Source organism: Taudactylus pleione, unplaced genomic scaffold, assembly GCF_031769625.1.
Source record: "Taudactylus pleione unplaced genomic scaffold, aTauple2 ptg000395l, whole genome shotgun sequence".
Lineage (NCBI taxonomy): Eukaryota > Metazoa > Chordata > Amphibia > Anura > Myobatrachidae > Taudactylus > Taudactylus pleione.
Window position 1 is genome coordinate 2,560,689 of NW_028284796.1, and position 464,937 is coordinate 3,025,625.

Genomic DNA, 464,937 nt, shown 5'->3' on the forward strand with positions numbered 1-464,937 from the left:
GTGACAGTGATTTCATGATATCAGATGGTGATGAAGGCAACCCAAGTACACAGAGCCCTTTAGGGACCGGTCTCAGAACACAGGTCCCAGGTGCAGAAGAGGCTACACGAGGCGAGGGGGCCAAAAGAATAGGGGTAGGCCGCCCACCACTGAAACGACGTCAGTAATTTTCAACTTGTCTAGCAGGACCCTTACCCAACATGAAACCAGTGTTCTTAATAGAGGACTTTCTTATATTCCAACTAATGCACATTCAGATTTTGATTGGAATTTAGATCTCTACAGATTTGGGAGAAAACTGCGGTTACAGGAACATTTTTCCAACCAAGCATCCTCTCAACTGGATGAACCACGTAGTCGTGTGGAACAATTTTGCAGGTCACGCATTACTTCTAAGTTTGACCCTCCTAATGCCAATGCTTCCTTAAAATGCTTTGCTAGGTTATTAGATGATTCAATTATTAAGTATAAGAAGGAGAATAAAATATTCTACATAACCTAAGTAAGGAGGAACAAAAAGCCTTACGGGATTTAAGCAATTATGAAGATGTGATAATATGCCCCACAGATAAAGGCGGGGCTATTGTCATTCAGAATATTTCTGAGTATCGCATGGAAATAGAGGGTCAACTCAGTGACTCTAGTGTATATAAGAAACTTTGCTCAGATCCTACTGTAAAGTTAAAGAAAGAACTGGATGCAACCTTAAGTGAAGCTCTAAATAATGGATATACAGTCAGGTGCATAAATATTGGGACATTGACAGAATTTTCAGATTTTGGCCTCTATTCACCACCACAATGGCTTTGAAATGAAACAAACAAGATGTGCTTTAACTGCAGACTTTCAAATTTAATTTGAGGGTAATTACATCCAAATCAGATGAACGGTGTAGGAATTACAACGGTTTCTATATGTGCCTCCCACTTTTTAAGGGGACAAAAGTAATGGGACTCTCAACTCAAAAGCTATTTCATGGACAAGTATGGGCTATTCCCTCATTATTTCATTATCAATTAAGCAGGTAAAAGGTCTGGAGTTGATTCTAGGTGTGAAATTTGCATTTGGAATCAGTTGCTGTCGACTCTCAATATGAGATCCAAAGAGCTGTCACTATCAGTGAAGCAACCCATCATTAGGCTGAAAAATCAAAACAAACCCATCAGAGAGATAGCAAAAACATTAGGTGTGGCCAAATCAACTGTTTGGAACATTCTTAAAAAGAAAGAACGCACTGGAGAGCTCTGCAACACCAAAAGACCCGGAATACCACGGAAAACAACTGTGGTGGATGACAGAAGAATTATTTCCCTGGTGAAGAAAAACCCCTTCACAACAGTTGGCCAAATCAAGAACACTCTCCAGGAGGTAGGTGTATATGTGTCAAAGTCAACAACCAAGAGAAGACTTCACAAGATTGAATATAGAGGGTTTACCACAAGATGTAAACCATTGGTGAGCCACAAAAACAGGAAGACCAGATTAGAGTTTGCCAAACAACATCTAAAAAAGCCATTACAGTTCTGGAACAACATCCTATGGATAGATGAGACAAAGATCAACTTGTACCAGAGTGATGGGAAGAGAAGAGTATGGAGAAGGAAAGGAACTGCTCATGATCCAAAACATACCACCTCATTAGTGAAGCATGGTGGTGGTAGTGTCATGGCGTGGGCATGTATGGCTGCCAATGGAACTGGTTCCCTTGTATTTATTGATGATGTGACTGCTGACAAAAGCAGTAGAATGAATTCTGAAGTGTTTCGGGCAATATTATATGCTCAATGTGAGGACATGGGATGTGTGTTACAAATTTACTGGCAGCATCTCAGTCATTGCAGAGATCAATTTACTTTTTAGTCCTTTTGTGTCCCCCATCCGTCTCCTAGTGTATGTGTGACATTCTCAGGACACACATTTTCATTAGCATGTCTATTATGTACTGTAATAATGTAAGTTATTGAAATGTTTAATACTGGATAAGCCTTGATGTTAGCCTGGTCCATATGTCTGTGTTAGAGCAAGGTGACACCTCCCAAAACAAAAGACCCTCTAAGTTAATTCTCACCTCCCCAGGGGACGCTCAGGATTTACTCCTCCTTCCATTTGCCTGTTTTGTGCATCACGTGAACCTGGTAGACTGAACGGAACCATCCCAGCAGGTGTTCGTCAGGGAAGTAATACCCAGAGGAGGTAGGAGAAAGAGACAGCATAAGGGACTCGCACCAATCAGGAAACGGTGCAACCCCCCCTGGGAGGTCACAATATCGTGGGAAATTGGAATATTTTAAAACAGGTCACTGAAGGTAACTCCACATGTTAGTCGCTGACTTTGGCTAAGAGGCCTCGCTCTGCCAAGGTGCTAGTGGAACGCATCACCAGTTCTGTGGATTTATACTTGGAAATTCTGCAAGGACCTATACGCTATTCATTGCTGTGTGTTCTGTGATTAGCTTCTACTGCATGGGGTCCTGGAAATGCTTGATTGTACCCAGGGACTATCACTGCTGTGTGATCTCTGATAGTTTCTACGTGTGGGGTCCTGGAAGTGATTGTGTGGACATACGCTATGCACTGCTGCGTGATCAGTGATAGTTTCTACTGTGGGGACTGAGGGTCTCTAGCTATTTCGTGGAATTGTTCTGGGACATTATACTCTACTGGGACTGCCTCTGTCTGGACTGCTACCTGTTTATTGCCCGTTCACTGGATTTACTGCTTGTCCTGACATATTATCTATTTCTGTGTGCTGTGGAAAAATAAACCATCACGTTGGTTTCATCTGCTCGGTGTCTGGGTGATTGAGTGAACCCTGTATCCTCACATTTGGCGGCAGCGACAGTGGGATCATTCAGACACCAGCTTTCAAGCATAAAGTCATAAAATACAGCAGGGAATGGATCCAGAACCACTATGCTACCGATACCTCAAGAAGGGCCCCCTGCAGGATCTCTGCCGAATAAAACAGATTGAGTTTTATGCGGAGGACACCAGGAAAAAATTAATGGCAAAACTAGCCCAGTGGGACCAAGATCATCCAGCGGAGGAGGACGATGAGGACGATGTACCGGAGCAGACCGAGGGTCAGGGAACCACGGCGACAACGGTTTCCGGGGCAATGCCTACCATGGGAGGGGTAGATCAATTGCGGGAGTTGCTGGCAGCGTTAGGACAAGGAGCAGCGGTACTGGGGGCCGCACTGGGAGCACAGACCTACACCCCTGTCCCACCAGTATCAGTAAGTCAGCCAGCCAGGCTGCGATATCGGGTAACATACCGCCTTTTGATGAGGCCAGTTCGGACATTGATAACCATTTGCAGACGTTTGAATCAATGATGTCTCTGCATAAAATTGAGGCAGCAGAATGGCCTCTATATTTGTTACCCAGTCTGAGAGGACGGGCGCTGGAAGCGTGCCAGGCTTTGAGTCCAGAACAGACATTGTCCTATGAGGAGGTCCGGGGGGTGCTGCTTGCCAGATATGCGGTGACTGCTGAATCATACCGCGCCAAGTTCCGGTCAATGTCATGGAAAGGGGATACCTCATTTACAGAGTTTAAGAACCTGTTGCGGCGGAACTGTGACAGATGGTTGGCCGGAAAGCAGGCACGCACTGTAGTGGAGGTTAAAAACGTTATTATCCTGGAACAGTTGCTTAACAAGATGCCCCCGGAAATTCGAGAGTGGGTGGCGGATCGGAACCCCACCACTCCGGAGAATGCAGCACACCTAGCTGACGAGTTCACAGCTAACAGGCCCCGGTGGAGAGGAGCCAACCCAGTAGAGAGGTCAGCCCCCCGACGGCCCCAACAAGACCAGAATCCCTACCTGGCAACCCAGCGCCCGGCCCCACTACACACCCCAGCTCTGCAAACGGCCAATGCAAGGCCGCGGGGCCCTGCACTTCCAGAGCCTCGGCGGTGTTTCAACTGTCACCAGGTAGGGCATGTGCAGCGAGACTGTCCGCGGGGAAGAGGACAATTTCCAGGTGCCCGACCAGCTGTGCCCAGGGTAGCTGTGTGCCAGGAAACAACATTTGGGGGTGGGGAGGGGAACTGCATTCCTGATGCGCCAGAGGCGGAGGAAGTAGCATATCAAGTGGAGGTAGTAGCAGCTATTGGGAAAGCTACCCCGGATAACATGAAAACCCACGTACAGCCTGTTAAAGTCAATGGACAGGAACTGCAAGGATTGAGAGACTCCGGGGCCTCCATTACCCTGGTCCGACCGGAGTTAATCCCCCCTGCCAACTATTGGAGAAACGGAAAATTAAAATCTCCATGGCCGGAGGGCAGATCACTGTTATCCCCATGGCCCGGGTACACTTGGATTGGGGCCTGGACTCAGGGGAAGTGGAGGTGGGACTTTTGGGTGGGTTACCCACCCATGTTATCCTGGGAAATGATCTGGGCAGTGGTTTGGCTAGTTATTTTGTGGGAGCTATCACCCGGAGCCAAGCGCAGTTGTTGGCGACAGCACCCGAGGACCCTCTCGGGCCAGCATCGGGGGTCTTGGTGGGATCAATGGCCACAACCCCTGACCTGTCATCGGTGAGTAACACTGAACCAGACTTGTTTGACTGTAATGGGAATCTGGGGGAGCTAGACAGGACGGCATTTAGGGAAGCCCAATGGACAGACCCTTCCCTAGCTAGCCTCCGCAGTGCGGCAGAACGGGCAGATTGGGGACCTCAGGGGGATCGCATCCAGTGGGAGGAGGGGAGACTGTACAGGGTGCCTGCAAAAGCAGACCCCTTAGAGCCTGAAGTCCTAAGGAAACAGGTGATTGTTCCCCAGCAGTACCGTACCCGGTTGCTAGCACTTGCCCATGACACTCCCTTAGCAGGCCACTTAGGGATTCGTAAAACCCGTGCTCGGCTATTACGGCACTTTTTCTGGCCTGGAATAAGCCAAGCAGTAAAACAGTATAGGGAATCCTGTGAGGTATGTCAACGCCTCGGGGGGCCCCCACGTCGAGCTCCCCTACAAACCATGCCTGTCATAAGTGAGCCATTTAAGAGAGTGGCCATGGACATTGTTGGGCCTTTTAAGAAGCCGAGCCGAACAGGGAAGAAATACATACTGACCGTAGTTGACTATGCGACTAGATACCCTGAGGCAGTGGCCCTGGCATCCATAGATGCTGAGCATATTGCCCAGGCTCTCATGGACATCTTTAGCCATGTAGGATTTCCCCAAGAAGTAGTTACCGATCAGGGTACACAATTTCAAGGGGACTTGCTGAAAACAGTATGGGACAAATTTGGGGTCCATCCCTTCCGCACGACAGCCTACCATCCCCAGACGAATGGGCTCTGCGAGAGGTTTAATGGGACCCTAAAGCAGTTGCTGCGGGCATATGCTGAATCGGAGGGGGGGGATTGGGAGAAGTCGTTGCAACAGCTATTATTCGCGTACCGCGAAGTGCCGCAAGATTCCACTGGATTCTCCCCTTTTGAGTTATTATATGCACAAAGGGTACGAGGGCCTCTAGACCTAGTCCGGGAAAGCTGGGAAGGGACATTCCAGGAACCTGAGGTTCCTGTCCTGGAGTATGTAGTCCAAATGAGGGAGAGATTGCAGCGTTTGATGCAGCTTACGCATGACCACATGCTGGGGGCACAGGAACGGCAGAGCCAGTACTACAACCAGCGAGCACATGAAAGGGAGCTAGATGTTGGGCAGAAAGTGATGGTTCTAGTACCTGCCCGAAAGCACAAGTTACAGGCAACCTGGGCAGGGCCCTATACCATCATGGGTCATCAGGGCCAGGTAGATTATATTGTTGCCCTAGGTCCAACAGGGAAGCGGGTGGGTACCTACCACATAAATCGGTTAAAGGAGTATGTCACTAGAGAAATAGGGGCTGTGGCAATCTGCTGCCCACCTATGGATGACCCAGAGACTGACCCTATCCCTGACATTTTAGCAGCAACCAAAAAGGATCTAGGGGTAGAGGCAGTGCCCATAGGCTCACAGTTAACAGCAACCCAGGCCAGAAAGATGAGGGAGGTGTTGGAGGTAGAGAGACCTCAATTCACAAGCAAACCAGGGCGCACCCATGTAGTGGCCCATCATGTCGACACCGGGGCGGCTCGGCCCATTAGGCAACCCGCATATCGGGTGAGTCCAGAGGTGCTGGACATGATCAAAAAAGAGGTTGATGAAATGCTGGCACTTGGGGTCATTGTACCATCCACTAGTCCCTGGGCAGCCAGTGTAGTCTTAGTGCCTAAGAAGGATGGGAGCACTCGCTTCTGTGTGGACTATAGGAAGCTGTGACGGATGCATACCCCATGCCCCGGGTAGATGAGTTGCTAGACAGGTTGGGGGCGGCTCGCTATGTATCCACTGTGGACCTTAGTAAGGGGTACTGGCAGATACCCCTTACCAGGGAGGCACAGGAGAGGTCTGCATTCAGCACCCCATTTGGGCTATTTGAATTTGCAGCCATGCCCTTTGGTATGAAGAATGCCCCAGCCACCTTTCAGCGTACAGTAGATCGCGTGCTGACAGGGTGTCAGGAGTTCGCCCAGGCATACCTGGACGACATAGCAATTTTTAGTGAGACCTGGGAGGAACATCTGCAGCATGTTGCCCAGGTGCTAGCCCGGATTAGCCAGGCGGGGTTGACTATCAGACCAGACAAATGTCAGATGGGGATGGCAGAGGTGTTGTATCTCGGGCACAGGGTTGGTGGAGGCCAAATTCGTCCAGAGCCGGCAAAAATTGAGGCCATCTTGAAGTGGCCTCAACCCATAACCAAAAACAGGTACGTGCCTTCCTTGGAACGGCAGGGTACTATCGGAAGTTTGTGCCCCAGTACAGCACCATTGCCAAGCCATTAACTGACCTGACGACCAAAAAGTACACCCGAGAAATACACTGGACCCCTGAGTGTGAACTGGCTTTTTCCCAGCTTAAGGAAATTTTGTCCCAATCCCCAGTATTAGCAGCCCCCGACTTTCGCAAGCGGTTCATTGTGCAAACCGATGCCTCAGGTTATGGAATAGGAGCTGTGTTGAGCCAGGTAGGGGAAGATGGATGTGAACACCCAGTGGCTTTTCTCTCGCGGAAGCTTGTCGACCGTGAGGTAGCTTACGCCACTATTGAAAAGGAGTGTCTGGCTATAGTCTGGGCCCTTAAGAAGCTGCAGCCATACGTGTATGGGCGCGAGTTCTCGGTGGTCACAGATCATAACCCCCTTAGTTGGCTACAACGTACCGCAGGAGACAATGGACGCTTGCTAAGATGGAGTTTGGCCCTGCAACTGTACAACTTCTCTATTTCCCACAAACAGGGTAGAGATCACGGAAACGCGGATGGCTTGTCCCGTCAGCAGGAACCAGACCCAGTTCTACGCAACACTGGAAGACCTAGCACCGCCTCGCCCAGTCAGTAATGTGTCCTTATCACCCCTGGGAACAAGGCCTAAAAAGTGGGAGAGGAATGTGAGGACATGGGATGTGTGTTACAAATTTACTGGCAGCATCTCAGTCATTGCAGAGATCAATTTACTTTTTAGTCCTTTTGTGTCCCCCATCCGTCTCCTAGTGTATGTGTGACATTCTCAGGACACACATTTTCATTAGCATGTCTATTATGTACTGTAATAATGTAAGTTATTGAAATGTTTAATACTGGATAAGCCTTGATGTTAGCCTGGTCCGTATGTCTATGTTAGAGCAAGGTGACACCTCCCAAAACAAAAGACCCTCTAAGTTAATTCCCACCTCCCCAGGGGACGCTCAGGATTTACTCCTCCTTCCATTTGCCTGTTTTGTGCATCACGTGAACCTGGTAGACTGAACGGAACCATCCCAGCAGGTGTTCGTCAGGGAAGTAATACCCAGAGGAGGTAGGAGAAAGTGACAGCATAAGGGACTCGCACCAATCAGGAAACGGTGCAACCCCCCCTGGGAGGTCACAATATCGTGGGAAATTGGAATATTTTAAAACAGGTCACTGAAGGTAACTCCACATGTTAGTCGCTGACTTTGGCTAAGAGGCCTCGCTCTGCCAAGGTGCTAGTGGAACGCATCACCAGTTCTGTGGATTTATACTTGGAAATTCTGCAAGGACCTATACGCTATTCATTGCTGTGTGTTCTGTGATTAGCTTCTACTGCATGGGGTCCTGGAAATGCTTGATTGTACCCAGGGACTATCACTGCTGTGTGATCTCTGATAGTTTCTACGTGTGGGGTCCTGGAAGTGATTGAGTGGACATACGCTATGCACTGCTGCGTGATCAGTGATAGTTTCTACTGTGGGGACTGAGGGTCTCTAGCTATTTCGTGGAATTGTTCTGGGACATTATACTCTACTGGGACTGCCTCTGTCTGGACTGCTACCTGTTTATTGCCCGTTCACTGGATTTACTGCTTGTCCTGACATATTATCTATTTCTGTGTGCTGTGGAAAAATAAACCATCACGTTGGTTTCATCTGCTCGGTGTCTGGGTGATTGAGTGAACCCCGTATCCTCACACTCATATTCAGTCAAATGCTTCAGAACTCATTGGACGGTGCTTCACAGTGCAGATGGACAATGACCCGAAGCATACTGCAAAAGCAACCAAAGAGTTTTTTAAGGCTAAAAAGTGGAATGTTATGCAATGGCCAAGTCAATCCCCTGACCTGAATCCGATTGAGCATGCATTTCACTTGATGAAGACAAAACTGAAGGGAAAATGCCCCAAGAACAAGCAGGAACTGAAGACATTTGCAGTAGAGGCCTGGCAGAGCATCACCAGGGATGAAACCCAGCGTCTGGTGATGTCTATGCATTCCAGACTTCAGGCTATAATTGTCTGCAAAGGATTTGCAACAAAGTATTAAAAAGTGAAAGTCAGATTTAGGATTATTTAGTTTGTCCCATTACTTTTGGCCCCTTAAAAAGTGGGAGGCACATATAGAAACCGTTGTAATTCCTACACCGTTCACCTGATCTGGATGTAATTACCCTCAAATTAAATCTGAAAGTCTGCAGTTAAAGCACATCTTGTTTGTTTCATTTCAAAGCCATTGTGGTGGTGAATAGAGGCCAAAATATGAAAATTCTGTCAATGTCCCAATATTTATGTACCTGACTGTATTACAGAACATATACACTCTACTCTTATACAAGATACACCTATTCCACCAATATTGTATACAGTTCCGAAGATCCATAAAATCCCTACTAGGCCACCGGGACGACCCATAGTGTCAGCTAGGGGTTCCATATATCAATCTATATCGCAATATCTGGATGCCATTTTACAACCTTGCATTACTCCTGAGAAAACTTACCTTAAGGATACTACCTCACTACTCAATCAACTGGACAAGCTGGGTGATCTTCCAGATAATATATTACTGTGTACACTTGATGCACACAGCTTATATACATCCATTTCCCATCAGGAAGGCTTACTGGTGATGAAAGAGTTTGTTACTAACAATCCCAGATATTTTGGACCTCCTATTGATTTTATGCTACAACTCCTGTCATTAGTATTACATCGGAACTATTTCCTTTTTGACAGGGAGAACTACATATAGATCTCTGGATGTGCCATGGGTTCTAACATGGCACCAACATACGCAAACATTTTTGTGTTTGTACAGGAACAACATATGTTTTTCAAAGAAACTTCTATAAATCTGCATATTTTGTTATACTTACGTTATATTGATGATCTTTTAGTTCTTTGGACTGGTACAGAGGATATGTTCAGTGCATATATTGAGACACTCAATAACCAGAATGGTCCAATTAAATTTTCATATCAAAGCAGTTACCATCACATAGACTATCTGGATATGAAAATCTCAAACATCAACATAGACTAGGCCACTGTGTACCAGAAGGAGACGGATAGGAATATGCTCCTGAGATACACTAGCTTTCACCCAGTAGCCTTGAAAACAGAATACATAGGGGGGGGGGCCCTAGATTGCACACCCAAAGCACAATGTGAGGTGCTACTTGCTGAGACTTGTAGTGCTGCAAGCAAAAAAAAGGGACAGATGCAAGTGCACACTCTAACTATGCTGAACCTAATAATAATATTGCTAAATTGCATCCAAGAGGTTCTTAGCATAATAATGGCCATAATTATGGGCCTGCCCACCGCGTCCAGGTGACCTCTATCAGGCAGGTCCCTAACACTCCTACGGAACAAATACAGGGCACGGGACCCCCCAGGCCAACCCAGCAGACCCGCCCATGGCATCACACTAGTGTGAGACTAAAAAGTGAAGGTTAAAGAATAAGAAAGAAGAAAGCCAGTGTGTTAAGTCCTACATAAGCAGCCTTGAAAACAGGGCTACTGTATTCACAGATGCTCAGAGTTGCCAGGATTAATAGTGATATTAACAGCAGGAGAAAGCAACTGGATGAACTAATTAATAAGTTCTTACTCAGAGGTTATCCTGAGGACTTATTGATGAAACAGAGAGAAAAGGTGTTGAAAATCCCTAGGGAGAAGCTATTATGTGAGAACATTAACAAAAAAATCACAAAAGAAGCGTATAATCTGGGCGAGTAACTATACTACCTGTAGCCCTATTATTCCTAAAGCGACCAGACATTATGGCCTGTTGTAAGTACTGATAAAGATCTGAAGGGATTTAAAGATAAGACACTGATGGCTTGTTTCAGACAAGAAAGAAACATTAAGGACATGGTGGTCCGTACAGACATTACGAACTTTGAGCGTACAAAACGAGTATATACAAAGAGACCTGGATGTTACAGATGCATCAACTGCACTATGTGCAGCTACTTGAACATGACCTTCTTTCAGACACCCCCATAATGCAAATTATATTTCCATTAAACGTGTGGTGACATGTAGCACCACCTTTGTTGTCTACATAATAGTTTGCCCTTGTGTGCTATATTATGTAGGGAAAACTTTTAGACAGTTTAAGGAACGAATGGCACTCCATCGTTCAGCCATACGGCTAGCTCTCTCCAAAAATTGCAGCAACCAACCGGTCGCTAAACATTTCTTATCACGTGGAAACAGCTTGGCAAGCCTGAGATATATGATCATTGATCATGTCCCAGAACATCGACGTGGAGGTGATCGTAAAAAAATCCTTCTAAAATTGGAAACCAAGTGGATAATGAGTCTAGATATTGTTTCCCATAAAGGCCTGAATTAATAAGTTTGCTGGAACAGTCTGATTTAGTATTTTTCAATATTATTATGTTATACTTTTTGTATTAGTAATTTGAATTAGTAATCTGTTTAGTTATTGCTTTGATTATGTATGTGTTATTATGATTCAGTCTTGACACTGTAGCGGTGATGGTTTATAGGTACTTTGGTGGTACATTTTTTGTTTTTAATGGTTTGTTTATTTATTTTCTGTTGCCATAGTTACTTTGTGGATCGGGGTCCGGGTAGCGTCTCCTGTCGTTGGGTATGGTAAGTAACCACTCCCCACTGCGGAAGCGCGTCACGGGCTTCTACAGGAGGGCGTGACTTCATCAGTGGGCGTCCCGCCGACAGTTCCACGAGACTGTGACCAGTGCCCGGGTGTCTACTTAAGAGGGGTAAGTGTTAGATAATACTGCTGTAGGTGTAATGTCGCTTTGAAGTTATTGTTTTTCTGCATCTTGAAAAAGGTGTTTGTTAACACCGAAACGTTGATTGATGGATAAAATTTTGATATAAATATTTAGTAATATCCTAAAGAAGTCCGGGAGTGCCGTCCTTTATCTTTTCATATTGTTTCCATGGAATACGTGGATTGCTCGGGTACACTGGCATAGTAATCTGTTCATTGAGTGCCGGACTGCTGTTTACTTATATATATATATATATATATATATATAGATCGGAGGTGGGAGGCACTCAGCGAGACTTACAACTGAAATAAATCATGGCAATACTGTGCGTCCTTTGGTCAACGTTTCAGTGTAAACCACTTTTATCAAGACATAAGGTGAAACAAACGATTACATACCTTAAATAGACTAACACCTCGTGTCCCTTCACCGCGTACTCTCGTCCCGACCGGGGTTCTGATGACGTCACCAGTAGCGCCGTGACGCCGGCGTCATCATCATCCCTTGGGGCGTATGCACCCTCGTGTAACCCGTCACCTAGGTAACCGGAATAAAAACATAAACAATCATCTGCTGGACAGTACAACACATAATTCTAAGCATATCTGTAAAAGAGGCAGAGAGCTCAATCAATGAGAATAACAGCACGAAGGGCTAATGTGCAGAACAATGCAAATAACACAACGAAATCTGCACACAGAAAAGTCCAAGGAAACAGAAGATGGACTGAAACATTAAATGAAACAAGATAGGGGATTAATTTCATTGAGACCGCCAGGTCGTAGGGTCTGTAGGTTATAAATCCATCTTGATTCATGTTGTAAAAGTATACGGTCCCTGTTGCCACCCCTAATATTAGGGGGGATCCACTCGATAATTTTACATCTCATCGAGGCTAAGCTGTGCTTATGGTCACGGAAGTGCTTGGCAACAGGTTGGTCAACGGGTTTACCGTCCAAGGCAGCTCGAATGCTAGATCGATGAAGCGCCATGCGCTCTTTAAACTGACGGGAGGTCTTTCCAATATATAATAGTCCACAGGGGCATCTAATATAATAAATAACATAACAGCTTGTGCATGTTACGGGGTGCCTAATGGAATATTTTTTGCCGGACCGCGGGTGTGAAAAAGAATTACCTATTTCCAGATGGCTACACGTAATACAACCAGTGCACTTATAATTCCCTGGTTTTCTAGTTAGAAAATGCATGGGTGCTTGTTGTTTATGTTGAGAAACATCATTGTGGACCACATAGTCTTTGATATTGCGACCCCTTTTGTACGCTGGTGTGACATTAGTGTCCTTAAGCATAGGCAAAGCAGGGTCCGATGAAACAATAGGCCAAAGTTGTCTTGCGGTTTTAATGATGTTGCTGGAATTATCGTATACTCCTGTATCCATAGCATCCTGTTGGAATTAGACAATTTTTTGGCTGGATTGAGGGCTGTCAGTCTAGAGACTTTCAATGCTTTATCCTTCGCTAATTTCAAGAGTCTTGGATTATATCCTCTACTGAGGAATTTCAGCATCATATTGTCAATCTGTTTAATAGTATCGCCAGGATCACTGCATATCCGTACTATTCTCATAAACTGTGAGTACGGAAGTCCCTTAGTGAGGGCTGGTGCATGGAAACTATTGGCCTGTAGAAAAGTATTTCTATCACTGGCTTTAAAATAGATAGAGGTGTTAATCTCTTTGCCCTCATTGATATTAATAGCCATATCCAAATAATGAATGGAATCATAATCACACACATATGTGAATTTGACGGCTGGGTCAGACATATTGATATCAATCATGACATTCTCAAAGGCTTCTTTGGAACCGGACCATTGAATGAATATATCATCTATGTACCGTAAATATGTCGTAATATTACTGTAGATGCTGGGAACCGTGAAAAACAGATCTTTCTCAACTTCACACATGAATAAATTCGCCAGACTCGGGGCCACACACGATCCCATTGCACAGCCGGACTTCTGTATAAAGAACTTATCATCGAAAAGAAAATAATTTCTAGTCAATGTGAGTTCTAATAGTGTCAAAACAAAATTGATGTCTGGACCAGAATAAACAGAACTGGTCGTTAACATACGTCGGACCGCTTCTATGCCCCTATGATGGGGTATACAGGTGTACAAACTCACGACATCAACCGTGCACATCAGTTGTTTAGAGGTCAAAGGAGATAAATTTTGTAATTTTAAAATAAAAGATGTGGTATCTTTCAAGATAGAAGGTTGAGACTGTACTACCGGTTGCAACAAAAAATCAAGGTATTGTGACACAGTGTAGTACAGAGAATCTCAGGCAGCTATTATGGGTCGGCCCGGGGGTTTGGTGGCATTCCTGTGTAGTTTGGGGATGGCATACAGTACTGGGACTATAGGCCACTCCTGTACCAAACTATCATGAGTTTTTTTTGTAATTACATTGTTGGATAACGCTGAAGATAGAATACTGTCCAGTTCTTTTTTAAATACCTGAGTGGGATCCTCAGGCAATTGTTGGTAGACCAAAGGATCGGACAATTGATTGTAGATCTCAGCCTTATAATCTTCAATGTCTTGTACGACAATGCCCCCTCCCTTGTCGGCCGCACGAATGACAATGTCTTTATATTGACTTAGATTTTTAAGAGCCTCTCTCTCCAAATTAGAAAGATTACAAAAGCCAGAGGTGCGCCCATGCTCGGGAATTTCTTCAACATGTTTTTCCATTCTGTTGCAGAAATATTTGATAGCTTGGTTATTAGATGTAGGTTCAAACTTGGATTTTTTGATGTAAGGGGGAGGATACTCAGTGGAATCCTGCACACCAAAGTGCTCCTTTTAGTTTGATTTTTCTCGTAAATTTATATAGATCAACCTTGTTAGTAAAGTTATTTGGTCCATGAGAGGGGACAAATGAAAGTCCTTTATTTAAGACTGTAGTTTCTGCTTCTGTCAATAATCTTGAAGATAAATTAAAGACTACGTCTTCTTTTTGTAAGCCCCTCTTGATCGACCGCGACCACTGGCCTCCACGGCGGGTTTTGGTCTAAAGTGGTGTCTGCTCGTGCCCGTGTACGTACCCCTAAAGGGGGTCTCTGGGAAGATTTGTTTCTGATGTCCGTAGCACATTCTGTGTCGCTAAAAGAAATACCTCCACTGGAGGATTCTGTTTCTAGGGGAAACTTTCGTGGTCTAAATCGTGGTCGTCTGTCACTCCCCAAACTTCTATTGTTAACCCAGCTGTATACTTTTAATTCAGCGTAATCGCGATTAACAGTCTGTAATTTAGATTTCTTAAATTTGATGAGATCTGTTCTATATTGCTCAATTTGGATGGCTAATTTAGACAGTGGCTCAACAGCTGTTGCAGTAGATAACTGAGATGCGTGGGTGGTCTCAAATTTAACGATATTATCTTTTGCTGCCGCTAGTTCTCTTGCAGATTCCTCTACCACAAGGAGGATAAGATCAAAAGAGCATCTGTTAAGGACAGCAGCCCACCGTCTGCAAAAGACAGGATTATGGCGTCCTATAGTTGGGATATTTTTTATCCTAAAACCTCTGGGGATTTTTTTATCCCTGTAATAGTCCGACAACGTGACTCCGTGTAGATGGAAATCTATCTCTCGTTTTTTTAAACGGAACAGTTGTGCAATTAATTGTTCAATGTTTTCATCTCCAGCAGTGGTCTCCAAGTTATCTTTAAATAGGATGTTGTTGATCTCTGCGTCAGAAAATTTTAAAATTTCACCTATAGGTAAAATGACATCAAAAAGTCCAGTAGATTCACCTTGTGAACGTGCCTCAGACATCACCACTGAAACTACAGTGGTACAGGCACTGGCATAAAATAAATTATAAACGTGCAATGATCACGATGTGGACCAATGTCAGTCTATGGAGGGTAGAAACTGTAGACGGGTGCCTTGAGGTCCATGCACCAGCCCTCACTAAGGGACTTCCGTACTCACAGTTTATGAGAATAGTACGGATATGCAGTGATCCTGGCGATACTATTAAACAGATTGACAATATGATGCTGAAATCCTCAGTAGAGGATATAATCCAAGACTCTTGAAATTAGCGAAGGATAAAGCATTGATAGTCTCTAGACTGACAGCCCTCAATCCAGCCAAAAAATTGTCTAATTCCAACAGGATGCTATGGATACAGGAGTATACCGATAATTCCAGCAACATCATTAAAACCGCAAGACAACTTTGGCCTATTGTTTCATCGGACCCTGCTTTGCCTATGCTTAAGGACACTAATGTCACACCAGCGTACAAAAGGGGTCGCAATATCAAAGACTATGTGGTCCACAATGATGTTTCTCAACATAAACAACAAGCACCCATGCATTTTCTAACTAGAAAACCACGGAATTATAAGTGCACTGGTTGTATTACGTGTAGCCATCTGGAAATAGGTAATTCTTTTTCACACCCGCGGTCCGGCAAAAAATATTCCATTAGGCACCCCGTAACATGCACAAGCCGTTATGTTATTTATTATATTAGATGCCCCTGTGGACTATTATATATTGGAAAGACCTCCCGTCAGTTTAAAGAGCGCATGGCGCTTCAACGATCTAGCATTCGAGCTGCCTTGGACGGTAAACCCGTTGACCAACCTGTTGCCAAGCACTTCCGTGACCATAAGCACAGCTTAGCCACGATGAGATGTAAAATTATCGAGTGGATCCCCCCTAATATTAGGGGTGGCAACAGGGACCGTATACTTTTACAACATGAATCAAGATGGATTTATAACCTACAGACCCTACAACCTGGCGGTCTCAATGAAATTAATCCCCTATCTTGTTTCATTTAATGTTTCAGTCCATCTTCTGTTTCCTTGGACTTTTCTGTGTGCAGATTTCGTTGTGTTATTTGCATTGTTCTGCACATTAGCCCTTCGTGCTGTTATTCTCATTGATTGAGCTCTCTGCCTCTTTTACAGATATGCTTAGAATTATGTGTTGTACTGTCCAGCAGATGATTGTTTATGTTTTTATTCCGGTTACCTAGGTGACGGGTTACACGAGGGTGCATACGCCCCAAGGGATGATGATGACGCCGGCGTCACGGCGCTACTGGTGACGTCATCAGAACCCCGGTCGGGACGAGAGTACGCGGTGAAGGGACACGAGGTGTTAGTCTATTTAAGGTATGTAAACGTTTGTTTCACCTTATGTCTTGATAAAAGTGGTTTACACTGAAACGTTGACCAAAGGACGCACAGTATTGCCGTGATTTATTTCAGTTGTAAGTCTCGCTGAGTGCCTCCCACCTCCGATCTATATACTGAATTTTCTGGGAAGGACACCGGAGCTGTTTTCTCTTTCAATGGAGTGCCGGTCACCAAGTCGTCTATATATATATATATATATATATATATATATATAGCATGTAGATCAGGCGGCACTCAATGCAGACATATCACAGGAGACAAATATTGCCAACGTTTCAATGTTTATGTAAACATTTTCGTCAGGGCTCAAAGATACAAACAAACAACTCACCTATATACCCCCACCGGTCCGTCCATGCCGCCGTCTGCACGCGGAATCCCACGCGTAAATATGACATCACTGGGAGCGCCTGCATCAGCGTCACGGAGGTTCCGGACCACGTGACACCTAAACACCAATTGAAAGTACAAACCATTAGATCACCTAGCAACCGGCAAACAATGTCATACATGACACTACTGGGCAGGATTAATACTTAATAGCATCTCTTTTAACATAAGACAAACATACATATACAAAAACATGAACATAGAATAAATAACAACCATAAGATATGGAAATTGGAAATATACATAATATCACAGAATGGAACAGTGCAATGGCAGCAAGTCAGTCCTATCTAATACTCATATATATTACCAAATATTGAGAGCTCCATATAAATGCGCCAGACAGCGCTGAAATATACAGAAGATTACAATCCTAAATATACTTAGTATATCAAGGTCTGGTAGAAAATGTCGAGGTACAACCAAATTTTTATTCACTGTAGATTATCATACTGAATTTACACTGAAATCTGACAAAATATCATAGTGATAATTACAAAATCACAGGGAAACTAGAATGATTATAGCACTAATCTGTTACAGTATTCATATTGTGTTTCCATGGAATACGTGGATTGCTCGGGTACACTGGCATAGTAATCTGTTCATTGAGTGCTGGACTGCTGTTTGCAGAATAGGAAATAAATCCATATTGACAATCACGGCTTAATACATTTAGAAGTACAATGGCAGAGTGTGTTTAATACATTTGTGGTGCAGGAAGTATTTACACATTATACTATTTAATAACATTGCCAGCATATGTTACTGACAATTTTATTGGTAGGGGCCCACATAAGTTTGTTGCCCGGGGTCCCTACCAAAACTTAATCCAGTTAAACCCTTTTTAATCACTAAAGAAACCTTGGGCCTGATTCAGACCCACTCGCGAGCGGCTGTCCGCTCGCAAGTGGGTCGATGTTATGGACTGAGCATGCGCACGACGGAGGGAGCTCCGTCGTGCGCATGCGCCAGACGCGACGAGCGAAGGAAAGTCCTTCGCTCGTTGTGCCCGATCAAAGGGGGCGTGCTGTCAATGTTGATTGACAGCACGCCCCCTTTGGTGGGCGTGCCGGGGGCGTGCCTCCCTGACGGGGGCGTTCCCACGGGAACGCCTCCCGTCAGAAGCCGGCCCACTGACATCACTAGTGATGTCAGTGGGAGTGATTTTGGCTCTGATAGAGCCAAAATCACTCCGGAGCTTGCGGTTGAAAAACTCAACCGCAGGCTCCGGCTCGCAAATTTGATGGTCGCGATGGTCTCGACCATCGCGACCATCACAATGCACGCTCGTATAGCCTGTGGGTGGTGACCCACAGCTATACGAGCGTCCAGGAGGACGCTCCATGAAAATGGAGCCCGGCCCTCATTCAGAGCGTGCGCTCTGCTCAGAGCGTACGGCTCTGAATGAGGGCCCTTATTTGGTAAATATATACCATCAGGAAGGAATACTCAATTGGCTAATTTGTGCAATCATTTTAGTTGTCTGTAATACCCCTTTTCCACTGGCAAAAATACCTGAGTTATTGCCGTGTCAACCCAGGTAGCAGCTCAGTGGAAAAGGGTCCTAGGAAAAAATCTCGGGTCGACTGACCCGGCATTTCTTCCCGGGTCTCAAGCAGGGTTTTACACAGGTAAAATCCTGGTCAGGCTCAGTGGAAACGAGTTACCCGGGTCTTCCAACCTAGTACCTGTTTCCCGCATGGTGATTGGCTGTCATTCGGGAGGCTGTCTGTGTGACAGCTGTCACTGGGGAGGGAGAGATTACAGCCTCCCCATATGGTCCACACTGTTCCGGTTTTTACTCCATCCCCCTTTCATACGATGAGGCTGTTATCTCGCCCTACCTGGTGACAGCTGTCACAGACAGCTTCCCGAATGACAGCCCCACCGGGAAGGACCCCCTCGTCTGGTTGCCGGCCCGCTCTGGTCCGGCGTTCAGGGGAGAGCTGGAGATTTTGGCGATTGGTGATGACATCGTCAACCGCCGGCACTGTACCTGGGTGCAGTGTCAACGGCGTCAACCCGGGATATTCCCGGGTCAACGCCGCAATGGAAATGGGGTAAATCCCAGGTCTGACTCAGCTTAGAACCATGGGCCTGATTCAGACCCGGACACTAAGCTGCGAATGCACGCTATGGGCGATAATCGCACGTTTGCGCATGTGGCAATATGCGCATGCGCGAGTCATTCGGTCGGGAATTGAGCGCTTGTAGGACACAGATTGGACGCCACTTTGAGTGACAGCAGCATTTGTGGGTGGTAACGGGGGAAGGAGCTTGTGAACGTGGGAGTGGATGTGCGAACGCAGGTGTGTCTGGGCGTCTAAACGGTGTTTTAGGGGTGTGCATAATTAGCAAAGAAGTGTCATTGTACACGTCACTTGGTTGTATTTTGGTCTGCAGTGATCGCAGTGCTTGCGGTGGGGTAGGGTTTACCTGAAGCGCTTTGTGCAGCTCCGATGGCTCTCGATATATCCGATCAATCTCACACTTCCTGGAGATGACGTGTGCTAAGATAGAAAGGTGTGCGTCTTTATACTCCGGCATGCGTTCGCTCTGCCGTTGCTCTCTAAGATATAGAGGACGTCCTTTCACCAGTGTGATTGCAGCATTTGCATACCCCACCCGTTTAATCTGCGTGAGAGCGCAGGTTAGCGTCCGGGCCTGAATGAGCTCCCATGTTCCAAATCCCAACTCAACTCTGGATTTTTGGTGGAAAAGGGATGAAAATATTTTATTTCAATTTTCCAAGTCATAATACAATAAATTGCATAATTACTCATTTTTCAGCTGTATTCCACAAGAATGATACAGAAAAGTTAACAATACAGAAGTCTGCATATCATTGTATTGCCAATTGGGACATTGACAATTTTTTAGAATGTCATACTGTTCCCTTGGGGTACTCCTGGAATCTGCAGGCATCATGGCTGTTTTGCTATGAGGGATTGTTTTATTAGCCCCAAATTATCAGGGGTATTCAATATGGGAGCGAAAACATCGTTTTTGCGTTAATATCGGAGGTATGACGTCATTATCGCAGGTTTTACTTTTACATCGTATTCAATTTCAAAGACTTATCGCAGTTTTGAAAAGTCTTTGATAAAAAACGGGGATAACTTTTCACCATTGAAAAGGTGTCGATAAAAAGTGCAGAATTGGGGTTTAGGGGTGCAGGCTTAAAAAAAATAGCCTGCACCCCTGGGAATGACATTTAAAAAATAACTGTGTCAAAAAAAGTTTTTAAAAAAAATAGGGACACCCCAAAAAATTAATTTAAAAATTGGGGTGAAAAAAAAAATGGGAAAAAATTGTTTAAGAATAGGGAAATAGGTTCAGGGCTATTCTGCATGTATGCGGCAGATGTTTTGAAGAATAGAATTATAGCGGCAGGTGCACAAATGCAGAATTTTTAAAAACTTACTTTAGGGACATCAAAATATGCTAGTACCCATTTTCATGTACCCCAAATTTGATGGGACCACTTAAAAAAACGAAAAAAATAACCTAAGTGCTCTTCTGCATCACTTCTTCAATGTCGGGAAAAAAACACCTGCTGCGGCTATTTAAATCCCCGACTTTCAATTAAAGGCTAAAACGGGGGTACCCATAGTGATCCCCCATGTTTTTACAACTTTAGGGGGGGTCTTACAATTTTTTTAAGGAAAAATTCTTAACTTTACGCAAATCCAACTTCGGAGTTTCCCGTTTTCATTAATTTTATATTGAATACGGGTATAAGCGGGAGCGCGCCCGATACTTTAACGCAGGTAAAAACTCCGATATAAAACGTTAACTTCGACAGTGAAGTTAACGTTTCATATTGAATACCCCTCTATGTCTAATAAAGAAAGATATTTAAATGCAACTCAAATAGCGAGCAAAATAAATTAGCACTTAGAATAGCACTAGTTTAGCTACTACTATAAATACTTACATATTAATGCTTGGTGTTGGAAACACTAGGTAGCAGAAATGAAGCAATGTAAATATGTAACACACAAGGGATATTGTACATACTGTATATTTTATCCTATATTGAATGGTGACATCAAGATCAGCTGCCCCTTTACAATTCTGTAGTCATAATAGTCTCCAAGTATGGGTGTGGTATAAATTATTGATATTGTCTAGATAGACAATAGGTTGACACCAGATGGTCGACAGTCAATAGCTCAACAGGTTCAAAAGGTCAACATGGACCCTGGTCAACAGGCTCAAAATGCCAAAACACAAATGGTCAACACAGAAAGGGTAGACTCATTTTCTGTTATTTTAACCCTAACCCTCCCCCTAGTGATTAACCCAAAAACTTCCCCCTGGTGCCTAACCCGTCCCCTAGTACCTAACCCTATTCATCTCCTTCCACAGCCTAACCCTCACCCTTTGCCGAGTTCCTAACCCTAACCCTCATCCTAACCCTAAAACTCATCCTAACCCTAAAACTCATGAAAAAAATCATGAAAAATGTGTCTATAATTTTTGTCAACCATTTGTGTGTTGACATTTTGGCCAAGTCGACCATTTGACCTTGTCGACCTAAGTCCATGTCAACCTTTTAACTGTCGATCATTTGAGCCTGTCGGCCATTTGGTGCCGGTCCTACTGACTGTCTATCACTGCTATACACTGTAGATCTTCCATCCTGATACCTCCCAATACATACTTGTTTTCTTCCAAATATTCCCTTGGGAGTTGCCACAGTAATGCAGCTTTATGCCATTTTAAAAGAGGGAACTAACAATTAGTTCTGATTAAGGCGGTGCTAAGGGTGGTGTTTCTAAAGCTGCTGTTATTGGTGAGGCTAGTCAACCTCAATTAAATGTAAGGAAAAAAGCAATTAAACAGCGTTATATAATACCATATAAGAATACATATAAGAAATGGAATGGATTAAATAATTCATTTTTTAATAATGCATAAAAGGAATTTCAAATAATCACAAAGCCATATGTGTCATGAGAAATATCACCATACACATTAATTGATAAAGTAATATTGATAAAAAGTATACGGGATAATAAACATTTATAATCAAGAACACCTGTTCCTATTATAGCCTCTTGTCTGCTGGAATTGGTTGGTTGATGTCACACAAATATTAAGTAGCAATGAGGTAAAACAGTCTCGCTATAGTTACCACTATGATCCAGGTACAGATGGGTCTTCAGCAGGAATTATCCTGCATTCGAATAGTCCCTTGAAACAAATGGACCTTTGTGGATAAAGTAGTTGAATTTGAAATTGGTGACAATGAACCTCCGAAGTAAATCCAGATGGTAGCAGAAAGTTCCAAAAAGAAACATCAACATCCAGTGGACATAGTTATAGAAAATTATATATACATTTAGAACAAATAAACCATAGACCATCAATGAGTCGGAACAGCAAAATCAAAGTAAGGAGAGTACACTTCAGATGAAGACATAAGGTACAATCAACAATACGATTGAAATCCATTTGATAAACCCATGCAATATGAAGAAAAACGTAATGCTGATAGGCAGAAATATAGATGTAGGTATATACCCACATGCAGACATATGTTTCTATGAAGGCACACTATTTAGAATAAGTAAGGACATTTAACTGTAAACTATATAAATATTATCCAAATAAATGGCAAGCTGAAGAAACACAGACCATTTGAAATAGTGGACAATAAAAGAAAGGCATAGACATTACAAAACAATATACTTAAGTATTCTGTTTCATATCTGAGGACGGTGCAGCATCCTCCTCTTCCTGAAGATAAGCCTGTGCATCAGCTACAGTGGTGAAGTCTCTAGGACCTTGCGAAGTAAATATCCGCAGCCTAGCAGGGTAAAGAAGGCCAAAATGTTTACCGGCTTGTATAAGTTGAGAGCAGACTGGAGTCATGTCTCTGCGGGCTCAAGAGACTACTGCGGAGTAGTCCTGCAAAATAGAAATACGTTTGTCATTCCAGGAGAGAGGGTCTTTCTTCTTGACAGTAGACCAAATGAGTTCCTTATGGTGGAAGTTTAGACATTTAAAGATGATTGCGGGTGGTCTGGTATTATGAGAGTCGTGAAAATGGTGTGCCGGTTCAATCTCCATGAGCTGTAGTTCTTCTGAAATGCCAATGAGCTCATGAAGGTCAGATATCAGAAATGTAGTATATCAGGGCGTCTGATAGATTCACCAAGACCCACCAGCCGTAGGTTATTACGTCTTGACCTGTTTTCAAGGTCATTGATCTTGGAAAGCAGCTGTTGCTGTGTGGTAGTGAGTGAAGATACTTGTTGTTTTAACTCCGTTGAAAATTAGCCCCGATATGATTCTCATTTTCAGAGACTTGATGAGACATAGAAGACAATTGTGATTTTATGTCAGCTATTGCACCCATAAATTTTTCAGCTTGTGTTTGTAGTAACGGTCCAACAGTTTCCTGAATAGCTCTGACCACTTCCGCGTATGATAGAGGAACAGGGGGTACCTGAGAGTCCGAAGCTGAGAGGGTGACATTAGAATGAGTAGCCATAGAGATGCCTTCAGCACACTGCAAGTTAGCATCAGCACATTTGACTCCACTTTTACCACGCTGATTCTTAGGAGCGGGCACTGAAGCCACAAAATGAGAACTGCAATCATACAGGAGAGGAGCCCGAAATTAGTGACCTGACCAGCAGTGTGACCAATATAGCTAGCTGACAGGTGGTATCAAATCTCTCCAGCAGTGTCAGAACAAACCATGGGTCTGGGGGCGAGGCAAGATGGAGAAGCCTGTGTAGCAAGATGAGTAGCAGGCCAGGACAGCAGCCATAGCCCCAGGAGACAAAACAGTCCCTACCAGAAGTCAGTGCAGCGCAAGGAGCCGCCCAATATCACTGCTAACCGCGGGAACTGTACCCGACTGCAGAGAGCGGGATCCAGTGGGGAGGCTGCAGGCAGGCAGATATATCAACACCGGGCCGCTCTGGGGGCGGGAGAAATCCAGGTCGCGGCTGCAGCGCAGCGTGCAGGCCCCAACGCAGAAGACCACCAGCGGGAACCGGGAGCCAGGTCACCAGGAGACCCAGGTGCAGCGGAGGTGTCCAAGTGGTAAAGCCCTGCAGAAGCAAGGTACCAAGGGTTGTAGAAGGTCCACAACAGGCAGACATGCAAGAGCTCCCGAGAACTGCATCCAGCCCGGTCGGCAGCTAAGCCATGCCCCCTCCTCATATATGTATTCTTATATGGTATTATATAGTGCTGTTTAATTGCTTTTTTTCTTTATGCCAGTTTAACTGTATTATTACAAGTACTGCTCCTTATAAGATGTAGCAACAGTGTAAGTATTACTCATTGGACACATTTTAAATTACACACCTCCTCAGTAATGGTTGTACCAGGCTAGAGTAGATGATACATTTGCAACATTACAGGATTATCCAGTCATTCTAAACTCTCCTGTATTCAGGGTTATTATTTCAATTGTTTTGCTAAGAGACAAAGGGGAAATTCAATGAAGTGCGAGTTTGCAAAAAGTCGATAAACTTGCATACTTCGCCTTATCATTTGCACACTTTGCCTTCATGCACGCACCTGAGATATGCACAATTGAATTAGAAATGCCAATATGCACTACTCACAGTGAGAGTGTGCAAATTTTGTCCAAAAATCGAACAGGGAAAACAGCTTAAAAAAGTGGGGAGACCTTCCTGAACCCAACAACTTTGTTAGCAGAATCACATAAAAGACTGTAAGTGGGCATAAGGTAAGTACTGTATGCCTTTAAAAGGTGTAAAAATGGCTGATTTGTGCATTTTTCCAAAATAATGTAAAAAGCTGAAGAATTTCATTTAATTACAAAGGAATTAAATGGAAAATGCAAAAAAAGTAGAAGAAAACATGTTTATGGGGTAATTGGAGTTGAGTTTGAAAAATTATAAAAAAGAAATTAGTTTTAATTGAAATAAACAGTTTCATCAAATGTTGAGTACATTATTTAGCTAAAGAGCTTATTTTGGTGTAATTTGAGGCCATTATTTATTTATTTTTACCCCACAAATGAAATGTAATTATTGGCCCATTTAAACTAATTGAAAAATTCCAAATGGCTATTTAGTCATTAGGGGGTGTTGTCCAAGGAGCTCTGAAGCAAGTCCCAACATCTTTACCTGTAATGTAATAAATGTCGTTTGCAATGCAAATTTGCAGTGACTTCACCTCGCTGGACCAAACTCGCACCAAATTGAATGCCCCTCATATTGTCATACTTTATAAAAAAAATTTTTTTTTTAAATGATATAGATGAAACTAACCAGTGGTAAAAATATATTTTAAACAGACTATTTAGTTGTAAGTCTACCATCTAATTGCGACCATAATTTGTAACGTCAGTGAACTATCATAAAGGTCACAGAGTTACATAGAATTTGACGGCAGATAAGAACCACTTGGCCCATCTAGTCTGCCCTTTAAAGTTATATCCCAATAATTTCCATTTATGTGTACTTCCCTCCAAGGATCATATAAACATACTAACATACTTCACACTGCTTCACACAAAATAACATACTGTACATTTCATTTAATGAAAATACAACACACTTGTGGCTTTGGAAGTGTTTTCAAATAATTAGAATAGAGATTACTTTATAATCCGCAGGGATCAGTGAACATCTCAGTCATCACAGGCACAGACAAGCTATTTCAATAATAGGAATAAATAATTGTAGACAGAAAAGTACTTATGGACAAAACAAGAATTATATAGCTCATGATGTTATTTTTTTTAAAAACCCAATGATGTAAACACCACAACCTAACGCTGTACCTGAACTGAGGGTGTTTTTTCCTTGGGGTCTATGAACCTTTAGATGTGTCCTCAAACACTGTGACTTCAGTCACGTCAAACAGCCCCTCTTGTCGTTCCAGGTTCAGGGCAACTAGGCTACACCGAGTGTCTTTCTCACTAAAAATGTGCATATTATGCACACAAATAAAACTGGATGTAGTCGGCATCTTGGCGTGCGGGATGCCGACGGTCTAAATACCGACGCTGAAATCCAGACAGCGTCGGAATCCCAGGACCAGTATCCCAACCGCCGGCATCCCGAAGGTAAGTATCGGCAGTTAGGGGAGAATTAGGGTGCAGGGTTAGGGTTAGGTACTAGGGGGAGGGTTAGGTTTAGGGTGCTGGGAGGGGGAGGTTAGGTTTAGGTACCGGGAAGGGAGGGTTAGTGCTAGCATACTTACCAATGGGTGTTGGGATTCTGACCAGCGGCATCCTGACCACCGGCAATCCATACCCAACCCAATAAAACAACTGGAAGCAACAAAACTACTTTGCTAGATTACACTGATCAATTTGATATACGTCATTTAGTATAGATCTGTGTGTTAATTAGTCTGATTCTGTATACGAAGTGCTATGATGCAGCGGCCGCAGCTCTCTCTCACGCCAAGTTATATTGTGCTTCATCTTCGACTTTTTACATGTTTGGAACTAATTCCTGTGCTATTAAAATTGCAGCCCAGTATACATAGGATGTTTTTGTTTTGCCTCCGCAATTTTCTAGATTTGTTTAGATGGTGAATTTCGTGTCTAGTAACGCTAAGGGTCTAAACTCTCCTCAGAAATGTAGGATTGCTCTCCACTATTTTAGAACCCACAAAATGGATGTCATAGCGATTCAAGAAACTCATTTTGCTAAAGATGCCTCTCCTACCTTCTCCGACCCTTATTAGCCGTCTGGTTATTTTGCTTCTGGCCCTACTAAAAAAAGAGGAGTAGCAATTCTTTTTCATCTCCACTGTAACCGATCCGATCCCCTAGGTATCTTATTTTGATAGGGGAGTTAGAAGGGAAAGCTGTTACTGTAGCATCAGTATATGCCCCAAATACTGGTCAAATGTCTTTTATTAGAAAATTCTTCAGGGTTACCCAGAAAGTGTGCTCCGGTCAGATTATTCTACTTGGTGATTTTAATCTAGTCCTAGATCCTCGGTTGGATAAATCTAATAGTGCAGGTGGTGGTGCTTCTGCTGATCCTACTGGTGCTTCGGGGGTCTTTAGTCGGCTGGTCCTGGAATATGGTCTGTATGATGTATGGTGGGCTATGAACCCTACGACCTGTGGATTACACTCTTCTCTCTCGTGTGCACGGATCATATTCCAGGATCGATCTTGCCCTTATGGATAAATGGACACTGCAACAGGTTCGAGGTTCAAGCATCCTCCCTATCACATGGTCTGACCATGCCCCTTTGACACTTCAATGGGACTGTAGTAGGTCTTTCCCCTCCACCAGACCATGGAGATTCAATAACTTTCTTCTATCCTCTGTAGATGCAAAACAGGCCATCCCGTCTACTCTTTCAGATTATCTCCAATATAATAAGCCCACAGATACTACACCCTTTAATTTTTAGTGTGCCCTTAAGGCAGTTCTTAGAGGATCAGTAATTCAGGTAGCATCTAGAATTAAGCACCAAGAAGCTCAAAAGCAAAAGGAAGTAGAAGCTAGACTTCGAGCCCTAGAAGATCAACATAATCAGACCCTTCCAATTCCATTTTCTTACAAGAAATTTTAAAAACTAGGGAAGAGCTACAGGTCTATACTTTGAAAAAGATTAAATCCACTATTGATAGGATGAACCAAAGATTTCATGTGGATGGCAATAGGGCATCCCGCCTCTTAGCCCGGAAGCTGAGAGGAAAAGTGGCTCACGCTTCAGTTCAGGTCTTGTACAATTGTTCTAGAGCCAAACTGACCAATCCACTAGATATTTCTAACACTTTTGCAGAATATTATTCTCGCCTTTACAATTTGAAAGATGATGTAAACACAGCTCAACCCACATCAGAGACTATCTCTGCTTTCCTATCAGACTTTTCCCTGCCCTCCCTTACCGACCAGTCTTTAGACTCCTTAAACACTCCCTGGACAGAGGGAGAAGTGAGAGATGCCATCAAATCCTTGAAACATGATAAATCGCCTGGACCTGATGGCTTCTCTAACAACTTTTATATGGAGTTTCAGTCAGACCTCATTTCAGCTAGAGATGAGTGGTTCGGATTGTGTGGAATCCGAACCGCTCCGAGTCCACCCGAACCCTGTTCGGGTGTTCCCCGCCTGACTCGGATCCCCATTCGGGGCCGAACGGTGGCCGCTTGATTTCGGATTCTCACTAGAGAATCCGACATCAGGGCTCTTCGAGTGTAGGACAGACCGCTGTGACAGCGGTCTGCCCTACACAGAACAAACACACAGCCGCCAGCGGCAGCTGTGTGTTTGTTACAGCAGCCAATGAGAGTCACACAGACTCTCATTGGCTGCTGCATGGAGGGAGCCGGCTGGAGCTCACTCATGAGCTCCGTCTTCCGGCTCCCTCCTCGTCGCGTGGCAGCAGAGTGGACGGCGGCTAGAGCGGGGATACAGGTAAGTTTTTTTTTTTATGTGTGTATGGGGGCCTGCTAATGGAGGGGCCTACTACTGGGGGGGCATACTACAGGGGGCCTACTACTGGGGGGGCATACTACAGGGGGCCTGCTACTGGGGGCCTACTGCTGGGGGGGCATACTACAGGGGGCCTGCTACTGCGGGGCCTACTACTGGGGGGCATACTACAGGGGGGCATACTACAGGGGGCCTGCTACTGGGGGGCCTGCTACTGGGGGGGCCTACAACTGGGGGGGCATACTACAGGGGGCCTGCTACTGGGGGGCCTACTACTGGGGTGGGCATACTACAGGGGGGGGCATACTACAGGGGGCCTGCTACTGGGGGGCCTACTACTGGGGGGGCATACTACAGGGGGCCTGCTTATGGAGGCATACTACTGGGGGGGCTGCTAATGGGGAGCATATTAATGGGGAGGGCATACTACTGGGGGCTGCTAATGGGGGGCATACTACTGGGGGGCATACTACTGGGGGGCATACTAATACTGGGGGCACTGCATAGGGGGCCCTACTACTAAGGGGACTGCATAGGGGGCACCACTACTGGGGGCATTGTGTAAGGGACACCACTGCTGGGGGCATTGTGTAAGGGACACTATTGCTGTGATCATTGTATAAGTGGCACTACTACTGTGTATTGCCTTCACAAAGGATTGGATGAACTATGAGGTTTCATGGATGGGCAGAATGGCGGTCGTCAAGATGACACTGCTTCCTAAACTCATGTATTTATTTAGGTCAATTCCTAGGACCCTCCCTCCCTCATGGTTAAATAGCTTTTATGCAGTGCTAAATAAATATATTTGGAATAATAAAAGAGCCAGGCTCGCTAAGAAATACTGGACCTCATTCAGAGTCGGTCGAAGCGGCCGCACGGTCGTACGCCACTGATGTTCGCTATACTGCACATGCGTAAAGTTCGCAATGCGCATGCGCAAACTAGCAGCTACGATCAGAAATTTCTCTCTCCTTGAACACAGACAGGTCGGTAGTTTGAGTGACAGATTGAGGCGTTTGTGGGTGGTAACAGGTGAAGGTGCTTGAAGACGGGGGAGTGGAGATCCGGACGCAGGCGTACCTAATTATGCGAACAGCGTTTTGTGGGAGTGCATGCGGTTTATGGGAGTGCATAATTTACAAAGTCGCGTCATGGCACATGTGACATGGGAGGTTTTTACACTGATCGTAGAGCGAGGATATGGTCAACCTTAAGCTCTACGACCAGTTCCGATGGTACACGATGGTCTCGATTAATCCCTATATGCCCGGAGATGACGTGTAATGCGTACGAGAAGGGGCATATTTTTTTGTCTTCCTACCGCTTCCTCCCCTTGGTCGGCCAGCTACCGATCCGAACTTAGGGACGCAACTTGCAAGGGAATCATTTGCATATACGGCCCCTTTTCCCGTACGACCGAGCGGCCGCTTCGACCAACTCTGAATGAGGTCCACTGTATCTAATGATGTCTAGATCATCTGGAGGCTTGGCTTACCCCAATCTAGCACTCTATCAAGCTGCGTGCTTGGTCGATCAACTTAGTGATTGGTCGAATGTTCTTAACCCCTAAACCCTGGGTTTGGCTGGAAAGTGATATGTTAGGCAAATTCCCCCTTTGTGACTAACTCTGGATTCCATCCCGTTCTAGAGCCTCTTTAAAATCTATGTCCAGGGCGACACTAGCTTCTCTCAAAGCGTGGGATAGCCTATCTGCCCTTCTACAATTTAACCTGCCATCTCTCCACATTTCTATTCAAGGTTTATCATATATAATCCCAAATTTAAACCTGCTCCCCTGGCACCTACAATGGTATCCGTACCCTCTGTGACCTCTTTATAAATAATACCTTCCTTTCTTTCGCCCAATTACAGGTTAGCTTCTCCATCCCCTCTAGAGATTTCTATAAATTCCTTCAAGTCAGGCACTGGATTCAATCCTTTCTGCACTTAGTAGGCTCGACGGATATGATTCCTCCCCATGTTTTTTCACGTATACCTTCAATCTTTCGCAAAGGAGGTATATCTTTTTGGTACTCTCTCATACTTACAGCGGAAGAACCAGATAAGTCACCAGCCATTATTACATGGGAATACCACCTAAATATATGTTTAGACTCGCATGTATGGACCCAACTTTTCTTTTCTGTATTTAAAATGTCTAGATGTATTTCACATATTGAAATGTATATGAAATTGCTCTATCGCATTTATTTGACCCCCGGTAGATTACAGAAAATTTTGCCTTCCCAATCTAATTTGTGTTGGCGTGCATGTGCTCAAATTGGTGAGATTCAGTGGCGTAACTAAGGGGGTCCAGCAGGGTGAGTGCCCTGGGCGCCGTAGGACCGGCGGCGCGGGGGGGTGCCGCCGGCCACGGTACCGACCTGCCCTAGTTAGGCAGTGTAGCGCCGACCGCAGTGTGTGCGGTCAGCGCTACACATTTACAGAGGACCGGCGCTAGGATTCCCTGCACCCAGCGCCGGTCCTCTGCTGCACAGCCGAGACCTTCCCTCCTCCTGAGTGCTTACCCAATAGCGCCAGGAGGGTGGGAGGCGGGCGGTCTCAGGCTGTGCAGTAACACACACATCGCCGCCAGTGCAGCAGCGATGTGTGTGTTAACCAGCAGCCAATGAGAGTCAGACAGACTCTCATTGGCTGCTGCTGCTGCACACACATCTCCGCCGTGCGACAGCAATGTGTGTGTCAACCAGCAGCCAATGAGTCAGACAGACTCTCATTGACTGCTGAGCTCCCACTGCAAGAGCCGGCTCCCTTCCGGCTCCTGCAGTGGGTAATGGGAGAGACGTCATGATGTCATGATGTCTCTCCCATAATGCAGAGCGCGCCAGCCCGGGAGGACTGACGTGCGGCGCTGGGAGCAGTGGCTGGAGCCGGAGCGTGGATTCAGGTAAGTGTATTTTGATTATTTTTTTTTACTTGTGTTGTGTGTTTGTACATCGGGGGGGCACCATTACAGGGGGGGAGCACTACTGGGGGCACCATTACAGGGGGGAGCACTACTGGGGGCACCATTACAGGGGGGAGCACTACTGGGGGCACCATTACAGGGGGGGAGCACTACTGGGGGCACCATTACTGGGAGGGACCATTACTGGGGGGACCACTACTGGGGGCACCATTACTGGGGGGACCACCACTGGGGGTGGGGCACTACTGGGGACTACAACTGGGGGGGGACTACTATTGGGGGTACTGCATTGGGAGGGGGGGAACTACTACTGGGGGCACTATATAAGGGGCTTACTACTAGGGGACTACTACTGGGGGCACTAAATAGGGAGAAAAACAGGGGCACTGTATAAGTGGCACTGGATAGGGGGGATCACTGCTGGGGGCCTGCATAAGGGGGATCACTACTGGGGGCACTGCATAAAGGGGGGGACTACTGCTGGTGGCACTATATAAGGGGCTTACTACTAAGGGCACTGCATTGGGGGGACCACTAGGGGCACTATATAGGAAGGAAAACTACAGGGGGCACTGTATAAGGGGCACTGGATAGGGGTGATCACTGCTGGGGACCTGCATAAGGGGGGAACTACTGCTGGGGGCACTATATAAAGGAGCACTGCATAAGGGGGACCACTACTGTGGGCACTTTGCAAGGGGGGCACTGCATAAGGGAGACCACTACTGAGGTACTCAATAAGGGGAACTAATGAGGGGCTGCATAAGGGGGACCACTACTGGGGGCATTGCATACTGGGGGTACTGTATAAGGGGAACTATTTGGGGGCTGCATAAGGTTGACCACTATTGGGGGTACTGTATAAGGGGCACTACTATGGGCCTGCATAAGAGGGACCACAACTGGGGACATTGTATACTGGGGGTACTGTATAAGGGACACTACTGGGGTTAAGGTGCATATGGAAAGGAATGTTCAGAGTGACGATAAAGGGGTGTGTCATGTTGACACGTCCCATTTTTAAGTGGCCACGCCCAATTTTTGCCGCGCGCACTGAAGGCGCATGCACATAGGGGGTGGGGGGGCTACATTTTTACAATTGCCCTGGGCTCCAAATACCCTAGTTACACCACTGGTGAGATTTTTCATATTTTCTGGAATTGCCCTACTATACGCCCCCTTTGGCTGGAGGCAGAGGATTTGATCCTGAAGGTTACCAGTCTGCGTCTGTCTCTGCCCCCTCCACTGCTCTCTTACATATATTCCAGGATGATGTCCCAGTTCACCACAGATATTTTATAAGTCATGTACTTATTGCTACCAGGGCAGCTATTGCTCAGTTCTGGAACAGGATAAACCTCCCCCCCTTTCTTTGATAAAGTCCAAAATAAATGATAGTTTCCAGATGGAAACTTTGAACTGCCCCTATTCTTCTTCTGCTAACTCACCAATGATAAAGTGGTTCAGCTGGCATGAATTTATCATGGTGGGTCCATGCCTTCCAATAACCACACATTGATATTTCAAGGTTTTGAAATGTTCTGTATTTTGGTTTGTCTATTGAAGTTGTGGAGTGTTCTCTACTATTTGTTTGTCATACACTGATTTTGATTTGTTTTCTGGTTTAATGAGATGTTTTGATTTTTTTGACTGATATTTGCCTGTATCTCCCCCATGTTTTTTCTTTCCATTCTCTTTTTTCTGTTCCCCTTCTTTTTTGTTTGCAAAAAAAGAACAAAAATTCAATAAAAACTATTGTTCAAAAAAAAAATTGCAGCCCCGCGTCTCTGGTGCACTGTGAGCGGTGGTTAGCGCCGCCTGCGATGCGAATAAGATGCAGAAAAAGATGGTACCTTACACCTTTCGGAGCAACTCAGTTTCGTCAGGTGTCTCGCGCCATATGGCGTATGGATGCTAGATGTATGAGGACACATCTGTATGCTCACAAAGAGGAGGACTTTTATGTATAGATCAGGCTGTAGAAAACTATAATTGTATCTCAACCCAATCAGCTTATACTGTAACTGTCATGTTATAGGCTGTGCTTGAAAAATGGCAGAATCTGATTGGTTGGTACTTTAACTTTCTCTACTCTATCTCTCTCCAAGGCTTTATACATCTCAACCAACAAATACAATTACATTAACTGATAGAAGAAATTGAATAAAAAGGCTGGTGGGTGTGGGTGTGTGGCACCCCAGTATATAAACAGAGAGAAAGAGCCCTTTCTTCCACCTAACTAGTTATTGGTTATATGTAACTTCATATATGTACATATTAAATGGTGAAAAGAAGTACTGTTGTGAATATATATAAATATCTATGTATTATGGTACAGTGATGGTGCTTTACTGCTGTGTGTTTATGCCAATTAACTACCTCTTAAACAAGGACATAATGGCACTTTCCATTGAACTTACGGCCTGATTCAGAGCCGCTCGTAAGCGGCCACTCGTTCGCTCCGAGTGATGTTTGCCCAACTGCGCATGCGTACGCATCGTTATACGCATGCGCGAACCAGTCAGTGCGGCCAAAATTCATGTGCTCGCAAAATAGCGAATGCCTGATAATTTGAGTGACAGGAGTAGGCGTATGTGGGTGGTAACGGGGGAAGGTGCTTGAAAACGGGGAGTGGAGATCCGAACGCAGGCGTGCTTAAAGGTCAAAACGGGCGTTTTATGGGTGTGCATAATTAAAACAGCAGCGTCATTGACCACGTCACTGGGTTATTTTATAGCCAGAACTGCTCGCAAAATTGTGGTAGCAAAAACCAACCCCAAGAATAGCGAGCAGTTCATACCCTGGTCGATGTACTCGATTAATCTAATAAATAGCGGACATGACGTAGGATGCGAGCGGCCAGGGGGCGTATTTTTTCAAAAAATGACCGCAAGTTTTGTTCGCTCGTTCAGACCTAGAGACGTGAACAGACCGCAAAGAGCGAACGGTTGATTTGAATAGCCACCCCTATTTTCTGGATGAGCGAGCGCTAATTGCGTCCGGCTCTGAATCAGGCCCTTAGGCCCTGATTCAGAGCCGCTCGTAAGCGGACGCTCGTTCGTTCTCACCGATGTTCGCAGATCTGCGCATGCGTACGGATTGTAATACGCATGCGCGAACCAGTCAGTACGGCAGAAAATCGTTTGTTCGCTATATAGCAAATGCCTGCTATTTTGAGTGACAGAAGGAGGCGTATGTGGGTGGTAACAGGGGAAGGTGCTTGAAAACGGGGGTGTGGAATTCGAACGCAGGCGTGCTTAAAGGTCAAAACGGGCGTTTTAAGGGAGTGCATAATTAATACAGCAGCGTCATTGACCACGTCACTTGGTTTTTTTAACTCAGAACTGCTCGCAAAATAGCGGTTGAAAAAACCAGCCACAAGAATAGCGAGCAGTTCATACGCTGTTCGATGTACTCGATTAATCTAATAAATAGCGTACATGACGTATGGTGCGAGCGGCAAGGGGGCGTATTTTTCAAAATTACAACCGCAAGTTTTGATCGCTCGTTCAGACTTAGAGGCGTGAACAGACCGCAATTAGCGAACGGTTCATTTGAATAGCCACCCCTTGTTTTAGAACGAACGACCGCAAATAGCGAGCGGCTCTGAATGAGGTAATAAACTTGCAAGAGAGGTCATGTGATCAGGACTCTTCTAACTGAGTTTTAGGGGGAACTCCCTCCTGTTTAAGTTAATGAGAGCCCAGAGTGAGAGAGGAGCAGGAAGGCAGCCTGACCTGTGAACTGAGGAGGCGGATGCCTGTTAGGTGGGAAGACAGAGCTGGGTAGGGATGGGCAGAATGATTCACTACACTGAGTTGAGCCACATGGCTCAACTCAGTGAAGTGTCTCGAGTCAGTGTCTCGAGTCACGACTCTTTAGGTAGTGCAGCACTGTAGCCAGCAGGGGAGCCAGCGACTCAGAGTGAGTCACTGACAGCTCCGCCCCCCGCAGCCCAGCACTACAGCTCAGGGTTCTCACTGACTCTCCTGAGTCAGTGAACTCCCCGAGCCCTGGCAGTAGCTGCGCGACTCAGTGAGCCGCTGACAGCTCTGCCCCCCCGAAGCCCAGTTCAAGCCTATGCACTGACTCAGGAGAGTCAGTGCACTGCCCTGAGCCCTGGCAGTAGCTGCACGATTCAGAGTGACTCGCTGACAGCTCCGCCCCCTACACTGCCGATCTGACACAGTGGAGAAGTATGATCAGGTCGGATCAGCAGTGTAGGGGGTGGAGCTGCCATTCACTAGCTCCCACTGACAGAGAGGCTAGGGGAGGTGGGTGTCTTGACTCACCAAACATCTGAATGATTCGAGTCAGTGTGTTGAGACACTCACTCACTAGCCATCTCTAGAGCTGTGAGGAGAGCTGGAGTGACTAGAAGGAATAGCATAAAATCGGAGGAAAGCGCTCTGTGGTGAGTGGTTCAAATCAAGTGATATATATGTCTATCTGAAAATATCAATGTAGTAAAGTCAATATGAATGATTATTGAAATATCTGGTCGGCAAAAACTTGGGGCTGAATATTCGTGGTAATGGTATAGTGTCCCAATTAAGAGGGAATGTCAATATTTAGAAAACTGGTGGGCAATAACTTGTGGCTGAATATTCAATATATATTCAAAGTTCTTATATGGACTATATGGTATGTAGTGATGTTTGCGCTTAACCAGTCACATTAAGGCTTAGTGGGCAAAAACTTTCGGCTGGGTGTTCAGTAACAGTAAAGTCGCCTGGTTGTTAATCGTGTTGTTCCTCCTTCCCTCAGCTCACATCACCTCAGGGGATATGAATGCAGTGTCAGAGTGACAGCGGCACTATAAAGCAGCGTGGTATAGGTAAGAAAATGTACTTACCAAACAATGTACCTCTGCTAGTCCGTCACTCTTCCACACGTCCTCCGGTGTATGCATGCGAGTGAGGGGTATTAGGAGTATGTGAGATATGGATAATGAGGCTAATGAATAATAAAGTGATATTTAATGTAACTCCAGTTTACAAAATCAAGCAATGTACAAAGTACAGCATAGATGGGATAGGATAAAAGTTATAGGTAAAGTCACTGTGACCCAACGCGTTTCGTCCCTGATAGGGACTTTTTCAAGGGCAAATGTCTCCTTTTGTCCGTTCTCCTGTTAAATAGGGATGCCAATTACAGTTCAAAACTCCAGGTGTGCGGTGTAGGAGCCGCACTTCCGGGTACCGTGATTGCGCATGCTCAGTGCCAACCCAAGTGTAGGAGTCGGTGGACACTCTTTCTGGTCTGTTGATGCCTGCAGCCCTACGATTACTTAATGTGATACAGGCTCTACATTTTGTACTTATAGGCTCCATTTGTGGCGGCGGCCATCTTTGGTGAGTCTGCTTGTTACTCTGTAACCTGTAACGTCAAGCAGCCATCTTTGTTGTGGTTTCTATCTCTCTGATCTTCAATGCATCCATCTTCTAGTTATTCAATGTATATCTGCCGACCAGATATTTCAATAATCATTCATATTGACTTTACTACATTGATATTTTCAGATAGACATAATATCACTTGATTTGAACCACTCACCACAGAGTGCTTTCCTCCCCTTTTATGCTATTGTATCTATTCCGGGAACTATAGGACATTTCCTGAGGTAGCAGCTAGTGGTGCCACCCAATTCCCTCTTCAGGAGCGCTAACCGCCATTTTTGTATAATATTAGCATTTGACTACAAGGAGTCTGAGCCTGCTATCCGGATGGCTGAAGTGTAGAGCAGGTCCTGTCAGAATCTTGGATCACTGCATCCTGCACCACACCTCGCAGGCAATGGAGATTATAATGGTGATATGAAGCCTTGCAGTGAGTAACTCATCCTCCCCATATCAGCACAAACAGAGTCTGTATATATCTTTTGCTGCTGTTCAAGCATTTCAAACCCACAATCCAGTGTAAAGCATCTGTGAGACTTTTGGAGGGAGTCAGGAATAAACACAGCAGCCATTTATTCAAGTATCGACAACCAGGACTGCCAATAGAAGTCTTGGGCCCAGGTACAGCAACTTCACTGGGCCCCCTCTTGGAGGTGGTGTGGCCACAGCATTTTGGAGGTGTGTCTAGCACATGAGAGGTACCCACTCACAGGATCATGACATGTTTGCATTTTTTACCCGGATGGAGGGTCTTCGCAATAATAATTCACGATTATCAGGAATCTGCGTGTTCGTAGGACCCATTCTGCGAGTGTGCAGAATGGGTCCTGTGTAGTCACACACAGACCCTTCAATGCCTCTTCAATGCTTCTGCCTGATTGACGATGATGGTCATGACGGTGATCCCAGCCTGCGACCTCCGTCACAGTGCTGGAATTGCAAATGCAGCAGGGGGTGTCATACAGGGGGTGTCATACAGGGGTGTCATACACCTCCTGCTGCATTTGCATTATTGAAAGTATGAAATTGCAGAGCTGTCTGCATACAGCTTTGCAATTGCGATCTTTGCTGAATCAGGTCCATTGTCCCTCTAGTGAAATCAGCATAAGATTAACAGTGCCCAGATATTGCCCAATTGTTTTTGGACACAAATAAAAAATTTTAACAACGCCCAGCTACTGCACCACCTGCTGGCTACACATATGGCCCAGTAACACACAACACGCGGCCGCTAAAATGCAGAAAGTAGATGCAGGCTGTCTGTCCATTTTCTTCACTTTTCAACAGCAACGATTCACCCTGTCTTTTACACTGGGGGAGGGATCTGCTCTGCCCACCAATCGGATCCTGCTTGGCAGCCAATAAGTCACAGTGACATTTCTATATGAAACATCAGTGCAGCGTGACTTTCGGCCACGTCAAAGTGCTGGGCAGCAGGGGAATTAAGAATGGGTACAACAATGATTTTTATATACTTCATATATATATATATATATGTACATATACACACATATATATATATATATATATATATATATATATATATAGCAGGCAGGGTAGGTGTCACTCTTCGGGCTAGGAACAAATGAAGCTTGCACAAGTGCCAGTCGTGAAGTCAACGTTTCGAGTTTATTAACTCGTCATCAGGACATACGTATGTCCTGATGATGAGCTAATAAACTCGAAACGTTGACTTCACGACTGGCACTTGTGCAAGCTTCATTTGTTCCTAGCCCGAAGAGTGACACCTACCCTGCCTGCTATCTTACCTCCCTTGTGTGTGCACCACGGCAAGTACAAGATAAGTTACAGGAGTGCCTGCACCCTCGAGCTTTGCTATATATACAGTCAGGTGCATAAATATTGGGACATTGACAGAGTTTTCATATTTTGGCCTCTATTCACCACCACAATGGCTTTGAAATGAAACAAACAAGATGTGCTTTAACTGCAGACTTTAAGATTTCATTTGAGGGTAATTACATCCAAATCAGGTGAACGGTGTAGGAATTACATCGGTTTCTATATGTGCCTCCCACTTTTTAAGGGGCCAAAAGTAATGGGACAAACTAAACAATCCTAAATCTAACTTTCACTTTTTAATACTTTGTTGCAAATCCTTTACAGGCAATTACAGCCTGAAGTCTGGAACGCATAGACATCACCAGGCGCTGGGTTTCATCCCTGGTGATGCTCTGCCAGGCCTCTACTGCAAATGTCTTCAGTTCCTGCTTGTTCTTGGGGCATTTTCCCTTCAGTTTTGTCTTCATCAAGTGACATGCATGCTCAATCATATTCAGGTCAGGGGATTGACTTGGCCATTGCATAACATTCCACTTTTTAGCCTTAAAAAACTCTTTGGTTGCTTTTGCAGTATGCTTCGGGTCATTGTCCATCTGCACTGTGAAGCACCGTCCAATGAGTTCTGAAGCATTTGACTGAATATGAGCATATAATATTGCCCGAAATACTTCAGAATTCATTCTGCTGCTTTTGTCAGCAGTCACATCATCAATAAATACAAGGGAACCAGTTCCATTGGCAGCCATACGTGCCCACGCCATGACACAACCACTACCATGCTTCACTGATGAGGTGGTATGTTTTGGATTATGACCAGTTTCTTTCCTTCTCCATATTCTTCTCTTCCCATCACTCTGGTATAAGTTGATCTTTGTCTCATCTGTCCATATTATGTTGTTCCAGAACTGTAATGGCTTTTTTAGATGTTGTTTGGCAAACTCTAATCTGGTCTTTCTGTTTTTGAGGCTCACCAATGGTTTACATCTTGTGGTGAACCCTCTATATTCACTCTTGTGAAGTCTTCACTTGATTGTTGACTTTGACACATATACACCTACCTACTGGAGAGTGTTCTTGATTTGGCCAACTGTTGTGAAGGGGTTTTTCTTCACCAGGGAAATAATTCTTCTGTCATCCACCACAGTTGTTTTCTGTGGTCTTCCGGGTCTTTTGGTGTTGCTGAGCTCTCCGGTGCGTTCTTTCTTTTTAAGAATGTTCCAAACAGTTGATTTGGCCACACCTAATGTTTTTGCTATCTCTCTGATGGTTTTTTTTTTTTTTTCAGCCTAATGATGGCTTGCTTCACTGATAGTGACAGCTCTTTGGATCTCATATTGAGAGTCGACAGCAACTGATTCCAAATGCAAATGTCACACCTAAAATCAACTCCAGACCTTTTATCTGCTTAATTGATAATGAAATAACAAGGGAATAGCCCACACCTGTCCACGAAATAGCTTTTGAGTTGATAGTCCCATTACTTTTGGCCCCTTAAAAAGTGGGAGGCACATATAGAAACCGTTGTAATTCCTACACCGTTCACCTGATTTGGATGTAATTAGCCTCAAATTAAATCTGAAAGTCTGCAGTTAAAGCACATCTTGTTTGTTTCATTTTAAATCCATTGTGGTGGTGAATAGAGGCCAAAATATGAAAATTCTGTCAATGTCCCAATATTTATGCACCTGACTGTATATATATATATATATATATATATATATATATAAAGTACTGGAACAGGCGTCACTCGCGGCGTCTATGATAATCAGACTTCACATACTCGTTGTTTAAATCAACGTTTCAGGACTCTTTATTGGTCCCTTCGTCAGGATACAAAAAAAGTAAATGACAATTTCTTACCTTAAGTACACGTTTGCACCCAGTGAAAAAGCCCGCTGAATTTCCTTCAGACGCCGTCAATGTGACGTCACAAATGGAGTGCTCTCCATCACCATAGTAACATTGGAAGCTTAATGCTACGGAAGCCTACAATAGCCAAAATACAATAAATAGCAAAGTACATAATAACCTATAAGGTCAATTAGCGCACCACGTAGTGGTACAAATAACTAATCGCTAGTTTCACATATTGCAATAACCGATGTGTTCAACCTATGAGTTGATCAATATTAGAACTAATAAATGGTATTTTAGATATGCTTGAGATAATAAACTGTCATAAAATACATTTACTTCATAAGCTCAATTATAACACTATAAGTTGTACCACCTATCCCTGGGTATAAACATAATGCTTATCAATTAAAGTCACATATGCAGATATGCATATATTTATAAGAAACATTGCAAATTCAACTGCTCATTTAATCCCTTAGGTGACATAGTATCTAATTTAAAGATCCAGCTGGATTCAAGCTGTAACAATTTTCTAGCTCTATCACCTCCACGGATGTTTTGTGGGACATGGTCTATTATCCTATAGCGAAGACTTGACAAGTTATGCTTCGCTTCCACGAAATGCTTGGCCACTGGCTGATCACTATGGCCTTTGTTTAAAGCAATTCTAATCACACTTCTGTGGAGGGCCATACGTTCTTTAAACATGCGTTCAGTTTTTCCCACATAGCTTTTGCTACATGGGCAGGTGATCATATAGATCACAAATTTTGATGAGCACGTCAGGAAATGCAGGATGTTATATTTTTTTCCTGTGTGTGGATGGTAAAAACTATTGCCACTAATCATATAGTTGCACGTAGTGCAATTAGGGCATCTATAACATCCCAATTTTTTACCACTTAAGAATTGACTGCCCAAATTGTTGGCCTTTTTAGTAGTGACATCAGGTTTCACTAATAGATCCCTCAGACTGCGTCCCCTTTTGTAGCAATGCATAATAGATTTATTATGTAGCGATGTTAATTCAGGGTCACTGCTAACTATGGGCCAAAGTGTTTTAACTGTTTGTGATACCTTCTGACTGGCCGTACTAAAGTGATTCACCCAAGGTATTCTGTTTTCTTTATTCTTTTTGTCTTTAGTGATAAGCAAAGAGGCTCTTGAATATCTCAGAGCCTTATCTACCTGTTTAATGAGATCCATCTTTTTGTAACCTCTACGTTGAAATTTATCCAACATAATATCTAATTCCTGTTTAAGAGAGGACTCATTACTGTTAATACGACAAATACGTAAAAACTGAGAGTACGGTAAACTTTTTTTCAAACTAGTCGGATGGAAGCTGGTATAATGCAATAAGTTGTTACGATCAGTGGGCTTATTGAATACCGAAGTGCACAATTTGCCACACATCAAAGAAATTTTAACATCCAAATAGTTGATTACATCAAAATTCATTACAAAAGTAAACTTCACCGGGTGTGCTAAACTATTATGTCTAACAAACACATTATTCAGATCATCCATTTGGCCTGTCCACAACACTAGTAAATCATCTATATATCTAAGATATACAAATAGGTATTTCGATATATCAGGGTCAATAAAAAATATTTCTTTTTCTACAAAAAACATGTAGCTATTAGCGTAGCTTGGTGCTACCGCCGAGCCCATGGCACATCCTGATACTTGTAGAAAAAAATGGCCATCAAAAAAGAAATAATTTTTAGTCAAAATAAATTCAAGCAGATTAATAAAAAAGTTAATCTCTGGTCCAGTTTAGGCAGGATTATTTGTAATTAATTGCCTTACAGCCCACAAGCCTTCCCTATGCGGGATACATGTATATAGACTTTGAACGTCCGCCGTGCACAAAATCAGATTCTCCGGTATCGATGTAAGGGAATCCAAAATCTTCAACAATGATGTCGTATCTTTAAGCCATGTCCGTTCTTTTTGTATACATGGTTGCAAGTGGCTATCTAAGTAGACCGCCACTGGTTGCGTTAGTGATCCCCTAGCCGAAATAATCAGTCTTCCCGGGGGTTTCACCATCAATTTGTGTACTTTAGGTACAGAGTACATCAGTGGACAAACTGGGTAAATCCACAGTCAGGGCTCGCTGTAGCTCCGATGAAATGATGCCTTCTACAACTGCTTGTGTCAAAATAGAATCAAGTTCTTTTTTAAAAGATGTTACCGGATCACCTTGCAATGGTAAATAAACTTTGTGATCTCTTAATTGGCTATAGATCTCCTCCTTGTAATCATCTACATTTTGAATTGTTATTGACCCACCTTTATCCGATGGGCGTATTACAATGTCATCATAGCTCTGGAGATCTCGTAAAGCCCGTCTTTCTGCTTGATTTAAATTAGGATAAATCTGAGGCTGACATTTAATTTCTTCAGATACTGTTGTTTTTAATAGTCGGGAAAATGTTTTCAATGAGCTATTAGATGTTGGTGGATCAAAGGTTGAACCAGGCTGTAGAGCTTTAACTTTGGCCGGAATTATTTCACCTCTATTAGATGCAATCTGTGGCGATGCTTTGAAGAACTCTTTTAATTTAAGTGCTCTATTTAATTTAAAGTTCTCCACCTGCCATGAAAAATGATTAAATCTGGTTGTGGGAATAAACGAGAGGCCCTTATTCAGGACATTGCTTTCATGATCTGTTAAAGTTCTCTTCGAGAGATTAAATATTAAATTCTCCGATTCTGAGGTGGGCGCCTGTTTCCCCCTCTCCCTTTCATTTTGCCGCGACCTCCGGGTGCGATGTCTCTTATTCCTGATGGGAATGCTCTAGTTGCTGCGCCTAAAGGGTACTGTTGTGGCGTTGAGTTAATATCTGCATCACTCTGTGCTGATTCAGCTGATGACTCAGTATTCGAGAGATAACTACGGAATCTCCTTGTTTTGAAATATCTCCTGTATACTATATATATATATATATATATATATATATGTGTGTTTACATATGAATTTATGCATGTATGTACACATGTATATATACATATATAGGATGACTAGTTAGCATGCACACACTACCTACATAGAATTTATCCCAATAGTGTCACTCACTGAGTGTGGTCCTCTCTCACACCGCTCCACTCGACGAGCATGCCACTGCCACATACTGACTGACTGCCACCGGCACCCGCTACAGGAAAAAAACACCCACCCAGCTTGCCTGTTCCTCCCAGTCCCTGAGCCTGGAGAAGAGAGAGAGGCTCGCGAGATGATGATGTCATCATCTCGCGAGACCAGTCCAGTAGCTCCGCAGCGGCGAGTGACTGGTGAACAGTGCACTGTGCTGGAGCACATACAGTGAGTCCGGTCATCGGCTCCTCCAATGACTGGACCTGATAACTCCACTCCTACTCGCTCCCCCTGTCCCCTCATCTTCCGTCCCCCTGCCTGTGGCTATATAATAAAAGTGATGTCAAAGACATTCATGTAAGAAAAAAATATCAAATCTGCGGTAGTTACTGCTGTTCCTCCGGGCCCCCTGGCATGCACGGGCCCGGGTAATTAGTACCCTCTCCCCCCCCCTCCCGGCGCCCCTGTCTACAACTGAGTTCTTTAAGGACAGATAAAAGACAGGAGACATTAACTTTGTCACTTGGTACAGTCCAATTGCAGCACTGCTAGGAGAATTAATACCTGCAACCACAGTAATTATCCCGGGCACCGTTTGCAAACATTGACTTCTATTTAGACAATCTCTTGCATGCAACAGAAGGGTAGGCAAAATTGTCCTTGTTTGTGCACAAACTAACGGAAGGTTATTCTTGCTTTACACTTGCCAGTATGTGTGAATGTTATGTAATATGTATGCCTGCATTTAATCCCTTGTTTTGCAGTCTGATCTGAAGTTCCAGCATTCCCGCTCAAATAGAACTTTATGGATCCAAAGGTCATTTGCTTGTTCAAAGTGTATAATAACAATTGTGTTTCTAATTGCTGAACCATAATAATTGCCATAAAACTTGATATTTACATTGTTATTTGACAATACATTCTTGCATTGTCTGTAAATTCCTTTGGTAAAATACTTTTGTTGCCTGTAATAACGCCTGACGACTGACAAGAACCAAGGGATAAACCAGACGGGTAAGGTACCCTTTGTATCACACCACACTTGGGGTCGTTAGTAAAAAGTGGTTACCACAGGTGGTCTAACACTTTGCTGCAGACTGTAATGCAGTCTGTTTCCTCTTTCTATGGAATTCCATTCGGGACCTCAATGGTGCAGAGAAAGGGGGTTTCATGGGTGCTTTCTCCACTATTCACGTGTGGATGGCAGCTAAATAATTTTCAAATATTGTAATTGTATTTTCTGGTCTGGATTTACTGCTGTTCTATGGAGTTGCTTATGTCTAATTTACCTGACAGTTCCAGGAGGAGGGTAATATTCTAACATGTACTGCTGCTGTAATGGCACGCATACAAATTATAGAGCTATTGCAGAAAGCCTATAGCCCAAACATCTGAGAGGAACACATAAAAAGAGATACAAGCTAAACATTATATAGTATCTACTATATATATATATATATATATATATATATACTGCACATATATATATATATATATATATATATATATAAAAATATGACATTTGTTTGTTTGTTGGTGAACATGTTCCACAGCGGTCAAGATGCCAAATCTTACATAGTTATTTAGTATAAAAAAAGTAAGTTATCAGACCACATAGCGACAAGGCGACAGGGAGACAATTCTTATATATAAAATTCATTGGTCTCTTTGTTTGTCTGTCTGGTTATGCATTCAGACACCCCTGCACAGATTGTGATGAAACAAACAAGAGGTGATCCATTGGGTGTACACTGGGCAGATCAGGGAGCCTGTTCTGAGCCTTCCACTGGATGGATTTGGACAACATCACATAATAAAACTTCATAACCTGAACACTTGAAAATAGACCCTTGCACCAATTGGAAATAAACCAAAGCGAGGTGGTCCAGTTTGATCCTGGCCAAGAATTAGGAGGGTTAGGGAGCTCCCGTTGGTGTACACTGGGCAGAACTTTGACCCAGGGAACGTGTTCGGAGCCTTCCACTGGATGGATTTGGGTATAAACTATAGGTAACATTGGATCCAAGAAGACATACTAGAGAGTTGAGGTCCTGGTCGGACTTCCCGTTGGTGTACGTTGGGAAGAACTTTGACCCAGGAATGCTGGGCAGAAGTATGACCTGGGGATGCTGTTCTGGGCCTTCCGCTGGATGGGGGGTTGGCAATTGGTCTGGGATGCCTAATGGAGTGGTTGAGGTCTCAGTGGGACATCATGGCGGAGTGTACTTTACTTATTCACATTCATTGTTTTTACTTAATGTACTAGAAAGTGCTAATTCTTATGCTTGTTCTTTTTCACTAGTAGCACAATGATGTTCAAACAGTAATTTATTTGCTGGAAATTGGACTATAAATACATAAATGATAGATAAAATGGGGATTCATAAATTGTGAAAGCAGTGATATAAACAAAGAATCTCTCAACTCAGTTATGCTCCAGCTATGGAGGATAACTACATACTTAGTTACGGTATGCATTGTGCTGCATTGTAGCCAAACATGTGCCCAGGTCATCTGTCTTGCTTTCATTTATTGTCTACTTTTTAGCCTAAAAAATAAATAATAATTTTTTGAACATACAGTAATAGTGGAATTATAAAGTATATTTAACTTAATCCCTAAGGAGGAGATACAGTATATCAAACCTTAAAGTGGAAAAGTTGCCCATACCAATGAGCTTCTAACTATAACTTTTATATTCTGTGCAAGATATATGAAAGCAAGAAGCTGATTGGTTGCTATGGGTAACTTATCTCTCTCAAATGATTGATGCATCCCCCTTTAATTAAACTAATTACACGCACCAATCCTTTCTCCTCCTCGGGAAGCTATTACAGAGATAATTTACTGGGCTTCTTCCAGCATCAGCTCCCGCGTGTAATCTGGGGGGGGGGGGCCTGATAGGAGCACCCCAGTGCAGGAGAGGACTGAAGGAGAGGGAAGGGGTGGCCACCACACTGCCTGCACGGCTCTAAGCAGGCAGACTGACTGATCTCATTGACAACCAGGTGAGAGAGTCCCCATTCCATAATACTTTAATTGTCAATTCAGTAGCATTGAAAGAAAAAATTACTCTGCATCATTGAATAAAATGGATAATCAGCAACGACCGGTAGGCTCTGCTAGTATACATACATATGGAGCTTATGAAAAATGAGCCCCCCAGGTTCCCCCGTTTACGTCACTTTGGGGGTGTGCCCAGCACTCTTTGAGATGCTGGGCAGCCCCGAGGCTCTGCGTACACAAGTGCACAGATGCCGTGTGTACGCAGCGGGTGGGACAGCGGGACAGTCCCAGAAAAAACGGGACTGTCCCACTAGATGCGGGGCAGTTGGGAGGTATGAGTATATACATATATATTTATATATAGAGAGCTCCACCCCTTTACAACTCTGACCTTGTCTCCTTACACACTCCTTCCCACCCTTTTTGACTCTCAAAACTGAGTTGTGTCTATACTTCTCACTGGCTTCCACTTCCACTCTCGCCTCTAAGACTCCTTGTGTATTACCTGCTGTATGGAACATATTTCCAATCAGATACTCCTTTAGCCACCACTCTCCTAGTGAATTAGGGTGGGTACCAGTGGAGGCAATAGGGGAGCCCACACTAACTGCCCTTCCAAATGATGCCAGACATTGGCAGTTGGGAGTCACTGGCAGTTGGTGTGACTCCCCTATTTGAATTTTGGACTGTGCTGCAGCCCCACCTCTGGAGCCGCCACAGGTGGATACACACAATGCGATTTTACGTCCAATTTCCCTTAAGGCCAGAACATACAATATTGTGCGTACACAGTCCACTACCGCATACGACCGAATTATATATTGTTTTGTTTCATCATATACTATTTATCGCTGCTCCCATACACACTACTACGATCACTGGCAACATATGACGTCAAATTTGGCCAAATCGGACCAACATATCGTCTGGTCGTCCGGTTGGCCGTACACACTACACGATTGGTACCTAATCGCATGTGATATCTTCTGATTTTCAGTGCAGTGCGGCCGACCGAACACATCGCATATGACCAGCGGGAGCGCGCAATAGTGCGTACACACTAGCCAATATGCACAATTTGTCATGCCGATACAGCAAATCGCGCCGATATCGGCCAAGTGTGTATCCAGCCTTACTCTCTTGCTGGCTCAGTCTACGGTCAGAAACAACCCTACTCCACACCTTGAAGGGATGGCTGCAGCACAGTGGTATTATACGTATATCTACAGAGGTTAAGGGAGGAAAATAGTTAACATTCACCATCAATCAATTTAATTGAGTTATTCAGTGCCAGATTAACAACAGAGAAGCTGGGGCAGTTGCCCAGGGGCCCCTGGACATGAGGGTGTGTGGGCCACACAGAGCTACATCACCAGAATGAGTGTCACTGTGGCATAATGTGAACTGGGGGTTCTGTGTGGCACAATGTGAGCTGGGGGCACTACAGTGTATTCAACAAATTTTTGCGGTGCTGGGAGTATTTACACATGATACTTTTTATAACATCAGCAGTATATCACAGTGACAGTTATTGGTATGGGCACTCACAAATTAGTTGCCTTGGGGCCCCCACAAACCTTAATCTGGCCCTGGAGTTAGGGTTTTTTTTTTTGCTTGTCCACAAAAAAGAGATACACCCCAGGGGCTTTCCATTCTGTGCTGTACTAGAGAAAAAGATCCAATACACAATAATGCCACATTGGCAACTGGTTGGGGAGTGTGTCTGGCACAAAGGAAGCATGTGACAAACTTCGACAAGTCTATTTCATTTCCATATATAACACAGAGATTATGACAAATCATAGTATAATAAACACAGATTATTCAACAATATTACTTTTTTTTCACAAGAATGAAAAGTTATTTCATTTCCATCATAACATACACATTTTATAATTGTTGTTGTATTTTAGATTGGATGGGCAGCACAGTTCTGTTCCCTAATGAGGGACTCTGCATACTAAAATGGCAATAAAACATGAAGGAGAAAGATGTCTGCATTATTTTAGCTTGTTCAGTCCTCTCCCCATGAGACAAGCAAATACTGTCATAACCATTTTTGGTTTCACTTCTACCAAGTCGTCAGGCAGGGCGTATATCCGGGCTCCGATCTTTCTGGCAATGGAAATGGCATACCTGTAAACAAATTAAAGGAAATGTTACAACTTAGGCATGTTGTGTTAGCAGCATTATAGTATGTATGCTGTAGATCACTGGTGGCCAACCTGTCACACTCATATTGTCAGAATTGCATGTACAGTAGTTATACAACAGCAGGCTCAGGACTCATCTGTGCATCTGATATGAATGGTCATTGTGAACATGAAGGTGGGTCTCAAAAGCACGTTTTGCACAACAGAAAGCTTTGCCACAAGGCAAGAAAAGATTTGTCATCATGAAAGTGCTTTCAGAAGTCTAGCACTGAGATCTTGTTTACTTTACATTGTATTACAAATATATTATAACCTTATGCTTGCCAGTTATACTGTAAACAAAATGCTGCTTGTAAAAATTGGCGTAAGTTAATCACAGTCGCCTGGACGCAAGTTAGAGTTTGTCATGTCCCCCCCCCCCCACCCCAAAATAAGAAAATAAATATGGTGCATATATATACACAACCATGTGCGAATAGTGGCAATAAGAAATTATAATTATCGGGACTAGGGCCCAAAAATTAATAAATATGCCACCTTGGGGCCTCATATTAATGTATATATAAGTACATGCAGTATATATATCCTTCGCTCAGATCTTCCCACAATTATAGCTCTCCCACTCACTCAGATACCGATACAGCTCTCTCCCCCTTAACTCAGCTCCCCCGCTCACAGACACACACAGCTCTCCCCAATCACTCAGACGCCTCCCACACACAGATCCCTCCCCACACACACACAGCTCTCCTCAATCACTAAGACACCCCCACACAGATCCCTCCCCACGCACACACACAGCTCTCCCCAATCACTCAGACGCCCCCCACACAGATCCCTCCCCACGCACACACAGCTCTCCCCAATCACTCAGACGCCCCCCACACAGATCCCTCCCCACGCACACACACAGCTCTCCTCAATCACTCAGATGCTCCCCACACAGATCCCTCCCCACGCACACACACAGCTCTCCCCAATCACTCAGACGCCCCCCACACAGATCCCTCCCCACGCACACACAGCTCTCCCCAATCACTCAGACGCCCCCCACACAGATCCCTCCCCACGCACACACACAGCTCTCCTCAATCACTCAGATGCTCCCCACACAGATCCCTCCCCACGCACACACAGCTCTCCCCAATCACTCAGACACCCCCCACACAGATCCCTCCCCACGCACACAGCTCTCCCCAATCACAGACACCCCCCACACAGATCCCTCCCCACGCACACACAGCTCTCCCCAATCACTCAGATTCCTCCACACAGATCCCTCCCCACGCACACACACAGCTCTCCCCAATCACTGAGACGCCCCCCACACAGATCCCTCCCCACGCACACACACACCTCTCCCCAATCACTCAGACGCCCCCCACACAGATCCCTCCCCATGCACACACACAGCTCTCCCCAATCACTCAGACACCCCCACACAGCTTCTGAGAAATAAGAGAAAAAAAAATGTCTCGAAAAAAACAGCCAGTTTTGCACAAAATAGGGCTTTTTAGACATTTATAAATAAACAGCAAGGGCAGGATTCATGAAAGGTAAACATGTGGTCAAAACTGCGAAAATTGGATTTTCGTGGTTTGGACATATTTTCCATATGCACCGATCTCTGGAATGCGATACATTCCGGAGCTTGGACCCAGCAGGCCACGTTGCCTAATAGAAGCCTATGAGCTTTTCTGCGCATTGTGCACTGAGAGGGATCCAATTGGTTACCTCAACAGGTAATTCCCCCGCCCGGAAGGATGTGAGCTGGAAAGACGAGGTGTGAGGAGAAGTGAGGGTAAAGCTGCCCATCCACTAGACGATTTAAATGAACGTTATCGTTTAATCGTTCATAAATCATTGGCAAATCGTTTGCAAAAATGTCTAAAACGACCGGCGATGCGTGTGCCGACTGCTCATTTAGACATCTATCATAGTGCAAACATGCTAGTCAACCTGACGACCAGCATGTTTACAGATGATGGATGGGCCTGTACTGAACGACTGCTCGTTCAGTGTAGGCACATCACTGACTGACAAACGACTGCACGATTACACTGTCGTAATCGTGCAGTCGTTTTCATGTCTGCTAGTGGATGGGCAGCATTAGAGTGCAGCCTGTGAGTGCAGAGATACTCTTCCCTGCCACAAATATGATTCTGCATAGTCCCCCTTCTTCCACTGCTCTGCTTTCCATCATCCTCCTCTTCTCCTTAGTTTATTATGGATTCCCGGTTGGAAACTTTGATACATTTTAGGTTGTATTGACCAGCTCTGCATGCCTACATACATAAATACGTACATACAGACTGTATGTATATACATTATACATGCACCCATTGGCCACTTTATTAGGTTTCCCGTTCTAGTAGTGGGTATGACACCCCCCTCCTCCATCACTAGTAGAACAGATTGTTGGAAGGATTGAACAAAGTGCTGGAAACATTCCTTAAATATTCTGGTCCATGCTGACAGATTTGTCAGATGCACATACATGCTGCAAATCTTCTGCTCCAGCACATACCAAATGTGCTATATTGGATAGAGAGCTGGCAACCGAATTCAACTTAAGGCACACTACGTAAGATTTTAAAATTGCCAAGGCACACCATCCGGTGATGCGGCGTGTGTGACCTATGAAAAAACAAACATATTGGCTCCCACATTAAAAAAACACACACATTGGCTCCACAGGAATAAAATGCACATATATTGGCCCCCCAGAGAAATAAAACACACATACATTGGCCCTCACAGGAATAAAACGCACATACATTGGCCCTCACAGGAATAAAACGCACATACATTGGCCCCCACAGAAAAAAATAACATTGGCTCCCACAGAAAAAAAAAAAAAACACATTGCTGGCCACGCAGAAGAAATAAAAACAACATTGCTCCACACAAAAAATAAAACCATTGACTGGCCCCCAAAGAAAAAAAAAACATTGCTCCCCCCAAAAAACAAATTATACTGGCTGCCACATGAAAAATAAATAAAAAAATTTCTGCCCCTATCTGTTCCTCATCAGCAGAGCTGTCAGCAGCATGCAGATGGGCGGGCAGGCAGGCTGGCTGTTGGGAGTCTGACTGTTGATGCGGGTGCGCACGGGGCTGGTGGGCAGACATGCTGGCTGGTGGAGCAGGTGGCCGCGGGTAGGTTATATTTCCTCTTCATGCAAAGCATCTCTAGATGCTACAGGGGCCGCGGGGCTGGCGGGCGGGCTGGAAACGCGGCATGCATGACCTGTGATGTCACGCCGCAGCGTTTGCATAGGTCACGGCCCAGGCATGCCTGAGACTCCCTGAAGAGCTCAGCGCTGCCTGGTCCACAGTATGGTGGATCTGACCGGCAGACCTGACCGCACGGCACACCTAACACTCGCTCATGGCACACTAGTTTGCCGCAGCACAGCAGTTGATAAACGCTGCTGTAGAGGATTACACATGGTCAACAACAATGTTCAGGTAGAATGTGGGATTAATGCAATGCTCATTTGGCGTTAAAGGGTCTATTGTGTGCCAAGAAAACAATCCCCACACGCAGGACTGCCATTAGTGGGGTACAGGCAGTACATACGCAATGGTCCTGGGCAGTCTAGGGACACACAAGGCGACTCCCAAATAATGCAAAAAATTCTATATCTTAAATACAACAATCGTACCACTGCATGGGACAGGGGGACAGTCTCTAAAGAACCCTCAATGTGCCATTGGGACTTATATATAGAAGGTGACTGCAGTATGCCATTTACATACGGTAATTGTCCTCAGGCATCATACACGCTGGAATCACCCCTGAACATTACTGGTTAAGTACGTACTGTACTGCATGTTTTTCAAGTATGGTGTAAAGAAGTTAAAAGTCAGCCTGGTCTTTCACACTCCTCCAGTGATCATTTTGTCATGTGTTACTCAACTCGGCAATGAATAAATAAATAAAGACACTTACTTTGCATTGTTCAGTTTGTCTGCTTCTGAAATATTTCCTCTTTTTACCATATCGGCATTGACAGCTTTAGGTGCAATAGCATCAATTAAGTCGAGCACAGGCAGACTTGTGCTAATGGACTTATCCTGAAAGCAAAATGTTAACACAACATTAAGTATTAACATGTTTTATAGTCACACTTGGACGGAAACTGTCTTTAATGGGCTTCTTTTAAGTGTTATGTTACTGTTATTTACTGAACTGTAAATAATGATTGTTTAGGTTTTCCCTTTTTTTTCCTCATATTAATTGATTCTCTGCTATATAAAACCATTACCTAATATATTATGTAATAAAGGATACATAATTGTATCTTAAACATTAATGAACTATGGACAAGTGAAAATGGGAGGTGAATAAAATAGTAATGCAGTTATATGCAAACATTTGGCCAGCACTGGTCAATTTATATGTTTCACTGAATCTCTAGTGAAAAAAGACAACACAACCTCTACAAGGTACAAACATAAACAAATCATATGTTAGTAACAAATGTAAAAAGTACAAATGAATGTGGCATGTGCAAACTGTAGCAGTCTTCTAGCTGATTCATTAATACTTAGTTTATGAATACTCGAGTCCACAGCATATATGCCTACTCTCCCGGAAGTTGCGGGAGGCTCCCGATTTTTCAGGAGCCCCCAGTACTATGAGACAGAAATTTAAACCACTATGCAGAGACAAATTAAAACCTCCTAGGGAAGTAGTTCCCAAACTTTCTTAAATCACTGTGCCCTAGAGTCTCATCATTATTTTCCTAGCACTACATAACCAAAAATGTTTTATTGAGATAATCAGCAAAAATTATAAAGTTAAGTAAATTGTACTATCATCCTTAGGTTCTGCTATGTGCAGTGGACATGGTTGCACTTCTGTTAGCCACCAACACTGGTATTACCTTAGTTCGGGAAGCCGTCTGTCTAGATTCCGGTGTCGGGATCTAGACGGGCGTCGGGATTTCGACGCCTGTCTTTAGACGCGGGGATTTAGTCAGACGGCTTCCAGGCCATCGGCATTTTGACCGCATCCCCTAGTAATATATGTCAGAAAGGTGAAGCAATATACTGCAGGGTAACATCTGCAAGATAAAAAAGATACCTGAAGATAAATATCTGATTTAACCCTACTCGATGTATGTGCATTATAGTGTGTGCGTGTAATATATCTGTTTTTAGTACTGTACCACTTTCTTGTTTAGACACCTGAAGCGTCCCTGAAAATTGTTTTGTCAAAGATGATTTATATCTATGTATTTATATAACATGGAATACAAGAAATAAGTACAGTCCATAAACATATTGATAAATAATTTAAAAACACACTTTATACCCGCCAACCGCCCTTTCTCAGTGCCCCTGCAGATCAAATAAGTAAATAGTAGACTGGGTAAATACTGTATTGTCTATGCCAGTTTAGTATGAGGTGAATTGAACTCTTTATAAATGTTTATGATGGTGAGTCTGGTCAAAGAAAGGAGGAACGGACTTCAATGATAAAGAACCATAATACAATTAAAATGACATACAGTGAAAAGATACTATCTGATTTATTACTACCAACAAAACACTGATTACCTTGAAGCTGGTGATGGATGTGCTCTTGTTTGCGTTACTGAGAGTCTCATTTACCCACTTTATGATAGTTCTGTCATCAATCTTTTCCCCCTCTCCAAGGTCAGATAACACATTTAATGTGTACCTAGTTCAGAACAGATTTTAAGGTAAGTAAGACATGATATGAGGACAACAATTAAACACACTGCATAGATCTATACCTGGCCTTACATGGGCTGGTCCTGCTGTTCAACACAAGCAACAATATGAAGGATAACTGTTACATTAGACCATAAATGAGGGCCTCCAGATTGGATCTTTAAGGGTGGGTGTAATAAGCATTAGAGAGAGAGAAAGTACCAACCAATCAGCTCCTAAATTAAATTTTTTAAACACAGCCTGTAAAATGATAGGTGCTGATTAGTTGCCACTTTATCTCTCTCCATGGCTTAGTACATCTACCCTTTCGAAATCAAGCTTTGGGCCAGTCACCTCTGGCTTACACTGGTTGTAAGATAACCACGTACACAGACTGATAGCAGGGCATACAATCAGGATACCGACTATCCCACCCACCGATATCCCGCCACTGACAGCCCAACAGGGGACTAAGATAGGCGTTGAAATCCCGACGCCTATCATTAGCCCCACTACAAAATCCCGACACCTGGCATACCGAAGGTAAGCCAGGTGTCTTAGCGTGTAGCCGCGGGGTGGGGAGGGTTAAGTTTAGGGACCCCCGGGAGAACTTAGGGTTAGGCACCCCCGAGAGAGTTAGGTTTAGGGTGCGGGAGGGGGGGCTAGGTTTAGGCACAAACAGGGGGAGCTTAGGGTTAGGCACTAGGGGGGGAGGTTAGGGTTAGGCACCACTAAGGGAGGGTTAGGAGGGGAGAGGGGAGGATTAGGATACTTACCAGCCCCACTTGGGAATTAGGTCCGTCGGTGTTCCGCTGTCAGTATTTGATCCGGCGGCTATTTAACCGCCGGCATTAAATACCGATTCCGATAGCAGCTATCTTCTGATCACACCCTCCACTATACCAGATAATCATCTATCAGATTAAATCTTTATGCTTTAATTGAAATCTAAAGCCGGCCAAACACGGTGCGATTCAGAAACGTAACGATGTGTTGTACGATTTCCCTTGAGATTCTTTCCTTTAAATTCTCAATAAAATGTGGTCAAATGGTGTACACGATTGTACATACAATCCCAATATGCATATGTATCACATTCTACACGATAGATCACAATCTTATGGTTTTTCCGTAAGATTTACGATCCAGCTACTGTATACGACGGCGGGGATGCGCATCGGCATCGTAAACAGACAAAAACAACACACGATGTGCATGATTGATCTTTACGAACGATCGAAATCGGCCACATCGTGCAAAAAATTGCACCGTGTATGGGCCACTTAAGACAATAACACATTCCAAGATCATATGAGACAAGTCAATGACCTACAATAATTACTAATTATATTATTATTCCTTATTTATACAACAACAACAATATTGTGATACAAAAGGCTCAAGTGAATGTTTTGAGTAGTGGTAAGACCATTAATAAAACTTGAGGTGTAAAAATAATCAAGTGTCCTGGAGTACTGAATGGACTGGTCACCCAACTAGTTACTGTCTAGGCACAGAATTAGTTTGGGGGGCAGATGGCCCATAGGATAATCAAGATTAGGAAACTAGTGCAAAGAGTGGAGTGGAAGATAAGGGCTCATTTACTATGCAAGCAGGAGATCACACTGACCATATGGATAGCAGTGAAATGCACAAAACAGAAGTGACCATCTGTATAGTTTGTTTACAGTGTAAGGCAATTATTTTATGCCAAGTAGTCTGGCAATGTCCTCTGTCAGAAACCAATGACATCAGACAGCTTAAAAAGTTAAGAAAACAAAGATCATATTTAGATTCAGTTACGATGATCTTACAGAAAGGCATACAGTGCAGACATAACTTTTATCTGCCTCATAGTCCTTTATTCCCAAATGGTGAGGGAATCCAGAGATGTAATGACAGTCCAGGCACAGTCACAGTTTAAAGGCAGGGCCGTAACCAGGGTAGTGCGACCAGTGCCATGGCACAGGGCACCGCAGGGCAGGGGGTGCTGTTTGGGCCTGTCAATTTTACTGTTTATTATCATTCTCACTTGTAGCTTCCTCTTATTATATCCCCATCATATCCTGGCCTCCCCTATCTCTTCCCTGGCTCTCCCCCATGAAGCCATGGCCATTTTTCAGGTGCATTATCTTATGTCCCTATTTAAAAAATGGAGGGGGGGTGCCAAAGCTTTCTCTGGCACAGGGCACCAAAAAGTCTAGTTACGGCTCTGTTTAAAGGGGCACATCCACTAGCAGACTGTGAAACGACTGCACGATTATGACATTATAATCGTGCAGTCGTTTCACAGTCTTTGTTGTGCCTATATTGAACGATCAGTCGTTCAGTGTAGACACCCTCCCTTATCCCCGAACATGGCCAATCTGTCGTTATCGGCAGATTGACCAGCATGTTCGGGCGATGATAGATGTAAAAAACGAGCAGCGGGAACACGCATCGCTGGTCGTTTTTGACATTAAGCTGCCCGATTTGTGCCCAATTAACAAACGATTGAACGATAATGATGTCATTATCGTTCAATCGCTCTGTTTAATCGGGTAGTATATGTGTGTCTTTAGAAGAGGCTCAGTCAGGAATTTCCAACCTATTTTTATCTATTTACAATATCTCCAGTTCAACACTTATGCTTAATTGTGCAGTATATAAAATACAGTATATATGACTAATGAAAAAAAAGTAACTCGGCACACAACAACCCAACAGCATCCCCATGTATTTGTGCACTGAAAGTATCCGTTAATGAAGCTAATGCTCTATGGTTTATGCCTTAAATTAGGCTATGGTCTATATTATGGTTATACTACAGTTGCACTGTGCTCTATTTGAATTCAGCTTGTGTGGAAGAGAAGTTATGTAAAGAGGCAGGAAGAGGCAATGATGTAATATAATTGGATTATATGGTGTGTTAAAAACATTTTTCAAAAACAAACAAAAACAAAATACTATGTAGTTTTTATTTATTTGTTTAACAGCAAACATTTGTGTAGATAATCCAAATTATTTTAAATTATTAAAATATTCTTTAGGTAATGTGCTGATTTTGCTTGTTTGCAGCAGACTCTGGCAGTATAATTTTACAGCTTTCTCCACCTCCCTCGTTTCAAAACCAATGAAAAGGATAACTCCCAAACGTCCTGATAGTGGTGGGACAGTCCTGATTTTGTAGGACGATTTGCGCGTGGGGTGTGTGTGGGGTGGGCTTTGGTTGTTCTTGCACTGCTGCACAAGTGTCTTGACAGTGTATGGCATAAACCAAATGTGATATAAAAAGAAAAATCGGTCAGTGGTGGCGTGTCCATGTCCCCCTTTTACATGCAACTGTGCCCCGTCCCGTTTTCTAGACCTCCGATGTTCAGAGGTATGGTGAAAGTTTTGAGCGATGTCTTAGTATCATATCCTCTGCAAGTAATTTTGCATGGAAAGGAATGTACTGTAGCTACCAGCAAACCAAGGGAAGTCACCATAAATGCACCCTCCATCGCTCTATTCTTATATAATTTCTTGTCCTGCAAAATAAAATCTCTTTGTTGCCCATTGGAGGAAACTGAGACGCACAAATGTACTTAACCCATAGTTGAAATAGTCCTATCAGAAATAGCTGCAACCCCACAAATGTTATGGTTTTGAAGAGGAAACTCCACAAATGCAGCATTCCGGGCCCATTTTACATTTTGTAGATGATCCTTAATGTACTAATGGTATCTAATACTCATCAGGGTACTACTATCTATGTATTAATACTTCAGTTTTTACTTTTATATTATTTGTCTTATCAATGTACAGCCTGTGATAGATAGACAGACAGACAGACAGATAGGTGTGTGTGTGTGTGTGTGTGCGTGCGTGCGTGCGTGCGTGCGTGCGTGCGTGCGTGTGTGTGTGTGTGTGGCTTTACTTGCTCTTTAAACATCCACACTGTATGACGCAATTGCTTGAGAGTAGAATTTTCAGAATGTGCAAATGTTTAAAAATGTACAACTGTAATTATTTTGTAAACAATACAATTGTATTCCAACATAGATAATTTATAAAAAGTTACCATAGTCCACATTTCAGTTCTGTCATTCGTCCACATTAAAAAATGTTTTTATCCCCTTTAACACAGAATTGGCTATTTTTATTTTAATTAGAGTTTACATGACTTGGAAGGCAGTATAACTATAGTTTACCAGCCTGCAGTGCCCTCTAGCTGCTTTAGTTGAAAATGCAGAAAATTCTGAATGTAAAAGGAACATTAAAATTAAGGGCCTGATTTAGGTCATCTGTGACAGACAAAAATAGATCAGCCTTTATAGTGCAACAAAATAGCATACTGTCTATGTGGCTTGGATTCACATTATACTAAGAAACAAGTGTTTCACTTTCAATATTTTCAAAATTCTTGATATGTTATTAGTTGTTTTTATGCGAAGTATTTGTCCTTTTTTATTACTATTATTATTATTATTATTATTATTATTATTATTATCCTTTATTTATATGGCGCCACAAGTGATCCGCAGCGCTTTACATAGTACATACAACTAATAAGTGAACAAAAAAAAACCAAGTAACTTACAGTACAGTGAAGGACATTATATACATTGCTGCAATAGTGATTAAAACACTCACAATAAGCAGCAGGCAGTTGGCAGATACGTGTTAGGTGACCTTATGAGGAGTAAGGAGTAGATGAAAGTGTAAGGAGAAGCACATCATGGAAGAGGTCCCTGCTCGTGAGAGCTTACATTCTAAATTTTATGAGCTCTTTTCATTATAATAAACCAGATTAGTGATTTATTATACAAGCTTCATGCTTTTCTGATTTTTATAAAACATATTGTGTTTAAATTGAATATATCTCAAAACCTGGTGCAGTATTCAATATATATTGAATTTGTGCTTTCACTAGAGATTTATCTCTGTGGTCCTAACCAGACCACTATTACTTGCAGCCGGCTTTTTCATTATACTATATTTAGATTAAATTTACTATACCGGTACATTTCCAACAGCGCCAGGAATTGTAGCAGTTTTTCAGACAAAAATCTGCTTTGCAAAGACACATGCAGCAGCATTTAGATTTGAAGCTGCAGTTGCTGCCCCTTATGAGAAGCAGATTGGAGGCGTGCATATGCCATACTAGCCTACTTTTACTTTCACTTCTCTGGGAGAAGCCCAGAAAGGAAATGCAGATGGCCACTTCGGGGACGAGCTCTTTATGTCACTGCCCCTGTCACGGCATAAAGCTGCGAATCGCGTGTCCATGGGGAGGGGTGGGGCTAAATGATGTGGTTCTCTTCATTTTTACCCCACCCTGCCATGGACCTGCGATTCCTGGTTTTATCTCCCCATCCTGCCCACTTCATTAGGAAGTGGGCCGGATGCGGTAGATCCACCCACTCTTCCCCGGGTCTGGAGGATTACCCATAAAATCTTAAGTCTCTCACACCTTCCGTGAGAGTATGTTAGTATGGCAGAGCCGTAACTAGACATATTGGTGCCCTGTGCCAGAAAGTACATTGGTGCCCCCCCCCTCCTCCCATATTGTAAACAGGGACAGTGCGCGTCACAGGGGCACTGCTGAAAAAAGCGAGAGTGGTCTTGTAGAGAATCGGCGTGGCCACACTATAGTACCCCCAATTCACATGACGAGACACAGTAGTGCCCCTTATTCACATTACACTACATAGTAATGTCCCTTATACATGTTACGTTACACAGTAGTAATGAACCTTACACATAATGACCACACAGTAGTAGTACCCCTTACAGATTACGTCACACAGTAGTAATGCCTTTACACATTATGCCCACAGTACTAATGCCCATTACATATTATGACCACACAGTAGTAATGTCCCTTACACATTATGCCCTCAGTAGTAATGCCCCTTACACATTATGCCCTAAGTAGTAATGCCCCTTACACATTATGCCCTCAGTAGTAATGCCCCTTACACATTATGCCCTCAGTAGTAATGCCCCTTACATATTATGCCCTCAGTAGTAATGCCCCTTACACATTATGACCACAAAGTAGTAGTACCCCTTACAGATTACGTCACACAGTAGTAATGCCTTTACACATTATGCCCACAGTAGTAATGCCCATTACATATTATGACCACACAGTAGTAATGCCCCTTACACATTATGCCCTCAGTAGTAATGCCCCTTACACATTATGCCCTCAGTAGTATTGCCCCTTACACATTATGCCCTCAGTAGTATTGCCCCTTACATATTATGCCCTCAGTAGTAATGTCCCTTACATATTATGCCCTCAGTAGTAATGTCCTTTACACATTATGCCCTCAGTTGTAATGCCCCTTACACATTATGCCCACAGAAGTAATGCCCCTTGCACATTATGCCCACAGTAGTAATGCCCCTTACACATTATGCCCTCAGTAGTAATGCCCCTTACACATTATGCCCTCAGCAGGGCAGGTTCTACACCTTGTGGAGCTCAGGGGGAAAGTTTCCTTTGGTGCCCCCCACATCTGAAAGAGGGACAGTGCACGCCAATAATATAGGGGCGTGGCTTTGAGGGGAAGGGGCGTGGCCACAGAATAGTACTAATTTACATTACACCACACAATAGTGTCTGTTATTTAGATTACACCACACAGTAATACTCCTTATACGCGTTACACCACAGTAGAGCCACTTAAACATGTTACGTCACAGTAGAGCCGTTTATATATGGTATGCCACAGTAGAGCCTCTTATACACATTATGCCATAGTAGAGACACTGCAGAAGACAGGGAGGGGGCGGAGCGCACAGGGAAGGCAGCTTCAGCGCTGGCCGCTGTAACGTATATTAGCAGCGCTGCGTCTGGCTGAGAAGGAGTCGGGTGCACCGCTACTATTAAACATTGCAGTGGTCAGTGGGTGGTAGACGGTTAGTGGCAGCGGCGCATAGACGGGTGGATTGGTGCATCCCCAGAACGCTGTATATGCTGGGAAATGTTGTTCTCTATGTTAAAACACTTAAATCTCTCATAGGGCTTTTTACATCCCATACTGTGCTCCCCTTCCCCCATCCACAACCCACACAGTGCTCTCTCCTCTTCCCCTATACACATCCTACACAGTGCTCCCTCCTCTCCCCCTATACACATCCTACACAGGGCTCCCTCCTCTCCCCCTATACACATCCTACACAGGGCTCCCTCCTCTCCCCCTATACACATCCTACACAGGGCTCCCTCCTCTTCCCCTATACACATCCTACACAGGGCTCCCTCCTCTCCCCCTATACACATCCTACACAGGGCTCCCTCCTCTTCCCCTATACACATCCTACACAGGGCTCCCTCCTCTTCCCCTATACACATCCTACACAGGGCTCCCTCCTCTCCCCCTATACACATCCAACACAGGGCTCCCTCCTCTCCCCCTATACACATCCTACACAGGGCTCCCTCCTCTCCCCCTATACACATCCTACACAGGGCTCCCTCCTCTTCCTCTATACACATCCTACACAGGGCTCCCTCCTCTCCCCCTATAGACATCCTACACAGGGCTCCCTCCTCTCCGCCTATACACATCCTCCACAGGGCTCCCTCCTCTCCCCCTATACACATCCTACACAGGGCTCCCTCCTCTCCCCCTATACACATCCTACAAAGGGCTCCCTCCTCTTCCCCTATACACATCCTACACAGGGCTCCCTCCTCTTCCCCTATACACATCCTACACAGGGCTTCCTCCTCTCCCCCTATACACATCCTACACAGGGCTCCCTCCTCTCCCCCTATACACATCCTACACAGGGCTCCCTCCTCTCCCCCTATACACATCCTACACAGGGCTCCCTCCTCTTCCCCTATACACATCCTACACAGGGCTCCCTCCTCTTCCTCTATACACATCCTACACAGGGCTCCCTCCTCTCCCCCTATACACATCCTACACAGGGCTCCCTCCTCTCCGCCTATACACATCCTACACAGGGCTCCCTCCTCTCCCCCTATACACATCCTACACAGGGCTCCCTCCTCTCCCCCTATACACATCCTACACAGGGCTCCCTCCTCTCCCCCTATACACATCCTACACAGGGCTCTCTCCTCTTCCTCTATACACATCCTACACAGGGCTTCCTCCTCTCCCCCTATACACATCCTACACAGGGCTCCATCCTCTCCCCCTATACACATCCTACACAGGGCTCCCTCCTCTCCGCCTATACACATCCTCCACAGGGCTCCCTCCTCTCCCCCTATACACATCCTACACAGGGCTCCCTCCTCTCCCCCTATACACATCCTACACAGGGCTCCCTCCTCTTCCCCTATACACATCCTACACAGGGCTCCCTCCTCTTCCCCTATACACATCCTACACAGGGCTTCCTCCTCTCCCCCTATACACATCCTACACAGGGCTCCCTCCTCTCCCCCTATACACATCCTACACAGGGCTCCCTCCTCTCCCCCTATACACATCCTACACAGGGCTCCCTCCTCTTCCCCTATACACATCCTACACAGGGCTCCCTCCTCTTCCTCTATACACATCCTACACAGGGCTCCCTCCTCTCCCCCTATACACATCCTACACAGGGCTCCCTCCTCTCCGCCTATACACATCCTACACAGGGCTCCCTCCTCTCCCCCTATACACATCCTACACAGGGCTCCCTCCTCTCCCCCTATACACATCCTACACAGGGCTCCCTCCTCTCCCCCTATACACATCCTACACAGGGCTCTCTCCTCTTCCTCTATACACATCCTACACAGGGCTTCCTCCTCTCCCCCTATACACATCCTACACAGGGCTCCATCCTCTCCCCCTATACACATCCTACACAGGGCTCCCTCCTCTCCCCCTATACACATCCTACACAGGGATTCATCCTCTCCCCCATACACATCCTACACAGGGCTCCCTCCTCTTCCCCTATACACATCCTACACAGGGCTTCCTCCTCTCCCCCTATACACATCCTACACAGGGCTTCCTCCTCTCCCTCTATACACATCCTACACAGGGCTCTCTCCTCTTCCTCTATACACATCCTACACAGGGCTCCCTCCTCTTCCCCTATACACATCCCACACAGGGCTCTCTCCTCTTCCCCTATACACATCCTACACGGGGCTCTCTCCTCTTCCTCTATACACATCCTACACGGGGCTCTCTCCTCTTCCTCTATACACATCCCACACAGGGCTCTCTCCTCTTCCCCTATACACATCCCACACAGGGCTCCCTCCTCTTCCCCTATACACATCCTACACAAGGCTCTCTCCTCTTCCTCTATACACATCCCACACAGGGCTCCCTCCTCTTTCCCTATACACATCCTACATAGGGCTCTCTCCTCTGCCTCTATACACATCCTACACAGGGCTCCCTCCTCTCCCCCTATACACATCCTACACAGGGCTCTCTCCTCTTCCTCTATACACATCCTACACAGGGCTTCCTCCTCTCCCCCTATACACATCCTACACAGGGCTCCATCCTCTCCCCCTATACACATCCTACACAGGGCTCCCTCCTCTCCCCCTATACACATCCTACACAGGGCTTCATCCTCTCCCCCATACACATCCTACACAGGGCTCCCTCCTCTTCCCCTATACACATCCTACACAGGGCTTCCTCCTCTCCCCCTATACACATCCTACACAGGGCTTCCTCCTCTCCCTCTATACACATCCTACACAGGGCTCTCTCCTCTTCCTCTATACACATCCTACACAGGGCTCCCTCCTCTTCCCCTATACACATCCCACACAGGGCTCTCTCCTCTTCCCCTATACACATCCTACACGGGGCTCTCTCCTCTTCCTCTATACACATCCTACACGGGGCTCTCTCCTCTTCCTCTATACACATCCCACACAGGGCTCTCTCCTCTTCCCCTATACACATCCCACACAGGGCTCCCTCCTCTTCCCCTATGCACATCCTACACAAGGCTCTCTCCTCTTCCTCTATACACATCCCACACAGGGCTCCCTCCTCTTTCCCTATACACATCCCACACAGGGCTCTCTCCTCTTCCCCTATACACATCCCACACAGGGCTCCCTCCTCTCCCCCTATACACATCCTACACAGGGCTCCCTCCTCTCACCCTATACACATCCTACACAGGGCTCCCTCCTCTCCCCCTATACACATCCTACACAGGGCTCCCTCCTCTCCCCCTATACACATCCTACACAGGGCTCCCTCCTCTCCCCCTATACACATCCTATACAGGGCTCCATCCTCTTCCCCTATACACATCCTACACAGGGCTCCCTCCTCTCCCCCTATACACATCCTACACAGGGCTCCCTCCTCTCCCCATATAAACATCCTACACAGGGCTCCCTCCTCTCCCCCTATACACATCCTACACAGGGCTCCCTCCTCTCCCCCTATACACATCCTACACAGGGCTTCCTCCTCTCCCCCTATACACATCCTACACAGGGCTCCCTCCTCTTCCCCTATACACATCCTACACAGGGCTTCCTCCTCTCCCCCTATACACATCCTACACAGGACTCTCTCCTCTTCCTCTATACACATCCTACACAGGGCTCTCTCCTCTTCCTCTATACACATCCCACACAGGGCTCCCTCCTCTTCCTCTATACACATCCCACACAGGGCTCCCTCCTCTTCCTCTATACACATCCCACACAGGGCTCTCTCCTCTTCCCCTATACACATCCCACACAGGGCTCCCTCCTCTCCCCCTATACACATCCTACACAGGGCTTCCTCCTCTCCCCCTATACACATCCTACACAGGGCTCCCTCCTCTTCCCCTATACACATCCTACACAGGGCTTCCTCCTCTCCCCCTATACACATCCTACACAGGACTCTCTCCTCTTCCTCTATACACATCCTACACAGGGCTCTCTCCTCTTCCTCTATACACATCCTACACAGGGCTCTCTCCTCTTCCTCTATACACATCCCACACAGGGCTCCCTCCTCTTCCTCTATACACATCCCACACAGGGCTCTCTCCTCTTCCCCTATACACATCCCACACAGGGCTCCCTCCTCTCCCCCTATACACATCCCACACAGGGCTCCCTCCTCTCCCCCTATACACATCCTATACAGGGCTCCATCCTCTTCCCCTATACACATCCTACACAGGGCTCCCTCCTCTCCCCCTATACACATCCTACACAGGGCTTCCTCCTCTCCCCATATACACATCCTACACAGGGCTCCCTCCTCTCCCCCTATACACATCCTACACAGGGCTCCCTCCTCTCCCCCTATACACATCCTACACAGGGCTTCCTCCTCTCCCCCTATACACATCCTACACAGGGCTCCCTCCTCTTCCCCTATACACATCCTACACTGGGCTTCCTCCTCTCCCCCTATACACATCCTACACAGGACTCTCTCCTCTTCCTCTATACACATCCTACACAGGGCTCTCTCCTCTTCCTCTATACACATCCCACACAGGGCTCCCTCCTCTTCCCTTATACACATCCCACACAGGGCTCTCTCCTCTTCCCCTATACACATCCTACACAGGGCTCCCTCCTCTCCCCCTATACACATCCTACACAGGGCTCCCTCCTCTCCCCCTATACACATCCTACACAGGGCTCCCTCCTCTCCCCCTATACACATCCTACACAGGGCTCCCTCCTCTCCCCCTATACACATCCTATACAGGGCTCCATCCTCTTCCCCTATACACATCCTACACAGGGCTCTCTCCTCTTCCTCTATACACATCCCACACAGGGCTCCCTCCTCTTCCTCTATACACATCCCACACAGGGCTCTCTCCTCTTCCCCTATACACATCCCACACAGGGCTCCCTCCTCTCCCCCTATACACACCCAACACAGGGCTCCCTCCTCTCCCCCTATGCGCATCCTACACAGGGCTCCCTCCTCTTCCCCTATACACATCCTACACAGGGCTCTCTCCTCTCCCCCTATACACATCCTACACAGGTCTCCCTCCTCTTCCCCTATACACATCCCACACAGGGCTCTCTCCTCTTCCTCTATACACATCCTACACAGGGCTTCCTCCTCTCCCCCTATACACATCCTACACAGGGCATCCTCCTCTCCCCCTATACACATCCTACACAGGGCTCCCTCCTCTCCCCCTATACACATCCCACACAGGGCTCTCTCCTCTTCCTCTATACACATCCTACACAGGGCTCTCTCCTCTTCCCCTATACACATCCTACACAGGGCTTCCTCCTCTCCCCCTATACACATCCTACACAGGGCTCCCTCCTCTCCCCCTATACACATCCTACACAGGTCTCCCTCCTCTTCCCCTATATACATCCCACACAGGGCTCTCTCCTCTTCCCCTATACACATCCCACACAGGGCTCTCTCCTCTTCCCCTATACACATACCACACAGAGGGCCTGATTCAGAGCCGCTCGTAAGCGGCCGCTCGTTCGCTCTGAGCGATGTTCGCACATCTGCGCATGCGTATGGGTCGTAATGCGCATGTGCCAACCAGTCAGTGCGGTCGGAAATCGAGCGCTCGCAAAATAGCGAGTGCCTGCTAATTTGAGTGACAGGATGAGGCGTTTGTGGGTGGTAACAGGGGAAGGTGCTTGAAAACGGGGAGTGGAGATCCGAACGCAGGCGTGCCAAACGGTCAAAACGGGCGTTTTAAGGGTGTGCATAATTATCAAAGCAGCGTCATCGGCCACGTCACTTAGTTGTCTCTTAGCCTGAACTGTTCACATGATTGCGGTAGGAAAATCCAACCACAAGCACTGCGAGCAGTTCATACGCCTTTCGATGTACTCGATTAATCTAAAAAATAGCGGAGATGACGTATGATGCGAAAGGCCAGGGGACGTTTTTACAAAATAGCGAGCACATAGTTCGCTGGCTCAGACATAGAGGCGTCAACAGACCGCAAAGAGCGAACGCTCTATTAAAATATCCGGCCCCTTTTTCTGAACGAGCGAGCGCAAATAGCATCCGGCTCTGAATCAGGCCCAGAGCTCCCTACTCTTCCCCTATACACATCCCACATAGGGCTCTCTCCTCTTCTCCTATACACATCCCACACAGGGCTCTCTCCTCTTCTCCTATACACATCCTACACAGGGCTCCCTCCTCTCCCCCTATACACATCCTACACAGGGCTCCCTCCTCTTCCCCTATACACATCCTACACAAGGCTCTCTCCTCTTCCTCTATACACATCCCACACAGGGCTCCCTCCTCTTTCCCTATACACATCCTACATAGGGCTCTCTCCTCTGCCTCTATACACATCCTACACAGGGCTCCCTCCTCTCCCCCTATACACATCCTACACAGGGCTCCCTCCTCTCCCCCTATACACATCCTACACAAGGCTCTCTCCTCTTCCTCTATACACATCCCACACAGGGCTCCCTCCTCTTTCCCTATACACATCCTACATAGGGCTCTCTCCTCTGCCTCTATACACATCCTACACAGGGCTCCCTCCTCTCCCCCTATACACATCCTACACAGGGCTCTCTCCTCTTCCTCTATACACATCCTACACAGGGCTTCCTCCTCTCCCCCTATACACATCCTACACAGGGCTCCATCCTCTCCCCCTATACACATCCTACACAGGGCTCCCTCCTCTCCCCCTATACACATCCTACACAGGGCTTCATCCTCTCCCCCATACACATCCTACACAGGGCTCCCTCCTCTTCCCCTATACACATCCTACACAGGGCTTCCTCCTCTCCCCCTATACACATCCTACACAGGGCTTCCTCCTCTCCCTCTATACACATCCTACACAGGGCTCTCTCCTCTTCCTCTATACACATCCTACACAGGGCTCCCTCCTCTTCCCCTATACACATCCCACACAGGGCTCTCTCCTCTTCCCCTATACACATCCTACACGGGGCTCTCTCCTCTTCCTCTATACACATCCTACACGGGGCTCTCTCCTCTTCCTCTATACACATCCCACACAGGGCTCTCTCCTCTTCCCCTATACACATCCCACACAGGGCTCCCTCCTCTTCCCCTATGCACATCCTACACAAGGCTCTCTCCTCTTCCTCTATACACATCCCACACAGGGCTCCCTCCTCTTTCCCTATACACATCCCACACAGGGCTCTCTCCTCTTCCCCTATACACATCCCACACAGGGCTCCCTCCTCTCCCCCTATACACATCCTACACCAGGCTCCCTCCTCTCCCCCTATACACATCCTACACAGGGCTCCCTCCTCTCACCCTATACACATCCTACACAGGGCTCCCTCCTCTCCCCCTATACACATCCTACACAGGGCTCCCTCCTCTCCCCCTATACACATCCTACACAGGGCTCCCTCCTCTCCCCCTATACACATCCTATACAGGGCTCCATCCTCTTCCCCTATACACATCCTACACAGGGCTCCCTCCTCTCCCCCTATACACATCCTACACAGGGCTCCCTCCTCTCCCCATATAAACATCCTACACAGGGCTCCCTCCTCTCCCCCTATACACATCCTACACAGGGCTCCCTCCTCTCCCCCTATACACATCCTACACAGGGCTTCCTCCTCTCCCCCTATACACATCCTACACAGGGCTCCCTCCTCTTCCCCTATACACATCCTACACAGGGCTTCCTCCTCTCCCCCTATACACATCCTACACAGGACTCTTTCCTCTTCCTCTATACACATCCTACACAGGGCTCTCTCCTCTTCCTCTATACACATCCCACACAGGGCTCCCTCCTCTTCCTCTATACACATCCCACACAGGGCTCCCTCCTCTTCCTCTATACACATCCCACACAGGGCTCTCTCCTCTTCCCCTATACACATCCCACACAGGGCTCCCTCCTCTCCCCCTATACACATCCTACACAGGGCTTCCTCCTCTCCCCCTATACACATCCTACACAGGGCTCCCTCCTCTTCCCCTATACACATCCTACACAGGGCTTCCTCCTCTCCCCCTATACACATCCTACACAGGACTCTCTCCTCTTCCTCTATACACATCCTACACAGGGCTCTCTCCTCTTCCTCTATACACATCCTACACAGGGCTCTCTCCTCTTCCTCTATACACATCCCACACAGGGCTCCCTCCTCTTCCTCTATACACATCCCACACAGGGCTCTCTCCTCTTCCCCTATACACATCCCACACAGGGCTCCCTCCTCTCCCCCTATACACATCCCACACAGGGCTCCCTCCTCTCCCCCTATACACATCCTATACAGGGCTCCATCCTCTTCCCCTATACACATCCTACACAGGGCTCCCTCCTCTCCCCCTATACACATCCTACACAGGGCTTCCTCCTCTCCCCATATACACATCCTACACAGGGCTCCCTCCTCTCCCCCTATACACATCCTACACAGGGCTCCCTCCTCTCCCCCTATACACATCCTACACAGGGCTTCCTCCTCTCCCCCTATACACATCCTACACAGGGCTCCCTCCTCTTCCCCTATACACATCCTACACTGGGCTTCCTCCTCTCCCCCTATACACATCCTACACAGGACTCTCTCCTCTTCCTCTATACACATCCTACACAGGGCTCTCTCCTCTTCCTCTATACACATCCCACACAGGGCTCCCTCCTCTTCCCTTATACACATCCCACACAGGGCTCTCTCCTCTTCCCCTATACACATCCTACACAGGGCTCCCTCCTCTCCCCCTATACACATCCTACACAGGGCTCCCTCCTCTCCCCCTATACACATCCTACACAGGGCTCCCTCCTCTCCCCCTATACACATCCTACACAGGGCTCCCTCCTCTCCCCCTATACACATCCTATACAGGGCTCCATCCTCTTCCCCTATACACATCCTACACAGGGCTCTCTCCTCTTCCTCTATACACATCCCACACAGGGCTCCCTCCTCTTCCTCTATACACATCCCACACAGGGCTCTCTCCTCTTCCCCTATACACATCCCACACAGGGCTCCCTCCTCTCCCCCTATACACACCCAACACAGGGCTCCCTCCTCTCCCCCTATGCGCATCCTACACAGGGCTCCCTCCTCTTCCCCTATACACATCCTACACAGGGCTCTCTCCTCTCCCCCTATACACATCCTACACAGGTCTCCCTCCTCTTCCCCTATACACATCCCACACAGGGCTCTCTCCTCTTCCTCTATACACATCCTACACAGGGCTTCCTCCTCTCCCCCTATACACATCCTACACAGGGCATCCTCCTCTCCCCCTATACACATCCTACACAGGGCTCCCTCCTCTCCCCCTATACACATCCCACACAGGGCTCTCTCCTCTTCCTCTATACACATCCTACACAGGGCTCTCTCCTCTTCCCCTATACACATCCTACACAGGGCTTCCTCCTCTCCCCCTATACACATCCTACACAGGGCTCCCTCCTCTCCCCCTATACACATCCTACACAGGTCTCCCTCCTCTTCCCCTATATACATCCCACACAGGGCTCTCTCCTCTTCCCCTATACACATCCCACACAGGGCTCTCTCCTCTTCCCCTATACACATACCACACAGAGGGCCTGATTCAGAGCCGCTCGTAAGCGGCCGCTCGTTCGCTCTGAGCGATGTTCGCACATCTGCGCATGCGTATGGGTCGTAATGCGCATGTGCCAACCAGTCAGTGCGGTCGGAAATCGAGCGCTCGCAAAATAGCGAGTGCCTGCTAATTTGAGTGACAGGATGAGGCGTTTGTGGGTGGTAACAGGGGAAGGTGCTTGAAAACGGGGAGTGGAGATCCGAACGCAGGCGTGCCAAACGGTCAAAACGGGCGTTTTAAGGGTGTGCATAATTATCAAAGCAGCGTCATCGGCCACGTCACTTAGTTGTCTCTTAGCCTGAACTGTTCACATGATTGCGGTAGGAAAATCCAACCACAAGCACTGCGAGCAGTTCATACGCCTTTCGATGTACTCGATTAATCTAAAAAATAGCGGAGATGACGTATGATGCGAAAGGCCAGGGGACGTTTTTACAAAATAGCGAGCACATAGTTCGCTGGCTCAGACATAGAGGCGTCAACAGACCGCAAAGAGCGAACGCTCTATTAAAATATCCGGCCCCTTTTTCTGAACGAGCGAGCGCAAATAGCATCCGGCTCTGAATCAGGCCCAGAGCTCCCTACTCTTCCCCTATACACATCCCACACAGGGCTCTCTCCTCTTCTCCTATACACATCCCACACAGGGCTCTCTCCTCTTCTCCTATACACATCCCACACAGGGCTCTCTCCTCTTCCCCTATACACATACCACACAGAGCTCCTTACTCTTCCCCTATACACATACCACACAGAGCTCCCTCCTCTTCCCCTATACACATCCTACACAGGGCTCTCTCCTCTTCCTCTATACACATCCTACACAGGGCTTCCTCCTCTCCCCCTATACACATCCTACAAAGGTCTCCCTCCTCTTCCCCTATACACATCCCACACAGGGCTCTCTCCTCTTCCTCTATACACATCCTACACAGGGCTTCCTTCGCTCCCCCTATACACATCCTACACAGGGCTCCCTCCTCTCCCCCTATACACATCCTACACAGGTCTCCCTCCTCTTCCCCTATATACATCCCACACAGGGCTCTCTCCTCTTCCCTTATACACATCCCACACAGGGCTCTCTCCTCTTCCCCTATACACATACCACACAGAGGGCATGATTCAGAGCCGCTCGTAAGCGGCCGCTCGTTCGCTCTGAGCGATGTTCGCACATCTGCGCATGCGTATGGGTCGTAATGCGCATGCGCCAACCAGTCAGTGCGGTCGGAAATCGAGCGCTCGCAAAATAGCGAGTGCCTGCTAATTTGAGTGACAGGATGAGGCGTTTGTGGGTGGTAACAGGGGAAGGTGCTTGAAAACGGGGAGTGGAGATCCGAACGCAGGCGTGCCAAACGGTCAAAACGGGCGTTTTAAGGGTGTGCATAATTATCAAAGCAGCGTCATCGGCCACGTCACTTAGTTGTCTCTTAGCCTGAACTGTTCACATGATTGCGGTAGGAAAATCCAACCACAAGCACTGCGAGCAGTTCATACGCCTTTCGATGTACTCGATTAATCTAATAAATAGCGGAGATGACGTATGATGCGAACGGCCAGGGGAGGTTTTTACAAAATAGCGAGCACATAGTTCGCTGGCTCAGACATAGAGGCGTCAACAGACCGCAAAGAGCGAGCGCTCTATTAAAATATCCGGCCCCTTTTTCTGAACGAGCGAGCGCAAATAGCATCCGGCTCTGAATCAGGCCCAGAGCTCCCTACTCTTCCCCTATACACATCCCACACAGGGCTCTCTCCTCTTCCCCTATACACATACCACACAGAGCTCCCTACTCTTCCCCTATACACATACCACACAGAGCTCCCTCCTCTTCCCCTATACACATCCTACACAGGGCTCTCTCCTCTTCCTCTATACACATCCTACACAGGGCTTCCTCCTCTCCCCCTATACACATCCTACACAGGGCTCCCTCCTCTCCCCCTATACACATCCTACACAGGTCTCCCTCCTCTCCCCGTATACACATCCCACACAGGGCTCTCTCCTCTTCCTCTATACACATCCTACACAGGGCTCTCTCCTCTTCCCCTGTACACATCCTACACAGGGCTCCCTCCTCTCCCCCTATACACATCCTACACAGGGCTCCCTCCTCTCCCCCTATACACATCCTACACAGGGCTCCCTCCTCTTCCCCTATACACATCATACACAGGGCTCCCTCCTCTTCCTCTATACACATCCTACACAGGGCTCCCTCCTCTCCCCCTATACACATCCTACACAGGGCTCCCTCCTCTCCGCCTATACACATCCTACACAGGGCTCCCTCCTCTCCCCCTATACACATCCTACACAGGGCTCCCTCCTCTCCCCCTATACATCCTACACAGGGCTCCCTCCTCTCCCCCTATACATCCTACACAGGGCTCCCTCCTCTCCCCCTATACACATCCTACACAGGGCTCTCTCCTCTTCCTCTATACACATCCTACACAGGGCTCCCTCCTCTTCCCCTATACACATCCTACACAGGGCTTCCTCCTCTCCCCCATACACATCCTACACAGGGCTCCCTCCTCTTCCCCTATACACATCCTACACAGGGCTTCCTCCTCTCCCCCTATACACATCCTACACAGGGCTCCCTCCTCTTCCCCTATACACATCCTACACAGGGCTTCCTCCTCTCCCCCTATACACATCCTACACAGGGCTTCCTCCTCTCCCTCTATACACATCCTACACAGGGCTCTCTCCTCTTCCTCTATACACATCCTACACAGGGCTACATCCTCTTCCCCTATACACATCCCACACAGGGCTCTCTCCTCTTCCCCTATACACATCCTACACAGGGCTCTCTCCTCTTCGTCTATACACATCCCACACAGGGCTCTCTCTTCTTCCTCTATACACATCCCACACAGGGCTCTCTCCTCTTCCCCTATACACATCCCACACAGGGCTCCCTCCTCTTCCCCTATACACATCCTACACAAGGCTCTCTCCTCTTCCTCTATACACATCCCACACAGGGCTCCCTCCTCTTTCCCTATACACATCCCACACAGGGCTCTCTCCTCTTCCCCTATACACATCCCACACAGGGCTCCCTCCTCTCCCCCTATACACATCCTACACCGGGCTCCCTCCTCTCCCCCTATACACATCCTACACAGGGCTCCCTCCTCTCCCCCTATACACATCCTACACAGGGCTCCCTCCTCTCCCCCTATACACATCCTACACAGGGCTCCCTCCTCTCCCCCTATACACATCCTACACAGGGCTCCCTCCTCTCCCCCTATACACATCCTACACAGGGCTCCCTCCTCTCCCCCTATACACATCCTACACAGGGCTCCCTCCTCTTCCCCTATACACATCCTACACAGGGCTTCCTCCTCTCCCCCTATACACATCCTACACAGGACTCTCTCCTCTTCCTCTATACACATCCTACACAGGGCTCTCTCCTCTTCCTCTATACACATCCTACACAGGGCTCCCTCCTCTTCCCCTATACACATCCCACACAGGGCTCTCTCCTCTTCTCCTATACACATCCCACACAGGGCTCTGTCCTCTTCCCCTATACACATACCACACAGAGCTCCCTACTCTTCCCCTATACACATACCACACAGAGCTCCCTCCTCTTCCCCTATACACATCCTACACAGGGCTCTCTCCTCTTCCTCTATACACATCCTACACAGGGCTTCCTCCTCTCCCCCTATACACATCCTACACAGGTCTCCCTCCTCTTCCCCTATACACATCCCACACAGGGCTCTCTCCTCTTCCTCTATACACATCCTACACAGGGCTTCCTTCTCTCCCCCTATACACATCCTACACAGGGCTCCCTCCTCTCCCCCTATACACATCCTACACAGGTCTCCCTCCTCTTCCCTTATACACATCCCACACAGGGCTCTCTCCTCTTCCCCTATACACATACCACACAGAGGGCCTGATTCAGAGCCGCTCGTAAGCGGCCGCTCGTTCGCTCTGAGCGATGTTCGCACATCTGCGCATGCGTATGGGTCGTAATGCGCATGCGCCAACCAGTCAGTGCGGTCGGAAATCGAGCGCTCGCAAAATAGCGAGTGCCTGCTAATTTGAGTGACAGGATGAGGCGTTTGTGGGTGGTAACAGGGGAAGGTGCTTGAAAACGGGGAGTGGAGATCCGAAAGCAGGCGTGCCAAACGGTCAAAACGGGCGTTTTAAGGGTGTGCATAATTATCAAAGCAGCGTCATCGGCCACGTCACTTAGTTGTCTCTTAGCCTGAACTGTTCACATGATTGCGGTAGGAAAATCCAACCACAAGCACTGCGAGCAGTTCATACGCCTTTCGATGTACTCGATTAATCTAATAAATAGCGGAGATGACGTATGATGCGAATGGCCAGGGGACGTTTTTACAAAATAGCGAGCACATAGTTCGCTGGCTCAGACATAGAGGCGTCAACAGACCGCAAAGAGCGAGCGCTCTATTAAAATATCCGGCCCCTTTTTCTGAACGAGCGAGCGCAAATAGCATCCGGCTCTGAATCAGGCCCAGAGCTCCCTACTCTTCCCCTATACACATCCCACACAGGGCTCTCTCCTCTTCTCCTATACACATCCCACACAGGGCTCTCTCCTCTTCCTCTATACACATCCTACACAGGGCTCTCTCCTCTTCCTCTATACACATCCTACACAGGGCTCCCTCCTCTTCCCCTATACAAATCCCACACAGGGCTCTCTCCTCTTCCTCTATACACATCCTACACAGGGCTTCCTCCTCTCCCCCTATACACATCCTACACAGGTCTTCCTTCTCTCCCCCTATACACATCCTACACAGGGCTCCCTCCTCTCCCCCTATACACATCCTACACAGGTCTCCCTCCTCTTCCCCTATATACATCCCACACAGGGCTCTCTCCTCTTCTCCTATACACATCCCACACAGGGCTCTCTCCTCTTCCCCTATACACATACCACACAGGGCTCTCTCCTCTTCCCCTATACACATACCACACAGAGCTCCTTACTCTTCCCCTATACACATACCACACAGAGCTCCCTCCTCTTCCCCTATACACATCCTACACAGGGCTCTCTCCTCTTCCTCTATACACATCCTACACAGGGCTTCCTCCTCTCCCCCTATACACATCCTACACAGGGCTCCCTCCTCTCCCCCTATACACATCCTACACAGGGCTCCCTCCTCTTCCCCTATACACATCCTACACAGGGCTCCCTCCTCTCCCCCTATACACATCCTACACAGGGCTCCCTCCTCTTCCCCTATACACATCCTACACAGGGCTCCCTCCTCTTCCCCTATACACATCCTACACAGGGCTCCCTCCTCTCCCCCTATACACATCCAACACAGGGCTCCCTCCTCTCCCCCTATACACATCCTACACAGGGCTCCCTCCTCTCCCCCTATACACATCCTACACAGGGCTCCCTCCTCTTCCTCTATACACATCCTACACAGGGCTCCCTCCTCTCCCCCTATACACATCCTACACAGGGCTCCCTCCTCTCCCCCTATACACATCCTACACAGGTCTCCCTCCTCTTCCCCTATATACATCCCACACAGGGCTCTCTCCTCTTCCCCTATACACATCCCACACAGGGCTCTCTCCTCTTCCCCTATACACATACCACACAGAGGGCCTGATTCAGAGCCGCTCGTAAGCGGCCGCTCGTTCGCTCTGAGCGATGTTCGCACATCTGCGCATGCGTATGGGTCGTAATGCGCATGTGCCAACCAGTCAGTGCGGTCGGAAATCGAGCGCTCGCAAAATAGCGAGTGCCTGCTAATTTGAGTGACAGGATGAGACGTTTGTGGGTGGTAACAGGGGAAGGTGCTTGAAAACGGGGACTGGAGATCCGAACGCAGGCGTGCCAAACGGTCAAAACGGGCGTTTTAAGGGTGTGCATAATTATCAAAGCAGCGTCATCGGCCACGTCACTTAGTTGTCTCTTAGCCTGAACTGTTCACATGATTGCGGTAGGAAAATCCAACCACAAGCACTGCGAGCAGTTCATACGCCTTTCGATGTACTCGATTAATCTAATAAATAGCGGAGATGACGTATGATGCGAATGGCCAGGGGACGTTTTTACAAAATAGCGAGCACATAGTTCGCTGGCTCAGACATAGAGGCGTCAACAGACCGCAAAGAGCGAGCGCTCTATTAAAATATCCGGCCCCTTTTTCTGAACGAGCGAGCGCAAATAGCATCCGGCTCTGAATCAGGCCCAGCGCTCCCTACTCTTCCCCTATACACATCCCACACAGGGCTTCCTCCTCTCCCCCTATACACATCCTACACAGGGCTCTCTCCTCTTCTCCTATACACATCCCACACAGGGCTCTCTCCTCTTCTCCTATACACATCCCACACAGGGCTCTCTCCTCTTCCCCTATACACATACCACACAGAGCTCCCTACTCTTCCCCTATACACATACCACACAGAGCTCCCTCCTCTTCCCCTATACACATCCTACACAGGGCTCTCTCCTCTTCCTCTATACACATCCTACACAGGGCTTCCTCCTCTCACCCTATACACATCCTACACAGGTCTCCCTCCTCTTCCCCTATACACATCCCACACAGGGCTCCCTCCTCTTCCCCTATACACATCCTACACAGGGCTCCCTCCTCTCCCCCTATACACATCCTACACAGGGCTCCCTCCTCTCCCCCTATACACATCCTACACAGGGCTCCCTCCTCTCCCCCTATACACATCCTACACAGGGCTCCCTCCTCTTCCCCTATACACATCCTACACAGGGCTCCCTCCTCTCCCCCTATACACATCCTACACAGGGCTCCCTCCTCTTCCCCTATACACATCCTACACAGGGCTCCCTCCTCTTCCCCTATACACATCCTACACAGGGCTCCCTCCTCTCCCCCTATACACATCCAACACAGGGCTCCCTCCTCTCCCCCTATACACATCCTACACAGGGCTCCCTCCTCTCCCCCTATACACATCCTACACAGGGCTCCCTCCTCTTCCTCTATACACATCCTACACAGGGCTCCCTCCTCTCCCCCTATACACATCCTACACAGGGCTCCCTCCTCTCCCCCTATACACATCCTACACAGGGCTCCCTCCTCTTCCCCTATATACATCCCACACAGGGCTCTCTCCTCTTCCCCTATACACATCCCACACAGGGCTCTCTCCTCTTCCCCTATACACATCCAACACAGGGCTCTCTCCTCTTCCTCTATACACATCCTACACAGGGCTTCCTCCTCTCCCCCTATACACATCCTACACAGGGCTTCCTCCTCTCCCCCATACACATCCTACACAGGGCTCCCTCCTCTTCCCCTATACACATCCTACACAGGGCTTCCTCCTCTCCCCCGATACACATCCTACACAGGGCTTCCTCCTCTCCCTCTATACACATCCTACACAGGGCTCTCTCCTCTTCCTCTATACACATCCTACACAGGGCTCCCTCCTCTTCCCCTATACACATCCCACACAGGGCTCTCTCCTCTTCCCCTATACACATCCTACACAGGGCTCTCTCCTCTTCCTCTATACACATCCCACACAGGGCTCTCTCCTCTTCCTCTATACACATCCCACACAGGGCTCTCTCCTCTTCCCCTATACACATCCCACACAGGGCTCCCTCCTCTTCCCCTATACACATCCTACACAAGGCTCTCTCCTCTTCCTCTATACACATCCTACACAGGGCTCCCTCCTCTTCCCCTATACACATCCCACACAGGGCTCTCTCCTCTTCCCCTATACACATCCCACACCGGGCTCTCTCCTCTCCCCCTATACACATCCTACACCGGGCTCCCTCCTCTCCCCCTATACACATCCCACACAGGGGTCCCTCCTCTCCCCCTATACACATCCTACACAGGGCTCCCTCCTCTCCCCCTATACACATCCTACACAGGGCTCCCTCCTCTCCCCCTATACACATCCTACACAGGGCTCCCTCCTCTCCCCTTATACACATCCTACACAGGGCTCCATCCTCTTCCCCTATACACATCCTACACAGGGCTCCCTCCTCTCCCCCTATACACATCCTACACAGGGCTTCCTCCTCTCCCCATATACACATCCTACACAGGGCTCCCTCCTCTCCCCCTATACACATCCTACACAGGGCTCACTCCTCTCCCCCTATACACATCCTACACAGGGCTCCCTCCTCTCCCCCTATACACAGGGCTCCCTCCTCTCCCCCTATACACATCCCACACAGGGCTCTCTCCTCTTCCTCTATACACATCCTACACAGGGCTCCCTCCTCTTCCCCTATACACATCCTACACAGGGCTTCCTCCTCTCCCCCTATACACATCCTACACAGGACTCTCTCCTCTTCCTCTATACACATCCTACACAGGGCTCTCTCCTCTTCCTCTATACACATCCTACACAGGGCTCCCTCCTCTTCCCCTATACACATCCCACACAGGGCCCTCTCCTCTTCCCCTATACACATCCTACACAGGGCTCTCTCTTCTGCCTCTATACACATCCTACACAGGGCTCTCTCCTCTTCCTCTATACACATACTACACAAGGCTCTCCTCTTCCCCTATACACATCCCACACAGGGCTCCCTCCTCTTCCCCTATACACATCCTACACAGGGCTCTCTCCTCTTCCTCTATACACATTCTACACAGGGCTCCCTCCTCTTCCCCTATACACATCCCACACAGGGCTCTCTCCTCTTGCCCTATACACATCCCACACAGGGCTCCCTCCTCTCCCCCTATACACATCCTACACAGGGCTCCCTCCTCTCCCCCTATACGCATCCTACACAGGGCTCCCTCCTCTTCCCCTATACACATCCTACACAGGGCTCTCTCCTCTCCCCTTATACACATCCTACACAGGTCTCCCTCCTCTTCCCCTATACACATCCCACACAGGGCTCTCTCCTCTTCCTCTATACACATCCTACACAGGGCTTCCTCCTCTCCCCCTATACACATCCTACACAGGGCATCCTCCTCTCCCCCTATACACATCCTACACAGGGCTCCCTCCTCTCCCCCTATACACATCCTACACAGGTCTCCCTCCTCTCCCCCTATACACATCCCACACAGGGCTCTCTCCTCTTCCTCTATACACATCCTACACAGGGCTCTCTCCTCTTCCCCTATACACATCCTGCACAGGGCTTCCTCCTCTCCCCCTATACACATCCTACACAGGGCTCCCTCCTCTCCCCCTATACACATCCTACACAGGGCTCCCTCCTCTCCCCCTATACACATCCTACACAGGTCTCCCTCCTCTTCCCCTATATACATCCCACACAGAGCTCTCTCCTCTTCCCCTATACACATCCCACACAGGGCTCTCTCCTCTTCCCCTATACACATACCACACAGAGGGCCTGATTCAGAGCCGCTCGTAAGCGGCCGCTCGTTCGCTCTGAGCGATGTTCGCACATCTGCGCATGCGTATGGGTCGTAATGCGCATGTGCCAACCAGTCAGTGCGGTCGGAAATCGAGCGCTCGCAAAATAGCGAGTGCCTGCTAATTTGAGTGACAGGATGAGGCGTTTGTGGGTGGTAACAGGGGAAGGTGCTTGAAAACGGGGAGTGGAGATCCGAACGCAGGCGTGCCAAACGGTCAAAACGGGCGTTTTAAGGGTGTGCATAATTATCAAAGCAGCGTCATCGGCCACGTCACTTAGTTGTCTCTTAACCTGAACTGTTCACATGATTGCGGTAGGAAAATCCAACCACAAGCACTGCGAGCAGTTCATACGCCTTTCGATGTACTCGATTAATCTAATAAATAGCGGAGATGACGTATGATGCGAACGGCCAGGGGACGTTTTTACAAAATAGCGAGCACATAGTTCGCTGGCTCAGACATAGAGGCGTCAACAGACCGCAAAGAGCGAGCGCTCTATTAAAATATCCGGCCCCTTTTTCTGAACGAGCGAGCGCAAATAGCATCCGGCTCTGAATCAGGCCCAGAGCTCCCTACTCTTCCCCTATACACATCCCACATAGGGCTCTCTCCTCTTCTCCTATACACATCCCACACAGGGCTCTCTCCTCTTCTCCTATACACATCCTACACAGGGCTCCCTCCTCTCCCCCTATACACATCCTACACAGGGCTCCCTCCTCTTCCCCTATACACATCCTAGACAGGGCTCCCTCCTCTTCCCCTATACACATCCTACACAGGGCTTCCGCCTCTCCCCCTATACACATCCTACACAGGGCTCCCTCCTCTCCCCCTACACACATCCTACACAGGGCTCCCTCCTCTCCCCCTATACACATCCTACACAGGGCTCCCTATTCTTCCCCTATACACATCCTACACAGGGCTCCCTCCTCTTCCTCTATACACATCCTACACAGGGCTCCCTCCTCTCCCCCTACACACAACCTACACAGGGCTCCCTCCTCTCCGCCTATACACATCCTACACAGGGCTCCCTCCTCTCCCCCTATACACATCCTACACAGGGCTCCCTCCTCTCCCCCTATACACATCCTACACAGGGCTCCCTCCTCTCCCCCTATACACATCCAACACAGGGCTCTCTCCTCTTCCTCTATACACATCCTACACAGGGCTTCCTCCTCTCCCCCTATACACATCCTACACAGGGCTTCCTCCTCTCCCCCATACACATCCTACACAGGGCTCCCTCCTCTTCCCCTATACACATCCTACACAGGGCTTCCTCCTCTCCCCCTATACACATCCTACACAGGGCTTCCTCCTCTCCCTCTATACACATCCTACACAGGGCTCTCTCCTCTTCCTCTATACACATTATACACAGGGCTCCCTCCTCTTCCCCTATACACATCCCACACAGGGCTCTCTCCTCTTCCCCTATACACATCCTACACAGGGCTCTCTCCTCTTCCTCTATACACATCCCACACAGGGCTCTCTCCTCTTCCTCTATACACATCCCACACAGGGCTCTCTCCTCTTCCCCTATACACATCCCACACAGGGCTCCCTCCTCTTCCCCTATACACATCCTACACAAGGCTCTCTCCTCTTCCTCTATACACATCCTACACAGGGCTCCCTCCTCTTCCCCTATACACATCCCACACAGGGCTCTCTCCTCTTCCCCTATACACATCCCACACCGGGCTCCCTCCTCTCCCCCTATACACATCCTACACCGGGCTCCCTCCTCTCCCCCTATACACATCCCACACAGGGCTCCCTCCTCTCCCCCTATACACATCCTACACAGGGCTCCCTCCTCTCCCCCTATACACATCCTACACAGGGCTCCCTCCTCTCCCCCTATACACATCCTACACAGGGCTCCCTCCTCTCCCCTTATACACATCCTACACAGGGCTCCATCCTCTTCCCCTATACACATCCTACACAGGGCTCCCTCCTCTCCCCCTATACACATCCTACACAGGGCTTCCTCCTCTCCCCCTATACACATCCTACACAGGGCTCCCTCCTCTCCCCCTATACACATCCTACACAGGGCTCACTCCTCTCCCCCTATACACATCCTACACAGGGCTCCCTCCTCTCCCCCTATACACAGGGCTCCCTCCTCTCCCCCTATACACATCCCACACAGGGCTCTCTCCTCTTCCTCTATACACATCCTACACAGGGCTCCCTCCTCTTCCCCTATACACATCCTACACAGGGCTTCCTCCTCTCCCCCTATACACATCCTACACAGGACTCTCTCCTCTTCCTCTATACACATCCTACACAGGGCTCTCTCCTCTTCCTCTATACACATCCTACACAGGGCTCCCTCCTCTTCCCCTATACACATCCCACACAGGGCTCTCTCCTCTTCCCCTATACACATCCTACACAGGGCTCTCTCTTCTGCCTCTATACACATCCTACACAGGGCTCTCTCCTCTTCCTCTATACACATACTACACAAGGCTCTCCTCTTCCCCTATACACATCCCACACAGGGCTCCCTCCTCTTCCCCTATACACATCCAACACAGGGATCTCTCCTCTTCCTCTATACACATTCTACACAGGGCTCCCTCCTCTTCCCCTATACACATCCCACACAGGGCTCTCTCCTCTTCCCCTATACACATCCCACACAGGGCTCCCTCCTCTCCCCCTATACACATCCTACACAAGGCTCCCTCCTCTCCCCCTATACGCATCCTACACAGGGCTCCCTCCTCTTCCCCTATACACATCCTACACAGGGCTCTCTCCTCTCCCCTTATACACATCCTACACAGGTCTCCCTCCTCTTCCCCTATACACATCCCACACAGGGCTCTCTCCTCTTCCTCTATACACATCCTACACAGGGCTTCCTCCTCTCCCCCTATACACATCCTACACAGGGCATCCTCCTCTCCCCCTATACACATCCTACACAGGGCTCCCTCCTCTCCCCCTATACACATCCTACACAGGTCTCCCTCCTCTCCCCCTATACACATCCCACACAGGGCTCTCTCCTCTTCCTCTATACACATCCTACACAGGGCTCTCTCCTCTTCCCCTATACACATCCTGCACAGGGCTTCCTCCTCTCCCCCTATACACATCCTACACAGGGCTCCCTCCTCTCCCCCTATACACATCCTACACAGGGCTCCCTCCTCTCCCCCTATACACATCCTACACAGGTCTCCCTCCTCTTCCCCTATATACATCCCACACAGGGCTCTCTCCTCTTCCCCTATACACATCCCACACAGGGCTCTCTCCTCTTCCCCTATACACATACCACACAGAGGGCCTGATTCAGAGCCGCTCGTAAGCGGCCGCTCGTTCGCTCTGAGCGATGTTCGCACATCTGCGCATGCGTATGGGTCGTAATGCGCATGTGCCAACCAGTCAGTGCGGTCGGAAATCGAGCGCTCGCAAAATAGCGAGTGCCTGCTAATTTGAGTGACAGGATGAGGCGTTTGTGGGTGGTAACAGGGGAAGGTGCTTGAAAACGGGGAGTGGAGATCCGAACGCAGGCGTGCCAAACGGTCAAAACGGGCGTTTTAAGGGTGTGCATAATTATCAAAGCAGCGTCATCGGCCACGTCACTTAGTTGTCTCTTAACCTGAACTGTTCACATGATTGCGGTAGGAAAATCCAACCACAAGCACTGCGAGCAGTTCATACGCCTTTCGATGTACTCGATTAATCTAATAAATAGCGGAGATGACGTATGATGCGAACGGCCAGGGGACGTTTTTACAAAATAGCGAGCACATAGTTCGCTGGCTCAGACATAGAGGCGTCAACAGACCGCAAAGAGCGAGCGCTCTATTAAAATATCCGGCCCCTTTTTCTGAACGAGCGAGCGCAAATAGCATCCGGCTCTGAATCAGGCCCAGAGCTCCCTACTCTTCCCCTATACACATCCCACATAGGGCTCTCTCCTCTTCTCCTATACACATCCCACACAGGGCTCTCTCCTCTTCTCCTATACACATCCCACACAGGGCTCTCTCCTCTTCCCCTATACACATACCACACAGAGCTCCCTACTCTTCCCCTATACACATACCACACAGAGCTCCCTCCTCTTCCCCTATACACATCCTACACAGGGCTCTCTCCTCTTCCTCTATACACATCCTACACAGGGCTTCCTCCTCTCCCCCTATACACATCCTACACAGGTCTCCCTCCTCTTCCCCTATACACATCCCACACAGGGCTCTCTCCTCTTCCTCTATACACATCCTACACAGGGCTTCCTTCTCTCCCCCTATACACATCCTGCACAGGGCTTCCTCCTCTCCCCCTATACACATCCTACACAGGGCTCCCTCCTCTCCCCCTATACACATCCTACACAGGTCTCCCTCCTCTTCCCCCATATACATCCCACACAGGGCTCTCTCCTCTTCCCCTATACACATCCCACACAGGGCTCTCTCCTCTTCCCCTATACACATCCTACACAGGGCTCTCTCCTCTGCCTCTATACACATCCTACACAGGGCTCTCTCCTCTTCCTCTATACACATACTACACAAGGCTCTCTCCTCTTCCCCTATACACATCCCACACAGGGCTCCCTCCTCTTCCCCTATACACATCCTACACAGGGCTCTCTCCTCTTCCTCTATACACATTCTACACAGTGCTCCCTCCTCTTCCCCTATACACATCCCACACAGGGCTCTCTCCTCTTCCCCTATACATATCCCACACAGGGCTCCCTCCTCTCCCCGTATACACATCCTACACAGGGCTCCCTCCTCTCCCCCTATACACATCCTATACAGGGCTCCCTCCTCTTCCCCTATACACATCCTACACAGGTCTCTCTCCTCTCCCCCTATACACATCCTACACAGGTCTCCCTCCTCTTCCCCTATACACATCCCACACAGGGCTCTCTCCTCTTCCTCTATACACATCCTACACAAGGCTTCCTCCTCTCCCCCTATACACATCCTACACAGGGCATCCTCCTCTCCCCCTATACACATCCTACACAGGGCTCCCTCCTCTCCCCCTATACACATCCTACACAGGTCTCCCTCCTCTCCCCCTATACACATACCACACAGGGCTCTCTCCTCTTCCTCTATACACATCCTACACAGGGCTCTCTCCTCTTCCCCTATACACATCCTGCACAGGGCTTCCTCCTCTCCCCCTATACACATCCTACACAGGGCTCCCTCCTCTCCCCCTATACACATCCTACACAGGTCTCCCTCCTCTTCCCCTATATACATCCCACACAGGACTCTCTCCTCTTCCCCTATACACATCCCACACAGGGCTCTCTCCTCTTCCTCTATACACATACGACACAGAGGGCCTGATTCAGAGCCGCTCGTAAGCGGCCGCTCGTTCGCTCTGAGCGATGTTCGCACATCTGCGCATGCGTAAGGGTCGTAATGCGCATGCGCCAACCAGTCAGTGCGGTCGGAAATCGAGCTCTCGCAAAATAGCGAGTGCCTGCTAATTTGAGTGACAGGATGAGACGTTTGTGGGTGGTAACAGGGGAAGGTGCTTGAAAACGGGGACTGGAGATCCGAACGCAGGCGTGCCAAACGGTCAAAACGGGCGTTTTAAGGGTGTGCATAATTATCAAAGCAGCGTCATCGGCCACGTCACTTAGTTGTCTCTTAGCCTGAACTGTTCACATGATTGCGGTAGGAATATCCAACCACAAGCACTGCGAGCAGTTCATACGCCTTTCGATGTACTCGATTAATCTAATAAATAGCGGAGATGACGTATGATGCGAACGGCCAGGGGACGTTTTTACAAAATAGCGAGCACATAGGTCGCTGGCTCAGACATAGAGGCGTCAACAGACCGCAAAGAGCGAGCGCTCTATTAAAATATCCGGCCCCTTTTTCTGAACGAGCGAGCGCAAATAGCATCCGGCTCTGAATCAGGCCCAGAGCTCCCTACTCTTCCCCTATACACATCCCACACAGGGCTCTCTCCTCTTCTCCTATACACATCCCACACAGGGCTCTCTCCTCTTCTCCTATACACATCCCACACAGGGCTCTCTCCTCTTCCCCTATACACATACCACACAGGGCTCTCTCCTCTTCTCCTATACACATCCCACACAGGGCTTTCTCCTCTTCCCCTATACACATACCACACAGAGCTCCCTACTCTTCCCCTATACACATACCACACAGAGCTCCCTCCTCTTCCCCTATACACATCCTACACAGGGCTCTCTCCTCTTCCTCTATACACATCCTACACAGGGCTTCCTCCTCTTCTGCTATACACATCCTACACAGGGCTCTCTTCTCTTCCTCTATACACATACCACACAGAGCTCCCTACTCTTCCCCTATACACATACCACACAGAGCTCCCTCCTCTTCCCCTATACACATCCTACACAGGGCTCTCTCCTCTTCCTCTATACACATCCTACACAGGGCTTCCTCCTCTTCTCCTATACACATCCTACACAGGGCTCTCTCCTCTTCCTCTATACACATCCTACACAGGGCTTCCTCCTCTTCTCCTATACACATCCTACACAGGGCTCTCTCCTCTTCCTCTATACACATACCACACAGAGCTCCCTACTCTTCCCCTATACACATACCACACAGAGCTCCCTCCTCTTCCCCTATACACATCCTACACAGGGCTCTCTCCTCTTCCTCTATACACATCCTATACAGGGCTTCCTCCTCTTCTCCTATACACATCCTACACAGGGCTCTCTCCTCTTCCTCTATACACATCCTACACAGGGCTTCCTCCTCTTCTCCTATACACATCCTACACAGGGCTCTCTCCTCTTCCTCTATACACATCCTACACAGGGCTTCTTCCTCTTCTCCTATACACATCCTACACAGGGCTCTCTCCTCTTCCTCTATACACATACCACACAGAGCTCCCTACTCTTCCCCTATACACATACCACACAGAGCTCCCTCCTCTTCCCCTATACACATCCTACACAGGGCTCTCTCCTCTTCCTCTATACACATCCTACACAGGGCTTCCTCCTCTTCTCCTATACACATCCTACACAGGGCTCTCTCCTCTTCCTCTATACACATCCTACACAGGGCTTCCTCCTCTTCTCCTATACACATCCTACACAGGGCTCTCTCCTCTTCCTCTATACACATACCACACAGAGCTCCCTACTCTTCCCCTATACACATACCACACAGAGCTCCCTCCTCTTCCCCTATACACATCCTACACAGGGCTCTCTCCTCTTCCTCTATACACATCCTACACAGGGCTTCCTCCTCTCCCCCTATACACATCCTACACAGGGCTCCCTCCTCTTCCCCTATATACATCCCACACAGGGCTCTCTCCTCTTCCCCTATACACATCCCACACAGGGCTCTCTCCTCTTCCCCTATACACATACCACACAGAGGGCCTGATTCAGAGCCGCTCGTAAGCGGCCGCTCGTTCGCTCTTTAGCGATGTTCGCACATCTGCGCATGCGTATGGGTCGTAATGCGCATGTGCCAAGCAGTCAGTGCGGTCGAAAATCGAGCGCTCGCAAAATAGCGAGTGCCTGCTAATTTGAGTGACAGGATGAGGCGTTTGTGGGTGGTAACAGGGGAAGGTGCTTGAAAACGGGGAGTGGAGATCCGAACGCAGGCGTGCCAAACGGTCAAAACGGGTGTTTTAAGGGTGTGCATAATTATCAAAGCAGCGTCATCGGCCACGTCACTTAGTTGTCTCTTAGCCTGAACTGTTCACATGATTGCGGTAGGAATATCCAACCACAAGCACTGCGAGCAGTTCATACGCCTTTCGATGTACTCGATTAATCTAATAAATAGCGGAGATGACGTATGATGCGAACGGCCAGGGGACGTTTTTACAAAATAGCGAGCACATAGTTCGCTGGCTCAGACATAGAGGCGTCAACAGACCGCAAAGAGCGAGCGCTCTATTAAAATATCCGGCCCCTTTTTCTGAACGAGCGAGCGCAAATAGCATCCGGCTCTGAATCAGGCCCAGAGCTCCCTACTCTTCCCCTATACACATCCCACACAGGGCTTCCTCCTCTCCCCCTATACACATCCTGCACAGGGCTTCCTCCTCTCCCCCTATACACATCCTACACAGGGCTCCCTCCTCTCCCCCTATACACATCCTACACAGGTCTCCCTCCTCTTCCCCTATATACATCCCACTCAGGGCTCTCTCCTCTTCCCCTATACACATCCCACACAGGGCTCTCTCCTCTTCCCCTATACACATACCACACAGAGGGCCTGATTCAGAGCCGCTCGTAAGCGGCCGCTCGTTCGCTCTGAGCGATGTTCGCACATCTGCGCATGCGTAAGGGTCGTAATGCGCATGCGCCAACCAGTCAGTGCGGTCGAAAATCGAGCGCTCGCAAAATAGCGAGTGCCTGCTAATTTGAGTGACAGGATGAGGCGTTTGTGGGTGGTAACAGGGGAAGGTGCTTGAAAACGGGGAGTGGAGATCCGAACGCAGGCGTGCCAAACGGTCAAAACGGGCGTTTTAAGGGTGTGCATAATTATCAAAGCAGCGTCATCGGCCACGTCACTTAGTTGTCTCTTAGCCTGAACTGTTCACATGATTGCGGTAGGAATATCCAACCACAAGCACTGCGAGCAGTTCATACGCCTTTCGATGTACTCGATTAATCTAATAAATAGCGGAGATGACGTATGATGCGAACGGCCAGGGGACGTTTTTACAAAATAGCGAGCACATAGGTCGCTGGCTCAGACATAGAGGCGTCAACAGACCGCAAAGAGCGAGCGCTCTATTAAAATATCCGGCCCCTTTTTCTGAACGAGCGAGCGCAAATAGCATCCGGCTCTGAATCAGGCCCAGAGCTCCCTACTCTTCCCCTATACACATCCCACACAGGGCTCTCTCCTCTTCTCCTATACACATGCCACACAGGGCTCTCTCCTCTTCTCCTATACACATCCCACACAGGGCTCTCTCCTCTTCCCCTATACACATACCACACAGAGCTCCCTACTCTTCCCCTATACACATACCACACAGAGCTCCCTCCTCTTCCCCTATACACATCCTACACAGGGCTCTCTCCTCTTCCTCTATACACATCCTACACAGGGCTTCCTCCTCTTCTCCTATACACATCCTACACAGGGCTCTCTTCTCTTCCTCTATACACATACCACACAGAGCTCCCTACTCTTCCACTATACACATACCACACAGAGCTCCCTCCTCTTCCCCTATACACATCCTACACAGGGCTCTCTCCTCTTCCTCTATACACATCCTACACAGGGCTTCCTCCTCTTCTCCTATACACATCCTACACAGGGCTCTCTCCTCTTCCTCTATACACATCCTACACAGGGCTTCCTCCTCTTCTCCTATACACATCCTACACAGGGCTCTCTCCTCTTCCTCTATACACATACCACACAGAGCTCCCTACTCTTCCTCTATACACATACCACACAGAGCTCCCTCCTCTTCCCCTATACACATCCTACACAGGGCTCTCTCCTCTTCCTCTATACACATCCTACACAGGGCTTCCTCCTCTCCCCCTATACACATCCTACACAGGGCTCCCTCCTCTTCCCCTATATACATCCCACACAGGGCTCTCTCCTCTTCCCCTATACACATCCCACACAGGGCTCTCTCCTCTTCCCCTATACACATACCACACAGAGGGCCTGATTCAGAGCCGCTCGTAAGCGGCCGCTCGTTCGCTCTGAGCGATGTTCGCACATCTGCGCATGCGTATGGGTCGTAATGCGCATGTGCCAAGCAGTCAGTGTGGTCGAAAATCGAGCGCTCGCAAAATAGCGAGTGCCTCCTAATTTGAGTGACAGGATGAGGCGTTTGTGGGTGGTAACAGGGGAAGGTGCTTGAAAACGGGGAGTGGAGATCCGAACGCAGGCGTGCCAAACGGTCAAAACGGGCGTTTTAAGGGTGTGCATAATTATCAAAGCAGCGTCATCGGCCACGTCACTTAGTTGTCTCTTAGCCTGAACTGTTCACATGATTGCGGTAGGAATATCCAACCACAAGCACTGCGAGCAGTTCATACGCCTTTCGATGTACTCGATTAATCTAATAAATAGCGGAGATGACGTATGATGCGAACGGCCAGGGGACGTTTTTACAAAATAGCGAGCACATAGTTCGCTGGCTCAGACATAGAGGCGTCAACAGACCGCAAAGAGCGAGCGCTCTATTAAAATATCCGGCCCCTTTTTCTGAACGAGCGAGCGCAAATAGCATCCGGCTCTGAATCAGGCCCAGAGCTCCCTACTCTTCCCCTATACACATCCCACACAGGGCTTCCTCCTCTCCTCCTATACACATCCTACACAGGGCTCTCTCCTCTTCTCCTATACACATCCCACACAGGGCTCTCTCCTCTTCCCCTATAGACATCCCACACAGGGCTCTCTCCTCTTCTCCTATACACATCCCACACAGGGCTCTCTCCTCTTCTCCTATACACATCCCACACAGTGCTCTCTCCTCTTCCCCTATACACATACCACACAGAGCTCCCTACTCTTCCCCTATACACATACCACACAGAGCTCCCTCCTCTTCCCCTATACACATCCTACACAAGGCTCTCTCCTCTTCCTCTATACACATCCTACACAGGGCTTCCTCCTCTCCCCCTATACACATCCTACACAGGTCTCCCTCCTCTTCCCCTATACACATCCCACACAGGGCTCTCTCCTCTTCCTCTATTCACATCCTACACAGGGCTTCCTTCTCTCCCCCTATACACATCCTACACAGGTCTCCCTCCTCTTCCCCTATATACATCCCACACAGGGCTCTCTCCTCTTCCCCTATACACATCCCACACAGGGCTCTCTCCTCTTCCCCTATACACATACCACACAGAGGGCCTGATTCAGAGCCGCTTGTAAGCGGCCGCTCGTTCGCTCTGAGCGATGTTCGCACATCTGCGCATGCGTATGGGTCGTAATGCGCATGTGCCAACCAGTCAGTGCGGTCGGAAATCGAGCGCTCGCAAAATAGCGAGTGCCTGCTAATTTGAGTGACAGGATGAGGCGTTTGTGGGTGGTAACAGGGGAAGGTGCTTGAAAACGGGGAGTGGAGATCCGAACGCAGGCGTGCCAAATGGCCAAAACGGGCGTTTTAAGGGTGTGCATAATTATCAAAGCAGCGTCATCGGCCACGTCACTTAGTTGTCTCTTGGCCTGAACTGTTCACATGATTGCGGTAGGAAAATCCAACCACAAGCACTGCGAGCAGTTCATACGCCTTTCGATGTACTCGATTAATCTAATAAATATCGGAGAATACGTATGATGCGAACGGCCAGGGGACGTTTTTACAAAATAGCGAGCACATAGTTCGCTGGCTCAGACATAGAGCCGTCAACAGACCGCAAAGAGCGAGCGCTCTATTAAAATATCCGGCCCCTTTTTCTGAACGAGTGAGCGCAAATAGCATCCGGCTCTGAATCAGGCCCAGCGCTCCCTACTCTTCCCCTATACACATCCCACACAGGGCTTCCTCCTCTCCCCCTATACACATCCTACACAGGGCTTCCTCCTCTCCCCCTATACACATCCTACACAGGGCTCCCTCCTCTCCCCCTATACACATCCTACACAGGGCTCCCTCCTTCCCCCCTATACACATCCTACACAGGGCTTCCTCCTCTCCCCCTATACACATCCTACACAGGGCTCCCTCCTCTTCCCCTATACACATCCTACACAGGGCTTCCTCCTCTCCCCCTATACACATCCTACACAGGGCTCTCTCCTCTTCCTCTATACACATCCTACACAGGGCTCCCTCCTCTTCCCCTATACACATCCCACACAGGGCTCTCTCCTCTTCCCCTATACACATCCTACACAGGGCTCTCTCCTCTGCCTCTATACACATCCTACACAGGGCTCTCTCCTCTTCCTCTATAAACATCCTACACAGGGCTCCCTCCTCTTCCCCTATACACATCCCACACAGGGCTCTCTCCTCTTCCCCTATACACATCCTACACAGGGCTCTCTCCTCTGCCTCTATACACATCCTACACAGGGCTCTCTCCTCTTCCTCTATACACATACTACACAAGGCTCTCTCCTCTTCCCCTATACACATCCCACACAGGGCTCCCTCCTCTTCCCCTATAAACATCCTACACAGGGCTCTCTCCTCTTCCTCTATACACATTCTACACAGGGCTCCCTCCTCTTCCCCTATACACATCCCACACAGGGCTCTCTCCTCTTCCCCTATACATATCCCACACAGGGCTCCCTCCTCTCCCCGTATACACATCCTACACAGGGCTCCCTCCTCTCCCGCTATACACATCCTATACAGGGCTCCCTCCTCTTCCCCTATACACATCCTACACAGGGCTCTCTCCTCTCCCCCTATACACATCCTACACAGGTCTCCCTCCTCTTCCCCTATACACATCCCACACAGGGCTCTCTCCTCTTCCTCTATACACATCCTACACAAGGCTTCCTCCTCTCCCCTATACACATCCTACACAGGGCATCCTCCTCTCCCCTTATACACATCCTACACAGGGCTCCCTCCTCTCCCCCTATACACATCCTACACAGGTCTCCCTCCTCTCCCCCTATACACATCCCACACAGGGCTCTCTCCTCTTCCTCTATACACATCATACACAGGGCTCTCTCCTCTTCCCCTATACACATCCTGCACAGGGCTTCCTCCTCTCCCCCTATACACATCCTACACAGGGCTCCCTCCTCTCCCCCTATACACATCCTACACAGGTCTCCCTCCTCTTCCCCTATATACATCCCACACAGGGCTCTCTCCTCTTCCCCTATACACATCCCACACAGGGCTCTCTCCTCTTCCCCTATACACATACCACACAGAGGGCCTGATTCAGAGCCGCTCGTAAGCGGCCGCTCGTTCGCTCTGAGCGATGTTCGCACATCTGCGCATGCGTAAGGGTCGTAATGCGCATGCGCCAACCAGTCAGTGCGGTCGGAAATCGAGCGCTCGCAAAATAGCGAGTGCCTGCTAATTTGAGTGACAGGATGAGGCGTTTGTGGGTGGTAACAGGGGAAGGTGCTTGAAAACGGGGAGTGGAGATCCGAACGCAGGCGTGCCAAACGGTCAAAACGGGCGTTTTAAGGGTGTGCATAATTATCAAAGCAGCGTCATCGGCCACGTCACTTAGTTGTCTCTTAGCCTGAACTGTTCACATGATTGCGGTAGGAATATCCAACCACAAGCACTGCGAGCAGTTCATACGCCTTTTGATGTACTCGATTAATCTAATAAATAGCGGAGATGACGTATGATGCGAACGGCCAGGGGACGTTTTTACAAAATAGCGAGCACATAGGTCGCTGGCTCAGACATAGAGGCGTCAACAGACCGCAAAGAGCGAGCGCTCTATTAAAATATCCGGCCCCTTTTTCTGAACGAGCGAGCGCAAATAGCATCCGGCTCTGAATCAGGCCCAGAGCTCCCTACTCTTCCCCTATACACATCCCACACAGGGCTCTCTCCTCTTCTCCTATACACATCCCACACAGGGCTCTCTCCTATTCTCCTATACACATCCCACACAGGGCTCTCTCCTCTTCCCCTATACACATACCACACAGAGCTCCCTACTCTTCCCCTATACACATACCACACAGAGCTCCCTCCTCTTCCCCTATACACATCCTACACAGGGCTCTCTCCTCTTCCTCTATACACATCCTACACAGGGCTTCCTCCTCTTCTCCTATACACATCCTACACAGGGCTCTCTTCTCTTCCTCTATACACATACCACACAGAGCTCCCTACTCTTCCCCTATACACATACCACACAGAGCTCCCTCCTCTTCCCCTATACACATCCTACACAGGGCTCTCTCCTCTTCCTCTATACACATCCTACACAGGGCTTCCTCCTCTTCTCCTATACACATCCTACACAGGGCTCTCTCCTCTTCCTCTATACACATCCTACACAGGGCTTCCTCCTCTTCTCCTATACACATCCTACACAGGGCTCTCTCCTCTTCCTCTATACACATACCACACAGAGCTCCCTACTCTTCCCCTATACACATACCACACAGAGCTCCCTCCTCTTCCCCTATACACATCCTACACAGGGCTCTCTCCTCTTCCTCTATACACATCCTACACAGGGCTTCCTCCTCTCCCCCTATACACATCCTACACAGGGCTCCCTCCTCTTCCCCTATATACATCCCACACAGGGCTCTCTCCTCTTCCCCTATACACATCCCACACAGGGCTCTCTCCTCTTCCCCTATACACATACCACACAGAGGGCCTGATTCAGAGCCGCTCGTAAGCGGCCGCTCGTTCGCTCTGAGCGATGTTCGCACATCTGCGCATGCGTATGGGTCGTAATGCGCATGTGCCAAGCAGTCAGTGCGGTCGAAAATCGAGCGCTCGCAAAATAGCGAGTGCCTGCTAATTTGAGTGACAGGATGAGGCGTTTGTGGGTGGTAACAGGGGAAAGTGCTTGAAAACGGTGAGTTAAGATCCGAACGCAGGCGTGCCAAACGGTCAAAACGGGCGTTTTAAGGGTGTGCATAATTATCAAAGCAGCGTCATCGGCCACGTCACTTAGTTGTCTCTTAGCCTGAACTGTTCACATGATTGCGGTAGGAATATCCAACCACAAGCACTGCGAGCAGTTCATACGCCTTTCGATGTACTCGATTAATCTAATAAATAGCGGAGATGACGTATGATGCGAACGGCCAGGGAACGTTTTTACAAAATAGCGAGCACATAGTTCGCTGGCTCAGACATAGAGGCGTCAACAGACCGCAAAGAGCAAGCGCTCTATTAAAATATCCGGCCCCTTTTTCTGAACGAGCGAGCGCAAATAGCATCCGGCTCTGAATCAGGCCCAGAGCTCCCTACTCTTCCCCTATACACATCCCACACAGGGCTTCCTCCTCTCCCCCTATACACATCCTACACAGGGCTCTCTCCTCTTCTCCTATACACATCCCACACAGGGCTCTCTCCTCTTCCCCTATACACATCCCACACAGGGCTCTCTCCTCTTCTCCTATACACATCCCACACAGGGCTCTCTCCTCTTCTCCTATACACATCCCACACAGTGCTCTCTCCTCTTCCCCTATACACATACCACACAGAGCTCCCTACTCTTCCCCTATACACATACCACACAGAGCTCCCTCCTCTTCCCCTATACACATCCTACACAGGGCTCTCTCCTCTTCCTCTATACACATTCTACACAGGGCTTCCTCCTCTCCCCGTATACACATCCTACACAGGTCTCCCTCCTCTCCCCCTATACACATCCCACACAGGGCTCTCTCCTCTTCCTCTATACACATCCTACACAGGGCTCTCTCCTCTTCCTCTATACACATCCTACACAGGGCTTCCTCCTCTCCCCCTATACACATCCTACACAGGGCTTCCTCCTCTCCCCCTATACACATCCTACACTGGGCTCCCTCCTCTCCCCCTATACACATCCTACACAGGTCTCCCTCCTCTTCCCCTATATACATTCCACACAGGGCTCTCTCCTCTTCCCCTATACACATCCCACACAGGGCTCTCTCCTATTCCCCTATACACATACCACACAGAGGGCCTGATTCAGAGCCGCTCGTAAGCAGCCGCTCGTTCGCTCTGAGCGATGTTCGCACATCTGCGCATGCATATGGGTCGTAATGCGCATGCGCCAACCAGTCAGTGCGGTCGGAAATCGAGCGCTCGCAAAATAGCGAGTGCCTGCTAATTTGAGTGACAGGATGAGGCGTTTGTGGGTGGTAACAGGGGAAGGTGCTTGAACACGGGGAGTGGAGATCCGAACGCAGGCGTGCCAAACAGTCAAAACGGGCGTTTTAAGGGTGTGCATATTTAACAAAGCAGTGTCATCGGCCACGTCACTTAGTTGTCTCTTAGCCTGAACTGTTCACATGATTGCGGTAGGAAAATCCAACCACAAGCACTGCGAGCAGTTCATACGCCTTTCGATGTACTCGATTAATCTAATAAATAGCGGAGATGACGTATGATACGAATGGCCAGGGGACGTTTTTACAAAATAGCGAGCACATAGTTCGCTGGCTCAGACATAGAGGCGTCAACAGACCGCAAAGAGCGAGCGCTCTATTAAAATATCCGGCCCCTTTTTCTGAACGAGCGAGCGCAAATAGCATCTGTCTCTGAATCAGGCCCAGAGCTCCCTACTCTTCCCCTATACACATCACACACAGGGCTCTCTCCTCTTCTCCTATACACATCCCACACAGGGCTCTCTCCTCTTCTCCTATACACATCCCACACAGGGCTCTCTCCTCTTCCCCTATACACATACCACACAGAGCTCCCTACTCTTCCCCTATACACATACCACACAGAGCTCCCTCCTCTTCCCCTATACACATCCTACACAGGGCTCTCTCCTCTTCCTCTATACACATCCTACACAGGGCTTCCTCCTCTCCCCCTATACACATCCTACACAGGTCTCCCTCCTCTTCCCCTATACACATCCCACACAGGGCTCTCTCCTCTTCCTCTATACACATCCCACACAGGGCTCTCTCCTCTTTCTCTATACACATCCTACACAGGGCTCCCTCCTCTCCCCCTATACACATCCTACACAGGTCTCCCTCCTCTTCCCCTATATACATCCCACACAGGGCTCTCTCCTCTTCCCCTATACACATCCCACACAGGGCTCTCTCCTCTTCCCCTATACACATACCACACAGAGGGCCTGATTCAGAGCCGCTCGTAAGCGGCCGCTCGTTCGCTCTGAGCGATGTTCGCACATCTGCGCATGCGTATGGGTCATAATGCGCATGCGCCAACCAGTCAGTGCGGTCGGAAATCGAGCGCTCGCAAAATAGCGAGTGCCTGCTAATTTGAGTGACAGGATGAGGCGTTTGTGGGTGGTAACAGGGGAAAGTGCTTGAAAACGGGGAGTGGAGATCCGAACGCAGGCGTGCCAAACGGTCAAAACGGGTGTTTTAAGGGTGTGCATAATTATCAAAGCAGCGTCATCGGCCACGTCACTTAGTTGTCTCTTAGCCTGAACTGTTCACATGATTGCGGTAGGAAAATCCAACCACAAGCACTGCGAGCAGTTCATACGCCTTTCCATGTACTCGATTAATCTAATAAATAGCGGAGATGACGTATGATGCGAACGGCCAGGGGACGTTTTTACAAAATAGCGAGCACATAGTTCGCTGGCTCAGACATAGAGGCGTCAACAGACCGCAAAGAGCGAGCGCTCTATTAAAATATCTGGCCCCTTTTTCTGAACGAGCGAGCGCAAATAGCATCCGGCTCTGAATCAGGCCCAGAGCTCCCTACTCCTCCCCTATACACATCCCACACAGGGCTCTCTCCTCTTCTCCTATACACATCCCACACAGGGCTCTCTCCTCTTCCCCTATACACATCCTACACAGGGCTTCCTCCTCTCCCCCTATACACATCCTACACAGGGCTCCCTCCTCTCCCCCTATACACATCCTACACAGGTCTCCCTCCTCTTCCCCTATATACATCCCACACAGGGCTCTCTCCTCTTCCCCTATACACATCCCACACAGGGCTCTCTCCTCTTCCCCTATACACATACCACACAGAGGGCCTGATTCAGAGCCGCTCGTAAGCGGCCGCTCGTTCGCTCTGAGCGATGTTCGCACATCTGCGCATGCGTATGGGTCGTAATGCGCATGTGCCAACCAGTCAGTGCGGTCGGAAATCGAGCGCTCGCAAAATAGCGAGTGCCTGCTAATTTGAGTGACAGGATGAGGCGTTTGAGGGTGGTAACAGGGGAAGGTGCTTGAAAACGGGGAGTGGAGATCCGAACGCAGGCGTGCCAAACGGTCAAAACGGGCGTTTTAAGGGTGTGCATAATTATCAAAGCAGCGTCATCGGCCACGTCACTTAGTTGTCTCTTAGCCTGAACTGTTCACATGATTGCGGTAGGAAAATCCAACCAAAAGCACTGCGAGCAGTTCATACGCCTTTCGATGTACTCGATTAATCTAATAAATAGCGGAGATGACGTATGATGCGAACGGCCAGGGGACGTTTTTACAAAATAGCGAGCACATAGTTCGCTGGCTCAGACATAGAGGCGTCAACAGACCGCAAAGAGCGAGCGCTCTATTAAAATATCCGGCCCCTTTATCTGAACGAGCGAGCGCAAATAGCATCCGGCTCTGAATCAGGCCCAGAGCTCCCTACTCTTCCCCTATACACATCCCACACAGGGCTTCCTCCTCTCCCCCTATACACATCCTACACAGGGCTCTCTCCTCTTCTCCTATACACATCCCACACAGGGCTCTCTCCTCTTCCCCTATACACATCCCACACAGGGCTCTCTCCTCTTCTCCTATACACATCCCACACAGGGCTCTCTCCTCTTCTCCTATACACATCCCACACAGGGCTCTCTCCTCTTCTCCTATACACATCCCACACAGGGCTCTCTCCTCTTCCCCTATACACATACTACACAGAGCTCCCTACTCTTCCCCTATACACATACCACACAGAGCTCCCTCCTCTTCCCCTATACATATCCTACACAGGGCTCTCTCCTCTTCCTCTATACACATCCTACACAGGGCTTCTTCCTCTCCCCCTATACACATCCTACACAGGTCTCCCTCCTCTTCCCCTATACACATCCCACACAGGGCTCTCTCCTCTTCCTCTATACACATCCTACACAGGGCTTCCTTCTCTCCCCCTATACACATCCTACACAGGGCTCCCTCCTCTCCCCCTATACACATCCTACACAGGTCTCCCTCCTCTTCCCCTATATACATCCCACACAGGGCTCTCTCCTCTTCCCCTATACACATCCCACACAGGGCTCTCTCCTCTTCCCCTATACACATACCACACAGAGGGCCTGATTCAGAGCCGCTCGTAAGCGGCCGCTCGTTCGCTCTGAGCGATGTTCGCACATCTGCGCATGCGTATGGGTCGTAATGCGCATGCGCCAACCAGTCAGTGCGGTCGGAAATCGAGCGCTCGCAAAATAGCGAGTGCCTGCTAATTTGAGTGACAGGATGAGGCGTTTGTGGGTGGTAACAGGGGAAGGTGCTTGAAAACGGGGAGTGGAGATCCGAACGCAGGCGTGCCAAACGGTCAAAACGGGCGTTTTAAGGGTGTGCATAATTATCAAAGCAGCGTCATCGGCCACGTCACTTAGTTGTCTCTTAGCCTGAACTGTTCACATGATTGCGGTAGGAAAATCCAACCACAAGCACTGCGAGCAGTTCATACGCCTTTCGATGTACTCGATTAATCTAATAAATATCGGAGATGACGTATGATGCGAACGGCCAGGGGACGTTTTTACAAAATAGCGAGCACATAGTTCGCTGGCTCAGACATAGAGGCGTCAACAGACCGCAAAGAGCGAGCGCTCTATTAAAATATCCGGCCCCTTTTTCTGAACGAGCGAGCGCAAATAGCATCCGGCTCTGAATCAGGCCCAGAGCTCCCTACTCTTCCCCTATACACATCCCACACAGGGCTCTCTCCTCTTCTCCTATACACATCCCACACAGGGCTCTCTCCTCTCCCCCTATACACATCCTACACAGGTCTCCCTCCTCTTCCCATATACACATCCCACACAGGGCTCTCTCCTCTTCCTCTATACACATCCTACACAGGGCTTCCTCCTCTCCCCCTATACACATCCTACACAGGGCTTCCTCCTCTCCCCCTATACACATCCTACACAGGGCTCCCTCCTCTCCCCCTATACACATCCCACACAGGGCTCTCTCCTCTTCCTCTATACACATCCTACACAGGGCTCTCTCCTCTTCCTCTATACACATCCTACACAGGGCTTCCTCCTCTCCCCCTATACACATCCTACACAGGGCTTCCTCCTCTCCCCCTATACACATCCTACACTGGGCTCCCTCCTCTCCCCCTATACACATCCTACACAGGTCTCCCTCCTCTTCCCCTATATACATTCCACACAGGGCTCTCTCCTCTTCCCCTATACACATCCCACACAGGGCTCTCTCCTATTCCCCTATACACATACCACACAGAGGGCCTGATTCAGAGTCGCTCGTAAGTGGCCGCTCGTTCGCTCTGAGCGATGTTCGCACATCTGCGCATGCGTATGGGTCGTAATGCGCATGCGCCAACCAGTCAGTGCGGACGGAAATCGAGCGCTCGCAAAATAGCGAGTGCCTGATAATTTGAGTGACAGGATGAGGCGTTTGTGGGTGGTAACAGGGGAAGGTGCTTGAAAACGGGGAGTGGAGATCCGAACGCAGGCGTGCCAAACAGTCAAAACGGGCGTTTTAAGGGTGTGCATATTTAACAAAGCAGTGTCATCGGCCACGTCACTTAGTTGTCTCTTAGCCTGAACTGTTCACATGATTGCTGTAGGAAAATCCAACCACAAGCACCTTGTGCGAGCAGTTCATACGCCTTTCGATGTACTCGATTAATCTAATAAATAGCGGAGATGACGTATGATGCGAACGGCCAGAGGACGTTTTTACAAAATAGCGAGCACATAGTTCGCTGGCTCAGACATAGAGGCGTCAACAGACCGCAAAGAGTGAGCGCTCTATTAAAATATCCGGCCCCTTTTTCTGAACGAGCGAGCGCAAATAGCGTCCGGCTCTGAATCAGGCCCAGAGCTCCCTACTTTTCCCCTATACACATCCCACACAGGGCTTCCTCCTCTCCCCCTATACACATCCTACACAGGGCTCTCTCCTCTTCTCCTATACACATCCCACACAGGGCTCTCTCCTCTTCCCCTATACACATACCACACAGAGCTCCCTACTCTTCCCCTATACACATACCACACAGAGCTCCCTCCTTTTCACCTATACACATCCCACACAGGGCTCCCTCCTCTTCCCCTATACACATCCTACACAGGTCTCCCTCCTCTCCCCCTATACACATCCCACACAGGGCTCCCTCCTCTTCTCCTATACACATCCTACACAGGGCTCCCTCCTCTCCCCCTATACACATCCTACACAGGGCTCCCTCCTCTCCCCCTATACACATCATACACAGGGCTCCCTCCTCTCCCCCTATACACATCCTACACAGAGCTCCCTCCTCTCCCCCTATACACATCCTACACAGGTCTCCCTCCTCTTCCCCTATACACATCCCACACAGGGCTCCCTCCTCTTCCCCTATACACATCCCACACAGGGCTCCCTCCTCTTCTCCTATATATATCCCACACAGGTCTCCCCTTATTGAACTTAACTTACTTCCATACAACAAGTTAGTTACTCACTTTTAATAGAAGTTCTCATCAACCGCGGCTGCTGGCCTGCTGCTAGTGGCTGCTGCTGGGCAGTAGGTACATAGTGAGGCTGAGCACTGAGTTGGGGGCAGGGCTGCTTGATGATGACACCTCGGACCACTAGCTGAGATATCTGAGGAGTCATCAGGCAGCCACGCCCTCACCCCAGTCTTGCTCAGCCTTTTACACATGGCCAGCGGCTGTCTTATTAAAGACGGTCATCGGTCACAGATGCTGTCCAGTTCCCGCGGCGGGTTATGGTGGCGGTGGGGGGGGGCACATTATATGACAGGAGCAGGCACCACCACGACTCCTTGGCACGGCGGATTGTAGGACTGGACTGGGAAAGACGTCACGACGTCTCTCCCAAGAGGCGTCATGACATCTCTCCCAGTCCCTCCCGGAGACAGTATCAGTGACACTTGAAACAGGATGGGGGCGGTGCACAGGGGCAGGCAGCTGCAGCTCTGTTTGGCCCGCTGTAATGTGTATTAGTAGTGGTGTGCCCAGCAGATAAAGAGCCAGACACACAGATACCATAACGTGCATTAGAGGTAGTTAGCATGATCGCAGGTCAAGACGGCCGGTTCCGCCCACAGGGCATGTGTACTCTGTGCGGGCACACCGGCCGCACCACCCTCCGTACGGCCCTGAAGTATGGCGTATGGAAGTCCATTACAGTAGGGATGTACAGAAGTGTGACAGAACTCCAGGAGATGCATCTTAAGCTAGGTACAGACTGAGCGATGTGTACCCAGCCGATATGTCGGCCAAACAGGGCAACATATTGGATCCTGGGTACACATCAGAACAATGTAATGAACAATGGAACAAACCTGCTGACATCGCATGCAACTGCGGAAGCGCACATATCATTCATACGCACTGCACAAAATGCAAGATTTGTCGTTCCATTTGTCAAAATCTGCAAAATTGGAACGTCATCGCTCCAGTGTGAACCCAGCCTTAGTGAGACGCCAGATATATCTCAAGATATCTATTATAGGTACTAAAGACTGCTGTAAAATATGTGTTGGCGATGATAACAACATCAGTAAGTATCTATAGTATGTTTATAAAAGCTAGATGAACATTTTAAAAACATAAAAAACCCATAGGCCAAATGTAATAGGGTGCCTGTTTTAGTAACAGCACATACTCGCACCTTCTCGCATTGAGAGTTTGTGTTGTTACTCACAAATTCAATAGCCTGCAAACTTTTCAGCTCGAGGCTACTCCATTTACGAGTTTAGGTGAGTTGTTCCCTAGTTAAACTGAGACCTTTTAATGCGACTAGACTCTTACTAGCGGGGGGGGAATGCCATAGCCAGAGTTTCCTCGGCCAAAGCATTACGCCTGACCACTACATTGTATCATTGATGTAACCACAGGGTTCACCTCAAGTAACCTTGTGGTTACATCATTGATACAATGTAGTGGTCCCCACCATAGACTTCAATGGATAATTCTCCCCATTGAAGTCTATGAGGAGACACGCTGACCGCACACAGCCAATTAGCGAGATGCTCTGATGGAGATGCCCGCTGATTGGCTGGTGGCTCCTTCAATGACGGGGCACACGTGTGCCCCGGTCATTTGCGCGGAGTAAAGGTATGTGGAAACACATACCTTTGCTCAGTCCGGCATTGTATCGGGTACCTTTGTTTCGTTATTTTAGACGTGAGTATGGATTTTTTTTCCAGGTACCCCTATGGATTACTTCGGATACTAGGTGAGTATGTGTGAGTGTGAGTGTGAATGTGCAGGTATTTTTTTTTAAACTTTTACTTTCATGGTGTGTGTTTTTTTTTTTCTACGTATTTCTCTAGTTGTGGAACTACAAGTGCCAGCAGGCCCGTAATGCCTCGCATACTGGTATTTGTGGTTCTCCAAATACCAGCATGCGTGGGAGACTTGCTGGTTTAGTTCCAAGACTAAAGAGAATATTTAACCCTTTAATTTACACTAAACACTAACACTATCAACCCGACACCCACCGCCCTAGGGTGCCGGGCATAGCCCTGGGCTATCAGTCTAGGCCCGGGGTGCCCTGGAGAGGGGGACCCCTTTATTGGGGGGATCCCCAATTCCCCAGGGATCCCCAGCCTGGGCTGACTAGCAGTCAGGGATAATGCTTTGGCCGGGGAAACTTTTCCCTGGCTGTGGCATTATCCCCCCGCTAGAAATAGTTCGGTGCTGGTTTTGGAACTTTCAGGGGACCCCTACTCATTTTGTCCCGTGATTTTCCAGAACCAGGTCCATCTCAACAAAGCCCTGTGCTGGTTCTTAATATACAGGGCCCCCCTAGGCATTTTGACCCCTGTATTTTTAGAACCAGGACAGGCTTTATAAAGCCTGGGGCTGGTTATGCTTTTGGGGAGGGGGTGCACATGTTTTTTTTTATAATTTAAAACCTTTTACATAAGTACACACAGAAACATTAACGTATCTCATGGATATGTGCATGTTTCTGTGTAAATCTGACCTGCTCAGGATATACTCGCTAGCCTGAAGCAGTTCTATTATTTGGGGACCTTTGGTTATCTTTTTTTTTGCGAGTCTAAAACAGACACCCTATTACATTGGGCGAGTTGATTGTTTTCAATGTGAAAACATCTGGATGCGAGTTTGAGAATGGAGATTTTTAGTAACACTTAAAAAATGCGAGTTCTATTGAACTGACACCCTATTACATTGGAGAGTTGTGAAAAATTGCAAGTTTAGCACAACACTCGCAATTCACCAAAACTGAGACCCTATTACATTTGTCCTTTCAACTTCAGGATAACGTCGCCAAAAGCCCCAGTTCTAAATATTAATACCAGAATTTCTCCCAAATACTTCCTCCTTTCTTTGAATGTCCCTACTGCTACTCGTCATTAAAACAAATTGATTTAATACATTATTTCTGCTGCCACTTGTCTAACTGCAGCCTCTTGGAAACAATCTCTTCCCCCCATCATCTGTGCTATCAAATCAAACTGTGGCATACTTACCCAATGGAATTTATGACTAACATCATCGAAAACGCTTCCAAATCATTTCTGAAAATTTGATACCCAATGGCCGCAGTGTAATCATCTATTCATATTCAGAGCCCTCTCCTTTGACCATAAACCGATTCCTATTTGGATAGTTCTTTGGCCTCCCTTCCCTTATTCTACATACTCTGAGCCCTCCTGTATTCCTCCTTTCCCCACATCTTTAGTCTGTCACACCATAGTATAATAGTATAATAAGGGAGGAATCTGTGGAACAAAAATTACTGGGAAATTCCACATCCAACACTTAAGGCCAAATTCCACCGGAGAAACATGCAAAACGTCTGTGTCAAAAAGCAGAATACGGCACGGTAACCTCTGTATAGTCTGCAGCTATCACTGCTGCTTCACTTGTGTATGTTATGTAATTGGACATAAAAATATCTTGATTATTGTTATAATGATTAGCGATCGTCCTTTATTTATACAGAGCCCACATTTTCCCCAGAGCTGTATAAGAATGGTTTACATGGAATGCTGGAATGCAGGTACAGATGAGGGAAGAGAGGACACTGCTATGCATCTGGAAGAATGTTATATTAACAAAATGACATGGAGGTATATATACAATACCATGTATTGTAGCTAGGTCTAATACCGCTGCGGTATGACTGATTCCAAATATCAGCAAGAAAATGCATTGTATTTTTTCGATACATAGTGTCCTTCCCATTGTCCTTCAGCATCTAAAGATGATTTTCCACTAACACAGAATCTTGTCAAGAGATAAATGTCAACTTCCTGGCTGGGATAATTAACTTTTTCTTCTAAACATATCTTACAGTTCTGTGAGGTCAGATATTCTACTTACACTTCTCTATAGTGAAAGCAATTTAGGAGGAGCACACTGGGTGCAGAGCAGCAAAATAAAGGTTTAAAGTAGCTGCAACCTTCAATTTGTGCAAATGACCTTAGACTTTCACTGGGGCACATAGGTTTGAGAGACAATAGGGACATTAAAGAGACATTACATTTAGCATTATATAAATATAGCAGGCATAATAAGGTTAGCAATTATGCCTGCTGTATTTATAGAATGCCATACACGGAAGGTAGAGAGTGCACAAGTATGGGGAGTGTTTTTCATGCAAAGATATAGGTCAGAAACTTACCTCCTCATTAGCTGCCAGACTAGGGCCAGAGTGAGGGTCCGGTTCCCTTCATGCAAGTCGTGACCACATATACCCACTAAAGAGAACCTTGCCTTGTTCTTTCCCAACTCTACGGCATAATTACAGTTCTCGATCTAAAGGGGACATATAAAAGTAGCCTTAGCATGCCAGACATTAAGAAAATTGCATACAGCTGTGATTGTACATTGAATTACAAACAAGAAACAGCTGAGTGAATATGTAGCCATACCAAAGTTGCAGCATGTATTTGCTGAATTTAATTTGCAACCTCTTTTGTCATGAACAACTTTCCAGTTCCTCACAGTACTTTTTACATTGCACACATACAGTGACACATTAGCTTCACTCATTGTAAACCCTTTGATGCTGGATATATGCTACAGAGATATCTCCAGTGTGCACTTCCAAATGGAAATCTTAAGGTGCCCACACACTGAACGACTTGCAAACGATACGCTATCGTTAACGATTTCCCTTCAACTCCACGGCAGCTGACTGACGATATCGGGCATAAAGTGTTCATTTTGACAAACGATCTACTAACAACCTATCGTGCGTCTTTAACTATTTCCAGTGCATCGTTAATGAGATTGCCAGATCTTACCAGCAGGAGGGAAGATCTGAAGATGCAATTTACGCAGGGCCGGTTCTAGACATTGTGGAGCTCAGGGCGAAAGTTCCCAGTTGTGCAACCCCCTCCCCGCCCCCCCAAAAAATTACTTCTTTTTTAGATGGCGTACCTCTGCGCGTGCTGAAAGCGCGAGCGCTTCCGGAAAGGGGGTATATCTTTGCGGAACACCCCCAATTCATCATACTGTAGGGCGTGCCCAGCACTTACGAAGGTGCTGGGCTTCCCCCAAACTCTCCCCTAATGACGAATAATTGCCATGTGCAGTAATGCACCTTACACAGTATGTCTTACACAGTAATGCCCTTTATAACACATTATGCCACATGCAGTAGTGCCCTTTATATCACATTATGCCACACACAGTAATGCCCTTTATAACACATTATGCCACATGCAGTAATGCCCTGTATAACACATTATGCCACACACAGTAATGCCCTGTATAACACATTATGCCACTCACAGTAATGGCCTTTATAACACATTATGCCACATGTAGTAATGCCCTGTATAAGATATTATGCCACACGCAGTAAGGCCCTGTATAATACATTATGCCACACGCAGTAATGTCCTGTATAATACATTGTGCCACACACAGTAATTCCCTTTATAATACATTATCCCCAATTCAAATTACGCCACACAGAAGTCCCTTATTCATGTTATGACACACAGTGGTGCCCCTTTTACACAATGCCCAAATTAGTGCCCCTTATACACAAGGCCCACAGTAGTAGTGCCCCTAATACAATGCCCACAGTAGTAGTGCCCCTTACACAATGACCCCAGTAGTGGTGCCCCTAATACAATGCCCACAGTAGTAGTGCCCCTTACACAATGACCCCAGTAGTGGTGCCCCCCATGCAGTGCCCTCATTAGTAGTGCCCGCAGTGGTAATGCCCACAGTGTTAATGCCCCCATTGGTAATGTCCCCTACAGTAGTGCCCCCCCTATGGATGTGCCTCCAGTAGTAATGCCCCTTGTTGTAATGCCCCCAGTAGTAATGTCCCCCTATAGCCATGCCCCCAGTAGTAATGCCCCCCTATGGCCATGCCCCAGTAGTAATGCCCCAATAGTAATGCCCCCTATAGCCATTTCCCTCAGTAGTAATGCCCCCTATAGCCATGCCCCCAGTAGTAATGACCCCTTATAGCCATGCCCCCAGTAGTAATGCCCCCTATAGCCAAGCCCCCAGTAGTATGCCCCACTATAGCCATGCCCCCTGTAGCCATGCCCCTTATAGCCATGCCCATTATAGCCATGCCCCCAGTAGTAATGCCCCCTATAGCCATGCCCCCAGTAGTAATGCCCCTTATAGCCATGCCCCCAGTAGTAATACCGCTTATAGCCATGCCCCCAGTAGTAATGCCCCCCCTATAGCCATGCCCCCAGTAGTAATGACCCCTTATAGCCATGCCCCCTGTAGCCATGCCCCTTATAGCCATGTCCCTTATAGCCATGCCCCCAGTAGTAATTCCCCCCTGTAGCCATGCCCCCAGTAGTAATGCCCATAGTAGTAATGCCCCCCATATAGCCATGCCCCCAGTGCTGGTGCTTCTGAAAAAAAAAAAAAAATTAAAATACAAACACAATACTTACCTTAAGCCCCGCTCCTGCGTCCGCTGCTGTCCGGTCCTACCGCGGCTCCACCACGTATCTATGGGAGAGATGTCATTACGTCATGACGTCCCTCCCATAGTGCTCTCTGCGGGAGCAGGAGCTCAGGAGTGAGCTCCAGCTCCTCGTATCTATGGGAGAGATGTCATTATGTCCCTCCCATAGTGCTCTCTGCCGGAAGCCGGAGCTCAGGAGTGAGCTCTGGCTTTTGGCTGCCGCTGCAGGGAGGGAACCGGATGCCTGCTGATAACAAATATCAGCGGGTGCCCGGCAACTGCAGCCTCCCTGCGGTGGCGGCTAGCGGGGGAAAAAGCGACTGTGTTTTGTTTTTTTTCCAGAGATTTTTTTTTTGCCTCTCTCCTGGGGACTCCTTGGCGCCCTCTAGGGGCCAGCGCTCCGGGCGATGGCCCTGTTAGCCCGCCCCTAGAAACGCCACTGAATGTACGACCCTCGGGTATGCGCATCGGCAACGTGATCTTCAGTGGACACTCACGATTTGCACATATTTTGCAAGGTTTGTCGTTTTGAAGTGTCGAAATCGGCAAATCGTGCAAAAGATCTGACAGTGTGTGGGCACCTTGAGTCTCCCCAATGGCAGCTGGAGTGATGCTGTATATCTGGATATATTAGACAATTAATAGATTAAATCAGTTCCCAATTTAGAATGATGACACCCTTTGGAGGATTTGTGCTCAGGAATAAGAGTGGAGGGAGAACCTATATGTAAAATGTTTAGTTAAAAATGTTACCGTGCAGGGGATACAGTCTATCACCCGACCATTACAAATCTGCATCCTTGTAGTATTTAGCTAAGTCTATGATTGTATTACTTTCCACACAAACCTTTCTCATATGCCCGCCAAAAGATGAAAATGGCGGCCTGTTTACACGACCCCAATCAACAGGCACTCGTGTCCGATCATACAACTGGAAGATCACGATAGCATCGGACATGTCACTAGAAACAGAAAGGAAAGACAGTAAGGTCAGAACCTTGTCTTGTACTTTAGTTTATGAACAAGCCTGATCGTTAAAGACAAATACTATATAAACCTGACAATGATATTTCATGTGAATAAATACTTATTTCAATATTTTTACTGAAAAATTAGCTCATTAAATACCTGTAAATATGGTTGACATATGGATTCACACCTAGAGAATTCATCCAGTTCCGGAATGTTCTCTCCTCATTAGTTTCTCCTGTGTGTAGGACCAATAAGTAAAATTAAGTATATGACCATCTATTTACATGCAATATTATATTACAGAGAAATGAGCAACTAAAACAAAAATCTTATATGGGCATCTGGTATTCAGCTTATAAAGCCGTGTGATGTTTTCTGCCAAATATCAGGTAGTTTTTATGTGACAACCCCCTTTATAGTCAGTGGTGCGATAGTGGTAGGAAAAGGGACAGATAGTGCAATAAGGGACAGCAGAAAAGCTAAATGGACTGAAGAGGTAATTTATTATTGAAATTGAAAATGTTATTTAAAACTATACATGTCTAGTTATACACATGTAGCAATAACATAACAAAGAGAAAGACAAAAAGAAACACTATGCTTAGGCATTTGCCTGATATTACAAATTGTGTAGCCCGCAGAAACCCAATGTCTGATAATCTATTCGTAGAATTACTGAAGATCATTGCTAACAGCCTGTGGGCCTGATTCAGAGGTTCATGCTATTGCAACAGCGACTGTGTTTTTATGCTAATGTCGCAGCAGATGGGATTCATACAGAGCTGCACACCGGCTGAAGCACTAATCGTCTGCTGTGCGCAGTAATACGCACATCTGTCACACTGTCGAATATTGCAACAGCCCTATGGATGCGCAGAATCTCCGTCTGAACATTGGCACCAATATCAGTGCAAATGTGGCAAAAGATGCCCATGACTCGCCCACATCTGGATAGCCACCCCCTGTTACCCCCCAGACACGCCCACTGAAATTGCCTCTCTCTGCGTCCAAATTCGTTCTTTGGCTCTCAGTTGGCTTATCATCAGGGCACATGCACAGTGTGACTCGGACGCATGCGCAGACTGAAAGCATCAACTGATTGCGTCCGACATTGCATCAGCTGTGTGTGTGCTGCCATCTTCTGACTGAAGGTACCAGTCATGTCAGGAATGATCCAGTTACTACATGTGTGACTAATAGTCCTGTCTCCTGTCACTCATGGTGAGAGACAGTATAGGCCTATTTGTAAATCCATTCAGGAATAGGAGCACAGACAGATGGAAATGCAGAATTGGAAGTTACATTATATTATTTAAAGTTGATATGATTTTAATAGATTATTGGAGCTGTAATAATATGAGTAACTCATCAAGCTTGGCAATGGCTCACAGTGTGAATTGGCGAGCAACAGAAATGTAATTAAATGATTTGCCCATAAATAAATAGAAAATATCAGCAGACCAATACCTTTAACATGACAAAAACAAATTTCACAATGCAAATAAAGAAATATGTATTAGAAATGTAACACCAAAGCATGCACATAGTTTTATGGTAGGAGAAAGGCATGCAAGGGATAGGACTAGATTCAATAGCAGGTAGGACAACCTAACCTGCCAGGCATGCACCTATGGGGGATCACCTACTGCCCAGAACCCCTACCACATGCACACTCAAATCCATTGAACCCACAGCATTCCTTTTGATATATTTTTGTTTCTTGGCAGTTCAATGTAGAATAAAAGAGGTGCAGAGAAAGAAGTCTCCTACCAACTGACTGGGTGCCAGCCAGCATGGGATATATTCCAGCAAAGTAGTGGGAGTAAGGCAGATGGTCAGGGTTTGGGGCTGGCAGCAGAGGAGGAGAAAAGGAGAGCTTGGATAGTGACATACAGTAGAAACAGTTGGATTATGAAAGAGTTGTTTTAGGACAGACAGAGCATGGAGGATGGAAAATAAGAGCTAGATTCATACAAAAAAATTAAAAAAGAACCTTGCGGGGGTAAAAAAAATAAATAGTAAAAAAGCGTAATGTCAGAAAAGAAGATTATAAAATAAGCAACTGGGGCACATGAATAGAACTGTAGATGAAGACGCTATATATGATTAATAGAGACTAGGCGGAAGAAATTAGGATTGGAAAGAATAAGGAGAGTGGGGTTTGTATAATGCAGCTAGGGTAAGAAATGAGAGCTGGGGTAGAAATTAATAAGCTTGAAGTAGGAAACAGAAAAGTAATGTTGATGACTTAAATTGAACTGTTGGAGAGGAGATCCTACTTATGTAAGTTTATGTATAAGCAACACGTAACGGACTAATACTTGTTATTTATATAAAGCAATATGATTACGCAAATATCCATTTGCTTTATTATGAAATCAACCATTTGGACACACTTCCCTTATCCCTCTAGAAATCCTGCGTGTGACCCTGCTAGCATACAGCATCTGTGAATAGTGGATGGTGATACTGTATGTTATCCTAGCTACCTTCTGGAAAAAGCTTATGAGGACTTTGCTCTTTATCTCTTACATAAAGACACTGTGTAAAATATACTTTTTACCAACCTGACAGGTCATATTAAAGGCTTTACACAATTAGCCCAAATTAGTCAAACTGAAAATCTAGAGCAATACGAAGTTTTCCCTGTTGACAAATATATGTCAAGCTGTGGAGGTTCCCATAACATGCAGAGACAGAAGGGCCTATTCACTTGGGGTGTTGCTCCCGGGTATGGCATTTCTAGGGCCGTAGCTAGGGTAGTGCGGCCGGTGCCATCGCACAGGGCACCACAGGTCAGGGGGCACTGTTTGGGCCTGTCAAATTTCTGTTTATTATCATTCTCACTTGTAGCTTCCTCTAACTTCATCCCCAGCATCTCCTGGCCTCCCCTATCTCTTCCCTGGCCCTTCCCTATGAGTACATTCCCCTTTTTTTGGGTGCATTATGTCCCTTTGAAAAATGAGGGGGCACCAATGCTCTTTCTGCCACAGGGCACCAAAAAGTCTAGCTACGGCTCTGGGCAGTGGCGGGCTGGGCCGGGGGGCAGGGTGCCATGTGCCCCCCGGGCCGTAGCATCATGCGGGCCGCGGGCAGTCTGTGACACAGACTGCACCGCGTGTGTAGCGCAGACCGGAGGGTGTTCGGTCAGCGCTACACAGCACAAACACACAGCCGCCGGAGCCGGCAGCTGTGTGTTTGCTTTAGCAGCTGATGAGAGTCTGACAGACTCTCATCGGCAGCTGCTCCCACTGCCAGAGCCGGACATCTTCCGGCTCCCGCAGTGGGTAATGGGAGTGACACTCCCATGATGCGTCACTCCCATAATGCAAAGCGGTGGACGGAGGAGCAGATCTCGGTGGCGGGACCAGGAGCAGGAGCGGGTGTCAGGTAAGTGTTTTTTTTTTCTTTATATTATGTGTGTCTACTGTGGGGGGTCTGGCACTATAAGGAGGAGACCACTACTGGGGGCACTATAAAGGGGAGGACTACTACTACTGGGGGTGCTACAAGGGGGGGACTACTACTACTGGGGGCACTACAAGGGGGGGACTACTACTACTGGGGGCACTACAAGGGGGGGGACTACTACTACTGGGGGCACTACAAGGGGGGACTACTACTGCTGGGGAACTACAAGGGGGGTACTACTACTGGGGGGGACTACTACTAGGGGCACTACAAGGGGACTACTACTAGGGGCATTGCATAGGGGGGAGGGGACTACTACTAGGGACACTACATAGGGGGGAGGGGACTACCACTGGGGGCACTGCATCGAGGGACCACTGCTGGGGGCTCTATATAAAGGGCAATAGTGGGGGTACTGCATAGGGGGAAGACTACAATTGGGGCCACTATTTAAGGGGCACTGCATAAGGGTTACCACTACTGGGGGCACTATATAAGGGGCTTACTACTGGGGGCACAAGGGGCACTGCATAGGGGGGATCACTACTTGGGACACTACTCGAGGCCTGCATAAGGGTGTCCTCTCCTGAGGGGGGGGGGGCGCCGTAGCACGCACGTTCTTTCGGGCACCCTGGCTACACGCTACTCCTCTGCCAGGGCCGCCTGCATGCATTTGCCCCCAGGCTAAAAGTTGCCAGCCAGCCCCTGGCTCTGGGCATTTCCAGTGAGGCCATGCCCCCTTGTCCATAAGCCACACCCCCTAATTTTGGCTGCGTGCCTCGGGCACACACTTATGTCCTGACCTCCTCCACACAAATGTTGGGAGGTATGCCTTCACTGCTACTTCCATAGCAGTGAAACTTAGCACTGCCGAGTTCACGCAGGTGCGCAAAGACCCAGCTTCCAGCAGAAGGAGCCAGGCAGGGGCGGAGGGATCTGAAAGGATCCCACTTCGCAACCCAAGACTCAAGGAAGGAGCGGGGGGTTGGGAGCGGATGTGATATGTATTACCGCCGAACGCATGGCCGGCGGTTCAATTCCCGATAGCGGCTGCCCGACAACAGGGGAAATCCCGATCGTCCTAAAGGTAAGTATTTACTAACCTAACCTAACCCCTCTAACCCTAACCCTCCTTAGGGGTGCCTAACCCTAACCTCCCCCATGTGCCTAACCATAACCCCCCCTATAAGTGCCTAAACCTAACCCCCCCTTCCCCGCTGCCTAAACTTAAGTCCCTCGGGGGGTGCCTAACCCTAACCTCCCCCCGGGGGTGCCTAACCCTATCCCTCCCTCCCCCTAGCCTAACCCTAACCTCCCGGGGGGGTGCCTAACCCTAAGTCCCTCCCGGGAGCCCTAAACCTAGCCCTCCCCCCCCCGCGGCTGTCCGCTGCGCACTCGGCATCCGCTCGATGGGGATGCCGGGCGCCGGTCTCCCGACGTCGAGCAAATTACAAGCGTCTACATTTAGACGCCTGTCATTTGTCCCTAGTCGGGATAAAGCAGTCTGGAAGCTGGCGGTCGGCATTTAGACCGTCGGGTTCCAGACTACATCCCGCGGGAGCAAACGCCATCAGAAGATGGCGATTGTTCCCGCAGTCAAGCTCAGAAAATTTGGTCCCCATACTAGTGTATGGGGACAGCGGGACAGATTGGGGCTTAAAGGAAAGCAGGAGACATCAGTGATATCTCCTGCATTACCTTTATAAGGAATGGCCCCGATACTTCATTTCTACAAAACTATGTGAAATTAAAATTTTAACCTGTTTTGTAAAAATGAAGTGATAATGAATCATCTTTTCCAAATTTCAGAATATAACGGCTATACGTTTACATTCAGCTTGTATGACAAAAAAATGCATGCATAGTTCATACATGTATCCAATCCCACTACTATAAATTTCACATCAGGTAGAATTTCAGATAATCCCACTTATATACCTACAGTATATCTAAATTATTAACACTATTACTGTATGTCCACATGTAGGAAGTATTGGGCACAATCAAGCCAAGCTCATCCTCTAACCTCTCATGCAAAGGACACATTCACTGAGAAATCAATCTGAAGCAATCAAGTTAGTGGAAGATACTGTACCTATTACATAAGAGAGGGTGCAATCTGTGATTCACAAATTAAGCAGAGAAACATCTGAATTATGAAAGACATTAGTTTTAAACTTTGTATAACAAATTGCATCACCTTTATTTTATAGTACAGATCGCATTATGCTGGACAGTTAATTAAAATCTATATATTCCATATACAGATAAAGTACGTATATAATTAATATAATTTTTTACACAGGGCTGATTTATATGCACCATGAAACAAACCAGTTTGGTAATTAGGATACAAGTGAAAAGGTTATTTTTCTGAGATTACAACTATGTGACATTGGCATTTGAACAATCTAGCACGTTTCTGTGTGCATTGCTGCATAACCTCATATTGCAGTCTTTTTATGACACTGACAGATTTAGACATATTAGACATTTTTTCTTTTTTTGGGTCCTTATCACCAATAAAAGCAAAGGCACAGTGTAATTTAACAATCTAACGATCCGTGATTTGCAGCAACAAACCCAAGTTATCATTACTCCTGGTCTGATAAGTGCCAAATGTTTACACTGCACGATTTCTTCCCAGGACATGCCCTACCTTAAGTCTTCCTATAGGTCAGAAGATAGCGATAGCTACTGTAGTCAAGCTACAAATACTGGGCCTGATTCAGAGCCGGACGCTCTGAACGAGCGCCCGCTCTGAATCAAGGCTTTTTTTGTGGTTTTTTTGGTGTGTCCTCCTGGACGCTCGCATAGCTGTGGGTTACCACCCACAGCTTATGCGAGCGTCCATGATGATGGTCGCTATGGTCGAGACCAGTCCAGGTTGGCAACTCCATTAATAGCATAGCTTTTATTTAAATAGAATTATTGAAATTTAGCTGGAAAGAAAGCACTAAAGTCCCCAGAAACAGGCAAACTAATTGGTATTAAATAATAGTTTTTGGATCATGGACCCGCGTTGTTACCTGGGTATGCCAGGTTACTAATCCCCTCTTTGAAATGTTCCTGGACTTTTCCCCTAAAAAGTGTCCACCCCAAATCCTCAGGTGGAGGCATAAATGTGTAGTGGATTAAAGGTGAATGTCCAGCATCCACTCTAACACCCAATATGGCCACTGGCCATCAGTGCTTTCCAGCCTAGCAGCAACTGAGCTGCACAGGCAAAGTTATTGGGAAAACAAACATGACAAGACAAAGATGAACAGAACACTTGACACAGAAGTGAAAAAGCTGGAAGGGTGGGAGGGAGATCCAACAAGTAAAGAGGCAGATACTCCTGAGAGCACATACTTAAGGGGAGATGTATCAAATCTTTGGAAGAGATATAGGGGAAAAGTTGCCCATAGCCAGAGCCATAACTAGAGGTGTGCGATTGCTGCCGCAGCTCAGAATGCATTGTCACCGCCCCACGGCTCCTGCTTTGGCTAGCAGGGTGCCTCGATCATCACCCTGCAGCCAGGATAGCTACTACGGTGCTGCCGGAGCGCCCTTTAGACGCTACAGACAGACACCCTGTACTATGTGCTAAACCATGGAGCATGGAGAGAGATAAAGTGGAGGGAGATAAAGTACCAACCAATCAGCTCCTCTCCACTTTATCTATAATTACAACTAACAACTAAAGGTGCGTACACACTGGGTGAAATTTTGGATGACAGAACGATAATAATATCGTTCCGTCGTCCAAAATATCATTCAGTTTTTGCACTAAAACGATCAACGATAATGACCAGCGGTGCACGCTCCCACTGGTCGTTGGTCTTTGACGTTCATCGCCTGAACATGCAGGCCAACCTGACGATATTGTCAGGTTGTTGCATGTTTGGGAATGATGGAGGGTGCCCGGCACTGAACGATATCGTTCATGATATCGTTCAGTGTTTGTGCTCAGTGTCGTTAATGACACTGAGCACACCCCTGCCGGGGACACACTAGACGATGTCGCTCATGGAGCAAATCGTCTAGTGTGTACGCACCTTAAGAGATCCATACATTGAGGTTCCCCCCTTTTAAATTCATCCCCTTCACCTGCCTGAGACGTTCATTTACACTAAAATATTCCATTCTAACCATTGTAATTGTAATACAAATCCTATATTAAATGTGTGAGTTTGCTTTATGCAGCTTACCTTCTATTTGATCCATGAAATCATACCCATTGGCATTGTTCAGAGCTGGGTACATATTGAACAGATTTGCAACAAAAGCCAAATTCAGTTTAGGGTTCCCAGAAACCACATCTGATGGTGACACAAACTGTCTGCAACCCAGTTTGTCAGCTTGGTTAAGCATGTAATTTGCTCTCTTCAAATCATTAGGCTCCTGCCAACACAAGGCATATACACATATGTCTAGGTAGTCTAAAAACAGTTATTTAGGTGTGGTTTAAAATATATATATTAAAAAAACACTCTCCTGAACTAAGCAGGGCAGGCATCCTGTGTCTGATTGGACGTATGTCACTGGGCTGTGACATCAGCAGGGTTTCATTAACAATTTAGCAACCCAGGCCTCCTCATAAAAATAGGCCAATTATCATGGCAGCAAATGGCTGGCTTCCACCTGGCAGTGCATGTTGCCCATGGCCGTTAACCTTTGTAAGCATGGTATGGAGGGTGGCATGGTGCTATGGAGCTCCAATTTGTTCATTCACTGGCCTGGACATCTTAAATTGCAGGCAGTTTCACAGAGGAACCAAATGAAATGCTGTCCTCATCACTGCCTCTTTGAGGCTACCAAGTACCAATCAGATGCTCCTACTGTTACTCATGCTGGAGGGCATGTGATGAGATCTATTGTCCATAATAAAGGCATGTGGGTGATCTAATGCCATGTAAAGCATGTGGGGAGGTCTGAGGGGCATTTAAGAGGCATAGGGGAGGTCTGATTTCATAAAGGTAGGTCTGAGGGGTGTTTATTTCATAAGGGTAGGTCTGAGGGGTGTTTATGGGTATGCAGGGCCAGCTGAAGGGCAACATGGGCCTGGGGCTGAAAGTATACAGAGAAGCAGAGGAGGTGTGACCAGTTTGGTGTGGGTGTAGCCAGTGCCATGTGGCCGTGGACACACCCTACTCTATCTATCCTAATGTCTACCTAAATATGTAAAGGTATAAAAATTGTAATATTTTTTGAGGAAATAGAAATATAATTTTAATACTTATGATTTATGGATGACTGTGCGGCTAGCTGGTATCCGGTCCTCATCATGCTGTCAATTTATATGTGGGACCCTGGAGCTGTAGCTCCATGAGCCCCATTGTTAAACTGACCTTGTGGGTAGTCTAACAACACGTTGGGAGGACTGAGGTGCATTTAAAAGGCATGTGCGGAGCTCTGAGGACATGTCACGGAACCTGATGGTCATTTAAGGGGCATGTGGGGTGGTCTATTGGGCATTTAACAATTTAACAGGCATGTGTGAACATTTGATGTGTGTATATATATATATATATATATTAATAAACATAATAAACAGTGGGGTTTTGGTTCATGAATTGATCAATGCATTTAAGCTTGCAGCCCAAGTTAGTTATCTAACTTGTGTCAGCTGTTTTCCTAGGTGCTTTGCAACAGGTGTGCTTGGTAACTGTCTCACATTTAAAAGCAAAGCTGCTGTGAGCTTTAAACCTTGATAGCATACCCTGAGTTTAACACTAACGTGATGGCTATGTCCATGTTATAATTCTGAGCAATAGAGTAGGGACTTGCAGTAAAGTGGGGTCCCGTGACGATGGGCTGCAAGCTTAAATGCATTGATCAATTCATGAACCAAAACTCCACTGTTTATTATGTTTATTATTATTATTATTATTATTAGTTATTATGGTGAGTGCAGAGCCCCTGTGATTTCTATTTAAACAATGTGGTCACATACCATGTTGCACCCCAAAGCTAGGAATGGTGAGTACCGTGGATTAGTGCTTTTTATATATATATATATATATATATATATATATATATATTACTGTTTCATAAATCCATTTTTAAACAGAAAAGGAAATAACTGTAGACTTACATTAAATCCAGAAAAGTCTATAAATAAATCAGCACCTCCAACGCCCTCCTTGGGAGCAATCTCTCTCAGCAAGTAGAAGTAGGCTTTAGAATCCTGGGGTAAAAAGAAAAAGTCAATCTCACATACACGTGTCAATACCACAGTCAGTTCACTTTCCTGACACGTGCAAATATTGGGAATAGAAAAGACACAAACACACAAAATTTGCTATATACACAACCAAGAGAGGAGGGGGCCCGTGTGCATTACTGTCCAGGGCCCCCTCCTCTCCCCCGGCGGCCGGCAGCCGACTGATGCAGCTGGCAGGCCACCGCAGCATCAGTAGAGTGTGCCTACAGTCTACTGCGCATGTGCAGATGGCCGGGGAAATGGCGCGGCCACCATTTTCCAAGCGATTTCCTCACTGTGCATGTTTTGAGCAGTGCTGAGACACCCGACACGGGACCTCGGAGAGGTAATTTTTAGATAATATGGGTGCAGGGTGTGCGTTGCGGGTCTCCCCTGGACTTCTATGGGACTATGAAAATGCCCAATTTACCAAGCTCAGAAAATGTTTACTATCCAGAGCTTGGCCCTGATACCTAACACCTTCCATCGATGGCATTACTCACTGTACCTTATAGGCTACAGCAGAGTTTCCCAAACTCCTCCATTACAGTTAAGCTTTAGAGGATATCCATGCTTGAGTCCAGATGGTTAAATCAAATTGACTGAGGTACTAATTATGTCACCTGTACTCAGGATTGGATATCCTTAAACCTGTAATGTATTGGCGGAGTTTGGGAAACTCTGGGCTACAGTATCACGTTTTTACAGAGCAATCTTCAGCTCTCTCTCCAGCACCAATTACCTTTGCATGCATGACCCAATGACTCTATGACACACCATGCTAAAAATTAAATATACTAGTATTAAAGACTTTATAATACTGCAGGGGTTCCTTTACTATTGTGGCCCTCTGTTTTATTTCAACTTGGACTTTGACAGATAATAATATAGAAAAAAAGACACTAATAATAGCAAAGTAAAGCTACTGTAATGCTCCTGCAAAGTGCTTTACTGCTTATGTACCTTAATATCTCCGCAGAAGTTTCTTATATTTGGCCATTGAGCATTAGTGAGATGGTGATTCACCCAGCGGAGAAGGAGCTCTTCAGGGGACAGTTTCATCAAGTCTTCCAGTGTTTCTCCGTCCTTCAGTAACGCAATAAGAGCTGAAGAAGGATGGAAACATTATTAATCCAACTTTTTTATTTTTAATAAATCATACATGAAAGTAGTTCTTTCAGAAAACCTAAAGCTAATTATTTCTGGCACACAGACTTATAGGTATAATATAAAACACTGTCAAAGAAATATTCCTACTTCATTACTATATGTTTGCCAATCTTCCCGAGTCTGATTCCACTTTGAATGGCCTTTATAAGAAATTAATCACTTTTAGGGGTAACCTTGATAAGATCGGCTACAATGGAGTGGGCAACCAGCATTCTCTGCCTGCCTCCCGGCTGTTAGCTATGTCTGGTTCACACTCATCCAATCCATGCACTTGCAGTGACGCAGCCTGCACGACGTTGCACCGTGGTTACGCTGTGGCTGTACTGCCAGGTGCTAGCAGTGTCGATTGAGGTTGGCACTGGCCATCCACCAATCATAGTCGTAGGGGTACCTAAACAGTGATTTCCCCAATCAGAGGAAACTGCAGTGCAAGCGCGCTTGCACAGAGACCCACAGACTGTAGAGACTGCAGCACTGGAGGAAGGTGAGTAGTTGTATTGGGCCTTCCCATAGAACTCTGAGATCTCATTTTAAACGGCTCTATTATCACGTGGGGGGGGGGGGGTTATAGTGGGGTAGTTTTGGAACATGATTTTAATTGAGGGATTGGAGAAGAGGATAGTTGTCCGGTCTGGAGGGTCAGATCTGGGACATTTTTTTATTGAGAGATGAGGGGGAGTTGTTAGGTGTGTGTGTGGGGGAGGACGTTTGTTTCATTGAAGGACGGGTTGTCAGGCCTATAATTGGTAACAATTGAGGATAAAAGGGGGAGATGGTAAAATCTGGAGTATTTGTGATACAGGGACGGGGGTTTGTCAGGTTTTTGGTCTGTCTGTTGTTTGTTTGTCTCCGGTTATGGATTCGGACAATCCTGCACCTAGAGTTAAGAACAAAAAAAAAAAATATCATCTAATATTTAAGCTGCATACACACACAACGATTTTTTGAACGATTAACCTTTAACGATATCGTTTATCGTTCAATCGTTGAAAAAAACGTTCACTTTCTGAGTGAAGACGATGATGAACGATTATCATTCATGCGCATTCACGTTTTAGTTTGTAGTTCAGTCTGACTGGCCAACTCAACGATTTTCATTAAGTTAATATGCAAAAATCGTTTGTAGTTCAAAAAAATCATTCATTAAGCTGCATACACACACAACGATTTTGTTACCAATGATTTTCTGAACGATTTTATGAACGATTATCTCAGATTATCTGTCAGATTTTTTAAAGTGTAATGAACGATTTTTTTGAACTACAAACGATTTTTGCATATTCCCTTAATGAAAATCGTTGAGTTGGTCAGTCTGACTGAACTACAAACTACAATCGTGAATGCGCATGAACGATAATCGTTCATCGTTTTAACTCAGAAAGTGAACGATTTTTTCAACGAATTAACAATAAACGATATCGTTAACGATATTCGTTCAAAAAATCGTTGTGTGTGTATGCACCTTTACACTTTAAAAAATCTGACAGATAATCGTTCATAAAATCATTCATAAAATCGTTGGTAACAAAATCGTGTGTATGCAGCTTTAGTTGTTTTTATTACCTTCATTCTTGGAGATTTCAATGTCAGCAAACAATCCAGCTTTAATAATCTGCCATAGCAGGCCTAGGACCAAGTGTGGCTTTCCTTCTTTTAAATCTTGTGAACCAATATTCACTACTGTGCAACCAATGGCAGAGGCTGAATTCAGCGCTAAATTAATATTTTCCTGCAGGGATATTAAAACAAATCATTAGACAACTTTATGGTAGTTATAAACTAACTGGTTTAAATGTGGATAGTGTTATACAGCTATGGGCCTGATTCATCATGGATTGAAACTGCAACAGCGTACGCAGATCGGCCGATGGTGCGTACTGCGCATGCATGAGGTAGCATTGCGATCACACTGCGATCACTTACGCAGATACAAAGCCATTGCAGACCGAGCGACAGGGGGTCAGCATCTGGGGGTGGTGATGGGGGAGTGTTTGGAGAAAAGCAGGCGTGTCTGTCCATTTGAACGCTAGTGCATGAGCGTGCATAAATTAGCCACTGCGACGGCATACGCAGCTTGAGTACTTACCGCGTGCTACGAGGTTAGCAATTTCTGAGTAAGGTCAGGGCTGCTGTAATTGTGGGTGAGGGGCCGATGTTACTCGATGTTCCCGATGTATTACGGATTTGAATAGCGGTAGTGGGCGCCTCTATGTTGGCTATGCAACGGCTTTGTGATTGCAGTCATTAGCATATTTTTGCAGCAGACCCGCATGCGTAATGGCAGCTGCGATAGCAATAGTGATCCGTAGTGAATCAGGCCCTATATGCATATACCATCTGCTTATTAAATATGTAATAGTGGCAATATTGTTCATAAATTAAATAGCGATACCAAAAACACTTTAATGTTAATTGAGGCCACTGTAATGAATGAATAATGGAGGTTGCAGTGCCACAAGTGTGAAATTTAATTGTTGCTTTCACCATTAATATACTTAATATAGCTCCAAATAATGTAAAAACATCTATGGCACCCATTATTTCATTTATAAGTAATATTGGCCTCTTAATATGTATTAATTATTATAAATGTCTGTGTGATTAGAATGTTATTTTTTATTTTTATTACTGACTCACCCCTGATAGGTGTTAATTAGTGACTACTACTAAATACATATGTTTAATGAGCCCCATTATTATGTTCTGGCTGGACTAGTAGCTCAGACTGCATGCAGCTTTACCAGTCTCACTTGTCAAGGGTTCTTCTATTGTTTGGCATTTTTTTATGTCTTTGGCGGTGAATTGTGAACTGGCAGCCTCTTATATATGGCAATTTGTATTCGGAGCACTGAAAAGCTTGTGGTAACTTGGGGTTACTTATTTTTTGCAATTTACATTTTTTTGTTTCTTTTCTGTGGATTAAAACAACAATTGATTTGCAACTCATCCAAAACCAAATAACGTAAAACGGTGACTTGAGCAATTTGCACTACATGACATTTTCATTTATATATGCGTGTGTACAATGGTATAAAAAAATTAGTATTAGAACGATGCATTGTCGGTACATGATCACCACCATCTGAGCAAACTTGGTATTGCAGCAGCTGTCTCAGCCAACCCCACTTTTTATTTAAATCTGTCATTTCCCAAGCAGTATTTCGTAAACTGGGTACACATTAGATGATCAGCAAACGATGCGATTTGTCGTCCAGATTTCCCTTGAATTCTCTGATAAACGATATAGTGCATACACAGGGGCATATCCAATTGGGTGCAAGGTTTAGCAAAGTAAAAAACCTTGCGCCCAAATTTGCATTACCGCAGGTATGTGCACTCCCGATACCCGTGGTATCCAATTATAAAAAAGTGGTTGCCAGGTTTTCAGAGCTGAAAACCCCATGGCGCGTGAAAAAAAAAGATACTCACGTGTCCGGGGGTCTCTGTGGCTCCCGGTGGGCTCCCCTCCATCATGTCACTGGAGAGGGGGCTGGTGGGAGTCCCAGGGGCTTCTGGGAGTCTGCACGGGGGTGCTGGGAGGCGCAAGGGCTGCTGGGAGATGTAGTTCTGCCAGCGCCCGGTATGGGGGATGTACACTCACATGGGGGGTCACACACCAGGGGTCACTCACGCACACTCACTCGTACACACTTACAAACACTCGCACACACTGACAAACTCACCCTGCTGCAGAAGAGCCGGCTCCTGACGCTGGAGGAAGAAGACACCACTTTGGAAGAAGTAATTAAGTACTAATTAAGCTAATTGGAAGCTTCCAATAGCTTCATTAGTCCCCGGGCGGGGTGGGGCTGGGTGCCATCAGGGTCCCAGAGCAAGTCCCGCTGATTTTTCCTAAAATTAACGATTTTAGGAAAAATCAGACTTAATTTTGAGAAGCGAGAAAAAAGGCACCTTATTGAATAGCAAAACCCTGTGGCTGCAGCAAAAACCCTGTGCCGTGGGTTTTTTCAAATATCCCGCAATTGGATATGCTGCACACCGTACAATTTTCCAAACAACAAAACGATATATCTTGCATCGTTTGGTGGTTAGATTGTTAACTATATAATGTTAACATATCGCCTGGTCATCTGGTAGTGCGTACTCACTGCACGATTTGCGGGAAATCATTAAGGAGATTGTCAGATTGAGCTGCATGTAGAGGGCGCATAGTGTGTACACACTTGACGATTTTAATGATTTGTTGTTCTGATCAGTTGGGATTGGCCAAATCGTTCATAAAATCGTTTAATGTGTACCAAGCTTCAGCTAGGGAGAGATTCCAGACAACTGTAACATTCACTGCAGTCAGTATTTTATCTACATGACAATCTCCTTTTGCTTACTAATTCACAATTACAGAAGTCCTGAAAAGCTAATGATTCTGCAACAAAACAAATACAGTTTTAATTAGCAATTTAAACATAATCACTCACTGAAATGGTGAATGGTGTCAGTTTTGTTGTGTTGATGGCTCTCTCATCGATGGTGTCTGGTTGAGACATGTTGACCATTTTACTAAATTAAAAGAAAAAAAAGCGAAAACAGATTACGTTACTGTGTTTGCTTTTATTTTATACAGCGTCTTAGTTATGTTATATCTCTACACAGCACAATGTTTTAAATAAAATACAATTAAAAACAATTTCATGCATTATGTTTAGAAAGTATCAGGGAGATTGCTGTTTTTGCTTTGTGAAATTACAAGGGATGATTTTGATTTTGACAACCATAGATCCAATCTCACCAGTGTTTGGAATAAAACCAGTGCCCAGCTATTCCACCATTTGGAGCACCAGGGGAGATTTATCAAACCTTGGAGATAAATTGGAGAGAGATAAAGTACCAACCAATCAGCTCCTGTCATTTTACAGGGCTCTGCTTGAAAAATGACACTTAGTAGATGATTGGTTGGTACTTTATCTATATCCACGTTATCTCTCCCCGAGGCTTGATACATCTCCCCTTTACAATAAAGATAATAATAATAATAATAATAATTATAGCATTGCAGAATAAGCTTTTTGTTCAAGCATCAAACATGCAGGGAAAAAGAATGGCATAAACTTCACTGTGACCAGTACATGTAACCTTTATACCATTGAGAAATAACAACACAATTATAGAATAAACTATCACACAAAGAGAAACTACACAGTGCCAACTACTGTCCCTCCGGTATAGCTTCTCAAGCAATATTCAGCTGGTAGCTGTTGTTATACTCCAGTATTTGTAAAAGCATGTTACACTCTTATTTGTACAACCTCATAAATCATTGAGAAACACTATTCTACTTACATGCAGATTAATGTAAGGTCCAAAAAGTTATACTAATGTCCCAGTATCCAGCTATTTGTCAAGTATCCATTTAAATAATAATTGATCAGCTATTTCTTCTATTTCATTTTTTAAACTAGCCGTAAATGCTGAAGAAATGGGATATTGAGTTCTGTAAATTACAAACTTAGCATCATATTCCTGCAGACACTTTAAGGGACATGCTGTCCCACAAAGCCATGAGAGGAGGACAATAAGTACTCAAGTAGAATGGCAGAAGTCATAATCGCACAGGTATCTAATGAAACCTGTACTAGCTGGTAGCCCTGACTATACAATACTTTACCTGTATTGTAGTTGGCACAGTAGCATTGACTATACTGTGCAGGTCTTCTCCATCCTAGCTTTTCTGTCCTTGCAGGTGACTGGTTCCCTGGTAGAACATACACTGCTCCTTTAGATCAGAGGTTTGCAGCCTATGGGTCTGGACCCCAAATGTGGTCTAATATTGTAAGGGCCTCATTTACCAACAATACATAACCCCTTTAGCACTTGCTAAAGGGCTTATATCCACCTTTCAGTATTTAACAAACAGCTGTAAATAAAGATTACTGATGTTTGTCACTGTATTGTTTACACCATCTATAGATGGCGAGAGCGATACAGACCCCATTGCCGGCAATGGGGAACCAGCAACGGCCTTTGCGGCATTAGTTTCGGCTTCCAGGCACAGGGGTCTATTAACTAAGCAGTGTTAGGAGACAGAGTGAAAAGTGATAAGAAAGTGATAAGGTGCCAGCCAATCAGCTCCCAACTGTCATTTTTCAAACACAGCCTGTGAGATGACAGTTGGGAGCTGATTGGCTGGCACCTTATCACTTTCTTATCACTTTTCACTTTGTCTCCTAACACTGCTTAGTAAATAGACCCCTTAGTTGTGTACCTGCTGGGTGTAAGTGTCATGCACATGTGCAGACTAGCCGTCATGTATGTACATGACACAGCAGCCTCTTACTGACAGCAGTAGGCTGCCAGCAACAGTGAGGAGGATGCCGCCGAGGAGAGGGATGTTGCTGGATCTCAACGGAGGATTAAGTAATTACCAACGGCATATTCGTTAGTATCACTGCAATACTAAACAAAATATGCCACTGGCATTAAAGGTCGTTGATAAATGGGGTCCTATGTTTGAGTTCCTCTTATTGCCAGATATGAAGTACTTCTATTGGTGAACAAACTCTTTTGGCATGCCAGAACAACAGCATACTTATATTTACTTCATAAATACTTAGACCAACAATAAGTGTCACTAAGAGAAGTATAGTCATACAATTTACATTACCTGTATATAATTAGTACAAAATTCATTGTCACGGTCTTGAACTTCACGTTTATGGTACAGTATGTGCATCCTTATCAGTCTGAAGTTTGTAGCCTTGTGATAGTAAAAGTGCAGTGCAAGCAGAGACTAAAATAGATATTTCTACTATTTGCAGTGACCTCACTGGACTTATAGTGTTGCTCATCTGCAACAGTACAGTAGCAAATTGTCACCTTTTCAGTATTCTTGGCTGATGACATTAAACAGGTGCATATATATAGACAGATAACATACACACAAAATGAGATCCGGTCACGTGGTCCACAGTGACCATGTCGACATTACTAATGGTTCGACATGTCCACAGGCACCATATCCACATCCTCAGAATGGCAACATGTTCACAATGCTGAAATCTGAATTTCACATGGCGACATTCTCAGAATAACGACGGTTAGGGTTTGGTGCTGCCGGGAGGGTAAGGCTAAGGCTGTGGGGGTGGGAGGGAAGAGGTTATGGGTACTGATTAGGGTTAGGGGGAATAATACTTAGCAGTGCCGCCGCTCATCAGATGTCTGCACCAGAATAGCTGCACACGTGACCGCCGGGACCCGAAAGAAGATGCACCCACCACTAGGGACGTTAGGTCGACAATTCCACCATGTCGACAATCTCACGTTGAACTGATGCACGTCGACATGATAAATGTCGACCTAACATACCACACCCACATATGGGAGAGCAGCAGTGTCTCATATAGAAGATCACAAGATAACACATGGCACTGCAAAGCACTGCTAGTGGTATAAAGCACAATAGGGGCACTGACTATGGGGGCGATATATCAAACTTTCTAAGGAGTGGACAAGTAGAGAAGTTCCAATACCAACCAAGTCATAAGTTCATACGTCATAAATGCTAGCTAGAAGCTGATTGGTTGCTTTGGGCTTCTATTCTCCACTCTTTCCTTTCAAAGGTTTAATACATTCTCCCCCCCCCCCATCCATATGACAGAACAATATAATATGTGAACTAGGTACTGTAGCTCTTGCATCACAGGAGTGATCTGTAGCAGGTGTAAGCTGATACATTGACTAACTTAAGGGTCATACACCCACACTAGACGATAAATTAAACGATGTGGACAAAAACCGTATAATTAATAGCGTTCAATATCGTCCAGTGTGTATGCAACATATCATTAACGATGCGCGAACATTAACAATGTCTTTTATCGCCTGAACTTGCAGGCGATATCGTCAGGTTGTGTATGTTCAGGGATGAGGGAGGGTGCCCTCACTGAACGATATCGTTAACGATATCATTCAGTGTGTATGCTCAATGTAGGTCCCGACATTGAGCCCGGCAGTTCAGGTAAAACACTTAACGATATCGCTCATGAAGCATATCATTAAGTGTGTATGCGGCTTTATCCTTATCACACAATAAATATAAAATGTTCTTAATATAGAAAAGTGAATGGCTTTTGTTAATATTATGTGTTCAGGAAAGAAGAGCAAATCTACTCCAGTTTTAGAGGCAATTAGACTCCATCTTGAATTCCATTGGAGAGACAGAGTAACTGTTGTACCCAGGTCTCATAGTTCCCCCTTGCTAATCATGTCTCTGCTTATTTTCAGTCTTTATGGACACCGCAGAAATGTAATTTAATATACTGACAGAGGGCCTGATTCAGAGCCGGACACTCTGACCAGAGCGCTCGCTCTGAATCAGGGCCCTCCTACCTCAACTTGGAGCGGCATCTTGGACTCTCGCATAGCTGTGGGTTACCACCCACAGCTTATGCGAGCGTCCATGATGATGGTCGCGATGGTCAAGACCATCGCGACCATCGGGCTTGCGACGGAGACCCTGCGGTAGGGTCTGGCTACCGCAAGCCCTGGAGTGATTTTGGCTCTATCAGAGCCAAAATCACTCCCACTGACATCACTACTGATGTCAGTGGGGCCGGACCTAGACGGTAGGCGTTCCCATGGGAACGCCTTCGTCTGGAAGCTACGCCGCCGGCATGCCCACCAAAGGGGGCGTGCTGTCAGTCACCATCGACAGCACGCCCCCTTTGGTGCGAGACCCCGAGCGACGGGGTAGCCGGGTCTCGCGCATGCGCACGACGGAGCTCCCTCTGTCGTGTGCATGCGCATTAGGGCACCATCGACCCGCTTGCGAGCGTCCTGCGCTCGCGAACGGGTCTGAATTAGGCCCAGAATGCGTTGTTTGTGGATAAGATAAAAGAAGTGAAATGTGTTTATTTGTAGTGTGAGCTCAGGACCCAATTTAGAACCTGCACAGTGTTGTGGGTCTGTTCCAACAACTCACTGCAATGTATTATTAGTCAGGGCTACACACTGCCACCGGATGGAGGACCAAGGAATCGTCATGGTCATGGATATTTGTAGATCATCATTGTACTGTGACTTACAGATTCTTATGTTCTCCCACATTTTACCAATTGTGGAGTTCTGTATTGTAGATATGCTAATTATTTGCAATCAGTTTCTACGTATTTGTATTCTTTGTACAGAACCCCCCCCCCAAAAAAAATAATATCAACATTTTTTTATATTTAAAAATGAATGCAAAAAGTATTAATACATTTGTCATTATCTATATCTATGGCTGTAACTTGCAACTAAAAGGACGGAAGGACAGTTGAAAAGGAAAGAGAAGGGATCATTTTGTCCATACCATATGGGAAAGTAAATGACACAATAAACACAAAGCAGGTTGTTATATGTAACAGTAAGAGTGAGGCTATGTTTGGAGCATTTCTCATGCACTTGTTGTGCTGGATAGTTTCAGTACTATATATTGAGAGAATTTCAAACTGTATTATTCTGGAGCACCAAATGTTTCTTCTACAATAGCAATATTTATGCTGGGTACACACTTATCGATATATAGTTTGTTTGATCGACAAACTATATATCAGTAGCGGATCAACGTATGTGTACACCCGATATGTCTGTGAACTAAATTGTTCACAGACATATCAGGTCGCTCCTGCAGTACAACTAATGCCGACATATCTGAAACATACATCGGTGCATCTGCATGTGTGTACGGGCGACCCGCCGACCGCCTGTACACTTTCCGCAGGGACCGCTGACACTGACATCTCAACTGGGCAGGCAGTTGTGATGTCAGGCCAGACATATCGAGCAGCCGATTGGTAAGTGTGTATTGCTTACCAATAGGTAACTGTGATGGCGGATCGGTCTTCTGACCGAGTCTTTGTTGTAGTGCGTTCCCAGCTTAAGATAAACAAAAGTCAGCAATACAGTCAGGTGCATAAATATTGGAACATTGACAGAATTTTCATATTTTGGCCTCTATTCACCACCACAATGGCTTTGAAATGAAACAAACAAGATGCGCTTTAACTGCAGACTTTCAGATTTAATTTGAGGGTAATTACATCCAACTCAGGTGAACGGTGTAGGAATTACAACGGTTTCTATATGTGCCTCACACTTTTTAAGGGGCCAAAAGTAATGGGACTAGCAACTCAAAAGCTATTTCATGGACAGGTGTGGGCTATTCCCTCGTTATTTCATTATCAATTAAGCAGGTAAAAGGTCTGGAGTTGATTCTAGGTGTGACATTTGCATTTGGAATCAGTTGCTGTCGACTCTCAATATGAGATCCAAAGAGCTGTCACTATCAGTGAAGCAAGCCATCATTAGGCTGAAAAATCAAAACAAACCTATCAGAGAGACAGCAAAATCATTAGGTGTGGCCAAATCAACTGTTTGGAACATTCTTAAAAAGAAAGAACGCACCGGAGAGCTCAGCAACACCAAAAGACCCGGAAGACCACGGAAAAAAACTGTGGTGGATGACAGAAGAAAAACCCCTTCACAACAGGGCCAAATCAAGAACACTCTCCAGGAGGTAGGTGTATATGTGTCAAAGTCAACAATCAAGAGAAGACTTCACAAGAGTGAATATAGAGGGTTCACCACAAGATGTAGGGGGTCATTCAGACCCGCTCGCGAGCGCAGGACGCTCGCAAGCGGGTCGATGGTGCTGAATTGCGCATGCGCACGACGGAGGGAGCTCCGTCGTGCGCATGCGCGAGACCCGAATAACGACGGCCAAGCCGTCATTATGGGTCTCGCACCAAAGGGGGCGTGCTGTCGATGGTGAGTGACAGCACGCCCTCTTTGGTGGGCGTGCCGGGGGCGTGGCTGCCAGACGGAGGCATTCCCATGGGAACGCCTACCGTCTGAGTCCGGCCCCACTGACATCAGTAGTGATGTCAGTGGGAGTGATTTTGGCTCTGATAGAGCCAAAATCACTCCAGGGCTTGCGGTCACCGAGACCCTACCGCAGGGTCTTGTCGCAAGCCTGATGGTCGCGATGGTCTTGACCATCGCGACCATCATCATGGACGCTCGCTATAGCTGTGGGTGGTAACCCACAGCTATGCGAGCGTTCATGAGGCCGCTCCAAGTTCAGGGAGGAGGGCCCTGATTCAGAGCGAGCGCTCTGGTCAGAGCGTCCGGCTCTGAATCAGGCTCGTAAACCATTGGTGAGCCACAAAAACAGGAAGACCAGATTAGAGTTTGCCAAACAACATCTAAAAAAGCCATTACATTTCTGGAACAACATCCTATGGACAGATGAGACAAAGATCAACTTGTACCAGAGTGAGAGGAAGAGAAGAGTATGGAGAAGGAAAGGAACTGCTCATGATCCAAAACATACCACCTCATCAGTGAAGCATGGTGGTGGTAGTGTCATGGCGTGGACATGTATGGCTGCCAATGGAACTGGTTCCCTTGTATTTATTGATGATGTGACTGCTGACAAAAGCAGCAGAATGAATACTGAAGTGTTTCGGGCAATATTATATGCTCATATTCAGTCAAATGCTTCAGAACTCATTGGAAGGCGCTTCACAGTGCAGACGGACAATGACCCGAAGCATACTGCAAAAGCAACCAAAGAGTTTTTTAAGGCTAAAAAGCGGAATGTTATGCAATGGCCAAGTCAATCCCCTGACCTGAATCCGATTGAGCATGCATTTCACTTGATGAAGACAAAACTAAAGGGAAAATGCCCCAAGAACAAGCAGGAACTGAAGACATTTGCAGTAGAGGCCTGTCAGAGCATCACCAGGGATGAAACCCAGCGTCTGGTGATGTCTATGCGTTCCAGACTTCAAGCTGTAATTGCCTGCAAAGGATTTGCAACAAAGTGTAAAAATTGAAAGTTAGATTTAGGATTGTTTAGTTTGTCCCATTACTTTTGGCCCTTAAAAAGTGGGAGGCACATATAGAAACAGTTGTAATTCCTACACCGTTCACCTGATTTGGATGTAATTACCCTCAAATTAAATCTGAAAGTCTGCAGGAAAAGCACATCTTGTTTGTTTAATTTCAAAGCCATTGTGGTGAATAGAGGCCAAAATATGAAAATTCTGTCAATATCCCAATATTTATGCACCTAACTGTATACATCACAGCTGGTTCTAAAATGATTCCACCATTCAGCTGTTTATTTAATATGCCATGTACCAAACTAACTGGTTGAAAACAATTGGGACCCTGGACAAGGCATGAAAAATGCATATGCATCTCATATTTCTTATTATGTTACCACAACAAAGAGCAGGAGATTAACCTGGGCAGAAAAAGAGCATTCATCATTTGCTATCATACCGATGCTAAGTCATTGACACAAAAACATAGACTTTCAGTTACCAGAGTTATTAGATCTTTGAAAGTTGTATTACGAGTATTTCACTTACACTGTCTGCCCCATTATTTTTTAAAACCTATATTACATGTCCCACATTATACATTATACATTTTATAGTATCCCAGTTCAATGGGTTTGTATGATGTCGGAATGTGTTTTACAAATTTCCTACCAGGAAGCGGTAATGTTGTTACAATTATATCAATTTCCAGGATATATTAATAAAAAAGCAAATTAAAGAATAAAGGGTGGTATCCTATTAGCCCCGAAAAAAATTTTGAGTGCGAAAAACTGCAGTTTTTCACAATTTTACCTGAAGTTTTTTTGGGGCTATCCAATTAGCCTCTGTTTTTGCCCAAAAACACATAGAATCCATGATAAGTTCACGGACCTATTTATTTTCACTATCGCGATGGCAAAAATAGGGCAATCATCGAGGAAAATTCACGGTAAGTGCCTAAGTCGCGGGGCCCATTGAATAGCCCTGGGCATTCATTAGCGGCCAAATTATTTTCAGGGCTATTAGGATACTGCCCTAAGTGATAGAGAAATAAAAACAACAGATTATGGGCCTGATTCAGAGCCACTCGTAAGCGGCAGCTCGTTCGCTCCGAGCGATGTTTGACCAACTGCGCATGCGTACGGATCGTTATACGCATGCGCGAACCAGTCAGTGCGGTCGAAATTCATGTGCTCACAAAATAGCGAATGCCTGACAATTTGAGTGACAGAATGAGGCGTATGTGGGTGGTAACAGGGGAAGGTGCTTGAAAACGGGGAGTGAAAATCAGAACGCAGGCGTGCTTAAAGGTCAAAACGGGCGTTTTATGGGTGTGCATAATTAATACAGCAGCGTCATTGACCACGTCACTGGGTTATTTTATAGCCAGAACTGCTCGCAAAGTTGTGGTAGCAAAAACCGACCACAAGAATAGCGAGCAGTTCATACCCTGTTCGATGTACTCGATTAATCTAATAATAGCGGACATGACGTAGGATGCGAGCGGCCAGGGGGCGTAGTTTCCCAAAAAACGACCGCAAGTTTTGTACGCTCGTTCAGACCTAGAGGCGTGAACAGACCGCAAACAGCGAACGGTTCATTTGAATAGCCACCCCTATTTTCAGGACGAGCGAGCGCTAATTGCGTCCGGCTCTGAATCAGGCCCTAAGTCAACCAGTTTATTATTTTTATCTTTATGTCATATAGGCGATATAAAATAATCGCTGAAAATGAGCAACAGAGATAATAATGAGTGTTACATTATATTTAAACATCTAAGACTGATTAAAAATTTGAACACAAATTGATAGTAATTTTAAACAATAGAGTTCCACTATTAAGATTCTAATTGTGTAATTTACATGGCTGTATGATCTGATTACATAATGTAATATTATTAGTTGCATGACAATAATTTAACATGGAAAAGACAACAAAAAATATGGTTTATATTTATAATAGTTAGTTAAAAGGTGCCAAAATAAATGTTTTCAGTGTCATACTCTACCTTCAGTGATAATATAAAGCTATACAGGCTTGGCTAATGCGATAATTTATACCATCAATCTATGTTCTGGATACAGATTTAGTAGATATTTCATTTAGCCTTCATGTTCAATGTACCATAGGTAGTGCATGCTAAAATATACATTTTAGGATAAGGCATCATGGATTATTTCCAGCATTTACCATAGCAAAATTCCATCCCGTAGTGATGTGAAGAGGCTGTTGTTGGATGGGTCCATGGGCAGAAGATGCTGACAGTGTGGATCATCTTTTAATGCTTTATTTATCCAGTTTACAAAAGCCACTTTCTCTTCCTCTGAAAGAAGTAGCAGCACAGAAGAGTGACAGTATGAAGGCATTGACTTGCCCCGTGATAACCCCATTCCCGCAGACGTATGTCAGAGTATCACTTACCAGTACTTTCAATAAAGGAGGATGACAGAAGACGGAAGGGTAGGCTGCTGTATCTTACCTGAATAGGAATGCTGTGTTCCCTGGCTGGAGCTAGAAGATGTGCCTCCTAACGCTGTTATCCCTTGCCTCCTATTAATTGACTTTCGGAATGTTCGACTCACATCTTTACTTTTCAGATCTTGAATCAACTAGGAAAGTAAAAGTATAAAATTAAATGGTGAAATATATATTATTTATCATAACCATTGTTTATTTAAAAAGCTCTACTTTATTGTTTCCAGTGTATTATAGGAGCATCACTTTTTGATTTCAAACCCATATGTATACCCTGGCACTGTAGCTTTGCCCTTATTGAACCCTGTGACATACTTTCCTTGGTAAGATGCAGTAGTCACTGCTCCTTATACCTCATTGATTTTCTGGCTTTGAATATTCTTTTTATAAAACAGTCTTACAATGACTGATATAATAAATATTAGAGATGTGCACGGATCGCCGAGTTTTGGTTTTGCTACAACCACCCTCAAGTGTTCTGGTTCGGATTCAGTTTTGGATTTCTTTAAAAATTTATAAAACCAGCTAAATTCTTGTAACTTGGATCTCTTTTTGTTCCTTCCTATAGTATTAACATCAATAACATTAATTTCCAGTCAATTCTGCCCACCACACAGCACCTGAAATCATGTGGGAGGAACTTAAATGCATCTAAATCACGCAAGAGCCGTTTATTTTTAAATCTGAGGTCCGAATTGGTCTACTCGGAACCCCAAAGTGATTTAGAACTGGGACTTATTTCGACTCGGAACTCCAAATTTCGGGTATCTTTCTCAAAAACCAAATCGATAGTCTCTAATAAGTACCACCCATGAGTTGTTTTATTAAAAGACTCTATAGACCATGGCCCAAACAATTGTAAGGGCCGGATTCAATTAGTTGCGATCAGCCCCGTTTTCACAATAATTTTGATATCGCGCAATTCAATTATCGCATGTGTTATAATTTCATAGACAGAAACCGGCAATACATTCTCACCATCTCAGAGTAGGTGGGAAAAAAAATGCAAAATCCATATTTTGGCTAAAAATGTCTGGATTTGTTTCAGAACCCTTGGGACACCCTCTCATCTAATGATAAATTAGCCAAAAAAGTTTTTTTAATTAGCATAATTTGGCCAAAAATGACACGTCAATTTTGGGTTGAAAAAAATACAATTAGTGGAAAATGGGTTTAAAGTAGTGGGCCTGGTATTTTGGTGGGCTGTATGGATGGCACGGGTGTTTTAAACATTGCAGGTGGCTGCAGCAGGTGTATTTTTAAAAAAATTTACAAGTGCACTTTATAGCCACAAATATTTTTTTGCACCCATTTTAATGTACCACCAATTTACGTCCAGCAGTTATTTTCTCCAAAAATTATTGCTTTCTATCAATTTTCAACACTCAAGCAAACACGCATATAACAGCCAATTGACACAATTTAAGAACATAAAATACTTTTATTATGGCCATTAATACACTTCTATATTGATTTCCTATGTTAATTTGGCTTATTTTGGGGCACAGACTGATTTCCCAAAAAGAGGAGAAATTTTCGCATGTATCGCCATTAAAAATTATCACAGGTATGAGTTTTCGCCTGTTTTCCAATTGGATTTGTCAAAAAAATGGGAATGCGCATTGCCGAATATGCGAAAATATCGCACCTAAACCGACGATAAGTGCGATACATTCACTGGCGTTAACTTATCGATTTATCGCGGCTCATTGAATCCGGCCCTAAATAGTTAATAAATAATGGACCACTGATCACCAAAACTGACATTTCAGCTTTGAACCACGGGGGTAAAATACATTGTCCAGGGTAAACCTGCTCTGTTAGAAATTAGCTATTCCCTAGTCCAGTAGTCAGGGAACAGGGGTAAATTACCCCACATGGGGTAAAAATGAAATTCCTGGGGGTAATGGACGGACAGCTGGGCATGCATATGAATCATTCTATAATATAGAATGATTCATATGCATGCCCGGCTATGCCGCAGGGAGGCTCTAAGCCGGACGCCCGCTGAGATGTTATTACCAGCGGGCGCCCGGCTCCTTCCCTGCAGCACCGCGTTAGCCGGAGGCTGGAGTTCTCTTCTGAACTCCAGCTTCTGCCTCTCTCCATGCGCACTATGGGAGAGACGTCATGACGTCTCTCCCATAGTTCCAAGGAGCAGCCGGGTGGACAGGACGGCGCCGGATGCAGGAGCGGGGATTAAGGTGTTTTTTGGGGGGCTGTTTTGTACAAGCGGCACTACAGGGGCATTGTATGGGGGCACTGCTACAGGGGCATTATAAGGGGGCACTACTACAGGGGCATAACTATGGGGGCACTACTACAGGGCCATTATATGGTGGCACTACTACAGGGGCATTATATGGGGGCACTACTATATGATTTCCTTCCTTTCAAATCAAGGGGGTAACATCGGCGTATCTAAATATATTTTGGGGTAAAAGGTAAAAAAGTTCCCGGACCCCTGCCCTAGTCACTTTAATAAAGAACAATTAAACGCTGTCATAACACTGGACCTGACTAGAGCTGCCCTATATGTGACTCCACACAATGCATTTTGTAAATCAAGCTTACAAAACCATCAGTCACTCTCTACATGTTTAGTTAGAGAAGGGTCTCAAAATATGACAACCTGCTGCAGGGGAAAGCGAGAGCATGTTGGACATGTGTAAAACGCTTCTTTGAGCTATACAGCACATTTGGTGCCATCTTAAATGTGTAGTATGTGCACTGCCTGGTCGTAACATATGTATTGTTTACCATGTCTGCTCCTTTATTTAACATGGGCAGGATTTTCCACCTACAGTAGGCAAAAGGCATGATCAGTGTGCTGTAGTAGTATCAAATAGTGGCTTTGCTTGCACTTTAAATTATTTTTTATTTATATCCGTAAATTGATAATCATATTACTTGAAGAAAATGTTGATTCCAAAGTATTACATCATAAAATTATTAAGTGTTACATAAATAAGATTGAGCAACTGGGGACCGACAGCAGACGAGCAGAATCGGTCTCTGTGGTGCCCAAGAGGAGGCACCAGCGTCTGCCCCCGCTGCAGGAGGGCAGATAGGATCTGTGTTGCTGCCTGATGGAGGTGCGGGGAAAGGAGGCACACACAGCTGGCACAGCCAGGGGACGGTGCTGACAAGAGTGGGAGGGCCCTCCTCTCAGAAGTGTCCCGAGCCTCCCGAAAAGCTTAATCCAGTCCTGTCTCTAGGGGATTCTAACCCACACTGACTAGGCTACAGTTATATCACATTATGACAGTGGTACCTATGCTGCAGGTCTTCTATTTATTATTATCTGGCCAGCTAGCCTGCCATAGCCTGGTGCTGGGCAATTCTTTTGCAGGTGAACGCCACACATTTTGCAGGGGAACCAACTTCTATACTGGCTATAGCCAGACCAAGCTTTAAAACTGGTGCTGGCTAATTATTTTATTATGGAGGGGCGCGCACTCTTTTTACTAATTTACTTATGTTACAGTATATACATTAAAGATACATACTGATAATTGATAGCAGCATTTATCTTTACAGTAATCCTTCCAGAGGCACAGAGATGCACATCTCCCAGCTGTACTGATTTAGACCTAGTAAAGGATCTGACCCTCACTCATAAATCCTCACAATGTTACACAGTCATTATGTCGACATTCACAATTTTGCCACCAGAATGTCGACATGGTCTATAATTCAGAATGTCAACATGTCAAAATGTTGACAGTGAAAATGTACATAACGTTAACATTGTCATAAAGTCGACAGGTACTTGTGTACTTTACAGACTCATTGCAGAGAGAACCCAAGTGTCCTACACTCATTATTATTATCAATCATGGTAATGTCTAAATCACCTTCCCAGAGAGGACCCTGACGTCATCAGCCAGTGTCCAGTGTCATTCCCTACCATGAAAGTGGGCATAGAGGAGGAATACAACCGAGCCCAAAGCATGGCGAGCGCAGCGAGCCCGCGAGGGGACAACTTTCTTCTTTAGGTGGGCACAACTTTCGGTACTTGTGTACGTAAAGTACACAAGTACCATTTAAAACATTCATTGGGTTCTCTCTGCAATGAGTCCGTAAAGTACACAAGTATCAGTCGACATTGTGAATGTTTATAGGCACAATGTTAACAGTCCATGTTAGTGTTAGAGTCAGGCTGCGGTTAGGGTTAAGGTTAGACTGTAGTTATGGTTAAGTACAGTTAGAGCACAAATACCATGATAACTATGTCAACATTGTGAACATAACGTCCATGTCGTAATTCTGAATATCGACATATTGTAACACATCCCTCACACCTGCCTCAATCTACACTGTGAGATACACTGGCACCTATTGTTTCAGATGTGCACTCTTTTAATTAGATTGTATGATCTCGCTCTTGCAGGCCCCTCCCTACCCTGTGTTTTATGTCTCACAGATCTGTCCCATTGTGTTTGAAGGCTACTAAGCAACACAAATACTGTATACTGGAGGACTGGAAAATCAGTGTGTGATCATCATCTCATCTGGGGGACCCCAGTTCCTGCCCCATTACACTGATGACAGGGGCAAGCTATGACAACAGCTACTAACGATACTAGATCAGAACCTCTATATACCCCTGCCTGTACCTTCTAAAACCCTTCCTATAAACCTCTAAGGATGACGCTAATTTGCGTACGCAGTCATACCATAAATAAAGACTTAGACGTGGAATCTGTGGTTCCAAAGCACAAGTGTTATTCAGGTAAAAGTTCAGACAGTTACACGCAATTGATCAAGACACAATTTAGGCGCAAAAGGAAAATTATACAGACCCAAGTACAGTATACATACGCAGGCGCTTCCGGACCCGGAGATAGGCATCAGCAAGAGACCCCTAGTCATACAGCATTTGGCACGAAGAATGAGATACAGCGTTCGTGCACTCATATTTATACCCCCCCAGAATAAACAGGACAATAGGGAAGTTTGTTGCTGGTGTCATTGGTTCCCAGGGGAGAAGCATCTGTTACAGCACATTTAACAGGCTAGTTCAAATAGACTCTCCCTGCCTCTAACAGCTGGGGGTCTTCCTCTTCACGGCCCCTGCAACATTCTAACAGTTGTTCATGAAATATACATTTTGTTGCTTGTAGGTTCTGCGATCCATAACTTGAGTTTGCATGATGCGACCTCCCCACTGATAACACCGGAATACTGTAAAAAGAGTACGCATCAATACAAGACCAAACACGACTTGTTTAGCATGTATAATACCTTAGTTATCAAATCTCTTTATTTCTCAGCATTTAAACTAACTGAACCAACTTAAATCATACACTTTAAAGCTTATTGAACCTTATGTGTGAATATGTAATGTGTGGGTATTGAGGGTTTGATATAAGGACGCTAGTTAACTTGGGGCAGATGCGTGCGCATAAAACTAATAAAACTAATAAAACAGCGGTTTCATACAAAGTCCTATGCATTCGCTAATATGCGACTAGTTAACAGCGCAATTGTGTGTATTAATGTGTGTATGAGATATGGTGAAAGATGCAAACGCATGGTGCTATTAGTATTATCGCCACATGTACTAAAATGTGAGTTTATCTAAAAATGGCGCTTAGGCGGCCATTCGCAAAATGGCGTCTTGTGATCTAATTTTCAAGATGGCGTCGCCGCGATTAACTTTTAAACTGAACTTGTCTCAGCCAATTATTCAGCTTCGACAGTCCACCCTTTGATAGCAAACAACATGCTATCACAATCTGCCATTAGAATTTAATTTAGGCTTACATTTACATATTATTTGGTGTTATCATGGGATGGCACAAGGTGGTTCTTTATCCATCAATAATGTGTCTCTGGGTGGGGACATAAAACTACTATTATACACACACCGCAGATCTTGGAAGATCATGTGAAAGGTGTAGGAATGCACCAGTCTTATAAAAGCAGTCTTGAAGGGGAATTGAGACTTTACATTATCTGAAGTGTTCTATGAATAACATTTCAATAATACATTCTATGCATGTCTAAATATAATACATCAAACAATTGTATTTCCTAGTTCAGGGCTGTAATGCAGTTCTATATTTACCTCGGTATACATATTGTCATTACTGACAACCATCATAGTTTCATTCTTTCGTTTCACTCTGTTTTTACATTTACCACACTTCAACACAATAGGAACACACCGGACGCATATGCCAATTATTATGATGACAATCAGTATAAGGATTAAGAATTTGCCTACACTGGAGATCACTTCCTGGACCCATTCCCCTAAACCTGAGAACCATTTCACTGGGTTCAGACATGATACCCATCCTTCTATCTTTTCCCCTACTTCAGCCACTGAAGTGTTATGGCTCTTGTGAAATTCCCACTTTAGCTAAAGAATTTCATCCATCTTCCAGTCTATCACCTCCTTAGGGTCGCTGGTATCATTGGTGACATAGGTGCAACATTTTACTCCAAATTGGGTGGCCAATGTTACGCAATACCCTCCAGTAACAGCAGTTAAATAATTCAACACTAGCCTGTGTTGCACCAGTTCTTTCTTGTACGCTTGCAATTCTCTCCCTGTATACCTGAATGTGTCATCGTACATCTCGGTGATATTATCTATTAATTTAGAAAGTTCCTGGATATATCTAAAATTCAATGTACCCCGAGCGATCCTGGTGGGGTCCAATGCGACCAGAACTTGAAAGCCAGTTGTCTCACTGATTAACTGAGTGGCTTTATGTATATCACCAGGTACCATATTTCTTTTGCCTCTGTGTTCATATTGTGTGTGAAGATATGGTGACGGTGTGTTTTCATGTATACCCAGCATTTCAACATGTGTGAGGGTCATAACTTCTGGGACTACTCTTCCCAGGTAACACAAACCTTCGGAACTCGGGGAGAGCCATTTATACGCTTTTCTTCCACAGATGAAATATACATTATCAGGGAGAACATAAGGAATGGTATGCATCATTATCATTAAACACATTTCCCTTGCAAACAATCCTATTTCTGGTTCTTCCATCTAGTACATGCAAGTTTCTGGCTGTATTATTTTAGCACAATAACCATTTGGCACCTTACCAATAATTTCTTTGGTGGAACTCAATGTATACCGATACCTAAAATGTTTCCCACCAGACTTAATGGAGCGCAGCAGATCATGGTTTATGGACTCATTAACAGCTCTTTGTGAGAAGGTCATCGTCTGATTATTCCCCGTCACTTCCCAACTCCCGGGTTTATTGGGGATGGTTATGTTTAGACACAAAAGTTATCTATCTACTTGGAATTGATAGAGTTTGAAATGAGGTGGTTTGGATGATAGAAATTTTCCATCCAATGTTTTCCCTTTTTGCAATTCTAAATTTCCGTGATATTCAGCGGAAATGGCACCAACCCTACGTTATGCTGTCCCTGTGGCACATGTGAACACACCCAGCAATTAGTTTGATTTAACACTTTGCCTACCATGCTATGATAATCCTCTAGAGGATACCCACCCCAGTACGAATTATATTAAGGTGGTCACCATTGGATACAGTTCTCATCAACTAGGGACCCACAAAGCTCACAAATACAGGAATCTTCAGATGATAAACCTCCACACCTTCCCCGAGTATCCGGAATGACAGCTCTCTTAACAATAACAGTACTAAGATTGGTCAGACACTCCCCTGATTGGCATTGCACTCCTTCTGATTCCACTCCATCAGCACTGCCATCAGCTCCCGTTTCCTCAATCGGTCCCCCATCACAGACACTGGATATCCCCGGACTGACCAGGATGGTGAACACTCTAAAAGAGAATATGAAAATGAACACAGCAGGCCCGTCCATTGTCACAACAAGACCTGCAAATTTCTCTCAGTTCAGGTATCTTACTACGACCTTTTCAATCCTCCCGGAACAAGCTCGCGAGCGACAGGTCCACGCTATCAGCTTTGTCTCCGACTTGTTTCTCCACCGGTTGATTGACCTTTTTGCAGTGAGTGGAATGGACCCAGGTATCTCTCTCGGCCACCTTCAAAGATGTAGTACTTGTCAGTAGCACCTGGTACGGACCTTCCCACCGATCAGTCAAACAACCTGAACGCAAGAAATTTCTGATCATTACATATTCTCCGGGTTCAACATCATGACAGTTCGTTTCAGGCATATCATCAGACAACAATTTCAGTTTCTGCTGCTGTTGCTTTAACTGCTTACTCATTGATATAAGATACTTCACAGTTACCTCGTTGTTACCCTTTAGATCTTCCAGTGGACTTATAATCAAATGAGGTTGTCTACCGAACAATATTTCAATGGGGACAGATTCAGAGGAGGTCTAGGAGTGGTCCTTATGCTATGCAGGACCAAAGGTAACGCTTCTGGCCATCCTAGTCCAGTCTCTGCCATGATTTTACTTAGCTTATTTTTAATAGTCCCGTTCATCCTCTCTACCTTTGCACTGGCTTGCGGTCGGTAGGGGGTGTGAAGTCGGCTATTAATATCCATCAGCTTACACATATTTTGAAAAACATCACCTGTGAAATTGGTACCCCTATCACTCTCGATGATTTTAGGGATACCGTACCTGCATACAAATTCCTGAACTAATTTCTTGGCAGTAAACGCAGCAGTATTAGTGGCCGCTGGGTAGGCCTCAACCCAGTTAGAAAATACGTCTGTGCACACTAATACATACTTAAGGTTCCTGCAGGGTGGTAATTGGATTAAATCAATTTGTATCACCTGGAAAGGTCCATCAATCGGTGGAATGTGGGACGGTTCGGTAGGGATCGCTTTCCCTATGTTCTTTCTCAAGCAGGTCAGACAAGACATTGCTATCTTCTCTGCTTGTGAAGAAAAACCTGGTGCACACCAGTATGCCCTCACCAACTTGCACATACCCTGTTTACCCACAATGAGTCAGACCATGTGCTGCCTCAGCCAGGCTGGGGTAATATGCCTTGGGGGCTACTGGCTTACCATGTCCGTCCCTCCAGAGCCCAGAGGACTCTTCCCCACATCCCTTGGACTTCCAAATGGATTTTTCCTGAATTGAACACAAATTTTGCATCTCAATTAATTTCAGCATATCAATTGTTTGAAATGACATAATTGTTTCAGTTGGAGAAAACGTTTTTAACCCTGCTGCCATTTTGCAGCTTCATCAGCGCTGTTGTTGCCCAGTGACACCGGGTCATCCTCACATGTGTGGGCTTTGTATTTACTTACTGCCACTGCTTTGGGCAGTTGGATTGCTTTTAAAAGATGTTTTATGTGTCGGGAATGTGCAACTGGTGTGCCTGCTGGTGTCATAAAATTTCTCAGACGCCATAGAGCCCCAAAATCGTGCACCACCCCGAACGCATACCTCGAGTCAGTGTAAATGTTAGCAGATTTGCCTGCTGCCAGTTCACATGCTCTAGTCAGTGCTACTAACTCTGCCACCTGGGCTGAGTGAGGAGGACCGAGAGGTTTAGCTTCTATGATGTCTGTGTCATTTACAACAGCATAACCTGTACATAATTCACCTGTGTCTGTTTGTCTATGACAACTCCCATCCGTATAAAAAGTTACATCCACATTCTCTAAAGGTGTGTCATGTATGTCAGGTCTAGCAGTAAAGGTCTGATTCAGATATGTCATACAATCGTGCGTATCATTATGTCTGCCGAACTCACCTCCCGCCAGCAACTCCACTCCTTCCACCCTTTGTACATCATGTTGTACATATGGTAGATATGTTGCTGGGTTCAGCGTACTGCAACGTTTAACAGTAATATTTGCAGGAGCGATTAGAGCTAGTTCCCATTTGGTGAACCTAGCCGAGGAGACGTGTCTGGTTTGAGCTGAGTTCAACAGAGCAGATACAGCATGGGAAGTGTAGACAATCATATCATGGCCCAATACTACGTCCTCACTTTTACTCACCAATAGAGCGGTAGCTGCTACACTTCTCAAACAGGTGGGGAGTGATCTTGCTACCCTGTCCAATTGGGCACTGTAGTATGCTACGGGCCTACTGGCATCACCATGTTTTTGTATAAGGACATCTGCAGCACAACCATCGGCTTCCGTACAATACAAATCAAAAGGTTTTTCATAATCAGGTATTCCCAATGCTGGAGCTCTTGTCAGACTGTCCTTAAGATTAAGGAAAGCCTGTTCTGATTCCTCTGTGTGTATGACACGATCGGGCTTTGAGGAAGAGACTAATTCCTGTAAAGGTAAGGCCAAAATAGAAAAACCTGGTATCCACATTCTACAATATCCACACATTCCCAAGAAGGTACGAATTTGCTGTTGATTCTGCGGCAGTGTCATGTTTTGTATGGCCTGGATTCTATCTGTTGTGAGGTGTCGTAACCCCTGAGTTAGGCAGTGTCCCAAATATTTTACTCTGGATTGGCACGGCTGTAGTGTGTCCTTAGCAACCTTGTGTCCTGTTTGTGAGAGATGAAGTAACAAAAGTTTAGTATCATTCAAACATGACATAAACGAGTCAGAACATAGCAATAAATTGTCCACATATTGAATTAGAACAGATCCATTGGCAGGTTGAAAAGATTGTAAACAGTCGTGCAATGCCTGGGAGAAGATACTGGGGCTGTCTATGAAACCTTGGGGTAATCGTGTCCATGTGTATTGTAAACCTCTGTATGTAAATGCGAATAGATACTGACAGTCAGGATGGAGAGGCACAGAGAAGAAAGCAGAACAGAGGTCAATGACAGTGAAATGGGTTGCATTTGGTGGGATTTGCATAAAAATGACAGCTGGATTCGGCACTACAGGGAATTGGCTCTCTACTACCTTATTAACACCTCTAAGGTCTTGTACCAGAATATAACCCCTCCCACCACTCTTCTTCACTGGAAAGATGGGACTGTTAGCAACAATAGCTGTACGAACTAAAATTCCCTGTTGCAATAATTGCTCAATTATTGGAAAAACCCCTAATTGTATCTCCTGCTTTAGTGGGTACTGGGGAATTTTTGGAGCTTGCCTTCCGCTTTTTACATTTACCATTACTGGGCTTACATTTGCCATTAATCCAGTGTCCTGTCCATCTTTAGTCCAAAGGGAATCTGGAGTTCGGGACAACATTTCATCTACCTGTGATGGAGTTTCATTTAAAACTGTAGAGTGATACATTATCCTTTGAGGAGTGTCTAACATATCCCGCACCTCGTATACCATTCTCTCTGGGATATCTAAAAATACACCATCAGGGGTGCAATATATAACACATCCCATCTTACATAACAAGTCTCTGCCCAGTAGGTTAGTAGGAGCCACAGCAGCCAGGAGAAAAGAATGCCTGGTATGCAATGGCCCAATAGTAACCTCTGTGGACTTTGTTAAAGGATAATGTTCCACTTTACCTGTTACACCCATTGTTGGTACTGTCTCGCTGGTCACCAGCAAATTAACGGGAGATTTTAACACCGACCTGGTCGCCCCTGTGTCTGCAAGAAAAGGATATTCAGTACCAGCTACATCAACCATCATGACCGGTTCTTCCCTAGTACTTCCCGCTAACCTGACCATCTGTAGACTACAGGTATGACCTGACCCCTAGCGTTGGCTACCATTCTCCAATAAAGCATTTGCGGCTACAATTGGAGCTGGTGCCTGCTGAACATTTGCTGGCCTCTGTGCATATCCCTTATGGAGATATCTAGGTCTTCGTTGATGTGGGATCCCTACTCCTTTTACTGTACAGTTTCTACTTAAGTGTCCTGTTTGTTTACAGTTAAAACACGTTCGTGTTTCGGGTGAAGACATGTGGTGTTGTGAGGTTTGCGCAGAGGGCAAAAGGTGGTGGATATGGGTAAGGATAGGGAGGGTAAGGGTATTGTGGGGGATAAGAAGTTGGTGGATAGCCTGGGACCTGTGGTTGCATCGGGTTAGTGGGATAGAGTTGTGTTTGTTGTTGAGTGGGGTTAGTGAGAGCACATACTTGTTCAGAAGTGAGTGTGTGTGCAAGTGCAAGTGTGTCTGTTGGCTGTGATGTTACCGTCATTCCCTCCAGAGCTTGTATACTGACAGCCATTAGTTTTTCGCTCTGGGCTTCTCTCATTTTGGAGATGTTTTTATCATGTTCAATGGCGGTTTCTATGAGGGTATCTACTGTAAGTCCCCGCCAGCCAGGCTGTGAGGTCTGAACCTGAGTTTTTAAACTCTCTTTCAGACAGTCCACAAGTACCGTAACTATCATTCCCCTGTGGTGAGTGCTATCTTTAATATCTTCTATCCCAGTGTACTGGGTGATAGCCTGCAGAGCCCGATCACAGTAATCTTCTGCAGTCTCACTCTCTTTCTGTTTAATGGTGAAAATTTTGTTCCAGTTAACTACTAGTGGAAAATATATACCCAATTGAGTTACAATGCGGGAAATGTTACTTTGGTTTACTTGGTCTGTTAAGGGAACGTCACCATCAAATACACAATCCGTGATAAATTTTGTCACGTCAGTATTGCGTGGCAGACAGGCCCTTAACACCACACGCCAATCTTTATTAGTGGGCTCATGTGAACTACCCAAATTTCTCAAAAATCTTTGACATTTGGCTAATTCCTTTTTGGGATCGGGGAAATCATTTATGATGGAATTTAGTTCTGCTCTTGTCCAAGGACAATGCATTACTACTTCCCTCGTGGGCACTATACCGTTCGCGTCTGCATTTCCATTTGGAACAGTTATTGTCCGAATGGGATGCAGACCGGTAGCGCTGCTACCTTTGACCTGGTTACCTGGCAGGGGGTTTAGTCTTCTGCTGCTACGTATGGTATGAACAACTTCCTCTACGGGTGCAGAGGACACTAACTCTTCCCTTGCTGTTACCGATGGAGATGGCGGCACCACTCGTGATTGTGGTGATGCAGCATCTATCATCTGCACAGCATGGGAAATCGCAAACATTACAATAGGCTCATCATCCGCATCATGAACATTTTCTTTATAGTTGCTTAAGAGAGGGTACAAGTTGCTTGTTACATTTTTATGGGTATTTTTGGTAACTGTACTTGTACCTCCATCCACATAAGGTGGGGGAGGTGAGCGTGAACTGCTGGCAATACTCTCCACAATGCTACCTTGCCGCACGTGCGCACCATTTTGCGGCTCGCCCGTATTGCAATTCAGCGTCGCGGATGTATTTTCTGGCAATGTGCTCACGACGCTAGTTTGCGTCGTTTGCACATTGTTAAGCCACGCATCCCCTTCATGCTGCCACAGTTTTAAACATTCAAAATATTTAACCTTTTTCTCTCGGGAGCGCATCAAACTGATGTGATCCCGGACATTGTCTAACACATTTTTATCAAAACTACCAATTCTGGGAAACGGTCTAACACTCTTCCTCGTCATATTAAACCATAAATCACAATACCTAATTGCATAAGTACTGTACTTGGTATGCATGATACGACGGGCCGATCCGATCGGCGCCTCCATTAGCAGCACATCATTGCCTAACATCTCTACTGTTTGCGTGGCACCCATTCTGAGACAACTCCTACGCTTTTCAATAAAGATTTAAACCGGTGAAAGACAATCAAGACACTTTCACTTACCTGTGGACGATTTAAGTCGGCGGCGCCCACACACCTGGATAAGATTTGGTAAGGCAACTTCCACACCTGGATAAGATTTGAAAAAGGCAACTTCCACACCTGGATAAGATTTAGTAAGGCAACTTCCACACCTATGAGAGTTTATATGTCGGCTAAACTCTCACGCACCTCTCTACAACAAAACAACATGTACACCTGCTACTGTGTATAGAACGGTAAAGCTGCTTACCGAGCGGCTAGACTAACCCTTGCACCTAGCCTTTAAGGATCATACGATACCCTTAACTTTGTTCAACAAATATTCACTGTTACACACTTTTTTCCTGCGCAGAAAAATACACGTTAACCCAGATATTGGTAATAGAAAAAAAATGAAAACCTCAATGGCTTTGTTCAAACACGTGGCAGCACAACCGAAAGTACGTATACGCTATTGTGCGACCAGTCGCATACACAATAATGCGACTACCACACAACCGTATAATGGCTATTTAACTGCATACGCAAAAGTGCATCTTTGCTATGCGCAAACCTGCGACTTAGCCGCGTACTCAATACTGCGACACCCCTTTAAACGTAAGGTTCTATCAATAGAGGAAAATAAACTTTTTCCTCTCTTGTCCCTGGATTCTAGTCAGCTTCCTTGATTCACACGGAGACAGATAGCGATCTTTCAGCACAAAGCGGTTGCAGGCAAACCCTGCATGTGGCCACTCCACCCTTTGCTGAAATATCGATGGCCGTATGTACCATGTGAGCAGGTAAGTGACTTCACTACGAGCCCCCAACTAACGATACTGGATCAGAACCTCTATATACCCCTGCCTGTACCTTCTAAAACCCTTCCTATAAACCTCTAAGGATGACGCTAATTTGCGTACGCAGTCATACCATAAATAAAGACTTAGACGTGGAATCTGTGGTTCCAAAGCACAAGTGTTATTCAGGTAAAAGTTCAGACAGTTACACGCAATTGATCAAGACACAATTTAGGCGCAAAAGGAAAATTATACAGACCCAAGTACAGTATACATACGCAGGCGTTTCCGGACCCGGGGGGATAGGCATCAGCAAGAGACCCCTAGTCATACAGCATTTGGCACGAAGAATGAGATACAGCGTTCGTGCACTCATATTTATACCCCCCCAGAATAAACAGGACAATAGGGAAGTTTGTTGCTGGTGTCATTGGTTCCCAGGGGAGAAGCATCTGTTACAGCACATTTAACAGGCTAGTTCAAATAGACTCTCCCTGCCTCTAACAGCTGGGGGTCTTCCTCTTCACGGCCCCTGCAACATTCTAACAGTTGTTCATGAAATATACATTTTGTTGCTTGTAGGCTCTGCGATCCATAACTTGAGTTTGCATGATGCGACCTCCCCACCGATAACACCGGAATACTGTAAAAAGAGTACGCATCAATACAAGACCAAACACGACTTGTTTAGCATGTATAATACCTTAGTTATCAAATCTCTTTATTTCTCAGCATTTAAACTAACTGAACCAACTTAAATCATACACTTTAAAGCTTATTGAACCTTATGTGTGAATATGTAATGTGTGGGTATTGAGGGTTTGATATAAGGACGCTAGTTAACTTGGGGCAGATGCGTGCGCATAAAACTAATAAAACAGCAGTTTTATACAAAGTCCTATGCATTCGCTAATATGCGACTAGTTAACAGCGCAATTGTGTGTATTAATGTATGTATGAGATATGGTGAAAGATGCAAATGCATGGTGCTATTAGTATTATCGCCACATGCAAAATGGCGTCTTGCAATCTCATTTTCAAGATGGCGTCTTGCGGCTATTTGCAAGATGGCGTCACCGCGATTAACTTTTAAACTGAACTTGTCTCAGCCAATTATTCAGCTTCGACACTACACAAGTCCATAGTGCATCATGTGCAGGTTTTCGTTGGTGGTGACGATGTGCTTTGGAGCGTGTCTTCATGGAAGAAACAGAAGACATGGCGCAAACACCAATGAATATCAATGAGCGAGATGCCATAGCAAAGTGGACATCCATCAACTCCATATATTATTCCAAGCAGAATTGCAATATACAGCCTATATGACTTGTGCCCTGTAGATAAGATATTCTCACTGATTGGTTGTGTTGCCTTGGCACACATTGAATAGCTCACTATGAGTTTTAGTGCATCTGAACATGCTTCAATTAATGTAAATAGTGTACAATGGACTCTTTATTCAAAAATAAATAAATATAATATCCAATGGACTCTTTATTCAAAAATAAATAAATATAATATCCATTAGACTAAGAATACCTTGGTATGGTTTAATGGACATTACAATAAATTCACTTTAATACATTACTGCACTTACAGTAACTCATCTTAACCCAGTCAGGCACCTGTGCATGAGATGGAAAAAGCTACTCAATGTAAAGATCTACAGATGTGTCCTGCTACATCTTTTCCGATCGCGCTACAAATGTGCGCATGCATTGCACCATGCGATTACCCGCAGCAGCATACGCTACGGTACGCTATGGCGCGCACTGCGATCGCACCATGCAATCCTACGGAAGCGCAGGTGCGAACGCAGTGCGTCTATCCACTTGCGGGTGCATGCCTCGCACCATGAGTGGCGCAATTCGCTGTGTACGCAGCAAAGATATAGTAGCAGGACATATCTGTACCATCAGCTCATTTAACTGATAGAGATGTGTCCACACACTTCTTACTTGCTTGCGCGTTAAACAGCCCTTCTAGTCGCATCATGCTGTGGCCTGAGTCAGTAGCACAGAGCATCTCTTCGTGCGACTTTTACCTTCAAATTTGTCATATTCGCACAGTGATGTCTTAATGACACATAAAAAGCTTTTGATTAAAATGATTTGCGGCATGCCTATATTCTGTGTGTGACTGCGGTTATATCTGTCACAGACGCTGACACTGTAACGTAGCATTTCGCATGCATATGCACCTGCACTCGCACACATAATCATATCATATCATTTAAATCAGCAGAAGCTGCTTGTGCGTCCTATTCGCATCACTGTGCGAATAAGATGCCTTTGAAGGTAAAAAGCTGCACAAAAACACGCTCGGTGCTACAGAGTTACACGGCACTCATGCGTTATGTTTAACGCGACTTGTAGCCCACGGAGGTAAGATGTATATGGACACATCTGTGTGAGATACAATTAAGGTTTTGTAGGTGCCCCTACAAATTCAGGTTGAAGGTCTCTAGGATCAACTAATTATTACTTAATTAGTAAAGATCCAATGCACAATACCAATGATATTCTAAGAAATGAAAATAATTTATTAGTATATAGAGGTTAAACATTAGTCAAAAGATATAATTTGCTACAATATTAGCAGATAACAGATGCATAGTAAAGCTCATCATGATGTATATGTCAGATATTCAGAGTTCAGCAAGTGTGAACTTGATGCTATTTCCTGCTATCGGCTCCCCTGACTGCTGAAATGTTTTAAAAGAAACTCCATTCTGCAATAAGGACATTATTTGATTACGTGCTTTAATTTACAGCAATGTATAACGCAGTAAGAACCTCATAACAAGTAAAAATAAAATAAAAACAAGTTTTCTGGCAATGTACCAGTGTCCATATTTTCTTCTCTGCATGTGCCATCTTTCCGAATATATAATCGTAGAGATGGTGCTGCTGGGAACAGGTATGGGGAGGGGGCTTCTGCATGATCAGGGGTGCCTGCTACACATGGGTCCGCATCCCCTTAAAACACCCCAGTGCTGCAGCTTTAGTTATGTAGTATCTGGTTCCTTGACAAACTGTTAACTACGAACTTAAGCTTCATTATTTTTACTATTTATTTTGAATGTATTTTATTACGTTACTTATAGATCACTGTAAAGAAAAATAATGACAAATCTAGGAATATATAGTAGAAGCATAATGATTGCAGCAAAAGTAATCCCTAATATGCAGGAAAACCTGTACACAAAAATAACTCAATAAAGGCTGCGAGGACAGATGATCCTACTGTATCTAGAAGCAAGCTGTGATTGTGGAAGAGAGGTCTTCATATCTACCTGACTGCACCTTATTCCAGGACTTTGTCTGCAATACAGCTGCACAGTACCTCTGTACAAGGTCTAAAGGATGATAGAGAATCTCTGCATAGTTAACAGCTGGTAGGCTGTTGCTGTTCAGTCAGATCTGGGCAAACATTGGACTGTCTGGAAATTCCAGATTTTCCACATGGTGACAGTAGGTGCACTGTAAAGGTGTCCATACACAGACAGACCTGGCCACTCAACCCAAGCACCAGGACGAGGAATCTACATTTAATTGCTAAACAAGCGTTTGACACAGTTGAAAGATGACTGTACACAAAGATGCTGTCTTCGTCCAGTTGTCTTATTTCAGAGATGTTCCAGTTAGATATTGATTAGGGAAAGCACAATTTTACACTCATATATGCTGCAATTTGCAATCAAATAGGTTTCAGTAATGGTGGTGGTATATGGAAGAATATACTGGTGGAGGGAGAGGTGACTGTGAGTGAAAGCAGAGTATGTGAAGTCAGAGCCATAACTAGACTTTTTGGTGCCCTGTGCCAGAAAGAACATTGGCGCCCCCCTAATTTTTCAAAGGGACATAATGCACCCAAAAAAGGGGAATGGCTTCATGGGAAAGGGCCAGGGAAGAGATAGGGGAGGCCAGTAGATGCTGGGAAAGAAATAAGAGGGAGCTACAAGTGAGAATGATAATAAACAGAAATTTTACAGGCCCAAACAGTGCCCCCTGACCTGTGGTGCCGTGTGCGATGGCAACGGCCGCACTACCCTAGCTACTGCCCTGCGTGAAGTAGATGGGCAGTGTAAATGATAGCACACAGGGAACAGACACTACTCACCAAAACAAACTCCTCAAAGTCAATCTTTCCATCTTTGTTGCGATCAGCTGCTGCAAATATTTTCTCGATAATCTCTCGTACCCGGTAGCCAGGCAGTGGCAGGTTGGCTTCTTTGAACAATTCTTGGAGTTCATAGTCATTAACATATCCACTACTGTTAGCATCTGCAGCAAGAAAACACCATCTTTTATTTATTAACTAGTATTAGAACACTTAACACAGATGTACTGGACTTTTTACAATTTCCTATTGAAAAGAATATATACATTGTACAGTATATTGTTAGATAAAATGGCCATTGTAGCATTCACAAATATCTATTATCTATTTATTTAGAAAGTCAAACGCTTTTCATATTTGCAAAATAACTTTTTGGTAGGAATGGTGGTGCTGTTATCCTGCTGACTATCTCTACAAAATGTATTTCACTGAAGCAACTCAATTAAAGACATGTCTATTTCCACCAGGATATAGCAGAAGTCGTATGTGAAAGGAAAAGGGGTGAGGATCTACCACTGGAAAGGGACATTCACCTACAAGATACATCCATGCAATTTTTTCCCCTGTAATTCCAGAACCAAGACTGGTTCCCAAAGCCCAGTGCTAGTTGTACTAAGTACAGAGGAACCCTAAGTATTTTTTTCCCTGTACTTAGAAAACCAGGACTGACTATGAAAAGTCTGGGGCTGGTTCTGTTTTAGGGAGGGACCCCACGTCGTTTTTAAAAAAATTTAACTCTTTCTTAGCTTTTTACAGTAAGATACATGCATGCATCTCACTGATGTACAGTCAGGTGCATAAATATTGATACATTGACAGAATTTTCATATTTTTGCCTCTATTCACCACCAGAATGGCTTTGAAATTAAACAAAAAAGATGTGCTTTAACTCTAGACTTTCAGATTTAATTTGAGGGTAATTACATCCAAAATAGGTGAACGGTGTAGGAATTACAATGGTTTCTATATGTGCCTCCCACTTTTTAAGGGGCCAAAAGTAATGGGACAAACTAAACAATCCTAAATCTAACTTTCACTTTTTAATACTTTGTTGCAAATCCTTTGCAGGCAATTACAGCCTGAAGTCTGGAACGCATAGACATCACCAGACGCTGGGTTTCATCCCTGGTGATGCTCTGACAGGCCTCTACTGCAAATGTCTTCAGTTCCTGCTTGTTCTTGGGGCATTTTCCCTTCAGTTTTGTCTTCATCAAGTGAAATGCATGCTTAATCGGATTCAGGTCAGGGGATTGACTTGGCCATTGCATAAAATTCCACTTTTTAGCCTTAAAAAACTCTTTGGTTGCTTTTGCAATATGCTTTGGGTCATTGTCCATCTGCACTGTGAAGCGCCGTCCAATGAGTTCTGAAGCATTTGACTGAATATGAGCATATAATATTGCCCGAAACACTTCAGAATTCATTCTGCTGCTTTTGTCAGCAGTCACATCTCTCAATAAATACAACGGAACCAGTTCCATTGGCAGCCATACATGCCCACGCCATGACACTACCACCACCATGCTTCACTGATGAGGTGTTATGTTTTGGATCATGAGCAGTTCCTTTCCTTCTCCATACTCTTCTCTTCCCATCACTCTGGTACAAGTTGATCTTTGTCTCATCTGTCCATAGGATGTTGTTCCAGAACTGTAATGGCTTTTTTAGATGTTGTTTGGCAAACTCTAATCTGGTCTTCCTGTTTTTGAGACTCACCAATGGTTTACATCTTGTGGTGAACCCTCTATATTCACTCTTGTGAAATCTTCTCTTGATTGTTGACTTTGACACATATACATTTACCTCCTGGAGAGTGTTCTTGATTTGGCCAACTGTTGTGAAGGGGTTTTTCTTCACCAGGGAAATAATTCTTCTGTCATCCACCACAGTTGTTTTCCGTGGTCTTCCGGGTCTTTTGGTGTTGCTGAGCTCTCCGGTGCATTTTCTTTTTAAGAATGTTCCAAACAGTTGATTTGGCCACACCTAATGTGTTTGCTATCTCTCTGATGGGTTTGTTTTGACTTTTCAGCCTAATGACAGCTTGCTTCACTGATAGTGACAGCTCTTTGGATCTCATATTGAGAGTCGACAGCAACTGATTCCAAATGCAAATGTCACACCTAGAATCAACTCCAGACCATTTACCTGCTTAATTGATAAATTAAATAACGAGGGAATAGCCCACACCTGTCCATGAAATAGCTTTTGAGTTGATAGTCCCATTACTTTTGGCCCCTTAAAAAGTGGGAGGCACATATAGAAACCGTTGTAATTCCTAAACCGTTCACCTGATTTGGATGTAATTACCCTCAAATTAAATCTGAAAGTCTGCAGTTAAAGCACATCCTGTTTGTTTCATTTCAAAGCCATTGTGGTGGTGAATAGAGGCCAAAATATGAAAATTCTGTCAATGTCCCAATATTTATTCACCTGACTGTATGCATGTATCTGTGTCAATCCGACGTGCTCATGCTCAAATCGAAAGCATGAAGCAGGTCTATTAATTTGGGGATTTGAAGTTCGATTTGAAGTTCGATTTCAATTCGAATGATAGTAAATAAGGGATTTGTGTGTTGGTCTATGTAAAAGTACCAGTGTTTTTCCGATGTTCGATTTGAGTGCGATTTGAGTAAAATTTAGTTTTAAATTTGATCTTACATTCAATTTGGCCTTTAGTAAATACCCAAATGCAAATCGAATGCCAAATCACTCAAAATGCAAAATCGAATGTTAAATATACCCCCCGGTCACTTATCAGACTGCATTATAATGCTGTTATCATGCTATATTTTAAAGCATTATATCTGCTCAAAGTACAATGTATAGTATCTATCATTCTTCTATAACAGGAATTATTTCCTTTACAGGTCAAAGATAAATAAAATATTTTCCTACACCAGGAACTTTTATACGTTATTGACTAAAATGTAATCTGTAACAAGCACTGAAGTTTTAGCTGCAGAAGGGGAAAGTTCTACATTTTCTGAGTAGTCTCCAGGATAATGCTGACAACAGGGGTCAGAGAGAGAATACTCCAAGCTTTTACAGGTGGGAGCTAAAATGTTACAGATTCCTACAGTATGATGGTATAGTCTGTGTAAGCAGTGCATAGTGTCTCTACATAGCCGCTGATTTCCATGCAAAGGCAATAGTTATAACCATGGCTGTCCAGCAGATGAACATGGCTGTTGGTTCAACATACATTATTACCTCTGCCTTCTTTCTGCTAATAATAGGATGCTAATATCAATTTGTGAAGGTTCTGCTTCTCCTGTGCCATATGCCATTTACATGTGCTTCTCCCAAGCCAAACATTACAACAAAACCCAAAGCGACCTCTGAAGCTGTGAAAACATCTATTAGTTCAGAGAAGGAGATTCTTTCTGAGAACTGTATCGATGCATTTTACATCTCATGATTATATCCAAATGTATGAAGCAACAGTAAACACTCAAATGCTCACATGATGTAACTAGTTACTAAGCAGTGTTATGAGACGAGTGAAAAGTGACAAGAAAGTGATAAGGTGCCAGCCAATCAGCTCCCAACTGCCATCTCACAGACTGTGTTTGAAAAATGACAGTTGGGAGCTGATTGGCTGGCACCTTATCACTTCCTTATCACTTTTCACTCTGTCTCCTAACACTGCTTAGTAAATAGACCCCTAAATCCTGATTCCTGACAGACTGCAACTGCGAGAGTAGATGTTTCCCAACACATTCAATTTTAAAGATGAAAATTAATCATACATAGGAATTAGTTACTTGAGCTAAAATGTATTAAATTGTATAAAAATGAGCCTGTTACAAGGTTGAGGGGAGTTTCAGTGTGCACTCGTAGACCCTTTCCTGTTTACCCAATAGTCTATTCAGAACCAGGGATATAGTACAGGGCCTGACAGTCAGATGCATTTGTGGCTGTCCTTGCATCTTTATACTAATGCAGATGGTCCATCTTATGGATGTGTTATTGGAATGTCGCAGGTGTGACGCTGAAATAGTAGTGTGCACAGGCGCTCAATTGCTCACATTGGACTCCATACTCAGAAGGAGAATCTGTACCTGCTGCCATAAGGCTGCTGCAAGTTTCGATGGGGCGACCGATGGTGGAGTCTGAAGAGGCACTGGGTGGTATTTCAGCATCTATGGATAATGACAGTGGGTGTCTCGGTCCTAGCACATTCATACGCGCGGATGTACAGCAGGGAAGGTTGCATAAAGTTCCAGATGGGCAATCGCCAAAAGATATACTGTAACAGTGGCCGGGTAGGTGTCCACCGCTGAATCAGGCCCCCAGTGTGCTAATGCTTGACAGAAATTTAAGCTTATATTATAGACATGATAAATGTGACTTTAATTAATAACAATATACACGCACTGACAGACTGTCTTACAGTTTGTGTGTGATACTTGATTAAAGTACTATACTGTACTGTGTATGAATTGTGTACTTTAAATGTAGTAACTACTAACACTGCTAAGCCACATCTCCTGGTGCACTTAGGGAGGGATTAAGTTAGCCGCAGTAAATTACAGTGGCTAATTGATCCCCCGGGGGATATTCAATTAGCCCCGAAGTCGGCAATTACCGGGGATTTTTTTCAAAAATACTGATAAGCAGCCCTGTTTTCACAATCGCGGCCATGAAAACACATAGGTCCATGGGATGAATAAAAGCAATCAAATTGAATTGCCCAAAGGCAAAAAAATTATTAGGGCTAATTGAATTACCCCCTTAATACTACTTTCTCCTGGTATAAAACTGAAATATACACTATAATTATACAGCTCTTGCTGCGTTGATTGCGTCTTTGTTGGTACATTTTACGTCTGCATTTCTGGGGAAAGATCCATTCTATATTGGCCCCTGAATGTGTTCAAAAACAAAACTGTTATTTATAAAATAAAGTATCAGGGCACAAATAATGACAGTGAGGTGGTTACACTTCTTACCTGTGCGAGAGGTTGGATTGATGTGCTTGCTCCCTATCGGCCAGATTCTGAGTCGAACGAAGCAGCGAGCGTGTCTGCATCTTTTGTTGCAGTGGCGACTGCAACTTTATGCTAATGCCCCTACTTAGCCCTTCCCTGGAGTACATCCGTGCGTCCCGATGTGCAAGGACTGAGGCACTCAACTTCGAACGCAGTTGTTTTGCTTGGTATGTCTCTAGTCGCATCATCAGACGCATCATTAAAACTTTCATAAGCCCTATGGCAGGTGCAGATTATTTGTGAACGGTTCTGTGTCTCCATATGCACGCACTATAAGCAACACCCCTGCGACACTCCCATAAGGTGCAACCTTGCCGCACGTTTACTTAGCCACCCCCCTGTTTCTGATCAGGAACACCCCATACATTTTCAAAACACCTCTGCTACTGTACATCCAAATCTATACTGCGACTCTATATGTACACAATCGGGACACATATGCATTCGCAAACAAAAAATATCACTCCAATGTGTCCAACATCCATGCTGCGTCTGATAGACTCGGGCCCTACGTACCATGTGATTGTGGTATAAATACAAACATACTAAGTTCCAGAGCAGAGAAATATGTAAACTTTATCAATAAAGAGTATTCAATTAAAAATGTAATGATATTCATCAAGCATGTTATAGCAGTATATAGAGCATACTTGCCGACATTTCTGCAGGGGACTCCGAGAGGAGGCTGCCAGGTCCGTCCAGCAGGGAGGGTGGGAGTGGTTCAGGTAGGCGGAGCGGGGGTGTGAGATCGCGTCATAGTGGCCCCACCTCCTGCTTTATAATCCAATATTACTGGCATTATAAGGCAGGGGGCGGGCTACAATGACGCAATTCAGCGCGAATCACATCTTCGCACTCCCGAACTGCCCATTTTTGCAGCGGCCATTCCGGGGGACTTGCCTAGTCTTGCGGGGTGCCGGGAGCGGCACCTGATTATCGGGAGCCTCCCGCCAGTCCCAGGAGAGTAGGGTATGATATAGAGTTACAAGATATATATTACATGTATAGAAGAAAATGCAGTTCAATCTCTTGATAAATGTCAAAGTTTAATAAAGTTCAGAACATGAGACGAAACTCAGATTTTGGGGCTGATTCAGATTTGGGAGCAAACCTAAAAAAAAGCCGGTAACTTTGCACCTGGGACAAACTTGCTCCTGGATGAGAGGATGGGATGATTTGGCACAGTGTAATATTTATTTATTTTATTTATTAACAGTTTCTTATATAGCGCAGCATATTCCGTTGCGCTTTACAATTGGAAACATTGATAGAACAAAACAGGGTAATAACTGACAGACATAGAGGTAAGAGGGCCCTGCTTGAAGCTTACAATCTATAGGGAAATAGGCATTGATGCACAAGGATAGGTGCTATATATATTGCAATTTGGTCCGGCCAGAATGCAGAGTTTCTTGGAGGGCTGCATGATCCAGTCACACAGGAATGTTGGCAAAATGTCAGGAGTATGTGAAAGAAAGACAATATGTGAGGTTATGTGTGGACTGTGAGAGGGGTTGTAATAAGACATGGAAGCTATGAAGGTTATGTGGTCAGTTCTGGAATCTGATAAGCTTGTCTGAAGAGGTGAGTTTTCAGGGAACGCTTGAAGGATTGAAGAGTAGAGGTAAGTCTTATTGTGTGTGGTAAGGCATTCCATAGAGTAGGTGCAGCCTGAAGAAAGTCCTGTAACCGTAAATGGGAGCAAGTAATGCGCGGGGATGAGAGACGCATATCTTGTGCTGAGTGGAGAGGTCGGGTTGGGAGATATTTTGAGATGAGTGAAGAGATGTATGTTGGTGTAATTCGGTTAATGGCCTTATGTGTAAGTAACAGTATTTTGTATTGAATACGGTAGAAAACCGGCAACCAATGGAGGGACTGACAGAGCGGGGCAGCAGACGATGAACGTTTGGCAAGGAAGATAAGCCTTGCAGCTGCATTCATAATGGATTGTAATGGCGATAGCCTGTTTTTGGGAAGACCAGTAAGGAGACTATTGCAATAGTCAATGCGGGAAATAATCAGTGCATGGATTAGAGTTTTTGCAGTGTCTTGTGTGAGATATGGCCTGAATACAGTAAGGGCGTGTTTGTGAAATTGGGAACAGATACAGACTTGGACAAACATGCCTACATATTGCCTCTGCAAAAACCTTATTACTTGTGGGTGGTCAGGGGCAGGGGCAAACAGAGTATGATAATGATTATACTGTAGGTCCCTGGAAGAACAAACTGCTACGATTGGCTTTGTGAATGTTTAGCTAACTTATTGATAAGTGATTTTATTTATCACGTAGGAATATATTAATCTCTTGTATTCGTGTGTAATTAAAACTCTTTCCTTGTACATGAGACAAGGGACAGTAAATTTTTAAGCAGAACTCTTCAAAGTTGTCAGATCAATCACAGTGGAGTCAAACCAGATACAGTTTCACAGATGGTCCAGTAAAACTGTAAATTAGACAATCTATTAGGTATATAGCTGATTTAATCATATCCCCTAGACGATATAGAGGTGCGGTCGATCTATAGTTTGTCGACCTATAGTACCTGTCGACCTCGATGGAGTCGATGTACGGTGGTCGATGTATGTATTGTCGATCTAACTGAGGTCGATCAGACAACCGGATACCCCCTAGACAGACCCCATTACTGGTATTGGTGGTCATGAAACAATCAGGAGGTCAGGTGGTGCTGGAGGACGACTGTTGGGAGTTACAAGTGCTTAATTTTAGGTTGAATTCTGTCCTCACCACAGTAGTTTGGGAGGGCTCTGTATTATACTTCCACCAGAGGAGCCTCCACAGTTGTGGACTTACATTTAGAGTACAGAGTCAGCACTGTATAGTGATCACTAGAATGCTCTCTGTATTGTATAGTGTTCACCTGAATGCATTCTGAGTTCAAGTTCAGAACATGGGGCCCCCTGGGCTAGCACTTGTTCAGAACATTAAGTAAACTAATTGAACATTTAGGGGTCTATTCATGTAGATCTTGCGGTATGAATTGTTACTCTTCACTATATATCACATCATATATAGCTAGTTAAGTAGCAATTCATATACTTACTTTTCTGGCAAAGCAATGCTAAATCCAGGGCACCGTCGATCCAGTCTTCAGCCCCGGTAACACTCAGGGAGCAGGGGACATTTTCTCCCTCCCACTTTCTCCCTGGGCACTGCTGATTGACCGGTGCCGGGGAAGGGGACGGGGAGAAGGCAGGGAAACAGCTGTCTTCCCTGCTCTTCTCCCCTCAGGAGGCTCATTATGCTGTTGTGAAATGGAGAAAACATTTTTAGAAGCGAAACAGAAAGCTGAGCTCTCCGTGCTTCTATGAATCGCTCTCCCCATACTACTGTATGGGGAACCGATGTGTATACTAATCAGGGGCACCGCTGGAGAAATCTGAGATTTCTACACGGTAACCCTTTCTATAAATAAGGAGAATCAGTAAAAAGCCGTTATCACTGATGAAGGGCTTTTCACTGCTACATGAATAGACCCCTCAAACTGCTACTTCTAACTAATGTAACACTTTTTAGCATTTAGGGGTCTATGTATTAGGGGGCACTTTAGTGCAGTGTAAAAGCCTCTCCTGCTTCGCCTGCATACTGCTGAGAAACAGGAGCTGGCTTACGCTGTTGTTACTAATAATAGACCCGCCGAGAAGGATGAACGTTAAGTCCCCTCGGCGGTGTAGGCTGTATAGCAGAGACTGGACTCACCAGGTCTCCAGAGTCTCGTCCTGTGCAGAGGAAGCAGAAAGGATTTTTTTTTCCAACAAACTTTATTGACATGTCCAAAGTTGCAGAGCTCACATCCAGCTTCTCCAGTGAGCAGAAGCAGATACCTGCAGCTACAGGAGGCAATATTAGCGCTGGAGAAGACACCTGACGGTAAGTGCCCTCTCCTCTTAGTAACACCAGGGACACTTAGCACTGCCATATGAGTCTATGGCAGCGCTAAGTGATCCAAGTGCAGCAGACCCTCCAACATGACCCCTTCCATCAAGTACTTGTGCTTAAACACCTTTGTTATCAATTAACTAGTTCAACACAGGTGACTGCAATCATAAATTAAGAGGGAGGTCCAGGAGCAGAGCATTTTGTACCTGATGGAAGGAGTCATGTTGGAGGGTCTGGTGCAGTGCGCTGTTGTAGCCTGCACTTAGCCCTGGTAGACTGCAGACAGAGCATTTTCTCTGCCTTTAGCATTTTTCCCCCTTTTTTCCTGTTAGTACATATAGTGGACACCTTAAACTGCTACTTCTTACTAATGTAATGCCTTAGCAAACTGTTGCTTACTAATGAAACACTTTTCTGTATCTTCCTAATCTAACACTTTTCAGTGTCCTCAGTGTCTGGAGTATAAAGTGTATTTCCATGATGCCTGCTCATTCCTTCTCTGACTGACTGACTCTGACTGACTGACCTGAGAGACAACCCCCAAGTGCATTTCCCGACTTTTCACACAGCAGCTGCTGCTGTGCCAATGTGACAGCTGCTGAGCAGAATGGAGCCTCCCGCACAGTCCCCAGCGATGTCGCTGAAGAGGAGTCATGTCTGCAGAGGACCTGGACCGCAAACATGCTCTCATGGTAATGCAGTGGCACCACCTCCCGCACAGACCATGCTGCCGCTGGAGGAGTGACTGTCTGTGATCTTTCCTCAAGCGGTGGTAGGGACTGTGCAGGAGTCACCGACTGTTAGCAGTACCATGGCAGCATATCTGCGGTTTAGGTCTCTGCAGACATGTCTCCTCTTCAGCGGCAGCGGGATGTGTGTGTGAGGCAGTGATGCTGCCAGCTGTTAGCATTACAATGGGAGCATGTCTGCGATCCAGGTCCTCTGCAGACATGTTTCCTCTATCCTCCACACAGTGAGGACACTGAAAAGTGTTAAACTAGGAAGGAATAAGAAGACACAGAAAAGTGTTCCAAGTAACAGTTTACTAAAGCATTACATTACTAAGAAGTATAGGGGGTAAATTTACTAAGAATCGAGATAGGTCGAGATGACCATCTCGGGTGATTTATTCATTTTTTTTCCTGCTTGCAAATTTACTAAAGGCAAAAGTCGGGTGAGTTAGAGAGAGATTTCTCTAATTTCACTCGTAAAACTCAGGTGAGTTAGCAATTTCGAATCAAATCACCATCGGGCCAAATCGGAAAGTACTTTTCACCTAAAACATACATCTCTCAAATTTACCAAGAATTGGGATGACAAGCTCGGGTGAGATAGGAGCAAACTCTCTGTCCAAATCACTTTTCAAACTCTCAACCCCCTGAGCTGCGAGATGGTCAGAAACATACACAAATCTTTGTGATTTGTGTATGTTGCTTTCTGGAAATGGTTAAAATAGAGTTAATTAAAAAAAAAAAAAAAATGACGTGAGGTCCTCCCCCAAAACACTAACCAGCCCCGGACTTGGCAGCTAGTTCTGGTTCTTAAAATTGCAGGGAACAAAATGTGTAGGGTTCCACTGTAATTTAAGAACCAGCACCAGGCAGCAGGTACAGAGCTGGTTTTAAATATACGGAGAAAAAAATTGGCGTGAGGTACCCCATATATTTAAAACCAGCCCTGGACCCTTTCTAACGGGGGGACTGATGCCACAGCCAGGGGTGTCCTTTCACCGGGCCTCGCAGCCGCAGCATCAGCCCTGACCGCTAGTCAGCCCAGGCCAGGGATCCCTGGGGAGTTGGGGAACCCCCCAATAAAGGGGTCACCCTCTCCAGGGCACCCCTGGCTTAGGCTGATAGCTTAGGCTCATGGGAACGCCTCCGTTTGGGCAGCCACTACCCCGGCCCGCCCACCAAAGGGGGTGAGCTGTCACTCAACATCGACAGCTCGCCCCCTTTGTTGCGAGACCCGGAGCGAGGGAGTGCCCGTCGCTATCCGGGTCTCACACATGCGCACGATGGAGCTGGCTCCGTCGTGCGCATGTGCACTGGCCCACCATCGACCCGGTTGCGAGTGTACAGCGCTTGCGATCGGGTCTGAATCAGGCCCTGAGTTCCAAACCGGATCAGACCTGGAATTTAGCCGATGCTGACCCAGGTTATTCCCGAGTTGGCGCCATTCACACCCGGCTCATCCGGCGTGGAAGTGGACGCTTGGAGATGACATCCTCTCCAAGTGCCACTGAAGCTGGCCGGCATGCGGTGCGCTCCAGGTCATCGTGACCCGGATCGCGCCGTTTACACTGCAGGGTTTCACGGGTCATTCCCGTTATAAAGCCTGCAAATTACCTGGGTTGGATTGCCGGGTCACTTGACTGTTCCTTTTTACACCAGGGAGCTACCCGGGATTTTAGCTCCTGAAAAAGGGGTATTACTTGTCTCTGCTTCCATGCTCATAGTGGTTATTCTCCTCTGGTTCTATGGGGCCTATTTATCATCACTTATTTTTCACAAAAGCATGTGAAAATTAACATTTTTCACATACTTTTGTGAAAAGTAAGTGTCGGGGTTATTCACCAAGTTCCGAAAAAGCATTTTCTTCAGAACTTGATGGTGTTACTGAACGCCACTTTGAGGTGGCGTTCAGCCCCCGATAATCTTCACAGGCTGCTATTTACATGGCAGCCTGTGAAGATTAACATGGAAGCCACAGCAGAGGGGTCTATTCCCTGTAAACAGCAGTTTTTTAGAGGTGATAGTATAGAACAGGAGGCATGATGAATGGCTCCTAAACTGTGTTTGAACTCGCAGCGAGTTCAAACCATAATTATCACGTGATTATTATGTTTTGATGAATAGGCCCCTATATGTTTGAATAAGTATTACCTGTTACATTTTCTATTAAGATCAGTCAACTTACACTAAAGTGTTTGGGTGAAGGTGCTTAAAATAATGTTTGTTATGTGTTACCCAAATGTGCCTTAGAAACGAGCCCTGCCTTTATTTGGAAACAAGCTTACTAGGAGGGTGCACTTAAAACATTGATGTAATGTCACCACTGGAATGTGAATTGCATGATATATTTATTCTAATTACTATAACCTTTGATAGTTTTTCTAGGAGTTGTCAGGTGTACAATGCATTTACTATGAGAGAGTTGTGAGCGAGGTCTGCAACTCATTTACTAGGAGAGTGTACTGAGGTGTGCAGTTCATATATAGGATAGAACTACAAATGGGATTGGTGCCTAATATCATGCCTCTAGCCCAGCAAAGTGTATCTATTGACGTGGCATTGATTCCACAAGAGGACGGAAGACCTCTGAAGAGATGTTGACCCATGCCATCTGGATAGCTTCCCACAGCTCTCTGATATTTGCACATGCAGGATATTGGGTGCGACTGGAGCCTCTCCACCACATCCCATAGATGCTGGATTGGGTTCAAGTCGGGTAACGTGGTGGCCACACCATTCGTTGGATCTCTCCAGAATACTCCTCGAACCAATTCTGGACAACTTGGGACCAATGACATGGTGCATTATCCTGCTGGAATAATCCATCATTGTAGGGGTACATGTACTCTATAAAGGGCTGAAAAGTCAAAAAACAATGCAATGTAGTGGTTACCGGTTAATGACGTGTTCAGGCGAACCATCATACCAAACCCTTGTCACGGGAACACACCACACACCTTTTTGGAGCCACCACCAGCCTGCACAGAGCCTTGTTGACAACTGGGGTCCATGGCCTCATGGGGTCTGTGCCACACCCAAACCCTACCATCAGCCTGAAACAATTGGAACTGTGCCACATGTTGCCAATCCTCCAGGGTCCAATTAGCGAAGCCGGGAGCCCAGGTGAGATGCTGTGCCCGGTGTCGTAGTGTTAATGGCAGCACTCTAGTGGGCCTTCTGCTGCCATATCCCATGGAAGCTAAAGAATGCTGCACTGACCTGCTGGAAATGCATCCGGCATTGAATGTGGATGTGATTTGAGCCAGTGTTGCTTGTCTGTTACCATGGAAAATTCTGGCCAGACACCGCTGGTCATGATAATTAAGCACAAGTCGTCGGCCATTGTGCTGTCCATGGTGGGTGGTAATGCGTTACATGAGGTGTTCCCAGTACACTCCATACTTGTGTGGTGGTGTACACGTACTCCCAGTACACACGTGACACCGTAGAACTTCGGAAATAGAATGACCCATACATTGGGAACCCACTGTCATGCTCCATTCAAGCTACAATAATTTACATCGCCTTGCCATGAGCGGCCTAGCCGGTGTTCAAACTGATTCACGAGATGTCGGATTACAACTGATGCAGGTCTGGGCCTTTCCAAGTCGTCACAGTACGATGACGCCACCTACCATTACCTTTACATACTGCTATCCTATGACTTTTGGCACTTCAGATAAATATTTGTGAGGTCTGCAATTCATGTACTAGGATAGTGAAAGAGCAAAATGCCAATTATGCGAAAAATTGGGACGGAGGGTCATCCGGATAAGCAGTTTTTTTGATAATAGGACATGTATTAAATTATATATGCAAGGTGGCTTTTTTCATTATTTTCTTTAGAGAGTAGGAAAGCATTGTGAAATCTGCACTCCATGTACTAGGAGAGCATTGTGTGGTCTGCACTCCATGTACTAGGAGAGCATTGTGTGGTCTGCATTCCATGTACTAGGAGAGCAGTGTGTGGTCTGCACTCCATGTACTAGGAGAGCAGTGTGTGGTCTGCACTCCATGTACTAGGAGAGCAGTGTGTGGTCTGCACTCCATGTACTAGGAGAGCATTGTGTGGTCTGCACTCCATGTACTAGGAGAGCATTGTGTGGTCTGCACTCCATGTACTAGGAGAGCAGTGTGTGGTCTGCACTCCATGTACTAGGAGAGCAGTGTGTGGTCTGCACTCCATGTACTAGGAGAGCATTGTGTGGTCTGCACTCCATGTACTAGGAGAGCAGTGTGTGGTCTGCACTCCATGTACTAGGAGTGCAGTGTGTGGTCTGCACTCCATGTACTAAGAGAGCATTGCAAAGTCTGAACTCCATGTACTAGGAGAGTGTTGTTTGGTCTGCACTCCATGTACTAGGAGAGCGTTGTTTGGTCTGAACTCCATGTACTAGCAGAGCGTTGTTTGGTCTGCACTCCATGTACTAGATGAGTGTTGTGTGGTCTGCACTCCATGTACTAGGAGAGCATTGTAAAGTCTGAACTCCATGTACAAGGAGAGCATTGTGAGGCATGCACTCCATGTACTAGGACTGGAGAGCATTGTTTGGTTTGCACTCCTTGTACTAGGAGAACATGGTGAGATCTGCACTCCATGTACTAGGAGAGCGTTGTGTGGTCTGCACTACATGTACTAGGAGATTAGATGTATAACAGATCAATAAACTGATCACATACTTACCGACTTTATCAAATGCTTCTCTAAGTTCCACTAGTTCTTCTCTGGAAATGGTGATTGTATTGTTAGCCATTTCCTGTGCAATCAGGTGGAGAACTCAAGCCGTTATACCTGTAACCTAGAAGTGAGCAAAAAAAGAATGTGACTAGTTACCTTCATGTAAGACTCAAGGTGCGTACACACGTAATGATTTTTTGAACGGTTTAACTATAACGACGTTGTTATTGTTAAATCGTTTAAAAAATCGTTCATTTTTTGGGGGTGAACGATGAACGATAATCGTTCATGCGCGCTCCCATTTGTAGTTTGTAGTTTGTAGTTCATCGTCCATTCTGACTGTCCAACATAACGATTTTCGTTCGGAAAATCGTTCATGTTGTACAGAATGAACGATGAACGATGTCCATTCACTGTATGCATGATTAAAAAATTGTTCATCGTTCATGAAAATCGCTCACAAAATCGTTCATTAATATAGTAACTAACGATTTTTGTAAACAATTTTCGTTCTGTTTTTCAAGGGAAAATCTGAATGAAAATTATTAACAAAAATCGTTGGTTACTAACATCGCTATGTGTGTACGCACCTTAACAGTGACATACACACATTTATGGAAGTCAATGGTTTGAATAGATCTGCCTATTAAAACAATGGAGACAAGAAATTAATATTAAAGGTGCACACACATGTAATGATTTTGCAACCAATGATTATCTGTCAAATTTTCTGTCAGGTTTTCCCTTGAAAAGTGAACGATTTTTTGAAGTGTAATGAACGACTTTTACAACGTGAACAAAAAATGTTCCTTCCCTTAATGAAAATCGTTATGTTGGACAGTCTGAAATGAACTGCAAACTACAAACTACAAACGGGAGCGCGCTTGATTGATTTTCGTTCATTGTTATAACGCAGAACCTGAAAGATTTTTTGAACAACTGAACGATAATGATGTCGTTATAGTTAAATCGTTCAAAAAATCGTTACGTGTGTACGCACCTTTAAAGGTTTAAAAAAATAAACTGTTGACATATAGGTCATATTAATTTATTTAAATATTTTTGTATAAAACATAAGTCATGCTCTGCTCCTCCTGCAGTGCATCTGTATTTCTATTTTCTACCTATATTTGCATGATTGAACCCCCTTTTATGGCCCCTCTTTATACCCTTGTTTGTGTTCTTCTGCTCCATAAGAGGTTTCTGAACTCCCTGAACTCGACTTTGGACACCTCCATTACTGTATGATAGGTATATCGCAACAGTCAGACTCAGAGGAGTAGCGTGGAACCATGGTGCCCCGGAGAAAGTGCATGTCATAGCGCCCCCCTCAAGTACTGAACTGTGCCAGTGGGGTATGGCCAGCCTGTGGGGGAATACTGACGTGAAGAGACAAGAGCAAACAGTGGGCCTGACCCGGATGCTATGCTGCTTTCGCTCGCATTGAGCGATTTTTAGCAATCTGTGCATGTGTATGAGTGGCAATGCGCGTGTGCGAACCAGTCATTGCGATGGGAAAGTGCTCGCCCGTAGCCCGCAGTTGGGCCGCTATTTTGAGTTACAGATAGTGCCGTTTGTGGGTGGTAACAGGGGAAGGTGCTTGTAAACGGGGGTGTGGATGTGCTAACGCAGACGTGCCCGACCGTCAGAATGGCGTTTAATGGGTTTGCATAATTAGGAAAGTAGCGTCATTACACACGTGACTGTGTTGTATTTTAGCCAGAACTGCTCGCAATGTTGTGGTGGGAAAAGGCTACCACAAGCACTGCGAGCAGCTCCGATGGCTCTCGATGTTCCCGATTAATCCTACAACTGCCGGAGATGACGTGTTGAAGTGGCAAAGGGGCGTCTTTATACAGGTGCGAGCGCATAGTGCGGGCGCTCGCTATTACTTAGTGGGCGGCTTTACGCGACGCAGTGCGTGCACATGTTTTAATTAGCCGGCCCCTTTTAGCCAGCGAGCGGACACAAATAGCGTCCGGATTTGAATCAGGCCCAGTGTCAGTATCACGCTGGGCGTTGACGTCCCAATGGGGGAATAGAATGCTTTGGTGATGCACTATCTGACATTAAGGGGTAGCTCCTTTGGCACTGCTTTATTTATATATAGCACCTAGGATCTGCCTTTTATCTCCTTTGGATCATTGTTATTAGTCAATAGAGGAGATTGTCCATTTAAGTTAAATGATCAGAATATATAATACAGAATACATGTGCTATAGTGAGATTCCACAGGTTGCTCAGCTTATTACTGCAGTTATGCGCTCAGGCAGCTTTCATTGGAGTGGGAACACCTATAGGAAGTTCTCTTCTCAGCTATGCTCCTACTTCACAAATTTACATTGTACCTATATTAATGTGAGTACTACTAATCATGTTCTGTCTACCACTATTATTATTATTTCAGGTCTTCTATTATTTTTTTAAAAGACCTTTCAAATAACAGTGTGTGGAAATGCCTGGGAACACCTCCATTACTTTAAATAACAAACAAACCGAGATAAAACTAACAGGCGGCCATCATACTGTGCAGTGCCCCGTGAATTCTGGGACCCTGGATGGCGCCCTCTGTCTGTCATCTAGGGGTCCAAGCGACCCTGCCAAACTAAGGGACTGGCATCCCCCTCCAATGACTGCTTCTACTAAAAAAATAAAAAAAAAACACACACACACTGGGGGTAATTTAATTCACACACGTGAAGAAATAGGGAGAGTATAATTTTTATTTCACTTTTTAATATATATATCTTTTATAGAACTTACGCTATTGCAAACCACTATATATAAATTTATTTATGCAAAAAAACACAGGAAAAGCTTAAAAACATTGAATCAAAAACAAACAAAATGCATTATGGGTAACATAATTTACATATATTCAAATTGAGCTTTCTATACTGCATTACTCTTTTTAACAACTCATATATACACTGCACCATTAATTTACTGGGATGATAACTCACATGAATCTTTTAGAATACCCCACATAAGACAGAAGACAGCCCATATGAATCATGTCTTATTCCCAACACGGGATTAGCCACAACCTTTAAGATCATAGCCAGTCCCCCATACTGAGGAAAAGATAAATTCAATACACTTACACTGGGGGTAGTTCAATTTACATGCCTGTAGAAATAGGGAGACTATATATATATATATATATATATATATATATATATATATATAATATTTTTTTTCAGTTATAACACTTACTACATGAGAAGCACTGTTTATTAATTTCTATGTGTCAACAACACAGGGAAAGAGGGCATCAATAACAAACAAGATGCATTGTGGGCAAGATAATTTGCATATACGCAAATTACCTTGCGCATAGAGCCCTGTGATTGATGTGGTGCTTGCACTCTTTTCCTGCACAGTTGACATATTGGAATTATTGGAATAAATTGGAACACTGCTATGTGCTGGGCTGCAGCGAGTACAGGGAGGCTGCGGCTGATGCCACTGTCTGCACCTGATAGGATCGGGAGACAGATCGCACTGATCGTGCCACCCCCCCTGGATCTGACCCTGCCTGAGGGGCACAACAGTGCTGCAAATGTGGTTTGGTTTATTTGGAAGGAGAGGTGGACATGCCTACTTACATTAGGTCAAGCCCCCACGTCAGTACCCGGGCACGACCAGGCTCTCTACGGCCGTGAAGGAATGACCTAATGTAACTCATACAGTGATTATTTAATGCCACAGGCACTGCAACACAGAACACTGGTTCCTAACATGGAGGAGAAACAACCAGCAGCTTCTTCCATGAGATGGCTGCTGCTCCTCCATGTCATACTTCTTTTCCACCAAAAACCCGGGTCCGACCTGGGTTTTTGGACATGGTTCCAACCCAGGTCAGACCCCATTTACACTGCACATTCGATCTGGGTTACTCCCAGGTCAGCCCTGTTCACACTGAACCCAGGTCTGCCCTGCTAAACCTGTGAGGTCATAGAAAGTGGGAGGTGACTGCTCCACAACCACCAATCAGCTCAGTTTAGGCATGACCCAGGTTGGATAACCCGGGTCGCACCGATTACACTGCACCATTACCCGGGTCCATCCTGGGTCCAACCCTGGTAGCTACCTGGGTTGGATTGCTGTGTCACTTGACCTGGGTTATTTTTCTGGGACCCTTTTACACTGAGCTGCAACCCGGGTAGACCCAGCAAAAACCCAGGTTTTTTGCTCTGGTGTAAAAGGGGTATCAGTGTCACAGTCACATGCAGAGCCGTAACTAGACTTTTTGGTGCCCTGTGCCAGAAAGAGCATTGGCACCCCCCTCATTTTTCAAAGAGACATAGTGCATCCAAAAAAGGGCCATGGCTTCATGGGGAAGAGATAGGAGAGGCCAGGAGATGCTGGGGATGAAATAAGAGGAAGCTACAAGCAAGAATGATAATAAACAGAAATTTGACAGGCCCAAACAGAGCCCCCTGACCTGTGGTGCCCTGTGCAATGGCACTGGCCGTACTACCCTAGCTAAGGCCCTGGTCACATGTCACACTTCCAATCATTGGAGCAAAGGATGCCAACCGCCTCCTGCCTTCTGAGGTAAGTGGGGGCACAACACAAGAGTGAGTGTGATGCAATGCGAGGGGAGGACACAATGTGAGTGGAAGGGATGCTGATTTTGGCAAATTATTTAGTAGCATTAAGAGGCTTGTATCACATTCTTATTGTACCAGTTGAACAAGAAATTTACATTGCCATGGTGGTGATGGTTGGGGTTCTGCTAGGGTCTGATTTGCAGAAATAGTGTTACATGTAATTTTTTTGTGGGATGGACGGGTCCAATTGCTAATCTTTCAACCTATTAAAAGCAAAATCGACCTATAAATTGGTCTCCCAGTGTTTGCAATTGTTTCCTCCAAGTGTCATGTTCCTGTTTTCTCTGAGGGGTAAGCATCTGTCTGTTTGTTTGGGCTAATCTCAAGGTTCATTTTATGGATTTGATGCAGTTTTCACTATTCTATAGAGGATTTGTAGAGGAAGGGTTAGGTGTATGAAGCAGGAGTGTATGACAAAAGGGAGCCTAGTGGTGACAATTTTAGTGAAGCAAGTCAATGAAACAAAATGGTCCTCCAAGCACTTTTTTGGCTTACGCTGCCTAAACCATTAAAGATATATAGATATATTGCAACGATGGACTTTATACCATGTTGAGATTTATACGTATTATCCGGTTTCTCCAGAATAATTGATACAACATTTCAGTGTTTCCTTTTGTTTACCATTCCTTTTTCATTTAAGTGAAAAATGATTCTTTAATTTCAAACAGGTCCAATTCCTAGTAATATCCCTTTCACACTGCCATCAAGTAACCCGGGTTATTGCACATAAACGCACAGCAACCCGGGTTACTGTGCAGTGTGAAAGGACCAGGTTGAAATATCCCGGCATTTCAACCTGGGTAACGAGCAGGGTTGAATACAAGTTCAACCTGGCTCATGGTGCGGTGTGAACGGTAACCCGGGTCGAGGCGACCCGGGTCCCGTTCACTGCATAGGGAGAGTCAGCGCTTGGAGATCTCATCCCCAAGCGCCGGCTCATCACGTGACACCATTGGAGTCATCGGCCCGACATTAATGCCGGGACGATCTGCCAGTCTGAAAGGGGTCTCAGGCGGGTCGTACCTGGCATGGACTTGTGCACAAATCCTGGGTGCGACAAGCAATTTGTGATCTGAAAGGGATATAAAAGCATACTTGCCAACTCTTCCTGATTGTCAGGGAGACTCCCTGAAATAGTAGTAATCTCCCTCTCTCCCTGAAGAGTCTAGCAATCTCCCTGATTGCACATTACCCCCATTATGTAGCTGTTAAAACCCCCCAGAGATTTCTGCATTCAAATGGGTTCATTAGTATAATTTCCCTGCATTGGTTATAAGGCACAATGGGCCTGATTCAGACCCACTCGCGAGCGGCTGTCCGCTCGCAAGTGGGTCGATGTTATGGACTGAGCATGCGCACGACGGAGGGAGCTCCGTCGTGCGCATGCGCCAGACGCGACGAGCGAAGGAAAGTCCTTCGCTCGTTGTGTCCGATCAAAGGGGGCGTGCTGTCAATGTTGATTGACAGCACGCCCCCTTTGGTGGGCGTGCCGGGGGCGTGCCTCCCTGACGGGGGCGTTCCCACGGGAACGCCACCCGTCAGAAGCCGGCCCACTGACATCACTAGTGATGTCAGTGGGAGTGATTTTGGCTCTGATAGAGCCAAAATCACTCCGGAGCTTGCGGTTGAAAACCTCAACCGCAGGCTCCGGCTCGCAAATTCGATGGTCGCGATGGTCTCGACCATCGCGACCATCACAATGCACGCTCGTATAGCCTGTGGGTGGTGACCCACAGCTATACGAGCGTCCAGGAGGACGCTCCATGAAAATGGAGCCCGGCCCTCATTCAGAGCGTGCGCTCTGCTCAGAGCGTACGGCTCTGAATGAGGGCCAATGATCCCTATGGCTACATGCATTTTCTGAGAAGTATCAGGGTGTTTTCAAGTAGATCTTACTATCTGATTTGGGGCTCATTTACATATTGATATAAATCAATTTTGTGGCCCGCCTCTCAAACGTCCACTTTACCGCCGCGCTCATAAATGTTACTATCACAATCTCCCTGAAATGCTTTTTCAAAAGTGGGCAAGCAGGTATAAAAGTCTGCTTTGGCATTACAATAAATGAAGCACAGTGTCAGACACTTAACGTTGCTGGAGTTCACCTGATGGAGACTGTTCTGCTCATGGACAACTTTCCTTTTTCATGTCATGTCAAAATGAAATATTTTCGCGTTGACGTCAGGAGGAAAAATTACTAATGTTGTCTGCGAGCCAATCTTAAAAGACCTCAGTTAAAAAATACTATCGCTGTAAATTCAAAATTGCTCCCGTGTGCAGGTCGTTTATCATATAAATAACAATACATTTTGCACTGCTTAGCTCAGATTTAGGGAAGCTTTTTTGCACATATTGGGGCTCATTCATAGCTGGAAGCAAAGCAAAAAAAGGAGTAACTGCACCTTGGTAAAACCATACTGTACTGCAGGTGGGGCTGATGGAAAATGTGCAGAGATTTAGATTTGGGAGCGGCGTATCATAGATCAAAATCTAAATTGCAGTGTAATAATAAAGCTGTCCAGCATGTGTGGGTTCCATACAACAGCATTAACTAAAGACTGCATCTCATTAATCAGCTTTTATATCATTCATTGTGGTGTTGATAGAGTGTATTTGAAACGGATACTAATCAACAACCAAGTTGTTTTATACATCGTAACAAATTAGTTCTCTTTATGTGGCTTGGATTCATGTTGCAAAAAGAAAGTTGTTTCACTTTTACCATTTCTGAAATGTCATTTGTTATTTATATGTGAATTACTTTATTTTGAGTTGAGTTTTTAGATATGCTCATATTTTTAGTGAAAATAAACCATGATTATTGATATATATAACAAGCCTCATGTTTATTCATTAGAGAGCATATAATTATTTTTTTTGGTTATATAGGAAGGTGTAGTATTGGGTTATTTTTCAACATCTATTAAGATGCTATCCCATATTTAACTTATAATATACTGTCTTGTTAATTTCTCTGCATTAGAATTAGGGTTTTAGGGTTCTATAAATAGAGACAAATCGATATATGTTACATACTAGAATTATGGATAATTGTTTTACATATTTATTTTTATTTTACATTTTTTTCATTATTTTTTTGTTATCTACAATCTGTATTTTTCAACAAAACAACACCACCATAAAAACTAATATTCTCTAATATGGCATTATTTACTATATGTTCATTATATGTTCATATGTTCAATGGATATATTGTGTGTTCTGATAAAAAAATTATATAAATTAATTAAGACCTCAAAAAATAACAGGTTGTTGCTCCATCATTAAAAAAGACATAACAGAGAGCTATATGAAGCTAAAATATAAAGGTACAAATCAGTCTCTATATAATCCACGATTCGGTATATGGAGATGAGATGAAAACGAGTCCTGGATAAGGAGTAAAGCTGCACATGCGCTAATTCTGACAGACAGATAAAAGGAGAGTCCCGCATAATGCGGAGACATGTTAACTGAGGAAGCCGCCGAACTTTTAGGCGGAGAAACGAGTTTTACTGAGTGACGCCGGCAGATACTAATCACACGCTCAACGGGAATAGATGCTTTATAACCCCTAGAAATGAGAGACAGAGCCACAAGCACTATTAGCGGACTAACCGTCTGGTTACTAAGTGACGCCGGCAGATACTGATCCACATCTACCGATCACACGCTCAAAGGGAATATATGCTTTTCAACCCCTAGAGACGAGCGACAGAGCCGTAAGTGCTATTAGAGGGCTTACCATCTGGAGGATCTCCAGAAACTATGGGCTCAACATCCCGGTAAAAGATTAATCTATTTTTCCTTTTTTTTTAAATACCACATGACCATGAGGGACATTCGCTAAAACTGCATATTGCAGGAAATCTAAAAGTATATATCTCTGGCAAATTTACAGCTAAACAGCCGTTAATATATAAAAACTAAGAGTCTGCTAATTGTTTACCCTTGTTATCTCTATTTCTACGAAGTCCATAGGGTTCCACAGGATACCTTGGGGTATAGGCGATGGCGGCAGACATCCAGGCACCACAGAGTTAAATTTTCAGCCTCCCAGGATGCACTGGGGTCCCTCTCCTATACCCCGCCCCCGAGCCTCAGGCCACTCAGTTTCGTAACAAGCCATAGGCCGGAGCAGGAGCAAAAAAGAGAGAGAAGACAGTCTGGAACACACAAGAATCACATTCTCACCAGAAGGAGACGGAGAAACCGGTGACCAGATCAAAGCCCATCTGCAGTACAGGTGCGACAGGGCGGGAGTCCTGTGGAACCCTATGGACTTCGTAGAAATAGAGATAACAAGGGTAAGTTCTTACCATATCTCATATTTTCTACTTCAGGGTCCATAGGGTATCCACAGGATACCTTGGGGATGTCCCAAAGCAGTATCCTTTAAGGGTAGGGACGCTCCTGTGCTGTAAGGAGAATCCGCCGCCGAAAGGAAGCATCCTGAGAGGCGAAGGTATCAAAAGCATAATACCTTACAAAAATATGGACAGATGACCACGTGGCTGCCAATCACCGCTGAGGCGCCACGTCGAGCTGCCCACGAAGGACCCACAGACCTAGTGGAAGAGCTTTAATAGAGGATGGAACAGGAAGACCTGTGAATCCATCCTGCCAAAGTTAGCGTAGTGGCAGGCCAACCCTTTTTATGGAAATCAGAAAGGACAAAACCGAGAGTCTGATTTCCTAAATGGACTGGTACGGTCAACTTAAATTCTTAGCGCCCGTACCACAGCCAAATACAAGCACTGCCCTGTTCCTAGGAAAGATGAGAAAAAGGGAGGTCTACATGACAGAGCCTCCCATTCTGAGATCCTACTGGCCAAATTAAGAGCCAGAAGGAATACAGTCCTAGCCGTAAGCCATTTGAAATCCACTGAGCCCAGTGGATCAAATGGCGGTCCTCAGAGAGCCCTAAGGACCACAGCCAAATCCCAAGGAGCCACAGGTGGAACAAAGGGATGCTGAATATAACGTACACCCTGCACAAAGGTACGGACATCAGGAAGAGTAGCAATCCTACACTGAAACCATACTAACAGGGCAGAAACCTGCACCTTCAGGTAAGCAAGGCGAAGACCGTTATCTAAGCCCACCTGTAGGAAAGCCAACCTGTGGATATCCGGAATACCCGAGGAGCCTAGCCTCTAGGGCGACACCTGAAAGAAAGTATACCATACCTAATGGTAAATTCTTGCAGATAAAAACTTCCGAGCTCTTAGCATGGACAGAGCCCCTGTTAACTATAGAGCTGGAAAAACTCCTAGACCTTAAGAGGGCAGTCTCCACCGCCACACCGTCAAGGACAGACAACCCAGGTCTGGGTATCAGCCAGGATCCTGAGACAACAGGTCCGGGCGTAGAGGCAACAGCTTCGGAGTGTTAACTGAGAGGCTCCGAAGATCTGAGTAATAGTGCCATCTGGCCTACGCTGGAGCTATCAGCAGGAGCGTGCCTCCTTCTTGCTATTACTGGAGGAAGAAGGGATAACGGAGGGACGAGGTACACAACTTGGAAGGTCCACTGGACCTACCTACGTCTATCAGAAGAGTCTCATCTCTGAAATGCTCCACTTGTTCACCAGAAGATTGAACACCTCCTGATAAAGAGGACATTTCCCTGAATGCACGTCTTGACGGCTGAGAAAGCCTGCTTTCCATCTGAGGATTCCTGAATGAACACTGCCGATGACGGCAGGGATATAGCCTTCCACCCAAGCCAGAATTCGGGACACCACTGTTAGTGTCGTCTGACTTCGGGAACTTCCTAGGTGGCTTACATAAGCCATCCTGATGGCGTTGCCAGACTGTACCTGCACGGTATTTCCGTGGAGGACCTGTCCTGCATGCTGGAGAACCTTGAATACTGCTCAGAGTTCTCAGATGTTTATGGGAAGCGCAAAAACTACTGCCCTGGAACAAGTGTGGACCCGTCACTGCTTCCCAGCCACGGATACTGGCGTCCGTCGTCAGAAGGACCCTGTCTGCAATCCCAAAGGGGGTGCCCCTTGTTTAGGTGAGCTTTCTGCAGCCACCAGGCCAGAGAGAGACAAACCTCCGGGGAAAGCCTATTGACTTTATCCTATGGGGCAACCCATCCCATCCGGAGAGGATCAAGTTCTTTAGAGTGAAGCTGGGTACTCCACCATGTCGAACAGCGACATCCTGGAACCCAGGAACCACATTGCCAAGTGAATAGACACTCGGCGACTCTGCATTACAGGCAAAGGTACGCAGTTGCCTGCAGAGATCTTTTCCTCAATCACAAAGATCCTCAGATGTTGGGATATGGAGCATCCTCTGTGAAGAATCAGAGAGGACCATTTCCAGTTTATCAGTCAGCCCTAACGTAGCAACACAGATATTGTCCGTTGCATATGGCACTGAAGTATCTCTGGAGACCGTGGTAACAACAGGAGGTCACTCGGATAGGGTAACAAGCGGACCCCCTGCATCCGCAGGTGGGCTGCCATAACTACCATGACCCTGGTAAACCGTGAGGCGCGGAGGCCAGACCAAGGGGCAATGCCAGAAACTGGAAACGCTTATCGACCACTGCAAACCTGAGGAAAACACTGGTGTGCTAAGATAAGAGGGATATTCAGGTAGTCACCCTGAATATATCCAACGACACCACAAAATTCCCAGGCTCCATTGAATGATGGAATGCAGGGACCCTCTCCCGAACCAAGGAACCCTTAAGAATTTGTTGATGGATTCGAGGTTGAGAATGTCCTGGTAAGCCCCATTGGGTGTCTGTACCAGAAAGAGGATGGAGTAATAACTCGTTCCCCTTTGGGGCAACGGAATAGGTACTATAACTCCTGCCTGGAGCATAGAGTGTAACACCCTCAAAAATTACAGGGCCTTGTCCTGAATTGACAGAAGACCTGTAACGAAAAACCGTCTGGGAGGCTTTTACCGGGAAGAGAGGACATACCTTCAAGAGAATACTTCTCTTACCCCAGTGTCCGTGGTGGTCAGACACCAGCACTGGGCGAACTGGAGAATCCAGCCTCCAACTCTGGGGGCTCCCGAGAGGAGGCCCGTCCCGTGAGGCTGAAGGCTTATAGTCCAACTTGGGAGTAGGACGTCTTGTACTCTAAGCCTGTTCTTATGGCTGAGCAGATTTCCTGGCTACTGACTGTCTTGGAAAGCTGTATTTTAGACTTACCCTGGCCTCACAGGGCCGAAAAGACAAAGTCCCAGACCCTGATGGGACTGTAGCCGATGGCAGACATGCAGACGTAGCTGCTGCCTGCAGGGCCACAATTGCGTCCAGACGAGGGCCAAACAGGACTTGTCCCGTAAAAGGCAAAGCATTCCAAATGGAATCTGCGTCCGCTTTCCAAGAGCGCAACCATAGGGAGCGGCAAGCCGCTACTGCTGCCGAGGAGATTCTGGAAAGGAGTAGGCTATATGTAAGACCGTCTCATTATGAACGTGGCAAAGTCTCTGAGAATCTGCCACTATCCACCTGCTCTGCTGGAGAGTCAGTGTGCAGAGATCCAGTTACCTACTCAGTGTTCCATGGCTCTGGCCCCCCTGCACACGGCCATAGCTGGCCTGGAAGCCCCTCCAGCAAGGGAATATTGGATTTTAGATATATTTGCACCTTGCAATCTGGAACCTCTTTCAAAGAGGACCTGGAGGGCATGGGCAACGTAGCACTCCTCACTAGGCGTGTAACATGAGAATCTACCCGTAAAGGTAACTCCCATTCGGAAATGTAATTATCCGCAAAAAGGGTATGCAAAAGGTCAACCGTTTTTGAGGCTGGAACTGCTTACGCGGAATTTCCACGCCTCCTCTAAATGATCCACCTGACCAGATAGAGGAATTACAGTGGCAACACCCTTATCCTTAAAGAAGGCATATTTGGATTTAGCCACGGGGGATATGTAATAACCAAAGACGCACGGACTGCCCGTAGAAGGCCAGGTATATAGATTTAGACTCAGACTACGCCTCCTTTGCACTAAGGGGCCTGTGTCTGAAAAAGTCAATAATGTCACCGTCATCAGACGTCATGTCTTTACCCGTCTGAGACCCGAAAGGCCGTTTAGAAGGCCGAAATGGTGACTCCCCCTGTAAAACGTCCATCAGGTGCTATACCATTTGGACAATAAATTCACCCACACAGGCTCCTGCGAGACCTGGGGGGGCGAAAAGCAGGATACACTGGGGTACCATCAACTGTCCAGGGACCCCTGCATGTGATTAGACCACCACAGGCTGCGATAACCCCTATGGGGAAACGCAGGGGGCATTGCCCAGAAAGGCTGTAAGCATCTTAGCCAGCCGAGGGCGGTCCCCTTTTTTTTTGTGCAGGCACAGTGACAGAAATGGGGCGTGATATATAATACAACATGCCCTCCATAAACCCTCAGCGTCTACATATCCCTCCACTAACTGCACATGATATCAGTACATTATAGCTGGAAGAGGATATCCTCGTTCACTTTCCGACATGAGGAGTGTGAACGGAGCGTATGTGACCTCCCACACAGAAAAACCACGTTTACTGTGAGGTAATAAACACCCTGCGACACCGCACCGCAAGGGCTGTAGCAGAAGAACAGGGATAGGAAAAGGCTGACAGTCAGAAATGAAAGTACAGGCAAACAGCGCTAGCATTTAAGTCACATACAATGCACAGATAACATCCTGCATTACAAGCACTGCGATCAACTACACAGACCAGAGCCTGGTAGGAAACAGTGCTGCATACACTGACCCGGACTGCAATGGCATCTGTATCAGCTTCCAGCAGCGTTTGCCATCCCCAGCACATGTAGTGAGAAAATGGCCACCGAGGAGCAGAGAGAAGGCAGGGCCCGGGGGAGGAGCGCTGACACAGCCCGCTCAGACCGCTGTGGAATGGCACTGTGCAGCGGGGGAGACGCCGGCTGTGAGACAGGGAAGGCGTTCTCCCCTGGCGTGCTATTAACCCCTGGGACGCCGCGCTGTACCGCACATGCTGCGGCCCGCTGTCACTGGTGGTCTAGTGGAAGGCGCAGGATCAGTACCTGGCCCCACGCGCAGCCGGTCCCCAGGGAGCCCCCTGCCTGGGGACCAAACAGGACTGTGTTACCGGCGGGTGCCCACCGCGGGACCCCGCCGCTTACCTTGTTCCCCGTGCATCCGGCCACAGTCCAGGTAGCTGGGGATCACCGCTAGCTGTGACCCCAGCTACCTACCAGCATCCCCGGATCGGTACCGGCGTTCTGGTACCGGCGGGGTGTAGGAGTGACAGCATGGATGTCAATACTGACTGTCCTATGCTGGAGCACTCTAGTTGTGCAGCCACAGCTGCGAAGAAATATTCAGGGGCCTTAAAAAGACCCCCCTCTGTACGGTGCGACTGGTCCGGCCAGGCACCTACGAAAACTGAGTGGCCTGAGGCTCGGGGGCGGGATATAGGAGAGGGACCCCAGTGCATCCTGGGAGGCTGAAAATTTAACTCTGTGGTGCCTGGATGTCTGCCGCCATCGCCTATACCCCAAGGTATCCTGTGTATACCCTATGGACCCTGAAGTAGAAAAACGAGAATTATACTATATTGCCAAAAGGATCAAAAAGCTGTTTAAAGCTGTCACACAGGTGAAGCAGCTGAACCAATTCACACGGAGAACGAGTGTGCTAACAGAAAGCTCTATGGGGCCCATTTATAAAAGTGCATTTGAGGTAAATTCCCCGAAAACACCTGTTTTCGGGGGTTTACCTCAAATACTTAGTATCCCCCGGATGTATGAAGGAGGGATCGCAGTAGCTATCTCTGATACCTGCTGCGATCCCTCCATTGCCACCGGCTGCCGCCTCCCCCATAGGTTTCTATGGGGGATGCGATGCTGCCAAATGTGTCAATATCGGGAATGCTTCGCATTCCCGATATTGACCCCAGCAGCTAACGCCATCTGAAGATAGCGTTAGCCGCTGTGTCCTATGGGCACTTACCCGCATTTCAGCCGGCGGAGGGATCTCCCAGATTCCTCCTCCAGCAATGGGCGCCGCTCATGTGCAGTCCGCGGGACTGCACATGCGCAGCAGCCCGGAATGCGCTCCGGCCACATCGCAGGGACGGGCTCTTTTCGGAGCCCATCTCCCTGCATGTGCAGGGTCATACATTCAGCCGGTATGATCGCAATTTGTAATGCGATCATGGGCGGTACTGCATGCCCTGATCGCATTGCAAAATACGATCCTTAATAAATGGGCCTTCCGATCAGATTAAACAGCAGAAGCTAAAGGCCCCCATACATCAGAGATTGATTGCAGCAATCGTGCAATTTACACAATCGATTGTGTATAAAAATCTTTCCCTTTTTTAATCGATTGCAGAATTGCCACAATCGATTGAAAAAGGGAAAGATTTTTATACACAATCGATTGCAAATTGCACGATTGCTACAATCAATCTCTGATGTATGGGGGCCTTTAGTACTGTGTATCAATTTGTTTCAGAGTAAAAAGAAATATCAATTTCTACAAAAGTATCTATAACTGAATATCAAGTGGATACTGGGCCTGATTCAGACCCACTCGCAAGCGGCTGTCCGCTCGCAAGTGGGTCGATGTTGTGCACTGCACATGCGCACGACGGCGGGAGCTCCGTCGTGCGCATGCGCCAGACGAGACGAGCGAAGGACTTTCCTTCGCTCGTTGTGTCTGATCAAAGGGGGCGTGCTGTCGATGTTGATTGACAGCACGCCCCCTTTCCCAAGGGAACGCCTACCGTCAGAAGCCGGCCCACTGACATCACTAGTGATGTCAGTGGGAGTGATTTTGGCTCTGATAGACACAAAATCACTCCGGGCCTTGCGGTTGAAAAACTCAACCGCAGGCTCCGGCTCGCTGTGGCGATGGTCAAGACCATCGCGGCCATCAAACTGCACGCTCATATAGGCTGTGGGTGGTGACCCACAGCTATACGAGCGTCCAGGAGGACGCTCCATAATTATGGAGGGCGACCCTCATTCAGAGCGTGCGCTCTGCTCAGAGCGTACAGCTCTGAATGAGGGCCACTGTTTGCATACTTGTTATATATATCATTATGGCTAATCCTGAATAGGCATCAATTTCTCTGTGAAATAAGTGGCATTTATCTATAAAAGCAATTGTCTGATTAATTATAAATTATTTTTAGATCTATAAGGTGTTTTTATTACGTTGATTCCTCTAGAGTTTTTATATTAAATCAATGTGTGTGGTATATACAATTTGATGGAGACTTATGATTAACTATTGGATTACAATATTGCTGGACGGCAACTGATATATGTTAATTGTAATAATTATATATTTTTTTATGCAATTTTAGAAATTTATTAATAAATATATATTTAATATTGCAGATTTCAGGGCTCTCTCTTTTTTTCTTTTTTCATTAGAGAGCAGACTTACTGATTTCTATTTACATATTTTCGAACTAAATATAATTCAAAACCTAGCGCAGTCATCACTATATGTTAATCTTGTGCTTTTAACCTGAGATATATCTCTGTGGTCCTAACCCGACCGCTATTACTTGCAGCTGGTTTTTGAGTATTATCAATACATTTACCAACAGCGCCAGGAATTGCAGCAGTCTACTGCTCAGTATTTTGTAATTTTCCATACAACAGCAGTGTCAGGGGTTGGTTTTCTTGTGGACCCGTGGTGGATACAAGAGGGGACACAGACTCAGAACTGTAGAAAAACTTGGGTTGTTTAATGAATGGAATGGTAGACATGAAAGAACCAAGGGCCTCATTCAGAGCTGCTCGCAAGCGCACTGCACTCGTAAGCAGCTCGATGTTTATGGTCTGCGCATGTGCCGTGTCCGGTGTGCGCATGCGCAAGCTCCGGGGGTCACTACAAGATGGGGCGGCTGTCGATGGTGAGTGACAGCTCGCCCCGTTTTGTAGGAGGGTGGTTGAGCAAATGCAGGCGTTCCCTTTGGAACGCCTGGCGTTTGAGGGCGGACCTACTGTCATCACTAGTGATGTCAGTAGTGGACTTCCTGCTCTATTAGAGCAGGAAGTCCACTCTGGCTTGCGGGAGCCAAGACCCTACCACAGGGTCTCGTCGCAAGCCCAATAGTCGCGATAATCACGACTGACTCCAGCTCACTCACACAAGCTGTGGGTGGTCACCCACAGCTTTGCGAGCTTCCTGGAGAAAAAAAAAAACATGCCCTGATTCAGAGTGAGCGCTCGCCAGCAGCGAACGGCTCTGAATCAGGTCCCAAGTCCAGGGCAAAAGTGGAGATGGGTCCAACAGCAAACAATAAAATCCGGAATGAAGGTAACATGAGTGGAGCGATAATGTTTAGGTATGTCCAGAGGGAAACAAACTGTAGACAAGGGTCGATGCAGTAAGAAGGTAGTCTGGCTGGTGAGTGGGATTACAACAATAGCGGAAAGAGGAGTTGCTGGTAGGTACTGGGAATACTGATACTACCTGAAACTGGCTGGGAGCTAGGCAGAACCGAAGTCAGCTGCGTAGAGGAGCTCAGATAAATGTGACCAGACTCGGCTGACACAAGTTGCACTGACAAAGTAAGGAAGCTGTGAACTCCCTTAAATCCCCAACAGTAGAGCATGATTGGCCAGACAGAACAGCCGACCTTTAGGGGATTGGTTCCCTAGGTCACATGGCCCAATGCAAGATGGTGGCGTCCAAAAAACTGCGGTGTGGGAACGCTGTGCAACACTCCCATGCTGGCATGGCCTACCAACAAGGGACCACCAGATGCACCCTGTGCCAGTCTCCATAATCCAGCACCACCACCGGAAGGCCCACGCCAGAGCGTCCTAACGAGCAAAGACTGTGGACTTAATGGTAAGGAACCCCTGGTCGTGTCAAGCCGCCAGTGTTCACCCTGCATGAAAAAAATTATGTATATGCACCCCTTGCATTGCTGCATAGTTTGTCCAGGTGCACAGTTACTCCTTGTTTTTACGATATAATCATACCTATCCTCCCAGAATGGCCGGGAGGCTCTCACCCTCCTCTAGCACCAGTAACCCTCCTCTAGCGCCAGTAACCCCACGTACCAGCCACTTGCAATCCCCCTGCAGCCGCCCACTTGCAGAGCACTTACAGAGTGGGGCTATGATGATCCTGAATCGCATCATCGTAGCCCCACCCCATCTTACAATACCAGTGATCTCAGCACTATATAGCGGGGGTGGAGCCATGATGACAGGATCGCGACGCCATCCCCCCACCACCGCACAACCCACCTATGGGGCCACCACGCCCCCTCTAGGCTGACCTGGCTGTCCCAGAAAAGTCGGCAAGTATGAATATAATAGACTGCAATGTAGTATTCATGATATCTTTGTTACCTGCTTATGATACAAAGGACCTGACTCTGAGCCGGGCACAGTGGCCCGATGTTTTTCGTGTGCGCATGCGCCTGAGTCACGCTGCGCATGTGTCCTGATTTTGTACATACATGGACGCAGTACAGAATTAGATGAATGGTAGCAGGAATGTGGGGGACGTTCCTTTACAGTGACTGGGAGGTAATGGGAGAGTGTTGCAGGTGTGATGCTGAAAGCGGTTGTGTATAGAGACGTACAGCTGCTCACATAGCAGACCATACTCAGATGGAGAAACTGTGCCCACACCACACACCCATATAATTATACTCACCTCTCTGGAATCCTGTTTTGGCACTGCAGCAGTATCAGAAAACACTGGGAAAATGGTGCAGCAGCTATTTTGTCTGAGATCTGCGCATGCGCGGTAGAGAAGTCACTGGAAACATGGCGCGAGCCAATGCCAGAGTCTACTGCGCCGCAGGGTGGAGAGGGCCTACATGCGGGCTCCCTCCTTTCATAAACTGCCCCTGTAAGGACAACCATGATTGCGCCCTACTCAGAATCAGGCCCAGAGTAGCACGGTCTTACAGGAAAGCATAATAGATTTATTAGTCTAGTTGGGGCAACCTCTCTTTTAAGCCCGGAAAGGAGATGCAAGTGGGTGGTGATGTAGGCGGGGCCAGACTATTGCAGCAAAGAGGCCCCTCCCATCATGGCAAAATGCACAAGTTGCGCATATAGTATTTCAATATGGGGCGGGACCGAATAACCCGATTATCATAGAATTGTGTCACTAGGCCCTGCCCCATCATCACGGCCCACGATGTCTCCCTATTCTGCCCACTTCACTAGGAAGTGTGCAGGTTTGCGGGAGGAGTACCTACTCTTCTGAGGGTGCCTTCGACTACCCGAAAAATTTGGGAGCCTCCTGCAGGTTCCAGGGGATTAGGCAAGTTTGACATGCAGCATCATATCATTGTTGTCACATATTCACCACTAATTAAATTTTATACTTAGGGCATATGGACGAAAACACTAAATTAATAGCCACTGTTAGCTCACTGTACATTGAGCAATCTAGACCTGAGAATGTAATGGACACAAATCAAATGCTGAAAGTACTAGAGCTATTTCCACACCCCTGGTGCAGTGGGTCCATTTAAAAAAAATGCAAGTTATATACGTAGTATATGCTTGCAGTTGTCGTGCCAGAAGTTAAGCATACCCATGGATGCCACGTCATGCTGGCACCATTAGAACTACAAACACTAATATGTCCTGGCTTCCACTGCCTGCTGGGAAAATGCTGTAAAAAAACACACACACCAAATAAATTGCATCCAACGCTACATCAGCCCCATAATTAATAAACTGGCAAATAGGACAGAAAAATTATTTCAACATAGGGGGAAATTCAATTGCCCATGATCATTTTTCGCTCTGTAAAAACGGGACTTTACCGCAATTTTTTTTTTCACTGAGCAGCAGTCCCCTGTATCTGGCCCTGGCTGAGGGGCTTATATAGCCCTTTCTCCTCAGCACAGCCCTTTTTTTCTACAGGGGGCTTGGCCCCGCCTCCCGCAATTAGGCCATGCCCCCAATAAGTCCAGAGTCTTCGGGACTAATTGAATTAGCCTTGGGAATCAATTAGCAAGCAGTAAAGTACCGTGGCTAATTTAATTCCCCCCATAGTGTATTTTTATGACTTGATGATTTAAGACAGAAGTACCATTGCATTTTGAATCCCCATATTGGCATTTTGAACCTCTGAGCTGGAGACTTTGGCAATGTAATGTATGACATTTGCCGGTGGCCGGGATTTTCATCAATAGAATAATTTCATGCATACTTGCTTAGGAGGCGCCCAATATTGGGGAGTGCTCCCAGAAATTAGAACAGCAGGTGACCCTCATTCCTGTGCTGTGGGTGAACAGGATCATAATGACCTTGTCCCCGCTGGGCAATGATGCAGATCATCAAATTACACAATAGGGGACTGGGCCCCACACTTGCACCTCTGCCCTCCTCTCTGGGATCTCCTAGAAGTGGTGTCCAAAAAGTAGGCAAGTATGCCAGTCATAAAAATGACTTTGATATTAAACGCTGCCTCTGTTCAGCAAGGGTAACCAAAATGCATTTTTTTTTTTCAACCAATAATGTTGAAGTATGGTCATTTATGCTGTTCCTGTTTTCATGTGGAAAAGAGACATGTATTGCATAAATTCTTTCTTTGTATTTTTAACCCAAGGTAGAACTTGTTAGAGGCACGCTCTGCGCTGCTTCTGTTTATTGACCCTAGGACCCAGCGGCTCTCTGCGGAGGTGCAACTTCAGACCTGTACCTTCTGCGCATGTATGCTTCCCGTGCCCACTTTCCTCTTTAGCGTCTTGTACAAATGGACGTGCCCCTGAGTATCTTCCTGTATGGTAGAATACACAGTGACCCCATAAACCCCATTGCCACCAATGTGATTAAGCCCTCACAGTGAGAATGCAATACCTGGTGCACCACAACACTCACGTCCTGGCAGCAACTGGGAAATCCTATCAACCTGTACCTGCTGTTAACCCTTTGCTACCTGTTCCTTATCTACTACTGAGGCAGAACATATGACTCTTATAGAAATACCAAGGGGGTCCTATTGGACTCCTGATGCTGAATGGCCTAGTAACTAGCGTTTCCGCATGGTTACCAGGCCATTTGTCATTTGATGAATAGGCCCCTAAGGGCCTAATTCATCTTGGATCACAGTTGAAAAGAAGCATGCAATTGGTCGATTGTCGCGTTCTGCGCATGCGTGTGCATCGCAGTGCTGGTGCGCACACTAGCAATTGCAAACAGAATTGCGTTTGCAGAGGCTATGCAGACCCAGAGCAGTGACTGACAGGAAGTGCCTTTTGTGGGTGGTGACGGGGGGGTGGTCGGGCAAACGCAGGCATGCCAGTGCGTTACAATAAATTAAGCAGCCATAGAATTGATAGCGTGCGTGGATGTTAGCAATTTCTGAGTAAGGTCAGGGCTTGTGCAAGTGTGCTTATGTGTCCGATGTTACTCAATGTTACCGATTGTTTCACTATGTTCCTCTAGTATACGTATGTGAATAAGGGGAAGTGGGCGTCCTTATGTCAGGCTGCGATCACAATGTGAATGCAAACATTTAAATAGCACCTCTGATATTAGCAACTGTGGTGCGTGCGTATAAACAGAATTGCGAACCGCAGTGAATCAGGCCCTATGTGTGAGCTAGGTATTTTTAGCTTAGACGAGACCATCAAAATTGCATTTGACAAAAGCAGTGCAATAGACATCTTCCAGTCAGTGGCGTAACTACTGCCCCCGCAGCCCCCACGGTGGCTTGGAGGCGCTGGGTAGCTTGGGGGCGACGGGGGCAGTAGTTACGCCACTCAGTGGCAGAAACTCCCGTAACTACGGAGGCTGCAGGGGGTGCGGTCGCACCCCCTGCACCCTCAATCTGCCGGGCACCCGCTGAGTGTGTTACCAGCGGGCGCCCGGCTCCTATTCAAACCCTCGGCGGCAGCCGGAGGACGGAGAGCACTGTGGGAGTGACATAATGACGTCACTCCCATAGTGCGGAGGAGCGGACGCCGGGGTATGGACGGCAGCAGCACTGAAGCGGGGATAAAGGTAAGTGTTTGTGTTTTTTTCTCTTGTGTGTGTTTGTTTGTGTGCGCGCGGAGGGGGGAGCAACTCTAGGGGGCTAACTACTAGAAGGGGCACTACAGGGGGCTAACTACTAGAAGGGGCACTACTTTAATGGGCACTACTACAGGGGGCCCTGCATAAGGGGCACTACTACAGGGGACATAGCATAAGGGGCACTACTACAGGGGGCATTGCATAAGGGGCACTACTACAGGGGCACTGTATAAGGGGCACTAATTTTATACACAGTTTACAGGTTATAAACTATGTTCCCAATAATCTGGTTCTACACGGACATAAAAACTGTGCAACCTGTCTTGAGCTGAGGTGACGGACTGGCAGGAGCAGAAAGGAGGGTTGGTGAAGTAGATCTGTCAGGGTGGGATGTAATGGGCATTATTGTTTGACATAATGTGTATTTGGCATTACTGTGCACACAGTAATGTGCTATTAGGGGCATTACTGTGTGGCATAATGTGTAAGGGGCATTACTGTGTGGCATAATGTGTTGTATGTGGCATAATCTGTTATATGTGGCATTACAGTGTGGCATAATGTGAAATAGGGGCATTACAGCATGGCATAATTTGTTATAAGCGCTTTACTGTATGTCATTATGTGTCATATGTGGCATTATTGTGTGGCATGTGTAAGGGGCATTGCTGTGTGGCATAATGTGTTGTAAGGGGCACTCCGGTGTGGCATAATGTGTTGTAAGGGGCATTCCGGTGTGGCACACTGTGTTATAAGTGGCATTACTTAGTGTGTCATAATGTGTAAGGCACGTTGCTGTATCATGTAACCACACACCTTAAACGTAGTCTTTGGGTGTGTTTGATCTTTGGGTGGGGGGGGTGCCTGAAACTTTTTTGGCATGGGGGAGCAAAATTTATAGTTACGCCACTGCTTCCAGTACTAAGCACAATGTTAAAGCCAAGCATATTGCTATCAGACACCGTTTCATTAGAGAGTTGGTAGAAAATGCCTCAGTCAAAGTATTTCATATAACCAGTGAAACAATGTTACTGACATGTTAACAGAAGGTCTGACGTCACATGTACTTAATGTATGCTTGCAGGAATGTGAACTGGAATACATTTGAATGTTGACGCATTTTGTTATGTCTTTTCATAACCCTTTTATGTTTTTGGTTGTAGGTGAGACATCCTAATGTGTGATGCTCATGCTGAACTTAAGCAAACACAGGCAGCCTTGAGTGAGGGGGGTTATTAGAGCAACGCTCTGCGCTGCCTCTGTTTACTGGCCAGCAGCCGCTGAGGACCAGGACCCTGCGGTTCTTCAAAGATATGTAGAATTGCAAGACAGGAAGATCAGTCTCACAGCAGCATTTATAATTCAATATAGAAGGGTAAGACATGTGAGATGAAGGACAGATAGCAGAAGATTGCAGTAGTCCATGGCATGTTTGAAAAGGAATGTAAAGTAGAGACGGATGAAGATTGGAGCTAGGTGCAGGTAAGTATTGGATAGGAGGGAGATGGCAGGGAGCGAGGTCAATTGGACATGATGACAGAGAAAAGGAAGAGATGAGTATAAGGACCTTATCCTTTGTAACAATAGACCAGTAATAATATAGAGTTCAAAGGTGACTTTGGCATTGGCACTTGGCAGTACAGGAGCACTTTTTTAAGTAATGAGTTTGCCTGTAAAAGCCAAAACTTAAGTTTGGATTACCAATTCACCATAGATAATGTATGGAGAACAGGAGACAATGTGAGGATGAGAAAATAGAGCTTGAGATCAGAGAGCAGGAAAGCTGAGTTGGAAAATCTAGAGATGGAAGAACACAAGGTGAAAGGTGTATCCATTGTGATGGGTGTTTATTATAGAGAAAAACTTATAAGCTGTTTCTTCAACACCTTAACAATGCAACATTGACACATAAAGTTATATTAAAATGCAAAACACACCCTTACTCAGTAACCCCTCTGAGTCCCATCTTCAAGCTTGGGTTTTGGAAATGTCTTTTTTAAGAACATCAGTTATTATCTTGCCAGTCTCATAATATACAATGACAATCACATCATTTTCTACTAGGTCACATAGATAGTGATAGTTGATATCAATAAACTTTGTTCTAGCCTTCATATTTTCACTGTCTGCAAGCTTAACACACCCTTGGTTGTACTAGTATATCACTGACAGTTGAGTTGATCGCAAAATCTTCTAACAGCTAGTACTGTATAACCAAACCACCTCTTGGCTAGCCTGAGCTGTGAAACATCTTCTGCCTCTGTAGGTGACAAATGCTTTCTACTGGATCAGAGATGTTCTGTAATGCCAAACTGATTTTTGATTCACTACTGTACTATACCAAAATCCACCACTCTCCATGGCTGCAGTAAATCAGTGAAAACTTCTTTTCCTTCCTGGAGAAATTCTAGAATTAGCTCTAACTGACTTGTTTGCAATAGGGGAACTGAGAAAGACTGTATATGATCTTTTAGTAGTAAATATTACCACTGTTAATGTTGTGACTGCACACACTACTAAGAATATAGTGAATTTATTATAGCCAACGATAATGTATAATAAAGTCGAGTGATGTGTTCTGGCAAAGGATGAAAGTACGCAACTGTGGAATGAAGTTATAGGTAATTATGTACCTTGGTTACTTACAAAGAATGCAGCTATTGCACTACCATATGTGTAAAGTATATGTCATATATTTAACATATAGCCACAAATGTACAATTTTATGTATACATTAACAATTCTTCAGCTTTTCAGGAATGGTTTGAGGAACATAACAAAGAGTTCAAGGGGTTGGCTTGGTCTTCAAATTCCCCAGATCTCAATCCGATTGAGCATCTGTGGGATGTGCTGGAAAAAGAAGTCTGAACCATGGATGCCCCAGCTTCAGCTTGCAACTTACATGACTTAATGGATCTGCTGCTAACGTATTGGTGCCAGTTACCACAGGACACCTTCAGAGATTATGTAGAGTCCATGCCTCGACCGGTCATAGCTGTTTTGACAGCACGAGGGGTATCTAAACTATATAAGGCACATGATTTTAATGTTATGGCTGATGAATGATTATATGCTAGTGGTAACCAATGTGATGTCCCAGGGCTGTCCTAGTTCCCAAAGGCGTCTAATAACTAAAAATGCAACAAGCAAGCAAGATATCCTGTGTTTCATAAGCTTTTATATAAATAAAAGGCTGAGTGATCATTCGCTCAATCTTATTTTATTTTTATACACTTGTTCTCTCTATCTATTCTAATTAGGTAAATGAATTCTGATAAAGTTCAGGTCACTATTGTTCTGTATAGATGAACCTGTTCTGCTGTGAGAAAAAAAAAGCTCTTCCCTTATGTAGCTTTGGAAGTAACGGAATCTAATTTTATTCCAAAAATAAATTCACCTATACAAGACTGACACAGGTTATTCTTCCAGATGATATACTGTATACCTGCCATTGCCTCAGTCACAAGCAGTTTCCAACCGTCACGAAAGAACCCTTCATTTAAATGCAAATCTGAACACCCTCATTGTGGCTTTTGCTATTGTACTCAAGGATTCAGCAAATTCCGGTAACATTATTTATGGCTATATAGAGCTCTCTTATATGTGATGTCTTTTTTTCTCCCTTACCGACATGCCACAGGAAGTGCTAGAATATCCCAGAGCTTTACTTCCTTGTCCTCCAAAGTATACAGCTTAGCTATCCATTTAGTTAGAAGATGAAAGGTTCAGGAATGTATAAAACATTTTATATCATTCTAGTGACCAGGCTGGTTCTTGTTTAGTCCTAGGATATACATTATTGCACAAATAAGAGGTTCCCAGCTATAAAAATGTATGTGCTATGATCTGTGTTTCCTTCAATTTCCTAACTGATACAGTATATCCATTAGGGCTGATTCTGAGTCGCATGCAAAGTGGCTTTAGTTGCCGGCAGCCGCGGAAGCCAGATTCTGCTAGTTTAACGCTAATGCGAAATTCCCTCCAGCTAATGAGGAGGTCTGTGTCTCTGCAAACTGAAACCCGTACCGCCCTCTGATTTTACACCAGCCGTCGCAACCGTCATCATTAATATTGGCACTTGCAAGAGATCCGTCAGAAACAGGCTTCCCTCTCAACTTTTAATACATGACCATGACAATCCAATAACACTCCCAAGTGGACTTTATCTGTGCTCCCTCCTCAAATCAACTTACTGAAGTTTCTGGTGACAATTTAAGAAGAAAATACCACACTACCAGTTCCATTATGATGAAGTATATTGCACTTAAATTCTTAGTAAACTCATCAACTAGATCTTGCATGTAACCCCCCTGAGCACACTAACACTATAATGCAATAGAGCAAGCGTTACTATAGTTTCCAGCTACTAATCCAACATCTCAGGATCTAAAACTAACAACAGTGCAGGAGCAAGCAAATAATCATTCTTCACTATCCACAGATCCTATGGAGTCAGAAACAACATGTTGAGAACACAGACATAAAGTTTTACTCTCACCACTTTAAATAGAGGATTTTGGATTTATGTGATGATATAATTAGTCATAGTCCATGCAATGAACTTTTTATTTTTGTATAAATACTGTGCATCCACTAAGCAGCATGATAACTCCTGTTGTATGTGTCTAGAGGCAGGTGGGATGTAACAAAAGCCTCTTAGTTAAATAAAAAGGTCATGTGCTGTATCTCCTCAGTTGGAAGTCCATGCCCTAAGCAGTGGCTGAGTGTGTATATACTGCTCAACTCAGCAGTGTCCTGCTGTGTGCTAACAGGATGTAGTTATCATCCCAGCTGTCCGGATGCCGGGCGTGCTAACCTCCCTTTGCTACAGCATGAGTCAGACAGATATCTGAGGGCTTCACCTGAGAACCCCCACTCCTGGAAGTACTTCTTTCTACAATTGTCAGGATTTTAGTTCAATCTCATCTGCTATGTCCATGTAATTTGTACGTATATTAACGGCAAGCTTTACAAATGTCTACAAGAACATCTGATACATAGTGGCACAGTGGCGGAACTAGCTGCGGTGCAGCAGGTGCCTTGCACCGGGGCCCGCTGTGGTGCAGGGGCCCATAGCTGCCTACATCCAACAGCACCGCTGAACCCGCCGCCAGTGTCCCCCGGGACCCACAGTATTTAAGTGTAGTGCTAGAGCGTTCCGCACTACACAGTAACAAACACACCTCTGCCAGCGGCGGCAGTGTGTTTGTTATAGCAGTCAGTGACAGTCAGACAGACTCTCGTTTGCTGCTGCGTCCATGGAGGGAGCCGGGCTGGAGCTCACTCATGAGCTCCACCTTCTGGTTCCCACGGTGGGTGATGGGAGAGACGTTATGGTGCAGAGCAGGAGGACAGAGGAGCTGATGGTGGCAGGCGCAGCACCAGGGATTCAGGTAAGTGTGTTTTTTGGGGGGGTTTTTGTGTGTTGTCTTATATATGTAGGGGGAGCACTGCATAGGGGGACCACTACTGGGGGCACAGTATATGGGGCACTACTGGGGGCACTGTATAAGGGCACTACTGGGAGCACTGCATAGGGGGGACCACTACGCACTGCATAGGTGGGACCACTACTGGGGGCACTGTATAAGGGGCACTGCATAGGGAGGACCACTACTGGGGGCACTGCATAATGGGGGCTACTACTGGGAGCAATGCATAGGGGGGACTACTACTGGGGGCACTGCATAGGGGGAACCACTTCTGGGGGCACTGTATAAGGGGCACTACTGGGAGCACTGCATAGGGGGGGCCACTACTGGGGTCACTGTATAGGGGAACCACTACTGGGGGCACTGTATAAGGGGCACTACTGAGGGCACTACTGGGGGCACTGCATAGAGGGACCACTACTGGGGGCACTGCATAGGGAGGCCCAAAGCATATTCTTGCACCTGGGCCCACCGTCTCGTTCCGGCACTATAGTAGCATGTAATATTACAGGATCTCCAGGTATCATATAATAATGTTAAAAAATATGAAGAATTTGCATATGTTTGGGTTCCTTACAGGTGATATCCCCTTCATCCATGGCGGTTATGTTCTAGCTGTTATTAAAACCTTTTAAAGACAGTTCAACCTCCTGGTGTTGGTACTTTAAATGGGCAGAGAAAATCTGTGCAGCTCCAGCAGTGGCTATAGACAAATGTTTGATTTCTTTTCATGTGAAATATAAATGCTAATCTCCTCTGTTGGGATCCTAACCCACCTCATGCTCTTTCCTTCCTATCTTCCCCTTCTGTGTCACGCCTGTCTGTCTGCCCCTCCCCTTAGAATGTAAGCTCTCACGAGCAGGGACCTCTTCCCTCATGTGCTTCTCTTTACATTTTCTTCTACTCTCTACTCCCCATAAGGGCACCTAACACGGGGCTGCCAACTGCCTGCAGCTTATTGTGAGTGCTTTAATCACTATTTCAGCAATGTATATAAGTTGTGTCCTTGTCCTGCACTGTAATGTACTGTAAGTTACTTGTTTCTTATTCACCTATTAGTTCTATGTACTATGTAAGGCGCTGCGGAACACTTGTGGCACCATATAAATAAAGGATAATAATAATAGTGGGGTCTATTCAGTAATACTTAAATATCCTTGGAGATAATTAGGTTTGGAACGCGCATGGATTTCTACCTAATTACCAGAGGAATTCTTCATTCCTCCTCTCCATACTGTAAGTATCTATTCCGAAAAGCTATAATTTTTGTGATGACAGCTTTTCTTAAAATAGATGCTTTTCTCTGCTTCTCCTACCTTACCACAGCTGTAATCAGTGCTGAGCATCAGCCGTTCCGTTCACAGAAGTGGCGTATGCACAGCACTGATTACAGCTGCGGTAATTGAATATAAAATCTTATGTCCCTGCACCCCCACCTACCCGGCCGGCTGTCAAAGGCTGCAGCCGCAGACCCCAATCTCCCACGGCTACAAGGGGACAGGACGGCCAGGCAGAGGGTGCTGTAGACTTTTCTTTTAACTTTACTATGTTCTCCCCGCCGCAATGCTGCTGCTACTGCTGCCGGGCAGCGTCTCCCCTCTGTTCCCCGGTGGCACTTGTAAGTGCTTCTTTATTTAACTGTTTATAGTAAATAAACAGTTAATTTAAGAAGCACTTACAAGTGTCGCCGGGGAACAGAGGGGAGATGCTGCCCAGCAGCAGTAGCAGCAGCATTGCGGCGGGGAGAACACACAGCCGGAGCCTGAGAAGGGACCAGGGAGCGACAGATGGAGCTGAAGGAGGACCTGCCCAGCTGAAAGCAGGTAAGTATAAGCCTTACGGGGGCTGTACACCATCTGAGAATGGCATACAGTAACACCAGCAAATTCCAAAAATACATAATTTTCGGAATTTGATGAATAGCCTTATTCATACTTGCAAACTCTCCCTCATTGTCAGGGAGACTCCCTGAAATAGTAGCAATCTCCCTATCTCCCTGAAGAGTCTAGCAATCTCCCTGATAGCACCTTACCCCCATTATGAAGCTGTTATATTAAAAAACAGAGATATATACATTCCAATGGGATCATTAGTGTCATTTCCCTGCATTGGTTATTATAAGGCGCAATGATCCCTATGAATTTCTGAAAAGTATTAGTGTGTTTTCATCAACAAACAGATCTTACTGACTGATTTTGGGCTGGTTTACATTTGGATGTAAATCAGGTTTAGTACACGCCTCTCAGATTTATCAGTACACGCCCACTGTACTGCTCATAGGTGCTGCTTTCAATCTCCCTGAAATGCTTTTTCAAAAGTAGGCAAGTATGGCCTTATTTCTAACAAATTAACACAGACGGACTTAACCAGGAGATATCAGAGATATCTCCTTTGTTAAGTGTGTTAATGAATACTAAAAAATGGTACTTAAGGAAAAATGTCCTTAAAACCGTTATTTTAGTGTTGATGAATGGGCCCCTGTGTCTTTAACACACGTAATATTGCCCAACACTTTCATCGTGTTTGTACTGTACCCATTTTTGTGTCAGTGAAAACAATTATTATATTTTTCAAAACTTGTTGCAAGTGCAAACAATTCCATTTTCAGTAATGGTTTATTGTATACCACATCTCATCAGCGTCCTGTCGCTGACTATCTGCAATAACAAATAAACGCATGGATAAGCATATGTGTCCAAAGTCCTGTAACTGCTGATCATGTAACCTTGGGGAAAAAAATGGCTCCATAACTGTAATGGCTGTGGCCGGGGAATCATAAAAAGGACCAGCAGCGAGTGGCCATGTCATTTGATTTGCAAACCTCAGCTGAGGTAGTTTATGCTATATGTAAAGTATGCTAAAAAAAACATATGTAATGAAAACGTGTGCACATATATTCAGAGTAAATCAACTAACCAGTATTTAAACATTAGATAGACAGATGAATTTAAATAAACTTTATACATTGTGCTATTTAAAGAACTATATCTAGGATCAAAGAAAGATAAGGTGCTATAAATATATGCTGTAAAAGGAATATATCAGCTGCAGAGTGCACAGGACTATTTTTCTGCCATCAGTTGATAAGAGAATGCATTTTATAAAGCTGACATGGCAAACTTAGGGCCTGATTCAGAAATGGACACTAATGCAATCACAGTTGGGAATTCACACAATTCACAATAGTGAAAATATGCTAATGTTTCCAAAGCTTATCCGAGCATAGGGGCGCCCACTGCTGCCTTCTCATATCCATCCAATGTCGCTCACCAGCATAAACATCGGTAACATCAATGCAGATCGACCAGCCATGCAGCAAGTCTGACCTGTCTCAAACACAGCATCTCTCCAGACATGCAAATAACTCTCATACTGCGAAGGAGATTGCAATGACTAATTTATGCACACCCATGGAACAGCGCTTAAATGGTCCGACACGCCTGCAACTAGGTTGTTGAAGTTGACAAATCTCAAAAGGAATTGTACATTGTGTAAAAGTGTAAATATCACACCAAACTCACGCAAATGCGTCCCATTAAAGGTATTGGCTAAGACTTGATCTACCATAGTTCAGAGTGCAAGATTCAAGCCATTTTGTGGTGTTGAAGCTGGATAATTGGCAAGACAAGATCAGTTTAAAATTAGATCGAAACGACTGGCCGTAAGATACCATCTTGAAAATGAGATCTGCAAGACGCCATTTTGCGAATGGCCGCCCAGCGTCATTTTAGCTAAACTCACACTTAAGTACATATGGCGATTCTATTATTAGCATCAGGCGATCGCATCTTTTACCATACCACATACACACATTAATACACACAGTTGCGCTGTTAACATGTCGCATATTAGCGAATGCATAATACCCCGCATGCGAACGCTGTTTATTAGCTTCGTGTTACGCATCTGCCCCAAGTTAACCAGCGTCTTTTCCCAAACCCCTAACACTCACACACTGCACATTCACATAAAAGGTTCCATAGTTTAAAGTGTAAGATTCAAGCTTTGTTCATTTATTACAAATGCTGTGAAGTAAAGGCTATTTAGTATCTAAGGTTTAATACATGATAAATAAGCCGTGTTTGGTGTTATACTGATCTGCTCTTTCTCAACGGCTTCCCGGTATCATTGGTGTGAAGATCGCAACATGCATTCTCAACTTATGGACCGTAGAAAGTTAAAGCACCAAAATGTACTTTGTAAAGCCAACAGCCTAGATTTGCATGAGGCGGAAAAACGGAGATAACCAGCTGTCGGAGGCTGGTCTGTGTCCATTTGAATCAACCTGTTAAATGTCCTGTAACAGAAGCACCGTGATGGGGAGCCAATGGGATCGCAATGAACCTCTCTATTGTGTAGTCTATTTCTGTGGGGGTATAAATATGTGTGACTGTTCTGACCCCAGTCTTCAGTCTTCATGCTGTTGCTGTTGATGGAGGTTTCTTGCTGATGCTGGAATCTGGTCCCAGAGCGCGTGCATATGTATAACTGTATCTTGGGTCTGTATAATTTCTTTGCGCTAAATTATACTTAGATCACAGCGTGTAACTAACTGTACTTTGCTTGAAATAATACTTTGTGCTTTGGAAACACATGCTCAAGGTCTAAGGTCTTTATTTTACTGTATGACTGCGTTCGCAAATAGCGTCAATTTAAGAAGGTATAGGCAGGTTTTAAGAAGGTATAGGTAGGAGCGTACAGAGGTTTAAAGTCAGTATCCTTAGTGGGTTGGAAATAGTTATTTATTCTTCTAGGGAACAGCTCTAAGAATGCACTCACACCACTTCCATATTGAAGGAAGGAGCTAGGTGGGTCAGTGCTTTCCATGGTAAATGCAAGCTACCTGCAGTAATACTAATGTGGGGTGCTGGATGTATTGTGGTGTTCCATGGTAAGTGCAATGTACCTGCCGGAATTCTGATGGGAGGCGCAGGGTGAATTGGTGCATTCCATTGTAAATGTAAGCTACCTGCAGCAATTCTGATGGGTGGGGTTGGGTGGTTTGGTGCACTCCATGGTACATGCAGAAATTCTGGTGTGTGGAAGGAGATGTGGTCAGAGATGTAGGGAGGAGAGCATTGGGTAAGGACTTTATACAGTAGGTGAGTGTGATGAGTTTAAATTGAACTCTGTAAGGGAAGGGGAGCCAGAGTAGTGCCTGGCATAGAGCTAAGGCAGAAACTGAGCAGTTGGAGAGAAAGATGAGTCTAGCAGCAGCGTTAATGATGGACAGGAGTTAGAGAGGCAGGAGCCGGAAAGGCCAGAAAAGGGGAGGTTGTAATAGTCTAGTCAGGAGATGACCAATAAATGAAAACTGTCCTACTGAAATTGGGATGGTTGGGAGGCATGATATGGTCAAGATGTAATTAATTTAGGCAATATCCAAGACTGATTAGGGGCAGGAATTTGAAGCAGTATTTTTACTTCTGCTGAGAACTGAGATGTGTCTTCCTATCACGGACACAATCTTGCAGACTGTCATGAAAAGAATGCAGATGGCATGACTGAGGGGTGCAAGACATGAGTCTTTTCATTGTATAGTATTGTTTTGCTCCTCATTTTCAATTTATTCCACTAATTAATTTACTTGGACTTTATTAAATTATGAAAACAATAACATAAATTATAGGCAGAAATACGGTCTGCGCTCCTACAGAAGGGTATATGTTATACCACTAGCTGCTGTCTCCTAAAGGGTTGTCCTTAATACCCACAATTAGGAACCATAAATATACAGAGGGAAGTGCTCTGTGGTAAATGGGATACAGAATAAAATAGTATGGCAAGTTTCAATAGACTGGCAGGCTATTGGGTATATTTGGGAATATTGTATTAGTCAGATACAGTTAATATGTCTACTTGGTGTTAGGTGGGCAAATAACATACTTACCGACTATTCGGTGAATCTTTCCAGGAGCAGCCGGAGAGGACCTGCTGGTCTCATCTTCGGGGGCGGAGCCTGACTATAGTCATCATTAGGCCCCGCCCCCTCACTACGGACCCGCAAATTAGGGATGGGCAGAGGCTCACAATCAATGGAGTGTCTCGAGACAGTGTCTCAGAACATGGCTCTTTAGATTCTGCAAACGGCACTGCAGAGCTGTAGCAAGCAGGGGTGCCGACGACTCTGAATGAGTCGCTGACAGCTCCGCCCCTCCCGCAGCCCAGCACTGCAGGTCATGCTCCTGCACTGACTCTCCTGAGTTAGTGCACACCCCCCAAGCCGAGCCCCAGCAGTAGCAGCGCGACTCCGAGTGAGTCGCTGACAGCTCTGCCCCCTGTACTGCTGATCATACTTCTGCCCTAACTCGGGAGAGTCAGTGCACACACACCCTGGCCCCAGCGGTAGCGGCTCCCACTGACAGAGAGGCTACAGAGAGGTGAGTGTTTCGACACACCAAACGTTGAGTGACTCGAATTATTCGAACATCTGAATGATTCAAGTAATTGTGTTGAGAGACACTCACTCAGTAGCCATCTCTACTGCAAATTTTTGGTAAAATATCCCCATCCTGCCCACTTCACTAGGAAGTGGGTGGGATGCAGGAGATTTGCCCACTCTTTCAGTGGGTGCAAGGTGATACCCGAATAATCGGGAGCCTCCCGCGACTCCCGGGAGAGTAGGCATGTATGCAATAAAATCTCTCATAAATTAAATAATAATTGGGAAAGTCAATGAGAAATCATTTTGTAGTTAGCACATTTATTGTATTTGAAGATCAACAATCGGTAGTTTTAGAGCTACAGAATGAGATCTGTGTACAGTATGTAATAGTCAGGGGCGTATCTACACATTGACCAGGATGGCAATCGCCAGGGGCGCCGGCCGAGGGGGGGCGCCACCCAGCGGTGCCATCCTTGGCCAGGTGGTAGATACGCGCTGGGTCTTCTCTTAAAAAAAACCCCCTTCATCTCCCGGCGCCGGCAGGCGTGCACTTCAGGAAGCTGTACAAGCCCGGGGAGGGCTGGCAGCAACAGCCTCAACCACGCAGCTTCCTGCCGGCGCCGTGAGATGAGGGTTTTTTTTGGTGTGGAGAGAAGACCCAGCGCACGTGACCAGTGCTAAAGAGAGGACAGAGGAGGTGCGGCCCGCGAGACCACTGCAAAAACAAGTGGGGATTGGGGGCACGGCATGGGATCTGTCGGGGCTGGCAGGGGAGTGGGGACTTTAGAATGGGGGCTGACTGGGTAGTGGGGACTTTAGAATGGGGGCTGGCTGGGGAGTGGGGATTTAGAAGGGGGGCTGATTGAGGAGTGGGGACTTTAGAATGGGGGCTGGCTGGGGAGTGGGGATTTAGAAGGGGGGCTGGCTGGGGAGTGGGGTCACAGAAGGTGACCTGCTAGGGCTGGCTGGGGAGTGGTATCTTAGAAGGGTGGCAGGCTGTTCTTTTTCCATGTGGAAGTAAAAGTATGTTTTTTTAGTATTAAAATAGTAAAAGCTGTATGAGGGGATGGGGCTGTGAGGGGGGACTGCTGGGGGGGAGGGGGGGCACCAGTCGATTATTTTGCTATGGGCGCTGTGACCCTTAGATACACCCTTGGTAATAGTTTTGCATTTTTTACCCAGGGAACTGAAATATCGGCTAATGGGCTGATGTAAAATGAAGAGTGGCAAAAACTTAATACATCATTTTTGTGATATAGTGGGAAAAAGTGATGTAAAGAAATATATAAAACTAATTAGTTTGAAATTATTCACAAGAATCTTGCCTGAAATATATATTTACATTCAAAGTTGCAAATCAAATTAGGAAAGTCATAATATTCCAGCCCAGGTAGTAGTTCTATATTTTACAGAACCTATATTTGTTATTGTTGCAGCATCTGAGCCGTAGGAAGGTCGCTCAACCCACACCCGTGATGTCATGCCATCAAAGAACAGTGCCAGGGGAGCAAAAAGAACGGTGTCAGGCATGTCCTATGGACGCACCCAGAGCCTTTCTAGGCAGCTGTGTGCCACTCCAGGCATCCTGCAAACTTCAAAAAGACACTGCCGGGCAGGGACAGTGTAGGCACCGGCCGCACATCCCTCGTTGCTGCCCTGTGCAGAATTTACTTCTCCTTTCTAGCATCAAACATGCACGGATTCTGGAATATTGTGTCACAAACTTTAATGTGACAAGAACATCTAAACTTCACAACATAACATGGAAGACTAATACAGAAGAATCTGAGAAGAGTGTACATGATTATAGCAAATAGAGACTATGCAGTGATAACTCAGGACACAGCGCTACTTAGTATCCCTCCAAGCAACACACAGGGGCCTATTCATCATACCTAAAATATCGAGGAAGGTAATTAGGTTTAGAACTCGCATGGAGTTCTACCTAATTACCGGAGGAATTCATCATTCCTCCTCTCCATAACTATCTATTCCGAAAAGCTGTCATTTTTGCGATGACAGCTTTTCGGGAAATAGATAGTTTTCCCTGCCTGCTCTAACTTACCGCAGCTGTAATCAGTGCTGCGCATGTGCTGTTACAATCGTAAACCTACGGTAAGTTTGTGTGCGCCCCCCCCCTCCGCTCACCTCCCCCGTCCCGGCTCCGTCCTGCTGGTCTGTCATGTGGTCTCCCAGCAGCCCACAGTACAGTTTAGAAAAAAAAAATTTTTTTTTTTCTAAACTTTATTGTGTTCTGCTGGTAGAACACAATGTCAGCACAGCAGACGGAGCCAGAGGACGCATCAGAGTGCCAGAGGGAGACGCCGGGGGTCCTGCACAGCTGGAAGCAGGTGAGTCTGTCCTGCTATTCGCCACCTCACGGTGGCGAATAGTAACTCCATCAAATACATAATTTTCGGAATTTGATGAATAACATAATTTCCATATCCTCATACTAATGTATGGGGAGTGTGGAAATGAACGCAGGGGGAATTAGCAAGGAGATATCAGTGATATCTCAAGTGCTAAGTGGCTTCATGAATACTAAAATAACGTTATTTAAGGTAAATGTCCTTAAAAATGTTATTTTAGTGTTGATGAATAGACCCCTCTGTTATACTCCAGCGTTCATCCTCAACAGTTGTGGCTTAGGGGCATATTTATCCCATTAGACATGTTAAATGCAATTGTGGTGTGAAAATTCACATTGTGGATATCACAAGGTTGCCAGAATTTACCATCCTTCAGGTGCCAAGACAGAACTTGCTTACAAGTCCTGTTCCAGGAAAGAGTGAGAAGCACAGTGATGGCTACTACTATCCATTGCTTCTGTGTATGGACCCGGGAAACAGGGCCGGTGAAATGCATTCCGTGGGGTAAGTATTGCAGGGGGGTACTAGGCTTGTGAGGCGCCCTCCCAGCCGCTTGCTTTCTGAGCAACATTACATTTGCACTGCTGTCTCTGTAACAGACAGACTGAGACAGCCATTGCAGCAGTGTCATGGGCAGGCCTGGCAGGGTAAAACTAAGGCATACTTACCGACATTCAGCTCCCTCCTTCCGGGAGGGAGCTGAATGTCTGTTTCTAATCTTCAGCTGCCGGGGTGGGTGGGGGGAACGGCGTGACAGAAGGGGGTGTGGTGCAATGTTGATGTAGCATTGGGGGCTTAATGGCGAGATTAATGGCATTGTGAACAGCTGATTACACAAGCAGGATACAAGCCTTGTATTTTTTTCTTGAAGTCATCATTTAAACCGGAATATATGTAGTTGGACTATATATTTTATGCAAGAACAATACTTACTCTCAATCAATTGTTTTTACACATTTTTCTTATAAACCACATATGTTTTCCATTTTATTTAATTAACTTATTTTACTTAATTAACTTATTTTAATTTAATTTTTATTTTCATTATTCTACAATAAATTGTATTTTTTCCCTCATAGTGTATATACTTTCTATACTCCTCTGTGCGCAATTTAAGCTATATATTCTTGATAAATTACATTTCAATTCAGGCGGATCGGCGATCTGGCTAATGGGTGGTTTGTAGTCCGGAGACTGTCACATAGTTGACATACTGCCAGCAGAGAACAGTGCATGGCCAGGCCCTTAGCAACATTTGGGCCTCTCTAGCTGGTTTGCTCCCATAGGGGACATCAGATGGCATTATCTATCACAGGGCCTGATTCTCAGATTTACACAAATACAATCTCAACTGCAAACTCACGATTCGCAATAGCAAAAATATGCTATGTCTTCCAAAAGCCTACAAGAGCATAAGGACACCCGGGTACACCTGCCTTCTCATATCCTTCCAACGATTTGCATCGGCAGAAATATCGATAACATCAATGCTGATTGATCAGCCACGCAGCCTCTAAGTCAAGTCTGACCTGTCTCAAACACAGCGTCTCTTTTGACATTCTGAGTGCTCTCATTCTGCAAAGAAGATCGCAATATGGCGTTTAAACAGTCAGAAATCCCTGCGTTTGCCTAGCCACCACCTCCCCCAAACGCTGACTACCTGTCACTCACTTTGCGAGTGAATCCTCTGTGCGAGAGTAATAGCGTACCGATCGCTGAGTGTGCACAGTACGTTTTTCAGGCATGCGCAATGTCTAAAAATCACTCAATCTGCATAAATATCGACATGACATAAATCTTGGAATCAGGTCCACAGTCAGGCTACGAAAACTTGTTTTTTGGAGTTTGAGAAACTGCACAGCTACATGGGGACTGTATGGGACATCCACATCATGCAATGTCTGCAACAACTACATGGGGACTGTATGGGACATCCACATCATGCAATTTCTGCAACAACTACATGGGGACTGTATGGGACATCCACATCATGCAATTTCTGCAACAACTACATGGGGACTGTATGGGACATCCACATCATGCAATTTCTGCAACAACTACATGGGGACTGTATGGGACATCCACATCATGCAATTTCTGCAACAACTACATGGGGACTATATGGGACATCCACATCATGCAATTTCTGCAACAACTACATGGGGACTGTATGGGACATCCACATCATGCAATTTTCTGCAAAACGGAGGAGATATCTGACAGCTTGAGAAATAGGCCCCATAGGGTTAAGTGCAAATCCAACAAATATGCATCGCAAAGACTGCAAATGGAATTCTTATTTTTGTCATTCAGGGAAAACACAGACTACTGTTACATGCAGCATACAGAGATAGAAGAGCTTTACCTACATACTGCAATTTAGAGATGAACTCTAAGGAGCCTATTCATCAAAAGATAATCACCCGGTAACCATGCGGAAATACTTATTTAAGTTACCGGGCCATTCATAATCAGGGGTCCGATAGGACCCCCTTGGTATTCAGCAAGCTCCAAAACCTGAAAGTTCTTGTAGCCCCGCTCCTTCCTATGGGAAGGAGTTCCGGGGATGCGAAAAGGGATCCGAGAGGATCCCTCTGCCGCCTTCTCACTACCTCCCCGGCGGCTTTGCGCATGCGTAAACTGAGATCACGCATGTGTAGCCGGGATGATGGGGAGCTGGTAAGTAATGCAGCTACAGAAGTAGCTGCGATACTAACCACGGGGACAACTGCTTTTTGGAGCCGCTGTCCCCTCACCGGAGCAATGATGAATTGCTCCGGTGTCATTATCCCCCCTCCTGCGAGTTGGATACTTAAGTATCCCTCGCAGAGAGTTCAATACTTCCATATGGCCTTCGATGATGAATAGGCCCCTCTATCTGTAACATTTTAAAATTGACTCCCCCACCCACAGCTGCCAACACATTGTGGTTTTACCAAGGTGCAAAATTGTGGGCCTGATTCAGAGCTGTATGCAAACTGCACGCAATACCGATGTTCACAGTTGAGCGATTATTTGCAAATGCACATGCGCCTAAATTCTAAAAAAACTCCTCCAGCACATACATTACACAGAGGACCTCATTCAGAGTCGGTTGTAAGCGGCCGCTCGGTCGTATGCCTAACGACCGAGAAACTGAAAAAGGAAGCAGTCGCACGGCCGGTCGGTCACAACCAAAGTGACGCCCATACATGAACAATACACCTCCTCTAGCTAGCGAGTGATAGCAGTTAGCGATCGAGTCAATCGTTGTCAGTCGTTGTCAGTCGCTGTATGTTAATTTTCTTCTGATGGTTGCGGCCGCTTGTATTGTGTTGATGCCCACAAAAAAAAAAGGCATAGAAAAAGCCATCCCCATGAAATGTATTTATTCTTATTATTCGCTAATGCAAACGCAGCTGAGTCAATTACAAGCCAATTAGCAGTGTTAGCTTCATCAATCGATTATTAGCTGCTTGCATTGTGTAGCTCAAAATAGAAACATCAATCCTAACATCAATAACATTCGATAGTATCGATTGTACTCTAGGGCTTGCGAGAGCACATACCCAACCTCAAGCTGTACGATCAGCTAGGCCTCGAACCTGCTCGCAGAGTGACGTTTTACTACTTCTGACCTTCTATGTCGGTCGTAGCAGGTAATTTATGTAGGCCCCTAAAACGCCCTCAAAACGGTGAGGAACCCATATGTATTCAGACCATCACCCCCGTCAACACCCACAAACGGCCTTTCATGTCAATCAACTCTCGGAAGCCACTTCCTGCTCGTAAGCCGTACGATCGACAGCATTTTGGATCGCAAGGTCTCGTACGCACATGTGCACAACTAACCGTACGCAAGTGTGGTTTGGAAACATCAGATGCGTACGACCGAGCGGCCGCTTACGACCGACTCTGAATGAGGTCCAGAGTGTACACACAATGGCTCTGCTGCCATTGAGACGCATGTTAGCATAAATGTTGTGGAAAAGTGATAGGTGTTCCTGGGCAGTGATTAGAAATGCACGCAAACATGGTCTGTTCAGTGTGCGGGTTATGGAAGTGTCGCGGGCCTGTATATGAAAGCGTTTGCATACACAGACACACAGACACTGCATACACAGACACACAGACGCTGCATACACAGACACACAGACGCCGGCATAGGAGGCCATAGTCAGATGGACAAACTGCACCTGCCATAGGGCTGTGCACATTTCAATGGTGTGACTGTTGGTGACATATAAGAACACACTAATCAGTATTAACATACCTTTCAACTGTCCCGATATTGGCAGGACAGTCCCGCTTTTACAGGCACTATTCCACTATCCCACCCGCAGGCCACAATGTCCTGCGGTGGTGGGGGACAAGATTGGGAGGCCCCTACCACTTGCTGTTCTGCTTATGGGGAGCAAGTGGTGAATAGAAAATTTGCACATGTGCATGGCGTCTATTTGGTGGAGAGAGGGAATGGGGGCATTGCTAGAGGCTCTTGGTGTGCGGCGCATGCCCCTAGAGTGACAAAAACGGGGGTGTGGCACATGTGGATATTTCCTGCAAGGCTACACCCATTGCAGAGTAGCCATGCTCACTGCAGCAAGGCCACACCCAGTTTCGGGCACATGCGCAAAAATCCGACCTACATTTTAAAAATGTTGGGAGGTATGGTAATACTGTGTCTCTGGACACTGAAAGTGGGCGTCTCAGTCCTTGCCCATTCAGCCGCACAGATGCACAGATGCACACAAGGGAATGGAATTGCAGACGGGTGACTGCGGGTGCTTATGCCTCCAACACAGAATCAGGCCTTTTGTCTTGCAGAGGATATCTACCTAACAGGGCCGTAAATAGGGTGGTGCGACGTGCCATGACACAGGGCACCACAAGACAGGGGCCGCTGCACGGGTCTGTCAATTTTCTGTTTATAATCATTCTCACTTGTAGTTTCCTTTTCTTTTATCCCCAGCATCTCCTGGTCGCCCATATCTCCTCCCTGATACATTCCCCCTCCATCTGGCCATCTTCATTTAACACACATTTCAAAATACTGTTATACCCGGGACTCAAACCCATAACCTCTTACATGGCAGTCAGACACCTTTCACATGGCGCTATCTGCCCGACAATTTCTGATGGCAGCCCATGAGGCCACACCCCTTTTTCAGGGGCTCATCTTATGTCCCTTTTTGAAAAATAGGGGGGCGGGGGGTGCCAATGGGTTTCTGGCCCAGGGCACCAAAAAGTCTAATTACGGCTCTGATACCTAACACTAAGCGAATGGCAATATAGATTTTCAATCATTAATAAACAGCACCTTTATGAGATCCACAATTTCCCAATTAAATTTATGTTTTGGATTACACAGGATTAAAATATTGTAGCTATACCGATATATGCAACAAAATATTTGCAAAAAAATTAAGATTATTAATATTGTCTAGTGGACAACTGCAAATTTACTGTCTGTGGGAGAAAAAAAGAAGAAAAGCACCCAACCTGCAACCTGAACTTAATGAACATAACTGGATGATTTTACATGTATTAAAGGGAAATGGGGGAGTAAAGGAGGACAGAGATGAAAGAGAGATACAGGGGAGGGGGGCAGAGATGAGAGAGTGTGGAGGACAGAGATGAAAGAGAGAGAGAGAGATACAGGGGAGGGGGCAGAGATGAGAGAGTGGGGAGGACAGAGATGAGAGAGAGATGGGAGGGGGAAATAGATGAGAGAGACAGATGGGGAGGAGGGGAGACAGAAATAAAATAGAGAGGGGGCAGGAGGAATAGAGACACAGGGGGGAGGGGAGGGAGGAGGGACAGAGATGAGACAGGGTGATGGTAGAGGACAGAGGAAGGTGGAGGTAGACACTTGTCAGCTACTCCAGATGACCCCCCTACCACGTGCCCCACCACCACGTGCTCCCCCATGACGAGACCCCATATGCACCCCCTCCTTTCCATACACCCGCTCAACCATGACACCCCCATGCATCTGCAACAGTGCCCATCTCCCCAATGGGAGAAGGGGACAGAAGGTCAGGCATCAGAGACAGATAGACGGAGAAGAACAAGGGACAGAGATGAGAGGGAGAAACAGGGGAGGAGTTACAGAGATTAGAGAGAGAGACAGTGGGAGGACAAAGCTTAAATAGAGCAAGACAGACAGGGGAGGAAGACAGAGATGAAAGGGACAGGAGAAAGGAGTGAGAGAGACAAATAAGGTAGCAGTTTTAGGAAGATGGTTGGAGTCAGAGGAAAAAATCTAAAGAAACTTGCAGTGCTGGGCACAGGACGTGATTCAGAGATGGACGAAATTGTAGAGTCGCACACAAGCAGCTTTGCAATTCCACCCATCTTAATGCAAATGCAGTTGTCAGACACCTCCTTTCTGCAACTGAAAACACCATCGCTACTGCGCAAGACCCGTTCTGAGCATATGCAACCCCCTAACCATCGGAGAGGTACATTCATCATCGAATGAACTTATATCTCTAAATCAGGTTTACAATAGTGACCTGGTGAATGATGGGTCCAAAATTCCAGGATATATATTAGAATGATAGACAAGTCAGACAGACAGACAGATAGATACAGATGTGTCCACACCACATACACCTTTCCTAAAATCGAGCCCTGTGGCCAAATTTGCCATACCTTTGAATCTGTGTATTATCCACGCCTTGTGATTTTTCTTAAAATTTGCTACTTTAATCTGATACTTTATATGATTACTTTTGCAGGAAAAAAAAAATTGGGATCTATCTAAATGCTACTTGTCGTGTGCATTAGCCATGACGGCATCTTGTGCCAAATAAAAACAAAAAAGGAAAAGTGTATGAGGACATACCTGTAGATAGACAGATAGACAGATGGACGGACGTATTGTTATATATGAATATGCATCATTACGAATGTTTTGCACTGGCTGGAAGACTATACCGTATGACTAGTACCACTCCCTATTGGGAGACTCGTTCAACAATCCTGCAAATGTGTTCCGCAACTGCTTTATTATTTAACACTTTGGCCTTTGTCGGTACAGAATTGTTATCCTTTCCCCCACTACAGTATATTTATTATTTCCCTGCTTAGCCATAGCATGTTTGAATAATTTTGATGGAAACCGTGAAACTATTGAGTGTATTTACATCTAGTGACGTATTCATGAAATATGCCTTCAGCTTAGTGTCAGAATGGAAATGCATGGTACATGAATTAACCAATTAAAAGGCCCCACTGTAAACAAAAGTTTTTGCATATCAAGTATACAATAATCAGAATTGTAATGTTGGTGAATTTTAAAAATTGAATACAAATAAAGTAACATTCATGCTCTTAAACCCCATGTACATTTGGGTCAATAAATGGAGCACCTGGTAAGTCTTGTGGCCATCCTATACCTGATGTGGGCTGCTTCCCATTTATCCACTGGAAATCTGGAATGTCCAGTATCTCACCTAAACAATTAGGGACAGGGTGCAGCAGCAGCTCCAAGGGGTGACATTAATGGTATAAGCAAGTATCACATATCAGGGATGTGCTGTTTTATCTTTGCCAAAAAAAGTGAACCCCAAACATGCAATACAGTATTTTGACTATCTTACAGAGTATATTATCATTATTTTCCAAACATACAAGAAAACAAGAAGCAGAAGAGTACACTGGTTATATAGTGACATACCTTGATAAACTGCTGGTGGGGGATAGAATAATGAAATACTACATTTAAGTCTTGCACTGTGCTGTCAGATGAAGTCCTATCCTCTCGCTTGTACTTAGGAGGAAGGAGCTGCCAAGAGTCGTGTGTTAATTATACTACATGAGAACTTTGTCCTACGGACCAACCTGAGCAGGGAGTGGGCGTTCTCTGCTGTTTGTCTGCTACACTGTATCTTATGGCAATATGAAATCGAAACACAGACTTGACATGGCACTGCACTCACAGTGACAGCTGGATTGCAGGATACAGTATGCCAACACTAATGGATGAAAGCATTGCTTTATTTTTATGTTTCCAGTTTATTATAAGAATATTACTACAGATGAGACTCCTGGAATATATAATACTATATATCCCGTTCAGACGCAATCATGAGCATGTTCTGTTCTGTTGGGACAGCTCCTGACACTTCATGTTGTTTAAACAGGGATAATGGGACTTCAATGTAAAGTAGGTATCCAGATGGAAGGTCTACATTAGAAAGGTTGACAGTGAATAAGTCAACAGGGACATTAGGTCGACGCGTACTTGGTTGACAGTGACTTAGGTCTACAGAGTTAAAAGGTCAACAGGGTTAAAATGTCGACATCCAAATGGTTGACACAAAAAAAATGTTGACACCATTTTTCATGATTTTTATGGTTAGGTTTAGGTTATAATAATACCTTGTGTCAACCTTTGTTTGTGTCGGCCATTTGAATGTCGACCTTCTAACCCTGTCAACCAATTACCTGTCAACCTAATGTCCCTGTCGACCTATTGACTGTCAACCTTCTGGTGTCTACCTATTGACTGTCGACCTTTTAATTGTAGAACTATCAATCCACACCCATCCAGTCATAGCTTCAGAGCATCAGTTATAAATACAATTCTGATGTTCAGTGGTGGTAGGTGTGATCTGCTGTTACAGTTATTTGCATAGTAAGGTGTATCAGTAGTAATAAATGCCAATTTGAATGTGCTTCTAGCATGTCACAGAACTGTAAGAAGAAAATCACTTTCCATTTCAATGAGTTTGCATATTGGGGTTAATTTTATTAACCTTGATAGTTATCATACACTAACACACAAAGCCTCATGTTTCCATCCAGCTGATGAATTATATTAACTTAGGGCCAGATTCAGGGCCGGACGCTCTGACATGAGCGCTCGCTCTGAATCAGGGCCCTCCTCCATTAAAATGGAGCGTCCTCCTGGACGCTCGTATAGCTGTGGGTCACCACCCACAGCATATACGAGCGTCCAAAAAGATGGTCGCGATGGTCTTGACCATCGCGACCATCGGACTTGCGACGGAGACCCTGCGGTAGGGTCTCCCTGCCACAAGCCCTGGAGTGATTTTGGCTCTATCAGAGCCAAAATCACTCCCACTGTCATCACTAGTGATGTCAGTGGGGCCGGCTTCAGACGGTAGGCGTTCCCATGGGAACGCCTCCGTCTGGCAGCCACGCCCCCGGCACGCCCACCAAAGGGGGCGTGCTGTCAATCAACATTGACAGCACGCCCCGTTTGGTGCGAGACCCGGAGCGACAGCTTGGCTGTCGCAGTCCGGGTCTCGCGCATGCGCACTACGGAGCTCCCTCTGTCGTGCGCATGCGCAGTGGGGAACATCGACCCACTTGCGAGCGTACTGCCGCTTGCGAGTGGGTCTGAATGACCACCTTAGTCTTTTTTTATTTGACAAGACAGTAGAGAGAAACCTCAGCATAGATTAAGTAGTTAAGGTAACAAGTAATCCATGAGTGAAAAGTTGCTGTTTTTAAAGTAATTTTCTGAAAAAAAAACCCTGTAATAATAGGGATAAGGTCAGGAGGTCGACAATCACTAGGTCCACAATGTAAAGCTGCATACACACGGTATGATCTGTACCATCAACGACTTAAAAGAGATCTTTCGGTGAAGTCATCCTGCCACATCTCAGAACAGGCAAAGCTGACGATATCGTGCAAGTTGGCTTGCATGTACGGACGATCATAGATATCGTTATCGTTCATGCGGGAACGCGCATCTTTGGTCGATCACTGCATAAAAATGAATGATATGAACGATATATCGTTGAACGATATCGTTATCGTTCATAGACATCATACCATGTGTATGCAGTTTAAAAGGAATGATCAAGGAAAAGGACAGTATAGTGATATTGAAGATAAGTACGATTTGATGCTGTTTAAAATTGCCGCTAAGGTGGATTACCTTACTTTCTATTGTCTATGCTAAACACTTGGGAAGTTAGATACATTTCCCTTTGGGTGATTCTACCTAAGCTGCCAGTTGGCGCAATTAGTGAACACCGTTTTATTTAATTTTAAAAGGAATGGATCTGTAGGGAATGTTCCAATTTATATTACCACAATCTTCAGAGAAAGGGTAGTTGGATCTAAAGCCGCACATCCACTAGGCGACGGCGGCATGACAGTACGATTACAACATTGCAATCGTTCCGTCGTTGCTGTTCCCCTGAAGTTCCTACAGTGAACGATTGATCGTTCAGTGTAGGCAAATCAATCATCGCTGAACATGGGCAATCTGTCATTATCGGCAGATTGACCAGCATGTTAAGTAGATAATTGATGGCGGAAACGACCAACGGGAGCGCGCATTGTTGGTCGTTTCCGACATAATAGTGCCCGATTTGTGCATGATTACTGCGCGACTGCACGATTACGATGTCGTAATCATGCATCGCGTAGTGGATACGCAGCTTTAGATTGACATTCATTAAGGGGGCTATTTATTATTTATTGTGTTTTTCACCTGATAAAGAATGATTGAACTCGCAGCTCACAGCTCTGATTTATCAGAGCTATTTATCGTACTTTGCGTGCCAGGACAGCACATTCGATAAGAGGTCATCAGTGAAAAGCTTCACTTCCAATATCTCCTGGTGCCTTGGGGAAGCTAGTACGCAAACGCACACTCCAGTTCTTCTCATCCCTGCCATTTACATATGATTTTCAGGAGAAATTAAGGGCCTGATTCAGACCCGCTCGCGAGCGCTGAGCGCTCGCAAGCGGGTCGATGTTGGCCAAGTGCGCATGCGCACGACGGAGCTGGCTCCGTCGTGCGCATGCGCGAGACCTGAATAACGACGGCCAAGCCGTCTCTATGGGTCTCGCACCAAAGGGGGCGTGCTGTCGATGGTGATTGACAGCACGCCCCCTTTGGTGGGCGTGCCTGGGGCGTGGCTGCCCAGACGGAGGCGTTCCCATGGGAACGCCTACTGTCTGGGGCCGGCCCCACTGACATCACTAGTGATGTCACTGGGAGTGCTTTTGGCTCTGATAGAGCCAAAAGCACTCCAGGGCTTGCGGAAGACGAGACCCTACCACATCATTTTGGCCACTCGCTATAGCTGTGGGTGGTCACCCACAGCTATGTGAGCGGCCAGGAGGCCGCTCTTAAATTCAGAGGGACGGCCCTGATTCAGAGCGAGCGCCATCGCGACCATCGGGCTTGCGACGAGACCCTTGTGGTGGGGTCTCGTCTGCCACAAGCCCTGGAGTGCTTTTGGCTCTATCAGAGCCAAAAGCACTCCCACTGACATCACTAGTGATGTCAGTGGGGCCGGCCCCAGACAGTAGGCGTTCCCATGGGAACGCATCCGTCAAAGGGGGCGTGCTGTCAATCACCATCTACAGCACGCCCCCTTTGGTGCGAGACCCATAGCGACGGCTTGGCCGTCGTCATTCGGGTCTCGCGCCTGCGCACGACGGAGCCGGCTCCGTCGTGCGCATGCGCACTTGGCCAACATCAACCCGCTTGCGAGCGCTCAGCGCTCGCGAGCAGGTCTGAATCAGGCCCTAAGTTCATAAATAGGCCACTTAGCATGCTGACCATATTTATATTTCATGTCCATCTTTATGAATAATCATAGAAGAATTAATAATCATAGAAGAATCAGCTATTGTACTAGTAATACATATTAACTCTAAAGTTTTGTTTAAGCAATGAAATAATTGATAGATTCTATTTGTATCAATGGTTTTTAAGCATCTTAAAGTGAATATTTAAAAACAAAAGTTACATTTCATTATTCCGTTATTTTCTTGTTTAAAAGGCAATGTAGTTTAAAGAACATACATATCATATAAAGTGTGAATATGTTGGGGGGGGGATAATCGATCCCAAATGCATGAAATTCATTTTATGCCAATTGTACTAAATATGTGAGTGTTAAGTAGAGAAACAATGCAACACTTTTCATCCGTAGAAATATAAACTATTATTTAAACATTGAAGGTAATGGTGAATGTCTGATAAGAGAGACACAGCAGTTATATTGCTGTGATGAACACATATGTGCTGTTTCCACTTTTGTCCCCCATGGTTTGGAATGAACCCGGCACATGTGCCTGAAAGATCTAAATGTCAATATTACTTAATCTAGATTAGTGAAACAGTAGGGGTGGACAATCTTTTATAACTGTGAATTTCTCCAGTCATTTTAGTAGCAGCAGCAGAAAAATAATACAGAATACAAAACAAAAAAAAAAAGAAATATAACACTGATAAAAAAAATACTGTAACACCTGTTTATTACATGCACTGGTTAGGGCCAAGATAATTAAAAAGGCTTGGCACTAGGTATAGATGGGTATCATATACCGCTTAAGCACAGGAGCGAGTGCCTCAAAGCTGGATTTGTCTAGTCAAACCATTACAGGAGATTAGCTGCTTAAAGCAGAGCTAAGCAACAAAAAGGATTTTTCCTAACACCAAAATGTCTTTTCTCTGGGGAAACAGATGCACCGGGAGTCAGAACTCTCTTAGAAATAAATATTCAGGATCCTCAACCCTCTACTTAAACTTTTTCAGATAGAGGAGACCCAGGTCACATTAGACAAAGAGTAACACAGGAGCAGGGGAGCAGTAACTATAAGGAGAATTTACAAAGGAGAAATTCCCAGCAGCCAGATGTACTTTGTCACTCTAATGAGAATATCCATCCGTCTATGCGAGTATCCATGTGGCTTCATGCATATACTTTGCACCGCCCACTGTTTTTCTGGCTGCAGCCATAGCAATCACCATTAGTATTGGCCCTTGCACCCATCCGTTGGTCCACAAGCCTCAAACAAGCACGGAAGATAGGCTACACTCCCATGACACTCCCATGACACAAAACGCATCTGTGCCATGCATCTGCACTGTGACCGCCCAGAAACACCCATTTCCCATAAGGGTTTGTCCCGACGAGATCCAACATGTACGGAACTCCCTGCCACTGCCAATGCTTTGTGCAGTGCATGCGCAGGCCGCATTTGTAGTTTACGGTGCATGTACAGTCTCAGCGACTGCAGATCTGTGCCCTCCATTGGTCTTAGTAAAAAAGATTTAGGGCTCTATTAACATTATTTTTACTAAAATAAAGTGAAAAAGGGTGTTTTCACACCATCTTCACATTATTTTAGTTTCACCTACAGTTACTATAGGGCAATTGGAGTAGAATTCGTAAAATTCTACTCCAACCCCTAAGTATCACTTATTTTTAGTAATCAGATCACATTTCCCATAATTGTAATGGGAAATGTGATCCGACCAGAGTTACTAAAAATAAATTGTAAAAAGATACAGGGGCAAGCCCTGTGATAATAACGCCACCTGGAGGTGGCGTTATCCAGGGTCTCCCCCGGTTATCGGGCTCCTGCTCTGCTCTAAAAGGCAGAGCAGAGCCGGGAGCCGGCCCCAGTGATCAGCTGTGTGGTCTAAACAGACCGCAAGTTGATCACTGCAAAAAAAAGTAAAAAATAAAAGTAAAAAAAAAAAGTAAAAAAAAAATTCACTTACCTGACTCCAGGGACCGGTGGTCGAGGCCTTGGTGATGACTCCCCTCCGGTCAGCTGGTCTCCCATGCTGCACTGCGGCCTGGTCATCAGGTGATCAGGTCCCAGTGCAGTATGGGATACCACCTGACTGGAGGAAGACATCACCAGAGCACCGATGACTGCAGGTAAGTGCTCTTAAGGGAGGGTGGGTCGCGGGGGGGTCCGCAATTGCACGGGGGGGCTTAGTGTCGGGGACGGGGCTTAGTGCCGGGGGGGGTAGCAGCAGTGGCCGGTCGGTGCATGCATGGGGCACTAGTCACTGTATTTTTTTGTGAAAATACCGTGACTAGTGTGCGGAGAGGATTCACAGGGCCAGAGCTTTCACGCAAGCTCTGTCCCTGCAAGGTATTTGTAGTAAATTCCTCTGATATTGTCTGAATTCGCAATGCGAATTCAGTCGATAATATCACACTACAATCTGCATTACAAATGCGGTTTGTAGCAAATAGAGACCTTAGTGATAAATAAAAATCTCTTCTCTCATTCAGCCACCTGGAGAGTGACTTAAAAAAGCTGGAAGTCCCAAAGTCAACCAGTGGTTCCTAAACTTGGTGCCATGGGGCACTTGCAGGGATGCTACAGGTTGGTGGTCCAGGACCAAATCAATTATTTTTATTATGGTCAATGTGTTTGGCAAAACCAGTGCTGGTGGCTGCTAATCATAAAATATGTGGCTAAACAGAAGTGCAACCCTGTCCATCACTGCATAACTGAACATAAGGATGACAGGTAAGAACAATTTACATCATTTTAGCTATTTTTCTAAATTCCTTATTAAGAAACTTTTGGCCTAGGGCTGCCGTGGAAAAAAATCTGATACCCTAGAGTGCCGTGATTCAAAAAAGTTTGGGGACCACTGAGTTAGCGTGTGGAGAAATGTTTTCTAAGAGACCACAAATTGCAGAACCATTTCCCCAAAAGTCACCATAGCCAAGCACAAGATATGTACTCGAAAAAACATGGTGATCGTGTGCACAGTGGCCCCCTAGCAAAGCTGCTCAGCCAAAGCCCTCTACCTCCAAGCCCCAAACTCTTACAACTTTAGTGAAATTGTTTGTAACCTAAACAGAGACAATTTTGTAGACCAGTGCATACACCATTCCAATGGTAGAGCATAGTCAGCAAGAGATACACAGATTGGTTGCAATCGGACCTCCAAAAGGATAGTCCTGATAATGTACTGTAGACAAACAGGACATGCATCACATCCAAAAGGAGTTTATATTTTTATGTAATGGTTGATTAAAAGCATAAGCTGGGCTAAGCAACCACCCACCTGATTACTATCCTATCCTTCAGAAAATGTGCAACGGGAGGGCATCACAAGCTTTAAAAGCCACTGATCGAATGATAGATACACTTCAGAAAGGCAGGAAGAGAATCGCACATATCATCCACAATTGCCAGCCCCTGAAGCCTTGTACACTTCACCACTTGGGGCATCTAGATATAGGACATCCAAAACCATGTCTGCCCACTCAGTACTAACGACTAATCTTACATTTATTATTTTTTTAATTTAAATAAGTGGATGATGAAACCATGTAACACATACTCTAGTTTACTCAATAGCTAAGCACATAGTGACCTTTTCTGCCTATTTTGTGGCAGAACAGAGAGAGCCGTAAATATGGAATACATGGTGGAAGAAGCCTGAACCCACAGCCTTGACCATGGTCTTCCAATTCAAAAGACACATCAAGAACTGGAAATTCCCTTTTGGGATAGGGGACTGGAGTTTTCCTTGTCTAGGAATCCTGCTACAGTATACAGATAGCAGAATAAGAGAAAGATTAAGATGCACTCCTGTACAGCTCAGAGTGTTTCTCAGATGTTAGATGTCTCTAGTGTCGCTAGTTTGTGGTAAGGGTCCATGAGGAAATCTCATAGATAACAAGATATAAGATGTTAGCAGGGCTGGACTGGCCATCTGGCAGTTCTAACAAATGCCAGAAGGGCTGTGTCAGGCTGCTGCTAATTGGCTGCCGGTCACCGAAATCTGAGTGGCTCACAAGCGGCACCAGATTTGAATGTCGGCGGCACTGTCCCTCATGTGCTGAAGCTGCCTGACAGGTCCCAGATTTCTGTTTCCCAATTATGTGACAGACATGTACATGTCCAAAACACCTATACCTGATTTCCTGAGAGTGATTCTTCCTCATGGTGTAGGCACCACTGGCGAATGCATTTCTTAGGGTCCTACTAAGAATCACATTATATGATACTGAATCTTGTGGAAACCGTTACGTAACTTGGAGTTCTGTAGTGTTTCTAGCGATCATCTCACATGAGGAGCAGTGGCTTTTAGTCACTAAGATGGATACAGAATAGGATCCTGCGCTCTTGCACCGCACTGTAATGGCAGAGCTGGATCCATTCTCAGAGTAATGAGTGAGAAGCAAGGGGGAGTAGATCCAGTATCAATTAAAAAGTCGTGGGTTGGGAGGAGGGGGCATAAAGTGTGAGGGGCATTACTATGTGGCATAATGGTATAAGGGGCATTACTGTGTGTCATAATGTATAAGGGGCATTACTGTGTGGTATAATGTATAAGGGGCACTACTACTGATTGGCATAATGTGTATAAGGAGTACTACTGTGTGGCATAACGTGAATGGGCTCTGTGTGTTGTAATATGAATGGCCTCTACTGTGTGGCGTAAAGTGAATAAGGGACACTACTGTGTGGTGTAATGTGACTAAGGGGCACTACTGTGTAGCATAATTTGAATTGGAGGTACTATTGTGTGGTCACGCCCCTTCCCAGCGAGGCCACACCTGTTTTTTTTGTGTGTTTTTTTAAAACAGCCTTCGGCATGCTCTCTTCCTGCTTCAATTATGGATGGGGCCAGCAATACTCTTTATGTACACCGGGCACCAAAATGTGCAGTTATGGCTCTGCTTTGGTGTGCACAGATATGTCATCCTCTGTGTTCAGCACCACTGCCCTAAATATTCATACAGTGAACACTATCTAATCTTCTACAACTGCTAAACAAGGGCTTGGTCAATTGGGAAAATGCCTTTTCTTTTCGTTGTGTGTGACCTACAGTACACCAATGTAAATGCCAGCTTTACCTAACAGAACCAACCAAATGCCTGGCTATGGCACATGTTTGAACCCTCTGAAGGATAAGCTCAGAAGGGCAGAAGTAGGCTCAGAAGCTCAGAAGTAGTTTATTTCCCTTTGTCAATCCCTGTGAGTGTGTGTTTGTAGATATATTCCAGAAAGCCCAATCTTTAGAGAACACAAAGGCAATTTTTAGAACCTCTTCAATATAGTTATTAAGGTCACCCCAGAAAACCTGTACACGTGGACAATCCCACAGGCAATGTACTTTATCGGCATCAGGAGCTGAACATTTATAACACTTGGCATTAGGTGCATCACCAATAACGTATTTCAATTTGAGGGTGTAGTATGCCCTGTGTAAGATTTTGAGATGCATTTCATTATAAGAGACTGATCCCAATTGTTTATTAATTTTAGGACATGAAAGAGCAATAGTCTATGGGGATTTGTGGGAAGACCTCCTTCCATTTTGCAAGTCCTGTAGTACTTGATTCTAAATTAATAAGAGGTTGGGCACAGGAATATATAAAGGAGTAGAAAAAGGTCCCTGTGGTTTGCGCCGCACACTCTGTATGGGCTAGGAGGAAGCAGCTGGCATGTGGTGTATGATGAGACACTGAGCCGCTGCTCCTCCGTCACTGTTCCACTAACCAGCTCTTCTTTCCACCTATGGGCATCCGCCTGTCCTCGCTGGGAATCGGGGTGTTCTGCCTGCTCGGACTCTCGGTGCTCTATGCCTGCTCGGGCTCTCGGTGCTCTATTACGTGTACCCCGAAGTCCTGAGTTGGCAGGTTCCCTCCTTCTTGCTAGGGGATACGCCGCACCCGGGGGAGTGGGCGGGCAGCACCATGGACCTGCGTGAGCTGTTGGTGGTGTCGGTGCAGTCTGCAGAGCTGGGCATCGTGGAGGTTAAGACCGTGTGTGTGATCAACAAGCTGAACGAGAACCTGAAGGGGAAGAACAGGGAGCGGATGACAAGATAACTCGACTGAGTTTGAAAAAAGACAGTTGGGAGCTGATTGGCTGACTGTTTAGTAAATAGACCCCATAATGGTAGGTCTGGGAACACCAGGAGGCCTGCTTCTTGCTTAGCTGACACTTTCGGAACAGATGTCAGGCCATACGTGCCTACTCTCCCGGGTAACCCCCCACACCCCATGAAAGAGTAGGCACATCTCCCGCATCCCACCCACTTCCTAATGAAGTGGAATAGATGGGGAAATTTTAGGACAAATTTGCGGGTCCGTATGCAGGGGGTGGAGCTAAATGTTGAGAATCGCGTAATTTAGCCCGCCCTCTCCTTGCGTACCCAGGAAACGACATGACTGCTGACACCTGCCCCCCCCCCCCCCCGTAGCAGAGTTGCCCGGGCTGCTCCCGGAAAAGATGAATGAAAATTCAGCAAGTAGGTGTCAGGCATCAGAAAGGGAAGGATCATTTGATTGCCTTTGGCTTTTAGCTTAACAACTCAGTTGTGCTTGCTCATGGCCAGGTACAGTACAGTATGAAGACTGGTAACACTTCTTCTGAGTAGATCCTACAGGATATCAGAGTTCACACATCTGTCTTGCCATAAACCACTCCACTTAAGCTATATGGACTTATTTTTTTCTTTCAGGCTGTAAATTCCACATGTCATAAACTGATCTGTTTAAATATGATGACAGCATGAAACGTGCATACCGAAACCAATTTAATCTTATCTCAACAATATTATTTATTGCCATCTGACCTGTAAAATAGCCTTGTAGTAGTGAATCTTCATGTAAATTCCTTAAATGATTAGGAAAGTTATTGTGCTATCATATAATGATAAATACAGTAAAGATGTCTTCTAAATATATCAGCACTCTTCTCCTCTCCAGTTGGTTTATGTTCAGTAAGGCAGGGCAGTTAAGGCACCTACACACCAGATGATATTTTGAACGATTTGCCCGATTCCGACGCATTGAAGTGACAAATCGTCCAATGTGTACGCACTATGGGGGTCATTCAGGCCCGCTCGCGAGCGCAGGACGCTCGCAAGCGGGTCGATGTTCCCCCACTGCGCGTGCGCACGACGGAGAGAGCTCCGTCGTGCGCATGCGCGAGACCCGGCGAGCGACGGGCTCTCCATCGCTCCGGGTCTCGCACCAAAGGGGGCGTGCTGTTGATTGACAGCACGCCCCCTTTGGTGGGCGTGCCGGCCAGACGGAGGCGTTCCCATGGGAACGCCTGCCGTCTGAAGCCGGCCCCACTGACATCACTGGTGATGTCAGTGGGAGTGATTTTGGCTCTGATAGAGCCAAAATCACTCCAGGGCTTGCGGCAGCGAGACCCTACCGCAGGGTCTCCGTCGCAAGCCCGATGGTCGCGATGGTCAAGACCATCGCGACCATCATCATGGACGCTCGCTATAGCTGTGGGTGGTAACCCACAGCTATACGAGTGTCCATGAGGCCGCTCCAAAAACAGGTAGGAGGGGCTCTGATTCAGAGCGAGCGCTCTGGTCAGAGCGTTCAGCTCTGAATCAGGCCCTATGCACGCTCTCGCTGTGTCGTTCATCGCATCTTCAGATCTTTTGTACATTTAGGAAGATCTGTCAATCTCGTTAACGATTCACTGCAGATTGTGCAGTGAGTACGCACTACCAAATAACTAGGTGATATGGTTACATTATATAGTTAACGATCTAACCACCAAGCGATGCAAGATATATAATTTGGTCGTTTATTAGATTGCACAGTGTGTATGAACTATGGCCCTCATTCAGAGCCGTACGCAAACAGCAGTACGCTCGTTGCGTTCCGATGTTGACTAACCGCGCATGCGTCGGTGTAACACTGCGCATGTGCGTACGGCAGATTGCGAGCTTTTTTTGTCTCGTTCGTCAAATAGCGTACAGGAAGTGACATGTCAAATGTGATTGACAGAACAGGGCGTTTTTGGGTGTTGACGGGGGTGGAGATGGAAAACGCAGGCGTGGCGAGGCGTTTTTGGGGCGTACATACATTAGCAGATGCGAGCGTAAAATGTGTACGGACCGACTCATACGTCACTGGATGATCCTCTTTCCCTTCAAAATGCTCGCACAGTTTAGGGTCTGGATTAGTCGACCACATTGGCGATGGCCTTCTCCTCCATCCCGACACTCCACGATGTTGCAGCGATTACTCGCGGGTGGTCAGAACAGCAATTAGTGTTGAATTGAAAACCGGCTTGGTATGTGTTTTGAAAGCAGTTTTTTGGGTTAGCACAAAAGCGTACGCAGGTGGAAATCATAGCTGCTAATGTGATGATTACACAATCAATTTACGTACATTTGTGGGTGTTTCTTTTGGGCTCAATTTGTTGGTTAGGGCCTATTGTAACAATAATGTCATCATGTTTTTTTTGTTTTTACCTTTTTCTTTTGGCCTGTTGAATTTGCATCGTTATTTTAAATTTTAAACGTTCCTTAAAGAGCCCTTTTTTTTTTGGGCATGTAAAATGTGGTTTTTGCCAGTTTTTGCCTTTTGGCCCAGGATTAAATCTAATCCATTTTGACAATAATGTAAGAATACAATGTCAGTTTTTAATTTTTTTTTATTGCTCAAATAAAAACTAAAATAAATAACCGATTTGTGGCAAAGATTTTTTGCAGGGTTCATTCCCAAAGTTACAATAATTGGGCCAACATAAAAGATTTATGAAATGTAGAACACAAAATTAAAAACAATTCACAAGAAAGGAGAGGGAAGTTTTGACCAGAAAGGAATATGAGCCAAGCACAGAAGGAGTGTGGGAAAAGTCGCCATTGCTGTCACCGTTTTTTCACCCGTTTGGCTGGGGGAGGGAGGGCGCCAGACCGGGTCTGGGATGTCATCGGGCTAGCCTGTCCAGAGGCAGATGTTGTGGCCTCTGGACTAGGCACAGGGCTAGGCACATTTGGAGGATTGGCTGATGTTGTGCCAGAGGTGGAGGATCCTGATGTTCCGGCAGGAAGGGAGGTCGGCTCCACCATGTGCTGGCGAACGAGCTGCTCCAGGGCATTGGCGATGCGGATGTTGGCCCTGGTATTTTCCGCCAGGGCCTGACCAATGGTCACGTTGGCCGCAGCATTTTGCTCCAGGGCCTCAGCCACCCGTATCAGACTGGCGTCCATCCTCTGCAGAATCTCCGTATGGGAATCCGATTTGAAATTGAGTTCTGTGAGGAGGGCCACTGCCTGCGAGGGGGATTGCCCTGGACTGGCATCAGCAGGGTCCTCAGCCGGATGTACTGGCTCCTCCCCTGCAGAGCCAGCAGAAATTCTGCGGCCAAGGCTCCCCTCTGGAGCAGACTCATCCGCCTGTGTCTCTGTTTGGAAAAATGAGAAAAGACTCACATTAGAATCTACATATTGGCACAATAACATTTCAGAGTTGGTGACATCACAAGATTTACCTGGGACAACATGAGGAGCCGCAAAGTCTGGCATGTCCGTATCCATGTTGGACACGCCAAACACCTCCACAGGCTGCACACACCCCTGTGCCAGCTCTTCTAAATCCGTCAACTCCAATGACACAGGGGTGGGACCCCCACCTGTCCCCCTTGCATGCCTAGCCCTGTCCGCCAGTTTTTGCTTTAGGCGATATTTGAAGTCGCCCCATCTGTTGGATAAAAATGGAACCATTATCCTTTTGTTTAAAATGGGGTTTGTTTATAGGGGGGGCAAGTGTTTACTTACCGCCGTTTGACATCCCGGGCTAGACGGACATAATCACCCACCCTATTGACAGCAACGGCTACCTCTTCCCACATTCTCCACTTCTGGCTTGTACTCATATTCCTGTCTGCCTGTGGCAGGATGTCCACACACTTCTGAATCAAAACCCCCATCTCCTTTCTTGTGAAATGTGGCTGCCTTTTCTTTTTGGCAGCTTTGGCCGGAATACTGGGCCCAGCAGCCTCTTCCATGTCATCCTCCTCACCTGTTTGTGTAAATATGCAGATTTCTCAACTTCACAACTTGCCCAATATTATGTTTCAAATTAATCATTGAGACAAAATGCATGAAAGACTTACCGCCTGACTCTTGTCCATTTTTTCCCTGGTCTGTAGCCATGTCTGTGCTCCAAACAAGAAATACACCAGAATTTAAATGTTGTTTCGTGACGTATTTATACATGCGTCCTTATTTTGCGGCAGCATCATTGATTGTGCGTTCCTATGATCCCTCCTTAATTTTTGCGGAAAACGAAACACTATTTATGGCTTGGTGTGTCTCGAGTCGAGGTGGCGTTTTTGGATTGTTGGAGGTTACCTTGGTTGGAGTTTCTTGTTTGCGGATTAAGGAGTTGGCGTTTGGAGTTTATTTTGTTTGCTAGAGTTGCGTTTTTTTTTTCCGGTCGCTTTTATTTTGGATATTTTTTTGGCCTCGTTTCTTGATTTGGTAAGTTTTGTGAAGTCTAACTTTGGTTCAATTGGTGTCTCCTTCTGTTTGTTATTGTTCTTAATTTTTTTAACCATAATTTCATCTATTTTAGGTTTTTTTTTCTTTCGGCCCCAAAGACCTTTTGTTTGGGAATCTTATATATGTGCTCTTGGTAAGTCCATTTTTTAACTTGTATTTGCGAACTAATTAGCGCATTTTTCTCTGTATGTAGAGTGACTTGTATTTGCGAACTAATTAGCGCATTTTTCTTTGTTTGTATAGTGACTTGTATTTGCAAACTAATTAGCGCATTTTTCTCTGTTTGTATAGTGACTTGTATTTGCGAACTAATTAGCGCATTTTTCTCTGTATGTAGAGTGACTTGTATTTGCGAACTAATTAGCGCATTTTTCTCTGTTTGTATAGTGACTTGTATTTGCGAACTAATTAGCGCATTTTTCTCTGTTTGTATAGTGACTTGTATTTGCGAACTAATTAGCGCATTTTTAAATGCTTATTCATCCTGTAAAATTGTTTGTGGTTTCCCTTTAGCATTTTTGGCTGACATTTGACCCCAATTTGACGTACTGTGTGCAATGTCGTTTTGCTCGTTGCCCAAATGTGTGTTTCGCCTATTTTATGTTTTGTCTTGCACCAAATTTAGAAACATAAATGCACACTAAACTTTTTAAAAATAATATTGGGAATATTTTCAGTTTGGACGTATCATGACAATACCCCGGCATGTAAGCAGCAATGGATGGTATCATCAAGCTAAGTTGTTTTAATTTTCCTTTGGGGTGGGTCCAAAGCCTTACATTCAAATCTTGCCATTTCAGGTTGATCTGGGGCGGATTGTTCTGGCCATGCTCCCGGAAGCCGACCAACCTCAATCTCGTCCCAGGCGTAGGCATCGTAGGCGTGCAAGGCCCCAGATATTTCGAACACGTGTCACCCTTTTTGGAATGCCCGATGATGAGGTTTTAAGACGCTACCGTCTTCCTCCCAAAATCATCATAGACACTCTCTCATTAACAGAGAGTGATCTTGAACGGCAAATTGACAGTCCAACAGCAATACCACCACTTACGCAATTTATGGCGGTGTTACATTTCTGTGCCTCAGGATCGTTTCAATCAACGGTGGGAATAGTGGCGGGCATCTCACAATCCTCCTTTTCCAGGATCCTGAGGGCAGTGATGGAGGCACTTTTCAAGCACCTCCATCATTTTATTAAAATGCCTTTGGATATGGGTGCCCTTAGTGTGGCCAAGGCCAATTTTTACCAAATAGCTGGCTTCCCACACATCATAGGGGTTGTGGATGGTACTCACATACCACTTCAGCCTCCAGCACGGCTGGAGGCAATATTTCGCAACCGTAAACACTATCACTCCCTGAATGTAATGGTGGTATGTGATGCCTCCCTCCAGATCCTGTCCCTGAATGCAAAATTACCAGGAAGTGCACATGACTCCTTCGTCATCCGGCAATCAGGGATATGGCACAAATTAACCAACCTACAAGCTGGTGATGCATGGCTTCTGGGTAAGTGGAGACCTTTAGTACATAACAATGTTAAGCTTGATACACAGAGATCCTGATGTTGTCTATTCTTTTTCACAGGAGACAGTGGCTACCCTTGCATGCCCTGGCTGCTCACTCCTTATTTGGCTCCCACACCAGGCCCACAAAGTGAGTTTAATACCGCACTTACAGCCAGCAGGCAAGTGGTGGAGCGCTGTATCGGCCTTTTAAAAGGCCGATTCAGATGCCTCCACCTCTCTGGTGGCGAGCTCATGTATTTGCCGGATATGGTTTCGAAAATTGTGGTCCTGTGTGGGATATTTCACAACATCGCCATAAGGAGTGGTGTCCCAATGCAGCCAGAGGATGCCTTACCTGAGGATGGCCCCCCCGAGGTTGGTCAGAGGTCAGTATGTGGAGGGGCCATACGCGATGATGTGGTGGCCCGATATTTTAGGTAATTATTGACCAAACAACAGTGTTTATACCCAATGTGTTACGGTTTGTTTGCGTTCATCTTTTTTTATATAAATTTTTGCCCCATCTTATGTTTGTTTGCATAATCTTTGGCACTCCCACGATGACTACTTCCTGCTACCCTTCAAAAAGTTTATGTGGAAACTTCTGGAATATATTATGACACCCATATTGCAACGCCATATTTTTGAAATCATGTGGGCATGGACCTTCGTCAACCAGTTCTTGATTTGTTGTGTGTTTGTTTCCTGTTTTTGGTATGTGGTGTATTTCTGATTATCACTGTGTGTTTTGTTTTTGAGTGACCACTTTGCTTTTTGATTTCTGTTGTGAATAAATATTTGGAGAGTGTAATTTGTTTCCTTTTTTGGCACGTTAGAAGCAAGTGTAACCAAACTCACAAACGTTAAATTTACCTAAGGGGTAACCCAGTAATGAAGCAAGTGGAGCTAAAATGTAATATGTTTTCGGGGTACTAACCAACACACCAAGGAATCCTGTACAATCAGTTGGCTTCGTAAGATCGGCCTAAGCAGATTGCCCACCAAATAGGAACCTGTAAAATGTTGTAAACTATCATGTTGTCCACCCCAATAAAGGAAAATGACATTGGTACTGGTAGGTGTTTCTTGTGCCTGTTTGCCTTCAAAATGCAACACACAATCTGTAGTGAGATTAATTGGCAATCCTTGCTTGAAGAGTCTACTTATGTCAGTGTAAAGAATCTTGGATTTACTAAAAACGCATGAGACAGAGCGTGAATTAAAACTGATTTATTTGTAAACAATTTGTAAAAAAAATAAAAAATAAACTAATTCCTAAGGAGGCCCGCCAGATGGTCAAGGCCCTGCAGCAGCCCGGTGACTTGCTCCCGCATACGGGCCACACACTGACAGATTTCTGCCCGACGCCTCTGTTCCTCTGGGGGTGACAAAAGTTTGGGGATTAATACATCAATAATGAAGCAACATTCAAAAACAACACAAAACAAGCAAAACAAAACGTACAAGCTTGTGCCAAAAAACAACATTACACGGATAAAACCCAGAACCCCAAAATGTCGTAGGCCAAAAATACAAGGGCCCAAAAAAAATGCACACAGGTGTGATATGTGTATGGTGAAATCAGCAGGAACAGGTAAAGACAACCCCCAAAAATTCCCAAAGGCGACAGAAAGCCCACAAAAATGGGGACGACACATGATTACATACAAACAGTTTGTGGTGCCCAAAAAAAAACAAAAAAACATACCGTTCTGCAAAACGCCAGAGCGAGAAGCCACTCCCTCGACCACCTCGGAGGTGGCTACATTCCCCAAACCTAGGGGCAGGGTGTGGGCAGAATCATGGGAGGGGGTATTTGGAGGAGGGGCGGTTGGAGGAGAGGGGGAATTGGGCTGGAGGGGAAGTAGACCCGAAATCTCGGCCACAGGGTCTGGGGAGGAGGGTGTAATTGAGGAATTGGGGGTTGGAGAGAGGGGCCGGGACCGGCGTTTTGTCTGCTGATGACGCCGTAGTCTTTGCTGTGCCCCTAAAAGATGTAAAAAATAGTGTGGTTAGTTTCAACAGGAATCCAAATACAAAGAAAAAAATAAAAAATCATGCACATGCAGATATGACTACAATGAATAAATAGGACAGACATGAAAACATGCACATGCAGATATGACTACAATGAATAAATAGGACAGACATGAAAACATGCACATGCAGATATGACTACAATGAATAAATAGGACAGACATGAAAACATGCACATGCAGATATGACTACAATGAATAAATAGGACAGACATGAAAACATGCACACGCAGTTAGGGCCCACAAGATAAACTTGAAAACCACAGTCCATAAAACTTACTTTCCTCGATCTGCATGCGAAAGCATGCCAGCAAGCGGGGTGTACGCCGGTGCAGATCCGACCACCTGCGCTCCAGCTGGCCAATATGTCGGCGTGAGCCGAAGGAGCGCAGGCGGCGACGTACCTCCGCATATGCGGAACGCTTTCTGCTATTTGAGATGGGTGGAGGCTGACTGGTGATCCGCCTGTCCATCACCTCCGTGAGCACCAGCAGTTCGCGCCTGCTGAATGCGGCGGATCTCATGATGGCAATGGTGTATTTTTAGAAAATTATTTTTAATAAAGCACCAAAAAAAAATTTGATTGGCTAATGTATTTGGGAAATTAACAGGACTAATTCTATTGGTTAGTGTATGAGTCATGTGTCCGACAGGGCCACAAATCTCTTGAGAGTTATGATAGGCTTGATGCAGTGACATGCGTAAGCAAATTAAAATAAAGAAATGAACCACAGAAAATTTGCGGGGATCCAAACAAATAGAACAATTGTTTAATTGGGGCTAACATGTCTTTTGAACAATAAAAGCGAATGTTTAAGCCGTACGTATTCTGCGAGCAAATACAAACACGGACAAGATTAAAGTTTATTGCATTATGTTGAAAAAAAAACAACAATTAAGCTAATTGATACATTGATTGGCATGATACGATTGATGGAGGTAGGCAGAATAAACGAGCAGGTAATCGGAATCTGACAAGGCCACTTCCGGTTTGTACTTGTGCGTGCGTTCCCTTCAAGCCATTTCGGGGATGTACGCTCGCTATTTGGCACGTTCGTAAGTTAGAGGAGGGGTCGCCTGAGTTTGGGGCGGATTTTTAGCTGCGTACGAAAATACGAGCGAGTGCTTGAATTTAAATATTTTTTTACGTACGCCGAACGTACGTACGCCCACTTGCGAGTGGGTCTGAATCAGGGCCTATGTCGTTTCCCGGGAGTTCAGGGGAAATCGTTGACGACATTGCATCGTTTGCAAGTCGTCTAATGTGTAGGGGCCTTTAGTAAATGTGGGCAGGCGCAGTGTAGTCATTAGCATACCTCCCAACTGTCCCGTTTCTGGCGGGACAGTCCCGCTACTCAGGTACTGTTCTGCCGTCCCACCCGCAGGCTGCAGTGTCCTATGGTGGGGGGAAGTCGTGAGAAATCGATCTTACCGCTGCTCTGCATAGCTCAAAATTACTGCTGCACCTCACTGTGCAGAGAGGGCCTGGGGGCAGCCCAGCATCTCTGGGGATGCTGGGCTTGCCCCCGGAATTATGAAAATGCAAATGTTTTGCAAGGCCAATCCCCCTTCACAGTGAGACCACACCCCCTTTTGGGGGGCACGCACTTGCGGCGCACAGGGGTCCCGATCGTCATCTATACAAAGTTGGGAGGTATGCATTAGTAGGAAGACTGCCTGCCAAGTCACCTTCATTTGCAGATTCAATTTAACCTGCCCACTTATCCACTTTCCTTTCCCTGACAATATAGGTATCAAACTGGTCAAAAATACTGATTATCTCATAACCATCTTCAAAACATAAATTCCATCAACTTTATGGGGCCTATTCATCATCACTTCATTTTTACAAAAGCAGGTGATAATGAAAATTTTCACCAGCAATTGTAAAAATTAAGTTATCGGCCCATTCATCATGTAGGTGGAATGGCCCGCTGTCCCCATACATTGGTATGGGGACAGAATTCATCAAGCTTGAGTGCGGCAGCATTTGCCATCTACAGATGACGAATGCTTCCAATACCAGCTCCTTATGGGAAGGAGTCCCGGGTCGTGAAGAGGGATCCTTTTGGATACTTCCACCCATGTCTGGCTCCTTCCACCGGATGTCGGGGCTCTTGTGCTCATGTGTGACCTGTAGGTCGTGCATGCGCACTCCCATCACTACTCTGAAAGGAGCAGTGAAAAGATTCACTGCTCCCAAAATGAGCAGTGTAGCCGATTGCGGGACAGCTGATTTTATGATCAGCAGTCACTGCACTGGAGCAATTATGAATTACTCCGGAATCCGCAGCGAGTTAGAATGTTAATTATCTGGGTCCGATAATTAACATCATGAATAGGGCCCTTAATATCAACCTCATTTTATGTAATGCTGGGCATACAATGTGCAATGGCCGATCAGCTGATAATCAGCTCACACAAAGGGCTCTATTTACTACAATCCGCATTTGTAATCACATTACCGACTGAATTCGCATTGCGAATTCAGGCAATATCACATGGATTTACTACAAATCCTTTGCAGGGACAGAGCTTGCGAGAAAGCTCTGTCCCTGCGAATCCCCTCCGCACACTAGTCACGGTATTTTCGCCAAAAAATACAGTGACTAGTGCCCCGCACATGCGGCGACCAACTGCCACTACTATTCCGCCCTGCGCTAAGCCCCGCCCCCATTGTTAAGCCCCACCCCCTCAATCACGGAACCCCCCCGCGACCCCCCCTATCCCTTAATTACACTTACCTGCATGATCCGGGCTCTGGTGATGTCTTCCATGTCCTCCGGTCAGGTGATATCCCATACTGCACTGGGAGCCGATCACCTGATGACCGAGCCGCAGTGCAGCATGGAAGACCAGCTGACCGCAGGGGAGACATCACCGGAGCCCCGACCACCGGTCCCTGGAGTCAGGTAAGTTAATTTTTTTTTTACTTTTTTTACACTGTATTGGCGTGTGGTCTGTTTAGATCACACAGCTGATTACTGGGTCCGGCTCCGGGCTTTGCTCTCCCCATTAGAGCAGGACAGGAGTCCGGTAACCGGTGGGTGGAGACCCTGAATATCTGTCTGTCCTGCCCTTATACACTGGAAAGCAGAAACAGGCTGTAAAAAGTACACAATTTTGGGATGAGCCAAGCTGTAGGGTTAGTAACAAGCTGGGGGGGGTTTGCACTTGGATCGTCACATATACCTCCCCCACTTTTTCCAGCTGCTGCTTGTAAGTGTCCCAAAAATTACTCAATTGGCACGAGTAGAGATCACACCTGGGTAAATCATTTGTGGGCTCAATTTACCATCTGGGCCCACAGGCCCTTTTTCTGGGTCTGTAGGGTCTGGGCTCAGCAGTTCACAGTTTTTATTACGTCCCACGCGCTGGGTCAGGGTTGTCGACATCCTGGCTGCACCTTCCGGGAGGAGCAGCTATATCGGGAAAGCAAGGGAATGTGGCCTGAATTGGGGGCGGATCTGGGCATGGCCAAGCGATCGCATATTGGCCCCGCCCCCACAACACAATGCTGAGATTAATCACGCAGCGCCCCCCCTCCCAGCTTCGGGGGCTTCTCTTAAAACTCCGGGGGGGCCGTAGGGGTTGGTGGTCGACAGCAGGCATTTCTGCCTTTCCAGGGGGCTGGGAGTGGCACACGATTTTCGGGTGGCTCCCGGCCGAATTGTGAGAATGGGCAAGTATGCACTGGATTCAATCACCATCCTCAGTGGTGGGCAACCCACTTCATCAGAGATTTGTCTCCTCCCCCCCTCCTTTTTAATGGCCTCACTCCCTTCGCCTCTGGAGCATCAGGGAGGAGCGCAATCTGTGGCCCCAGGCCCACATCAGGGAACCTGTCAGGGGTAGGCCATGGCTGGGGGTCTCTCTCTGCATTTAATGACAGGGCTGTAGTTGGCTGCAGGGGAGCAGGGAGTTTCTGCACTTCTCCCCATGCTCCCCCCTCAAAAGCTTCTACCTCTCCCATGGGCCTATTACCTCTGCTACCCCCTCAGCGATTAATATTTTCGGAGCTTGAGTGCAGCAGCAGTCGCCATCTACAGATGACGAATGCTTTCGATATAAGCTCCTTTTTATGGGAAGGAGTCCTGGGTCATTTCTGACTCCTTCTGCCAGATGTCGGAGCTCTTGTACGCATGTGTGACCTGTAGGTCGTGCTTGCGCACTCCCATTACTGCCCCGAAAGGAGCAGTGAAAAGATTCACTGCTCCAAAAAGGAGCAGTGAAGCCGGCCTTGGGACAGCTGATTTTCGGAGCAATTATGAATGGACCCCAATAATTAACATCATAAATAGGCCCCTTAATATCAGCCTCATATTATGTAATGCTGGGCCTACAATGAGCAATTATCAGGCCGATCAGCTGATAATCAGCTCACAAAGAGTGAGCTGCATCAGCTGGGCACTCTCATGATTATCTGTCCTTCCTGCCCTTGTACACTGGAAAGCAGAAAAAGGCTGTAAAAAGTACACAATTTGGGATGAGCCAAGCTGCAGGGTTAGTAACAAGCTGGGGGGTGGTTGCACTTGGTTCATCACATATACCTTCCCCACTTTTTCCAGCCGCTGCTTGTAAGTGTCCCAAAAATTACTCAACCCAATTGCCACGAGTAGAGATCACACTTCGTCCACCTGGGTCAAACATTTGTGGGCTCAATTTACCATCTGGGCCCACAGGCCCTTTTTCTGGGTCTGTAGGGTCTGGGCTCAACAGTTCACAGTTTTTATTACAACTCCCTCCAAAGTCCCAGGCACTGAGTCAGGGTTGCCCCGACATTCTGGCTGCCCCTTCCGGGAGGGGGCAGCTATATCGACAAAGCAAGGGGGCGTGGCCAGCATTGGGAGGCGGATCAGGGGCATGGCCACGCGATCACATCATTTTGGCCCTACTCCAGCACACAATGTCAAGATTAATCTCGGGGGGGGGGGAGGCTGTCGGGGTCGGTGGCCGCCATGAGGCTTGCCTGCCTTTCCAGGGGGCCGGGAGCGGCAGGCTCCCGACTGAATTGCGAGGGTAGGCAAGCATGCACTGGATTCAATCACCATCCTCAGTGGTGGGCAACCCACATCATCAGAGATATGTTGCTTCTCCCCCTCCTCTTTGGGTGACCCCAGGCCAGCATCAGGGAACCTGTCAGGGGTAGGCCATGGCTGGGGGTTTCTCTCTGCAATTAATAAAAGGGCTGAAGTTGGCTGCAGGGGAGCAGGGAGTTTCTGCACTTCTTCTACCCATGCTCCCACCTCAAAAGCCTCTACCCCTCCCATGGGCCTATTACCTCTGCTACCCCCTCAGGGATTAATAACTGGGCCTCTCCTGGAGTGTTCTCCATATTGTACTCTGTTGTCCTCTCCTCCCCCAGCCCGGGCGGCTGAGGAAATGGTGGGATGTTACTGCAGGGCTGCACTGCTGGTGTCTCCATCACGGCCCCTGATGCTTCATCCCTTTCACTCAGTTGCACAGGACTGGGAAGCGATGAGTCTTCCTGGGCTTCTTGTGGCTGGCTCTGAGCAAACTCCTCATTTGGCATACTGCCCGTGGGATCCTCTCTATCCTCCAGCGGGTCAGAGTCTCCCTTAATCAACACTCCAATTGCATTTTCCTCTGGTCCTGCTTCACTGACCTGCTCAGGGCCCTTACCAGAGCTGAGCGGATAAGGGCCACATAGTACTTCCTTCTCCTTTGCTCTTGCATTGGAACTTCAGAAAAAATAGTCACAGTCTCTGAGCTATGGTCTGCTATGGGGGTATTTTCTGATGCAGCACCTATCCTTTACTCTGGCTCTGCTTGATCTGCTACATGCTCTGTCTGCACTGCCCATAAGAACCGCAATTGACCACAGCATCTGATCCAACATATTTACAGACACTTTATAATGGGAATAAATATCCTCTTCCAGGTTCTGCTCTACCCAAATTACAGTCTCTGATTTTAGAGGCCATTGTGAGTCACAGGGCCCAGGTGCCATAACTGACCAGGGCCGCCATGAGCCGTGGCGGGCCCTGGTAATAGGGGGCATGGCCTAGTAGAGGGAGGCGTGGCCACGCCACCTTGCTGAGTGGAGGAAAAAAACGAAAAGATTTGCAGTGCTCTTAGCCCCCTCAGCCCAGCGCAAAGACAGGGGGGCGCGATCAGTGTGATCGCTCCCCCGCACAGGCATAGGAGACTGCTGTGGCTGCTGCTCAGCAGCCACGAGCAGTCTCCAACTGCAGCTCAGCACACGCTGTGTGCTGGGCTGCTGTGAGAGGGGGGGGCGGCGCCAGACCCGGGCCCCCGCCGGGCCCCTCAGAAAGCCAGGGCCCGGGTAATCTGTACCCGCTCCCCCCCTCTCTGTGCCCCTGGTACTGACACTCCACAGCTAAATCCTCATTTTCCAAATCAGTAAATGGGAACAGTTCTGATAATTCTTCTGGGGTCAGTGAGGTGGCTGGTCCTGCAACTTTTTCAGTGAACATAAACTGCTGCAGGCGACGCACTTCAGCCTCCACTCTGTGACACTGGTCCAGCCACATCAGGGAATTTAGCTGTCCCTGCGCTGCTGCTACAGTCTCACATTGTAGGAGACACTGCAGCTGCTCCCAGACACTATTCAGCTCTCCTAGACTAAGAACCCATTTCCTATACACACTGGGGACCTCATTCAGAGGCGGTCGGAGGATGCAAGCGGTCGCTCAGAAACTGGGCGGCCGCTTGCATCCTGACCGGCCGCCTCTGTTTCGGTCGTTAGGCTGTGGGTTTACACCCACAGCTCTAACGACCGCTAGGGTGATGGTCGCGATGGTCATAGACCATGGCGACCATCGGGGCTTACGACGAGACCCTAGGGTAGGGTCTCACTTGTCATAAGCCCCGGAGCTTCTGGCTCTGTCAGAACCAGAAGCTCTCCACTGACATCACTAGTGATGTCAATGGGGCCTCCCCCAAATGGCAGGCGTTCCCATGGGAACGCCTCCGTTTGGGCTGCCACCCCCCCGGCCCGCCTTCCAAACGGGGTGAGCTGTCAATCAACATCGACAGCTCGCCCCCTTTGGAAAGAGACCCGCTACGACCGGCGCTGTCGGTCGTAGCGGTCGCACGAAGGAGCCGGCTCCCTCGTGCGCATGCGCACTGGACAAACATCGAGGCGGCCGTGCGGTCATAGACCGTACGGCTGCCTCTGAATGAAGCCCTGAATGCATTGATTGGGTTGTCCTGATGATCATGCACCCATAGGATAAGATTGCGGTGTGTGCAGCCTTAGGCGGGGATGCTGCTGCTGAGCTGCCATTCTGCAATTAGGTCCTCCAGACTCATTTTTGCTAATGGATAGCTGTATTCGGCTAGCCGCATATCTTCTCTCTCCCAACCATATAACCCTGCTGTGGACCCCTCGGTCATCCACCCGGGTGGCACCATCATCTCCTTTTCATTCAGTGTTCTCTTCACTGGCTCTTTCCCAGGAACCCCTCTAGCCAGAGTGGCACTCTGGCCTCAGTGACTAGGCTTCTCTGCCATATCTGGTACATGGAGCTACTTACTTGTGTCATGAGCTGTTTCCACTCCAACGTATCCAGCAGATTTTCTTTTACAGCATGAACTCATCTATCAGGCTTGACATGCTCTCCTCTGTAGTAGCTCCTGTCCACAAGTGAGTCCACTAACACACTTCTTCCCAATACTCCCAAATGGGCTGCATCTTTGTAAATGGGCTTCTCAGGTCCCATTCCTCAGCCAGCCGACCCCACGATGATTCCTCAGCCATGAACATCACTGTTCTGTGAGACTTGGGGCACTTCTTGCCTATTTTTGGGCACTTCTTCCCTTTTCTTGGGGCTATTTTCCAAATGGGCTGTCACAGTAGGGCCTCGGTCTGCATCACTTGCTGGACTCCCTCACTGTAGCTTCCATTCCTGGAATACGGCACACTTCGCTGTTCACCCACTTGCAGGATATGTTCCCCTGGACAAGCCAACACTCACGTGGCAGTAGGGCTTCGGTCTGTGTCACCTGCTGGACCCCCTCACTGCAGCTTCCATTTCTGTGACATGGCACACTCCTCTATTCCCTTGCTTTCAAGATACATCATCCTGGAAAAGTCGACACTTCAGTGGTATTTCGCCCTCACTTATTGTCCCCACACATGTTCCTCTTTCACTACCTCCAGGCACCTCTTGCTAGGAATTATGGTTTCGGGGTCCCTCCAAAGTGAGCTAATACTGGCCAGTTACTGACTATTGTTTCAGAGCCTGGTAATACCATGATACGAACCCATAGCTCTTTCGCCTTCGGGCTGTGCGATCCCCACTGCTTGCCACTAAATGTGAGGATACCGGGTTTATGCGTGCGTTATTTTCGCCTATCGCCCTTCACTGCCTTGCACAGTACCCTGGTTTCTTTATGAGTCACTTTGGATTGCACAGAAATTACACAATAGAAAAAGTACAATGTTACCTTTATTATATACAGCAAAAATATAGTCATGTAAAAACAGCAACTACCAAAATTATAAACACTATATACATAATTGCCAGTAGTATTAGCAAAACTTTGAGGACCCCACACACGTCCCTAAAACAGTGCTAGAAATGGGAACAGTTACTCTATCACGCTTACCAGCCTTGGCTGGGGAAAGCTGCGCATGAGAAAGGCTGCTTTGTGACTCCACGCTTCTCAGGGAAATGTTTTCTCTGTCCTTGACTTGCTTATCCCAGCCACTTGGCCTGATCGTCCTCTACTCGCAAAGAGCAGGGTGAGCAGAAAAGTCACTAACACTAACCGTGCACCTGGGACAGCTCCTTAGAGAGCATATATACGTTGGCTGCGTATCTCTTGCCGGACCTTCTCCATAGAGCAAGGTCCATGGACGGCAGGCTGGCAGGATCTCCTAAATCATGTACCCAGCTCTGCATGTGTCCTGCCACCCGGGCTAGGAACTCCACTCAACTCAGAACTCTCTTGAAAAGCCCGGGGTTTGGCATTTTAAAACTTCTTATTTTCCCATGATTAGGTGACACCCCTGAGACCTGGTATTCGGTGGTTTGAATGCAGGGGCTGGCTACAGAGCAGTTAGTGAGTCTGTTGTTTCCCACTCCCCCCTGTGGATTTCAGGTGGCAGACTTGTACTAGACCACACTAAAGCAAAGCAAACTTAGGGCCTGATTCAGACCCACTCGCAAGCGGCTGTCCGCTCGCAAGTGGGTCGATGGTGTGCACTGAGCATGCGCACGACGGAGGGAGCTCCGTCGTGCGCATGCGCCAGACGCGACGAGCGAAGGAAAGTCCTTCGCTCGTTGTGTCTGATCAAAGGGGGCGTGCTGTCGATGTTGATTGACAGCACGCCCCCTTTGGTAGGCGTGCCGGGGGCGTGCCTCCCTGCTCCCGTCAGAAGCCGGCCCACTGACATCACTAGTGATGTCAGTGGGAGTGATTTTGGCTCTGATAGAGCCAAAATCACTCCGGAGCTTGCGGTTGAAAACCTCAACCGCAGGCTCCGGCTCGCAGTTTCGATGGTCGCGATGGTCAAGACCATCGCGGCCATCAAACTGCACGCTCGTATAGCCTGTGGGTGGTGACCCACAGCTATACGAGCATCCAGGAGGACGCTCCATTTTCATGGAGGGCGGCTCTCATTCAGAGCGTGCGCTCTGCTCAGAGCGTACGGCTCTGAATGAGGGCCTTAATCATGTTGATAAGGGGGATGAATAAGTAACCCAGCAGTACACAGTCACCTGGCTAGGTTTAGAGTGTTCTTAGGCACACCATTCCCCCCCTCCCTGCATCCATAAAGCACATATACACTGTTAAGGGAATGCAAGGCAGAGCCGGCACTAGGCATAGGCATTCTAAGCAAATGCCTAGGGCGACTGGAATGCCTAGGGTATAACGGTGTCAGCGTTATTACGGGTGTCGGGATTCCGGCATCAGTAAATGGAAGGCCGGCGGTATCCCGTCCGATGGCGATATAACTACATCCACGTATAAACACAGATTGCTGGTGGGATTATCTGCTAGGGGGCACCAGCACTGTTCCCTAATGCAATACCTAAATACAAACATTCCAATATCTTTACATATGTCTTATGCATCCTGTGAGTAGCATTTAGATATGATTCACTGACAGGCGCAAAGCAACTAGGGGGCCTATTCATCAACACTAAAATAACGGTTTTAAGGACCTTTTCTTAATTACCATTATTGTATTATTCATTAACACACTTAACATAGGAGATATCAGTGATATCTCCTGGTTTAGTCCGTCTGCGTTAATTTCCATACTCCCTATACATTAGTATGGGGATGTAGAAATTAGGTTATTCATCAAATTCCGAAAATTATGTATTTTCAGAATTTTATGGTGTTACTATACGCCACTTTCAGGTGGTGTACAGCGGGTTATACTTACCTGCTTTCAGCTGGGTAGGTCCTCCTCGGCTCCCTCCGTCACTCCCTCGTCCGGCACCGGCTGCTGCTCTGACTGTGTTCTCCCGACAGCACACAGTAAAGTTTAAAAAAAATATATATATATATATATATATATATATATATATTTATATATATATATATATATATATATATATATTTTTTTTTTACTTTACTGTTTTCTCCTCTTCAGATGGGAGGTGGGCCAAGTTCCACTCACACAATATAGTGAGCTGCCTCAGCTAGGCATTTCTCCTGATTATCTGTCCTTCCTGCCCTTATACACCGGCAAGCAGAAACAGGCTGTAAAAAGTAAAATTTTGGGACGAACTAAGCTGCAGGGTTAGTAACAAGTTGGAGCGGGCACTTGGGTCGTCACACTTTCATGGGAATTTGATATCAGTGAACCATTAGACCAGGGGGACTGGGGCCGCGGGTCAATAAGAAATGGGAGCGGGGCTTAGTGGCCACTGGGGGCGGGGCTATGATCCGTCCTGTCAAGAAAAAAATACCTATCGGCTCCCACTTGTCCATTGATGGCGATGTATTGACTTTCTGCCATCAATGGCAAAACCATCAGCCATCGGCAGTTAACCATCGTTAATTGCTAACTGTCGATGGCCATCGCTAATTATATGACGTATATTCTAAGCAACTTAGAGATGAGAGGTTTGGTTCTACTTTGTTCCTTTTGCCAAATTAGCGCAAGTTTATCTAATCGGTGATCCAAAACACAAAATTTGCACAAAAGTACAGAGGGCAACACATGTGGAGGAGTCCCGATAGAGTAGTGAACAGACTGCTGATATGGTCACATCACTTCTAACACATTGCAGGGATGGGCTTCGTACATACATTCGGGCGTTATATGATTCTTTTTACCACGAATAACGGCGATAAGAAACTGCAATTACATATCAGGTCTGAAATCCAATAATTGATAAATATGCCCCTTAATGTACAGCAGTGGTTCTCCAGTGTCATAGCCATATGCAGTCACCAATAATATCCGTACAGTATTTCTATGCAAAGCCTTGTAATTAGTAACCGCATAGTTGTCTTGCTATGTAAACCCCCTATGCACCTCAAGGGGACATTAGGCTCCCTTGCACAAATCAAACACACAGCTGGTCCAAAGTTTTTTACACTATGGAACAGACTATTTTGGGGTCTATTCATCAGTACATAAATATCAATGGTGATGATTATGTTTTGAACTCGCTGCAAGTTCAAAGAATCGTTCAGAGGCATTCATCATGCCTCATTAACTAAAGTACCACTTCTGAAAACACACTCTTTCTGCAGTCAGCATTTTAAATTGTGATGCTTTTCCCTTTAATCTATGCTGTCCCCTCTCCACCCTGCAGCCTCTGCCATGTCTCCCCTCTCCCAGCCCACAGCTTCTGCCCCGTGTCTCCCCTCTCCCAGCTCGCAGCCTCTGCCTCTCTCCTCTCCCCCCGGTGTCTCCTCTCCCTGAGCTCCCCTGCCCACAGCCTGTCCCCGGTTTCTCCCCTCTCCCAGCACGCACCTCCTTCCTGTTTCTCCCCTCTCCCAGCCCGCACCTCCTCCCTGTTTCTCCCCTCTCCCTGCCCACACCTGCTCCTTGTGTCTCCACTCTCCCTGCCCACACCTATTCACCGTGTCTCTTCTTTCCCTGCCTGCACCTCCTCCCCGTGTCTCCACTCTCGCTGCTCATACCTCCTCCCCATGTCTCCCTTCTCTCTGCCTGCACCTTCTCCCCATGTCTCTACTCTCCACTCTTCCTGCCCGCACCTCCTATCCGTGTCTCCCTTCTACCTGACCAGACCTCCTGCCTGTGTCTCCACTCTCCCTGCCCGCACCTACTCCCCGTGTCTCCACTCTCCCTGCTCGTACCTCCTCCCCATGTCTCCCTTCTCTCTGCCTGCACCTTCTCCCCATGTCTCTACTCTCCACTCTCCCTGCCCGCACCTCCTATCCGTGTCTCCCTTCTACCTGACCAGACCTCCTGCCAGTGTCTCCACTCTCCCTGCCCGCACCTCCTCCCCGTGTCTCCCTTCTCCCTGCCCGCACCTCCTACCTGTGTCTTCATTCTCCCTGTCTGCACCTCCCCCCCCGTGTCTCCACTCTCCCTGCCCGCATCTCCCTTCTCCTTGCCCGCACCTCCTCCCTATGTCTCCACTCTCTCTTCCCACACCTACTCCCTGTGTCTACACTCACCTTGCCTGCACCTCCTCCCGTGTCTCCCTTCTTCCTGCCGGCACCTCCTCCCTGTGTCTCCACTCTCCCTGCCCACACATACTCCCTGTGTCTCCACTCTACCTGCCCGCACCTCCTCCACGTGTTTCCCTTCTCCCTGCCTGTACCTCCTCCCTGTGTCTCCATTCTCCCTGCCCACACCTATTCCCCGTGTCTCCACTCTCCCTGCCCACACCTACTCCCTGTGTCTCCACTCTCCCTGTCCGCACCTCCTCCCTGTGTCTCCACTCTCCCTGCCCGCACCTCCTCCCCATGTCTCCCTTCTCCTTGCCCGCACCTCCTACGTGTCTCCACTCTCCCTGCCCACACATACTGTACTCCCTGTGTCGCCACTCTCCCTGCCTGCACTTCCTCCCCGTGTCTCCCTTCTTTCTGCCCGCACCTCCTCCCTGTGTCTCCACTCTCCCTGCCCGCACATATTCCCTGTGACTCCACTCTACCTGTCCGCACCTCCTCCCTGTGTCTCCCTTCTACCTGCCTGCACCTCCACCGTGTCTCCACTCTCCCTGCCCACACCCACTCCCTGTCTCCACTCTCCCTGCCCACACCTACTCCCTGTGTCTCCACTCTCCCTGCCTTTATCTCCTCCCTGTGTCTTCCTCCTCCCTGCCCACACCTCCACCCTATGTCTACACTCTCCCTGCCCACACCTACTTCCTGGGTCTCCACTCTACCTGCCCACATGTCTGCCCCTTATTTCCCTTCTCCCTGCCTGCACCTCCTTGCCATGTCTCCACTCTCCCTGCCCGCACCTAACTCTTGCTTCAACAGTGCTTGAACTGAACAGGGATCCTTCTTTGTGCTACACTTACCATAGAATTGTAAGCAAGAGATATTTGTGATGGGTCTGGCACTTAATTTATTTAAAAGTTGGTGAAAATTTAAATTTTTACCTGCTTTTGTATAAATGAAGTGATGATGAAAAGACCCCTATGTGCTTCAAAAATGACCCATTGCAACCTACACCAACCACTCAACCAGTTAGCTTTGCTTTATCGACAACAACATGTTACATGCCATGGGTTTTAGCATATTTGCTCTATGGTGGGAAATAACCCTCATTACACACTGTGTAAGTTCAACGTTATTAAAACCAGTAGATCAAACATCTGCAATACAAAACCAATGCAAGTGCATGAGTAGTATCAGCACTGCACCTTCTATGTACACCCCTGTTCCATTGCCTTTACTATAAGCACAAATACAGCCACCACTATCTAGGAAGGCTGCATGTCTGTTTGCCAAAGGAGACATCATTCACTTACTTATCAAACAGAATGACTGGGCCTCTCCTCACCAAATTGTCTTCTTTTCAGGTGTGGTTAGGTTATTTTAATCTATATATATATATATATATATATATATATAGACATGCACATATATATATATATATATATATATATATATAAATATAGAAGATTACAGCGCTAAAGTTAGAACCATTAGAACAATCAATTATGTGCATATACAATGGGAATAAAATGCACTCCCCAACAGTATGAGTGTCAGCTCAAACAGAAAAAATATAACAGTGGTAATCTGTTATGTATAGACAAATAAGGTAATTAGAACTGAAATAGAGCACCCACCGTGCTTTATTTAACTTTATGTATGTACATTTGAAACAAAACCTACAAATCCTAACCAATAATATAGCTAATTAAAGTACAATGTGTATAAGTACAATCTAGTTGTAATATAAATAAAACCATAAGAATCCTAGTGCTACTAGCAGTAGAAATATATAAGTGTAAAAAATGTGATTCAAAAGTGCAAATAAGATGTATATTTGTAATTAAACACACCAATATAATAATCACAAACACCTATAAATATATATAAAAGAAAAAATTTGTAGGACTTTATGTAAAATATGTAAAGCTAATTTTATTAAGACCAAAGACTGGCCCTATACATGTAGGGCAGTATGCAAATAGAATCCACAAGTAAATATACACATAATATAAACATTAATAAAATATTCTTAAAGACATTGCACATAATAATGGTAAAAATGGATTATCTGATTGTTAAAAAAGGTAAGTTCATGAAAGGTGGAATCTAGAAGCCTCCAACGCGTTTCGTCTGGGTCTTAGACTTCTTCAAGGGATAAGGTATAGATAACATATGTATATTCTCGTACAGTACACACTGTACAAACAGTTGTCAGAGTGAAGTATGAGATGAAGCAATGATGAAGCAGTGTGAGATGAAGCAAACGTGTCCTAAGTGCGAAATAAAGACGCTGACATCTATGGCGATTATATATGATTATACATTATATATGTTATTATAGAGAAAGTTTTTGACAATGACAAGCTTAGCATGGAGATGATCCCAATAAGAGTAAGAATCAGAATCACAGATCATGGCTATACACTCAAGATTGTCTTAACACCATTGTAGGCCCTGAGTATAGCAATGCATTGGAGCCCCTAACCATACATTTACGGAAATAAAAATGTAAGTGGTCAGTAAAATAAACCTTTAGATTTATTGGTACTCTCAATAAAATCAATGTTTAAACATAAAAAAAATGCTGTAAAGCGAGGATTACGGACTCTTCTCTTCTCCAGCTTGCAGTGCAGTTCCTTGTTTGCACTGCAGCTTTGATTAATGTATGGGGGGGCCTCCAGAGAGATGGGGGCCCGGGGGGACATTCCCCTTCTTAACCCGACTCTGTGGCTGTGGTCTGGAAGAAGTTGTAGAATTCTGAAAGATTTATGTCATTGCATCCACCCTGTCCTAACCATTTCACTAGTAGGTGGGTGGGATGCAGGAAGGTGACCTACTTTTGCAATTGTTCTTCAGGAGTCCTTCAGGCATTCCAGAATTATGGTTGATATATGGGATCATCCACAATAGCTAGGAGTTTGGCAAGTGGAGCTATTATTTTTTTTTCCTGTGGGGGACAATGTGTATATTTTTTCCTGTGGGGAACAATGGCCCTCATTCAGAGCCGTACGCTCTGAGCAGAGCGCACGCTCTGAATGAGGGCCGGGCTCCATTTTCATGGAGCGTCCTCCTGGACGCTCGTATAGCTGTGGGTCACCACCCACAGGCTATACGAGCGTGCTTTTTGATGGCCGCGATGGTCGAGACCATCGCGACCATCGAAATTGCGAGCCGGAGCCTGCGGTTGAGGTTTTCAACCGCAAGCTCCGGAGTGATTTTGGCTCTATCCGAGCCAAAATCACTCCCACTGACATCACTAGTGATGTCAGTGGGCTGGCTTCTGACGGGAGGCGTTCCCGTGGGAACGCCCCCGTCAGGGAGGCACGCCCCCGGCACGCCCACCAAAGGGGGCGTGCTGTCAATCAACATTGACAGCACGCCCCCTTTGATCGGACACAACGAGCGAAGGACTTTCCTTCGCTCGTCGCGTCTGGCACATGCGCACGACGGAGCTCCGTCGTGCGCATGCTCAGTGCATAACATCGACCCACTTGCGAGCGGACAGCCGCTCGCGAGTGGGTCTGAATCAGGCCCAATGTGTGTATTTTTTTCTGTGAGGGAAAATGTATGTGTGTTTTTCTCCTGTGGGACCAATGTATATGTTTTTTTTCCATGGGGGCCAATATGTGTGTGTTTTTATCAGTGGGGAACAATGCGTGTGAGTTTATTTCCAGTGGGGGACACTGTGTCTGTTTTTCTCCTGTGCGGCCAATGTGTGCGTTTTCTTTCAAGTGGGGGCCAAAGTATGCATTTTTCTTTCCTGTGTGGGCCAATGTATGTGTTATTCTTTCTTGTGGGGGACAATGTTTGTGTTTTTTTTCCAGTGGGGGACAACATGTGTATTTTTCCCTGTGGAGTACAATGTGTGTGTATTTTGTTTTCTGTGGGGCACATGTGTGTGTATTTATTCCTGTGCATGTTTTTTTCTGTGGGGGTCGAAGTATGTGTTTTTTTTCCTGTAGAGGACAATATGTTTTTATTCCTGTGGGGGCCAATCTGTGTGTTTTTATTCCTGTGGGGGCCAATGTGTGTGTTTTTCTGTTGGTAACAATGTGTGTATTTTTTTTCATGTGGGGGACATTGTGTGTGTATTTTTGTCCTATGGGGGACAATGTGTGTATTTTTTTCATGTGGGGGACATTGTGTGTGTATTTTTTTCCTATGGGGGGCAATGTATGTACTTTTTTTCATGTGGGGGACATTGTGTGTGTATTTTTTTCCTATTGGGGACAATGTGTGTATATTTTTTTCCTGTAGGGACAATGGCCCTCATTCAGAGGCGCTCGCAAGAAGCGAGCACTCGTTCTGAATGAGGGCGGCCGCTTGTATTTTTAAGTGCGGCCTCCTGGTCGCTAGCTAAGCTGTGGGTTACCATCCACAGCTTTAGCGACCGACCAGGTTGATGGTCATGATGGTCAAGACCATCGCGATCATCGGGGCTTGCGACGAGACCCTAAGGTTGGGTCTCGGCAACCGCAAGCCCCAGGGAGCTTCCTGCTCTGATCGAGCAGGAAGCTCCCCACTGACATCACTGCTGATGTCAGTATGGCCGCCCACAAAACGGCAGGCGTTCCTTAAGGAGGTCAGGAGCAGCAGGTCACATGACCAGTGTCAGGCAGCAGCAGGTGACAGTTGCAGTCCTGAGGTAACAGAGAAGAGGACCAGACCTGGGCACCTACCTGGCAGCAGTCGGCAGCCAGAGACGCGATAATCTGCAGATGGAGACACCGGACCCTTTGTGAAAGTTTCAGACAATCAGTCAGCAGGTAGACTGTGAGCCTCAAGTCCGTAAGACTGCAGCTAACTACCATCCACCCTTATAGTACCAGAGCAGCTACCCTCAGTACTGACTATTAACACTAATTAATATATACAGCCAGCTAAATTGCTACAACAGTGGAGATAGAGAGAGAAATAGCACAATGGAGACTTAAATTGAGATTGGATAAGCTGCAACTGCTAACCTGGGACATTGTCTTATCTAGTATATAAAATAGCCTCCGTCAGAGTCATCAACCCGGGCAACGTTGCATGCATAAAAGTAAGAATAGGAATAGCGCTGGACTGTTACTAAAGTAGTGAGCTCATATACAAGTTTAGATATATTTATAAGGTTAGTTAGACTAATAGATAAATGACTGTAGCTCAAGATAAGTTCAGTAAATGGCCATATATAGAGTTGATATTTGAGTGTCCAATGTTATGTGATTTAATGCGGTGTTCAATGTACTAACCGTTGCGGCTTACAGGGTTCTGGAGGAAAGCCGCCCGTGCGGGTTCCGGTTCAGTTCCTGTCAAATAAAATATACTAAGGTGTTTGCGCTTATTTATGGGAACTAATGTTAACTGAAAGTAATTTTCTGAATTATTCTGTTCTTGTTGGTTGAAGTTACATACCAATTGTATTGTAACCATGTGACAGTTTGTTGGAATAAAAGCAAAATTGTTAATCTACAGAAGTTGGATTTACTCACATGAACTCACTTTTCATACATTTACTGAAACAATCTTCACATCTGTAAGTAATAGTAGTTTATTACATGTGTATTTCTTTTTCCTGTAGGGGACAATGTATGTGTATTTTATCCTGTGGGGGAAAATGTTTGTCTTTTTTTCCTGTGGGGGACAATGGGGTTCCGGACTATAGATAGACAGTAAAAAGGATGACAATGTCTATTCATGTCATTTCAATGACTTTTCCCTGATGAGCGCATGAGGCACACGATCGATCGTATGACAGATCGTGTGCAATGAAAAACAACAAATCATGCCGCCAGGACTGCCAGGGAGCTCCGGGGAATCGTATGTGAATCTTATCTTAAGCAGATCGTGCAGGTGTATGGCCAGTATAAGTCCATCACCTACCACTCCACCCTGGCGCTGTCTATGCACACGTGATAGTGTACTTAAAGCTATAGTTAGAGGTAGAGTAGGTTCAGTGGCCAAAAAGTAAATGTTAGACATGTCACACTATGCAAATTGGAATGCAGCATATATAGATAGAGAGAGAGAGATACATACATATCAGGGTTGCCTACCCTCCTGATTCGGGCGGGAGCCTCCCGATAAACGGGTGCAGCTCCCGCCCCCCCGGAAAGGCAGGCAAGCCTCCCGCCTGCCGCCGATCCCCCGATTCCCCCTCCGAATTACCTGATAAACCCCCGCAGCGGGGGGGCCGCTGACGCGATTCGCGTCATTTTGGCCCCGCCCCCTGCTTTGCAATGCCTATTTTTCCTGCATTGTGTAGCGGGGGCGGGTCTAAAATGACGCGATCGCGTGGCCCCGCCCCCTGTCACGCCCGCAAACTGACCTCACCTCATTTGGACCCGCCCCTTTTGCCGGCCACGCCCCCTGTGTTGCCGATCTGGCTGCTCCCTCCCGGAAGGAGCAGCCAGATTATCGGCAAGTATGATACATATATGTATGTTTTGTTACTTTTACATTGACAGATCTTCCACTGTTATTTTATATTATTCCAATGTTAGAGAATTGTTTTCTATGCAAATAAAAACATGATTGCAGTGCAGTAATGGTGCATACACACGGTCAGATTTTTCTTCAGATCTGAACGATAACGATTTTAAAAAATCGTTCAATCGTTCATATCTGAAGGAAAATCTGAGATGAACGATTTGAACGATACGCTTTCCCGATGGTGAGATAACAATATCTGACATCTGATGTGTTTGCAGTCAGATGTGGCCGATTCCATTCATTTTAATGCAGTCAAAAATCGTTCAATTGATCAAATCTTTGGTAAAATCGTTCAAATCGTTCAATCGTTCATCTGACAGATCTGACCATGTGTATGCTCCATAACTGTGACAAAGGATATTTTTGGTTTATTTTAAATTTATTTACCCAAGCATTTTTATACAATAGTTATTTTAAGGGGGTTTGAAATTTTGTAATTACAAGACTTACCAGGCACTCTTTGCCCAAAATACAGTGCCTTGCAAACGTATTCACCGCCCTTTTCTGTTGCCTCACAACCTGGAATTAAAATGGATTGTTTGAAGGTATGCATCATTTAATTCACAGAACATGCCTTCTGTGTTGTTTTTTTCATATTGTGAATCAAACAACATTTAGGACAACATAACAGAAAACTTCAGCGTGCATAACTATTCACCCCCCTAAAGTCAGTACTTTGTTGAGCCACCTTTTGTGGCAATTACAGCTGCAAGTCTCTTTGGATAAGTCTCTATGAGCTTGCCACATCTTGCCTCTGGGATTTTTGCCCATTCCTCAAGGCAAAACTGCTCCAGCTCCTTCATGTTGGATGGTTTCCGCTTGTGAACAGCAATCTTCAAGTCTGACCACAAATTCTCAATTGGATTGAGATCTGGGCTTTGACTAGGCCATTCCAACACATTTAAATGCTTCTCCCCTTACACCACTTGAGTGCTGCTTTAGCAGTATGCTTCGGGTCATTGTCCTGCTGGAAGGTGAACCTCTGTCCCAGTCTAAAATCACAGGCAGACTGAAACAGGTTTTGCTCAAGAATATCCCTGTATTTAGCCCCATCCATCTTTCCCTCGACTCGAATCAGTTTCCCAATCCCTGCTGTTGAAAAACATCCCCACAGCATGATGCTGCCACCACCATGATTCACTGTGGGGATGATGTTCTTGGGGTGAAGGGATGTGTTGGGTTTGCGCCAGACATAGCATTTTCCTTGGTGGGCGAAAAGTTCAGTTTTAGTCTCATCTGACCAGAGCACCTTCCTCTATACATTTGGGGAGTCTCCCACATGCCTTTTGGCAAACTCAAATCGTGTATTCTTATTTTTAGCACTATGTAATGGCTTTTTTCTGGCCACTCTTCCATAAAGCCCAGCTCTATGGAGTGTACGGCTTATTGTAGTCACATGCACAGATACACCAGTCTCTGCTGTGGAACTCTGCAGCTCCTTCAGGGTTACCTTTGGTCTCTGTGCTGCTCTCTGATTAATGCTCTCCTTGCCTGGTCTGTGTGTTTTGGTGGGTGGCCCTCTCTTGGCAGGTTTGTTGTGGTACCATGTTCTTTACATTTGATGATGATGGATTTGATGGTGCTCCGGGGGATCATCAAAGATTTGTATATTTGTTTAGAACCCAACCCAGAATTGTACTTCTTAACAACTTTGTCCCTGACTTGTTTGGAGAGCTCCTTGGTCTTCATGGTGTGATGCCTCTTGCTTAGTGGTGTTGCAGCCTCTGGGGCCTTTCAGAAAAGGTGTGTTTATACTGACAGATCATGTGACACTTAGATTTCACACAGCTGGACTTCATTTCACTAATTATGCGACTTCTGAAGGTAATTGGTTGCACCAGAACTTTGGAGGGGCTTCATAGCAAAAGGGGTGATTACATATGCACATGCCAATTTTCAGAATTTGATTTATAAAGATTCTTTTTTATATATATTTTTCTCATTTCACTTCACCAAATTAGACTATTTTGTGCAGATCTATCACATACAAATTCAGATTAAAAAAAATAAATAAATTACAGGTTGTAATGTAACAAAAAAGGTAAAAAGCCAAGGGGGGGGTGAATACTTTTGTATATATATATATATATATATATATATATATATATATATATAGAGAGAGAGAGAGAGAGCATTCAGCATTTTCCACGGATAGAGCTCAGTCCCCTGTATAATGTACAGACGTTTAAAGTTACCTGTTTGTAGGCATACAACTTGAACACATACACATTCTCTAACATTGTGTCAAAATACTTGCATGTAAAGTACTGCTGTATGATCCTCTGAAGAACCTCATTCCCGCCCTCTGTACTGACAACGCCCTCTGATGATAAAGGGTCCTGCTCCTCCACAACTGCTGTAATGTCCCCAAGGTCATCATGGCTTTGCCCAAGGGCCATCTTATGGAGCATGCAGCACGACTGGATGATGTCACACACTTTACGCATATCGTAAAGTAGGTGTCACGACCCTGTCTAGTTGTCACCTTTTTGCCTTGGGACTTACCCCTGTCAGCTCCCCCATGGATCTGTGTGTGTAATTTGCCTGGAGGATTTTCTCTGATTATTGCACCTGGCCTCTCCTCTGTCTGTGAGCACTGCTAGCCCTGATTGGAATCGCAGGAGTGGTTCTGATTCTCAGAGCTGCAGTGATGAATACTCCCTCTGCATGTTGTGCCTTCCACCACTCAGAATGCTACTACCAGACCACCTGTCCGTATCCACCAATTGCTGCCAGACCCATGGTATATATATCCTCTCCTGATAGCATTCTGGGCCTGAACATCTCTTCTTCCCGTGGTGTATGGTTCATGCTGTTTCTGTGTTCTAGTATATCCCTGAAACCTGCTACAGCAATCCCTGGCCCTATCCAGAAAACCTGTTTCAGCTGTACCTGGCAATCCAGTAAATCTGCTGGCAGCAACCCCCGGTGCTTCCAGAAAACCTGTTACAGCCAAACCTGGCAATCCAGTAAGCCTGCTGACAGCAACCCCTGGTGCATCCTGAAAACCTGCTACAGTAATACCTGGCATCCAGACGTCCTGTTACAGCAATACCTGGCCTGTGCTCTGCTGCTAGTCCTACTCCTGGTTGGTCCCTGGCACTCTGTAAACCTGCATCGTGTCACCCTGCCTTGCTTCCTGCTGTGGATCAACTCCTGCCCCTTTTACCTACCTACTCCCTCCCTGAACCTAAAATTCCCAAACCTACCCATTCCTTCCTGAAACCTGTTATTCCCAATTATCCTATCCAGCCTGCACCTGAGTTCCAACCTTGTCACAGCATTTCCAGATTACCCTGTTTAGCCCTCATCTCAGCATTACCTGACTTCCCTTCAGCCATTGTCACAGTTCAGTCCACGTTGTTCCAGTCCAGAGTCAAGTTCCAAGCTCATCAGTTCTATCCTCGTTGTTCCAGTCCAGAGTCAAGTTCCAAGCTCATCAGTTCAGTCCACGTTGTTCCAGTCCAGTCAAGTTCCAAGCTCATCAGTTCAGTCCACGTTGTTCCAGTCCAGAGTCAAGTTCCAAGCTCATCAGTTCAGTCCACGTTGTTCCAGTCCAGAGTCAAGTTCTTAGTTCATCAGTTCAATTCAACAAGTCTTCCTGCCGGTCCCAGTCCGGTCCCTCCAGTTCCTGTCATTTATCATCAAAGGCAGTTTTCACTGCTACACAAGTCTTATAAATAGAGCTATCTACATTATCTGATTCCAGTCATGCCAGCCTCCGTTGAAACCCGATCACCACCTGAGACAGGTAACTCGCAGACACCAATCATGACAGTAGGATGCCAGCCAACCGCTCCAAGCAGTGCCAGATTGAGAGCCACATGGGCCTGGAGCTGAAAATGACCAAGGGCCTATGAGAAGCAGAGGTGTGACCAGAGCTGTGTGGGTGTGGCCAGTGCCATGTAGGTGTGTACACCCCTATACTCTCAGCCCCAATTGTCTTCATAAACATGTAAAAGAAAAAATAATTCTTCATTTTGTGAGGTAAATAGAAATACAATGTTACGACTTGATTTATGGCTGACCGTGTGGAGAGCAGATGGCCAGACAACATCATGTTGTCATGACAATGGGCCTATTTTTATGTGGATGCCTGGAGGTGTAGCTCCATCTGCCCCATTGTTAATCTGGCCCTGGCTCCAAGCAACAAAACCTGCTTTTCAAAACCCCAACGGTACGCTCTATTACTGACCTTGTAGCAATTTGTGCGTTGTTGTACCGGTACTGTGAAGGACCTCGTGGTCTCAACAGAGGTGTCATGAGCCAAGTCTGACACCCATATCCTGAGTCACCTGAATGATGAAAGAGGGTGATCAAATGCTTAAATTAAACATACTCAAATAGCATTTTTTAAATGCTAACACTATGTTTAAATGCAAAGATAAACTCACGTAAACAAGTACCGAAAGTTGTCCCCACCTAAAGAAGAAAGTTGTCCCTTTGCGGGCTCGCCACGCTTCGGGCTCGGTGGCTCGCCACAAGGTTATGTTCCCTCTATGCCCACTTGGATGGTAGGGAATGACGCTGGACACTGGCTGATGACGTCAGGGTCCTCTCCATGAAGGGGATTTAGACATTACCATAATTGATAATAATAATGAGTGTAGGACACTTGGGTTCTCTCTGCAATGAGTCCATAAAGTACACAAGTACCAAACTCAGTACTAATTGCAATACTGGCATTTTGGGATTGCCAAAAACATGCTAACAAAAGCAAATACCATAAGTACAGCAATAGAGAGAAACACACCTATTACAGCTTAAATTTAAGATATTTTATACAGGCAAAATGACATACCAAGTAGCCAGTCATCCGGCATGAGTCCTTCTAACCTGTCCCACAGGGCTGACTGGTGCAGGATATAGGCATCATTGCAAAACCCTGGGTAACCTGCAACCACACTGAGAATCTTGAGGTTAGCATCACAGACCACCTGCACATTGAGGGAGTGGTAGCCGTGTCTATTTACATAGACATACCCCCTCAAGTGCGGTGATCTAAACCCAATGTGGGTGCAGTCTATGGCTCCCAGCACATTAGGCAATGCTGAGAGCAGATAAAAAGCTACCTTAAGGTCCTGCCACTTGGACTCACAATGAGGGAATGAGATATCTATTCACCACAACTTCTTCAGGGCAGATAAAACTTGAGATAAATGCCTAGAGAAAGTGGCTTGTGTAATCCCCAGCACTCTAGCGTTCACTGACTGAAATGAGCCAGTGCCAAAAAAATGCAGAGCACACATTAATATAAGCAGCCGAGGCACTGCATAGTTGCTACCAGCCAAAGGCTCCAAATCATCTCTCACCTGCTCAAATAGGGTCATGAGGTTTGTGCGGTTCAATCTAAAGAACTGAACCACCTCATGATCTGAGAGGGAGTCCAGGTCCATCCTTAGTCGATATCCTCGCCTGGCACGAAGCAGAATAGGGACCTGCATCTGGTGATGCTCCTGAGGCCTCCTCCTGCGCAGCTCCTCCATAGAAAGCAGACCACAAGCATACAGCTCCAATGAAGACTATACAAATTCCATTACTCCAACCCTCACAGGTGCAATGGCTGTAGGTGTGGTTTTTATAGGGATGTGATAATGATTTATGGAGTTCACATGAGTAAATTAGAATCAGATTTTTTTAAATTTATGAAAGTGTCGTTAAGCTCGCCTATGTGAACCTGGTCTAAAGTTTTTGTGATTTTTAGTAAAGCTTGGGTTGCAATTTTATAACTTGGCGAATTTGAAAATCTCGAAGGTTAGAAACATGCGAAATGAAACGTCAAACTCGCAAAAAAAAACACCACAAATCACGACCAATTGCATTTGGTCCCAGATGTTAGACAATAGGTCGACTGGGACAAAGGTCGACAGGGACAACAGGTCGATGCACTAAAGGTCGACATGTAAGAAGGTGGACAGGTACAAATGGGTGACAGGGTCAAAAAGGTTGACAAAAAAAATGTTCGACACATTTTTTTTTAAGGGTTAGGTTTAGGGTTAGGCACTTACCGGAGGGTTAGGGTTAGGCACTTACCTCGACATTTAGGGTTAGGCACTAGGAGGGAGGGTTAGGCACTTACCAGAGCATTAGGGTTTTAGGGTGAGGCACTGTAAGGGACGGTTAGAGTTAGACATCTACTCTGACGCACCAGGAGGGAGGGTTAGGGTTAGGCACCAAGGGGAGGGTTAGGGTGAAGATTAGGGCGTAAAAATAAAATAAAATCATGTGTCGACCAATTTTTGTTTCGACAATTTTTATGTCAACATTTGACCCTACCAACCATTTCTACATGTCGACATTCTCACATGTCAACCTTTAGTGTTTCGACCTTTTGTCCAAGTCGACCTATTGACTAACATCTGGGGCCAAATGTAATAGGGTGAGAGTTTAGAAAATGTGAGAGAGAACTCACATTTTTAAACTGAGCGAATTTAATAAAGTCACAGAACATGCAAACTTGCATGTTTTTCAGACTCAAAAAACTCTCAAGATTTAGAGCCATATTCAATTAGAGGCGAAGTTTTCGCCTGTCCGACTGTTCGCTTCATTCGCCTGTTTCAGAGGCGAATTTATTCCGTGCTCGTCCCCGCTTTTCGCCTAATTCAATTGCAAAACAGGCGAACACGGAAATAGGCCAATGCGGAACAGGTGAAAAGTACTGAAAGAATTGGGGAAATCAGTCTGTACCCCAGAAAAAGATGCTCTAACATAGGGAATCAATATAAATGTGTACTAATAGCCCTAATAAAACTATTTTGCGTACTTAAGTTGTGTAAATTGCTTGCTATTAGCGTTTCTATAAAAGTGGTCATTAAATTTGGGGTGCTTGAAAATGGGTGCTAGCATGTTTTTATGTCTCTAAAGTGAACTTTTAAAAAATGTGAAAAATCCACCTGCTGCATGCACCTGCAATCCCAAAAACACCTGACCCATACTTGTGGACCCCCAAGAAGTCTTTTTCGCTACTTTTAATGTTTATCCCCCCACTTTTTAAATTTACACCCCAAAAATGACATGTCTTTTTCGGGGTGTTCTTAGGTTTTAGTTCTGTATTTTTTGCGTATTTGTCCTTTGGGGGGGCTGTCCCAAGGGGTCTGAGTTGTTTCCCCACGTTTGCACCCCAAAATAAAGATTTTGCATTTCTTTTCACCAGCTATTGATTGGAGAATCATTTTTGGAGAATTGTTTCCACTTAGGCGAAATTGTCCTGGAATTGAATTTGGCGAATTTTTTTTTAGGCAAATTTTTCACAAAAAAACAGGCGAATATGGCTTTTCACCTCTAATTGAATTCCCATCTCTCTCTCATCCAGGTGTTTCCTGTTTTGAAAATGCAACTTAATCAATGTATTAGTGTGAGAGTTTTATTGCTAAACTCTCACAATTTCTAAACTCTCACCCTATTACATTTGGCCCCTGGTGTCTATCTAGACACTGTCTACCTTTTTACTGTCTATCTGTTAATCCACACCCAGGACAATGTGTGTGTTTTTTTTTCCTTTGGGGCCAATGTATGTGTGTTTTTGTTTTCCTATGGAAGCCAATGTTTTTTTTTCCGTGTGGGGGACAATGCAGAGGCGTCACTAGGGTTGGTGTCACCCAGCGCTATAACTCATGGTGACAACCCCCCTCCCCCCGCCAAAAAAAACAGGACCAAGGTGCACAGCTCTACGCTCTCTCCCCCCTTACCAGTCACGCAGTCCAGTACTCACACTGCAGTGCTCCTCCCAGAATGCCGGCGGGCATGAGCAGAGAGAGCGAGGGACTCACGAGATGATGACATCATATCACGGGACCTGTAGCTCTGCATCTGCGAGATACAGCGGGCACTAACTATGATGGCAGCATAGCCGCATAACACAACAGTACCAGACCGGACATTGGACTGGCCCGGAGAGCCTACCCTGCTTGCAGGCACAGTGGCAGGGCCGTTTCAACGGGCTGGAGCTCCCAGTGCGAACCTCCAAAATAGCCCCATCCCACAAAAAGAGCTTATTATAGTAAGTGTGGTCTCACAATAAGGGGCGTGGTATCAAATGAAAAGACTACCTTAAGAATAAATAACGTTAACATAACCATAAGATTAGGGACAGCAAGAACTGTTAAAATTTCCAAGGTACACCACCAGTTGTTCCCCCTCACAGGGAAAAAAACACATTGCTCCCCAATAGAAAAAATAACATTGCTCCCCACTGAGATAAATAACATTGCTCCCCCCACAGAAAATAGCATGTGTCCCCAGCCAAACAGCCCCCTTCTGTGTCCCCAGACAGCCAGCCCCCCTTCTGTGCCCCCAGACAGTCACCCCCCCTTCTGTGTCCCCAGACTGCCAACCACCCCAACTTCTGTGTCCCTAGCCAACCAACCCCTACTTCTGTCCCCAGCCAGCCAACCCCATGTCTGTCCCCAGCCAGCCATCCCCTCTTCTGTCCCCAGCCAGCCCCTGTTCTGTCCCCAGCCAGCCACACCCTCTTTTGTCCCCAGCCACCCCCACTTCTGTCCCCAGCCAGCCACCCCCTCTTTTGTCCCCAGCCAGCCAGCCACCCCCACATCTGTCCCCAGCCAGCCAGCCCCCCCTTCTGTCCCCAGCTAGCCCCCCTCTTCTGTCCCCAGCCAGCCCCCCCTCTTCTGTCCCCAGCCAGCAAGCCCACCCTCTTCTGTCCCCAGCCAGCCCCGCTCTCCTGTCCTCAGCCAGCCAGCCCACCCTCTTCTGTCCCCAGCCAGTCAGCCTTTTTCTTGACGGCTCCTAACTTCCAACAGTGGCGGCGTCGGGCGGGCAGTGGGCTCCTCTCATCCAGGCAGCGGTGGCGGCGGGCGGGCAGCGCATTAGGCACGTGTTCACTTGAATAAGATAGGCTACATAGCAGTCTGTGTGCAGGGCACACAGTGACATTGGTATGAGTGGTGGGCAGGCCTGGCACAACTGAATAGAAACACACAACAATGAAGCCACCAGGGTTCATTGGTGACCCCTTTGTCGGCCGGAGTATGTTGCGCAGTTTGCATGCACCATAGTAATGAATTACGTGAATTAATTTACAGCGAGGCTTAATGACGCGCACGTCAGGCCCCGCCCTCCATCGGCACCCACCATCTTTTCTTCCCCGTGCCTCTCCTGTATGTGTGTGCATATATGTGTGTGTGTGTTTGTATATAGGTATAAGTGTATATATATATATATATATATATAAATATATAGACATGTGTATGTGTGTGTATATATATATATATATATATATATATATATATATAGCAAGTCTAGCAAACTCCCTGATTGTACCATACCACCATTATAAAGCTGTTATATTAAAAAAACAAACAAACAAAAAAAAACCAGACATATATACATTCAAATGGGATCATTAATATAATTTCTCTGCATTGGTTATAAGGCACAATGATCCCTATGGTTACATGTAATTTCTGAGAAGTATCAGTGTGTTTTCATCAACAAATAGATATTACTAACTGCTTTTGGGCTTGTTTACTTTTTGAATGTAAGTCAATGTTAGGACACGCCTCTCAGATGTAACAGTACACGCCCACTGTAACACGCGCTCATAGGTGCTGCTTTCACAGTCTCCCTGAAATGCTTTTTCAAAATTAGGCAAGTATGATCTGTGCTATTCACTAACTTTACATTACACCCTTTGCCCTCCTCTTTTTAAGAAACACCTCACTTACTGCTCGCAGCAGCACACACCACAGTGGTAGTGGGTTGAGAGGAGAATTTTTCAGATGGGGGGAGTCACTGACACCCGTTCCCACCGCCCCCCGCCCAATAAGCCCACGCCCAGGTAAGTAGTACCCACTCCCTCTCATCGCCCCTGGTGCCACGTGTACATTTTGACACAGTGTTGGTTTAACTATTGAATAGACATTTTGAGCTTCTTAAATGACCTCCAGTGACTTCCCTTGAGTCAGGGGCGTATCTATAATGGGTGCACACGGACCCCTGGGTTCAGGGGGGCCTACACCGCACACCCTGCACCCATATAGTATTATAGGAATGGGACTGAAATACCAGGGGCGGATGCCCGACAGGATGAAGATCCCGACTGGGGCAGGTAAGTATCCAAACCCTCCCCTGTCCCCCCCTAACCCTCCCTTAGTGTTGCCTAACTCTAACCTCCCCCCCTAGTGCCTGACCCTATCCCCCTGTTACTGCTCTCTAAACCTAACCCTCTCGGGCGGATGCCTAACCCTAACCCCCCTTACCGCTCCCTAAACCTAACCCTCCCGGGGGGTTGCCTAACTCTAATCTCTCCCTTGGGGTGCATTGCCCTCCCCCCAAGGGGTGCCTAACCCTAACCCTGCTTAGCTCCTTAATCCTAACCCTCCTCCCCGCGGCTAACGCTAAGGGTACCCCGGATTTACCTTCTTTCGGTCTGGAGTCCTCTGCGTTCCGGCGTCGGGATTAGCATAGGTGTCGGTATTTCGATGCCTATGTTAAATCCCTTGCCAGGATTCCAATGTCGAGATTGAGATCGGCGGAACTACATCCCGTATTATACTTACCTGTCAGTTGTCTCCAGAGTGCTGCTCTGTGCATGCGCAGTACTGCTGTCCCCGGGAAAACGGCGCAGATGACACTTTCCCGGAGATCCATGCATGCACAGTAGATTCGGCACTAAGCCAGAATCTACTGCGCCGTGGCACCGCCAGAGAGAGGAGGGGGCCTGTACTGAGTCTGCACACGGGCCCCCTCCTCTCTTAAAACGCCCATGCCTTGAGTACAGAGTATAACTTAATTCAATACATATCCTTCAATCATTGCTGTGTAACCGGATCATGTAGAAAACCAAGAACCTTTGCAATCTGGCTGAACCATTTGCAATATGTAGCATTTATTCTCATGTATCAGATTCCTATTGTAAGCTTGCAAGCAGTTCCCTCTTACCTCTTTATCTGTCGGTTATTACTCTCATTGTATTACTGTTTTGATCTCAATTGTACAGCACAAGGTAATATAAATAACTGTTAATGAATAAAATAAACAATATCACCTATTTAACACTAAGCCCGTATTCAATTAGGTGCGATAAGCGCTTTTCAGAGAAAAGTTTTCGCCGGTGACGTCATTTCGCCAGGCGACAACTTTTCCCCGTATCAATTCCAAAGACTTTTCGCCGATGCGAAAGAACCAGCGGAAAAGATTTGCCTGTGAAAGCAGGCGAAAAAAAGTGCAGAATTGGCATTTTGGGGTACAAAGTTGCAGGAACCACCCTGCAGCCTTGGATTAGTCCCCCAAAGGTAAACTGCATCAAAAAAAGTTTTAAAAAGTATTTAGATCACCCCAAAAAGTACTTTAGTTTTGGGGGCGAAAAAGTTCAAAGTTGGGGGACAAACTTAAAAACTAGCGAAATAGACTTCAGGGGGTCCCCCAAGTATGCACCAGGTGTTTTTTTTGTTTGCAGGTGCTTGCTAAAGGTGCGTTTTTTTACGTTTTTTTAAAACTTAACTTTAGCGATTTTTAACCATGCTTGCACCCATTTTCATGTACCCCAAATTTGCTGGGACTACTTATTTTCACCAAAAATAAAGCTAAATGCTATTCTTCACCACTTATGCAAAGACACAAAATAGCACCTATTGAGACCATTTAAGTTCCCCAAATACCTTCAGCAGGGCTATTCAGGGGTATCCATTGTGATCCCCCATGTCATTGCATCATTTGGGGGGTGTCAGACTGATTTCCCCAAATCTGACAGTACTTTTCGCTTGTTTACATTTCGCCAGGTCCATTTTTCCATACTGAATGGAATATGGGGATAAGCGGCAACGAGCGCAATACTTTTCCGGATTGAAAACCAGCGAAGACGACGATAACCTTGGCAGCTGGACTTTTCGCACCTAACTGATTATGCCCCTTTATTGTTGAAAAATGCCAATATTTTATTTTATACAGTATAAACCTGACTACTTTTAAAATGAGAATAAGAATAATAAGTATATTTCTTGCACACTTAGCACATAGTACTGCAAATCAACTATTGCAAATTAAACAAAAAGTTAATTGCATCTGTAAATAATATTGGATATATATTATTAGAAATATGAAAGCTGTGTCTCTTTATTCTTTAAAAGCAAATGAACTAGTTACACAATGCTTGCTACGTTCATGAGTTGTACATGATCAATGTTTGCAGACTGGAGGCAGCCGTATGAATCTTTCAGTCAACTGGCAGCTATTTGACTGATATTGTAAGTCCACCCATTTCTTACAGCTCCAGGGGTCAGTAATACTATGGGTATATGACAATACCTTCAGGCGCCTGTTTCACGCATGAAATGGAAATAATGTTTCAGCACTGTGAAAATCACTGGGGACAGTATTCTTGCACCTGGGCCCAAGTTCTCTAGTTACACAAGTGATCAGAAGCTTGCACACAACTTATTACGTCAGAGGACAGGCTCAAGGCTGTGAGACAAATATTATAGAAATCCTTGTAAAATAGCCCTAATAAAGTTATGTCTACAAAAAGTGGAGGCTGACATTTTTTGGGAAGACCAAACATCCTGCCATAGGCCTTAATAGATATAAGGCAGAATAAAGTGGCACAAACTTGATATATTTCATCTATGTACTGTATGCATATTGTCTCTTCATCTGTTCATGTAGCTTATATATATATATATATATATATATATATATTTTATATATATATGTATATATATATATATATATATATATATATAGTTACGTGTATAATACATTTCCTGTATATATATATATATATATTTATATACAGAAAATGAATATATGTTGAATATACAAACATGAATAAAATATAGGCTTTAATTAAAATCTGCATATGGAACTGTCTGCCTTAATAGCAGGGGAGTGGCTTCACATTGGAAACGCTCCCTACTAATCGCAGTCCAGACTGGCAGTCCCAGGAGGAGGCAATAGCCCCCTGGGACTGTCTGTCCAACAGTGGGAAGCCAAAGCCATTGCCAGTGCCATCACAAGGGGTGATGGATTTTACTGGCAGACAGGGTTTGGGTTGGGCGGGGGAGGGGCCTTCACCGTAGCCGTGTAGTCTCTTAATGAAATACACTTCTGTATATAAACCATCATTGTTTTGAAACCTATTAGAGAGAGTGTGTGATTAGGATGGGATCCAGGCAGTATCCCGGCGGCCTTGATGCCGGTGCTGAAAGTAACGGCGCCGGCATCCCGACCGCTGGGATACCATAGGTAAGTAGAGGGGTTGGGTGGTGGGTTAGGGTGCAGGGTTAGGAACTAGGGGGAGGGTTAGGCACTAAGGGGGGAGGGTTAGGTTTAGGGTGCAGGGAGTGGGTGGTTAGGTTCAGGAACTAGGGGGAGAGGTTAGCGTTAGGCACCAAAGAGGGAGGGTAGGGAGTAAGAGAGGGCTAGCACACCGAACAAGTGTCGGTATGCTAGCCCTGTCGGGATGCCAGTGTCGGTATTCCGATACCGATTCAAATTAGTATAATACAGAGAATATAACTTTAAACCTCTCCATTCTGCTAGTGAGGGGATGAGGGAATTTCATTTTTCAAAATGTTAGGGATTGATTTCTCTTTTAATTAACCTGTAATATCCAACCGCACAATATATACTGTATATACAATAGCACATACACATATATACACACAAACACATATAGACACAATAAAACATTTATCAGACACATTTACATTTGTATGCAGCAGCTGCAGGTTGCTAATGGGGGTGGGCACCTGACATCATTAGGCCCCGGGTTTCCTCACATCATTATGTGTCGCGAGTGATATGGGGGCGGGGTTTGTCGTATTGGCTCCGCCCCCATTACAGCCGGTAAAGGGGGGAATTGGTCCGTCAGGGGGATTTCTAGGTACCCAGAACACCCCCGTGTACTCTGGTGTGGGGGCCCCTCTGCGTGTGGGCCCCCCGAGACAACCGCCCCTGTCAACCCCCACCCCCCGTAATCCAGCCCTGTATGCATCACTGCAACCATGGGCGTAACTACCATAGATGCAAGGGGTGCAGCTGCTCTGGTGCCCAGAGCTTAGGAGGTTAATTTCTTCCTTCTCAAAGTTACATGGGTTATATACATTTTTCACCATTGGATGGTACATTGGGGCCCTTACACACTTTTCTATAGCGCCTTAAAATATCTAGTTATGCCCCTGACAGCAACTCAACAATTCATATCTCTTTCAGCAAACATTAGCTTGTTCCTCTATTACTGCATTTAGTGTGGGACTGAAGTACCAGTCTGAAATTTTAATTTAATTTATATTTACCAAATGTGAATAATGATAACAAAGGCAGTGGGATAGAGTAGAGGAAAACTTTGTGGTGGCATCAGAGTTTTCTTTATGTAAGAACCTGTCTGACCAGAATGTGCTTCATGATTCGTGCTCCCATGAGTCCTGGCAGTCCTGCTAGTTTGGTCCTTTTACCCAACCTAACTATTAAGTGACACGTTATATAATTCAGACTCCTAATGCCCCCAAATTACTAGGAGAAGTGTGATTAGGTTACTATACCTGTTTTACTTTGTTTGGAATCTACATGAACATTTCTGAGAATCCATCTTTACCCCAGTAAATTCAAGTGCTTCATGAATGGATTTTGTAACCTTATACCGCTTTGACAGTAGAACTGTATTTCTGTCAAAATGCTAATAAAATATCACACAGCTTACTCTCTGTAACTGCCCACGTATATGTTTATGTATATTTTTAAATAATTATTTAGAGCAAATGCTATTTCAGCTATAATCTACATTTAAGTTGCGTACACACGGTACGATAAAACTGATAGATTTGAACGATAACAATATAGTTCATATTGTTATCGTTCAAATCAATCAGTTTTTGGCCCCTTCCAACCCACCAACGACCTGCGATGCACGGGCACATATGGACGATATGGAGCAAGTTACTATAGGGACCCGCGATCAACGATAGTCATTGGTAAGTTGCTGGTGTGCTGGATGATCGATATCGGGAAGGCGCAGGACGATCAGACAATGATATTGTTATTGTTGTCTGATCACTCCGTGTTAAGGTGCCCACACACATACCGACTTGCTCCCAATCAGCCGATGTACACGATTTCCCCTGAACTCTCCCTGAACTCTCCAATCTGACTAAAGATCTATCTTGCAGCCAGTGCATTGTATCCCAGATTGGCTAATCTGCCCAACAGCACGGCAGATCTGAAGATGCGAGGTACGACGAGCGGGGACGCGCATCGGCATCGTGATCAAGAGTAGAAACTCACGATTTGCCCATTTTTTACATGATCTGTCGTCACGATTTGTCGAAATCGGCCAACTTGGATGAAAAGTCGGTATGTGTGTGGGCACCTTTACCTGGAAAACATCTTTTATTTATTTTATTTTTTGAAACTGTAAATACTCTATAATATAAAATAAGCAAATAGGTTTTCACGCTACATTTGCGCTACTTCATTAATAACAATTCAACATCAGTAGTTGTGTAAAATGTACACTGGTACTAATATTTTATTTCTAGGACCACTGGTGATCACTTTACCCCAAGCTGGTGATGTAAGGAGTGATGGAGAAGGCTGATTATACAGTAAAAAAAAAAAAAAGCATCTGACCACTTTTTTAATAGCTCATGATAAGGACACTGAAATCCCTGTATCACTGTGGCAGCAATATTGCTAATTCCCAGAATACCCATTTATGTAAAGTTTTGTAAAGAGAGAATAAAAATGTGCACCAGTCTAATATTAAAATACAAAGTACCTATTTGTATTATTTGATAACATTGTTTGTTATTGTATTGCATTGCCTGTCTACTTCCCCAATCCAACTGCTGCTGGATGTGCATGTTCTATATAAATAAATAATTTATAGCTCATGTATCCATTTGCATACAGCTCTCCAGACACCAGTGTTTTAAAACATATATAAATATACTTATAAAGTTTACAGTACTTACTTGGATGTCTTCTAAATTCTTCATGGGACAAAGCTTATTAGTGATGATGTTAAATGTTAGACTTAGCTCCTCTACTCGTGCACCTATCTCTGTATTATCTGCAGTCAGCAAGCTGCATGCTCACTGACAGGCATTCCCATGGCCCAATCATATTGCAGGAAGGAGACGGGTGGGCGGGGCTTGTCAAGCCCTGGTTCACATGATTGGCAGTTACCAAGTATCGGGTTTCAGTGACGTTCTATAAATGTTCTAGTCGCCAGGGTGATCTGTAGACGCTGTGGAAGGGTTCTAGCTCAGTGTAAGCTGTGCTGTAGTCTACAAGGCTAAAGTAATGCAGAATATATTGTATACACGTATACAAATATGTTCAATAATAGATGTAGGAAAAGCTAAAACACATTTGTATTCAGTTTTATTCCGAGTTTACTACATAAGAACATTTTTGCAGTTAAACATAAATTCACAAGGCAGAGACAAGAAGTATAAATGAGCATCTTTATTAAAATGGAAAAACATCTCAGTGTTTATTATTGCTATTACTTAACATTGGGATTTGCATTACAGAACTGGAAGTTTCACAAAATGTTAATGAATATATACACAGTCATTGTATACACAGTAGTGAGTGATGTGAGTTTTGAATTGATACTGTAACATGTAAATAAATACTTGAATAAGGTAACCTTTTGTACAATGCACACTTAGGGGTCAATTCAGTTATGGATAAACTACGGCAACAACACATTAAATTGCACCAATTTCCGCCCTAAAGTGCACATTTTTAGTCACCCTACAGGTGTGTATTAAAATACACAACTTCGGGGCTACCATAGGAGTTCACTAAATCACGGACATTGCCCCTAATTAGTTTTGACCATTAAGTGGGTGCACACTATACGATATATTGTACGATATATCGTTCCGATGCGTAACATGACAATATATCGTACACATCATATGGTGTGTACACTCGATCCATCATTCAAGGCAGTCATTCATCTCATTGTCCCATTTGCTATTCTGTACAGCAGATGGGGAGATGCAATGAACGACACAGTGCTGTTACATGCAGCATGTAACGACACATTGCACCATCGTACTCCGGATTGTGCAGTGTGTATGGCAAGTCTTCTTTTCTCCAGTACTTTAAACGAATATGGCAAATAAGTCATGGGAATAGACAGCCACAATTTGATTATTGGTAATGGCTTCTGTATTACCAAATGGAGGGGTATTACACAAGCAGCCAATCAGAAGCGGACAGCTAATGCTGCTGGTGTCATCATCATCACCATATATCTTTACCCCTGCGGGGGGAGGTTAGGGTTAGGCTGTGGGAAGAGGTTAGGGTCAGGCTGCAGTAGGGGAGATTAGGGTTAGGCTGCGGGGGAGGATAGGGTTATAGGGTTAGGCTGTTGAGGGAGGTTAGGGTTAGGCTGCAGGGGGAGGGTAGGGTAACCGTGAGTCGCTCCCCACTTGTAATCCTTATTGATATTGATCCTCGTGTCAAGGTGTATTACTGTACAGTGTTTTAAAGGAATTGCTTTGTGCCTAAACAGGCATAACCTCTCTGGGCCACGGGTGTAGTGTCTCTATCCCTGCAGGGCTTGGGTACCTGGTCAAAGGACCGCGACCTGCTCACGGGGTGCAGCTAAGCCCAAATCCCAATTGGGGGGGGTCACTGGCGAACACCATCCTGTGGGTTAGACTCCGCAACTTTGCCCAGGTCTCGCCAACACTCAAGACCTGTGGATGAGGAGAACATATATCCAGGCCCCTCGTCTCCGCTTCCTTCCCCAACTTAGGCCCATCACGTCCTCTTCTCCATTCCCCGCCCTGCCTTACTAATGGGGCGAGCTCTCAACATCGACAGCTGCCCTTTTTGGATGCGAGTGCCAGAGCAAGTGCTTTGTGCGCTCACTCCGGTGCTCGCGCACGCCGTGCGTGCGCACTGCCTAACAATCTACTCGTTTGCGAGCAGGTCTGAATCAGGCCCTATGTCCCTTATAACACAATGCCACACAGTAATGCCCTTTATAACACATTATGTCACACTAAGTAATACCCCTAATAACACATTGTGCCATACAGTAATGCCCCTTACACATTATGCCACACAGTAATGCCCATTACATCCCACCCTGAAAGATCTACTTCACCAACCCTCCTCTCCACTTTTGCCAGTCTGTCACCTCAGCTCAAGACAGGTTGCAGTTTCTATGTCCGTATAGAACCAGATTAATGGTAACAAAGCGTATAACCTGTAAACTGTGTGTATCAAGTTAGTGCCCCTATACAGCGCCCCTTGTAGTAGTGCCCCTTATGCAGGGTCCCCTGTAGCAGTGCCCCTTATGCAATTCCCCCTGTAGCAGTGCCCATTTTGCAGGCCCCCTGTAACAGTGCCAGTTATACAATGCCCCCTGTAGCAGTGCCCCTTATGCAATGCCCCCTGTAGCAGGTCCCCTTATGCAATGCCCCCTGTAGGAGTGCCCCTTATGCAATGCCCCCATAGCAGTGCCCCTTATGCAATGCCCCCTGTAGCAGTGCCCCTTATGCAATGTCCCCTGTAGCAGTGCCCCTTATGCAATGCCCTCTATAGTAGTGCCCTTTATGCAGGGCCCTCTGTAGTAGTGCGCATATGCAGTGCCCCCTTTAGTTGAGCCCATATACAGTGCCCCCTGTAGTTGTGCCCATATGCAGTGTCCCCTGTAGTTGAGCATATATGCAGTGCCCCCTGTAGTTATGCCTATATGCCGTGCTCCCTGTAGTTGAGCCCATATGAGGGGCCCCCTGTAACTGTGCCCATATGTAGTGCCCACTGTAGCTGTGCCCATATGCAGTGCCCTCATGCAGTGCCCCCTGTAGTTGAGCCCATATGCTGTGCCCCCTGTAGTTGTTCCCCACCGCCAGTACTTACCTGATCACAGTACTTACCTTACTTCTCACGGCTATCGTCTGGACTGTCTGTCACTCCTGCTGCCATGCTGACTGGATCTAACTTGATCCAGCAGGTGCGGCCACGCAGGCTCTTCACGTCACGGGTAATGCTATGCGCTCCCTGACAGACGCTAGAGGTCAAGAAGGACCTCTAGCATCTGTCTCCTCCCATAGGCGGCGGCCATATTTGAAGGGACGTTTTCCGCAGACTCCATGCAGATAGATAGTCTGCAGGGAATCTGCAGCCCCCAAGCCACAGCGGGGTCTATTGTTACCCCCTTATCGCGGCCACCAGAGCCTCTTTGCTGCCTGAAGAGGCTGCCCGCGACGCTCAGCAAGGGCGGCCCGGGGGGCACATGGCATCCTGCCCCCCGGCCCAGCCCGCCATTGTATATATATATATATTTATATAAATGTATTTATATTTATAAAGAGGTCCAGATCATGCATGGTAGTATCCATCAGGGCCACCATCAGAAATGTTGGGGCCCAGGACGGACCAAATAGGCAGGGCCCCCCAGCCCCCATTATACAGAGTCTCACAGCAATGCCACTCTCCCACCCAAAATGAAGGGCCCGCTCGCCCACTACTTCCTCCTGCCAAATTTAAAATCACTGACAGGCTCGGCCCCGGGGGTCTGCTCCTACCAGCGGGCAGCCGCGGTAGCCCGCGCACACTTCTATATCCCCTCCATTACCTTACCTCTCACTGACAGGCTCGGCTCCCCAGCCGCCTGCGCCCACTGCTATGTCGTCTAACTATCTCTCCAATCGCCCCCGCCGCTGCTGCCGTGTATATGGCTGGCTGTGGCAGGCAGGCAGAGAAGATGCTCCCGGCTGCTCGATTGTGTTATAGGCTAGCAGCACAGAGCAGGCTGGGAGCATCCACTCTGCCTGCTTCCCACAGCCAGCCATATGCAGCCAAACTAGCAAAGTAAGGTTACTGGGGGTGCTGTAAGAAGGGGTCATATGTTTTTTGGGATTGCAGGTGCTTTTATAAGGGAGGAATTTCACTTTTTGTAAAACTTCACTTTAGAGACATTAAAAGATGCTTGCACCCATTTCAGGTACCTCGAATTTGCCTGGACTACTTATTTTCTCCAAAAAATACTGCTTTATGCCATCCTTCACCACTTGTGCAAAGATGCTAATTAGAGGCTATTGTACCAACTTAAGTACCCCAGGGCTATTCGGGCACTACTACATTGATCCCCAATGTTTCTGCATCTATTTGGGAGGTTCAGGCTGATTTCCACAATTCTGACACCACTTTTTGCCTGTTCTGACTTCGCGTGTCGCCGTTTTCGCGTCTTTTGGAATTGAATAGGGCATATAGCGGGGAAGCGCACGATAAGTTTCCGCAGCTAAAATACGTGATGTAGGCACAAAGTCCTGCATGCAAAACTTTATCGCGGGTGCAAAACTAATTGAATACCGCCCTATGTTTCACTTTCAAATAACATTAAATTGATATATAGATATCAAGGAAGATTTCAGTGACAGAAAATTAGGCAACATTGATGGTGATGCTGAGTTTCAAGCATAAATGATTTGATGTAAATATAATATGACATGTTTTAATGTTATACATATTGCAGTGGTAAGTGAGGACAAGCACTGACAGCCACTGTATTTAATTTATTAGTAACAAATCCTGAATAATAACCTCATTGTCAAATAATTCATAATGGCTTATAAAACACACTTTTTTTAATTAACTCTTCTGCTAGTTCAAAATGTATTGGGATACTATTTCCACATTGTAGTAATTTCAATTAATTAACAAAATGACTTAATTATTTTTTAATCAAAAATAGTTGCAATATAGAAATGTATATTGGTTAAAGAGCAGCACATAACAGAAAACAAATATTATATATCTATGGAGAGAGTTCATTACACTGGTATAAACCCGCCACATACTACAAGTCTACAAGACCTGTAATCAACAAGCGCGTTCTTCAAAGGATTGTCCTGAGTCGGCCGCTGTAGAGAGAGGGTGTGAGCAACAAATTTGACGTAGTTTCGGTCTGTAAAGCCGGGAACGGAGTCTGCTGCAGATACCGGGGGCTGTGGTCACTATGGCGGCGGATCCCAGCCTGGAAATGGCCTCCATGATCCCGGCCCTGCGGGAACTGGCCAGGTAAATGGCCGCAGTGCAGGGAAGGTCCGGGTTCTGGTGCCGGAGTGTCAGGCATGATTAACAGCTGAGTTCTGCAGTTCAGCAGATGACAGCGTGCTAGGGTGGTAGGCTATGCTGAGACATGTAGTTCTACAGCTGGTCCACCTCTACCTCCTGTGTCAGTGCTGGCAGTGTGTGACTAGTGATGCAAACATAACTTTCCCCAGTGTATGTGCATATAACCAGTGTATGTGCATATAACCCTGGGTGCCCAGATTTTCTCCACTCACACTACAGTACATCGGGAGTGAGGAGGACTCAGCATCCTGGGAAGAATATGGAAAATGAGCCCTCACACTAATTACAAGCTAACAATATAACAATTGTGCTAGTTAGATTGGGGCACCTTGCTACATATTTTTAACTAGCTGAAGTATCCGGCCTTGCCTGGGTTTAAATCTTCAAGCTATTAAGTTAGGTATCCCAGACCAATTGCAGTGGAAGGCCCAGAACCAGGGGTGTATCTATAATGGGTGCAGGGTATGGGGGGCACACGGGCTCCGCACCGCACACCCTGCACCCATGGTATTACTTACCTCTCCGGAGTCCCACGTCAGCGCAGGGGTGCGGCGCTGTAAAAATTACAGGAAAATGGCTGCCAGAGCCATTTTCCCGGGGACCTGCGCATACTCTATAGACTCTGGGCGTACTCTGGGCTAACTCCGGCGCTGGCCACGCACAGCTTAGTGTGCTGCCGGACAGAGAGGAGTGGGCCTGTGTTGGAGACTGCACACGGGCCCCCTCCTCTCTAGAAATGCCACTACCCAGAACAGGCTCCTTAGGTCAAAGTTCTGCCTAGCGTACACCAATGGGAGATCTGACCGGGATGCTAGCCCCTTTTAAAATACTCCAGGATCCAACTGGACCACCTTGCGTTGGTTTTATCCCAATTGGTTCAGTGGTGCCCGAATGCATAACCGGACAGACATACAAACAGACCCAGGAATTATTTATATAAGAAGACTAGCTGAAGTAACCGGTATTGCCCTGGTTTAAATTCTATAAAGTTTTATTATGTGATATCATCCAAATCCATCCAGTGGAAGCCCCAGAACAGACTCCCTGGGTCAAAGTTCTGCCCTGCCCACTCTGCCGTGAGATCCGACCAGGACCCCAACCACTACATTAGGCATCCCAGACCAATTGCCTCCCCTCTGTGAAGTTTTCATCCAGAGTAAGACCCAGAACAGCATCCCAGGGTCAAAGTTCTGCCCAGCTTACACCAACGGGAGGTCCAACCAGGACCCTAACCCCATTCAAACCTGTCCAAAATCCAACTGGACCACCTAGCTTTAGTTTAATCCCAATTGGTGCAGGGGTGTCCGAATGCGTAACAGGACAGACAAACAAACAGACTAATTAATTTTATATATAAGATTGCAGCCAGCAGAAACTACTGTATTTGCTGAACCAAATGCAAATGAACTTCTGACATTGAATATTTAAACAGATGTTATAAAGCTACATGATAAAGCAGAAGCAGTGAGTTTGTTGATGTACATACTGTCGACAGTCAATGTGTTGATATCTTGATATCGACAGCACAGATGCCGGCATGATAACTTTAATCATGATTGTAAGGCATCCTATTTAGAATTATTGTGGTGATGCCATTACAATGCTTTATATAACATTACAATAGTGTTGGCATGGTCCCAACGATATCATATTGTTGAAATATTGACAGCATATATAACAACTAATTATACGTATCCCATGAAAAGTTAGGGTTGGAATTAAATTTTAATGCCCCTTTCAGACCGACAACTTGGGAAATACACGGGTCTAACAGTCTGAATTTCCTGGGTACCGATTTCACCTCTAATTGAATACCACCGATAGTCTAGACCCGCGTCGGTGCACGTGCACCATCACAACTCGGGTACTTAGGCTATGTGTGATATGGGTATAAATGAAATGTGGCTGAAGGCTGCAATCTAAGGGGTATATTTACTAAAGTGAGAGTTTTTAGAAGTTGAGATGTTGCCCATAGCAACCAATCAGATTTTGCTTAACATTTAACTAGCACCTTCTAAATTGATAATAGCTAGAATCTGATTGGTTGCTCCACTTCTAAAAAAAAATAAACTTTAGAACATTTACCACTACATACTGTCTTCTGAGTTTAATGAGACATGCTTTCCAGCTTACATCCATAAGGATGGTTACCCAATAGTGGTAAAAAGCATAGTGATACTAGCGTTTCAACCCTAGCAACAGCGTGCAAATTTGTATGTGAACTGAGCCTGTTGGTTCCAATGACCACAAATCCTATTTAGATGATGTACTGTATGTGCTAAGTAATAGCATTGCAGTGTTTTCTGTTCATCCATAAACATCCAATACACTACCCCAGAGGTTTCCAAATGTGGTCCTCAAGGCTCCCCAACAGTTCAGGTTTTAGAGATCTCCATGGTTGAGCACAGGTGGTTAAATCAAATTGACTGATGTACTAATTAAGTTGCCTGAGCTCAACCATGAATATCTCCAAAACCTGACCTGTTGGGGTGCCTTGAGGACCGTGTTGGGAACCTCTGTACTACCCCTGACCATAGGCTTAAGAATATGTTACACTGAATACCGCAGTATTTTCTTAATGCCAGTAGGTAACTAACCTTACCGTATGTAGTTTTATTCCAATGTTTTATGTTGGGTGATTGTTAGCTGTTCTGGTTTACTTTCCAGCATTCAGTCAGTTAATGTATCTCCTTTGTTACGGTATTATCTCTGTTTTAGTGCAAGCTCAGAATGTTATGAAACTGTTGTTCAAAAGCCAAGGCAGATACTTTGCCAGTTCATAGACCGGATCCTTACAGATGTAGATGTTGGTAAGTCACATGCACATCAATATACTATATTGTGGGCGATATAGATATTATATATATATTGCTGATGTTGGGCAAATTATGCAGCTGAGGGGTGGCCCCAGTGTCTGACTTATGGAAATGAGTATCTTTTGGAAGTAGGAGAAGCCATTCACACTTGAGTTATAATAACCCAATGAAAAGTGGGCACAAAACTTTGTATTCAAGAAAAGTATCAGGACTTATATTTGTGAGTCTAAATCTGGCTTTGCATTGCACAGTAATTGTGTAAACCAGCCAACCAAATACCAACCAAATAACAGGTTTAAACGGTTACTGTTTAGTGTACGGATCTGAACAATAATCGTTCTTTCCTCTTGAACAGAGCTGGTTCATTCTCTCTGGTCACAAATTCACTACACCTAGCAATAAATCATTGGAATATTGCAGTCTCGTAGATTTCCTATCAGAAGATATTTTGCATGATTACTGCTGCACCCAGGGTTGAAGCTTACATTGGCAGATCTGGTTGGTCTTCCCGAGTGCAGGGTCTAAGCCCAAATTGTCCTCAAGTGTGGATGTCATATTGGACAGATCTGCCAATTTTTTTTTCAACAATAAATTTTTATTGAATTCAGACAAAATTTAAAAAATAATGATACAAAAGAAGGGATACAAAAGAAAAGACACAGACATAAGGTACACATTATCAGGACATATATGAAATATATCATTACAAAATGTTCACATAGCAACACGAACAATATATTGTACAATAAAATATCTGGAATATACTTTTACATTACATTGAGGGATCATAAGATTACAGGGAAAGCAGTATTTAGACCCTCAATTTTGATTCCCAATATTCGGACCATCTAATAGGAGGACCGGAGGAGTAAAATACTCCCGCTGTCTCAAACTCGCAGTGTGATTGCACCTCTTTCTCGATAGCATCTAAGCTGGGAATATAAGGTGTACGCCATTGACGTGCCAACAACAGTTTAGTTGCCAGGAAGATATGACCCATACTATAGCGATCATTGTTGGTCACACTACCATGATATAGATGGAATAAAGCTATTAATGGATTAGGTGGGATAGAGACATTAAGAATTTTAAAGATTAGGTCAAACACTGATGACCATAACACTTTGATACGAGGGCACGACCAAAATATATGGATCAAAGAGCCCACATTTCCACAGTCACGCCAACACAAGTTGGATTGAGAGGGCCAAAAAGTATGCATTAGCACCGGGGTGAGATATGTACAATGAAGCAGTTTATAGAACTGTTCGGTGTGGGTAATACACTTAGAGAGATTAAAACAAGTTTGAAATATGGTATGCCAATCTTCCTCAGGTATTATACATGAGATCTACTTCCCATTTCAGTAGAGATTTAAATTTGGTGAATTTGTGAGGGTTAGTTAAATATAGATACCACGAAGTAATATCTCCTCTGCCTCCAATCCTACACTATCGATCAATAAGAAATTTGGGTAATCTCTGCACTATATATGGAGAGGGAGTAATACTACCGAGCCAATGTCTCAATTGTAGGTATTTGAAAAAGTCTCTGGAAGGGAGAGAAAATAATGATTGAAGCTGGGAATATGATAGCAGAGAATCGGGGGTGGTTACGTCATCTAAGGTTAAGATTCCTTGGGTCTTCCAAGTGTCAAAGGATAGATTCGGAATCAAGGTAGATAATCCCTCAAGGGAAAAGTTAGCAGAGGGAAGGACAATGTCAGATGTTATCGTGGCTAAATCAGTCCATGCTTTACGGGAGTTGGAAACTGACACCGACCTTCCCAGAGCCCTCACCGCATGCAGGAAGCCATAAACAGTCTGTAAGAGGGAATGGGAAAACCATACTACGCTCCAAGAGAGCCCACGATTTTGGATTATCCTGATTGAACCAAACGTTAAGTTGGGAGATCATTGTAGCTAATTGATAACATCGTAAATCTGGGTAAACTAATCCCCCCTCCGATTTTGGATAAGACAGTCTTTCTAGCTAATCTAGGTTTCTTGCCCTTCCATATGTACTTAATAAATACTGCGTGAAATCTATTAAGAGTTGTTTTGGGGACTAATATAGGAATTGTCCGAAATAAGTATAGAATTTTTCGGCAGAATCACCATTTTTCTGGCCAATATGCGACCTAGCCAGGATATATTTTGCATCATCCAGTCAGTTGTTAGTGATGTTACACTTCGCAACAGAGGTAAATAATTAGCTGATATTAAATTATTAGTAGTGGGAGTTAAATGAATACCAAGATACTTGATACTATTCTCTTGCCAGGAATATGAATATTCTGATTTCAGGGATTGTATCATTGTCGATGAGAAATTAATAGGTAAAGCTTCGGTTTTGGATCTGTTTAATTTATAATAAGATACTCTAGAGTAGGTTTCTAGTACTGAGTGTAAGTTAGGTAGGGAAGTAGTAGGGTTCATGAGGGTCAGAAGGACATCATCCGCAAACAAACTGACTTTATATGTCTGATTAAATAAAACTGGTCCTTGAATAAATTGGTGGGTTTGTATTGTTTCCGCTAGAGGTTCAATCGCTAATGCGAACATTACTGGGGATAAAGGGCATCCCTGCCGCGTACCATTAGTAATTGGAAATACTGATGATAAAATATCCATTAACAAAAATTCTAGCTGAAGGGTTGGAATATAACGCAGCTATCGATGAGAGTGCTAAGCCTTTGAAACCAAATTTGCGAAGGACAGCATGAAGGTACCCCCAGTGCAACCTATCAAATGCCTTCTCGGCGTCTAATATTAACAACAAAAGGGGCTGGTCTATTTCGGAGAAGGCATCCACTATATCAATCACTCGTCTTGTATTGTCAGAAGACAGACGTCCTTGAACAAATCCTACCTGGTCCCGATGGATAAGTGTAGGAAGTAAAGGATTGATCCGATTTGCAATTAGTTTAGTGTAAATTTTGACATCTGTATTAAGGAGTGCAATTGGGCGATAATTTGGTAGTAAGGTCTGATTTTTCCCAGGTTTAGGAAATGCTACGATCCTCGCCTCAAGCATTTCTTTTGGGAAAGATACCACCCTGGATGCCTCATTAAACAGCTGAACTAGGAGTGGAGATAAAGTATTTGTGAATGTTTTGTAAAATGAATTGGTGTATCCATCTGGACCAGGGGCCTTCTCTGTTGGAAGGGTTTTAATAACAGATTCAATTTCCTCACTGGACCATGGTCGCTCAAGCAAGCGAAGCGAGTCGGGATCCAGTGAAGGTAGGTTAAGTTTTCCCAAAAAGTTTGCTATATCAACCTTCGTTGGTTGGTAGATCTCAGAATCTGCTTGTAAATTGTACAGAGTGGTATAGTACTCAGCAAAGGCATCTGCTATAGAGAAAGGATCTGATATTTTCTTGCCTCCTAAAGTAGATATCAATCTAATGCGGTCCCTCGCTCGTTTGCCTCTTAATTTCCTTGCGAGCATATGTCCTGCCCTGTCCCCCTGAACATAACATTTTTGCTTTAATTTGAATAGGGACTTGTGAACCTCTATCAGTGCCAATGCATTCCATTCCTCTCTGACTTTGAGGAGTTCACGATAAATTTTATCATTAGACGTGTCCGTCTTGTGTTTAAATTCTAGATCAGAAAATCGGAATTCTATATCAGCCTAAAGTGACGCTGCCATCTTATGCATTCGTGCTGCGGCTTGAATGTCCGATCCCCTTACCACTGCTTTTAGAGCACACCAGAATGTAAATAGGGATGTATCTTCTGGTTCATTAGTCTCTAAAAATAATGAAATGGAATTATCTATAGTATGTTTAGCTTCTAAATTTAGGAGAAGATGTTCACCTAACCGCCAAGGACCAGGAGGGATTCTGGAACGGGTAATATCCCAACATAGGGATAACGCTGCATGGTCGGACCAGGTGACTGGCAATATAGAGGTTCGAGTGATAAATTGAAATGTCCATTTATCCGAAATGGGCAAATCAATACGCGAATAAGATTTATGGACGTAGGAATATAAGGTGTGATCTTTTTCACCAGGGTGTTTGGCCCTCCAGACATCGTACAAATCATATTCACATAAAACACGCTAAAATAGATGGGAATTGTCTTGGGTGGGTCGAGAGTGGGCTGTGGTTTTAAGAGATGATTTATCAAGAGAGGGATCGAGAACCATATTAAAATCTCCCAGAATCAGTATTGACCCTTTACTACAAGATTGGAGAGACGCACAGAATTTCCTAATAAAAGCGGGTTGTTTGGTATTTGGGGCATATATTGAGGCAATTGTCACTTGTTTATCATCTAAAAGACCTATGAGTATTAAATATCTGCCTTCTTTGTCTGTGATTTGTTCTTGCATTACAAAGTTACTAGAGAAAAGTATTGCGACCCCCGCTTTCTTAGAGGGTCCATTAGATATGTAGCATTTAGGAAATTTAGAATCAGAAAACTGGGGAGGGGAAGAGAGGAGGAAATGGGTCTCCTGTAGTGCAATGATGTGAGCCTTTGCTTTGGCAAAATATTTAAGGGCCAATCTCCTTTTATTAGGGGAATTGAGACCCTTTGTATTTAGTGAGAGAATCTTAACCATTGGGCAAGAGTAATGACATGCTGAGGACCAATGCACATATAAACAAAATGTAAGTACATATATCTATCAGTGTACCAGGAAAAAAAAAAGATTATTGAACATAATGGATAGTGAATACATACAAAAAAAACAGGAAAAATAGTGCCAAAAAGGAACTACAAAAGACCGCCACCAGCAGCGGCACATTGGGGGGTATGTGGCAGAGGATATGGACCTCCATCATTCAAAATCAGCTATACATATAGATAAAGAAGTAGCACAAACTGCAACGCTTAAAAAAAAAAAAAAGATAAAAAAGATTAACAGATGTTGTCCCTATATTTCCTGGTCCCAGGAAAACTAAAAAACTGTTATCAATCTACAGATTACTATTAATATCATCAATATCATCAGGGGGATATGGACTGTGGGTCTCCATACAACAAAAAAGGATCTATTCTGAAAAAAGTGGTATACTAGATAACACATTAAACCAGTAAAAGAAACCATAATATAATTAACTATCCTCTGTGGTAGAGAAGAACCAAAAACAATTTTAATCCCCATAGGATCAAGTTTAGGGTATATTATAATTAAAATTTCCACATGTGTTGCGGGGGAGAAAATAGTTAAATTCTGATTACAGTGGTTGAAAGCATTGGAGACAATACGTATGAGGTTAGTATTCTTAACAATGATCGCAACCAACTATAGAGCATGCTCGCTCATGTGAATACATTAAATTACATAGAAATCCCTCCCCCTGAAAATATAACAAAGTTAGGACAACATAATTGTAGTAATGGTGAGCAGAGGCGAATATGAAGGATATTATTCGACGAGGCCACCTGTGACCATTCCCTTTCGATCCGCGGACTACCTGGTAACCTCAATGATATGTCCTGTATATTCCAGGATACTAACTGCTGTATGCCATCTTCGGGGGAAGAAATGACGTTAATGGAGCCATTTCGCCTTATTAGCAGCTTGGTGGGAAATCCCCAACGATAGGTGACCGGTAGGAAGGATCTTCGGAGGGCCAAAGTAGCCGCAGAAAGGTCCCCGAATATTTGGAGGTCACCTAGAATCAGAGTATAGAAGTCTGATGGCCTAGCTGCACGTAGTATAGATTATTTAATATGGAAATAATGGAGACGCATTAAGGTGTCTCTTGAGGCTCCAGGGGGAGCGGTACGCGCCTTGGGTAGGCGGTGTATGCGATCCAGGAGGAAATCGGTAATAGAGGTGGTCGGAAGCAGCCTCATGAACAAATCTGCTACATACTGCTTCAGGTCTGCATTGGGGACTGATTCCGGTATACCGCGGATTTTACTATTATTGCGTCTGGACCTGTCTTCGAGGTCCCCCACTTTGCTCTTGAGTGAAATTACTTCTGCCTGGAGTTCCTCGTGTCGGTTGATCAGTTCATTGTGGGATTTAACCACTTCCTCCAATTTGTTTTCGAGATGATCAGTGCGGGTTCCCAAATCATCAACCGATCTTTGGCACGTTTGTAGAGCAGCTTTAAAGTCGGCAGAAATATCTGCTTTAAAAGATGCTAATAGCAGCTTCATGGATCCCATCGTAAGGGGAGCATCATCCGCCATATTGCTCTGTTGTGTCAGTAAGGGGGGAGGAAAGTCAGAAGGTGCACTGAGAGCAGACAGTTGTTTAGAACTTCTGTCTTGTGCTGGACCTGTTTTAGGTGGTTGAGACGGTGGTGACGGCTTAAAGAAGCTTACTGGAGGGACTGCTGGGGGAGGTTTCTGACGTTTAGGACCCATAATGACACAGGCAGTAATCCGATGGAATAGTGAGAGCTAGTGATAATCAGCAATACATATATCAGAATCAATGCAGATTGCGGTGCAATTTGTACTTCAATAAAATATCATATCATAACAAGAATGATGGAGGTTATCGGCGTATTTAGCACAGGAACATTTTCCAGATAGCTAGCTCCGGGAAGATAGTAGTAATAGTAACAATATGGAGGGCTTGTAGACTGCTGATAAATGATGCCTCACCCTGCACAGCGCTTTATGTTCAGTCAAGGTAGCCACTGTAGATATACCAACAGATTATTTCTGTAACAGCCCTTGTGCTGTAACACTGTAAAAGAAGTCCAATTCCTACAAAGGCATATGAATTAGATGAAAAACTGCCCCTGATTGAGTTGGAAATATTGTGGGAAAGTACCTGTGTTTGCAGGAGATTAAAATCTCCTCTGTGTGCCCTCTGTGCAGCGATGGGAGAGGAAGATAGCCGCCTCCCTCTGTGATGATCAGGTGCTGAGCTCAGTTGAGCTGATGGTCCCTGTTGTGTGCAGTGGGGGACCAGGGCAAACTATGTAGGGCCACCCGTTCGACCGCAGAGGCCCAGACTTCAGACAGTGCGGCTGCCGCTGTCTCTCAGTGGGTGTCCTACAGCCAGCCGCCTGTCACGTGCGGTGCTGCTTAAGATATAGGAAGGCACTCCCGCGGCCTCGAGACTTCTCCGGGTCGCGTCGCATGTAGGAGAGCCGGCCGCTTCACCCCTCCAGGTATGTGGACCAGCAGTGAAAGGTCCCGTCGGCAGCACCGCGGCGGGGGGGTCCCGGGCTGGCCGCGGATGTCACTTGCGGGAAAGGCCTCAAGGTTCAGCTGTCCAGGTCAGACACGTGGCGGAGGCTCCCCCGACACGGTCCGGATAGTAGCCGGGTACTTCTGTGAGGCAGCTGTGGTATAGGAAGGGGGATCCCGATGGGATGGCAGCGTGTACCCTCCGTTTAACCGGGACCTACTGTGGAGCTCACAGATAAGCATCCACCTTCTTGGGCTCCCAAGCCACACACCCCAGATCTGCCATTTTGATACTTGAATATAATTGATCGTATAAATTAAAACCCAATTACTGAGCGAGAGTGGATACATATAAAACTAAATATCTATATTGGGAGTTAGTAGACAATGATAAGGATAAGGAAGAGATATGGAAAAGAACAGTAGATAAATGGAAAGAAGACTTTCAGGAGATAACTAAAGTCTCAGATATTAAGGAGAATCTGGAAAAAGTGTTGAAATATTTATATACAGCACAGTTACAGGAAGTGCAGATAAAAAATGATTCACAGAACTTGTATAATGCAAGGACAATGGAAATATATGACACAAGATGAGACAGGAGAGTGTCCAAAGTGTGGGAAGTTGAATGCACTGTTTAAACATAATTTCTGGGAGTGTCCAAAAGTCAAAAGGTTTTGGAACAAATTAATTACTTTTTCAAATGTAAAATTTAAATTGAAGTTGAAATTAGATCCGTTAGCACTACTATTAGCAAATTTTAAAAATTGGAATTTAGGCCCAGTTATTAGCAGTTATTGTGACGGTGGCAAAGCAAATAATATTATCAAAATGGATCAAGAAAACAGCTCCATCAATAGATCAAGTCATAGTGAGTTTATTAAGATTAATATATCTTGAAAGACAACAAGTAAGAACAGATTTAGAAAAGGGAGGAAGTAGATTTTTTTTATTTTTTGGAACCACAACATGGTATTTGAGACAACAATTGGATAGTTAGGAAAAAGGAGGAGAAGGTCAATTGATGTAAGGTCGAAAGTAAATGAGACATAGAAAGGTAGAAGAAGGATGTTAGTAGAGACAAAGGAAGGGAAATTATAGAAGTGAGGAGAGGAAGAAGAAATTAAATTCTATTTTAAGGAAAAATTTTAAAAGTGTGTTATGATGTAAAATTGTGATTATTTAAAAGTAAAGAAAATGCATCAAAATATGTAATGTTAGTAAAAATATATATTGATGAAAAAATAATAAAGAGATTTTAAAAACCCAATTACTGATGTTGAACTGTAGACACTAGCAGGTCATGGTGACTTGGCAAAATGTTTTTCTCTGCCATTCCTCTTCAACGTCAATTTAATACGGGAGTACGTTTGTTACCTAGCAGGACATTTGTTACCCAGAGGTATAGATCCATCTTTATAATGGTTGCAGCGTTTAGACATACAAATAATCTAGGTTTTTATAATTGTAGCTGCTAAATGACAGGGAAGGTACAATACCCTGAGTAAGAGCCTGGAAAGGATAGGCTGTAATAAAATCAGACCAGGTTGTAAAAACATTAAATATAATACAATTAGGAATCTGATCTCTGGCTCATTGTGATTAATTTGTTTTATTTATTAATTGTATTTTCTATTAAGTTGCTGTGGAGCTGTCAAAGAATATTGAATCTCAACCAAGTTCAGTAATGCTGCTGGACTTCATTCATCACATCATGAAGTCATCGCCACGTATGTTTGTGAACTCCGTTACCAGCTGTCAGACTAATAAACCTGACTGCAGCTGTATTGGTAAGTTGCCCTTACAGCCAATAAAAGGCACATTATTAATAGATTGATGAGATTTTATGCTGTAGGTAAGTTTGTGTGTTTTGGCAGGACTGACTACTGTTTGTGGACTTCCCCCATCAACCCTTTCTTGTTATCACTGTCCTCATTTCCTGCTATTCCTGATATTGATAATAATGTTAAGTCAATCTGACTCGTTGGATGGAGGAATAACCAGAGGAAAAATGAGTGTACAGTAAGATGGAGCCCAGACAATGTTGTTTGGGGGAGGTGTCAGAGCATCTTTGGTACTTTGTTTAGGGTCTTTCACGTAATGAGGGTTCCATGCAAGTCGCGTTTGTGATTTTTAGCAACTGCACGTAAGTTGAAGTGTGCATATGTAACTTTGAGCAACTATGGGCGATTAAGAGGGATCGGTATAAAATACCGCCGGTTCTAATCCCGACGCTGGAGAACTGGCAGTTCTAATCCCGACAGGTAAGCATTTTCTTAATCACTAACCTAACCCTCCCTTAGGAGTGCCTAAAGCTAACCCCCCTTCCCCGCAGCCTAAATCTAAGTCTCCTGGGGGGGGTGCCTAACCCCCCTTCCTCTAGCCGAACCCTCCCGGGAGGGGGGGGTTGCCTAACCCTAGTCCCCCCCCGGGAGCCACTAACTTATAACCCCCCCCCCGCGGCGTAGGTAAAATGACAGGCGTCGGGATTTTGACGACCGTCATTTGACCCTTGCCGGGATCAGACAGTTGGCATCCCGACTGCATACTGATTAAGAAATGTACGCATCTCTTGCATCTTCACATGCAGATTAGTGGGTGTAACTAGGTGTTGGCACAATTAGTCTATGTACCGTGGACAGAATTGCGGACTAATCAGAGTTGAGCTTACACAAAAATTTGTCCAATTTCAGACTAGTCTGATTGGTGCAAATCTGCACTAATGATGATGATGATGATGATGACCAGGGCTACTTTCCCAAGCAGATGGATGAGGACGGAGTGGTCGCTTACATGCATCAATCTCCGAATGCAGATGGGGACCCCCCTCATTTATTTTTAAACAACCAATGTGGCTGTACTCTAAATCAGGCCCATTATGTGCTGCTGTTTAAGAGTGTAATACTTAGTCACCTAATGTCAGTTATTATATTGATACTAGGGGTTTTATTTACGAAGCAGTCGCTGCTTCCTGGTGGGTTGCAGGTAAAACTTGGAAACTACCCCCGCAGTCAGTGTAAAGCACGCCGGGAATTACACTGAATGTGGGTGCTGTTTTAAATTTTCACCTGCAACCCACTGGGAAGCTTCGTAAATAAAATTCTAGGTGTTAGGTTTCAAAAAGACCAATATTTACTATTATTGATTTTTAACAGCATTTCCTTTAGTTTTTCTTATTTTCTATTCAATTATATTAATAAACATTTGGCAATACGTGAAAGGGTACAGACTAAGGGGCCTATATAAGATATAAATCACCAACCAATCAGTTTCTTACTTTTACTTTATAGGCTGTGTTTGAAAAATAACAGGAGCTGATTGGTTAATACTTATTCTCTCACAATTTTATCTCTCATCAAGCTTTGATACATATGCGCCTAAAACCATGTAAATAATTGATATATATATATCTATATATAGCGTTCCCGCTAGGCTCTTTTAGTGGGGCGCGGCGCCCTGCCCTCCTTCTGGAGGGCAGAAAGCACCCTGTCCTCACAGCCTGCGGGTGCTGTCTTCACCCGCGGGTTGCAGTGTCCTGCGGGTGGAGAAATGTGCGGTGACTCGGTCACTGCCGGAGAATAGACACCGGGCGCATGCGCCCGGCATCTATTCTCCCTGTCTGCAGCACTGGGCGTCTTATAGACATGCCCCCTTTTCAATGGCCATGCCCCCATTTCTGGCGCGCGCACAAAAATGCCTTCTCTAGCTCCGGCTGCCAGAGCTAGAGTGAACACTATATCTATCTATCTATCTATCTATCTATCTATCTATCTATCTATCTATCTATCTATCTATCTATCTAGTTCTTTTCTTCTACATTAGGCATATGTATTTATTATAACCAGTGTTCATTAATGTGTAGTAATTACTAAATTTTGTTTTGTGTATGTTCAGATTTAATAGTATATATTTAAATAGTAAAAATTTTAGTTTTTTTGTAACATAACCTGTTTTAATAACGCACAAACTTGATTACTTGTCCAATTGACAATAGGAATTAAGTTGAGTGTTTAAAAACCATATTTAAATCTCATTACACCTCGTATTACGTTATGGTCTCCTGAATCAGTTTTTGAGCTTTATTCTAGAATCTGCTTTTCTGAAAGTCTATCTAGAGTTTGTAAATGTAGTCTTTCATTTCTCCCATCAATTCCTCTATACCAAATAATAATGTTTATAAATAAGAAGAAATTTCACTGCTTTATATCTGTTTTACTGTTCATTTTGTACATGCTTCTTCAAAAGATAAATCAATAAAACATGTTTAATCTAGTTGCAGATTTAAATATAGGCTGATTTCTCCAAACAAATATCCCAAAAATACTTTCCAGTGCTGGGAAGTAAATGAAATGATAACTTTAACCACCAAACTCTGCCATAATAACCTAGTACTAGAGCATCTGAGGTTTTTGTGTTGTTTCATGCTAAAATATTGATTTCTGTTTTTCCTTCTATCAGAGTTTAGCAACTGGATTATCACAAGGCTATTACGCATTGCTGCCTCACCAAGCTGCAAACCTTTACATAAGAAAATAGCTGGAGTCATCCATTCCTTGCTCTTTCTCTTCAAGTATAAAAGCCCAACTCTGTTTGGCGTCCTTACAAATGATTTATTACATCTCTTTGAGGATCTTATTATCTTGCATGAAGGAAACATGAAGAAGTCTATAGAATGGCCAGTCACTGTAGTCAGGTTTTTATGCTCTGCGCTGGAAAGCCAGCTGAGTCTAAGATCGGCTCCTGTTCAGCTGGTGAACATGCAGCAAGTGGAGCCTCTAGAGACTACTTTGTTAATGGTCTTGACTGACAATGATCATGATATTTCTGCTTTTTATTTCCAAAGACAGAACCTTGTGCTCTGGGAAATTGGGTGTTCTATGTTAGACTATGGTGGGTCACAGCTAAAGATTCTGGCTCTACATTTCTTAAAAGAGCTCATCAACTTAGGAGGACCACCAGAACAGCCTGCACACTTTTTCTTCACTATGTTTTTTGGAATGCTATCCTATATAACAGAGCTGAACTTGGAAGAACAATTGCTTTACGAAACTCCGCTATTAAACTTGGTGAAAGTTTTATTTCCACTGCAGCAGGAGTCTCACATGAGCATTGAACCTGTCTATCTCAACATGTTACTGAATAAACTTGCACTAATGTTTGAAGGGGGGATCTTGAAGGATGTTCAGTCTGACACGCTGAGGGAAGCACTTTGTTACATAGTAGAGTATTTTCTAACGGTTGTGCCGCCAGGCTATGAATCTGCTAAGGAGGTTCGCAATGGCCATGTTTGCTGTATTTGTAAAGCTTTTGTCGACATTCTTGGAGCTCACAGCCAACAAATGGTAAGACAATTTAATAATGTCCTTATCGGTCTATAATGTGGATATCCTGGCCAGAACATGTTTCAATGAGCAATCTGTACAGATCTTAGAGTTTCATTCCTATTTATTATTTCGGTAGTACCTTGTCCCCCCACTGTACGCGGCTCTGAGAAGAGAAGCTCTGCAGCTCATCCAGCAGCAGCTGCAGCAGGTCACAGCACCGTTGTCCAGTACAGAGTCTGAAGGTGGAGGGAGCAGCAGTGATGAGACTCGGGAGAAGCGACCCCGCTTAAGTTTAGCTGCAAAATCACAGAGGAAACCAGCATCGTCTGCAGTGTAATTATCACACCATTCTGGTTTATCTGTAATATGTACCATTTATTGGTAGATGTGTTGAAATGTCACCTGTCTAAATGTGTTATTATTATTATTATTATCCTTTATTTATATGACACCACAAGTGTTCCGCAGCGCCTTACATAGTACATAAACAAATAATTTGACAAGTGACTTACAGTACAATATAGGACATGGATAATATACATTGCTACATTAGTGACCATAACACCTAGATATGCAACAGAGCGTAAGCAACCAAGTGTTAGGTGCCCTGGTGGGGGGTAAGAAGTAGATGTAAGTAAAGTAAGGAGAAGCACAAGAGGGTACAGGCCCTGCTTGTAAGAGCTTACATTCTAAAGGGGAGGGGCAGACAAACAGGTGTGACACAGATGGGGTAGACAGGGAGGAAGGAACATGTTGCAGCAAGTTAGCATGGGAGCTGGAAGGCTTTCATGAAGTAGTGGGTTTTGAGAGCCCGTTTGAAGGATTGTAGAGATGTGGAGAGTCTGATAGGGAGAGAGTTCCAAAGGTCGGGAGCAGCACGGGCAAAATCTTGGAGGCAGGAGTGGGAGGTAGTAATCAGTTGGCGTGAGAGGCGGCATGCATTAGTTGAGCGAAGGGGACGGACAGGAGAGTGGAGGGAGATGAGGTCAGAGATGTAAATGGGAGAGGAATGGGTGAGGGCTTTGTAAGCGAGTGTGAGAACCTTGAATTGGGTTCTAAAAGGGAAGAGGAGCCAGTGGAGGGCTTGTAGGAGAGGGGAAGCAGATGTAGAGCGTTTGGAGAGGAAGATGAGTCAAACAGCAGCATTGAGGACAGACTGGAGAGGAGAGAGATGGGAGTTGGGGAGGCCAGATAGGAGAAGGTTACAGTAGTCCAGTCTGGATATGACCAGTGAGTGTATGAGGGTTTTGGTGGCATCCTGGGTGAGAAAGGGTCTAATCTTGGAAATATTTTTGAGATGGAAACGACAGGACTGTGAGAGGCTCTGCATATGTGGTTTGTAGGAGAGGGAGGAGTCCAGGATAACTCCAAGACAGCGCACTTTGGGGCTAGTAGAGATAGTTGTGCCATCAATTGTTAAAGAAATAGTGGGATGTGAGGTTATGTTGGAGGGTGGGAAAATGATCAGCTCAGTCTTAGACATATTTAGTTAAAGAAATCGCTGGGACATCCATGAAGAAATAGCAGAGACAGTTGGAGATACAAGTGAGGAGAGAGGGGGAAAGGTCAGGGGAGGAAAGGTAGATCTGAGTATCATTAGCATAGAGATGATAATGGAGGTCAAAAGAGCTGATGAGTTCACCTAGAGAGGACGTATAGAGGGAGAATAGTAAAGGTCCAGAAACGGAAACTTGGGGAACACCTACTATAAGAGGCTGTGGTGGGGAAGAGGAGTCATGAGAATAGACAGAGAAGGATCGTTCAGAGAGGTAGGAGGACAGCCCGAAGAGAGAAGTGTCACGTAGACCAAGGGAGTGAAGGATTTGCAGCAGGAGAGGGTGGTCGAAGGCAGCAGAGAGTAGTGGCCCTTTGATTTGGCAGCAAGTAGGTCATTGCTGACTTTTGTGAGGCCAGACTGAAAAGGATCAAGGAGGGAGTGAGAGGAAAGAAAGGTGGTAAGGCGGTTGTAGACAATACGCTCAAGGAGCTTGGAGGCAAAAGGGAGGAGAGAGATGGGACGGTAGTTGGAGAGTGTGTTGGAATCAAGGGTAGGTTGTTTTACAATGGGGGAGACAAGGGCATGTTTGAATGCAGAAGGGACAGTGCCAGATGAGAGGGAGAGATTGAGGAGGTGGACAAGATGGGAACAGGCAAAAGGAGAGAGGTAGTGGAGGAGACATGAAGGGATAGGGTCAAGGGGGTAGGTGGAAGAGGAGAGGACCGGATGAGAGCCATGACTTCCTCTCCAGATACAGGGGAGAAGGATGTCAGAGTCGGTGAAATGGATCGAGATGGGTGATTCGGGAAAGGAGGAGGTGTAGAGCAGGGGGACTGGTGGGATATGATGTCCTGACGTATGGAATCAATTTTAGATGTAAAGTAGGTAGAAAAGTCAAGGGCAGTGAGTGAGGAGGGGAGGCGAGGAGGGAGTGGTGAAGAGACGCTGGGGATTTGAGGACTGGGAGGAGATGAGGTTCTTGAAATATGACTGTTTAGAGAGGAAAAGGGCGCACTGTAGGATGAGAGCATAAATTTGAAGTGGAGAAAATCTGCCTTAGAGCGTGATCTTCTCCACTGTCGCTCAGTGGTTCTTGAACACTTTTGCAGATATCTAGTGCATTTGGAATGCCACGGTTGTAGTGTGGATCTACGAGGATGAGTAGTGATTGCCGGAGCAACAGGGTCCAGAGTAGAAGTAAGGGAGGCATTGTATAGGGAAGCAGCTTGTTCAGGGCAGGAGAGAGAGAGGCTAGCGGAGAGAAGCGAGTCAAGCAGGGAAAATAAAGAAACGGCATTGATAGCCTCAATGTTAGGCTTAGTGATGGTGGCCTTAGGAGGTAGAGGAGACGAAGGAGAGAGAGGTTAAAAGAGAGAAGGTGATGGTCAGAGAGGGAGAATGGGGAGTTGGAATAACCAGAAATATTACAACGGTGAGGGAAAACTAGATCAAGTGAGTGCCCAGTTGTTTACAATTCATTCATGAGAAATGGACAACTGCTTACAAGCAATAGTGGAAAGAGAGGTGATATCTCAGGGTTTCTGGTCATTGTTTGGATGGGATATTACTTTAAAGTAAAAAAAAGTAAAAACATTTCCTTCTTTTTAAATGTTGATGTATTTTAGTTTGATAATCACCTATATTCTAATGGATCCTTTCCAATAACAGGACCCTTCCGGTGGATATGAAGTCTAAGATTGCACTGTGGAGAGCAGTAAACAGGCAGTTTTTGTCCCTCTTGCATATACTGGAAGGAGAAGATATAGCAGGAGACAGTGTAATTTGTTCCTTGGAGGGCGTTTCAGTGACACTCTATGTGGCTGCTCTTTGCACAGCTCACATTTCCTCAAACAATTCTATAGTGTAAGTACATTGTGTTTATGTCATTCCACAGTAATAATATAGATTTTTATAAAAAAATGAAATTATATATATATATATATATATATATATATATCAATCTGTTTTTTTTTGTTTAAGACTAGACTATTATTCTATTCTACAGTCAACCAGTTTTGAATAGATACACTGTAAAAGGTATTTCCCAGAAATCTTTTCACAATAACATGATTTGCTTATTTGCATATTGCCTTTAGAGAGTCAAGGGGTCCATACATCCGCGACCCTGATTCCCAGTTCTGCCGATCCACCCTGATTTGCGATCAATCAACGGTATTAAAGGACCGTAAGATGACAAAACGTACTGTAGGTGGGTGATGTGTATCTGCACATCAGGATTGGGGTAGGCAACCTGTGGCAGTCCAGGTGCTGTGGAACTATATATCTCAGCATGCCCTGTCACAGTTTTGCTGTTAGGGCATGCTAAAACTGTGCCATTACATGCTGGGTATGTGTATCTCTACAGAAGCTGGACTGCCACAGATTGCCTACCCCTGACCAACCTAAATATCAAATTTGCATATATAATGTACTGTATTAATATTGCTTTTTGTGTTTTATGCGTCTACTCAAAAAAACAAAAACTGTAGGATATGTTGTATATACATTAAGCTTTGTATTAAATCACTTGTGGGCCTATTCATTATGTTTATTATCGGGGGCTGGGCGGCCGCCGATAATTAACATTCTATCTTGCCACAAGTGCCGGAGCAATTCATCATTGCTCCGACGCAGAGAAAGCTGACCGAAAATCAACTGTCTTCGCGAATCCTTTCACTGCTACTTCCATAGCTTTGAAAATTAGCATTACTGAATTTGACTCTACGCACAAAGCCCCGGCATCCAGCAGAAGGAGCGGGCAGTGGCAGAGGGATCTGAATGGATCCCATCTAGCAGCCCAGAACTCCTAGGGGAAGGAGCGAGGTGCTGGAACAAACTCCATCTGAAGATGGTGAATGTTCCTGCAGTCAAGCTCTGAAAATATTGTATTTTCGGAGCTTGATGAATTGAGGTCCCCATAACAGTGTATGGGGACAGATCGAGGCTGAAATGTAAACAGGTGATATCAGTGACATCTCCTCCATTACCTTTTATAATGAATGACCCCGATACTTCATTTATTCAAAAGTAGGTGGAAATGTTAATTTTCATTTGCTTTTGGATAAATAAGTGATGATGAATAGGTCACCTAAAATATATATTTTTTCCTCTAGGGGGCCCAGGGAAGACACTATAGCCTGGAGAGGAGAGTCTGGGCACCAAATAGTTAATTGAAAATACCCACAAGCTCTGGCTCCTATCCTCTATATCCAGGCCACTGGACCTCAGTTTTGAGTTTGGTGTTGGCAGGAGATGGGCACCAGTTTATAGGGGTGCTGCTTTAGGTGGTCCCCCGCAGTTGATTTATTTTTATTAATTTTTACCTCCGTGGGCAGTGTAAGGCGTCCTATAGGGTGGAGGCCACAGCACTGGTGCCTGGGTCAGTGACTTCGGGTTTGCGGCTTCAACCACCGGAGTAGGAGACCTCCGGCGGTGCTGGCTGTAGGGGCTCCCGGTCTCCCACACTTCCCACTAGACCACCAGGGATGTAGTATGTAGCAGGGTGCTGCTTAGTAGCAGCGGCGGCGGCCATATTCCCTGGGGTCAGCCTCCCCCAACCCTGGGGCGTGCTTTCCCTCTGAGGCCAGTAAGCCTCAGGCTAGATCCTTCCCTCTCTCCTCCTCCACCTGAACGCTGACGCTGAGCGGCCATTTTATCTCGTAGCCTGTCTTAGCGTTAGAGAAGCTGGGCTCCGGTTTCCTCTCATAGCCTGCTCCCAGGAGCTGCGCTACTTATTTTGGTCCTTCCAGCTATTTTGGGCTGGTTTGTTGAGCATCATTAGCCCACATTTCTGCATTGAGTGGTCTGTGTGTGTATATAAGTAATTGTGCTTTTGCCTGTGTCTCTGTACCTGCTGTGGTTACTGGTCACCGGGGGAACACCCCTTAACAGGGGTGAGTACAGCTCTAGTATATTTACTGTAATATATACTGACACTGTTTAAAGACCGTTTTTGCTTAACACACATCCTTATTTATTATATTGGTGTGTGGAGATCTCAGGATGTATGGAAATAAGACTACAAGGAGGTAGGCGGCACATGTAAGAAGTGTCTTAATGTCATTTCTTCTCACGATCTGGAGCACAATGGCCTTTGTATCAGTTGCTTTGTGGCCCTGCAGCAGGCTACTTCGCCCATGGAATCCAGCCAAGAACCGTCTTGGGCGTCCAGGTTAACACAGGTAATGTTGCAGTTTGTAGACTGCATGACCGTTCCAGTGCCACCTGTTGCTGTGCCACAGCTTCCCATGGCGGAGCCACCCTGGATGCAGACATTTGCACAGTCAGTCCAGGGGTTAGCTCAGGTGTCCATGTCCTTTCAGCAAATGCTAGATAAGGATAGGGCTCCCAGACGCAGGCCTGCTGCATGTGGAAGCTCTACTCCTTTATCTGGCGGAGGTTCTGCTACAGAGGTGTCAGGATGGCGAGGCCAATGCTTCCATTACCTCTGATGTTGAGACGTCTTCTGTCCCAGAGGAGGCATAGAGGCTCTTTTCAGTGCAGTAAAAGCCATTCTCTTAGTGGAGGACTCAGAGCAACCTCCTAGACCGATTCACCTGTTTATAAGAGACAGAAAAAGACAATTATGGAGTTTACGTCTTCAGCACAGCTAGAAGACCTCCTAGCTTAGGCATGGACTCTCCCTAGTAGGCTCCTTCAGGTATCCAAGCACATTGCTACCTTTTACACTCTACCAGCAGCGGATAGGGCTAAGTGGGAGTCTCCTCCCCCATTGGACGTCCATATTACTCGTCTAATTAGGTCATCCCTCCTTCCTATCCCGAACACTGCATCTCTTAAAGACCCTATGGATAAGAAGCTAGAAAATGTCATAAAGTCCATTTATGTTAATGCGGGTGCTCTGGCTTGTCCAGCCCTTGCATCGGCTTGGGTGGCTAAAGCTGTTGGCCGCTGGGTAGATGCTTTGGAGGATGGGCTCACCGCTGGCATATATAGGTGACCTGGTTTCTTTTGTTGCGCATGTTAGAGAGGCAGCCTCTTATTTCTCCAAAGCAGTCATAGATTCAGGGATTTTGACTTCTAAGATTTCGGGCTTTGCAATTGCAGCCAGAAGAGCGCTCTGGTTGCGCACCTGGAAGGCCGACACGGAAACCCTTGCCTATTCAGGGGACATTCTGTTCAGTCCGGAAGTGGACAAGATAGTGACCACGCTAGCAGCGTCTAAGTTAGCTTTCTTACCGTCAGTTGCCACTACCAGACCTAGTACTTCATTCTCTTGTTCCTTTCGTCCGCAGGGCAAAGCCAGAGTTACAGTCCAGTGGACATCCACGCTGCCGCTCCATCACCCCGCCGACGCCAATACTGATCCGGGGATTGTGGCGGGACCCCAGGGTCTGTGCCAGCCATTTCCTAGTAGCCAGGGTTCCTAAAAGCTGCAACCCAGAGGTAAGCAACTCTTGTCTACTAGACGTCTGGCTGCCAAGCCAGCGGTCAAGCCTGCTGCATGATGGGACGGGTCTCCTTCCAGGGGACCTCGGGTTGGGAGGTCGGCTTCTTCGCTTTTCGGCAGTGTGGGTGCAGACCACGACAGTCGCTTGGGTCAGAGATGTTGTGTCTCTGGGCTATGCTCTTTCTCTGCCAGAAAAGGAAGAAGCTCTCAAGGAGTTCGATCTTTCATGGCCTCAGGGGTCATTATTCCTATTCCTCCGTCTCAGAGAGGGTTAGGCTTTTACGCCAATTTGTTTTTGGAACAGATGTCGAACTTATCTTTTCTACCCATCCTCAATTTAAAACGCCTGAACAGGTTCCTCCAGATTCCAAAATTCCGCATGGAGTCCCTTCGGTCCATCATTCTAGCTTTGGAACCAGGGGACTTCACAACATCGTTGGATATCCAGGATGCCTATTTGCATATTCCTATACGAGCTACCTATCAACACTTCCTCCGGTTTGCAGTACAAACTAGGAGTTACCCTTTGGTCTATCCACGGTCCCTCGTGTGTTTACGAAAGTCATGGCAGTAATGGTAGCACACCTTGGCCATTGGGATGTTAGAATATTACCTTACCTGGCCGACTTTCTTCTTTTTGGCACAGTCTCTGACAGTTCTCCATGAACACATCCAGCTGACTGAAGCTTTTACAGTCACACAGATGGATAATCAACTTGCTTAAATACAAGCTAACTCCGTCCCAGGAGATGCTCCACCTGGGAGCCTTGCTGGACTCCAGGTTCAGAGACTCTTCCTCCCTCCACACAAGGTCTTGACCTTACAAACCAGAATCCGCACCTTTCTAGGCCAGCGTTGGGTGTCCATACACTCGTGCATGCAGATTCTGGGGTCTCTGGTATCAACGTTCGACATGGTGGAGTACAGTCAGTTCCACTCCCGGCCTCTTCAAAAAGTCATTCTAAAGCGATGGATCAAGTCTCGCCTGAACCTCAAGGCGCAGACTCTCTCATTCTTCCCTAGAAGTTACATATCACCCTAATGTGGGGGCTCCAGCGCTCACATCTGGACAAGGGCTGTCGCTTTTGGATCCAGTACTACCAGTACTGGGTCCTACTCACCACCGATGCAACACTTCGGGGGTAGGGGGCGGTAAAATATCCTTTCAGAGTCGTTGGACGCGTCAGAAGAGCCAGCTTTCCATTAACATCCAGGGATCCAGAATCTCTCCTGGTAGATGCCCTGGTGGTTCCTTGGAACTTCCATCCGATTTACATTTTCCTTCCGATTTTAATGATTCCTTGGGTTCTCCGCAAGTTCAAGCTGGAGGGAGGCATGTTGATCCTGGTGGCACCGGATTGGCCTCGGTGCGTGTGGTACGCAGATCTACTGAGACTCTCCATAGACACACCACTGCATCTTTCTCTGTGGCGGATCTTCTGTCTCAAGGTCCATGTTTCCATCCGTAACTGACCCGTCTTGCTTTGACGGGATGGCTCTTGAGACATCTGTCCTGAGGGCGAAAGGATATGCCAGGAGGGTAATTCGGACTATGCTGCAGGCTAGGAAGCCTTCTTCGGCGCATATCTATCACCGAGTATGGCGTACCTACTTTGCTTGGTCCGTCTCTCCACCTATCCTGTATCCTTTCCTTCTTACAGTCCGCTCTGGATTTGGGCCTCTGGCTCTCGTCCTTGAAGGTCCAAGTTTCAGACTTATCTGTTCTCTTCCAGAGGCAGATGGCACTGCTCCCGGATGTGTGAACTTTTCTCCAGGGGGTTCTCCAAGTTCAGCCACCATTCGTGTCTCCTGTGGCTCCCTGGGACCTGTCTCTGGTTCTCTGAACTTCACCAGTCGGCTACCTTTGAGCCGGTGCAGAGGTTTGATTTGCACTGGCTTACATGGAAAGCTGTTTTTCTTCTTCAGGGTCCATAGGCTCCACAGGGAGACCTTGGGGTGTTGGTGATGGCTTTGACATCCTGGCACCACGCAGTTAATTTTTTCTCCCATAATGCAGCAGGCCACTCTCCCTATACCCCGCCCCCGAGCCAGAGGCACCTCAGTGTCGTTTGGTGCCTGGCCGGAGGCGGGCCACTGAAGAGGCAGGGGGCTGTTTACAGCCCCAGAAAATGTAAAGTAATTTCTTTACAGTGCGGACAGCGTTACAGTCCAGTGGACATCCACGCTGCCACTCCATCACCCCGCCGACGCCGGTACTGACCCGGGGATTGTGGCGGGACCCCAGACTCTGTGCTAGCCAGACCCCACGGGATTCCCAATACTGCAGCCGGAGGCAAGTGGAGCATATAAGATACGTGGATCACCGCTTGCGGTAGTCCTTTCCCTCCGGGTCTCTGGGGACGGACCGGGGGATGAATGCAGTGGAGCCAGGCCTAGACAACCTGCGCTTCCACTAGACCACAGGGGATAATAGCTGGTGCGCAAACCAGCGTCCCGGGGGTTAACTGCCGCCAGGGGAGGCAGCTTTCCCTGTTTTACAGCCGGCTCCTCCCCTCTGGCCAGCGCGCCTTTCCATTGCGGTCTGGCTTAGCTGAAGCAGCACTCCTCCTACGGGTAGGCCCCCTCTAAGGTCTCTCTGATTTTCTTTCAATGAAAGTTACAGATCTCTCAGGGAAGTTGCGCAGCCCGGGTCCCCCTACATACCTCACCTCCTGGTCAGCGTATGTAGCACTATAGCCTACCAGACCATAAGTCTGGGTAGTTGATTTGTAGTGCCATTCTGCAGGTGTTTAATGCATTATATGTGACTTTATGCTAGTGCTGTCTGTCTGACTCATCCTGTCAGATATTACTGTACCTTTCCTTTATTTCTGAACCCTTACAGTACTAGTGTTAGGGTGTCTATTATACCTCACATTTATATTAATATGTGTGGTTTGTCACATACAGTGTACACTTCCTTCACTATAATGTCTGAAAGTGGGGATGATGTGTATGATTCTGCTCCAGCCCTGCTGTCCTGTAAATCATGTGAAGCAGGGTTAGGTGTGGGAGACATGGTGCTGGAGGGATTATGCGTGAGGTGTTATAATCCTCCAGTCTCCTCTGTAGTCTCAGCCACCTCGCAGGAGCCTCCTTGAGCGTCCTTTGCTCAGGCATTGACGTCCTCTATAGGGTTTCAACAGAGAGCGGTTTTTACCTCACAGGGACTGCCTCCCACAGGTTGCACCCATGCAGGTCCCCCCAGTGCCTCCTCCATGGGTGAATACACTCTCTACTACAGTGCAGAACCTCGCGGATACCTCTACTGCCCTTTAGGCTATGTTGCTGGGGGACAAACCCCTTAGACCGGCTAAAAGGCCTATGCCGTCATCTCAGTCTACACTATATGATGATGATGACGGGGAGATTTTAGATGCGGATGACTCAGAGCCCTCTCTGCGAGATGAGGAATCGGGGTCTAAGATCATTATTCCGGCTCTGATACGTGCTGTCCATTCGGCCTTAGTCATAGAGGAGAACGAACCGCCTACTCCCCGGTCCAAACATGCTCTGTTCTAGAAGATAAAGGTTACCTCTGCAGAATTTCCTTTATCTGATCAGCTAGTAGAGCACATGAAAGTGGCTTGGTAATCGCCTGGGAAGCGATACCAGCCTCAAAGACGCCTGGCTTATGCATATCCCTTTCCTGAGGAACATTGTACCAAATGGGAATCGCCTCCTGCAGTGGATTCTCATGTGACGGGCTTAATTAAAAGTGCTAATCTACCTATGCTGTCCATATCCTCCTTAATGGATACTAAGGATAGGAAGGTAGAGGTTTGTTTAAAGTCAATGTATTCTCTTTCAGAGGCAATTGCCAGGCCGGCAATGGCTATCTCCTGGGTGGCCAAGGCTATGGAGTTCTGGGCAGACTCCTTAGAGGAGTCCTTTACTTCAGATGCTTCCACAGATCAAGTGACTCTATTGGGTAATCTCTGTGATTCAGCTGCATATATTAATGAGGCTGCGTTGGATGTCAACCTCTTCCAGGATTTTGGCTGCTGCAGTGTAAGCTCGCCGTCCCTTATGGCTGCGCTATTGGAGAGCGGACGCGGACTCTAAGAAAGGATTAGAGTGTTTGCCTTATAATGGTAAGATCTTGTTTGGTCCCGTCCAGAACAAGATTGTGGATACGTTGGCAGCGGCTAAGTCTGCGCATCTCCCTTCGGCATCTACTTCTTCAGGATCTTGGACCTCGTCCTTTCGGCCCCAAGGTAAGCCTAAGGGTCAGTCCTTTCCTAGGCAGTCAGCCCTCAAAAAGACTACCAAGCCCAAGAAGCAGGCCTGGAGTTCCAGACATCCAGCGGCCAAGTCTGATGACAATTTCACAGGCTGATGGGACGGCCTTCCCCTTGGGGGATCCCAGGGTGGGAGGCCGACTTCTTCAGTTCGCTCAGTGCTGGTGTCAGACCACCACAGACACTTGGGTATAAGAAGTGGTCTCTCACGGGTACGCCCTCTCCTTCCGTAGAAGGCCTCCCCATCAGTTTTTCTACACAAGTCCTCTGTCGGACAAAGACAAGGCATTACAAATCCAGGAGGACATACAATCCTTGCTTCAAGCAGGAGTTGTCATCCCTGTCACGTTACCTCAGAGAGGAATGGGTTATTACTCCATCTCTTTCTGGTTCAGAAACAGAACGGATCCTGTCCTTTCGGCCCCAAGGTAAGCCTAAGGGTCAGTCCATTCCTAGGCAGTCAGCCCTCAAAAAGACTACCAAGCCCAAGAAGCAGGCCTGGAGTACCAGACGTCCTGCGGCCAAGTCTTATGACAATTTCACGGCCTTACGGGACGGCCCTGCCCTTGGGGGATCCCAGGGTGGGAGGCCGACTTCTTCAGTTCGCCCAGTGCTGGTGTCAGACCACCACAGACACTTGGGTATAAGAAGTGGTCTTTCACGGGTACGCCCTCTCCTTCTGTAGAAGTCCTCCCCATCAGTTTTTCTGCACAAGTCCTCTGTCGGACAAAGACAAGGCATTACAAATCCAGGAGGACATACAATCCTTGCTTTAAGCAGGAGTTGTCATCCCTATCCCGTTACCTCAGAGAGGAATGGGTTATTACTCCAATCTCTTTCTGGTTCAGAAACCGAACGGATCCTGTTGGCCTATCCTCAATCTCAAGTCCCTGAACAAATTCCTCAGGGTACCTTGGTTCAGGATGGAAACCCTACGCTCAATTATACTGGCTATGGAACCTGGGGATTTTATGGTGTCGCTGGATATTCAGGATGCATACCTGCATATTCCGATTGCTTCATTTCACCTGAGTTTTCTCCGGTTTGCTGTACAGCAGCCACATTTCCAATTTTGGGCTCTGCCCTTTGGCCTATCCACTGCACCTCGGGTGTTTACCAAGGTTATGGCTATCATGGCGGCCCATCTGCGGGGACAGGGTGTCCGACTGCTACCATATCTGGGCAACCTCCTGTTAGCAGGGTCTCCAGAAGTACTCCACCAACATCTGCAGATTACAATATCTGTTCTACAGACTCACGGGTTGTTAATCATTTGGAAGAAGTCATCACTGATTCCATCACAGATGATGCTCCATCTGGGAGCACTGTTGGATTCCGAGCAGTAGAGAATTTTTCTGACACCAGAAAACATCTCCAATTTGCTGGCGCGGGTACGCAGATGTCTCCACAGTCGCCGGGTGTCAATGCACTCAGCAATGCAAGTGCTTGGATGCATGTTGTCGACATTCGACATCGTGGAGTATACCCAGCTCCATTCCAGGCCTCTGCAGAAATTGATCCTCTCCAGGTGGAACGGGTTACCCCATCAGATAAAAGCACAGACAATGGTGCTGTCTCCGGAGGTACGTCTATTCCTATCCTGGTGGTTGAAGACAGATCACCTCACCAAAGGGCGCCCCTCTTGGATTCCGGACTGGATAATTCTGATGACGGATGCCAGTCTCAGAGGTTGGGGCGCGGTGACAGGTCCACACTCTTTTCGGGGTTGTCGGACGGCAGAGGAATCTGCCCTGCCAATCAACATATTGGAGCTTGAGGCAGTCTTCAGGGCCCTCAAGCGGCAATGACAGAGGGGTCCCACATTCTGACATGGGCGGAAGGCCATCTCGCAGCCATATCGGCATTGATCATTCTGGGAGTTCTGAATTGGGAAGCAGACTTCCTCAGCCTTCACGACGTGCATCCAGGGGAATGGTCTCTTTACCAAGAGGTGTTTCAACTCCTAGTGGACAAATGGGGCCTTCAAGAAGTGGACCTCATGGCCTCCAGACTCAATCACAAGCTGCCAAGATAAGGGTCCAAGACCAGAGATGCCGGGGCACGCCTTTTTGGTGCTCTGTCAGTAAAATTGTCCTTCCAGTTTGTGTATCTGTTTCCTCCAGTCTCCCTTCTTCCTCGAGTCTTTCGGAAGTTCATACAAGAGGGAGGAATGGTCCTGCTGGTGGCTCCAGCGTGGCCCAGATGGCATTGGTACTCAGATCTTCAGAGTTTCTCCATCGACACTCTGTTGCTGTTGTCTCAAGGTCCTTGCCTTTACCCAGACCTGGGTCGTCTGTCTTTGACGGTGTGGCTCCTGAGACTTCCCTCTTACGGTCCATAGGTTTCTCCGGCTCTGTATTCAGTATCATGCTCAGAGCACGTATACCAGCCTCTGCTCGTATATATCGCGGTTTGTGGCATACCTATTTTCAGTGGTGTCGTCCCAGGGGTTATTACATATGTACATGTTGTAATTTTATGTTTTCTATATGGGGATTTTCCTCCCTTTTTTAAGTAAATAAAATGTATTAATGCTATTTTATATTGGTCACAATTAATGTTTTTATCAAGCATATAAGAATTAAAACATTTATCTGATTTACTGAACACTTCAAGCCCTGCTGGTTTTTTTATGTACTTTATGCGTCCCCACCCTTGAAGGACTGCTTTGGAACATCCTCAATGTCTTCCTGTAGAGCCTATTGACCCTGAAGAAGAAAATGAGAGATATGGTAAGAACTTACCTTTGTTATCTCTCTTTCTTCGAAGTCCATAGGGTCCACAGGGCACCCCCCCCTACGCTCCTTGCTTCAGATGGGGTGGCTTAGGGGCGGGGTATAGGGAGAGTGGCCCGGTGCATCCTGGGAGAAAAAATTAACTGCGTGGTGCACAGATGTCCAAGCCATCACCAACACCCCAAGGTCTCCCTGAGGACCATATGGACTTCGAAGAAAGAGAGATAACAAAGTTAAGTTCTTACCATATCTCTAATTTTTTTCTAGCCATTGCGTCAGTCCAGAGGATGTTGTATTTGCATGCCCTATCATGTCGTTCCCCATTTCTTGTTTGTCGGTGCTGCATAATTGCCTGGGCTACCTCCCCAAGGTGGTATTCCGCTTTCACATAAATCAAGAGATTGTGGTACCAGCCTTCCAGTCTGCAGATTCTTCTCAGCCAGAGGCTTCCTTAGATGTGGCAAGGGCTCTCCGACTTTGTCAAAAGGACCAGAGAGATTCGCAAGTCTGTTTCTCTGTTCTTCTTACATGACGTTCATAAGAGGGGCTGGCCGGCTACTAAACAGACCTTGGCCTGCTGGCTCCACTTCACCATTTGCCATGCTTACTCCTTGGCGAACCTTCCTGTCCCGGCCGTGGTGTCGCCCCATTCCACTCGGTCAGTGGTAACTTCTTGGGCAACTCTTTGTGGAGCTTCTGTGGAACAGCTCTGTAAAGCTGCCACGTGGACCTCTGCTCATACATTCATTCGGTTTCACGCCTTTGATACTTTTGCGTCCACAGACGACGGCTTTGGGCGTTCTGTGCTCACTGCAGCTCAGGAGCAATCCCGTCCATATCGGACAGCTTTGGGACGTCCCAGTGTCATCCCTGTGCCCCTAGTGTAGGAAGAAGAAAGGAGACATATTTCTTACCTGTGAAGTCCTTTTCTTCTACTCCATGGGGGGCACAGGACGCCATCCCTGACGCACCTGACTGCCGGTGTGTTGTATGGTCTGTATGTATGCCGGACTTCCTTCTTTTTCTCCTCTACGCTGCTCCTGCCGTGAGCTTGCAAACTACACTGAGGTCCAATGGCTGGGGGTGGGGTATAGAGGAGAGGATGGGCTTGTGGGTATTTTCAATTAACTATTTGATGCCCAGACTCTCCTCTCCAGGCTATACCCAGTGTCATCCCTGTGCCCCCCTATGGAGTCGAAGAAAAAGATTTAACAGGTAAGAAACATATTGAAAACAAAGAATCTGTTTAAAAGCGCCTATGTGCTAAACAAAGTGCTGTGCATATATAAATATTATTAATAAGCTTCAAAAAATTAACATTAATAAATATCTGTGGTATTTATACCGATAAAGTGCAATTGTGGAGCAAATTCCTTAATACCAAATATAAAACAATAGTACCATCTAAGAAAGTGCGAGTGAAAATAAAATAGTACTCTTGACTAAAATGTACATATAATAATTACACAAAATTTATTTTAAAACAAGAAACGTAATATAAATAAAAAATACTGTGCAGAAGTGGATGTCCTATACACAGCAATTACATATTTGTTATTGACCAGTATATGAGAGTATGCACAAATAAATAAACACTATAAAAAAGACATATCAATCAGTATAGTTTAAAAAAGGATTCTGCGGCTTATCTGATAAAAATGGTAGTAAGTTCATGAGAGGTAAGTGGAGCAACCAACGCGTTTCATCTGTCAATCAGACTTCTTCAAGGAATGAAAAGCTCCTGTGGGGTGTCTGGTTTATAAACCCCCTTAATAGGGACAAACTAGCCTCAATTTAGAATCGATTAGGTCACTTCCGGTTTCTGTGTAATAGTTAATTCAGTGACCAAAGTTCAAAGAACCAAATAAATAAATCAATAGTAGTGTGGATGAAATAAAAAGCGATATCGCGCTATTAGTTCAATAAAAATATAAAGCCTTTTATTTCTGTAAGTCCTGAAATGAGTCCAGCGCGTTATGTTACTTCCGCCAGTCTTAAGACCTCTCCGAGCGGCACTTCTGCCCTTCTCCTCGGGTCAATCTAGGAAACGTCATCGCTGGCTGGTTCCGACATCCGCCCTTGAGGTGCGTCACTTCCGTTCATGCATTCCTCCTGGTAGCGGCCATCTTGGTCCTCGCTTAGGTACATCGCGGCCATCTTTGTCCACCCGATTCCTCCTCGTGAGGTGCTGTTATCCGCGTTTCTCCATAATATTCGTCATCATTATTCAGCGTACAGCTTCCGCCCTTAGTGTGAATGTTCTGGCTCTTAGTCGTCACGCAGCTTCCGTCAAGGGCGGAACACTTCTGCACAGTATTTTTTATTATATTACGTTTCTTGTTTTAAAATAAATTTTGTGTAATTATTATATGTACATTTTAGTCAGAGTACTATTTTATTTTCACTCGCACTTTCTTAGATGGTACTATTGTTTTATATTTGGTATTAAGGAATTTGCTCCACAATTGCACTTTGCACTTTATCGGTATAAATACCACAGATATTTATTAATATAAATTTTTTGAAGCTTATTAATAATATTTATGTATGCACAGCACTTTGTTTAGCACATAGGTGCTTTTAAACAGATTCATTGTTTTCATAAATTTAATAACAGCAGACCACCACTGTTGTATTTCTTCTGTTTGAGCTGACACCCATACTATAGGGGAGTGCGATATACAAATACTTTTTATATTTAAAAAGACATATATAACTTCAACACAACTGGTTGTTGGTACAGGTTTTAAAGAGTAGGACTTTTCCCTATTCTACTAAGTTAGGATGTTATTATCTTTTGGCGCCGTGTTCTCTCATTTCTAGGTAAGAAACATAAGTCTCCTTATTTCAGTGATCAGAAATCCACAAGCAGGGCTGCTGGCTGTAGAGTTTAAGTAGACCCTTCAAAATGACATAGATAAATTCAGCAGCACTGAAGTCTGGGTAATTTAGATTGCATTTTAAACTGCAGCAATTTTTCTGGACTACTATGGATCTTTACATCATCATGATGGATTCAGAAATGGACACTTTTTATTTTATTTTAAATGCATGTGTGTTTAAATGCTTCTGTTACTGCAAGTAAGGGACCATTAGCTTTCAAAATGTTTTAATACTGGAGGAAAATTTCACGTTTGTTTTTATAATTTGCAAGCTGATTATTCATCTTTAAAATGAAGATAACGTAATCTATTATGTTTTAGGTTCACTGCCTAATTCTTAGGGGTCGATGCAAATACAGGCGATGTGCCGCCACATATCTGTCATTTATGGTTCCTGAAACTGCTAGTTTTTCTGTGCACCTCTATGGGATGCGAGGAATTACTAGCGATATTGCTGACCGCCTTGTGCTGTCCAGAACCACACATATTATGGCCATTGCAATTAATTGAATTGCCCCCCTTAATTTTTAAGCTTTATTATGCTTTTGTGTATGCAGTGTGGATCAGAAGGCTTCAGAGCTACAAGAGTCTACCAGCTCCCAGTTCTCGGATATGAAACCCAAGTTCTCCTGGGTAGGCCTAGAAGAAGTTGTCAGAGTTCTGAAGATTTGTAGGAAGCTTCTTAATTCAGGATACCAGAACCACCTTATGGATGTTGTGTTAACAAAGATAGTGAAGATTTTTGATGCTTTACTTTACATACATGGTAAGAGGAGATTTTATTTCATATGGTGGTATGCTTGTAGCTGTTCTAAGAAAGAGTCTTAATACAGCCTACCACATTGCTAAATGGGTTTTATGAAACATTGAAATGCTTTCATTTACTTATTCTATAAAGATAAGAACTTATTGGGGTTCCTTTAGAGTTGGATGCATTTGCACACTCCAAAGTGCCTAGGAAAGGTTACACATACTGTAAAAAGCACATCTACGAGCATTTGTTCAGACAGATGATTTTCATAATGTGGCAAAACCAGAAGCATTTGCGCCAGGTATCGCAAGTGTGGATACTCAAGGCCCACAATAGGGATAACAGAGAAATGCAAATAAAATGAAAGAAAAACAAACAATATACACCAATGAGATGCAGCTTAAAATTTGCTATCCAAGTAATTGAAGTTTAAAAAGATATTCAGATGTTGAGAAGTTAGCTCTTAATGCTGGGTACACACTGGCAGATATATTGCGCAATCGATCGGCCAATATATTGGGTGCCCGCCGGGAAGTGAGTACTAGCGACATAGCTGTGAACGATGTCATTCACAGACATATATCGTCGGCTGTGCTGCACGGCCAATGGCAGATATATCTGTCCATTGGGCAGTGTGTACGGGCGATCTGCTGACCCCCCTCGTACACTTGCAGCAGAGGCCACAGGTAGGGGGGCAGGACACGCCCCCCAGCCAGTGGGACCTGCGGCCAGAGACAGATGATGGACGTGTATGTGTATGAACGACCATCATCTGCAGATATATCTGTTCAGTGTGTACCCAGCTTTACTGTTTGGTCATCTATAGATCATATTCATGAAAGTTCCGGATGATTCATGATATGAAAGTGAAACATAAGCAATTCATTGTGTAATCAGCAGGGAGATGCTTTTATATGCAGTCTCCACCGCACTTATCAAAAAAGAAACTTGAGCCTTGTATCAGTACTTTCACTTCCAAGACAAATGAAGGCACTCCATTTGAGGTGTCTGAAGCGCATAGAAATAAAGAAAACAATTTCCCATTCCAACATCGTGGGAGAGGTTCAAGAGAGTGGTTTGGTGGTTGGAGTCTGTGGCTAATCCGTAGGGTTGTGATGGTGATGGTGGTGGAAGTGTCTTAGGATAAGAAATGGGAGAGCCAAGCAGAAAAAACATACACTGAATTGCTGGTGTATTCCAGGGAAGCATTAGATCACAGAAACACAAAGGATTTGAAAAACCAGATGAGTGCACTTCAAAAGATGGGGGCAAAATCTATGGAACAGCTGGTAACACTGTCAACGTGCAGCATGTGGAAAAGAGTAAAACCCCCAAACCCTTTCCTGTTGCCAGGCCTGAAGTTGTGGGTGAAAGGGCTGCATGTGCCTGATTGCAAATAAAGGCTATTGGAAGGGATGTGTTTAGATTTCTTAATTAAAGTAAAATATGTGGGTGATTTGGAGGGTTGGGGATATATAACCAGATACTACTGGCAGAAGGAGAGCTCTTTGTGATTATTTGTTATTACATATTTATAATGTAAACCTATTATGTTTGTACTGTGTAAGTCTTTTCAAAGTATAAATTAATCAATATTTTGTACAGTCATTTCCCTCTTTAGAAAGTGTACATTTTTAATGCATGTTTTCATTTTAATAAAATGTATCAAAATTGTATTTATCTAAAAGATTATGCACTAGGGGCCAAATGTAATAGGGTGAGAGCTTAGAAAAGTGAGAGTTTCTGACACTTTTTAAACTTTGCCAATGTAATAGAGTCCAAAAACAAAGTAACAGAGAGAACTTGCATGTTTTTTTAGACTTAGAAAACTCTCACGATTTAAAATCTCATCCAGATGTTTTCCCATTTTGAAGATAAATCTCGACCAATGTGAGAGTTTACTGCTAAACTCTCACATTTTCTAAACTCTCACCCTATTACATTTGACCCATGGTCTCTTAACTGATCAATATTAAAAACGCCGGTAAAACCACAGGAACCAGTGCTTTCAAATGGTTAGAACCACATATTTTACAGGCACTGAACTTTGTCAGCCTTAATACTTTAAAATCTACTTTGTTGTGCAGCTAGTATTTGCTCTGTTTTCTTATGTTACATTTGGTATTATAAACGCCTAGTGACATTCCACAAAGCAATAACAAAGAACACGTCATTACTTATGCCACTTCTCGTAAAACAAAAGTCTGTGATTTGATTAAATAAGTATGAATGCAATATAATCATATTCTGTTCCACTTCTAGTGAAAAACAGCTTACCTGATCAAATTCTCATGGAATTATGTGGACTGATTTCATTGCCTTGGCTGCACAGTCATTCCAGTCATGTTTCATTCAAGATGGCAGCATTTGACTCTGCACTTGTGACATTAAGCCCTCTGATCTATGAGAGAGTCTGTAAGTCATCAACATTCGTTTTAAGCTCTTCACCCTTGCCAGCACTTTTTTTCCCAGTTTCCTTAAATGTTACTTAAAAGCATAGTTTACTGGTATATACAGAATATGAGAGATATACTTAACCTTGTAGTTGTAAGAAGAATAATAATTTGTTAGAATGTTTACAATGGCCGGAATTTGAAGCTGAGGATCAGGAACAGATTAAAATGTTGAATAAGAACTAGGAGATTGAGAGGCTATGTACAGTATGTACCAATATTTAACTATGAAGATAATTAAGTGAGGATTTACCTCATGGACTTTCAAAGAGCACAGGATGTCTACTTCATTGTCAGCATTAACATTGTGTACTAGAGGGGAAAACCACCAATGGACAGCTATTATTTGGGAGGAAAGGTAATAATATTTTTGTTTATTTTTTTACAGCACCTAAAATTGAGTCCCAACTTGTCTTTCTTCTGTCATTATTTCCTAAACTGATCATGCCTGACTGGAGGTCAGCCGTTTACGAGTGGTCATTGGAAAATCTCCATGAGATTGTCCGGGCCTCCTGTGTTAAAGGATTTCCTATTTTGAAACACTTTGTTAAGCGAGAAACATACAGTCCAATCCCCAAGACTTTGCTGTAAGTATACAGTAATCGTTTGTAGTACAATCATGCACTGTTGTGTACCCTTATACAACAAGTAAGAGGTTTAATTGTCATACAAATATGTATCTGTGTTTTTAAATATAGTTTAGTTTCCTGTGATTTAGTGATTTATTGTCCTATGATATGTAACAATATTTGTTTATGAACATATTTAACCATCAAGATAATTGAATCTACCATGTCCAATGTTTGTGTGTTAAGTTGGGTACACACCTATACAGTCCTTGAGTTGATAACGGGCCAACGATTATATAGGTGTGTATGCAGTACTGTTGCAAATGGCTTATAACGCCCCTGCAACGTGCAGGATCGGGAGGTCGTATATTATGGGCTGTTTAATGTTTATCGGCCCGACCACCCGATACCATAGATGCCTGTACACACCGAGCTATATCTAGCACAGTGTGTACAGGGCTTTCGGGGACTCACGGGTTCAAGCTGGGGATGTCACAGGGGATGGGGTTTTGTGCAATGTACAGAATAGGACATTTTGTTCTTTTGCCACAAAACCTTGTCTGTGCTGCAGACTGCACATTACCCACCAGGAATGCTTTTTGAGATCATATACAGCCACGAAATGCATAATCTGTATTTAAGAGGTCATGGTATTACAAAATTATTATTATTTTTTTTGCAGTTAATAGTTTTCTTATTGGTATTTTTGCAGATGGAATCATCCATTAAGTAGCCCACTTCCTGCCCTTTCCCAGCCCAAGAAGAAACTGGCATAAATATTAAATATTCATGCAGTAATGCACCTGTGTCTCCTATACTGAATGTAGCTGTAAACCCACAATCCAACCACTTTTTGTCTGGTATACATTACCTCTATCTCAGTTTATAGTCACGACCTATTTTTTTTTAAATGAAACTGATGCATTGCGAAAATGAGAAGACTGTGCAGACAATACTGTCCGGTCATTAAGTGTTTAAGAAGATGTTCACCTTTTGGATATTTTCCTTATATGGACTATATTCTCCCTGTGTAATAGACCATAATCTGTACCACATAGGGGATAACCGTGACTTCATGTATGTTAAAAAAAAATAAAAAAAAAATATGCACCATTTGTATGCAGCGTTAAAAAATAAATTGTTTTTGCATTCAGTGCATAAAATTGTAGCACTAGCCCTAGAGTAATCTGCAAGCGACATTGTCCAGTGGGAGATAGAAAGGTTCTGTAGCACTAATCGTCAATGTATATTACATTCCTAGAGGAGGTTCCACACACTTGTATCTCCTTCCTGCTAACCTTTCAGGACATAATGGTTTGTAAACAGTCTCTACATATTACAGTGTCCATTTTGTATTATACGTCTGTTTTTTCTTGTAGAGATCACTTGAATGATGACTCTGAAATGGTGAGGACAGAGTTTGCAAAATCAATTAGCAAATTAGCCTGTGGGCTTGTTATTGGATTTGAGCTGCACAATACAGCCAAGGTTCCACCAACTGAATGTGATCTGCTCTGCAGCAGCCTAAGGGTGACCTTGTTACCTCCCTCTAGACCAGGGATCGGTGCCTCTGTATTTAAGCCCTTCCTTTCTCTGCTGGGCAGAAGCATGCCAAGCTCTGTGAAAATGGGTGAGTCCTCTATCCTCATTATACCTGTGATTGAGTTATATCCCAAACATCCTCGCTCTGATGGGTATGGGCCTAGCCTGCTCTTTCAGTTTTAGAGTACAGCTACTGTTTGAAGATGTCACTGCAATATCATTAATTTCACATTGTATTTGTTTTGTAGCATTCATAGAAAACATTCCAGAGTTATTTACACACCTAAACATTGAGAAAGATGAAATGGACTTGAGAGCTATGATTGAGTCCTTGTTAAACCTGATGGAAGACCCAGACAAGGATGTCCGAGTAGCCTTCAGTGGGAACATTAGATATATCCTAGAGTCAGTGAACTGTGAAGAAGGGTGTCTCAATGAGGTACACACATTAAACGCTTACCTGAAATGCTGATTGTATCACGTTTTTGATGGGCACAATAAAAATTGGGATTTATTGAATGCACCTGCATACAAAAAACAAGATATTGTGTAGTGGGGGAGGGGGAGAAGGCCCTTTTGGAATTGTTCCTGGAAATTTTCCATACTTTCAGTGGGAAGTGTTTGGCATGGGATGTAGTCAGCATCCCGCCGTGCGGTATGCCGATGGGCGAAATTCTGTCACCGGGATCCTGGCACCAGAATCCCGATCGCTGGCATCCCGAAGGTAAGTATCGTGTGTTAGGAGGAGGGTTAGGGTCCAGGGTTGGGGGTTAGGCATTAGTGGGAGGGTTAGGATTAGGCACTAGGGGGAGAGGTTAGGTTTAGGCACTAGGGAGGGAGTGTTTGGTTTAGGGTTCGGGGAGGGAGAGGTTAGGTTAAGCAATAGAGGGGGAGGTTAGGGTTAGGTACCGGGGAGGGAGGGCAAGTGGGTTAGGGGTAAGGGTTAGTCTTACCTTATTTCCTTATGGGTGTCTGGATTCTGACTTTCAGGATGCCGCTGTTGGTAATCTGACCAGCGACATCCCGACCCTCGGGATCTCATACCCAACTCGTTTTGCATGTATACTAGTAAGTGCATTTCTAGGCTCATTTGGACCATTATAATAAGCACATTTTAAACAAGTGACACCTACTGTATAGTTTACATAGAGCCGGCTAGCAGTGATGTCCCTTCACTCTCATGAATATAGGGTGTAAATGCGGCTAAACCGAGTAGTGCTTTAGATGAACAAGTGTTGGTCTGTGATTGTCTGTAGGCCAGGCACTGAAGTCATGTTCATACTCGTTCCACTACATCTATTTTCAAAAGACCCTCAAACACACAGTAGGTCATGCAGGCCATCTATACTGAGCTAGACCTGAGGTCTGGGATGTTGGCATGCACATTGTTATATACGCAAGGCAGAAAATTACTTACAGCACAAACCTCTGGAAGCAAGGTATATACAGTCAAGTGCATAAATATTGGGACATTGACAGAATTTTCATATTTCGGCCTCTATTCACCACCACAATGGCTTTGAAATGAAACAAACAAGATGTGCTTTAACTGCAGACTTTCAGATTTAATTTGAGGGCAATTACATCCAAATCAGGTGAACGGTGTAGGAATTACAACGGTTTCTATATGTGCTTCCCACTTTTTAAGGGGCCAAAAGTAATTTGACTATCAACTCAAAAGCTATTTTATGAACTGGTGTGGGCTATTCCCTCGTTATTTCATTATCAATTAAGCAGGTAAAAGGTCTGGAGTTGATTCTAGGTGTGACATTTGCATTTGGAATCGGTTGCTGTCGACTCTCAATATGAGTTCCAAATGAGGTCACTATCAGTGAAGCAAGCCATCATTAGGCTGAAAAATCAAAACAAACCCAGCAGAGAGATAGCAAAAACATTAGGTGTGGCCAAATCAACTGTTTGGAACATTCTTAAAAAGAAAGAACGCACTGGAGAGCTCAGCAACACCAAAAGACCCGGAAGACCACGGAAAACAACTGTGGTGGATGACAGAAGAATTATTTCCCTGGTGAAGAAAAACCCCTTCACAACAGTTGGCCAAATCAAGAACACTCTCCAGGAGGTAGGTGTATATGTGTCAAAGTCAACAATCAAGAGAAGACTTCACAAGAGTGAATATAGAGGGTTCACCACAAGATGTAAACCATTGGTGAGCCTCAAAAACAGGAAGACCAGATTAGAGTTTGCCAAACAACATTTAAAAAAGCCATTATAGTTCTGGAACAACATCCTATGGACACATGAGACAAAGATCAACTTGTAGCAAAGTGATTGGAAAAGAAGAGTATGGAGAAGGAAATGAACTGCTCATGATCCAAAACATACCACCTCATCAGTGAAGCATGGTGGTGGTAGTGTCATGGCGTGGGCATGTATGGCTGCCAATGGAACTGGTTCCCTTGTATTTATTGATGATGTGACTGTTGACAAAAGCAGCAGGATGAATTCTGAAGTGTTTTGAGCAATATTATATGCTCATATTCAGTCAAATGCTTCAGAACTCATTGGACGGCGCTTCACAGTACAGATGGACAATGACCCGAAGCATACTGCAAAAGCAACCAAAGACCTTTTTATGGCTAAAAAGTGGAATGTTATGCAATGGCCAAGTCAAAGCCCTGACCTGAATCCGATTGAGCATGCATTTCACTTGATGAAGGCAAAACTGAAGGGAAAATGCCCCAAGAACAAGCAGGAACTGAAGACATTTGCAGTAGAGGCCTGGCAGAGCATCACCAGGGATGAAACCCAGCGTCTAGTGATGTCTATGCGTTCCAGACTTCAGACTGTAATTGCCTGCAAAGGATTTGCAACAAAGTATTAAAAAGTGAAAGTTATATTTAGGATTGTTTAGTTTGTCCCATTACTTTTGGCCCCTTAAAAAGTGGGAGGCACATATAGAAACCGTTGTAATTCCTACACCGTTCACCTGATTTGGATGTAATTACCCTCAAATTAAATCTGAAAGTCTGCAGTTAAATCACATCTTGTTTGTTTCATTTCAAAGCCATTGTGATGGTGAATAGAGGCCAAAATATGAAAATTCTGTCAATGTCCCAATATTTATGCACCTGACTGTACATAATCATAGACAATGGTCCTTATAGGACTTAAAGAAAAGCACTTATCTGCTCAGGAGCATGCAACCTGTTTAACAAAATTACCAAAGATATAGGTTCTTGCATTTAGTTACAAAACAAACAAACCTGCAACTGCACCTATTGCATTCATATTATAGAAAATAATGTACTGTAATTGCCTGTATGATGCAATTAATTTCACCTCACTCTCTACATTACTGGTAAGTACTTAGAGCAGCCTCCGTAAGCTTTTAGCTTCTTTGCTCTGTCTCTCCTCTCTTAGAGAACCCATATGATGTTTTCGTACTACATGTTCACCACTAATATATTTTATCTTCACATTGCAGCTGTTAGTTACTAGAATAAAGGCGGCATACACTAATGCTCAGATGGCAAGGGATAATGAGATGAAAGACACACTTATTCTTACAACAGGGGACATTGGACGGTAAGTTAAATGGACACGTTGGTTACTATGAGTTACTGAAACAAGTAGTCATGTAGACCTGTTAATGTCACAGAACATATAAAAACAGTGGGTCTAGAAGTGATGATTGGTGAAAGTAAAGATAATTGTTTGTTTGCATCAGTGTTTGTCAGACCTGTTACTCAAGGGGGAACCAATCTCTGTAACTATATAGTGCCTAGAAATGACTTGGAAAGACACAAGGATCATATTGTTTGCAGTAATTATTTTAAATTTGTCATTTCCAGTGCGGCTAAAGGAGATTTGGTGCCATTTGCACTACTACACCTATTACATTGTCTTCTGTCCAAGTCAACATCTGTAGCTGGAGCTTCGTACACAGAAATCCGATCGCTGGCAGAGGCGAAATCTATACTCTTGCAGGACTTTTTTAGCCAGTATAAAAAGCCTATATGCAAGGTGAGAGCTTTGCTTTTTCATCAAGGGAATGGCCTGTTTTGTATTTCACTTTTAAAGACAAGTCCTACTTTCATATAATTGATACTACTATCATTTTGTAATTAAAATGTTTGAGCAGCTCCGAGTAGAGTTTGATCTCCCATGTACTATTTTCTTATGATACCCACAACTCTGCTGTGCTTTGCCTGCCCAATTCCATTTACTGGTTTCCCGCATTAGACTCTCCTATGGGGTTTGAGTTTGAGGCGTCTGATCTACTCTCTAAACTCCATACTTCATTTCTCATATCTCCCAGAGGATTTCCTTCCTCTAAAGTTGAAGTGGATGTTGGGACCCTTACTGATGATGGGTGGATGCAGCTTATTGCTAGCATTTAACATGCTACCTTGTGTTACCTTCGTTACCAGCAGATACACTTTTATGTTATGCATAGCGTTAATTATTCACCACTGGGTCTCTTTAATAAGGGCTTACAGGGTACCGCTGACTGTCCCAAATGTGGTTTTACGAGGGGTGATTTTGGCACATGCTCTGGAGCTACATGTTGGTGTATGTGTTTTGGATGTCCTTTTAGAACTGTAATATAGTTATGATGTCTCCTATGGTTTTTTCTCCTTCATCCACTAGGGGACACTGGAGTTCAAAACAGTGGGGTATAGACGGTGGTAGGGTAGAGCCTGGCAACTTTAAATAATTCAGAAGTGTGACTGGCTCCTCCCCCTCTATGCCCCATCAGCCACAGTTTTTAGAATATGCCCGAGAGAGCCGGTCACACAGGGCTGAGCTCCAGCCCACACTTAGTACTTTTATCTTTATTTTCACTTTATTTTATTTTATATCTTTCACAAAGCATTGAGGACAGGCTGACAGAGTACTGCTTCTAACAAACAAACAAAAATGGCAGCTGCTCAATCAATCCAGCAGTACTAATCAGGTGCATGAAAGGGAGGGGTCACACTAAGTAGAAAAAGGAGGGGGATTTAACCCCCTATTGTACCTCAGCACACTGAATAATACTTGCAACAATATATGAAGACTATATGGTCATAGAAATTCAGAGATATTAGTTGCATGCATTTGCAAATACATGGGAGGCTGCTGGGCCACGTCACGGCTTCTCTGTTACCAGCAGTCCCTAACACTAAGGGGTTCACATCCGGGGCGCAGTGCACCCCAAAAAACGTCCAGCCCAGGACCCCCCCAGGGAATCACACGAAAATGGAAAAAGAGTGACAGTGCAGTGTTAAGTATAGCTGTGTGTGAGTAATCATTAAGTGTGGAATGAGAGATTAAAATATATGTGAAAAAATACATGAATAATAAACAAACATAAAAGGTGATGTGAAAAGCAAGTATGTGTATTAAGCGGTGATGCCCTGAGGAGGCCCAGCCAGACCAGTCCCGGGGGCCCTATGCCCAAAGGCTCACCCCAAATGTAAAATATACCAATTATAAGGCCTCATGATAAAGGCACATATATAATTTTGTCAAATGTAAGGCCTCATGATAAAGGCACATACATAAATGCATCCAAATTGAGAGCCAGCTTACCTGGGAGTCACCCCTGGGAACTCCAACTAGCACTACTAGAACCAGCATGCCCTACTAATGCTGGCTCCTTCATGCAACTCATAACAAACAAACAAAAATGGCAGCTGCTCAATCAATCCAGCAGTACTAATCAGGTGCATTAAAGGGAGGAGTCACACTAAGAAGAAAAAGGAGGGGGATTTAACCCCCTATTATACCTCAGCACACTGTTAAATCCCCCTCCTTTTTCTACTTAGTGTGGGTGACTCCCAGGTAAGCTGGCTCTCAATTTGGATGCATTTATGTATGTGCCTTTATCATGAGGCCTTACATTTGACAAAATTATATATGTGCCTTTATCATGAGGCCTTATAATTGGTATATTTTACGTTTGTGCGTAGGGCCCCCGGGACTGGTCTGGCTGGGCCTCCTCAGGGCATCACCACTTAATACACATAGTTGCTTTTCACATCACCTGTTATGTTTGTATTTTATTCATGTATTTTTTCACATATATTTTAATCTCTCATTCTACACTTAATGATTACTCACACACAGCTATACTTTACACTGCACTGTCACTCTTTTTCCATTTTCGTGTGATTCCCTGGGGGGGTCCTGGGCTGGACGCTTTCCATTATGAAGCCGCACCTGGTAATGAACTTTGGGGGATTGAAAAAAAGAGGGGGCAAAGTAGGCATCTATCCTAGCGACTATTTGGTCAGCGATCTGAAAGCATTATCCTCATCCATTGCAGATAATGTTTGAGGAGCTAGATTTAGATTGTTGGATTAAACATTGGGGGGGTGGGCAGTTTTGAGAAGGACCCCAAAGAAAAATAGAGACAGAAATAGGTGGTAGTGAAGGCAATACAGCATGACCTATTTGAAGATATAAATGTAATGGAAGGAAATCCCAGACAGGATGCCAAAGTGTATGTTGCATGTTGAATCACCCTAGTATTACTCTCTAAAGGGAGTATGCCTGATGCCCTGCAGCCTTGTCTGGTCATGGAATATATCCAAGGGGAACTATTACACCTGGCCCTGACTGGGATAAAGGTCCCAGCTCATTTCCTACTTTACTGAACAGATTGCACGTGGCATGAATTATCTTTACAAACCAGCTTCTTTTAATTAATGTTTTAATGAAAAAGAAAATTAAATCTTGCTTATTATATTAATACTGAGAAACATTACTATATATTAGAAACCTTGATCAACCATGTTTTAATGCTTTCTAACATTAACAATCCAAAGTTATAGTATTAGGATTGTGTATCTCATCAAAAGAGAGCCATGTCTTTCTTCCTTCCACTCATTTCAGTAGGACTGAAGGTTTTGAATTGAAATAAACATGAAGGAGATTAAACCATGAGGTGTTTCTCCATGTATTGCCTCCTTAATGTGTTGGAGTTGTTTACCCTTTAATATTAATGTTAATTGTGGTTTTGTCTTGTCCTATAGGATTGTTGGAGGAGTTTGTGGAGTCTTAGCTGATGCTAGACAGATTTAGTACCTCTCTGATCTGGTTCGCTCTCAATTGCTCCCTATTTCTCTGCTGTGTGTGAATTTACTGTATTGGTTCAGCTCACTCAAATGAAGACCACAAGCAACAACAATGTGGAATAATACCAGGGGATTCCCATATAATAGGCTTTTTTTAAGAAGTCACGGTAAAGTGCCTGTAGTCACAGCATAATAAAAAAAAAAACAGTGTTTAAAAAAAAACAAACAAACAAAAAAAAAAACCTCTTTGGATTAAACCAAAGTGGTTTAAACCAGCCAACCCTGAAAATACTGCTATTTAGGAATAAACATGAATCAGATGTATACATATGTGAAACCACATGCTTATTTATTAAATTTTTACAAAATGTATACTACAGAATATATCCTTAGTATAGTGTCTCTCCAATGCAGGTGAGCTTCAAACCTTTCATTGGGAGCTTGATGTATCAGATCCGATGCTGGAGCCTGGATGTTGAGTCGATGTGGTTGCGCTCATTTTAGCTCAGATGTTTTTCACGTCTAGGCAGAGTGTTGAGCTTGTGGAGTGGGGCCAACCATTGGAGTGACCACTGATAGAAGAGGGGTCTGAGACCACTGGGGCAGAAGCAGTGTGAGCGGTGTTTGCAGGCAAGCCTGCAGTGAGAAGTAGGCCCTGACAGGTGAACATGTGATAGGCCAAAGGTACACAACATGTTGGCAGTATTGCACTCCGGGGTGAATAGGAGGCAAATGAGTATAAATGGAGTGGATTAGAGAGTAGGGGAGTCCCCAATAAGCAGGTTTAATAGCTTGGTATACAGGAGCTCCAGGGATAAATGTATTGCTCAGTCAGCAGTACACCTAACAGGCGTGACGTTGTTGCGCCTTAGAAATACATTGCGCAACGATGTTCCGATTCTGCTTATGAAGCCTCGAAAGCCAGAACGTGGCGTCTTTCCCTGGAGTCTCTCATTTAATTTTCTCTTTTCCAGCTGGAGTTCTCTCAATTCAGCTTTTATCTTTTTCATTTCAGCTTTTACTTCTTGTTTCCGTTGCTCCAATGCCTCTGTATTATCATCATCGTTGGGGATTGCTTGTGTTATTTCCTCCTGCTGTTCTTGGGACCTTGCAGCCGGGCTGCTCTGTTCTCCGTTTCTCACAATACCTTCAGGGTCCTCTATATCAGTGGTAGGAATTTGTGGGGTGTCAATGACGATCGACCTTGCACAGTATGCCATTTCCATATTCTTCCAGCCTACTGAAGGGTCATAATTCCATGTATCTGGCGCACCAAACATAGTAATCTCCGTGAAGTTATTCCCTATGGTCACCACCAGTTGGTCGTCTTCTGGATATATGTGACATGGGTAGTTTCTCCGCTCTCTTTTCCCATACTGTAATTCCAGATATTTGTTTCCCATATGTTGGGTAATATATTCCTGTACCACATGTCCAACAGGGTCCATTTCAGTGTTCGCTTGGTGTGAATCCATGCCAAATATCTAAGAGCTGCTTATCTGTCCTGTGAGTCTGCAGCAAGACAGATGCCTGTACAGCGAGAAGCTCTTTAGTACAGTCCTGGAACAGACGCCATTATGACATAATCAGCTGTGCAGAGTTCTAATCCCGCCCCCTCTCTCCCCCAGCACCTAACTGACAGTTTGTCCATCTTTTATATTCATTTTTGTTATTAAGGTTTACATTTTAGTAAAAATATAAGTTTTATATTTGATCTTTTTCATATATATTTTTTTTAATCATCTTTTTATTGACTTTTCAAAGATGAATTACAGCAGATAGGAAAGGCAAAATAATGTAAAGTAGTCGGTCGTAAAGACATCAAATACATATAAAAATAGAACAGCATTGAAATACCAGATAGTATACAACTAATACATATAGCATACAGAACAATGTAAGGCTTGGGTGATCCTTGGACCAACTATAAGCCAGACCTACAAAGATGTTGCCATCCCATCACTGCAATTCTATAATAGGGGAAGGGGGAAGTGACTGGAAAAGAATAAGCGAGCATATAACATCACAGAGTATGCGTATGAAAAAGAAAAACATACATTTCAACAAGAGAGTCAACTCCAAATTTTCTGGAGCTGACTTGGTCTGAAACACAACAAGGCTATACAAAATAGGTGGAAAACAATCAAATAACATACCAGGCCATGTAAAAATGTACAGAATCCTCATGTCAGTCGCCGATACAAGTACCAAGATGTTATTTCAAATACGTTAAGGATCTTGGTTTCTGTGGAGGAATCAAGCGATTCAGTAAATTTGCCCCACTTTATTGTATGTTCAAATGTGTCTTATTCGCAAAGTGATGTGAATAGAACGCACAAGCAGCTTCTACTGATTGAAATGATATGCCTATATGGGATGTAGTCTGCATCCCAGCGTGTGGGATTCCGATGGTCCAAATACCGGCGCCGAAATACTGACAGGTCGGGATCCCGGCACCAGTATACCGACCGTCTGCATCCCGAAGGTAAGTATTGGGGTGTAAGGGGGAGGTTAGCGTTAGCCATTAGGGGGGGGGTTAGGATTAGAGTGCGGGGAGGGCGAGGTTAGGTTTAGGCACCAGGGAGGGTCAGGGTAGTGGTATGGAAAGTACTTACCTTTAGTTCCTATGGGTGTCGGGTTTCTGGCTGTCAGGATACCACTGTCAGTATTCTGATCAGCGACATCCCGACAGCTGGTATTTCATACCCAACCCGCCTATACTCTATGTGCATTTGCAGTTATACCTGCATGTGAAATGCTACGTTATAGTGTCATCGACTCTGTGACACGGTAAGGTAGTGTTTCGCACACAGATACAGCCGTACACGGAATATAAAAATGCTGCATAACATTTTAATCAGCAGAAGCTGCTTGTGCATCCTATTCACATCACTGTGCGGATAAGACGCATTTGAAGGGAAGAAGTTGCACGAAAAAACGCTTGGCACTACCGGGTCACGCCACAGCATGGCGCGACTAGAAGGGCTATTTATCATGCAATGAGGCTAGCTGTATGTGTACACATTTGTACAGGTATAAGTATTACTGAAAGCATAATATACTATATATAAATTATACAATAGTCCTTTCTTTTGGGGCTCCTCACATTGGGGCCAGTGACTGTGGTTGTTACCCTGGCTGGGCTTCTCACTGAGCCTGAGTGATAGGGAGCAGCTGTACCCCAGGGGTACTCGCTGTGACAGAAGCCATCTCTGTAATGTTGGGGTGGGACATGTAGTAGATAATGTCACACAGGTAAAGCAATGTCACAGGTATCCTCAGCTCCATGCATCACTGTAAGACACTGATAACAACATTTAAAAAAATCTATCTCTGTATCCCTGTAACAGAAAGCAGATGTGGACTATAGGTTTATTGCCAATATATAATAAAAAATGCATATATTGTAACTTGTGTGAAATTTAACCTACAGTACAGTGTCCTGGTCTCACAATTTTCTCTCACATATTGGGATATAATTTCTTATTGGTGCAATTTGCTGTAATAAGAAATCATACTGTATATTAAAAACGCACACATGCAGGAATAGAGGTTCTGAAAGGAGCCTGTCCCTGCAATGTTTAAGAAGTGAAGTGATTACTAATGTGATGGTAATCTGTAGCCCATAGGCATTTATTAGCCAAAAGTGTGTTAGATATTTGAACTGCAGACTTGTAGATAGAAGAAATGTGGAATAGGATTTAATACATTTTTTCAGTACTTTTATTTAGTTGGTAATTAAAGACATGTATGATCTATATATGTATGTATATATGTATGATCTATATATGTATGTTCATTTTGGGATGTAGTCGACATCCCACGGTCTGGAATTTCTTATCCAAAAACTACATTTTCATTTATTTTTTTATTTTGCCTTACTATGGTGTATTATGCAATTTATTATTTATCAGTCTATTTGCACAGTGTGAAAAAGATACGTCCGAAAAACTAACTTGTGTTCAATGCTGCATCACATTAGTATGACTTGTGTATTACATATGTATAGATCAGAATATGCAGAGGCCATGCAGAGTGAAAAAAACTAATAATAAGCTCATGTTATTCCTTTATAAGTAGCGTACTCAGTATATTTCTGGAGTTGAAAGAGTTTGTACAATAGAGCTCGCTCTGCAGAACAGTGAGGCTCTCCCCTGGATCTCCCATCGTTTTCAGTATCCTGGGAGTCAGTCCTCAGACTGTACTGTACTGTGCTGTGGGCTTGGATTTCTAAGTAGATTCAACTCATTGTATGTGTAATACTGATGATTACAGCATCTGTCTCCAGTGATAATAATCCTTCGAGTTGTGTGGACTCCATCCATTCCTGCAGAATACAGGATTTGTACAGGACATTGGTGGGAGCAGCCATTTTACCTCTGTACTTGACCTTTTCTGCATAGAGGAAAACTATGATATTATTAGTGTTCATTCTAGCACCCTGAACCTGTCACATCCGTGCAGTTCCTCTTTCCTGCCTGGGGTGTCACTCTCTGCTCTGGTTCTTCTAACACACACTGGTCTGTATGTCAGAATTTTTTTGCATCAGCTGAGTGTGCTAGAAGCACCAGAGCAGAGAGTTACATCCCACGCAGGAAAGAGGAACTGAGGGGTTGTGACAGGTGCAGAGTGCTAGAATGAACACTGACAATATTACTTTTAATGCTAAAATATAATAAAGTCAGAAACATGGAGTTGGGGGGAGGCGGGCTGTGTATCTGCTCTTTTTGGATCAGCTGACAGCTGGTGTAAGGTGAATGGAAACCATTACACAAGAGAGAGAGGCTACAGCTAAATTCCTGGAGGTGATGGGAGAGTGTTATCCCATCCGCAGCTTATCATGGCAAGAGGCCAGAGGAAAATGCTGGAGGGGAGATGATACAATGCCAATGATAATAGGGATGATTCAGAATTGGGAGCGAAACAAAAAAGCAGTAACTTTGCACCTGGGCAAACTATGCTGCAATGCAAAGGGTGCAAATGCTTTTCCATGTAGCCCATAAATACTGGACGGCTTCATTTTTACATTGTAATTTAGATTTGAGTTTGGGCACACCCCTCCCACCTCTAAATCTATCTGCCCATTTTAAATCTGGCCCACTTGCAGTGCAACATGTTTTTCTAAGGTGAAAAGTTGCTCCTTGTTTTGCTCCTCATCTAAATTGGGGCCGATTCAGACCCAGACGATAAGCCGTGTTCGCTCACTATGGGCGATTGCCGCCCGTCTTCGCATGCGTATGTGGCAAAATGCGCATACGTGAACCAGTCTGTGCGATGGGTAAGTGCTCGCTCGAAGCCCGCAGGCGGGCCTCTCCTTTGAGTGACTGACCGTGCCGTTTGTGGGTGGTAACAGGGGAAAGTCCAGGAGAACGGGGGAGTGGATGTGTTAACGCAGGCGTGTCCTGAGCGTCAAAACGGCGTTCTTTTGGCGTGCTTAATTAGCATGTCAGCATCATTGTCCACGACACCTGGTTGTATTTTAGCCTGCAGTGATCGCAGTGCTTGCGGCAGGGTAGAGTCTATTTTAAGGGCTGCGAGCAGCTCCGATGGTTCTCAATGTTACTGAATAATCATACACTTGCTGGAGATGACGTGTGCTAAGAAAGAAATGTGGGCGTCGTTACACCGGCGAGCCTTCACTCTGCCGTCGCTCTCTAAGACATAGAGGATGTCCTGTAGTCGGGCTGTGCGATTGCGGCATTTGCATATCCGCCCCCTGATGGCTGCGAGAGAGCGCAGCTTAGCATCCGGGTCTGAATCAGCCCCATTGTCTCCTTCCCGGCTTCAATGTCTGATTGTCAGTTTTACATTCTCTAAGAGATGATCTCTGTAATGGGGGTTTCTCTGAATTGGACGAGCGTAATTCTGTTCTTGTTTGGATGTCCTATGGCATGACTCTTTGGACAGTTTTTGCAAAATGGTCTCCTTAAATCAGGGCTTGACAAATTTTTCTAAAATCTAGGAGCCAGGATGAAAGTATAGGAGCCAGATCACCGTCCCCCCGCAAAACAATTACAGGAGTGAGTGAGGAGCACAGCTCTGTGTGTTATACAACTGTTATACACACTATACTAGTCCACAACATGGTCATAGTTGAATGGATACAGTAAAATGGAGGCCCCCTCACTGCTCTGCACAGCTCCCCTGCTCCACCACCCACCCTGCAGTAATAACGGACCACATTTCACATAAAATAATGATACGAGAAAGTACAACAAAATCCCCTCCCCTCATGGTCACACCACTATCCCTCTGAAGCTGCTCTGCAATCCCTGGCCATGCATAGATCCTATTACCGGAGAGCTCTATGCAGCCGGAGATAGGAGACAGTAGACAGCCGGGACTTACAGGAGGATCAGCGTAGACTGGGACAGACAGCTGGGATCAGAGCAGGCCAGAATGGAGAGGAGACGTCACTGCAGGCCGGGACGGACAGAGGCACAGCAGTCACCGCAGGCGACACTCAGCACATGCACTCCTGTGCATGATATGAACACCGCAATACTATAGACACGAATCTCCGCTGGAGCTGATGAGGATCTGCTTCCTCCCTCACTGCAAAATCTAGTAGCCAGGCAGCAAAAGCTGGTAGCCATGGTGACCTGGCCCTGGGATTTGTCGAGCCCTGTTGTAAATTATACTGAGCATATTTAGATATGTCTGTCTTGCTTTCTGTTGTGTCTATGAAACGTTTGTACAAGTGAAGCATTTTGTCCTCCCTGTAGTTTCTTGTGGAATCGCTGCACACTAGCCAGCAAACTCTTCTCGCCAGCACCCCAGGACGCAGCAGCGAGCTGCAGAAGCAAGAGGCAGCGCATCACAGGGAAGCCGCCCTGGACATCCTGTCTGAGATAGCCAATGTGTTCGACTTCCCTGACCTCAACCGCTTTTTAACAGTAAGCAATTACTTTCATATTTCTGCTTTTGTTGTCTGACTATCCAGAAAATTGTACGCAGTATTGAAATAATGCATTGATGTCATTCTTTGTGTTTCTGTTTATATAGAAAACCTTGCAACTTCTGCTTCCATATCTTGCGGCCAAAGCCAGTCCAGCAGCTTCTGCTCTGATCAGAACCATTGCCAAACAACTCAATGCAAACCGCAGGGAGATACTGATCAATAACTTCAAGTACATCTTCTCTCACCTTGTCTGTTCCTGCACCAAGGATGAGCTGGAAAAGTCACTTCATTACCTGAAGGTGAGGACACTGCAGTCACAGCCAAGAAATGATCAGAAACTCAGCCATGTTTCTCTTCTGCCGTAAGTGATTTTCCTTTAGCAATGTGAGTGGGGCAGGCACCTCTCTGGGGTAAGCTCCATCAAGCTAGAGGCCTGGCACTCTTAGGGGTATAGTTACTAAGAATCCTGTCTAACCAAGATTGCATTTCCTTGCAAGTTTTCCCTGTTTTTTAAACTCTTGAGAATTACAGTATTATGGCTAACACAAATGCAAAATTACAGAAATAGACGGCAAAACACGCAAATAGAAGTCAATAGACCATTGAACCAACACGCAAATACTTTACATAGACAGGAATACAACTGACAAATTTACTAAGAATCATGTTTAAAAACACAATAGAGCATGGAGCAGAATAGAAGAAATTAACAGAAGTGCCTGTGAGCTGCGTGTTGTGCCGAAACACTGCACAGATCAGTGTGATCACCCTCAGTGTGATCACCCTCTGTGGTTTACTGCCCCTTATTAGGTATTCCGTCCATGTATCAGCTGGGTGCACCTTCAGCACCTGAGTCTATATTTTATTTTTAAGGAATGTGTTGGGAATCCCAACTCTGTACACCCAGCACTTGTGAGCGATCCAGTTTGCCCTCCCCTCCGCAGTGTCTCTTGTATATTGCACACACCTAGGGACATATTCAATTGGGGGAAAGGTTTAGCGAGTTAAAAAACTTGCGCCAAAGTTTGGATTACCGCAGGTATGTGAGCCCCCTATACCCGCGGTATCCAATTAAAAAGTAGTTGCACAGTTTTCAGAGCTGGAAACCCTGCGACGCGTAACAAATATAAGTAAAAAAGATACTCACCTGTCCAGTGGCCTCCCCTCCATCTTGTCACTGTGGACCAGGGGGTTGTTGGGAGGCTCTGGGGGCTGGTGGGAGGCGCAAGGGCTGCTGGGAGATGTAGTTCTCCCAGCGCCGGCTATACACTCACACGGGATTCACTCACATCGGGGGTCACACACACACACACACACACACACACACAATCTAATAGGCTTCAAAACAATTATGGTTTATATACAGAAGTGTATTTCATTAAGGATGGAGACATCGCTTCAGAAGGTGAGTAATTAAGCTAATTGCAAACCTCCAATTTCTTAATTAGTACTCAGGGGGGTGCCGCAGGGGTCCCGGAACAAGTCCCACTGATTTTTCCTAAAATTAACGATTTTAGGAAAAATCAGACTTGCCCTAGAGGTGCGAGAGAAAAGATGATGATTTCTATAGAAATCACCATGTCACATTTTCAGTCACCTAATTGAATAGCAAAGCTCCACGCCGCAGGTTTTTTAAAAAGCCCACCCGCAATTGGATTCCTCCCTAGATTGCAGAGAGCAAGTGCTTTGTGTCTGCTCGCTCTGGTGCAGTCCACAGACCTAACTGGTTCTCATGTGAGTGAAGCCGTCCTCTCCCTAGAGCTCACTCTTCCCATTGGCCAATAAGGGTATTTATCACCTGTATTGTATACCTAAGACTGGCTTAGTTTTAATAAGATCTGCTCTTCTGAAGGCTGGTTAATGTGTATATGAGGAGGGCCTAATTCTGTTATAGAAAAAGCTGCAATAATAACATCAGCTGCTGATATCTACAGAATTGTTGTACACTACGCAATGTGAAATGAATTAGTTCGTGAGTTAGTCTGTCACATTACACATGAGACCTGCTCTTTTATTACACTGTCTCTGTAGTAAATCACAATTCTTATAGGCATGATAAGGGCTTTGTGTTCCCTGTGTAATGTCATCATAGAGACGTTATGGGCCTGATTCAGAGTCGCTTGTACGGCGGTCACAATTGTAGCCGCTTTCCAAGTCCAGAATTAAATGCAGACTGTAGTGGAACAGATCCCTGCTTATGCTCATATCTGAATAGCCTGCAATGCTGTCGGCACACCATTAAAATAGTCACGGCAAACTTATTCTGGATGTGTACACCCCATTCCCACCCAGTTTCACCCACTTAGCCACAATGTGAGACACGACTGAGATCCATACGACTCTGAAATGCCGGTAATTGCACTTAGTTGCGCATCCAGGCCCTTCACTTATGTGCAGTTTGTAAAATCGCAAGATCCGTCTGTAGACAGAATTGAGTGCATCTCTGAATCAGGTCCTATTTCAGGTCCTCTCCCCTCCTTCCCTCCCTCCCAGAAAACACACTATACAGTAAAACTTTTATAACATGGCATACAGATATGACTGAGAAAATACATGTCTCACAGCCAGAAATAAAGAGAAATCTATAAGGAGCCAGCTGATAACATGTCCTGCAATATACTCTTATAAGTTATAACACAGGATAAAAACTGAGAGAGATGTGTGGTCACTCTGGTATTATAAGGTGTCTAACAGTATTTTATTCTGCCAAGAAAAAGAGACCTAAAATGGTCCTGCTTATAACAACTCTGTATGTTACACTGAAAATCCCTCCAGAGTAATCTGTAACTGCCCTGATTATATAACGTCTCATATCACACTGAGGAGCAAAATTAACACTGCCTTTCTAATACATTGTATATCTGAGTTAAAGTTTTGCATTGTGATACTATAATGCAACTGTCTAAATCAACATAGGCGCAAAACCGGGTGGTGTGAGATAAGTGAAATAATTAAGTACTCTGAGATAAATGAACTGAGGCACGGGTTCCAACAGTACTTCTAAGCAGCACAACTGGACTTTTCAAGTGATACCTTACAGTTTTTGAGGTTGTAAGTCTACATTACATTTGTGCTTTTTTTTTTTTTTACTTTTAATATAAAAACTACTGTAAACTTTACAACTCTAATATCCTATTATGTTGTTTTTGTTATTTGACATTTAAATATAAATATTACAGGGTTTTTCAAGCTTTTATCTTTTCCTGGCTTTAGCAGGTATAAAAAGTTCATATATGTAACATGCTACACTCTGATATATGCATTGTGCTTCTCCGTCTTCTATCAGTTTAATGTAATTTAGCAGTCATACACAGTATGTACGAAAAATGTATCTTATGCATAACATTGTACGCAGTTAGATAGTGTAATATTGTATCACATTGTATTGTAGAAAATATGTGGATGCATCATGCGCATAGCATAAGGGTTTTCCGCTTCATTCAGTTGAATGCCATTTAATTATCAGATAAAATATGTATGGAAGATGTATAATACATATACCACTTACACTTCGATAGGTAACATACTACAATATTATATGAAAATATAATGTAAATGCTGGCATATGGATGCATCAGGAGTATAACACAACACTGCACTATGCTTGGGTAGATAACTTAAAGCTTGTATGTGTCTAAGTTATAGGTCTGTTAAGGCCCCCATATACGGTGCAATGGCACCATTCAAGACGACAGGGTATCCGTCGTCCAACATAACGGGCGGTCCACACACACTGTGCGATCGGGTGGCCGACCGCCCAATATCCCGGCTCCCCCCTGTCACACCTGCATAGCAATCCATGGGATCGCACATCGCATCCCCTGATCCTATCTATGGTCTCGCAGAGAGATAAGGGGGTGCGATGTATGACCCCGCGGGAGTGCGCTCGGCCCGATATCTGGGCCATACACGGTGCGATATAGCAGGCAAATTGCACCAATCAGTCGGATCGCCTGCTTTATCACCCCGTGTATGGGGCCTTTAGTCTCTTGCAGGGCTTTTTTTATTTCAATTACATTTTTCATGGGTGAAAGTATGTTATGGACTACTACAGGAAGAACACTCCCTTTGGATTAAGCTATCTAATACATTAGTAAATATTTTTGAGGGCTGTCAAATTACATGTTCTAGTAGGCCCAATATTTTAAGGGCTGCTAGGACTCGCTGGGTTTTGCTGTTCCACAACAATATTTTAAACTATAGCACCCACTACCTAAGTGGTGCCAAGTTCAGCTTCATATTATTCTGCACAAGCTGCAAAAACCTGGTTCCCAGAAGGAGTTCTGCCCAATGCTGACTGGTCTGGGCCCAATTTATTTGACTGGCCTGGGCCCAATTTATTTTGTCAGGGGCACCCCACACACCCCTTACCTAATGGTATAAACAGCCTAGCTTGTAGCTGATTTTGTTTGGCAACATGCTTGATGTTTCTCTAAATAGCTTTAGACAGAACTGGTGCTGGGTCTTCATATAGGCTGGGGAATGAAGAAACTGGTGTCTTTATTTTTTTTAAAGGAATTACATGTAGTACCAATGAAAAATCCAGCACTAGGGCGTCTGGTGATACAATATAGTTTATTATGCAGAGCCCACAGTAGTGGTGACCCTTATGCAGTGCCCCCAGTAGTAATATAATAGTGTCCCCTTTAGTAGTGATCCTAGTAGTAGTGCCCACAGTGGTAATGCCCCCTGTAGTAGTGCTCCTTACGCACAAAATAAATATACTTACCTTAAACCCCGCTCCTGCGTTCGCTGCCGTCTGACTGGCGGCTCCTCGGAAGTATGGGGGAGATGTCATAACGTATCTCCCATAGTGCCCATGAGGGGAAGCTGGAGCTCAGGAGTGAACTTTTCGTGCAATTTTTTCCCTTGCGAAGAGGACACACAAGCAGCTTCTGCTGATTAAAATGATATGTGGTATGCCTGTGTTCTGTGAGTAACTGTGGTTATATCTGCATGCAAAATGCTACCTTACAATGTCAGCGGCTGTGACATAGCATTTTGCATACAGATCTAACCAAAGTCGCACACAGAATAAAGGCATGCTGCATATCTGTTTAATCAGCAGAAGCTGCTTGTGCATCCTATTTGCATCACTTTGTAAATGAGACACATTTTAAGGAAAAAAAGCACAAAAAGACTGCGCTACCCAGTCGCGCCACTAAAAGGGCTGTTTAATGCACAAGGAGGCTAGATGTATGTGGACATATCTGTATTACTCAGTCATTAAAAATGCAGATGTATTTTCTACTTCAGGGTCCATAGGGTATCCACAGGATACCTTGGGTATAGGTGATGACGTCCGGCATCGGGCACCATAGAGTTAAGCTTTCAGCCTCCCAGGATGCACTAGGGTCCCCCTCCTATACCCCGCCCCCGAGCCAAGGCATCCCAGTTTCGTGTGGTGCCCGGCCGGAGTCGGATGCACCTGCTAGAGGGGGGCTTAGAAGAGCCCCTGAAGTTTTCTTCATTGCAGCTGTGGCTGCACATCTGGATGTACAGCATGGACAGTCAGTACTGACGTCCATGCTGTCTTCCCTACACCCCCGCCGGTACCAGAACGCCGGTACCGATCCGCGGATGCTGGTAAGCATCTGGGGTCACCGCTAGCGGTGACCCCAGATGTTTGGGACCATGGCCGGATCTAAGGGGGACAAAGGTAAGCAGCAGAGGTCCCGCGGTGGGACCCTACTGAACATGGTCCAAAAGTCCCCAGGCAGGGGGCTCCCTGGGGTCTGGCTGCAGTGTGGAGCCAGGTATTAACCTGCGCTTCCACTACCCCCCTGGGACAGCGGACCGCGGCAGAGCGGTAGCACTGTGGCGTCCCAGGGGTTAAATGCATGCCAGGGGAGCGCGCCTTCCCTGTCTCACAGCCGGCGCCTCCCCCGCTGCACACAGCCCTCTCTGCACACGCCGACTGGCCCTGTGGCAGCGCTCCTCCTCCAGGCAAGCCTCCTCTATGCTCCTCGGTGGCCATCTTCTGAACGCATGGTGAACGCTGCTGGAAGCCTATGATCGGAGGCATCGTGGTCTGGGTCCCCCCGCATACCTCTCCTCCGCTGTGGTCAGGTCTGTGTATGCAGCGCTGTGTCCTACCAGACTCTGTGTCTGTGTAGTTGAGTGTCAGCGCTGATAGTGCAGGAATTGATTTTTCTTTGCATTGCATGTGACTGCTAGTGCTGCTGCCTGTACTTTTGATTTCTTACTGTCAGCCTTATCACTGTCCCTGTTCTTTCTGCTAAAGCCCTTGCGGTGCGGTGCTGCAGGGTGGTCTCTCGCTATACTAACAAGTATTGTGAGAGGGGTCACATACTTTCCACCATCATATCTGAGAGTGACTTTCCTCTCCAGCTTCAGTGTACTACGTGTAAAGTACCTATAGCGGAGGGGGAGGGTAGCGCGGAGGGGCTATGCCGGCAGTGTTTTTTATTGACGCAGCCAATTACGGTCACAGCACCGGTACAGGAGCCGCCCTGGGCTTGTTTCGCTAAAGCGCTTACAACCTTGGTGGGCCAGTTAGCTCCGCAGCCCGCGTTCTCACAGATGGGATTGTCCCAGCAATCCATGGTGTCGTCACCCATGCAGAGTTTCCCGAGGCAATTGATGGTACCCACAGTCTCCCTATTTCCCCTCCCCCGGTCTCTCAGGAGCCTGCGTGGGTTAATTCCCTGACTAGTTCTGTACAGCACTTGTCGGATGTGTTACAAGGGGAGTCTGTGTTGCGGCCGCATAAGCGGCCGGTGGCGTCTCTGTCTGCTCCTTATGAGGATGACAACGTGACGTCTGATGATGGGGAGGTTCTAGATCTTTCCGACCAGGAACCTCTCCGTACTAAGGAGGCGGACGCTAGGTCCAAGGTGTATATTCCTGGACTTATTCGGGCAGTCCGCACAGCTTTGGTGATTGAGGATGAAGATCCTTCGGTGTCCAAATCTAAATATGCCTTATTTAAGGATATTAAGGGTGACGCCACAGTGTTTCCTCTTTCAGGTCAGTTGGTGGACCATTTAGAGGAGGCGTGGAAACAGCCTGGCAAACGATACCAGCTGCAGAGGCGTTTGGCGGTGGCTTATCCGTTTGCTGATAATTATTTTTCTAAGTGGGAATCCCCTCCACAGGTGGATTCTCATGTGACACGCCTAGTCCGTAGTGCCACATTACCCATGCCATCCATGTCTTCCCTTAAGGATGCTACGGACCACAAGTTGGAGATCTGCCTAAAGTCTGTTTATTCCCTTGCGGGGGCGGGGGGGGGGGGGGGGGGGGGCAGCAGCTAGGCCGGCTATGGCCATTTGCTCGGTTGTCAGAGCTATGGAGCGCTGGGCTGACACTTTGGAGGCGTCCTTCGATTCCGACTGTTCGGCTGAACAGACTGAGTTGATCGGCAATCTCCGGGATTCGGCCACTTATATCAACGAAGCGGCCTTGGATATCAGTACCCTGGCGTCTCGCATTTCTTCGGCAGCTGTTGCTGCTCATCGCACCTTATGGTTGCGATCTTGGAAGGCGGATGCTGATTCCAAAAAGGGCTTGGAAGCGTTGCCTTTTAACGGAGAAGTTCTATTTGGTCTGGACCTGGACAAAATTGTAGCCACACTGGCGGCAGCCAAATCGGCATGTCTCCCGTCTGCTGCAGTTCCTTCCGGTTCAGATACGTCGTCCTTTCGGCCTTATTGGGCCCAGGGTAGGCCTAAAGAACAATCCTTTCCCCAACAGGCTGGCCCCAAAAAATCGGCCAAGCAGGCCTGGAGTACCAGGCGTCCGGCCCCTAAGCCAGATGACAAGCCTGACATTCCGGGCCTCCTTTTGGGGGATCTCAAAGTGGGAGGCCGTCTGCTGCAGTTCGCCCGGTGTTGGTCGGTCACCACGACAGACACTTGGGTTCTTGAGGTGGTCTCCCACGGGTATGCCCTCTCCTTCCGGCACAGACCCCCGTCTCGATTCTTCACCACGGGTCTGCCATCAGACCGGAAGAAAGCCACGGAACTGCGGAAGGTCTTGCACACTATGCTCCAGGCTGGAGTTATAGTGCCTGTTCCATTCTCCCAGAAGGGCCAGGGTTTCTATTCCAATCTCTTTTTGGTGCAGAAACCCAATGGGTCGTTTCGTCCGATACTCAACCTCAAAGCTCTCAACAAGTCTTTGCGGGTACCGAAGTTTTGGATGGAGACCCTACGGTCCATCATTCTGGCGCTGGAACCTGGGGACTACATGGTGTCATTGGACATACAGGACGTTTACCTGCATGTCCCTATTCTTTTGCGCCATCAGCAGTTCCTCAGGTTTGCAATCCGCAGCGAACACTTTCAGTTCCGGGCATTACCTTTTGGCCTGGCGACAGCACCACGTGTTTTCACCAAGGTGATGGCGGCCATGGCGGCTTCCCTGCGGCTGCAGGGAGTCCGCATGTTGCCGTACTTGGACGACCTTTTCTTAGTGGCAGGATCTCCTTCTATGCCACTTAGACCTGACCATTGCGGTACTGCAACGGCACGGCTGGTTAATAAACTGGCAGAAGTCCACCCTGATCCCGTCTCAGCGGATTCTGCACCTTGGAGCCTTATTGGACTCCGGACAGCAAAGGATCTTTGTGACGGGTGAAAAGATCTCTGCCTTGCAGTTGAGGGTGCGCAGTTGTCTACAGAGCCGCCGGGTGTCTCTGCACTCGGTGATGAGGTTACTGGGCTCCATGGTGTCGGTATTCGACATGGTGGAATATGCCCAGTTTCACTCCAGACCTCTGCAGCACCTGATCCTGCCCAAATGGAATGGACTGCCTCAGAGTCTAAAGTCCCAGACGATGGTGCTCACTCCGGAGGTTCGCCTATCCCTAGCCTGGTGGTTGCAGACGACCCATCTCAACAAGGGTCGTCCGTTCTGGGTGGCGAATTGGGTCCTGTTAACAATGGACACCAGTCTTCGGGGCTGGGGAGCAGTCTCGGGTCCACACTTGTTCCAGGGCAGGTGGACTCAGGCAGAAACAGAGCTTCGGATAAACATTCTGGAGCTCCGCGCGGTGTTCAATGCTCTCCAGCAGGCACATCGGGTTCTCCAAGGTCACCCAGTGCAGGTCCAGTCGGACAACGCTACCACCGTGGCCTACATAAATCGGCAAGGAGGAACCCGAAGTCGGGCGGCTCTCGTGGAGGTGTCTCGAATCCTGGTATGGGCGGAGCGCAATCTCCCGGCCATATCAGCAGTCTTCATCCCGGGAGTGCTAAACTGGGAGGCGGACTTTCTCAGTCGCCAGGACGTTCATCCGGGGGAATGGTCCCTGCACCCGGACGTTTTTCAACTGCTGGTGGACAGGTGGGGTCTTCCAGAGATCGACCTTATGGCGTCCCGGCACAACAACATGTTGCCGGTGTACGGGTCTCGCACAAGAGACGAAGAGGCGTCTCTGGTGGATGCTCTGTCCGTCCGGTGGACGTTCCGTTTCGCTTATCTGTTCCCTCCGTTTTCCCTTCTTCCACGGGTAATCCGGAAATTCAAACAGGAGGGAGGGACGCTCCTGTTGATAGCTCCCGCATGGCCCAGACGGCACTGGTTCTCAGACCTTCGGGGTCTGTCCGTGGACAGTCCTCTGCGGTTGCCGCTACGACCGGACCTTCTGTCACAGGGTCCTTGTCTTCACCCGCACCTGACTCTGCTGTCTTTGACGGCGTGGCTGTTGAGACGGCCATGTTAAGGTCCAGGGGGTTTTCCAGCTCTGTAGTTTCGTCTGTCTAGAGTGCTAGCCTTCCTGCAAGCGGGACTAGACCATGGGCTTCGCCTGGCTTCTTTGAAGGTGCAGGTTTCTCCCCTGTCTGTCTGGTTTCATCGTAGGATTGCTACAATCCCTGATGTGCGCACCTTTATGCAAGGTGTTCTGCGAATTCAGCCGCCATTTGTCCCACCTGTGGCGCCTTGGGACTTGGCTGTGGTCCTGACGGCTCTCCAGGGACCGCCGTTTGAACCACTGGGCTCAGTGGATCTCAAATGGCTAACAGCTAAGACTGTTTTCCTTCTGGCCATAGCTTCGGCCAGACGTGTTTCTGATTTGGGGGCTCTCTCTTGTAGACCCCCTTTCTTGATTTTTCATGGGAACAGGGCAGTGCTGCGCACTTGTCCTGAATTTCTTCCCAAAGTTGTTTCCCAGTTTCATGTTAACGAGGAAATAGTTGTACCGGCTTTTAACTCACCCGGCCTTTCAGTGGGTGAAGCCACTTTGGATGTTGTGCGGGCCTTAAGGACTTATGTTGACCGCACTTCTTCGTTTAGGAAGTCGGACACCTTGTTTGTCCTCTATGGCTTCCGTAAAAAGGGTTGGCCTGCTTCAAAGCAAACTTTGGCAGCCTGAATCCGTATGGCGATTTCAGAAGCTTATCTTCATGATGGCCTGCCGGTTCCTCCTTCTGTGAAGGCTCATTCAACTAGGTCTGTGGGTCCTTCGTGGGCAGCTCGACGTGGTGCCTCTGCAGTCCAGATCTGCAACGCGGCCACGTGGTCCTCTGTCCATACCTTTGTGAGGTATTACGTGTTTGACACCTTTGCCTCTCAGGATGCTTCCTTCAGGCGGCGGATTCTCCTTTCAGCACAGGAGCGTCCCCACCCTTGAAGGATACTGCTTTGGGACATCCCCAAGGTATCCTGTGGATACCCTATGGACCCTGAAGTAGAAAATATGAGATATGGTAAGAACTTACCCTTGTTATCTCTATTTCTACAAAGTCCATAGGGTTCCACAGGACTCCCGCCCTGTCACACCTGTGCTGCAGATGGGCTTTACTCTGGTCACTGGTTTTCCCATCTACCTCTGGTGAGAATGTGATTCTTGTGTGTGTCCAGATCTTTTTTCTCTCTCTTCCATCTCCTCCTCCGGCCTATGGCTTGGTACGTAACTGAGATGCCTTGGCTCGGGGGCGGGGTATAGGAGGGGGACCCTAGTGCATCCTGGGAGACTGAAAACTTAACTCTATGGTGCCCGATGCCTGACATCATCACCTATACCCAAGGTATCCTGTGGAACCCTATGGACTTCGTAGAAATAGAGATAACAAGGGTAAGTTCTTACCATATCTCATATTTTTTTTTTTTTTTTTTATAACGACATACAGTACGAAATCTGCATCCATCCGCTCCATGAAAAGCTTGGCCATAGCAAGGTTTCAGCTGGCTGCCCCATCAGCTGACTTACAAGCAGAAGAGGCTCGGGTGACATGGTACAGCAACATGCTGGCCGTGTTTGATGGCGGTCGCTCAGATTCTGTCTGGGAGATCATCAGTGGCGATGAATCCTGGATCTATAGTATCGACCTGAGACCAAATAAACCAGTTGGAGGTGTGCCACCACAGGAGTTCCGACGTGCGCGCATCGTGGTCAAGCAGATGGAGGCTTTTTTTGTGGCCAAGTTTCTTCATGTAGCTACCATACCACTTGTGCAGCAGCGTTTCGTCACTGTGGACTGGTACTCCAGCCAATGCCTATCACAAGTGCTGGAAGCCATTTCCAGGCATCGTCCAAGAACTCGTGCTCGTGGTGCCCTTCTCCATCAGGACAATGCACCTGCCCACAAGTCCAGGACAGTGATGGATTTTCTGGCCATGAACACATCTAGAAGCTAGGTCATCCGCTGTACAGTTCAAACCTGGCCCACTGTGACTTGTTTGTGTTCCCGCAAATCAAGCGCAAGATGCGTGAGATTCGCTTTGAGTCACGGGAAGCTGCAGTGGAGACCTTCATCCAGCATGTAGAATACACACCTGCTTCGGATTGGTCCAGCTACTTCACCAAGTGGTTTGAGCGCGTGCAACAATGCATAGACTCCCCTGGCAAAAATATAATGTTCACTTTGTTTGTAAATATAATAGTTTTTGTGCATCTGGAAACATATTGCACATCCGTCGTATACTGTAAGTAGTTTTTTTTCTCCGTTTTTTTGCACTATCGGCACCAATATGTTGTCCTGTAACACTTGTTCTAATGGCACAAGGTCTTCAATGTCCAAGAGCAGTTAAGAAAATAACTGGTTTTCAACCACCTAACAGCTTGCATTTGTTCAGATGGTTTTAGAGGTCAAACATGGCTCCTAAAATGGATCTCAATGGCTTTTCAGTTGCCACAATCTAGCTTATGCTGTCCTGGAAGGCCATTTTCCTCTGAGCAGCTGCTTTCATAAGGAGAAGTTCAGAGTTGTTTGCTCGGTCTCCTTTTTCTCATTATGTTACAGGAGTCAGTAGTATTCTGCACGCTGTAATCATTACTTCTCTTGCTGATGTTTGTCAGAGAAGGAGTTCCAGCTATACACTTGGATATCATGTAGACCTTGCTAAGATTAATCCTTTTCTCCTAATTTAGCAATTCTTTTTTTTGTTATCAGAAATGGTGCCTGCGCCTTGTCAGTCATTGTTGACTGGTATGGAAGCTTATGAACTAATGGACTACCCTCTTCTATAAGCTCACTGCCTCCAGGTGTCATGGTAACCATCCTTCCATAATTCCTGGATCAATATTGTTGCTTCAACTGACACCGCCCCTAAGAGAGAGATTCCTTAGGCAGTGGTTTAGTAAGGGCTGTTCCTTCTCTCAGTATTTTTGGAAAACCCCTCCTCTAGTGGAAGTTTTTGTACCCAAGATGTCTGAAGGTGAAATGGATGTATTTACTATTCCTTTTTTTTTAGCCAGTGGAGGACATAGACCTACCCACCCCTTTTAGCCATGTTCTGATATGATTTACTTGCTCATTTTATGTTTTTATTACCACTCTTGTTTCTACATGTAAATACATTGGGATGGAGTAAGTTTGCTTATAAAGAACTTTGCTCTTAAAGTGAATTGCCTCCAGACTCGTGTCTGTGATGTAGTGGTTGGAAAGTACAGTACATACATGGATTGTATATAGATTCTGGATTGGACACTAAAGTCCTTTTCAGTTACAGGGAGGTAAATATGGACAGCACAAATCCTTGCTGGGATTGTGTAGTCTAACAATTTTTGAATCCTACACTCTGACTGTCCGCCAACTTAAAATAGGGGAGCAGTGATCTCTTTTCTGAAGCAAGCAGGCTTAATCTACAATGAAAAAATCTCCGTTATATGAATCTCACAGGTTTATACAGTTATAACAGTTTTTTCACAGATCTGAATGGATGCTGAATATAATTTCAGATCAAACTTATTTGTTATAGCTTCACATTTAATGGGCCATGGTCATTCCTTTGAGAAATACGTATATATGCTTGAGTGTTTTCCTGCGTTTTCCATTTCCTGTCTTTACCACGTTGTGATGCCTTTGTGCTTTGCTCCAATAAACAGAATGAGACAGAGATTGAGCTGGGCAGTTTACTCAGACAGGATTACCAAGGACTGCACAATGAGCTACTGTTGCGTCTTGGTGAGCACTACCAGCAAGTCTTCAATGGACTCTCAATTTTGGCCTCCTTCGCTTCCAGTGATGATCCTTACCAAGGACCCAAGAATATCACTAAACAAGAGATAATGGTCAGATAACATTAGATAATAAAGCTACAATATTTTATACATTCATGTTTACACTTGTGACATTTTAGGATATTTTTGCTACAGGCAGATTACCTACAACCGAAACTTCTTGGAATTCTGGCTTTCTTTAATATGCATTTACTGAGTTCCAGTATTGGCATTGAAGACAAAAAGATGGTAAGCACTTTGCTTGCAATGAGGACTGATTTTTTTTTTTTTTTTTTTTTTTTAGATAAGCCCTTTGTAATAACTACAGTAATAACTCTTATTTGAAGGTATTGTACATATTTATAGTTCCTATAATAAATATACAACTCAAATTCTAGGTTCTGCATTCTGATGTCAGTATGCAATTCTTGAAATATGTTTTCTTATTTAGACTTCTGGATCAACATAATGTATTTCACACATCCAAGTTATACTGAGTATCTAGTGACTTTCTGTGCAGACGTATTGTATTGTATTCCCCCTTGTCAGGCCTTAAACAGTTTGGTATCTCTGATGAAGCTCATGGGTCCCAAACATATCAGTTCTGTAAGAGTGAAGATGATGACCACTCTAAGGACTGGTCTTCGGTACAAGGAGGACTTTCCAGAGCTGTGTTGCAGGTATTATATAGACATTTGTACTTTTTGTAGTAAAGTTGGGTTTGCCCAGTTACATCTCTGGTGCTTCATAGTTCTTTTTCTTGGTGTTATTTAGAGCATGGGACTTGTTTGTTCGATGCTTGGATCAAGCATACTTGGGCTCACTTCTCAGCCATGTCATAGTTGCCCTACTGCCTCTGCTACACATCCATCCCAAAGAAACTGTGTCTGTTTTCCATTATCTCATAGTAGAGAACAGGTAGGTTGGACGAACCCTTGCTGAGAAAAGTAGACTGCGACTGATTTAAGCAACTTCTTTTAAATGTGTAAATGTGTTGTATTTGAGCTTTGTCTATATATTTTAAGATAATTGAATAAAACTATTTTTGTACGAATTGCATTTTGCACATAGAACAAAATTCTATATTTTCTTAATTATTTCTTCACCCAGGAGAGAGCAAAATAAAACTGTACAAGTTTTATGTAAATGTTCAGAGTTGGGGGACACATACTAATTAACTCCCAGGTGGCTTTCTTTGATGAGTGCCCCTGCCTCCCAAGAGCTCTGGTGGTTGGAAGTCACCCAGCATGGATCAGTATATGGCTGGACTAAATAGATGGATAATATTATTTGCATTCTCTTATAAAACGTGGTTTCTTTTTGGACACAAAGGACCGGATTCAGAGTTGCACATAAGTCCATTTGGCGGTTGCAGTTATGGGATTCAGAGACATACATATCTCAACAGTATCCGCATTTGTGGCTATAACTGGGCAGCAACGGGGGGTTTGTGCATAGAATAAGTGTTCCATCAGTAGGTCCTGAGCGTTGAGACGGAATTGTGGTTTATTCAGAAATGAGGGCACATAGATTTCAGACTGACCTCTTGCAACAAGGATAGGGCTGGTGCGAGTTTGCAATAATAGCGATGACAGCTACTTTCAGAGGCGGATGGATAGGGGCTGTGTATCCACATACATGCTACAAACTCTGAATACAGGTGAAAGTGCTCATTTATTTCCATGACTGCAATGCAGCCGATTTGCATGCAAATCTGTACCAGGCTCATAACGAAGAAAACATAAATATTGTTTAAAAGGTATAGGCTTTTATTTCTGTAGTCTTGTACTATAGGTTTAACTTGGTTTAATCCTTTGTTAGAGATGCTGTTCAAGACTTTCTGCATGAAATATATTTCCTGCCAGACCACCCAGAGCTGAAGCAAATACTGAAGGTTCTCCAGGAATACAGAAAAGTAGGTTGTATGATTTAGTCTATAGATGCATCTGGCACAGGACTTAACCTCCCCGCAATATTGTCATCTTATATATGTTTCATCTCCAGGAAACAACTAAAAGCACAGATTTGCAGACCGCAATGCAGTTATCAATAAAGGCTATTCAGCATGAAAATGTGGATGTTCGTATTCATGCTCTCACCAGTTTAAAGGAGACACTGTATAAAAATCAGGTACCAAGTTTTTTGATTTGCCCAGGTTTTGTCTGATACAAAGATATTTGGTTAATATAAGATCTAACCTTTTTCAAAACTATATATATGCCTGGCCTGCACTCACCTATTCTAAGCAACAGTCAGCTCAGCAGAGAGACTGTTCCTGGTTTATTTTTAAATTGGGTAACTGCTTTATGTGAACAGCAGATTCCTAAAGGGGCTGTTCTACACTTGTATGTGTAATATAAATACCAGTCCCACTTTTCTGAGCTGGAGTATTCTGGAAATGGCTACAATTATGGTTACTCTACATGCAGTAGCTTCTCCACAAACAAAAAAATGACATATCATCTTGTGGATGCTCTTTTTAACTCAGTACATTGTATGTTTAGGAGGCAGGTGAAGTGTTGTAGAGCGGACAAGTAGGTTGCTCAGATGGTGTATTGCTCGTTTTTCTCATTAGATTATTTATCCTTTCCACTAAAAATAGCAAACTATATATACACATATACAGTAAGTGGAATGTTATTGTGGCTTTATGCATATAAACTGTAACTTGTTTTTCTCCTTCTTCCTCCGGGGGACACTGCAAGACTGGGGTTGGTCTGAGGAGCTTGGCACTTCAACCTAACCTGTTTGAATGTTGGCTGCTCCTCTTCTATACCCCTGAAGGCTCAAGTTCTCAATTTTTCTCAAGGTTTCAGAGTAGCTGGGTGAATTATTTCAGGCTCTTAGTTGTCAGCTTTTTTCTTATTTTTTCTGGCTGGGGCAGGCTGGGAATCCTGTTCCACATTACCACAGAGTGCTGCCCATCGCGGGATGCATCTCTGGGGGATGTTATCTGAAAACCACCAGGGGACGAGCTCGACCGCACACCGAGACATGGTAGTCAGGTAAGTGCTTCCGGTCTATGACAGGAAGTGTCATTATACAAGCCACAGCCATCCTGCTCCATTGCACCAAGGAGTAGAGCAGGGCAAACGGCGGCTAGCTGTGGCGGGGAGCTACAGGTAGCTTTTGTAAATGGCAGGTTCCCTGCTCGTACACCTGGAGAGGGAGGGGTTAATCGTTGACTAAAAACCTTCTTTTCACTGCGCTTTCTAACATAGAAACCCCGCCAAAATATATCTCCCCTCACAGATCCCTCAGCACTGTGAGAGAAAAAGGCACCCAGCTGCAGATGTGCCGTTTTACCTCAGACTGGGCACAGCCTTCAGGGAGACAAAAGGCGCTGTGACTATATATACAGTTTGTCTTCCTCCCTCTATATATCTTAAGGGCTGCTAGAAAGTTATGTAGTTTATGTACTCAGACCACAGATATGAGTGAGAAAAATTATTTAGAGTAGTTACAAAATAGATCTTTTGCGGATTCCTTCTCTGTTTCTTTACCACGGCTCTTCCCAAAGATCACCTTAAACGTTTAGCTGTAAAATAAAAGGCAATATCGGATCTACTCCAGGCCTGGAGCTTTTACTCAAACATTTTTCTGGTTTCAAAACCAGACTGCTCTTATCGTTCCATTCTTAATTTGAAGTACCTAACTGTATATCTCCGAACAGAGAATATCAAAATCGAGTCCTTAAGGTCAGTCATTGCAGGGGGGAATACATGGTTTCCTTGGATATGAAGGATGCATATCGGCACATCCCCATTTGGCCACGATATCAGGCCCTCTTAAGGTTTGACATTTTTTCCCATCATTTCCAGTTTTGGGCGCTTCCTTTCGGTCTTTCATCCGCACCCAGGGTCTTTACAAATCTTAGTGCACTTGATCATGAGAAAGTGTACACACTGGAGATATGAGCGATTTGTCGTTCCGATGCATCTGAATCGGCCAAATCGCTCCTGATATTGTCTAGTGTGTACAGGCCTTACGAGAGAGAGAGAGTAATGGAAAAAAAATTCACCTAGCTAACCTAATGCTGACCTCTCCTTGCGCTTAAATTATAACAGAGGAAGGGGTTAGAGGAGAGGAAAAGTTAACCTATTTAGTGCTGGCTCTTCAACTCTCACTAACCCCAAGGTCTAGCAGTGTCCTCAAATAGATGAAGGAGAGAGTACATTTTTAAAAATAATTTAAAATGTAGCCACTGTTCAGAGACTAATCACATGAATGACTGAAAGGGGTGGCTGTTGAGTACTTCATATTAAAGGCAAAGGGTTTTTTAGATCCTGACATTCAAACCATGCTTAAAGCCAAAATACCGGCCTCCGCAAAGAACCAAAGAATCTGGAAATCATATATTTCCTGGTACAAATCAAAGGGTTTTCCTACGTCCATTTTCCGTCTTAGCAGACTCTTAAAGTGCGTACACACTAAACGATATTTTGAATGATTTGGCCAATTCCGACGCATTGGAATGACAAATCATGATGAGTCCACTAACGTTAAAGATTTTGATATTCAGTCCCGTGGTCATTTGTCGTATCCTCAGATGTTACCTGCAGTAAGATCTGGCAATCTTGTTAACGAGATTAAGGTCATTGGTCAGATTGCACAGTTTATGCAAGATATCGTTTGTCTAGGAGTGTCGGGGAGTCTCTGGGGGAGTTCAAGGGAAATTGTTTACAACATTGCATCTTTTGCAAGTCGTCTAGTGTGTACGCACCTTTTACAGTTCTTACAAGATGACTCTGGTGCATACAAATTTGCAGGTGCGGTGGCATTAGCTTACATCCTTGTATCAGGCCCTCAGTGCCTTACTTTGCAATTCTCCATTCTTCATTGTCCATTACCATCTTGCAATTTTACAAATGAATCCATCTTTGCAACCTAAAGTGGTTTCAATATTCCACATTAACTAAGAATTTGTGGTTTCAGCTGTAGATCGTTCTGCTTCATCTACAGATTTTCAGGTTACCGGTCTCTAGATGTAGTAAGAATCTTTTGAATGTATATTGGGCAGACTAAAAATCTTCGTATAACGGAAAGTCTCTTTGTACTCTTCGACTCCCAGAAGAGGGGATGACCAGTGTCAAAACAGACTATAGCCTGCTGGATTACAGATGTCATATGTGCTTACCTATGTTGCGTCTCATTGGCCAGTCCCTGAGCATGTTACTGCTCACTTGTCTTGGCTGACGCTGCATGGTGCCTCCGCTGAGCAGCTGTGTATGGCAGCAACACCGATCTCCATTCACCATAATGTAAGATTTTATAAATTTAATACTTTCGTGTTCAGGGATGCTTCCTAGGGGTGCAAAGTTTTACGAACTGCAACACAGCGCCCCCTCCCACAGGGACAGCTTTAGGACATCCCCAGTGTTCCAGTGTCCAACAGAGGAAGAAGGATAAAACAGGATGTTATGTACTCCCCGTAAAATAGTTTTCTCCGATTCCATGGAAGACACTGGATACCCTCCCAGCTCAGGTGTTTGCTACCTTACTGTTTTTCCTTCTCTTACTGTTTATATGTGTAACATACTGTATTCTTGATGTTTTTAGTAGACTACTTCTGTGCTTTTGCCTCTCCTTTCTGGGCTTTTTTAGTCATATACTGAGAGCTTGAGGCTTCAGGATAATTGAAGGGGGAGGAGCCAACGTTTAAACGGAATTGGTATGTAATGCCGCCATATCCATTCTCGGGGACCAAATACAGACTCCAGAAGCCCGAACAGTGAAGATCCCGACTAGGGCTGGTAATCCTCCCTTAGTGGTGTCTAACCCTAACCTCCCCCAAGTGGTGCCTAACCCTAACCTCCCCCCAGTGGTGCCTAACCCTCCACGGGGGGTGCCTAAACCTAACCCTCTCTCCCTGCGGCTTACTGTTGTAAAGCCCCAGCTTACCATTGTTCGGGGTGCCGAGGCATCGGGATTTAGATGCCTATCTTTAGTCCCTGGTCGAGCTTCTAGCGCCGGGATAGCGGCGGTATCTTAACCGCATCCTGTTTAAACAAGTTAGGTTGCAGTGCCAAGCTCCTTAGACCCACTCCTATGCCTTCGTATTCCAGTGTCCCCCATGGAATCTAAGCAAAGGATTTTATGGTGAGTACAAACAAATCCAGTTTTAAAGTTTTCCCTTTGCTCTGTAGTTTGTTTGTATATTGCTGATGTATGGATTCTTTTTAATATGAATGTCTTGAAACTCATTTTTAGGCTAAACTATTGCAATATTCGACAGACAGTGAGACTGTAGAGCCAGTTATCTCTCAGCTGGTGACTGTGTTGTTAATAGGATGTCAAGATGCCAGCTCACAGGCACGTCTGCTTTGTGGTGAATGCCTTGGACAGCTGGGTGCCATTGATCCTGGAAGGCTGGATTTCTCAGTTAGTGATACACAAGGCAAAGGCTCTACGTTTGTAGTACGTAAGCTGACAGCTTATCATTCATTCACTGCTGTATAATGTGCGCTGACATTAATGTGTTCAAGGCTTTGCAACATTAATCTGCATTCCCTTCCATTCAAATGTTCTTATGTTATTGTATAATATGTGATGTGTACAATAAGCAAATGGTCTATCAGGCTTGGTGTAAAGCAGTGGTAAATAGTTCTGGTAATAAGCCTCCCAGTCATTTCAGTCCACTAGTGTAGATGGTGTAAGATTGTGCAATCTGCCTATAATGAATGCTTATTACACAATATAGTATTAGTAAAATAGAGGATTATATATTGTATTGAGTCAGTAGACCTAATACATGTCCGTAGGCATAATATATCTCAGTAGTCCTATTTTAAAGTTACAATAATAACTCTTCACACTATGGTATTTGCTGACACTTTTCTTTAGACTGGAGTTGAAGATATGAATTTTGCCTATGAGCTACTTATGGAGCTGACCAGAGCATTTCTTGCGTATGCTGACAATGTCCGGGCACAGGATTCTGCCGCTTACGCTATTCAGGTGAATACTGGAATCCAACGTCATTATTTTCTTGTTCTTTTCTGTGTCAGGATGTGGAGTAGTGAAATATCCCATATAAGTTTGGAACATGCAATTTATAGTACCTAACAACTTCAAACTTTTTTTTAATGACGACGTGAAGGTAACAATAAATGTAAAAATAAGTTTTGTTCTACTCTTTCTATCGCTCATACTTTTGCTGCCACTACTTAAGAAACAAAGCCCAGCAATATCAACAGAAGCAGATATGGTCTCACCCCTGACTTTATACTACTGCAGGAGCTCTTGTCAATCTATGAGTGCAGAGAGGGGAGGACTGATTGTCCTGGGCGGAGGCTTTGGAGAAGATTTCCAGAACATGTTCAGGAGATATTGGAACCTCATCTTAACACAAGGTATTCTTGATCTCACCCATTATCGAAAATCTGTATTATGGACTTAGCTGCCAAACCAAAATTTTGCTGTCCTATCCATGCAGCATCCATGCTTGTTTTGCATATATAGTAATTTATCAGTAATGACTCCTTCAGTTTTTCCCGCCCCTCAAAACTTGTGTGTGTTACACCAACAAATGTCTAATTTATTATACTGGCCACATACTGTGCTATATATGGTTATTTTTCTGATAATATGGCGAGTGTAGCCCCAAATCTAGTTTCTTGTCATATCATGCATCTATAGAAATTGATAGATCATTGTTGGGCATGCCAGTAAATGTAGTCTTCAACATCGTAATTGGCAACATAAGACGGAGGTGAAACAGTCAGAATTGGCCTATGTACAGATGGGTCCTCATACAGCTAGCCTCCTTGCGAGTTAAACAGCCCTTCTAATTGCGCCATGGCATGACTCGGTAGCGCCTAGCATCTTTTTGTGCGACTTTTTACCTGTTAAATGTGTCTTATTCAATAGCTAGCACAAGCAGCTTCTGCTGATTAAAATTATATGCAGCATGCCTATGTTCTATGTGCATCTGTGGGTGTATCTACATGCGAAACGCTACAGCCGCTGAACACTGTAACGTAGCATTTCACATGCAGATATACCCGCAGTCACACAGAGAACATAGGCATTCTGCATATCATTTTAATCAGCAGAAGCTGCTTGTGCTAGCTACCCGCATCACTGTGTGAATAAAATGCATTTGAAGGTAAAAAGTTGCACAAAAGACTCGCAGCGCTACCGAAGCACACAGAGCTCACGCGTTATGTGTGGCGCGACTTGTAGCGCATGGAGGATAGATGTATGAGGACACATCTGCATGGTCACCTATATACTTTCCAGCTTACCCATTGCTGGACTTCCCTGTAATAGACTTTACTGTACAATACTGCTACCAGACTTCCCTAATAAGTGTGTGTATATGTATGTATGTATATATTTATAAAATTTTCCAAGAATCTGGCACTCGGTTGTGATGATGCAACTTTGTGTGCACGTGTTGTGTTCAACATCTGGTTATACTGGTCCCGAATAAATCAAGTCCACACACGGCACTACTAATGCAAATTACTGTATTTGGTACAGTTTAGTACATGTGTTCAGTACACAGCAATAACAGCAACGTTTCGGGATCTCTTCGGACCCCATCCTCAGGCTGCTGTGTCAGTAATGATGGCAAATAACATAATAAAAAGTTTCAACGATTTTTCCAAATACAGTAATTTGCATTAGTAGTGCCGTGTGCGGACTTGATTTATTCGGGACCAGTATAACCAGATATATATATTGTAGATCTAAATGTACAAACATGCACTGTATTTTTTTTTATATGGTCATTTATATCATGTCTGCACAAAGACACTGCATTTGAAATAACTTTTTGTTAACAGGTACAAGAGTTCTCGGAAGGCTGTAAACTGGGCTAAGATAAAGAAACCCATTTACCTAAGCAGGCTGGGTAATAACTTTGCAGATTGGTCTGCATCCTGGGCCGGTTACTTGATAACAAAGGTAGAGTAGTGCATTGACCAATAACAAGATATTGACACATTTCTAAGTTATTTTCCTTGACACAAATAACTGTTTCTATCCCCCTTACACTAATAATTGTTTTGCCACCATTACACTAAGAATTGTTTTTGCCACCCTTACACTAATAAGTGTTTCTATCACCCTTCCACTGTTTCTATTACCCTTAAGCTGGGTACACACTACACGACTTGTCGTGCAATCATGGTACCTGCGACCACTTTGCACGACCATTGTGTTCTGTTGCCCAAATCTTTCTAACTTTCCAGTTCTCCTTTTAGCATTTTTCCTGTGTAGAAGCATAAAAAACGCATCTCAGCATATCTTTTGTAAAATTTTTGGTTATATTTACTTGTGAGTATCACTAGTACTTGGGGATTTATTTCAAATAAACAGTAGTTGGTAACATTTATGAATATCATGCCTGGGCTTAAAGGCATGCTAAATCCAAAGTTGCCTCTAAGTAATAAACAGCTTTCCACAGTTTTGTTTTTTTTGCAGGGTAAAGTGGCCTATCCATTACCCGACTTTGTGAACAATCCGACCAAAATCAGGAGGTTTTGGTCACATTGTTCACAAAGTCGGGTAATGTGTAGCTGGCAAGGACCAGCGATGCGCGTGCGCGCTGGGTCCTTGCCGACCCCGACTGTCTGCTGAACATGCCCATCAACCTGACGGCGCTCGTCATGTTCGGCATGTTCAGAGATAGGTCGGGCTCCTTCACTGAATGACGCCGTTCAGTGCGGGCACCGCACCTCGGCGACCTGAAGGTCTGAACGCTAGATGTTCAGTCTTTCAGGTCACATAGTGGATAGGCCCCTTAAGAGGTTGATGTATCAAGCAAGTGGCCCATAGCAACTAATCAGGTTCTAACTATTCTTTTATGGAATACTTTTGATAAATGCTACCTTAAAGCTGATTGGTTGCTATCACCAACTTCACTTGTCCACCCTTCACCGCTTGATATGTTAACCCCTAATACTGCTAAGTTGTCAGTCTCTGGGTCTCTGAGACTCCCTCAGAACATGGCAGATTGCTGCAGAGGAAAGCAGCATGGCAAACTACGTATATGAGTTTAAACACTCCTGGTATTGTCAGGCATACTGCTTCGCTAATCTTGTATGTCAGATGGTGTCTTCACTTTGATATATACCTTTGTATAATACTCTTTTGCATGTAATGTGTGGACTTTTAATAATAGATTTGTGTGTTTATATATACACATTGATTGTATTTTATTGTCTCTATGGTGACATAGCTAATTGATAAGTTGGTTATCCCCATCAACGGTACAATAACCTCTCGTCACTTGCATAATTTAATTGCATTAATTTTCAATGATGACTTTTGTGAACTTATTAGGATGTTTTCATACATAAATACATGCTTTGAACAAGACACCTTTTAAACATAGAAAAGCACCAGCATTTAATTGTGATCTGTTGCTCTCCTTTAAGCAGGTTGAAGTGATTTAAGTATACTACACCTTTATCATAACGGAGTAGTTCGGTCAGAAATCACTGCATGCTGCATCTTCAGAGCTTTATTGCATCTATGTGAACAGAAAACAGGAGATATGGTAAGAACTTACCTTTGTTATCTCCGTTTCTACGAAGTCCTTAGGGTCCACAGGGATACCTTGGGGTATAGGGCTTGGCTCCAGCCATGGGCACCACAGAGTTAAAGATGTCCTCCCAGGTGCACCTGGCCCCCTCCTATACCCCGTCCCCAGGCCAAGGCACCTCAGTTTTAGTATCAAGCCATAGGCTGGGAGAGAGGAAAAAGGAAGAAGAAAGTCTGGAACACACAATGATTCACATTCTCATAGAAAAGGGAGACAGAAACTGGCGACCAGAACAACACCCTACGGAAGCACAGGGCGTCAGGGCGGGCGCCCTGTGGAACCTAAGGACTTCGTATAAACGGAGATAACAAAAGGTAAGTTCTTACCATATCTCCTGTTTACCTCAGGGTCCTTAGGGATCCACAGGGCTACCTTGGGGATGTCCCAAAGCAGTATCCTTCAAGGGAGGGGACGCTCCTGTGCCGAGAGGAGAATCCGCCGCCCGAAGGAAGCATCCTGAGAAGCAAATGTGTCAAAGGCATAATGTTTGACGAAAGTATGGACAGAGGACCACGTGGCCGCCTTACAAAGCTGAAGAGCTGAGGCGCCACGTGGAGCTGCCCACAAAGGTCCCACAGATCTTGTAGAATGAGCTTTCACAGAGGGTGGCACTGGAAGTCCCTCATGAGTGTATGCCTCAGAGATCGCCATGCAGATCCAGCGTGCCAAAGTCTGTTTATTGGCAGGCCAACCCCTCTTATGAAATGCATATAGGACAAACAAAGAGTCCGATTTTCTCAAAGAACTGGTACGGTCCACGTAAATCCGCAGAGCCCGTACCACATGCAAAGAAGCCTCACCAGCTGTGAGATCAGATGAATAAAAGGCGGGGACCACAATTTCCTCGTTAATGTGGAAACTAGACACCATTTTAGGAAGGAATTCGGGACGGGTACGAAGTACCGCCCTATCCGAATGAAAAATTTGAAAATGGGGACGACACGAAAGAGCCCCCAAATCCGACACCCTTCTGGCTGAAGCAATAGCCAAAAGGAACGCTGTTTTTGCCGTAAGCCATTTCAGATCCACAGAACCCAGAGGTTCAAATGGAGGATCCTGTAGTGCCTTCAGGACCACAGCCAGATCCCATGGAGCTACCGGATGGACATAGGGAGGCTGGATGCGAAGGACACCCTGCATAAAGGTATGGATATCAGGCCGCGTAGCAATCCTTTGTTGAAACAAAACCGACAGGGCAGAAACATGCACCTTCAATGAAGCAAGGTGTAGACCTAAATCCAAGCCTGCCTGAAGGAAAGCCAACACTCTCGATATTCTAAACTCGCGAGGATCGTACGCTTTAGGGCGACGCCACACACTGTGGTAAATTCTAGCTGAAGCCGGCTTACGAGCATGTAACATGGTATTGACCACCGCTCTAGAGAACCCTTGAACCTCAAGAGAGAAGTCTCAAGAGCCATGCCGTCAAAGATAGCCGACTCAGGTCCGGGTAGAGACAAGGACCCTGAAACAATAGGTCCGGCTTCTGAGGTAACAGCCAAGGAGTGTCGATGGATAGACACTGGAGATCCAAGTACCAACTCCTTCTGGGCCACGCAGGGGCCACCAGCAGGATCTTGCCTCCTTCCTGCCTGAACTTTCGAATTACTCGAGGCAGCAGGGAGAATGGAGGAAACAGGTACGCGAATTGGAAGTTCCATCCTGCCGACAGAGCGTCCACCAGGAGAGCTCCTGCGTCTCTTGTTCGGGATCCGTACGCCAACAGCTTGCGGTTGTGTCTGGAGGCCATGAGGTCTATTTCGGGAAGACCCCACTTGTCCACCAGGAGTTGGAACACCTCCTGGTGAAGAGACCATTCCCCCGGGTGTACATCGTGGCGGCTGAGGAAGTCCGCCTCCCAGTTGAGCACACCCGGAATGAAGACAGCCGAAATGGCCGGAAGATTGCCTTCTGCCCAAGTCAGAAAGCGGGACACCTCCTTTAGAGCCGCTTGGCTTCGAGTTCCTCCCTGACGATTTATGTAAGCCACCGTGGTGGCGTTGTCTGACTGAACCTGCACAGGTTTCCCCAGCAGGAACGGTCTTGCATGCTGCAGCGCCCTGAACACTGCTCGAATTTCCAATATATTGATTGGCAGGTCCGATTCCTCTGACGTCCACTGGCCCTGGAAGACTTGTGGGCCTGTCACAGCGTCCCAGCCCCGAAGGCAGGCATCCGTTGTTAGAAGGACCCAATTCGAAATCCAAAACGGACGTCCCCTGCTGAGATGAGACTTTTGTAACCACCACGTCAAAGACAGGCGCACTTCCTGTGAGTGAGCCTGATCATCTGCGTCTTTATTCGACGGGGATTTCTGTCCCATCTGGACAGGATCAACATTTGTAGAGGCCTGGAATGGAACTGGGCATACTCCACCATGTCGAACATTGACACCATGGAACCCAGTAACTTCATCGCTGAGAGAACAGACACTCGGCGACTGCTTAGAACATTGCGTATCTTGGACTGCAACAGGGCTATCTTTTCCTCAGTCAAGAAGATCCTCTGTTGCTGAGAGTCCAACAATGCCCCGAGATGGACCATTCTCTGAGAAGGAATTAGAGAGGACTTCTTCCAATTCACTATCCAGCCGTGAGCCTGCAATACAGATATTGTCAGTTGTAGATGGCTGCAAAGGACTTGTGGCGACCCTGCCAACAACATAAGGTCGTCCAAGTAAGGTAACAGGCGAACTCCCAGCAACCGCAGGTGTGCCGCCATGACCGCCATTACTTTTGTGAACGCCCGAGGAGCCGTGGAAAGGCCAAACGGTAGAGCCTTAAACTGGTAATGGAGGTCCGACACTGTAAATCTGAGGTAACGCTGATGAACCCTGGCAATGGGGATATGCAGGTAAGCATCCTGAATATCCAGGGACACCATAAAATCCCCAGGCTGCTTAGCTAAAACAATAGAATGCAGAGTCTCCATTCGGAACCGAGGGACCCTTAAAAACTTGTTCAGGGACTTGAGGTTGAATATAGGTCGGTATGATCCATTTGGTTTTTGAACCAGAAAAAGGTTGGAGTAATATCTGGTCCCTCTCAGGGATAGCGGAACAGGTTCTATTACTCCCATCTGAAGCATAGAACGCACCGACTCTTGGATCGCTAGAGCCTTCGTTGGATCTGAAGGACGTGCTGTTACAAAGAACTGATGAGGAGGCCTTCTGCGGAAGGAGAGGGCATATCCCTTAGACCTCCCTTACCCAAGTTTCTGTGGTGGTTTTGAGCCAACACTGGGCGTATTGCAGAAGTCGGCCTCCCACCTTGGGATCCCCCAAGGGGAGGCCCAACCTGTCAGGCTGAGGGTTTGTCGTCCGGCTTGGCAGCTGGACGTCTGGTACTCCAAACTTGCTTCTTGGTCTTAGCGGTCTTTTTGGGACCTGAAGGTCTCGGAAAAGACTGAACCCTAGCTTTTCCCGGAGGGAGATCGGGCCGAAAGGACGGATTTTTAGACCCAGACGGAGTCGGGGCTGAGGGTAGACATGCAGATTTGGCAGCCGCCAACGTGTCCACTATTTTGTCCAAAACTGGTCCAAACAGGAACTGCCCATTGTAGGGTAAGCATTCCAAGCCTGTCTTGGATTCAGCGTCCGCCCTCCACGAACGTAACCACAAGGAGCGTCGAGCGGCCACAGCTGCCGCAGAAATCCTAGAAGTAAGCAGGCTCAAATCCAAAGCTGCTTCGTTAATGTACGTAGCGGAACACAACCCATGGGAACGCCTACCGTCTGAAGCCGGCCCCACTGACATCAGTAGTGATGTCAGTGGGAGTGATTTTGGCTCTAATAGAGCTATGCGAGCGTCCAAGAGGCCGCTCCATTTTCATGTAGGAGGGCCCTGATTCAGAGCGAGCGCTCTGGTCAGAGCGTCCAGCTCTGAATCAGGCCCACAGTTCATCGCATTTTGGGCTAATATTCCCCATAAAACCTACTGACAGATTAGTAGTATCCATGTCTAGAAAAATTCAAGTTGTATTACGGGCAATAGGTGACCCAACAAAGTACTAACCCATGGATCATCATAATTTGACCAGTTTGATCAGTGTATAAAGGTTTTCCTGAAATGTGAGAAGATTTGGGGGATACTTTGCTGTATGTACCTCAGGGCATTATCTAATTATGTATGGGATATGGCACTCTCTACTGTTAGTTATATGGATACTAGAAGTCACTAAGGAGTTCTATTAAGGACAATGCTACAAATTAAGTGGATTTTTGTCTTACCTGTAAAATCCTTTTTTCTGAGTCATGCAGGAGCTTGGGCACCAATGAGTTAACTTCTTTTGCAGCAGCAGTAGCACAGACTCCTCCTCCCCTACACCCCGCTTGAAGCCAGTTATTCTTAACAAGCCCAAGAAACAGGAATGGAGAAGAAGAGAAAGTTGTCATACATACACAACCAGACACACCTCCTGTCTAGGGACAAAGTGCAAGAACCATGAAACCCCCAGCCAGCCAGGGGCAAGAGGGCAGGCGCCCAGAAAAAATTATTTTAGAGTTGAGACAAAAATCCACTGGGACTGTGGGACATCCCAAAGCTGTCCCTTTAAGGGAGTGAATGCTCCTGTGCTGCGCTAAAAACCTGACGCCCAAAAGCCGCATCGGCAGAAACAAAGGTGTCAAAGCTGTAAAATTTTATGAAAGTGTAGTCAGAGGACTTAGAAAGCTGCTCAGCAGAGGCATTACGGCGAGTCGCCGAAGAGGCCCCCACAGATCTAGTGAAATGAGCCTTCACCAAAGGCGGAACAGTCTTCTTTGCCAAAAGATGGACGTGACGAATGGTAAGACACAACCGACGTGCCAGAGTTTTCTTTGGAGCTGGCAAGCTATGCTTGTTGAAGTCGTTAAGAACCAACAGAGGGTCCGAATATCCTTGGTCCGATCAACATAAGTGCGAAGAACCTGGACAACGTCCAGCATAGAGTCAGAAGAATCCGAGTTTGAAAGGGAAGGAACCACGATCTCCTGGTTGATATAGTAGCATGTCCAGACGTGTGTGGAGAACCGCCCGGTCAGGATGGAACACCGGGAAGGCTGCAGGGTCAGACAATGCACCTAAGTCTGAATCCCTGTGGGCTGAAGCAATAGCCAGAAGGAATATCGTTTTCCACATCAGCCAACGCAGATTAAAAGAACAGTTCAAACGGGGATTTTTATAGAACTCTCACCACCAAAGAAAGATCCCAAGGAGTTACCAGGTGGGGCGAATGGTTGCTGCCCTTAAAATTATGACTGCCGGTAACAGCTCCCCAGCCTCAAAGGCTGACGTCTGTGGTTAGAAGGACCCAATCACCTCTGTCGAGATGCGACGACTGGAGCCACTACAGAATGATGGACCTCTCTGGACAGAACTAGTGTCTGGGATTTGAGATGCTGGTGGGATCAGTACCACCACTGCAAATGTTCCTGTTGAAGTGGCTGGGAATGGAACTGTGCATACTCCACCATGTCGAAGGTGTACACCAGTTTGCCCGTATGCAGAAATGCATCGAAACTCTTCGATGTTGAAGGAAAAGTCTGAATAGAGAATTAAGGTTTGTCCCTGGTTAGGAAAACTGTGGAGTCCAGGAGAGCGCCCAGATGACCATTTCCTGATACAGTGTCAGGCTGGACTTCTGCCATTTGATCAGCCAGACATGTGACTGTAATAAGTCCAGGGTGAGCTGGAGGTGTTCCTGAAGAATGTCTGGAGACCTGGCTAACAGGAGAAGGTTGTCTAGGTATGGCAGGATGCGGACTCCTCTGCGACGAAGGGCCACCGCCATCTCTGCCATGACCTTTGTGAACACTCGAGGCTTCGTTGATAGGCCAGAAGGCAAAGGCCAAAATTAGAAGTGGTCCCTTATTACGGCGAACCGGAGAATACTCTGATGACCCTTTCGGATGGGTACATGTAAGTATGCATCCTAAATGTCCAAGGAGGTCATGTAATAGTCCGGGTCCATGGCCTGCATGATAGAGTGAAGACCCGGTGGAAAAGAACTGAACTGAAGGGCGTTCCTAAAAGGTCAAGCATCCCCTGAGGCACGATAACCCTTACCCAAGTGTCCAATGTTGTTTCCAGCCAGGCGGTGGCGAAATGTAAGAGACGGCTGCCCGCACTAGGAATTCCCAGGTGGGGATCCACCCCATCATGCCCCTGGCTTATCGTCTGGCTTAGGGGCTTGGCGGCATAAGCAGGCCTGACGGCTTCTGGATTTGTGGCTTATGTTGGAGGAACCCTGAACCCCCAGAAGAAGGCTTACCTCTCACCTTTCCGTGTGGGTGAAAGGATCAAAAGGAGAATCCTTTGGACCTTGGAGCTGTGGAAGGAAGACAAGCAATCTTGAACGCCGCTACTGTGGCTACAATTTTATCCAGTACAGGGCCAAAGAGACCCTCAACGGAAAAGGGGAGAGCCTCTAGAGCCTTTTTGGACTCGCTGTCCGCTTTCCAAGAATGAAGCTATAGTGTACAACTAGCTGCCTCGGAGGAAGCCAACACCTTTGAGGATAGGATTCCTGAATTGATCGTGGCCTTGTCCAAATAAGATTCATCCTCCCTGACATTAGCCACTAAGGAGAGAAGGTCCAATCGATGAGATCCAGATCGGAGACCTTCTTCCAGGGAATCTGCCCAACTGAGGCGTAAGGCTACCCCAGATTTAGTAAGAATGGATTTAAGGAAATGTTTTAATTTCCTGTCTGCGGAGTCCGTAAGAGAGACCACTTTAGGGATGTGAAGTGTGGTTGACTTTACCAACTGACTAATGTGGGTATCCACCTGGGGAGGTGATGCTCTTCAGGCAGTAATGGATAAAATTATGAGATTCGTTTTGAGACTAAGAATTTTGTGTTAGGATGTGACCAGGCCGTCGCAAAAATACCGTCCAGCTGAGCAGAGGGGGGAAAAACTCATTTGCTCCTTCTTCTTTCGTTTGAAGAGGGACATTTCCGAAGTCAGAGAAGCATCCGAATCCTTAATAAGTAAGGCAGACTTAACTGCCCTGACCAAAGCATCAACGTCAACTTGAGGGATGTGCTCTTCGTGAGCTGAAATAGAATTCATGTCCGACGTCTGGTATAACTCACCCTGTTCCTAAGAGTTGTCAGACTGGGAATCATAACCTAAAAGGAGAGGCATAAAATGCTCTCTTTGGGGTGCCTTGCCTCTCCAGTATGAGTTGCAAGGAGCTGGAAACCTGCACCAAACTCTATCTAGACTGATTGAGACAACCTTAAACCCACACTGGTTCCAAGAAGGTCGGTTGCTGGTCCCCAAGGACAGGGTGAGACGATGGTAGCAGGGGTCCTCTGGAAACTACAGTTGAAGTCTGAGCCAACTCCCTCATGGCAAATGACAAGGAGGCTGCCCACATAGGCTCTTGTGGGGTTACCACCTCTGACACAGGCTCGTCTAGTGCCTCCGCAGAACACAAACGCCAGTGTGATCCTGAGCCGAGCATGAATCATTTTCTTTGCAGGTGTAGGCACACAGAACAGGAGCAGTCCTCTCCCATGAAGCCTTTGTGGAGGTTTCCTTGGAAGTCATAGTCTCTGTAAAAGAAAACACACAGTATACTACTTAATTATGTAAGTGTGTGCATGGGGAGGCAAGAGCACTGAACTTAGAAACGACAAATAAAGGAATAAGTGATCTAGTGGAAATAAGCTCTTGTAGGCCCAAAGTACAGTTTAGTGACTACAAATAGACAAATAAGTAGGCACAGTGAGAAAAATAACATGTCTATACCTAAACTATTAATGGTAAATGTAACCTAACATTAACAGTGCTGCTATTAGGTATCTAACAGACACACAAACAATACAGTTCAAGTGCTCAGGGATAACTAAAATAGTCACAATATTCCCAGCTATCAACACCAATAGGTGAGGATGGGGATAAGTAAAAAACCTGGCACCACAAAAGAGTGAGGTAGGGGGGCAGGAGGAACTCTCCGTGCAGGCAAGCTGCAAGATGGCTGCTCAGTGTGGAGTGAGGAGCCTTTGCCAGTGTACCCAGAAATAGGAACGTGCCAAATAACGGGGGGTGGAGAGAATAGGGGAAGGCTTCATCCCCTGCTGGCCAACTCCAGGGACTTGCCACTTAATATGGGCCCCCATTATAAAAATGTCCCTGGTGGTCTAGCGTTAGCACAGAAACAACTGTGCACCTGTTGACCAGTACCACCGGCGGCTGCCCCTTCTGTGAAGAGCACTTACCTGCCCTGGAGTCTGGCCACGGCTGTTCCTTATGCTCGAGGAGGTGGCCGGTTACAATGACTCCGTTGTCAGTGGGCCGGCCACCAGAGGGGCTGATGGAGCAGTCAGTGGCAGCTTATTAATACTCACTGCTGACAGCCCGGAGGGGAGACAGAGAAAAAAATGACGTTAGCAAGGGCAGTTCTGCAGCCCTAAGAAACTGTGCCCTCTTCCTGAAGGCTCCAAGAAAAACTGGCTTCAGGCGGATAGGAGAAGCCTGTGCTGCTGCAAAAGAAGTCAACTCCATGGTGCCGAGGCTCCTGTATCCACCCTACACTCAGTCTCAGTGTCCCCCATTGGATGATTGAAAAATAAAAGTTTTCTCTGTGAAGACTGAAGTAATGTTCTCACTGTTTATACAGATATATTTTACATATATATTACAATCACTAGTGTATTATAATTGAATATTGCACTGCAGCATTTGGCCAGCAGGTCCATATAAAGAAGATTTACACCTCTGCACCACCTTGTGAGGCAATGCAGTGTTTTAGTAGGAGAGACATGTGGAAAGCTAATATTGTATTTATATACAGTGAAATCCACCCCACCTTAACCTTGGTTGGAATATATGTGTTGATTAATTTTATATTGTTTATTTATACCTCCTGCTATTGATCCTATTATCTCCTTAGGGACAATTTGATAGCTTTCCAGTTATCCCCATTCCATTATAGTACACTAATGCTGGGTATACACTAAATTATGTGTGTACCCAGTGATGGCATGATATATATCGGGCGGTCCATACACAGTGCACTATCTGGTGTACGACCACTCGATATGTCGCACCCCTGCCGCATCCAGAAGTATGGTGTCTTTCGCCAGATCTACAGATTGGTCTGCACTGCAGGCAGATCTGAAGATACGCCAAACGACCCACGGGAGCGCACAGTATTTCATACACACTGGACAATGTGGGTGATTTGTCATCATGTTTTGCCCCAAAAGGACAAATCATTCAATATACCGTCTAGTGTGTACCAAGCTTTAGTGTGGTTGTATGGTGTAGTCATTTATAGGGTAGTATGACATAGCAAGCTGGTTGAGGCAAAACAATGTAACATTCCCACACTTTTGTACAATAATAACAACAAGGTGATTGCAGTCAATACAAGAGCAAGAAATAGTGTCAAAACAGTAATAAAAACAGTAGACATCAAAAAAGGAAAGAAAACCCAAAAAGCACATACGTCATACCTGTATGGTGACCTATTTGGTCCTTTAGTGTACAGTACTGTTACACAGCTTTAAATTCTTTTTTTATTATTATTGGGCTGCAGGTCAGACATGAACTTGCAAGAAAAGTTTTCAACTGCTGCAGTATAATGATGAAACATGACTTCAAAGTGACCATTTATCTCTTACCACATATACTGGTCTATGTGTTGCTGGGATGTAACAAAGATGATCAGCAAGAGGTAAGCAAACATCAGTGTCTTTTCTATTCTATTCGTGTCCCATTACCAACCTCTAAGACAGGTGTATTCAATATGCAGTCCTTCGGCTGCTGTAGAACTACACATCCCAGCATTCCCTGCCACAGTTTTGCTATTAGGCATGCTAAAGAAGTGACAGAGCATGCTGGGATGTGTAGTTACACAGCAGCTGGAGCGCTGCATATTGAATATCCCAGCTCTAAGTCTCGAAAAACAATTGTGTTAAAAAGCAGACTTGGAGACAATATGTGGTGTTAACTGGAACTACTTGCCTCATTTATTGTCTAACTGTAGTTGCTGCTAACGCTATAGAGTACTGGTATGTGATCACTCCTACAGATCTATAGTAAATCAATATAGTCGTTTTCAGCTTCTTCCCACTGAGTTCAGGTTTGTGGTTTTGAGTTAAGATGCATGGCTATGGTAAGACATGCTGATTTTAGATGGTGACTAATACACAAGTACTAGTAGGTAAATAGAGATTGCCATTAGTAGTATGCACAATTTATTTATACAGCTTAGGGCCGTATTCAATTTGAGGCGAAAAGTCAGTTTCCGCGTGTTTTTGGCAGAAACTTTTCGCCAATGACGTCATTTTCGCCTGTTTGACTTTTGCCCTGTATTCAATTTGAAAGACTTTCCGCCTCAATGCAATATAATAGACGGAAAAGTTTCGCCTATGAATGGTAGATGGAAAAAAGTGCAGAATTGGGGTTTTGGGGTGCAACGTTGTGGGAACCCCCGTGCAGCCTTCAGACAGTCCCCCAAAGGTAATCTCTGTCAAAATTAAAAAAAAAACAACACTTAAGGACACCCCAAAAAAATCACTTTGAAAAAGGGGGCGGAAAAAAAAAAATGTTGGGGTACAAACTTAAAAACTGGCGAACTTGACTCTGGGGGGGTCCCCAAGTATGCCCCAAGTGTTTTTTGGATTGCAGGTGCTTGCGGAAGGTGGATTTTTCACGATTTTTTCAACTTCACTTTAGCAGGCTGATTTCTCCAAATCTGACTGTACTTTCCGCCTGTTCAAGTTTCGTCGGGTCCCGTTCTCGCGTACTTCCATATTGAATACGGGGTAAAGCCGGGACGGCCGCAATACTTTTCCGCCTACAAAACAGGCGAAATAGGCAGAAAGTCCGGGCCGCGAAAAAGTATTGCAGCTCGGCTCATATTGAATATGGCTCTTAGAATGAAAACTGTCTTTGTGATTTCTGCAGATTTGCTAATTACTTGTTTCAGGTTCATGCTGAAATAATGGCAGTTTTAAAGCATGAAGATCCATGGGTTCGACGTTTACAAGACAATGCCTCTGATCTGAGCCAGCTCAGCACCCAGACTGTCTTCTCAATGCTGGACCATATCACTCAGTGGGCACGGGAAAAATTTCAGGCACTTCATGCTGAGAAAGCCAATGTCAAAGCTGGAGGCCGTGGGGAAGTGAAAGGTTAGTGTGTTTTTATTTATGTTCCAAAGCAGGCAACTGTAAATTACAGCCACAGCAGTAAGACACTATTGGAAAGATAAAATAAAATACTATCAATACAGTAGCAGCTTATTTGAGGCCTAAAAGGCATAATATTTATCCCTCTACATTACATTTCACATTAGTACAACTACTATAAAGCAGTACTCTCAGGCAGTTCTCAATAGTAAAGGTAGATCTCAAGGCATTCCCCCTAATGTGCACCAAAAAAAGTTTACGTATCATACTCAATAATTGTGTCAATCCCATTACAAGCAATTGTATCATGAAACAGTGATCGCACTGAGCAAAAAAAATGTGGGTCCCAGGGACCCCTTACTTTAAAGAATTGGGGTCTTTCTCCACAATTTCTGGGTCCCATCACAATTTATGATTTTTGAGCTTCCCATATGCAATAAGACCATCCCACATGCCCTATACATACTGTACACTATGGAAAGTCATACTCTTTTTGAGGTAAGAACAGATAATGCTTATAAATATATTTCCTTGACATCAACATAGCCAACAGGTGCAGTGTTGGGGGCAAAGAGGGGGCTAAGGGCAAGCCGCAGTTGGGACAGTGCTTGTGGTAGGTGCAATTGGCAGCTTGGGCAATAATCACATAAAATTGTTTAACTTGGATAAATCACAATTATCAACCGGCAAAATAAAATCATCTGGGTCATTAATAGTGTAGAGATCTCAATAAATATAAAACAAAATAATAGCAGCTACAGTAGGTAATGCACTGCTGTGCTGATGGCTACGTTGGTTAGTAAGCTCAAGCAAGCAGTTTTCAACTGCTAATCACTCAGCACTTTAACCACTTAACTGACTAATTCTTTTTCCAAAAACCGCTCCAAAATTGTCGGTTTCTTTTATGATTGAATTAGGTCAAGAACATAATTTTAAACTTATCCATCACTATTTTATTTGAAAATTATTTTTTTTTAAGACCAAGTATACCATAAAAATAGCACTTTTTATGTTATACTGTAGTGATGGCCATTGACAGCTGTACCATTGATGGTTCAACCATCGTTAGAAGCCATCAATTGTTTAGCGATTGGGCAAGATCTGTGTAGACCACAATTATCGAGGTTTCCTAAACATCGATTGATGGCTACCATCGATGGTGCAACATTGATGGTCACCAGCAATGGCAAACCACTTGTTTTCAGTCATACCATCGATGTTTGCAAACCATCGATGGTTGGTTGACATCCCTAAACAGAGGCTCTGCGATATCTATCGAACATATATATATATATATATATATGCATATATATATATATATATATATATATATTTTATTACGGCCAGGCCCCTTATAAATGTGGGCATTATGGGGGAGGAGGAGCAGCTGAGGCTGGATGGAGTGGCCGCCGCTGCTCTCTATACACGGCCAGTGATCACTGTGTAATCACTGCTGGAGCCGCAGCGGGAGAGTGTCCCGCTGGCGGCCCGGACCCATAGCACAGCGGCGGCTACCAGAGCTGCCGCTGCTGCTTCTGCTCAGCCAGTGATCACTGCTGTTCCGGAGCCACAGCGGGAGGGTGTCCCGCTGGCGGCCCGGCTACTCAGCAGCGGCGGCGGCGGCTACCAGAGCCGCGCTGCTGCTGCTTCTACACAGTGATCACACTGATCACTGTGTGTTCCCGGAGCCGCAGCGGAAGGGTGTTCCGCTGGCGGCTCCGATACATAGCAGCAGCGGCGGCTACCAGAGCCGCCGCTGCTGCTTCTCACTGAAGGGGGTGGGGCCGGCTGGGCTGCCCGATCACTGCTGGCCACAGTGATCGGGATATACTGGAGCCTGCAGCCGCGCCGGGAGGGGGGTGCCGCCAGATGCCCGATCACTGTGGCCAGCAGTGATCGGGACACAAAGGAGAGGGTGCCGCTGGTGTAGAGGGACCAGAAGGTCCCTCTGATATAGGCGGCAGTGGGAAGATTAACTTCCCGTAGCCGCCTAGTGGCCATTCCTGACTGGTCGTATCAGATATGACCATGTCAGGGAAAGCCCAGCCTGGTGTGGTCGTATCTGATACCACCATGCCAGGCAAGTGATTAAAGGGCCTGATTCAGAGAAGTAAGCCATGCTGATTTTTACGCAGATCAAGCGATTTTTTGCTATTGCGCATGCATATAACCTGCACTGTGCACGTGCAGCGATTGTCTTGTGATTCTGCACACACAGAGAACCCATTCGCAAAGTGAGTGACAGGCTTTTGGGGGAGGTAATGGGGTGGTTAGAAAAACGCAGGTGTGTCTGACCGTTTAAACATCATTACATGGGCGTTCATAAATTAGATATTGCTATCTCCTACGCAGTGTGTCTGGAGAGACACTGTATTTGAAACAGGCCAGACGTTCCTACAAGGGCTGCATGGCTGGTCCATGCTACTGGTATTTACGCTGGCAAACTACGTCGGGCACAGATGAGAAGGCAGCAGTGGGCATCCTTATTCTAGCATATTTTCACAGCTGCGATACGTATAAAATTGCAATGTGATCACAGCGCCCATCTCTAAATCAGGCCCTATCACCGTCCCAATATGAGCACATTCACATGGATTAAATATGATCCACACAATTGTTAAGTCCACTGATATTAGTATAGGTTAGTCTTAAAAGTTAATACACTAAGGTCCACTACTGCTGAAATCTATAGTGTAATGTTAATGAATTCCCACTTTGTTAGTGATAGCTGCATGCAATGAAAAAGCAAAATATGTGTCATAAAATAACTTCCCATGTGAACTGTGAGGTGTTTGCTCTCACTGGGGGAAATGTATGAAGCCCAGAAGCGGTATCAGCGCACGTTAGGGGTGCTGATACCGCTTCTCCCCGATGTATGATCGGGGTGTCTGCGCGGTAAATGACAGAGGCGCTATGCGCACTTGTCATTATCGCTGCTGCTATCTACAAGATAGCAGCGCCGATAGCCTGGGCCATGTACGAACGGTCATACCGCATGACTGTTCAGCCGGTTGTAGCTGTCGTTATCGACAGCTACAGCCTGGCGCTGCCCTATCTCCACAGCAGGGACCTGCTGCGTGGATGCCGGCTCCAGGCTGCACGTGGGGATCTCGCGATACTTGCGAGATCCCGCGCATGCTCAGTGGAGCCGGCCGGGTCAGAGCCACAGTGCGACAGCACTAGGCTTGATGCGCTGTGGTCTCTAGTGGTTAGCGCCGGAGGGGGGAGTTAACGCTCCCCCTCTCCGGCCGATGAGATGTTCTTACATCTCATTGGTAGTGCTTCCTGCTTCTCCTTGGTAAAGAGGCGAAGCAGGAAGCATTATAGCGGCACGTTAAGTGCCGCTATCATACATCTACCCCACTGACTCCGACTCGCAGGTCAGCTGTCCTAATAGTACTCCCAGCTGTTTAACCCTTCAGTTGCCACAATCCATTCTGGGCAGAGTGTATTCCAGCCTTGGTAGATAAGGCTGCCAGCAGCGTGTGTGCTGTGATTAAGTAGTGACCGGGCCACAGTAAATTAGATAAACTGATCTGCTGCCGAGATACCTGTGTGCAAACAGTGACAGCGCTGAGCCGCTGGGGAGGTCATCCATGGGTGAATCTCACAGTATCCCCGAAGAGCACGTTGATAGCCTGGTGCCTCTCAGCTAGGGAGAAATGCAGCTGGTGGTGAGGCTTAGAGAACCGGGAATGGAAATAACAAACCTCCGGTTCAGAGCAGACGCTCACCACATGGCTGCTGACTGTTCAGACTGGAGAATGGCACACTGCCGAGTTTGACTGCTGTGCTCCACAAACACTGGGGGAGTGGCTAGTCTCTTCTCTCTGCCAATGAGGAGCCGTTCAGGGAGAGGCTGCCGGCAGCTATTGGCTGGGGACACACTGAGGATTTCCACATGTCAGTGAGTCAGCGTGCGTCCTCTGGGACCCGAACAGTTTTAAAAACTGGGTCCCTCACGCTCTATAGCTCAGTTGTGTAGGGTTTTGGTTCTTGATTGTCTTTTCCCTTCTGGTTTTTACTGATTTGACAGTTTCATTGGGTTACTGCTACTCCTTCCCGGATTCTTTTAACCACTTGTCTGGAATGGGCGCATCGTTTGCGACCACACCAGGCTGTCAGTTATCTGATCTGGTCGCAAACGATGCGACCAGTCAGATACACAATGTATTCGCCTGCAGGAAGAGAAATTAACCCCCCCTCATCCCCCAAGTGTGTAACTAGTGGCTGCAGCCACTGGGAAAAGGAAAGTCGCGATGTTCCAGTGGTGGTATTCCGATGCTTGAATGCACGATTTTTTTCAAACATTTAAAAACAAATTATTTTTCTTTTAAATGAAATCGTTTTGAATAAGTTAAAATACTTGTACTTCCCCTAATTCACTCATAAAAAAACCTCACAATTTCTGAGCGATTTTCAGAAAAAAAATGTTAGTTAAGTGGTTAAGGAAGAACTGGCATTATGGGGTTGCAGGGGGGAGGAGCTTAGTTTTAAAGCTACAGTATCGTTTAAGCCCAACCCCAACCTGCAATCCCATGGTCCAGTGTCCCCCAGCCTGCTTAAGAGAAAAGGAAAACGGTAAGTGACAAAAAGAACCTCTTTTTGGAGCTTTATTTACGTAAAAAAAAAAATCAATTATCCTTACCAGAACTGTGTGTATCCATTAGTCATGCAGCACAACTTCAGTCTGGAAGCATTACAAAAACACACATAGAGATAATACTATTATCTTAACTACGCCAATTGGGTCTTAAAAACAGTAGTATGAAAATATTTATATTTGTATGTATTTTGTTCCTATAGTTGTATCTCAGGAAGACTATGGAGAGTATCAAAATGTGAAAGCATTTCTAGAGCTTATACCGCAAGACACGCTGGCTGTGGCTTCTTTTCGCTCCAAAGCCTATACCAGGGCTGTTATGCACTTTGAATCTTTTATCATGGAGAAAAAACAACAGATTCAGGAGCACCTGGGATTTTTGCAGGTGAGGAGTTATGAAGGTGGATTTGTAAGAAATCAGTGATCCAAGTTTGGTCAGGTTTACTTTTATTTCTACTATATTTATAACTGGGCTTTATTGTCATGTGAACTATAAATGGCAAGTAATGTATATTTAACCATTTACAGTAACTGGTTAATTTTTATCCCTCTTATGTCCATGGGGGACACTGGAATACGTTGGGTATAGGTGGAGTTGGAGTAGCCTGGGCACTAAAAGGTTAAGTTTCAAAAGCACCACATACACATGCAAAGGTGGCCCTTTGGTGGGGAATTACAAGTATTATATAGTGGCAATTCGGGGTTAAAAAAAAAAGGGGACGGGGTCAGTCTCTTCTTGTAGAAAGTAACAAATGTGCAGTTTGAGTCAGTAGAAAAGGAGACATTTTGCTTACCTGTTAAGTCTCTTTCTTCGACTCCATAAGGGGTACAGGGATAATGCTGGGTATAGCCTGGAAAGGAGAGTCTGGGCACCAAACAGTTAAATGAAAATACCAATAAGCCCAGGAGGGGATGCTCCTGAGCTGTAGTGAGAACAGAACGCCGGAAGGCGGCATCCGAAGACGCAAATGTGTCAAAGGCATAAAAGCAAATAAAGATATGAGCAGATGACCACGTGGCAGCCTTAAAGAGCTGTTTTGCAGAAGCTCCACAGCGTGCTGCCCAAGAAGTCCCCACTGACCAGGTGGAATGGGCAGTCACCACGGCAGGGGCAGGAAGATTCGCCAAGGCGTAAGCCTGGCGCATAGTGAAACAGAGTCAGCAGGCCAAGGTTTGTTTAATAGATAGCCAGCCCTGCTTGTGAACATTATACAGGACAAACAGAGAATCCGACTTGCGAATACCTCTGGTCCTGTTTAAGTAAAACCGAAGAACCCGCACCACATCCAAAGAAGATTCCGGCTGGGAAGAATCCGTAACCTCGAATGACGATACCATAATTTCCTGGTTGATCTGGAAATGGGACATCACCTTGGAAAGATAACACAGATGAGTCCGCAGCACAGCCCTATCCGAGTGGAACACCAGGAATGAGGAGCGACATGACACGGCGCTCAAGTCCGACACCCTCTAGGCTGACGTGATGGCAAGCAGAAACACTGTCTTACATGTAAGGCAACGCAGTGCAATCTGTAACGCATCTGTAACGGTTGAAAAGGAGACGTTTGGAGAGTTCGGAGAACCACCGATAGGTCCCAGGGAGCCACGAGGGACACGAATGGTGGTTGAATGTGGAGAACTCCTTGAAAGGTGGCCAGCACATCATGTAAGCGCAATCTGTCCCTGGAAGAGAACAGACAAGGGAGCTGGAGGTCCAAGTCCAGACCGGTCTGCCGAAAGGAAAGTATACTGGAGAGGACAAAAGACCTAGGTTAAAACCCATAGTCGCACGCCAAGTAAAATAGGTGTGCCAAACATGGTGATAGAACCTTGCAGAAAAGGGCATTTTAGCATTAAGCATGGTTTGAATGACCCTTCTGGAGAACCCCTTTCTCAAGACGGATGTCTGAAGGGCCACCCCATCAAAGCAGGACAGGCCAGGTCCGGATGGAAGCAAGGACCATGTAACAGAAGATCCGGCTGCAGAGGGAGACGCGGTGTTGAGTCTATAGAGAAGCCCAGTAGAATTTGCATACCACACCCACCGTGGCCAATCCAGTGCCACCAGAATCATAGTGCCTCCCTCCAGCTTGAATTTGTGGAGAACTCGTGGAATTATTGACACCGAAGGGAAAATGTAAATCAGGGGGAGCTCAAAATCCCTTGTGTGAGAGCAGTATCTCGGTAACTGGCGGTTGTGGTGAGATGTCATCGTGTCAATGTCCGGTTGGCCCCAACGGTGGACTAACATCTGAAAGACGTCTGGATGCAGTGCCCACTCACCTGCGCGAACGTCCTGACACCTTAAGAAGTCCGCTTCCCAATTCTGGACGCCGGGGATGAAAACCACGGACATAGCTTGAAGAAGACTCTCCGGCCAACGGTGAATGCAGCTGAGCTCCTTCATGCCCCCTTGACCTGTGAGTGCTGCCCTTGTGGATTATGTTGGCGACTGCACCATTAATGGACATCCTCGGAGAAGAGACTGCGCCTGGCAAAGAGCCCTGTACACGGCTCAGAGTTCCAGGACATTGATAGACAGGTGGCTTTCTTGAAACATCCAATGACCCTGGAAGGTTTGATGACACGTCACTGCCCCCCAACCACGAAGGCTTGCATCGGTGGTGAATGAGACTCTGTCCTGGATCCAAAAGGGTGGCCCTTTTCCAGGTGTGAGCGCTGGAGCCACCACAGGAGGAAGAAACAAACCTGTTGGGGAAGAATGAGCATCTGCGCTTTGAGGTTTGGGTGGGACTTGTTCCACCGTTGTGGAATGACTAGCTGAAGAGGCTGGGAGTGGAACTGTCCGTACTCCACCATGTCGAAAGTGGAAACCAGAGACCCCAGGAACTGCATACAGGAGGTGTATAGACACTCAACGGTGGCTCAGTAAGCTGCGGATCCTGGATTGCAGGCCCAATATCTTGTCTGCTGGGAGGAAGACTCGCTCAGTTCTGGAGTACAACAGTCCTCCTAAGTGGAGCATTTCCTGAGAAGGAGTTGATGTGGATTTGCGCCAATTGATTATCCACCCGTGTGACTGGTGGAGTTACACAGGCAGGTGGATGTGATCCCTGAGAACTGTTGGAGATTGGGCCAGGAGAAGTAGGTCGTCCAAGTAAGGTAAGATCCGGAAGCCCTTGCAGGGAAGATTTGCCGCCATGACCTGCATGAACACACAAGGAGCTGTGGACAGACTAGACGGTAAAGCCTGAAACTGATGGTTGTTCTTTACCGCAAACCTGAGGCAGTGTTTGTAACTATCTCGGATGAGGATATGTAAATAGGCATCCTGGATGTCCAACGAAGTCATAAAGTCCTCCAGCTCCAGAGCCAGAATGATGGAACGAAGGTACTCCATGTGGTATCTGGATGTCCAGAGGAACCTGTTGAATTTTTTAAATTGACAATGGGCCGAAATGAGCAGTCCACCATTTGGACCAGAAAAAGATTGCCGCAGAAACAAAATCTTCTCTGAAATGGGGACATTAACGATGACCTTGGAGGTTAGGAGAGAGCAAATAGACTCCTAGAGCTTCTGCTTTTCCTGGCTGGGTGGGAAGGCCAGTGGAAAAAACTGGGATGGCGGATGCTTTCGAAATGTTAATGCCTAGCCGTAAGTCACGATGCCTCTCACCCAGACATCTGTCATGATCTGCATCCACACTGCCGAAAAGCGTAGAAGTCGGCCTCCCACACTGGGATCCCCCAGGTGGATGCCCGTCCCATCATGCGACAGGCTTGTCCGCTTGCTTGGCAGCAGGATGTCTGGTGGATCAAGGTTGCTTACCTCGGGGCTTGGAGCCTTTGAAGGAAGGACCCTGGCTTCGGGAAAATGGTTGACCTCTGGCTTTGCCCTGCGGACGGAAGGAACGAGAAACTGAAGTCCTAGGTCTGGGTGGAGTCACCGAAGTCCAGAAAGCAGACTTAGATGCCACCAGAGAAGCCACTATCTTGTCCAAATCAGGTCCAAACAGAATGTCTCCTGAATATGAAAACTCCTCTAGAGCCTTTTTGGATTCTGTGTCCGCCCTCCAGGTGCATAACCAGAGAGCTCTTCTGACTGCAATGGCAGAAGCCAACACTTTAGAAGACAAAACTCCTGAGTTTATGGCCGCCTTGGACAGGTAGGAAGCTACCTTCCTAACATGCACCATCAGGGATACCAGGTCTTCCCTGTGAGTGCCAGAAGTAAGCCCATCCTCTAAATCATTCGCTCAGCCACCCAAGCAGACGCGAGGGCTGGATGAGCCAGAGCACCCGCATTAACATAAATGGTTTTCAGGAAATTTTCTAGCTTCCTATCTGTAGGGTGTTTGAGAGATGGAGTGTTAGGAATAGGAAGGAGAGACGACCTAATAAGCCTGGTAATATGGGCCTCCTCCCAGGGGGAGGAGACTCCCACTTCCCTATCCGCTGCTGGGAGAGAGTAAGAGGTAGTGATGCACTTAGAAACCTGAAAGCGTTTTTTAGGGTAAGTCCAAGCTTCTGCTAGGAGATCTTCCAGCTGCATTGAAAAAGGGAATTCAGTTACCAACTTCTTTTGACGTTTAAATACCGGAGCCTTGTTTCTAGGAGGCTGCTCTGAATTTTTAACCTGGAGGATAGATTTTACTGCTTTAATAAGAGCCTCTACATCTACTGGACACACAGCCTCCTCTTGGAGCGAAGAAGTCTCAACTTCAGAGGTAACGGAGACACTAGCTTCCCTGTCTGCAGAAAGTGCAGAGTCTGAACGTCCCCCATAAAGTGGCGTAGAGCTCTCGTGAGCAGCAGGCATGCACCTGGGAGCTCTATCTTTATCTAGCATCTGTTGAAAAGATGCCGACAACTGAGCTAGCCCCTGAGATGGACTGAGAAGAGGATTGCATCCACCATAGGAAGCTGGGACGCAGAGCTAGGGACAGGGGGCACTGGAGTTGCCAACCAGTTTACTAACTGCGGCATTACCTGTGTCAGCGTGGATGCCCAAGCCGGTTGCTGACTAGATTATGTGGCTGAAGGCGCGTTTCTTACAAGTGCTCAGCGCTATAGCACCCACCTCCTTGGGAGTCTTATTTCTGGACATCTTTAAAGTTGCAGAAATGCCCACACACAAAGCTTAACCAATGGTGTACAGCGGCAGGCAAAGAAGGTCTAAAAAGTGGGTTCCGGACTATAGATAGACAGTAATTAGATAGACACCAGATGTTAGACAAGGATAAAAGTTCGACACAGACAAAAGTCAGACACACTAAAGTTAGACATGTAAAAAGTTCGACGGGTACAAAAGGTCGACAGGGTCAAAAGTTTGACATGAAAATGATCGACACAAATATGGTCGACACATCTTTTTTTTAAAAAAAAAATAATGGAGGTTTAGTGCAAGGGTTAGGCACTTACACAGACTGTTAGGGTTAGGCACCAGGAGGGAGGCACCATGGGGAGGGTTAGGGTTAGAGTAAAGATTAGGGCTAAAAAACAAAAATTGACGACACATTTTTTTTCTTCTTTCTTTAAGATTAGGGATAGGTTTAGGGTTGGGCACTTACTGGACGGTTAGGCACTAACCCAGACGGTTAGGGTTAGGCACTAACCCAGACGGTTAGGATTAGGGTGAAGATTAGGGCTTAAAAAAAAATTTAAAAAAATTGTCGACCATTTTTGTGTCAACCATTTTCATGTCAAACTTTTGACCCTGTCGACCTTTTGTACAGAGAGCTGTACTCAACCGCTGCAAGGGATATTCCCCAGGTGACCAGTAACCACAATAGGCACACAGACACAGAGCAGAAAGTACAATCACTCATGTGCACTCAGACCACTTAATGCCAGAAAAAATGTGGGCAATAGTGCTCAACTATCTAGCAACAGGAGCCCAGTTTCGCTCCCTGAGCTATGCTGAGGCAGGCTGTGGAGAAAATGTCCATTCGACGTATCAGTGGAGGAGGAGGAGAGAGGGGAGGATCCTGCCTGGGGCTTGTTGTCTGCGATGAGAGCACGCTCTACCCTTGGTTGGAGGGGCTAACTGGGAGCGCCTACCTCCCCTGTCCAGCTGGACCACAGTGCTGATGGCTACCGCTGCTATGAGCAGCTCCCTGTTCCAAAGAACTGCCCTGGTGGTCTAGTGGGCGGGTGGGAGACCGGAAGCCCCCACTGTCAGTACCGACGCTTGTGTCCTGCACCAGCTGTAAGAGACGCTTTTACCTTGTCCCCGCTGTGTGCTTGCATCGGCTGTGGCTCCTGTGTCTGGAGTCCACGTCCGAAGTCACTGACCCCGTTGTCAGTGATGTGGACAACGGTGCTGGGGCGGTGTAGCGGCAGTGGGGGAGTCCTATAAGGACGCCTGTCACTGCCTACTCAAAGAAGCTAAAGTCAAATAAATATACCATGTGGGACCACCTAAAGCAGCCCCCCAAAAAATGGTCCCCAGATCCTGCTGGCACCAAACGCACACTGGCTGCTGGGGGCGGGGTATAAAGGGAGAGGGAACCTGGGCTTGTGGGTATTTTAATTTAACTTTTTGGTGCCCAGGCTCCCCTCTCCAGGCTATACCCAGCGTTATCCCTGTGCCCCCTAGTGGAGAAACCAGGAGTAATTATTATACAATATTCAAGAATATGGAGGCTTTTTAAATTTCAAGATGACCAGAATAATTTTTCCTCTCCATTTAGAAATTATATGCTGCTATGCATGAGCCTGATGGTGTAGCTGGGGTCAGTGCCATTCGTAAGAAAGAAGCGTCGCTGAGAGAGCAGATATTGGAACATGAGAGCATAGGATTGCTGAGAGATGCCACTGCCTGTTATGACCGAGCCATTCAGCTCAAGCCAGAGGAGGTAAAGCAGCACAGTATAACCGTATTTAGCATTTCATACTGATTAGCCCCATGGCTGCTAAGTGCTTGTGGGACTCTCTTGCTTCATGCATTCTAAAACTGTGCAGAGTTATTAAGAAAGCAATGGCATCTGTGCCATTACTGCATAGACAAATGACAGACTATGATGAGCCCAAAAGTTCAAATATAGGCTCAAAGCACAGGGATCAAGAGTTACAGACAGTTAGAATTGTCCATTGTGGAGAATCCATGTCCCTGAATGGTGCTTTTTAAATGGCTGTTAAAATAGTGGTCTCTAACAGGTACAGCCTTGTGACCCTGCTACATTCTATTCCGTTCCTGGTCCCATTATTGCTACACAGTGAGTTCAAGCTTAATGGAGTTCTTTTTTAAGGTCGTATGAAGCTCATGGTAAATGGGCAATTTTGCAATGACACAGCTAGCCTTATAGAAATATGGACATGTTTATTGGTTGTGTCTGATGCATAAATTTCAGAAATGTTAACATACAGAAATAATTAATGCCAGTTTGTTGTATTATGTTTAGATGAACACAGCTATAAAGTAAAAGGAGGTGCATATTCCAAGAATACTGCCAGTGTCCTCTCTCTCTCTCTGTACAGATTGTGCACTATCACGGAGTAGTGAAATCCATGTTGGGTCTTGGCCAATTGTCAACAGTGATCACACAAGTAAATGGAGTTCTTAATAGCCGGTGAGTATCCGCTTAGCTTCTCATTTGGAATTGAGGAGATGTATCAAACCTTGAGATAAAGTACCAACCAATCAGTTTCTAACTGTCATGTTTCAAACACAGCCTGTAAAATGTAATTTAGCTGCTGATTGGTTGATACTTTATCTCTCTCCAAGCTTTGATACATCTTCCTCTAAGCGGCTTGATGGATCTCTGGATGATATAAGCCTAGGTGTTCCTTGGTCTGTAGATCTTTGTGGAATTTAGTTGTAGCTATTGCTAGCTTGTCCCTTCCTCAGTTCTGTATTCAAGCCTGAGAAGTTGTATATATTTTAAGTACATCAATTGCAATACTATGTTCACACAGGTACCAATTATTGGAAATCTGGGTATGCAGTCCAGTAACCAGTGAGGCCTAATCACCACGCAGCCTTTAGTAGTCATCCCCACCACCAGTTTGTTTGTGTTTTAGAAAGTGAAGGACTTTAATTAAAATCTATGCTCAGTAGTGCAGTTTTGAAACAGGGGTAGTGATGTGGACATTATATTCTTAGTTGTTATAGTGTATAGATAATAACCATCCATCCCTTCACAATAACAACTTGCTTTGCAGCCTCACACATTAGATAGGTAGGGAACTGGTGTTGGAGGGCTCTTACGGCTACACTAATGAGTGATTCTTTTATTAGTTCTAAAGCCTTGTTCACCCTGCTGCTTCTCTAGGCCTGACTGGACAGCAGAATTGAACACTTACAGAGTGGAGGCGGCTTGGAAGCTTTCACAGTGGGACTTAGTGGATGAATATCTATCTGCAGGTAACAGTAATATCATGTGATGCATTGTGATTATGTGATTCTGTAAAATAGTGGTGAAGAAATAAAATACCTAGAGGAAAAAGGAAGGTATGGGGGGGGGGGGGAAGAGCTATGCATAGGAGGTTCTCACCTTTGTAGGGGATGGCTGTAACATTTCTGCAAGCCACCAGTATTTGCGATTTTATATGGCATTAGTGGAGCTTAGGAGGCTGATTTGAAAGTGGTATAGGGCATAGTGTCTGATGGGTGCGATCTAAGAGAAGACTATACGCTGGGGGCACTCGGAATAGGTGGGTGAAAAGGTCCGCTAGATAGAGGAATAGTATGGCCTGTCCAACCTCATGCACATATCTAATCAAAACATTGCACTGAGAACAGTTCTTTAGGTATTTTACATAGTCACGTTCTAGGTTTACCAGCTTAGGGAATTCTTGAGCTATACTTGATATATGCAGAGCTCGTCAGTTTTCTGTCTAACCGAGTCAGTGCGGTCGCCAATAGACACAATCTCTGATTTGAGCTGCTGGCTATCACTCTGAATTCTGCCTGGAATATAGTAGTTATTTCTTCATGCCATATGGGAAACAGGCATTGACCCTGTGTATAGGCTGGAGCAGGAGGACTCTGGGCACCAACTAGTTAAACTTTTTCTCCCAACAACCCCTGCTCCTCCTCCCCTATACCCCGCCCCCAGCCAGTTTTAGTCTGGTGCCTTGCAGGAGCAGGCACTGTTTTAGAGACTGTTAGAGACTGCTTTTTGTCAGTCTAGCTTTCTCTTTTCTTTTATTTAGTTTTATTTAAGTTTTTGTTCTGTGAGTGAGCAGCGATAGGGGTCCTATAGGACACCCACACTGCTGCTCCACCAATCAGAAGCCGGGGCGAGCACTGCTTGGTGCTAAACAAGGTAAGAGGCAGTGGCTGTCACCGCCGGTGTGGGAGACCACCGGCTTGCTGACCGCGGATGCCCAGGCCACCTGGCTCCTCCGCTAGACCTCCAGGGCACAGGCAATGGGGTGCTTCTGTTCAAAGCAGCCATTGCCTTGGGGAACCCCTCTCCTTTTTCAGGTATTGCCATTTGGTCTTTCCATGGCCCCTCTGGTTTTCATGAAAGTCATGGTATCAGGATTCTGCCTTATTTAGATGACTTTCTGATCCTTGCCCGGTCACCGGAAGTTTTCAGGGAACATATGTCTCTCAGTGGATCTCCTCCAGTCAACACAGATGGATCATCAGTTGGGAATTCCTGTTTGTCTCCATTAGGAGATGTACCCTCTGGAGGTCTTGCTGGATTTCAAGATTCAGCTGGTCTTCCTCCTGCTTGAAAAGCTTGGGACCTACAGGTTAGGAATCGCAAGTTCTTGTGTCATCACTGAGGGTCGCCTTCGACAGGGTGGAGTATGCTCCGTTTCACTCCCGGCCTCAAATAGAAGTTCTATCCCAGTGGAACGGGTCTCATCTACAGTGGTCCCCCTTCGGAGTATTGTTAACTAGCCTGAATGGGACAGAGGAGACGGATTATATGATTACTTTGATTATATTAGGATATGTACAGGGGCGTTTCTAGAGAGGAGGGGGCCCGTGTGCAGTCTCCGACACGGGCCCCCTCCTCTCCCTCCGGCTGCGCACTGATCTGTGCGCGGCCAATGCTGCAATTATAGACTATGGGCACTAGAGTGTGCCCGGAGTCTATAGCGCATGCGCAAGTCACCGGGAAAATGGCCGCGGTGGCCATTTTCCCTGCACTGCGGATGCACAAACGACGGGAAAATGCCCGTGGCGTCCATTTTCCAGCCGTTTTACAGCGCCGGCTCCCCGCGCCGACGTGGGACTCAGGAGAGGTAAGTATACTATGGGTGCAGGGTGTGCGGTGCGGGGCCCCCCTGGACACAGGGGCCCGTGTGCCCCGCACACCCTCCACCCATTATACATACGCCCCTGCATATATTGTAGCATGTAAGATTTCAGTTTAACAAGAAGCTTCTTTTTCAAGGTAGACATCCGTTATTATTTTTATTACTTACACAGTGCCATTCCTAAAGTGGAATGTTATATTCCCCAAAGTATCTGATGTGAGTTTAGTGATCTTGTTTTATTTAGACTTCTTTTTTTTTTTTTTTTTCATTATGTATGAATTAAATTGTTTCTTGATTTATTTAGCACATTGCAAGAATATTTTGGAATTGGTAAATTCCTGATGTATATTTCATGACATACACAATGCATAATTGTATTAGGTACATTTGCTACATGCCTATGTATCGTGAGAGCATTGTTTTCCTTGCTTCTATTGTAAATGCACACATCCACTAGACTATCAAATTGAGTGATTTAACGTTAACGATATCATTATCATTCGATCGTTTGATAATCGTTTGAAAATATGTCTAAAATGACCAGCGATGCGCACTCCCGCTGGTCGTTTAGACATCTATCATCGTACAAATATTTTGTACAACCTGACGATAACGTCAGGTTCAGCATGTTTGCAGATGATTGATGTGCCTTCACTGAACGACTGCTCTTTCAGTGTAGGCACATCACAGACTGACAAACGACTGCACGATTACAATGTCGTAATCATCCAGTCGTTTTGAGGTCTTTTAGTGTATGTGTGCCTTAAGTGTTGTGATAACTACTGCACCTTGCAAAGGATTGATGAGCTATTTTTTTGTTGTTTTACACATACTTTGTACAAATCATTTGTGAAACATGAAAAGGTTGTGCAGCATCAGTTATATCCTGGAGGCCTGAGCCAGAAAGTACCAGATTATAGCTCAATTTGCAACTACTTGCTTATACAGGTTGAGTCTCCAATATCCAAAATGCTTGGGACCAGGGGCATTTTTGGATAACTGAATATTCCGTATTTTGGAATATTTCCATATCATGATGAAATATTTTGGAAATGGAACCCAAATATAAACACAGAATGCATTTATGTGTTATATACACCTTATACACACAGCCTGCAGGTAATTTTATACAATATTTTCAATAATTTTGTGGCTCAAACAAAGTTTGTGTACATACATAAAATTGTTATGTTTCATATACACCCTATACACAAATCCTGAAGGTAATTTTATACAATATTTTTTTATAATTTGTGCCTTAGACAAAGTTTGTGTACATTGAACCATCAAAAATCAAAGGTTTCATTATCTTGGTCAAGCCAAAAAGATTCTGTATTTCGGAATATTTGGATATGGGAGACTCAACCTATATGGTAATCTTTGCCAACGACAGGACCCCTTATATCCGTAAACGTTTACCAAGTACCCTATATTGCAGTGGTTCCCAAACTGTGCGCCGTGGCACCCTGGGGTGCCTCAAAACATTTGCAGGGGTGCCTCAGGTTGGTGGTCCAGCACCAAATCAAATTATTTTTGTTCAATGTAATGTAAATATATGGACAAACAGAAGTACAAACCTGTCCACCACCACATAACTGAACCTAAAGATGACAGATAAGCACAATTTACTTCACTTTACTACATTTTTTTCCTAATTTCTCAATAACAAACTTTTGGCTTGGGGGTGCCGTGAAAATATTTATTCTTTATTAGATTTAACAAGGCTAGTATCTTTATAGACCATTGTGTCAGGTGTAGATATTTCATAATATATTTATTTACATTATTTTCACATTGATATTATTATTTCCAAATACACAAACACACATATATATGGATATTTACTTTTCACACATAATGTTTTTTATATATATTCTTTATTGTTCTGATTTCATGATACTATTTGTACGAGTATATAGAGAAACATGGTTTAATTCTCCATGGTAGTATCAGCTATGTCAGTATTACTTTGTATTTGAGCTAAATTGATTGATTTAATTATACACAGGTGTTTTAAAATTCTAATTAAACCTGGTATATAAAGGGTGAATAGATACTGTATTAGACACACCCCTCTGAGGAAATCCCGATGGGAAGAAACGCGTCGGGGTCACACATCAGCGGTCATTGAGCTTTAGCACCAGAGACTCTTTTTTCCAGCAGGACCTTTCACAAGGAATTTGCCATAATTTCCAGCTCTGTATTAACAGAGAGTTTGTGACATCATCATATTTATACACCGCGGCTGAGAGTCACCCACATCTCCGAAAACCACGGCCACGCATGCCAGTTAACATTGGGAGAGCCGCGACGTGGAGAGTGGGCGTTGTAGACAGGGCCGGGCAGGTCGGAACTCTGCTTTTTAGCAAGACGCACAGTTGTGCAGTTGTGCCTCTGCCGGGTGTCACGGACATCCCTGGACACTACGTGGAGAAGCCGTGTGTCACTGAGAGGCATCGGGTGAGCTGCAACGTAAGGAATAACCGCCACACACAGAGCCAGTGGAGTTGGGGTTCGTTTCTCACCACTGTGGGATCACACAGGTACAACCCAGATCAGCACACATCCACAGGTGAATCACCGGGTGCCTAAGCCGAGACTGTAATTGAGTGGAAAGTCTCTGCCAGACAGCAGTCGGGACCGGGAGGCTGGTGGTAAGAGCGCACATTTTTTCCATTACACGGAGCCACTCTAAATCTTCGGTGTGGCTAACAGAGAGATTTGGACAGTGTTTGTCTAATAGATATTTAAAGTGGAACATTACATTCATCGAGTATTTTTTATTTTCATTTTATCTTTTTTATCCGGAATTCTATGAGATATTCAGTACGGGCCTGCACAGCTGATTCTCATTAGATACCAGCTGGGATTTGATATTTAGTCTCTGTGTTTCGTTACAATATTATTCATTGTTGACTATTAATATGTATGTATATTTTTAATAGTGTCTCATTGGCCAATGATGTGTATTGTTTACATGTGTAGTATACAATTTAACTATTAAAAGATAACAATTTTATCTGACATAGCTGATTATTATTGTATCCATTTATTATCAATTAGTTGCACGTGTCCCACAGCGCTGTTATTTATTTATTTATTTTTTTCTTCTTAAGGCTAGCTACCACAGCAGCAGCGTTGAACACCTGCTCATATATATATATATATATATATATAATTATATATATATATATATATATTTATATTTATTTATATATTTATATATATATATATTTATATATGCTGTTGAATTTGTCAATAAACCTTTTAATACATTCCTGCGTATAAACCTCTAAGATTCACCTGCCTAGAACCTCTAAGACAAAACCTGCCTATAAACCTCTAAGATAAAACCTGCTTATACCTTCTAAAACCACAAGATGTCGCTAATTAGCGCTGTGTTTGATTATACCATTAATGAAATACTGAGACAGTTGAATAGCGGTCTAACGCGCTAAAGATTATTATTCAGGTAAAAGTACAGATGTTACAACGCTATGATCTAATAATGAGCGCAAATAAATTGTACAAACATTAGGTCATAAGGTGCAGTTAAAATACATGAAACGGTTATTGAAGATCAAAATACAATGAGCAATATGAGACAGAGAGAGAGAGAGAAAGAGACACATCAAAATACAATGAGAGAGATATCAATGTCTGCTGGGAGCACATGTTCAAGATGGCTGGTGATGGTGTGTGTGTGTTTTGTGTGTGAGGGGGGTGGTTTAGGAATGCTTCCTGCCCTATTGTCCAAACCGCATGGTCTACAAACAAACTCCATTATGAAGCTACCTCATTGAAATCTCCCATAATGCCATAGTTAATTAAATATGCAAGCTGGATATCATATGCCAACACATCAGGCAAACACTGCACCATTTAATATTCCAACATGTACAACACAAGCTGATTCCAATATACAACAATACCATCCTACAACAGACCTCATCCAGTACCCACTAGACCGTGGGGAGGGGGAAGGGCTGAAACACATGCTCTTCCTTTGTTTGCAAGCCTCATGATCCCTAGGCAAACTCCAATTTGAAAACTCACATTAAGTTGTAACTCTGTAAATCATCCATCCATCAATGATCACAATTATAATAAAGACAATATACCTATCTGACCCATACAACACCATAACTGGGTAGAATTATAATTTCCTTTGTTCACCCCACATGGAAGTAGCCATCTTTAATAAACTGCAGACAATATACCTATCTGACCCACACGGCAATTACTTATGACCATTCAAAGCTGTTATTAATTCAACTTCCATAATATAAAACTGATACCACCCTATGATTACATTCATGAGTATACAACACATACCAAGCCTATCTCTCCCAAGCAGAGATATTGTTCAAGCACATGGGAAGGCCCTAACACAGAACACATGGGATCTCAATCAACCAGCATCAATCATTTACAAATATTACAAAAACTCCATAATCAATCCCTTTCCTGCATGCTGATAACAGACTATTGTACCCTACAGTGTAGATGAAGAGTACAGATTAGATAACATATCATCCACTGTATGCTAACACAGACTCATGAATATCCTTAGAAAACTACAAACCACACACCATGCTAAGCTAATAACAGATTAACACCAAACATAGCTACAGACACCCAAATAGGCTAAATATTGCACATTTTATACTTAGCTATAACCCAGAGGAACTGAGACCCATTTTTCCGTTGTCTTGTGAGGGAGCGAACCTCTCTCTTCCAAAGATCTGCAAGTGTGTCTGCTGGCTGTGTGTTCTCAGGATGTGCATGCTATGTTCCCGCCCCCTTTTACCTGTGAGGTCATCAGAAAGGGAGTATCCTTTTGGTTACCTGAACTACTGCTAATTAAATCCTAGTCCCAGTTAGCTATCTCTATTGATTAGACTGGAATAACCAGTCCTTTGGACAAAAATGTAAACAAGCCTACACCATGTCATTGTCTTTGGTAAGGGTTAGAAATCTGTTACAGGGCATTTATTGGACAATTCCAAATGAATACAAAAGGTCTCCAACCTACCTTTGTATCCCCCACATGCAAAACTTAAGCTGCTATGGCAAACAACATTTCAAATAGTTATTCTCTCTAACATATCATATTTCATAGCCACATGTTCTGATCTTCATATTGATGTCACCGGAACGCTGTGGAAACAGAGTAGATCAGTACTTTTCCAAACACAGTCCAATTGTCATTTACTAAGCCATAGTTACAGAAAACATTCATTTCTTTATATACTGACATTGCGTTTAAACCAAGTAATAATTATCCTTTTTGCGTTACGGGACCATTGCTTTTAAATGTATGTATGCGGGGAGAAACAGCACTGAATTGCGTTGTGCGTCTGAGGGTCGGTGGGGCACTCAGCGAGCAGCACTAAGCTGGAAGGGCATCTATGTGTGTGTGGCCATGCCAGTATGATTTTGGGAAGGATCACTAAAAAACTGACTGTGTTCTGTTTAACATTGTGTGTATGAGTTGCAGGGAATTTTGCTACTTTTCAAATATAAGTCTGTGTGTGATATTATACACATAAGTCCATGCATGATGGGCCACATGTACACACACACACATATATATATATATATATATATATATATATATATATACACACACATATACACACACACAAGCACTTTTTCTGATGTTTTTAAACTGCAATTGCAAAATGTGTTTATACAGTGAATTTAATCCTCATACAGGAAGGAGGCTTCCAGCTGTGCTGTCGGAGCCTTCCTGTTTATTCTGCCTGTTTTGGGTTGAAGATGGGCTTTGTATAGGGTTCCAAATGCTAATAAGTTAGTGTTTGTGTTAAACACTGTCTGCCTGTGTTTGAAGAAGGCTGACTATGTACCTTTTTTTTTTACAATATAGTGATGTGAGATTTTATTTCTAAGATGGAGTCTTGACGCCCTTTACAAGATAGCATTGCGCAGATTCCAATTGCAAACAGATTCTGTCTTCGCCAATTATCTGGTTTTGACAATGCACATATATATAGACACAAATATATTGTGCAGACATTTTTCATTTTCACAGATATAATTTTATCATTTATAATTTTACTTTAATATATTGATTGAGGTTCATTTTGCAGCGCCATTGGTTAAATTCTTGTTTAAAGCCATGAAAATAGTGCTGATACTCCAAGGCGCTGTGGTTCAAAAAAGTTTGGGAACCACTGCTATAGTGTATAGAGAATTTTCTCCTTCACCAAGGCTGGGGGACACTGGGCCATGAGGTTGTAGATGGAGCTGCATGGAGCTGGCACTTAACTAAACCTGTAGCTTTAATCTTAAGCTCCTCCCCTCTGCAACCCCATCATGTCAGTTTAGTTTAAGCGCCTGCGGAGTTCAGCTCGTTTTAGGAGGGCTGCAGATTTTGTAGCTATGGCTTATTTTGTTTTTCGTTGTAATTTTTATAATCATGTTTTTGCCTCCGGCGACGCAGTTCAGTGGGCGTACAGTTCTCTGGTCAGGCAGCCTGAGCGTTCCCTCCCCTGGGGGCGGCTATTGAATGTCCCATGGTCCATGGTGGAGAAAAGGGGATTTTTGGTTACTTACCGTTGAATCCTTTTCTCTGAATCAGGCTGGGTGACACTGCGCTCCCTCCCTCACGCTCAGTCATGTTGGGTTGCGTTTTTTGACCAAGTTGGTCCCCACGGTTGTGGTGTTTTCTGTTATAACAGTTTTACTGGGTTACTGCTTCTCCTTACCAGGCACTTTTTAAGTTGAACTGATGTGATGGGGTTGCAGAGGGGAGGAGCATAGGGTTAAAGATACATGTTTAGTTAAGTGCTTGCTCATTGCAGTCCTATCTACAACCCCTTGGTCCAGTGTTCCCCAGCCTGATTCAGTGAAAAGGATTCAACGGTAAGTAACTAAAAATCCCCTATTACTGAACAACATCATACTTTGTGTTTTAAAAATACTATTTTATTATGTTTTTTTTTCTGCTTTCTTTCTCTTTAAACTAGTATATCAAATTTAGTTATTTTGAAGATGTTTAAGAGGACATTTACTAGCCTGTCCTGAAATATTTAATAAATGCATTGATGGTTCTTTATAGTACTACTACTTCTTTGCTTGTTTACCATATATTTATATCTTCTGGTAGTCACTAATTTTCACTTTTAGACGGTGTAATGGTTAGCGTTACTGCCTCACAGCAATGAGGTCATGGGTTCAATTCCCACCATGGCCCTAACTGTGTGGAGTTTGTATATTCTCCCTGTGCTTGCGTGGGTTTCCTCCGGGTACTCCGGTTTCCTCCCACACTCAAAATATACTGGTAGGTTAATTGGTTCCCCACAAAAATTAACCCGTGTGTACATGTGATAGGGAATATAGAGTGTAAGCTCCTCTGGGGCAGGGACTGATGTGAATGGCCAAATATTCTCTCTGTAAAGCGCTGCGGAATATGTGTGCGCTATATAAATAACTGGTAATAAATAAATAAATAAGTAAAGTAGTAAGGCTTTAGATCAATTGTGGGAATTTGTGTTATATGAATGTTATGGTGATAAATGGCATGTGCTTTGCTATGTTTTCATTGTTTGTGTTAGGTTAGAGCACTGTATACTGATTACTGTTCTATAGATTTACATGTAACATTGCATACATTTCTTAAAAGAAAAAAAATCTACCACCTGGAGCATTAGACTGGGACAACTGCTGCTATCAGCAAAGAAGAACGTGAGAGACGACTTCTATGACGCCCTGAAAGTGGTCCGCGCAGAGCAGATTGTACCTTTATCAGCTGCAAGCTTTGAGAGAGGTTCATACCAGCGTGGATACGAGTACATCGTAAGGTACACATCTGCATTGTTTTACCATAGCTACACTTGTTGATTTACTTACATCTACAGCTGAGATACATTGTATGTTACAATTGTATACATACAAAGACACATTAGCTACCCATACACTGAGCAACTTTTGTTGTGTTGGGATTCCGTCGCCGGCACTTTGAGTACCGGAATCCCAGCGGTTGGTATTATGAACGCATCCCTTTATTCCGGTCTGCGCAACCCTTTCAACAGTTTCTTTTAACTTCAACATTGTTTATAGCTTTGGTTATTAATCCTTTGTATCCTGCTTGTCACGCCAAGCGTAACCGGTTGAATTTAAGTTCTTCGGATGCTAAAGGTTAATTAAACCACTCAAGACAGTCGTTCCAATTAAAATAATTTATTGTGAAAGGTTAATTAAAAGTGTGTAAGTAAATGATTATAAACAACTGATTAAATGCATATACTGTAAGCAACACACTGAATATAAGAAGTATAACTGAAAACAGAATATAAATCAACCCTAACTATATTTATTTTTATATATATATATATATATATATATATATATATATATATATATATAGTATGTGTGTGTGTGTATATATATATATATATATATATATATATATATATATATATATATAGGTTGAGTCTCCCATATCCAAATATTCCGAAATACGGATTTTTTTTGGCATGACTGAGATAATGAAACCTTTGCTTTTTGATGGTTCAGTGTACACAAACTTTGTCTAAGGCACAAAATATTAAACATATTGTATATAAATTACCTTCAGGCTGTGTGTATAAGGTGTATATGAAACATAAATGAATTTCATTTCTGTACACAAACTTTGTTTGAGCCACAAAATTATTGAAAATATTGTATAAAATGACCTGCAGGCTGTGTGTATAAGGTGTATAGAACACATAAATGCATTCTGTGTGTATATTGGGGTCCCATTCCCAAGATATTTCCTTATGGTATGCAATTATTCCAAAATACGGAATATTCCCTTATCCAAAATACCCCTGGTCCCAAGCATTTTGGATATGGGAGACTCAACCTGTGTGTGTGTATATACATATATACATATATATATATATATATATATATATATATATATATATATATATATATATATATATATAATAATGAATATAAGTAACCCACTAAATATATTGTGAAAATATTGGTAAAGTTCAAACAAGCACAAACAATGTATTTAAAATGGATATTAAAGTGAATATCAAATATACAAACGATACCCAAAAACATTTAGCCTCAGCTAAACTTCTGTGCTCTTTTCTGGATACGGCAAATGTTTAGGCAAATCACACTCTGGGAGCCCTCCACTCGAAATGAGACCAGAGATTTCGGGAGGAAACACATTGTGCACTTGCGCTCTCCCCACAAGGCACTAACAATTACTCAAGGGACCCCAGTTCCTGGCAACAGGCTAGAGATTCAAATGGGCAGTCCGACTACGCTCTCCCCACGAGTTATTAAACTTGTAAGCCTTGTTTTATACCCTGTATGGTGGACGTGGCAGAGCTAATATGATGTCCCTAAAATGGTCCATGTGTAACATGGGGCAGCATTGCCTAATATATTTTTATTATTAATAAGGGCATTAGCCATTGAGTTCTAGATTTTTCTCTGACCTACAATGCATAAAGGTTTTATTGCTCTCTGTGCATGAGAATTTGTGTGAATAGCAACATTTAGCGCATCTAATGTTACAATTGTATTTCTACATCAGGGTCCATAGGGTATCCACAGGATACCTTGGGGTATAGGTGATTACGTCAGGCATCGGGCACCATAGAGTTACGTTTTCAGCCTCCCAGGATGCACTAGGGTCCCCCTCCTATACCCGCCCCCGAGCCAAGGCATCCCAGTTTCGTTGGTGCCCGGCTCGGAGCCGGAGCACCTGTTTAGAGGGGGCTAAGGATAGCCCCTGAAGTTTTCTTCAATGCAGCTGTGGCTGCACATCTGGGAGTACAGCATGGACAGTCACTGCTGACGTCCATGCTGTCTCCCCTACACCCCGCCGGTACTGATCCGGGGATGCTGGTAAGCATCTGGGGTCACGGCTAGCGGTGACCCCAGATGTTTCGGACCATGGCCGGATTCAAGGGGCAGCAGGTAAGCAGCGGGGGTCCCGCGGTGGGTCCCTCCTGAAAGCACATGGTCCACAGTCCCCAGGCAGGGGGCTCATTTGGGACTGGCTGCAGCGTGGAGCCAGGTAGCTAACCTTCGCTTCCACTACCCCCCTGGGACAGCGGGCCGCAGCTGAGCGGCAAGCGCTGCGGCGTCCCAGGGGTTAATTGTATGCCAGGGGAACGCGCCTTCCCTGTACACAGCCGGAGCCTCCCCTGCTGCACACAGCCCTCTCTGCGCTGCCGATTGGTCCTGTGGCAGCGCTCCTCCCCCAGGCCGGCCTCCTCTCTGCTCCTTGGTGGCCATCTTTGTATGGTGAACGCTGCTGGAAGCTGTGATCGGTGGCATCGCAGTCTGGGTCCCCCGGCATACTTCTCCTCCGTTGAAACAGGTCTGTGTATGCAGCGCTCTGTCCTACCAGGCTCTGTGTCTGTGTAGTTGGGGAACAGCGCTGATAGTGCAGGGATTAATTCTTCTGCATTGTATGTGACTTCTGCTAGCGTCTGCTGCCTGTACTTTCACTTTCTACTGTCAGCCATTTTACTGTCCCTGCTCTTCCTCTGCTAAAACCCTTGCAGTGCGGTGATTGCAGGGTGGTTCCCCCACTATACTAACGAGTATAAGTGAGAGGGGTCACATACTTACCATCATGTCTGAGAGTGAATTTCCTCTCCAGCTTATGTGTACTAAGTGCAATGTACCAATAGCGGAGGGGGAGGGTAACGCGGAGGGGCTATGTCGGCAGTGTTATTTATTGGCGCGGCCAATTACTGTCAAGGCTCCGGTACAGGAACCTCCCTGGGCTTGTTTCGCTAAGGCACTTACAACCTTAGTGGGCCAGTTAGCTCCGCCACCTGCGTTTTCTCAGATGGGATTGTCCCAGCAGTCAGTGGTGTCGTCACCCATGCAGGGGTTCCCGAGACAACTGATGGTACCCCACAGTCTCCCTATTTCCCCTTCCCAGGTCCCACAGGAGCCTGCGTGGGTTAATTCACTGACAAATTCGGTATAGCATTTGTCGGATGTGTTACAAGGGAAGTCTGTGTTGCGGCCACATAAGCGGCCTGTGGCGTCTCTGTCTGCTCCTTATGAGGATGACGACGTGACGTCCGATGATGGTGAGATTCTGAATCTATCTGACCAAGAACCTCTCAGTACTAAAGAGTCGGACGCTAAGTCCAAGGTTTATATTCCTGGCCTTATTCGGGCAGTCCAGTTAGTAGACCATTTAGAGGAGGCGTGGAAACACCCTGGTAAACGGTATCAGCCCCAGAGGCGTTTAGCTGTGGCTTATCCGTTTGCGGACAATTTTTCTAAATGGGAATCCCCTCCACAAGTGGATTCTCACGTGACACGCCTAGTCCGAAGTGCCACCTTGCCCATGCCCTCCATGTCCTCCTTGAAGGATGCTTCGGACCGCAAGGTGGAGATCTGCCTAAAGTCCATTTATTCCCTCGCGGGGGGGGGGGCATCCAGACCGGCTATGGCCGTATGTTGGGTAGCCAGAGCTATGGAGCGCTGGGCTGATAGTTTGGAGGCGTCTTTGGATTCCGACTGTTCGGCTGAACAGGCCGAGTGGTAGGCAATCTCCGGAATTCGGCCACTTACATCAATGAAGCGACCTTGGATATCAGTATCCTCACGTCTAGGATTTCTTCGGTAGCTGTTGCTGCTCGTCGCACCTTATGGTTGCGATCTTGGAAGGCGGACGCTGATTCCAAAAAGGGCTTTAGAAGCTTTGCCTTTTAATGGAGAAGTCCTATTTGGTCCGGATCTGGACAAAATTGTAGCCACGCTGGCGGCAGCCAAATCTGCATGTCTCCCGTCTGCTGCGGCCCCTTTAAGTTTGGGTACTTCGGCCTTACAGGGCCCAGGGTAGGCCTAAAGCACAGTCTTTTCCCCGACAGGCTGGGCCCAAGAAATCTGTCAAGCTCAGGAAACAGGCCTGGAGTACCAAACGTCTGGCCCCTAAGTTAGATGACAAACCTGCGGCCTGATGGTGCGGGCCTCCTTTTGGGGGATCCCAAAGTGGGAGGCCGCCTGCTGCAGTTCGCCCAGTGTTGGTTGATATCCACGACAGACAATTGGGTTCACGAGGTGGTTTCTCACGGGTATGCCCTCTCCTTTCGGCACAGGCCCCCATCCCGATTCTTCACCACGGGCCTTCCATTAGACCGGAACAAAGCCTTGGAACTGCGGAACATTGTGCACACTATGCTCCAGGCTGGAGTTATAGTGCCTGTTCCATTCTCCCAGAGGGGCCAGGGTTTCTATTCCAATCTTTTTTTGGTGCAGAAACCCAATGGGTCGTACCGTCCGATTCTCAACCTCAAGGCCCTCAACAAGTACTTGCGGGTGCCGCGGTTTCGGATGGAGACCCTACGGTCCATCATTCTGGCGCTAGAACCTGGGGATTACATGGCGTCATTGGACATACAGGACGCTTATCTGCATGTCCCTATTCTCTTGCGCGATCAGCAGTACCTCAGGTTTGCAATCCGCAATGATCATTTCCAGTTCCGGGCCTTACCTTTTGGCCTGGCGACAGCAGCACAAGTGTTCACCAAGGTCATGGCGGTCAGGGCGGCTTACCTGCGGCTGCAGGGAGTCTGCATGTTGCCGTACCTAGACGACCTTCTGTTGGTGGCAGGATCTCCAGAGCTCCTTCTACGCCACTTGGACCTTACGATTACAGTTCTGCAAAGTCACGGCTGGTTAATAAACTGGCAAAAGTCCACCCTGATCCCGTCTCAGAGGATTCTGCACCTCGGAGCCTTATTGGAATCCAGACAGCAGAGGATCTTTGTGAAGGGGGAAAAGATCTCTGCCTTACAGTTGAGGGTGCGCAGTTGTCTGCAGAGTCGCCGAGTGTCTCTGCACTCGGCGATGAGGTTGCTGGGCTCCATGGTGTCAGTATTCGACATGGTGGAATATCCCCAGTTTCACTCCAGACCTCTGCAGCAATTGATCCTGTCCAAATGGAATGGACTGCTTCAGAGTTTAAAGTCCCAGACGATGGTGCTCACTCCGGAGCTTCGCCTGTCTCTAGCCTGGTGGTTGCAGACGACCCACCTCAACAAGGGTCGTCCGTTTTGGGTGGCGAACTGGGTCCTGTTAACAACGGACACCAGTCTTTGGGGCTGGGGAGCTGTCACGGGTCCACACTTGTTCCAGGGCAGGTGGACTCAGGCGGAAAAGGAGCTTCCAATAAACATCTTGGAACTCCGCGCGGTTTTCAATGCTCTCCAGCAGGCACATCGGGTTATCCAAGGTCACCCCGTGCAGGTCCAGTCGGACAACGCCACCACCGTGGCCTACATAAACAGACAAAGAGGAACCCGAAGTTGGGCGGCACTCGTAGAGGTGTCCCGCATCCTGGTCTGGGCGGAGCGCAATCTCCCGGCCATATCAGCAGTATTCATCCCGGGAGTCCTCAACTGGGAGGCGGACTTTCTCAGTCGCCAGGACGTACATCCGGGGGAATGGTCTCTGCACCAGGACGTCTTTCAACTTCTGGTGGACAGGTGGGGTCTTCCAGAGATGGACCTCATGGCGTCACGGCACAACAACAAGTTGCCGGTGTACGGGTTTCGAACAAGAGACGAAAAGGCATCTCTGGTGGATACTCTGTCCGTCCAGTGGACGTTCCGGTTTGCTTATCTCTTTCCTCCGTTTTCCCTTCTTCCGCGGGTAATCCGGAAATTCAAACAGGAAGGAGGTACGCTCCTGTTGATAGCTCCCGAGTGGCCTAGGCGGCACTGGTTCTCAGACCTTCAGGGTCTGTCCGTGGACATTCCTCTGCGGTTGTCGCTACGACCGGACCTGCTATCACTGGGTCCTTGTCTTCACCCGGCCCTGGCTCGGCTGTCTTTGACGGCGTGGCTGTTGAGACGGCCATGTTGAGGTCCAGGGGTTTTTCCAGCTCTGTGGTGCAAACCATGCTAAGAGCTCGGAAACCATCCTCTGCGAGGATATACCATCGTGTGTGGCATACGTTCTTCCAGTGGTGTCGACCGAGAGGTTATGCCCCTTGGGAGTTCCATCTGTCTAGAGTGTTAGCTTTCCTACAGGCGGGGCTAGACCATGGGCTTCGCCTTGCTTTTTTGAAGTCAGGTGTCTGCCCTGTCTGTCTGGTTCCATCGTAGGATTGCTGCGATCCCTGATGTGCGCACCTTTATGCAAGGTGTTCTTCGAATTCAGCCACCTTTTGTTCCACCAGTGGCGCCTTGGGATTTAGCTGTGGTCCTGAGGGCTCTCCAAGGACTGCCGTTTGAACCACTGGGCTCAGTGGACCTTAAATGGCTGACAGCTAAAACAATATTCCTACTGGCCATTGCTTCGGCCAGACGTGTTTCTGACTTAGGGGCTCTCTCCTGTAGACCCCCTTTTCTGATTTTTCATAGGAACAGGGCGCACTCGTCCTGGATTCCTTCCCAAAGTTGTTTCAAGTTTCCATATCAACGAGGAAATCGTTGTGCCGGCTTTTAACTCACCTGGACTTTCAGTGGGTGAGGCCACTTTGGACGTTGTGCGGGTCTTAAGGATTTATGTTGACTGCACTTCTTCGTTTAGGAAGTCGGACGCCTTGTTTGTCCTCTATGGCTTCTGTAAAAAGGGTTGGCCTGCTTCAAAACAATCTTTGGCAGGTTGGATTCGTATGGCAATTTCAGAAGCTTATATTCATGAAGGCCTTCCGGTTCCATCCTCTGTGAGGGCTCATTCCACTAGGTCTGTGGGTCCTTCGTGGGCAGCTCGACGTGGTGCCTCTACAGTCCAGATCTGCAAGGCTGCCACGTGGTCCTTTGTCCATACCTTTGTGAGGTATTACGCGTTTGACACCTTTGCCTCCTTTGGGCGGCGGATTCTCCTTTCAGCACAGGAGCGTCCCCACCCTTAAAGGATACTGCTTTGGGACATCCCCAAGGTATCCTGTGGATACCCTATGGACCCTGATGTAGAAAATATGAGCTATGGTAAGAACTTTCCTTTGTTATCTCTATTTCTACGAAGTCCATAGGGTTCCACAGGACTCCCGCCCTGTCGCACCTGTGCTGCAGATGGGCTTTACTCTGGTCACCGTTTTTTTCCGTCTTCCCCTGGTGAGAATGTGATTCTTGTGTGTGTCCAGATCTTTTTTCTCTCTCTTCCATCTCCTCCTCCGGCCTATGGCTTGGTACGTAACTGAGATGCCTTGGCTCAGGGGTGGGGTATAGGAGGGGGACCCTAGTGCATCCTGGGAGGCTGAAAACTTAACTCTATGGTGCCCGATGCCTGACGTCAACACCTATACCCCAAGGTATCCTGTGGAACCCTATGGACTTCGTAAAAATAGAGATAACAATGGTAAGTTCTTACAATATCTCATATTTTATCTCTGCTACTGCAAACAAAAGGCACAAAGTGTTGGATTATAAAAATCTATGGTGAGAATGTGGGCCAAAGGACACATTACCTCGTTGGTTCAATTGACTTCTGTTTATACGCTTCTGAATGCTGACACATACATAAAAAGCAAATGCAAGTATGGTTCCATTGCAGCCATTTTGTTCCCCAATAACAGAAGTCCACCCTCCTTCCCAATTTTAACCAGCCCTTGAGATTGAAGTCTAGGCTGGTAGTTGGAAAAATCAGGTGGACAAAGAGATGTGGGGTCCTGTCTATTTTCTATTACCCAGCAATTAGGTTTTACCAGCCTGGACTGGTGGAACCATCGAGGGGAGGCTCGCAGTGTGAGGTTGTCCCCCCATGGCTCCATCCAGCCCAAGGCCAGTTGGCACTATGACTGACTTCCCCAGTGGGGTCGGACCTGGAAAAAGTGTGTGGGCACTTCCTCTTCAGCATATGAAGCCCTGGTGCCAGGAGCACAAGGGCTCTTCCAGCACTCCTGTACAGGATGTAGTTATTAGACCGTTGGACGGGATGCCGCCAGTTCAAGCCCGACACATGACTTAAGAGAGGCGTTGAAATACCGACTCCTATCTTAATGCCGACACCGGAATCCTGACAGACGCCATCCCGAATGAGTCCGGGGAGTCTTAGGACTTTGCCGTGGGGAAGATTAGGGTTAGGCTAGGGAAAAGGGGGTTAGGGTTAGGCGCCACTGGGGGGAGGTTAGGGTTAGGCACCACCCTGGGAGGGTTTGTGTTAGGCTAGGAAAAGGGAGGGTTAAGTTTAGGCACCCCAGGGGGACTTGGGGTTAGGCACCACCTCAAGACTTTTAGGATTAGGCACCACCAAGGGAGGGTTAGGGGAGGGGAGGGTTAGGATACTTACCTGCCGGCATCGGGATCTCTTTTTGTCGGGCTTCCACAGCCGGGATTTGAACCGTTGGTATTTCAGTCCCATTTCCCTGTAGCGGTAGGTGTTGGGTAATTGTGGTACAGGTTGAGTCTCCCATATCCAAAATGCTTGGGACCAGGGGTATTTTGGATAACGGAATATTCCGTATTTTGGAATAATTGCATACCATAATGAAATATCTTGGGAATGGGACCCCAATATACACACAGAATGCATTTATGTGTTATATACACCTTATACACACAGCCTGCAGGTAATTTTATACAATATTTTCAATAATTTTGTGGCTCAAGCAAAGTTTGTGTTCATACATGGAATAAATTTGTTTCATTTACACCCTATACACACAGCTTGAAGGTAATTTTATACCATAATTGTAATAATTTGTGCCTTAGACAAAGATTGTGTACATTGAACCATCAAAAATCAAAGGTTTCATTATCTCAGTCATGCCAAAATTATTCCGTATTTCGGAATATTCCGTATTTCGGAATATTTGGATATGTGAGACTCAACCTGTAATACTAGATAAACACTTGGAGGGCTGTGAGAGCCAGTTTGCCCTCACCCCGGGGTTAGCTGAAACCTGTAGATTGCCAGAGTAGAATATAAATAGAAGATGGTAAACAAGTTTAAGGGAAAACCACTTTAATAAATAAAATCACACACAACCTTTTTTATCTTACTAAACATTGCTATACTAAGAATCCTGAACTGTTACATTTGGCCCATAGTTTTCCAGACTTCTTTTATTAAAGATTTACCTGTTCCAATGGTCCTAAAGTAGTCCAAGTGGATTGTCCATTGCCCCCCCCCAAGAGTTAAAATAATAATATTTAGAAGCTGTCAGCAGATGGAATGAGAATCATGTAAGTAGTCGTTATACATTTTGATGTGAACTATATTATTAGCTGTTTTAAAGACTCCATTAATGTTGCCAGATGATTGTTATATATTTAATCAGATGTCTTATAGCCATGTCACATGGTTGCCATAATGTTATTGGGCCTGTTTCAGCATGGATCGCTATTCTGCTTATACGCTGCGTTGCTAATATCAGTGATGATATTTAAATGTTTGCATTCGCATTGCGAACTCAGCCTGACATTAGGACGCCCACTTCCCCTTACAGCCATACACTTGGCCAACATAGCGAAACAATCTAACATTGAGTAACACTGGACCCATACGCACAGTTAATGAAGCTCAGACTCACTCAGGAATTGCTAACTTCTGTGGACGCTATGAGTACTCAGGAGGTGTTTAGTATTGCAGTGGATAATTTATGAATGCCCATGCAACGACGTTGAAACGCACTGGCATGCCTGTGTTCGCACAACCACCCCCCCTCACCACCCACAAACGGCGCTTCCTGTCAATTAATCTGTCATGAGTCTGCGTAGCCTGTGCGTATGCAGTTCTGACCACAGTGTCTGGCTCATACAAGCTGCGACGCATGCGTAGTGCAAATTCATCGACCGATTGCGTGCGGATTAGCAACTGCGTTCCTTGCTGGATCAGGCCCATTGTTACTTTCTTCTGAAATCCCAAGGCTGCACATGTTGTGTGAACTAGAACATAGTGTGAAGATGCTGCTCCAGAATCCTGTTGGTGACTCTGCCACAGACTCTCTAAACTGGCCAGCGCGGCTAGAAATGACGCAGAACTCCTACAGAGCAAGAGAGCCCATCCTAGCTCTACGCAGGGCATTACTGACAATAGGTAAAAAGTACGTTGTTCCAACTTTTTGTTCAAGGAAGTTATGGAGTCTTCATAAATATTACAGTAGGTTTGGTGCTATATGAACTCGGTGGAGGCAGCATGTAAAGGGACATTACAATAAGTCACAGGTTCTCAAACTCTGTCCTCAGGACCCCAAACAGTGCATGTTTTTCAGGTCTCCTCACAGAGGGCCTGATTCAGAGCCGGACGCTCCTACCTAAAATTGGGGTGGCCTCCTGGCCGCTCGCATAGCTGTGGGTGACCACCCACAGCTTATGCGAGCGTCCAAAAAGATGGTCAAGACCATCGCGACCATCGGGCTTGCGATGAGACCCTGCGGTAGGGTCTCGCTGCCGCAAGCCCTGGAGTGCTTTTGGCTCTATCAGAGCCAAAAGCACTCCCACTGACATCACCCATGGGAACGCCTCCGTCTGGGCAGCAACGTCACTCACCATCGACAGGGCGTGCCGTCACTCACCATCGACAGCGCGCCTCCTTTGGTGCGAGACCCATAGCGACGGCTGGCCGTCGCTATGCGGGTCTCACGCATGCGCACGACGGTGCTCCTTCCGTTGTGCGCATGCGCACTAGGGCACCATCGACCCGCTTGCGAGCGCTCAGCGCTCGCGAGCGGGTCTGAATCAGGCCCAGAATCCCAAGTGAAATAATTAGCTCTACCTGTGGATCTTTTAAAATGTGTCCGTGAGTAATGACTGCACCTGTGCACCTGCTGGGTGATCCGGAAAATGTGAACTGTGTGGGGTCCTGAGGACCGAGTTTGAGAACCACTGCAATAAGTGTTTTGTGAAAAATAAAACATTCTTAATGGAGCAATCCTACATAGGTTTTTGTTTTCTTTAAAAAGCTTTTAAACGTACATCGTTTTCTTAGCTATCCTTTGACAAATAATATCTTTTTCTCCTTCATCCACTAGGGGACACTGGAGTTCAAGACAGTGGGGTATAGACGGTGGTAGAGCAGAGCCTGGCACTTTAAATAATTTAGAAGTGTGACTGGCTCCTCCCCCTCTATGCCCCATCAGCCCCAGTTTTTAGAATGTGCCCGAGAGAGCCGGTAGCACATCAGGCTGTCTCCAGCCTTTCTTATATAATTTTTATTTTTAGATATTAAACAAGCACTGAGGACAGACAGGCTGCTTACTGTGGCAGTCTGCCTGCTACGTGGGAGCCGCCGGGAAGGGCACCACACGACTACTGCAGCCTGTGTCCGGTGACCCTGAGGAGGGGGCACACAACTTGGAGTCATCGGACCCAGCGAGGACCCGCCACTGCTGACACCGGCATGTGTCCGGGTTCCTCGCCGCCCCCTCAGCCCAGCATCCCGGCCGCAGCAGTTGTAAGTATAACCACTGCTCCTGATTAGCAGGAGCAGTGGACGTTAAAGCTGGGCTCAGTGACATGCCGCTAGCTGTCACTGTTAGCGGCGCTGCTAAAATACCGGAGCTAGCGGGGGTGGAGCTAATAATGGCGCGTTCTGACAGCGGCGCCATTGGTACGGGCTCTCCCTCTCGGTGCTCTGCACTGCTGCAGCATCCCTGAGCCCTAAGTAAGTGGCTAACTGTTGCGCGCCCAGTACATACAGCCGCTAAGCGCATTCAAGGCAGCCCGCCATTTATAAAAACTGGAACATCCTGCCGGAGCATAGTCGGCAGTCAGTTCCAATATAGGTGGTCTCTGCTCCCTCTTTTATTAAGAGGGGTCGCGCTGCAAGCGCTGACTCACCCCCGCTCAGGAGAGAACTGAAGGACTGGGCCCGCCGCAGCTGAGACGGCTGAGTCCGGGTCTCCCGCCCCTCCCCCCACAGTGGGGAGATGTGTGTTCTGCAGCCCACGAATAGGACAAAGTGACAGACGGCTTGCTGCGCTGTCACTTATAGGAAGCACTGGCGCTGTCTCCGTATGTACAGCGCCAGTAGGACTAAGACTGCCTGCTTATATATTAGCCGTTAAACAGCGTGGCTGAAAGGTGCTTTGATAACTGGCGCCAGTACCTCGTGAAACTTGTTTAAATGCGTCGGCGCCCTCCACAGCAGGACATCAGCCAATGCTCTCCTCCTGCCTAGAAGGAGGTGTACTCGGGTGGTGTGAGGATCCGAGTTTTCACTCGTGATCGCTCCCCCCCCCCCCCCCCCCTCTGTTCCCGATAGATGTATGCAGCGCGTACCAGCCACCTGCAAGAGAGCCCCGCTTCCCTATTAAGGGCAGTGTCTACTACCTGCTTCAGTGCCCTAACACCGGCTGCACTGATGGTGAGTCTAGCCTATTGCTGCTCCTCCCCCACCCTCGCGCTGAGCGGGTGCACTATAACTCCGCTTTATGCAGTTCTGCTGAGGGGGCAGCTGCTTTAGCCGGGACTCTTCCTGGCTAGCGTGGACATTAAGCGCAGTATTTCTACTTCAGGGTCCATAGGGGGTCCACAGGGTTGACCTTGGGGTATAGGTTGGGAACCAAATCCGGGCACCACGCAGTTAAAGCTTTTAGCTCCCAGGATGCACTGGGTCCACTCTCCCTATAACCCCACCCCCAAGCCAGAGGCACCTCAGTTTAAGTTGGTGCCCGGCCGGAGTCGGGTCACCGTTAGCGCAGGGGGAGCTGATTAGCAGCCCCTAAGCTGCTTTTATTTTTTTAGGGACAAAGTTTTTTCCATGGACTTTGGACTCTTCAGAGCGGCAGCGTCGGACTGTCCATAGGACGTCTAAGCTGCCGCTCCGTCACCCCGCTGGCGCTGAGACGCCAGTACAGATCTGGGGATCTCAGCGGGACCCCAGAGTCTGTACTAGCCGGACTCTGTGGGCGCCCAGGACTGCTGCCGGATCCACGGGGAGCAGGTAAGGTCGCGGATCACCGCTTGCGGTGATCCGCGCATTTCAAATGCAGTCCTGTGCCTCCGGTCTCAGGGGACAGACCGGAGGCGCCGGCAGTGGCGGCGGGCCCCCCATACCCCGTGTGTCCACTAGACCACCAGGGACTTAACGATCGGTGCAGGGAGCCGGCGTCCCGGGGGTTAATAGCCGGCCAGGGGAGGCAGCCTTCCCTGTTACAGCGGCTCCTCCCCTCAGCTCAGCGCGCCTTTCAGTATCCATAGTCTGGCGTCGCTGAGCTGCTTCCTCCGCGGGCCACGCTTCCTCTGAGGTCTCCAGCGGCCATTTTATCTCTGTGGTGCAGCAGAAATCTCTCAGGATGGCAGTTGGTCCGGTCCCCCTGCGTACCTCACCATCAGGTCAGTGTACACAGCACTGTAGCCTTCCCAGACACTGAATCTGGGCAGTTGAATGCAGTGTAATAGTGCAGTATATTATATGACATGTTTATGTATATATGTATATATCTGCATTGTATGTGACTTATGCTAGTGCTGACTGTACTTTATTCTCTCACCTGTCAGTGTATATCTATCCCTTTTCTTTATCTGCCCTAATACAGCTGTACTTAGGGTGGTTCTGAGACCTCACATTTATATACTTGTTAATATTTGTGTGGTTTGTCACATACTGTTGCGTGCTGCACGTTGCCATATTTTAGATGGAACTGTGTGTTGCATACGCTGAAAATGGGTCCCTGCAGCTAATTTTTGGCATCAGTCAGGACCAGTATAGCGCTGCTTAATATTTCCGCCAAGATTGGTCAGATATGTCTGACCAGGAGATAGAGCGTTATACTGCACCCATTTTTACTATCCTGCAAGTCATGTGCTGCAGGTGTTAGTGCGGAGGATTTGACTCATAAAGGGTTCTGTATGTGGCGTCATCTGGTGCTGGCCTCTTTCACGACCCCCTTGGGCGGTTTGTTTTCTCGGGATCCTCTCAATTGCGGATCGCCGGGCGGGCCCCATTGTTGTACCTCACTTGGGGTTACTTCACCATACTGCCCTTTTCATCTCAGGGTATCTCGCAGCTTCTTGCACTCTTCCCCTGTGACACAGACTACCGCTCCCTGCAGGGGTTTTTCGCAGTATATGAATTCCCCCTGGTGCCACAATAGTCTGTCATTCCCCTTGCAGGGATTACCACAACAGCCACCCTGGGTGGATGTCGTTTTCTACGAAACGCTAATTGGCGTGGTTGACGCCCTGTGGTTACTTCCCAGTTGGCTCTGCCGTGAACTGGGTACTGTTCGGGGCTCTTTCCCTCTTACACGGGGGGAAGCCTATTTCAGGTATTATTATCCCTGCTTTAGGGCTGGTAGCAGGTCCATTCTGGTTAGAGTGAATGTTGACCTGCACCTGTATCATACACCCTCAGTATTGCGTGCCTTCGGGTTCCCTGTTGCTGACTAGCGGGTGGATCGCATAGCGGGACTCTGGCTGTTGCCAGATAGGAGGTGTTACAACAGTGTTTGGCCTCCTGTCCCAAATTCCCTGAGGGTCATCACGAGCCCCTCCTGGGGGGGATGGGCGTGTTACTCGTCTGATTACAGACGTTACTACGCCTCCCATTCCTGCGTGGTCGGATTCTTCGGATCCGTAGGTGGTAACTCTGCCTGAAATCAGTATACTTGCTTTCAGGAGTTGTTACCCATCCTACCATGGCTATAGCATGGTTGGTTAATACTATTGCATATTGGGTTGATGCATTTGTAACGTTTTTTCCCCTCCAACACGTCGGGGGTTCAAATGTATTTTGTCGCTCACGTAATATATGCTGTTGTCATAGGTGGAAATGCCTATATTGGATACCAGTCTCCTAACTTTCAGAGTTCCGGCTGCGACTGTATCCTCCGTAATACCCTATGGCTGCGCTCTGGGAATGCAGAGGTGCAGATACCATCTTTAGGGTTGATATTGTTTGGTCCTGACCTTGACAAGATTGTAGTAACATTGGCAGTATTACTAACGGGACAGGCCTACAACTGGGAGATACCGATTTTCTCAGTTCGCCCGGTATTAGTGTCAAGTTGCCGCGGCTACGTGGGTAGGAGGGTACGCCCTCTTTACAAGGGCCTTACAGATCCAGAAAGCTATGCAGTTGTTGCGGTAAGCGGAGCTAATTAGGCCATCCCCACTATCTCAGTGAGGGACTGGTTGTTCTGCTTTCTTTCTGGTGCGGTGGCTGAATGGTCCTCTTTGGCCTATTCTCTGTCTCAATTCCCTGAACCAGTTCCTAAAGCTACCTGGGCTCAGGAGGAAATCCCTATGCTCCATCATACGATGTTTGGAACCTGGGGACTTTATGGTATCACTGGATATACAGGACGCGTGCCTACGGGTACTTACAGAGACCTTTCCTCAGCATGGGCTGAGGTTTGCTGTATCACAGCAACACTTACAATTTTTCGGGCTCTGCCTGTTGGGACTGTCCTCAGCCCCACAGGGGTTTACCAGCGTTTTGGATTTTCTGACAGTTCTTCTGTTCAGTATATCCCAATGCTCCTGTACCTGGACGGCCTCCTGCTCTTAGCGGGATCACCGGGGTACTTTACGGCCAGGTCAGGATGACTGTGGCTTCTTCAGGGTGCAGACGTTTAATCAACGGGGAAAAAGTCCTCCCTGCATCCCTCTCTGGGTATTCTTCATCTAGGATCCCTGCTGGATTCTCAGAATCTGAGAATTCTTCTGGCGTAAGACGGAATCTCCTCTCTTCCATTAGGAGTACATGGTTGTCTGCGCAGTCGACAGATGTCTTTACACTCTGGGATGCATGGTGGAATGGGCTCAGTTCCATTCCAGGCCTTTCCATAATTGGCTCATCTCCAGATGGAATGAGTTTTTTCTGTCGGATAACTGTTCAAACGATGATGCTCTCTCCGGAGGCAAGTCGGTCCCTGTCCGGGTGGCTATGGCCATCTCGTCCAGGGTTTTCTTTGCTATGGACAGTGTCTGGATCGAATCCTTTTCAGTGCAGTTGGACGTCTGTCGATTCCACCCTGTCAATTAACTTACTCTGGCATAACTCTTGTTTCCCGGTGAACCTGAAAAGGTTCAGTCCGACAGGGTCAGGACAGTGGCTTCCTTTTTAGCAACACTGTTCGTTGGGTGGCAATGACAGGTATGTCACATATTCGGACATAGTCCGAGGGTCTCCTCCCGACCATCTCGGCAGCGTTCATTTCAGGAGCTCTCCATTGGGAAGCGGGAGTCCTCAGCCGTCACGACGTGCATCCCGGGGACTAGTCTCTTCCCCAAGAGAGGTTTCATCTCCTGGTGAGCAGGGGGGGCCCCCCTGAGGTGACCCTCATGGCCTTCTGACTTTATCACACTATGGTGTTACAGTTCAGCTTTGGGGATTCTGAAGCAACCTTCAGCGACTCTTTGTCGGTGAAGTGGTCCTTCCACTTTGTGTACCTGTGTTCTCCGGTCTCCCTTCTTCCTCAAGGTCTTTGGAAGTGTTTTCAATCGAGACGGAGATGCTTTCCTGCTAGTGGCTCCTGATTGCCCCAGATGTCAGGGGTACTTGGATCTTCGGAGTCTCTACATCGATACTCCATCCCTGATGCTTCACTGCCCGGACCTGTTGTCTCAGGGTCTTTGGTTTTGCCTTGGACCTGGGTCGTTTGTCTTTGACTGTGTCCTTACAGTGGTCTTACGGCTTCCCTGGCTTTGTCATCGTTGGAATGATTAGAGCACATGGATCAGCTTTTGCTGGGACCTACCACAAACTGTGGCAGCCATAAATCTTATGGTATTGTACCTGTCGATACAATCCTCCGGTGTCCAGGATTTCCAGATATTCTGGCATTCCTTCCGGCTGGCTTGGGTTTCACACTTGGCCTGGTCTTCCTGACAGTGCGGATCTCTACACTGTCAGTATGGTTAAGATATGGAATTGCTCCACTCTGGTATCCAGTTCATCCTTTGGAGTGTTTTCTTGATTATGCCTCCATTTGTCCTCCCTAGGGACTCCTGGGGAGTAAGTAGTGGTTCTTCGTTACCTCCGGGGACAGTCAATGGAACCGCTGGTTGTGATAGCCATTACATGGTCTATTGCTTAGGCTCTCTCTTTCTCTCAGGGTGTTTATATCAACCAGGAGAGTGTCTGAATTGGGAGCGTTCTCATGTGGCTCCCTCTTCTGGAGGGCATCATGTCAGGGTGGGAGTTGCTCTCGCCCTGTGTTGCTTCTTAGTGGTTTTCAGGTTCCATATTATTCTGGAACTTATGGTACGGCCATTCTGTCCCCAGTCCTCTCGGCTGGTGTGGCCTCATTGACTGTGGTCTGGCCTCTTTGGATTTTTGTGATCCGTTCAGGTTCCTTACGGAAATCGGACTCCTTATTGGTGGTCTGAGATTTCTGGTTTTCACAGGAAAGGATGGCCGGCCTATAACCAAATGTTGGCTGGATGGCCTCGTAGGTCTTCCTCAGGGGCCTACCCATGGGTAGGCCTTCCTGTTGTTGATGCTTGTTTTTTCTCGGGCCATGTGTGCGGCTCGCTGTGGCGCCTCGGCTGTTTTACCTTACTAGGTGGCCACGTGGTCTTCTGTCCACACCTTTTTAAGGTTCTAGGCATTGGTTTCCTTTGCCTCTCAGGATGCTTCCTTTTTGGCGACGGATTCTCCTCTCAGCACAGGAGCGTCCCCACCCTTGGTTGAACTGCTTTGGGACATCCCCAAGGTCAACCCTGTGGACCCCCTATGGACCCTGAAGTAGAAAACAAGAGATATGGTAAGAACTTACCTTTGTTATCTCTGTTTCTACGAAGTCCATAGGGTCCACAGGGCGCCCGCCCTGACGCACCTGGCTTCATATGGGCTGTGTGGCTGGTCACCGGTTTTCCGTCTCCCATTTCGGTGAGTATGGTTATTGAGTGTTCCAGTTTTCTCTCTCTTTTTCTCTCCTCCTCCGGCCTTTGGCTACTTACAAACTGAGGTGCCTCTGGCTTGGGGGTGGGGTTATAGGGAGAGTGGACCCAGTGCATCCTGGGAGCTAAAAGCTTTAACTGCGTGGTGCCCGGATTTGGTTCCCAACCTATACCCCAAGGTCAACCCTGTGGACCCTATGGACTTCGTAGAAACAGAGATAACAAAGGTAAGTTCTTACCATATCTCTTGTTTTTCCTCTACCCCAGCGCAGTGTAAGCTATGTTTATAGTCATATATATATATATATATATATATTATACCTTTTTTCGAAGGTAGTCTACGGACAATATAGAACCAAGCCTTAATCCAAATGCCGCGAGAATAATAGTGTATCGTGGGTGAGGAGAACTCCCTATTGGGTTGGTTTTAAAACCAGTGTTGGCTGAAGGGACGGGGCCTTGGGTCGATGCTCCCATATCATCCCTACTCAGGAACGGGAGTCCCATATCGTGCTGACCATCCCTGTGGTCCAGCATTAGAGGCTGGGACGCCCACTTCTCTAGCACTATGTTAATAGCGGCTGCTGGCCTTATCTCCTGCTTAGATTGAGGGTGAGGGTCTTGCGCTGTGGATTCCCCAAGGGACAGGTCTCCCTTTTAATATGTTGGAAGCACGCAATTTTGTGAAATGTTACATGTAATCAGCGTGTGGTGCAGTGCGCTCCACATGCACATCATTTTCACTGAAGCATAGCACAGCTCACTTTTCTGGGGCAGTACTCCCATAAGTATGTGGATTGTTACTCTTCTGCTATAGCTCACCTGATAAGGCGAGTACACCAGTAACATAAGGGTCCCAGAATCGATACCAGTCTGGGACAGCACGCTGCTAAAATATCCTGCCCCTTATGCCGTAGCAGACTGACGGCCACACGTGGCACATGAGCAGTCTCCCTGCGTGGAGGTAAGCCACATGTATGTGTATATTTGTATTTATACTAAGCCCTGCTTTAGAACATATGTCTGGAGTGAAGTTTGTCCTGGGTCTCAGTTCCTTCCAGGGCTCTAACTATTGCTCATGTTCTCATTTTACAATATCATCACCTGCTAATCGTGTATGTAGGTATGCGTATGCATAGGTGGATATATATATATCGCTTCTTATCCTTACCATAAAAGCAGGGGTAGGATCTGCTCTTATCCGTTTTATGTCTGATACCTAGCACATTTTAAAAGAAAGATGATGCAATTGGAGGCTGGGCTCTCCTAATGTAGTTGGTGCAATAACTCCGCTTTACACTACTCTCCCTAAGGATTTATGTGTGTGTGTATATCTGTATCAGTATGTGTGATTGCATATATATATATATATCTATATGTGTGTATATATATATATATATATATATATATGGTATGCCTATATTTCCACGGATGGGAAGCCGCCTGGGATTACCAGATGCTGGGGGCCGCTGGTGCTCGGGCTCGGTCCTCGGGACCCCGGGCAGTGCATGGTTCCGGGGCTCCTCGCGGAATCGCAGGTGAAAATTAATTAGCTCCACTTTAAAAATGTGTCAGTGAGTAATGGATACACCTGTGGTCCTGCTGGGTGACCTGGGTGATGTGACGTGTGTGGGGTCCTGGGGACCGAGTTTGGGAGCCACTGCTGTAAGCTATATCCATATATATATTATATGGTGGCTATGGACTGAAGTCATGTTCTGTGGCTTGCATAGTGATAGTTACAATTCCCTATGGCATTGCTTCCAGTATGGACCCTATACATCTTGTATGTCCATACATGTATATACAGATATGTACTTGCATCCTCCTGAGGCTATAGTTCTGTTCCCGTCAGTCTATGTCTATGGCGCTCCTTTTCGGGGGACCTATGATCTACAACTACACTCCAGTGGCGCACTTGGTAGCAAGCTGATATGACTCTAAGAGTGCAGGATATATATATTTATTTATTTATTTTATATTTATAGCATGCTGATCTCCTGGTGCAGGAGTCTGACAAGTAAACTTACTATGTTGGCATTAACTCTTCCTTTCAAAGAGATTGCCTTCTCATGCAACTGTTATGTCTGTGGGTACGTGTGTATAAATACTGATATATTCCCATTCCTTGAATATTTCCTAATAATTGGGAAATACTGTTTTTTTAGCCCTAACTGGGGTTATCACTACAGATATATTCCTTCTTTACTTGGGATAACTAATGCATTCTATGTACAGGTACCCTTCTCTGTATCGATTCTGGTACTCCATGTTATTGTCTTGTCGCATATCTCAATAAAATGGGTCTCTAGAGGGACCCTAGGTACATTTCCTATCAGTACATAAGGAATCCAGGTTCTCTACCATCCTCAGGGCTTAATTAGTTAAATTGCTTGAAGGCCTAGGGCCACCCGCTGATATAGGCAGGGTCAGGCCTGGATTGTATTAGATTGGTGGCCGTAATACGCACTTCACCATTATAAGGGTTAATGTAAGGCTACTTACACTAGCAGACCGTATTTGGGGTAGATGTATAATCTTTATATGGATAAACATCCCTAATGGAACAAGCTCAGGTATAGAGTCCTGTTGTATAACCTTCTTGTCTCCACTAACGTTTTGCTAGTTTTCTACAGTATTTTCTACTGCAACATCTCCAGATTGAAGTCCGTGCTGTAGAGCATTTGTCTTAGACCGCTGAAGCTACTCTCTATCCGTGACGGGGCAGGTTGCTGTGAGTTGGAAAAGGTCAGTGACATTCTACATAGCGTCCAGAGGGTTTCTGGTCGCCCACAGGTAAGCGGGCTTACCCCACTAATGCCTCGGAAGAGACTCCTATTTCAGGCAACCTGACATTACATAGTGTTATTCTCTATTCCGCACCCTAGCTGCTGTCCTAGCAGCCATCCGCTCTTTTAATCAGTTGGCTCTAGTTTTTACAGCGTTCCTGGTGTGTGGGTGCATAGTTCCAATATTGAGATTAGTGACACTATTCTACTAGAATCTGTTGGGTTCTGGACTGAAGAGCATCTATAGACTAGTGCACATCTTTACATTAAAGGTTGACAGGGGGCCTGGTGGGTTTTTCCGGTTCAGTATCTGTTGCTATTTCATCACATTGACGGGTGCCTTCATGGCTGTCCTAGTGCTCTAGCCTTGCTGTATGGGATGCTTCCCTATATTGGTAGCTCTCCCTGGGTGGCTGTTGCATCTGTGCTGTTTAACTGCCAGGGTATCCTGGTTGTTTTCATACTATGTTCGGACCAGCAGTTGGTACTGACTACGCACTACCATCATGTTGGAAGTTGTCTGTCTGGGGTTTTGTTGCTGTGGTTTCTTTTCAGCTGCATGGTTTCAGTCGCTGTTTTATCACTCTGTTTGAAGAATGGGTTGTTCTGCTGTCTGACCCTCTGAAAGGGATTGTAGTCTCAATCCTCTCGAAGCCGCCTCTGCCTCTTGCCCAGTGGGATCTCCAATTGTCGGAGATCTCTATGGTCTAACCCTACCGCTGGTTAACAACCTTGTAGTAGTTGGACCTCCAGACTGGTTTAGGGCTGCTTCGGTCTTGACTTTTGCCTCCCAGTATACTCTTTATTAGGAGTCTGTGGACAGGATCAGTTCTGTATTTGTAGAATGGTATCGTTATACTTATATCTATATGAGTTATGTTCAGCGTGCTGGGATTCTGCTGTCTGCGACTGTGGCAGCTTCCTGTTTCTGGATCTGGTACGGTTTTCTCGAGTTTTGTTCTTTGGTTACTGCCCTTCTCCTATGGCTTCGGGCTGGGGTTCTCTGCTCCCAACGGTCCAGCCTGGTCTGTTTTCAGCTGAGCTTACAGTGTTCTGATGCTTCTCACCTGAGGGTGTTTTCTCGCTAGCCGCTTTATTCCATTCGATTTATGCTGTACGTTGTGCAATTTCTGTGACTGTTCAGCAAGGAGTTTTGATTGTCTCCTGGCTCTACGACACTTGATCATCAGCTCTTGCCTTTCCGTTGGGCCTCCGGTTCTGTGCGGTCCCTGTTTCGGTTTGGCTGAAGGGTCGGCAAGTTCTCCGCGCTTCCCACCCGGGAGGTTGGCTTTGGGACGTCCCCACTGTCTTGAACTCCAGTGTCCCCTAGTGGATGAAGGAGAAAACAGGATTTTGGTACTTACCGATAAATCCCTTTCTCCGATTCCACAGGGGACACTGGACGCCCGCCCTGCGCTGCGTACCTGCCGTTTTGTTTGGTACCTTCTATAGTTGTGTGACTGCATGTTTTCCCTGCAGTGGGTTCCTTTGTTCTCCTTCAGTCGGTCTTGTTCCGTTCTGTGGTCTTCTCCTTCTCCTCGTTTTCCTGTTGTCCTCCGTCTCCTCTCGGGCTCAGTTCTTAAACTGGGGCTGATGGGGCATAGAGGGGGAGGAGCCAGTCACACTTCTAAATTATTTAAAGTGCCAGGCTCTGCTCTACCAGCGTCTATACCCCACTGTCTTGAACTCCAGTGTCCCCTGTGGAATCGGAGAAAGGGATTTATCGGTAAGTACCAAAATCCTGTTTTCAGTACCTCTCTGGAAGGCAAACAAATATGCCCACATACGCCTATCCTCAAATCGTGACAAATATTGGAGCTGTTTTGGTTACTTAGCCATGCCAAACCACTAATCCTAAGTACCTAGTATAATATTTGAGAATTAAGAGTAAACACTGAGGAAAAATATGAGGCAGGTCCGTTATGAGTGACCCTCACCATGCATAATTATGTATAATCTGTGACTTTATACCAATTCTTTTGCTACAAAGGATATAATAAACTATAGTACTTGCAAATGAAAACTCAAAATTAAGTAAAAAGTAGCAGGAAAATGTAAGCAGCAAGTGTCTAGCGTCATATGGCACAAAAGGGATAGGTGTATGAGGACACAACTGTATATGATGGCAAAGGGGCAGCGGGAGAAGAAAGCGGAGGATATCACAGTGCGCAAAATAGACACAAAACACATTGACTGGATGACTGACACAGTGACTCTACAAAGATACATGATCTCAGTATGTAATGAATGGAGTTACGTACGAAACAGCAATGCATGTAGATGCATGCATTCAGCTCTGGAGCTTGTGCAATTAGAAACACGCCATTGGCATTGTGATGTGTCATTCAATTTGTATTCATCGATGAATAAATAAGGGGCAAAGTAATTTAGCTGCGAGTACCTTACTGTGATGTCCCGCAGTCTGCAAACTATGTGCATGATAATGTGGGGAAATCATCCTGAATCCCAAAAAGGGCAAATAAGATAGCAGGACGGTGTAGAAGGCTGATAGTGGCCATATGCAAAGTTATCTGGTGTAAAAAATGGGTGATTTTTACAACTTTTATTAATGAAGAGCAACTGATAGCCAGCAAGTGTATTTTAGGACATAAGTGTCCAGATTATTTTGGCTTGCATTATAATGTCAAAATGTCTCTATATTGTGAAGTGTGTATATACAAGTTTGTAAAATATTGGGGAAAATGCAATTGGTGCTCCAAAAACACCTTTCCCATCAATACAGAACCTCAACATTTACAGCCAGTTTTGAACACATCAACCTTTTTTTTATGTTAAATATATTTGTAATGGGGCTTTTGTACTAACATTTTCACCAAATGTCAGCAACAACCCATACAATCCACATATGCAAAGAAATCAAACCATAGATGTCCATAAATTAAGTTATGTGTAATAATGTGAAATGACACAGGGAAAAGAAGTATTGAACACATGAAGAAAGGGAGGTGCAAAAAGGCATGGAAAGCCAAGCCACTAGCTGAAATCTATCAGTATTTAGAAAGCAATCCTGCCCCTGGTCAGTGCAAATTAACATAAGCTGGTTCAGTCCCAACTGATGGCCTATAAAAAGGTGTCTCATTACCAAGGTGTCACACAAGAAACATCTCATGATGGGTAAAAGCGAAGTACTCTCATAAGACCTTCACAACCTTATTGTTGCAAAACCTACTGATGGCATTGGTTACAGAAGGATTTCTAAACTTCTGAATGTTCCAGTGAGCACTGTTGGGGCCATAATCCAGAAGTGGAAAGAACATCATTTCACAATAAACCGGCCATGACCAGGTGCTCCTCGCAAGATTTCTGACAGAGGAGTGAAATTAATTATCAGAAGAGTTGTCCAAGAACCAAGTGACCACTTGTGGAGAGCTTCAGAAAGACCTGGAATTAGCAGGTTCAGTTGTTTAAAAAAAAAAGTAATATACTCAACCGCCATGGCCTGTATGTACTCTCACAATGCAAGACTCCATTACTGAAGAAAAAGCATGTTGAAGCTCGTTTAAAGTTTGCTGCACAACATTTGGACAAGCCTGTGAAATACTGGGAGAATATAGTCTGGTCAGATGAGACCAAAATTAAATTCTTTGGATGTCATAATACACACCATGTTTGGAGGAGAAATGGGCACTGCACATTACCCCAAAAACACAATACCAACAGTGTAGCTTGGAGGTGGGAACATCATAGTGTGGGGCTGTTTTTCAGCATACTGTACTGGCATACTTCATATTATTGAAGGAAGGATGAATGGAAAAATGTACTGAGACATTCTTGATACAAATCTGCTGCCATCTACCAGGATGCTGCAAATGAAACGAGGGTGGACATTTCAGCAAGACAATGATCCCAAACACACAGCCAGGGACACTCTCAATTGGTTTCAGAGAGAGAAAATAAAGATGCTAGAATGGCCTAGCCAATCACCTGACTTGAAACCAATTGGAAATCTATGGAAAGAACTAAAGATCAGAGTTCATAGAAGAGGCCCATGGAACCTTCAAGATTTGAAGACTGTTTGTGTGGAAGAATGGGCCAAAATCACACCTGAGCAATGCATGCAACTAGTTTCCCCATACTGGAGGCGTCTTGAAGCTGTCATTACCAACTAAGGCTTTTGTACAAAGTATTAAATAAATGTCAGTAAGCGTGTTCAATACTTTTTCCCTGTGTCATTTCACATTATTACACATAACTAAATTTATGGACATCTATGGTTTGATTTCTTTGCATGTATGGATTGCATGGGTTGTTGCTGACATTTGGTGAAAATTTCATTACAATAGCCCCATTACAAATATATTTACTGAGAAAATGTTGATGTGTTCAATACTTATTTTACGCGCTGTATGTCCCAGGTAATTAAACCCATTTTTCTGTTTTGTTTTTTTTAAAGAAACTGGCATGAAAAATTACCTGTCTGTATTGGCCATATTTTGCAATGAAAACACCTCCAAATACATTATTATTCATTACAGGCAGGGGTAGGGGCGGGGAATGAAAGAGAAGATGTCAGAGCGAAAACACAGAGCTCATAGGGGCATTTCAGAACCTCTCTGCTTCTTACTTCATGTGCCATGTGACTGCGGTTGCCATGTTAGTCACATAACTTGTTTAAAATCGGAAGATTTGTCAGTCATTAATAGCAGTGTGAAGAAACAAACCAAGGCGAAATGATAAATATCAAGATTATAGCTTGCCACAGTGATTTATATGAAACTATATTTTTTTCATTGGATTGCTGCTTTAAACCAAACGTAAAATTAAATTTATGCCCAGTTTATTTAGCAAAATGCAGTCCATGTACTTAATAAATTATATATACACACTGTAATGAGTAGTTGGTTAATAAGTCAGACCTTGAGCTTGTATCTTCATCCTCTAGAAATGCTACTTGTTAATTAGGTAAAACTTCCTATTCTTCAGGCCTAATCACGCTGATATGATTGGTGAGTGTTGGCTGCAAAGTGCCCGTGTTGCCCGTAAAGCAGGCCACCATCAGACTGCATACAACGCTCTCCTAAATACAGGAGAGTCTCGGCTGTCCGAGCTTAATGTTGAACGTGCCAAGTGGCTCTGGTCTAAGGTAAGCAAAGATTCTGAATGTCTCCTCTGTCACAGGCAAGTAACTGAAAAAGTACTGTAGCAATTGTTATGTTCAAACAAAGGGTTGTCATGGGGTGAGGAGTTATCAACTGTTAATCACACAAATATCTGCCACATTCAAATTTAACATGTATTTTTGTTCCACCACTACAGTATCTAATCAGAAAGTGCTGGTAGAATGGTTCATTACCGGTTTTCATTCAGCTGCCCAATCTGTAATTATTAACTTGGGGATTTCCAAACTCCATAATTCTCTATGAAGTTGTGAACATACATGACTATTTATACCTGATGTTAAGATATGGTGCCTGATGCAGAGTTGTGTCCTGAACTGATTGTGTGTAATCGTCCCTAGGCATAGTTGTATGGATCTTTGAGGTTGACCCACCGCTTTGTGTGTGTATGGTCTCATAGCCATCATTATTATCAGTGTCCTGTTGCACCAGCCCTGTGTTTGGTGTAAAAGATGTGTCTGTAAACAGATGTCTTTCCGCATATGCACAATCCTGCATAGCCTGCAGTTGTACCGACGTGCCTTCACTAAACTTCACCATGTGTGAATCCCTTATTACCGGCCAGTTGTAACCACAGGTGGCGATGTGATGGAGTTGCGTACGTCTCAGCAATGCATGTAGATCCATGCATTCAGCTCTGGTGCATGTGCAATGTGAAAACACGCAAGATTGTCCACAAACTGACTTTGGTAAAGCATTGGCATTGTGATGTGTCATTCAATTTGTATTCATCGATGAATAAATAAGGGGCAAATTCATTTAGCTGCGAGTACCGTACTGTGAAGTCCCGCAGTCTGCGAGGTGCATGATAATGTGGGGAAATCATCCCAAAAAGGGCACATAAGATAGCAGGACAGTGTAGAAGGCTGATAGTGGCCATATGCAAAGTATTGGGCGCAGTTATCTGGTGTCAAATGGGTGATTTTTACAACTTTTATTAATGAAGAGCAAATGATAGCCAGCAAGTGTATTTCAGCACATAAAAGTGTCCAGATTATTTTGGCTTGCATTATAATGTCAAAATGTCTCTATTGTGAAGTGTGTATATACAAGTTTGTAAAATATTGGGGAAAATGCAATCTGTGGTCCCAAAACACCTTTCCCATCAATACAGCACCTAAACATATACCGTATGTCCCAGGTAATTCTGTTTTTAAAGAAACTGGCATGAAAACTGACCTGTCTATATTGGCCTTATTTTACAATTAAAACACCTTCAAATGGAAGTGGTACTGCGCTAGGGCCTGATTCAGATGTGGCAGCAATGCCAATACTTACGCAGATTGAGCATTTGTTAGCCGTTGCGCAAGCGTGTATGCCGCACGTGCAGTGATTGAATTACAATTATGCTCACACAGAGGAAACGCTTGCAAAGTGATTTACAGGCAGTCAGCATTTGGGGAAGATAACGGTGGGTGGTTAGAAAAATGCATGTGTGTCGGACTGTTTAAACACTGTTTTCTGGGAATCCATATACTAGCCAATGCGTTTTTGCTCGCAGCAGGGGAGCCCTTTGCGTGTTTGGAGACCTGCTATGTCTGCAACTGCTTAGAATTACTGAGAAGTCTGATGGCCGCCTGATCTGCATACGATGGTTCCGATATTTTGCGTGAGCAGCGGATGTGAGATGCTTTCAGTGGGTGTCTCTAAGCACTGGACAGCAAGTACGTCATTAGCATATTTTTGCAATTGCGATCCACGAGAGATCGCAGCTGCAATGGCATTTGCGTCCACATCTGAATCGCCCTATGTTCTGACACTTGTACACTAAAATAAGGACACTTTCATAGTTGAAGTGCTCCTTAAAAGCCCCAATCCCAAGTATTTCAATAAAAAGTTGTGCCACCTAGTCAGCAGCTAATTTATTCTGCCCCTAAGTTTTCTGCCAGTGGAAGTTTTAGGAAATACTGCTTTTTGTTAGAAGCTATATCGTGTAATAAACATAAAATGTCTCCTTTTAAATTTAGAATTTTATTTTCTCTTTCATCCATGGGGGACACTGGAAAACGATCTAGGTAGAGCTAGTGGAGTCTGGGCACCAAAAGGTTAATCTTCAAGCCAGCACAGGCTCCTCCACCCCTATACCCCACCTCCTATCTGAAGCCACCAGTTTTTAGTTGGTGCCCTAGGGACTGGTTGTTTTTTTTGTAGCTGCTGTTACAGCTGATTTTTTTTTTTCTTTTAATTCAATTGAATCTTACTTTACCTTTACTTGGGCAGACAGCAGTGCAACTGAGGTGCAGCGCTCACGCCAGCCACTCCATCAGGTCTGTGATTTGTGGCCTAAGTGCTGGCAATTGAGTCGGCTGCTCAAGCTGGTCCCTGAAACACACAGCATGTACACAGCTGTGGCTGGAAGCAGCTCCTTACACCACAGGGTGCTGAGTCACTACAGCAGTTCCCCTTTCAGCACAGTAGGCTGCTGGCGGGGGACAGCTCAGTGGCGGCCCGGGCATCCTCTCTCCCACTGGACCATCATGGATTGCAACGGGGACATCATTAACACAGCGGCCAGTCCCTGGGGTCAGTGATGGGGGTGGAGCCTTCACCTGGTTCTCTCCTCCTCCAACCTTTGGCGCACATCCTTCCTTCGCTGCCCCCAAAGGATCCCGCTCTCCTCCTCCTAGGGATGTCGGGCAGCCGTTTTCTCTGCTGAAAAGCTGTCTGCTTGGTCCTGTGTATGAGCGCTACATCCTCCTCTATACCTCATAGCTGGGTGTCCGATGGGAATCGGTATGAGATAATGCCGGATCGGTTCCCGGCAGCGCCTGGCCGACAAAAGCAGAATTCCCGGCAGCGGTAGCCCAACAGCACTGGAAATCCCGATCGTCATTAGGTAAGTACTTACTAACCTAACCCCCCCCTAACCCTCCTTAGGGGTGCCTAACCCTAATCTCCCCCCAAGTGCCTAACCCTAATCCCCCCTCTAAGTGCCTAACCCTTACCCCTCCCTTCCCCACTGCCTAAACCCGCCGGGGGGGGTGCCTAACCCTAAGTCCCCCCCGGCTCGCGGCGCCCAGCATCCCTTCGATCGGGATGCCGGGCGCCTGTCTCCCGGTGTTGGGAAAATGTCAGGCGTCTACATCTAGATGCCCGGCATTTCACCCTCGCCGGAATATGACAGTCGGTATTAAGGCAGCCGGCTTCCCGATTATATACCGTCAGGGGATAGCATTAGTCCTTACGTTACCTTACTGGTTTCTGGTAGTGGACTCAGACTATTCTTCTTGAGTGCATTCTGAACTTTTCTGTGTACTGTGCGCTATTTGAGTCTATACTTTATACATATGTATTTACAGGGGTCTATGTAGGGATCCAAGTGCCCCAGGCAATGTAATGTACTGGTGCCCCCCTACCCCCCTTATGCAGTGCCCCCAGTAGTAATCCCCCCTATGCTGCATTGCCCCCAGTAGTAGACCTCCCTATACAGTGCCCCCAGTAGTAGCCCCCCTATACAGTGCCCCCAGTAATAGTACCCAGTAGTAGTGCCCCCAGTAATAGTACCCAGTAGTAGCCCCCCCTATACAGTGCCCCCAGTAGTGGCCACCCCTATACAGTGCTCCCACTAGTGGCCACCACCCCCATAAATTGCCCCCAGTAGTGGCCACCCCAATACAGTAGCGGGCACCCCCCCTTAAAGTGCCCCCAGTAGCGGACACCCCCTATTTCAGTGCCTCCCCCCCTCCCATGCCAGGCTTACACACACACACAAAGAACAAAAAAAAATTAAACTCGTCTGGTCCCCGCTCCTGACAGGACCGCCGCTGTCCGAGTTCTGGACCGCTCTTCTCCTGCATGGGAGAGACGTCATGACGTATGACGTCTCTCCCATCACATGCTGCAGGGGGAGCCGGAACACGGAGCTCATGAGTGAGCTCCAGCCGGCTCCCTCCGCGGACGACGCAGCAGCTAATGAGTGTCAGGCAGACTCTCATTAGCTGGTTGCTATTACAAACACACAGCCGCCGCTGACGGCTGTCTGTTTGTAAACTGTGTAGGGCAGACCGCTCTCACTGCGGTCTGCCCTACATTTGAGGGGCCCGGGGGACTTGTCCACCCCTTGACTACTGGTGGCACTGCCGGGCAGCGCCCCCCCTTTGGTCGGCGCCCCTGGCGAGTGCCATCCTGGCCAATGGGTAGATACGCCCCTGTGTATTTACATGTACTTCTATTATAGTTATATGTTAAAAGTATCTCATTAGTTATTCACCTGCAGAAACACTATCCTTTTTGGTCAGATTTAAGGTACCTGCTGTTTTTTTACAGGGTTTTATTGGTATTATTCGTATTGATTTTGAAATATCATGCTGCTTTCCTGCAATTGACTGTACATCTCTGTATTATTAAGTATTTATGAACATATTTCTCTCGTTTTCTGCATAATTTAATTTCTTAAAGTAATATCGAATAACATTTTACCTGCAATAGCCATGTTTCGTGGTTTTTCCACATACTTTTCATTCCTTCAATGTAATTTTTATTTGTTTCATTGAGGTTACTTACAGTAAGTGTTTTACTCTTATTGTCAGCACTACACTGTGCTTTTTATATTCAAATAGATGTTTTCAGTATAATTCCACAGATACAAGGCTGCCCAGGAAGGGACTCTTCTGTGCTGAAATCTAGCTCCTGCAGAAACGGTCATGACAAATTGCAAGTGCAGTTTAGGATTATTGAGGGCTTGATGAGCAGTGCTTTGTGGTGGTGAAATGCCGGACTCCCCAGCAGCTGGGCCCTCCCAGGAGTCAGCGTTGGATTGCTGTTACTCTTCAACTAGCACCAGTGGAACCGCCTTGGGTGCAGGCTTATCCCAGGCCGTACAGGGCCTCGTTTAGGTCTACAACAGTTGTTGGATCTGGCTAGCCTCCAGATACCATACAAACGCCCTATGTCTACCCCCTACATCAGGATATGAGTCAGACTGACGTTTCTTCCCCGATGGAGGAAGAATTTCTACAAGTTTTGGACATAGAGTTGTCCTCTGTACAAGGTGAAGTCCAACCTAGTCCTGTTAATGTGAAAGCTTTAATTGCTGTGGCCAAATACACCTTATTAAGAATTCGGATACGTGAGGCGGCTTCTTATCTAGTAGAGGCCGCTTTTGATTCAAGCATCTTGCTAGGTGAGCACTCTGGCTCCACTTCTGGTGCACTCGCTCAGAATCAAAGAAGGCCTTGTAATCTCTTCCGTTTAATGAGGAGGTCCTTTGGGCCTTACCGTTTGGCTTGTCATCAGCTCCTCATGTTATTACAAAAGTCATGTGTAATGGCAGCAGGCCTCCGTCTTTGCGGCATCCAAATCACCCCATACCCCATTGCAGCTCAATAGCCTCTTACCCTTCAGGAGCATTTCATCCTGATGGTTCAGGCCCTCCAGATGCACGGTTGCCTCAATTGGCAAAACTCCAGCCTGTCCCTGTCTCTAAGGATGCCTCATCTGGGGGATCAGTACAAGCGAGTTTTCCTACCCGGATTTTGGCCTTACAGGAGATGGTACAATCTGTCTCGGGTTTCAGTGTACGTTCTGGGAAAGTTGGTGTCCACCTTCAAAATGGTGGAATACGTCAACCTCACTCCAGACCTCTCTAAATGGACATCCTTTCCAGATGGAACCAATCTCTCCTGATGCTTCAGTGTTATCTTTTATCCTTGTCCCAGGAAGTGCACCACTCTGTTAAGGTGGCTTCAGTCCTCCCACTTGAACAAAAGTTACCCTTTTCTGGTTTCGGAATGGATGATGCTCAAAACAGATGCAAGTTTGATGGGATGGCGCACCGTGAATCTCCAGTTTACATTTCAGGGTCACTGGACGGAACAGAATTCCTATATTCCAGCATTTTGGAGCTTCAAGCGATTTACCGAGCCCTCTGTCAGACGTGGCAACTTCTTTACAGCAAGGTGGCCAGTGATCGCAAATACGCGCTATATCGCGTCTTTTACCCAGTATTCAGGCCCGGGGACTCACTTTTCAAACATGGGCGGATCCCCTAGGACGTGCTCTGCTGCAACCAATCCCTGGATCCTCCTTAAGTGATTGAAGAGCCTGGCCCAGCTGCAGGCTATGACAACAAGAGGTGGAGTCTCATGTCTGCCAAAATCCAATTTGGTGCATTTACTGGATCATACAGCGGCACTACACATGTGGCTCGGTGACCCAGAGTGAAGACGGCCCCTTCACCAAGAGTGAAGACGGCCTCAAGTTAGTGTAAGTGGGTAGCGGGTGGTGACTGTTTGGTGCTCAGGGCCAACTCGAGGCACGTCTCAGCAGAGCGGCTGCACAAGGGCGCCACCACATAGTGGGTGCTCTGCAGCTGCCATCAGGGTGGTACATGTGTAAGGGGCCTGAGTGGGAGTTCCACTGATGTCTGTACCAGGGAAGGGGGAGCTGCCAGGCGGCTGTCCGTACTCACCAGCCCGGCAGCATTGAGTGGCGTGTGACAGGCAGCCTAGAAGTGAATCAGCTTGGCTGCCTGTCATTTCAGTGCGGCTGCTGTGCGGAGCTCAGTGTGGTGAGCAGGGAAGGCCCCGAGACTGCTCACGACACCGATTTACAAAGTACTGCAGGGCCAACTCTAAGCTCCCTGCAGCCAGCGCACAGTAATGACAGGCAGCCAATCTGATGTCACTGCTGCCGGGCCTGGTGAGTATATAGCACTACTCCCAACACACTCCCTGCTGCTGGTTGTGTATAAAATCAGTGTCTGCATTTCTTTGACCTCCCCACCCAGGTATGTCTGTCAATGCTTACAATTTTTTTTAAATATATATTTACTTGTCACTCTCTTCCCCATGTGTGCCTCTGCCCAACTCCCCATGTGTGCCTCTACCTGCCCCCTTTTGTCCCTCTACCCACCCTCCCTTTATATGCCTCTGCCCACCCAGCCTTTTTGAGCATCGGCCTGCTTCTCCCCATCTGTGGGCCTGTGATTGGGGTGCTCTACTTGTTTAATTTCTACTGGATCCCACAAATTCTGTCTGGCAGCGTTGGACTTTTCCAGGCGGCTCAGACGCAGTTTGAACCCAAAGGCTGTGATGCATCAACATGATGTCATGTAGTTGCATGTCGCCTCCCGCCACAGTGATGCAGTGACACAGCAGGGAAGGCTGCACTGCAATGAATCTGAATCACTGTATTTAATTTTTTCCTTGTAGGGGCCAATGTGTTTTTTTTTTTCCTGTGGGGTCCAGTGTTTTTTTTTTTTTTTTTTTTAACAACCGGGTTAATGTGTGTGTGTGTTTTTCTTCATGTGGGGGCCAATGTGTTTGGTGTTTTTTTTCCTGTCAGAGGCAAATTGTATTTTATTTTTTCCTGTGGGGGGCCAATGTGTCTTTTTATTTTATTTTATTTTTTTATCATCCTATCGGGGCCAATGTGTTTGTTTTTTTCCTACTTGGGACCAATGTCATCTGCTACATGCACATGGGCTGTAGCTGCTAAGTTGTTAGATTTACAGAAAACCTTCATTTAGATGGGACCCAGAAAAGGTCAAAGTGAGGGGTCCCTGGGACCAACATTTTTTTGGCTCAGCGCTATCACTGTCTATTTGGGCAATGCAACAGTCGAATACATCAATCATCAGGACGGCAGTCAAAGTACAGGGGCTACTCGTCTGTTTTCCAGTTGTTGGTAGATTGCTCGGGCCATCCGACATAGCCTCTCATCACAATCATAAGCTGCTTCGGTAGTGCTCCAGGACTTGGTACTGGGTTCTGGAGGCACTTCTTGCGGATGCTCTGTTTGTTCCATGGACATTCCCCCTCATCTATCTTTTTCCTCTGCTCTCTCTGCTGCCATGAGTTCTTTGCAAGCTGAAGGAGGGCGGATTGGCCATTCTGTGGGCCCCAAAGTGCCTACGCGAGGCATGGTACTCTGATCTTCGTCGGCTGTCAGTGGCTTCCACTTAGTTTCTGTCTCTCATGTAGGATCTTCTTTCCCAGAGCCCATGTCTACAACTGGATCTCCCTCGCCTGGCTTTGACAGGGTGACTGTTGAAACAGGCCTCTTGAAAGCTAGAGTTTTGTTCTGACTCTGTAGTGCGCACCATGTTGTGTGCCAGGAAACCAGTGTCGGTCAGCACCTATTATTGGGTTTAGCGTGCCTATTTTGCCTGGTGTTCAGTTCGACAGCTGGATCTGGTGGTCTTCCTCCTGTCCTAGGTCTTATACTTTTTACAGTCAGGCATGGACTCAGGTCTCTGACTTTTTTCCTTCAAGGTTCAAGTCTTGATCCTGTTTGTTTTTTTCCAGCACAGAATTGCGCTTTTGCTGGCTGTCAATACTCTTCTCCAAGGTCTACTGTAAATTCAGCCTCCCTTTCTTCCACAGGTGGCCCCTTGTGATTTAGTTTTAAAATTGTACCTCACCTGGAAGACTGTGTTCCTTCTCCCTATATCTTCTGCTTCTCTGGATGTGGTCCGGATTCACTCTAAGGGGGAGATGTACTAAGCCTTGGACAGGGATAAAGTGGATAGAGAGAAAGTAATACCCATCAGCTCCTAACTGCCATTTTTCAAACACAGCCTGTAAAGTGACATTTACAGTAGGAGCTGTTTGGTTGGTTGGCACTTTATCTCTCTCCAATGTGCTTTCTGACATTTATTAGAGGGACTGGCCTGCTACCAAGCAGACGCTGGTGTGTTGGATGAAATCGCTCATCCAGCAGGCATACTCATTGGCCAACCGACCAGTTCTGGACTTGATGAGTGCCCACTCCACCAGGTTTGCGGGCACTTCCTGGGCTCAGTGGAACAACTGTGCAGAGCGGCTACGCGGTCCTCTGCGCACACCTTAATCAAATTCTACCTATTTGACACCTGTGCCTCTAGAAATGCTAGCTTTCGGTGAAGGGTCCTATGCACACCACAAGAGTGTTCCCTACCTTTGGGGACCGCTTTGGGACGTCCCATCGTATCCCAGTGTCCTCCATGGATGAAAGAGATAATGGGATTTTGGTTTTTCATTTTCTTTGATTCAGTTTGGGACACTGGACGCTCACCCTTACACTCAGGGTTATTCCTGAGTTGTGGAGCCCCAGGCCCAAGAATTTCCCTTGTGTGTGTATGTTCTGTGCCCCTAGCCGTTTTCCTCCTCTCTTCCTACTTCCTATCCTTGGGCTTTGTTAGTATTAACTGGTGGCTGCAGGCAGGGGGTGAGGTGTAGGGGAGGAGGAGCCTGTGCTTGTTTGAAGGTTAACCTTTTGGTGCCCAAGTGCCTCCTGCTCCACCTATACCCATTGTTTTCCAGTGTCCCCCATGGAATCAGAGAAAAGGATTTATCAGGTAAGAACAAAAATCCCATATTTTGTTTTCTACAGTCATGTTTTGCGTTTCTTTAGATCGGATTACTGAATAGCTTCTCTTTAATCACTTATCTTACAGGGTGATGTGCATCAGGCCCTTATTGTCCTTCAGAAGGGTGCAGAGTTGTTTCTACCAGATGACGGTGCTCGCCCGCAGCAGCAGCTCATCCATGGCCGTGCCATGCTACTAGTGGGGCGTTTCATGGAGGAGACTGCCAACTTTGAAAGCAATGCCGTTATGAAAAAATATAAAGTGAGCTCAAAACTAAGAGGCCCAAGCTTAACTAATTAAATCAGGCCATTATGAGTTGTCAATTTTGACAAATGGACGTTAAACTGGCAGTCACAGTGATACTGTTAGTTGATGAGTTATAAATGATTCATATTGTATTTAATTACCTTTAAATTATACAGGATGTAACTAGCCTGCTGCCTGAATGGGAAGATGGGCACTTTTACCTTGCCAAGTATTACGACAAGCTGATGCCTATGGTGACTGACAACAAGATGGAGAAGCAGGGCGACCTGATACGATACATAGTGTATCACTTTGGGAGGTGAATGCCTTGTAGATGACTAATGTTCATGTACTGATTTGAAGTATCTATCTAGCTCGGTAGGCTAGGGGTGCATGAGTATTACCAGGGCCCAGAGGGTATCCACACATCAGCTTGGACTAATGTGCATATTATTACACGTAAGAAACCAGCATCTACATAGTAGCAGGCTTATTTCATTCTACAATTTATATATGTTGTTTGGCAGCAGAATGAATTAACCTTCATTGTCCCAGCCCTATTCATGAACTATAAATTATAGAAAATGCTGATTTACATTTACAGTGTAGAATGGCAAAGGAAAAGTTGAACTTGAAGACTCATTTCATCCCTCCGTTACTTTTAAGCCAGACCAGGACAGCATGTGTACTATATTTTATTCTATATATTTGGGATGTATATTATATTTAACAAATTCTCAATTTGATGGAAACTTTTATTTTTACTAGGTCTTTGCAGTATGGAAACCAGTTTATCTACCAGTCAATGCCTCGGATGCTGTCACTGTGGCTTGACTTTGGAGCTAAAGTTTATGAGTGGGAAAAGGGTATGAGTTTTATATGTTGGATATTTTTGGGGGGTTTATTTAGGTCACAAAGTTTTAGTTCTGCATTTTTCATTATATAATTTTTAATATTGTCATTTTCAGCTGGACGGGCAGATCGTCTTCAAATGAAAAATGATTTGATTAAAATTAACAAGGTTATTACTGACCATAAAAATTACCTGGCTCCCTATCAGTTCCTAACAGCCTTCTCTCAGCTGATCTCCAGAATCTGTCACTCTCATGATGAAGTGTTTGCGGTATTGATGGAAATTGTGGCAAAGGTCTTTGTGGCTTATCCTCAGCAGGCAATGTGGATGATGACTGCTGTGTCCAAGGTAATTTATCAGTTGTGAGATCTGGTAGTATTATGAATGAATGGCTACAGATGAGTTTGTTGGGTAGTATTGATGTTATATAAATTGTAAATAAATGGACCTGAGTCTCCTTTGATACCCCTCCCACTTCCGTCCCTCTTGTCTCTGCCCCTTCCTGATCCGTTATACTTACCACCCCTGTTCCTGGTCCTCTCTCCTCCCGTCGGTGTAGCGCTCGTGCACTTCATACCTAACATGCATGGCGCGTGCATTGGGAGCTGGGGCATTCTCTGTGCACTGTGTGTCACCAGCCCGGCCACTCCCCCTTGTCACGGACACGCCCCCCCCCATCCTGCCGATCTGGCTGCTTCCTCCCGGAAGGAGCAGCCAGAAAGTAGGCAGGTATGACTTTAGGTTTGACATGAATGTGCCAAAGCAACATTTCAGGCATTGCCTGATAAATGGTATAGCTATGCCCAAAACGTTGCTGATATCTTTGGTTATTCTTTAAGCCTGGTATAAACACATTTGTGTTCTTTTGGGGACGTGCATCATTATGCAATATACTATTGACTTCCTTGGCATCCTAAGTTGATGTATCTGCTGTATTCTATATACAATACCCTAAACTTAAACCCAGCATAGAGATTTCACTTTTCCTGAGTCAAGTAATTCCCATGATTGCTAGCTGGAGATACAGGGAGTGCCAGCAAGCCATTTGGTCATAATACTTATAGAGATTCAGAAACTAATGTCTGCCTGTTTGTGGGGTGCTGCACACCGGCAGACTATTCACATAATATCTGTCTGAACATTAACCTGGGCAATGCTGGTTTACTCATCACATTGTTTCCACAGTCATCCTATCCAATGCGTGTAAACAGGTGCAAAGAGATCATTGATAAGGCCATTCACCTGAAGTCAGCTCTTGGGAAATTCATCGGAGATGCAACACGGCTTACCGACAAGCTTTTGGAGCTGTGTAACAAGCCAGTAAGTACAGGTCTATGTTTCTTGTAATATAATCAACAGTCTTGTTTAACGACTATTGTCTTGGTGCAGTTTGTTGCTGTTGCAATGGGCTGCAGATACTTGTGGTAAAGAAGGTTAATCCTTGTTGCCAAGATTAGAGAGCTTTAGAGGAGTAAAATATGATGTAGGTAAACCAGAAAGAGATTGCTGTAAAGGTGGTTGAAATGTCATACATTAGGGTTTAATGGTGGCATGGATTCAACAAGGTGCTGAAAACATTCCTTAGATGTTCTAGTCCATAATGACATGGTAGTTGCTACAGATTTGTCAGCTGCCCATTCATGCTGCGGATCACCTGTTCCACCACATCCCAAAGATGCTCTATTGGACTGTGATTGGAGGAGGCCATTGGAGTAAACTAAACTCGTTGTCATTTTCTTGTAACCAGCTTCAGATGACCTGTGTTTTGTGACATGGTCTGTTTTGTTGCTGGTAGCTAGTACAGTAGCTATTAAATAGAGTAGACTGTGAACATAAAGGCGTTGCACATGGTCAGCAACAATACTCAGTTTAAATTATGCACATTTTGGGATTTAAGTGCCTAATGTTTACCAAGAAAACATTTCCACCACTATCATCAGCCTGAGCTGTTGACACAAGACACAGTGGATCCATGTTGTATACACCAAATTCTACCCCATCTTTTGTGTGTCTCTTGCTCTCCAGAGTTTTCTTGAGCTCTCTTATTGTCCTAATCTTTCTCTTACTGTAGGTGTATAACCAAAACGTAAGGGGAATACACTGCATAGTGCATGTTATCCAATATTAATGAATATAAAATATCATAAAACATAATTACATAACTACCGTCTCCGCCCTATATAATGTGAGTGTTTTTATATATATATATATATGTATATATATATGTATATATATATATATATATATATATATATTACACACACACACACACACACACACACACCATCTGCTTTACGAATTGTTACAGTGATTGTGATTGAAAATGCAGATGTAAATAGTAGTGTTAATTAAGACATATTACTTGACAGTACATTAACATGTATCATTACTGCATTTCCTAGGTGGATGGCAACACTGGTGTTTTAAGTATGAGTGTTCACTTTAGGCTGCTCAAGAAACTGGTTGAAGAGCCAACATTCAGTGAGATCCTCATCCCATTACAGTCAGTAATGATCCCTACACTTCCATCTACTGCTGGAAAACGTGATCACGCTGACCATGACCCCTTTCCTGGGCACTGGGCATACATTGCTGGCTTTGATGATGTTGTAAGTGTTCTGTGCTGTTTAGGCCAGTTTTGTCTTCTACATAGTCTTGTGAAATAGTTTATTATTATATTATTTATGTATGTAAATATCACATTTCATACGCCAAATATAACATCACTTTTGATGTAAGCAGATGGGTACAAAATAATTGAGATACACAGAAGATGTGCACTGGGACATTCTTAATGTCATGTCCTGTGGTCTGGCAGCAGCATGCTTTGCAAATTCAGAATTATTGCATTCATCAGACATACAGTCAGTGCAAATTAATTTCACTAATATATACAGCAATCACTTCACTGTATTCCTTCCTGGCAATATAAGATGTTAATTACCACCTCTTTACAGCACAGCCAAAGAGGGCCATTGTGTACCCATATACATCTAGATCCTTGGTGCGTGCAACACCAATCCCTTATTTCCTTTGTTCTCAGGTCGGCATCCTTTGGCCATAGGTTCATATCTTTATAGCCCTTTTATTTTGTTTGCCAACTGCTGTCTTGGTATTTCATGTACAACTTCAGTAGCTTCTATCATCATACTTTTCTGAATGGCAGGTGGAGATCCTACCATCTCTCCAAAAACCCAAGAAGATTACACTGAAGGGGTCTGATGGAAAATCTTACATTATGATGTGCAAACCTAAAGATGATCTCAGGAAAGACTGCAGACTCATGGAGTTTAATTCCCTGATAAATAAGGTAAGTGTTCCATGAAGTGGGCTGTAAAGATAATTTGAATGCACCCTTTCATGTCACTAGGAACCAGGGATGCAGTTATGGCACTTCATGGCCAATGTTTACAAGATACTATGGGGTACATTTACTAAAGGTACGTTTTCTGTTGGTTTAAAAACCATCCAAAACTGACTGCAAACAAAGGCGTGTTGCTGTCTAAAATACAGATTTTTCAACAATCAGGTTTCAGCTTCAATTTGAAACTCTACAGCTATAGTATGTCTGTCTTTCATTGCATCTCTAACATTTCAGTTCACAACCGGTGGCATATACAAGTTAAAACACAACAGCTAACCCGTCCAAACAGAAGCACTGCACAGATCACTGTGATCTGTGCAGGCTTCTTAGGGTTAAAAGCAATTAAAGATGTAAAAAAACCACAAAGCATAAGCAGCCCTGGACCTTTCAACCTGGTCTGGTCTTGGAAAATTGGGGAAAAAAACCAGCATGAGGTCCCCCCTGTTTTCCAATAACCAGCAGCGGGCTGAACCAGCTGGGGGCTGGTTCAGGGGTCCCTCTGCCATAATGTCAAACCAACTCCAAACTTGTCACCCCAGGGCTGGAAATCCTCGGGAAGTGGGGACCCCAAAAATTTAATGGGGTAACTCCAACTCAAAGATCAATCAGGGCTTTCAGATGAGGGCCCCTCTCCATACCAGGCTGAACCAGCTGGGGCTTATTCCATGGCAGGGAGACACACAGCATGGGGTCCCCCTGCCATCATATAAAACTAGCCCTAAATTGGTCAGCCCAGAATTGGAAGAGCTCAAAGTGGGGACCCCAAAAATAAATTGGGGTTCTCCCTCCCGAGGATCTATCCCTGGTGGTGTTAGGTGCGGGCTTAATATGTAAAAACAAGAGATATGGTAAGAACTTACCTTTGTTATCTCTGTTTCTACGAAGTCCATAGGGTCCACAGGGTGACCTTGGGGTATAGCTGGATCCTCGGGCACCACGGAGTTAAAGCTTTTAGCTGCTCCCAGGATGCACTTGGGTCCAACCTCCCCCATACCCCGCCCCCGAGCCACAGGCACCTCAGTTGGTAAGCAGCCCAGGCCGGAGGAGGAGACGAAACAGAGAGAAGGAAGACTGGAACACACAAGAACCATACTCACAGAAATGGGAGACGGAAAACCGGTGACCAGTCACAGAGCCCATATGAAGCCAGGTGCGTCAGGGCGGGTGCCCTGTGGACCCTATGGACTTCGTAGAAACAGAGATAACAAAGGTAAGTTCTTACCATATCTCTTGTTTTCTACTTCAGGGTCCATAGGGGTCCACAGGGTGACCTTGGGGATGTCCCAAAGCAGTCCAACTAAGGGCGGGGACGCTCCTGTGCTGATAGGAGAACCCGGCGCCCAAAGGATGCATCCTGAGAGGCAAAGGTGTCAAACGCATAGAACCTCAAAAAGGTCTGAATGGAAGACCAGGTGGCCGCCTTACAGAGCTGAACAGCAGAGGCGCCACGGCTAGCAGCCCAAGAAGGGCCCACGGACCGAGTGGAATGAGCCTTAACCGAGGCTGGAACAGGTAAACCCTCCTGCATATAAGCCTCAATAATAACAGAACAAAGCCATCGGGCTAGAGTCTGTTTGTTGGCAGGCCAACCCCTCTTGTGAAAACCAAAGAGGATAAACAAAGAATCCGACTTCCTCACAGAACTAGTCCGGTCCACGTAAACCTGGAGTGCCCTTACAACGTCTAAGGAAGTCTCCCCAGCCGAAAGATCAGGTGACTGAAAGGCTGGTACAACAATTTCCTGATTAATGTGGAACCTGGAAACCACCTTAGGCAGGAAATCAGGACGAGTGCGAAGCACCGCTCTGTCCTGATGAAAAATCAGAAAAGAGGGACGACAAGAAAGCGCCCCCAAATCTGAAACCCTCCTGGCAGAAGCAATTGCCAAGAGGAAAACAGTTTTAAAAGTTAGCCACTTGAGCTCCACTGACTCCAAGGGCTCAAAAGGAGGACCCTGTAAGGCCCTAAGAACCACCGCCAAATCCCACAGGGCCACAGGTGGCACAAAGGGAGGCTGGATTCTCAAAACACCCTGGAAAAAGTTGTGTACGTCCGGCATAGCAGCGATCCTGCGCTGGAACCACACCGACAGACCAGACACGTGTACCTTCAGTGAAGAAAGACGTAATCCTAAGTCCAAACCGGACTGAAGGAAAGCCAGAATACGCGAAACTCGGAACACCTGGGGATCATAGTTTCTGGCCTCGCACCACTGAAAGTAAGTGTGCCACACTCTGTGATAGATCCTCGCGGAAGCAGGCTTGCGCGCCCTCAGCATGGTGGTAATAACGGAGCTAGAAAAGCCCCGAGACCTCAGGACGGCTGTCTCAAGAGCCACGCCGTCAAAGATAGTCGACCCAGATCCGGGTGAAGACAGGGCCCCTGAGACAACAGGTCCCGCCGTTGAGGTAGGAGGTACGGAGCGTCGATGGACAGGCTCCGCAGATCGGAGTACCACGGCCTTCTGGGCCACGCTGGGGCCACCAGGATCAGTGTGCCTCCGTCCTGTTTGAACTTGCGCAGGACCCGAGGCAGCAGAGATATCGGAGGGAACAAGTAAGCCAGTTGAAACAGCCATTTCACCGACAGCGCGTCTATCAGACTTGCGCCTGCGTCCCTTGTCCTTGACCCGTACACAGGCAGCTTGTGATTGTAACGGGACGCCATCAGGTCCAGTTCTGGCAGCCCCCACTTGTCCACGAGTAGTTGGAATACCTCTGGATGAAGCGACCATTCCCCGGGATGCACATCGTAACGGCTGAGGAAGTCTGCCTCCCAATTGAGGACTCCTGGGATGAAAACTGCCGAGAGAGCTGGAAGATAGCGCTCCGCCCAAGCCAGGACGCGGGACACCTCCGACATCGCAGCTCGACTGCGAGTCCCTCCCTGGTGATTGATGTACGCCACCGTGGTGGCGTTATCTGACTGCACCTGAACGGCCCTTCCGTGAAGAGCGGTGCCGGACGACTGCAGGGCTCTGTATACTGCCCGCAGTTCCAGGATGTTGATGGGAAGAATCGCTTCCTCCGCCGACCAACGACCCTGAAGTGACAAGGAGCCTGTCACCGCCCCCCAACCCCGGAGACTGGCATCTGTCGTGAGCAGAACCCATTCCGGGATCCAAAAGGGGCGCCCCTCCAGGAGATGCGCTGTCTGCAGCCCCCAGGCTAGGGACAGACGCACCTCCGAGGACAACACCAGCATCTGAGAGCGGATCCTGTGTGGCAATCCGTTCCATTCTGAAAGAATCAGCCCCTGCAGGGGCCTGGAATGGAACTGGGCAAACTCCACCATGTCGAATGCCGACACCATGGACCCCAAAACTCTCATCGCTGAGTGCACCGACACTCTGCCACTGCTCAGACAACTGTGAATCCGCAGCTGTAAGGAGGAGACCTTCTCTGGAGTCAGAAAAATCCGTTGCTGACGAGAGTCCAGCAGGGCCCCCAAATGAACCATCCGTTGTGATGGGATGAGGGAGGATTTCTTCCAGTTGATCAACCAGCCGTGCGCCTGTAGACAAGCGACCGTCAGGTGGAGATGCTGGATCAGTACCTCCGGGGAGCTTGCCAGCAAGAGGAGGTCGTCTAGATACGGTAGCAACCGTATCCCCTGGCTCCGAAGGTGAGCCGCCATGACCGCCATCACCTTGGTAAATACCCTTGGTGCCGTGGAGAGACCAAAGGGTAGAGCCCTGAATTGGTAGTGGTTGTGGAAAATAGCAAACCGCAGAAACCGTTGGTGCAATGTTGCTATAGGCACATGGAGGTAGGCGTCCTGGATATCCAGGGAGACTATATAATCCCCCGGTTCCATCGCCAGTATGATGGAACGCAAAGTTTCCATCCTGAATTTGGGAACCCTGAGAAACCTGTTTAGGGACTTCAAATTGAGGATGGGGCGATGAGAGCCATTGGGTTTCTGCACCAGAAACAGCGTAGAGTAATACCCCATCCCACGTTGAGACTGTGGTACGGGTATAATGACCCCCGCCGTCAGCAAGGTCTCTATGGCTTCCTGAACCTGCAAGGCCTTGGTTGTGTCCTGAGAAGGACTTCTGCAAAAAAACTGGCAAGGCGGCCTGTGCCGAAAAGACAGGGCGTACCCCTGGGAGACCACTTCTCGCACCCAGGCATCCGTGGTGGTATTGTGCCAGCACTGGGCGAATTGAAGAAGTCGGCCTCCCACTCTGGGGTCCCCCAGAGGGAGGCCCGTCCCATCACGCAGAAGGCTTATCTTCTGGCTTGGAAGAAGGGCGCCTAGCACTCCAGGCTTGCTTCTTTGGCTTTGAGGCGGTCTTGGGTGCGGACTGCCTCGGGAAGGACTGACCCTTTGCCTTGCCCTGAACCCGAAAGGAACGAAACGCCGAGCTCCGGACCTTAGCAGGTGTAGTAGCTGAAGGGAGGAAGGCTGACTTGGATTTTGCCAGGGTATCTACTATTTTGTCCAGGTCCGGACCAAATAGTAATTCCCCATTAAAAGGTAAGGCCTCCAAGCCTTTCTTTGAATCCGCGTCTGCTCTCCAAGACCGCAACCACAAGGATCTACGAGCAGACACTGCTGCCGACGAAACCCTAGAGGTCAACAGGCTAGCATCCAAAGATGCTTCTCCAATGTAGGAGGCGGCATCTCTCATCTGTCCTAACAACGCCCTCTGGACGTCCGGAGATTCATCCGTAAACGTGTCCTCCAAGGCGTTGGCCCACCCCTCAATGGCCTTGGCCACCCAGGAGATGGCCATGGACGGCCGGGCTACAGCCCCTGAGAGAGAATAAATAGACTTTAGACAAGTCTCCACCTTCCTGTCCGTAGGATCCTTCAGCGAGGATATAGACGGCAATGGCAAAGTAGCACTCCTGATGAGGCGTGTTACATGGGAATCGACTGCAGGCGGAATTTCCCATTTCTTACAATGCGCTTCCGGGAATGGATAATTGGACGCCAAGCGTTTCTGTGGCAGGAAACGCTTACTGGGCGTCTGCCAGGCCACCGCCATGTGATCAGTCAACTGATCAGACAAGGGGAACGCTGTAGAAGTAACCTTAGCCTTTTTAAAACTAGGATACCTTGACTTGGGAGCGGGTGCCTCATCCTCAATCAGAAGAATAGCCCGCACCGCCTTAACCAGAGCCCGCACATTGATGGAAGACTTAGTGTCTACCTCCTGGACTGAGGCATCCTGTACCTCACCATCATCCGAGAACCCCTCAGAATCCGAAAGATGCGCAGCCTGTGCCATGACTGAGCGTTTAGACGCCCTGGAGGGCACGTCACTGCGCAACATCGACTGAAAAGCCGAAGATGCTGCCGCCAAATCTTGGACAGTGTGGGAAAGCGCATCCACCCAGGGTGGAGGAGCTGTCACAGGAGCCTGAAACGGCACCACAGCCGGCTGTGCCACAGGGGTGGACTGAATATACATTGGCAACCCCGCATAGGGACCAACAGGCTGAGACCCCGGGGGAGTCTGCAATAATTGTGGGACACCCGGGGAATGGGGGATGGCAGGCTGGGGCAACGCCCTAGTAGGGGCGGCAGTCGGGACCGACAGACGGTCCGCGATGGACACCAGCACCTGGGAAAACATCGCCCATGGTGGCTCCTGCGAAATGGGAGGTTTAGACGTACCAGGGACCGCCTGGCACCGTCCGCACAGGCCGTCCTGTGACAAATCCTCCCTATCCACTCCTGCAGAACAGCGCCTGCAGGAGAACAATACCGGAGCCCCGGAGTGCTCAATCTCCTCCTCAGACATGACTTAGGAAGAAAACGTGCGCACTCACCAGTGTGCTGAACAACAGCCCACAATATGGCACCGTGTAGCACACAACTGTATGTGACGGACCTCACAAATACGTGATCTATATAGGTGAGGTCAGTAGAAACACCCTTCCCCCGCACACCTGTAGGGCTTGTAGGAGAAGGAAAGGGATAGGTACAGGCTGACAGTAAGTAGAAAAAAGACACAGACAGGCAGCACTAGCAAAAGTCACATACCATGCAGGAAGATATACTCACTGCACCTTTCCACTACAATCAACCTCCCAGATTCAGTGTCTGGGAGGGCTATAGTGCTGTGTACACTGTCCTTGTCGGGGGAGAGGTACACAGGGGGACCGGTCCGCGTGCTCCCTGAGAGTATCCACGCTGCCAGTAAGAAAATGGCCGCTGGAGACCTCAGAGGAGGAGTGGCCCGAGTAGCTGCAGCTCAGCGACGCCAGACTCCGAGCTGAAAGGCGCGCTGAGCTGAGGGGAGGAGCCGCTGACAGGGAAGGCTTCCTCCCCTGGCTAGCATATTAACCCCCGGGTTGCCGGCATCCCGCTTGCCGCGATATTAACCCTGGTGGTCTAGTGGTCTGGCGGGGTATGCCTCCGCTGGAGGGGGGGCCCGCCGCCACCGCTAGCGCCCCCGGTCTGTCCCCTAGACCGGGGGCATGGGACTGCATTTAAAAGGAACCCGCGCACCGCCGCTAATCAGCGGTGCGCGGCTTACCTGATCTCCCCGGCGTCTTCCGGCAGCAGTCCCGGGGGAAGCCAGAGTCCGGCTAGTACAGACTCTGGCTTCCCCCGCCGCGATCCCCAGTTCAGTGCTGGCGTCGCGGCGCCAGCAGGGAGAAGGAGCGGCAGCGTGGGCGTCTGTACAGACAGCCCAGCGCTGCCGCTCTGGAGAACAAAACTAGTGTAAAAATAAATTTAACCTAGTTAAATAAAAAGCTTTAGGGGGCTGCTCCTGCAGCCCCCCCCCGCAGGGTGACCCGACTCCGGCTGGGCACCATCTAAAACTGAGGTGCCTGTGGCTCGGGGGCGGGGTATGGGGGAGGTTGGACCCAAGTGCATCCTGGGAGCAGCTAAAAGCTTTAACTCCGTGGTGCCCGAGGATCCAGGATCCAGCTATACCCCAAGGTCACCCTGTGGACCCCTATGGACCCTGAAGTAGAAACATTGATTTAATATTGTTCTAGAGTAGTGCTACAGGACCCAGCAAGCCTGCTCCGGCATGCTGGCACTTGGAGAGCCACAAGTGCCAGCATACCTGGACATTAAGGGCCTGCTGGCACCTACAGCACCACTAGAAAGAAAATATTACAAATATGATAGGTCAACACACACCGATTGTTTTAATTCTTGGTTACACACAATTACACTTCATACTTTATTTACTATTATCCTTTATTTGGCGCAACAAGAGGTCCACAGAACCCTGCAAGGTACATAAGACAGAAACAGTATGGCCAAAAGAACAGTCACTTACACTACAGAACATTGTAGGACATGGACATGGTTTGTAAACATTGCTGCATCAGCAGTCCTAATAACCAATTCTGCAGCAGGCAGAGCCCAAGGGATAGGTGCCGATATAGGAAGTGGGGAGAAGATGATGGTATAAGTAAGGGATAGCACATCACATGGGGGAAGAGGGCTCTGCTTCTGCTTGTGAGAGCTTACAGTCTAAAGCGGAGGTGCAGACAGACACGGGTGACACCAGGTTGTGAAAGGTCCAGGGTTAGTTATGGATTCAGAGGGGTACCCCACACCGTATTTTCTTTAATTGCTTTTAACTCTAAGAAGTCTGCACAGATCCTACTGATGTGTGCAGTGCTTCTCCCAAATTTGCCTGCCACAGACATGTCTACTAGTTGGGTGTGTTTTTCGGTTGTTTTTTGTGCGTTTACAAAACTGACTGTTAGTAACTCTGTAGAACATCGGATGCACAATCTATACTTTTATATAGAAATACAGAGTGTTCTAAATCCCATCTGGATTTTAGAATCCCATCTGGTTGGGCTTTAGAAAGTTTATGGTTTTGGTCAGTTTGCCATTTTTTTCCAAACTGACTGTTAGTAAATATACACGGGGGTAAATTTACCAAAGGTCGATTTTGTTTGATCTACAGCTGTGTCCTCTTACATCTAGCCTCCTTGCGCGTTAAACAGTCCTTCTAATCGCGCCAAGCCATCGCGTGACTCGGTAGTGCCGAGCGTCTTTCGTGCGACTTTTTACCTTCAAATGTGTCTTATTCACAAAGTGATGCGAATAGGTAGCACAAGCAGCTTCTTCTGATTAACATGATATGCAGCATGTCTATATTCTCTGTGCATCTGCAGGTGTATCTGCATGCAAAACGCTGCGTTACAGTGCTACAGCCGCTGACACTAACGTAGCATTGCACATGTCAGATACACACGCATATGCACAGAGAATATAGACATGCTGCATATCATGTTAATCAGAAGAAGCTGCTTGTGCTACCTATTCGCATCACTTTGTGAATAAGACGCATTTGAAGGTAAAAAGTCGCACGAAAGACGCTCGGCACTACCGAGTCACGCGATGGCTTGGCGCGATTAGAAGGACTGTTTAACGCGCAAGGAGGCTAGATGTAAGAGGACACAGCTGTAGATCAAACAAAATCGACCTTTGGTAAATTTACCCCCGTGTATATTTACTAACAGTCAGTTTGGAAAAAAATGGCAAACTGACCAAAACCATAAACTTTCTAAAGCCCAACCAGATGGGATTCTAAAATCCAGATGGGATTTAGAACACTCTGTATTTCTATATAAAAGTATAGATTGTGCATCCGATGTTCTACAGAGTTACTAACAGTCAGTTTTGTAAACGCACAAAAACCAACCGAAAAACACACCCAACATATGCACAGAGAATATAGACATGCTGCATATCATGTTAATCAGAAGAAGCTGCTTGTGCTACCTATTCGCATCACTTTGTGAATAAGACAGATGTGAAGGTAAAAAGTTGCAAGAAATACACTCGCCGCTACCGAGGCGCACAGAGCTCCCGCGTTGTGTGGCGTGACTTGTAGCGCATAGAGGATAGATGTATGTGGACACATCTGTAAATCGATCAATATCAATGGGCATACAGAAAGCAAAATCTGCATATTTGTTATCCGTAAGGTTTCAACTCTAGTTGAAGTTGAAACCCTACGGATGATAAATATGCAGAATTTGCGTTCTGAAATCCCATAGATGTTGATCAATTTTAAATAGATTTAAATCAAGCTTTAGTAATTTTACGCCTAGTGGTTTTTCAGGCATTGGTTAAGCCATTAAATAGCTGTCTCCACATTGTGTAGGCACAAGGGCTCTCTATTTAATGTAATTTACATTTTTATCAAATAGTTTCAAATTCAACATAAATTAATTTCCGTGTCTTCAATTTGTGCTTGTACAGTGTTTAAGAAAGGATGCAGAGTCCCGGAGGAGAGAGCTTCATATACGGACCTATGCTGTAATCCCACTGAATGACGAGTGTGGAATTATGGAGTGGGTGAATAACACAGCCGGTCTGAGAAACATACTGATCAAATTATACAAAGAAAGAGGTGAATTAGTTGTTTAGAAATTGTGGTAACTGTTGGTGAGAAAGGGTTAGTGCACCCACATCTGCTGCAAAGTGCCAATCCCACTGAGAAGATACAGACGGGATCTGATGAAATATATTACATGTGTAGGTCCAAAGATGCTTTTAAGATTTGCACATAACACCTGGTTCTGTGTATATGCTGAACTATATCGCTGGAGATTTATGAAATCTGATGTACAGGGAATTTGTGCTGTCACCCATAGCAACAATCAGATTTTGTGTTTTTTTTTCTAGTGCAGCTTAGATTATAAATGGAAATTAAGAGTTATAGTATAATTTACCCTTTTTAACTCTATTTCTTCGAAGTCCACAGGGATCACCATGGGGTATAGTTGGTTGGAGTGAGCCGTGCAACAAACCGCTAAAACTTTAGCTCCCAGGATGCACCGGTCCTCCACCACATATACCCCAGCCACAGACAGCCAGTTTTGTAAGCAAGCCCAAGGCACGAGAAGGAGAGAGGAGAAGGAAGAACAAAATACACAAGGAACACTATCACAAAAGATGAGGGAATCAGTGACTAGAGAAAAATAACCATTGAAGCCAGATGCGTCATGGTGGGCGCCCTGTGAACTCTATGGACTTCGAAGAAATAGAGTTAACAAAGGTAAATGTTACCATAACTTAATTTCTTCATCAGGGTCCATAGGGGTCACCATGGGACATCCTAAAGCAGTTTCCCTAAGGGTGGGGACGCTCCTGAGCAGAAAGGAAAATCCTGCGCCCAAAGGAAGCATCCTGAGAGGCAAAAAGAATCAAAGGCAAAAACAAACCTGAGGAAGGTGTGGACGGAAGCCCACGTGGCCACCCTGCACAGTTGTCTAGCAGAAGCGCCACGGCACACCGTACATGAATACCCGACAAACCGGAACCACACACACTTAATTCAAATGAAAAACCCGGGATACCACTTTTGGAAAGTAACCATCCGGGTACTGAGGACAACTCTGTCCTAGATGAAAAATAAAAAGCAAGCACCCAGAGACGACTAGAACCATAGGGTCATAACCTCTGGGTGAGCACCCTTAAAGATAAGTGCTAAACTCTGTGACATATGCGGGCTTAGGAAGGCTTCATCGCCCCAAGCATCGTCCTGATCACAGAGCTAGAGAAACCTTTTGGCTCTTAAGAGGGATAATTCAAGAACCACGCCATTAAAGACAGGCTAGGGAGGTCAGAGTGCAAACAAGGACCCTGTGCTAACAAGTCCAGCCGTAGAGGAAAGAGAATGTCTATGAGAGACACCGTAGATCGGTGAACCAGTGGCGCCTGGGCCAGGCTGGAGCTATTAGTATCACTGCCACCTTCCTGCTTAGTTTCCGGAGAACCCTTGGGAGGAGGAAAAACTTATTGAATTCCATCGCACTGCCAGTGCACCCACGAAAGCTGCTGAGGGGTCTCTTGTCCTGGAACCATACCTGGGGACCATGTGGTTGTGACATGATGCCATGAGGTCTATGTCTGGCAGACCCCATTTGTCCACCAGGAGTTGAAAGATATCCAGGGGAAGACCCCATTCTCCAGTTGAGGACTCCGGAGATGAATACTGCAGAGATTGCCGGGAGATAACGTTTGGCCCACATTAGGATGTGTGCTACTTCCCGCATGGCTGCCCGACTTTGCGTGCCTCCCTGATTATTGAGGTAGGCAACTGTGGTCGCATTGTTGGACTGGCCTGCCCGTGGAGAAGGTGTCGCGCCAAAGTGAGCGCTCTGTACACTGCTCGAAGCTCCAGGATGTTTATGGGCAGGCGGCTTTCCTGGGTTGTCCATCTTCCCTGAAAGGTATAATGACCTGTCACCACATCCCATCCCTTGTCCAGATGAGACATCTGCAGCCACCATGAGAAGGAAAGCCACACCTCCTGAGGGAGTAGGATCGCCTTGGACCGGATCAGATGATACTGGCCGTCCACTGTGATAGAGTCAGTTTTTGTAGAGGCCTAGAGTGGAACTGAGCGTATTCCACCATATCGAAGGTGGATACCAGGGATCCCAGGACCTGCATTGCTGAGTGAATGGAAACTCTTTGATTGCGGAGCAGTTTGCACACATGCAATTGCAGTACAGTAAGCTTGTCTGCTGGTAGAAAGATCCTTTTGTACCTGAGAATCCAGGAGTGCACCCAGATGTACCATCCTCTGTGTTGGGGGGAGGACTTTTTCCAATTGATCATCTAGCCAAGTGCTTGCAGGCAGGCAATGGTCAGCCAGAGATGACATTGTAAAACGGCCTGTGACTGCCAAAATTAAGAGGTCATCTAGGTACGGCAGGATTCTGACGCCTCAGGCCGTCATAACTGCCATTATCTAGGTAAAGATCCGAGGGGCCTATGACAGACCAAATGGCAGTGCCTGAAACTGGTAATGTCGCTGCAGAACAGCAAACCGTAAAAATCATTGGTGGGATACCATAAAATCCCAAGGTTCCACTGCCAGAATAATAGTTTGTAGATTTCCATGTGGAACTTGAGCACTTGGATAAACCTGTTGAGGGATTTGATATTCAGAATAGGCCTGTGAGAAGCATTGGGCTTCTGAATCAAATAGAGAGTGGAATAGAAACCTGTTCCTCGAAGATCCGAAGGAACAGGTATTACCACACCTAAGCTTAGCAAGGAGTGAATGGCTTCCTCGAAGGCCTGGGCCTTGATGAACCTGTACAAAAAAATTGCTGGGGAGGACGTCTCCTGAAAGTGAGAGCGTATCCTTGAGACCACGTCTCTGACCCAGGCGTCTGTGGTCATCTGATGCCATGAGTCGGCGAAACGCAGAAGTCGGCCTCCACCCTGGGTTCCCACAGGAAAAGGCCCGCCCCATCAGGCGGAGGGATTGTCGCCAGACTTAGTAGCTGGACTTCTCGCCCCCAAGGCTGCTTAGATCCAGACTTGGTGGTCTTGTTTGAAGCAGGCTGTCTAGATGTATGTGGACACATCTGTAGACATTCTGCGGGTGACTACTGAGATCGCAGATGCCTTAGAGGCAAGGAGACAAGTATCCAAAGCAGCTGCTTCTCGGATATGGTGAACAAAGGGCAGTTGTTCCCTGGTGGCGTCTGAGGACATGCTGTCTTCCATAACTACCCAGGCTGCGGCCATAGTTGGACTAGTAATAGCGCCAGAAAATTAGTAAGCAGACTTAAGACAAGTTTCTAGTTTTCTATCTGTAGCGTCCTTAAGGGAGGATGTGGATGGTATAGGCAATTTAGAGCTCTTAACTAAACGTGCCACATGAGAATCCACTGTAGGAGGGACTTCCCATTTAGAGCTCCTTCCCATTTAGAGCGCTCACCAGGTGGGAGAGGGTAAAAAGACGCTAGTCTTTTTGGAATCTGGAACAGTTTGTTAGGAGTATTCCATGCTTCCCCATAAGCTCTGTGAGCTGTTCTGATTGAGGGAACTCAGCCTTAACCACTTTTCGTTTTTAAACATCGGGGCTTTAGGCTTAGGAGCGGGTTCCTCACCTTCTATATTCAGGATTGATTTAACCGCCCTCACTAGGGAAGGAACATCCACTGTCACATGACGGTCCTTCTCTCCCGATAGGGACCCTGGAGGACCCTGTGCATCATCTGCCTCCTCAGATGATGTGTCAGAATTTGAAAGCTGGGTGCCTATGTGCTGTGGTGGCTAACATTCTGTCCGCCTGTAACATACCTTGCTGAAAGGCGGCAGACATATGAGCCATATTCTGAGCTGGGTAGGCATAAGCATTTATCCAAGGGGAATGTTTGGGGGGGACAAACATAGCAGGCTGTAACTGCTATGGGTACCCCACAGTGGGAGGAAGTGTGGAGGCTGATAAACGATCCACTAACTTCCCCATATCCTGTGCTAAGGAGGACACCCAAGATGGCTCCTGCATCAGTACTGGTAAGGAGGTTCATGACAATTGGCACACTGACCATCCTGCACAAAATCCTGAGAGGACAAGGCTGCTGAACAAGTTTTGCACGCAACCAGCACAGGTGCAGCAGTCTCCTATTTACCCTTGCCCTTGGAAAACATAGTAATACCAGCAAGCAGCACACAATAAAGTGTATAGCTAATAATGCAATATGACACCCTTCACAAATACAAGTAAATGTGAAGTACAAATGAACCCCTACACACCTGGTAGTGATGGGTTAAGAAAGATTAGCAGGGACAGATATAACTGGCAGTCAGAAAGTTAAAGGCAGTATTTTAACACAGCAGAGCTAGCACAAGTCACATACAATGCAAATAAATACAAATATACTTGCAGTGGGCACTAAATCAACTACTTAAGCAACACAAGGCTGGTAGGATTTGAGTGCTGTATAACCTGGCTCTGGGGAGAGGTATACAGGGAGACAGGACCCGATCTCCTGAGACCTACAGATTCAGAAAAGCCCTGATTAAAGGCACCTGAGCATCTCATTAGGGCGGAGGGTAGGAGGAGCAGCTCAGATGTGGGAAGACTCACCTGAGAAATCACATTCTGACCTCGTGTAAGAAGGGCTGTCAGGGAAGAGCTTACCCCCCCATTGCTGTATTAACCCCCCGGGTCTACTGGCTTAACAAAGGCCCCAGACGCCAAATTTTACTGCCCTGGTGGCGTGGTGGGGGTGCGGACGTACCGGACACCCCATAACAGCGAACTCTGGCTGGTCTCCACAGCCGTAGGTAAGGACTGCATTCAGACACCTTACATGACATCACCGTTATCCGGCTGCAGTCCTGGGTCTCCCAGTGGAGCAGCTAGCCAAGCCGTGCTGGTGCCCGCCGTAATCACCTGACTGCTCACCAGTGTTGCGGCACGGGCGGGGGTAGTAGGAGCAGTCGTGCAAGCGTCCATTTAGAATGCTCAGTGCAACTTGCTCAGAAACAAAGTTAAAACTTTAAAACATAAAATAAAAGCTTTTCTGCTGTCTAACACCTCCAAGGTGCAACTGCTACTGCCAGCACCAAACAAAAAACTGGCTGCCTGTGACTGGGGGCGAGGTATATGTGGAGGAGGACTGGTGCATCCCGGGAGCTAAAGCTTTAACTTTTTGATGCACGGCTCTCTCCAACCAACTATACATTTCTTCTTCAGGCTCCATAGGGGGTCCACAGGGATCACCATGGTGATCCCTGTGGACCCCCTATGGAGCCTGAAGAAGAAATGTTTGGTTGTTATAGGTTACAGCACTCTTTCCATATGTGAGACTGTAACAATTGTCCCTAATTATACTTTAAAAGTGTGCAGTACTGGCAGTGAACATGCTCTCTCTTTCTAAAGACTTAATACAGACTGTATACTAGGAAAAAGTCAGAAGTTTTAGTAACTGAAGAGGATGACCTTAAACTGTTAGTAGGTAGGACGTTGGTGTGACATTTTTATGGTTTCCACTTGTGCCACAATCCATACAAAATATATGCAGAATGATTTTGAAACAATTCTCTAAAATCAGAATGCGAATGCTCACTTCCATAGGTAAATAATTTTATGCCTTAGCAAAAATATAAATATACTGTGAGGGACCATTTTCTCGGAAGCCAAGTGATACTCAGCCTTATGACACTAACTAGCCCCGTGTCCGTCTACTTCATTGTTTTTTCCAGGAATATACATGGGTGGAAAGGAACTCCGTCATTGCATGCTGCCCAAGGCAGCACCCATACAGGAAAAGCTGAAGATTTTTAAGGAGACCCTTTTGCCCCGTCACCCGCCCGTATTCCATGAATGGTTTTTAAGGACATTCCCTGATCCTATATCATGGTTAGTAGCTGTACAATAGTTACGTATTGCTGCTTACATTTCTATTGCAGCTTTATATTATAAAATTACTTATTATTCTATTAGCGCCCTGCTTAGTGTTTTTGCAATCCTACTAGTAGGATCATTATGCAGCTATTTTAGTTTCCTGTTTGTGTTACTGTAGACATGGGAGAAAAAAAGCTGCTGAAATTAAGCCACTTGTACTGATAAGAAGATGGCTTCATGATAGAGTACATAGATTATTATTCAGTAGAAATGTCATGACTGCAGCATTATTCATTAGGTACAACAGCAGGTCAGCTTATTGCCGCTCCACCGCTGTGATGTCCATGGTCGGCTATATCCTGGGTCTTGGGGATCGTCATGGAGAGAACATTCTATTCGACTCTCTCACAGGGGAGTGTGTCCATGTGGATTTCAACTGTCTCTTCAACAAGGTACACTGCTATAAATAGAATAGAACATGTGAATAAATCACAGAGACATGGGAATGCAATTTGAATTTTCTTAACCGTTATGGATAACGAAGTCTATAATGAATTTAGCGTCAAGTGTCTTAAACTAGCTTATTAATACAGTGAATCAAGGGCCTGATTCAGAGTTGGGAATAGAGAGAGATATCTCGCTCAACTGTGAACCTGAACAAACCATATTGCAATGCAAGGGGTGTAAATACATACATTTTTTTTTTACATGTGGGGTAAATACTGGCTGATTTTGCATGTAGCCCACAAATACTGCACAGCTTTATTATTACTCTACAATTTAGATGTCAGTTTGGACACACTCCTCCCAAATCTAAATCTCTCTGCACATTTTAAATCTGCCCCACCTGCAGTGCAGCATGGTTTCACCAAGGAGAGAGAGATATCTCACTCTATTCCCAACTCTGAATCAGGCCCCAAGTCTGCTGCCTAGCCTACCTCTAATACAGGGGTGGGGAACCTTTTTTCTGCTGAGGGCCATTTTGATATATATAACATTATTCGTGAGCCAGATGCAGGCGACGCTCCCTCAATGTGACGTCACGCGGGGGCGAGGCCACAATTGCCGATGATTACAGCAATGCCTGGAGCATCCTGAGGATGCTTCGGGGAGCTGTAAGGGCAGTGGTGTGACTGCCTGAAGCGTCCTAAAAACACTCCTGGAGCACTGCTGCTTAGATTCTGGCTGCAGTGTGCCATTCTAGGCACCATCCTAGCCAGATGAGGCTAGCAGAGAAAAACTCCATGGGCCAGACCAAATGACTCAGCGGGCTTTATAAGTTGTCATATTTTGCAGAGGAGGACAGATATTTAAATGCTTAAATCTGAAGCAATACACTGTATTATTTGTCTAAATGCATGCAAACTCCTGCACTGTTTCTACATTGTTTATTCAAGCAATCAGTCGGAACTTCCAAGGTGCCATCACAAGCAGCTAGAACATGTGCAACTCCTGTCTTCTGTCTGACTTGACAGTGTGTGTAGCGGCATAATTGTGTAATCATTTTATTAGGGTGAAACATTTGACGTTCCAGAAATTGTCCCCTTCCGCATGACTCACAACATGGTGAATGGGATGGGCCCTATGGGGACAGAAGGTCTTTTCCGACGTGCTTGTGAGGTCACTATGAGGCTAATGCGAGACCAGAGAGAACCACTAATGAGGTAAATGTTCAGCTCATGTAACTGTGCAGAATATTAAGAGCCTAATTCTGAGTCACACCCAGCTCTGTTTGTAGCCGCATGTAGTGAGTTTTAACAAGCTGTGCATGCGCTGTAGCAAACATAGGCATATTTCATATCTCTTGCACACAGCCTGGGGTAGTTGTAAGTCCTGATAATAGTGATGATGGCTGCGCCTACAAACAGAATTAGTTGGGTGGCACGATATGTACACATGAAGTCATGCATATAGTTGCAAATATTTTGCTAACAAAATGCTACTGCATTCTGAATGTGGTCACCTATGGAATTGCATATTCTTAATCTGTAATTCCTATTGTGTATTTCCAATTTGGAACAACTGCAGCTTACATTGCAGAAGCTTTTCTTTGAAGAGTATGTTTTTGTTGGGTGACCATGAATAATAAATAGACACTTGCTGATGAATAATGGTTTCTGTGCAGAAAACACTTTGCCTATATGTTTTATGATACATTCACTGAAATTGTATGGTGATGAGAAACTGTACCATTCATAAATACTACTGTAGGTTTTGAGACGGGATACATACGTTTTGTCAACAAACTATATATAGATGAGAGAATGCCAACAGCATCAAGCCAACATTGGATCTAATGTTAGTTAAAGCATTTTAACTGTATCAGCTATATAACTTGATCTTAAAGCAACATCGTGTTTAAAGTTATAATGCCGACATGGTTAAAATGCGTTAATGAATAATAGAACAGTTTCAGCAAGATGCCGCTGGCATTCTCCCGTTGACGTATAGTTTTCGACATATTGTCTGTCGACAAACTGACTACTTCCTGTAGTGGCAGTTTAGGAAGCACTGTCCCTCTTTTGTACCTAAATCTCTGTACCTTGTTTTTGCCAAATGTTCCACCGTTAGGTACATTGTATGACGTTGATGCGAATCCTGTGCTTGTTGATCGGTTTAGGATAATGGTAGCTGCCGGCACTATGGAGATAATCCCAGATATCCTACAGACAATGATAATATATACAGTTACAGTGCCTGCGCTAGTTTGCGTAATTCTATAGGTGCCTAATGTGACAATCAATATGTATATGTAGATCTAATAATACTAAGCACACAGGGATAATAGTTAGGTGGTTTTAGTGGATCTGGTAAATACTACAACAAATCAATTGAGAAGTCACAGTTCTCTATAATTTGAGGAGTAATGTACGCAGTATATGGTACAGGGAATGGGTAGTGTATAGGAGTATATGGTCAAATGAACGTATAAAAAAGGGGGGGGGGGAATAGTAAACAATGTCCTTTAAATATAGGAAAAAATTCAATAATATATAGTGCCGGTGGTCTCGCCGCGTCTGGTGAATCAACGGGACCTATAGTGAGTGTGTAACTTGGCACACACTCCAACGGAGGCGGAGAGACTGTGTACCTGTAAGAACCCTTCACACAAGGATTAACATCGACAGCAAGAAGAAGAGTAAGTTGTTGGACCGGAGGGCACGGGATGCCGCCCCTCCAGAGCGCAACCCCCCAGGACATTAATTCACTATATATTTAATTTTTTCCTATATTTAAAGGACATTGTTCACTATTTTATCCCCCCCCATTTTTTCTACGTTCATTTGACCATATACTCCTATACACTGCCCATTCCCTGTACCACATACTGCGTACATTACTCCTCAAATTAGAGAGCACTGTGACTTTTCAATTGATTTGTTGAAGTATTTACCGGATCCATTAAACCACCTAACTATTATCCCTGTGTGCTTAGTATTATTAGATCTACATCTACATATTGATTGTCACATTAGGCACCAATAGAATTACACAAACTAGCGCAGGCACTATAACTGTATATATTATCTTTAGGTACATGTCTACATACCTCAACAAAGGTATCCAGAGCATGTTACCAGTCATGGGGGGAGATGTATCAAGCCTTGGAGCGAGAGAAAGTGGAGAAATTGCCCTAAGCAACCAATCAGCTTCTGTCATTTAACTAGCACAATCTATGAAATAACAGTTAGAAGCTGATTGGTTGATTTGAGAAACTTGTTCACTCTCTCTCTCCAAGACGTGATGCATCTTCCCTCCAATGTTTAACCCCCCCCCCCCCCACAAAAAAAAAAAATCTATAGAAGATCCACTATTTTTTTTTTAACTAGAAATGTCTGCAGGACACACTGGTTGTGTGCATGCTGGACAGGGGAATGTAAGCGTGAGGAAGCACAATGGGCAATAGCTTAATAGGCAGAGACCAGACAAGGGAGTTCATGCTGTGCTATGGCAATGTGAGAGAGCGAGCTTTCATGTAATCCGCTGTGTTCATAGTATTGTGCGTTTGAGATTATTTAACAGACCAATCAATACGTGTTTACAAGGTTTTCAATATTATTTAATACAAATATTTGTTCTTGTTTATCAAATAGTTATGGTCCACAAAGACTCCCATTTGATAGGTGTATATTATGTAGTTGTTGGGTATAACATATACCCAATGTATTTATGTATTTCTTTCACAGCGTTAGCTCATAGCACTGTCATAGTGAGTTTCATGTCTGTCATTTTAATTTACAATGCTGCTTTTTATATTCTGTCTCAGTCTTCTCTTATGCCTGATATCTTAACTCCTATCTCTAAAATAAACCCCACAATCTGTACTGCACTGTAGTGTACTGAAGCCATTTTTGCATGATCCTCTGGTTGAATGGAGTAAACCGGCTCGTGGTGGAAGCAAAACTCAAGCCAGTGAGACTGGAGAAGTTGTCAATGAAAAGGTTAGAATTGGAACACTTACCTGTATTACTAATACCTCACAGTGTACACAGCGCGTTACATAGAATAGTCATTAAACAAATAACACAGGACAGGGACAAGAACAGTGTGGAGGGCAACTCACTCTAGCCAGTGGGAGCAGACAGTGACTAGGGGGAAGGCAACAGCTCTCAATGATCCTGTAATCATGATCCTGTACCTGCGTCATTTTAGTATGATACTGTTAGAATAGATCATCGATCTTGCCAGAAGCAGAAACAGGACATTATAATTGTGTACGTATTTGCAATTCCATTATTATGTTTTAATATATTACTAGAATTTGTGAATAATGTTGTGTGTTCCCCCCCCCCCCCCCCATTTTTTCTGGCATTCAGGCAAAAACTCATGTGCTTGAAATAGAGCAGCGCCTGCAGGGTGTGATTAAGACTAGGAATCGTGTAAAAGGTCTGCCGCTGTCTATTGAAGGACATGTCCACTACCTAATTCAGGAGGCCACAGATGAAAACCTTCTGAGCCAGATGTACCTTGGCTGGGCACCTTACATGTAACCACTCTTCATCAAGACTCTGAGCCCGCACTGGCTTAATGTTAAGATTTACATTCCACTATGCCGACCAGCACTGCACAAAACACATTATACATTCATTGTTTGGTCCAAAGAATTAGAACCTAGCCAGTTTCTTATTAGGCTATTGTAGCCCTTCACAATTTGAACATATACCCACTATGATATTAATTTTCTGAATTTATCCCCATTTTTTATACTGTATATATTTTTTCATTTGCTCTATAATTTGTTACGGTCTTCTAATGATAGATTATCTATCAAAGACCATTACATTGGACCTTCTCAGAAGACAAGTTGAATAGTTACAGGTACAGTAAACTTTGCAGAGTATGTGACGTGTCCCCCACAGTGTACTGTAACCTGCTGTTCTAAGCAGGGAGGTGAAGAACAGATCTGCATTCTGTTTCCTTACAATAGATTTGGGAAATAAATAAATGTGCTGTTTTTTACATATTTCTGTTATGGTTTCATATCTTTAAATTAATTACTATAATTAATTGTTTTTGTTTAATAAGTAATGTTGATGACCTATTTCAGAGAATGTTAATATTTTTCAGTATAAAGCAAAATGTTATAGAATTGGATACTTCTGCAAATTAAAAACATTAAATATAACTACAGTAATGTGTGTGATCATCTTAACCCCTTCATGACTAGAGGTATTTTACATGTTTGTGACCAAAGCACAGTTTTTCTCTAGATGTCTCCTTTACTGACAAGTAATTTTTTAATGCTATGTGCACACTAATTAAGTTCACTTTGTTTTATTGGTTGTTTTTTTTAAAGAATTTCTTATGGTAGCATAGTGATGCAAATATTTTTTTTTTCATTCAATTGCATTACACTGATTTGATAATGTACATTACATTATTTAGCAAAATATACTTTTCTATTATTCTTGTGATAGTTCTCAATTAGTTAAAGCTTGGAATATAGCACCTAAAATTACATGTTTTCCCAAGTATAGGGATACCAAATATGTTAGCGTTGATGGACATATAGGGCTAATTCAGAGTAGCAGGCAAGTCCGTTTTGTAGCAGGATAACTCAATATTTAGTAATGTGCATGTTATGTAGCCTAGTGTGCACATTTACATGTATGTTTGAGAAATACACATATGTTGCAATGCCACTTGCAGCTGAATTGGCTTGCCTGGCTGGCAACAGGGCATTCACATGTTGGCAAACTTTAGTGTTAGCATGTAGTCGGAATTGCAGGCTGTGCTGAGTGATTTCAGACAGCTTGCAAGTGAGTTCTGCTATTGATGACGGCTATTTGAACAAGCGTATGGATAGGGTAGGTACGGCCGCATAGATGCGTACAATGCTGCATACTGGCAGGGCCGGCAACAGAAACCTTGGGGCCCGGTACACTAATATCGCTGGGGCTCCCCTTCTTCTCAACCCCCCCCACCCAACTATAACTTGCCTAGGTCCCCTCCATATCAAAATATTTTTCTTTTTATATTTTTACTTCCAGACGTAGTATAAATGTAAAATGCAACTTACATATACCACCAGCATATTTCTTTTGAATAATATCCCTGTCACTTGCCAGTCAGTGTCACTCTGCCTCTCAGGTGGGGCTAGGGAGGGTGTCTGACCGTGATGCTGTGCTGCAGCTTGAGATTGTGCCCAGCGGCGAGTGTCTGTTCCATTTGTGCCTGCCACTCCCCAGGCTGCCTGGCCTGCTTCTCTTTTAAGTGGCCGCTGCAGCAGGGACAGAACAGGGAAGGGCCGGCTAGCGTCATGTGAGCCTTGATCATTTTTTTGCCTAATTACACCGTGTCAATTGGGCACTGTGGAACCATTTTATGCCCCTTGGGGGCCCGGGACAGGTGTACCCCTTATTATACCCCAGTTGCCAGGCCTGCACACTGGTGAATATCAGCATTTAGTTGCAAGGACATAGTGAGCTTAATTGTGGCTGACTTCTGTGCATCTCTGAATCAGCCCCATGGGGTACAGAAACGGAGGTTAATATTATTAATTTATTTTCTTCCAAAAAAATCTGTTTAGGTCTCTTCCATTGTCAGCATGATAGTTCACAGTAAAGTTCATCTGACAGCAGCTGACCTATCAGCCACTAAGCTCCAGAATGCAGTCAATATATGTCATTATATCATTGTTAACATGCAACAGAGATTGGAGATTTAAGCTGCGTACACACTAGCTGATATAATGAACGATAACGTTATCGTTCATTATATCGGCCAGTGTATATGCCGTCAACGACCAGCGATGCGCGCTTCTGCAGGTCATTGATGACATCGTTCATCACCCAAACCTGCTGTCCAACCTGACGATATTGTCAGGTTGTGCAGGTTCGGGGATGAGGAAGGGTGCCGGCACTGAACGATATCGCTCATGGAGCGAATCGTTTAGTGTGTACGCAGCTTTACAGAGAAATTCCCATCACATGATTTCCTATGATCATAGGGAGGAGCCCACATTTTCCCACTGAGCTACTGTACAGTATATACAGTATCTCGCCCACTTCAAGCAATGTGTAGTGATACAGGACCTGTAATTAGATGGTTCTTGGACATCTCAATGGGACCAGAGCCCTTCACTGACAACCTGATACAGTCCCTTTTATAGTGTCATGTTTGCCATATTAACCATGCATCTGCTTATAAAAGGAAAGAGACAGGAGAGCTGCAAGAAAATGTAGGTGTGCAGACTCAGGGCCTGATTCCGACCCGCTCGCAAGCGGGTCGATGGTGCCCTAGTGCGCATGCGCACGACGGAGGGAGCTCCGTCGTGCGCATGCGCGAGACCCGAATAGCGACAGCCAAGCCGTCGCTATGGGTCTCGCACCAAAGGGGGCGTGCTGTCGATGGTGATTGACAGCACGCCCCCTTTGGTGAGCGTGCCGGGGGCGTGGCTGCCCAAACGGAGGCGTTCCCATGGGAACACTTACCGTCTGGCTCCGGCCCCACTGACATCACTAGTGATGTCAGTGGGAGTGCTTTTGGCTCTGATAGAGCCAAAAGCACTCCTGGGCTTGCGGCAGCGAGACCCTACCGCAGGGTCTCGTCGCAAGCCCGATGGTCGCGATGGTCTTGACCATCGCGACCATCATTTTGGCCGCTCGCATAAGCTGTGGGTGGTCACCCACAGCTATGCGAGCGGCCAGGAGGCCGCTCCCATAACAGGTAGGAGGGCCCTGATTCAGAGCAAGCGCTCTTGTCAGAGCGTCCGGCTCTGAATCAGGCCCTGTGGACACTGTTTGTTCGCTCAATGCTTGCTGATGTTGCATGCTGAGTTGGGAAACACTAGTGTACATTGTTACAATCTAAGAATAGTTGCTTCTAGTTCCATAATTTAAGACAACATGGGCTTTGTGTAGTACTTAAACTATGTGCGCTCATTCATGGTCTAATACAGAAGTTCTCAAACTTGATCCTCAGGACCCCACACCGTTCACGTTTTCCAGGTCACCCAGCAGGAGCACAGGTGTATTCATTACTTACTGACACATTTTAAAAGTTCCACTGGTGGAGCTAATTATTTAACTTGTGATTTTGTAAGGAGACCTGGAAAATATGCACTATTTGGGGTACTGAAGAACGAGTTTGAGAACCTGTGCTCTAATATTTTCCTAGTAACACCTGTTAAAAAATTTGAAGCACCTCATTTAAGTGCGCCTATATGGAAGTGATCATACAAACACTTTGTTACAACTTGATGGATGGATGATTCGTCCTGTGTGTCCATTTGTAGCTGACATTGAAGTCTGACTGAATTTAAAGGTGGCCACACAAATGATGATCTGCACACGATCAGCCGATGTGTACGATTTATGTACGATTTCCCTTGAAACTCTCCCCGGCAGCTCTCCACACGATCTGCACACAATTTGGTGTCCAATCTTCAAACGATCTCTCCTGCATCCAGACTTTCACAGTGCATCGTGTCCTAGATTGTCAGATCTGCCCTACTGCATGGCAAGTTGACCTAATTAAGGAAATCTGAAGCTGTTGCTGAGTGTTACGATATGCTGCTGCTCACATTCCCCTTTCGTGTCCCGACCATCATGACATCAGCCTCTGCTTGCCAGCACCCTCTCCCCCTCTGTCTGCTGTTCTGCCAATCACTGCTGATCGGGCAGCAAAGCAAGACCCCCTACCCAGCGCCTGCAGAACTGAGCAGCCGCTGGGGAAAAGTAAGTTAACCTCCCCCCGCACATCCCAGACATACCTGCTTCCTGTATCCAGTCTAAAATTGAACGTCACGATGATCACAATGTTTTCGATGGTGGTTCCGATGTTTTATTTGAAAAAATTATTGTTAATTTTTTTACAAATCTTAAAAAAAAATAATCTTTTTTAAAAAATTTAATGAAACCATTTTGGATAAGTTAAAATGGATGTTCCTTACCTAATTCACTCATAAAAAACCCCGACAATTTTCGAGCGGTTTTTGGAAAAAAAAATGGTCATTTAAGTGGTTAATGGATTTTACTGTTGAACTTTTCTCTAAAATTACCTTAAGAACCTAAAGTTGGCATACCTTTAACTATGTGTTTAGTTATCTAGGCTCAGTAGGCTGAGTGAGAATGTGTTACATACTGTAGTACTCCTCCCATATATCATATAATTAATGTCTTAAGTTTGTTAGAACATGTGCAAAACATAATCATATTTCCTTCACGCTATATATTTATTTTCTTCAAATATCTAGAACACATACTTGTTCTTTACAGATTGAAAATAACCCTACTTCAAAAATAGAAAGTAGTGCATGTAGTATGTACACATAATGATAAAACTGCATAAAAAATATAATATAGTATTAAAAAAAAAAACCAACTGACCGATTACAGCCAAGTTGCTGAAACTGCAAATAAGGGATATCAGTGTAATAAAACAGCTAATCTGTGATTTTCCTGACCTACAGTTTACGTATGTATTACAGTTTACTTATCAGTTTAGTTTCAGGAAGGCCTTGCCTTGTTGTGACGGGCTCTTGTCAGGTCCCATGTAAAACTGAACACCCGCTTGGCAAAAGCCTGTGATGCAGGCATTGCAACTTGCAATTAAATCTAGTGCCAGAGAAGTGTTAATATTGACAAGGATTTTAAATTTAGTCTTAGTCACTTATTTAAAATTGAACACCGATTTCATCATCAAAGCGTTTATATTATCGTTACAATTTAGTCCTCAAAAACAAATGTTGACGATTACGTTTAGTCAAAATTTTCGTAGACAAAAAATGAGCCCATCAGTACTCCTTCAGCACCTAGGGCCTGATTCAGACCCACTCGCGAGCAGCTGTCCGCTCGCAAGTGGGTCGATGTTATGGACTGAGCATGCGCACGACGGAGGGAGCTCCGTCGTGCGCATGCGCCAGACGCGACGAGCGAAGGAAAGTCCTTCGCTCGTTGTGTCCGATCAAAGGGGGCGTGCTGTCAATGTTGATTGACAGCACGCCCCCTTTGGGGGGCGTGCCTCCCTGACGGGGGCGTTCCCACAGGAACGCCTCCCGTCAGAAGCCGGCCCACTGACATCACTAGTGATGTCAGTGGGAGTGATTTTGGCTCTGATAGAGCCAAAATCACTCCGGAGCTTGCGGTTGAAAACCTCAACCGCAGGCTCCGGCTCGCAAATTCGATGGTCGCGATGGTCTCGACCATCGCGACCATCACAATGCACGCTCGTATAGCCTGTGGGTGGTGACCCACAGCTATACGAGCGTCCAGGAGGACGCTCCATGAAAATGGAGCCCGGCCCTCATTCAGAGCGTGCGCTCTGCTCAGAGCGTACGGCTCTGAATGAGGGCCCTAATCCATACACTCAGTCTGCACTCTGCTCTTGGACTCTAATCCTGCTTCCCAGCATTTACCACGTGCTTCAGGTAGCCGGCCTCCTGTCACCACTCCAACCTCACTCTTCGTAGCCACCTGGTTCTTTACAAAAGCTCCTACTATCCTGAGTTTAAGTCCTGGCGACATCCTAGTAGGGAAATGGTGGCTGTTATAGTAGTTTATGCGGCTTCCGGGTGAGCGCTAACACTGAGTAACACTACCTTTGGAAAATTGAATGGCAAATTATATTGAATACTACGACATGCTCTTAGCACACAGTGCCTTGAAACTCAGTCTATAATTCCGGTTTCCCCTGTAAAAAAATAAATAAAAATTTGCTGCTGGTTTCAACTTTGTACTCTACCCTCAACCATCTGGTACCCCCAACTGCCCCTTCTGCAGTATACAGTAAATGGGAGGTTGACCTAGGTCCCGTTTCAGGAGACCTCTGGCAACATAGGCTGGCTAGTATTCGAGGTGCTACTTCATGCATATGCTTTCAGCAAATTACCTATATAGAATATAAAACTGTTATTACCCTGAGGGCTTGTTTAATAAGGGGGTTAATTTGGGTACTGTCTACCCTAAATGCAAAACTCTACACTACATTCTGGCACTTATTGTGGGACACTGCAGTAGTGTTTCAATTTTGTGAGCAGGTGCGGAAGTGCATCCAACACACTTTGAGGAGTCTCTTAATCACTCAACGTGCAGCTATATTTTCAATTTGACGACACTATTGATGGTTATTCTGGCTAGATCATGGCTGGCAGCTGAACCATGATAACCATGAAAGGTTTGTGTGCAGCAGGAAGGAGACTTCTAAGTATCACAAAATGTGGTCTTTCTAGCATAACTGTAGAATTGGTTAACTGTTCAGATTCTCTGGCTAATGGTAATCTCTGATTTGAATCACACCTCGCTGGTATCTCCTCAGCCACTGCTTTTCATTTTCTTGTCTTCCCCCCGATTCTTTTTTCTCCGTGGAGTGTACTTTGCTACATTCTCCTTCAGGGTAAATGGAGCTCCACAGGGAGACATCGGGGTAAAGGTGGAACCTGGAGGACCGGGCACCAAAAGCAAAGCTTTTCAATCCTAGGATGCTCCGGTCCTCCCCCCCCCCCCCCCCCTATTCCCTGAGGGCACTTCAGTTTCGTTGGTGTCCGGCAGGAGCTGGACCACCATTATAACGGGGCTGCATTAAGCAGCCCAAGCTTTAGTTTACTTTTTCCTTTTACCATAACGGGCGAGCAGCACCAGACTGACCAGACGTCTCTACTGCCGCCCCATCACCCCTCCGCGGCACGGTGACACCTAGCCTGTGCTAGGTACTCCTGGCGGGGCTCCGAGGGGGACTAGCTAGCAGGCTCCCCGGACCCCAGACTGCAGCCCGGAATCCAGGGGACAGATATGGCGGAACCCTGTTTGCGGGGACCAGTATCTTGGTGCAGTCTTGCCTGCGGTCTCAGGAAACAGACTGGAGGAGCTGATATGGATACTGGTTCGCCCACAACTCCACTAGACAACCGGGGCACAAATATACTGGGGCAGAGGCATATAATAAAGGCCAGGGGACCCGGTGGTTAACGTCAGTCAGGGGATAAAGCGATCTCCCTGCGGCCCCTCCCCCAGCTCAGGGCACCTTTCCACTGCTGTCTTGGTATTCCCTGAGCTGCTGCTTCCTCACCCTCCGCCCCCTCAGAGATGCGCTGCAGCCATTTTATGCAAACAGGTCCCCGGGAAACGATTGGTCCAGTCTCCCTGTATACCTCTCCCACGGGCCAGGTTATACAGCGCTATATCCTACCAGCCGCTACAGTCAGTGTAGTTGATTCTAGTGCCCATTGCAAACATGTAATGTTTTTTTTCTGTTTTTGTATGTGACTTGTGCTAGCGCTAATCTCCATTTTATATACTGTCAGTTTATACCTGTCCCTTTTTTTCTACTATACCCCGACATATTAAGGTATAGGGGGTTTATTGTACCTCACATCTTCCATATAATTGTGAGGGCTATCACATGCTATATAGTGCGGTTGCACACTACGTTGTGACATATATAGCGCGGTTGCACACTACATTGCGCCATATTACACATACTGCAGGGTGTTCACTGCACTGTATCATACTGTGTATTCTATTATTCTGGTGGCTATGTCTGGCAGAGGAAAGAATAACAAGCTGCCTGAAGGCTGCTGCCCCTACTCTGTTGTCCTGTAAGTCCTGCTCAGTGGGCTTAGCCCCAGAGGACCTCATTCAGGATGGTCTTTGTACTAATTTTTACACTGCCCCAGGCCCCTCAGCACAGGTGTCTCTCCCTCAGGACTCACCCTGGGCGGCCTTTTCACAGATGCTGGCAAAACTTGCGGACCACATAGCAGTCCATGTGGTGGCTCCTCCTGTGGGATGGTCACAGCAGGTACTCCCTGCAAATCCTTTGCCTCCCCCATGGGTAGACATACTATCTACTTCAATACAGAGCTTGGCTAATGCCTCTATGGTTTTTCAGCAAATGCTGCAAAAGGAAAAGCCTTTACCTACTAAACGTGCTGTTATCCTCCCAATCCACTCAGTTAACTGATTCTGATATATCATCTGGGGAGGCAGAAGACGCAGACCTCTCTAATTCTGTCTCAGGAGAAAAGGAGCCACCCTCTAAACTAAATATACCTGCTCTTGTGAGAGCTGTAAAATCTATTTTACAAATACAGTAGAAGAGGATGAACCCGCTCCTAAGAAAAAGAATGCACTTTGTAAATGACAAAAGGTAGTTTTACCAGATTTCCCTCAAATGGACCAGCTATCTAATTACATGAGTGAAGCATGGAATATGCCTGGTAAAAGGTTTCAAATTCCAAAACGGTTCAGTTCCTTTTACCCTCTTCCAGCTACTGATTGCACTAAATGAGAAGCTCCCCCCAGCAGTGGATTCTTATGTAACACGTCTGGTTAAAAATGCCACATTACCCATTTATAGTGCACCTCCTTGAAGGAGACTACAGATAGACGTATAGAAGCTTGTCATAAATCCATTAACTCTCTTACAGGAGCTATTAATCGTCCTGCTAGGGCTACGGCCTGGGTGTCTAAAACCATTGAGAGTTGGGCAGAGGCCCTAGAAGAGACATTTCCCCCTGATGCTGCAAGGGAACAACTATCCTACGTATCTTACATTAGGGATGTAGCCTCCTACTTAGGTGAAGCAGCTATGGATACGATTCTCCTGGCCTCCAGGATATTTGCCACTTTGGTAATGGCCTGCCGTATTGTTTAGCTCCTTTCCTGGAAAGCATATTCAGACTCAAAACGGACTCTGGAGTTTCTGCCTTATTCGGGAAACATTCTATTTGGTCCAGAATGAAATAAAATTGTGACTACTTTGGCAGCTTTCAAGACTGCGTTCCTGCCCTCTGCAAATAATACAAAACCTAGGACATCAGCCAAGTTCTCAAATCCAAATAAATCTGATGGCGCTAAAAAATACAATGCCCTTCATATATGTTCCTAAATTAATCAGAATCACACCCAGATTGCAGCAATTACAAAGAGGTGTCTGCAATCTGGGTATAGCACAATTCATTTTAGTTTAGATATCAGCCAAGGCCTCCAAGCCTAGGGCCAAACAAGCCTGGGCTACTAGACGTCCACTTGCCAAGTCTGAGGACAAGCCTGCAGCCTGACGGGGTGGTTCTCTCCCTGGGGGCTCCCAGGGTGGGAGGCCGACTTAATTTCACTCAGGTTTGGCATCAAACCACGTCAGATGCCTGGGTAAGAGAAGTGGTCTTTCGTGGATACGCCCTCTCTTCCTGAGGTGGCCCTCCCCAACAGTCCTTTTGCACAGGACCTCCATCGGACTCAACCAAGGCCCTGCTGCTCCAAAAAGCCAATCAGTCCTGACTTCAGGAGTAATAATTTGGGTCCCCTCCTCACAACGGGGTAAGGACTATTCTACCCTTTTCTTAGTTCAGTGTACTCACCCTTAAATCTCTTTAGACGTTTATCAGGGTGCCCAGGTTCCGTATGGAAACCCTCCATTCTATTATCCTAGCTATGGAGCCTCGAGATTTTATGGTATCCCTAGACATTCAGGACACCTACCTACATGTACCTATAGCGCCTTATTATTAATATCTCCGGTTTGCTACACTGCAACATTACCAATTTCAGGCTCTGCCGTTTGGCCTCTCAACAGCCCCTTGGGTCTTTACCAAGATCATGGCAGTTATGGCGGCCTCTCTTCGTCGTCAAGAGATCAGATAGCTCCCATACTTGAATGATCTCTTGCTGTTGGCCAGCTCCCCAGAGACTCTTCACCACCATCTGCAGGTAACTATTGCCTTTCTACAAATGCACGGTTAGCTGATAAAATGGAAAAAGTCTTCCCTGACACCCTCTCAAAGGATGGTACATTTAGGAGCCCTCATGGACTCTTGAGTTCAGAGAATCTTCCTAACGGCGGACAAGATTTCAGCACTGCAGCACAGACTACTTCACAATCACAGAGTATCGATTCACTCTGCAATGCAGGCATTGGGATCAATGGTGTCCACCTTCGACATGTTGGAGTTCGCCCAGTTTAACTCCAGGCCCCTACAACACTTATTCTCTCCAGGTGGAACGGGCTACCCCATCTGCTCAAATCCCAGATGATGAGCCTCCACCCAGAGGTTTGCCTGTCCCTAGCCTGGTGCCTACAGACTTACCATTAGAACCAGGGTCGTCCCTTTTGGATCCCGGACTGGGCTCTCCTCACCAAGCCTCTGAGGGTGGGGTGCAGTAACCGGCCAGCACTTCTTCCAGGGCCGATGGTCCCCACTCGAGGCAGTGTTGCCAATCAACATACTGGAACTTTGAGCTCTCACTCTGGCTCAGAATATTCTGAAAAGCAGGCCAGGGCAAGTACAGTCCGACCACGCCACTGCTGTTGCCTATCTCAATCACCAAGGGGACACTCAAAGTCAGCCAGCAATGACAGAAGTGTCCCGCATTCTCACATGGGCCGAACACAATCATCTCTGCAGTGTTCATCCCGGGGATTCTCAATTGGGAAGCGGATTTCCTTAGCATTCACGACGTGCATACAGGAGAATGGTCTCTACATCCAGAAGTCTTTCAGCTTCTGGTAGACAAATGGGGTCTTCCAGAAGTGGATCTCATGGCCTCAAGACACAACAAACTTCCAATTTATGGAGCCAGAACAGAGGATCCCGATGTGGCCTTCATAGATGCCTTGTCGGTGAAATGGAACTTCCATTTGGCATATATCTTCCCTCCAATATCCCTGTTTAGAGTGCTTCAGAAATTCAGACAGGAGGGGGGTACAGTCCTGTTGATAGCTCTGGCATGACCCAGATGTCATTGGTACTTGGATCTTCTAAGACTCTCCATAGACGTTCCTCTACAATGTCCTTTACAAGTAGACCTGTTGTCTCAGGGTCCATGTCTACATCCGGGCCTAGCCTGTCTGTCTTTAATGGCTTGGCTCTTGAGACATCCATCCTAACGGCTAAGGGTTTCTCCAGCTCTCTGGTCCAGACCATGCTCAGAACACGTAAACCGGCCTCAGCCAAGATTTATCACAGAATATGGCATACGTATTTCCAATGGTGTGCTCCACGAAACTATGACCCTTAGGTCTTTAAAGTTTCTCGAATTCTTGCCTTTATTCAGGCTGGACTGGATCTATGCTTCTGCCTGGCATCTCTCAAAGTGCAGGTTTTTGCTTTGTCTATCCGGTTTCAGCACAGAATTGCTCCTATACCGGATGATCACACCTTGCAAAGTGTTTTACAGATACAGCCTCCCTTTGTCTTTCCTATGGCTCCATGGGATTTGTCAGTGGTCAAAGCACTTCAGGAACCTCCATATGAACCCCTTAAATCAGTAGATGTCAAATGGCTCACTGCGAAGACTCTGTTTCTTCTGGCTATAGCATCTGCCCGTAGGGTATCGGATTTAGGGGCGCTTTCTTGTAGCTCCCCCTTTTTCATATTTCATCAGGACAGGACTGTTCTTTGAACACGCCCAGGCTTCCTTCCCACGGTGGTCTTTGCTTTCATCTGAATGAGGAAATTGAGGTTCCGGTCTTTTAATTCACCAGACCTCTCGGCAGGTGAGGACTCTTTTGTATGTGGTCAGTGCTCTAAAGTTCTACGCGGACTGCACTACTTTCATCAGGAAATCTGACTCCCTCTTTGTCCTATATCGATTCCACAAAAAGGGATGGCCAACTAACAGACTCTGGCCAGATGGATTTGCATGACTATCTTACAGGCTTACACGCAGACTGGACTTCCTGTGCCGACTACAATCTCTGATTCTACTTGCTCTGTGGGTCCCTCGTGGGCAGCCCGGCGTGGCGCTTCAGCTGAACAGCTATGCAAGGCGGCCACCTGGTCTTCTGTCCACACCTTTCTTAGGTTTTATGCCTTTGATACATTTGCCTCTCAGGAGAATCCTACGCCTGAAGGAAGTATCCTATCAGCTCAGGAGCGTTCCTGCCCTTGAACAACTGCTTTGGGACATTGCCAGTGTCTCCCTGTGGAGCCCTATGGACCCTGAAGAAAAGGACAGTCATGGTAAAACTTACCTTCGTTAACTTTCTTTGAAGTCCATAGTATTCCTTCTCTCCTGTCCTGCTCCTGCCTTGGGCTTGTTAACAGAACTGAAGGCTGTGGGCGGGGTATAGGGTGAAGGACCAGAGCATCCTGGGATTGAAAAGCTTTGCTGTTGGTGTCTGGTCCTCTAGGTCCCATCTAAACCCCAATATCTCCCTGTGGACTTCAAAGAAAGAGAGTTAACGAAGGTAAGTTTTACCATAACTCTCCTTTTCTGAATAGCTTAATGTCCAAATTGATTACGGTTTCTTTAGATAGTGAAGTTTGCATATGATGATATTTACATTTGTGACTATTTCAGCTTATCTTTTGCTTTATGTTGCCTATTTGCCTTTAAGGTGATTATTATTCAGTTTGTATTTTATTTTTTGTTACATAACTAATTAAAAAAAATAGATAAAAAAAAAATATATATATATTAAAAACTGCATTCCGAGGGGCGTGGCTTGGAGGCCATTTGGAGGAGACGTACATATATACAGCTCCTGATTTAGTGGTCTCAATTACCACCTTTACCACCCAGAATTCATTTTCATCACCCCTGGTGTGCTTCCTTATAGCACCCAGCACCGGTGGGTACCCCTGGGGCAGCGCTACGGAGCCGGGGAAGGTCTCCTACCTTCTTGCAGGCTGTGGCCTACTCCCCCTTCCAGAAGCCGGGAGCTAAATTTCCTTCGCCTGCTCGCGGACCCGCCTCAGTCAGCCTCCGCTGAAATAGCCCCCCATGTCGTGACCACAAAATCAGTGGAGGGACTTACCCACGCGGCCACTTTGTGTGGACGATTGGCGCGGATCTGCGCTGGTGAGAGGGGAGCGCCCGCCATCTTGGATCGCTGGGAGGTGAGAGGACTGAAGTGCAGGCTTACGGCAGTACATTATTATTATTACCAGTTATTTATATAGCGCACACATATTCCGCAGCGCTTTACAGAGAATATTTGGCCATTCACATTAGTCCCTGCCCCAGTGGAGCTTACATTCTATTCCCTACCACATGTGCACACACATACACACTATGGGTAATTTTGTTAGGAGCCAATTAACCTACCAGTATATTTTTGGAGTGTGGGAGGAAACCGGAGTACCCGGGGGAAACCCACGCAAGCACAGGGAGAATATACAAACTCCACACAGTTAGGGCCATAGTGGGTATCGAACCAACGACCTCAGTGCTGTGAGGCAGTAATGCTACCATTACACCGTCTGTGCTGCCCATCCCCAGGACCTATTCAGATCCCAGCTACAAGGTTCAGTCGCCCGGAGGCTGCGGACCCCCGCCGTCGGGCGCGACGTGCCGTCCTGGACCTTCTGACCAGCTGAGGTGCGGTGAGTGAGCCGAGTGACGCTGCGGAGGGTGGCCAGCGCTTCCTACCACAGCCCTGCTGCCGCTTATTAGCTGAAAGCTCCCTGATCTTCCTATACCCTCAGTGACTCCTGAGCCGTTTCTCTTACTTGTAAAGTCTGAGTTTAGATTGAATACAGACTATCTTTTGTGAATTAACAGTTACTCTGCAGTGTCCCTACCCATTCTATACAGAACTTTCAAATTCTCTATACCTCACTGTATAGAAATTAAGAGGTTGGTGACAATTATAACATATACATTCTCCAAAGAAGACTATTAGAGACCAGTCTCTATATCTATCTATATTACTAAATAAAAGTCTCTCATAATTATTTTACACTGCTTCTATACTCATTAACAATACCAGCTCATCTAGCTCCCTCTTGTGGTGAAACTTTGGAAACTCATCAGAAAGATTTCAAAATATCATCTGGAGACTGTCATACCTCACTCCAAGTGTCTTCCTTACTTGTTATACCCAACATAAGTTTTGCTTTTCTCCAATCTTATGAGACCATGTGCAGTCCGGCTCTCTACCATGATGTGACGGTAATCCTGATGGCTGCCTAGGTCCTTGGGAGGGACGGTGCCTGGCGACGGCCCAATTTTTTCTTTTTCTCTAGCTGGCTCCACACATGAAAATTGTATACAGATTATTCTTCATGTCACATACTTACACTATCTAAACTCAGTATGGGGAAAGATAAGAAACAAAGGTCCAGATCGGAAGTTGGTGATAGATCGGACAGCGGATCTCATCAGGATTTACGTCAGTTCCTAAAGCCCGCTGGTACCAATGCTGCAGATGAAACCTCCGCACCAGCCTCATCTGCTGCCTCTTCTTCTTCAGACAGGAGCCACTCATACATCCAGCCCTCCAGCATCTTCAGACAGGAGCCACTCATACTTCCAGCCCTCCAGCATCTACCTTCCGGGATGAGATTAGTGAAATTCTCTTGCACGTTAGGTCACTACCTACGAAACAAGACTTTCAGTCTCTGGAGGCCAAACTTCAGTCCACTATTCACCAAGAAGTGGCCACTATTCAATCAGATATGGCCGAATTGGGGACCAGAATTGACGGTCTGGAAGACTACAAAGAGGTATCTGCGGACGCATTCCACCAATTCACAGATATACTCTCTCACCAACAATCTGAGATCCGCCATCTTAAATCACGTATAGACGACTTAGACAATCACGGCAGATGCAACAATATCAGGATACATGGTTTACCTGAAGATGTAACGCTACCTAATCTCACAGATACCCTCACAAAGATATTTGGTGAAATTCTTGGCCTAGACCCCAATAGTGAAATCCTGTTTGATAGGGCACATCGCGCTCTCCGAACAAGAGGTCTGCCTACTGACAAACCCCGAGTTGTTATCTGTCGCCTTCATTACCACACCCAAAAAGAAGCTATCTTGCAGAAGGTTTGACAACTTGAAGAGGTCGATTTTAACGGTGACAAAATTCAACTCTTTCCCGACCTATCATGGTATACCTTGCAACAAAGGAAAGTCCTGAGACCACTCACAGAACAACTTCGTAAACATTCTCTGAGATATCGTTTTCCATTTAATCTACAAGTAACTCATAATGGGAAAAGCGTCCTTCATACACCAGATGATCTTCCTTCCTTCTTCACGGCTTTGGGTATAGAACCAGTGGCACTTCCGGATTAGGAGAACCTTCACAGCCCTTTAACGATTCCTTCCCTTCCAACGGAGATAGTTGGCAAGGAGTTTCAAGCTCCAAGCGGAAGACAGGACGTCTGTCTCTCCCAGCGTCCGCAGAAGAGACTTGACCACTTCATATTATATACAAAATTGGTGAGACTGTTGTAGTTTTCCCTATCTACATAGGACTTCGGTCTTAATCTTATATTTAATTGTTTTGATGCCAATGTTTATTTTGATGCACTTTTAGTGCACCTTAACTAATTACTGCAGTAATATTTGTGATGTTATATCACAAAATGTCTAAGTTTCATATTGTAAAGTTATCTGTAAGATTCTTAGTAGAAATTAATTTAATTCCACAATTGCAAGTTTGGGTTGTTGTTGTTGCCGTCCCTCCGAACCTCCCCAATGCTGCATTTCTGGACATGGAGCTAATTTTTGTCTCCTGGTTGTCCAGATGCAGCATTCCAATGTTCCAATCTCTACCTACATTCAATATTTCAATTGTTTGTTTAATATTTGCGATTATGTTATTTTCTTTATTTTTTCTTTTACCCTTCCCTTTTTCCATCCCTTTTCCCTCTCCATATTCTTTCCATTTCTCAAAGGTGATACATATAGTTGGGTAGCTTACATTTTATCTCGGGGGACAGATTGTTACGCAATTTCCACACTAAGAACCTATGTCTAGTCATAAACCCGTGTTGCGGATTGTCACCATTAATGCAAAAGGATTGAATATCCCTGAAAGGAGATCCCAAATGCTTCGGTCCTTTCGTGCTGATAAAGTGGATATAGCTCTGGTGCAGGAAACGCATTTTAGGAAAGGGAACGCCCCTTCTTTGAAAAACTATTATTACCCCCACACATTTTCTAGTGATAATCCAGTTTGTAAAACCTTAGGTGTTGCCGTCTTGTTTGCTCGTCACTTACCAATATCTGATGTTTCCATACATAGCCTTGTAGAAGGTAGGGGTATTTTGGTTAAATGTACTTTATACCATCAGCGCTTCTCCTTTTTGAATGTGTACACGCCTAATTCTGGTCAACCCTCCTTTATTGCTACCGTCTTAGATAAAGCCGAGACTTTATTGGAGGGGATCACAGTTGTAGGAGGAGATTTAAATTGACCTCTTGATCCTCTTCGTGACACTTCTAATAAGACAATCTCATAGGCCAGGAAAGGAATTTAGGCGAGTGAGATGCACCCTTCACGACCATCAACTTGCTGACACCTGGCGGATCGCTCATCCAGCTGAACCTGACTTCACATTCTTCTCTCGCCCCCACCACACTTACTCGAGAATCGATTATCTTTTTTTGTCAGACATTTACATCTCATATCAAACACCTCAATAGGATCCATCACGTGGTCTGACCACGCTCCAGTTTTCCTTACACTTTCTCTGCCACAACACCCGCTCAACCCTTGGTCATGGCGTTTTAACAACCTCTTTTTACAAGATGCCTATTGCAAATCCCAAATCGAGGTTTCTTTAGACTCTTACATTGAACAAAACGATCAAGATGACATTTCCAAGGAAACTGTGTGGGAGGCACATAAATGTGTTCTACGAGGCACTTGCATACAATTGGGTTCCTACTTAAAAAAACAGAAAACACAGAAAAGGGATGCCCTTTTAGCTGAGATTAAATCCCTGGAAACTTCCCATAAAGCTTCCTTGTCCCCACATTTCTACTCTAAATTGGAGGAAGCTAAAGCTGCCCTTCCTAAACTCTCCATGGATAAAATAAAGCTATCCTACCGTAAGTGCCGTAGTCGCTTCTACCAATGGGGAAATAGACCGGGTAAGATGTTGGCTAAGGCATTGCGGGAACAACATGCTATTACATTTATCCAAGCAATAAAAGACGAACATGGTCAGATCCATAATGAAACTAAACGAATCGCTGAGTCCTTTCGATCTTATTATGCCAAACTTTAAAATCCAAAGAATCCAGATCAGGGCTCGGATATTATTACCCATCGAGAAGCAATTTCGTCTTATTTACGATTGCTTAATTACCCTCAGCTTTCTTCAGAGGAGGTTGATACTCTTGAGACGCCCTTTCGGTTGAAGAGGTGGATCAGGCAATCTCCTCCTCTCCAGCTGGTAAAAGCCCTGGTCCAGATGGATTTTCTACAGCCTACTACAAGGCTTTTAAGGATAGGTTGGCTCCCCTCATGACTCGTGCTTTTAATTCGATCTCCAATAGAACCAGTTTCTCCAAACAATCACTAGAGGCACACATTCCCGTCATACCTAAGGAGGGTAAAGATCCTACCTTATGCCCTAGTTATAGGCCAATCTCACTCCTAAACATTGATTTGAAGATTTTTGCTAAACTCCTAGCCAACCAGTTGAAGATATTCTTACCCAAATTGATCCATGATGACCAGGTTGGTTTTGTCTTAGGTCGCGAGGCCAGAGACAACACAACTAAAGTTATCAATTTAATACACCAAGCCTCTCTCTCGTCCGCCCAGTCCATTATCTTATCGACTGACGCAGAGAAGGCTTTCGACAGGGTTGACAGGGAGTTTATGTCAGGTCTTTTACGGCATTTGGGATTAGGGCCTACATGTCTGCAGATAATTTTGGCCTTATATGATGCTCCCACAGCAAGAATTAGGATAAACGGGTCTCTCTCTGACTCATTTGCTACCTCAAATGGTACGAGACAGGGGTGCCCACTTTCCCCACTTTTATTTCTTCTTTGTATGGAAGCTCTAGCTAGGGCCATACGGAGTAATGTAAATATTTCTGGTATCCACATAGGTGGTCAGGAATATAAACTAGCACTCTTTGCGGATTACCTTCTTGCTTTACTTATTAATCCAGCTATTTCTCTCCCGAACCTTATATCAGAATTCCAAAAATTTGGTATGTTTTCAAATTAATTATTCCAAATCTGTGGCAATGAGCCTGACTGCACCCCCGTCCTTGGTAGATTCCTTGAAACAATCCTTCTCCTTTGTTTGGCACCCCACTAGACTTAAATATCTTGGAGTCTATCTGATGAAAGATCTGTCCCAACTGTTTTCAAACAATTTTATTCCATTATTGCAAGCTATCAGTACTGATCTGACTAGATGGTGCACCACTCGTTTATCCTGGATCGGCAGGATTAATGTGATAAAAATGAATTCACTACCCAAAATTTTATATTTAATGTAATCCCTTCCAATCCATATCCCTCCAACATGGTTTAAGGAAATGGAACGCCTTATTCGTAGGTTTGTCTGGAACAATTCCACACCACGTTTTAAACATGCTATCCTATACCGCCGTAAACAAGATGGAGGTTTGCAGCTTCCTCACATCACTAGCTATTATCAGGCCATAATGCTCAATCGTGTTCTCGAATGGACCCGAGCAGGGGGTTTCAAGCAGTGGATCATATTGGAGGAAAGCAGTCTGGCTCAGCCTATAGACATTGTCCCATGGCTTCCTAAACTACCAACTATTAGACATCCCACTATAACACCCACATTACGCTCTTGACAGAAACTGCGATGTCTCTCCCATATCTCATCTATTGTTTCCCCTCTCACTTCCTTTCTTGGGAATCTGGATTTTCCCCCTGGGCTCTCCACACTGTCCTTTAAAAATTGGTCGAGTGAAGGCCACTTTAGACTGGGCCAGATGATTTGTTCATCAGGGGTGTGTCCGTTTACAGAACTCCAGGAATTACGGCACTTTCCCCAATCCGAATTCTGGAAATACCTCCAAGTACGGCATTTTATTACCTGATCATGTAAGCTGTCTGATCTCACTAGGACACTCACTTTGTTTGAATCCTTATGTTCCACCTCTCAAACTCCATCTCACACTATATCCACATTATACTCACTAATTATTGGAAATTTGTTTAAACTACCCCCCCCCCAATTTACTACAGCGTGGTAAAAAGAACTCCAGGATAAGATCCAGGACATAGACTGGGAGATTGTTTGTAATAACACCTTTGCTAGTTCTTCTTGTATTGCTACTCTTGAAACTCTTTACAAAGTTATATCACGTTGGTATAGATATCCAGTACTTTTAAACAAAATGTTTTCTCAGGTCCCAAAAATCTGCTGGAGATGTAACTCTGCACCAGGTAGCCTTCTCCATATATTGTGGGACTGCCCCTCCCTGGTCCTTTTTGGTTGAATGTATTTGAGTGTTCTAAGATAATCTTGGGAGGAGAGGTCCCTAGATATCCTGGTTTTTGGCTTGTAAACATGACCTCATCTTCTACAGCTTCCTACAAGAGTTCCTTATTGAGGCACTTAAATAATGCTGCTAAAGCGGTCATCCCTGTTTTGTGGAAATCCACCTCCCCTCCATCCATTAGAGACTGGTTTAGGAGGATAGATTATTACATGGACATGGAGGACATAGTATATTTTTCTAAGGGTAGACCTACCGACTTTACTGCTATGTGGTCCCCTCGGCTGATGTTCAAGGGCTCTACGCAATATTCAATGTTTAATAACTCAAACTCTGCACCTGTATCTGTGTCTTCTTGATCTCAATATAACCTATTTGAGGCTATGATAAATTACCCCCCTCGACCACCTGCTAATCTACCGCTCAATTTCCTCTTTCCCCTCTGAGACTCCTTTCCCCGTACTCCCCTCTATATTGTTTTATATATTTTATTCATTTTACTTTATTTTATTGTATATTTTTCATGTGATCTATCTATTTTATATTTTGATTATGACTGTACTATTTGAGATAGAAACACCATCTGTCAACATTTGTATTTACATGTTTCTTCCGCTGTATTCCATCTAAAATGATTGATCTTTTTTCAATAAAAACAATTTGCATTAAAAAAAAACTGCATTCCATTTCATATAGGATAAAAGATCCAGAAATATAATGGTGGTTATGAATTGTGAATCTTACCCAGGATTAGGTATCATCTGGTTAAAATTTTCTTTGAACCCATATTTATTGCAGTCTATTGTGTACCACACATGGTAGTTTCAAAATGTTATTCTGTAAGTGAGAAGTCATTCCCGGTAGGCTGGATAACATCACTCTGACTGGATTTTGAATAAATGGATTGTTTATATTTCTAACATTATAATGGAATTGATGACTTGTGATTATTTAGCGATTAAGATGTGGGCTACTTAACATGATGGCCTAGACGAGTGCTACCTGGGTGATATAGAACACAGTGAAGTTCCCTTTCTGGGAGAAATAGAAAACATGGCAGAATGCCCATGAAACTAAGTGATATATTATTTAGGTGCCTCTAAATAAGCTGTACTCTGCTGATGTAATTTAATTAATTTGGAATGAGCATGCAATGCACTTAGATTGAGGAAGTATCTAGGTGAGACTCACATAAAGGTAGATTCTATCATAGGCAGTACTCTGTTCAACATGCTCTTTTTCCCACTTGATAAGTGCTGAATAAATGGGATAATAACATCAAAGACATAATGGATTTTGGATGGGAGAGAACTCATTGAATATACAATAGGATATCTATAAACATTATACAATCATATGTGGTGGGTTTAGAAGAAGATATTGTTTGCACTAAGTTTGAACATATGTTATTGAGGTCACTAAGACTTGCATATTATTTCTCATCAGAACACCCCAAATCAAGATTGTATATACATTGCTGAGTGGTAAAGAAACCAAGGTAGAGATGCAGGACAGACAATGAAGATCATTTAAAACCGTTGCCCTGTGATCCTGCTCCTTATATGGATAATTAGCCCTAATGGGAAACCCAACTGTACTCCACATCAGAAATCGAGAACAATGAGAGCAATCAAACAATGTACACTGCCCCTTTCACAGGAAGTGATGTAAACAGGAAAACCGCTGCCTGCACTAAGTAAGCGTAATCAGGGAACAGTCCTGTGCATCCAAACAGCAATGGGGGAGAAGAAAAGGTTGTGTGCTTGATTCTGAGTTGGACGCAGAAGCACACACAGCAGCGTCTATTGGTTGGTGCCAGTCTGTGACTTTATAGAAATACCGCTACAAACTCCCTTTTCTCTTGTGTAAATTCGTGTGGCCAAATGTTCATGACTGAGACACCCACTTTTAGTGTCTGTATATGCAGTAATGCCAATTGGTGCATCCTTGGATGCCACCATCGGTCACACCATTGAAACTTGCACCAGCCCTATGGCAGGTGCAGTTTCTTTGTCTGACTATGGCAATCTCACTGGGTGGACCATTTTTGTGTACATTTCTAGTCATCGCCAGGAACGCCCATCACTTTTCCACAACACTACTGATACCATGCGTCTTGATCGCACCAGTGCCTTTGTGCGTTCACTTGTGTAGCGCATGTGCTGTATGAGTTTGGACGAAACTTTGCAAATGCACTGTTGCAAAGAAATAAAAAAAAATTGCAAAACTACGTAAATATCAGCTTTCCGTAATGGCATTAAAACAGGCCGTGTGCATAGCTTTAAAGTACCACTTAGCCACTGCCCCTCTTGTTTGATTGGCCCGTATTCCTCAAGCGGTGATGGCCATCCCTAAGACAGCCAGTGAGTGATGTGAGGAGTAAAGGAAGGGGAGTCTCCATTTCGAACTGTGCTTGTGCAAAATAGACATTTAGTGGGATTATATAATAGGTGTGAGCCATTACCAGAAACCTTAAACAATGTAGAAATCAGAAAAGAGGTACAATATTGAATACAGAGGGAGAATAAGAATGAAGGTAGAGTTATACCGCTGTTATACCTAAATTCCAGGTCTGACCCGGAGGTTGGAACAAGGTTCCAAACCGGATCAGACCCATCCACTTCCACGCTCTTCTGACGTGGAAGTGGACGCTTGGAGATTACGTTATTTCCAATCACCACTGAAGCTGGCCAATCTGCAGGCATGCGATGCGCTCCAGGTCATCGTGATGTGGATTGCGCCGTTTACACTGCAGGGTTTCAAGGGTCATTCACGTGTTAAACCCTGCAAGTTACCTGGGTTGGATTGCCGGGTCACTCGACCTGGGAATCGAAACCTGTCCCATTTTACACCAAGGAGCAACCAGGGTTAACCCTGCAATATCCTGGGTTTTAGCTCTGGTGTAAAAGGGTATAACTTGCAAAGCTTTTAAGTGGGCGATTTTGCTTGTTTTTAGGCAATAAAGTGTTCTTTCCATTTCAATGTAACCATTTGCTTGTCTGGTCGGAAGTCAATAATGCTGCTTCTCCACGGTATATTAATTGGAATGTTCTATCACTCGAAGAATACTATGGGCCTCATTCAGAAGAGATGCAGAAGCACCTGCAACTCCTTCTATTGGCAGTCGCTCGTCTGCGATTAATGCAAATGCTGCTTCTCTTGTGTGCCCTATGGCAGGTGCAGTTTCTCCGTTTATGTATGGTCCCTATGTGAGTGGTTGAGCGCCTGCACACTTGAGCGACAATCCCATAATGCACCCATGAGATGAGCCATCTCCATGTGCGCGCTAAGACACCGCCCAGGAACACCCACTACACTTCTCCCTGCGTGCGCCTGAAATTACAACTGTGATTCTATACGGACACATACGCAGTAGCAAAAAATCGCTTCACTACGTCAGACATCAGCAGTGCCTCTAATCAGGCCCTATGTCTTCTGAGCTTCTGATTAGTCTTCAATAAACACTGGGATTGAAAAAAAAAAACACAATTTGTAAAGGATATTATTGTTACAGAGAATCCCGTCATCTCAAAGTGCTTCTTTGTTCAAGTTTTAATAATGATAATTCTTGAATAGCTATTATTATTGCCATTGATTAGTAAGGCACCACATTGCTCCATAGCATTGGACAGTGGGGAGGGGTACAGGGCATAAACAAAACTGGCATACATACAATGTAACAATATAAATGCAAAAATGAAAAGTGTAGGAACGGCACTGCTCAGAGAGAGCTTAAACTAATGGCTCTAGTTCAGGATATCTAGGACGGAGAACAGCTCAGTTCTTACAAGGCCTAGTGCATGCTTTGCTTAATATTTCTTTAATTATTGTTAATTTGTAAAGGGCCACAGTGCTCTGGATAGTGGGGATGGTACATGAAATCGGGTCATACAAATTAGACAAAATAAATTCAGGCATGAAAACAAAGGGAAGAGAGAGTTTAAAATCTAAAGTATCTCATTAGAAGCTACATTAAGCTGCATACACACGTAAAGATTTTCTGTCCAACCATCCAAATAGTTGATTGGTTGGAATGAAAATCTGGTAACGTATGGGAGTAACTGATGATCAGCAATTTGCTCCTAAATGCCAGAAAACAGATGAAAATGGTCATTCAGACAAGTTTGAACAAATTGTTTAGATCAAACATTTAACAAACAACAGTTTTTGTCCATTTTCCGGCGTTTGGGAGCAAATTGCTGATTGTCATTGGCTTTCATACCTTACCAGATTTTCATTCCAACCAATCAACTAGTTGGATGATTGAACAGAAAATCTTAACGTGTGTATGCAGCTTTAGGCTGACTTGTTGGTGTCATTGCAGGCGTAGTGCACGTGTTCATGAGAGCAGGATATCCCTTCAGGAAGAACCAGTGAATGGAAGTACTTAATGGTGATTAACCACTTAACTGACAAATTCTTTTTCCAAAAACCGCTCCAAAATTGTTGGTTTCTTTTATGATTGAATTAGGTCACGAACATAATTTTAAACTTATCCATCACTATTTTATTTGAAAAAAATATTTTTTTCAAAACACAGTATACCATAAAAATAGCAATTTTTATATTATACTGTAGTGATGGCCATTGACGGCTGTACCATCGATGGTTCAACCATCGTTAGAAGCCATCAATTGTTTTGCGATTGGTCGAGGAGATCTGTGTACACCACAACTGCCGATGTTTCCTAAACATCGATTGATGGTTGCCATCGATGGTGCAACATTGATGGCCACAAGCAATGGCAAACCACTTGTCTTCAGCCAGACCATCGATGGTTTGCAAACCATCGATGGTCAGTTGCCATCCCTAATCAGAGGCTCTGCGATAATCATCGATCGATATATATCGATCATTATATATATATATATATATATATACACACACACACACACACAGTATATATATATATATATATATATATATATATATATACACATACACACATACGTATATATATATATACATACACACATACGTATATATATATACACATACGTATATATATATACACATATATATATATATATATATATTTTTTTTATATTTGTTCAAAATGAGTTTTTGCCCGATCACTGTGGCCAGCAGTGATCGGGCACATGGGGACGGGGAGGCGGAGCTGAGCCCGGGCGAACATTGCAGCAGCCGCGGCTACCAGAGCTGCTGCTCCTACACAGTGATCACCTTGATCACTGTGGTGCCGGAGCCGCAGCGGGCGGCCCGGATACAGAGCGGCGGCTACCAGAGCCGCTGCTGCTGCTCCTACACAGTGATCACCTAGTGATCACTGTAGTGCCGGAGCCGCAGCGGGAGCATCTCCCGCTGGCGGCCCGGATACAGAGCAGCGGCGGCGGCTACCAGAGCCGCTGCTGCTGCTCCTACACAGTGATCACTGTGGTGCCGGAGCCGCAGCGGGAGCGTCTACCGCTGGCGGCCCGGACACAGAGCAGCGGCGGCTACCAGAGCCGCCGCCGCTGCTCCTTCACACACAGTGATCACTATGTGATCACTGTAGTTCCGGAGCCGCAGCGGGAGGGTGTCCCGCTGGCGGCCCGGATAGCAGTAGCGGCGGCTACCAGAGCCGCCGCTACTGCTGGTTGCTGAAGGGCGTGGATGGCTGCCCGATCACTGCTGGCCACAGTGATCGGGTCACAAAAGGCAGCACGGCTGCTTCTATGGGGGGGGGGCTACCTACGGTGCCCGATCACTGTGGCCAGCAGTGATCGGACACGCTGGAGAGGCAGCCATTCTTGCAGAGGGACCAGAAGGTCCCTCTGATGTAGGCGGCTGCGGGAAGATTAGCTTCCCACAGCCGCCTAGTGGCCATTTTCTGACTGGTCGTATCAGATACGACCATGTCAGGGAAAGCCCAGCCTGGTGCGGTCGTATCTGATACGACCGTGCCAGGCAAGTGGTTAACTACTGGGGGGTCAGGAAGTAGAAGTAACCAGCATTTCTACCAATGTGTGTCAGTCAGTCTTATAACTGGTAGAAATAGTGTCAGCCTCTCTTTCAGCATGATTCTGAGGTGGAGGTAAAGCATAAACGAACAAGTAACTGTGCACCTTCGCAAAACCGTGTTGCTCTGCGGGTGGGGCAGATTTAAAATGTGAAGAAAAATCTTGATTTGAGAGGGTGTGTCCAAACTCAGATCTAAATTTAATTTGCTATCCAGCATTTGTGGGCTACATGCAAAGCAGACAGTATTTACCCTGCATGAAAAAGTACTTGCACCATGGTTTGTCCAGGTACACAGTTAAGATGCATACACACGAGACAATATCTTTGAACGATAACGATATCGATATTGTGTTCATACCGTTCCGTGTGTATGCAATGAACGACCAACGATGTGCGCTCCTGCTGGAAGATAACGATATCGTCCATGCATGCAGGCCAACCTGGACGATATCATTCATTTTCCATATGGGAGAACGATCGTTGGCCGTTGATGATATCTTTGGTGTGTGGATGAACAATATCGTTTATCCAGCACACCGGGAATTTCAAGGGAGATCGTTCAGTGTACCCAGCATTACTTGCTCTATTTTGCTGTACTCCCGCTTCAAGATCTGGCCCTTTAACTCCAAAGGCAAACTTGAGGTCCTAAAGTGGCAGCCAGCCAGCATTACAAATTAATTAAATCAACATGCCATTAATGAAAAATTCAGGAAAAAATATTAGGGGGTATATTTACTAAAGTGAGAGTTTTTAGAAGTGATGTACCAATCAGATTCTACTTAACATTTAACTAGCACATTCTAAAACATAATAGCTAGAATCTGATTGGTTGCTATGGGCAACATCTCAACTTCTAAAAACTCTCACTTTAGTTAATAATTAATATACCCCTAAGCATACACTGAGTACCCAGAAATCCCCCCGCCCGTCGATCAGTGACGTAGCGCCGTTGGTTTCAGTAAGTGTAGTACGGACTGCAGTAAGTGCGGTCCACACTACACAGTAACCAGCACATCTTGTACTACCTGGCGGTGGTGTGTTTGTTTTAGCAGCCAATGAGAGTCAGAGACTCTCACTGGCTGTTGCATCCACGGAGGGATCCAGGCTGGAGCTCACTCATGAGCTTCGCCTTCCAGCTCCCGCAGTGGGTGATGGGAGAGACGTCATGACGTCTCTCCCATAGTGCTGAGCGGGAGGACAGAAGAACGGACGGTGGCGGGCGCAGGAGTGGGGATTCAGGTAAGTGTATTGTGTGTGTCTTGTGTCATATATGTAAGGGGCACTGCATAGTGCAGACCACTGTATAAGAGGCACTACTCCTAGAGTCACTGCATAGGGGGACACTACAAAGGGCGGATCACTACTGGGGAGGGGGGGGACCACTACTGGGAACACTGCATAGAGGGGGGCACGGCATAGGGGGACCACTACTGGGAGCACTGTATATGGGACATTACTGGGGTCACTAATAGGGGGAGAGGAGTCATTAATAAATCATGCTGGCTATATTTATTTGCCTGCTGCATTCATGTTTTTTAGTGATAATGTGTGTCAGTCAGTGTCTGTGTACCCCTGTCATAGCCTGAGTGGTATAGTCTACTGTAATGGTCCTAAATACTGTGTAAGATTATATATATAAAATTTGTGTTTTCATTAGTTCAGTAACCAAGGATTTGGAAACCCCCCTTTCAAAAGCCTGCGTTTGTCACTGCTAAGTCAGTTGTGCTTACGTGTCATCCTTATGTTCAGTTATGTAGTGATAGACAGGGTTGCACTTCTGTTTGTCCGTATATCTTATGATAGGCAAAACTAGTAATAGTGGTTACCAATCACATTAACCATTATTTGATTTGGTCCTGGGACCACCAACTCATGGCACCACTGCTAGTGACCAACAGCACCCAGTTTAGGAACCACTGCTATATGGAATGATGCAAACTGCAACTGGTATAAAATATAATGCACACAGGAGGGCTGTTACCATGTAAAAGTAAGAGGTACTTCGTAACATTTTCACACTTTAAAAAAAAAATAAAAATACTATTTTGTAAAATGATTTATGGGAAAACCCACCACCACAGAAACCCGGGCACACCTTTCCAGCACACAAGAGACAGTGAGGGGAAACGAAAGATACAGGACACTGCAGCGACACCCAGCAAAGGAGGGACATGGCTGCGATGCATCATCCCTGTACTTACATAA

General features: G+C 45.6%; 2 protein-coding genes across 3 annotated transcripts; one reads left to right on the top strand and one right to left on the bottom strand.

The window, feature by feature from the left end:
* Positions 1–48,566: 48,566 nt before the first annotated feature.
* On the bottom strand, positions 48,567–263,440 carry PLS1 (plastin 1). The gene is made up of 16 exons (XM_088446260.1): positions 263,368–263,440; positions 167,038–167,152; positions 152,728–152,891; positions 134,292–134,421; positions 134,003–134,135; positions 124,427–124,508; positions 121,554–121,719; positions 119,784–119,926; positions 118,713–118,805; positions 116,827–117,019; positions 109,379–109,457; positions 109,098–109,212; positions 105,983–106,116; positions 54,381–54,504; positions 52,768–52,892; positions 48,567–48,795 (listed from the first exon to the last, which is right to left on the bottom strand). The coding sequence occupies exons 2-16, from the start codon at positions 167,105–167,107 to the stop codon at positions 48,660–48,662; spliced, it is 1,887 nt and encodes a 628-aa protein (XP_088302386.1). The 5' UTR covers positions 167,108–167,152; positions 263,368–263,440; the 3' UTR covers positions 48,567–48,659.
* A 4,912-nt stretch (positions 263,441–268,352) lies between these two features.
* On the top strand, positions 268,353–437,744 carry ATR (ATR checkpoint kinase). Of its 2 annotated transcripts, XM_088446273.1 has the most exons (47): positions 268,353–268,447; positions 271,223–271,314; positions 280,076–280,225; positions 282,894–283,777; positions 283,896–284,092; positions 286,926–287,120; positions 301,083–301,291; positions 303,539–303,691; positions 304,118–304,316; positions 305,678–305,928; positions 306,089–306,279; positions 309,286–309,386; positions 309,653–309,824; positions 319,588–319,758; positions 319,868–320,062; positions 333,058–333,243; positions 333,328–333,420; positions 333,721–333,851; positions 333,946–334,089; positions 334,993–335,086; positions 335,176–335,301; positions 339,382–339,588; positions 340,015–340,128; positions 340,408–340,523; positions 341,961–342,081; positions 353,251–353,388; positions 354,646–354,850; positions 359,654–359,835; positions 366,104–366,268; positions 366,891–366,982; positions 367,685–367,776; positions 377,278–377,455; positions 387,451–387,627; positions 403,105–403,264; positions 412,675–412,848; positions 413,010–413,152; positions 413,602–413,699; positions 413,802–414,034; positions 414,872–415,006; positions 416,089–416,295; positions 416,853–416,996; positions 426,249–426,399; positions 432,006–432,162; positions 432,446–432,599; positions 433,660–433,811; positions 436,484–436,589; positions 436,965–437,744. In XM_088446273.1, the coding sequence occupies exons 1-47, from the start codon at positions 268,386–268,388 to the stop codon at positions 437,136–437,138; spliced, it is 7,971 nt and encodes a 2,656-aa protein (XP_088302399.1). In that variant the 5' UTR covers positions 268,353–268,385; the 3' UTR covers positions 437,139–437,744. The 2 variants fall into 2 exon arrangements, with proteins under 2 accessions (XP_088302399.1, XP_088302400.1); XM_088446274.1 differs by lacking the exons at positions 319,588–319,758; positions 319,868–320,062.
* The last annotated feature ends 27,193 nt before the right edge of the window (positions 437,745–464,937 follow it).

Bases quoted from the DNA above. Each gene is read 5' to 3' on its own strand.
- PLS1 (XM_088446260.1), bottom strand. From the start codon at position 167,107: ATGGCTAACAATACAATCACCATTTCCAGAGAAGAACTAGTGGAACTT. The intron at 124,509-134,002 runs GTAAATGCTGGA...CTTTTAATTTAG, and splicing joins CGGGATGGAATTTTGCTATG to TAAAATGGTCAACATGTCTC. The intron at 117,020-118,712 runs GTAAGTCTACAG...TTGTGTTGGCAG, and splicing joins TAGACTTTTCTGGATTTAAT to GAGCCTAATGATTTGAAGAG.
- ATR (XM_088446273.1), top strand. From the start codon at position 268,386: ATGGCGGCGGATCCCAGCCTGGAAATGGCCTCCATGATCCCGGCCCTG. The intron at 268,448-271,222 runs GTAAATGGCCGC...TCTCTGTTTTAG, and splicing joins GCCCTGCGGGAACTGGCCAG to TGCAAGCTCAGAATGTTATG. The intron at 340,524-341,960 runs GTATTCTTGATC...TTTTGTTAACAG, and splicing joins GAACCTCATCTTAACACAAG to GTACAAGAGTTCTCGGAAGG.